The sequence below is a fragment of the Ursus americanus genome, chromosome 13 (assembly GCF_024610735.1).
Source record: "Ursus americanus isolate L20-20 chromosome 13, mUrsAme1.1.p, whole genome shotgun sequence".
NCBI lineage: Eukaryota > Metazoa > Chordata > Mammalia > Carnivora > Ursidae > Ursus > Ursus americanus.
In genome coordinates, this window is record NC_142139.1 from 59,021,635 (window position 1) to 59,567,695 (window position 546,061).

General features: G+C 40.9%; 7 protein-coding genes, 3 long non-coding RNA genes and 2 pseudogenes across 16 annotated transcripts in view; 7 read left to right on the top strand and 5 right to left on the bottom strand.

The window, feature by feature from the left end:
- The window catches only part of GALNTL6 (polypeptide N-acetylgalactosaminyltransferase like 6), a 1,133,074-nt gene extending 1,118,167 nt beyond the window's left edge, over positions 1 to 14,907 (top strand). The window contains exon 13 of the mRNA XM_045799383.2: positions 14,668 to 14,907. Within this exon, the coding sequence (XP_045655339.1) occupies positions 14,668 to 14,835 (168 nt within the window). The 3' untranslated portion in view covers positions 14,836 to 14,907. The remainder of the gene's footprint in view (positions 1 to 14,667) is intronic.
- A 68,668-nt stretch (positions 14,908 to 83,575) lies between these two features.
- On the bottom strand, positions 83,576 to 117,568 carry LOC123793586 (uncharacterized). The gene is made up of 7 exons (XR_006780029.2): positions 117,438 to 117,568; positions 109,317 to 109,407; positions 97,104 to 97,208; positions 96,624 to 96,971; positions 94,245 to 94,454; positions 91,728 to 91,850; positions 83,576 to 91,559 (listed from the first exon to the last, which is right to left on the bottom strand). It is a non-coding gene; the product is annotated as an uncharacterized LOC123793586 (long non-coding RNA).
- GALNT7 (polypeptide N-acetylgalactosaminyltransferase 7) lies at positions 116,013 to 253,283 on the top strand. 2 transcript variants are annotated; one of them, XM_045799431.2, is made up of 12 exons: positions 116,013 to 116,344; positions 189,389 to 189,849; positions 225,514 to 225,680; positions 230,007 to 230,137; positions 230,381 to 230,460; positions 232,486 to 232,668; positions 236,000 to 236,117; positions 237,831 to 237,953; positions 243,590 to 243,808; positions 246,379 to 246,477; positions 247,197 to 247,325; positions 251,571 to 253,283. In XM_045799431.2, the coding sequence occupies exons 1-12, from the start codon at positions 116,219 to 116,221 to the stop codon at positions 251,706 to 251,708; spliced, it is 1,974 nt and encodes a 657-aa protein (XP_045655387.1). In that variant the 5' UTR covers positions 116,013 to 116,218; the 3' UTR covers positions 251,709 to 253,283. The 2 variants fall into 2 exon arrangements, with proteins under 2 accessions (XP_045655387.1, XP_045655386.1); XM_045799430.2 differs by lacking the exon at positions 232,486 to 232,668 and adding an exon at positions 232,810 to 232,992.
- An 8,606-nt stretch (positions 253,284 to 261,889) lies between these two features.
- On the bottom strand, positions 261,890 to 264,602 carry HMGB2 (high mobility group box 2). Of its 2 annotated transcripts, none has more exons than XM_045799428.2 (5): positions 264,446 to 264,602; positions 263,690 to 263,858; positions 263,234 to 263,379; positions 262,987 to 263,161; positions 261,890 to 262,436 (listed from the first exon to the last, which is right to left on the bottom strand). In XM_045799428.2, the coding sequence occupies exons 2-5, from the start codon at positions 263,837 to 263,839 to the stop codon at positions 262,275 to 262,277; spliced, it is 633 nt and encodes a 210-aa protein (XP_045655384.1). In that variant the 5' UTR covers positions 263,840 to 263,858; positions 264,446 to 264,602; the 3' UTR covers positions 261,890 to 262,274. The 2 variants fall into 2 exon arrangements, with proteins under 2 accessions (XP_045655384.1, XP_045655385.1); XM_045799429.2 differs by having other exon boundaries at positions 263,690 to 263,854; positions 264,446 to 264,591.
- A 138-nt stretch (positions 264,603 to 264,740) lies between these two features.
- Positions 264,741 to 272,435, top strand: LOC148109100 (uncharacterized). 2 transcript variants are annotated; one of them, XR_015726532.1, is made up of 4 exons: positions 264,741 to 264,831; positions 266,228 to 266,265; positions 270,268 to 270,401; positions 271,822 to 272,435. It is a non-coding gene; the product is annotated as an uncharacterized LOC148109100 (long non-coding RNA). The 2 variants fall into 2 exon arrangements; XR_015726531.1 differs by lacking the exon at positions 264,741 to 264,831 and adding an exon at positions 264,992 to 265,237.
- Positions 272,436 to 294,262: 21,827 nt separating this feature from the next.
- Positions 294,263 to 299,984, top strand: SAP30 (Sin3A associated protein 30). 2 transcript variants are annotated; one of them, XM_087866584.1, is made up of 4 exons: positions 294,263 to 294,968; positions 296,640 to 296,765; positions 297,201 to 297,299; positions 299,668 to 299,984. In XM_087866584.1, the coding sequence occupies exons 1-4, from the start codon at positions 294,651 to 294,653 to the stop codon at positions 299,683 to 299,685; spliced, it is 561 nt and encodes a 186-aa protein (XP_087722710.1). In that variant the 5' UTR covers positions 294,263 to 294,650; the 3' UTR covers positions 299,686 to 299,984. The 2 variants fall into 2 exon arrangements, with proteins under 2 accessions (XP_087722710.1, XP_045655383.1); XM_045799427.2 differs by having other exon boundaries at positions 294,329 to 294,968; positions 299,648 to 299,984.
- A 4,973-nt stretch (positions 299,985 to 304,957) lies between these two features.
- On the top strand, positions 304,958 to 310,673 carry LOC123793581 (uncharacterized). Its single transcript, XR_006780026.2, has 3 exons — positions 304,958 to 306,296; positions 308,585 to 308,645; positions 310,582 to 310,673. It is a non-coding gene; the product is annotated as an uncharacterized LOC123793581 (long non-coding RNA).
- Positions 308,305 to 310,814, bottom strand: SCRG1 (stimulator of chondrogenesis 1). The gene is made up of 2 exons (XM_045799426.2): positions 310,573 to 310,814; positions 308,305 to 308,476 (listed from the first exon to the last, which is right to left on the bottom strand). Exons 1-2 carry the CDS (start codon positions 310,812 to 310,814, stop codon positions 308,422 to 308,424), a joined length of 297 nt encoding a protein of 98 aa, XP_045655382.1. The 3' UTR covers positions 308,305 to 308,421.
- Positions 310,815 to 357,336: 46,522 nt separating this feature from the next.
- Positions 357,337 to 374,902, top strand: LOC123793579 (large ribosomal subunit protein eL38-like). The gene is made up of 5 exons (XM_045799424.2): positions 357,337 to 360,380; positions 367,123 to 367,181; positions 367,909 to 368,050; positions 373,019 to 373,078; positions 373,233 to 374,902. The coding sequence occupies exons 4-5, from the start codon at positions 373,060 to 373,062 to the stop codon at positions 373,436 to 373,438; spliced, it is 225 nt and encodes a 74-aa protein (XP_045655380.1). The 5' UTR covers positions 357,337 to 360,380; positions 367,123 to 367,181; positions 367,909 to 368,050; positions 373,019 to 373,059; the 3' UTR covers positions 373,439 to 374,902.
- A 42,238-nt stretch (positions 374,903 to 417,140) lies between these two features.
- LOC148109101 (uncharacterized) lies at positions 417,141 to 435,407 on the bottom strand (annotated as a pseudogene). The gene is made up of 5 exons (XR_015726462.1): positions 434,877 to 435,407; positions 422,593 to 422,763; positions 421,435 to 421,594; positions 418,391 to 418,529; positions 417,141 to 417,430 (listed from the first exon to the last, which is right to left on the bottom strand). The product of XR_015726462.1 is annotated as an uncharacterized LOC148109101 (transcript).
- Positions 435,408 to 460,848: 25,441 nt separating this feature from the next.
- Positions 460,849 to 463,313, bottom strand: HAND2 (heart and neural crest derivatives expressed 2). The gene is made up of 2 exons (XM_045799381.2): positions 462,700 to 463,313; positions 460,849 to 461,292 (listed from the first exon to the last, which is right to left on the bottom strand). Exons 1-2 carry the CDS (start codon positions 463,252 to 463,254, stop codon positions 461,194 to 461,196), a joined length of 654 nt encoding a protein of 217 aa, XP_045655337.1. The 5' UTR covers positions 463,255 to 463,313; the 3' UTR covers positions 460,849 to 461,193.
- Positions 463,314 to 464,293: 980 nt separating this feature from the next.
- Positions 464,294 to 475,922, top strand: LOC148109102 (uncharacterized; annotated as a pseudogene). Its single transcript, XR_015726463.1, has 5 exons — positions 464,294 to 464,499; positions 464,939 to 465,050; positions 471,619 to 471,825; positions 472,074 to 472,207; positions 472,344 to 475,922. The product of XR_015726463.1 is annotated as an uncharacterized LOC148109102 (transcript).
- The last annotated feature ends 70,139 nt before the right edge of the window (positions 475,923 to 546,061 follow it).

The following is a 546,061-nucleotide window of genomic DNA, read 5'->3' on the forward strand; positions in this document are numbered from 1 at the left end:
CCACCACCTCACGGAGTTACAATTCTTCATGTGATGAAAACTTTTAAGATCTACTCTCTCCGCAACTTTCAAATATACGACACAGTATTATTAACTATGGTTACCATGCTGTACTTTACATCCCCAGGACTTATTCCTCTATAACTGCAAGTTTGTACCTTTTGACCACCTATACCTATTACCCCCAACTCTACCACCCAGCTTTCAATTATTCTTAGATGTGAGTCATTGCCAACACAAAAAAAGGGGGGGGGGGGATTCCCTATTTTACAGCCTGTAACTAGGTTCAGTGATACAATTGTGTTCCACAAGAGCAAGTACCAAGAAAGAATCCCAGTCTTGGTTTCCTTTTACCACCAGGGGGACCCCTCTTACAAAAACAATGACTTGTTGGTGACAGTGAAAATATTTAAATTATCAACTGATACCCAAAACAAAAAACTTTCTTCCCTCTTCTTCTACCCTTACATCTAATTAGTCACTAAGACATGTCTGCCCCCACCCCCACCCCCAGCCCATATCTTGAAAATCTGTCCTCTCTGCCGTGTCTACAGACCCTGCCCTACTGGCTGCCCTTTCTATCCTACCCCCTAGATGACTGTCAGAGCTACCGTAAGGGTCATCCTGCCTCCCGTCCCTTCCCTCTCTAATCCATCTTCCATGCTGAAGTCAGACGGAGTTCCTACAAAATCCGGTTGTTGCATTCCTCTGTGTTATAACTTTACTTGGTTTCCCACTAAGTAGAAGATAAAGTGCCTTCCTTCAGTTCTTATCCTGACCCTTTCCAATCCAGTCACCATAATGATTTCCTATCAAGCCTAACACATCCTAATTCATCCTGAAACTGTAATGTGATCTTGAATAAATTATTGTGCATCTATGATTTTCAACCTCCTTATCAACATAAGAGGGATAATAATTAAGTGTACGAAACCATGTAAAAATTAGCTGTTTCCGACCACATGATCAAATTTATATTCATGTGGGTGGAAAATGCAATTTTTACACTGAAAATAGTGGTAAGTTGTAACCTATAATACCACATCACTACAGCAACCTATCCTAAGCAATATTAACTATTATTATCCACCCCCCAAAAAACTAAGAGCTATCTCCCATGTCCCTTTCCTTTGAACTAAAGTTTTATTGAAGTATAATATATACCTTGGTGTGGGTTTCTCTAGATGTATACATAAAGTGAGAATTTGAGGGTGTTTTATTTGGGAGATGGCCCACCAAAATCTTGGTAGGAAGTGGGTAAGTGAATAAGGAAGGGATGGGAGTCAATAAAGGGTGAGTTATAAAGCAAGCACCACTGTGAGCAATTAGAACTCATTCCTACTAAAGATCTCTGGAAACGGTATGGCACATGTACCAGAGAGCAAGGGAGTTGGGATATTCATACACCACTCTAGTCAACCTGTGGTTAAGAATCCTCCTAAGGGGAGGGGAGTTTGTTCTCTGACATCTCTGGGCTGTGGCTCTTACAGACAAAACTGTTCTTGAGACCAGAGGCAGCCCTTAGGGAGTGAGATACAGTGGCCAGCTGCTGGGGTTGGGCCAGCATGCACTGAATTGGTGAGGCCTGAAGAGCTATGGGCAGGGTACAGATACTGCGTGAGAATCCAGTTGCTCCACATTTTTGTCAACTCTTGGCATTCTGTTTCTTCTTTTCCTCTTTTCATTTTGTGGTTGTAGAGTGATATTACATGCTCGTTAGCTGTTTAGGACATCTTCTTTGTGAAGGACCTGTTAAGTCTTTTGACCATTTTTTTATCGTGGGTTGTCTGCCTTTTTCTTACAGATTTTTGGATAGATAGGTAATAGATAGGTAGATGATAGATAGATAGATAGATAGATAGATAGATAGATAGATAGATAGATAAAAGTGCTTTTTTGGGGGCGCCTGGGTGGCACAGCGGTTGAGCGTCTGCCTTCGGCTCAGGGCGTGATCCCGGCGTTCCGGGATCGAGCCCCACATCGGGCTCCTCTGCTATGAGCCTGCTTCTTCCTCTCCCACTCCCCCTGCTTGTGTTCCCTCTCTCGCTGGCTGTCTCTCTCTCTGTCAAATAAATAAATAAAATCTTTTAAAAAAAAAAGTGCTTTTTTGGACATACATATTGTAAATATCTTATTCCAGTTGATGTCTTTCCTTTTTTCTCTACAGAATATCTTGAGGAAGAGCTGTTCTTTATGATTAGTGTCTTTTGTGTCCTGTTTAGGAAATCTTTGCCCACACCAAAGTCATGAAGATAGTCTTTTAAGTCATTTTTGGAAGATTTATTGTTTAATCTTCTACCTTTTGGTATATAATTCCGTGAAATATTTTATGGATGCAGTGTAATGTGGAGTTGATTCCTTTTTCATATTTATATCCAATGGATCAATCACCATTTATTAAAAAGACCATTTTTTTCCCTGCTGCATGGAAGTAGCACCTTTGTCATAAGTCAAGGGGCCTTATATTCATGAGTCTATCTATGAATCCTCAAGTTTTTACCATCTAAGACTAAATAGTCTTAGCCACACAGAAGGTAACCTAATGGAAATAAACTAACTTAATCTAATAAGAGGGATATCCAAAAACCCACAACAGCCATCACTCTTCGTGGTGAAATGTGAAAGCTTTCCTCCAGGGACTAGGAATAACATATAATGTCTGCTCTCATCGCTTCTATTTTACATAGTACAGGAGAGCCTACCCAGAGTAACCAGGCAAAATTAAGAAATTAAATGGTATGAGAATTGGAAAGGAATAAATAAAACAGTCAATTCACAGATGAAATAGTATATAGAAAATCCAAAAGATTATACATTTAAACTATTAAAATTACTAAGTACCTTTAGAATAGTCCTGGATGCAAGGTAAATATAAGAAACACAAATGTCTATATACCAGCAACAAGAAGATAGAAAATGCAAAAATAATTTCATTTGAAAAGCAAAATAAATCTCACAACAGGGATGAAGATAAATGTCACAACAGAGGTGACAGACCCTTACACAGAAAGCTACAAAACATCGCTAAGTGGAATTTAAAGCTATATACAGAGATCTATCGTGTTCAAGCATAAGACTCAATGTGGTGAAGATAACAGTTATCAAAAGGGTATATACGTTTAATGCAAAGTTAGTCCAAACCCCAGTAGGTTTATTTCTGGAACTTGATAAACTGATTCTGAAATTTATATGGAAATGAAAGGGCCGAGAATACCCAAGAAACTGTTGACCAGGGAAAAGAACAAATATCAAACATTCTAAAGGCACAGTTTCCAGGACATTGTAAAGGTACATTCAAGGCAGTATGGTGTTGACATAAGGTGAGTCTGACTGAGGCTCTCTAGAAGGTGAGGCCTGGGTGTTGGTATTTTTTGAAGGCTGCTAAAACAGTCTCGTGTCTCGGCAGCCAGGTGGAGAATCCCCTTTCTAACTCCAGTGTTTACCTACTTCCTTTACCCTGGTCCTCCCGTCTGCTTTAGTTGGAATTTACCCCCATTTGTATTCCTATACCATTCTGTTTCTTCTTTTGTACCAGGAACATTGTTGTCTACATAATTAGTCTCCCTTTATAGATGTTAACTACCCGAGAGCAGGAACTTCTTCTTTCACTTCTGTATGGCCTGCTTGATGTCTAATATATAGAAGTTCCTAAATAAGCATTTTTTTAATGGCTTAAAGAATTCCTGGGGTCAATTATTGATATGTTCTTCTCCTTCATGAACCCCAAGCTGTGCTGGATAAAATTTAACATATCTCATGGAAGCAACCCAAATGTCCATTAATAGATGAGTGAATAAAAAAGATGTCATATATATATAATGGAATATGTCATGAAATATTACTTAGCTATAAAAAAGGATGAGATCTTGCCATTTGCAACAACACAGATGGGCCTGGAGGGTATAACGCTAAGTGAAATAAGTCAGCCAGTGAAAGACATATACCATGTGATTTCACTTATGTGTGGAATCTAAAAACAAACGAACAAACAAAAAGCAGAAACAGACCCATAAATACAGAGAAGAAACTGATGTTTGCCAGAGAGGGGGTGGGGGATGGGCAAAATGGGTGAAGGGGAGTGGGAGACACAGGCTTCCCGTCATGGAATGAATAAGTCACGGGGATGAAATGTACAGCATAGGGAATACAGTCAATGGTATTGTAACAGCGTTGTATGGTGACAGATGGGAGCTATTCTTGTGGTGAACATAGCATAAGGTATAGAGTTGTTGAATCACTATGTTGTAACCTGAAACCAATATAACATTGCATATCAACTATATTTCAGTTAAAAAGAAAGAAGAAAATAACCAACAACAACAACACTTAACACATGTTTGTTTGTTTGTTTATTTGTTTTTTGTCTCCGAACCACATACACAGCCTCCCCAAAGACCAAAAGTGAAAGGTTTAAATTACTATTCTTAGTTGCTCCCTAGGGTGTTCTTGTAGTTTAACTGCCATAGGAAAGGGCTTAAAAATAACATCAAACAGGAAATACAGATAAGAAGTTTCCTTTCAGGCTAAATTGATAACATTTCAACAGTCACATTAGTTTAAAAAGTGAGTGGGCGGAATTCTTGGCATGTGCCTACATTTGCCTATTTATTGTAACTTGTGATATATGCCAGGGCTTTGGCCTCCCAGCTCATAAAATCCTGCTGGTCCACAAGGATGCCAGATGGAAGGCCACAAGGTTCTTATTTTTAAAGTGTTCTGGTTAGGTATTGATTTAGGACCAAAAAATGAGGAAAGTCTATACAAAGAGTTTAATTAAAAGGCATGTATTCCAACTTGGGTTATGATGTATGAAGCCCCACTACAAAATCCCGGACTTCTGGTCATACTTAGGCAGTCACACTATCCCAGTTCAGCCCATTCATTTCTGGACGGTCCCAAGTATTAAAAAGTTCTGGATGTGAGGGCGATCTGGCTGCAACATCTGTCACCCCATTGATCGCCAGGGTTGATTCGGCTGATCTGGCTGGCTAGGCGGGCGTCCCCTTCCTCCCTCACCGCTTCATGTGCGTCCCTCCCGAAGCTGCGCGCTCGGTCGAAGAGGACGACCTTCCCTGATAGAGGAGGACCGTTCTTCGGTCAAGGGTATACGAGTAGCTGCGCTCCCCTGCTAGAACTTCCAAACAAGCTCTCAAGGTCCAAGTATTAAAAAGTTCTTCCCTGGCCTTCGATACCACACCGCTTAAATTTAATCCATTTCACTGCATACAGATCCCAAGTATTTGAACAAAGCTTGCCCTATCTTTACTCTTTACTTGGTCCAATTTTCTGCCACTACTCTTCATGTGACTTAATTTGGATCTACCTCCACTTCCTGGACACTCACTCTTAACACACTCCAAATAGTTCTAGAAAGTGGCATGATACCCAGAACAGAACACAATATTCTGGGTGTGTTCTGATCAAAGGAATCGAATCTGTTTCTAGCATTCTCTGTTACGATTGAGTTAATTGATTTTTGACTTTAACTTTACGTACTGTGCTTTTTAATAAATTTTCAGTATAAAAACCCACAGTCTTATTCTCATTTTGCCACACAGCTGCATCTCTAGAGTCTTCTCCCTGTATAATTCATCTTTTATACTTGTGTAGCTATCCATTTGTTTCTATTAAATTCTATCTCACCAGATTTACTTCACCCTAGGTTTTGACTCTTTGATCTAACTTATGAGCCCTCAAATGAGTTTGTTGCAACCATGAACTGGATACGCACGCCTTCACCTAAGTTGTGGGTCCCAATGCACAAGGCAAGAACCGAGCCCTCGGCCATAGAGCAGAGCTGACACTGGCCCATCAATGTGCATCACTTGGCTGAAGTTATTCAACCACATACAAATTACCTGATAGTTATTTCCTCCAGCCCACATTTCTCCAGCTTGCCCAACAGAGAACAGAGAGGGGCTTTTCAAATACCTTGCTGAAAACAATATGCACAATGTCTACATCCTACTTCCATTTGTAATAAGAGACTGAAATCCTGGGGCGCCTGGGTGGCACAGCGGTTGGGCGTCTGCCTTCGGCTCAGGGCGTGATCCCGGCGTTCTGGGATCGAGCCCCACATCAGGCTCCTCCGCTATGACCCTGCTGCTTCCTCTCCCACTCCCCCTGCTTGTGCTCCCTCTCTCACTGGCTATCTCTATCCAGTTGAATAAATAAATAAAATCTTAAAAAAAAAAAAAAAGAGACTGAAATCCTTGTACCCAAAGAAGTTATGATCTTCATGTCAAATGAAGGATTCAACCGAGAAGGCGGTTAACACCCAGGAAGGAAATACATTCAGCACGATGACACTACATTTCCAATAGTGTTATCATCCCATCCTGTTTTTATTTGTATGTCTCCCTTAGTTGTCACAACCTTTTAACTTGTGCTGTTTCCGAGTAACTTAGCAATATTCCTACTAACTAAGAATATCCTAACAAACTTAATTGCCATTCTCCGATCACTCAGAACAAGAAAGGCTCCATCGCAGACTATCCCAGGCTCCAGCATAAGGATAAAGGCTTCCTGAATTAAATGCCTGCCAAAGTTTAGACTAACAGAAAATAATCTTGGTAATAACAACTACAAACAATTTCAGTCAGTATTTAAATTTAAATTAGTATTTGCTAAGGATCAGAGTAGAGTAGGACTGCTGGTTGGCTCAGCCAAGAAGAGCACTGAAGCATAACTTAGAGGTCAAGGTCCTGTTGGATCGGAGACTGGTGTTCAGGCTCTTGTGTGGATCCTGGCTCTGGGGTCTTGGAAAACTTCCTTACTACGCACTTTCGTTTCCTTATTCATAAAATGGGGATAATAATAGTTTCTATCTTGGAGGATTGTTGAGATGCTTAAATCAAATTTAAATGTACCTGGCACATGGCACTTAAGAGTTCAAGTAATGCTAACTATTGCAAACTATGTGTTCAACAAACTATCTTCCGATTTGACTCTAGCTCTTCCAGCAAGTTTTCACACAGGAAAATATGGGCTAGTTAGTTGTATTTCTGTATTGCACATTTTTGTACCATTTTAGTTACTTAGCTATAGCTGGGTATTAGATAGTAAATTCCATAAGAGCGGGGGTTTTTCTCTGCTTTCTTTCATTCAGTACCTAAAACACTGGTTGACGTCGAGTTGGCACTTAATTAGCATTTGTTGAATAGATCAATAAATGAACTTAGCTTCCTATTTGTCCACATTCACTATCTCCAGATTGCTTATGTGGTTTACATAGATAAAATGAGAAAATCTACATAGAATACTCAGCACTGCCAGACACATAGATTCATAATAAATAGCAGCTATTATTATTATGTTCATATGACTCCCAGAAGGTTTACTGAGGGGAGAAAAAGAGCCATGGACAGACGGAAACAAGATATGGAGCAGATGGGTTTTCTCTACTCTTAGAGCTCTCAGTCTAGTGGGGAGGCAGACAAAAATAATTAAATAAATTAAGTTCCAGGATAATATGAGAACACAAAACACTGGGCTCTACCCAGGTCAGAGAAGTAAGCAAGGCTTCTCTGACAAGCTAACATTTAAATGGAGATCTAAAAAGATGAGTAGGAATTAGGTAAGTAAAGGAAGTAACAGAGAAGACGACCCCAGATATAATATCAGCATATGCAAAGGCCCTGAGGTAGGCAAGATCTTGGCTTTCTTGGAAAAACAGAGAGAAGCCAGTTGGAAGGTGTGAGTGTGAGGGAAAATGATGAACTATAAAACCAGACATCTGGCCAGGGACAGGACTATACAAGACCTTGTCGGCTATGTCAAGAATTTAGCTAAGAGACCAAGAAGGCTTTGAATGGTTTGAAGAGCAGGGCTCTGATCAGATTAGATTTTTTAATAATTCTGGCCACTGTCAGGAGAATTAAGGATATGCTCAAGTACATCGCTTGCCTGTAGCCCAGAAAAGCCGGTGGGGAGAGCAAGGTGTAGGGGTTGAGGGTCTGCTGTGGCTGGCACCGTCTCAGCACACACACCAAGGGGCTCTGTCAGGACCTTAAGAAACCTTGTTTCTGATTGGCCAAATTAGCCACTGATGCAAGAAAACCAATTTTCTTCTCCTGTGAAGAATTCTACCTGTCAAAGAAAAAAATGGAAAAGAACAGACAGTCAGACTGCTTTGTCCCTGTTATGCCTATCAACGTATTATTCGCATTCCCCCAGATGCCAACCGTAAAAGTAGGCAGGAAAAAACTACCTAATTTGTCTTTCTTCCAGAACACAAAGGACATTCATGTATCAACCTTGTTCTTCCGCACAACATTCAGAGGTGGGAAGGCAGATATTCTCAATCTTATCTCATCCCACTCTCCTCTCCACTCCATTCATTTTGCAGCTGGAAAACCTGTATCGCTGACAAAGTGACCATCAGAGATTATTGTCAGGGATCAAAATAGGATTAAAAACTAGGAATATGGGGCGCCTGGGTGGCGCAGTTGTTAAGCGTCTGCCTTCGGCTCAGGGCGTGATCCTGGCGTTATGGGATCGAGCCCCACATCAGGCTCCTCCGCTATGAGCCTGCTTCTTCCTCTCCCACTCCCTCTGCTTGTGTTCCCTCTCTCGCTGGCTGTCTCTATCTCTGTCGAATAAATAAATAAAATCTTAAAAAAAAAAAAGTAGGAATAATTTGGGGCACCTGGGTGGCTCAGTTGGTTAAGCGTCCGACTCTTGGTTTCAGCTCAGGTCTTGATCTCAGGGTTGTGAGTTAGAGCCCTGCGTAAAAAACAAAAACAAAAACAAAACACCTCGCAATATCCATAATAGACACCAAAGGCATTGGACGGAAAGGAGCTCTCTCTCACAAAAGCATTCTCTTTCAATGTATGTTACCCAGAAATGAAGAGTCAGTGGAAGGGAGCCACTCTGTTCTCCCCATGGTGCATGGAGGAGCTAGCCTCAGGCCCAGTCTATACCCAACTGCTTACTGGGCCTCTGAACCTGGATGGTTCATCGCTGCCTCCAGCTGGTTCTACCGAAAACAGAAGTCACTCTCCTCCCCCGCTACCTGATCCAGTCCCTCTTCCTGCCTTTCTTGCCTCAACACTGCTTTTCCTCCACTTCTTCCCCCACCTTAGGCCCCACGTGCCATTATCAGAATGTTCTCTCCATTTACTTCTCAAATGGCTCTCAGATCATTTCTCAGGTCACCCCCAACTCACCCCCATTGCTTTGGGTCTTGATTTTGCCAGCTTCAATCTGGGTGATGGCAGTGGCCTCGCACTATTCTTTTGGCCAGGGTCTAATGCCTCCCTGTCCCCACTCCATCCTCCTCCCTGCTACTAGCATGTTCCACCCAAAATATGGATTCTGTGGCTCCTTTTTTTAAATCTTCCAGTGGCCACCTCCCAAACACAGGAAAAATCAAGCCTGAGCAATGTACCCCAGTCTCTGCATGATATCTCTTGGATATCATTGTCTGGAATTCACCTTGCTCATTGTGGTCCAGTCACACCAAATGACTTGCTGGTCCCTAGGACATGAGCTAGCTCTCCATTACCTCTGACATATCTCCTCCCACTCTGCCTCACCCTGACCCGGGGCCCCCTGCTGTTCCTCTAACCCCCCACGGTGCATTCCTGCTTAGCACCTTAGCACCTTTGCCCTGGCTGTTCTGTCTGGAACTCTCTTCCCCCAAATATTGGCATGGCTAAATCCCTCACCTTCTTCAAGACTACCCAGATGTCACCTTCTCAATGAGGTGTACTCTTGCTGCCCTATTTAAATTTGCACACGAACGCTATATCTATCTATCTATATATTTTAACCTATTATGCCCATTGTTAATTGTCTACACCCTACTGCCTCACCCCCACCCTGCCTCTAACATGTAAGTTCCAGGAAGGTGGGGGGTTTTGTCTTGTGACGTTCACTGAAATATCCTAGCCACCTAAAACACTGCCTAGTAAATAGTAGGTCCCAAATAAATTTTTGTTGAACAGATTGAACGCTATCACATCTCTCCCTTCCCATGTTCCTCTCTATATCTCAGATACCCTCATGCATTATATTTCCCTCCATCCACAGTCTCATTGGCACTTTTTTTACTCCATACATTTCTCGTTTACCTCTTGGTCTCCCCCACTTCTTGGGTTAAGAGAAGCGTCTCAGCTTATCTTTCTACGCCAATCTCCTAATACATACCAGAAAATAAAAGGCATTCAATAGCTATTTCTTGAACTCTGGCCTGAATCATGTTGTATTTTAGACAAAGGACTGAAACACACGAACCACATACAAACTGACCATAATTACATAGAAGAGCTCATTCCCGAGCTGTACATCACCTTTGTTCTGTAAATCCTTTTGCTTAAAACGGAAGGGACGGGTATATCAATTTGGATAACTGGTTGAGGCAGGAGCTGATTTCTGCAAATTCTCTTTTGCCAGGATTTCAGAGAACGCAGTTTGGTCTTGAATAGCTGGTCTCGGATACAGATGGTTTGTATGTTCTGATTTTTAGAATTGGGGATGCTCCCTGACTAAAAATAAATTAGGGGAAGATGCAGAGTGGAAGCACTTATTATATGTAGGATATTGTGCCAGCGATTTTACATATATTAACTCATTTTATCCTCACAACTAACTCGTGCGGAATATATTATTATCTCTCTTTTACAGATGAGGAGGCTGGAGTTCAGAGAATTAAATACTGCCCAAGGTCACACAACAAGGACTTGGCATGACTGGAATTTGATCCAAATCCCCTGCAGAACAAAACCCCAGCCCTTGACCCAACATAGGTTGCCTTCTCCCCCACCGTGTGCGAGCTCTATTCTCAGAGTCATCTTTCTACACATTGTGAACTCACACATTTATTGTATTGTCTTTGTAGCTGTGGGATTTTGTTCTTACATTACCTTGCAAATGGCATGGAATGCTTTCTACAACTTACTCAGGCCTTCAAAACTCAGATCCTGTAGAAGTATGGAATCAAATCGAATTTAGTGCCGGCTGATGACGTCACACAGATGCCAATCAAATCGCAGGTCAGCTTCAGGGAGGTGTCCCTTTCAGTCTATGCCTTTCACAGCATAGACTGACCGGCCAGAACTGGACAATGAGTCTGGCCAGATTGGATTAGGAAGGGCAGTTCCACAATCCTAAATGTGAACTTTTTCATTTCCTGCTCAAGGATTTCTCATTTTCTTAGGCAAAACCCAAACAGGAGCAACAAGGGAGGAAGCAGGCAGGGAAGGCGGGAGAGGTAGAGGAGACAGGAAAGGTAGAGTTTGCCGTATGACACTGTGAACAGCCAGAGCGTATGCTCTTGCTTTCCTCTCAGGACTGAACAGGGAACAGTCCAGCCAAAAGCACCCTTTAAGGAGGATTGTTATGGAACAGCAGACTTGCCAAAGCACACAGAAGTCTATTCCAAAGGAAAAAAAAACAAACTGTATTCGGTTCTGTTACCACCCTCTGTTGTCGTGAGATGAAGGGCAGGGGAGCAAAGGGCTGTCATAGAACAAGAGACCATATTGACGAATGATTACTCCGTCCACTGACTTAGTTCCGGCCAGGAAAGTCATCAGTAAAGATACTTTGTAATTCCAAAGCTTAGCTGAATAGAAAGTATAAAGATGGCAACGTTCGTGGCCCCCAAGGTCAAAAGGGCCAAACGCATGCTCTGGGGAGGCAGACAGTGCCTCCAGAAGCTTCTCCTGTAGCACCTGGAGGATACCCCCAAAGACAAGGGTGAACAGAGCTCAGTCTATAACCAGAGAATGATCAATCTGCTGAGTATTGTTGATAATCTCTAGTTTGATGCCCTGTCATTCATCTCTGTCCGCAGTGAACTTTGGTATAAAAGGCTCATTCCATTTTATGTCCAGGAGAGGTCTTACAGATTAATCTTATCTACCCTCTCATTGTACTGATGGAGCTTCTCAGCCACAGATGGGTCAAGGGAATTCAACTTTTCAACTTCTATGAGACCACAAAGTACAATAAGAGAAAACACAGGGACGCCTGGGTGCCTCAGTCAGTTGAGCGTCTGCCTTTGGCTCAGGTCATGATCCCGGGGTCCTGGGATTGAGTCCCACATCAGGCTCCTTGCTCAGCCGGGAGCCTGCTTCTCCCTCTGCCTGCGGCTCCCCCTGCTTGTGCTCTCGCTTTCTCTCTGGCAAATGAATATATAAGGGACGCCTGGTGGCTCAGTCATTAAGCAGCTGCCTTCAGCTCCGGCCATGATCCCAGAGTCCTGGGATGGAGCCCCACAGTGGGCTCCCTGCTCAGCAGGAGGACTATTTCTCCCTCTCCCACTCCCCCTGCTTGTGCTCCCTCTCTTGCTGTCTCTCTCTGTGTCAAGTAAATAAATAAAATCTTTTTAAAAAAATAATACATAAAAAATCTTTTTAAAAAAGAATTAAAAAAAAAAAAAAGAAAGCATTCTGGATTTTTCCAGGTGGGGCTGAATGTGCATATCCTGTCAGTCCTCTTGCATATACCTGTATATGTCAGGCATGTGTTCCTGTTTGAGACTGGGAGAAATATGATGACCTTATAGCTCAGAAAACACCGGTCAGAAAATCCGGTTTGGCTTTTGCATCCCTACTGAAGTACAGAAGCTGGTGAAGGGAAGAGAATAGAAACATGTTCTACTCCTTTTTTTTTTTTTTCATTTTTTTAGCTTTCATAGAAATATGTGTTTTGGGGGAGAAACTGCGAGCTTATAAAGGTCCCCACTTGAGCTACTGGCCAAGGGAACAATAGAAGGAAATGCAGATAAGTAAGGGGAAAAAAGAAGCAGACGTAGGTGGAACAAAGGGAATTAGAATTTAGTAGGTCACACAGAATTTTCAGGAATCGAACAGTTTAGGAATGCTCTTTGAAAAACTGATTTAAATATACCGTGTAGCTAAATTGGTAGAAGTTAGGGGTAGGAGACTGAGCGTGAGAGATGGTGGGAAGCAAGAGGGTGGGCACAAAAGAGACAGCAGCCCAAGGGACCACCACAGCCGTGAGGAGGGGTTTCTGACTGTAAGCTTCACCCCAAGAGAGAAGAATATGTGGGGTGAGCTGCAGAGCGCGCTTGCCTCCCTCCTAGACTCTGCTCCCTGCACCCAGAATAGAAGGGAGTTCCTCAGAGCTTCCCCTGGGGTCCGACAGCAGCCAAGGTAGCAAAGCCCCAGAGGAAGAAAAGGGGAAGGACACCTCTTTGTGGAAAGAAAATAAAATCCGCAATAAATCCAGGAAACTTAAGAAAACAAAAGAGAAAAGTGAGCCTTTGTATGAGGTCCAGCTCTTTGTTTACACTAAACAGAAACAAGCACTAAATTGCAGGGCACTGCCTTTCTCCTTCCTTATTCTTCCTTCACACGCTGCCTAACTGTGCAAACATCCGGGTCCTAAAAGGACATTAAATATTGGTTGATGGAATCCTAACATCCAGGAGCAACCCAGAAATATTTACACAGGCTGTCCGAGAAACTCTGTCATTCCGAAAGCATTGAGTCAAGTATTCCTCAGTTAAAGAACATAATCAGAACCTCTGAACATTTCCTAAAAAATCGTATTTGGTCCCGAAATTCAAGCAATGACTTGAGAACACTTTTTACATGTTCTTGGCAATTTTTGTTTTGTTTGTTTGTTTGGTTTCGGGTTTTTTGCATGGCTGAGACAAACGTTTTTGTTACTAGTTAAGGATTTGTTTTTCTCTTTACATTACCTTCCTTTTCCCTACTTGAACAATAAAGAGAGGTGTGTGTTGGGGCCCCTGGTTGGCTCAGTTGGAAGAGTGTTCGACTCTTGATCTCGGGGTCATGAGTTTGAAACCCACGCTGGGTATAGAGATTACTTAAAGAAAAAAAAAAAAAGAGGCGTGTGTTCGAGGCTGTTCGGATGCTGGGCTTGCTCACCGCTTACCCTTTGTGCCCGCGTAGCACCTTTCCCTCACAGAGCTGCTAGCTCGATCATGGACTCAGCAACTTTTTTTTAAAAAAGTGACTGCTGCCTCCTCCCTTCGACAGAAGGCCCCGAGAACTGCCCCTCGGGAAGAGCCGTAATGGCAGAAAGGGAGGTTGGTTGAGTTTGTCCGTGGAGACACGGCCTGTGCCTCAGCGATCTCGGCCCCCGTGCCTTCCGAAGAGGCCAGCTGAGCACCGAGATCATTTGCTTCCTGTTTCTTCTTGTATTTCTCTGTCCCGTTAGAGGCTCAACACCAAGGGAGGGAAAATTATGACTGCTCTGTTCGTGTGTGTGTGTGTGTGTGTGTGTGTGCGCGCGCACGCGTGCACCTGCTGTTTCGTTTGCTGTGGACGGAATTACCGTTTCCGTGCATGTGCCTCTCCCCACACAGCGCCATGAGGGGCAAGCAACCTCATATACTCAGTATCTTTAAAACCCAAGCCTGTAGCAAAATGCTTACTACAGAGTAGGAAATGGATGCATCGCTTTTTTAAACCGACGGTGAAAGAAGGAATTCTTTGTTTCTGATCGAACCTGCCTGGAGTCCCTCCATACAGCCAGCGGACCCTGCGGCACTGTTCTCCATGTGGTTATCCAAACCGCTATTGTTTTGTTTGGGAGATGGTGTCGTTTTCACGCTCTGGGTATACAGTGAATTATAAATAGGGATATTTTACTTCCTCTGTATATTTTGGGTTCAAACCATTCACCATGTATTACATCAGCCCTTTCTTCTCTTTCTGATCCCTCCAGGACAGAACATTATTCCATCCTGTGAGCAACAGCTGCGTGGATTGCAACCCCGCAGAGAAGAAGATTTTCATGGCCAGATGTGACCCTCTCTCTGAGACTCAGCAGTGGATTTTTGAACATATTAATATGACTGTTTTAGACAAATTTAACCACCATGCCAGCTCCTAGAAAGAAAAAAGGAGGAAAGAATGAGTGATTGCCTACAGATTATAAGAACTAAATTTTAGCCAGCATCTGGGTCGAAGGAGTCAGGAATAACATTTCCGAGATCCAGGAAGCCTGGTTTAAAGATTTGTAAATGCCGTGTCAAAGTAGGTTGTCCTGCAGAAATTCCTGCATCTGAAGAACTTGGCCGAGAACCTCACCAGCTGCATCTGAGAACTTGAGACTAGCAGTGCCCTTGCTGGCCAAGGGCAAAGATTATTTAAGGACTTTTGCAAACAACTGCTGAGTTAATCAATCCTAGCATTTCTCAGGTCAAATCCTGCAGTAGTGAGTAGCTATGAATGGATCCTATTAACTGGGTGGGAGGGGGGCGAAAATAGAGTGCATGACTGCTCTGACAACCCGAGGAAACCACAGGTTCAGAACTGGCCACGCTGGAGGGGTGCGCTGTCCTCTCTGGTGCCGCTCTCTGACGAAGAAGGGGGTAAGCAGGTTTAACCCTTAAAAGTGCTGCAGATGATTTTAGAGTGCTCATACCATTCTGTTCTCCCGTTTTTTCTTTTCCAACGAGGGTGCGCTGTCTAATGTTAAGACTCAAGTTCCATCATGAAACGCACTTCCCAGTGTTCACATTCCTTCGTTCACATTTCCTTTTAGAGCAGAGGTAACCTACTGTTCATCGAGGCTCGTGTTCACCCACTGAAGTTCTAATTCAGTGCCCTTGTATGAGTCCAGTTTAAAAACGAAACAAAAACTATGCTACCAAGTTACTCCAAAGAGAAAGATTTCACAGAAGCAGCAAAACCATGTAGGGTTTAGGAGAGGGATTTCCCTAGGAAATCGATTTTTACTTTTCTATTACTTTTAGAATTTTAAAAGTCTGATGTTTGTCCAGTCATACTTTTTATTAAGGAAGGAAATGGAGTGAGGTTGCTGTAATTCGTTTAGGAGATTCTGAAACCCGAATAAATCTACACTCCAAGGGATGTGCGAAAACGGCTTGGTTCACTTCGATTCTGTGCGATCGGTGCTGGGGACGTAGACGCGGTTTCATCTGTTTTGTTTCGGGGTTTTTAATTTGTTTTATATTGCTGATATTAACGATGTTTTTGTTTCACTTGGAAGCTCACAGAAGGAATTTCCATTAATAAAGTTCTTCTGACACCGTTTTCTGTTAATGAGACAATACTTTAGGGGTGACGAAAGGAATGATTACAAAACTGAATGGAACATTTCATCCTTAAAAGACTTTTTTTTTTCTTAATTTTCAGTAATTAAGGGGTGGGGGAAGAATATACAGGGATCCATCGGGATGGGTCTTTGGACGGAAGGGTCGTGTTTGTTACACGTTTCTCAAGCTTTTTCAGGTAGAAAAAGGTTTTATTGTGCTTTTGTTGTTCCTGTTTAGCTTGGTTTTTCTGTAAGCATGTATCTGTGGTCCCGGATGGAGAAGCTTTGGATTTTAGAACTGGGAAGACTCTGAGAATGCAACCCCTTTGTTTTTCCAAATGAATAACAAAAGGCCAAAGAGGAGAGTCCTGATTCCTGGCAAGGCAGCCGGCCCTTCTGAGCAGAGCTTTTCTTCCTGTGTGCGGTCTTGCTCGCTCTGTTACCCAAAGCGTTTCTGGTTCTCACTCTGATGTGACTTGAAATTTTCAGTCACGAGATGAGGCTTTTATGCCTCCCTGGGGATGCTTCTGAGAGTAGCATTCGTGTTCAGAAACTTTAATATATGAAATGTCTTGTAAATGTCCACGATTTTGTTCTTTCCTCAAAATCGAATCAAAATGGCCAGTGAAACCACCCTGCTAGTAGTTGGGCAAGAGTTATTCTGCTATCTTTCCTGGTTTTTCAAGCAGTCTTTTGAAGAGCTATTCTTTTTAAAATGACAGTCACAGAGGTTTTTGTGTGTGTAGGTCAAGAGATCTTGAAGCACGTGAGACGCAGAGTAGAGAAAACCAACAGTGAGAAATTAACCTGTGTGTTGAACAAGCCCAGAGAGTGAGTGAAGATTTATCTCAAGTGTTCGGAAAGCAATCTGGTTGTAGAATTAGAGGAAGCTATAACAATTCACACTATGTCATTAAATAATTGACTGCTATTTACAGTTCCACCAAAGAGCCACCCCTGGGTTCCGCACCCTGGAAAGCACAGGCTCGCAATACGTCAAGATGCTGTAATCACGGGAAGCTAGCCGTGACATGTTCGGCACTGTTTTCTGAGAAAGCCTGAAGACCGCATCATTCTAGTGTCATACCCAGGACCGACGAACATTGGTTTCCCGACCTCAGAGGGGCTTGTCTCTTGTATCTAATCTTACCTTTGAGCAAAGGGGTGTAATATAAAATATTACAATTAGTTGAAAAATTTAAGAGAAGCCTGAGACATTAAAGCCAAAATCACAACTTCAAACTGCCAAGCAATTAAGTGTGCCCAAATGGGGGACATCCAAACAGACTAAAATGAAGCCCAGAGAATCGACTTCTTAGCAGATGCACAGAGCGCTGCCAATCAGCACATTTCAGGAGGCATTCCCAGTCCCACCAAAGGTTGGGACTCCACTTACTTGAAAAACCACCACTACTATTGCGAAAAATAGAAAATTACATATGTCCTCTATTTGTTTGGCAAAGAGGAACTGAATGGTTTTCAAGAAGATTCTCTTTCCTGGAAATAACACGATTCAGACATTAGTACAGTCCTGACTTACTCTTTTATCAGAATGGGAGGGAAAATAGCATAAAGTTAATCTGGCCTCAGGAATTGCTGTTTCTCCATAATAAGAAATGGTTTTGCCAAAAGTTAGAACATAATTTTTTTAAAAGATTATTTTTTTTAAAGATTTTATTTATTTATTCGACAGAGATAGAGACAGCCAGCGAGAGAGAGAACACAAGCAGGGGGAGTGGGAGAGGAAGAAGCAGGCTCCCAGCGGAGGAGCCTGATGTGGGGCTCGATCCCAGAACGCCGGGATCACGCCCTGAGCCGAAGGCAGACGCTTAACCGCTGTGCCACCCAGGCGCCCCAGAACATAATTTTTTATACCCTTATGTAGGTACTGAGGAAAGGCTATGCTGAAAAACAATTGTGAACTAATGATGGGATTTATACTTTGTTCCAAGCTGAATTAATGCCATGGTAATAACAACGGATTAGCGTCTCTGTCTACCGCTATTTAGTTCAAGATATGAATACGATGACATGACTTTTTAAATGTACTCATTATAAAAGAGGCCTCGGTGAATAATGTAAGTTCCAAAGTTATTTTGTGAATTGGTAATATCGAACTTTATAAAGAGATTCATAGCATAGAACGAACTGGATTTGCTGTCGATGAAAGAGAGGTTTAGGTCCATTCCGTTCACGTTCTTGCGAAACATAAAACCAATGACAATGCTTGACACCATTTCCTTTAGGGACAATTATACATTTTTTTAAAAAAACGCCAAAAAATATGTAAAGGGCATATAAATATCTATTTTGTGATTCTTGCCCTCACGTGGAAAGCTTCTGTTTCAATTCTTTCGTAAGTAAGGAAATAGCAGAAAGAACTCCTTTATTGGAATGGGTATAAAGTCCGTGTCAGACACATCAAAAGCGCCAATGGCCCTTCAGTTAAGAAGCCAGCTCTCCAGTCATGAGAGGAAGGCCACACTCACCACCGTGCGACACACCTGCGCCCAGGACTTGACGTATCTGAAGACCAGAATGGAGTTGAGGTCTATCACCAACGGCTTTTGATTCCCATCTTAAGTGTTAGCGAATCTCCCAGGAGTGGACAGTCCCGAGCCCCACCCCACCGCCATGCCTTCACATGCTTCCAGATTATTTAGAATTCAGAACCATCCTAATGATATGTGAGTCTCGTGAACATTGATTTATCCCCGGGAACCCCCTTTGTAAAGTCTCTTTAGGCTTCTTCCCCTGGCAGAAATATAAGGCCGCGATACACTTTCCTAAACAGGTGCTGGAGATGAGGCAGCAAGGCACGTCGTATAAATCCTGAGAAGGAACACCTCGAAGGAAAAATGTTTTTAAGTGGCTCTCCACGATTCTGCGACGAAACATGCACGGTGAGAGGTAAACTGTATCTCTAACACGGGTGTGTGTAGTCCTCTCCATTCCCCTCATCGACAAGCTCCACCTGGCCACCGTAACTCTCCGATGACACCGCGAACTGTAATTACTCTCTCTGCGCCAAACTGTGGCGGAGAACACCGAAGCGTGACAAGTGGCCAGTCCTGCCCACACCGCCGATGTTGGAAGATTGCTCTTTGATTTATGTCTGCAGCCTTTGCTTGCAGAACCGGGAGCTGTTTGCAACTCTATTTGGTAGACTTGACATTGGCCTGAAGCTTTTATTCACAGTCACTCATCTCTACACTTGACGCACCAGGCTGATGCATCTGGTACTGTGGCTTCTCAGCAGACAACAGCTCAGGCACATGTTTGATACTTCACTTCAGAGAAACCTGGGAACATTTCTTCTATCCCTCCTGCCTGAAGCTGCCCCCTCCAGCTCACCGCACAATAGCCTCCTGGGGCTGCCGCAGTCTGCCACTCTGCACCTTTGCTAGGTCCCACCGAGATGCCACCGACCTCAACACAGAAGTCTGGCTACATTTCAGAATCTTACTGCTCATGCTTTTGTTCTGACATTCCTCACCTTGGGGTGGGGGGGATGTTTGTAACTAAGTGACACAGATCCCGATTTGCCAGGGACAGCCCTGGCTTATGCATGCTGTCCTGTGTGTTTATTAACAGCGTCCCTTTTTCTCTCAAAAGTGTCGCAAATCAGATGGTCATTATCTATAATCCACCTGACTGTTTACTTCATAGTTCCTTAGGGAAAGTTAAAATGTCCTGTATTTATTAATGCTTACAGCCTGCAAGAGACCAACTAGTCTCACTCTTTCTCTTCAAACAGGACCAAGCAAAAAGCAGTTATATTTGTTGATTGCCTATTGCATTCACATGCGATAAGTTCTCTCCAGGTTGCTTAAATGAAAGCTTTTCAATCAAGAGTTCTTATACCCACCTAAATCTTTTTGCTGAATTAAGAGGATTCTAATTATTTGTTTTTTCATGATTTTAAAAATATATTTAAAATCAACTAAGTCATTTTCAACTTTTCCAAGCTCAAAACAGTAGATGCTCACCATTGGCCATATTATTAATTCTCAATATTACGGTATAGGATAGAAACAGATAAGGTAGGTAGGTAAGTAGGTAGGTGGATAGATAGGTACATTCTATTTGCATTATTGATTTTGTTTTTCAAAATGACTTTACATTTAACTCATTCCACCCTGTCTCAGAGGTAGACAATATTACCATCCTTATGAAGAAACTAAAGGACTCATAGTCAAGGGGTTCACTAGATCAAGGTCAATAGTTGATAGTTGCCGCTCTCCATATTTGTAATTATTAGTAACTTGTGACAAGTTAACAACAGAACCAGGACTGGGAGTCAGGCTTTCTGATGCTTGGGCCTCAGCTCCTTCCACTCCCCATGGTAATTCATACCTCACTCTAGGGTCACTGGTCCACAGCAAAACCAATTATGAGATGTATTGAGTTACTTCAAAAACTCTGTGAACAATCATTCCTTGGGGGCTTCCATTTTTAACCCCTTAATTATGTTTGCTCATCTCTGTACCTGTGGTTTTCGTTGGTTTTTCCACAAGCTTATTAAAGCAAGAACACCAAACTGCATTTAGGATTAGTTCCTCTTAATGAGATTTCCAGGGAACTTTGAAGAAGTGATCAACTATAGCTATTTGCATAGCTCTGGAAGAAAATCCCAAGCAAATACTTGCACTTCGTGATTGTCAATGGGCTCAGCCCTGGGGTAAGGGGGAGGGGGACAGTCAGAAAGCAAAGATTTTGCATTTATTTTGCAGTAAGTCTCCAAACTGACCTTCTTTCAATATTCTTACTTCTGAAAAGTTCTGTCCAGGTACATCTCTTAGGCATTTGAGACCCTCTAAATGCACAGAGGTAAGTTCTCTCTGCAGTACTTTCTCTCTTCTGAGGATACTATAGCAGAATTTCTGGGTAAGGCTGCTAGATACAGGTAATTCTATGATTGAGAAGACAAGGAATTGCTTTGTGCCCCAGCTCTCAATGTCTTACCGCTAGTCAATCCAAGAAGTTAATTCTCCGACATGGCTGTCTTGCTCACACGCGTGGGCTGCGGGAGGCTGAGAGCATGGCCAGCTGGCATCCGCAGCTAAGCTTACATTGACAGGAACATATCCAAGAACACTTTACTTCAAAACTCTCTAGCTTTTATTAAGCCGGTGCTTACTAAACTGTAGTACCTGGAGGGATTGTGAAAACACAGATTTCAAGGCCACAGCCCCCAAATTTCTGATTCATTCAATCAGGGATGGGACCCAAGAATTTACATTTATACTAAATTTCCAGGTGAGGCTGATCTTGATGGTCTGGGAGCCACACTTTGGCATAGGTCAATAGTCTCACCAGTTTGAAAATATCTTTTTAAAGATAGTTTTGTTAATCTTGAATGTATTTAGAAACCATTATTATATTTAAAAGCCATCTATCAGAAATGATAAAACCAACTCACTCAAAATCCAAACGAGTCTAACTCAGTCGAATAAATATTTATACCTCTTTTAAAGCTCTTTAAGTCAGGATTACAGAGCTGGAAGCCTAAGAATAGGCTGTCTTGTGGTATCATAGTAAATCTCTTTTTAATCACTTATATTTCTCAACCAAAGTATAATGACTAGGGCAAGACCCCTCCCATTAAGTGCCTGGCATTAAGCATCACATCAATAATTTAATCATCATTGTTCCTTCCTCTGAGCTGCAGGTAAATTTCATGCTACTATAGAACAGTATTGAAACTCAAAGATGGCATAGTATGATTAAATAATTTATTTAACACTGTTTTTCATTATATCGGCCTGCCTGACCTAGACCATGCTTTTTCTCCAGTTCTGTCTTATGAAAAGAAACATTACTTTTTTTTGGTGGCAAATACCTGGCCAAGCTCATTTCAAAATCATTGTGCAGATATGACTGAATTATGGTTCCTTACGTCTTTGAAAAATGCTGCAAGCTTAATTAAAAGTCTTTTAAGTGCAGCAATAGCTCACTATGTTCAACTCAGTTCAGCAACTTCATTAGAAATAGTTGCAAAAGGTGAAGAAAACCTTAGTGCTTCCGCTGTGTCGTAACTGTGGTTCTCTCGGATTTGTGACCTTCTTTTCATTGAAAATAAATACTAAGATCTTTTTTAAAGGTTATTTCTCCCTCGTCCTCTGTCTGTAAAAGTCTAAGGTTTTTTTTAAGATTTTATTTATTTATTTGAGAGAGAGCGAAAGAGAGAACATGAGCAGGGGTGCAGGGGCAGAGGGAGAGGGAAAGCAAATTCCCTACTGATACGGGGCTCGATCCCAGGACCTTGGAACCATGACCTGAGCTGAAAGCAGACACTTCACCAACTGAGCCACCTAAGTGTCCCCTGCAAAAATAAAAGTTAATGGAGAATATTTTTCATTTTTTTCTTTTCAGTTTATTTAAATTTTAACCCCTAATGGCATACAGAGTAAATCTTCCAAATTATTTTTTCTCCCCAAACATTTTTCTGTGTGTGTGTGTGTACGTGTGCACATGCACTACACGTGCGTGAAAGAATATATGGGCAGAGGTGTTTTGCTTTACTGATATTTGCTATTCAACTTTCTGTTACCCAGCACATTGTTACAGAATTTATAATGTAGTCATGTGCCAAAAATCCAAGCCACATATGTTCAGATTTTATGGAGGAAAAAGTACGGTGGATGCAAAAACTTCTTTTAGAACCGAAACCTAGACAGTACATCTCAGATCAAAAAGATAAACTTCTACCATCAGGACTTTCGATTCTTTTTCAAGCTAGCGAGAACCAAGGAAACTGAAGGGCTAACCAATGCTCTCCAATCCTAGCAACGAACGGATTAAAGGGGATGAGGAAGGGGCAGGGGGGTGAGGTGAAGAGAGAGAAAGAGAAACAGTCATGCTTTATTTTCCCAAAGATAATTTTTTTTTAACATCCTGGAGGAAGCAGCAGGGAAGTGTCGGAGTGACTGAGATGTCAAAGAAATAATCTCACAAAAGAAATGCTGCCCTAGAAGCAAGGAGCCACTTCTCATTAATATCTCCCCGCCAGCAAGTGGCGAGGGTCAGACACATACAGGCACACACACAGTCTTGAAAACCGCTTTCGGTCGGAAGACAAGGATTTATAAAGAATGGGAGCTCAAACAAGTATTAAGTAACTATGCAGAGTCACTGAAATGTTTAAAATAAAACAATCTCTAGGGCAATTCATCTGGATAATAAATGCCTCTGCCTGAGAAAGGACATGGAGTGGATCTTTTCTTTCTTTGGTGAATGACAGGAAAGCCTTAACCGGGGGAGAGCTAATGACCTTGTTTCTACATGCCTCAGACATCCATCGGCTGCCAGAAAACTGCCTGTGGGGTCGAGGCAGTGATGGTTTAAAGTGGCCAAGGAGAAAGGCTACAGGACAAAATGAGCCGCGGTTTGGTGGCAGTTCTAAAGACGCTGACGGATGTCTCCCCACTTGGTACTAGCCGCTACCCCGCTGAGCCATCGGCCAAGAGGAGACGATATTAGCAAGGCTCATTGAGAAATTATTCTTCTCCTTCCATTTCTTTTTAAATTCTCCCCTATTTCTATCAATCCTGAGTAGACTTCCTCCAAAAATGAAGTTAAAACATCAGGTGACTTGAGGAAGTCAGAACATCTATCTTGTCCAGGTAAAGAGAAATGTTAGAACCGCAAAATCCCCGCTCTTCCTTCACATCTCCTTTTATGCTTCTCTGTTCCCGAACTAAGAAAAATGTTTCAGGCAATGTCAGTAGGTTGGCCTCTTTCTCTGAGGACTCAATGCTCTCTCTAAATTTCATCCAATAAATGTTTGTTGAGCACCAGCACAAGCAAGGCTTCACTTTAGAACAAAAGGTACAAATAGCTAGGAAGAAAAATGTCTGGTTAGTTGTCCAAAAATTCTGTTCTTGCCTTAGCTGTGGCCCTTTTCTCCCATTTGAAACTAGGGGAGTCTTTGGGGCGCCTGGGTGGCACAGTCGTTAAGCGTCTGCCTTCGGCTCAGGGCATGATCTTGGCGTTATGGGATCGAGCCCCACATCAGGCTCCTCCGCCATGAGCCTGCTTCTTCCTCTCCCACTCCCCCTGCTTGTGTTCTCTCTCTCGCTGGCTGTCTCTCTCTGTCAAATAATGAGAGTCTGTCCCCTGGCAGCTTACAATTTAACAATGTGATTCTTGGGGTGACTGTATTATTTGTCATACCAACGAGATAATATTTGCGAGTGAAAGGAGATATTAATAGTTATGGAGGAAAACAGATGAGAACCAGTAGTGGGGGAACTAGGACATATGGTGATCCTCCTCTTAAAGATGCTAACAAAAGATTTATGGAGAAGACAAAAAAATTTTTTTTAGAATGAGGGGGGAGGGGCAGAGGGAGAGAGAGAATCTCAAGCAGGCTCCACCCTCAGTGCAGAGGTGACAGGGCTCAATCTTGTGACCCTGACATCATGACCTGAGCCAAAATCAAGAGTCAGATGCTTCACCGACTGAGCCAGCCAGGCGCCCCTGGAGAAGATGAAATATTAAAACTGAACCCACATAGCCAACATTTAGGAGTTGTCTACCCTCTTATGTATAGTTTTGAGGGCCTGCAAATGAAAGTGATATAAGACAGATGAGTAAGGAAAAAAACAGGTATAATTATGTATTTATGCAAAGGAGTTCATAAAAAAAAGTGACTCAAAGAGACAGTTAGAATTTGGGTCTTTTGGGGCGCCTGGGTGGCACAGTGGTTAAGCGTCTGCCTTCAGCTCAGGGCGTGATCCTGGCGTTATGGGATCGAGCCCCCCATCAGGCTCCTCCGCTATGAGCCTGCTTCTTCCTCTCCCACTCCCACTGCCTGTGTTCCCTCTCTCGCTGGCTGTCTCTCTGTTAAATAAATAAATAAAATCTTTAAAAAAAAAAAGAATTTGGGTCTTTTATACCATCTGAATAGGAGATGGAGATGGGTAGAGGGAAACTTCTGGGAGAGTAAATTTCTTCTCAAGAGGGGAGCAGGGAGAAGGGTACTTATGGAAAAACAAGTGACTTTTTGGAAATCAAAATGGGCCCCTAGGAGAATAGATGTGAGATACGACAGTTTGTGACAAAGTCTGTTCAGAGGTGGTGCCAACTTCTTGTCTCTAAGAAGAGATTAGAAATTTTCCCGGAGTGAGGATTTATGACATTTGAGTTCTTTTGAGTCCTTTCAGAAGACTCTGCTTTTACACAGGTAAAGGATTTTAATTCTGAAATGACTTTGCTCAAAATAATTTTTATGACAAAGCGGCATATTTTGGGGTAGCATATCCCGATCCCCTTCAGGGCTAACAAAGTGGATGTAGATTCTCTTATTGGGAAGTTCTTTGAAATCATGTAGGTTATGTAGTTCTATTCGCTATTTTTAAGTTCAAGCATGAAGCTTTATCTAAAGATAAGGTGCTATTATAGCTAGATTATAATATCTAGGCTATTCACTGCTTGAAAATGGCCTTAAAACCTTTATTCATCAAATCAGGGTATCCAAAGAACATCATAATAATAAGCTTAATTGAGAAAATATAAGTAAAAATCTTATAAAGAAGGTGCTTTAGAGGCGCCTGGGTGGCACAGCGGTTGAGCGTCAGCCTTCGGCTCAGGGCGTGATCCCAGCGTTATGGGATCGAGCCCCACATCAGGCTCCTCTGCTATGAGCCTGCTTCTTCCTCTCCCACTCCCCCTGCTTGTGTTCCCTCTCTCGCTGGCTGTCTCTATCTCTGTCAAATAAATAAATAAAATCTTTTAAAAAAAAAAAAGAAGGTGCTTTAAAGAGGAAAGATAGTCTTCTTTGTTTTGATATGCAATTGTATATACTTAATTAAAAATAAAAGAAAAAGGAAGGTAGAGCTTAGAAAACAATTGAATCATTAAATACCTCCCACAACATTAAAATTGCTATTTTGTAATTTGCTTTATGTAGATGGCCAATAGCATTGTGCTTTGCTTGATGAATGAGGATTTGGGAGGGAGGCCGCTGTCAGAGGATTTAGCAATAAAACAAAATAGCAAAGATGACGTTAGGTTTTTATTGCTAATTTACTTCCTTGGTTTTGCATTGCACCAGAGGTAATTTCTCTATCAAAATGTAGTAATAATGCCTGATAGACTTACCTGAGAAATGTGCCCCATCTTCAGAATGTGTGATGAGCTGTGTTTGTTCAATTTCACCGCATTCCCAAGACAAAAAAAGACAATGGGGAAAGGCCACTGCGAAATGAAGCAAATTATTTTCTACAGGGTTTGTTCCTGACAAACCATATTACAGCCCCTACAAAAATAAGGTGACAATATATCATCTGCTTTAGAAACCAAACAAACCAACCAAAACAAACAAACCAAACAAAAACAAACATAAGGCACCTAAATGCTACTCCAGTAATGGACCTGGGCAGAGAGAACTCTGTGTATCTAAAATATGTATACATTAGATGCCTAAAAATTGTGTTGGATGGATGGATGGATGGATGGATGGATGGATGAATGGATGGATGGATGGATGGATGGATGGATGGATGGATGGATGGGTGAATGGATGGATGGATGGATGGATGGATGGATGGATGATGAATGGATGGATGGGTGGATGGATGGATGGATGGATGGACGGGTGGGTGGGTGGATGGATGATGAATGGATGGATGGATGGATGGATGGATGGATGGATGGATGGATGGGTGGATGGATGGGTGGATGGATGGATGGGTGGATGGATGGATGGATGGATGGGTGGGTGGGTGGATGGATGGATGGATGGCAGGAACGCACCTATTTCCCTGCGCTACTCTCAGTATTTCCCATAACTCAACCTTGAAAATGGAGAACAGACAGAACAAGAGACAGAATGTGAGAGACAGAGAGACTGGGAGAGGGAGAAAAGTCATGTACATGGAAGCCACGTCCTAAAACATGAGAAATATACCATAACTGGATATTTTGATTGATGTAGTGAGTGATTTTGTAATTGCTGCTTCAAGAAAAAAAGAATTGAGACATAATCAAAACACACCCCATTAGGCAGTGAACAGGAGAAAAAATGTCCCCAGAGGAGAGCACAAATCCTGTCCACAGTGAGTGTCTAAGAACCCTGAACCACTTCCAGTCTCCCAGGTGCGGGTCCCACCATGGGAAGGAGCACAACGCAGGAAGATTACCCTTCTCCTTCCCAGCTCATGCTGACACTTTCACCCCTTCTCAATGTACGTGGCAGTGATATGCGCTAGAGATTGTCCGTAGTTAGGGAAAGAAATCTGAGAAAAAGAAAAAAAGACCCTACAGAAGCTGATAAGCACACAAATTATACAGAGGGTTCTAGTTATTGATGGAAATGGCAGATACAGATATGTCATATTGAGCCCCTCGAGAGAGATATTCATTTTAATGGCTGAGACCCCAGTAATTCTAAGGCAGAAGAGTCCCATCGTGGTACAGTTTTCGGCCTCTTGGCTGTTAATGGAATGAGCATTAACCCTTTCCAAGAAAACCTTGGGGCCCTATGTGCTCAGGGAGGGGAAGAAACAGTGGAAGCCACGTAAGTACATTTCCCCAACAACTTCACATTTATTTATTTGCAAGCGGGAATCTGTGATTTGAAAGCTTTTCGGGGTAGTGACATTGATTGCTAAAACTAATGAAGCAAGAAGAAATGCATGAAACTGAGAAAGGAGGCCAGTCTAAGGCAAACATTGGGCGATAACACAAAGACAACGGCTTCAGCAGTAACTGAAGAAGGTCTCCTGACTGTTCTTGACCTACGAACTTCACTTCATTTCGCTTTACGGCTGAATCACACAAATGGAAGATAATCCCAAGTAATGGAAGCAGTAATTGCTCTCCTAATAGTTACTGTTTTGACCTGATGCGAATTAATATTCTTCAACTTCTTCAAGGCACATTGCATTTGACTAGCTTATTCTTCAAAGTCACCGCAAGAGGAACAATGCTTACCATACACGCAGCGAAGCTGTTTTGTTTTTGTTTTCATTTCTGTTTCTGTTTCTAACTCCTCAGGTCACCAACTCTAATTTCATAGAAGTTAAACTTTGCTAATCAGCCACACAACCATGGGTAAATGGCCCGATATCTATAATTTAGAATATTCATTCCTAAATTGTACTCTCTAACATACCTTATAAATGGGAAGTTCTGTGATGTTATAATAACTGTAAAGTAAAAAAAAAGGAATCCATGTTAAGCTATAAGAATATAATCTGGAGGGGCGCCTGGGTGGCACAGCGGTTAAGCGTCTGCCTTCGGCTCAGGGCGTGATCCCGGCGTTATGGGATCGAGCCCCACATCAGGCTTCTCTGCTAGGAGCCTGCTTCTTCCTTTCCCACTCCCCCTGCTTGTGTTCCCTCTCTTGCCGGCTGTCTCTCTCTGTCGAATAAAGGAATAAAATCTTAAAAAAAAAAAAAGAATATAATCTGGAGAACATGGAACATATTTTTCCCTCCTTTAGAGGGTTGGGATAAGAATAATCTTTGGCTATGTTAAAGTAAACAAAGTAACTTTACATAACATACAAAAATGAGATAATGAATCATAACGCACTCTTAGATACTACAAGTGGCTGGCAATGTATTACGTCCATTGGCTATTGATTCAATCATTCAACAAACATCTATTGAGTGGCTGAATGGTGAATGCTGATCGTACAAGCTCTCAAAAACCTATAATATTGCTTCATGGCAAAGCTTTCTCTTATGAAGCTGTTTACATAATTGAATTCACAGAGGGGCTCGTCAGATACTCTCTAAACCTCGCCAGCAGGCTGAAAATCTGCTTACCGGATTACAAAACCACAGCCAGATATAATGTTTAAAGGAAAAGATTCTTAATAGTAATCTTACTCTCCTTTCCTATTGTTTCGAATAGATGACCGGAGATTTCTCACAGAATAAAATAAAAAGAAAAGGAAAGATCTTGAGGACTTTGGAAGACTAACTTTTATAAAATAAAAATAGCTGGTTATGTTCACTAGAGGAAGGAAACCAGGAATTACACATCTCAGGCAGTAGAAAACCTCTTTCCTTCCTTCTCCTAAATATTCCCCTCTGGCCCAACCAGGTGATAGAACGTTGCTGGTTCACCGTTGAGACCCTGACAAGGACACATGGGAAAGGCAGCAGTACTCACCTCCTTGTTGGGTCGCCTCATGTATCTTGTCACAATTAATTTATTAATAGCATGTAAAGCTCCCACGTTTTTAAATTTTTTATGGCGTTAAAGAAATTTGAATTTTTTTCTAGAATAATATCATTCTCACTCCCACCTCTGGTATGCTTTCTCAATAGCATGAGAAAAGGGCATGGTTACGGTTGGTGCTAACAATTGAAGGAACCCTGATTCTGACTGTGGGGACACCGCGGGGCAGTGGAAGGCTCTCCATCACTCTCGACAGCAGCACCAAGACTGAGAACAGACGCCTCATAAATTTAGTTGCCAGCCTTGCACTCTACTGCGTGTTAGGACCTCAGGTCTCTAAGGGGAGTTAGAGGAATAGAGGCACGGTAAGCGCTTTCTCACCCAAGGCAGGTCCTGAGAAAACAGCATCCGGCCTATTAAAATAGGGTTCGAAAATGGTGATAAAAAAGCAAACCAGTGAAGAATGAAGTTTAGTCTAGTCAGGCAAACACTTTTGACAAAGCCAATTCAAACTCATCAGAATCAAATGTTAACTACGTGGCGATTGCTCGACCAGCACGAAGCAAACTACCATTCCCTGGCTTCAGATTTCTTCTTAAAAGAGATAGAGTAGAAGCCTATCAAATAGCTCACTGGTATTTTCAACCCCGGCAGGAAACGGGCCAGCCGTCCTGCTGCTTAAACAGAAAGACCATTAACGCAATTGCCCGTTTTTCCCAATCCAATAAGCTTAGGCCCGATCTTTACAGGCAGTTCAATGGTGCCACGCTTGATCCATAGGCCTGTGTGGCTGCCTGAAAGCAAAGCGAAGGACAATGCCAACTAACAAGACAGCTGCAAAAATTAACATTAGCTCCTGGAGGAGATGGGAGTTTCAGGATCACAGACGCTGTCCCCAGCAAGAGATACCTGTTACACAAGAGTGATGGTTATTAAAAGAGCAAGGAGCCACTGCAGATATATTTAAAGCGTTCTACCATCAATTTTCAGGTAAGTGACATCGCCTGAAGTTGAGCACAAGAAGGTAACTGGAATCTGTGATTCTCCTTTATCATTTGAGATTCACAGCCCGAGGGAAAGAGGCGTGCAAAATACAAACTCCACCTGGATTTTGTACCAAAGCCCTATAATTAACTTCCCATTATCGGCAGCAAACTTGATAGAAAAGGGCATTTGAGGAAGGACATGGTCCAGCAATCGCAGTGGGTTAGAACTTGGGTCTTCTGAAAAGCCTGTAGCTTCTTTTTGCAACCATTTGCAAAATCCTTGCCAGGAGCAGGGAAAATCTATATGCTAATCATATACCCAATTGGGCTGAAACTGAAGGAAGTTAAGAGGAGAGCACAAATCTGACTCAGAGGGCAAAGGGGCTGCCATCCGAAAAGCAATGATTAAAGTGATCTAAAATGCCCAGCTCTGCTGAGTAGCCACCAAGAGAAGACGTGATTGTCATTGGAGAGTGTCCACAGAGTGTAAACAGCGGTCAGAGTCATTACTGAGCTGAAGAGAAGGAATAAATTGAGGTGAAATTAAGGACACAGAAATTTTTGCTTCATGCCTGCAATGAAAAAAGCTGCCAGATAGTGGAACACCTCCCCAGGGGTAACCATGAGCCATCGTCTCAGGAAGTTTTCAAAGGTCAGCCTTCACCGAGAACCAAATGAGCATTTCCCAGTCCTTTGGATTGGAAAAACCCTTCATAAAAGAGTAGGATTCTATTTTGGGGAGAAAATAATTGTCTACAATTCCTCTCAGAGGAGGAAAAACCTGTGATGGGACAACACAGGGAGCTAGTTTGTTGGGGTTGTTTGGTTTTCTTTTGTTTTTAGAGTAGGCTCCACGCCTAGCTTAAACTCAAGACCCTGAGATCAAGACCTGAGCTGAGATCAAGATTCTTTTTTTTTTAAAAGAGTCATTTATTTATTTGACACAGAGAGAGAGAGAGAGCACAAGCAGGAGGAGTGGCAGGCAGAGGGAAAGGGGAAGCAGTCCCCACTGAGCAGGGACTCCAACGTGAGGCTCGATCCCAGGACCCTGGGATCATGACCTGAGCCAAAGGCAGACACTGAACCGACTGAGCCACCCAGGCGCCCCCACAGGGAGCTAGTTTTAAAGGAAGTGAGGTAAGAGCTGAATGTTTAGAAAAGAGGCAGGTCATTGGCCAGCAGGGAAGTGGCCACCAGACTCCTCAGAAAGACAATGATGGACCTATACTGGTAGCAAACTTCTGCTTATATGTTGAAAGCAATGGCATAGGCATCTTCTTTAGTTCATCAGCACGACTGGATTTTTCCTAGCAGTCGCCTCAACAGTTGGCGGCAAACTACCACTTCAATTCTTGGTGTCCTTGAGCTAAGAAGTGTCTAAAAACTCTAGTAAGCTAGTCTTTGTAACATTTTCTAGCTAATGGAGTGGTGGCTCAGAACACAAGCTTGCCTTCAAGGAGTTCTGAGTTCCAGTTTCAGCTCTGATATTTCCCTATGTGACCACTGGCCAATTAATACAACTTCTCAATGACCCAAATTCTCAGCTGAAGATGGGATAATAATATCTACCTCTAGCAGTCTGTGTTCTTGGTTGCAAGAATGACATGGGAAAACTTAAGCAGAAAAGAAACTGATTAGAAGTTTATTAGAGAGTTCAGAGAATCATCAGTAGAACCAGGTAGAGGAAATGGATAGAAATTAAGAGAGGTGAGTCGCTCCAAGCCATGGGCAAGGTTATGCCACAGAAATTGTCTTGTTACAGTGTCACTGCATGAATTGCTGCCACCACTACCACTGGACCACACCCGACTAGACTTTGCTGTCACTGACTACCGGATGCTATTTCCATCCTCTCTGTGCTTAGCCATTGTGAGGTGACTTGTAAAAGAGCTCTGCATCTGGTTTCTCTCACTTAAGAGTCTAATTCCCTACTGGGAGTATTTGATTGGCTAAACCTAGGTCACCTGCCTGTTTCATAGCTGCCAGAGGGGGCAGAAAGGGAGTACCTGATCCTCTTCGTCTTCTTTAGTTGAAGACAGGGCTCTGCCTCCCATGGAGATTCACGTGGTGAAGGATTCCCTCCAAATTAGAAGGCAGATTTTAACCCTGGGAAGCCAGGAAAGGGCACACATCTTTTCCAGTTCCCCTCCTTGGCTGTCCGACTTTGTCCAGATTATTCGTTCTCTAATTAAGCTTCTCCTAAAAGTTCCTACCTAACAAAATGCAACTACCCTTATATAGTCAAAAATTCACAAACCCTCTCCCAAAAGGAAGACAAGGCACTGGTTCTCACACCAATTTAAATCCAGGCTCTCTCAATGATGTTAACACCTCTTGTTCTATCATAATCACATCCCGGTATCCAAAAACCAATGACAAATTGTAACACAAATAGCTCTACCCCTACAGTGTTGGAAAGGAAGAGGAGAGAAAAAGGAAACATGCAAGGATCTGTCTAACTCAGATCTATCAGGTTCTGAGTTTAGAGGGGGAGAGGTCAGACAGCAAGAGATGTTACATATACGGTATATTCACAGCAAAGAAGGAAATTCGAGTAGGAAGGAAATCCACAGTCATTATATCTACATGGTCATTGGGCCATGGCTAAAATTTTATTCCTCTTGCATGGCCTATTTGCTGTTCAGGGCTTGCCTTTTTTTTTTTCCTGGTGAGGTCATTCAAATCCCTATTTCAGAGGGATCTGGGTTTAAGGGTCCCGGCTATATGGAATTTCAGTAGCTCTCCATTCATTGTTATCTCTAGCTACAATAAAAGGAGGAATTACCCCAGAACATCACCTCAATGCCACAGCAACAGGTGACCTTCACCCTGATGCTCCGGATCAACTAGGCGCTTCAGCACCAAAGCTTTCCAGAAGATCAAGGTGGTCAGGGAGCAGTCTCAATTTCCAATTCAGTGGGACCATTGTTCTCTTTACTGACGAACACATCTATCCCTTGAGTACTTAAGGCTCTAACCATGTAACCCAGGGTCACATGAATAGAAGCAAAAATTTTGAACTGGTCATTAGGCATAATTACTTATATTCCTTGGTTCCAAGGTTCATGGACTCTAACCAGGAAAAGTGCCGTCAATTGGCCCAAGAGCATATAGTTGAAAGCTTGCATAGAGTACTTTGCAAGATACATGTGCCAGCTGGCACCATGAGTAAATCTTCAACAGGTTTTGCCATAAAGCCAGCTCCTTCTGGATGGCACAGCACACGTAAAGAGCAACAAATAACTGAGTGGGAACACGTTGCCTTTGTTAACGCACTATTACGTGGGTCCCTGGTGGGAGCAAAGTTGTGTGGGATACTGTGTCTGAGGTCTTCGGTAAACCCGGTCATCAGCCAAACTATTATCCATTGATCGTGACATGTGTAAGCCTTACGTCAGGCCATTATCCTTTCCAGACGCAAAAGATAACAAATAGGGGCTGCCCAGAGTTCCTCCCTGAGGAAGGACTGACTTTCATCACCCCTCCAGGCCAGGCTGCGTGGAATGGAATTGCACAATACACCGTCCACTTCTGACTCATGCCAGCCGGGGCATGAGTCTTAGAACACTTAGTCAAGCTCCAGCTTAGAACACTAAGTCAAGCTCCAGAGGCTTCTTCCTCATTAAAGCAGTCATGGGGAACCCTCATGAGGCCAAATGTGTTTGCTCAGTTGTAAAATGGGTTTTAGAAGCTCGTGAGGATAAAATGGGATAAAATATTTGAAGCAGTTAATCCAGAATCTGACAGAATAAAAATCCTAAAATCCGAGTCATTATTGTTGCCAAGGCACAATATGTGTGGGCAAGCAAATGAAAGCAACTACAGGTTTTTCCTAAGTCTACATGTTTACATGAGAATATTCAATAAATACACCAATGGGTACATACTTAGCATCCTATCAGAATTAAAGTTATGCATTTTAAACCCAGTTAATGCACACACACACACACACCTCTCTAATGGAATTACCTGAGAAAAATAATTTGATCTATGATATCAAATAAGATGAGAAAATTCTAAGCATTTCTGTATACAAATACTTTTTTTACATAGAGACTTTCTGTAGAAAAATTCGCTAGTCTACTCCAAGAGGGTACCAGAGTGCTATTAACCTCCCGTATCACTACCCTTCATCCAATTATATGCATTTAGCAGATCCAGACGATGGCCTGGAGAAAGCAAGCCATCGACAGAGGTCACAGAGCAACATCTTGAAGAGTCAGATTGGAAGCCTCATCCCTAAAGTCTCCACCCTCAGACGATGTTGTCCTGCCAAGTGTATCTCTGGAGCGTCACTACCAGACCATTCTTTCTCAAACGCTAATATCATTACCATGGAAAAAATGAGCACAGGAGACATCTGGAGAAATTCAGAAACCCGAAGGTGAGAGACTGCTTGTTACACCTCCTCCTACATGATGTATTCTAGACTGAAGGTTTGGAGCGTCTCTTATAGCAAGAGTGTTATTTAATCACAATGTCCCCCTTCAACGATCGAGTTTTAAAATAACTGAATATTTAATGAATGCTCCAGAGGAATCTAAAATATGCAGAATTGATTAAAGAGTAAAAATTTTGCAGTTGTTCTATAACTGCAACCTCATTGAATGCAAACGAAATGCTCCAAGATGTGGACAGCTTACACAATCCACAGGAGATTGGAAAGTAGGGTTGAATGTTAATTTCGTCTAGAGGACCAGAGACTCAGACTTCCAGACAGCCTCCGTCCTGTTTTTCACAACTAAGCTGTCCCTGAATTTAAAGGAGAGGTGATTAATCATAATCTGTGATTCTGTGAAAATATGTCATTATGCATTTGAGAATGGTAGTTCCCAGGAAAATTTAAAAGCTATGTGGTGGATATTTTGAATGGATACTTGCTTAATTTTATATGATAATTGAAAATTTTACAGCAGAAAAAGAAAAATGGCATCCTGTTTCCTACCTAGCTGCAATAGAGCAATGTGACAAGAAATTCCGGAGACCCACGCCTTGGCCGAAATAGTGCGCAGACGAGAATTAAGGCATATCACCGGGTAACAAAATAGCCTCTATTCAGGTACTGATTCTGCTCGTTACAAAGGTTACAAAACAACCTCGACTTTGAGATTCCCTGAAGATGACAGGAGTGATAACAGAAGAGGCGAGCGTGCAGAAGGATGTAATAAGCGGTGAAATGAAGGGAATAGTTGTAACTTCACAAGCTTTAATCAGAACAGGAGTAGGAGAAGAGTCAAGGATTACACCCAGGTTCTCAGCAGCAACAAATAGGTCATAGGTGAGGTTACATTGGGACCTTCAACATCTAGGTGGTCAAGCAAGTGTTTAAACAACCATCGTAATTTAAATATAATGTCACCTCTCTACTTAAATAACAAACAAAATATCCTCCTAAAAATGAACATTTTCATGTTAATGTTGAATATGCATATTCAAATTTGAAATACTGGACTTCTTGTTCTAAAAAGAAAATGACAGATCACAGTCTTTCACTGTACGGTGAATACCCCAAATTTACTCATACTCAAAACTTGTTCATCCCAAACTGTGTCAACACCCAGAAAGGTTTGGTTTTGTCTTGTTTCCAATTTCTTAGAAGAAACATAAAACTAATTTGGCCCCACAGTCGCCTGCATCCTCCTGGTTGATGGGACTGGGCGGCACCCAGTGGAGGCAGCAGCCAGTGGAGTCTACACAGAAAGTGAGGTTTCTGCGGCCAAACTGGTTACTGAGAAAGTTAATTTACTCAGCACAGATGAAAGCAGCAGAAGCAAAAGAAAAAGAGAATCTCCAGAAGAGGTAATTCAAGTTGTTAGCGCAAAAATGACAAAAGCAGGTATGTCAAGTTCAGGGGCTCAAAGAGGTTTTTTCAAAGGGAAAGGCCAAAAAGGGGGACACCTGGGTGGCTCAGTCGGTTAAGCATCTGCCTTCGGCTCAGGTGACGACCCCAGGGTCCTGGGATTGAGCCCTGCATCAGGCTCCCTTCTCTGTGGAGAGTCTGCTTCTCCCTCTGCTCCTCCTCCCAGCTCGTGCTTGCTCTCTCTTTCTCTCTCAAATAAATAAATAAAATCTTCAAAAAAAGTAAAAAATAATACAAGGGAAAGGAGCCAGGAATAATGGGCAGAAACAGAAGGTAAGGTCCAGTTTAAAACTAGCCAAAGTGAGTTCTTCACCATGCGGGGCGGGGGGGGGGAGTGCAAGATAAATGGGGTAGACGTGCAAAGCCAGACGGGATGATGTAAAAGCTCGTTACATAAATCGCCTGTTAGAGAGCACTGAGTGGTATTAGTGGGAGAGTTAATGTGCTGCAAAAATACCTAGTCATTTTGTTTACTCCCCAAATGACACTCAGGAATTCAAGGTCAGCTTTAAATTTGTACTTTTCTTCCCTAAAACAGATGGAAGGGCAAGGATCTCCAGCATCAGTCTGGAATGCAGCTTGTTCAGAAGTCCTGCTGTCATGCTTACGGCAGCCTGCTTTTTCAGGGGAGGCCGGCTGAGCAGGCATTTGTCATGCAAAGAGCAGAGACAGAACAAGATCCACAGAAGGAAGATTAAGAGCACAAAATCAGGCCATGTGGCAATAACCGTGACCTGCTGGGAAGCAGTAGCAGCACCTGGGAGAAAGTGAATCATTGTGAATACAGGAGATGTGTGTCACAAGGAGAGAGAGGGGGGAGGAAAAAACAGAGAACAGCAGGTTTTGCAAACAGTGACCACAGGCGCCAAACCCAGGCCATATTGCAGATGGATCTGGGAAGGACCGCATGAAACACACACACATTCTCATACACAAATTGCTCAGCACTCCTAATAGGAACGTAAGCAGGAAGAGCACCTTTGAATAATTATATTTTATATCCACAAAGAAATTTTCTCTATTTTTGTTTAAGTAGGTTCCATGCCCAAAGTGCAGACCAACATGGGGCATGAACTCAAGACCCTGAGATCAAGACCGGAGCTGAGATTGAGAATCGGACACCCAACCGACTGAGCCACCCAGGTGCCCCAGAAATTGTCTCTATTTTAATGTGATTTTCTCTCTTTGGGAAATTTCCCAAAAATTTGAATAAAAAATGTAGTATACATTATAATAGGATTTTCAGGTTATGATTCTGTATTTCCAAGACTACTAACTGGACAGATAAATAATGAGCAAAAGACTTTTTCCATTCTTACATTCTTTCACTCCTCTACTCATTCATTCAACCAATATTTATCAAACACCCAGCACAAGCCAACACTGTGCAGACCTCTGGAAATACAACGATGATCCATGTGGATGTGGTTCCTGGTCTCTCAGAGTTAACATCCCAATAGAGAAGTCAGATACCAACCAAATAATCTCACCATATCATAACTACAAATGGAAAGGCTGTTATTCAGTAAGACCACTGCAAGCTGTGGGAGCACACGACGAAGGACCTGATCTCATCTGTAGACTCAGAAGAGATGTGCTCGAAGAAATGACATTTTACCTAAGTTCCAAAGGAGAAGGAGAAGTGTTTTTAAGACCTGCCAGGTGAGGCAGGATATTGTTTTTTGTTTTTAATATCACGTAATGTAAGTATCAAGACCCTGAGAGAAAGACGAGCCCAAAAGGTTTTACTGTCCCTTTATGATCTCTCAAAAGAAAATGGTATTACCCTCAGTGCTCCTAGCTCTCTATCTAAAGGTGGGATTCTTGCAACATCTTTAAGATTCTGGGTATCCCTGCAGATGCCTGAACCTCTGCTGTGCTGCTGGGCCACTGTACAGAGGGAGGAATGGGAACGGCGTTTGGATTCTTTTTATTACCTGCTCCAAGAATTGAAATTGCCAGCCTTTGGTGAAAATCAATCTTTATTCTCTTACCTCATCCAGGATGCCAAGGAACAAATTTCTCCTGTTTTTCTAATAAGATAAAAAGGAAAGGAAGTATAATCTCTAAACAAAACAAAACAAAAACATAAGAATGTCTCTGAGCAAGATGTTCTTATGAAACAAAAGAATGTTTTTAAACAAGACATTCTGTGAATATTACATTTTCTCTTCTGGGGAAGAGAATCACAGATCTTGGTATAACTTGCTTAAGAACAATAGACAATAGACACTTTTGGTTCCATCTGTCTTCCATAAGAAGAAAACATTTTTCATAGCAGAGAATGAAGGCTTTCAGGTTTATAGAAGGGTTATTCTGGGATTTTCTACAAAAATGAGTTATTGGTAAAGGAGGCTAGAATAAGGAATGCGGATGAATATCCAAGGAATAAGAAATATACATGCAAAGGCCCTGGGGTAGATGATCTCCTCCTATGAGGAGATGAAGAAAAGTCATTGTGGCTGGGGCACAGGGCCTAACAGGGCAAGTGGGAGAGATGAGGTTGAAGAGGTGCAAGATACTATAGGACTTCAAAGAACAAACTAGTGATTCTGATCTTTTTTCTTAAAGCAATAGAGATCCATTGAAGGATATTTAGCAGGAAAGTAAAAACAACAGATGTGTGTTCTTAAAAGATCACATTTTCTGCAACTCAGAGGAGAGATTTGAGAGGAGCAAAAGCAGATGTAGAGAACAGGTTAAGGGGCTGTAGTAATAGCTTAGGAGGGAGATGATGATAGCTAGACTTAGGATGGTGGTGGTCCAGATGGAAGAAAATAGATGAAATAACAGGATCTAGGGGTGCCTGAGTGACTCAGTCTGTTAAGCATCTGCCTTCAGCTCAGGTCATATCTCAGGGTCCTGGGATCCAGCCCTGTGTCGGGCTCCCTGCTCAATGGGGAGTCTGCTTCTCCCTCTCCCTCTGCCTCCACCCCCCACCTACTTGTGCTCTCTCTCTCTTTCTCAAATAAATAAAATCTTTTTTTTTAAAGAAATTAACAGGACTTAAGCATAGATTGGATTATAGAAGTTAAAGGAGATGAAGTTGTCAAGGATGAGGTCTTCATTTTGAGCTTCTTTCTATAAATGGGTGGATAGTGATGGCATTCACCAAAAAGGGAAACCCTAGTACAAATAAACTCGATGGGGTGGTGGTGGAAGAAACAATGTGTTTAGCTTATAAATGCTGAGTCTGAGGTGCTTTGGGGATATCAGGTGTGTATATTATTGGAAAGTTGCATATTTATCCCACAGCTGACAGATATGGGATAAAGATACTGAACTGGGATACTGATGGTTGAGACATAAGAATGGATGAGATTGCCTAGAGAGAGAATGTAGAGTGAGGCGTTGGGGAGGAAGATGGACAGGCAAAGGAGACAAAGAAGATAGAGTTAGGAAAATCAGAAAAGTGGGTTCACGAAGGCCGAGGTTTCACAGAGGACTAAAAAATGCCTGCTAGATTAGTGGCATGAAGGTTACTTCTGGTGGTAAAAAGAGTCATCTCTACAAAAAAGAGCAGAAACTACTTCAGAGCGTGTTGATTAAGGAGTAGAGGGATGGATAAATAGAGTAAGTGTAGACAACAAATCTTCCAAGAGGTTGGCTGTAAATGAAAGATGAGTATGGAAGAGAAAAGTGGAACTGGGTAGGTTCATAAAAAATACAAATGGGTGAGATTTGAACATACCTCCGTGCTGAACAGAGGGCTCCATTGAAAGAAGGAAAAGTTGATGGTACAAAAGGGAGAATGGATTATGGAAGACATAACTTTTCTAAATCAGCAGAAGATGGGATCCTGACTACATGTGGAAGGACTAAACTTAGAGAAGAGGAAAGGGAGAAGAAAGTTGAGAACATTCCCCCTGATGGTTTCTATTTTCTTCGTCAAGAGCAAGGTTATGCCCAGAGCAAGAGAAAAGAGGATCGTCGAATTGAAAGTTTGAGAAGAGTAGTGGTCTGAAATGGTCATTGCGGTGAATGGGTAAACAAGTTAATCAGAGTAGCATTGATGAATTTTCCAATAATGTTTGAAAGACAACTGAGGTTGTCTAGTCATGAATTTGTGGTGGTGAATAGCTGCCCTATTGTGAGATTTTCTCCAACAGTTCTTCAACAAGAATTTAGAAACACACGCATAGAAATGATAGCTCATCAAATCTAAGTTATATATGGAAGATAGTAAGGATAAAATAGGCTTATGAGCAGAGCAAAGCCAGAACTGTTAATAGAGTCGATGCCCACATGAGTTTGAAGAATGATGTTAGTACAAGTAATTGAAAAGAGTCTGGTTTTAATCAGAGAGTGGATGTCAGATTTGTGAGTTAGAATTTTAAGTGTTGGGTGTTTTAAGCTCCAGGATGTGACTCATGGATTGGATAGAGGTGAAATAGAGGAGAAAGTCATCGGAGAGAAAAAGTCAAGAAAATGGGGGCCAAAGTGTGCAGTGGGTCATGTGTTTATATATCATAGCAGGGGTTGGAGTGAGATGATCACTATTAGACCAATATAAAACTCATTAATAAATGAGTAAGAGTAATGGGAGGTCATAACAATGAAAAGGAAGCATCGTTAGTAGAGCTAAAAGGCCTGTGCCTCCACGAAGCATGACATTCAACAGAACCGTGGAAGTGATACAGAAATAGCAAGGAGGCCACCAAGCCTGTCTCTAATCCCGGAGGCACATGGGGTACGAAAAATGAGCAACCTCTTGTTTTCCCCAAAACAGCCCATGCCCACAGCAACCCCAGAGTCTTCGCATCTCCCTCTCTGGGCCATCTTCCCTCATTCTAAATCTATCGTTTCTGTCCGTCAAAAGCCTCTGAAATGATGCAATCATTTCTTTAAAAATATGAACACTATTTACTGCTTGAAAGATTCATTTTTGTATTTAACTAGTTTAACTCTAAAATAGTCGATGCTGCTATTATAGGCCGAGCAAGATAATGTCAGAAGCAAATTGGGATAACAGTGCACTTTTCTGAAAGTCTAGATTGGAGTTCAACTTTCAAAGGAAGACCTTCAAGGAAAACTCATCAGAGACTCATATTCACAATCTAGTCAGCCGGTATATTTGGATTCGGTGCTCAATATGTCTGTAATAGCGTACTTTCTCACTTACACATCCCCACAGTTACAAGGTCTTAATCATAATGAGTCATAATGAACTCTTCTTTGGTAAGTGGGATTAACATTCCCACATGAACTTGAGATGCTAAATTATTAATAGCCTCCGAAGGCTTTTGGTTTTTTACTGCGATGCCTCCAAAGCTTTCATTAAAGTTTAAGATCATTAAAATAAAATGTAGGCTCAAAATATAAAAATTTTTATACCTATTCTTCCCTGTGTGGTTTCAATATTCTTCAAGATACGAGAGAAACTAACAATAAAAGGTCATCACGAGCTTCTCTTGAGGTAAATATTAAGGCAATGAAATTAACAATACTTTTAAAATGTTATTGCAGCATAGTGGGGGGAAAAAACCCTCCAAACATTCTGTTTTCACTATGTGGCACTTATGGCTCATCAGAATGACCTCTTTGACAGTCTGTGTTGGCTTTAAACCAATGCTACTCAATGACAAATGTAAAATTGAAGCTGTGAGATTGTCCCCAAAAGACATGTGGTTTTACTAGGTTTTGCCTGTTTGTTTTGACTAGGTTCATTGGTGGAGATAGTGCAAGAAAATATTCATGAGAAACTTTGATCACGAAGAAGACATCTAAATGCTGAATAATTTATCATTCGAAAGGCAAAGAGCTGGGGCACCTCGGTGGCTCAGTCCGTTAAGGGTCCTAATCTTGGTTTTATCTCAAGTCATGATCTCAGGGTCCTGAGACCGAGCCCTGCATAGGCTCCACGCTCAGTGGGGAGTCTGCTTCAGGATTCTCTCCCTCTGCCCTTTCTCTCACTTGCGTGTGCACGTGCCTGTGATGCACTCTCTCTCAAAATAAATACATAAATCTTAAAAAAAAAAAAAAAGAAGGCAAAGGGGGAGGGAAATGGAGAGACTCAGGCATAACTATGTTACCTTCCTTACCTTCAAGAGTAAGAATGAAAATAAAGGGTCCCCCCCCAAAAAGGCCTTCAGAAGGGATTTCCAGAAGAGATATAGGTATTCACAATTTTTTAAAATGGACTTCAGATTGTGAAAGGGTGGACAAGAGGAGTTAAGATGGCGGAGGAGTAGGGGACCCCTTTTTCAGCCGGTCCCCCAAGTCGAGCTGGATAGGCACCAGACCAGCGTAAACAACCACGGAACCAGCCTGAGACGCAGGAAGATGCATCTGGATCTCTACAAATGAACATCTCCAGCGCTGAGTATTGAGGTACCAAGCGGGGAGCCACGAAACCGTGCACAGATATCGGAAGATAAACGGAAGGGGGAGGGAGCCACCGCATTCGGGCGCCGGGAAGCGGTAGCCACTTGCACGGGGGAGCAGGAGGGCTCGTGGACCGGCACCCACAAAACAGCAGACTGAGACCGTGAGCCGGGTGCACGCGCCACCAGGCATCTCCCGGAACACCGGAATCCCGGTGCGCTCACTGGATCCAGACTGAGACTGGGAGATCCGGGAGCGCGCGGGGGCGGCTGGTGGCGTTAGAAACACAAAGGACAGAGACGCGCCGGCCCTGGAAGTGAGGGCTGGGACGCCGGGTGTGGGGCGCACATCCCGGGACGCTGCAGGGTTGAGCAGCACCAACAGAAACAGAGTTAAAGTGGCCAGAACATTAGTAGAGAACGGGCCACAATCCTTCTGTTCCGTGACAGAGGCTGAAATTCGGCCGCTGCTGCTCTGACTCTCAGAAGAGGCACAGCAAACCGCCAGGGAAAGCCGCCAGAGAACAAAAGCCTGGAAATACCGGCTCAGAGAGTGCCCATCCCCATCCTCCCTCGCAGGGGACGCGGAGACTCTACCCAAACAGGGTTGCCTGAGTATCAGCGCGGCAGGCCCCTCCCCCAGAACACAGAAGGCAGGCTGAAAAATCAAGAAGCCCACAACCCGGGCGCCTGGGTGGCGCAATCATTGAGCGCCTGCCTTCGGCTTAGGGCGTGATCCCGGCGTTCCGGAAAGGAGTCCCTCATCGGGCTCCTCCGCTGGGAGCCTGCTTCTTCCTCTCTCACTCCCCTGCTTCTGTTCCCTCTCTCGCTGGTTGGCTGCCACATAAATAAATAAATAAATAAATAAATAAATAAATAAATAAATAAATAAATAAATAAAATCTTTAAAGAAGAAGCCCACATCCCTAAGATCCCTATAAAACAAGGGGCACGGCCTGAGACCCAGTCAATAATTTGGGCTCTGGACAACCCCGCAACCTCTCCTCATCAGAATGACAAGAAGGAGAAGCCCCCCCCCCAGCAAAGAAAAGACAGTGAGTCTGTGGCCTCTGCCACAGAAATAATGGATATGGATGTAACCAAAGTATCAGAAATGGAATTCAGAGTAACAATGGTCAAGATGATGAGTAGACTTGAAAAAACTATTAACGAAAAGGTTACTGAGAATATAGAATCCCTGAGGACAGAAATGAGAGCGAATCTGACAGAAATTAAAAATTCTATGAGCCAAATGCAGGCAAAACTAGAGGCTCTGACGACCAGGGTCACAGAAGCAGATGAACGCGTTAGTGAATTGGAGGATGGGTTAATAGAAGAAAAAATGAAAATAGAAGATGGTCTTAAAAAAATCCACACCCACGAATGTAGGTTACGGGAGATTACTGACTCAATGAAACGATCCAATGTTAGAATCATCGGCATCCCCGAGGGGGTGGAGAAAAACAGAGGTCTAGAAGAGATATTTGAACAAATTGTAGCTGAAAACTTCCCTAATCTAGTGAGGGAAACAAACATTCATGTCCAAGAGGCAGAGAGGACCCCTCCCAAGCTCAACCATGACAAACCTACGCCACGTCACGTCATAGTGCATGCAATTCGCAAATATTAGATCCAAGGATACAGTATTGAAAGCGGCCAGGGCAAAGAAATTTCTCACGTACCAAGGCAAAGGCATCAGAATTACGTCAGACCTGTCTACACAGACCTGGAATGAGAGAAAGGGTTGGGGGAGCATATTTAAAGCTCTTTCAGAGAAAAACATGCAGCCAAGGATCCTTTATCCAGCAAGGCTGTCATTCAGAATTGATGGAGAAATAAAGACATTTCAGAATTGCCAGTCACTAACCAATTTCGTAACCACGAAACCAGCCCTACAGGAGGTATTACGGGGGGTTCTATAAAAGTAAAAAGGCCCCAAGAGTGATACAGAACAGAAAGTCACAGCCAATACAAACAAAGACTTTACTGGCAACATGGCATCATTAAAATCATATCTCTCAGTACTCAGTCTTAATGTAAATAGTTTGAACCATCCCATAAACGCCACAGGGTTGCAGATTGGATAAAAAGAAATGACCCATCCATTTGCTGTCTACAAGAGACTCATTTTGAACCCAAAGATGCATTCAGACTGAGAGTAAGGGGATGGAGTACCATCTTTCACTCAAATGGACCTCAAAAGAAAGCTGGGGTAGCAATTCTCATATCAGATAAATTGGATTTTAAACTACAGACTATAGTTAGAGATGCAGAAGGGCACTATATTATTCTTAAGGGAAGTATTCAACAAGTGGATATGACAATTATAAATATATATGCCCCCAACAGGGGAGCAGCAAGATACACAAGCCAACTCTTAACCAGAATAAAGAGACATATAAATTAAAATACATTAATAGTAGGGGACCTCAACACTCCACTATCAGAAATAGACAGAACACCCTGGCAAAAACTAAGCAAAGAATCAAAAGCTTTGAATGCCATACTCGACGAGTTGGACCTCATAGATATATATAGAACACTACACCCCAGAACCAAAGAATACTCATTCTATTCTAATGCCCATGGAACATTCTCAAGAATAGACCATGTTCTGGGACACAAAACAGGTCTCAACCGATACCAAAAGACTGAAATTATCCCCTGCATATTCTCAGACCACAACGCTCTGAAATTGGAGCTCAACCACAAGGAAAAATTTGGAAGAAACTCAAACACTTGGAGACTAAGAACCATCCTGCTCAGGAATGACTCGATAAACCAGGAAATCAAAAATCAACTTGAACAATTTATGGAGACCAATGAGAATGAAAATACAACAGTCCAAAACTTATGGGATACTGCAAAGGCAGTCCTAAGGAGGAAATACATAGCCATGCAAGCCTCACTCAAAAGAATAGAAAAATCTAAAATGCAGTTTTTATATTCTCACCTCAAGAAGCTGGAACAGCCACAGAGGGACAGGCCTAATCCACGCACGAGGAAGCAGTTGACCAAAATTAAAGCTGAAATCAATCAAGCAGAAACCAGAAGTGCAGTAGAGCAGATCAACAGGACTAGAAGCTGGTTCTTGGAGAGAATCAATAAAATTGACAGACCACTGGCAACACTTATCCAAAAGAAAAGAGAAAGGACCCAGATTATTAAAATTATGAATGAAAAAGGAGAGGTCACGATGAACACCATTGAAATTGGAAGGATTATTAGAAATTTTTATCAACAGCTATATGCCAATAAACTAAGCAATCTGGAAGAGATGGAATCCTTCCTGGAAACCTATAAACTACCAAGATTGAAACAGGAAGAAATTGATTTCTTAAACAGGCCAATTAATTATGAAGAAATTGAGTCAGTGATAAACAACCTTCCAAATAACAAAACTCCAGGCCCGACGGTTTTCCTGGGGAATTCTACCAAACATTCAAAGAAGAAATAATACCTATTCTCCTAAAGCTATTTCAAAAAATAGAAACAGAAGGAAAGCTACCAAACTCATTCTATGAGGCCAATATTACCTTGATCCCCAAACCAGGCAAAGACCCCCTCAAAAAGGAGAATTACAGACCGATTTCCCTAATGAATATGGACGCCAAAATCCTCAACAAGATACTTGCTAATAGAATCCAACAGTACATTAAAAGGATTATCCATCACGATCAAGTGGGATTTATACCCGGGATGCAAGCGTGGTTCAATATTCACAAATCAATCAGCGTGATACATCATATCAACAAGAAAAGACTCAGGAACCATATGATCCTCTCAATCGATGCCGAAAAAGCATTTGACAAAATACAGCATCCTTTCCTGATTAAAACCCTTCAGAGTGTAGGAATAGAAGGTACATTTCTCAATCTCATAAAAGCCATCTATGAAAAGCCTACTGCAAATATTATTCTCAATGGGGAAAAGCTGGAAGCCTTTCCCTTAAGATCAGGAACTTGATAAGGATGCCCACTCTCACCACTATTATTCAACATAGTACTAGAAGTCCTTGCAACAGCAATCAGACGACAAAAAGGGATCAAAGGTATTCAAATCGGCAAAGAAGAAGTCAAAATGTCTCTCTTCGCAGATGACATGATACTCTATATGGAAAACTCAAAAGAAGCCACTCCCAAATTATTAGAAGTTATAGAGCAATTCAGTAGCGTGGCGGGATACAAAATCAATGCTCAGAAATCAGTTGCATTTCTATACACGAATAACGAGACCGAAGAAAGAGAAATTAGGGAATCTATCCCATTTACAATAGCACCAAAAACCATACGTTACCTTGGAATTAACTCAACCAGAGACGTAAAGGACCTATATTCTAGAAACTATAAATCACTCTTGAAAGACATTGAGGAAGACATAAAAAGATGGAAAGATATTCCATGCTCATGGATCAGAAGAATTAACATAGTTAAAATGTCCATGCTACCCAGAGCAATCTACACTTTCAATGCTATCCTGATCAAAATACCGAGGACATTTTTCAAAGAACTGGAACAAATAGTCCTTAAATTTGTATGGAAACAGAAAAGGCTCCGAATCTCCAAGGAACTGTTGAAAAGGAAAAACAAAGCTGGGGGCATCACAATGCCGGATTTCGAGCTGTACTACAAAGCTGTGATCACAAAGACAGCATGGTACTGGCACAAAAACAGACACATAGACCAATGGAACAGAATAGAGAGCCCAGAAATGGACCCTCGGCTCTTTGGGCAACTAATATTTGATAAAGCAGGAAAAAACATCCAGTGGAAAAAAGACAGTCTCTTCAATAAATGGTGCTGGGAAAATTGGACAGCTACATGCAAGAGAATGAAACTTGACCACTATCTCACACCATACACAAAAATAAACTCCAAATGGATGAAAGACCTCGATGTGAGACAGGAATCCATCAAAATTCTAGAGGAGAACATAGGCAGCAACCTCTACAACATCGGCCAAAGCAACCTTTTTCATGATACATCCCCAAAGGCAAGAGAAACAAAAGATAAAATGAATTTTTGGGACTTCATCAAGATTAAAAGTTTCTGCACAGCCAAGGAAACAGTCAGAAAAACTAAGAGGCAGCCCACGGAATGGGAGAAGATATTTGCAAATGACACTACAGATAAAGGACTGGTATCCAAGATCTACAAAGAACTTCTCAAACTCAATACATGAGAAACAAATAAACAAATCAAAAAATGGGCAGAAGATATGAACAGACACTTTTCCAATGAAGACATACAAATGGCTAACAGACACATGAAAAAATGTTCAAAATCATTAGCCATCAAGGAAATTCAAATCAAAACCACACTGAGATACCACCTTACGCCAGTTAGAATGGCAAAAACAGACAAGGCAAGAAACAACAATTGTTGGAGAGGATGTGGAGAAAGGGGATCCCTCCTACATTGTTGGTGGGAATGCAAGTTGGTACAGCCACTCTGGAAAACAGTGTGGAGGTCCCTTAAAAAGTTAAAAATTGAGCTACCCTATGATCCAGCCATTGCACTACTGGGTGTTTACCCCAAAGATACAGACGTAGTGAAGAGAAGGGCCATATGCACCCCAATGTTCATAGCAGCAATGTCCACAATAGCTAAATCGTGGAAGGAGCCGAGATGCCCTTCAACAGATGACTGGATTAAGAAGTTGTGGTCCATATATACAATGGAATATTACTCAGCTATCAGAAAGAACGAGTTCTCAACATTTGCTACAACATGGACAGCACTGGAGGCGATAATGCTAAGTGAAATAAGTCAAGCAGAGAAAGACAACTATCATATGATTTCTCTCATCTATGGAACATAAGAACTAGGATGATCGGTAGGGGAAGAAAGGGATAAAGAAAGGGGGGGTAATCAGAAGGGGGAATGAAACATGAGAGACTATGGACTATGAGAAACAAACTGAGGGCCTCAGAGGGGAGGGGGGTGGGGGAATGGGATAGACCGGTGATGGGTAGTAAGGAGGGCACGTATTGCATGGTGCACTGGGTGTTATACACAACTAATGAATCATCGAGCCTTACATCGGAAACCAGGGATGTACTGTATGGTGACTAACATAATATAATAAAAAAATCATTAAAAAAAAAAAAGATCGTGAAAGGGTGAAAAGTAACAAAATAGGTAAGAATGAACAAACACTGTATTTACATAAGAAAAGTAATCAAAAACATGTTTGTTTCAAAAGAAATAGCTTTGCAACAACTGGGACAGGAATGTCATGAAATGAGGACATTCAGAGAAGTTGTAGAGAAAAAAAAAACACAAAGAAATTAAGAATTCTCAATCTGCCGTGATGGAACTCCTCCGGAGGAGAAAGCAATGCGAGAGGGTGTAAATTACAGGATGGAAATAAGAATGGGAGATACTTCATTTGGTGAAAAGGCGGAACTTGAGAAGTCAAAGTGGGAAAGAAAAGGAGAGTTCATAGAAAATCTAGGGGTGTGACAATATCATACGTCATGGAAAAAGCAAAACTTCGAGTAGAGAGATTGAAAACAAATAGCACATATGTGCAGACAGGCGGAGAGACAACTACAAAACTGAAGATACATTTTTAAAAGTACTTTTTAAAAAATGATAATACCGACGATGAAAAGATGAAGTGTGAGCTGACTGGCATCAGGGCTCATCTCGGTGGCTGTGTTAGTTTGCTAGGGCTGTCATAATAAAGTACCACAGAGTGGCTTGAACAACAGCCATGTGTTGTCTCACGGTGTGGAGGCTGGATGTCTGAGATCCAGGTGTGGATAAAATGGGTTCCTTCAGAGGGCTGTGGGGGAAGGATCTGTTCCCAGGCTCTACGTGGCTAGTAAATGGACATCTACTCTCTTTGTCTCTTCACCTGAAATTCTTTCTGTGTGTCCGTCTGTGCCCTGACTTTCCCCCTTGGACACCAGTTGTCCTAACTTAACCAGTTTCATCTGCATCGATCCTCTTTCCAAATAAGGAAACATTCTGAGGTGTTGGGGGTTAAGACTTCAACATGCGAATTTTAGGACACAATTCAACCCAATAACAGTGGTCAACAGGGTTGCCAGCATAATGCCAAGCGGCAATGAGATTTCCATGTGACCTGGGGCGCCTGGGTGGCACGACGGTTAAGCGTCTGCCTTCGGCTCAGGGTGTGGTCCCGGAGTTCTGGGATCGAGCCCCACATCAGGCTCCTCCGCTATGAGCCTGTTTCTTCCTCTCCCACTTCCCCTGCTTGTGTTCCCTTTCTCGCTGGCTGTCTCTCTGTCTGTCAAATAAATAAATAAAATCTTTAAAAAAAAAAAAAAGATTTCCATGTGACCTACATGTCACCTCGGGTCCCCTGCTCTTTGAAACTTAAGTATGATCACATTAGACCCCCATTCATGCCCAGCAGATATTCAACCTTTCCCCAATACAGTAGTGATTCCCCTGGGGGCTTATATCATCAAGGCCAGCTCTGGTGCACTCTCCATCCTGCACTGCAATGACCCAGAAGCACGATACACCCCTCACCTCCTTGATGTTCACCAAAATAACATTTATTTAGAGCCCCGTTCACTAAGGATCTATGAGGGTAATGGATGTTACTAAAGATCTGAAGGTCATTGGAGGGGAGAAAGTTGGAACACATGGGAAGCACACCGTGAACATATTAACCTTTCTGCTATTAAGAGTCCTTTAGCTCAGTTTCCCACCAGGCTCCCATGCCAAAGTTATTGCCTCCTGATGCCTCGCACATCTTCACGCTGCCAAATCAGCCCTGTGTTTCCTGCGTCCTCCACGAGCCAGAGTGAGTTCTCTGAACAAGAGGAGAGAGGCCCTGCTTCCCACTTGGTCACATCTGTCCCATTGGCCCCAGAGCAGGGCCACCTGCACATGTATTGCAGTGGCCCCTTGTGATTGCGGCTCTCTCAGCTTCCCTTTGGAGCCCCTCTCTCTGTAAGACTCATTCATGGGTGGGATCCTGTATCTAATCAAAGACGTAAACCCTGTTGTCCCCTCCATTCCTTGTCTCCCTCTCCCCAGGGCACAGGGCAAAATGCCTTCACCTCATATCATGCAGATGGAGTTCTTACAGCCCCACCTCTGAGCTCAGGCTTGGCTGAGTCCCAGGCTAGACTTAAATAGGGACTTCTGTTTCATTCCTTTATTAAACTTCCTGAAATGGGAGTTTCAGCAATGAAAAACCAAAAAATTCCTGTCAGAAGGAAATTGAAAATGTAAGAGAAAATGATCTAAGGGAGTGAGGATCTGTCCTTTCAATGTGTCAAAAAACAGGGAAACCTATTAAAATATGATATATAGAAAACTCTCAACAGAAAGCACGGAGGCAAAGATTTTAAAGAGCCAAGTAAATATTCCCAACCGCTAGGATATTCAGCAAGTACAAGCTTGAAAACGCAAAGGTAAAATACTGGAGCAAAATATCAAAAGACAACATCCAAGAGACAATTCTGTCAACAGAGTCAAGACTGATAAGAGAAAAAAAGAAATCAAGCAAGATTAAAGGTATTACCTACAGATATTTTAAGTATGCAAGAGGAGAATAAAGGGGGGTAGTAGACTTAGGAACTAGAAATAAATTGAAGTTTAGCCAAAAGAAAAGGAAAAAAAAAAGATCTTTAAAAGGAGTACTGCATGGAATTGTTTCCAGAACAAGGTATAGAAAAGACTGATTCTAATGGAGCTGTGGTGGTTCCTATGGCCCCCTTCCCAGATCCCCCGCAACTAGTGAAGCTACCTCAGCTCCTGGGAGCGCTGCGGGCCCTTCAGCTGGCGGGTCCTTCAAGGATTTCCTCAGCTGGGAAGTGAGCCTCGCTCAAGGTCACACCCCTTCCCAGGACCGCCCGTATCCCATGATGGATCAATGCATGGGGTGGAATGGCCCGGGCACTTTGACACATCTCAAGACAACTCTGAAGGGCCATTCGAGTTCCAGAGTCCCAGAGTTCCCGAGGCAGAGGCTGCCCTTAGGTCTACGTCCCAACTCCACCTCTGCATCCACCGTATTCCTTCCTCCTTGCCCTGTCTTACGGGCTGATACTAACAAGCCTTCCTTCATTAATAGTATGCCCACTAAACCCCAGCTCAGAGTCTGCTTCCTTGGGAATCCAACTTGTGATGGAAGATGATTCATTTATATGAATAGGCATATATGAATATAAACTCAATTGCTTATTTGAACAAATTTATATAAGAACTTAAAAAATGATTGATGTTCTTAGTCCGTTATGGTACTATAACAAAACACCATAAACTGGGTGGCTGTAGACAACAGAAATGTATTTTTCATAGCTCTGGAGACTGGAAAGTCCAAAACCGAGGTACCACAGATTTGGGGTCTGGTGAGGGCTGGTGTCTTCATCGATGGCATCTTCTCCATGTGACCTCACACAGAGGAAGAGGCAAGGGACAGGGCACAAATCCATTCACAAGGGCTCCACCCTTATGACCGAATTACCTCACAAAGACCGCACCTTGAAGTACATTTGGAAGTAGGTTTTCCACACACGAAATTTGGGGGAACACAACCATTTAATCTATGCCATATGGTGTGAATAAGATGTTCAGCAGGGAAAGAACTTCTGGGTTCATAAGTTCGTTGCTTGATTCTTTAAACGCCAAGGATTATCTGAGAAAACTTGTGGTTTTAATGTCAAACACAAGAATAGTCAATAGTTTAAAGGAACACGTGTATTCCAAATCAAGCGTTAAAGAGAGAGAAGAAAGGCAATTTGCACTTGAGGCCGTTAACCCTGTTGACAAATGTCTTATATGAGTCTTAGTATAAAGCCTGGTGTGTGTGACAGAAAGATGATAAACAAGGTACGATGTTGTGACATAAAGAGAGGAAGCACAGCAGCTGGTGACTTAAGAGAAACCAAGACGCAAGATAGGGAAGGGTCTACATCGTGCACTAGAGGGACATACAAAACCCATAAACTATAAGCGGCCATGTTCTGTCTTGAGGAGCAAAGATGAGAGATGAAGGGAAAGCCCTGGTGAAATTTAGGTCCTTAGTTTTAATTGACTCTTAAGCCTTATAAAGAGGTAGATCCTTCCTCTATATGCTGAGGGAAATCCTAGATTTTATGAAGAGCTTTGGTTTGAAGATACTCTTAAAGTACAGGTTGAAAATCAATAATTAGAAAACAGTTTTAAACTGGAGAAGCAATCTCTGGGGCCCACTTCCTCATGCATGGTTGTTTTCTACCGTTAAGAAAGTGTGTTGTATCAATGGCAAATTAATTTTGAACATTAAAAGCATGCTGTAGATCCATATTTATTAACATTAAATCAATGACATAATGAAAGAAGATTTCACAATCACATGTTAATAACCTAATTAACATAAAATACTGTAGCTCCATGTGTGGATTTATGTACTCACTTATCATTGGATCATGAGATTTTAAGGGCTATTTTACATATCTTGTTACTGGTGAACTGTCTGTGACATCATGTATAACCCATATCATGTTTAATATTGAAGAAATAATGAAATCAAAGAAGGCACAAAGATCAGTTTTGAGGTAAAGACTTTTCTGTGAGTAGAAATATGAAAACCTGTTATGTATGAAAAGAGAAGAATTTGTCAAAAATGGTAAAACATAAAAGGATAGACGTTAAGAAAACTAATTTATTAAAGGAAAAAAATAAAATTTTGAGACAGATAAACTCTTGGGAGACAATTTTCCATGGATTTCTTGCATTCCTGCATGGCCTAAGCCTTCTGAGTACAGGACAAGTTTGAAGAACAAACAGCCTAGAAGCTAGAGACTGTGTAATCCTCTAGAGAGAGTTAGAGACTTATCTCACCAGAGACATCCAGGGTAGTAAAGATAAAGCCCTCTTCTTTCCCACCCAGAGACGTTTGTGTACATTCCAAGATAATGAGGCCTGTCTCCCCAGAGGGAAAAAAGAACAGATGTCCCAGCAATCCCATCTAGCTCAGAGTCTCCCAGTCTTGGGACTCCTTTCTGGTGATGTAGTCTCACTGAATGCCCGGGTAACCTCAGGCTGTCATCACATCACCATGTGGGGACTAGGGTGTGAGAACAAATACCCATAATGCTGCTCTGACTCTTGTTCTTGCTGTAAGAAATGGTCTACATCTCTGACCCAGGGTTCTTGTATTCTTCTATGAGTACAGACCTAAAGCTGGTGCAGGCTAACTTCTTATCTTTCAAGAAGAGTGAAATCTTAGACCCTTCACAGCTTTAGACTCATCAGAAACAAAATGTAAATTGTGTTGTTTCATTTGGTGTTGGGAAAAGAAGTGCAAATATTTGAACCCACTACTTACATTTGATAATCAAATGTAAGTCCTTAAAGTCCAAAATCCCACGCAGATATAAGGAGATGGATTCAGTAACTCATAATTTTAAACTCAGCTATGATGGATATTGGTAGCATGACATCCTTCAGATGTGACACATCCCCTACTGAATTCATTTTCAATTGATAGCTGTCAAATCTGATGTTTACACGCATAAATACAAATTGCATTTGTGTATGTCTATATTCATATATTCATATATTTCTTCAGCTTTCCTGTCATCTTTCACCAGATGTGGTTTATTTTATTTTGTCCCCACCCTTCTTGCCCAGTCCTTGCCCACTCTCTCTTTGCTGGGTTGTGATTGTTGCCTCAACATTTTGGCATTTTCCCTAGCTCTGAATTTGGAGATGCTCCATCTGCTTTTATTTTCCTTGAGGTCTAGTTTTTCAGCCCCTGAAGTTTATCGGTTTTGCCCTGTTTCTCAGAAGAACAAGTAAGAGCCAACAGCTACCATTGGCTGATGGAAGAAAGGGCTGCCTGCCTTGTCTATCATCCAGTGACCCCCTTTTAACTCTTCTGCAACGACCTTACTCCAGAGACTATCTGGACCTTCAAGGTTTCTCCCAAGTATCCCAAGAGATAGGGGCACTTGTTGGGAACTTGTATTAAATGTCAAGAAATAGCTCTCCTGACAGGGCTCTTAAAATGTTCCAGATACTCTGGCAGTGAAAACAGTTGGAGTTTTCTTTACCATCTTTATATTTGGCCAAACTGGCCCCTCTCAATTGCTCATTTTTTTAAGATGCAGCTTTATTGTTCATTATCAGAACAAACATATTTGATTGCTTCATTCAAAAGGTCCACATCAAAATATGCTATAAAGATGTTTCCTGGAAAATTGACTATTGTTGTTTAAATGCACATTTGTCAGAGAGCTCTAAAGAACTCCTAGTAAGTTTCCACATTTACATAAGATTAATTTGCATCACCACTCTTGCACTGTCAATGCTTTTCGTTTTTCTTTTTTGGTATTAGTTTCTTAACCTCTTCACTGCATCCTTTAAGACCTCAGCACTCTCCCCTTGTGAGTAAAAAACTTGGTGGAGTCTTCAGCAGATGATATTGCATTGTTTCTAGGACTAGGGATGCTCACCGTTGTCTAGTTAGGATAGCTTCCATCACTGAGTCTCATCTTACACACACTAAATACGTTAAAATAAGATGCTCCCTCCCTTGGTCTGCTATTTAGTCTAACCCTTTGCTACATAGGAGAGTGGAAAAAGGAAGAGGGATGAAGAGTAGAGTAAGTCACTGAATGCAGGAAAGAAGCTTGACTTGGACATGCAAGTGTTTGGAAGAGGTAATATCTGCATCAAGATAATTCAGGGAACTTTGTTTGAAATTTCTATTCAAGTGAGGCTGAGACGGGTTTTTCTGTGGCATTCCTTGAGTTGCCCAATCCATATAATTCTCCCTTACCCAGTATGGCACAGAGAGGAGAGAAGTGGAGAGAAACGGGCATGTTGGGGGTTGGGCTTGGCAAAGTCCTGGAAACCTGAACTGAGATGTCAGGACCTCAGATCCTAGCTGAGAGTTAAATCGGACCTTCAAGTTCATCTGGATTTGGCTTAGGGACCAGCAGAAGACTGGAAATAGAGAGGTGCAGTGACGAAATTCGAAGTGCTTTTGCGAGACCTGCGTTAGGATAAGATCAGGTTGGGTCTTGAGGTGGGAAAGATGTGGCAAACAATACAGGTGTGGGGATGTGAGGATAACCAGAGTGGGCATGGAGATCGGAGGCTGGGGGCAGGCATCTTTGTCCTGCCTTTGTTGCTGTTACTATTCTTCTAACTTGTTTTTCCTCATCTCCAGCTTTTCTTCTTATATTTTTCCTTCAATTAGCAATTACAGAGCACGTAGGATGCAGGGGACATTGTACCAGGCAGCATGCAAATTAGATAAGACCGAGTTCCTACCTTAGTAATTACCCCATTACAGGAAATTATAGTCTAGGCCTATATTTCCCAAACTATGTGTAAAGAATCATTACTGTTCCCATAAGCTATAAATAAATATTTTCTGACGTTTTGTTTCTGTTGTCAAAGGAATTTGAAAAATGCCTATAAGATTCCACTTTTGGATAATGACAGGAAAGGTACTGACATATCCTGTAATACAGAAAATTTTAACTCATTATTTTATCAATTTATGTAACCACAGAACTCTCTTTTGTTTCTTATAATAATTTGTAATATCCTAAATGAGGGAAAATGAGGGATAGTCTAAGAACATACCTATAATAGGGGATTTAAAGTATTTGTTTAGTAAGGCCAACATCTGGACTCAGTCAGGGACACTTTCTAGTTGTGAAGCTATTGGTTTTTAAGGCTGCAGCAGACCTTGGAGAAAAGGATGGGATTAGCACAAGTGAAAATATCACCAGGCTTGCTGGGTTGTTTTTTTGTTTGTTTATTTTTTTCTTTTTTTGAGATTTTGCCTTTAAAAAAATTATTTATTTATTTGAAAGAGAGAGAGCATGTACAAGAGAGAGAGCATAAACAGGGTAAGGGGCAGGGGGAGACGCAAGCTCTCTGCTGAGCAGGGAGCCCAACACAGGGCTCAATCCCAGGACCACAGGATCCCAGGATCATGACCTGAGCCAAAGGCAGGCACTTAACGGACTGAGCCACCCAGGTTCCCTGTCATTTTTCTTAAATAAACATTCCTTAGGTTGCTACAAGCCTTTAGTTGATTTTCAGAGTTCTGAAAATGGTGATTTTGATAGTTTTACTGCTTTTATGAGCAAGTAGGTTTTTGGAGGTCCTTACTCCACCATTCCCTCTATGCATTTTTTTGATTCCACTCCGTCTTTATTCTTGTTGTTCTCCATACTAGGAATGTACTTGTCCTCTGTTCATGCTGCTTGGAAAATTCTCATTCAAGCGTCAAATGTCTCATCCTTCGTGTAGTCTCCCTTTCTTCTTCTCCTCCCAGGCAGAATTAATTATGCCTCATTTGGCTTGTTCATACATTTTATGGCAGTGATCACATAGCCTTATGCTTAGCTGTTTCAGAATTCCACATTTGGTTATGAATGTTGTGTACCACACACCCCAGGGATTACTATTCATAGTAATCTCGAACGTGCCCCCTGGAGTTCTCTAGTGAACAGTCTGCATGGCCGAACCTGGCTGCCTTGTGTCTGTCTCTACCAGTTAACATGAAATACTTACAACAGAAATAAGGTCTAATTCAAATTTGTTTGCCCAAGATTGAGTCCAAAATATCTCCAAAGTACATACTCGATAATTTAACCAAGGAATGAATAGAATATATTCTCCCTACCCTTGTTATAGATCACAGACAGACCCTTCCTCAGAAAAACTTAAAATGTGGAATATGAACAGGAAACCAAAATAACTGAGCTAAATAGGGACCTATAACTGCCATGGGGTTAGGAATAAAATTCCCATTATTTCTACAGCAAGAGAGAATGATTAGCAAATTCATGAATTAACCTTCTGTTTATTATCGGATTTCTACTTAATTCATGAGTTAGGCCTTAATTATACATGTTTCTGTATGTCTTAAGAACTTGTTAGGTTGCATGAAACAGAAGCTGAAAAAGAGGAATTTTTATAAAGAATCAGAGATATTTCATAGAAACCAAGTGCAGAACTTGAACATGTCCTCTCAACACAGTGCAAGTCAAAGCTAGAAAGTCCATAGTAAGGCCCTTCTTCCATTTCTCCAAGACCATTCTCTTGGATTCTTATGTCTTCTCTCTGCACATCTGCTTTATTCATTTCTTTCTCCCAAAAGACCTATTTTCTCTAGGCCAACATGCACCGCAAGGTCAGCTCTCTCTGTTACACATCACATCAAACTAACTAGAGTTTCTGAGTCCCTGTTTCTAATTCCCACAAGAGCAAATCCATTGGACAAGCGTGGACCAGGTGTGAGCTGCTGGGATAAATGGCTGTGCGGGGGCAGGGTTACATGGTGCACTTGCTAACAACTTAGGCAATTCTGCAGGAGCTCACTCACTAGAAGAAAATCGGCAACGAGGATAGGGCTGTAGGTGGTGGGGAGTTTAACTGGATAGGCATGTGTATTAGTCTGTTAGAGCTACCATAACAGATTACCACAGACTGGATGGCTTAAGCAACGGAAATTTATTTTCTCACAGTTCTGGAGGCTAAGGGTCCAAGATCAAGGTGCCAGTAAAGTTTCAGGGAGGTCTCTTTTCCTGGCTTGCTGATGGCCACCTTCTTGCTATGTCCTCACATGATCTTTCCTCTATGCGCCCTTGAACAGAAATTTCTGTTGACTCTTCCTCTTCTTCTAAGGCTACCAGTCATATTGGATTAGGGTCCCATCCTTATGAGACCCTAACTTTAATTACTTCTTTAAAGGCCCTACCTCCAAATATGGGGGCTTCAACATATGTATTTTAGAAGGACACAATTCAGTCCATAACAGCATTCTAAAAGGTATCTATGATGCCATATAAAATTATATCTGAGCTTAATTTCTGAGTATAATGCATTGTTTTACTTACTAATAATGGTCATTAATGATCTAGAACTGTTAAATATTTGTTGAAGAATAATTCATGAATTAGTTTTTCTTCTTTGTGACCAATATCCTCACATGTGTATATGTGAGGATATCCATACTAATGAAGATGTAGAGTGAATATTCAGATGATCTGAAATCAGAAGTATTTTTGCACCTGCTCTCTTCTAGTAACCAAATGTCCTACAGGAAGCAACAGTAACGTTCAGAGGACCAAGAGTGTAACTTTGCCACGCCTTTCTATATAGATGGCCGTACTTTTAATGAGCAGGAAAGATGCTTTGTGGAGCTATGTAGATATCTCCATCCTATTTTATTTAGTAAGGGAGAGGGTTGTACAGCAAAAAGCATGAAACCGGGCCTCAAAATAATAGGAGTAGTCCTGGCAGAAAACTAAGGGAACTCTTTATAGTATGCAATTCAAATGCATTTATCATAGCATTCAGAGAATTATAGCTAAATTTGAATGGGGACCAAAACAATCCCCCTCTAAACAAACAAACAATCCCCCCTCTAAACTACTCAACTCCACCGCTGAAATCCATTTACCCAAACCCAGTGACTTCTTCAATTACTATTTGGGTGCCATTCTAAAAGCAAAAATCCTAATGTCATCTCAGCTTAGGGAGAGTGTTCTGCTCCCAGTAAATAATTCTGAGTACTTTGGATCCTCAGAAAGCTAGTAACACTGAAACATAGTTAAATCTTGACTCATTCAAAGACTGCTCTATTGAATGCTGCCCTAATTCTGCTGTGCCCGTCTTGGCTGCCAAATCAAGAGAAGGACACTAACACAGATTGAGTACCTACTATGCAGCAGTACATCTACTTAGAACATTTTAATTTCAGATAATACTTCTAATAGTCAGGTAACTCCTTTAAATATAGAAATAAGAAATAGACAGATCTACCATATTTGTCTCTATTTATAAGTTTTATGGTATAGAGCTATTGGATATATGCAGTGTAGTATGGTCATTAGGAATAAGGACTCTGGAATTAAAATGTCAAGGTTCAAACCTCAACTCTACCACTTAGTAGCTTTGTAACCTTAGCCAAATCACTTAAGCTCTCTGTGCTCCAGTGTCACACTAAAAAAGGATAATAATAACTTCTACTTCATAGGATTGCTGGGAGAAGTAATAAATAACAAATGTAAATGTTTAGAGAAGTTCATGGTGCATAGTCAGTACTATGCTACTTTTTGCTGTAATTACAATCTCTATTATTTCCATGATAGCTACTATGGCAGACAGACTCTAAGATGGTTTCCAATGATCTCCACTTCCCGGTATTCACACCCTTGTGTAATCTCTTCCCCTCAAGTGTGGGTAGAACTTATGAAACGCTTCTCTTTTTTTTCCTTCTTTTTTCTTTTTTTATTTAAATTCAATTAGCCAACATATAGTACATCATTAGTTTTTTATGTTGAGTTCAGTAATTCATTAGTTGCATGTAACACACAGTGCTCGTTACATCACATGCCCTCCTTAATGCCCATCACCCAGTTACCCCATCCTCCCACCCACCTCCCCTTCCGCAACCCTCAGTTTGTTTCCTGAAGTCAAGAGTCTATCATGGTTTGTCTCCCTCTCTGATTTCTTCCCATTGTTTTCCCTTCTTTCTCCTATGATCCTCGGCATTGTTTCTTATATTCACATATGAGTGAAACCATATGATAATTGTCTTTCTCTGATTGACTTATTTCAGTGAGCATAATACCCTCCAGTTCCATTCAGGTTGATGTAAATGGTAAGAGTTCGTTCTTCTTGATGGCTAATATTCCATTGCATATATATATATATATATATATATATATATATATATATATATACCACATCTTCTTTATCCATTCCTCTGTCAATGGACATCTGGGCTCTTTCCATAGTTTGGCTCCTGCAGACATTGCTGCTAGGAACATTGGGGTGCAGGTACCCCTTCAGGGCATCTGTCTCTTTGGGGTAAATATCTAGTAGTGCAATTGCTGGGTTGTAGGGTAGCTCTATTTTTAACTTCTTGAGGAACCTCCATACTGTTTTCCGGAGTGGTTGCACCAGCTTGCATTCCCACCCACAGTGTCAGAAAGTTCCCCTTTCTCCACATCCTCGCCAACATTTGTTGTTTCCTGACTTGTTAATTTTAGCCATTCTGACTATGAGTTGCTTCTAACCAATAAAATACAGCAAAGTTGATGGATGTCACTCCTATGATTAGGTTACATGAAACTGAGACTGTCTTCTTGCCGGCAGACTTTCTCTACTGCCTCCTTGGCATACATGTGTCAATGAAGCAAGCTATCACATTGGAGAGGCTCATGTCCCAACCAGGAACTGAGGTCCACAGTCCAACAACCCACAAGGAATTGAATTCTGTGGACAACCATATGAGCTCACCGCAAGTCCTTCCCCACTCAGGGTTTCAGATAACACTCCAGCCAGCCCTGGCCTACGCTTTGTAGCCTCTAAAAGACCTGAAGCAGAAGGTCCACCTAAGCTCTGCTTAGATTTTCAAGCCAGGGAAACTGTGAGATAATGAGTGTGTATTGTTTTAAGTCACTACGTTTTGCAGTTCTTTGTTTTGCAGCAGTAGACAGCTAATATACCCACAAGAACTTAACACAAAGTGATTGCTCCAATAAATATTCATTCCCTCTCCCTCCTCAGTTATATGTCTTTTAATGAAATTTTTGGCTAGAAATCACTCTTTAAAGCATTGTTTAGGATGCCTGGGTGGCTTGGTTGGTTAAGCGTCTGCCTTCAGCTCAGGTCATGAACCTAGGGTCCTGGGATCTAGTCCCGCACCTGGCTCCTTGCTCAGTAGGGAGACTTCTCCTTCTGCCTGCTGCTCCCCCTGCTTGTGCTCTCTCTCTCTCTCTCTCTGACAAATAAATAAAATCTTAAAAAAAAAATGAAGCATTGTTTATTAAAACACACACATAGGATCAGCCCAGATTTGACTTACATCTCGTTGGTAATCATAGTACTCTGTTGCTTTGATTCAGTTTCTTCAATAATACGAACCAGTCCTTATGAAGTGCCTGTGTATGCATGCACAAGCCATGTGTCAAACATCTTACTCATATTATCTCATTCAATCTTCAAAAAAACCCTGAAAGGTGAGGATCATTACTTTCTCTTTATGGGTAAGGATACTGGTGTTCTGAGAGATTAAACCCCTTTTCCAGAGCCATAGCTTAATGTTCTAAATTCTTCAAACAAAACAGAACAAAAAGCCACCATTGTTTATGCTCATAACTGTTCTCAAAGTAATACAGTTGACCCTTGAACAACACAGGAATTAGGGTAGGGATGGCAACTCTGATGCAGTCCAAACTCTGCATTTAACTTCTGACTCCCCCAAAACTTAACTCCTAGTAGCCTACTGTTGATCAGAAGCCTTACTAATAATATACTTAATCAACACATATTGTATATGTTATGTATATTACATATTGTATTCTTACAATAAAGTAAGCTAGAGAAAAAATGTTGAGAAAAAAATTTTAAGAAAATCATAAGGAAGAGAAAATACATTTACAGCACTGCAGTGTAAAAAGTTCACACATAGCCAATGTGTGCGGTGGTCCCGCAGGTCTATCTCTTGCTTCCACAGTATCTGGATGGACAGACCCAGGAACGTCCCTTCTTCCAGCCTCTGAGCACCCTCCAATCTCTTTTCCATTTATAACCTTTCAAACCATCTTCTCAGCCGTCCTCTGCCACCAGGACCAGCCAACACTGTTTTTTGAGTTTAGTTCTTCACTGCCGATGAACCGTGTGTCAGAAGTATTCCACCTGGCAAACATGCACTGGCAGGCCCCTTATACCTACCTCTCTCTGGGCTTCTATTTCCAATGTGACAATCTGGCTCTAGAGGGCATGAGTCACTTCCTCACGGAGTGACCCAAGAGAAGCACAAGGGCACCAACATCTCTTGAAGAAGCAAAACCAGCATGGCGGCCTCACCTTCTTCCAGGATGTGCAGAAGTAGTCTTATTGTAAGCACGCTATGAAGGCACACACACAAGTTGTGTCTTTCCATAGTGTCAGCTTTATTCAATCATAAAGCAAGGTTAACATAATTGCAAAGCAGCCTCAGGATTCCAAACTCAATGACATGTCGCTCTGCATTTAACTTGGCTTCATACGCGTCACACAAAGCAAAGGACCATGTAAAGTCACACCACAAACAAGATACAACAAGGAGTAGGAAGCTAACAAACTCAACTTGAAATCAGTCCATGAGCGTGCAGTTGAGATGAGGTCTCCATCAGGTCAGGCAGGCTGGTTTTGACGCTAGCTGGTCTTAGCACACCGCCTTTGGCTGCTTGACATAAGACATGGCTTGACACGAGTGGTTCCATCTTGCTCTCCACATTCATGTGTAAGTAGACCCACACAGTTCAAACCCATGTTGTTCAAGGGTCAGCTGTACTATTTTTCTCCAAATAGTATATAAAGACTTCCGAGATGATATTACTCTTCTTCCTTCATTCCTTTCACCTAGAAAATTCTCATGCATCAATGACCATTTAATCTGGCCCTTCCCGGTGTATTTACACTGCAGTCAGGCAATGCTCAGAAGGTCAGAGATATCTAGCTGGTGTCCTCTCTTAGGGGACATCTTCATACATAACTATATTTTTTTTAAAAAATAGATTTCAATAGCTCACATTCAGGCCAAATGCTATCATTACAATATGCAAAGGAGCCTCTCAAACATTCTTTTCTGTCTAAGTTAAGGCTTAGGCAGAAACAGAGCTGAGATTTATGCCCACAAATCTCAAGTTCAAAATTATGGTTCCCATGACAGTCATAACTTACCCTCCAGCACACAGGTAGTATTTTTAGTTGTTAGGTTATAGTAGGAATGTTGCAGCCTAAAAAATATGTGTGATATGTTCAGATTACAGCTAATACAAGATAGGCTAATTTAGATTTCCTTTACGCAAAGGTTGTTTATATTTATACCTAAACTGATTCACTTGAGTGTGATTTTTGCACTTAAAGGAATGTGCATTTCAAATTCGAGGGGGTAATAATTACTTGCAAATTTAAATTAAAGTAGTTGGAGCTTAAAATAGGCAGTGTTTGAGCTCAGCACTCAATGACAGGTAGTGGGAATAATACAACCTCAGAGCACATTCAAATATTTAAGTTAAGGAGACTCAGAGGAAGGAAGGCTGTCTTGTTATAAGGAAGGAGAGAAGCCTCAAGGTTAAAATAAACCATGTGGGTTAGTGTGTGTATTACAGTCTGTGTCCTCCAGGCACATGCATACAAGTAATTCATCTAAAAGCATTCATGTATTTAGACTCATTCTCTAAAACATAGCATAAGGTGGATATGAACATTTAATCTTGAAAACCAGCATGTAATCATGTGCCTGGGCCTGAAAATAAATTCCCAAAAAGAAAGGAGAAACAGGATATGAGACAAAAGGAAGCCATATATATTTAGCTCCCCCTTCTGTTTGGATTTCTCAGGTACTGGTGGCTACTTTGGGAAAAATGTGAGTGGATTGGCTCAATAGATGGTTAAATTATCTGAGTCAGTCTCAGGCAACACTGTAGAATGTGCCTGATATGTGGCACTTTGGGGCCTTTACTCTTAAAGAAATGTAGGTTTCTGAAACAATGTTTAGATATCCAAATTCTTCTTTGCCCATAAATATTATATATTTATATATGCAAGGATATCAAAGTAGGCTCTCTCTCTGTCTCTCTTACACAGACACACACACACACACACACACACACGCACACACTAGGGTTTTGTTTTGGGTCTTTTTTCTTCACTTAAAATCTGAACTATGTGAAAACATTGAGTTCTGGAAGGCAACACTGGGTACAAGATTACTTAGGAGTGATAGATTTGGAATAATTTTAAAATGGACAGGAAGTGTGGAGGGAGTTATTTAAAACTTAAAACTAGAGGCTCCTGGGTGGCTCAGTCGGTTAAGCGTCTGACTCTGGATTTTGGCTTAGGTAATGATCTCAGGGTTGTGAGACCAAGCCCCGTGTTGGGCTCCGTGCTGGGCATGGAACTTACTTAAGATTCTCTCTCTCCCTCTTCTGCCCCTGCCCCACATTCTCTCTCTCTCTCAAAAAAAAAAAAAAAAAAAGATAAACAAAACCAAAACAAAACAAAAACACTTTAAAACTAACAATTTACTTGGTCTGTCTCTCAGCTTTGGATTTCCAATTATCAAAATCACGGGTTTTAGAAAATAAAATTTGTTTGAAGTGAACCAAACTTCTGAGATTGAATTAATACAGGAGACTAATCATATGTACACACCTGTTTTCCAAAGTTCCATTAAATGAAAAATATATTTTAAATTATTTATTTTTGCAAGAGAGAGAGAGAGAGAGAATGCTCACAAGTGGGGGGAGGGGCAGAGCCACAAGTGGGGGGAGGGGCAGAGGCACAAGTTGGAGGGAGGGGACAGAGGGAGAAGCAGACTCCCTGCTGGGAAGGGAGCCCCACTCTCTGGGATCATGACCTGAGCCAAAGGCAGACTCTTAACCAACTGAGCCCCCCAGGCACCGGAAAGATATATTTTAAAGTAGTGGTTCTCAAAGTGTGGTTCCCTGAGCTAACAGCGTCAGCATCACCCAGGAACTTATTAGAAATCCTACCTCTCTCTGCATCTACTGGAACACTGGAGGGGAGGACCCAGCAATCTGTTTTAGCAAATCCTCCAGGTGATTCTGACACAGATTAAGGTTGAGAACCCCTGGTTTAAAAAGAATAAACCCAGATTAGCCTCAAAACAGAAGAAAGCACCATCAGAAAAAAAAATTGGATACATTTCTGAGAAATAGAAGGCACACTGGATTGGATACTCAAAGCAACAATACAAGAGAAAACTAAAATCTTATCACACGTGGGAGAAAATATCTACTAGGGCAGAAGCAGTTCAGGGAAAAGAAAAGAAAAGTGGGGGTGGGGTTCAGGGTTGGGGGTCTGAGAAGCCCTTGGTGATTAATTTAGGTGGCTGCCTTGGAACACCTGGGCAGGGCTGACCCCTCTCCTGCATCCCTGAGTTGCTCCCCCACCCCACTGATGCCAACTCCCAGGCAGCTGTGGCCTTTATTACAACAGAGGTTTGGGGCTGTGCCAGCAAAGCAGGGCTGGGCCCCAGGTGGCTACTGATGGGAAAGATAAATGACCCCATGCCAAGGACATGTGGCTGTCTCTCCCCAGAAATCTTTTCTCTCTCCCCAACAAACATTATTGACAAAACAAGGTAATCTCTACAGATAGGCAAGCAGGGATTCTTTTTTTTTTTTTTAAGATTTATTTATTTATTCAGCAGAGATAGAGACAGCCAGTGAGAGAGGGAACACAAGCAGGGGGAGTGGGAGAGGAAGAAGCAGGCTCATAGCGGAGGAGCCTGATGTGGGGCTCGATCCCAGAATGCCAGGATCACGCCCTGAGCCGAAGGCAGACGCTTAACCGCTGTGCCACCCAGGCGCCCCAGGGATTCTTAATTAAAGAGGTGAGCAGTCAAACAAGAATTAAAATTACTTGAAGAGAGTCCACACCATGAGAGGAGCACTAAAGTCAGTAAGCAGAAGACATAATAAAACTAATAAAAATAAGCTAGTAGAGCAATCAGTAAAGAACACTGGAATCAGTTACATTCATCAGGGATTGCAAATGGCGGTGCCAATGGCAACTAAAAGTGAACTGAAGATTAGGTTTATTTTTGTTATATAAGGAGAAGAATGAAGGGCACTAGTCCAAGGCTACTGTAGCATTTCACTGATGCCATCGGAACCCATCCTCTTTCCATCTTTCTGCTCTGCCATTCTTAAAGTGTTGCTCTTGTTCTGATGGTTGCAAGATACCTGCTGAAACTCCAGACCACATAACTGCATCCTCTGAATGAAAAGAAAGGAAATAAAAAGACAGCACCAACAAACTTGGCCAGAATTATGGTCTATAGCCACATCCAGGTGCAGGTTTTTATAAATTACAACACCTAGAATAGAGAGAGGCAAGGTTGTTCACCTACAGAGTAAATACCACATGAGAGTAATTAGTATATTTGGGGAGATTTAAAAAGATATTGCATCTGTGATAAATTTTAAATGTAATTGACAAAATCAAAACTCAGTCGATGAATTAAATAGCATAATAGACAGAGCTGAGAAGCAAATTAGTGAGTTAGGAAACCAAACGAAAGGATGTTAGAAAAATTCCCAGAAATTTAGAAATTCAATGTATTTAAAGCAGGAAAATTGAAAAATATTCATGGAGGAATTCCAAAGAACAAAAAAAACAAAAATCAAAAGAGCTCCTACAGAAACGAATATGCACTCATACTAGCTGAGAATAAGCCCCCTCTATTGTCTGTCCTTTCACTCTGCAATCACTCAGTAAACAATGCTCACCCCAGAATCCAAGACTACTTGGGTTGATTAAAGACTTCCACCTTTAAGCTGATACCTGCAACAATGTTGTTAATACTTCGATATTATCTGAGCATTGCATAGAATAGAAAATAAAGCCTAGATGAACGCTTTAGCTGATCTCTAACACACGGTGTTTCTTTTACCACAGCAAACAAAATAAAATTTATGACATGAACCAGAGAGATGTAGCCATCCCTAGGTTTGGCAGACATTAAAGCAAACAAAAGTACACTAACAGGTAAAAAACAAAGTGATATAAAAAGATTTAATAGACTGACTATGGCAAAAGAAATTAGATCTTGCAGTATTAATATTAGACCAAATAAAATGGAAAGAAAAGGACATTTACTGGTTTAAAACAGGAACATATTTTACATTTGTAAAAGGTACAAACTGGAAAGAATATATAACAATAGTAAACTTTTAGGTATTTATGAACACAACTCTGAAACCTATAAAGCAATAGCTAATCGAAAAACAGTAAGAAATGTGAAATTTTGATGCATCTCTCTCTTGGAAATAAACCAAGTAGAAAAAAAGGTAGTAAGTTTGATCTATGTGTAGATCATATATATTATATATTTTCCTTCTCTTTTCCTCTTAATAAAAACTAATAATTTGGAAAGATCAATAAAATAAACTTTTTGACAAGAAAGTAGAAGACACGAAATAAACAGCATTGGAAGTTAGAATGTAGCATGCCTCAGTTATAAAGATTTTTTAAATTATAAGAGAAGATAAAGTATAATTTTGCTCCAATAAATCTGAAAATCTAGGTCCCGTAAACAATTTGTCATACTTACGGATTCAAAACCAGGTAAAAACATTAATACTGTAGGGGCGCCTGGGTGGCTCAGTCGTTAAGCGTCTGCCTTTGGCTCGGGGCGTGATCCCAGCATTCTGGGATCGAGCCCCACAACAGGCTCCTCCACTGGGAGCCTGCTTCTTCCTCTCCCACTCCCCTACTTGTGTTCCCTCTCTTGCTGGCTGTCTCTCTCTCTGTCAAATAAATAAATAAAATCTTAAAAAAACAAAACAAAACAAAAAAAACATTAATACTATAAAACAAAAACCATGAGAAAATATAAAAGAAAAAAACCAAAAAACTCCCCTGAAAGTATGCTAGGATTAGGATATTTTTAAGGCAAGTCTATCAAACAAGAACAAATCATTCTACATCACATAAAACAGTTGAGAGTGTAGAAAAGTACGAAAAATTTGGCAGTTAATGTTGACACCAAAGCTGGAAAACACAATACAAATAAAAAATGTAGGCCTATATCATTTCTAAAATATAGGTTAAAATCATAAATAAGACATTAGAATATAAAATCCATCCCTCTATGCATAAGTGGGGTTTATACAAAGAGTGTAAGGATGATTCACAGCACTAACGGGCAATTTGAGAAAAACAATCATTAAACTTGGAGCCAGAACTACCTTCTAGTCCTGGATCACGCAGATCACTTGGCTATCTGAGCTATGGTAATGTTTATCTTTAAAATCCTTTCCACTTTAAAAATAAATGTTGAAAAATAAGATTTTAGAGAATGGGGAAGATTATTTTATAATATTCTTATCGAGGACCAGAAAGTTAAATGCTTTAAATATTCACTTGTGTAAAGATCAAAGTGCCTCGTCAGTGACAGGTGTGGGGTCACTCCTGAAACTTTAATGAAATGCCAGGATTTCTGAGGGAGAAGAATAAGAATCAAACATCACTTACAATACGCTGATAGTTAAAAAATAATTATAGTTAAAATGACTGGGTGGCTCAGTCATTAAGCATCCACCTTCCGCTCGGGGCGTGATCCCAGGGTCCTGGGATCGAGCCTCACATAGGGCTCCGTGCTCTGCTGGGAGCCTGCTTCTTCCTCCCCCACTCCCCCTGCCGGTGTTCCCTCTCTTGCTGGCTGTCTTTCTCTCTGTCAAATGAATAAATAAAATCTTTAAAAAAAATAATTATAGAAGGTAAGTAACTAGGCTGGATCTATAAATTAGCAAGAGCTAACTCAAGCTCATAATCCTCAAGAGTGAAGCTACAAAAGCCAGCTGAATCTGAAAACCCGTAAGTGAAGCAATTTAAGTCAAGCACAGAGAGGCAGAGGCACAGAGAGAAATAGCTTTTTCTCTGACACCTTCTAATGCTTCCAGGTTATCCCTCTGTAGCTGACCTCTAGGAGATGTTGGTAGTGAAGTATTCTTATGCAACTTTACAAAGCATCACGACGTCCTGTGACAGCCAACAGATGGGATATTATGCAACCAATAAAAATAAAGTTGATAAAGGATACAAATATATCTTTGAAGAAAATGCCTCTAAACAATGTGAATATTTTTAGCAAGCAGAAAATAAAATTGTAAATACAGTGTGATACCACTTTATTAAAAAATAAACACATAATTATATAGATAATGACACAGGTATTATTATTATATATGTTATTTATATATATATATATATCATATATATATGATACATAACATCTATATAAACCTTGGGTCCTCAACATCTACAGCCATCTTTTTTTCCTTTAAAAAAAAGAATGATGTCTTCAATTTTTCTAAACATTCCCTTTCATTGATCATCCACTTCTGCATATATCCTCTTCCTCTGGCATCACCTTCTTTAAGGGTGGACCCTTCTAATCTCATCACTCCTAGGAGTATCATTAACATAAGGCTGTTAAGTGTGAAGATTTTCATTAACCGTTGAGGCTTACAGAGGGGAATTACCATAGCACGACTTAAAACTAGCTAGAATCAGGGGAGGTTTGCCTATTGTGAAAGCATCGTGGCACTGCCTCCAGAGTAGATGGATGGAATAAATACTATACCGAAACATTAAATCCAATTTAAAATTCAATCCAAAGTAGGAATTTAGTATATGGTTAGGAAAGTACTCCAAAACAATAGGAAAGAAACATACTCCTTTTTTTTTTTTTTTAAGAGAGAGTGGAGGTGGGTGAAGCAGAGGGAAAGAGAGAATCTTAAGCAGGCTCCACGCCCAGCATGGAGCCCAGCGCCAGGCTGGATCTCATGACCCCAAGGTCATGACCTGAGCCAAAATCAAGAGTCGACTGCTTAACTGACTGAAACAGCCAGGTGCCCCAGAAACATACTTTGTAACAGTCATCAAGACAACCGGAAAACTCCTCCTTTTTTGTGAACTATTGTTTAATTAGGTTAGATTCCCCATCGCATATTGTATTCCAAAATAAATCTAAAATGGCTTAAAGATTTATATATATATATAATTAAAACATTCAATGTTAAGCAATAATAAAAGTGAACACTGATAAAATCTTGGAGAAGGGGAAGGAATTTTTGAAACATGAAAGAAAAATTGGGTACCTCAAAAGGAACAGACAAGTAAACGCAAAAAGTTGTTCAAAGGAAATAGCTACACAAGAAAACAAAGGTAGATGTAAAACGGTGCTTGGGGTAGTGTTGCATATAAATCTAAATATGTGAGGGATGTGTGGGTGGCTCAGTGGGTTAAGCACCCGACTCTTGATTTCGGTTCAGGTCATGATCTCAAAGCCCTGAGATCGAGCCCCATGTCAGGCTCCAGGCTCAGCGGGGAGTCTGCCTTGCCCCTCCCTCTCCCTCTGCTGCTCCCCTGCTTGTGCGTGCTCTCTCTCTCAAATAAATAAATAGATAAAATCTTAAAAAAATAGGGGCGCCTGGGTGGCACAGCAGTTAAGCGTCTGCCTTCGCTCAGGGCGTGATCCCGGCGTTATGGGATCGAGCCTCACATCAGGCTCCTCCGCTATGAGCCTGCTTCTTCCTCTCCCACTCCCCCTGCTTGTGTTCCCTCTCTCGCTGGCTGTCTCTATCTCTGTCGAATAAATAAATAAAATCTTTTTTTAAAAATCTTAAAAAATAATAAATAAATCCAAATATGTGAGCTAATTTAAACATCCATCAATGGGATTTAGTGAAATAAATTCCAGTTCTTCCATATATGTTACATTTAAAAATAGTATGTGTTTATATTTATTGATATGAAAAGACATTCACAAACTGTTAATAAATGGGAGGGGGAATTATTACAAAACAGTATATAAAAAATATATAAAACAGTATAATTTTTTTTCATGTTCAAATATAAAAGTAAAATTGCATCATTTCCTCGTCACAAAGCTTCCTATGGCTTCTTAATACCTACAGAATAGCCTGACTTTCTAGCATAACATTTGAAGCTCTTTACATCAAACGCTCCTTTTCCTGCCTCAAGAGAATGTGCTTTATTCACACAAATCTATTATCCTGTCCCAAAGGACTGTGTGCTGTCACATTTTCATGGAGCTCATGCTGTTCTCTCAACCTGGAAGGAGAAATCTTCCACGTTTGCTTCTTAAGGAAATTCTCCTCATGCCTCAAGTCTTTGCTCCAATGTCACCTTTCACTGGAAACTAGCACTAAGCCCACCCCCACTCCTTCCCTACATTCTCACAGCACAATATTTAGACATTTTTAATACATCAGCATTTTTGACAAGCCTCCTCCACACACAGTACTGAGTTTAATGCTTGTAATAGTCTCCTATAAGTGTTTGCTTAAATACAAGGCTTATAAAATTTTAATTATTTGAACAATTTTTCAAACAAGATAAAAAATTAAATAAATCTATCATTTTTTGGCATTTCTATTTCTACTAATTAAGGAAGAATTGATAGAAATAAAAAACAGTGCGTAAAAGTGCCTCATAATTTGACTTCAACACCCGCAAGGCAACCTCTATTAAGAGTTTAGTATACACACCCTCTCACAATTTATTGTATGTGTGCTTCATTGTTCTATAAAAGTAGCATCTTAAAAGGAAATTGTTTATCAGATTAGCAAGATTCCTCTCCCTAACCCTCCCGTCAGAAAAATGTAGAATATTAATTTTCCTCAAAATTCTTCCTGCTTCTTTCTCATATTAGACCAGCATGTGCTTTTAATTTTATTCAACTCCACCCATAAATCCTCAATTTGCCAGGTGCTTTCATGATACGGAGCAATAATTCACGGTGACCCCGCTGGTCTATCTGGACCTGTCCGTCTGTGTGACTCGGGCCTCTCACCCCATCTCCGAAGGTCAGTTGGGCTGACCTTCGGGCGTTCTACTCCTAGGTTTAAGTGGTCCCCATGAAGCCTTAACGATGTCCACACAGAAACTGCACAGCCACTACCTCCCAACAGTGTCGTAACGTTTTGCAGAAAGAGAACTTGGCTGGGGAGCAGATCCAGGGTCTCCGGAGCTCTGCTTCCCACAGTCTTTGTCACCAGGAATCTGTAGCCCCTTACATCTCTGGACTTCAGTATCTTGATCAACGAGGGATTGGACGGACAGCATCAGGAAGTTTCAAACTACCCTCCAAAGAGTGTGGGGACCTTGAGAACATGCCCCCCGAGGCCTTCAATAGAAGGACAGAGAAGAGAATTATTTCGTAGTAATTAATTAATAGAAAATCATAGCTACTCAGCCAACTCTCGCATCTTCGGAATTCCTAAAACTGAACAAGAAAATGAAAAGCGGCATCTCTAGAACCCCCATGGTGCGTGGCATACAGGTGAGGTCAAATATCGATTTGTTGAGGAATGGAACTGAGGTGCCAGCAAGGCTAGTTTCTAAACTGGAATCTTTAAACTTGAAAGCGCAGCCTTTTACTGGTGTCGTTTCCCTTTCTCTCTGTGCGCCTTGAGAGGAAGCTTTCTCACCAGCCCAGCCTCATCTGAGTATTCTGTTTCAAAGCTTGAGGCAAATAATGAAATAGTAAAAGCCCTGGATTCGAACAGGCAGGGAACCTGAATCGGGGTCTCGGGGCTGCCACTAAATTTTGACCTTGACCAAGTCACTTGCCTCTCTGGGACTATCCCTTTGTGCAACCATTTATCAATTAGTTTGCAGCACTTACGACACACCGGATACCAAACCAAAATTGCTGGGAATGCTAGGATTCGTATGACCGGGCCCCTTCTCCTGGAGCTCAGCTGGAGATAGCGGAAGGCAGAGAGGCAAATACACACAGACACGGAAAAGTCAGCAGGACAGCCTTGAGATTGTGTGACCACGGGACTGCCAAATGCCTTTCAAACCCCAGAAGTATACAGCTGTGTGGAAAGGAGCTCACTAATTGGTTCATGATCTTAAATACTGTTCACATTTCCTCCTCACATCGTGGAAAAATAGGGATAGAAGCTACAAATATGTAATTTGCGTTGACTAGCACCTTCTCCAAAATATCCCTGCCACCTGGTCTGAAACTGCCACCAACAATCAGACGACAGAGGTGGGGCTCCATCACCAGTATCTGGCACATGGGAGGGGCTCAATAAATATTTGTTGAATTTGTGACTAAGTAATGGCAGAACAGGTCTGGGCAGAACAGGACTGAGCAGAGGAACCTTCCAGCTTTTTTTCTATGGGTATGGATTTAGGCAAAGCTCAGACATAGAAAATGTGACTGTGGGGACAAGAGTGGAGTGTGCAGGTCACTCCTTGGGACGTGAAGTTGGGCGGTTGTCCCTCCTGCTGTGTTTCCAAAGCTGATTTTCCAGCAAAAGGAAACTAATAGTGATGGTGGTGATTAACTCTGCAAGACTGGAGATAATTACGGTCCTCGGAGAGGTATAAATGAATGCTTTAGCCTCCCACAAAGAAACACTTTTCCAAACATGAACATGTCTTCACATCAAGCAGGCACTTCTCAGACCTCTCACTGGGCATAGACGTTACTTTTCGGCAAATCGTTTACAGGTGTCTGTGAGGTCCGGGCGTGTAAAGGAAGGAGGCCTAACAGAATTTTCTGCGGCGCGCATCACCTCGCTCGCTTGTCCGGTGACATTCTGGGCTCCCAGGTGTGGCCTCAAAGCGGGAGAATGTTCCGGCAGGACGGAGGCACCCAGCAGCTGGCTGCTAAGCCGATTCAGAGCACAGCTGTTTGGCTCAGAGGACGCCAGAGAGGAAGAACGCTCCGCCTGCCGCACAAGTCAGCTGGGGTATCTGCTATTCTTGCAAATTGGTCTATATTAAATACGTAATTCAAGGGCTAAAATTAAAACCAAGATGAGCCCACAGTTTCTGGAGCAGTCTTCAAACATTCCAGGCATAGCTGCACGTCTTTTCATACAGCCAGCCATCTTCGGAGGCTCAAAAGGAATTTCCTCTAAGCAGAAAAGTCTGAAGAGAGTTCTTCAAAGATCCTTGAGGGAAACTCACTCTGATGGCAGGAAAGGAAAGTTCAAGATGCCTCAGGGATTACAGGCATGGAAAAATACTTTAGACTGTCAGGGCAAGAGGAGGTCATGTTTGATGATACCTAATACAGTCTTGGGTTAGAAATCCTGCTCAAAACTAAAAGAGCAAGAGTGCTAGTAAAGACATAAACTTGGAAAGCAAGGACCCAAGAACATAAGTACATATACAGAAAACACTGTGGGGCGCCTGGGTGGCTCAGTGGGTGAAGCGTCTGCCTTCGGCTCAGGTCATGATCCCAGGGTCCTGGGATCCAGTCCCACCTTGGGCTCCTTGCTCAGCAGGGACCCCGCTTCTCCTTCTGCCTGCTGCTCCCCCTGCTTGTGCTCTCCTTCTGACAAATAAATAAATAAATACAATCTTAAAAAAAGAGAGAGAAAAAACATTAGCTGCGTGAGTGTATATGTGCTTATATATTAATGCAGGGGTGACGTCCAAAATATTGAACTACTCTAACAGCAGACGATGATCAGCTGTCCCAGTCGGTCTGGAACTAATGGGTTTCCTGGAATATGGAACTTCTGCTACTAACACTGGGACGGCCCTGGGCAGCTGGGGTATTTGGTCAGCCTAGGCAAGGGCGCTAACCAATCCGAACAGACATCAGCTATACACACCCGTGTGGCCTGGTGAATACTGTTTGATCGCTCATCCTTGATGTCTGAGCGTGTTCGCGCTAGAGGAACCCTGGGAATCAAACAGTCCTGTATTTTCTTCCCCTGAATTTCTCACACTTTCTCCTGCCTCTGTGCCTTTGCACAAACTGTTCTCTCCACCTGGAAAAGCCCTGACCAACATCTATAACTTCCTGCCAGAAGACCTCTCAACCCTTCAAAAACTGAATTAAATACATCTCTGAAGATCTTCCCGAGGACTCGGTATTTACTCCTATACACAGAATTTGAGGGAAAATGGGAAGCAGAAAGGCAACTCCAAAGAAGCAAGATTGTTCATCTCAATTACTTAACGAACAAGGAAGAATCGGTGAGCATCTCTCAAATCCCCACCCCCAAATTCTGAATCAAAGTAATTTTTATCACAGTTGGTGGTAGTCTCCAGGAAGCCGCTAAAAGCTATTATGGGCTTTTGTGCATGCTGCCAGGGCCCCAGGCGGAGCAGAAAAAATCTGAATCCAAGGGGCACCAGCTGGCTCTGTTAGTAGAGCACACGGACTCTTGATCTCAGGGTTGTAAGTTCGAGTCCCATCTTGGGTTAGAGATTACTTAAAAATAAAAATCTTAATGGGGCGCCTGGGTGGCTCAGTTGGTTAAGCGCCTGCCTTCGGCTCAGGTCATGATCCCAGTGTCCTGGAATAGAGCCCCATGTTGGGCTCCCTGCTCAGTGGGGAGTCTGCTTCTCCCACTGCCTGCTGCTCCCCCTGCTTGTGCTCTCTATCTGTGTCAAATAAATAAATAAAAACTTAAAAAAAAAAATAAAAATAAAGATAAATAAAAATCTTAAAAAAAGAAAAAAGAATCTGAATCCAGTGATTTTAGGGACAATAATGAAGACCCACTATTTCCGCAGGTCTGGGCCACAGCACTGCTAGTAAGCTAAATACTCTTCTTCAGCTTAGGTTAGGCCATGATGTTTCTAAGAAAATAATTACTCTGAGTTCTCAAGAGGTGTAATTAGTTAATAAGGCATCAGCAGTCTGAGAAGCCGTCCTAGGTGGGAAAACTGAGCTGGTACTGGAGGAAATTTCGTACCTTCCCCTTCTCCCAAGGCCCGCCGCCCTCCCAACTACTTGAGCCGGCAGGAATCAGGAAAGAGCAGAGTTGAGCATTCTCCTTCTGTGGAAGGTAGAGAGCACAGGAGTCACAGGTGTGACCTGTAGCTAGAACCAGGTCAAGGAAGGGGGAACACCCAGACAGACTGGATCAGTTAGGGTTCCAGCAGGAAGCAAACAGCATACTCATAACAGGGAAATCCAGAGAGGGTTCGATGAAAGGTCTATTTACAAAGGTGTGGGCAGGGTGTAGAGAAACCACAGGGGATTAGTGTAACTCCTGGGGCAAAGTGGAGAAATGGTTACCAGAATCTGGAGACAGAAAATGCTGAGCAGAACGAGCCATATGACAAGAGCTTCACACCTGTGATGGCAGGACTCAACCGGGGGGGAGGGGGGCAGTGACAAGGCGGGAGAGAGCTGACCTCTCTCCCCTTCTCTCTCCAATCTCTTGCTAATGCTCCCCTTGGGACCAATGGGTAAGGGAGCCATCCACATAATTGAAGGTCAACTCCTGGTGCACAAGACAGAGTGGAAAAATGTACAGAAGGTCTGGAGGACAAACAGAAGGCGTCCAGCACATGGACACTCACACCATGAAAGCCTGCATCTTGTGCTCATGACCTTCAAATGCACAAAGAAAATGCCAAACCCTGGGTGCCTGGCTGGCTCAGTAGTACAGCACGCAACTCTTGATCTCAGGGTTGTGAGTTCAAGCCCCACAAAGGGCATAGAGCCTACTTAAAACCAGAGAAGAAAAGAAAATTCCAAACTACAGTTGACCTTTGAACAACACAGGTGTGAATTGCCAAGTACAGTTATATGCGGATATTTTTCAACAAATACTGCACAGTACTGTAAATGTGTTTATTTTGTCTTCCTTATGATTTTCTTAAAAACAATTGCTTTTCTTCCCTTACTTTATTGTAAGAATACAATACATAATACATACCACATACCAAATATGTGGTAAAAGACTGTACATGTTATCGGTAAGGCTTTCAGTCAATAATAGGCTATTAGTAGTTAAGTTTTGGGGGAGTCAAAAGTTATATGTGAATTTTTGATTGCATGGGGGTGGGGGATTGGTGTCCCTTCACTCTCATGTTGTTCAAGGGTCAACTGTATTTAGAACTTGAATCTTGGCAGTGGCTAAGAGCATTGGTGAGACTGCCTAGATCTGGGGCAAGTTGTTTCACCCCTCTAAGACTTGGTTTACCCACCTATAAAATAGGCACAATAGTAGTACATATTCATAGAGTTGTCGAGATTCAGCAAAGAATCCAACATAGTGGATGGTAAATAGTAAGTGCTTAATAAATGTGAATGTTAATTTTCCATTTATCACTATCACTCGGTTTTGCTACATATCATATATGCCATGCCATTTAATGTTTTCCTATTGAGGAGGCTAAAGGGTCAAGGGAACAAGGGGAAAAATAAAAAAGTCTTCTCCATTCCACTCTCTGGCACGAAGAGAAGGAGGAGTCACCTGACCTCCAGATGTGCTAAAACACAGAGGCCATTGTGTCAGCCAAGAAACCCAGAATGTCAGCTACGACAATGTCTGCAAGAGAGATGGGTAAAGCCAAACCTCCCAACTGGCTCGTGTAGATTAAAATATCCATCCCCAGGAAAGGGTTGGGAGGTTCCTACATTCCTATTATACTTAAAAGAGGAAATAGACCAGAAAAATGAAATTGAGTTTATGTAGAACAATCTATGCATTACACAGAGAAATGAAAACTCTTCAGAAATTCAGCGGTGATCTTAGCATGTGTCTGAGGGCGTGAAGAATGTAGGACACCTCTGACAACAATAAAAGTCATGGTCTGCATACTTTCTTTTATATAACTATTTGGCCACAACTTACGTGCATTGGGAGAAACCGATGCCACTCAAACGTTCTCGATGTTTTGGAAGCGCAGGATCTCCTCTCCATATCCCACCACAAGTATAATCCTTTATGGCAAAACTTTCTATTTGACAACCTGACATAGCTAAGTTAAAAACAGAGAATTAGTACTGGCAAGTTAATAGCATTCTATGGATCCATGAGTCACTAAGTTCAGTGTCAGGTAAGAATGCAGGTGCAGAGAAAGCAGAACACAGGTTCCACCAGGGGAATTAGAATGAATTGAGCAAACAAAGGATTAACACCAAAAAAATGCGTGATACAATCCCCGGCCTTAGCATTTTTGTCTCTCCTTATCTTACCTGTTTTGATTCAAGAAACTTGCTAAGACATTGGTAGGCTATGGACTTTTTTTTTTTTTTTTTGGATAGTTGGTGGTTTTCAAGTTTGTTTTTTTTTTAAATAATAGCTTTCCTGAAATACAATTCATATACCATACAGTTCTAGTGTACAATTTCAAGTGTACAATCCTGGGGTGGTTTTTTTTTTTTTTTTTTTTTTTTTTTTTTTAGTATATTCACCCTTACGTACAACCATCAGCACAAATTTAGAACATTATTATCATCTCAGAAAGAAACCCCACACCCTTTAGATATCCCTCCTTTGTCCCTGTCTTCTCCTTTCCCCAGCCCTAAACAACCACAAATCTATGTTCTGTCCATATGGATTTACCGACTCAGGCCATTTCATGTAAGTGAAATGATGTAATAGAAGAGCTGTTGTTGACTGTCTTCTCTCACTCAGCACAAGGGTTTCAAAGTTTACCTGCCATGCAGCATATATCGGCACTTCATTCTTTTCTACAGCAGAATAATAATCCATTGGAAAGATGAACCACATTTTGCTTATCCATTCATCAGTTGATGAACATTTGGGTTGTTTCCACATTTTGGCTAAGAAGAATAATACTATAAACATTCATGTACAAGTTTTGTATGGACATGTGTTTTCATTTCTCCTGGGTGCATACCTAGGACTGGAATTGCTGGGTTATATGGTAACTTTATGCTGAACTATTCCAGAAACTACTAGACTATTTTCCTAGATGTCCGTAGCAGTTTACATTCCCATGACTCCTTCATCTTTTCTACCACCCTTATAATATAACTATTAGAGTGGTAACCAACTTAATATCTAAGTGAAAGTACAAAATACTGGGTTGATCCTTAATCCAGTCACATCCACGAATAATTCTTCTCCAGAATGAAGATTCTGTTCTCACTTCCCCATCTATTCCTAAATGTATGCTGATCATCAGTAACAAGTCACAGGGAATCTTCCAAGGATTGTAGTAAAAACGGTAGTAAAAGCTGGCTTGTCCTCTGTAGTATCCCTATGAGATGAATTCGTTTTATTTATTTTATTCTAAAACACACACACACACACACACAAGTGAAATAGGCAGGAAGGGCATGGCTATTTCCATTAAGCTAATCAGGAAACAGAAACACAAGAAAATTTATAACTTGCCCTAGGACACGTCTAAGTGCTGATGCCAGGGTATCACATACTTCAAACTCTTCCCTCCGGTTGGAATGATAAGATATTAACATAAAAAATAACAATGCCAGGTGTATGTGCTATGAATCAAATGGATGACAAGAGCCAAAAATATAACAAGAGTGTTGCAAAAAGTGAAAGCAGATGAGGATAAGGGTATACTAGGAACAAAGGAGGGAGACACAAGGGAGATTTCCTAGAGGAAAAGGGAAAGTGGCACTGGAGCTCGGCCTTGGGGAATGTGTAGAAGTTTGAGGGTTTGACAGGTTAAGTTGCTGGCCCCCAAAGCAACAAGACCAACAACTTGGAAAACACAAACAGAGCCAGGGAATAATGGGTAGACCAGTTAGAGGGCAAAATACTCCCTTACATCGAGCTAAGAAGTAATAGGTTAAGGGTTCAAATATACATATCAAATTAAGACTCTAGTCTTTATTCAGTAGGCAGTAGAGAAAATTTGACAAAAATTTCATGAAAGGATTTTCATGATCAGTGTGGTGCTTTAAGGATACTATTGTGGCAACCAAGAGGATTATGGAAACAAGGTAAAAGGATACATAATGGGAAGAGAAACACTAGTTAAAATACTATCATAACAACCCAAGTGTAAGATAACAAATATCTATATCAGGGGTTCTTTTTTTTTTTTAAGATTTTATTTATTAGAGAGAGAGAGAACACGCACACACAAGCAGGGGGAGCGCCAGGGGCAGAGGGAGAAGCAGATTCCCCACTGAGCAGGGAGCCCAGTGAGGGACTCCATCCCGGGACCCTGGGATCATGACCTGAGCCGAAGGCAGATGCTTAATCGACTGAGCCACCCAGGCGTCCCTATATCAGAAGTTCTTTACCAGGGCATATGTTACTCCCCAGGAGACATTTGCGATGTCTGGGGACAAAGTTGGTTGTCACACAGTGCAGAGTCCTTCTGACGTCCACTGGGTAGAGACCAGGGGTGCAGCTAAACACCCTACAATGAACAGAAGGACACTCTACAACCAAGAGTATCTGGCCCATAATGTCAATAGCGCCAAGGATGAAAAAACCTGGTCTAAGTTAAGGTAGTAACAGTGAAAATAAAAGCAAATGACAGATAATAGAATTATTTTCAAGGAAGAAGTGATAGGGTTTGATGATTGGTTGTGTCTGGAGGAGAGAGGGACTAGGTGGTTTAAAACATGCTTGGCAAAACTCTAGTAACAAAAACAAAAAAATGTTAAGAAATTAGGAGGAAGGAGGAGTATAATGAGTATATGTTTTTATCTTCTCCGTATCTTTTTCTTCTCCTCAAACTGTCATGGCATTTGAATGGGAAAGATCACACCCACAACCCATCTACAAGTGGTACTTTTCTGATCTGGCTCTAGCCAATCAGGCTCCACCATAGACTTGGCCTTACTGAATGGTTCTCTAGGTGAGCATGTGATCCAAGCAGACCAATGAGACTTCTTTCTGAATTCTGCATATGTCACCCATGAAGCCAGCCTGCCTGAGAATTAAAGAGAGAGACAAACCAAGAAATAGACTCTTAACTATAGAGAACAAACTGATGGTTACCAGAGGCGGGGGCAGGGGTGGAAGGATGGGTGAAATAGGTGATGGGGATTGAGGAGGGCACTTGTCGTGATGAGAACAGGATGTTGTTTGTAAGTGCTGAATCATTATATTGTACACCTGAAATTAATATTCCACTGTATGTTAACTAACTGGAATTTAAATAGAAACTTTAACAAAAATTAAACAAAGGCAAGCAGAGCAGAGTAAGCAGAGACAGAAAACCAGAGACAGAGAGTGAGAGAGAAACAAATTCTAACGGATATCATTTAGGTTCCTGGATCTAGCTATGCCTGAAATACAAGATTCAGATTTCCCAGTTAGATCAAGCCAATACATTTCCTACTTTGCTTAAGCTAGTTAGAGCTGGATTTCTAGTTCTTTCAAATGAAAAATTTCAGCTAATAATGAAAGAATGAGATTAGTTTTCAATGCGTTAACAGATGGAAAATCTTTCAGTGAGGGAGCAGCTAGAATTTCGAGAGCTGAGTTAAATTAAGCGATGTATTTTGGAAATTATTTCCTTAGAGGTGACAGATGCCAGAATAGTCATGACCCTTTTGAAACAGGCCAAAGATAGAAAGACTTGGTATTTCTTTTCCAATGTATAAGAAAACAAAAGGAATCATAAGTTATTAAGAAGTCTAATAAATTGTGATCATTCAGAAACAGCAATTCTAATTAAGATATTAGAAACTGGTTACTTAGGAGTTATTTTGAACTCTTTGTAGTTTCATCACATGTAGAATAGCTTCGGATTTGTTCAGTTCTGGGCTAGCAATTGTTAATCATTTGCCTATTTGCTCTTAGATTTCTTTTCTCTGCTTCTCCTGCTCTGTTCTGTACCACAGAGGTTTGATTTCTGCAAAACACATTGGTCAGGCTTCTTTGCCAACTGGCTTCTCGTTAGTTTGGCCAATATAAGTCATTAGCAGGAGTCTGGAGTATGGAAGGTGGGGAGAAGCCAGAGTATGCCTCTCCTTCTTTCCTTACTTTGGCCAGTATTTCTGGCGGTGGTTGTGTCCCCTGCATGGTCCCAGCTTTCCGCAAGCAGCCCTATTCTGGGTGGCCCCAGCTCCCGCTAAGCAGCCCCAGCTCCAAAAGTCCGGTGAAAGCTTCTCCTCTTTCTGTTCCTCCAGCCCTGGAAGTGCTGGCAGCTTCTTGCTATTACTAACGTCTGGCTTTATCATTTGCTGTTAGCCTTGTTTCTCTTCCAACACCTTTGTAACCAGTTCCCCATGTTAAATCCTTTCTATTAAACCACTCTGTTTAGAGTCTCTATTTGCTGATTCATTTGTTAAGTATTTTCGTCAGTTTGGGAAGCTGTAACAAAAATACCATAGACTGGGTGACTTAAATAACATTTCTTTCTTGAGGTTCTGGAAGCTAGATGTCTAAGATCAAGGTGCTAGCACGGTCAGGTTCCTGGTGAGAGCTCTTTTCCTGGTTTATAGATGGCCACCCTCTTGCTGTGTCTGCGCATGGGGGAGACACCCTCTCTCTTGTGTCTCTTCTCTTAGAGCACTAATCCCATTCACGAGGGCTCTACCCTCATGACCTATTTACTTCCCAAACTCCCCACCTTCAAATACCATCACACTGGGGATTAGGGCTTCAACATATGAATTTGGGGGTTGGGGATGTTATACAAACATTCAGCTTGTAGCGCCTTGTCTCCAATTCAAATCACCAGAACTGGGTGATGAACAGAGGAACAAAGGGAGCCCATTGACCATTTTTAACCCTTAGATCCAATTAAATAAGATGTATAAAACTACTATATTGCTGGTGGATATAAAAGTATAAAACACAGCTTGTAAGGAGCATGTGATATAAAGCCATATATAAACAAAATAAAGATAGGAAATAGTGTAGGTGTAAGTTTCAGAGTTCAGAGGTGAGATTGATATTAATTGCAGGCATCAACAGAAGGCTTAATGAAGGAAATAAGACCAGAGCTGAACTCTAAGGGATAGAAAGCCCAACAGTGGGGAGCAGAATTACAGACAGCATTATGCAGGCAAATGGGTGGAGCATTAGCAAAGAAGCAGGGATAAACACAGTGTGTTCATGGAAGGTCTGACCGAAGTAGAGGCATTTATGGGCAGATTGGTTCAAATAAGTAAGGAAAGGTCACATTGCAAAGCGCCTTTAGTAGGCAGAGAACTGTGAAGTCTGGGGGATCAATCCCAGGAAAACTCAATGGTGAGGCCACATCCTTTAGAAGATGAAGGCCATAGTTCCCCCCACCCTTTTTTTTATCTAGTCAATGAAACACAGAACAAAGAGTCTGAAGGCTGGCTTTCATTCCCATTTCCTGACCCATTTTATAATCTTAAAATTTTTCTTAGATTTTAGGTCTCAGTTGCCTAATTGCAGAGGAGTGAATAATATGCAAGATTCATCCGAAAATTGGTAAGATTTTTGTTGTTCTTCAGGTAGCTAAGTATTTTTTATATATTTATCCTGTACCTAATCTTCTGCTAAGCCTAAGATTATGAGGTCAGTTTTGTTTTTCCCCAGTGCCCACTTTACTCCTTCGTAATAAAGAAGATGACTTGACATTGCATAAGAGGAACCAGAAAGAAGGGTGTTTCTTCCAGCACCTAGTTCTAAAACATGCTGAATTTAACCTTAAAAAGTCAGACTGGAAGAAATAACGTAATACTTTAACATACTCTGCTAATTGGTTCTTTTTTTAATTTTTTTTATTTTTTAGAGAGAAAGAGTGCACGTGCAGGCGGTGGTTTGGGTAGAGGCAGAGGGGGAGGGAAAGAGCAAATCTTAAGTCCAGTTCCATGCCGCGTGGGGAGTTGGACACTGGGCTCGATCTCACGACCCTGAGATCATGACCTGAGCCAAAAACAACAGTTGGACGCTTAACCGCTGAGCCACCCAGGCACCCCTGTTAATTGCTTTTAAAAAGTAAAAGTATTCATAAACCCAAGAATGGGCATGTCATTTGAAATTTGACGTGTTTTTTTGAGAATGAAAATAGAAAGATACATTTTTGCAAAGATTAATATTATTTTAGAATTCATAAGTGGGTTCACTTGACAGGTGGCTGATGAAATAAAATTCTACATTCCATTTTATATTAAGGCGAATTTGTTTTGTCATGTGTATTATAATTCGCATTAGAAAAGCTAGTAATCATTCTGCTGTTAACTCCACTTTTATTGTGGGAAGAATGGGCAGAAGCAACATCTTAGCCTTTATCCAGTGCCAGGAATGACTTGCAGTTGGAACAAACAAAAGGCTTAATTACAGCCTTTAAACAAAAGCGGAAATAGTACACGTGCAATTGCAATCTTATCCAGGACGAATTTTTTAGAGACAATACAGGTGAACTGGAATTTCAGCTTTTGGAAGAAGAAATCAGACTTAGTGTCTACCGTTCTATCACCTGATATCAGTAAAAATTTGGTTAGCATTGGAAGTCCGTGAAAGGATTTTCAACTCTCTTGAGGATGTTTTGTCGACTTCCCCCCAAATTGGTTTTCAGTGCCAATAAGAAAAAGAAGTACACATCAATTTAACTTGATGAAATAAAGACATCTGAGACTTGATTGTAGTTTACCAGAATGTTCACTTTTGTTCACGGCGGAAGCTGGGGGCAAAGGGCATTTAATAGAAAACACATAAAAAGAAACCTCTTCACGGAAGGCAAGTCGTAACCCACCAGTCACATAATCATGTCATTCGGTAAATGAGTCCGCCGGGAGACGAGGAAACAGCAATCCAAAGGGCGTTTCCAGGGCTGAGCGACAACGTGGCAGGGCAAGTCGGCTGAATTGTTGCGCTTGAAAGGGCTGACGGTACTGAGCAGTCTCCTGAGCGTAGCAAGATTTTCAGCTAACCCTTAATTGTTCAGTCATTATGACAACCACTGATGTGTCATCCCTGCTATCATTGCCGTAGGCTCTTCTCAGCACCTGTTTCGCATTTACGGTTGTATCCCAAAACTTAACACAAACGTACAATGAGACTATTACTTCTGCCAAGTGCGCATGCACTTCGGTTGTAAAACATTTTTGAACACGCACACAACGCAGTGGGAATAATCTCCTGATGTTGTACAGCTGAGACCAGCTGGTTGAGCTCTGAAGGTCAAAAGTTAGGAAAACAAAAGAAAACAACAAAGAAAATCATGCAGTCAATCCATGAGCAATCACACAAAAATCTTGAAAAGAGAAGAAAGCGGCATGGATGATTTTTTGTTAGGGAAGAGGGTTTGCCTCGGTAGCCACTACGCACCCTTTGCACCTCCGCAAAAGCCTGCCCCCAACACTACTTATGTGGCCAAACCTGCGTCCAGCCCAACCTCGTGGCCCATGAAATGACTGGAACATGGCGGCTGAGAAGTCATGAAGAATGGGGCCCCTGGAAGCGGAAGTGAGCCACTTTCTTACCCGGTCTGCTCACCTCATCCCACCCCTATATACCTGGCAGGCAGCTTGGAAAAAGCTTTTCATATTCTTGAGCTTTCTCTAAACATGCTGGTCCTTATCTGAATGTGTTTAAACTGAACTTATGCAGAAAATTTACACACATATTTTGATCCCTACTGATTGAGGTGGAGGTTTATGGGATCTAACCGTAGAGCCTCGGTTGTCAAAGGCAAAAAACTCTTTGTTGGTAACACAGAGGAGCTCATTCCCATCACAGTATTAAAAAGATATGTATCAGGATATAGCTGTGAGATCAACACACAATCGACTTTCAGTTCTCTTCTTCCGTCCATCCCTAGAGGGACACAAAATGCCTTCCCTCTGACCACTGGGCACCATAGGGCCACAGACCCGTGGGGTCTGGTATCAAAACCACCCAGAGGCTGGCTGGCCTCCTTCAACTCCGCGGAAGTTATTTTGTTTTAGAGCTGATGTTTCAATTCTTTCTTTAACAGGAAAGCACGGTGGATCAATAGGAGTTTTGAAAATCTATACCCAGAAAGATGTATCGAGTCTAGTCCATTTTAGCATTACTAGAGGGGAGTTTAGAAAGTATACCTTCCAACGTGAACAATCTGGAAAAGAAGGAAGTTAAAATAAACTGCTTAATAGAGGTATTACATTTAGGAGAAACATAAAGGCCTGCAGTGGTAATTCAGGATCTTTTTTTTTGTTTTAATTTGGGCCACAAAAAATAATATGGAATGATGTCAGTAGCTAAAATAGTGAATGCACAGGGACTGCACACATGAAGTTACAACACAGCTGATATCTGGAAGTAAATGAACTTGTGATCCTTAAAAAACAAAACAAAACAAAACAAAACCAAACCTTAAAATTCTCATAGAAGGAAACATTAGGCTGAGAGTTCCCCAAGATTTTTTTTTTCTCTTCTTCCTGTAGTAGATAAAAGGCAGTGTATATTTTACAGAAAGAGAAATCAACTCACAAGACACCAAGAGAATAAAAGAATTGTTAAAAATCACACAGCAAGGCCACGCTTGCTTTTTAGACTCCAAACACACGACTCTAACCCCATTGCCGCACAGTTGTTTTAGAGGTGATTTTTACGTGACAGCATGTTTTCTTCCATTGCCAAAGAAAAGGAAATAAAAGATTCCAGTAGATACATTGGAGCAGGTTTAGGCATTAGAGGGAAAAAAACATCTATTCTGTGTTGTAGTTGACTTAACGCCCTATGATCTTGCTTTCCAAAGCCGCAAGCCACTAAAATATATTACTTAGCACCTTCTTGGAAAGCCAGGTGAAAGTCAGCAGACGGCTTCTTCCACAACAGTTTTGATAGGCACTTTTCTGATCTCTACCTCTGTGATGGATGAGGTATAATTTTTAACACAGAAATCGTATGGCCGACTGTGAGGATAGAAGAAAGAAACAGGTGTCGGTGATAGAAAGACACATCAGATCAAGTTAGACTTGAGGCGCTGTTTCCTTTTTTTTTTTTTTTTAACTTGAAAGCCAAGAAAGGGGCTAACTCCCTACAGAGAGGAGATTTTGTTTTGCTTTTTTGTTTTTTTGGTTTTTTTTTTTTAAGACTTTATTTATTTATTTGACACAGAGAGAGAACCAGCGAGAGAGGGAACACAAGCAGGGGGAGTGGGAGAGGAAGAAGCAGGCTCCCAGCCGGCAAGCCTGATGTGGGGCTCGATTTCCAGAATGCCGGGATCACGCCCTGAGCCGAAGGCAGACGCTTAACGACTGAGCCACCCAGGTGTCCCAGAGAGGAGATTTTGAAGATGTAAATGCAAAGTTGGGGATTTCAAACTAAAACTGTCTTTCCATCATAGAAAAATGCATGAGTGTTATGGCTTTGGGAGAAGATTAAGGGAGAGAAGGATCTCGGCAAAAGACCCGCGAAGGATACGAATTGTTAGGATAGGACGGTGCAAGGGTGGCAAATTCCTCTACTCTCTGTGAACAGCCTGGAAAGATATATAATTGTATCTTTGGACTTAAGTGACACTCTAAAGATTTATGACTTAAAGTGAATGTAAAATATGAGTCTAGCAATGTCTGCTTTTTTTGTAGCTACTGCAGGGTTTGATTTCCAAATGCATTTGATCCAGAGAAATGGAACTTTGTAATTTACCCGCTGGCATAATAGGTGATCCAACGTTCATTTAGTCCCTTTCCCCGTACTGCTAACAAAATGTGTTATGATTTAGTAAAATTACCTAGTACTTGGAGTGGGGGCTAGGGAGATTTAGAGGTGAGAGACGGTTATATTGCAAAATGATGTCTTCTAGGAAATAATCTTGCCTTAGGGTGATCTAAAATGAGCAACTGGTGAAGGCAGTTACATATTTGTTTTTTTCAGCTGAGTCCAGTAATACTTGACGACTGGCATCATCAGTACACACACAGAACTATATTGCATTTCCCTTGGCTTTGCTCTCATCTTATTTAATATTCCTTCATAACTTTTCACTTAAAACATAGCAAGGAGATGTAGAAAGAAAATCATATGGGTGCATAAATAATTCATGGGCACCTGAAGGCATAAAAACAAAACAAGTAGTAAGGAAGGTGAACAAGAAGTTAAATATAAATATTGTTTAAAAAAAAACACACCAAAAAACCCAGTGGAAAGCTAACTGAAAGAGTCTGGAAACTAATATAAAATATCTCGCTCTCCATGAGGATATATGTAACCTTGCTCTCTGGCCCACATCATAGTAATTGAACTAATTCATCAGAGATTGTCTTAAACTTGAGTAACTTTAGTGTCCGTAAGATTATTAAGGTACTGAATTGTCAGCTCTATACAAAGAGATTTGTAACTCTATTTACACAGTGTTCTTTACCTTCTAAGATAATATTCTGAACTCTGCCCATGCTTTCTTAGAAGGACTTGTCCATGCATTTACAAACTTCAATGACCCTCTGTCCCCAGACTTCAGAATAACAAAGGTTCTGGTACCGAATAAAAGATAGTGACTGCACTTTCTTTCTTTCTTTCTTTTTTTAAGTCATCTCTACACTCAACGTGGGGCTCGAACTCACAACCCCGAGATCAAGAGTCGTATGCTCTACCGAATGAGCCAGCCAGGTGCCTCTGACTATACTTTCTAGAGATAGTATATGTGTTTAAAACATAAAAGTTTCTTTGAAGGAGAAAAGAATTCAATAGCCCTAGATTTGATAATACTTTACAAAGCATTCAACCATTTTGTATACATTTCTATAGAGTGGTAGGGTTTGATAGTTTATTTTCCCATAAGTAATGAAGCATGTACAAATATAGAAAAATAATATACAGTAATCTAAAATCCCCTAAAATTTAATTGCCAGCCAAATTACCTTTTTATTTATTAGTGTTATACTTTCCTATATTTCCTTTTATTCTTTATACTGAGAGATTAATGATAATAATAATGGTTAAATTCATTTAATATTTACTATATGTCAGACACTATGCTAAGTACTTTACAAGATTTATCCCATTCAATCCTAATAGCCCTCTGAGTTATCCCCAGTTTAGAGATGAGGGAACCTAGACAAGAAACTTGCGAAACGTGATAAAGCTAATAAGTGATGGCGCTGATTCCAGCAGTCTGAATCACGAATATGTATGCTCTTAAACACTCTGTTAGTTTCTGGGCTCACGAAAGAAGAAATGGTCAGGGTGCCTGGGTGGCTCAGTCGGTTAAGCGTTGGACTCTTGACTTCAACTCAGGTCATGATCTTAGGATCAGGAGATCAAGCCCCGTCTTGGGCTCCGTGCTCAGCAGGGAGTTTGCTTAAGATTATCTCTCTCCCTCTCCCTCTGCCCCTTCCCCTGCTCTCTCTCTCTCCTTCTCTCTCTCTTTAAAATAAATAAATAATTCGTTTTAAAAAAGAAGACATGATCACTGGCCCTATTGTTTTGAAGCGAAATTAGGTATTTTGCATTTGTCTTGGATCCTTACTAATGGATCTGCTAAACAAAAAGGACTTTCAGTTCTAACCAGGCAGTTATCACAAGTATGGATATCAAGGGTTGTGAAATCCTAGTTACCTGTTCAATTACAGTGATCTCTACCATTATCTCCCAATCACACTACATCATTTTTTATTCAACAATCATTTTTTGATCACCTACTATGTGCCTGACTTTTTAAAAATAGTAAGAAGAACAGGACAGGAAATAAATTATACAGATATTTTATCTAGGTAGACATCGTTTGGCAAATTTTATTGATATTTTTGTGCTCACCTTCATTTAACAAATGGTTAACAACTGCTATTAATGACGAAATTGTCTGGAATCCAGATCCACTGGACATTCCCTCTGCCTTCCATCACTCTTTCTTCCTTGTAAGGAGGGATACCTTTAGCCAAGGAAAACCATTTGCGAGTGGTTGAACAGTCGCATTCCTATTTAGAATTTCCTTCCTGGGCATGGTTCAGATTTGTCTCTTAATCACCTGCGGTTTGGGACAATGAAGAATCAAGCGGATAACATCTGCAGTTCCTAAATCATTTCAGACTCTTTGTGGGACTGGAGGTTCAATGGGGCACCGATCGTCCTAACCTAAAGAAAGTCAAGAGGAGGGCGAGATGGGACAAAGGCACAGAGAAGGGATGCTGTCTGGCCCTCCATGTTCTCTACACCGGTCCGTGGCAAATAGTTTATTTTAATCCTCGTGTGCTCTCTCAAGGATAAAGATATTCTTCTTAGAGAACCCTTGATTTATTAGAGTAGTTACTATTCTAAAGCAAAAACTGGAAGTGTGTTTATGGAAAGAGATGGTGGGGAAATGACAAAGATATTATTCCCTCTAAAAAGGGGGTTAAAAAAAAAAGGAGAGGGGTGCCTGGATGGCTCAGTTCTTAAGCATCTGCCTTCTGCTCAGGTCATGACCTCAGGGTCCTGGGGTGGAGCCCTGCGTCAGGCTCCCTGCTCACTGGGGAGCCTGTTTCTCCCTCTGCCCCTGCCCCTGCCCCCTGTTCATGCTCTCTCTTGCTCTCTCTCTCTCGATCACTCTCTCTCAAATAAATAAATAAAATCTTTTAAAAAATAGGAGAAAATCTGAAAATGAATACAGTTCTTTTATTCATATCAACGAGATCACATGAAAAATTACTTAAACCATTCCTCAAAGTAGGACAATCTATGGATTTCAAGACGTCCTGTTAATCAATGTCCATTCACTTCTTTGGGAAGGCTTGCGGAAGGTAAAGATCCTCTTCGCTCTATTCAATCCTGCCAGTGGGGGAGGTTTCAGACTGTATTTTGATTTTTCAGAATGAATGTATTTTTGACCAGGCCTGAAAGCTCCCGAATAACAGGGCAGTCTTCGGAGAAAGGTACTTGTAAGCTCTTTGGAGAATTATTGATCCTTCTCTCTTGGATCAAGAGCCCAAATGAGCTCATCTGAGCTCTTGATCCATATGTAGTTAGCCTAAAATACAAATCCCTCCATAGAAAGTTCACGTAAGAGGAACGATATTTGTAACAGAATCTTCTCATGCTTTTTACTTACCATAATATCATCCTCTTGAAGTTGGACAAAAGTAGAGGTCATCCAAGCAGGAGTCTCCTGCAAAATTATCTAAGAAGTAATCACTTGCTAAATACCATCTGAGGTGAGAAGTTCTACCTTCACGAGATTTCTTCCTTATTCTGAGGTAAAGCCTGTCTTTCTTCGTGATTCCTCTCATAGGTACTAGCTTGACCTCTTAGAGTTGAAATTTCTATTCTCTCTGCCACCTAAGGGTCCATGAACATTTGAAGACAGTTATGTACATGCAAGCTCCTTGTGTCTTGCTGTTTGCAGAGAAAAGAACATGGGATTTGGGGTCCTAGATTCAAAACCTGGCTCTGACACTTACCACTTACAAGGACGTGAATACGACATTAAATGTCTCTATCAATTTCCTTAACAGAAAGGAGAAGAAAGAACACGCATCCCATGTGGTGGCTAAGTGGGTTTAATAAACTAATGTACGCAGTGCCTTTTATTGGAGGTACTTAATGCGTTGTGGAGAGTATAATTATTAATACTGTGGCGTCAAGTCCTCTCCTTCCATCCCAGTTTTTCCGAGCAGAGCTGTGCGAACCGTGTATGACAAGCGTGCCAGAAGATTATCATTTCCTGTGGGTGCCATGGCCTTGGTGTGTAGGTCAGAGAAGCACCATCTTTGTTTTTATGTTCTCTTCCGCGTATGGGGGTGATCTGTAACATTAAAAAAGTCTCTTTCCCTTGTCACGTAAATATTCTCTCATTATCAGTGTTTGAACAGCAACTTGGGTTAGAAATTAAAGATTCTCTAAGAAAATAGGTTAGTTCTTGACAGTGTCTTAGTCCCTCAGCCCTGAGGGTGGCCCAGCAAGGGTTTTCCCCTCACCTGTATTCTACAAATGTTATCATTTTCTGGGGTCACCATGGTATAAGAAGTTAGGGCAACACTGCAGTTGAGTTTACTAACGTTGTCTTGGTGTGAGATACTCGAATTTAACTCAATGTTATACTCCAGAAGGTTAAGAAGAGTAGGATGAATCATGGTCTTCGTTTGTCCTAGACATGATACAGGCTCCTCTGCTATCCAAAAGTAGGGTGTACCCCTGAAGCCTTTTATTATCTGAAATGATGGAAATTGGAGAAGTAATTACCATTAATTTACATGGAAAAATTTTTTTTGAGCATCCCCAGATCCAAAACATAATCTTTCTTAAGCTTTTCTGATTCCTTAGGACACACACTGCCAGTGTATGCCCAAAATAAATCGAGATAAAACCCAGATGCTCACAGACACGGTCAAAGCTATTGTGGCTTGATGCTGCCGTGCGGAGTGTCGATCCCAGGGCAGGACTCGGCGGGGCCGGGGGCCACTCTCCCTGCTCGGGGTGCTCGCTGCCTCTGTAACAGCTCCCTGCAAAACAAATGGCCAACGCCGTTTCCGCTTTCTGCCTTTTTTGTAAAAGCCAGATCCTCTTCGGATTTCTTTCAGTTAGTGAAAACAGGTCCGGTATTATTAATGTAGGTATTTCATTAAAAAAAATGTGGGTATTTCCTGAACTTTCAGAAAGTGGAGGATACTTTTACTTCTTTGCTTGACGTTTAAAACGGCATTTGGGTTTTGGGAGAGCCACTTCAGACTGTTAACTAACACTGACCCTGCAGTTCATGAAAACTGCTAGCAAAAATATAGATTCATTCATTCATTCATTCATTCATTCATTCAAAAAATATTTATTTTAAGTCTATTTATTATGTGTACTATTCTAGATACTTGGGACAGAGCTTTGAACAAGATTATAAGGTTCCTTCCTTCATAAAATTAACATAATAAAAAACTTTCAAGTCAATGGTATCTACCATATGGTTTGAGTTTTAAAAATAAATAAGTGCTAGGGCACCTGGGTGGCTCAATGGGTTAAGCGTTGCCTTTAGCTCAGGTTAGGATCCCAGGATTCTGGGATCGAGCCCCGCCTTGGGCTCGCTGCTTGGCGGGGAGTCTGCTTCTCCCTCTGCACCTCACCCCAGTCATACTCTCTCTCACTCTCTCTCTCTCAAATAAATAAATAAAATCTTTTTTTAAAAAGCAGAAAAACATTAAGCACGGTGGAAGCATCACTTTTGATGAGATTGTCAATATTGCCTGACAGATGTGACACCAATCTTTAGCCAGAGAACTCTCTGGAATTATTGAAGAGATCCTGGGGGCTGCCCAGTCTGTGGGCTGTAATGTTGATGGGCACCACCCTCATGACATCATAGATGACATCAACAGTGGTGCAGCGAAATGCCCAAGCAGTTAAGAACTACGAAGGAAAATATTTCAATAAAGGATCGTTTGACAACCATAAATAAATAAATAGACCCCCAAATTGCTACCCTGGCTCATTTCTATCAGGAGGATAAATACCAGAGCCCAAAAGGTATGGGAATCAATTCCTTTCAAAAATAAACTCTTAATATTTTTTTCCTATTCATTTAATATAAATAAATGCAGAAGAACGCATGACAGCCTGCCTGACATGGCTACTTTTTCCCCTTCAATTGTGTCTCATAATACGCACCATCTACCCCCCTACTCCACCTGCCACCTCTTTGTTATTTTCCAACAAATTGACACAATTTGGAATACCTTCTCCTAACAATTCCTACTGGTTCTTCAAACAGAATAAAGGCCAAAACCCTCTTTATTTCACTCTTGATAATGATGCTTTTGTATACTTTTGTATATGGTATCGTAGCAAGATTGGTTAGGTTGCGACACAGTGACAGACTCCAAAATCTTAGTGGCTGAGAGCATAAAGTTTACTTCTTGTTTCTGCTCTATTTCTATTGCCGGTTGGAAGTTGGACCCTGCCTTTGATAATCTCGCAGGCGTCCCAGCTGTCTGAGCAGCTGCCGTCTTAAATACGGTCAATCACAAAGCCAGAGGGAAAAACGGATGTGCTGAAGGAGACACTGCCTCTTTCACTTTCCCCAGCCGGAGAAATTACTTGCCACACCTAATCCCGAGCACACAGGGAAATACAACCCTACCACGTGTTGTGAAAGACAGATGGCCCGGAATATGCAAGCCACCGTAACGGTGATCACAGGAGTACTATTTACTGATTATATTCTTCCCTCCCAAAGTAATATTCCTTTCAGGTATTCAGAATCTTACTTTGACATTTATGCTAATATGATCAATTGGTACAATTTATAATAGTGCATTAAGTTTAGGAAGTCCTTGTATTATCTGTCAGGTGTCATCATAAATCTTGAATATATTCTCTAATTAGACATTTCACTTTTTTAGTGTCAAAGAAGTAAATCATTTTATACATTTAAACTAGAGTGATATTGATATAAAATACTTAGGCCTCTGAGAAGTATGAATGAGTCTGGAATGATGTGGGCTTTTCACCCTGGGGTTAGAATTTGCTCAACTGCCATAATGACATTAGTTAAGTACAACAAGTGATTATTAAGCAATCTGTGGATTTTTTCTACTATACTTTCATCCATAATCCATCTCAATTTTTTTTAGAAAAAAAAGCATGAGATTCTCATGATTCTTCAATAAATTAGGTTTTAGGAATTTACTGACTGAGGATGATTTGGGTCTGAATATGCCAGCAGCAGAATATTTTTGTGAACTCTCCTGCTCAGCGTCGCCTGTGGGACCACCGGAGTCCTTACAACTTGAACCACTGTCTGAAACTCAGTTGGTGAAGAAGTGTCTTGCTAATAATAGTCTATTCAGACTTGTCTTTCTTTTATAAAAATTCTTTTGCAAATAACACTGCATTTTCTTTATACTACTCACCTTCTAAAGAATCTGATTTTGATCTTCCTTCCATGGGTTTCCTGAAGGCTTTCTGGCTTATGCCTGCTTTGTTTGTGTTGATGCTCTGTTGCTTGCACCTTGGATGGAAGTGAATATTTTTCTCTTATTCTTTGTTTAATACAGAAGGCTGCTCTGTGCACTCTCCTCTGTTACTCGAACGAATTTCAAACAGTCTTTCAGAACTCCCACCTGGGGATGACAATGAAAGTAGTCAGTAATTGTTGATGAAAGCTTTGCAACTTCTGCATCATATAACAAAATTGAATCGTGAAGAACAAAAGCTGGTCCCTTATCCTTCCTGGGATTCTGAGAAGGCTTACGGAAACCTCAGGAAAAGTCTGAGTAGGTACTCTTCCATTTAGCAAATGCAATAGAAGACACAACCTGATAAAATTAATGAGATAACCTGACAAATTGAATCTTTAGATGACCAGAAAATATTATCTCTTACTGATAGCTTTGGTATTCTGTTTCTGAGATTATAGGGAATTCGGATATTCCACAATTTTGTTTGTTGGAGACAATTTACCCATAATTGTGTTCACTGCTGTCATAAAGTTTCCATAAATTATCCATTGTTCATTATGAAATTGTTACAATCTTTTGAAGGCTTGAGTTATAAATGCTTATTTGTTGGGAGCATAAATTGAATCTGATGGTGTGTTCAACTAATTTATTTATTTATTCCCTACTTTATCAGTTTCGATGTAACTTACAAAGATACTACGGTACAAAAAGAAAACAATAATTAAGAAAATAATTGAGAAAAATATGAATGAGGAAAATAAGGCTAGGACAGTCATAACAACTAAGAATCACACACACACACACACACACACACACACACACACACACATGCAAATTGGTCTTGGAGCCCAATCCCTGACTCTGTATTAACAAATTTTGTACCCAAATTGCAAAAATAATGAAACGTATTAAATCACATCTCTCCCGCTAAAAATTCTTGTTACTAATAAAATATTTAAAAGTAAAAAGGAGAGAGAATAGTTCATGATGTAAATTTTCTAATCTTTTCTTTTATAATTTGCAGTTTTTTTTGTTTTGATGAAGAAATTCTTCCAAGATCATAAAGATAATTTTTACATTTGCTTTTAAAATTCTTAAAGTTCTGGATGCCTTGGTGGCTCAGTTGGTTAAGCATCTGCCTTCAGCTCAGGTCATGATCCCAGGGTCCTGCGATCGAGTCCTATGTCGGCTCGATGGTCAGTGGGGAGGCTGCTTTTCCCTCTCCCTCTACCACTCCCCCTACTTGTGCTCTTTCACTCGCTCTCCCTCTATCTCTCAAATAAATAAAAAATAAAATCTTTTAAAAAAATAAGTCTTAAAGTTCTGCCTTTCGTATGTAAGCCCTTGATTCATGTGGAATTTTTTTCCTTTTTTTTAGATTGTGAAGTAGGGATTCAATTTGCTTCTTTCTCTACATGGAAAAATCAATTGCCGCTAGTCATTCTCATTGAGGGAAAACAAGTAGGAAAATGAAATTACCACTGTGGCCAAGATTGAGACAAGTTAGTACCAATAGTTGAATTCCAACCTTAGTGGAGCATGGAGAACGCTCATGGCGTAATCCTGGCAAGTACACGAGCTGCTTGGAACTACCGCCTTGACTCATAACTTGGGATTTTAGCCTTTTCCAGTTCCCCTACACATGATAAATCTTCATTATGTAGGGCTTCACTAGTTCAGAAGTTGTTAGAATTCACATAGGTACTCTACTGAAGTTTGAGTTTCGACCAAGAAAATGTCACTATTCTGTATACTAAATGACAGAGATTGCAAACCATCTTAGAGATATAAAGGAGGAGGTGCATGAGAACAACTATCTTCAAATACCGCAAAAGAACTTGTTTGTCGAAATATTATGCTTAAATATATGTTAAAGTCAGTCCATCTCTTAGGAACTTCTGCTAAGCAATTATTATATTATTAGACATCGCTAGAAAGAAATGATAGTTTCAGACTAATTTGCAAGAGGTTTTCTCCCAGAGTCGAATACCATGTTTTTTAATAGAAACAAATACACTGCAATACCATTTAATGAGTTTAATAAAATGGAAAATAATGCTGTGGTTACACTTTAGTTCCCAAAGCTAATTGTTAATTTTTCTAAAGTCCTGTTGGGAACTGTTCTTAGCATGTTTTACCCAAAGGGATTACTTTTGTGGCAAACAATTAAGATGAAACAGAAGTGTCAAAACCCGTCAAAGCATCTAACTTACTAGTCATCGACCGGGTTGGTTTTATTGATTTTATTTATACACTATGTGTTTTAATTATCTGTTGCGCAACGACTTACCCCAAAACTTAGCAAAGCAGCTTAAAACAACAAACACTTACTATCTCACATGGTTTCTGAGAGTTGGGACTCTGGGAGTGGCAGAGTTGAGCAGTTCTGGGTCAGCGGTCACTTGAACTGCGGTCCTCTGAAGGCTCAATTGCAGAAAGATCCCCTTCCAAGCTCACTCACATGTTTGTTGGCAGTCCTCATTGACTTGCTGGCTGTCAGCTGGGGTTCTCGTTCCTAGTCACAAGGGCTTCTCCAAAGGCTGCTGGGAGCATCCTCTCCTACTACAGCCTCCTTCCCCAGAGCAAGTGATCCAAGAGGCCAGGGTGTGAACTGGGAGGTGGGGAACATTGGGAGCCTTTTCGGAGGCTTTGCTATAGCACTTTGGTTTTAAAATAGATCTGTAGAAAAGAAAAGGGAATAAAACAGAATATAGAGAACAAGAGATGTTCACTCAGGAGGCTCAGAAACATATATACATATATATGTTTTTGTATACATTTAGTATACAGAATAGTGACATTTATATATACTTGAATATGCGTCTGGGTCTTTGACTTCAATCCATTGATCTGTCTGTTGCAGTATCATCACCATTCCGGTTTTGATTACCATAGCGTTATAACATACTGCAATATCTGGTAGAAAAAAACCCAGAAGGAAATATTAATTTTTAACAATAAAAAATTACAATTTTTAAAAACTGGCTTTTATTTCTATGCTGAAATAATGGATTCTATCTTCCCCCCTCCCCTTGCAAATTCATTGATTTCAAAAAGGCGGTTATCAACAATTTATGAAAAACAAAATAATTTGAGCAACTTGGAAAAGGAATGCAGGATAATGAAGCTACATAATCAAGGGGGAAATGTCATGAGTGGAAGAAATGAACAACTGATTCCCCAAGGGCAAGTCAGCGGCTATCTATGTTTGCGGAAATGTGACACATAAATGCAGAACTTGGTTGAAGAAAAAAAAAAACCAGATGATACCAAAATACTCAACTATATTTGAACTTTAATCTATTGGTTTGGTAACTTTTTGTTTGTGTCTGGCACTCACATCACGTGGCTTTGCTATTGCTATATTCATTTCCACACAGCAATAGAGCATTAGTGGCAAACTATAAAGCGAGGATATTTGCTTTCTCATTCTCCTACGCACTACCTCCCTTTTACCAACTGTATTACACATCGTCTATTAACTGCTATGAGAAACAACCCCAAACCTCAGGGACCTCGTGCAATGTAGGTTCATTTCCTGCTCAAGTCACTATCCAGTGCAAGTGCAGTGGGAAGGAGAGGAGGAAATCTATACCACATACGCCCTCGGGGTACCTCTTCCATTCCCCCCAAACTCAGTCTTTCTTTGAATTCTGGGCATCTGATGCTCAAAAGACAAGACAGAACCTAGGAGACCTGTTCAAGACGAATTGTAGGCGCCAAGCTTGCACGTGGTGTACACAGTTTTCATTGGCCAGAACTCAGTCACATGATCCCGCTAAGAGCATCTGGGTAATGTGCTAAAGCTGTGTGTGCACGAAGGAAAGGGGATGGAGTTTGATGAATAGTGGTCTCTGTGTAGCGCCGCCATTAGTCTCCCTGCGGAACGTGAATATGTGCATGATGAAACTCCCCACGAAACTCTAGCATTCAGTCCTTCGATTTATACTTTTCTTGTATTTTATGCTTTGAAACACTTATTCTTCAACTTTATAGAAATAAAAAGGACTTTACTGAATCTTAGTTAAAATGACAGTAAGCTCTGAACTGGGTTATTGATGATAGGTTCCAAATGACGCAAAGGACTGGTTTGGAGCCGCTGTGTTGTGGGGTTGTGGTATTATTAAAATCACTGTGCTTAAACTCTGGGTGATCAGTAAATGCAAGTTTATGGAAACTCTAAATGGTAAAGTTCCTCTTTCACCTCATTAATCCTAAAGTATGAGAGTGCATAACTAAAAGGATGTACAGTTTTTAAAAACGCCTACTTGTACACAGGTATGAATTCTTTTTTTTTTTTTTAAAGATTTTATTTATTTACTCGACAGAGATAGAGACAGCCAGCGAGAGAGGGAACACAAGCAGGGGGGAGTGGGAGAGGAAGAAGCAGGCTCACAGCAGAGGAGCCTGATGTGGGGCTCGATCCCAGAACACCGGGATCACGCCCTGAGCAAAGGCAGACGCTTAACCGCTGTGCCACCCAGGCGCCCCCCAGGTATGAATTCTTATTCACAGCACCTTCTATCTGTGCAATCAACATTTTTAAAAGCCGGTGAAGTAAAACAATTTGCACTTTAAAAATTACATATGCAATACAATGAATTCAATAAACTGGCACTTGAGACTGAAGAAAAGAAAAAAGTAATGAAAAATTCTGATTTGTAATGCTGAGATTTCAAAAATAAAGCAGTAAATAAAATCTAAAGCTTCAACAGATTTGAACTAGTTTTTCCCTTGATTGATTTGCTTCTGTTATTAAGCATTAAATGGCTTATGAAATCAGACATCATGTATTCATTTGCAACAAGTTATTTAATTGACCTATTTCTAGGCAAGAGACATAGTTCTAGTCACTTGGTACATTTCACAAGGGCAATTGGTGGCTGAAATATTATTTAATGCTGAATTAAGGATTGCAGTAAGTTGTTTCCTCTTGATGACATCTGATTTAAGGTCTTCTCAATCCTTACCTATGTAACTGAAGATTTTCTTTAGATTGTATTGACAGACTTGGTTAACAACTTTGGTTAACAATAACCCTGATTTGTTGTACAATTCTATTTATCATATTTCACTTTTCCTCCTTTCTATGCTCCCAAATTGCTGTTCCCCAAAAAATTCGCTTAATTTTTTTTCCCTTTTCTTGTTATACATTATCCATAAGGAGCTTCATGGATAGCTATCCTCATTAGCATTTCTTTCTTTTCTTTCTTTCTTTCTTTCTTTCTTTCTTTCTTTCTTTCTTTCTTTCATAGTTTCTTTCTCTCTTTTGCACACACCTTCCTCCCTTCCTCCCCACTCTCTTCTTTCCTTCCTTCCTTCCTTCCTTTTTAAAATAAGGGATTAACTGAGGTCAATCATGGCAGTGAATCTCCTTGATAAATTCATGATGTGAGCCTTTATAGCATAACACTAAATAAAAGATGCCCAGAAAAAGAGCACTTCCACACAGTTCTAGTAGCAAAAAAAAGGGAAATTTGAAAATGTTTATAAAATGTAATCTTAAATTTTTTATTAGAGGTAGCAGTGAGAAGAATAGCTAAAAATGCTATGACCATTAATCATTTCATTCAGATTTTCCAGGCTATAAACTCCTTAAGAGCAGGACTTTGTATCTTCGGTATGGTATAGCCAGGCACTCAATATTTATTAAATGAATATGTCAATGAAATCACATATGAATGGTAAGGCATGATACCTTTGCATGTTTCAAATACAACCAAAAACCTGTTCATGTTGAGATATGAAAATTGGTGAATAGCATGGAAGAAGAAAGCTCTACAAATTCACTTAATACTATGAATAGGTTATTTAAGTCTTTTTAAAAAAGAAAGCAAACTGGACAGTCTTATAAAGTTGGGCTTCATCCATTGGTCGATTTTCTTTTGTCTGTGCTGATAGAAAACTGTCTCATCACACTGAAAATGTCTCTTTGTGACTAAAACAATTTCATTTGTAGAGTGCAATTTGCTACCTGTTCCTTCTCTGATTAACAAAAGATTAATTCCCCAAACAGGAAATGACTCATCATTTTTATAATTTTATTAGACATCCTATTCTATTTTGAAAATTTTAGAAGAAAACAGGAATGTGTTGGATTTCAACCATTTTATTTAAAATTGTGTCAATAGAAAAAAATCAGGAAAGGCATTCCTCTAATTTTTGCAGTGGTGAAGGAACAAATTAAAGAGGTGCAAAGTTGCCCATGTTACCTTAACTCCTTTTTAGTAGGAGTTATTATCGAACTATAATGTATTTGCTCCTCTGTCTATAGCTCTCACTAGTCTGTAACCTCCTCACGGGCCAGGAACAATGACCTCCGTTGGTATTCCCCGTATGATGCCTGCCATATTGTTTGCACTCGGCTCTTTCAACAGATAGTAATTTGGTAGCATAAAACTGAAATTTGTGGTTAATCTTTCTTAAAAACCGAAACCCCAAAATTCCCTTATCCTTCGATATAATCCCGAGATCAATTTGGTTGTTTATTAAAACATTAAGCCATCTGTGTAATGTCTGCTTGCAGACAGGCCATCTCATTTTGTTCTTCCTCTTTTCCCGTTGGATTACTGTCAATAAGCCCTCCCACAACCACAACTCTGAGAGTGTCACGTGTGAGCAGACACTCAACACAGACTCCCTTGCCCACTGAACCTTCAGTAGCACGCGGTACAACGTGTGTGTATGCCTTTGAATACAGCGGCTCAGCAGGGACATATAGTGATGAAATTGAAGGAGTGCATCCAAGTAGGAGAGCACTGGCTTCTCTTTCCTCCAGTCTACCCTTAGAAAATAAATATCTATGCATTCTTCACATCATCAGATAAGATGAGGCAGGGACTCTAAGCTGAAGTATATTCTGGGGTATCTAGCTAATGAAGCTAAGGTTCTCTGTGACTCTCGATCCACACTCACTGGCAATCTGTTTCCCTCCCTTTCCCGTTGCCTTCAGGATTACTTCTAGAATCCCTGGTTTGATTTAGCTATTGCCCATCCTGGAACACTCACACCAGCTGTGAAGACTTATTTTTCTCTGCCTCATCTCAGGCATTCTGCACATGCTCCGTCCCATACCACCTCCATGATGGGGTAACACCCATTTGTCCGTCAGCCTTCTCTTAAAACACCACGTCTTTCAGGAGGCCTTTTTGGATACACTAGGTTAGGGGGCATTAGGTGCCTCCATGGAATCAGGTACTGGATCTGAAGTATTTCTTATCATCATGCACATTATACAATTAATGTGTACCTTCCCTCTAGGCACATAAGCTTTGGGAAAGCAGGGGATTTTTTTCTATCGTGTCCACTGCTGTATCTCTAGCACCCATGTTCAGTTTACAACTACTTAATGAAATTGAACAATTGAATCATGTCTCCAACTTGAGATAGAAGTAAAGGGAACCCTGGACTGGAAGTTGTAGAAATGGATCAAATCCTTATTATGAGTACAACGTGCTCTCAGGGCTACTGTGAACCTCTTTCAACAAAGCAAGTAAAATAGTTTAATTTAGTTAGCATGCATCACAGTTTATGAAGCCAAGAGACTCTAGCACCTTGATAAACGGAGGAGAGGTACTTTGGTGCCATGCGGCTACAAAGACCAACAATCAAACAATAGTTTTTCCACGGAGCAGTGTGAGAATTGCCCTCAGTTATGCAGTTGGAACTGCTCAGCGTTAACAGTGGGTCTCAGCTCCGCCTCTCCAGGAAGCGCAGCTCAGGGCTTCCCCCAGCTTCCTGACCACAGCGGGCCAGGGGCTACATTTCTCTGTTGTGTCCCCGGGACTGCGTGTAAGATAGACTTGTTCCTGTTATTTCATTTATGAACTCTAGCCATTACTCCTCGGCATCAAAACAGCTGAAATGTACATTTGTGGGTCTCTATGATTCCCATCTAAAGTCTAATGAGATCACTCAAAACTGAGGCCAAATTTATCATTTGTTATTTATAATTTACATTCCAACTTCAAAAAAGATGAAGCAATTCAGAGTAACACGTGAAACAGGCTGTTTAAATCCTGCCGTAAGAACAGAAAATCTCAGATACTGTTAGAGGAGAGGGACAACGGTGCACCGGGACGTGGGATCACTGGAGCTCTCTATATAGAATAGGAGTTAGGGTCCAAGCATGTAACACGTGGGGTACATGGGACATTTACTGTGGCCCCTCAATCCAGAGTGTTTCATCCCTCTATGTTCTTGCTCTTTACCTTTTCTTATAGATGTATGAATATTTATTTATTTATTGTAAATAACAAGAGGGGGAAAAACAATTTATAGTTCCTCACTGGTAGGAAAAGCCAGAAGAACTAGCATTTCTTCTTAGGTGTCCTCCTTTCCAATTATTCATTTCTTGGCTCAATAATTAAAATACACCCAATGGTCAAATCACACGATGGAATGAGTTATATATAATAGAAACTCCGTCACATCTAATTCGTAATAATAACAAATAGCCCAGCTAGTGTGTTTATAGCCATCAGTATTCAGGAAAGTGCTTATTCCAGAAGTCTGTGCCTCACAATGAAAGCTAATGTTCATCAATCAGCTGTTGTTCTACAAAATCCTCCTAAGTCTTTGTAGATGGGGTTTTTGCTGAAGACTCTCATTTTCTTTTAAAAACACAGGAAAAGAAAATATTGTAGGTTTTTCACCTTAACCTACCTAATGTAACCTATAAAGTCATTCTGCTTGGCTATGCGTCTCAACTATTATTTTGCTGACTTTGCCCTGTCTTGACTTGCTCCCATCCCTTTCTTAACACTTGGCTTCAACCCCCCGCCCCCCGCCCCCCGCCCAAAACCAAGACTTAATAATGACCACAAACCCAGAAAAAACAGAGACCACACCCTTACTTTTGGACAACACATAAATCATCCCAAACGAGTCTCTATCCTAAGGATTTCCCCAGACACAGATTCTACAATTTTCTCTGTATTTTTTTATGTAAGTATCAAAACCCCCAGTTCGTCTTTTCTTTGTCATTCAAAAGGAAACCTCATATAAGGTGTAAAAATTAATGACCAGCTTTTGTGGCTCTTGTTATTACTTATCATCTCTGGGAATAGGATTATGATCTCAAGAAATAGTAGATATCTCTTTATTTTACTTATTTTGGCTAGGTGCAAACCGAAGAATTCTGGTCTTTAAAAAATATTCCATAGATTAGGTGCTTGGCTGGCTCAGTTGATAGCCAGTGACTCTCGATCTTGGGGTTGTGAATGTGAGCCCCAGGATGGGTGCAGCGATTATTTAAATAAATAAATACTTCTTAAAAATATTCCATATATTAACTAACTTATTCTGTTTTGTCATAGAAATATTCTATGCCGGGGCGCCTGGGTGGCTCGGTTGGTTAAGCGTCTGCTTTCAGCTCAGGTCATGATCCCAGGGTCCTGGGATGGAGTCCCACATGGGGCCCCCTGCTCAGCGGGAAGCCTGCTTCTCACTCTGCCTGTGCCCCTCCCCCTGCTTGTGCTCGTGCATGTGCTTTCTCTCTCTGACAAATTAAGTAAATAAAATCTTAAAAAAAAAGAAGAAAGAAATATTCTATGTCACATCAGTGGGCTTCCATTGAAAATGGGGTGGGTGTAGGGGAGCCAGAGTATTCACAGTTTAAAAAAATTGTGTGTGTTTTTTTTAAGATTTTTATTTATTTATTCGACAGAGATAGAGACAGCCAGCGAGAGAGGGAACACAAGCAGGGGGAGTGGGAGAGGAAGAAGCAGGCTCATAGCGGAGGAGCCTGACGTGGGGCTTGATCCCATAACGCCGGGATCACGCCCTGAGCCGAAGGCAGATGCTTAACCGCTGTGCCACCCAGGCGCCCCTAAAAAAATTGTTAAAAAAAGTTCATTTGTATATACTACTTATTAAACATTCACTTTTTGGTACCTATATATGAACAGAGTCACAAAACTAGATCATAAATCATAAAACTAGATATTCTATTGGGTGGGGAAAACCTGTGTTAGTCATGGTCCCCACCATAGAAGCTTGAAACTAAAATGTGCAATAGGTAAATATAACATATGGTAGGTCAGTTATTTCTAAAGGGTAGTAGGCTTGGAGGTAAAAGAGATGATTAAGTAGAACAGAAATATTATTTTTAAAAGATTTTATTTTTAAGTAATCTCTATACCCAACATAGGACTTGAACTTACAACCCTGAGATCGAGAGCCGCATGCTCTACTGACTAAGCCAGCCAGGCACCCCATGTATTTTTTATTTTGATAATTATGTATTTATTTTAATATGTATAGAAAATTACTACTACAATCCTGTGATTTTACTGGTATTGCTTAGTACAAAGCTAAATTTAAGTTGATAAAAGTATATAATTTTAATGAAAAATATGAAAGCAATAACATGTGTATTACTCCAGGTATGACTAAAAATGGTGTAAATAGTACCAAGATGAATAAGGTTCAGGAAACGCTAACACAGGTTCTTCCCCAGTATTGGTATCACATTTAGTATATGATTTAAGTCATAAAACTAAAATCAAGTTATCCTAGAAAGAAAGTGTGGTAATTTGGCTAATCAGTTGTCACATTTAAAGAGCATCACTAGAGAAATAACTGCTCTTAACATTTTGTTAGTAGGCTTTTCCATTTAATTATTCCTTTCAGTTGTACTGGTTCAATCAACGAATATGCATTAAGTATCCTCTGATAGGTAATTTCCAGGAATATAGAAATCTTTAGACACACCATTTTCTTTCTTTAAACATTTTTGATAAGGTTTATTTTAAAAAGGAAGACTTTCATTATTAATAATTTAGATAAGACAGAAAAATGTTGAGAAGATTCCCAATCCCACTATTCAGATAGAGATCAAAATGCTAATGACTTATTTCCTTATAGTTTTTTTTTTTTAAAGATTTTATTTATTCTTTGAGTGAGAGAGAGAGAGAGAGAGAGAGAGAGAGGACAAGCCCGGGGAGGGGGAGGGGCTGAGGCAGAGGAAGAAGCAGACTCTCTGCTGAGCAGGGAGCCCCATGTGGGGCTCGATCCCAGGACACTGAGATCATGACCTGAGCCACCCAGGTGCCCTCCTTATAGTCTTTTAAAAGTGAGAATATATTATTTCTCTTATTAACAGAGTTGGAACAAGAGTACACTTACTTTTATATCATGTTTTTTTCCCACTTAAGCTTCCACTTTTTCCATTTTCCCACGTTACCAAATATTTTCTGAAACATGACTTGAAGGACCAAATACACCATTTAACTATTCGTCTACCAATAGACATGTGGCTGAGTTCTAGCCAATAAAATGGGGCAGAATGGATGTTCACCACCCCAACCTGACTCTTCAAACACCTCCTGGGCATCCGGTATGTGCTCTTTTATCCTTAAATTGCTAGCTCAGTTGCAAAGAATACCCTAGAGCACTTGGATTGCAGGGGGTGGTAGAGCCACTGAATGGGGAGAGCATGGGTCTCGAAGGGAGACCTGCTTAGGGGCAGAGTCCCTTCCCGGCCCCTCAACCAATTCACAGAGAGGAAGGTACATTTTTTTTTAAAAGATTTTATTTATTTATTTGACAGAGAGACAGCCAGCGAGAGAGGGAACACAAGCAGGGGGAGTGGGAGAGGAAGAAGCAGGCTCCTAGCGGAGGAGCCTGATGTGGGGCTCGATCCCAGAATGCCGGGATCATGCCCTGAGCCGAAGGCAGACGCTTAACGACTGCGCCACCCACGCGCCCCAAGAGGAAGGTACATTTTTATTGCACAAAGCCCCTGAAATTTTGGAATTGTTTGTCATAGTAATTAGCCTACCCCAATTCATTTATTTATTTTTTATTTTTATTTTTTTTAAAGATTTTACTTATTTTATTTATTTGACAGAGAGAGAGGCAGTGAGAGAGGGAACACAAGCAGGGAGAGTGGGAGAGGAAGAAGCAGGCTTCCCGCTGAGCAGGGAGCCCGATGTGGGGCTTGATCCCAGAACGCTGGGATCATGAACTGAGCCGAAGGCAGATGCTTAATGACTGAGCCACCCAGGCGCCCCAACCCCAATTCATTTATGTTCTTCCCCTAACTCTTGAAAAGTCCCTTTAAAAAAAATTATTATTTTATTTCTCTTAAAAACTTCCAAACTCATGTTCCCTCATTTTGTGGCACTTTTTCTATGGGCCTTATCTTGACTTTTTCAGTTTACTTAATCCCAGGTCATTTGCCTAGTGGTCAACAGGTTGTGAATGTACTTGATTTCACTTACGGCCACTTCTCAAATCCAAAGCAGGAGAGTAGATTGCTGTGAATGATTTTGCCCAATAAGACACGAATTACACTCTGGAAATGCTGACTCGGAAGTTCCAAGTAGGAAGGGTCCTGTGGTCTAGTGCTCAGAAAACAAGTCTGTGCTAAAAGTTTAGGTGTGACAATTATTAGTGTAGGTGAAATCTTGTGAATGGGTCAATCTAGGAAAATATTACAAACTGAGGAAAAGAAAAGGAACTAGAATGGAGTACTAAATGATGTTGCTGGGGCGCCTGGGTGGTTCAGTGCGTTAAGCATCTGTCCTCAGGTCGGGTCATGATCCTGGGGTCCTGGGATCGAGTCCCACATTGAGCTCCTTGCTCAGCAGGCAGTCTGCTTCTCCCTCTCCCTCTGCCCCTCCCCCTGTTTGTGCTCTCTCTCTCAAATAAATAAATAAAATCTTAAAAAAAAAAAAGGAGTGTATTTGCTTTTCAGATGCCTTGTGACATGATTGGTCTGGGACCACTTTAAACTAAGTTCTTGGTTTTAGAGTTTTCTAGCTATCCGGGTGGTGTGTGGATTCTGGCTGCAAACCAGCGTGATGGTCAATTTACAATGGCTAATTTCTTAGATAGATGGTGTGGGGTATGTGCAGAGGAAGGTTTCTCTTCACGGGGTGACGGCAATGGGTTAATTTTAGTTCTCTCTCACCTTGGGGATGAAACCCTTTGGGGAGCCTAGTTTTTTTTTTTTTTTTTTTTAAGATTTATTTATTTATTTGAGAGAGAGTGAAAGCAAGAGAGATCACAGAGGGAGACAGAAGCCGACTCACGGCTGAGTGGGGGGGCTCGATCCCAGGACCCTGAGATCATGATGTGAACCGAAGGTAGACACTTAAATGATTGAGCCACCCAGGTACCCCTGGGGATCCCAGGTTTTGAGGTACTATTAGACTCTCCATTTTGGGTGGATCCTGAGTTTGTTTTCCGTTCCTAAATCCTTGAATTCAGAACATAAGTGATACTTGGGTACCTGGAGTTTGAACAAAGCCCTTATGGCAAAAACCCAGCGTTGGTGTTAACAGACCCTCTCTATTCCATGTTTGATCTTAGTGTTCTTTATTTTCTTGTTACCCATGGATGCATTTAGAAAGATTTAAAAAATATTTTACCTGGCATTTTCAGTTGATCCTGGCATCTAAACTGCCATTGCTGCATAAGAGATTTTATTTCCAAACAGAAGTTGTTCCATGTGAAAATATACTGTGTATATGAAAATCCAGAACAAATTGCCAAGTAATTGCTTACACAGCTTCTTAAAATAATGTGTGCTGCCATAGCATTTAAAGAGTTTGTTTTACAGACTATTAATTTAACTACTTACAGAGAGTCTGGAAGCAAAACAATAGGTTCGATTATTTGGAACCATAATAGTTGAAGAATAATCAAAATATATCCATATTCTGACCTATTTTAACCATTCCACTGTCCTAATCCTAGCCCATGCTACCGTGATCTCCCACCTGGATTATTAAAAATAGCCTAACTGGTCCTTGCTTTAATCTTTGTTCCTTCCCATAATGAATCGAGAAGCCAGAAGGTGTGATCCTATTTAGATGTAAATTAGATCTTGCCACCCCTCTGCACAGTCAATGGCTTCCTACCTCACTCTAAATTAAAGCCATAGTCACTACTGTGCCCTAATGATCTCCTCTTACTTTCTCAGCTGCAACTCTCCTTTTGTCCTTGCTTTTCCTAAACCAAGCAGGAATGTTCCTGCCTAAGGGCCTTTATACTTGCTGCTCTTTAGGCCTGGAGCCATCTCCCTCAGGTATCCATTTGGCTTGTTCCTTCATCCCTTCCGGTCTTCTTCCAGTATTATCTTCTCAATGAGACCTTCTCAGACTACTGAAAATTGAAACCTTCCCTCACTGTAGGCACATGACGGGAACCACAAAGAAGTTCTTTGCACCATCTTCTGAATGTTTTCTTTGGATTAATTATAAGTGGGCTATTTTTAGTAATGGACTGTGTCTTGAAGCTGTTTCAGACACCTCAGAGGACATAAGCCAAGTTGCATGCAAATAAAGAAACTGAGGTATAGATTCCTGAGACACATGCAGGAGGATTCTCCTAAATGATCCAGGAATTAGGGGCTGGGCAGGGAGAAGATACCTAGTTATTCTAAAGTTTCTATTTCCCCACTGGGCCATACTGCATCTTGCTGAGGCCTGGAAACTTCCTCTCTCCTTCAGGTATTTTCTAACAACCAAGCAATGAACAGGTACATTTTCTATTTATTTGGACGTGTGGTCCTCCGTTAAATGACTGTTTGGAGAACCACACCGGGGAGATGTAAGCCAAGAGCGCCGATCTTCAGAGAAGCTCAAAATACTGTTATTTAGGTAAAGATACCTTTCAGCACACTGCAAGGAGTTTTGAAATTTGAATTTTAATTCTATTTCTTTTTGGAGAATGGTCTTTGACGACTTGGTCTCATAGGAATGTCATCTATTTCTCAAACTGTGTAAAATGATTTTTAACAAATTCAATCTCTTTCTATCATTTTTATTGTATATTTATATCTATTTCTATTTAACTTTTTTTGAGCGTGTATCATGCTAGGCATTGTTCTAGATGATGGGATATAGCAGTAAACTAAAAGAACAGAAACCTTGTAGTTTGCCTTGGACAAGCCCAAAAAATGTCCCTTCCTCCTGGTCCACACATCTTCACATCCTTTCAGAGATCCTGCTTATCCAGCTACACCTATCACGGTCAGGCCAGAGAGATTCAGCAAAACATCGCCCAGAATCTCACCTCCTTCGACGTGGGAATCTGAGGTCTTCAAGACAAACTAGCCTCTGTTTTCGTCATACTGATAATCCCTTAGAGCACCACTTTGACGTACCTGGGGCGGAATGAAAAGAAACTCTGTCAGAAGAGGGACAGAGAACCCCACCTGTCATATGTAAAATGAGAGATTTGGCTACACTCTCATTTCCCTTCAAGTGCTACAATTTCATGAAATTAAAACATGAAATCCACCAAAGAAAGACTCAAGTTCTCAGCAGAGTGTGGTTAAATGACATGAAAAGTCTTTAAAAGTGAAATCTGTCAAGGTATTACTGTAAGTCCCATTACAGTTGGTGCATATAAACCTCGGCATCAGTGGGCAGATAGGTAGTTCCAAACAGCTATCAGTTTATTATCTAGGAGTTAATGTACTCACTTTGGTCACATAAAAATGTAGAAAGAACAGTGTAACCTGCTATCCCAGCTCCTAAAAAAAGGGCAAAGCCACTTAACTCTAAACTACTTATGCAAAACATTTAGCTATTCTCCCCTCTTAAGATCTGTTAATTAGAAATTATTAAAGCATGGGGGAAGAAAATGTACCTCCATTTCTACACACATTATCCAGCTGTAGAAAGACACTGAAACTCATAAAGATGAGGGAAAACTGAGGTAAAGAATTTCATAGCTGAGGTGAACTGGGGGCAGTGTGTAGCAAGAAGGGAGCTTCAGTTCCTAAGATTTTTATTTTTTAGTGACAGAACTACCTGACATATTTTAAAATTAGTTATAAGTAAGAATTTTTTTTTTTTTAAGTAATGGACTGTCTAGAAGCCTTTTCAGACATCTTGGAGGAGATAAGCAGACTTGCACACACACAAAAAGAAACTGAGGTACAGACAATACAGAGATTATGCAGAGACATCACCATAAATGATCCAGGAATGACAGACTGGACAAGACTCCATATCCAGCAATTAATTCCAGACCCTGTATTTCTCCACTGTCCCTTACTGCGTCTTGCTGAGGTCTGGAAATTTCATCTTTTCTTCTGTCCTTTTCTAACAACTGAACAATGAACAAGTATGTTTTCTCTTTATGTACACGCATGCAATATATCTTTTATTACACAATGCTTCCAAACTTCTTTATGCTTAAAACACAGAGTGAACATACGATGCAGTGAACATATGAAATCTACTTTCACTCATTTATCTCAAATACTGACCATCTCCTGCGTGCCAGGCACGATGAACATCTAGGACTACAATCACAAATGAGAAGAACATGGCCCTTACCCTTAAGAAATTTGGTCTAATGGGGGTGACGGACCACTGAAGAAGCAATTACAAAGCAGAGCTCTACGTACCACAATGGAGAGTGCATGCGGTGCTCTGAGAGCATGAGGCAGGACCTCCTAACCCTGCCAAGGGTGGGGTCTGAAGCAAACACTCAAGAGGTATAATTGAATTGAAGGATGATCTGGAGTTTGGCAGAAGGGAGCTGCTGCTGAAAGAGAGTGTCCCAGGTAATGCATGAAGGAAGGCCTAGAAGTGAAAGATCTTGGCCTGCCAGATGGAGAGACTATCCAGAAATGGAGAGACTATCATTGTAGCTGTAGTTTGAGATGGAAGAGAGATCCCTGACCAGCTGTGCAGCTGTGGAGGTAAGCAGAGGCCAGCTCACAAAGGGCTTTGTAATAAGTTGAGAAATTTGGGTTTAATACTAAAAGCAGTGGGATGCTGTCGAACAGGTTCCATGCAAGAGTGGGTCAGAGATAAAATTCACTCCAATCACCTCTTAAATAAACGGTTAAAATCAGAAGAGTACTTCTGAATTCCGGGAGTCTGAAAACAGTGCTCAATTATGAGGAGGTAGAGCTCTACAGTGTTAAATCTAAGAGGGCTTTTAAATAAGAATTTTGCCTTCAAAACACCATAGGAGACTACTAACCTCATCGAATGGAAGCCCTAGTGACAACAGTCTTCTATTCCAGATGAGCACAACTTAGGAATTATCCATCTCTTAAGCTTATGATTCAAACGGTAATCCATGTCAAGAAAAAAAAAAAAAAGTATACAGGCAGAATTTTAGTTTGCTGTATTCTACGCTAGGCTATAAATTTAAAAGTGTCAACCATACATCAACATCACAGGACAGTCTAGAATTTTAATATTGAAAGGAACTGAGATCATTTGGTCTAACTCCTTTATTTTATAGCTGAGGACAGTGCACAGAGTTATTTCTTTGCAAGGTAATCAGAAATAGATAATTATTTAAGATCTGGATTCTTTCTGAAAGATTTCAGCATATGATCATGAATACTACATAACTGAGTTAACACAAATAACAAAGGAAAAAACTAGTATTCTGACCCAGATACTTGATTCCCAGTATTGTTCTTAAGCTTTCAAAGTCCCCCACCTCTTAGTATGCACACCCTTGTCTAGTCCGCTCCCACATTGTACCAAACTATAGGCTTCCATTTCGAGCTCTCTCTCTTGCCCTCAGATCTTTCACTCTGGAGGAAGCCAGCTGCCATGTTATAAGCAGCTCTCTGGAGAGGCCCTTGTGACGAGGAACTAAAGTTTCCCGCCAATGGCCCATGAGGAAGTGAGGCCGGCCTGTTGGCTTTGTGAGTGAACTTGGAAGCATATTCTCTAAGTCCAGCTGAACCATGAGATGCTTGTAGCCCCAGCTCACGGCCTGGCAACAACCTCGAGAGAGACCTTGAGCCAGAACCATCCAACTTAACCACTCCTGGATTCCTGACCCTCAGAAACCGTGTGAAATCAGTTTGTTGTTTTAAAGAGCTAAATTTGGGGGTAGTTTTTATGCAGTAAGAGATCACTAATAAACACTGCACAAATTAATAATTTCTTAACAAACTATCAACACTTTAAAAATACCAAAATAGTAATTCTTTTCTAAAAGATAAAATACATTTTTGACTTAAAAGTACTACCATTGGTGTTCTTCTTTGAAAAGAGGTGATTAAATGTTTACAGAATAGGTAATAGGAGATTTATCCTATAATTTATAGGTCACTGATTCTAATTTAACCTGAGTTCTTGGCAGCCAGACACAGTTAAAATTGAAATTTAGTTACAGATAGTAATTGCCCATGGCTACATGTTCCCATTTCAATACAACTTAATTTCTTTCTTTTTTGGGGGGAGGGGAGTGGCTTTTCAGTAGATACAATAATCTCAATTTAAATTAAACTATCACTTTCCTTTTGTCTTGAGTTGCCCTAGTAGGATGCAGAGTAAAGGGGAAACAACAGTCTACCAGCTGCTGCTGTTGATGACAACATGCAAAATAATCACTTTTCTAATTAGATAAAACCTCTAAAGTTTTATCCTCGGAAGGTGAGCCTCCAGGTAAGGAAGAAGGAAGAAGAGCAGTTGACATAGCTCTGACCCCTCGTCTACCTTTCATCCTCACTTTACAGTCTCCATCCAATTATCCATTCAGCATTTCATTGAAAAAAATAGTTACTGAACCCTTTCTACACACTAGACACAGGAATATAATGATGAACTAGACAGACCAAACTCATGTACCTCTTTATCCAGGACTGGGAAAAAGAAATCAAGCAGTTACAATGTAGTGGTAATTAAGAGAGAAAAGTGTGGGGTGCACCTATTCCAGCACAGTGGTTAGGGAGGGACATGGGGGGTGGGGAGGGATGTGAGCGGGAGTGTGGAAAAGCTTTTTGTTAAGGTGTCATTTCAGGCCAAAAGAAGTCCCCTTACAAAGGCCTGAAGGCAAGGGAGTTCAAGAGACACTTAGAGACTGGGGTTCAGCTTGGTTGCAGCATAAAACAGAAAGGAGTAGTGAGAGCCCCAAGGGAGAGCACTACACCTTTAACCTGCAACCCAAGCATGGACACAACTCCCTTCAGTGGGTTCTCCTTTAAAAGAGCAGGCACCAGGAAGAATTAAAAACCTAACAAATCTTTAGGCCCTGACCTTTTGCATCCTGTCTGAGAACGCTGATTTATATTCTAGGCCCAGAAAGCTAGCACAGCTTGGTGAGGAGTATGCATGTAGTAGCAAGAATCCGAGGTTAGAAAGCTCTGCTTTGAATCCCAGCTTGACAACAACAGTAATACCAACCTCACTCACGTTGTGACAAGATTAAATGAAGTAACAAATATGAAGCATCTGGCACACACTAGGCATTCACAAAAATTCTCTTCTGTCCCATTACCTTGCTTCTGAGCTCTCTGCGGGCCTCCTAGCCGAAGGTACCGTGTCATGGTCCGCCACACTGACCCCGTACCTGACAGAGAGCTATGCTCCCTTGGCCATCCCCTGTGTCCCTCCAATGCAGTTCTAGTCTCTACCCTCTTCCTCAGTGAACCCAGGATTAGACAAACTGGAAGTATTCCAACATACAAATTCCTGTCATACGGTAACTATAGCATCCGTTAAAAAAAAAAAAATATATATATATATATATATATATATATGCCCATACACAACTGAGACTTGTTCTACCACACTATCTTTACGTTTTATACCATTACATATACTTTATTGCATATGTACTTGATCCCCATTACTCCTTTTGATAATATTGTGAAATAGTATTGTAATCACTGTTTGGCAGACAAGAGTCCTACGTTCAGAGCGGTTAAGTGACTAACCTTGATGTAAGCTTTGCATGTAGCTCATCTTCTAAACAGAGTTGGGCCAACTCTACAGAGGCTGCGTCCCAGCAAATATTACAACTATGCTCATAATAGTAAAAACGAAGCTTCCTATTTTATTAATAATAAAAAACTGTCTCCTCTGTGAAAATGAGAGCACAAATGAGAGGTTTGACTTCAGCTCCTGATTTCAAACGGAATTATTCCCTCACGTGATCAGAATAAGATCCCCTGAAGGTCACCTGTTCTAAGTCCAGTCTTTGGTAACTATCTACTTTGCAAAGATGTCCTCCTCCCTTCCCAGCAGCTCAAGGTGGGTCCACAGCTGAGCCTATTCCTGCCTCCCAAGAATATCTAAATAAATCTTTCCCAAGCACCCCTCCCTTTTCACTGTTTCTGCAAAGGATGTGCACAGCTTATCTGGATCAGAATCACCTGGATACTTACTAACAGGTGATTTCTGGGTCCCACCATTGACCTGAATTGACCCAGCAGTGGGGCATTAGCTTTCTATATTACCCAGAAGGTTCATACTTAATCAATTAAATACTCAGGTCTTTTTCGCCAAAAAAGTCTTCAGCAAAATCTCCCTCGTCTTATACTAAAAACAACCGGTTCTTAAGTGGCTGATAAAAATGCTGAGTCAGATAGTGATTTGTGTTTAACACCTGATACCCCTCCTCCAGGGGCTCTATATATTAGGCTTATATTGCAACTGTGCACAATTATTCAGCCAAACAAGAATATACCTAACTATATTGTCATCCATTCTACATTTCCCTATGTTGTTCACAAGGGTATCACTTCAAATATTTTGTGGAAATTCTGAAATTAAGGCATCTACAGAATTCCCCAATAAACCAGGTAATGTAACCCAAATTATGAAGTACATGAAGTTAGTTTGGTACAATTCTTTATCCGGATGATTCAAAGTCTCTACTTCATTTAAAAAATTTAAATAACCAGGTTTTACTTTTCTGAAAGTCCTTTTAAATATGAGACAACATTAGGAAAAAGGATCAACTTTCACCATCCTAAATATTAGGATAAGGTATTAAACATTCTGTTTAACTTAAATTAGGCAGTTTGAGATATGGTACACTGATAACCTAATCACATACACTTGGCAATAAGATGATTGGCATCTTTATTGGGAGATAGGGACGTAAAATTATTCCCTCAGGGTGAGGCATTTGGCTACACATTGGTCGATATCCTTTCCTGTATAATTTAGGTCTCACAGGCAGAAAAGGGTTGAAAAACAGAAATCAAGTGGTAAAAATCAGATCTGAGGGAGGCAATGAAGGTAGAGCATTGTTTTAAAAAAACCCAAATCCTCGGTCCTCCACATAGAAACAGCCCGGGAACAAGGTTGATATTATTAGCATGAGACCGGTGTTCTTCTAATTAGCTCAAGAGAAAGTGAATATTGGCTTTCCAGGTGAACCCCTCCGGTCCGGTGATATGTGCACATCACACCTGGGCCTTTCAGTTACAAATCCACCTCCTTAAGGAGCCGTGTGAAAAAGCAAGAAGAATCAATAAGAAAAAATCCTCCCAGCTATAAATCAGCCACGTGGAGCTGCTGCTGCGGCAGCGGTAGCCCTGACTTCCTGGTTTGCTTTCTGCAAGCCTTGCGGCTGGGGGCTCCGGGCAGTGGGTGTAAGAAAGGGAGGGGCAGCCAGGAGCCGCTCTGGGTCCGCGGGGAGCGGGGCGGCGGGCCGGGGGAATCCTGGAGGGCACGGGCGTTAAGGACAGAGTTACGGCCCATAATTAAAACAAAAGTTTGGGAATCTGGAAGCTTTCAGAGCTGAGCAGTGGGGCAAAGGCTAAGGACCAGACCTGGGGAAAGTGTAAGTTAGTTACAAGGTAACAGAGGATTGCGAAGAGGGTTCTTGGGCACAGTGGTGAGAGAAGAGGGGGACTGCGGGCCGGGAAGGGGGTAGGTACACAGAGAGGAAGCTTAGAAGAGCGAGGCACACGGGTCGGTTGGAGCTCTGCGGAGGCCGGAGGGGGGGGGGGGCGGCGACGGGGCGCAGTCCGAGCCTGCCAGCCGCGGGGAGGGGGCGGAGAGAAGAGCCCGGGGGAAGGTAGAGCCAAGGGGAGTTCCGGATCTGGAGCTAGAAAGGGCAGGCAGCGGAGAGGGCGGCAGCCGAAGCGGTAGGGGTGGGGGAGGGAGGAGGTGGAGAGCCGGAGGAGGGGGAAGGAAGGAGGGGAGAGCTGTGGCGGCGGCTGCGCCGGGCTCTGTGTCTCTCGCCGCCGGAGGAAGATGAGGCTGAAGATTGGGTTCATCTTACGCAGTTTACTGGTGGTGGGAAGCTTCCTGGGGCTAGTAGTCCTCTGGTCTTCCCTGTCCCCGCGGCCGGACGACCCAAGCCCGCTGAGCAGGATGAGGGTGAGTGACCCGCCCGCCCCCTCCGGCGGCGGCGACCTGCAACTTGTTTTGTTTGCGCGCGCGCGTGGCGGGAGCAGGGGCGGCGGGGTCGGGGCGCGGCGTTGCGCCGCAGCTCCGCAGGTGGTGCTGGCGCAGCGCGGGCAGATCCGGGGCGCCGAGCCCCAAGCACCCGGTCCCGGCTACCAGCCACCGGCCCGCCCCCTCGCCGCCCCTTCCTCCCGCGCTCCCCCGCCCCGGGCTCCGCCGCCGCCGGCGGCCGCGCTCCACGCGGGGACTGCGGGGCGGAGCGGGAGAAGAGCTGGGACCGCGGCCGCCCAGCCCCCCTACTCCTCGGTGCGGGGACCGCCGCGATTGCGGCCGGGGGACGCGGGGTTGGTCCAGGCTGCGGCCTGTGGCGCGTGCAGGCCTGAAGGAGGCGAGATGCTGCCGCTACCATCACCGCCGTTCGGGACCAGGCCCCTCGGTGCAGCCTTCCCCTCCCGCCACCGCCCGTCCGGGGATGCTCTCAGCCCCGGGCTCCCCCAGCCCGCCTGCCTGCCGGGAGTGGGAGGGAGATGGCGCCCCGCCTCCGGCTCGTACGGAGAGCGCCGCCTTCCCCCCACTCCCCCCACCCCAGCTCCCGTGGCCGGGAGACCCGGTGCGATGTGCGGCCGAGGCCTCGCCCTGGACCGGCCCTTCCTCTCGCTTCCGCGGCCGGGGGAGAGGCGGTTGGCCCGAGGTGGCTGAGGGACATCCCCGCCCGGCTCGCGGGCCCCTCCACCGCAGTCCACACCGCGCCGGAGAAGTCCCTTCTGCCAGAGCCGCGTCGCCCGCCCGCCCGCCGGCTCCGGGCGGCTCTGTCCGGGGCATGTGGGGCCGGTTCCTCTTCCCGGGCTGTGGCAGGGCTGCTCGGGCCGGAAAACTAACTTGTGCCGGCGCCCCGCCGCTCGTCTTTGGCTGCCTGCTCGCCCAGCCGGACGCCGAGGGGCGCCGCGGCGCGGAGCTGCCGGCGGCTCCGCTGGGACGCATTTGTCTGCCGCCCAGGGCGCGAGTGTTAGCTTTGACACTCCCTTGCTTTTGAGGGTTTAGTCAGGCGCCTCGGAACGTTAGTTACCGTGAGCCGCGCCGGGAAGGGGCCGCGGCGACTGCGGCTTCGCTGACCCAGTTGGTTGGCTGCCTCCCGGCTTCTCCCCGCTCCCCGAAAATGAGCCGCTGCCCGCCTCTCCCTCCGCATGCCGGAGCCCGGGATAGCCCGCTGGGCCCGCTGCCCTGGGGGGTGAGGGAGGGCGTGAAGAGTTCAGGGCCACTGAGCGGCCCGGGGGCCGTGGGAGGAGTTATGCTCTGTAGTAAAGTGCCTTTTGCAAGTATTATCTACACTGCGTCTGTGTGATCTCCTTTATTAACTTCCCTTAGCATAAACTTAGCATCAGGAAAATCAATGAGAAGGCTTCCTTTTAAGAATCCTAGGAAGAGATTTCCTTATCAGTTTCTGTCTATATGGTGAAATTAGATTTACTCTTACGTTTTAGTATTTGAAGTCTTGACTGAAGTGGAATCTCTCTATAAAATCTGGGGTGGGTTCCTATCTAAGTCATCTAAGTTACTGATCATAAAAAGTACCAAGTTTTCCTTTTAGTGTGTTTGTGGTTTTAAGCCTCTCAGATCTCTTGGGCTGATGGTAACCTCTTTATGATTTTTGCTTTCAAAATGATGGACGAAGGATAACTGAATATTGCGATCAAGAGCTTTAAGTCACAGCTAGAAATGTTAAAACCCCATTTTCTGGGAGAGAAACTGAGGAAAGTCTGACAAAACTAGCCATATTCAGAATGTCCTGTAGTTCACATGACGAGTCTTTTAAAGAGCGGGTGAAACATCCGCACCAATGCCCATCTCTTTTGAAATAACTTATTAAAGTGGATCTATAATAGTTACCCAGCCACAAGGCTAGTCATTCAGTAGCAGGTGGTGGTATCTTGATTTTTTTTTTTTTTTTTTGGTCCAACTTATTTGATAGTTTGTCATTGGGTCCACTGTAATTTCTGTCATTTGCCAAAGACAGAAGCTAGATTTTTAAGACTTTTAAATGTAATTAACACTGACAAGAATGCTTATGTATCAGGAAAACCAAAGCCTTTTATTAATTTTACAGGCAAATGTTACCTAAGCAATTTAAGGCATAGCTTATGAATCATTACGGGCATAAATAAGGGACTTTTGCCTCCTTTTATTAAAAACTCTGCTAAGAACTTCTGAGATCTGGCACTAGAAGAACATTTCCTTTAGGGAAGGTTCTGACCAGCACGCAGATCCTGACTCCTGAGTTTCCCTTCTGCCTTCTAGTTCTTTTCCTTTGATTATGATTGCGGACACCTCCCCCCACTGTGAGACACCTGCCTCTTCAATGCTGATCCACCTGTGGGCTTTTTTGGATTCCCCATAAATCTCTATAAATGGCTTGAAATAGGCTAGAACAATCTACCAAATAAAGGTTCTGCCTCTCCTCTGGCAAGCTTGTACTTGGGGCTCCACCCTGTGCCACTGTTTGTCTTGTACTTCAGTGTCCCAGGAAATAAAGGCTGTAGCAACCTGGTCTTTTTTTTTTTTTTTCTTTTTTCTTTTTTTTTTTTTAAACCAGGACTACTTCTTTATATCTGCCCAGCTGTGGAGGTCACTTTTACAAAGCCCATTACCCATGGTCAAGATGAGAAACACATTTCTTATCTCCTTCCTCATTCAGGGCCTTTTACTGTTTTTCTGAGGTAAATGATGTGAAAGATGATCTTACCGTTCAAATTGTACTCTGTTGTATATGATGTGATTGATTCAACAAACATTTTTGAGTGCCTACTATGTATTAATGCTAGTTATTGAGGAAATACTCCTTACCACTAACCCTGGATCTTACAGCTTTGTGGGGGAAAAAGCACCCCACATTAATCAAAACTCCACAAATCTGCAAATAAGTTATGCTACATGCTGTGAAGAAAAGCCATAGGGGATAAGAAACAGGAATTTGGTCATAAAAGTCTTACCTGAAGAAATGACTTAGTGAGTTGAAATCTGAAGATTTGAATACAGGTAGTTGTTGATCTGGATGTGGGGGGAAGGCACTCCTGAGAGGGAGAAGTATGTGGAAAGGTCCTGAGGTAGGAGGTAGTATGGTGAACTGAGGAACTGGAAGAAGACCAATATAATTAGAACATGGAGAATGAGAGGTGGAGCGGGGTTGTAAACATAGTATGGGTCTTATAGGCCATGCTAGAGATGAGGTCTTTAGAGCAGCAGGAAACCGCTGAAGGATTTTTAGGTAGGGGAGACTTGATTAGATTTGTGTTTTGGAAGGATCATTCTGATTGCCTGCAGGAAGTAATTGATTTAGAGCAAGAGCAGAGAGTAGGAGTCCTGTTGGAGGTTATGATAGTTCAGGTGGGACCTGATGTTGCTTGGATGGGGAGGGTGACAGTGGAAGTGAAGAATTGATTCAAGAACTATTAAAGATGCAAAGATATCAGGACTAGTTGGTTGGATGTGGGAGTGGAGAAGGTGTCAGGAGATTTAGGATGATGGATTATTTGTCACATTGAAAATTCTGAAGACAAACATTCATACATTTTTATGTTCAATTTTATGGTTATGGGAAGGCTTTTTTAGGCTTTGTTCTCTGGATGTTTTCAGGTCAGCATTTATTAAGACCATCTGTTTAGTACTTGCGAAGTGCAGAAAGTTCCTTTAATTAAATAAATTATAGTATTTCCTAGACCATACATCCCAAGTTTTAGCCTTGAGTTTAAAATAGAACCATAAACTCCTGACAATGAAGGTTTGTAATGGAAATGTTGAGAGGTCTTCAATGGTTTTATTACGGCTAATCCAGGACTGATGAGAAGCTGCTGGTAAATGGACGATTCTTTGTATATGCAAATGCTGCCTTAGTCAAACCATTAATGCCACTTAGGTTTAGAGCATACAGAGCAGGGCTAATTCAGGAATCCGTCCTAGGCAGAGAGGTTTTAAGTGATAAGCTAAGACCCATGGAAAGGAATATTGCTTAAATGAGGCTGAGTGACTGAATTGATTACCCTGTCACAGACCCTTTTATCTCTGTGATGATTGATTGCACCCTGAAAGACTCCACCCTTGACCTTAAGACTTTTTTTTCAAATGGAAGCTCCATTGATATTAGGAATAGAGCTATCACTTAGCAAAAGTGTAGTGTCTTAAGTGGTCACTGTTGTCTTACTTCCCCAGTTGAAATATCTCCGGATTTGTTCTTGTTCTATTTTGCTGTCCTCCCTCACACCTGTAATGAAAAACTCCCAATTCTACGAACTCTGGGTGTTATAGACCTCCTGAAATGAATGCAGACTTCTATGTACATGTGCTCTTTTGGGGGGTGAGACTCAGAAGCTTTCTCATTTCACTGTAAACCACTGACTGAGTCCTTGGAAGGCAGGATTTAATGTTTCTTGGAGTCGCTCTTGGAGTATCTCCCCTATCCACGAGGATGCTGGAACCATTCATTCATGTCTCCCCCTTAGGTCCAGACACCCTAGAAATGCAGACATTCCTAAGAATTCTAAATCTGTAGATTTTGTGCAAGTGTTGCCCATCCAGTGGTCAAAGGTCAGGCATCAATCCTGTTACAACCCACACCTCTTTGCCTCCCTCCCAGGAAGACCCCATTGGAGAATACCAAGAATATCTCAAGTAAAAGCCCTTGCTATAAGGGATCTCATCCTCGTTGAAGAGATGCAGTACTCCCGTGGCCTGGGTTCCTCCCGTTCTTCCTTAATCCAGTAGCAATGTAAGGAAACAGTGAGAGCTGTCACAGCATGTTTTGTCAAGAGCCAACTCAGTAGGTGGAGAAGGTGGAGAAGAGCCATTCAGGGAGTGCACAATTACTCGTAAGGAAGGAATGAGAACTGTTAGGGTTGAATTTGGATAACTATTTTGTGATTGAGGCTGGCTGCATGGAATGGGAGAGAAGGTGTGGGCTGCAACAATTTGGTTTTAGTATAAACTGCGTTAGATCAGTCAATCTTCTATTGGAGAAGGAAGGCGGGAGAAAATAATGCAACGTGAATGAAAATCAGAATTCTGAGCGTGGACCATTTGTAAACAGAGTATTTGTAAATTCTAACTCCAGAGTTCTAAAAAAAGAGTTGGTCAGCAAGATTTGAGTGGCTCTTGAATGTAGGAAAATGATTGCGATGATCTGACTTCAACCTAGATCATTGTCTTTGTTCGTGTTTTGAATTCTAATTTTCATTCCTGAAGAATGAATGTACAATCTGACAGGAGAAAAGTGGTTAAATTAAGAATTTACAATCTCTAGAATAAAATGGACGTAGCTTGAGTCTACTAAAGGAATGATTTTTATGGTTGGGTTTTGTACGGTGGAAGAGGGGAAAGGATGAGAGGGTGAAATATGTCTTAATGTGGACAGAATTCTTTGTAAGAATTGGGAGATATATTTTTATTAAAAGCATGAGTCATTTACTCAACAAGTGTCAAATATTTGAGTGTTTACTACATGCTATCCGTGGCTCTAGGCATTGGAGATGCCCTACTGGACAGTGGAAGAGATTAAAAGAAAAAGTGTTGACATAATAAAGATGTTACTCAAGTCTCAACCTAGTAACTGCACAGTGGGTGTTGCGTCCATAATAATGGCAGTTTTCTTTTGATATATAAGGTTGGGCCTTTTTATGGTACCTCCCAACCTCCAGCCTTCTGTTTGCTCAAAATGTATGCAAGGCCCTGGGCTGGGCACTGAAGATGCAGAGATGGCAAGCACACAGACTCGGATCTCCTCTCGTAAGTGAGATGATCTGTGTGACTATGGAACGGTTGTAAAAAGGAGGGGTTTTTTGTTTTTGTGTTTTGTTTTAGATTTTATTTAATTACTTGAGAGACAGAGTGAGTGAGCGAGAGAGAGCATGAGCAGGGGCAGAGTGAGAAGCAGACTCCCTGCTGAGCAGGGCTCCATCCCAGGACACTGGGATCATGACCTGAGCCAAAGGCAGACTCTTAACCCACTGAGCCACCCAGGCACATCTAAAAAGGAGGTTCTTGAACAGCTGTAGGAAGTGGAGGTTCAGAGGCAAGAGCATGACATTTGGCTAGACCTGGAGTGTCTGAGGGATTGGAGAGGGATGCAGAGAAGAACATTCTACAGTAAAAGAATATGGTGAAACCAGAAAAAATACTTTTTTTTACTAGAGCAAAGTGATGGAAATTAAGATTGGGAAAGTAAGTTTGGGTCCCATTTTGAAGGGAATTAAACGGTAGGCCAAGGAACTGGGTTGGGGTTTTATTAAGTCAGCCCTTAGGGAAGCTTTTTGGAAGCTTCTGGAGTAGAGTTGAGGGTGTGGTGACATCCATTCTTCATCAACTCTTGATTCACTAATTCACTCAAGTATCTCAAATATTTATTGAGTGTCTACTAAGTACCATCCATTGCTCTAGGCACTGGAATATTATAGAGGAGTAAATAATAATAGTAATGATAGCAGATAACCTACAATAGATAACATACCTTGCTCATTTGTGCCAGGTAAGAATTCTTTGTGTATTATGTTGTTTAATTGTACCAGCAACCCTCTAATGCACGTCTGATGTAATTGTCACTTTATAGATGAGACCATGGAGTCAGGTGAACTCTTTGCTGGAGATCATTTACTTAGTAAGTGGTAGAGCCAGATTCAGTCTCCTGTATTTGGACTTGAGCTATGCTCTGAGCAAGCACTGTAGATTTTAACAAGATAGACGTGCTCAAGTGGACTACGTTGAACGGGGGAATAGGACAGTGGAGAGGTAATTTCAAACAGAAACACTGAAGACAGTACAGGATAACATGAAGGAGAAAGGGGCAGTGGGGACCTTGCAGGGAAGTTCAAGGGGGCGGTGGCTGAGCCGAGTCTCAAAGAGTGAGTATAAGGCTGTAATGCAGTTCTGAAGGAAAAACATTCCAGGCAGAGGGAACAGGAAGTGCAAAGCCCCTGAGTTGGAACGAGGCTTTAATGTTTGAGAAGTAGACGGCCAGTATGACTAGAGCATGGTGAGTTTGGAGGGAGTACAGTACTTGATAAGCTTGCAGATGTAAACGGGGCCCTGGGTTGGATGATAAAATTGCGTAGTCCTCTACGTATGGTCCAAGATAAACAAAATGAGTAAAGATATTTTTTTTGGTGACCTGTTGTTAGTGGTGAGGCAAGAACTATATTAGCTAAGTCCACTGGGTCCTGTGGGATCACAGAGAAGGCAGCATCTAGTCTGTAAGGCCTGGGTGCTGTCAGCTCTTTAGAAAGGGCATGTTGGAGGGATGAGTGTGTGAGGACAGAGGAAAGGTATGTGCAAAGGCATGAAAGATGACAGCAAATCCCGGGGACTGCATGGCTGGAAGATGGGATTGGGGAGTGGAGGAAGGGGAGAGAGAACCCTAGAAAGAGAGTCTGAACCCTGAAAGATTGAATACTGTGAATGGCCAGAGCTGGGCTATCAGGAATCCTCTGGAAACAGTGCAGGCTGGATTTCAGTGAGGAGAAAAATGTCTCTCTCCTAGGACGTGATAAGGCCTAAAAGCGAGGAGAGGGACCAAGACAATGAATATGAGGAGAGAGAGATTATGAAAGTAAAATCAGCTGGTTAGCTGGTAGGCGGAGGAACCCTCTGGATGGAAAGGGAGTATGCTGATGCCTTAGAAGGAACGGAACTGTCTAGAGTGGTAGTTCTCAAACTTCATTTGGCCTCACAATCACCTAGAGGGTGTGTGGAAACAAAGTACTCCAGCCTCATGCCTAGAATCTCTGATGCAGGTCTGACGTTGGGCACAGAATTTGCATTCGTACCTAGTTCCCGGGTTGCCGGTCCAGGGATCACACTTTGAGAAGTGCTGGTCTGGAGGGTGGGTAGATTTGGGGGCTGTCAAACAAAACATTGGTTTGGTTTGGGCATGTAGTATTTTTTGGGGGAGGGCGGCATGTAGTATTTTCTAGATAGTGTCTACTGGGTAGTTGGAGCTCAGGACAGGATCCATACTGGATGTGAAGTGTGCACATCACTGGCAGGACTGTGAAGCTTGAGCACTGGATTGGTAAATGGAGGGACTCTGTGTGGATAGAGGAGAAAAATGTGGGTAGGAAGAAAGAAAGCTGGAAATACCTTCTTTCAGGTGCCGGGAGGGGGGAGAGATGAAAGAAGGCATAGGCAGGTGTAGAAGATTTAGAGAATATCGCCCCGTAGAAAACCTGGGCAAAGATAATTTAAGGGCAGGACCATCAGCAATGTTGACTATCGCAGCATTTGAGCAGGAATTGATCCCCACTAGGGATTTAGAAAGTGGCTGTAGAACCACGCTTACCTGCCTGCAAAACTAACCCGTGGTACCTGGGGCCAGGGAGGGGCTACGGTGGCATCTTCGCTGGCATCTCAGTAGATGTGATGACCCAGGGGGACCGGCTCGAAGAAAAAGAAGTTCAAGTGGTGAATAATCACCTTCACTAGATGGAAAATACTAAAAGAAGAGGAAGGGTTTTATTGGAGAACTTAACTATCAAAGGGGAACTTAACACATTTTGGATTCTATCTATTCTAGCTTAATTAGGTGCCTCTCTACACCCTCCCCCCCATGTCTGTATATAGACACATCTGTACATATATATATATATATAAAGCTAAGCCATAATCATGTGGTTGTAGTAATATATGCTTCATATGCTATACACATTATATTACAATTATAATGCATAGCAGGCATTTTCTGCGCTCTTTTCATCTGAAATCCAGTAACTTATAAGAAGCTGTAACCAGAACAACATTTTAAAGATTATTTATTTATTTATGAGAACGAGAGAGAGAGAGAGAGAGAGAGAGCGAGCATGAGAGGGGGGAGGGTCAGAGAGAGAAGCAGACACCCTGCTGGGCAGGGAGCCCGATGTGGGACTTGATCCAGGGACTCCAGGATCACAATCTGAGCCGAAGGTAGTCGTTTAATCAACTGAGCCATCCAGGCGTCCCAGAACAACATTTTAATATTTGAGGTTGGAAAAGAAACTTTATCCATGGAATATTAGGCAGTTTTTAGTCTTTAACACGTTAACTTGCCTGATGAGTAATTACAGGGAGAAACAGAATAGCAAAATTGTCTGCTCAGCATTTCAGGTAATGTTGGTTTTTTACAGTGGGGTCCGCTTCATTCGAGCTCATTCGGGTTTCATTCAAGCTCAGTCCTGGGATCTCGCAAGCAATGCTGAGGCAACGGGAACAGTTCTCCAGGGCTTAAGTCTGTTTTGGAGAGGGAAGGACTACCTTCCGATTGCTTCCTTTTGCTAAGCATCCTGAATATTTCAAAATGAGAAGTGTTCTCCTTTCTGCTCCATTATAAATTCCCTTCTGGGCTTGGTAGCATTTTAAAGCGTTACTCCTGAGAAACATTTAAACATGCCAACAGGGAGACCTGATTCAGTTCACTGACTATAGGAACTGGTACTCTGAAACTTGAGGGAAAAAATTAACTTTGCATTATCTAATTAGGTTTATAGAATTGCTGCAGAGCAGCCCGGTTTCCCAAATCTAGAAGGTACAATTAACTGCAGTATTATATCAATACCAACTAGTCTGCTAATAGGCTTCCAAGCAAAGCAATTGGAATTTGTTATTACCAAGGATATTTTAAACTGGATGAATTAAAATTAAATCACATACTTTTGGGAGCAGTTCTGTATGAGAATAAAATAAATGACCTAATCATTTTTAATCTTTAATCTCTTATTGAGTCCCTGGGTTTAAGAATACATGGGCCTCAAGAGGTATGCTACTTTTCTTTAATAGTAAACTTAGATGCTTAATGATTATCTGGCTTAAACATAATTTTAGCATTTGTAATTCTTTATAAAATATTTTACAATATGTGTTAGCACTTCAGTATTGAAGTACTTTGAAAACTACTACGTACTCACTGGTAATGTGTACACCTTATAAGAAGAATTGGTGTTAAAGAGTAAAGAGCACTGGGTGTTCTGTACAGCTGATGAATCACTGAATTCTACCTCTGAAACTAATAATACACTGTTAATTGAATTTAAAATAAAAATTCTTAAAAAAAGAGTAAGTCTTAATAGACATTAACTGAGAAATTGCCAAAGCTTTTTTTTTTTTTTAAATCACTTTTATGAGAAGGTGGGTGTGCCAGAATTTCTATTTTTTTGACCATCTGTAATTATCCTTTGACTCTTGATTTTCCTTTTAATAGAAACAACACACACACAGTGGTAAGATACTCTGATGTGAGCCAGGTTTGCAAATAGCTTTTACAACTGTGTGAATGGCTAACTCCTCCAGCTGGAACCCTTGATTTCAAACGAAGCCATTGAGGCCAGCTAGCTATTGCAGTGAGACTGGAGTCTCAGGTTCTCCATGTAGTATAAGAGACACTTTTGAACAGTTTCTTAGAATTTTAAGAATTAACACTTATTGAAGTAATCTCATAATAGCAATATAATATCTTTATGCTTCTGAGAATTTCTTTTTTTAAATGCTCTAAAAAAGCTGAATAGAAAAAACATAGAATAAAGTACAATATACGTTATAAAAAATAGTCCTTAAGTCATGATATTTGAAGTGCTGTAGAGGTTCTTTATTTGTTAGCACTTCTGCATTTTAAGTAATTTTATTCTGTTGAACTTAAAGTAAATATTTCATATGCATTTTATTAACATCAGTTTTTGGAAAAATAGTTCCCTTAAAACCCTTGGGAAAAAAACCCAGAAATGATCAGTGTACTTAAGTGAGTCATGTAAGTTTGGTTTTGCCAGACTAGATCAAAGACAGATACGATAGGTAAGAGAAAGATGGAGACGTTCAGATACAGAAAACTGTGAAGGAGGAGGATATGTCGATTCCATTTCTAGAGAGCTATGTAGTTTATTAGTCAATTGTATAAACATTTCAAAAAGGACTCAGGAAAAATCTAATAGGGTTGTATCAATTAAATTTTTATTTGCTTGACTGTTAAATGCAGCTATGACAAGTACATATTTGTGTTGGGAGATATTTGCCTAGAAAAATTTGCCACACAATATATCATACCAGCTGGGATTTTTTGTTAATAACAGCCCATGTACTGATGAAATCGAAGATTCACTTTATATAGCCATTTCCAAACTTGTCTTAAGATGTTTTCTAAAATAGTTGGCTCATTAGGTATAGGTTTCAATTAATCTTACTTGGGAGGACTTAAATCCAAAACTTTTCCCCCAATATTTCCTCTGGCAATTGAATATTTTGCTATGCAATTCTTATTAGACAATTTAATCATTATGCTTCTTTTTTCTTTTTTTTTTTAAAGATTTTATTTATTTATTTGACAGACAGAGACAGCCAGCGAGAGAGGGAACACAAGCAGGGGGAGTGGGAGTGGAAGAAGCAGGCTCCTAGCAGAGGAGCCCGATGTGGGGCTCGATCCCAGAACGCAGGGATCACGCCCTGAGCCGAAGGCAGACGCTTAACGACTGCGCCACCCAGGCGCCCCTAATCATTATGCTTCTTAAAATTTAATCCGACAGGATTAGTCTTTTAATCTCTAATACAGTAAGGTGTCTTCCACGTAAGTCAGTATTTGTTACCTTTACAATCTGTTTGTAGGGTTTTACGTCTTTTCTTTTGAAAGAAAGCATTTAAAACCTCCTGTTCAAAAGTCTGCTAACTCTTGCCAGGGTGATTTAAAATGAATAAAAAAATCCATTAGATTTTTGGCAAATAAGCTCTCAATTATGGTACGGAATAAATGACTACAAAGTGCTTTTTAGAGTAATGGAATGGAAATGACTGAAATCTTACTACTTTGCACATGCAGATTTTTCTACTATTGTTGAGTGTTTAGTTGAAGCTAAAAGATCACTGTCAAAACTGGAAATTTTGATCATTTAAAATATATAATTACATCTTAACATTTAAGCAAAGGACTGGTGGAATGCAGAAATATAGGCATGTGGTTTCATTTACTGCTGCTCTCAGCAATGGTCTCAGAGGAAATTGGAAGTCCACTGTTCGTAAAAGAAGGTTGGAGGAGAGTGTTGCATTGTGGTGGTCATTTAAAATAAATTTGCTTACAGTTCAGGGAGATCCTGGTGGGTGGCAAAGAGAAAAATACTTCTAGCAAATAGTTTTCTGAAATTCTCTCTTCTAAAAATGTGCTAAATACGGTGATTTCTAAATGCCTTGGTATTTTAAAGAAATACATTTTCTGTATGAAATTAGGATAACTATTCCTTTTTTTTTTTTGTAGTTAACATTTAGGCTGTAAACCATGGCACACATAACTTCTATTTTAAAATAAATGTAGTGAACATGTGATCACAGTTGCTAACTGAAAATTTTGAAGAGTGCTATCAAACCTGCAAAGGTAATAGAGCCCCAAACCACACCTCTTCCCAGGTCCTGCTCTTTTCTTAGCTTAAGAAAAGAACTGGCATCTAAAGTATGGGTCAAAATATGTCTGTACTACATGGGTATTCTCAGATTTTTTTTTTTTTCAGCGTCCTCTTGGAAGTCGGAGGAAGGTTTTAATGAACTGGGCTTCATTTCACTTTCCGTGTTGCCGTGGCAAGAAGAGTGCCAGCCACTTTTACCCGAGCAGCCCATACCTGTAACTAACCTAAAGAAAATCTCAGCCAGAGAGTCTAATAAATAGTTTCACCGTGGAACAATCATGTTTCATAAGAGGCAGGTATCATCCTTGACCTCTGCTCCATTAACTGGTAACACCAAGAGAAAAGTAAATGTTAAAATCGTTATTATACGTTGGCAAAAATCACTTCCTGAAGATAAAATGAACGGCTTGAAACATGTCCTCATTTGCATCTACTTCTCTAGCTTAAATAACAGGTGCTTGTGTTTAAAAGCAAGTATGTTTTGTGCAACGATTTATGACTCAGAAGGGCTGATGAAATGAAGAAAGAGTAAAAGGAAATCGTAAGTGGAAATTAAGGAATAGATTTCTAGTATAAAATATCAGATACTTAAGGTACCAGTAAAAACAATATATATATTCAGTATTGTTTTTTAACGAATCGTGATAACTTTCCTACTATTTTCAAATCTTCATGAAAATAACAAATCTATTTTTTTTTTCTCCCTTGGGACGTAGGATTCCTTTTGATTGTGAGACATTTGTTGAGCAGTTGGTCAGTTTCTTTGGGTCCCAGTGGGTGCTAAATGTGAGAATGATTCCTTTGAGGTCAGAAAGGTCAGCCCTGTATTTTATTGACCTCAGGGTAGCTGGAAAAACCCAGCCTGCTATCTGGGCACGCAGTGCGTTGCCTCCGGAATGATGAAGCCAGCAGCTCACTCCTAATTTTGGTGTTTTCTGAATATACCCCATTCTTTTTCATTAAAGACAACTAAACCTTCACAGTCCTTTATCATACCTGTAACTCTTGCAGTGAGTCAGCACCAATGAAAAAAAAATTTTTTCATTTCTAAAATAGAGATAAAAGAAACTTTTTAAAAGACCTTTGTGCTCTCTCTGTAATCTCTCTACACCCCTACCCACAACTCCTCTTACACGTCTCTCTTTAACAAAATGCTCTAAGAAGGTGTCACATCCTGTGAATACTGACTAGGAATGGAAGAAAAATGTGAGTTTTGGTTTTGTTGCAGGAGACTGCTTTCTGTCGGAGACTGCAGATTTTCCTTGGTCGGCATGGGCTTAATTTAAAATTGCCTCCCATATGCAGTGATGAAAATCAAATCAAACTTAAAATATTCTGTGGAGCATTTTTCTGATAATGTTTTTGGGGAAAAAAGATCTAGCACAGTGATGTTGAGATTTTGAAATGCTACTGTTGTGAAAGTTGAAGTTTCAATCTCCTTTCCATTCCTTCCATCTCTCATCAGGTGACTATAGACACTGGTCCATTTGTCAGAGTTGAAGTGGTTAAAAAAAAAAAAATCAGAAAATATACAGTGCCTTATTTAGTCAGGTTCCTGATTTATTTCTAGTGCCTTCCATTTAGATCTAGATTTGATTTGTTTGTTTCCTAAATTCATGGGCCAGCACTGATACTCATAGTTGTATGCTTGGGATATCCAAAATAAAACATCTAAAGTCATTTGTGATAGATGATTGACACTCAAAAAAGTAGAACAGTAAACCTAACCCAAACTGTCATGCTTTAGCTGGTTTGTGGTGAAGCAGAAACATGAGAAATTTGTTGTGTTTGGGTCTGCTCATCATCACGTGGAAATCACCTCTGCCTTGCCCAAGGACGACGTAGATGGGGTGAATTCTCCTCGCCGTTCTGTGGAAGCGTGTAGCGCTGTGCCTGCCTTCATTACATACGTTTAAAGAGTGAATGGTACACTTAGTGGTCCCTGGAATCTTGAAAGGACAATGTCTCTTACATGTTAATTTATTGCTAGGACTGAAGATGAATGAGTCTCAAAAAGAAGAATGGAAAAATTCCTTTAGGGGAGGGGAAGCTAATATCCTCTAGGATTTGGATTACTACAGTTTCTTCACTGAGGGAACTCCTTGATCTTTCAAGAATACAGGTACTACAGTTCAGTGCTTCCTGACTCGGGCAGTGTAATGAATTAAAATGCACTGGATAGCTAGCCCAAGCTACTGTTCGGGAATACTCAATGTAGAATTTCGTCCTGTAGGCCAGTTATCAGGAATCTCTGCTGCTGGGAAAGGTTTTTGTTTCCTCGTGGAAGTCTTAGAGCCTCCCCATCTTCGATTTTGCTGTTTTGTGAACTGTCACAGTTTTTGTTGGTATGTAAATGGCCGCTAGTCAAGTATGAGACGGAAACTCAGTTTAGGTTTGAGAGATTCAGCAACTTCATGGTTTTGGAATAATCTGGATATTTTAGTGGTGTTTTCTCGTCACTGTCTCATTGAGATTTTGAAAAACCTAGATAAGTCCATAATTAGTAAAGATTCCTAGGAAGGTACATTCAATTTGATTATGGTATTGGTTAGGAGGAAGGGCAGGGAGTTTGAGCTGTAAGGTGTTGGGGGGAAGGGAAGGTGTGCCGTCTAAAAGGAGGAAGAACCTCGTATGGTACAAGGTCAAGGTTTAGGCCGATCGTTTGTGTTGGGAGTAGGAAAGACAGGAATTTAAACCACATACGTGTTTTTTTCTTTAAAAAAAAAATCGGGTTGATAACTATGAATAGTAATCCCCGTAAATAACTAAATATCCTGGGGAAATATTATTGATGTTTAAAATTACTGACTGTGCGGCATGGAGCTCCTCAAGAACAAGGTGGATTAAAAATAAAAGCACAGGAGAGTAAAGGTCTAGTGTAGTCAAAGTCCACATGGACTCTGACATGAGCTTAAACCCTGTGACACTGTTAATAGCTTCAGTGAGCTTGGCCTAGTGACTTGACTTCCCTGAGCCTCTTTTCCCTCATCTGTAAAGGAGACCAGGCACTGTTCCTGCGTTTGCATTAGGGTGAGGTTACACCAGAGCTCCTAGGAAAGCATTTGACTTGCAGTTTTACCCCTGTTGTTTCCCCTTCTTTCCCTTCCTTCTTGGGTGAGTAGAACAATTTGTACATAGTTTCAAGAGTACTTAAAAGAATGAAAATACTTACGTGAATTTGTTATAAATACACTGTTTTGAATTAGAAGAAAAAAGGGGCTGAGACTCTTCTCCTAGACTGTGACTTTTGCCTTAAAAGTTATGTCCTTCAGGGAACTAATGTTCTAAAATAGGGAAAGAGGAAAATACTATTTTTTATTTACTTTTAAAATATACTCTTTTGGGGGGTGCCTGGGTGGCTTCAGTCGGTTAAGTGGCTGACTCCTGGGTTTTGGCTCAGGTCATGGTCTCGGGGCCCTGGAATTGAGCCCTGTGGTGGGCTCTGTGTTCAGCAGGAAGTCTGCTCAAGGGTTCTCCCTCTGCCCCCCACTCATGTGCACCCTCTCTCTCTCTCAAATATTTTAAAATATACTTTTTTTCTGAATATAAATATATATTCACTGTAGAAAATATTAAAAAGTAAAAGCAAATAAATTAAAAATCCTATAATCCATCTTACTCAAAGCTAATTATGATCTGTTTGGAGTATTTCTTGCTCAAATTCAAGGGTAGACCTAGACTACATATATACTACTTTGTGGATTGCCTTTTTTATTTTATTGTAGAAACGTTTTCATTTATATATTGTCTTTAGGACCTCCATTGTCTTGTAAACTCACCTTTTAACCTCTGGTCCTTTTAGCATGGAGATGGTTTAAGGGAAGAGGACATTAGGAAGGAAAAAAACCCAGAAATACCAGTGTGCTGGGAACTACAGATCCTGAGTTGTTGTGTATACCGCATTTGCAAAATTCCCACTTGCCCCTTAAAAAAACAAAAAAACAAAAAACATCGGTTTGATTCCAAGTTTTGCTGTTTAAAAAAGTTTCGGGTGCCTCTGGCTAACCCACCGATGAAATGGAGCAAAATAAGTGATCTGAGGGAGAACAGAACTGGAAGAGAAACCATCGAAGCTACTTATTTTCGCTATCTCTTCCTTATTCTTCCCAGAAGCCTAGTCCCCAGCTTAATGTTGAGTTGTGGTTGCAGAACATTCCAAAGCTCTTAAACTTCTGCTTGGTGAGTTAAGTATTAAGAAATCCGAGTCACCGCCATTGGGTTAATTATGAGGTGTGGTAAATACATTGTTTTCTTAATTTCATTTGTTACCTTCGGTGCTGTTGTCTCTGTGTTGTGAAGAACAAGTTTTCTTCTTTCGGATTCAACTGAGCCACTCCTGGATTTTCTTAAATGTTGTGTGCCATATTCACATTTAAAAATGAAAATTATGCCCTTTCTTTTTAGTCATTGTGTAGTTGGAGGAAACCCACGTCACAGCGCAGTGATAAGGCTTTTTGTTTGCCTTGAATCTTATTTCAAGCACCCACCTTCTGTTTGTACTTGTATATAGTAATATAACAGGTCCGTACTGTGGGAGCAGAATTCGAGTGTGAAAATTGATTGAACATCAAATACTAGTAAGGAACTTTTATTGAATTCTTACTATGCCCTCTGCTAGGTGTGTTTAAATTCTCAATTTAACCTTCTGACATTTTACAGAAGAGGAAATTTGTGGCTTAGAGAAGTTGAATGCCTTGCCTGTCGCCTGGCTTCGTAGGTGATGGATCTGGAGTTTTGAACCCCGGCTGACAGCAGAGCCCACCCTCTCAGGCTGGATGCAGTACCACCAAGTTGTACCCCCCGCCCCCCGAACCATGCAACCATGCTCTGTGAACCAAGGGTGGGAGTTACTTTAAAAAGGGTTCTTGGGCCAATAAGGTTGAGAAATGTTGCATGTTATATCACCCCTTCAGAGATTCGCAGGGCACATAAGTATGTTAAAAGCCCTGAAAAGTCCTACAGAAAATAAAATTTTAAGATTTTTTTAGCTCATCTCTCACAGATTGACCTGGTCAGTGATTAGTCTGTAAAGAACTCTACCATCCTGAGAGATCAGTCGGCTAATAGCCAAATAAGCCGAGTAAGGGAGCTATTTGGGTGACGTTACTGGTTCGTGGTCTGTGGATAGACGCACCTGCCTCCAGAGGAAGGCTCTAACTGCCTGGACTTGCTGAATTCTGCAGCTAGACTGTTAGTTACATGTGCATGGTTGGCACGTCCCCATCCAACTCTCTAAATCTTAGTATCCTTCAAGATCCATCCAGGTTTTGTCTCTCTGAAGCTTTAAGTACTTTAGTCTGCTTGGCTATCTCCAATCGCAGAAAAGTTCCTCCTTATGAGACATGACTATAAATGACTGTAATACCCTTTAGTACATAGCTGTTTTCCCCATTGGTCTTAAGCTCCTTGAGGGTAGGCCCAGTTTTATAGTGTTCTTGGTTCTCTGCTAATTAGCCTCTGGTCCCATTGTCCTAGAGAGATCGGAGTTCTAGTGGCCTTTGCTCAGTTGACAGATACTCATTGTCTGCTGGTTATGAACCCCACTGAGACCTGCATTCATTCTTAATCCTGAAAGTTGAACTCACAGAATCCTCTGATACTAACATTGGCAGCCCTTCTCCCTGTGTTGCTTTCCAGTAGGACACAACTCACTAATCTTGCTCTATCAAAAGTGACTTTAGTTCTGTTGTACATTCTCAGACACAGTGAGTATTTTACAACTGTGGAAAAATCCTACTGAGGAGCTAAAATAGGTTTCTTAGAACAATCCCTCCTTTGCAGTCACCTATATCTTTCTCCATTGCCTTAGCAGCCCAGTGAATCCGACAAGTATTTATACTGAGGAATTTCTCTTATACAGGGAATCCCAACGTAAGTGGTTCCTTGACTTTGGTTGCGAGGCAAATGGTTTTAAGTATAACCCATATCAAGTTGCTGTTGATATGGACATAGATGTCCAGTGCATAAATTGTGTTTTAGTTACTGGAAACTCCTTTCACATCATGAAAATATCAAAATAGGTCCCCCAAACCAAATAAATGCTTTTATAAATATTTTGTAGGCACATAAAACCAAAGCCATGTCACATATGTTATGTGGATAAATTTTTCTGCATAGACAAGATTGAGTGATGCTTCTTAAAATATGAGTCTAATAAAGTTTGCAATGAAAGCACCACCTTCTTTTAGAAACTCCCTGTAGTAATTATGGATATTCTTTCTTTGCTCCAAGGCGCTTCTGTGTACAAAATTAACATCATCTGTCTTGACTGTTTTCACTCTGTATTTCATGTGCCCAAATGCCTCTGGAAGTCTTTGAATGGTACCTTCTGGGAAACAGGTGATTTCTTACCACCACCCCAAACTTCTTCGGGGAAATATGAAAACGGCAAACCAAAGGTCCAGTTATCAGTTGGTTTTGTGGGCTGTCTGTGAATTTTAAGGGGTGGTAACTAGATACCCGGGGTTTACATCCATTAGAATATAGATTTGACTATTACAGAAATCCAAAAAGTTAGATGTCCCCCTCCCCTTACGTAAGGAGCCAAACTGATCTGGCAACTCTTCATAGTCCTGTGTAACCTCACCAGGGATCCATGCCTCTTCTCCCTTCTTCTTTTTTTTTTTCTTTTTTAAAGATTTTATGTATTTATTTGACAGAGAGACAGCTGGCAAGAGAGGGAACACAAGCAGGGGGAGTGGGAGAGGAAGAAGCAGGCTTGCAGCGGAGGAGCCTGACATGGGGCTTGATCCCAGAACGCCGGGATCCTGCCCTGAGCCGAAGGCAGACGCTTAACGACTGAGCCACCCAGGCGCCTCCTCCCTTGTTCTTCTGTTATTCCTAGAGAGCTGTTCTCATCTGCGTGGCCAGAGATTACACCACCTTATCTACATTCTAGCAGTAGGAAGGAAAGAAACTGAAAGGGGAGTTTGTTTCCTTCTCTCCATCGATACATATCCCGTTCAGCCACATTCCATTGGCCAAAAGGTGGTCATTCTGAGGGAAGCTGGAAACGGTCCTTACTCTAGGTGGCCACCTGCATAGCTTCAAGTCAGAGGTTAGGGGAGGTGGTTAATAAGAGGAGAGGAAGAATGTCGGGAGGCGTAGAAGTCTTTGCCACAACATAATAGCATGTAAGTTTTTAAATAAGGTGTGTAAAAGTCTCTCTCTCGCTCTCAAAAAAAAAAAAAAAAAGATTTTGTGAAAGCAAAGGTGAAAGTCCCTTGTAGCTCAACTTTCAGTTGTACCCAAATCCTTCCCTAGAAAAATTAGCATGGTCTTGGTATCTGGTATAAGTTTGGTCTTCTAACTCAAGCACAAAGTTTATTTTTGCATTACTTAATTGTTGATCCAAGACTCTTCAGACTCATCTGCTAAACTCACATCAATAGGACCAGGTTTTAAGTTTCTCTTGTGCACCCATTATCCCCAAACAGTGCTGTAGATGTTCAGGGACTGCATACCACACTGAATCATAGATTATTAAAATTTTCCCTCCTTTACTTATTTGATAAAAGATTCAGTGGTTACTTGTCTTTTTTTTTTTTCTTTTCCCGACAATTGTAACAACCCCTACTCTTCGCATCAGAACTCTCTATCCACTATCAGAACGACAGAAGAGGTATAGAATTTTCAGGATTGATGAAGATGTGTTCCCAAAAAATCCCTCTCAGACCCCTTTGCTGTTGGTGGTCAGGGAACCACGAAGGGGTATCGGTCTTTGGAGGAGTTAACAAAAGTTTGTGGTTTTGCTTAGTAGCATAAAGAGGTAGGTCTCACAGTAGGCAAGATGTCCTGGAGAATTGTAAAAGCAACGTCGGGATATAGAGTGAAACACAGCAATAGTGATTGAAAGAGCTGCCATCCCTAGGGCAGGTCAAGGGGTGAGCGCATGGTAAAAAAAAGAAGAGGTTGGGATTGTCAGAATTCAGAAGCTCACGGGAAGGCCCAGCAAGTTGGGGTTCAGATCTCTGGGAGTGGCATGGTGGGACCCTGGCCAGCTGCCTGTTGCATCTCTAGAATATAATGAGGCTGTTTTAGGAGGAATCTGTAATGGAGTTGGGCTGGATAAATGCTAGAGGCTAGAAGCACTCCAGCTGCCCTGGCGAAATGCCTTAACTTTTGGCAGCAAAGAATCAATCTGTTCTGCCTGCCTTTCTGTCTCTCTCGCGACCCCTGTTGGTGGAGCCTAACAGAGGCAGTTGGCAAAGGAGAGATGTTTGCGGAGTTCCAGGCCACAAAGCAGGATATAGGAGGAGGAAAACAAATAACAAATGATATATGTATGTATGTATATGTGTGTGTGTATATATAGTGGGTTTAGAGCTGAGAGCAATAGTTTAATAGCTAACACAGTACTGGATATAGAGTCTTCCTTTAGAAAGTTCATGTGGGAAGGTTTGAGGCCAGATAGTATTGTGAGAAAAATTAGATCTGGACTGGATGCGATACAGATCTGACTTCTTAATATAGACAGAAATAGACTTTCTTTGCCAAGTGCCACTTACTTGCATACTAAGTAGAACAGTGGTCTGCCCAGCCTCATCCTCTGTCTTATACCCGTACTGGAGCTATTTTTATGCAGGAGAGCAGGACTTTCATCCTTTTATCCTTATGGGTTAAGGATACAGCTTAGATTTTCCTTTCTTTCCTTTTGAAACCCGTTATGAAACTGTTAAACTCAAGAAAGCCTCAAGGAAATGTATATTTCTAGTATCTGTGACTCATTAAAAAAAAACTCCTTAGACTTTTTAGGTGTCTTGCATTTCGTTGCGCCTTGAGGATATGAAGCTGACTAAGATACAGTCTGCAGTCTCTGTCCTCAGGGAAGTGACAACCTCGGTTGAGGTACAAGGCGAATGGGAAGTTTATATGTTAACTAGTAAGCCAGAATGAATTGTATCTGGAAAGTAGAAAAGAGCAGGCCCGTGGAGGGGAGTTAACTTTTGGGCTCATCTTCAAAAGTAGGGCTTTGGCAGGCTGAGGGAGGACTGTGTGTAGGTGTGTGTTGTGGGGGAGGGCAGCAAGTAAAAACTATACATTTGAGGGTAAAGAAGGGAATAATTATTATAATGGCATTTGGCATATCTTTACCAGTTTCTGTATGAAGTAACATTATTCAGTTAGGCCTACGGAGGCCCTTCTTTTGGCTTCAAGGGATTCTCCTTATTTCAGAATTTTGAATTTGATAGGCATCTTCCCTCCCGCCCCCATCTATTATGACTTTCTGTACTTCAGCCATATTCTTGCTGAGACAGTCACCTTTATAAACTAAAAATTCCTGATTTAGTTTACTTTCAAATCGAAGCTGGTGCATCTCTGTTTTTATATTAGTTGTCCCTCACAAAATAGCTTCGAGTTTTTATATATGGAGCCTCCCTACTTACAAAAGGCTGTCTTGAGTATCAGAATTGCTAACCAAAGAAGGATTGGCCCTGGCTACCATATCACTGGAGGAGGCAGGTCACTTTTACATGCACAGTTGAGTTCTTGAATTGTCATCATTGTCTTGAAAGGGAGCCGAATTGGAACACCTGGGTAGCTCAGTCGGTTAAGCATCCAACTTCTGGTTTCGCTCAGGTCGTGATCTGAGGGTCATGGGATCAAGGCCCACATTGGGCTCCATGCTCAGTGGGGAGTCTGCTTGAGATTCTCTTTCTCTCTCCCTCTCCCTCTCCCTCTGCCACCTTCCCCCCCCGAACCCTGTTCACACTCTCTCTCTGTTTCTCTAAAATAAATCAGTCTAAAAAAAAAAAATAGAATCTCTTATTAAATTGCAGGGAAAAAATAAAAATTCACCTGCCTGAGCCTGTCTCCCTCAATGTTCCTGTTTGTGCCAGTGGTTAATATTATCCTCTGTATATCATAATTCAAGACATCTTGTAACATCTTAAGGCACATCCTGGTCTCAATTCTCTGTCCGTGGCATGGAAGGGAGAGGTCTATCCCACAGACACAGGTAATTGGAACAGGGGTGTCTAAGCTAGATCAAGTAAATTTTTGGTCCTGGGATTTTTGAGTCACATGGTGTTGTCTACTAGAGGTGATGCCGAGTTGGTTTGTAGACATGGTACCATGGGCAGCTCCTTAAGCATCAAAGTCACATACAAAGTAAAATTAAGGGGGAGGAAAACGTAAAAGTCTTGCTGAGGAGACCAGTCATCAGAGAAAGGAATAAAGTAGACTTTGTTTCTAGAAGCGGAGAAGAAAGATGTTATGGAGAGGGTCAGACAAAAAGACTCTACTTCTGCCTTAAGACCTTCTATCTTTCCATGAAACCTACCTGTTTAACTGCAGATTAAGTTCTGTAACATTTGCCTGAATCCTTATAATAAGTGCCCTTTTACTTAAATAGGTTTCTGTATCTTGCATAACAAATTATCAGAGTTACATATAGAAATAATCTCTTATTTTGACCTAAAGGAATTACCATCATAGAAATTTCATATATAAGCCAGAGAAGATTTTGTTGTAAGGCCCTCAAGTTACATACAGGAAGTTGTTTTGCCCAGCGCCTTATGTCTATGGCTACCTCTGTCTTGTTTTTTCCTCCATCTCAAATTTGTTTTTGAGGTGTGGTGATCAAGGAAGATGAAGCATTTTTTTGTGCAAGAGTAAAACTTGTTTTTCTAGAATTTAAGATGTCTGCCTTTTTATCAATCTTTTTTGACAAAAAAGTATCGTTAACTATGATATGTAGTATAACTCTATATAGTATGTGTAATATGAAATTTGGAGAAATTTCTGTGTAAGTGAATGATAACCCAGAAGACAACAAAATAGAAAAAAGGAATTCATAACCTCCCAAATTTGTTAGCATTTAGTTTATTGCTGATGAGTACTACATTTTCTTTAATCAAAATCCGAAAACTTTGTATATATAAAAATTTATATATATATATAAACATTTTTTTTTCTGGCTAAGGAAAAGTATCATTTTAACTTAGTTTCTTTGAAAGAAATCTGTCATTTACTAGGAAGGTATCTGAGTGGTTTATAAAACCAAAAACTGTACACTACTAAGTCTTAAAAAAAACAAAACTAAACATATTCAGTTGTTAACAATACTAATAATTTATTGCTGTATTTACTCTGAGTTTTGGGTTCATATAAATTTCGTTCATATGCTATGTAGTTATAGAATTGCACTGTGAAAGCAATTAGACTTAGTTTTCAACTTTCCTATTTGTAAATGGATTTAAGTTCGTTTTGATTGTCTAGGAACCAATTAAATATTTCTTTAATGGTTCAACTAATTGCTTCATGACTTCATTATTTATTTTACTGTGTTCGCTTTACAGAATGTTAACAGCATTAAGAGAGAATATTAAGGAGACTTATGATGTAAACTAATTGGAGTTCTTATTATCAGATTTAATATAACATGTTAAATACAGTATATATAGAGGCCTATTTTGTACATGCCTTGGGTTGTTTTAAGGAGCATTTAAATTTAAAGTAGGCAATTTACTTATCAATGTGGAAAGTCTGTCTTATTGCCCGAGGGTTAGTATACAGCACATTGTAACTCTTAAAAACTGGAAAGCTGTTGGGAATTTTGTTTACCAACACTTTCACAATCCCAGTAATATTCCATAGCTTGGAGTGTAAATTTAAGAATTCATTATCTTCAGAAACAAGGGAGAGATGATGTTTGCGGATAATAAAATGAAACTAATATCAAGTTTTGAATCTAATTACTTTTTGGGAGGTGGTTTCATGTGAGTCTTTGATTAAGATTTTATCTTATAGGAGATAAATATAATCTGGCTTTTAGCCATAGGAGCATCCATTCTGAATTCTGAAACCGTCCTCTCCGTCTTTTGTTGGTATTGAAGAGATCAACAGTAAGTTTTTTTTTTTTTTTAAAGATTTTATTTATTTATTCGACAGAGACAGAGACAGCCAGCGAGAGAGGGAACACCAGCAGGGGGAGTGGGAGAGGAAGAAGCAGGCTCATAGTGGAGGAGCCTGATGTGGGGCTCGATCCCAGAACGCCGGGATCATGCCCTGAGCCGAAGGCAGACGCTTAACCGCTGTGCCACCCAGGCGCCCCCAACAGTAGGTTTTGTAAACCCGAGAACTTATAGCTGAGATCTCCTTAGCTAAATTTCAACCTAGAATCAGTTGCTAGGTAGCAGATGTTGATTTTCAGTGCTGGTTTAGTAATGAAAACTCAACTTGTTTGTAAGATTCGGTTTCATAACACACATAAAGTATCTATAAAGCCATTTATTTCTTTTAATTTCAAGACCAAAATACAAAGTCTGCCTTTGGGATTTGGAATTGAGTGTGGGCTTAATGAAGTGTCATTCAACAAGTTTGTCATACCTCTTACACTTTATTTTTACTTGTTCAGCCTCATCTCTTGAGTATTTGTAAATAAATGTAGTTTATTCTTAAAGTGTACTAAAGTGATCTATAGCATGGATAGGCAGAAGAATCTTCCAAAAACGGAAGGGGATCTGTGACTGGATCTAGTTCTTAGCTAACTTTGAAGTGAGTTTCGTATTTGGAACTGTACTCTGAACTTAATACCTTTCCATTCCAGAAGACCTTTGAATGCTTGAGTTGGTTCTCCACCTTTTCTGGAGTAAACCTGATAACTCTTCTAGGATCCTAGGGTCATTCTGCAAACGAACTAAATTGGCATCAAAATACCTTCCTCCCTGTGCCTTCAATATCTGGAGTGTAGTGCAGAAACTTATTTTCTTCTCTAGGAACATTAGATCCTGAAGACAATTCTCAATGTAGGAGTAGGGTTGTCCTTATCCTGAAGAATCTCTTTGGACAATCTGTAATGACCGTTAGGAATTTCTATTCCATGCTTACGATGAAAAGTTGTTCCTCTTGAACAGCTACTTAGATTAAATTGATGACTTGGATGAATTAGGTAAAGGAACTTATGTTTGGTTTACTCAGATGTGTAGTCTCTTAGACAGTAGACAGACACTAGATCTGGCATGGAATCCAAAGAAGCTTTCAAAAATGTCCCATGGGACTTAATAATGAGGGAAAAGAATACCACATGGCTTTGATTGACATTTCAATTCAAACCCTAAAACTAAAATGTGCCTCCTATTAATGTTATATAGTCAAAGGGTAACTTAACTGTATCTGCCTTCAAACTGATAATGCAAATTACGAATAACTGCAAACTGCTTACTCTATTTACTTTCAAGTGTGAATGAGATACTTAGTTATTCGATAATTCCCTAATTAATAGGAAGAAATTAACTCGTGGACAGTGCATTACATCAAATTATATAAAGCTGCATTACAGTTTCTAGTTCATATTTTAATGATGGAGAGTCTTAAGTTGGAATGTATTCAAGTTGTTGTTTAAAATGCAAACATTCTACACGACCTTCTAGAAAGAACTTGGATTTTGGAGCAGGGATGGGCACTACTAGTTGGTAATATGAAGATTGTTGTTTGGTTGTCATGAAAACAAATTAATTTGGCGATTATGGTGCCATCGTGTAATGGCTTAACCTCTGAGCCTTTTCCATGTTTGCACTTTGCTTTGCTTCCTGAACATTATTGTCCTTTATTCCTGGTGTTTAAATATCAGATTGAGGCATATCAGAGGCATATTCAGAGGCATATCTGAGTTCTTTGCTCAGACAGAGGTACATTTGAAAAGTATATGTGTTTCAGAGAAGGTGAAATTTTAGATCCTTTTTTTGGGGGGGGGGGAGGGAAACAGAAGGAACCATATCTTTCGGTATTGTCAAGATACGGATAGTAGGGATCTAATTCCATGAATGCCTTCTTTTTACAGACTCTGGAAAGTAAACTCCAGAGTTTCAGACTCTTATCACTTAAATTATATTCTGTCTTAAACCAAATAGTACTTCTATGCAGGATTTCTGTAATCTAAGCTTTTATAAATTTATATTGCATCTGGAGCCTGTTATAACGTGTTCTCTTCGAATAGTAAAGACATTTCATGTATATGGGGGAAAAGACTAGGGATGGCTTTGATAAACCCTGGACCAGACTTTTATGATAAAAATAATTCATTTCCTAATCAACTTTATTCAGAAATGTGGAGAAGACCTTTCTCTTCTTTCTCAAATTTTGTCTCCTAAAGGGATGAAAAATGGTTGCCTTACTTGTTGTCAGAGATGTTCTTTTTTATTTTTATTTTTTTGAGCTTCAATTCCATAGCACCTAATGTTGTCAAATGTTAAACTCTGAACACAGTTTATTCTTGTCTGGGACTCGTACACCCTGCAGTGTAAGCACAAGGGGGACATGCATGATCCTCTCCTTCTGCTCCGTCTTGGCTAGCCGTGTCTCACTTGGGGGCCTCTCAAAGCCCAGACGCACGCCTGTCCAGGCTCTGGTTGGAGAGAAGCTGGGAGATGAAGAGGTGGTATGTGCAACACTGGGAGACGGATGGGCTCTGGAGCCAGAAAGTTCTGAATTTGAGCCCTGGGCTATCCTCTTAGTTCCTAGGTGTAATGGAGTATATTACTTAATCTTTCAGAGCCTTACCGTCATGATCTGTAAAATGGAGATTGTCCCACCTCACAGAGCTGCCAGGAGGATTAAACGGAGCTTAATGCGTGTTTACATGTTACGGTTCCCGGCCTCCCTTACATTCTGGGAAGTGCTCAGGGGAAGGAGGAAGCTGGTAGAGTTGGGTGTAGCTCAGGGCTCTGAGCATGTGAGGAATTAAAGGGGGAAAGTGCGAAGTGGTCTCCAGGAGTATAAATCCTAACTTAACCCCAGTTTTCATAACTTCACATCTGTGGAAAATAATACAAAGAAGTGGCATGTATGAGCCAATACTTTTAGTTGAGAGTAAATTATTCTTTCCTGCATTTGACTACTATTATTTGTTCTCCCCCTTGAGAAAAATATCTAAAGGAAAAGCCTACCTTTCTTTGGTTGGTTTTGAGTGTTCAGACTAATAAAAATGTGAGGGGCACCTGGGTGGCACAGCGGTTAAGTGTCTGCCTTCGGCTCAGGGCATGATCCCGGCGTTCTGGGATCGAGCCCCACATCAGGCTCCTCCGCTGTGAGCCTGCTTCTTCCTCTCCCACTCCCCCTGCTTGTGTTCCCTCTCTCGCTGGCTATCTCTATCTCTGTCAAATAAATAAATAAAATCTTTAAAAAAAAATGTGAGAAAGGGGAGGTTTATCAAGGTTAGGTGGGAAGTTTATCAAGTGAGAGATACATAAATAAGTTAACTGGGTATTCTGCTTTGTGACCCCGAATTCTCCTTCTTACATTGCTCACTTGCTGCAGTGATCTTACTGAACCTGTTCCTCTCGTGAAGAAAGGCTTGGGGAGAAGGCCACTTCTTAAAGCGGTGTCCAGAATCTCTCATAGAGTAGATCTATCTCTGTGGCCCTTCCCGGAGTGTCCTCCTGTGAGGGACGCCATTAAAAATAAAAAATTCCCACGGGCAGATAAATTTGGCAAAAACTTTACTATACCCTTTAAAGAGTCACAAGTCTGAAAAGTCTTGAAGAAACTTATTTAACTTTAACCCTGTTATTTCAGTAAATAGTGTTTGAGAACTTGCTGTGTTCTGACACTGTCCTAGGCTGCCTCAGGGAGGGCTGGGGAGAGACAGGGAAAGAGATTGAAATGATGAGTTCAGGTAATGGTGAATACTTTGGCCATCTTAAAGCCGTGTGAGTGCTGTGGGTGAGAGGTGAGAACTGTTTTTGATCGATGGTCATACAAGGCTCTTGAAAGGCGCTGTTTGAGCTGGAGTCTGAATGGGAAATGGAATGAAGCAACTCAACTAGACTTGCGAAAATCTTGGAGGGTAGAAGCCTTCAGGCAAAGAGAGGATCAAAAAAGGAATTCGTGTTTTCTGGAGCACACTCTGCGGAGGGTAAAGCCAAAGAAATGCGTGTGAGAAGGATTCCGTAATCCCAATTTTGCATATGCGTGATGTGTATTTAACCTCTGTAGCCTTGTGTGCTAGGTGCTCCGTGCCACAGACGCAGAGAACACAGCTCTGTTTTCAAGAAGAGAGTAGCTCAAAGGAGAAAGGTCAGCATTCAGGGCACAAGTGCTAAGCGGTACCATGGAGGCAGCATGTTGTGGTGGCAGAGGGGGCTGGGCTGCTTAAGTTCAGATCCCGGCTCTGCCTTGCACTAGCTTTAAAACCTCGGGCAAGTGACTGAGCCTCTGTGACTGAAGAGCAGGGGCCCTATGGTGTCTCCTTCGGCGGACTGCTAGTATAGGCAGAGTTCGTAGAATAGTGCCTGGAAGGTAGGCCCACTTGCTAAAATAGATGATGATGGTGTGCTGTTCCTAGCACAGTCATTGTCATGTCGTTGTCACCATCAGAAGGTAATGGTGACATCATCGTAGAAGACTGCGTAGTGTCCCACATGGCACGGTCACATGCCTGGATAGCGTTCATCCCCTCCTAACGGGGCCCAGGCCTGCCCATGGGGTCCTGTACGTGTTCAGCCACCACGCACGCACTGTCCTTGCCCAGCAGAGGAGATTGGAACTCGCTTCATCGACTTTCTCTTTTTTTAAGATTGATTGATTGATTTGAGAGAGTGAGTGCGAGCAAGCACGCGTGAGTAGGGGAAGGGGCAGGGGGAGAGAATCTGCGAGCAGACCCCCTGCTGAGTGTGGCTTCCCAGACACAGGGCTGGGTCTCACCACCCATGCGACCGTGACCAGAGCCGAAGCCAAAAGTCGGTCGCTTAACTGACTGAGTCACCCAGACCCCCCATCTGCTTTCTACCCAAGTGAACTTTTAACAACACAAAGTTTTTAAGTGTTTATAAGCCTTAAGTCTGATGGTCTTTTATTTTGGGCACGGACAGAGTTGGTCATAGCGTTGAGGGTAGGAAGGAACAAATCAGAATCTGCAGCCTTCCACTTGTTGGAAGGATTAGGCTAGATGAGAATCCTAGTTCTGTAATAATAATGGATCATCACAAGTGACCTTAAGGTGCTACGAGATTCACCGTGTTCCTTCTAAAGCAACAAAAGTTAAAATTTATTTGGAATAATTTTAGCATTTTATTGCTTTTTTTCAAAAAAAGATTTTATTTATTTGTCAGAGAGAGCGCGCACAAGCAGGGGGAGCAGCAGGCAGAGGGAGAAGCAGGCTCCCTGCTGAGCAAAGAAGCCCAGTGCGGGACTTGATCCCAGGACCCTGGGATCATGACCTGAGCCGCAGGCAGGCGCTTAACCAACTGAGCCACCCAGGCATCCCAGCATTTTATTGATTTCTAATTCTTAAAAAATTGGCAATCCATGTATAGAATAAGAAAGTCCAGTGGCTACCACCATTCATAACCTGAAGAATTCATTCCCTAACCATTTAGATAAAATGAGAGATTTTTATAAAGCTAAAGAAATTATTCAACTTCTGTTTTGTACGTGGAAGAAGCCATTTAGCTAACCAATTATATATCTAACTTTTGTAGCAGCCCTTTGGAATTAATCTAATTGCATTCTATTGAAAGTCACTCACCTTTTGCAACATGACAATTTTATGCCAAGAGAACGAAAATGTCAGGTCTTTCCATTACAGAGAGCCAGATTTTCCCTTGATTATTTAAGGCAGAAAGAAAGCCAATGAGATTAATCTGTTTTAAAACTATTTTTAAAACGCGCTGCCATGTTCTAAGACCACTTTGTTCTTGGATACTGCTTTCTGAAATCTGTGGGTTTCTATTCTTTAAAAAATAAAAGAAAAAAATGAATATCTCACTTGACATACCATTTTATTCTGGGAAATCCTAATTAACACACTAATATCAAAGAGCTGACAACTTCTACATACTATTTTAGGATTCCATGTGCAAGACCGTGTTATTCTAGTTATTTGAATAGCATATATTCTCCATAGCTTGCTAATAGCAGTTTTATGTATTCTTTTTTTATTTATGCCTGTCTGGTCTTTAGAGTGTGCTAAGGAGTGGGAGGAGGTAAATGTGTACTCATAAAGGATGTTGCAGGAAATGTATCTTGTAGGATATAGTTCTTTCCATTTTTTTTAGTACAAGATTTTATAATTCCAAAATTCTATGTGGTATAACATGTTGAGTGTTGCTTTTTATTTCAGTGAAACAAAACTAATGGTCAGAATGAGAGAAAGATTAGAGGAGCATTTCTCAAATATCATTTGTGAACCTCAGCTTTAAATAGATGTATCACAGAAAATCTTAGGTGAAAGCAAAGAAAGAACATTTATGAGACAGATACTGTATGCTAGGTGTTTTCATAGGGGATATGATTCTTACAATAAAACTTCAAGATCTGTGATCCATCCCAAATTTGTTCAGATTGAGTAGTTGCCTAATGGCTTTGTGAATTACTATTTTGACTTTGTTTTAATGTTTTTAAAGTTCAGAGCCAAAGTTCTTCTTACTTTTAGCAACTGCGTAATACCTTTTAGAATGAAAAAAAATTTAAGATTTTATTTTTAAGTAATCTCTACACCCAACATGGGGCTGAAGCTCATAACCCCAAGATCAAGGTTTGCGTGCGGTACAATGAATTTTCTGTTTATCTTGTTTCCCCTCACTTTCTTGCCTTCATTTCCCCCTTTTGCCTAATATTTTTAAAATTTTTTTTTTAGGATATGTTTTTAGATAGACTACCTTATATTCTTTTCAGTATGTGGTAGAATTGTTAAATAATTACAAACTTGGCCAAATTTACCCACATAGGAATGGAAAAGCCAAATATTAATACAAACCCACCTATGATTAATTGCAAAGTACATGCTGTTCTGAATGCACCTTGCTGCCTTATGGAATCCAGATAAAAATAAAGAGGAAAACTTAAGTGCTTTGAACGAATTCAAAGCTATTCGTATGACTAGAATACAATCTATTTTGAGCAAAGAGAACTGGGTTATATTCTATTTCTATATTGAGCCAAACTAGTAAGTCATTTTCAGTCTATAGGATTCAATTCAACATTGTATTAACTTAATGAAAATGCCAACTCCCATTCCGGGCATATGACCAACTAGTGATATCAAATAGGACATCCTAGAAAGAGCACCCTTTTTCTAGTAATTGCTGATTGTGTCCTACAACCCTCCATGTTAATTGGCAGGGAATGCTTAGTAATGCTTTAGCCAGGTTGTCCAGAACCCTACAAACATTTTTTTGTCAGCTCTCATCAGGATGCCATTTTGTGGCCTTTCCTTAATAGGAAGGCAGAGAGCTTTCAGACTTCTATGTCCCTTAGTGGGTTTTGAAGTTTGGAGAAAAGTGACAGTCCCATTGTAAGTGGTTGTCTGATCTTACACCTCTAAAGTGAGGAAGATCTTTCTGAAAGAAAACAGCAGATCCTGTCTTCATGAATTGTTTTATTAGCAAGTCTGATTTTCAAGTTCATAATGTGCACTGGTTTTTTTCTTCTTTCTGATGGTAGTACTGCTCTTTCATAGCAGCCTTGATATTGTATGGTATCAACTGTTTTCATTTTGCCAAAGGGAAACACTCCTATATTTTGAAAAACTTGAGAAGCAAACATTCTTTAAAAAGGGCTTTTCCTGATTCAGCCCTGCTGCCGGGCTACACAGACCGCCAGGGTGAAGGAGCATCCTCTGAAAGCGAAGCTCGGATCTTTGTGGGTCTAGCCCTGCATCAGACATTTTGAAGGCAGAAATCACTGCCACCTACTTCTTCCTAAGCCCGTGAGTTCCTAAGCCCAGTGCAGATCTACAGTGGTGAGAGCCTGCAAAGTCACTTAAAGAGGGGTTGGGTCCGTCTTCCTGCCTTTGATCATGCAGTCGCCTTTTCTTGGACTATCCCCCCTTTACTTTGTTTCCTGACTCTTCAATCCTTACCTAGCTGTCAAAATCTAGTTCAGATCCTCTTCTTCTGGGAAGCCTGGCCCGTTCGTTCCAGCTCCCAACGACTTCTTTTCCTGGCCAGTTCCAGCATTTGTCGCACCGTCTGATCTGGCCCTTGATTGGACACGGCCTGGTATTTCCTAGTAAAGGCTGTCCTTGTGTTGGATACGGATTCCGGTAGGAGCTTGTTTTTATCGCACGGCATCCCCTTCAGATGGGTACTGTCACGATCCCAAATGGACAGAGGAAAAAAGATGACCTCTCTTGACAGTCACAAAACCCCAAAGCAGTAGAGCCGAGTTGGAGACCTAATCTTTTTGGTTCCAAGCCTGCTTGCTTCCATTGTGTGGACCTAGACTCTCAAACTCTTCTTTAGGTTCTTCAAGAGTTTTCTGCCTTTTTGGTGTTCTAAGAAATGGGAAAGAGAAAGGAATATGGAAGCATGAGGGGGAGTTTCCCTTCTTCCATCTGCACAGTGTGCACTGGCCCCAGGAGGCCTGTTGCTGGAGGGGTGGGTGGGGTGAGGACAGATTGTCCTTAGTGTCCAGTCCAAGGTCTTCCTCCCACTAAGTAGTTCTGGATTTAGAAAACTCAGTTTGCAGCCAAGATGTGACGCAGCCTCTGCTGCTGTCTTTGGGAACTGCTGTTGTGGCAACCCGGGGCTCTAAGGAAGAGGGCGCTTTGCTATCTGTCACTGCGGTCAGCGCCCCTTCTCCACGTACAGCAACTATCCCTAACTGCGGGGCTTTACCGTCCAGTAAGTGGACTCCGTGTCTGCTGTCTTTCTGTGTTGCCTTGTTTGTGGCCTTGAGTGCGGAATGTGATAACTTGCCTTTTCCTTCTTTCTTACAACTGTGTCTGTTGTAACTGTTTTCAGTACCTGGGACTGTAGTGGGCTCTTGAGTTTCTCCAAAGGGGACCTGCTGCCCTTGTCACGGGGGCTATTCATGGGCCTGCTACCCCAAAATGAAAGTGATCCCGCCAGGAGAGTTGCCCAATTTTTGTAGAAAATACAAAGAAGAATAAAATAAGAATGACTTACCACTCAAGGAGAACTTGTGAAATTTTGGTGTATATTACTCTAACATTTTCTCACATCTGTGTATATGTTTTGTCATGTAGGATATATAAACACTTTTAAAAGGGGGTATGTGGCTCATTTTACATCTGTAGTTTAGCAGTCTGACTTTCTCTCCTAGAACTGTATCTTCCATATCATTATATTTTCTAAATTATTTAGAAGTAAAGTTAAACCTCTATTTAGATTGTTTCCCATCTCTCTGCTGTTGTAAACAGTTCTGTTAAGAGATACAGCTAATTGTATATGCAAATCTGTAAATACTGTGTTTTCACCCTTTTTTCCTGGTTTCCTTATCTTTAAAGTAATATATGTACATGAGAGGAGTAACTTAGGATGCCAGTCATCCATAGCTTTATGATTTCCTCAGGATTGATTTTTAGAATTTTCTTTTTCTTTCTTTTTCTTTCTTTCTTTCTTTCTTTCTTTCTTTCTTTCTTTCTGTCTGTCTTTCTGTCTTTCTGTCTTTCTGTCTTTCTGTCTTTCTGTCTTTCTGTCTTTCTTTCTGTCTTTCTTTCTGTCTTTCTTTCTGTCTTTCTTTCTTTCTGTCTTTCTGTCTTTCTTTCTGTCTTTCTTTCTGTCTTTCTTTCTTTTAAAAGATTTTATTTATTTGAGAGAGGGAAAGAGAAAGGGAGTGAGCATACCCATGAGCAGGGGGTAGGGGCAGAGAGACAGGGAGAAGCAAACTCCCCCGCTGAGCCGGGAACCCAATGTGGGACTTGATCCCAGGACCCCGGGATCAGGACCTGAGCGGAAGGCAGCTGCTTAACCAACTGAGCCACCCAGGTGCTCCCTTCCTTCCTTCCTTCCTTCCTTCCTTCCTTCCTTCCTTCCTCCCTCCCTCCCTCCCTCCCTCCCTCCCTTCCTTCCTTTTTTTTTTAAAAGTAGGCTCAGGGTCCCCAGGTGACTGGGTTGAGCGTCCATCCCTTTGCTCCTCCTCTACCCCACCCCATGCTCTCTCTCTCTAAAATAAATAAAATCTTAAAAAAAAAAAAAAGTAGTTTCCACACCCAACATGGGGCTCAAGCTCACAACCCTGGGATCAAGAGTCATATGCTCTACTGACTGAGCCAGCCAGGTGCTCCAGATTTCTAGAATTTTAATTGTTGGGTCAAAGGGTATGTCTTTTACAAAGCTTATACTGTATAAGTTTACTCTCTGGCTAATAATGAAAACCTCATTGACACTGGATATTATCATTTCATATTTTGTCAGTTTTGTAGGTAAAGAAATCTTGGTTTTAATTAGTATTTTTAAAATACTAATAAAATCAAGCATTATTTTTATTGCTAACCATTTGAATGTTGTCTTTTATAAATTGCCTGCTTATGTTTTTTCCCATTCTTTTCCATAGACTTTTATTTTTTCTTAAAAATTTGCAAGAGATTTTTGGGGCGGTGGGAGTGACAAGGTGGCTGGGATTTAAGAATATTTACATTTTGGTTGCTATGTATATATTATAAATATTTCCCCTGCTTTATGTCTTTCTTTTTTTTTTTTGGTATTTTAAATTTAAAATATTTTTCATGGCTAAAGACTTAAACAGCTAAAAGTGGAAAAACTACAGTCTATGCTGTTTCTCTAACAGCACTAGAAAATAGGCAATTCTTCCTCTTTTTGATTGAACAATGGAAAATACCTCTTTGCTCCTTGATATGAAAGATGCAAATTTGGCCTGTCTTTTTTTGTTTACCTCTCATTCTACCAAAAGTTGAGAGTTTTAGTTGTTCTTCTCTTTCCCTATTTGACTCAAAATAACACACTTCATCTTCTATTTTTGTTTTCTATTAGCCTCTCTTGACCCGCACTTTATAAAATGAGAATATTAGCATCCCTACCCTTGGGGCCCACTTTTGATCCCCATCTACACCTGGGGATTCTGAGACCAGAGCTTTTCCAGAAGTATCCCTCTCTCTAGTCCTGACAGGACTGGCATCCATCTCTACTGCCCCTCTCAGCCTGGTTCATCTCCCAGCCCTCTCTCATTTGCTTCCTGTCTTCCAGAAGAACTCCCGTTTCTGCTTATGCCTTTCTCTTGCCTGTAACAAGTTTCCTTCCTTGTATCTTTGTCTTGAATTAAGTGAGTTCTCCGAAGATGAGAATGTGCCTCGCCTGCCATCTCCACCTAAATTTTACAGTGGCTTTGGACATAAAGAATTAAACATTTTTTTTCTATAGTCAAACCTACAAATGATTTCTTTTGGTTTCTACCTTTGGTGCCATGTGTGGAAAGTCCTTTTTCAATTTAAGATTGTTTCCTTTCAGTATTTGTATGAATTCTTTCTTATATTTAAATCTTTATTAATTTCCAGAATTTATTTTGGTGGGTGGAATGGTTTAGAGATAAATCTTTTTTCCAAATGGTTAGCCAGTTGCTCCAGTATCATTTATTAAATAATAAAGTATTGAGGTAACACCTTTTGTTAAATACTTAGGGTTTTGGGCGGGGTTGGTGGGTTTTTTGGTATTTGTTTTTTTTGTAGAGTGAGAGAACATGAGCAGGGAGTGGGGCAGAGGGAGAGGGAGAGAGAAAATCCCAACTAGGCTCCAGGCCCAGCACAGAGCACAGTGCAGGGCTCAATCTCACTACTGTGAGATCATGACTTGAGCCGAAATCAAAAGTCGGACGCTTACCTGACTGACCCACCCAGGTGCCCCTAAATACTTAGTTTCTTACATACATTTGTGTCTGTTTGTGACCTTTGATTCATTCGTCTGTCTCTTATCTACACTGGTGCCAAACTTTTAATTGTTGTGATTTCAAAATTCATTTTAATATCTGGAGGGCAAGTCTCCCCCCACATACCCCAACATCATTGTTCTTCTTTTTAAAAATATTCTTAGCTGATGTGTTCTGTCTTGCCTTCTGCAAGAAGAAAAGTTTGCTGTATTTTTATACTTTTCGAATGAAGTTGCCTTGGTCAGCCCATTTCTTAGCTCTTCAGAGCTCTTTAGTATTTTTTTTTCCAGCTGGGCTGGAGAAGTACAACTTTTATGTTACACTAGTTCGTGTCCAGAACTATTCTCACTTGCTCCCAAGACTAGAATTGGAAAATGCAGTACATTGCTAATAACCCCAACTCCTCTGATTCTGTGAACATATATAATGTCTCACTGACATTTTTGTGTAGTTACTTAGAGCCAAAAGAAAAATAATCATGTAGCCAATTTCACTATCAACACTGCAGGTGTGCTTCCCTTCTCTGACACCTGCCAGTAGCCTCTCCCCCACCCCCCATACTTCATCTGCTCTTCCTGTCTCTGGCAGTTTCACCCAGCCTCCATCACTTCCTTCCTCAGGAATGTGTAGATGCCTTGAGACCATTTCATCAGGTTCCTTTCTCACCCCATCTGCCAGTCCATCCTTAGCCTTCCCCCATAGGGTACCAGCACAGAAAGTTCCTGACCTTGCGTACCTCTGTGCTCAGGCAGAGCTGGGCACCTAACAATTCAAGAAACATTTAATTATCCTTACAGCAAATTGCAGCATAAACATGACTCATTCCAGCCAGAAGAATGAGCACTTGTTTCCTGGCAGGAAGGATGCCAGGAAGCCTATGCTCTGGAGTCCCTGTGAGCATGGAGCATGTGTTTGAGGTAGATAGAATTTCAGCGGCTGGAAACTCACCTGCACGAACTCTTTCATAAACCTACCTAGAGCAAAATGGAAAATGGTAACCTGTGCCCAAATCTTTATCAGGAGCCAAGGAGAGCAGAAAATCACCTCTATTCTTTTTCCTTTTATATTTGCTTTATTAGTCTCTTTCTTTTTGAGTCTTCAACAAAAACTGAAATGTTAAAAATTAAATATTTTCTGTAGAAGATACTTTATTGAAACTCTATTCTGGTGCTAACAGAAAAATAAACGCAAGTCACATATATAATGTAAAATTTCTAGTAGCCACATTGGAAAGTTGTGAAAACCGGGTGAAATTAATTTTAACATACTTTATCTAACTTAATATATACAAAGTCATGTCCTGTCAGCATGTAGTCAATATAAAAAAAAATTGACATCCTTTAAATTCTTTTTTCCTTTGAAATGTGGTGTGTATTTTGCACTTAGAGCTCATCTGTTGGACCCGCCCATACTTTAAGTGTTCAGTAGCCACATGTGAGATCCTTTTTTAAATTTTGGATTGTCTTACTTAGTCCTTGTATTAAAACTAACCATTTCTAGGGGTTCTTACCCTGAGGATGCTTGTCTAGAATCACCTCAAAACTTCTTCAAAATATGCATTCCTGTTTGTACCCCCACTAGATCTGCTGGGGTAAAAATCTGGGAGTCTGGGCATGAAAAAGATACATAGGTGATTATAACAAGTACCTTTAGAAACCACCGAACTAGTCCCATGTATTCATTTTACCTATGATCAAACAAACCCAGTGTGATGCGTTTCCCACAGAGTAATGATACAGACCTGACAGATCTGGCTCCTTTTTGTTATACCACACTGCTCGTCATTTCTACCATACTGGATAAGAACGCAGACTGATATTCTTTTTTTTTTTTTATTTTTTTTTATTTTTATTTTTTTTTTTATATTTATTTTTTTTTTATAATGATTTTTTATTATATTATGTTAGTCACCATACAGTACATCCCCGGTTTCCGATGTAAGGCTCGATGATTCATTAGTTGTGTATAACACCCAGTGCACCATGCAATACGTGCCCTCCTTACTACCCATCACCGGTCTATCCCATTCCCCCACCCCCCTCCCCTCTGAAGTCCTCAGTTTGTTTCTCATAGTCCATAGTCTCTCATGTTTCATTCCCCCTTCTGATTACCCCCCCTTTCTTTATCCCTTTCTTCCCCTACTGATCATCCTAGTTCTTATGTTCCATAGATGAGAGAAATCATATGATAGTTGTCTTTCTCTGCTTGACTTATTTCACTTAGCATTATCTCCTCCAGTGCTGTCCATGTTGTAGCAAATGTTGAGAACTCGTTCTTTCTGATAGCTGAGTAATATTCCATTGTATATATGGACCACAACTTCTTAATCCAGTCATCTGTTGAAGGGCATCTCGGCTCCTTCCACGATTTAGCTATTGTGGACATTGCTGCTATGAACATTGGGGTGCATATGGCCCTTCTCTTCACTACGTCTGTATCTTTGGGGTAAATACCCAGTAGTGCAATGGCTGGATCATAGGGTAGCTCAATTTTTAACTTTTTAAGGGACCTCCACACTGTTTTCCAGAGTGGCTGTACCAACTTGCATTCCCACCAACAATGTAGGAGGGATCCCCTTTCTCCACATCCTCTCCAACAATTGTTGTTTCTTGCCTTGTCTATTTTTGCCATTCTAACTGGCGTAAGGTGGTATCTCAGTGTGGTTTTGATTTGAATTTCCTTGATGGCTAATGATTTTGAACATTTTTTCATGTGGCAGACTGATATTCTGTGTGAATTTTTTTAAGAGGTGGCGGCGGGGCAGAGAGAATCTCAAGCAGATTCCACACCCAGTGCGGAGCCCATCGAGGTGCTTGATCTCACAACCTTGAGATCATGACCCGACCTGATATCAAGAGCCCAATAGCCGATGTTTAACTGATTGAGCCACCCAGGTGTCCCTCTGTGGATTTTCAGAAACAAATGGGACTGGCAATAAAATGGATTTTCAGGTTAATCTTTAGTTTTTGAGGAAATCAAGTGTAGAAAACCACACTGATAACATATGCAGGTGTGCGTACACGCACATTGCCTGATACTCTTGGTGATTGAAGTTTCATTGTGATGGGCATGACTGGATTTTATGTGTATTTCCATCCTCCATGTCTTTTAGATATTAGCGTTAGCCTGCATAGCATCATGGGCTACTATTTAAAACTCCTTTTAAAAACCTGTATCAAAATAGCAGTCGGGTGTATTGTAATTATTTTAATGTTATCTCTGGACATCATGATCTAATATAAAAGTTCTTCAGCCTATCAATTTTTAAAGTGTGAAAAACACATTCAACTCTTGAGCTTTCAGGTTAAAATTTCAAATCTTTAATGACAAGACTGCCACATATCAGCAGGCAGTATGGTTGACTGCTCTGTAATTTTACGGGAATTCTTTATAGGGTGAGTCACAATGGCTTTCTTCTTTCTCTTACATAGAGCTGACAAGGGCAGCACAAGTACTACACTGAAAAATAATAAATCTGAGAGGTCATCCAAAGGTAATGCCAGGATTATTTTAGATTAGTTGAAGATATGGAGAAAAATGTTTGCTTTTTAACACTAATTTTATGCGAAGTGACTAAATTTTAAAGTCAGATAAATTTTAGGCAAGTGAATTTAACAATTAAATATTTTCAGGTTATTTAATAATTCTTTTTTCTTTAAAATCATTTTAAGTCTACAGAAATTATAAGCAATTAACAAGGCCTATTAAAAAAAGGAATGGTATCCATAGTGCCCTCCAAATAACTACTAGATTTTTTAAAAGCATCTTAAAGTTTCAGATCATTTAAAGGCTGTTTAAACAGATTTTTTTAAATAGTGCTCAGGATGGTTATATGGCTCCCAGTTGAGAGTCTGGAGAGAGAGAGTGTGTGTGTGTATACACACATATATTCTAGATAATCTATATATATAGTCTAGATAATATATGTATATTCTTTTAATTTCTTTTTAAAGAATTTTTTTTAGAGCAGTTTTGGGTTCACAGCCAAATTGAGAAGGTACAGAGATTTCTCCTATATCCTCTCCCCCCACACTTGCATGGCCTCCCCTGTTACCAACATCCCCCCACCAGAGTTGTACATTGTTACAATTGATCAACCCACATTGACGCATCATAATCACCCAAAGTACATAGTCTGCATGAGGATTCACTCTTGGTTTTACACAGTCTTTGGATTTGGACAACGTGCAACGTACGGTTGATTCTTGAATGACACGGGGTTAAGGGGCCCCAGTCCCTGTGCAGTCGAAAATCTATGTATAACTTTTGACTCCCCAAATTCTTGACTACTAATAGCCTACTGCGGACCGGAAACCTTATTGATGATAAACACTCGATTAACACATTTTGCATTTGTATTATATAGTGTATTCTTACAATAAAATAAGCTAGGGAAAAGAAAATGTTAAGAAAATCCTAAGGAAGAGAAAACAGTTGCAGCACTGTACTGTATTTATTTAAAAAGTCCGTGTGTCAGTGGACCCGCACGGTTTAAACCCTCATTATTCACGGGTCACCTGTGTAGTGACATGCATCCATCATTACAGTATCGTACAGAGTATTTTCACTGCCCTAAAATTCTCTGTATTCTACCTCTTCATCCCCATCCAGCCCCTGGCAACCACCGAGTTTTTTGTTTTTGTTTTTTTTAACCATCTAGTTTTGTCTCTCTCTTTGTTTACAAATGAAAAGTTCAGACTGAGATCTGAAGAGATCAAGGGATTAACTCCAGGTCACACAGATTTCTCTGGTCTGCCACTACCTTTTTTTTTTTTTTTTTTTTTTTTAAGATTTTATTTGTCAGAGAGAGAGAGCACAAGCAGGAGGAGCCGCAGGCAGAGGGAGAAGCACGCTCCCCACTGAGCAGGAAGCATGACGCGGGGCTCCATCCCAGGACCCTGGGATCATGACCTGAGCCTTAAAACCAACTGAGCCACCCAGGCGTCCCCTGCCACTACCTTCTGATTCACTTCACTGACTTTTCTTTTTTATTGGCTATGATGACCTCTTCTGTTGGAATGTAATAGCTTATTAAGATGGGATTTGCTATAACGAAATGATTAAAACTGTTTTGAGATCTATCTATTGGACTTATAAACACAATACAATGAAGATAATAGCAGCATGATTTCAGTGTTTGAAAATTCCATCTGTATTTCCTTCTCTTTACCATTGGGCATTAAATAGAGCGTGATTATTTCTTCAAAAATAGGTTTCTTAAGACTGAGTTCAGTAACCAAAATTTTAAAATGCTTTTTATGGAAAATACTAAAACTTGAAACCGTGACACTGATTTTCTTTTTTAATATCCTTGATCACGTCAGGAAAAAATTTTACATTGGGCAAGTGTGTGTAATTGTATATGTAATGTACTGGGACGCACAGGTTGCCTAATTGACTATTAATATATTAAGTATCTGAGAAGATGTACATATTAGTATTTTTCAGTCAACCACATGATAAAGTGGAAGACTATTTGAGTGCTCTGATGTCGTCTTAGGATTCAGGATCCTTAAGCTAAATAAGAAAAAAATAGGATTTCTCTTTTTACATTCTCTTCTTTTCCAGTGGTATTTTTCTTTTTAATGCTGGACAGTGTTTTTACTGCAGAATTAAACCTGATAAACCTGATCCTCAACTCTGTGTGCCAGTCAGGCTGCTTCAGTGAGGAACTGTTCCCCCATAAGCCCGGGAATTTGTCAGAAGTGCAGCATTTGCCATTGAGCATGGTAAGGAGAACTAGACTGAAAGCCGGTAAGAAAAGAGGAGTTGTTTTCTGGCGGTGTTTGTAAAAACCGATGAGGCAATGAGCAGTAGTCCCTAACACAATTAGCTGTGATGAACAAATATGACTCATCATACATTGTCTTGCAAGAGCCCTGGATTGATATTTTTACTGTGCACCGTACTTCACAATCAGAGGAGCCTGTTTGCACATATCCTGAAAACTACAATTTGATAACTATATGGTGATTACTTCTTAGTAATTTTTGAAGGTCTGCCAACCAAAAAAAATTGTAATAAAATTCAGTCTTATGAAATTAAAGATTAAATGACAAAAATGCAGCTGTTCTGATAACTATCAAAGCACTGCTGTGTATACAGCACGTCAAATGTAGTTGTTTTTGCCAGCTTTGGTTTTAAAAGTCTTTTTTCCTTAAGTGAATTACATGAACGTCCTTTCCTATTACTACTATGAAGGATTCTTCATAATTTTTCATAGTAAGTTTGTTTTTGAACTCTGCTTTTAGATAAGTTTAAATGGATTCTTCGGTGCATTTTCAGAAATGTTAACTACTGCACTTTGCTAATGTATATTTTACTTTATAAAGTTAACATATGGGCTTTTGTATTGCTCCAGGCAAATTTGGTAAACCTCAGTCTCTGATTTGCAAAAAAGAGCAGGACACCTCTGAAAATAATACACAACCCAATGTTATTTATTTTTTGGAAGACATAACTAAGATGCGATCATTAGATTACATCCTTTCATTTTCATGTTTTAAACAACAAAGTTCAGTTTGAAAGACCCGAGTACAGAGCTCTTTAAAAACTCTTACCGAGTCCACGTTTGTGACAAGTATTTCAGCCGCTGGATTTTGATAACCTAAGCAGCTTTCTTTACAGAAGTCATTCACTTGTGATTTGACCCGGATCACTCTTCAAGGTCACGATGGCTTCAGGCTTCTTATCTCTAAGTAGCCTGCTCTGCTGGGACACAGAGTGTTCCAAGAGAAAGAGCAAGATCTCTGTGTGATTAAATTGAGTGTGTAGGGGACCGAAGGCACCCAGGAAAACCTCAGACTTTAGCAAATCTTCAAACAGAAGAGAGAGCCAGACCCAGAGGAGCCCTCAGGACAAGTGCAGTATTCGGTGCAGGTACGCCTTATGCACACACTCAGCATAGCTGTTCCAACCGAGAATCCACATGCAGGTGCTCAAACCCGGTAGAGCCAGATTACCAGCCCTTGGCAACAGAAAGCTTGTAGAATTCCCTGGAGGAATCCAGCAGTAAGTAGTAACCTGTCACCGTGGCCTTTCACTTGCTCCCAAATTTGCAGTTTTATGGATTTTTTCCCCATTATATTCCCTCCAGCCCCCGTCGTTGGACAGCATTTTCCAAAGTGTTATTCAACACTTCTCTAATACCAGAGGCAGTACCAACACATCCTGGCATCTCGCCAGTGCTTGTACTTCAGGAATACCCGGCTGCCTCGGTGATGGCCAAATGCCAGTTCATGTAGCCAAGTTGTGGTTTGGACGCGTGGACCCATTCCTTTCTGTAACCCTATCAGAATGGCCCGCTTGCTTTCTCCCCCCACCAGAATCTCAGCTCCTAGAAGGCAGATGCTATGACTTTTCCGTTACCTCCAGAGGTGAGCCCACCAGGAACACGGTGGGTACACAAAGGAGTTTAGTTGAAGGGGCAAATCCAGCCATTCAAGAGGTTCTGAATTAACCCCCTCAAGTCTGTTTTTCTCTTTTTAATACGCTCGCCTACTGGGGGAACTGAATTTAGTAAGGATCAGAGCTGCTAGCCAGGGAAGGGCCCGTTGCTGACCCGAGTACCTGAGAAGTCCAGGATTTGGAAACTATTGGGCTCAAGGAATCCTTTCAAGGAGCATTCTGGGATCACAATTCCACTTTCTCTAGCTGTGAGTGCAGTAATCTTATATTTAAAAAAAAAAAGCAAGACAGAAAAAAGCCTCTGTGTGAATCTGTTTCTCTGGATAATCTCACAAAGGCATGAAATTAAAACATGCCTTATGTTTTCATTTATGAGGAGGGTAAAATTACATGCAACTGAGGTTGATATGAGGAAATTCAGGAAGTAAGGTCACTTAATTATAGGAAACTTAATACTGCTTTAGGTTTAACTATTTCTTTTTTTTTAAGGTTTTATTTATTGAGGGAAGAGAGAGCACATGAGCGGGGTGGGGGAGGGGCAGAAGGAGAGGAACAAGCAGGACAAGGCAGGCTCACCTCCACTGAGCAGGGAGCATGATGCAGGGCTCCATCCCAGGATCCCGGGTTCATAACCTGAGCTGAAGGCAGACGCTTAACCGACTGAGCCACCCACGTGCCCCTAGGTTTAACAATCTTGATAGGGTTCCAGTCTCAAGAATTCTTCAATTATGTGACAGAATAAACCTTTACCTTTTAAGATTAACTAAGAAGCTCATTTCTACTTAATGAAATGTTAGAATTAGAGAACCATCTAAAAACTATAATTTTTCTTGTCAATTATTTTGAAGCTGTTGTAGTAGTTAGGTTTGAGATAGACAATATTGACTGCGTTTTTACAGACATTCAGATATTTGAAACTGGCTTTAATGCTTATGGAGAATGATGTCCATATGCTGTTTTTAAGATGGTTCAGTGTTAATTCTTTCCTCCTTTAATATTTTTTCAACCACCGATTTACTTTAGCAAACTCTTTGTGAAAAATTCAAAGGTAGAACTTGTAACTAATCAACAATTCCAAATCCGTAGACTCTAATGAATGAAGTGTTCTGTCCATCCTACTTTAGTCAGAAATATCATTTTTATAGCATGTGGCAATAGTCCATTAGTTTGTCTACTAATAACTAGTAAATAGAGGCATACCCCAGAGATACTGCGGGTTTGGTTCCAGACCACCACAAAAAAGAAAATATCACAATAAATTGAGTCACCAGGATTTCTTGGTTTCCCAGTGCGTGTAAAAGTTATATGTATTTACACTAAAATTGTAGTCTATTGAGTGTTCAACGGCATTATGTCTAAAAAATGTGCATACCTTAATTTAAAAATACTTTATTGCTTAAAAATGCTAACCTGTTCTGAGCTTTCAATGAACTGTAATCTTTTTGCTGGTGGAGGGTCTTGCCTCAACGTTGATGGCAGGGGTGACTGTGGCAATTTCTTAAAGTAAGACAGCGGTGAAGTTTGCCACACCAATTGACACATCCTTTCATGACCGATTTCTTAGTAGCATATGATGCTGTTTGATAGTATTTTACCCACAAGAACTTCTTTCGAAATTGGAGTCTATCCTCTCAAACCCTGCTGCTGCTTTATCAACCAAGTTCATGTAATAATCTAAGTCCTTTTGTTGTCATTTCAACAGTCTTCCCGGCATCTTCACCAGGAGTAGATTTCCATCTCAAACCACTTTCTTTGCTCGTCCTCGAGAAGCAACTCCTCATCCATTCCAGTTTGATCATGAGCCTGCAGCAATTCAGTCCCATCTTCAGGCTCCATTTCTAATCCTAGTTCTTTTGCTTTTCCCACCATATCTGCCATTACTTCCTCCGCTGAAGTCTTGAACCCCTCAAAGTCATTCATGAGAGTTGGAATCAAATTCTTACAAACTCCTACAGATGTTATTTTGACCCCTTCCCATAAGTCGCAGAAGTTCTTAATGGTACCTAGAATGGTGAATCTTTTCCAGGAGGTTTTCAATTTACTTTGCCCAAGTCCATCAGAGGAATCGCTATGGCAGCTAGAACCATACGAAATGCATTTCTTAAGTAATAAGACTTACTTCTTGGTCTGTGGGCTGCAGGATGTTGCATTAGCGGGCATGAAAACATTAATCTCATTGTCCCTCTCCATCAGAGCTCTTGGGTAACCAGGTGCATTGTTAATGAACAGTCAGATTTTGAAAGGAATCTTTTTTTCTGAGCAGTTCTCAACAGTGGGCTTAAAATATTCAGTAAACGATGTTGTAAATAGATGTATTGTCATCCAGACTTTGTTGTTCTATTTATAGAGCACAGAGTAGATTCAGTATAATTCTTAAGGGTCCTAGGATTTTTTGGAGTGGCCCCTCACAAGAGAGTCAGCCTGTGCTTTAAAGCTTTGAAGCCAAGCATTGACCTCTCCTCTCCAGCTGTGAAAGTCCCGGATGACCTCTTCTTCCAATAGAAGGCCACTTCATCTACACTGAAAATCTGTTTAGCGTAGCCACCTTCATTAACTCTCTCAGCTGGATCTTCTGGAGAACTTGCCGAAGCTTCTCCATCAGCACTTGCTGCTTCACCTTGCACTGTGGAGACAGCTTCTTTCCTTAACCCTCATGAACCAACCTCTGCTAGTTTCCAGCTTTGCTTCTGCAGCCTCCTCACCCTTCAGCTTTCATGGAATTGAAAAGACTTAGAGCCTTGCCCTGGATCAGGCTTTGGCTAAAGGGAATGTGGTGACTGGTTTGATCTTTTGTCCAGACCACTGAAATTGTCTCCCTGTCAGCAGTAAGGCTGCTTCCCTTTCTTATTCATGCGTTCACTTTGAATGTCCTTCCAGAACTTTTCCTTTGCATTCAAAAGTCTGCTTGGCATGAGAGACCTAGCTTTCAGCCTATCCTGCTTTTCGACATGCCTTCCTCACTAAGCTTAGTCATTTCTAGTTTTTGATTTAAAGAGAAATGTGTACCTTCCTTTCATCTGAACACTAAGAGGCCTTTTAGATTAGGGTAATTAACTGACCTATTTTCCATATCGTAGTGTCTAAGGGAGTAGGGAGACCTGAGGACAGGAAGAGAGACTGGGGAACAGTGGAGCAGTCAGAACACACGCATTTATTAAGTTTGCCCTTAGGTGGGTGCCGTTCATGGTGCCCCCAAACAATTACAGTAATCACATCAAAGATGACCGATCACAGATTGCCGTAACAGATACAATGAACAAGTCTGAAATATTGTAAGAATTACCAGAGTATTACAGGGAGACGCAAAGTGAGCAAATGCTGTTAGAAAAATGGCACTGATAGACTTGTTCATCACTGGGTTGCCATAAACCATCAATCTGTTTTTTAAAAAAAATGCGGTATCTGTGAAGTGCAGTAAAACAAGCCATGCTTGTATCTGACATCTACAGGAACATAAGGTTGAAGTGAATTCATGTTTTAGTTTTGCAGAAAATTGTTTTAAAATGCACGAAGAAAACAACCCAAATATCCGTGCACAGCCTTCTTATTTAAATTGGGTTTAACATCTGTATCGCCCAGAGATCCAAGTGTTAGTCTTCTCCATTTCTTTCCCTAAATGACAGGAGATGGTGGTTTTGCCATTTGTGCAGACTGGCGAGGCACGGATCTGTTTCAGCCTGACTTCTTCCCTCCGAGGGCGGGGCTGATAAACTTGCAGCCTTGCTCATTGAAGGCGGCCCCTCCTATTAGATACTGTCTTAATTGGAAAAAGTGCTAAGGAGGCTGAGCGTTGTTTATAAAATACCCTCATAAAGCCATCAGGCTCCAGAGAGTCTGATTACATTTCATAATAACCTTAACTTCTCTGACGGAATCACCTCAGTACCTTTTACTCCTGGCTTCTGGAGACAGGGTAGGAAGACAGATTAAACTTCCATACCTTAAGCTATTTGTTGGGCCTGGCAGAGTTTCTTTAAAAGTTTAAATGATAATATAGATTAACAGACTGATTTATCCTCAAATCTTAGCATAGACGTTTTATGTAGATTGGAAGTCATCCCATTTGTGAATGAAATATGGCTTCTTATATAAAAAAATGAATCTTATGCAAATCCAGGCTTACAAGCAATTGTTGGAATTCGGGGGTTGGGTAAGGAGTTTTATTTTAACTCTTTTCTAATTGAATAAATGTGAGATGTCTTCTGAAAGCTAAAAAGCTTTATTTTAGGGGCGCCTGGGTGGCTCAGTCATTAAGCGTCTGCCTTCAGCTCAGGGTGGGATCCCAGGGTACTGGGATCGAGCCCCACATCAGGCTCCCTGCTCCGCTGGGAAGTCTGCTTCTTCCTCTCCCACTCCCCCTGCTTGTGTTTCCTCTCTCGCTGGCTGTCTCTCTCTCTGTCAAATGAATAAATAAAATCTTAAAAAAAAAAAAAAGCTTTATTTTAAATTTGAGAGGGCTTGTTTTATTTTGTTTTTTAATTATGGAGATCAAGATAGTATCACACTTACCTAAAATTCTCTCTGAATATTTTGTGTCCTTTGCTATAGAAACAACATCAGCAGTGGCCATTGAGAAGGGTGTGTGTATATTAGTAGGTTTTAATTGCTCTTTGAAGGGAATTATATATACGTACTCTAAAAAGAGCAATTTAGGCAAGTTTCTCAGCCACTAAGATTTTGTGTTTCTTTTTAGTTCGGTCATTACTATTCACGTTGTGTTGATTGTAGAAGTATTGATAGTATCCAGTATAAATAATAGTAAAATAAAATTTCTGCTCAGAGTTAATTATAAATATTAAAATATCTTTAGAGAGTGAAAAGCATGTTCTTTTAAATGTTGGCAGTTACCCCATGCTCCCATTCATTCATTCATTCATTCATTTTATTCAACAAGCATTTACCGACCCCTGTTGTTTCTAGCACTAGCTATTTGCTCGATGTGCAAGGATGAATGAGGTATGGTCCCTCATCACAAGGAGCCACCAGCTTCCAAATGCTTGGTCATTTTGGTTGTTTTATTTTTATTTCTTTTCATCAATATCTGTCTTCCTGGAGATCTGCTTAGTACTGGGGATATAGCAGAAAAAAAGACAGGAACAGTCTCTTCCTTTACGGGGTTATTCTCCAGCCCAGTCATAAGTCAACATGAATGAAAGAACAAAGCAACCAGTACTAAGCTGAACTTTCCAAATAGAGTGAGCTATCAGTCATACTAATATAGAGACGATGCTTTGATGAGAGGCTAATAAATAAATGAAATAATATTAGAGGGTTTTTTTCATAGACTTTATTATTTAGAGCAGTTTTAGGTTCACAGCAAAATTAAGAGGAAGGGACAGAGATTTCTCATGTACTCCCTGCCCCCACTCATGCACAGCCTCTGCTATCAACATCCCTCGCCACTGACCTGTTTCCTGTCTCTGTGGTTTTGCCTTTTCCAAAATGTCCTACAATTGCAATCATATAGCGTGTAGCCTTTTCATACTGGTTTCTTTCACTAAGTAGTATGTACTTAAAATTCTTCCATGTCTTTTCGTGGCTTGATCGCTTATTTCTCTTATAGTTGAATACTATTCCATCGTCTGAATGTACTAGCGTGTGTTCATCCACTCATCTACTGACGGACATCCTGGTTGTTTCTAAGGTCTGGCAGTTATGAGTAAAGCTGCTGTAAATTTCTGTGTGCAGCTTCGTGTAAACGTAAGTTTTCAGCTCCTCTGGGTCAATACCAGGGAGCATGATTGCCGGACTGCATGGTAAGAGTGTGTTTCATTTTGTAAGAAACCGCCGAACTCTCTTCCAGAGTTGCCGTACCATTTTGCATTCCCACCAGCCGTGAAGGAGACTTCCTGTCGTTTCACGTCGTTGTCAGCCTTCGGTGTTGTCAGTGTTGCGGATTGTGATCATTCTCATAGGCGTGTGGTGGTATCTCATTTTTAAACTTTGCATTTCCTCGATGACGTATATTGTAGAGCATCTTTTCATGTGCTTATTTGCCATCTGTAGCTCTTCTTTGGTGAGGTGCTTGTTAAGGTCCTTAACCCATTTTTTGAAATTGGGGAGGGTTGTTTTTTTTTAAGTGACTAAGTGACGTTATGGCCCCACCAATAGAACAGAATCACCAATCTAAAATAGCAGTCTCTAGATGCAGACTTGGGAGAGTCTTTACTTAGCATTTGATTTATCGAGAACTTTAATATTTCGGTAATATTTCAATAGTATTAACTATTAGTTTTTAATTATTTTATTTGAAAAAGGTGAAAGGCAGGTACCAGTTTTAAAATCAAGCTCTGACTCAGATGTTGGCAAGTGTTGCTGTCACATCAGACTTTATTAAGTCTGTAAGGATATTAATTGCAGTTACCTCACAGGTGTGTCGTTCAGATTTCTTTGGCTCCACCCACTCTTTAATTACCACTGTTCAGGGAGATTGATCTAGTGAGAGATACACTTAAATTTTAACATGAGTCAAAAGGGGCGAGGCACTGTTTTCATCACTTTATGCTCTCCGGTGCTGCTCCCAAAACAGTCTGTGTTGAAGGACCACGTTTGGTTTTTTGGTTTGTTTTTTCTTTCTATCCAGTCACAAACTGATACTCTAGATCAGTAAAAGTGAATTGATAGAAAAATGATAATTTTAAAAGGAAAATGCAAACTACGAGCCTGAATTAGATTGAGAAGACATAAAATTAAGGTACCCGATTGCCTTAAAAATGATAAATGCTGCCTTTTACCTTTGTACCTACGTCCTCAGGGAGTGCTGACAGTTCCCGAGGATTGCTTTTCTGTGGCCTCAGTATGTCCTTAGTAGCCCCTCAATAAACGTTTGCATGAACGGAGGGTTTGTTGCACGAAGATCTCAACGTTATTTTAATAATCTGTACATTTGGTGTTGCTTTGCCTTTAAGTTGGCTATTTTTAAAAGTTATGGGTATGAAACAAAGATTTTTACATTCCGAGCATTTCTTTAGAAATTTTAAACTGTTCCTACCTCTTCTAGATTAAGTACATTTAAATAGGACTTTATGTAAAGTGCTCTCCCACACTTTAGCTCATGTGATCCTTGTGACAGCCCTTGAGGTTGGAAGCTTCCTATTTTCCCCATTTTACCAGTGGCTTAACTGCGATTTATCTTGAGATTATATAGCTAATTAGTGGAGGACGTGGCCTAAAAACTAGATTGCCTGACTCCTGCTGTAGAGCTGAGGTTGGACTCCTTCACCATTGACCTCCATCGGTGTTTGAAATAAAATTGCTCCTAAGGTCAAAGCACCAGACTGTTAGTTTCTGGCTCCGGGTCTTTTTGGCAATAGTAGTATAATTTTCTTCGTAGGGAGATTCATCCTTCAGGGGGAGAAAAAAAATTCAGCACTTGCCTGAATCAGTTCAGCCACTTGTACTTAGATGGAGCTCCTAAAGATAAGCAGTCTTTCATTTTTAACAAAAGAGGAGCCCTTCACAGGTGTCTAACAAGTGATTTTGAGAATTTTGACCACTGATACTTGCTCCAGTCATTTAAAAATCAAGTCCGACAGGGGCGCCTGGCTGGCTCAGTCAGTAGAGCACGTGACTCTGGATCTTGGGGCTGGGAGTTTGGCCCACATTGGGGGTAGAGTTTACTTTAATAAAAAGTAAAATGAATCAGTTCACTGTTTAAGAAATAATTTAAAAAAATAAAGGTCAAGTCAGACAGCCTCTGTATTCTGCATAGGATTCCTTTCTTTGCATTTTAAATGCAGTAGTCCTTCCCATCGCTTTTTCATACTATATCCTGCCTTTGTTCTAGCCCATGTTAAGTGTCAATAAATTTAGTGCATAAATTTAGTGGCGCTTTTAAAAATTAGTACAGCAAGATTTCTAAGCTTGCTAGTTCTCATGTAAAACAATTCTGTAATTCTTGAATATGTCTGTTCAATAACGAAAAAGTTACTGAATTAAAAAGAATTGCATGGTATTGTATTTGCTTTCTTTAGGAATTCCTTTACTTCACTAGTCCAAAATGTGTCAAGTCATTCAAAGAACCTAAAAAACCTGTAAGAAGCATTTTATAACGGAAATTTTCTTCAAATATACAAAAAGGGGGTGGGGGATGGGCAGAATGGGGTGTGGGAGGTATAGGCTTCCAGTTACAGAATGAATAAGCCACAGGGATGGAATGTACAGCATAGGGAATACAGTCAATGGTATTGTAACGGCGTTGTGCGGTGACAGAGGGGAGCTGTGCTTGTGGTGAGCGTAACATAGTGTATAGACTTGTCTCATCGCTATGTTGTACACATGAAACTAATGTAACATTGTCACCTTCAATTAAAAACATATATACACACACACAGGCACACAGAAGCTGAGAGAACAATACAGTGAACATCCATGGGAACACCTCTTGGATTCAACAGTTGTTAAATTTTGACAAATTTGCTTTCCTTCTCTTCTTCTTCTCTCTCCCCCTGTATAGGTCTTGACTTGATTTAGGTAAAACATGATCGTTAAAAATACTTGTTTGTTGTGTGGACTTCATATCTCGTCATGTCAGGAGGCAAATGATGTCAGAGGTTATTCCATTCTTATAGTGGTAACTGCCAGCTCTCTTTTTTGTAAATAGCAAATGTGCGTGAGTACTACTTTGGTACCATGTGAATATCCTGTTCCCCAACAACCTTTCACCCAAAGGTTTCAGCATCATTTGGCCCCTGCCAGAGACTGGTGTTCAATCAGGATTGATTATTTCATCGGCACGGTTAGCCGGCATTCCTCTGTAAAGGTGAGCATGCCCTCACCGACTGTGGATGGCCTACAGCTCATTCGAAAAAGTCAGGGTAAATGCTTAATTCTTCCCTTATCCTGTTTGGAGTAGATTTCACTAAATCAAATTTCCCCATATTTTCTTCAGTGCTGCTTTTCTTTCTGACAAAATCAAATTGGCTCACCTTGTGATTTCCTGCTTCAGATCCAGAATCAGCCACTTCCCCAAGGAGCTGAGTCCCTTTTAGTGGGGCATCGTATTTAGAAATCAAGATCTAAGGGTGGGGCATGTTCGTTTTTTTATATCACTGCTTTTAGGCCCTTTCAGCAGGAAATGTTTACTTTTTTAATCATCATATTGAGATTTCTAATTAAATTAACTTTAGCTTTTTTTGAATACATTTGTATCTCTTATTCTGAAAATCTTGGTTCTTATTTATCTATTAGCTTATTTCCTTCATATATACATATGTTTAAAGTTACGATGTCAATATTATAGCTACTAAAAATAAAACTCTGAAGTTTAAGATTTCTTGGCAGTTTGTCTTATACCTGGGGAGTTTTGAAACATATGAATTCCTTTACCCCAGACCTTTTGCTTGAGAATCTTGGAGGAGAAATTGGTGTCAGCTCGTAGGTTTGTATTTTCAAATAACAAATCCATGACCTACTGCCCTAGTCAGTCTCAGGATTGCTGGAGTGTGTGAAATTTGTTTTGCTTTGGGTAATATTTTTCTTTTTCTCCTCCTAGACATTTTCATAATTTGATTATAATGTAATGTTGAATAATTGACACACAGAGAAAAATGTAAACAAATGGGAAAAGGGTTGACTGGGAAGAAAAAAAGGAACAATAACTTTTTGTATATTCAGAGTCTCATTCTGTACAGAATCTCCCTACATTTATTTCTTCAGAAGGTTTTAAATGGTAATCCTGATCTGAAAAACATTTTAATGTTTATTTAATAATGGCATAACATTATATTGCATATTTGGTTTAGCTAGGCACTCAGTGTTTTATATATTACCTCATTTAATCTTTGCACTCATATTATTCCAATTTTATAAGTGAGGACATTGATTTAAATATATGTAGTGTCTGCTTATGGAATGACTTTTCAAGGAAAATACAAGTCTTACCTTCTGCCACAGGCTGGGTTATCTAGGAAGCTGACTCTGAGATGGAGGTGAGGATGCAGGTTCTTTTGGAGAGGGGGTCTGGGGATCAACACCCCTGAAGGGAGAGGTTGGAAGCATAAATGCGCAGAGAAGTTGAGCCTCCCAACCACCCCCACCCTCAATAAAGCAATACACTGTTAAAAAAAAAAAAAAAGTTGAGATGTGAACCGTCTCTACAAGTCCTTAGCCAACCCCATGGGGGGCACTAGAGCTAGGATGGTCCTTCAGAGTTGTTCCAGTTTGCAGTGGAGAGGCTGGGCCTTTTTACCTCTGCAGCGACCAGTGATTACGTGCAGACTGTCCCTGAAGGAGGCCTGACTTTGGGCAAGGCGGGTTTCTTTAGCAGAGGTGATCCCAATAAGGGCTGACAGCAGTCTCCACCAGCAGCTGGGGGAGTAAGTCCTTTAGTCCTGGAGGGGCTATGGGTGCTTATCATGGTGCCCAACAACCTCTTCTGAGGATTTGCTATAGTTTCTCCAAAACAAATTGTTCTCGACAAAGATCATTTTTTTCCATTGGTTATCTTCTTCTTTTTCCAGTTGAAGAATCCATGTTCAAGGCAGTTTTCCCATGCCGCTCATCATAAACCTGAAGTCTTCCTTTTAACCCAGTTTAATCAGCTTTTAGCTCCTTGCCTTGTATGATGTTGGCTGGACCAAAAGTTTTACATGCAGATAACTTTTATGCTGTTTTTAGACATCATGTGTTTATCATCTCTAATCCAGTCACTAGAATTTTACTCTGCTTCACTTTAACCATGCTTGAGAAGGTTCTCAAAAAAGTCCTTGCAAGAGATAGTCTTTACAGTAACTCAGGCTTGGGATTTCCTGAATTTCAAACCCTTCTTTGTTAAAGCACTGTCTTCGACTCTCAGCATGCATCCTTCATCCCGTGATTTTCTGATGAAGAAAGTTACTTGCTCTCTTAGCCTTGTTCCCCGTCTGTCCCAGCAGTCTGTCCTCGCTGTGAAGTTGGGGGCAGAAGAGCAGTCAGGTTCACAAAGAGCTCGTCCGCCTGTTGGTGTAGATGTGTGGGTGGCAAGAGCTGGACTATGGTGTCACTGACAACTGACTGCGCATACCTCCTACCTGGTGTGCCTGGTCCCTTGTTGGGGGCGGGGGGTAAGTGTCCTCAGCAAAAGAAATGCTTGATTTTGAATATTTGAATTAGATTAGGCTGCGTATTGTAAATGTACTACTTGCTGTCTTCTTACTTCAGGAGTATATCTGGTCTTCATTTTTATTGAAGGATCTCAAAATACTTTCAGTATGTTCTGTAGTTCGTAAAACTTAGTCACTTCTCGTTGCACTGAATGTTGGCACCCAACAACATCATTTCTTTGCTTTACAGTAGTCTCTAACCTACAAATGAAAAGCTTGTAATTGGGCAGCCCTCTCGGGTCCCCTCCCTCCCTCGGGAGCCTTGTAGTATCACTTTGCTGTCACTCAATAAACCTTGATTTGCTGCCCACCAAAAACCAAAAAACAAAACACACACACACGAAAGAAATGCTTTAATTTTAACCTCTTTAATTTTTTTTTAAAGATTTTATTTATTTATTTGACAGAGAGAGACAGCAGCGAGAGAGGGAACACAAGCAGGGGGAGTGGGAGAGGAAGAAGCAGGCTCATAGCAGAGGAGCCCGATGTGGGGCTCGATCCCAGAACGCAGGGAGCCGAAGGCAGACGCTTAATGACTGCGCCACCGAGGCGCCCCTTAACCTCTTTAATTTTTTGACTTAATTAAAGATTGTTAAAATTTAGCTCCCTTTAAAGACGTGTCTTGAGGATGAACTGGGAGCAAGTGTAAGCAGGAGAGGTCAGTGGAGAACAGAGCGTGATAAAGTATTCTTTTTGAAAAAATTGTATGCCTCTTCGCATAAAGCACTTGGGCTTCTCCTCATGAATGTCACATTTTAGAGGATGTCCTACAACATAATTCTCTCCTCTTTGCATTTATGACTGAGTGATGAGTCATTGAATTCACTGCCCTTTGTTTCTTGTACTTGTAAAAAACTTACTAAAGTGTCTTTCGGTTTTATTTTTTAATGCTATCTAAAATTTTTGGTAGTGGACTCAAATGAAAAATACTCCTACCTGTGCCCATGTGTGAACTTCCAGCTTAATCTTTCTGTGGTCGTAAGTATTGTTTCCCTGAGCCTTCTATCAACCGTGCTTGGCGTGTATTCTCTTTATTGCTAAATGATGTACAGTGACCTCTTTAGCGTCAGCGAACTTTACAATTTATTGATGTAGAGCCTCCTAATGGAAAACAGAATCTCAAGTTACTATTACAAACTGTTTTCTCATGGATTTTTGTCAATTTTAAAACAAGTTTAAGAGAAAGGTAATCATTTTTAAACACTTTATATAAGCATATGCTCAACATAGGAACCAAGGGATGAGAAAATATCACCTAAAATCTCCCCATCAGAGACAACTACTACTTCTAACTTTCTTTCTTGCTAGTCATTTCTGGTTGTTGTTGTTTTCTTCCATATTCGAGATGATACAGTATAAGCAGTATGTATATCCAGTGCATGTATTCTATGTTTTTTTTTAAAAATTGGATCATAAGGATTTTCCCTAAGAATTATTTTTCTTAAACATTTTTATAGTTATGGACAATCCAGTTGTGTAAGGGTAACATCCCTTTCTTGGCTGTTCTCTTGTTAGAAACATTCTATTTGTTTCTAGTCTATTTGCTAGTATATGCTGCAGTGAACATTTATGCAGAATGTCTTTTTCTGTAATTAGAATTATCTCCCTAGAATATATTCCCAGCTCTGAAATTTTGTAGTTAGAAAAAATGAATGTTTTTGAGGATTTTGATACATACAGCCAGATGGCTCTATAAAGAGCTCTACCAACATTGTACTATTTATATATATCTTTTTTTAGGAGAGGGTCCAAGATCTTCATGACCCTACGAAGGTTGAGAACCACCGATACATTTATAAAAAGAGATTTTGTGATTCTTGAGGTCGTCACTGGCTTTTAGCTTTCTAGAAGGCTAGCACAAGCATCGCCTGAAGAATCCGTGCCAGAAATTTGTTGAAAATATGATGTTAGTGAGACCTGCAGGTGATCAGACTGAGGATGCCTTTCAGAAATACGTACCTCAGGGAGTAGAAATGGTGCTAACTCTTCCTTGTGTCAATTTGAAAAGCCCTCTTTTATTTACTTCATATTTGTCGGTGGCAGACAAATAGAAGATACTTGAAAACCATTCTGTGCTTCTGTGAAATCAGAAGAGCAAGCATAGCAGCTCAGTTGGGTGGTCTTAGGTGCCAGAGTGACTAACTGAAAATAATTTGTTTTTCTCGGTAGAAATAAAACCATATGAGTGCATCATTCTAATATTCCGATAATCACCTACATTAGTGGGCCTCATAGTAAGTTACTACTACTTTTTGAAATATGAATTGAATTTCCAGAAATTTATTTCTTAAAAATAGTCCTTTCTGAGCTATCTTATTACTAATTCTTATTAATAGCATGATACTAGTTTTAAAATAAAGGGGTTTTTATTAAAATGAACTTCTGAAGTTAACTGATTCTAAGGAATATATTTAGGTTTTGGTATTTAAAAAATCTGAAAGAAAGCTATCAATTTGTGTAGCTAAAAGTTACAAAAACTTTGTGGATGCCTTCCCCACTGGAGAGAGTAGTGGTTAATTACACGGGCTCTGGAGCCTGAGACCCTGGATTTGAATCCTGTCCCTACCACCTCCTGAGGGTACAGCTTTCAGCAAGTTATTTAAATTCCGTGCCTCAATTTTCCTCATCTGTAGGATGGGATAATGATGGTACCCAGCTCAAAGGCTTATTTCAGGGTCACAAAGAGCTAGGTGGAATGCACTTGGAATAGTGCTGGTAACATTGTAAGGGCTCTTCTTTCTCACCCAGCCATCATCATCATCACTGTGAATTTGAATCAGCACTCAATAAAATACTTCCAGTGATAAACTGATTTACCCCTGTTTTAAAAATCTGTTCCATTTTTCTGTTTAAGCCTTTGGAGGTTCTCTGCTAATTTTGCTAGCGTTGACAAAGCTTTGACTGACACCTTGGCAGGCTGTCTTTGGCAGGCTATCTTTGGCATGTGCTATAGTAACAGTGAGCCTCTTTTTCCATTCATTCATAGATACAAAAATAAATGTCTTGCTTACCTAAATTGTGCCGGGTAAAAAGGAAATCTTTTTCACGGAAAAACAGAAATACCTAAATGACTTAGGGTCATCCGAAGATTGTGTCAAAATAAAGTTGAGGTGTTTGGTGAGACTTGACCATTCCAAGGACTGTGCATGTTTTTTGCTGGAATTTCACCTTTAGTTGTAAAGGGATCTCCGATTTCAGTTGTACTACTTTGGTAGCTCACGTGAGACCCCGTGAAGTTGGTTGGCCTGTGTTCGAGCAGCTGAACTGAGCGTGGATCTGACTGACTGGCTTCTCTCAGCTGCTAGAACTGCTTTCTGTTGCTCAACAGCTGCTGTGCTGCCTTCTCCCCGAGCGCCGAAAAGGTTCTTGAGTTTATCATTTTAAGGTGTTCTAGAAAGAGGTGTAAGTATTATAAACATAGTTGTGATAAAATTAGAATACTGCTTTTAATTTCTAGAAGGTGGTGGTTAGCAAGACTCAGAAGTGGAACTGGAAGGAACTGGAAAGCTAAAACGGGGTCACACTGTTAACGTTCTAATACAAGTACAAGCTGCTTACTCCGTGATGCATCAGAATAGATGAGGAAACACCCTGTCTTACTCCCTATGAAAGCAGCGTCTTGATACGCTCCTCCTAACCTTCCTTTGGATTTCAGAGTGAGCGTCCTCGTGTATCCTAGAAAACAGACTGTGGTATTTGTGGACACATGCTCTGCAAGGCTTTCCTCTCCTTTTCCTAAGTGATATCTCTTACACCAATGCCAAAAAATGGAGCTCTGGCCTTGTGTACGGGCAGCGCGTCCTGAAAAATGTAGTAAGCGCCCTGTGATGGTGTAATTCTCTTCTATTATGGAGCCATTTTTTGATAAGTTTTTGGTTAGAGTAGAATATTAGTGAAGGTATAATCACGGGCTTGTAAGAATTTGGTTTTATGCCATGGCTTCAGCAATGCTTTTCACAAAAAGGCAAAAGTATTTTTTAGCAGGAGTTTGAACGACTCAGAATTCACAGCAGTACATCAGTCAGAAGAGTCAGCTTAACAGGACCAAAAATACTTTAGTCCTTACTTATGTGAGAGACTGATTTAATTCATTGTGTAAAATTAGTTCAAAATGTCTTCCCCTTATTTCACATGCTGTCAGGGGAAATCATCATCTAACACATTAAAGGAGCAAAAAAAACCGTTGACAAGGCACATCTCGTTGTTTAGAGTGTCAGAGTGGGCCATTTCTTTGGTGTAAAAAGTTGCCAGAGACTTTAGAAAATGTGATAAAAGAGCAGAATAAAGAGACATGAAAGTGTATATTAGTTGAACATTTTAAAAGGCCTTTCAAAATTATTTGTAAATTTCTAGAAAGTAGAAGTCACCGTCAAGCAGTTGTAAGTCGAGTGGCTTAGCATTGTGGCTAAACGCTGAGGAGTCAAGGTTATGCAGACTAGGCTTCAAGTGCTAGGCCAGTCCCTTCTGTATTATGTGACATTGGACATGTTATTTAGTCTCTCTAATCTTTGACTTCCTCAACTATAAAATGTGAAAATAAAATCATAGGACCTATCATAGGATTGTTGTGAGCCCTGGAGAATGTGTGTCCGGCTATTTTATTATTTATTTATTTATTTATTTATTTATTTATTTATTTATTTTTAAAGATTTTATTTATTTATTTGACAGAGATAGAGACAGCCAGCCAGAGAGGGAACACAAGCAGGGGGAGTGGGAGAGGAAGAAGCAGGCTCATAGCGGAGGAGCCTGATATGGGGCTCGATCCCATAACGCCGGGATCACGCCCTGAGCCAAAGGCAGACGCTTAACCGCTATGCCACCCAGGCGCCCCCGGCTATTTTATTTTTTAAATCAAACTTTTCATTGCCGTTCCCCCAACATCCATCTAAACAACATAAGGCACACCCCCCTCTAGAAACGTGGAGCTCAGGGGACATCATGTTTCCCGTTGAATAGGTGTGATTTCACATATGGGGATAAGAATAAGGAAAATAGAAATGCCAGAATTGAGAAGAAAGGAAGATACATAATACAAACCCTGACTGCACAAGAGGAGTAAAAGACGAAGACTCTCCTCAGAGCTTTTCGTCTGGGGGGGAAAGCGAGCACATGGAATAGAGAATTATAAAAGTATTAAGGAGTAGAAATTCATGCGAGGAAAATAATCACTGGAACTAGAACAGATGGCGGGGCTGAATCTTATCAAAGGAATTGGAACTGAACCTAGAAAGAAAGAGGCGGGCAACAGGGCAGTGCTGGAGGCTAAGGCTTGCTAGCAGGAGCCAAAGTAGAGGCCGGGCTGACAATGTGTTTCTATGATCTCCTGAAGGGGTCCAGCTGACTAGAGTATGGGGACAGCTTGAGTGAGCTACCAGGGATGACAGAAGGCCAGGCAAAGGATTTTGAACCTGACATGTTAGAAAAAGATGGGAAGACTTTCAATTTTTTTTTTTTTAAAGAAATCTCTGACATGCACTGTGAAAACATCGTTTAACAGAGGTCAGTCTGATTGCAGGAAGTAGACTAGGTTAAATTACTGTTGGAGTAATCCAGACAGCAGTAGTGAGGGTCTGGATCCCAAGGAAGAGCAGAGTACCCGTGTCTGCACCAATGGCGTCCTTCCCGTTGGGGCAGAGGGGCTGCCTTCCTCCTGGCCTGGCTCACCCCGCCTCTGCTTAGGCTCCCACCCATTCCCATTCTCAGGAATGCCTCGCTTTTGATGATTCCTCCTCTCACATGTATTTGAATATTTTACCCTTGCTTTTCTTTTCAAGCTGCTCAGGACTTTCCCATTAAAAACAAAACAAACCAGAACCCCTCACCCCACCTCATGTCCTCCAGCTACCTCTCCATTTCTGTTCTCTTTATGAGCGGAGTTCTCACAAGTGTAGCCTGCTATTGCTTGCACCATTTCCATACCTTCCAACTCCACACCTCAACGCCACTGGCCCTGGGTGCTTGACCCCATCATAGCACTGGAATGGCTCTCACTAAATCCAGTCCTCCTCTCTTGTGGCTTTTAACCAGCATTTAGCACTGTTGACCGTTCTGCTGTCCCACATGTACTGTCTTGGTTTTGGTTTTCTTCCTACATATTGGGCCAGTCCTCTGTCTCCTTGGTAGTCCCACCCTCCTCCACCAGTCTTTTAAGGGTTGGATTCCTCAAGGTGGGGTCAGTGGGTCCTCCTCTTCTCACTTTATGGTCAACTCATAAATAGCATCCAGGTCCTTATGTCAGTTAGGATCTGTAGAAAGATTCTTATCTTCTCTAGTCCAGTCACTGAGATACAAATTCTGTTTCCATCTTCTCTTGAATGTTTCAGAAGAACTTCAAAGTCCGCATATCCAAGAAGGGCCTCATCATCTTAAACTTTAGTCTTTTTCAGTGCTCCCCCTCTCGGTGAATAGCATCCAGTCGCACCTTAGAGCCATCCCTGACATTCCCCATATCCAGTCCATCATTAAATGTCTCCATTTCCTAATTAACCCTCATCCACTCTGGTCTCTTTCCCGTCTCTTACTCCTCAGCCAGTGGGCTCTTCTCAGAATGCTCCTGTCTCTGGTAGGAGCATTAAAACTATGAACTGGCTGCTCAGGCTCCCCTATTACACCCAAAGTCATTACCATGATAGCAGAGCCCCGCTTGGTCTGGCCACTACTTCCCTTCTGCCTCATCTGGTGCCAGGCTTCCCCAGCTCCAGCCACATTGTTCTTCCTGCTTACCATAGAACTTCCTGCTGTAGAGACTCCACACGTGTTCTCTGAATACTCTTTCCTCTTTTTAAGATTTATTTATTTTGGGGGCGCCTGGGCGGCTCAGTCAGTAAAGCCTCTGCCTTCGGCTCAGGTCATGATCCCAGAGTCCTGGGATCGAGCCCCACGGTGGGCTCCAGCCCCACAGTGGCCTCCCTGCTCAGCGGGGAGTCTGCTTCTCCCTCTGCGCCTCCCCTGTGCTTGGCCACACACACATGCTCTCTTTCTTGCTCTCTCTTGTGTGTGCTTTTTTAAAAAAGATTTATTTATTTTAGAGAGAGAGCGAGAGTGAGTGGGGGAAGGGGCGGAGGGAAAGAATCTTCAAGTAGACTTCCGCTGACCGCACAGCCTGACGCAGGGCTCAGTCCCATGGCCCATGAGATCCTGCCCTGAGCCAAAACCAAGAGTTGGACTCAACCCAACTGAGCCAGCCAGGCTTCCTTCTTTCCTCTTTTTACTGACTTGACTTCTCCTCATCCTTCAGACCTCTGCTCAGCAGTCCTTCATTCTCAAGGAAGCCTTTCTTAGCCTCTTAGATTAGATCGACTGTCCCCAAAAGGCTCTTAGAGCACCATGTTTGTATGACTGCTTGATTGTGTCTCTCTCGCTGGACAGAGAGCTCCACGAGAGCAGGGACGTGTTTACTCCTCGTGTCCCTGAAGCCCGGCACAGCGTAGGTGCTCAACACTTGTCATCCATCAATTAGACAATTTCAAAGGAACGTCTAGGGCAGAACAAGAGGATCACAGAAATGCCTCTAGCTTTCTAGATGATAGAAAATAGGATCCTTCCATCTGCAGCTGGGTGGGAGATAATTGGGAGGAGTCTCGAGGCCCCTCTAGACCCACACTCCTGGGGCCTCTGCCAGCATTGTAGAGCACAGAGCTGGTGAGTGAGTCATGCTGTGGAACCAGGACCAAAATACCTCCCTTTGCCTGTCTCTTCGGACCTTGGAATTCTCATTAATTTAACAACTTGCCTGTAGTTTTTAGCCCTGTTGTCCACTTCTTGAAATTCTCTCCTGTACTGCTTTTTCCTGTATTTTCTAAAATTTTTATCTTTTATCCCACTGCAAACATCTTGGCACCTCTTCCCATTCATTGGCTCCATCAGCGTACTCATTCCAAAATCCAGCTCTGATCTGGCACGCTCGCCTCTCATGGCTCCCATAAAGTCTGAACTTCCTGGCATTTCTTAAGAGGCACTCCGAGGCACTGCCAGCATCTCAAGTCTCATCTCCTGCCACCTCCCCATATGTCCCCTGCACTCGTTACAGCAAACCATTTGTTCTTTTATGCTTCTGTGCCTTTGCCTCAGCTGCCAAACTCCACTTTCTACCCCCACCTCCTTTACCGACCAGCCATTCACCGTCTCCGTGCCGGGGCGTGTCTGCTGCCTGAAAGCAGGGACTCAGTCACTTCCAGCCCGTTCAGACATCCCTTCCCGCAGTCTGCGCGTCCTTTCCTGGGAGGGCGCGCAGTGCCTCGCGAGTGGTAGACCTACTGTAATATTTGGAAAACTGCAAGGACAGTTCTTTTACCTTTAATGATACGTATAATAAATACTTATCTGAATGCCAAAGAACGATTATGAAAAACTAGAGTATTCGTGGATAAGCATTCCCTCTTGAACTCAAACCTGTTGATAGTCGAAGAGTAAAATGTCCAAACGTTTATTTACTTAAATCACCTTGATCTACCCTGAATGTATTCTTTCTGTCTCGCACAATGGTGTTTCCTTGACACACCCTCCTAAAGTGGATTTCTAGTCCCGACCTGGGAGTAAAATGTTGTCCCACACTTTTAAGATGATAGCTCCACCCAGAAGACTTTGAGATACTTTCCTTCTTGAGGTGATTTTTTTTTTTTTCTTAAATTTACAAGAGGAGATTCTTACACCAGTCAAAATGGATGTGTTCTGAAACCGCACATTGCGGTCCTTTTTCATGAGCTGTTATGAAAGCCAAGCTTCGGGGCAAAAGCAAGGAAACACTGGAGGAAAGGCTGTTTTATGCATTTCCAGCTGCAGAAAGTAGTAACACTTCATGTGGGAGTGCTGTATTCATTCTAGAATTTCTCCCCTAGAGAGATAATAGGACATTGCTTTTTCAGCTTTCAAAAGGGTATTACAAACATTCTCTCCCAACACAAATACCACATTTGACCTCATTCTCTCACTCGGTAAACTGTTTTCCTTAGCGTCATAAGAATTATTAATGGTTGTGTTGGTGACATAATTTCCAATAAAGTTTTCGGGAAGATTTGGAAATCATTTCATGCTTTCACTGGGATTGCCAGATGTGAAGGAGAATTAGGAATTAAACTGTCTGGCTTTGGCAGGTATTAGACTATGAAGTGCATTGTTGTACTGGAAATGAGAGTCAAAGGATAGGACTAAATAAACACTTGTCCTGGGTTTAGGAAAAAGTGTTAACAGTGTGATTCCCCGAGGATTGGTGTCGGGATTGCACTTTTGAAATACTTTAAAGACGATCTAGGAAAGAGAGTGAAGAGATTCTTAGCTCTTCTAGGTAAAAAAGTAGAATCGATTGGCATAAACCAAAAGAAGGTTCCAGAACATCATGCGAGTGGGCCGAAGAGGAGCAGATGGGACCTCATTTTCAATCAATTCAGCTTTTAAGTAGTTCCTCCTTTCTCCACCTGATGAAATGCCATAATTGTTCTTTTGAAGGGTCCATTCAGCTGCGTTAATTTCTTATTTCTTATCCTCCTAAGCTATTTGGTTTTTAAATGTGTATTTCCTCTCTCCGTGTGCATATATCATATGTATGCATACATAAATTATTCATGTGTTAAAAAATCTTCACAGATTTTATTTTATAATCTTTCCCTCCTTGCTTTGCTTTCATTTTTTCCTCCTCTTTAATAACTTCTTATTTGTAGACAGGTCATTTTGTAGGAATAATGTGGTAGAATATTTATTGTTAAATACCGACAATTTTATTAAAATACCTTGCATAACTTATTATATGCTATTTTTAGAATGAAAATGCCTCTTAGGAGCTTTCTTTTTAAAACTCAGTAATTGCTTAGCTCCCAAACAGAGTTAAAAATCTACCCACTATATCCTTTTATGATTTCTAAGAGGTATTACTAATCTGCCTTTTAGTACCCATGGGAGGTGGAGCTTTTAAATGGCATCAGTGTGCCTTGTATTAATAGCCTTGTCTTGACATTGCTGCTCTTACCACCGAAACGACGGCATAAACTCTGACAACTGTAGCTTCATCACTTTGTGAAACATATTACAAAATGATTTATTGGCCATTGCTTGGTATTCATGTTTGATTCTTAAAATTCAGTTCAAATCAGTTAAAGATTTAATATTAAATATTCATAATAAATATTTTTTAAGCCTGTGAAGTATATCTATGACTCAGTTCATGAGCTAAGGCATGCATTTTTCATAAGGTCTCTGGAAAATAAAAATTATTTGGATTGCATAAATATGTTTAAATTTCATGTTTCATAGACTTGGTTAGTTGTCTGTGATATTAACTTTGATCTGGGCCATTAAACAGTCTTACAAATAAAAGTTTTTTTGTAAAAGGATAACCAGTTTGCTATTTTCCTATTGTAGACATTAACCTACATTTTGGACCTTTAGTCGCTTATTTCTTCTTCTAATTTATTCCCCCTTGAGCATGATCTGATACTTTTCTGACCTGATTTTAGAATCTTTATCTTATTACTGTTTTAAAACAAGCCCCAAATTTAGCAGGAAACCATTTGCAAGATAAATTGGCTTAGAGGACTGAGATGAACACCAGCAGATTTACTTTCTCGTGTTTAAATAAAGTACTCATTTTCCATGAAGTAACAAATTTCACTTGCAGACATGATTTATCCAAATCTGAAGAAGAGAAGAAACTAAAAAAAGGATTATTCGAATTTTAGATTTGTAGGGAAAGCAATGTTGTTAGTAGAGAAAATAATGTTTTTAGTTATTTCATTTGGATTCTGAAAATGCTTGCTTAAATCAAGCCAGGCAGTGGCATAAGACAGTGGCTCCCAAGTCAGTTTATATTCTAGAAACATAATAAGAGATGACCCACGGCTAGGTGTTCTCCGCTTAGTCTGTGAAGAAACATGCGCTGAGTACCTGCCGTCTGCCCCCCCCCCACCATGTGGAAGGACACACAGACACACTCACTGTCGTCGAAGAGCCCCCAGTCTGACTGGGGAGAAGCATGTACACAGATACAAAGGCAAGTCAGGAAGAGCAGTGTTAGAAATATTCGTGGGACTGCGGGGAATATACCCAGAGCCAGTTGCTGAGTTTAGAACTGCTGGCTTGAGCTACTGGTGCTTGGTGGTCATTTCACATTTACAAAATAGAACGTTAGAGATAATGGTATTAATACAGAGAAGGGTTTTGCGTGAAATCTCCCTGTTTTCAATTATAGTTTTAACTTAGATGTTGAAAATTGAAAATGTTTATCACTGAGGAATTTGTAGTTTAGTCTGATACCTTTAAAAATGCAGTGCGTTGACATGGTTTTTAAAAAGTAAATATTATAGGGCGCCTGGGTGGCTCAGTAGGTTAGGTGTCTGCCTTTGGCTCGTTTCACAATTTGGGGCTCCTGGGATCAAGCCCCCGTGTTGGGCTCCCTGGTCAGTGGGGAGGCTGCTTCTCCCTCTCCCTCTGCCCCTCCACCCGGCTCATGCTCTCTCTCTCTCTCTCTCAAATAAATAATAAAATCTCAAAGAAAAAATAAATTTTATAACTTGAACCAATTCAGTCATTTACTTTGGTTGAACTAAATTTTGTTTTGAATTTTGAAAAGAGCCCAAGACTTAAAATTTGCCATATCTAGATATTCTATAGTTGACCATGATTATTCAAGATGTGCAGAGATGTTCAGAAAATTGTGTCAGTGCAGATGGATGCTCCCTTAAGAACACCATGTGATATGAATGAAGATCCAAGTCTGCGAAAACCGACCAGTTGCACAACCATGGGATTTATTGGGAGACTCTTTTATAATGGACATCTCTCTTTTATTAAGACGATTAAATGTTCAAAATGTGATATAGCTAACTTTTTAGGAAGACATCTATTAATTTCAGTAGGATTCACAATAGTACAGGGTAGATCTGTGTTATATACTGTATTTTGCCTATTTGGTTAAGGAGAGGTGGCATTTAATTGGCTCAAAATGCCCCCATATGAACCTGGTAAAATCTTTCCAGTGGGTGGTTAATACTACAGCATTAACCTACCCATTTGTAACTATGGTTGCCATCGTGTCTCGTAAGTTTTAAGGGAAAATAAAAGGACTGATCATTAGCTCTTATGTAATAGGCGGCTCTCCACAGTCCAGTCTCGATCTTGCAGTTCCTAGAGGAAGTCTGGGTCAGTCTGGCTTCCTGTGACTAGTGGCTACCCTCCCAAAGTCTAGTTTCTAGTGCTAGAAGTGCTGACCTGGATTTCTCTTGGTGGGGCAGTCATCGTGATGTCAACCATGCTATTTTCTCCATTCTGTGACCTTTTGGTTTATAACCTGGCGGGGGGTGAGGAGGGAGAAGAAGAATTGAAATGCCTGCTATGGGAATCTATTTCTTCCAGAAGACAGTTCTTCTATTGGAATGCAATACTGATTAGCCACTCCCTTCTTCATTTTCAGTTCGGCCCTAGTTGCTAACAGAGGCCTTGCCATGGGTCTTCAATGTCTTCCTAGTTCATCAATCTTTACACATACTTGGGATAGGTCTCTTTGCTTAAGGGAGACCATCTTAGATATTCAAGGACTGATAAGGTCTCCGTTTAATCTTGGGTTTTTCCATTTTCTGCTCTAGTTAAACACAGGCAAACCACTTGACCCCTGCCCCTCCTCTCATGACCAACAGAGGCCACCGACTCCGCAATGCAGGGGTCCCTTTCAGTCCTCTGAAAGGAGCAGGAGTGAATGGTCTTCACTCGGCACAAAATGCCAGCAGGGATGGGTTAGCTAAGAATCCAGCTCTAGCTAATCAGAGAGAAACAAGGGTACTGAGGGTGGAGCACCCACTTTCCCACCCACCTTCTGCCACAGAGGGGTGAGAGTCTGGGGAGGCCCGGCCTATAAGTACACCCAGTTTCTTCCGGCCCCTCCTTGTTTTAACTGTCTCCCTCCCTGATCTCTTTGTTCCAGTTCCTCACTCACCTAGGAGCAGAAGAAAGTGGAGCTAGAAAAAGATGCTGGTGTCATTCTTCTAATTTAAGGTGTTTCTTGGGGCGCCTGGGTGGCTCAGTTGATTAAGCCTCGGACTCTTGATTTTGGCTCAGGTCATGACCTCGGGGCCGTGGGATTGAGCCCCCATAGGGCTCCATGCTCAGCTGACAGTCTGCTTGGGATTCTCTCTCTCCTCTTCCTCTGCCCCCCCCACTCACTCACTCTCTCTCTCCCCTCTAAAAATAAATCTTTTTTTTTAAAGGTGTTTCTTATCGAGAGGGTTTTTAAATCATAAAATTAAATTTGACTCCTGTTTTTAAGTTCTGTGACTCACGTAGCAGGATAACCAAATAGTGTGAATATTGTTAGCAGTGGCCACTTTCTAAAACTAAATTGTAATTTCTGCAGAAATCATGTGACTTCGAGAGCTCATCATTAAGAGCTTAAGTTTTCTAGGTTCACCTATAATTTCAAACCGAGGCAAGCCTATGTCTAAAGACTGTTTTTCTAAATCCCTTTGTATTCCTGTCATTTCTACCAAGGCATGATCATCTTGGGAAAATACCACACAGAAGTAGAATCAGGGGGTGAAAGGGGAGCTTTTGTAAGATGGCAAGTGAATAGTCGACCTTGATTTCTGATAATCCCGTGTTTCCATCTGATGATGAGTGAGTACACTTTTCAGTATATTTCCACCTTTATGAACATAGTGATCTTAAGCAATTATCTACTGATTGTCTTTTCCATTTCTAGTCAACAGTGATTCATTGATTTTTAACCGTAGAGTAAATCAGCTGGTGCTTAGGAAGGTATTAGAGTACCAGTGAGTCACAAAGGCACCTACTGACTCTCATTCACTCTCAGGAAGGAGTATGTAGTTTTCCTTCTCAGGGGAATTGAGTGTTACACTGCTTTGTAGCCATTCTTTGAATCATATAACATTACGATTTGACATGATTATTATTAATTGACTTGGGGTTAGACAATTCTCATATTTGGTTTTGCTTTCAGATTTAATGACATACAGGCTTTGAGAAGTGAGCAAATTCAATTTTTCTGGTGACTATTATAGCATTTTCTGGTGACTATTATAGCGTAAGCCGTCAGAGTACAGTACTGTGGAGAGAATATGAAGTTATGTCCTGATCTCTTGCTGATTTTGTAAAGTATTGCCAGATATGCTCTCTGACCCAAGCCCCTCTTCCCCATTCCATATTCTCCATTCTCTCTTTTCCTTTTCTTCTCTCATAACCAAAGCAGAAATTTTCGGATGCATTCATTTATTCAGTAAATAGTTATTGAGGAATTATGTGCCAGGTTAGACAGGGGGAATGCAGTGGTGCGTACCATGGACACGGTGCCTACTTTTTCACAGAACTTACAGTCTAGTGCAGGGGTTGGGAGGCGTGGTGGTTACAGATCCATCCTATTGCCTGTCTTTGTAAAGAGTTTTATTGGAACACAACCATACCCACTCATTTACATATTATTGGTGGCTGCTTTTGCACTATGATGGCAGACTTGAATGATTGCAACAGAGACCTTTGGTCTGCAAGGCCTAAAATATTTACTCTTGACCCTTTACAGAAAAAGCTAACCAACCCCTCTTCCAGTGGGTATGGTGAAGAAATTAAAGTGCAGGCTGGAGCCCGAAAAGCTTTATTAACCTTGTTAAAGAGTATAAACTCTCTTGAGGGAAGTGGACCAGTGGTGGAGTATTGTAAGCAGAGAAAGTAACATGTCCCTATTTGGATTTTAGAAAAGTCACTATGGTTGCTATGTAGAAAAAACAATGAAGAGCAAGTTAAGTGCATGCATTAGAATGAGAAGCACTCGGGCATAGTGGTTAAGAGCCTGGACTCTTGAGCCAGACTGCTGAGATGCAGATTTTGGCCTACCATGTACTGATTTTTTTTTTTTAAGATTTTATTTATTTGACAGAGACACAGCGAGAGAGGGAACACAAGCAAGGGGAGCGGGGGAGGGAGAAGCAGGCTTCCCACTGAGCCGGGAGCCCGATGCGCCTGGGATCAGGACCTGAGCCAAAGGCAGACACTTAATGACTGAGCCACCCAGGCACCCCTACCATGTACTGATTCTGCTGTTAAATAACTTCTCTGTCAGATTTTCTATCAGTAAAATGGGGGTGGTAATCACAGAACCTAACTCTTGGCAAAATAAATAATCGATATATACAAAGCACTTAGAACAAAGTATTTGCAGTCATCACTATTATCACTGTTGTAGTAATCCTGCTAAGGGGTGAGGGTGGTCTGAACTAAGGCGATGGCAGTGATGGAAGCGGCCAAATTCAGGAGCTGTAAAGACAATAGAATTGACGGGTGTCAGGGATTGGTTGGACGTCAGCTGGGTAGATCAGAGAGCAAGAAGTTGAGGATGAAATGTAGGTGTTGGGTTTGATCGGTTGAGCGGATGGTGGTTCCTGTCCCCAAAGTAGGGAAGAACTGTAATCGAAAGAGGTTTGTGAAGTGACGTAAACAGAAGTTCAGCTTGGGGTGTCTTAAGCTTAGGTACTTGGTTGATGTAAATAGAAATCTAACATGGGACTAGATTGACATATAAGTAGATAGAAGGTTGATTGATACAAGTAGATGTAATAAGATTGATGTAAGTAGACATTTGGGAAGCAGCCAACTGTAAGGATTAGAGATGAGAAGTGTGATGTGGGCTGAGGAAAGGGATGTAGGAATTGTCAGTGTGAATCTGGTCATGGCACTTGGATAACCCAGAACGAAGCTGGAGTCTTAGAGAATTATGAACTATGAAGAACACCAACAGAGGAGGATCAGACAAAGAACCCGTAAGCCAAAGAAAAGATCTAATTTGGAGGAAGATAAGCATGAAGTTTAAATCCATTAAATATTCTCTTGTCGAGGTGGGCGAATTTGAGAAATATTTAAATTTGCAAGTTTTGCGTCAGCATAGGCCAGCCTAAACCATAGCGTGTATTTCACAATGGGTCTTCCATGTACTGCGATTTCACAAACGCCATGTTCCATACTCTTCCAGTATACACTGTGATCTTTATGGAATATTAGGCAATGTAGAGTGGTTGCTCTGGCGACAGATGTTGACATCTGATGACCCGTTCAGTCTGCTTTTCTGTATTTGACATTTCCTTCCCCTCATTTTTTACCTCCCCAGTTACAGACTCACTGGAGTCTTGATGTGAAAAATTGAAGTGGGGGAGACTGTCTTCTTTATGTGTTATACTTGGTTCAACATCAGTAGCTTGGGTCCAGTATCGTAAAGTTTTAGAAAGATTTTTCTATTTTAATTGGCTTACAACACTGCCACAACACTTTTTTGGAAAGAGCCGGGAGCTACGTTGGAGAGTCAGTAGGGCTCACAGGTTAGGCTGCAGCTAAGTCCTTGCCACTTAGGTGTGTGATGATAGAAGGCTGATCCAGAAGCCTTATCTACCTTATAACACATGCCTGAAGAAAGGTATCACATTTATATAATCAGGCTGAGTGTTGCATTTTATATTTAGTTTTGTGTTATAGGAGGAAAAACTTTGAAACGGACCAGAAAGATTATTAGGTGTACTGTCTGACTCTGCTTCTGGGTTATCTTGCCCTCTCCTTATCTTTGAGCTATTTACAGTGCTAGAAACAACAGAATACTGATGGTAATGCAAAAGATTCTCATCCATTGAAATGGAAATTGTGTCCAGTGGAGTGCAGTTGGTTATCGCCTTGTGGATATTGACCAGTGTTACCAGTTTTGCATCTATTTACAAACCCTTTGCCGTATTCTTGATGTTTAGATATTTGTTCTTTGGATTCGCCTTCGAACCACTTTATCACCATACAGGTTTCCTTTTTAAATAAGGGATCAATTAAACTCTATGTCTGATGTTAAAAACAATTGTTTTGTTACCTACACACATGTGTGTTTATACGTGCATATAACACCTCTAGAAAGATTCCCAAAGTGCTGGCTGTGATTGCCTCTATAGGAGAGGAGGCAGGAAAATGTGCTTTTCATTAGATGCCCTTTAGGGTCCTTGGAATTTTCTATCATATGCTTATATTACCTAAACAAATAAATTTTTAAAATTCCTTTTTGAACTCCCCCAAATCAATCCTTAGCTAGCCCTTACCAAAACTTCAGCTAAATTCACATTTAAATTAATTGGCTGGGTGATGGACACTGGGGAGGGCACGTGTTGCGGTGAGTGCTGTGTGTTGTTAAGACCGATGAATCACAGACCTCTACCCCTGAAACAAATAATACATTATATGTTAATAATAATAAAAAAGATAGATTAAAAAGTAATAGAAATTAATTAATTAACTGGCTGTCTAAAGAATCTTCGTTTCTCAATAAGCTCCCAGCAGATAGCAGCCTACATCTCAATGTCATACCGAACCCTTTTCTTCTGTACTCTTTAAGGTCAAGTTTTTAACTTTACTTTTCAAGATAACTCTAAGACCGTAGACACATTTTGGTCAGATGGTCCTAATTCTGTTATGAATCTATGAAGGACTCCGATAATCTCAGTGTGGAGTGAAGGCGCAGACCCGGCTGCCTGTTCTGCAGTTTTAAGTTCACCTTGCCTCTTCCCCAGCTGTGCATCTCAGTAATCCTCTTGGCTAATTATAGCTAGCAGCTCTTCCTCTGAGCTTGAGGTTCTCAAGCTTGGATGCATATTAAAATCACTTGGGGAGCTTTTAAAAATGGGAATGCCCAGACCAATTAAATCACGAAGTCTGGGGGTGGGACACAGACATCAGTATTTTTTAAAGTCACTGAGGTGATGCTAATATTGAAAAACGCTGCCCTGTGCGAAGAATGGTACTGATTTAGCAAAAGCTTCACATTGGATACCTCGGCAGCAAAAGCACTCGGGATTTCTGACCGGAAGATCTGCAGGGGTGGTGGGGGGAGGGTCCACACAGACACGGGAGACAGCCCTTACAGAATATCCGTATGCACCAAATCTGGTTTTCCTTGGGCTACCTCTGGAATGGGGCAGACTAGGTATTTGGTTTAAAGGCCTAAACTGACTTAGTTAGTCTTTACCATATTGTTTTTGTTTTTTTTAAAAAAATAGTTCTGAATTCAGCTAAACTCTCGCTGAGTAGAAAATAACCGACTATTGAGTGCCTATCCCCGCCTTTTCCTCTGCCGTTAGAGGCACAAAGCCAGCCTCGTGATGGGTGCCATCCAGTACCACTGCCACCATATGGCTGTATTACTGACAGGTAGTTATATTTATCATACACCGGACGTCTGGGAAAACCACATACTGTACATGACCTATTAAATGTCTGTTTTTGTCAAAGCTCCTAGAACCCCAGTGCTTTAACCCATAACAATGTGCTTTATTAAGAGGTCTTTGATAGTTAGTTTTAGAAGGAGAGAGGTTAAAAAAAAAATGTATCCATTCGTTTATTTTGGAATGGTAAGGCAAGGAAATAGCCTATTTCTTGGGATGTCCTCCCCCTGCCCAGAAGATATCTCTTAACGGAAAGTCCTGATTAATAGCCTGCTTCTGTTTAACATTTTAAATCTTTTTATTGTTGCCTCAGCCTTTTATTAAACATGAAAATTTGTATCATAAACTCTTCTGTGGTTTGCTTTCATGTACTCATTGTATATCCCCCTCCCTTTTGTATAGGAAGAGAGAGATGTCAATAACCCCATGCCTAACCGAGGAGGCAATGGATTAGCTCCTGGGGATGACAGGTTCAAACCTGTGGTGCCATGGCCCCATGTTGAAGGAGTAGAAGTGGACTTAGAATCTATTAGAAGAAAAAACAAGGCGAAAAATGAACAAGAGCGCCATGCTGGAGGAGATAACCAGAAAGACATAATGCAGAGGCAGTATCTCACATTTAAGCCTCAGACATTCAGCTACCGAGATCCTGTGCTACGTCCAGGGGTCCTTGGTAACTTTGAACCCAAAGAACCTGAGCCTCACGGAGTGGTTGGTGGCCCTGGAGAGAACGCCAAGCCATTGGTTTTGGGACCAGAATTCAAACATGCAATTCAAGCCAGCATTAAAGAGTTTGGATTTAACATGGTGGCAAGTGACATGATCTCACTGGACCGCAGCGTCAATGACTTGCGACAAGAAGAGTAAGCACATCCTCTTCTTTCTAAAATTGGGGCAACTATTGTTTTGATAGATATTTAGTTAGATTGTTAGAAGGGAGAAAATATTTTTGCCTTTATTTCAAGGAAATAAAAGGCTCTTCGGTCTGCAAAATGGCCAGGAGGAGGAGATCGCTTCATTTATGCCATAAGATTGAAGGTATGACATACAAAATTCTGGGGGTTTGACATCAGTGCTACTCAGATGTGGTCCCTGGACTGGCACCAGTCTGTGAATTTTTTGTTACCAATCCACAATGAGAAGGTGAACTTGTACCAGAGTGTAAACCAACCAGTAAATACTTTGTTTAGTACAGTGACAATTTTTTAATAACTTTCTCGATGCGTTGATTTTCATGCTGGATCAAGCCCCTTGTCTTGTGGAATAATAACAAATAGTAACACTGCTTTAGATGTCTCCTGTAATTACCTCGATATTGATGTTTCCCTTAATTTTTTTCTCAGTACTACACCTGATAATCAGAACTCTCTGGGTCTATGCAAAAGAAGCACCCGAACAGATAAAACCATGGCCTAAACTTTCAAATTATTTTCATGTAGTTTGATTTAAAATAAAGGATTTCCAGCTCTTTTGGTAGACAGTGGTTATTGAATGAACTCAAAGCTTTTCTCTTTCAGTTTATTTAATAACCAGTTCTACTCCTATAGGGATCTAAATAGGCTCCATTAACATGGGTGCAAATTTAATTCTGTGCTACTAGAAAACTCTCAAAATGTATTCGGATGATGTATTGTTAGTGGTTAATGTAATCTTCATCCTAAAAGGTTAACACCTTTATGCACACACACTCAGACCCCACAGCGGCGTCTGACCACTAAGAAAGATTCTATACCTAGTAAAGTGCTACTCAGTAGACGTTTTTTTTTTTTTCTTTTCAAATTTTTGTTTAAATTCTAGTTAGTTAACATACAGTACAATATTGGTTTCAGGAGTAGAATTCAGGGATTCATCACTTACATTCAACACCCAGTGCTCATTACAACAAGTGCCCTCCTTACGCCCATCACCCTTCTAGTCCGTCTCCCACCCACGTCCCTCCATCACCCCTCGGTTTGTTCTCTGTAGTTAAGAGTCTCTTATGGTTTGCCTCTCTCTCTCTTTTTCTTTTCCCCATCTCACATGTTCATCTGTTTTGTTTCTTAAATTCCAAGACTTTGGACCTTCAGATATTAATTCAGAATGAGAGGGGGTGAATGAAATATGCCAAGAGAGCAGAGGGAACAGAAGTACAGAACCATGATGGTGAGAGGGGTTAAAGCATCTAAAGGGACTACGAAGGACGAATCCTGGAGCAGTTGATTACAAGTCATAGTAGAGGCTTGCCTGGTCATAAGGTTGCCAGATAATTTTATTAGCAAATAAAAATAGAGGACACTTGGTTAGATTTGAATTTCAGATGAATAATGAAAAACATTTAGTATATATATCGCAAGCAGTGTATGGGACATACTTATACTTTAGAAAATTGTCGTTTGTCTGAAACTTGAATTTAACTGGGTGTCCTGTACCCTTCCAGTGAGGGGCTAAGGGTGGTTATTACGGAGCTAGAACTGCCATGCAAATAGCCTTTAGGACCCGTGTGAGGCTCTGCAGCTCCTGATCTGGAGTGTGTCCCATTTATCTAAAATATAGCACTTAAACATACTGTTTATCTCTGTGACAGAAGGTTCTTTGAGAACCTATCAATGGCATTCTCCCCACTGAGGACGGAAGGGAGGGGGAGAATAACGTATATTGACTTTCTACTACATGCCAGGAATTAAGTAAGAATTACTTAATTACTTAATTCTTACAACCAAACTGAGAGTTTTTAGCTATGTAGGTAAAGTCTGAAGCCTGGAGCTCTGACTTCTGTGTATTCGCCCAGCAAAATGGTAGAGTGGTGGTTCAGCCCAAGGTGGTTTGGTGCGAAAGCCCTATCTTTCCACCACATGTCACCTCAAGGTAGGTCTTTCCCTGGGAGATATGCCTCCGTGCCATGTTACAGTCAGTGGGTGAGCTTAGTGTAGAAATGGAGATTTTCAGCATGTGAGCTATTTATAAAAGATAGACCATAAAAACACCAATATAAATCTGGCTGATTTTTCAACATAAGAAATAGGCTAAGAAAATCAAATGACCTACAAGACAGAGAAGTACACGCCTCTGTGTCTCTCTCTCCTTCACCCCACACATCCATTCTGTCTGCAAGGCCCCTAGCTTCTGCCACCAAAATATGTCTCAGATTACTTCTGAGGCAAGTTCTTTCATCGCCACTGCCACCATCCAAGTCCAGGCCACCATCTTCTCTCTTGGAATCCCGCAAGAATCTCCTTCATGGCTTCTCCATTTCGACTTCTGCCTCCTACCTTATCCGCACAGAAGCCAGTGTGGTATCTGAACCACTCAGTTCGAGCTTATCTGTGATTCTTTGCCTTCCTGGTGCACTTAAAGTAGAACCCAAACTCCTGAGCAGCTGTCGCGACCCTTCTCTGCCTTGACCTCCTCTTGTTACTGTGCTCCTCGCTCACAGCGCTCTAGCTGGGCTGGCCTTTCCCGGTCTCTTTGCCTGTGCCCTTCCCTCCTCTATGAACACTTTCTCCCTTCCTGGGGCTCGCTCCTTCCCATTCTTTAGGTCTAGTGGAACCTCTCTATCCATGCTGTCTAATCCATGCCCTGCTTTATCTTTTAACACTGCTCTCTGGCCATTTCATTCATAGTACATATCTATTTTATGATTTATCAAATTTATATAGGTATTGGTTTATTTAGTTGTTTATTGACTATCTTTCTTACTACATGATAAGGTCCTGGGAGCAAGTCCTGTTTTCTTCACCAGGTACTTCCAGTAGCTGACACCAGTTGATAAATATCTGTTGAGAGAATGAATGAATGAATGAATTAATGAATGGAATCTGCTAGGGTTCCAACCTTGACTCCATTACCAGATGTGAGATCTTAGACTAGTTACTTACCCGCTCTAACCCTCGGTTACCTAATCCTTAAAATGGGTCTAACAGTACCTATCTCCCGGGATTGCCGTTAGAATTAAATGATGTAATAGGCTAAAAGTCTTTTGTCACAGGCCTGCTGGTTAGAAACGTAAGTGTTCTTGAATTATTATTATTATTATTATTATTATTATTATTATTATTATTGTCATCACTGTGGCACTTTCTTCAGGTCACATACCTTCTTGTCAAAATTTTAATGTTTTCAGTTATTATTTAACTTTGAGGTCCTCTGTTGCCTTTTGGAAAATGCAAATGTCACGCACTGCCTTATCTTCATCATCTCGCTTCTACTTGTACCTTCCCTCTCCTGTGGTAAGTTTTTTAGACACACCAATTGCTGCCCAAACCCCCAAACTCTCTGAGTCCTCCTTGGTCTTATATAACTTCCTTCCTTCCTTTCTCTCTCTCTTCTGTCCTTTCTTTCTTGCCTTCCTCATTGCATCCCTCTTTCCCCTTCTTTTTCCTCTCCCTTCCTTCCTTCTTCCATGCCACACATAGGCTGATCACTTGCCGTGTTCTTTTCTCTTGCATAAGTACTTAGAAATAGGTTATTTCATGTTTCTGTGTATCATTCCTGTAAGTATGCTGTCCCCGGCCAAACAAAAGGACCCAAGACTATCTTAGCAGGTGCTCCTAAGCCCCTCTTCAAACTTGTAAGCTAGTGGGAAAACTCTTTCTTTTATGCTTCAAAATACTCAAGCATTATAACCCCCAGAGAGAGAGAGTGCATGCAAGCTTGCGAGCTTGAGAGCGCATGGAGGGTGGGGCAGAGGGAGAGAGAGAATCTTAAGCAGGCTGCACCCCCAGCTTGGGGCCCAGGCGGGGTTCGATCTCACTACCCCAAGACCATGACCTGAGCCAAAATTAAGAGTTGGGTGCTTAACTGACTGCGCCACCCAGGTGCCTCCACCACCACACACCCCCCCTGCTCTGAAACTTTTTAAAACTGAATCCAGATTTTTTTCCCCCAAGATTTTATTTATTTATTTTAGAGAGAGAGTGAGCGCTGGAACAGAGGGGGAGGGAGACTGAGGGAATCTCCAGCAGACTCCATGCTGAGTGCATCATGGGGCTCGATCCCACAACCCCGAGATCATGACCTGAGTCGAAACCAAGGGTCAGTCACTTAACTGACCGAGCCACCCAGGTGCCCTGAATCCAGATTATTTTTTAAACTTGATTCTTTCTCATAATTAAAAAAAAAAAAGAGAGAGAGAAGCTTCATTCCTCTTTGAACACTGAAAATTCAATGTAGAATAAATAATTTCTAAGTAGAGTTATTCATATATTAGGATGTGGATAGTCTTAAGAATTTAATCTAAAATAAAAAGGCCAACAAATAAAACTTCCCTAAATTTTACATATTATCCAATATATATATTAGCACTTTTCTCCTTTTTCTGGAAACGTATTGAAAGCATAGCATACATCCATATCGCACACACAGCCTCCCTTATGCTCATCCCGCGTGGGGAATATGCTACACAGAGCCTACGAGAGACTGCACCTCTGGAATATAGGCCTTATCAGCCCTGTCCTCTTGTATCCATCAGACATTTATTCATTTATTTTTTTAAAGATTTTATATATTTGAGAGATAGAGATTGAGAGAGAGAGAGAGCACAAGCAGGGAGAGCAGCAGGCAGAGGGAGAGGGAGAAGCCGACTCACCGCTGAGCAGGGAGGCTGCCATGGGGCTCCATCCCAGGACCCCAGAATCAAGACCTGAGCCAAAGGCAGACGCTTAATCGACTGAGCCACCAGGTGCCCCTCCTTCAGACATTTAAATGAGCCACCTGCCAAGCCTGGAAACCAATCTTTGGGGCTATTTGTCCAGCTGTGACATCTGACACTGTGGTTAACTTGTTTGTTCTTGTGGCTGTTCCATAGTCTTTTCAGATGAATGTTCTCTACCTTAGAAACAAGAGAGAACTGCCCAGCTGCCAACATGACTCATACTTATGTATGTTACAGCTTTGAATTACATGTACTGGCTGAGTAATTTACTGGCTGTTGATTGCTTGTTAAAAGAGTGAGTAACTGTATTTTGAGTGAACTGGAGGCCTACTTCTTTTTTAGAAACTTGATCCAAGAATGACTTCACCTGCCTTCACACAAATTTCCTATAAAAAACACATACAGTTTTTTTCACAGTTCAACAGATATCAAGTATCTCCAATAAGCAATGCGCTGTGCTAACCCATCAGTTGACAAAATACTAGTCCTTGCCTTCAGGGGGCTCCCCATCTGCCCCTGGGGAGAAGGGAAAGAAATCCACAACAGGAGAGTCATAGGAAAGGGGTGAGCAAAATGATGTAGTTCAGAGGGGGGAGGGGCACGTCAAGTTACAGGAGTCGGAACAAGGTTGAGGGAGGGGACACCAGGGCTGAAGCCTGGAGGATGAGTCGGGTCTTCCCAGGAAGAGTTACAGGTTTAGAAGACATAAAGGCAGGCAGTGACTAGGAAAAAAGCGAGTAGTAGAGTATATACTTGGATCAGGAAGCATGTGTAGAGAAACTGGTAGGATAAGTAGGGTCAGGTTTGAAGACCACAGGGCCACACACAGAGTCTGCTGGTTGGTGGTCAGCAAATAGCCTCCAAAGGTTACACAGAGAACCTTAGGGGACTATCGGACTGGTAAAGATGTCGAGAATGGATTAGGGGGTGGAGACCCGTTGGAGGGTTAGTGGCTTAAGAGAAGGAGCTTCAGCGAAGGTTCCGGGACCAGAAAAAGGAGACTCAGTGTAAGAGAACAGAAGAGTTAGAATCAGTAGGCCTTGGCAGCTTGATGGAGTGGAAGGAGGAATCCAAGACAAATCCAGTGCTTGGAAGGGCAGTAACACAAAGAACGGCGCTGTTAACAGGAGAGGGCAGTTGGGATGGAGCAGGCCCAGTGACCTAAACCGCTTCCCTGGCCAGCTTCAGACGAGTTCACGCGGAGCCCAGCAGCATGGGGAGCCTGCGTGTGGGGAAAGGTGGAATGATCTGTTTGTGAATATGTTAGATTTTCTTCAGATAAAGCTCCAGATTTTATTTCCCCTGCTGAGAACTAACTGCTGATGCAAATACATGGAAATTATTCTTGCCCTTTTTCTGCCCAAGAAGGCAGACAATCAGAGGTATATAATCCAGGCTATTTAGTTTCAAACAAATGAATTAAATATTTTGACTTGTTGAGCAAATTCATCTGCTTCTAATATTTAACCTTTCCTCCTACCTACACACCAATTGCATTTTTATTTTGTAGAAAGCTATCTTCGTTGCATTTACAAAGTGAAATAATAGATGTTAAAGTGCTCCAGAAATTCTAAGAGCTATGCAAATGTTAATATGATTAATTGTTAATAACTTTCTTAAGCTTGTCTGTGGGAAATTGAAGGGTTTTTTTAGAGATATTTTACATTTACACTCATGCCTTATAGACCAGACAATTCTCTTCTTACCTGATACCAAAATATTCAGGTTTATACTCTTATTTCATGTGAATTGTGATCATGAGCTTTTTAAAAAATCTTTTCTATTCATGTTAAAGGCTTTCTTTGATATCTTTGTTTAGAATATAGTGCTATAATTTATAAAACAGATGCTATTTTCAAAACGTTTAGTAGATATAGTATAGGGTTCCTTTTAAATTTCAGTTTCTACGTATGACCCATAGGTTTCAGTTAGAGCTAACTAAAACTGAGCTGGTCATCAGAGGCTAAAACGAATTATTAGAATAATGTATAAACTCAATATACACATATATATATGTGAATCGTGTACATGCATATGGATTTCACCACTTTATCCCAATTTCTATTACCAGAATACGTGGTGGACCCCATCCAAACTGCACTGATCACAGTTACTAACACGTGAGCCTCTTCTCTCACGAGGATGGCCCAAGATATGTCTCATTTTCCAAACTACAGTTTGGCAACCCTAAATCTAATCTGTAGGAAGCACATTTGAAATTGGTTTCAGATGACCCATGATGGACATATTGCTTCTTTTTTATCTCCAAAGTATTACTTTCTAACTGGCTTGACATTTTTTACTCTTAGAAGCCACTTTTTGTAAGTTCAGAGGTTTCCCAGATTAACTTTCAAAATAAATTGTGCTCTAATGCCCAGTTTCCCTTTTTCCTTTTCTTCTAAACACACACATAGGAAACCATACACATGCTTACACACACTTTGCACTTTGGAGTTTTCTCAATTATGGTGGCCGAGCTGATTTTTGTTTAAGGTCCTGGCTGACAACAGGAAATGTATTTAGCCAAAGCGGAATTATTACAGAGGTCACGGGTAACTGCGGTCAGCCCAGTTTCCACAGCAGTTGAGAAGGGTACCACGTTCATAAAGTGAGCCTACAAAAACTGGAAATAGAGGAAATTCCCTCTAAGCCACCGTGAGCAGAGGGGCAGCAAATCTGGAGTGCTGCCCTCTCCTTGATAGTACTCTGGGATGGCTCACTCCCCTTGGCGGAAACATTCTTCTCCTGCCGAGACCTCATTTGGTTGATAAGGACCTTCCCATTCAGTAGTCATTTTCCAAGTTGCTCTATCGAGAAGGGCCCTAGCGTCATTTCCCCTGCCCTTATCTGCCCCTCCGTCCCCATCACCGGCATTACAAAAGTGTAAGGTATGCCTGAGGAAAAATTATGAACTCAGGGGTTTATTTTTGTTTTTTTCAAGCCCTCCACCCCCAACCAGGAATTTAGAATAGATTCCCTGCTGGCTAGTTAGAAAAATATTTATAGAAGCACCACTAGATATCCCATAACATCCCACCCCGAAGGTAGACAATTTCGGGGAAAGGAAAATCTTGACTCTCCCCCCCACCCCCTTCAGGATAAGTTTCCCACCCCTGAGGAGCACTGCCATGGAGGTTAAGGGATGGTTTTGATGCTCTCTTCTACAGCATCTCAGTTTTGGAGCTAACAATTATTTCAGATGCTTAGTCCCTGTCCTCTGCTACAAGGTTATCAATTCCTCCCCGGGGAGAGCTCCAGACACAGACCCAGGCAGGCCACGGTGCCATGTGGGTGTCAGAACACACGTCCCCCTAGGGGGTTGGCACGACCTGCTCTGGTAAAATAGCAGCTCAGACGAGTGGATGAAGCCAGGGCCGTCAGATACAGCCTGTTTATTCCAATGTGTGTCTCCTCAATGCATATCGGCTCTTGTGTGTTTGGTGAATAAGAGAAATGGTATCAATTCCGTGCGGAAGTGCTGAGGGTTCCTACATCTCGTCGTGCATGTGAATGTTTAGAAGTGGTCAAGGGCAAGGTTTCTCGCAAAGTGACCTGAACAGTGTATTTATGAAGATCCTAAGAGAAAAGCTGACAGTCTGGAGGAATACTTTTCTTTAGTTCAAGATAGCGGGGGCTGGGGGGGTGTAGTGTCTCCTAGATGCACTAACTACACTTGCTACTATATTAGGCTGTCTGGGGAAGCTGCCAGTGCATCCAGAGAAGCTGAGAGGAAATGGATTGGTGAAGAAGGGTGTCTCTGGATCAGACTTTTAATTTTGGCGAAGTTGCTCTGTATTAGAAGCAAATGTCCCCGGGGCCTACAGGAAGGAAAACAGAAACGCCCGGGATTAGAGGCTGCAAAGAATGGCCTGTGAACGTCAGTGGTGATTTTAGCTTACGCGGATTGATTTTGTTCTCCTCGGGGCTCTGGTCCTGACGTTCCCTGGGTTTGGAGTGGTCTCGTCCTTTCCCTATTTTTCCTTTAAGTCCTCTTTTCTTTTTTTAAATACATGATTTTGCAAAACAGAGGTTTATTGGGAGAGGATCGATCGATCGATCGATAGATCTCTATATGCCACTGTAGCAGAAGTGTCTGTATTGTACCCAAATGGTAGTCAAAGCCAAACTTGTGGACAGAGGCATAGTGTGACTGCAAAGTCATAAGGTGTTTTCTACATTTAAGATGAATTATGTACATGAAACTGGTTAACTGTTAAGCCAAGCATGAACAAACAGTTAAGGAAGAGAAGAACCCTACCTTTATTTATTCCAGAAGCCCTGCAGCCATCCTCGAGGTTAGTGCTCTGTAAGGGAGTGCTCCTGTTAGGCCACACGCTCGGGAGAAACTCTGGCCAGTTTAGAGCCAGGTCTCACTACTGTCATGATAGGCTGTAAAAACCCAAGGTGACAGCCTCACCCTTTCCACATGGACACATACAGATACCTCTGGGATATCCGGTAGAAAGGATTAGTTTTGTAGAAAAGCAAAAGGTAGGATCTGGGAGAGATGGCAGTCTTTGAAAGTGGTTGCACTTTTAAAGGTCAGAGCCTTCCTTCCTTTTGACTGATTGAGTTTCAGGCTGACATCCGCTCTGCGATGTGTGGGGCAATTTTGACAGCTCCCCCGTGGTAGACACAAGTCCTTGGGGGAGAGCTGTAAGGAAGGATCATCAGTATCAAGTTTTTTTTTTTTCCATAGCAAGTATTATAGAAGAAGTAAGATGAATAATTTGTCGTACGACTTCTTGAGTGCACTTGTAAGTTACTTATCTTTGCTCACTTTAAGCTGAGAATGTAAAAAAAACGCACTTGGTATGTTGCAAATAGAATTACTCTTATTCTCGCAACACATAAGGTGAACATGCTAAAAAGTAAAAAGGTCAAGTGAATTGCGTGCATTAAAATTATGTTAAAATACAGTTTGAGTTCAGTAATGTCCAGGAAATGGCCCATAGTTTTGCTCTCTTCTTCACGGCATCCCTGCAGCGAGATTCCACTCTCCAAAATGTAGTCAATGTGTAGGAGGAAAAAATCACAGTTTTAATAACCTAGTAACTCATTTTAGAATGAGCCATGCCATTTTAATCAAAAGGAAAATACCGCTCATTCTCCAGAATAGCGGGTCCCAGTGAGCAAATCAAACACCAGGATGAAGGGCTCTGGAGAACCATGTGAGAACCTGCACGGCATGTTCTTAGACCCTGGACGTGCACTACTGTGACTTTAAAGGAAGGAGTTGTGAAGTCGTCCCCAGAAGCAAATGTGAACAGCAGACCGCTGTGTTTCATCGTTTGTGAGGCAGGAGCTCCCTCCAGAGCCACACGGGCTGTGCCGCAGGCCTGCTGGCGCGGGTCGCTCCCTAGGAAGACGGGCAGCGCACCCTTCTTCTCTGAAGGACAGAACGGGAAAGGAGCGACGAAGGAAGACAGACAAACTCTTTCCTGAAAGTTTTTGTTGAGGCGTGTGTGAAGCACAGCTGATTGGGGAAGTAGCATCAGGTAGTCAGTCTTAAAATCAAGCAAAGAGGGGCGCCTGGGTGCCTCGGTCAGTGAAATGACTGCCTTCGGCTCAGGTCATGATCTCAGGGTCCTGGGATCGAGCCCCAAGTCCAGCTCCCTGCTCAGCGGGTAGTCTGCATCTCCCTCTGCCTCTGCCCCTCCCTTGCTCTCTCCCTCTTTCTCAAATAAATAAATAAATGGTTTAAGAAAATAAAATCAAGCAAAGAGTATCTTCTAGGCAGACAGTGAAACAGCCTAGACTGGGTTTGACTGCTTCGTAACCTTCTCTGGCTTCTGTCATATCTGCTAGTCTCTGCCTCCACAGTCAGATGCTGGTCATTAGAGCTCAGGGCAGGACAAGTTGGAGTTAAGGGTATGCTAGGGGACATAGGCCATAGACCTAGAAAGACACAGAAGGGCAAGTTCCAGCCCAAGGGCATTTATTTATACTTTTTTATATGGTTCTTTGGGGAAATATTTCTCAGTCGCTTTATTTTATTTTTTTTTAAAGATTTCATTTATTTATTTGACAGAGAGAGCACAAGCAGGCAGAGTGGCAGGCAGAAGCAGGCTTCCAGCTGAGCAGAGAGCCCGACATGGGGCTCGATCCCAGGACCCTGGGATCAGGACCTGAGCCGAAGGCAGATGCTTCACTGACTGAGCCACTCAGGCGCCCCCTTCTCAATTACTTTAAATGCAGTATAAGCCATGTTTACCACGTCCACGGAATTAACTCTGTCATTGTGATGGTGCTTTGCTCCCCTGTTCCTCTGATACAGCAGGTAATGAAGACAGAGGTCCTCAGTAAATGACAGGATCAGTAGCATCATTGTCCATTTTATTGAGCACCTACTATATGTCTGGCAGTGTGCCAGGGGCTTTGATACACAATCTCCAATCGTTAAAACCATATTGAAACAGTACATGTTTTTTCCCCTGTGTTTTTAGTACCTGAGGCTCAGAGAAGTAGGTAGTTTGAAGGTCACATAACTTTAAGATGGTGGCACTGGGATTCAAAGTCTGGCTTCTAGGGCACGTTGCCTTGTTAGTGATGCTAGACTAATGGCCAACGGGGTTATGTTACAGGACACTACAGTGTGTTTACTTTATGAAAAAGAAAAATGGGGAAAGTTAGGAAAAGGTAAAAGGCAAAGACATTTTTTTTAAAAGATTTTATTTATTTATTTATTTATTTATTTATTTATTTGAGAAAGAGTGACAAAGATAGCCAGAGAGAGCACCAGTAGGGAGGAGACAGAGAAGTAGGCTCCCCACTGAGCAGGGAGCCTGATGCAGGGCTCGATCCCAGTGACCCGAGCAGAAGGCAGATGCTTAACCGAATGAGCCACCTAGGCGCCCCGGGCAATGACTTTTTAGCTCGTTATTGCCGAATGTTTTTCTGCCGGTAAGACAGGGTTTCTCAGTCTCAGCACCATCACGTTCTTTGTCGTGGGCACTGTCCCGTGCATAGTAGGGTGTTTATCAGCATCTCTGTAGTCTGCCCACTTGATGCCAGGAGCCCACGCACCCCTGGCCCTGGTTGTTGTGACAGCAACAACAACAGATGTCTCCAGAGTTTGCCACATGTTTCAGGTAGGGCAGAATCTGCCCTGATGAAGAATCACTGCCCTAGGAAGTCAATCAAGGTCATGTTTCGGTGGGCAGGGTGAGGGTGGTGGTAATACAATAGAAAGAACGGAGATGGGATTTCTAGCATTTTGGAAAAGAAAAGCACAGATTGATTGAGCCAAATAAATAGGAAGACCTGATCCTTGGTAAAATGAAGTTAGTTATTAGAAGTGGAGGATTTTGTCATGGGTCTCCGGCTCCCTGGGGGCAGAGTATCAGTGGCATTACAGTAATCATTCATAGATAACATGGATATCTCTTTCACTTTGGTTCTGTGTAACGGATACTGGGGGTGCAATGCACAGAGCTGCCCTTTATTTATTCCACTACTGAAAAAACAAAAACCCAATCCTGCCTTTTGTTTAATCCCACATTTCAGTCAGTGGTGGCCACTGATGACATTTTCCAGATTGAGTACATTTTGTCTGAACTTATCCTAAGTTATTCAACCCATCCTTCTCTTGAATTATCTCTTATTTCTATTCCACCCCCCTTTTAAATCTGGACAATTAATACTTGTTGGGAAGGGAAATTATTCTAAGTAACAAATATTGACAATGCCTATGTTATTAACCTGTGAAGATAATTTTATACATATTAGGACCATTGTAAGGCAGTGATATTTCTGTTATGTATCAGCAAGTGTCAGAATGAATTAGGTAAAGGTAAAACCTATAACAAAATATCTGTTTAGTGACTTGGCCTGTTCAGATTCTATGGACCAGCAGTTCTTCACCTTTTGGTCTCAGGCCCCCTTTAAATGTTTAAAAATTATTAAGAGCCCCAAATTATTAGACTTCTTTTATGTGGGATGTATCTATCAAAATTTACCCTATTGAAATTAAAGCAGAAGTTTTTAATTATTCAGTTAATAGTAATAAACCCCTTACATGTTTACACATTTTATGAAAAATTAATTTTCCAAAATGATGAAGTATGGTAAGAGTAGAATTATTTTGCATTTTTACCAATTTCTTTAATGTTTGGCTTATAGAAGGTATCTAGATTCCAATATCTATTTCTGCCCATATGTTGTTTTGGTTGAAATATATGAAGAAAATCTGGCCTCACACAGATATGTAATTGGAAAAGAGGAGTATTTTTAATAGCCTTTTCAGATAATTGTGGGTATTCTTCCTTGATAACTATGCCGAAACATAACCCATAGTAGTTTTTGAAGAGTGGTTCCAATGTAGAATCTACAACCATACCAACAAGCCTCTAAGACTCTGTTGTTAGTCTGTCTTGCAGGTCAGTGAGTCTTTTCACCCTGAATGATGTAACATCACCTGTTCATATCCTGAGTAATGCAGATCTTCCAAGTATTGACAATTTCATCATATATATATATATATATATATATGATAATATATATCAGATTGATATATTGATATATATATATATATCAATCATCATCAGTTCTCATCAGGAAGGGTTTTAACTCCTGGAAAGCTGTCATAATTCCAAAATTCTAAGTTTTGCTTGAAAGTGCAAGTTTTATCATCAGAAACAAGTGATGTCAGCTGCTTTCCTTAAAGTGACAGGCTCCCTTCATCCACATTTGAGAAAATGCCAAATAACCAAAAATGTCATCCTTTGAAAAAAATTGGCTAGTTCTGCTTGGAGCTCAATTATGCAGGTGCTTTTCCTTGCGACAACCATCATAATGGAGCAGAGGTCCTTTTTAAAATACTTCCCATTCCGTCTCACAGAATATCAAAAAGGCCTGTACTCAAGGGCAGGATTTAGTACAATTAATAAATCTTCATCAGGGAAGATTTACTGCTTCATCAAGGACATTCAGTGTAGATGGCATTGTTTTTGCTTTGAGAGTGTGACGGTGAGGGATACCATCAACACAAGTACCTTTTGGTGCTATTACCTGGATTTGTCCAAGGCCACAGCAGTTTTACCCACCACTGCTTTTGCCCCATCAAGGTAAATATCAACACAGTGAAAAAGGTATTAAGCTCTTGATATCATGAAAATAATTTTGACCTAACCAGGCTCCTGAAAGGGTCTTGGGGATCCCAGGGATCTGTGGATCATATTTCGACCACCACTTTTATAGATATTTAGAAAAAATTAGATAAATAATAAAAATGAGACTTCAGAAAAGAATTGTCATCTTCAGTCTTCCAGTTTGATCATTGACAAATTATAATGTTATAAAATTAAGTTAGAATTGTTATACCTGATTCATCGGTAATTTCACCAGGTTCCACGGTTAGTGATGATTTAGATCATTAAGACGCTTACCTCATCCAAAATTTAATTGGACCCATTTTAATTAACTGATAAAGAAGAACTTTATACTACAAAAAGTGCCAGAACATCCGCAGAAGGGTAGATGACCTGATAGTATGAGATCCTATCGCTAGACTAATTAATAGGATTGATGGATAAAGCAATACAAAAAAATGGCCAGCCTTAATATTCCTGGGACAGAAATGTTTTTAAGTGGTATGATGCAACCAGCCTCCAAATTTATAGTAGTTTTTTCTTAGCATAATAATTTAAATGGTTCAGAAAGGGTCTTGCGGGAGTAAACAGGGTTTCAAACCCAAGGATTCAAGTTCAACAATTTATTGGCCAGGTATTTATTATACTAATATTTTTGTATCGGTCATTTTTGATATTTCAGGAATTCACAGCAGAGTGCCCAGAGGTGGTTTATATTTACTGAAGTCTAGAGCTAGTACTAGAATACATCATCCAAGAGACCAATAGTATTGACATGGCCCTTTTTGATCAGACATTATACAGATAACCTAAGTTAGCTTCCAAACTGCTGGCTCACTTGGGACATCTGCAAGGCTATTCCTTTCAAGACCTTCCTCTTTAGCAAATTACTAGCCCCCCAAATGCTATTTTATTGGTATTTTATCATATATATAGTTTATATAGACAAAATAATTAAGTTATAAAGTTAAAATTAGTCTTAGGACCAGATTTTTAGTAAGGAAAATATAGCAACTTGAGGGGATGCTTTGATTTTTTTTCACTGCACCCCACCCTTTCATTTTCAAAAGGAAACGATCTGTATACTACCAGAAGGCGCTTATTATTTCTGTTCTAATGATTGTAAAACTAAACAGATACGCAATAAAATCAGGAAAAGCCAACTCTACAGGACAGTCGAATTAAGTCTTACATTTCCCATCAGTGTCCATTACAAAGTACATTGTGTGTGAACACACTTTGGTTGTTGATTCTCACGTCTCTATCTTCATATAGTATGAGTTCTTTGAGGAAGCACTCCCCATAGTCCTGAGTCTCCGTTTCTATATCTGTAAAAAGCTGTTTTCAGTGTGTTTAACTTGCTTAGCCGCACCGTCCCCGGAATCCTTTCTTCAGATGACTCCCTTCATGACTCTGTGCATCTCCTTGAAACCACACTCCTTAATTCAGTTTAGAAACCACTAGACATTTTCCAAGGTCTCTTCCATCTGAAAATTACTTTTTTTCTCTGTTTCTACATTCTCCCCTGGGTCTTCCACGATGTTTCTCTTGATACAAGGGCTGAAAGGAACTAGCCAGCAAGCAGCTGGTGTGCAGCTGTTACCACTCTTGCTTAGCAGAGTGCTCTCTGTTCTGGCACTGCCGCCTCTTCCTGGAAGAGCTGAGAGCCTGGCAGCTTCTGGGCCAGTGCCAGGAGTGACAACTCTTCTTGGAAAGTAACAGTAGATGTGGTATTTATTAACTGAACTATGCTGTATCCAAGCAGAGGCAAGCACTGCTTTGACTCCAGCATGCTAGCAATTTGCACCATTTGGCAAAACTTGCCCTTGATGTCCAGCCCCTCGACGCTGTGCCCGACCTGGCAGAGAGAACATCACACTGGCTGCCAGGATACCAGGCTCACCCTTCTTTGGTTTCCCCAGGAGCAGGAAGGGGAGCAGAATGGATTAGCTGGAAGACAATCAGCCATTTTATATTGCCAAGTTCAACCGTGCTGGTGTCTCTCGGATAGACTCCTGCTGTGAGAGTGTCTCCTCTTGTTAACCATTGTGTGTGTCAGCTCCAGGGAGGGGAGGAGACCCATTCTGGCACATTGACCAAGAAGCGAAAGTCTCCGTTCTCCCATTGGAGAGGCTGCTGCTGTTTGAATATTTGTCAGGGTCTTTCCCCATCCATTTCTGTACATACAGCCACACTTATTAGAACGTAAAAATCTTGTTCTATAAGCTCATCACTCCCTATCCTCCCTTCTGTACTTTATACGTCGGCCTCACCAGCCTTTTCTGTGTGATCTGAGGCTCGCGGCATGGTTAGCACCCTGCTGGCTCCAACGAGGCGGCAAGGATGTGCTGTTTCTGGCAGGTGTGATGGTGGGGTGGGCCCTTACCTCTCCTAGCCCTTCTCTCCAGCACACTCCCGTCCGTGGTTTTGCCTCGTCCACTGCCATCCTGCGTGCGGCCAGTTCTCTGCTTCCTCTCACGCCTCAGATGGCCCGGATGAACGGCCGATCACAACAGATGGGAGCCAGGTGCCCGAGATTGCACTTTCGAAGCCACGTGACAACTTTCAAAGGGCGTGGCTTGGACACTTCAAGAACCTTACACATAGTATATGAAGTATTTCACAGACTCAAAATTGTAGAGCTAAATGGAGCCAGAGAGGTCACTGATACTATTTCCTCATTTTGTGGATAAGGAACCGGAAGTCCACAACGTAAGCAATTACCCAGGACTATGTGGCTGCCAGGGGTGCGTCCAAGTCTCTGGGATATTTCACCACACCAGGTAAAAGATCAGGAAAGTCTGTTTATGAGAGCAGTCCTTTTAAACCTGAGACATTTTTACAGTAGTAACATTTTTGACTTAGAAACAAAAGGCGAGAGTATGTTATCAATTTCAAAGTGACTCTCTTTGAACGTAGGCGTTTAAAATTCCAACTATTGGCAGCAAGCGTCTCTGCTTCAATCTAAGTTGGAAGAAGCCGTCAGAAGGAGAGAGCAGAAAGGCACCAGAGCGCGAGCCTGGAGCAGAGGGGCAGTGTTAACGTTTGTGTAGTGCCGGTCCCTTAGATCGTGCGCCCTGCCTGGCCCCTGAGCTCATTCATACCCAAATATCAAGGAGATACTCTGAAAGAACTTTTCACTAGAACGTCTGCAGAACTCTGGGACAACAGATTACCACACTTGAGGGTATGTCAAAGCCGGTAGCACATCACCATCCAGTGGGTTCTGCAATGACAGGAAGCTATGGCCTTGGCACAGATGGGCAAGTGACTTCAACATGGTCCTGCCTTACACAGAAGCCGAGGCCCCTTTGCAGCAGGGCACACACACCCCCCCTCAGTGATCCTGAGCTAGAGGAAACAAGGGGTACTATGTGGTGGTACCTGAGAGTAGTACTGAGTTCATGAGTGCACCCAAGGTACCTCTTGGGGATCCCACGCAGAGTTGAAAAGAATGATAACTAACATTTAGAGAGCCTTGCTTGCCTCTTCTAACAAATATGGATAAAATACTTGGCCCATAAAGGTATTGTGATTATGAAATGTGATAAAGAACATAAAAGCATATAACCCAGTAGGTAACATGAGCTCTGTGGGCCGGAGATCCCAGTGGTTGGAAGCCACCCTTGTCCCTGGTGCAGCGTAGACAAAACTACAGAAGCTGTCGCTCCTGTATAGGTCTCTCCTCGTCCCAGGTGTATGGCCTTCAGCCTCATCTTGGTCTTTCATCCCCCACATTCTCCTGCTTATGAGGAGGGATAGTCCTAAAGACAGAAAGCATAAAGCGGGTCCTTAATGTCCTCACACCATAAAGAACTTGCTCAAAAGTACTGGGTGATTGAATTGATAATTGGCATCATTAAGAGAAGCGAAGAAAATATGAAGATGCATCAGGGCTGTAGAGTTTAGTATGTAAATATTTCATAATAAACACCATCATTTCTAAAAATATAAATGTTTGCTAATTTAACCCTATTTTTCTTTTAACTCTAAGCATCTCTTAATAGTGTAGACTGTCATTTGAGCAAGAGACCACACTGTCCTTTAAAGGGTAGGTTTGTCTGCGCAGCGGACTCATTTCTGCTCCATGGTGAAGACCTCTCTCTCTCTCTCACTCTGTCTCTGTCCAGTTTCTCTTTCTTCTTTTGGCAGCTTCCTGTAATTTTCAGGGCACATTTTTTATATAAGGCATCCCTGAGTAGTTTACAGAATGTTCCTGACTTACCCTGGCTTTTTATGACCCTACTGGTTAAAGTCCTATTGTCTGGCCTAATAATAGTTGTTTTCAAAGCATAAATTTCATTTTAATTGAGGGGACGTGATGGTCTCTGACTCTTAAATCTTTCCAAGTTACTTTGAGTCACAGTGCAGCCCGCAGCATTTGCCCATAAAACAGATTCATCTGCCCATCACGCTTCCCCTGTAGAGCGGGCAGTGCAGAGGGGCGACAAACTTTATAGCTGACTTTTTTGTAGCTGACCTTATTGGCGGAATTGAATTTCTGTCCGTGCGTATTTTGCTATGCATTCGATCCTTGTTATCAAGGTAGTTGCGTTCTATCAAGTCACTGCGAGCACGCGGGGAGGAATACAGAACATTGCTCCTGGGGGAAACGCAGGGCTGGTTCTTGTGAGCCCCCGCTGATCAATACATAAGCCGGATATATGTGTGTTTCTGTCTAAGAACACCCTATTTAGCGTGTATTGTTGACTCGTAACATTGAACTCATGGCCGGGGGCGCCAGAACTCGTGCCCGAAGGAAGAAATCGAACACCCGTATTTTCTCCAGAAGGCACAGCACTGCCTTCTCACACTTAGGAAAGCCAGACAGCACTTGAGCGCCAAGCTTGGGAGCCATTTCAGACAGTGAGATCGCCAACAAAAAGCACAAAATTGAGGGGAAGATGGCCCTAAATAGACTATGAGAAGGACACTGTTGACGGTTGTCAGAGTAGAAACGGGAAGGCAGAGTATCCTCTTGTGTCCGCCTGCAGGCAGCTCAAGTTGCAATTCATATTTATTTTATTTTATTTTTTTTGCTGCTTTGTGCATGTTCTCAAATGACTGTAAGTGTCCCCGGTATCAATTTGGGGGTTGCAAATACATTTTAGGGAGTGCACAGGTTAACAAATACAGACTCCAGGATGAATAAGGATCTGTTGCATTTTTGTGTATTTGAATATGGAGCTCAGGTTAATCACAGAAATATTTAGCATACGGTTAATGAACAGAATGCCCAAGACCCCATTATGGTAAATGCGAATTGCAGGAACACTGAAAATGGTAATTCTAACAAACCAAGGATTTTTTACCTGTTAATTTATGCCAAAAAGAAAATACGATAATGGCTTTTAGAAAGGTCAAGACCAAAAAGTGTAGAATATTAAGTTTTTCTATTTAAAAAATGGAAATAAACTGGCCTAGTTGTTATGAATATACCTCCATAATTAATCTTTCTTTTCTCCTCCCCACCCCTCCTTCCCTACCTCGCTGTCACCTCCTTTACTACATCTTACTACTAAAATGGTCTTGGGCAGGAAGTTGGAATCCTGCCAGGACGTGCTCAACAGAGGCTGCTGCCGGCAGGGGCAATGAAACACTGGAGGTTTGCTGCACTGTTCGGAATATTTATTAGATTCAGTGATGGAGTCGTCTCTGTTGATTAGCACACCTAATCTGAATTTTCAGAAGCACTGATGACCGTTTAATGTGAAAGTATCTTGCTCCCAGGCCCCAAGTGCATCACTTTACCTAAATGGTTAGATGCTACAGTGAATCTGTTTAATTTCCCATAACTAGCCTAGACTTTTATCAGGAATACTTGTTAATTTTAGATTTTATCTCCCCTCCTCAAGAGAGGTGATTTAAGTTCTTTCCAGGCAGCACATAAATAAAAGAGCATCACACCTGTTACTTCAGTCCTGGTCTCAGAGAAGCAAACAGCAGACTCTACTAGACCATAGCCACAAAGTCCAATTATAATGGCAGGAGAAGAAATGGGGCTTTTGGGGATCAGAAGTTGCAGGCATGATGCTGGGAGAGTTCACATACTCCTGGGTTCCAGTAGAATGAGAGACCTCGTCTCACAGCTGATTGTGGGGAAGTTATTTAGAAAAGTCCTCTGAATAAAAGAGCAAGACAATACAAATGGGTGCATACTTCTAGAACCTGAACATATAAACGCTAATAAAATGTGCTTTGACATATAGCCACTAGTTTTAACAATCGTGCAGAGGTACAGAGCTACCGTTGTTCCCAAAAGGAAAGGATATGGATACTTTCCTAGAGAAATTTTTAAAAATTAAAGTGGGAATATTTTGGAGGTAAATAGAAGCATACTTATTTTTCCCTTGAAATTGTAACACTGACCCATACAGTTAGTCGCCTGTCCTCCCCAGCATAAAGCTGTACTAGATGGTATCAGCTTCAAAAAACAAGACTTTAGGTGTGAAGAGATTCAGTTAAATTGCTCCTGTGAGGTCTTGAGTTTATCAACTTGAAAACAAAATGCTTTTTATTTTGGTGACAAGTGTCTCGTGAATAAAAATTTCAGGGGAGAAATGGTGTTCTGCGTTCTGGTATCTCAGGTAATGAGGAAGCTTCAGAGGAAACTTCCTCTCCGTCCTGAAGGCTTTAGTATAAAAGATGGCCATGGCGGCCGGCACTCTGATGGTAGCCTGGGGCCGGCAGACACAAGCCAGCGGGCAGCAAATGGCACAGCGGTGAGCAGGACCCTCGCGGAGCGGAGGGACTAAAAAGTCAGTTCATGTATGAAATCACTACAGTTCTTTAGATTACTCTGAAGTGATGTCCACTCATAGCTCTCTGTGAAGGACTTTTTTCCTCTTGAGAAACATAATTGTGGACATCCCTGAATCGCTTCAGAACACTGAGAATTTCTAAGGCTTTTGGTAGAGTTTAAAGAGGTATAATTCTTCCACCACATGAAATACTTTATTTCTGAAATGGTGATAATTAAACATACTTAGTGATACTTGAAACATTATATTGGAACTCAGAAGAACTGGTTTTCCCGTTTGGATTTATAAACTTCCAAAAGTTGGCAGCTGGCCCTCATAAAAGATTGCTTCCAACGGAGCTCTTCTATCTTTGTTTGTGTTTTCCTTTCGCACTTCAGCACATTTGTCTTTTCTTCTAGCTGCTCTAGCACTCTGAGCAACAGTTGTCTGCTTAGCAGCTCTGTTCTGAGGGGGCTTTTTTCCATCCTGACAGGATGGCTTTATAATCAGATGGAATTAAGTGGAGTAACCAGCTCGTATCAGGAAGGAAAAGACTGGAAGAAATGAAATGCAGAGGCCCCTTAAGTATGATTTGCAAGTCCCTCAAATACCCTCTTATTGAATCCAAATGCGAAGGGGTATAAATCGTAATGTTTTAAAAATGTGCCCTCACTTCTTGGAGGAGATGCGTTCCCGCCCAGCCATCTAGGAAGCGAATGCCCAAGTTTGGTCTAATTCCATCGCTAAGGTAAAGGTCTAGCTCCAGGGAAAGCCCTAATGTGATGGTTTAATAAGAAAAGAGTTAGGATAGACCTCTTGCCCCGGGGGTTGCTGATTCTGAAACTGCCCAGTAACGTTCTTTTCACTTGTAGTTGTCGGAAGTAGCAATTTTCAAGGTTTCAGAAGAGGAAAGCATATGCTTTAAAGAAAATATAGAAGAAGAAAATAAGAATCCCCTACCACCAGGTTGGAATTTTTTTTTTTTAAACAAAGATATTCCACTCCATGGATGACCAGAATTTATGTCCTCAGTCCTTCATTTGGGGACATTTGGGTTGTTTCCAATTTCTCACCATTATGAACGAGGCTGCGGTGAACAAGCTTGTGGCCCCATCATCGTGTCCACTTTGATGACTTCAGGAGGACAGATTTCTTGGTGGAATCATTAGATCAAAGGAGTAATAACTGTTTCCTTTTACTTGGTAGTGTTTTTTCGACTCTGGGGTCTCCTCTCCACTGTCTGCTGTATCCCTGGTCTTCACTGCTCTGCCAGCCTCCACCTCACACAGAACAGATTTGTTTTGTTTTGTGTTGATAATTGCCTTCCCTCGTACGTGGCCTATCCATAGACCTACAAGAAACACAGGGGCTCTGAGGGGAGACGGTAACACATCGATCACACACTGTCTCCGGATGACGACTGACTGTACGTCACTTGAATGCTCACATGTGTTCAGTCTTGGGTTTCCTGCCAGATTTTAATGAGCTAGAATGTTTTCCAAAATTGTGGTTTGAGGTTTCCTGTCCTCTGTCTTCTTCAGAGGGGAGTTAGGAAACCCTTTCGGTTCCTGCCTTATAAATTCCATCTCCTTTTTGAGCCATAAACCTTTTGATAATGAACTTCAACTCACTTTGGGGGACTCAGCCTCCCAAGAGAGGATTTGATTTTCTGGGAAAATTACCATGATGCAAAGATGTAAGAGAGAGGTAAAGATAATTCAGTTAATGCAGGAAAAGAGGTAGACTGCTTTAATGATTTCTTGAAATAGTATTACCAGATTTCTTCACCACAGTATTTATTAAACATCTCATATGTGTCAATTATATTACATGCTAAATGAACAACCTGGCTTCCTAATACCTTAAACAAGATAAATTACTAAACAGTTAATATATTCTTGTTAGCCCCAGAAATTGCCTGCTCTGCGAATTAATAAATATTAACTTGTACATTATGTACTCTCTTCCACATCTGTAATCATAGTTTTATGGTTGGGAGCCTTTAAAAAAAGATCTAATGCATTTCCTCATTTTGCTGTAGGAGCGTCCGTATCCATCAGTGGTTAAGACTTCCATAAGTAAATATTATACAGCCTGTATTGATAACTCCCTCGATATCTCACACTTCTTTGTTGGGGAATTATTTACTAACTCCAGCCTAAAGTTACCATGCTACCGCTGTAAGCTTACACCTCTTTCGTCATTAGCAGCGTTGAAATTTGCTCTTAGAAATACGAGCCCTGCATATGGTCGATGTGATTTCCTTCTTGTAATGAGCGGAGAGAGCAGACACACGCTCACTCACGGAGTGATGAAACATGGAAGAGGAGATGACTCAATAAACATTTTAAAGAATGTTTGCAAAGTGTGATTTTCAAATCTGTGTTGAACTGAAATTCCCAACTTCGTCTCTGCACAACTGTTTTTACTAACTTGTGTTTTGGTAGAATGCCATTGGTCTCCATTGACAGTCTTCATGAATAACAGCCCAGTGAAACTCGCTGCTGCATTTGCCATAAGGAGGACCTCTAGGGGGAAAAAAAATCCCATCTGGTCCTCACACCAAGATTATTGTACTTCTTCTGAGCCACTGGTTTGTTAAAGACAGATCAGACCAGGTTTCCCTACTAGGCAATTCAAGCCAAACTGTGGCCTCCCCATTAATAAGTAGGGGCTTCAGGGCACCCAAGGCTGCCATGTTGCCTGACTCAGGGCAATGCTATTTGGACTGTATTCTTTGTGACTGTACCTCAGAATGGTGCCCACAGGAGCCCTTGGGCCCGCTGGTATGTACTTTTAACACCTCATTCTTGATTCCTCCTTTTTTTCCTCATTCTTTTTCTATCCATCTTCTCCCCCTCCTATTTTGAATTTTCATAACATTGTCGCATTCTCTGGGCATGTGTAAGCCGCCCAGAGTCCTTTGTGGAAAGAGGTGCCGCAGAAATTGATCGGTGCAAACCTGCATTCATACTGTTAGTGTCCTTATCCACACCGTGGCATCTTGCTCGATCCTTACCCCCGTTAGTGGTGGTGGTTTCGGCTCAGACATATTGGTTTTGATAAGCTGGTGCCTCTGTAAAATCAGAATATGGCCTGTAAGCTCCTATTTGAAATGGGAGTCCAGTATAGCTATAAACATATGGCTCCCACTGTGAAGTGTTCATTTTCCCTTCCCAGGGAGTTTTGAAGAAATGCACACGAACATATGTCCAGTCACAGGATTCCCTGCCAGGTTTTTTCTTAAATTATGGCTTGACATTTTAGGTCATTAAGTGGACACAACTGTCTGCATATGTTTTCCTTTAAAAAAAAAAACACACACACACACATTTGAAGACATTTATCCAGTGACATAGCTCAGCGTTCGTACTTTGCCCTGGTGTATTATTTAGTATTCTCAACCCTTAAAATCAGGCAGAAATCGACAGACCTGTGAGCAGTCGTTCTGTTAGTGGCTGTGGAGTCCTTGGGTATTGAGTGAAAGCCAGGAATTCATTTTCCTTTTTTTTTAAGGCATATATTGTGTCATTCTTAGTAAATCTTTCGTTTAAAGGAAAGAACCTTGAAGGTAGAGTCAAATGGTTCATTTTTAAATTGCGCCTCCATGACTAACGGTGATTTTGAGCAAATCATAGAGCCTAAGAGCGCCTCAATCCCCTGATGTAGAAAATGAATAATACGAATGCCTGTCCCACCTACCCCAGAGGGCTCCTGTGCATCTCAGAGGAGATAAAGCGGGGAGAAGTGCTTTGGAAACTTTAAGAGCTGTTAGAACTGTGTTTTCCCAGTCTGGGATAAAATGAGATCGCAATAACTAATAGCAAAACCACTATTTACTTGGCTCAGATACTGTCCGTTCTGCTAGAATTTTACCTCCTTCACATTCTTCCCACCTGGATCTGGGAGTCAGCTGGGATTGTTGAGCACATGCTTGGGAATGAATCTTGGGTTCCTCAGAGCATTCGAGTTTCTTCTCTGTGGCTCACCGAGTTGAGGGGTTTTCACTGCTCCTCACAAAGGTAGGCCTGACCAACTCCTTGGCCTGAGGCCCTTGATGCCACTAGTGTCTTCACCAAAGGGACATAAGTCATCCCTGTGTAACCACTCCTCACACCTGTCAACCCTGAAGTTCTCTCCTACGTCACTTCTCAGAGTATCTCAAAATGGAGAAAACGCCCTTCACACCTGGGTGGTTTGTCAGGACACTGAAGGAGAAGGAGCATCAGCGGGATGGCTGGGAGCGAGGTGTTCTCGAAAGCCCGACTCGGAGGTTTCTGTCCCAGACTCTGCACACGTCATCTAAGGTTGCCGCAGAGACCGCGAGCTGAGGGGCCCAAAGTTGCCGTCAGCTTTAGGAAGCCTCTGGCTGTGTTGGAGCTGTGAGCTCTACCCAGACTGTGGCTGTGCTTTGAACATCATTGGCAGGTGAGCTGCCATGGCTGATGACTAGACCGCTGTCTCCCACTAACTGAGGGGGGGGGGGGGGACAGGAAGCTGGCTACCTCGGAGAAGGTGGAGAGAATGGAAATCAAAACAGATACATGCTTTTCGGGGAGCCCTGGGTGACAGGAGGCCACAGGGGTAGAGAATGGGCCTGCTCTTTGTTACATAAACCACACAAAGCCGTGGTCTTCGCTAGCTCTTATGGTGGCTTCTTGCCTTAGGAATCAGCTATCGTGAGCTAAAGGGTTTCTGGTCCTTGTTAGTCTGCTCTGCCAAGAATTTCCCCCCTTCCTCTAATACATTACTCGTTTGGACATGAAGTAAACTCGTGCACCTCAGCTCTGCCTCGGAAAGTGAAATCCGGCCCAGAACTGGGGGCACTTGTCCTAGAACCTGGCGCTCATAGCAAGCATGTGTGTTTTATTTACATCGAGCTGATTGGGAGGCTGGACCTGGTGGGGAGTGTGGGTGTGACGAGCTGAAGCAACCCCTTCTGCTGCCGCTCACACGGTGCTGGGTCCCGCTCTCCAGCTGCGGCACCGTACACTCCAGAACAAGGATGGCAGAGCTCTGTTTTCACATACCTAGTTTAATCCCGAAGGGTGGTATGCTTGAAAAACTTTTGTAGACCCAACCATTAATTCTGTGTTCATTGATTTTGACTTTTAACTACAATAGAGCAGAAGCTAAAGGTTTATTATTCTCTTTTTCATTGATATTTAATTCATTAATGAAGAGACTGGGTGGTAGTCTTTGATACAGTACAACACTGAGAGGAAGAGTATTCTTACAAAAGTTTTTGAGATCAAATCAACCAATGTGTATTGGGTATTAACATAATACAGGAAAATTCTGTTTTGGCTAAGAGCAGGACTAATGACAATCAGCTATGCTGACATTTTCATCTTGTGGGTGGTGAAGGAAGAATGAGTTCTGTTGTAGACTTAATTTTGGCCTTCAAGGGAAGACTGGCTAGTAAGAGGAATTGATGAGAACATTGAGGAAAAGGAGCTAGATCATCTTAGAGCTTCTAATAATCAAGGAAAGGAGTATAAACTCTTGAAGACATCGAGGTAGAATTTTGATAAAATCATTAAGGAAAAACTTCAATTTTCTCATGCCTAGTAAAAGAATCTCTTACCAAGAAGGAAATAGCCTGCAGGGGGATGAGAACAGAGGAGCCAAAGAAACCCTGTGATCATTGTACCCCCAGCCGTCCATGAGAGAGGGGACCTGAGTCTGCCAATTCGAATTTACTCTGTCCCACAAACCCTATTGCGGACGAAGATGTGCGGAGCTTTCAAAACCAGTAAGACTGTCAAGATTCCACGTGCGCCAAGCAACATTCCTCTTGTCATCAGAATTTGTAGGCAGATTTTCTAGTGATGACTAGGCTACGTGAAAATTTGTGGGTTATTTTTTTTTCCCCCATCAGTTTACTATATCAGCCTCCTATTTGGTTAGCTCATATAATTCTCTTAAGCTCAATTTTGTACATTCATAAAAATTATTTTTAGGACCTACCAAATAATACTGGCCTCTGGTAAGGCCACCTCTAGCTCATCTTTTTATAACTTCAGTGGTGATCATTGAGGAACATCTCCAGTAATCTCAAATTTTAAGAGATAGATTGATTAAATGATAGTGAAAATCTCTAAGTTTAATTCTGTGAAGATGTATACAGAATGAAGTAAAGTTTACCAAAATATCAAGAGGCTCATGTTAAATGTGGATTATTTGCCAGGAAGGATTCTACTCAACTAGCTTAAGCTAAAAAAAAAAAAAAAAAAAAGTGGGGGGTGGGCAGGCAATTAATCGAAAGGATGTAAGAGTATCTCATGAAACCTAAGGTCAGGAAATGAAAAGTTGAGAACCAAAGTCATATGCTCTTTCTTTCTGTAGTTCATAGACTCTCATGTCTACTTCTCTCTTTGTCTGCTTCTCCATGAAAACAGCTGCCCAGCCCGTGCCTCACAAGATCATTCAAGAGCTTAATGGAAACCAACTAGAATCTCAGAAGCTCGAAGTTCAAGGACGGTGCCTTTGGCCCAGCTTGAGCAAGTGTTCGCTGCTAGGCCAGGATGACTTCTACTCAGTAACTGTTATTTAGGGAGACTCTTAGAGAAGTGGACCTTGGGCAGGACTGTGAGTGCTGGGCAGCTTTCAGAGAAGGAGGAGACATACATTCCAGACATGCATCCCCAGTGGTGTCTGCCAAAGATAACCAAAGAAAAATCATTTTAAAAATCTCTTTGGAGTAAAATAAAGAAAAAAACAAAGAGTAGGCCGATTATTAGAGCATATTATGTGGTTTTACGTATGAGAAAAAAACAGACGTGCATACTCTTTTGTTTCTTAGATGTGGGAGTGATCTCCATGTTGGAAGTGTTATAACAACATGTTAAAGAGGGAATTAAATTCCAATATAATAAGCGTGGAATAAGGAAGCTCCTAAGTACATTAGATTGTTGAGGCTTTTATAGCCTCTTATAGGGGCGCCTGGTGGCTCAGTTGGTTAAGCATCCGACTCTTGATTTGGGCTCAGGTCATGATCTCAGGGTGGTGGGATCGAGCCTGTGTCGGACTCCACATTCAGTGGGGAGTCTGCTTGATATTCTCTCTCCCTCTCCCTCTGCCCCTTCCCCCACTCACTTGTGTGCTCTCTCTCTCTCTCTAAAATATATCTTTAATAAATAAATAAATAAATAAAGCCTCTTATAGCACCAGTACAGAGCACCTTAGCAAATGAGGTTGAGAGGAAGTGCTGTCAATAATCCAGAGGTATTGTGAAGAAGTAGAGAGACTGTAGGAAGCCGGAGGTGGGGAATAGTGCCTTACATTTTCCAAAGAGGAGAGAGAAAGTTTGGTTCTGAAAACTTGATGCTGATGTCCTACTGTTAAGATCCTAGGAAAGATCACTTATCTATACTTAAAAAGTAACCTTCACTAGGTACTGGCTTGGGTCTATGAAGAAGAGTCAAGCTGACTAGTAACTATATCTTAAAAAAAAAAAAAAAAAAAGAGTTTACCCTAGCAGACCAGGAGACTGTGTGATACCTAATTCATCTTGATTTAGCTGGATATCTGAATGAGATTTTCAGATCCCTGTGGACTAGGTAGAGAAATGTAGTATGAAAGATGGTGCTGTTGGGTGAAATTGATGAGTGGAGTGATAGCAGCCTCTCAAGGATTACACATAGCCTTCACTGGTCTATGTGTCTGTTTCTGTGCCAGTGCCATGCTGTCTTTGTGATCACAGCTTTGTAGTACAGCTCGAAATCCGGCATTGTGATGCCCCCGGCTTTGTTTTTCCTTTTCAGCAGTTCCTTGGCGATTGGGGGCCTTTTCTGGTTCCATACAAATTTAAGAACTGTTTGTTTCAGTTCTTTGAAAAATGTCATCGGTAATTGTACTTGACCTTCTCGTATTCATCCACATAAACAGTGGACACAGAGCTAGAAATCATACTAATCCAGTCTTCAACACAGAAAACTAGGAGGGATGGTTATATACACCAGTTGGCAACACCATCAAAGGGCAGAACCTGCTGGAACGTGCACCCAAGCCAAAAATGTAAAATGCAATAGGTTGTAAGCACAGTATTTTATGCGGAGTTCAACTGCAGAAACACAGAACGAAAAACACTAGGCTTAACGCTAATTAGGGAGCAAAGTTGTAGGGGTTCGTGAGCTAGCAGTATGATACGGTTGCAGAAAATATATCCAGTGCCAATGTAATTTTAAATTGTATTTGTAAAGGAAATGTCTCCAGATTAAGGGCTGTAATACTGCGTCTTTATGTTAGCGAGTCCACATCTGGATTGTAGCAAGCTTTTCTGGGAAAGACATTCAGAGAATGGTGATCAGGAAGCTTGATTTATAAATTTTTTGACGCTTAGGTTATTTCTATGTGTAGTGAACTGTAAGGAATAAAATCTACCGTAGCGTGTTCTCAAGGAGCCTACTTTGTGTCAGCCAATCAAAGTGCATAGAACCTAAATACTCGGGTAAAATCTACTCCCCCCCCGCCCCGCCCCAGTCTGTTGAGCTTGAGTGATTTGGTTTAACAGTGATAATTCTCCTTTCATTGAAAATGTATATTGGTTTCTGAATGCTAAGTTAAATTTTATATTCTGCATTACTAATTTATTCAGCCATTGGGTGTCAGCACTGTTTCATGTAAATCATAAGTAATTTTCTACTTTTATCATGGGAATGAGCAAAAAGGGTTTTAGATGGAGACAGGAAAGATTCCAAATTTATTTAAAAATAAAAGTAGATAGTTTAAAAAAAAAAAGTATTCCCCAAATTGAGGATTTGTTTCCCATGCCTAAAAAAAGCATGCACATGCGTGTGTGGACACACACACATACACACTACCATAGATAAATGATAGTGTATATGGATTGCAGGAGTTGGCAGCCTAAAAATGTTATGTTTTCCATAGTCTGTTGAATTAGATATTATTTATTGATAAAGTCTAAATAAAACAAGGCCATATATCATGCTACAGATCTTAAAAACATAGCTGGTACAGAGAGAATACAAGTAAATTATACATAGGCATTTCCTTTTGGGTTTTGAGATCTACTTTTTAAGTCATAGAAAAGTCACCATGAGGATTTTTATTCCCATCCTTTCTTCTGATCCCCAGCACCTGGCCCTCATGGCCACTACGAGAATACTCAGTTGAACGACTTTAAGGATAACTGTAGCTTTTTAGTCTTTGCAAACCCGTGATCTGAATGTGAATATTTACAACCTTGATTTGTCCTTGACATTAGAGGACGTATAAGCTCTCTTGGAAAATGAAGCGTCAGAGAGCAGAAATTAGTCAAAAGTCAAAAACCCGTCCATTTAAATGTGGCATTCTTGGTTCAGCTGACCCTCCTCCTCATTCGAACTTATTATAAACTTTACATCAGTAAAGTGAGAGAAATGATGCTAAATGGGGGTTTTACCTCCATACCTTGGGTGCTTCTTTCAATACTAAGGCTTATGTATCTTATGAGCTCATTTCTGTATGCTCCACCCACCGGACTCATCTCACAGTGGAAGATCGGAGAAGCTGCCACAGAGCTAACCTTTCTCGCGAACCTGCATTCAGGCTGATGGTGGCAAACGGAAGCTAGTAAGTAAAGGGAACCCAGTCTGCATTGGCGTAAAGGTCTCCGTTGAGCTAGTGTCCAATCAGCCTGAAGTTCAAACTCCCTCTCTGGGCTGTTTCTTCTCCACAGTGTCTCGTCTCTTCTCTTTCTTCTGTCATATCCAGGTGATAGGAGGGTCTTGCATTCTTGAGGTATTGTGGGCAGTTCTGGACCATTTACCCTCCATCTCTGCTGCCGCCTCCTGTCTTCTCAGGTGTATCGACCTCTTTTCATTTGCTGCTGAAGGAACTCCTGCTGCAGGAACTTCTGGTCAATTCTCCTGCTGCCCTTGGAACAGATGGTCCCTTCTCACACCTGCCCCACTCCGGGGATTCCTCTCCACTTTGGCTTTCAATAATACTGTGGATCCTGTGAACCCCAGGGCCAATCCCTGGCTTAAGCCTTCTCCCCAGAGCTTTGCTGCATATCATCTTACCCCTTACCGTGGTGACTCCTGGCAGGCCCTTAGATCTTAGTGCTCATCTACCTTCTGTGTTCCCGCTGAAAGCATGTGGAAATACTAGGCTCTCTGGTTCCATCTTAGAGCCAAGGGAGACTGCAAAGAAGTGGGAAAGGGAATCGTCCTTAACCCTCCTTGCCTAACTACACCTCAGCATTATTTCTGTTCCGTGCTACAGCCACACCTGGTTGGGTGATCTCTTGCCAAGTTCAGAACTGGAGGCCAGGCATGCGTCCCTTCCTCTATCTGCTTTCATTCCCATCTTGTTCCCTCTAGATTTTTTCTACCCTCCCCACTAGAAATGCTTTTCCTTCCTCTTTCTGTGGAAAAGGAATGTCCCCTCTTCCACCTGCCATATAGGTTTGTTCTTGAGGGTACCTCAAAATAGAAGGGTTGTAGGGTGGAGGGTGGACATTACTGAGAAAAGAGAGTACATCAGGAGGTCTTCCAAAAATATCCCCAGAGCAATTCAATAAATATTTATGGAGCAGCTATTATGTGCTAGATTATGGTGAGGAAAATAGCTGAGACGCCTGTCCTTAATGAGCATACGGCCTTGAGCATTCTACAGCAAAGATGCCTACACAAGGTCATAGAGATATATGCATAAGGATGATCATTGTGACATTAGTTTTAGAGTCAACTGAAATGTCCATCAATAAGGAAATGGTTAAGTAAATTATGGAATGTTATGGAATATTCTATGTACTATGGAATATTATGCAGTAGTTGAAAAGAGTTAGATAATAAGATAAATCTGTACATACTCACATGGAAGTAGAATTTATACATACTCATCTGAATATATGTTGTGTAGAAACATACACACATTTATATGTCTGCATGAAAATAAAAAATTTTAAAAATACACAGCCAACTATTAATGATTTCCCCTAAGAGGTGAGATCTGACATAGATGGGGAGAGGTAAAGAAGGGAACTTTCCCCTTAATAAACTTCTATATTGTACAAGTCGTATATTGCTTTTGTCGTTTTTGAGACAAACAGCAAAAATATACACCAAGAGTTGTAACTGGCACACAATCTAATTTACATCTTTGGAGTTATTTCCAAACTGTACATAGGCAGGAGGGGATGAAAAGGTGAGACAACACACTCTATTCCAGCTCTCTTGTCCCCTTGTCCTGGGGAAGAAAGCCAGGTAGCATGCCCAGACCTTTAAACTGTCTCCCCAGGACAGTGATGGTGTCCCTCAATGTACACTGTCTCCTGTCTTCACTTTGCCTCCCCCCCCCCTTCAGTCCCTCTGTGTTTTCAGCTCCTTTCCCTCCCATTCAAAGCCCCTGTCTGCGTGTTTCCCCAGGTTGTCATCTTTTTAAAAAAGATTGTATGTATTTATTTCTTTTAAAGAGGCGGGGGAGAGAGCAAGTGCGAGCAGGGGGAGGGGCAGAAGGAGAGGGAGAGAGAGTCTGAAGCAGACTCTGCGCTGAGCACGGAGCCCAACACGGGGCTCAATCCCACGACCCTAAGGCCCCCACCTGAACTGAAATCAAGAGTTGGACGCTTAGCTGATTGAAACACCCTGGCGTTCCCCAAGTTGTCATCTTTTGTCTTAGAAATCAACAAGTCCCAGATGTCCTCCCATGTCTTAAACATTTTCATCACCTCTGGTGTCTGTTATAAATCAAAATTGCTGTCTGTGTCCTCCGGTTCTGCTGCTTTAAGCCCAGTGGTTATATACAGAGAAGGAACGCCTGACCCTTCATCAGGATCGCAGTTTGTTTGGGGGGACTGTTACCCCTTCCCATCTAAAGTTACCTAGAGGGCGCCGGGGGCTCAGGCAGTTCAGGAGCTGCGTTCGGCTCAGGTCATGATCCTGGGGTCCTGGATAGAGCCCGCATCAGGGCTCCCAGCTCAGCAGGGAGTCTGCTTCTCCCTCTGCGCCTCCCCCCTGCTTGTGCGCGCATGCGCTCTCTCTCTCTCTCTCTCTCTCTCTCTCTCTCTCTCAAATAAATAAATAAATAAATAAAATCTTTCTTAAAAATTAAATTAAATTAAACCTATGGGCCCAGGTTGGTTTTTCTCCGGAAACACTCATCACATCTTTCAAGACACGCATTCTTCCACGACTGTATTTTTTAACTTGTGGTTCTGAAAGAGCATGGGCCCATCTCAACTTTGGATTACACTAGAAAACCTTCTTGGTTTAATCTGTGGCTAGAGGGTGCCACACCCCACCACTCCTTCCCCATTTCTGGGGCCATCTCCTGGCTGCAAAGGGGAGGGAAGAGGGCTCCTATCACATAACACTACGCTCCATGGGTGCCTTGTATGGAAACGATACGCGGTTTCATCCTTAATTCTTAGATCTTAGGTCAGTTCTTCACCATTCATATATAGGTATAGCTAGTGTTTTTTCTTTTTCATTTGTTTTATGTTTAATAAGATTTCTTACAACTTCAAGATAGCCCGGGTTTATTTCCTTCCTTCGTTGCTTACTAGCTGTATGATCTTAGGCAAATATTTCTCTCTGAGTCTCAGTCCCCTTGTCTGTAAAACGGGACATTGATAGTACTAACCTCATAGTGTTATTGGGAGATTAAATAAGTTAATAAAAGTAAAGCACGTGGACTAGTAACCTGGCACATAATAAGTAGGTGATATTTGTTACACTGCAAATGCCCTTCTTTGTAACTTTTCCTTTTTAACTTATATTTATTTTTCATATTTTAATTAATTAAAGATATAGATCTTCCAGGTTCTCATAGTATCTGCATCATACGCACATGATTCATTCTTGTGCTTTTGTTTTTTCCTCCCCATTCCCCACTTCTTCAGGCTCAGTACTTTTTTTAAATCATCCTTCTGGTCTCACCCTCAAATCACTGGCTCCAGGAGGCCTCCCTGACCGCGTGGCTTGAGGCTAGGTGAGCTCCACCTGCCGTGTATACCCTGGTTTTTGCACCTATACACTCAGGGAAGGTATAGATACTTGCTTTGTGTCTTGACTCCCCTGTAGGACCGTGGCTTCATAAGGGCAGAGACCATGCTGACCCCCGATGCTACAGCTCTAGGGCCCAGCTTAGAGCGTGGGCATAATAGGTTATTAATACTCATTTAATGAGAAAATGCGGATATAGGAAGTAAGACTTAAATGGGTTACCAGACTCAGTCCACATTTCTACAGAAACCTCTAAGAACATAGACCATTTAGAACAATTTTGAAAGGAAAATAAACACCTGAAGAAAGGCTGTTTCCATCTATATTGGGTCAGGCCCCGTTTTAAATAACGATTATTATTCTAAATGCTGGGATAGGTTATCAAGCTGATAATGTTATTACTGCTCTTATGGTTTTAAATTTAATCTTGGGAACAAGCTTATGTACTTCAAGAAAAGCTTTGGGGTTAAAAAAAACATAAACAGAGATATAAATATGCATGAATATATACACATGTATATGTATCTGTGTAATTCACAGATATTTTGTGAAACTCAGTGAACCTTCCCTGGCTCCTGGAGTATTTATCAGGCTCTGTTTGGAGTTTCCTTTCAATTAGAAAAGGCCTTCTGGCAACTTTTTTCCTACTACAGTTGTTTCAAATAATTTTGTGTAGACACATGAAAAAATGCACATTACTTGGCATCAGGGAAATACAGATCAAAACCACAGTGAGATAGCACCTCCCACCGGTTAGAATGGCTAAACTTAACAAGACAGGAGACAACAAATGTTGGCGAGGATGTGGAGAAAGGGGAACCCTCTTAACACTGTTGGGGGGAAAGCAAGTTGGTACAGCCACTCTGGAAAACAGTATGGAGGTACCACAAGGTGTTAAAAATAGAGCTACCCTACGACCCAGCAACTGCACTACGGGGTATTTACCCCCAAGTTACAGATGTAGTGAAAAGAAGGGACACCTGCACCCCAATGTTCATAGCAGCAGTGTCGCAATGGCCAAACCGTGGAAGGAGCCGGGATGCCCTTCAACAGATGAACGGTTAAAGCAGACGTGGTTTATATATACAATGGAGTCTCACTCAGACATCGGAAAGGATGAATACCTACCATTTGCATCAACATGGATGGAACTGGAGGGTATTATGCTAAGTGAAATAAGTCAATCAGAGAAAGATAATTATCATATGGTTTCACTCATATGTGGAATATAAGAAATAGCGCAGAGAATCATAGGGGAAGGGAGGAAACTGGGAAGAAATCAAAGAGGAAGACAAACCATGACAGACTCTTGACTTCGGGAAACAAATTGAGGGTTGTGGAAAGGGAGGTGGGCGGAGGGACGGGGTAACCGAGTGATGGGCATTAAAGAGGGCACGTGATGTGATGAGCACAGTGTGTTACACGCAACTAATGAATCGTTGAACACTACATCAGAAACTAATGACGTACTTTATGTTGGCTAATTGAATTTAAATTAAGAAAAATAAAAATAAAACAATAAAATAAAATAGCTGAATATCCTTTAGCTAATGTAATAACTAAACATTACTGGAAGCTTTAAAATTCATTCGACAGGTAATTTTTTAATGTGTGCTATATGCCACAGGTCAGCCTATTGAATGTTTTTTTTCCTGAATGTTTTAACCATATTAGAACAGTACAGCTTTCAAACACAGCTACATAATTGTTTATACACAGTAAGTGAGATAAATCCTTTGCACTAGAAACTCAAGTTTTAAAAAGGAAAATAAACCGAGATCGAAGTCATGGAAAAACACAACCCAGCCCTGATCGCTGTAAATAATATCTTAAGAATCCCCAGGTGGGGAGCGTATATTCAGAAATTAATTCTCTTTATCCGCACAGCCAGTGCCAGTTGGTTAGGAAGGAGCTGTGTCGGTGAGTCACTGCATCTCGTAGCAGCTTCTCTCTTCTGTTTTGTGTTTCTGTTAAGATATAAAAGGTTGCATTTCATTCACTTAAATTGGTTAAGTCAATAATATTTAATCCAGTCAGAAAACATCATCATAGTGAGTTTGAAACCCCGCATTATAGATTACCTCGAAATAAATACGGTGAAATTTTCCTTTTGCAGATGCAAGTATTGGCATTATGATGAAAACCTGCTCACTTCCAGTGTTGTCATTGTCTTCCATAACGAAGGATGGTCAACCCTCATGAGAACAGTCCACAGTGTAATTAAAAGGACTCCAAGGAAATATTTAGCAGAAATTGTGTTAATCGATGATTTCAGTAATAAAGGTAATGGCTATGGAAAATTGACCTTTTGTCTATGAAATAAGTTAATTATGAACAATTACAGAATGTAATTTTAGAATAATTAGCCTTTAAAAATTAATAATTAGCATCTTTTGATAGCCTCTGTTATCAGCAAGTTGGCACTGTGTCAGCCTTGTATATGAATGATTTTGTTTAATCCTGACAATAAGCCTTGAGATGGATGTTGTTATTATCTTTATTTTACACATGAGGCTCAGAGATGTTAAGTAACTTGCCAGACGTCACAGAGAGAGTAGTTAACAGATGATACAAATCGAGAGGCTCATAACTTTGTGGGTTTAACTACCATCGTGCACTATACCAATTCTCTGGGCCCTGGATTTTAGGAAAACTTGGTCGTGGGGATAGTTTATTGAAAGACTGAGAAAGCGCAATTGTGTGTATATCGTAATGCCGCCTGACGCTCCGTCCGTGGTTGTCAAAGTGAGAGCCACAGGCCTGTTCAATAGCCTGTATTTTGCACTTGAACAATGATGCAAATATTGAATTTGACCAGGAACCATGGACCATTGTTATTTATAATAGAAAGTATTTACCAAAGCTTATTTTGTTCAATATTTGATTTAGGATGTTGAATAAAAGGAAATAGTGTTTTATTTTTTATTCTTTTTAAGGAGTCAGCTATGATAGCATTTAGGGAGGTGTTGGTTAGTCTTGGTTCAACTTGGCAAGAGAGAGATTGAGCAATGGTTTTCCAGATAAGTGGGTTTTTTTAATTAACATTTTTTTTCTTTAAGTAGATCCATTATTGTAAGCTGAATATATCTTCTTAATGGCACAAGTATTAGAAGATAGATAATGCCATAGTTCAGACCCCAAATCAGTAAAATAAATGGAATTGTGCTGCTGAAACCCAGATCTGAAATATTTACTTACTCCTCTTTGCCTGTCATTAAAACAGAGTTGAATTCTTTGAAAATTGCCCGGAGAGCTCAGGCTACTTAATAGCAGCAGGATATTTGCTTTTTGGCAGATAAGTATTGCAGAGAATTTTTGTGTACAAGTAGTGATACCACTGAGTATATTAGAGGTGAGGACAGAACATGGGTAGCATGAAAATACCATTCAGAACAGCTTTACGAAAGCTTTCTCCGAAACGTATTTGTAACTCCTGCAGCCTAGATAAGCCTCTGCTGTTTTGGCAAGGACATGACCAGAGCTTGATCTTGTATACATGTGTTAGCACGGAGAAGAGGGAGAAACATGGCCTCCTTCCTTTCCCCCTCATCTTTGTACAACTAATCACTTTTTTCAACTAATCACTTTTAATTACACTAAAGAATGTAAACTTTAAACTTTTTAGCCCTATCAAATGCCCATTCACTTAGACATCTCATCTTGGTTGCAATGTTCTATGACAGGAGTATTTTCATTAAGAATACTATTCCTGTCTCAAGATAAATATCTGAAAATATGTTTTAAAGTGATACTGTTGGTACCAACAATACTTTAGATTTAGGAAAACCTACAACTACAAAAATAACTGAGAAATCTCATGTATGTGATTATGCTGCTTTTAAGAAGCCCTATGTTATTCATACAAGGAGAAGCTTAGCGTAGCCTTTAAAAAAAAGTAAAGATACACGAAAATGTGTTTCCCATCCTAAAATAACTGCTTGGCTTCAGAAAAGGAGCACAAAGTTTTAGATGTCAGTTTTTGGTCCATTTTACTTTCATTTTCTTGAGATCAGTGTTTCTGGTTACAGACCCATACTATTCAGCTCTTATAACACATTTTAATAGCAATCAGGTGCAGGGCCAGCTTAGCTGACAGGGTACAGAGAGGCATTTGTTGAGGCTACCTTCGAGCAGAAGTACAGAAGGTCTTTAACTTTCCCAATTTCAAAAAAACCTTAAAATTTGTCAGTCCTGTCCTATGAGTGAAAACTTGGTGTGTTCTTTCCCGGACGTATTCAGAAAGTAAGAGTTTGAGTTATAATTTTTCTTCGAATGACAAAATACTAATATAATACCCTGCACAGGAAGCTGGCTTCTCCTAACACTTGGGTTTCTGGAAAATACAGTCCTCTCTACACAAGGTGTGGGGCGTTTAAATAGAGCACACTCCTCCGTGCGTGTACCTCAGCCAGCTCGAGGCTCCGCGGGGCCAAGGTCAGGTGGACTCCACATTGTCAGTGGCTTGTAAGCACAGAGGGTCACATCGTTCTCTGGCTCATACTCCGTGTTTGCTGTAGGTCAGTCCCGGCTCTGCCCCACATCTGCACCGCAGGGCAGCCTGATCTCAGACATTGCCTGCCTTGTGCGAGGGAAGAGATAATGGTGACGCACTAGTGGGATTTTAACGCTGCTGCTCACAAGTGCGTCACATCATCTTGTCCCCATCTCACTGACCGTGGCGAGGCACCTGGTCTGGCCCGACGTCAGTGGGGTGGAGAGCATACTTATTCCCCAAGGAGAGGCGAATCTTTTGAACATTATTAGAGTCTGCCACCGTGCAGGATTCCCAAGAAGCCAGACGTCATTCGATTGACCCACTGATCTTTTGGACCACCTGAACGAAGAATCTAAATGTGAAGAACAGGCCATCAACTCATTTCTGGCCGTAACAATTTATTTTAGATTTATCTAGATTGCATAGCCAAAAGAGCACCAAAATGCAATTCAGAAAGGCTTTTAAAAAAGTAATTTAGGATTGGAGCACCTGGGTGGCTCAATTGGTTGAGCGTCTGACTCATGATTTCGGCTAGGGTGATGATCTCAGGGTCTCACATGAGATCAAACCCTGTGTCGCCCCCCCCCCCCCGTCAGCGGGGAGCCTGCTTGAGATTCTCTTCCGCTCCCTCTGCCCCTCCCCGCCCCCTGTCACTCTCTCAAATAAATAAATAAAATCTTTAAAAAAAAAAAAAAGTAATTTAGGATTGTTACTGAGCTGAAAAAAATAAGGTAAGATTTAAAAACAAAAAATGACTTAAATTAAGGGGAAAGTACCTAGATTTTCCTGGGGAAAAAATATAATTCAATATAAATTATATAAATATAATTTATTTATAATACTCATTAAAGCTGGATGCCAAAATAGAAAAAGGTAATTTTTTTTTCTTCTCAATTCTGAATACCCATGTGTAGGTGTATTAAGCATACAGCCTGATTTGACCACTTAACTACCAGCACATCATGAAATATAGCTTCTGGGGCCCCTGGGTGGTACAATAAGTTAAGCTTCTGAGTCTTGGTTTTGGCTCAGGTCTCGATCTCAGGTTCCTGGGATCAAGCCCCACGTTGGGCTCCGTGCTCAGGGAGGAGTCGGCTTAAGTTTCTCCCCTCCTCCCCCTTCCCTCCCCCCTCACGCATGCTCTCTTACTCAGTTGCTTTCAAATAAATAAATAAATCTTTAAAAATAAATAAATACGGCTTCTTTGTTGTTGTTTATGTACTCATGGTCCAAAATTTTAAACAACTTAAAAATAATTTTTGTGTCCCCAAGAAACATCTTTAGAGATCCAGGAGGTAGTTGTGGCTGTGACGGGCCAATATCAAGGGCTCATAGGGACACAAATAAAAACTATTCTCTAGCAACTGGGAAACCAGGTGGAAACTTTGGCAAATGTGTCTTGTTTTTATAGCAAAGTTTCCTGCACCAGATCACAAATATATACATGTATATTTATTCATTATATCTAAAAGTTACATTTAAATATTCACAAATGCATATATGATATATTTTATAGATATATATATACACACATATATATACTTGTTGATACCCAAAATTGGAGAAAATTGGATCCTTTGATGATTATTTGCCAACTTGATGGGAACTGTATTTATCGCATCAAGACTGCAACTTTCAACCAGAGCTGGAGGAAGATGGCCCAGAAGCAAATGTTAACCTATACCTTATGCAGACTCCAGTAAAGACGCATAATGTTATTTATAGTCAGCGTATCTTCAGAAATCTGGAGCCATTACTTCTGTCAAAGCAAACAAAATGTTTTCCTTAAAGCTTTTAGATATGACATTAAATATGTGAATTTTTTTTAAAAGAAGTTTTCATGTCTGCTGGCCTAGTCATCGTATATTTAATGTTTCGAGAGATGTTTGATAACTCTCAGGCTAACCAGTTCTCTGTAGACATATTAAACTCAAAAATTAACTCAAATAATATACACTACCTTCCTTCCCCGTGAAAATTCAGTCTGTTTGTTTCAGATGGACTGCCCAAAGGATCTGTTGCCCATTCCTGTTTCTTGAGAAAAATAATAGACTAACTGGTTCATAGACATAAATCTAATTTATAATGTTGACTGAATTTTTTTTTATTCCTAGAACACTTAAAAGGAAAACTAGATGACTATCTTAAGCTGTGGAATGGCTTAGTGAAGGTATTTCGAAATGAGAGAAGAGAAGGTTTGATTCAAGCACGAAGTATTGGCGCGCAGAAAGCCAAACTTGGACAGGTAGGAAACGTTGGATATTTACCATGGCAGCAGCTTGGAATTGGCAACTAAGCAATCACATATGTTTTTAAGTACCCTTCAGATGTGTTTTTAATTGAAATGAAAATGCTGGCTTTATTAGATAACTCGTATGTCAGATGGACCCTCATGCTGATTCATATTAGCGTCTAATTTTAAATTGTGTGTGACAGACGATGTGCCATATATGAGGAGTGTTCTTTCACCTTGCCTCTTCTTTTTAAGGTTTTGGTCTACCTTGATGCCCACTGTGAGGTGGCTGTGAACTGGTATGCTCCACTTGTAGCTCCCATTTCTAAGGACAGGTAACATCACCTTGCTTTCTTTTCTTTCCTGGGTGAAAAGTAAACCTTGTCCTCGAGGGACAAATAATCTTCTCCTTCTTCTCTTTCCAGTTCCATTCAGCGCCCCAAGCCTTGTGTTCTAAGTGTGATCCTTCAGCTCGTTGTTTCAGGGGGCGAGGCCAGGCTGATCCTTGGGGCAGTCAGGCATTGGGGATAAGCCGAGGGGGTCACACTCAAGAATGGTCCTGTGGTTGGGTTATTGAACAGACGTCCTCTAGCTCCAACAGCTTTCTCAAAGAGTAACATTAATTGCTCCCTCTACACTGTGGTAACAGTTCTAAAGACTCGAAGGCGCACGCCCTGAAACTATACCTATTGGTTTTTTATGCCCTTTTGAATTATTACTTCAGATAAAAAAGACCCGCTGTGGTGCATGTCAAGGCTTTGGGTTCCTATAGAAACTTTAGTAAAGTGTAGAAATAGACAACCATTCCATGGAAATGTGTCAGTCGCCATTCTGTTTACAGAAATGTCTGAACAACAGAAGGCGGCATCAGTCTCCTAGTTCCAACAGCCTTTCCTGCTTTTAGTCCAGAATTCTGACAATTTTTGGAATCGAGGGGAGAAAAAAACATGTCCCTGTGGTGAATAATAAGAGTCAAAGAAAGAACTTTGGGGGATTCAATCATCAGAGGATTTAGTCTGAAGGCCTGTCATAAACATTTCTCACACGCTGATTTAATCCTCACGGCAGCCCAGCAAGAGAGATATTATTAGCTCCATTGTACTGAAGAGGATGTTGAAGCCTAGAGAAATTAATTGATTTGCCATGATTCAAACAGCTAATAAACTATCAAACCGAGATCTCTCTGGGACACTTTACACTATTCAGAAATCTGAGAATCATGGGAAGTGAAGAAAGATAACACACCTTTACCTCTCCAGGTGAAAGCTAGCAGTCTTCAGGCGCAGCGAGGAAGTGGTTTTCTGCAGGGTCCTGTGGCAGTCCCTCATACATCCCACAGTGACCACCCCCATCCTCACTGTCCCCTGAGAATCCACAGTCTGCGGAGAATAAAGCACCTGTCTCATCCACTTCCCCCAATCAAAATTCTAAGCCCTGCAGGTTTATCTCTTCTCCTTGGCTTCTAAAAAAAGCACCTTAACAGGGTTATGAAAAGCTGCGATCTCTGTTTCAGGAAATGCATTTCAAAATCCTGTCTGATAAGATGACCATTAAAACAAGCCGGGTGCCAAATTATCTCTGCAGAGCTGGTCCTACACCTAACTGGTCATACAGGACTAGCATTTATGAAGCCCAAGTACAAGGTAGTTTTTCGCTTTGAGTTCTCAGGCCACTACTTAAGTTCTTCAACAGGTTTTGAGGGATTTTTTTCCCCCTTTTTAAAAAAAGCAGGACTACAATACAGTACTTTTTTTTTTTTTTTGCAATGAAAGCTGTTGCAATAAAAGGAGTAGGAAAAGATCAAGTAAGGAACAGAAACATTTTCATAACAACTTTTTCCAAAGAAATAGAAAGCAACAAAGAGTTGGGAGAACCGCTAAGAATGTAGCGGGTGTTATTTCTATACACACACACACACACACTCGCTCACACGGTCACATTCACGTTCACACTCAGATACACACATTCACGCTCGTTCACACTCACATATTCATTTTTATTTAATGTAGGAATAAGGAGGGAAAATAACAGGCAGGAAGATCTTGTAAATAATGCAAAATTACCAAGAGAAAGTTGCCTGTAGGACCAAAGTAAAAATGAGAAAGCACTAAGTTCAAAGACACGGCTCTGTCCCTGACATTGGCCCGTAAGCCAAGGGAACAGTCCCCTCCATCTTTCCCTTACAAAAAAGGGCTCCTTGATTTTTAAAGACATTCATTTACTTCAATTTCCCATTAGGTATGAAAGTCCCTTAATGAAAAAAAAAAAAAAATCAGTAATAAAAAGATAATGTAGTTAGGCACGCTAAACTAGTGAGTTTGGGTTCTTAAATGCTTTTTCATTTTCTGTAAATGTTTCAGAACTACATGTACTGTGCCTCTAATAGATTACATAGATGGGAATGATTATTCCATTGAACCCCAGCAAGGTGGGGATGAAGATGGTTTTGCCAGAGGGGCCTGGGACTGGAGCTTACTATGGAAACGTATCCCTCTAAGCCACAAGGAAAAGGCCAAACGAAAACATAAAACTGAACCTTATCGGTAAAGATTACTACTTTATTTTCTTATGTGGAATGTCTATTCTAAGTGCTTTTTTTTTTCCTTCCCCATGCATTTGTATAAATATGTGGGTCCATCCATCCCCTTGATTTCATCTTTGCTGCCATCATCAACACAATACAGAACCATTTGCACTGTGCCGATTATAGATGTCATAAATGGCAACACATATGAAATTATACCCCAAGGGGGTGGTGACGAAGATGGGTATGCCCGAGGAGCATGGGATTGGAGTATGCTCTGGAAACGGGTGCCTCTGACCCCTCGAGAGAAGAGAATGAGAAAGACAAAAACTGAACCATATCGGTAATCACTAAATCACTTAAGTGTTTCTCTTTTCTCCAGTTGCTCTAACATATTAACCTCTTGCCACGCTAAAACATTTGTTATTAAAACTATAGATGCTGTCGCAGATTCTGTAAGAGTTGTTTTTCCCTTGCATTATTTCTGAGGTTTGAATTCACATTTGCTTCTTTGTAATTGTTTTTTTCCCTAAATGCAAGCTCCATTTTTGGGGGGGCTGGGGGGAGGTTATATGGCACTGGTTTCAAATACAAGTGAAAAAAAATCTTTGCCCTCCTGTCCTAGTAGACTAGACATCCAATTTTATTCTTTTGACCATAATTTCATTCCGTAAATTTAAAATGCATAGATTATTTCCAATCCAGGTTTATGTCCACTTTGATCCCTTGGCCTGTAGTGTTAGCGAAGAAAGGCAAATAGCAAGAGATTTCTTGTCTTTTTCTTCTTTTCGTTTTGTATGCTAACTCAGAAATACTGATTTTGTACCAGTTAAGTCTGGTGCATAAAAATACATGACTTTGGAAAATATTACATAGAATCCTTTATTACTTCCTTCTCAGAAGAACATTTGATTAAAAGGAAACTTTATTCCAGAATCAGCTTTTGTCCCTTCTTACGGGACAAATAGAACAGTTTCTGCTACTCTATTCTTTTGGTCGTTTAACTGAAACATTTACTGCCTTCCAAGAGTGACTCCAAATGCAACTTTTTTATCTTACGTTAGTATAGCTTCTAAATGTGTCTAATTTTTTCTGATCTTATGGTTCTGCTTTTGGTCTCTCTCTCCTTGGTGTACTGCTGATAATGTTAGAACTCTGTTTTGGGAAGGTGTTTCCAATGTCACGCAAATGCTGGCGGGATCTGGCGGGTGATGATATCAAGACACTGCGATGGCAGACATAAGGAAATTATAGAATTTTAAGCTTTGACGCTTTCCAAATTTCCCTCTTTTTTCAGTTCAGGAATTTACTTGCTTACCTACTTGATTTAACGAGTACTTCTGGGTGTACAAAGTAAAGGGCAATGATGATACTTATATTTCTGCCAATTCCATGGGCTTGGCTAGTAAAGAAATGTTTTTCAAGTGGGCTAGAAAAATTGTTTCCCTTTAAATAACTCACTGGTTTTCATGTTAAGATGCATCTTAAAATATATACTGAGAGAAGTGGGAATGCAGTTAAAGATCAAAAAGGCATGGAGAGTAATTTTAAATGACAGTTAAATAAATGTGCCATGAAAATAACCAAGAATGTAATAGTTCTGCTTACCAAGTCAGGCAGCATACCTTAAGAAGAAGCATAAGAGAATGACTTCCACTTGATGTGATTTCCTTTATTTTTTTTTTAAAGATTTTATTTATTTATTCGACAGAGATAGAGACAGCCAGCGAGAGAGGGAACACAAGCAGGGGGAGTAGGAGAGGAAGAAGCAGGCTCATAGCGGAGGAGCCTGATGTGGGGCTCGATCCCAGAACGCCGGGATCACGCCCTGTGCGGAAGGCAGACGCTTAACTGCTGTGCCACCCAGGCGCCCCGATGTGATTTCCTTTAATATTGAAAGTATTAACTTGATTTATTATTTATCCACTCAACAAATATTTAATGAGTGCTTACTATGTGCCAGGCATGGTTTTCTGGGGATAAATTTTTAAAGATATGTTCTCTTGCGGCACATAAAATATAATGGGTGAGACAGAAATTAAACAGATCACTACACGAATAACTCTGGAATCGCCACTGCAAAAAGTGGTACGAAGTCAAACCACAGGGAACTTGGAGCTTAGGGGACGGAGAACCTGATCCAGGCGGGACGAGCCCGACCGGCCTTGCTGACCTTTAAAGTGTCCTTCAGGCTGAGACCCGAAAGGCCAGGAGTCAGCCCTGTGGACAGGGAGGAACATTTCAGGAGAGCGAACAGTCTAGGGGAATCCCTGAGACAGAAGAGCGTTTGTCGTGTTCCAGGCATGAGCAGAGCCGTGAAGAACTGGGGCGGCGGAAGCCCGCTGAGCGTCGAGAGCCCGGAGAGGCTGGCGTCCCCCGCGCCCGGGGCCACGTTGAGTCTACTCTGCCTGCCGGGAGATGGCATGTGGATGGGGGCAGAATTAGAAGAAGAGACCCAGTCCGGGTGTTACCATAGCAGTGCAAGTGACGCTGGCTTGGTGTAGGGTGGTAGCAGCAGTGACAGGTTCCACATACGTTTTCAAGGTGGAATCAATAGGCATTAGTGACAGATTGAATATTAGGTGTGAGATGAAGAAGGAACTCTGATGGAGGCGTCTACTTAGGAATCATGACGCATTAATAATTAATTGTGGGGGAGGGGTGGGGAACAGGATGGAGACGATTCCCCTTACCACTTCCTCTAGAGATGTAAGTGGCTTGTCCCTAAAAAGGACCCAATTTCAGATTCCATTCAAGAAGCCCCACAGATCACCCCTTTGCATTCCTACCTCCTGACACAGTAAATAGCTACTGTCTAATTCTCCTTGTCGTTTCTGTGCAACGTTTGCAAACTCTGAATGAACTGTGACTGTTCTGCCATGATTTACACCCTTATTTGGCATGCCCCTGAGCTATAAAATTAAAAAATGACAGACTACTTCCATGGTCTATGGTTTCGCTCATCCTAGAATGACTCATAAATCATTGTAGGAGCAGTTAGCAGACCATGGCTGGATGGCTCAGTATTTTTAGGAGGGAAAGAGAAAATTCACTCTCAGGGCTTTATTTTCAAACCAACAAAGGAACTGAGGCGCCCTCTAATGGCAAAATGATGCAATGCTCTAAGTTGTAATGAACGCAAATTGGATTTCAGATAGAAATCAGAGTAAATGCATTAAAGAATTATAAACAGATTGTTTCGTGAAGGCTTTGTAATTTCTTAATGTTTGGCCATCAGTTTTGTCTCTTCTGTGCATTATTTAGACTGTGTTGCACAAAGGCTGTTGTCTGTTGGTGAAGGGGTACCGGGGGTTTATCTGTAATAGTTATTGTGGTGTCTCATCGCTTAGGTCCCCTGCCATGGCTGGTGGATTATTTGCCATTGAACGAGAGTTCTTCTTCGAACTGGGTCTGTATGATCCAGGTCTCCAGATCTGGGGTGGTGAAAACTTTGAGATCTCATACAAGGTAACATTTCATTTAAACAAATGCAGCTTTCTAAGTAGTCACTGACCTTCGTGACTTTCAGATAAGGCTGGTTTCTTTGGGGAAAAATTGTTTAATGCACTTCGCTAAATTACAAAGAATGACTAACAAAAATGCATGCATTTGGGGAAAAATAGGGCAAAATGCAAACTCCAGACTTCTTACATATTTACATGGCTCATCTCAACATTGAAGCCCACAAACTTCAAAAATGAAAATACCGGGGCGCCTGGGTGGCTCAGTCGGCCAAGCATCCGACTCTTTGATTTGGCTCAGGTCATGATCTCGGGGTCCTCGGATCGAGCCCCACATTGAGCTCCGCACTCAGTGGGGAGTCTGTTTGAGGATTTTCTCTCACACTCCCCCTACTCCTACTCGCACACGTGTGCACGCACACACACATTCTTTCTCTCTCTTTCTCTAAAATAAATAAATCTTTTAAAAAAAAGGAAAATACCTCCTCCTCCTTACTCTCCAGGCTCTCTGTACATTGGAGCCTTTTATTACAAAGCCCTTTGGAGAATCTGCATGTACGGGGGCCACATTTGACCATCGATACACTGACGCAGTTAGCCTTCATCACGGTAGGCCGTGGTGATTCGGGACAGAGGCAGACCCCAGCCATGCCTGCGCACCCTCAGACTGACATTGGAGCTGCCTTCCCGCAGTACCCACCCTGTTGCTGAGGCAGTCCTTGGCCAGTAGTACCACCCATGGTCCAACCCCCACCCTGCCCCTACCCACAAGAAAGAAAGAAAACTATATCACAGTTTGAGTTAAACAGATATTTATGGTCTCTTGTCTTAAATGTCCAGAGACAGAAGAAGAAGAACTCAGTCCCTGCTCTCTAGGAATTCAGAGTTCATAAGAAGAGATTAGAATTAAATTCATAACACGCTAAGAAGCTAGATGGCGTTCAGTTGGTGTGATTAAGAAACAGCACCGTACTGGAGGGAGAATTTGAGGCAGACCAGGAAGGTGGGCATGATATCGATAGGCAGAGATAAGGGGAGGGGAGGAGACCTCAGAGCAGAGACGGGGGAAAGGCACAAAGGTGGGAAATGAAGAGTGCGTTCAGGAAACAGTGAGGAGCCCAGTTTAGCAGAGTCCGACGGCCTGCGTAGGGAAGACATCCAAGGAGAGGAAGTGGCCAGGTACGTGAGGCTTGTACGGAAGAGGCCTCTAATGCTGAGCCAGGAGATTTTTACTGAATTTGAAAAGCAGGAGCAACCTAGCGAAGATATTAAGCAAGGGAGTAACATGACCCAAAGCTGCCCTTCAGCTAGAGTAATCTTACTGTGAATAAGGCTAGCACTGAGTTGAGAGAAGCCGGAGGTGAAGAAGCCAGTTTGGAGGTTATTATAATAATCACCCAGGTGGGACATCCGTTAGCCGTGGAAACGGTGAATGATACCAGGAATGAAGATTCTGCATGACTTTGCAGGGTTACACTGGGCAAAGGGTGTTGAAAGGTACAGGTGCACAAGGGCCTGAGGAGCAGAACGTTACTGCATTCCTGGTCGCCTCGTGTTGGATGAGTTTAGAAACACTTTATTTTAGGATTTGTTCCATTTATGGAATCCCTGTGGACACGGTATCTAATTTAGATTTTATATTTACATTTATAAGACAAATTTTCACGTATAATGTATTTTGATATTTGAAACAACTTCCACGTGTGTTTTTCCTCGACAGATATGGCAGTGTGGTGGCAAGTTACTGTTTGTCCCCTGCTCTCGTGTCGGACACATCTACCGTCTCGAGGGCTGGCAAGGAAACCCTCCACCCATTTATGTCGGGTCTTCTCCGACTCTAAAGGTGAGTGTTCGGATAAAAGGAGAGAAGCCTAGGGGCTCTGTACCCCACGTGCCCCACTGATAGACCACACGCTGAGGTAGTCACTGAAATGGCAACTCACTGAGTGGGGTAAATCTTTTAAGCAGTCAGCGCTGGTTCTCCCTTTTCACTTAAGCTGGACTTACTCATGAAACACCTTATTTTTGTTTTGTTTTTGATTGAAGTAGAGTTGACATACGATATTATAGATGGTATGTTACTTACGGGTGTACCCAGGTATTCGACACGTCTATACGTTGTGAAGTGATCACCACAATAAATCTAGCCACCATCTGTCACCATAGAAGTTGTCACAATATTATTAACTCTGTTCCCTATGCTGCGCGTTGCTGTCCCTTCCCCTGCGTCAACCGTCAGCTCGCTCCTCTCGCCTCCGGCAACCATCCGTTTGTCCTCTGTGTCTGTGACTCTGTTTCTGCTTTGTTTGTTTGTTTGTTTGTTTTGTTTTTTAGATTCCACATCGAAGTGAAATCATATGGTATTTGTCTTTCTCTGCCTAACTTATTTCACTTAGCTTAATACCAGCCATGTTGTCCATCTGGGTCCATCCGTGTTCTCACAAATGGCAAGATTTCATTCTTTTTTATGGCTGAGTAATATTCCAGGGTGTGTGTGTGTGTGTGTGTGTGTGTGTGTGTGTGTGTGTGTGTATCTGTATACCCCACATTTCTTTATCTATCAGTATTGTCAATACCTTGGCTATTGTAATTGTAATTGTAAATTGTATTATAAACAATGCTGCAATGAACATAGGGGCACATATATCTTTTTGAATTAGTATTTTTGTACTCTTTGGATAAATATTCAGAAGTAGAATGCTGGGTTGTATGGTAGTTCTGTTTTTAATTTTTTGAGAAATCTCCATACTGTTTTCCATCGTGACTGTACCAATTTGCATTTTCAAAAACAGCACACAAGGGTTCCCTTTTCCTCATATCTTCACCAACACTTGTTATTTCTTGTCTTTTTGACAAGATTTTTTTTTTGACAGGTGTGAGATGATCTCTCATTGTGGTTTTGATTTGTGTGTCCCTGATGATGAGTGAGGTTAAGTAGCTTTTCATGTGTCTGTTGGTCATGTGTCTGTCTTCTTTGGGGAAATGTCTGTTCAGGTCATCTGCCCATTTTGTAATTGGTTTTTTGCTTTTTGATATTGAGTCATGTGAGTTCTTTATGTATTTTGGTTATTAATCCCTGTTTGGTTGGATCATTCGCAAATATCCTCCCATTCAGTAGGATGCCTTTTCATTTTATTGATGATTTCCTTCACTGTACAGAAGCTTTTTAGTTTGATGTAGTCCCGTTGTTATTTTTCTTTTGTTGCACTTGCCTGAGGAGATAGATCCAAAAATAATTGTCCCAAGAGCTTACTTCCTATGTTTTTTTAGGAGTTTGAAGGTTTCGGGTCTTATATTTAAGTCTTTAGTCCATTTTGAGTTTATTTTGTATATGGTAGAAGAAAGCGGTCCAATTTCATTCTTTTGCAAGTAGCTGTCCAGTTTCCCTAACGTTATTGAAGAAACTATCTTTTCCCCTTTGCCTCATTTGTCAAAGATTAGTTGACCATAGAAGCATGGGTTTATTTCTGGACTCTCTATTCTGTTCCATTGAGGTATGTATCTGTTTTTGTGCCAGTACCATACTGTTTTGGTGACTATAACTTTGTAGTATAATTTGAAATCGGGGAGCATGACACCTCCAGGTTTTTCTTCTTTCTCAAGATTGCTTTGGCTATTCAGGGTGTTTTGTGGTTCCACACAAATCGTAGGATTGTTTGTTCTCATTCTATGAAAAATACTATTGGTATTTTGATAGAGATTGCATTGAATCTATCCATTACTTTGGGTAGTATGGACATTTTAATATTCATTCTTCCAGTCCATGAGTGGTGTATCTTTCCCTTTTTTTGTGTGTTATCTTCAGTTTCTTTCATCAGTGTCTTATAGTTTTGGGGAGTATGGGTCTTTCACCTCCTTACTTAAATTTATTTCTAGATTTTTTTTTGATGCAATTGTAAATGGATTGTTTTCTTAATTTCTTTTTCTGATAGTTCATTGTTAGTTTATAGAAATGCAACAAACTTAGGTATGTTAATTTTGTATCCTACAACTTTACTAAATTCATTTATTCTGATAGCTTTTTGGTAGAGTCTTTAGGGTTTTCTATGTAAAGTGTCATGTCATCTGCAAATAGTGACTTCTTCTTTCCCAGTTTGGATGCTTTTTATTTCTTTTCTTGTCTGATTGCCATGGCCAGGACGTCCAACACTAAGTTGAATAAAAGTGGCAGGAGTGGGCATCCTTGTCCCAGATCTTAGATGGAAATCTTTTAGCTTTTCATCATTGAGTATGATGTTAGCTTGTGGGCTTGTCATGTATGGCTTCCATTATGTTGAAGTATGTTCCCTCTATATTCACTTTGTTGAGAATTTTTATCATAAATATGTGTTGAATTTTATCAAATACTTTTTCTGCGTCCATTGAGAAAGTTAAATGATTTTTATCCTTTTTATTAATGTGGTTTATCACGTTGACTGATTTGTGGACATTGAACGAGCCTTGCATCCCTGGAATAAACCCCACTTGATCATGGTGTATAATCCTTTCAATGTATTGTTGAATTCAGCTCGCTGATATTTTGTTGAGGATTTTTGCGTCTATGTTTATCAGGGATCTTACTATTTTTTAAGATTATTCGTTGTATCCCATTCTGATTAAGATTTCTATATTGAATGTTCTCCATGAGAAGACATCTCAGACAAATTCAAAAACAACTGCCACTCTGTAGGAAAGTAGTTGAAAGGAAAATATCAGCTTCTACTATTTTCACATGAGTAAAATATTATTTTTATTTGGTCTAAAAAATTAATCATTAAGAGTTTGTGCAGTAAACAAAATCAAATTTCCAAACAATGCTTGCAAAAGATTAATATCTTTTGTCCCTCAAACCAGGGACAGAGCAGAAAAGCTTCACACAGAGGCCAGATGTCCCACTGCTAGGAAGATGAAGTTCTCTGTTCTTGACTGAGCAACTTTGAAGTTTCTTTAGTTGGGCTGCTTTCATAAATGCTAAGAGCATAGGAGTCTGATTCCATTCATTTTCTGGAGCCCTTAACCAAGTCAAAAGCAGAAGGAAGTTTATTACTGGCTGCAGATGCAACTTGGAACAGTTCCTTAAAGGGAAGTAGATAATAGAAGCAGAGATGGGAAGGTCTTAGGAATGAAAACAGCTTTCTAACTAGCCAGCTTCTCATAGAAATGGCCAAATGGAGCCCCTGCTATAAGAGGAGATGAGATTAAAATATCCGCGATAAAACAAAGAGCACCAAACTAACACCAGGCCTGACTGGCGTTGCAGGAAAAGAACCTGCCCTTGGAGTTGGACCCACAATCACGAAGAATTAGTGAAAAGTCAGGTTGATTCATGAAGGCCTGTGCTACAAGGAAAAGGAGAAGAGATGAGAGGGCAATCTTTATCCACTCTAAAAATAAAGTGTACATATCGTAAAATCGACCCGATAGGTATAACCCTCCGTGTACACTTCGTGAGTGCCTAGAGTGTGCCAGGTACTTTTTTCTCTCCATCATCCACTCCAACCACAGTGTGCCCGTGGCTTACGTCTGTTTACCCAGCTCATCTGTCTTCTCTGAGCTTCCAACTCTAATAGGCAGTTGTCTCCTAGAATTACCTTCTTAGATGACCCTCAGGCATTTCAAACTCAATGTAGTCAAAGCTGAATTTTTTAACTTCTTCTCAAATGTAATTCCTTTTCCTATGTTCTCTATCTGCCCATGAATGGAATTTAGGGGGAATGTTAGGGTGGTTTTCCTCCTTTCCCTCCCACCTTACCAAGCCCTGAAGATTCTACCTCATACATATCTCTGAAATCCGTTCCTTTCTATGCTTCGTACAGGTCCTTGACTCTCTCCTGCAGATATTAAATGACCTCCTACTTGGCTCTGTGCCATCTTCCACTCACCACCAGTGTTAGTCTCCTGGAAATTAAATCTGATGTCTGTACCTGCTTAAAGCCTTTTGGTGGCTCTCGGCTAAATGATAAAATTCAAAGTCCTTAAAAAAGAATAATAATAATAAGAGCGAACGCTTTTCGAGTGCTTAGTATACACCAGACACTAAATGCTTTTTAATTTTCACAAAACACAACAAGCTAAGTTATGGAAAACTACTTGCAGGACTCCAAATGTACCGTAATTTGTCACTTCTTTTGGGTTTCTCCTTGTCCTGATTACCATTCCCACATAATGAACCACTGTTTCGAGACTGATCCGTCCCATGCCCCTCCACGCTGCCTCCCTGGCCTTCTCCCTCCCAAACAACGAGATGCTCCTTCTTTGTGTTGCTGTAACCTTATGTGTGCACTTACTCTTCACGTTCATTAGTATCTAGAAGACATGGGCTTTGTCTACTTTTGGATGACTTTGCAAAAATTAAGACTATTTGGCGATAATATTATGTGTTCTTGTACAATACCCCCGCATACCACGTTTTTGGATCCCACGGGCTTTTGCAACAGCATGCCTACGTTCACCCTTTGGTAGTCGTAGCCTAGAGAATCCTAATCTGAACACAAGGTCTTTTCTTTTCTTTCTTTCTTTTTTTTTTTTTTTTGTTTAAATTCAATTAGCCAACATAGAGTACATCATTAGTTTCTGATGTACAAGGTGTTTTCTACTCCTGATGTAAAACAGGGCTCAGCAATGATGGCCCTTAGACCGAATCCAGCCCATTTCAGTAAATAAAGTGATACAGGAGCACCAGCACCCCCATCTGTCTGCGTGTTGTATGAGCTGACAACAGCAGAGCTGAGTACTTGCTACAGAGACCGTGCGGCCCACTGTGCCAAAGATCCTTACTCTCTGGCCTTTCGTAGAGAAAATCTGCTGAGGAACGATGTAGAAGACCCAGGGCCTAGACGGTGTACTCAGTCTGTCATAATATTCCTGCCCGCACGCATTCATTCCGTTGAACCGTAGAAGACAGGTCTTTATCAGTTATCACGGCATCAGCTTATTTTATTGTCCCTTAGTTGCTTTTCCTTAAAGTGCATCAACTGGGGAAAATATCCCGTTAATTCTGGGTGATAGCAAAATGCTTCTATTATCGTCGTAACATGACCCAAAAAAGCCACTTGCAAAAAAATGTGTTTTATTCAACAAAGCTATTGTTTTTCGTGATGGTTTCTGAAATGAGCCTTTTCCCTACACATGCTCGTACTGTGGTTCTAATAGAAAGATTCTGGGTGAAGGAGCATCCGTGTCCAGCCAGCCTCTCTTAAACCCTTTCTGGGTTTTACTTTCTTCCTCTAGAAGGTGGATAGAACATACAGTCTTAGAAAATACGATCTTTACAGCTCGATGATGTCAGATTCTGTATCTATCACTTCTTAGTCGAACATGCATGACATTTTATCCTTAGCAATTGACATATTTGGATCGTCAGCTCGCTTGCATTTGTTTAATTAAATATCAGGTCCTATTGAAATGAGTTTGTCATATGTTGTTCATATTTCATGTGTCTAAGATGAGCTGTTTATGGCATTGCAGGTGTTTTTCATAATGATATCTTCTTTTTCACAGAATTATGTTAGAGTTGTAGAGGTTTGGTGGGATGAATACAAAGACTACTTCTATGCTAGTCGTCCTGAATCAAAGGCATTACCATATGGAGATATATCTGAGCTAAAGAAATTTCGAGAAGATCACAACTGCAAAAGTTTCAAATGGTTCATGGAAGAAATAGCTTATGACATAACTTCACACTACCCTTTGCCACCCAAAAATGTTGAATGGGGAGAAGTAAGTACCGCCTGGTTTTCAGGTCTCAAAGTGTGTGTGTTTGGAGACTGAGTTTGGGAGAAGGCAAAGAGAGATGGAAACGTATGAGTGAAAGAGAAGAATTCTTGGAGCAAAGTTTCTGAAAAACTGTCCGGTAACCCCTCCCCCACCTCTCCACCAAACCATTAACACCTCCCCTGACCCCCCAACCACTGTGTCCCCTGCTTTCAACTTTTGGACTTCCAGCTCTCCATCCTGGAGTGCTGTCCACTCCCTGCAGCAACTCCTGCCCGTTCCCTACCCCTCCCTCCAAGTCCCTTTCCTGACTAATTCCAGCTTATCCTATTGCTGTCAATTTAGAGAGCACCAGTTCTGAAAATCCTTTCTTATTCGTCCCCACCCCATCAGAAAGACTGAGTTCTTGATCTTTCCATGGGTTCTCATAACACTCACAATTGCTTATCCCTCAGCCAGTCTCTGTGCTCAGGACCTCGTTCACCGTTGTGTCCCAATGGACTAAAGCGGAGACCCCCATATACAATAGGCACTCAAACAATGTTTGTCAAATGAATGAATTAATTAATGGTAACTGAAAATAAGTAAATCAGGACAAGTCATTCATTGGTGTTGTCATTTGTTTTTTTCAGACTTGCCTTTGTAACCTCATTTCTAATTTTATTCACCCATGAGCCTTTGCTGCTGCTTCATGGGTGTATTGAACGTGCCATGAACTTTCAAATCTAGGTACTGTTGCTTAATTACGTATTCAGCAACTACTGGTCAAGGGCCTGCTACGTGCCAGTCACTCTTCTGGACATGAAACAAGACAGGCAGGTCCTTTCCATCAGGGGAAAGGTCTCTCCCCTTGGGCTAGTGGGGGAGAGACAACAACAGGGAGGACGAGAAAGGTGAAGGCAGATGGTAGCGAGGCCTACGAAGGAAATAAACAGGTGATGTTCAGGAGGACGTAGGGACAGATTAAGAAAGCCTGCTTTGAAGAGGGGACATCTCATCTGAGATCTGAATGATAGACCAGAGAGCCAGGAGAGAGCGTTCCACATAAAGAAAGTGGTGAGGTCGGAGGCTCTGAGTCAGGACATGCTTTGCCTTCGTGAGTATGTGTTAACTGAATGTTTGTGATTGTTAAGGCTTCCGGTCAACAATAGGCTATTAGTAGTTCAAGTTTTGGGGATATCAGAAGTTATATACAGGTTTTTGACTGTGCAGGGGGTTGGCGCCCCTCACCCCCGCATTGTTCAAGGGTCAATTGTATATATCTCAGGACTGCTCAGATGTTACCTTCTCAGTATGAATCTGTCCTGCTGTCCCCCAAAGCCTCTTAGCCCCCACCTTTAACTTGCTCTTCTTTTTCTTTTCTCCATGGTACTAACCACTTCCAAATGTGTTAGTTATGTTTTTTGCTTATATTCTGTCCTTCCCTCCCTAGAAGGTAAGCTCGCTCCTTGCCCCAGCGAGCTTTTATCTTTTATCCGTTTTGTTCTCTGGTATGACAGAGCCTACAACATGCCTGACACAAATATTTGATGAATAAATTAAGTCATGAGTGAAGGAATAGGTGGAATTTTCTCTTCTGCCTTCATAAGCTCATCCCTAAATATATCTTCACTTCAACCTCTATCCCCACGCTGGCGCCTATACGTTATACCTCACTTCTCAGCGTTCCCTGCACATTGCAGGGTAAACCCTTACCAGTTTAAACCCCATGTCTCCCTGGGGACAGTCTTCAGCGTCCCTCCAAGCAGGGCAAGAGGCTCCTTTCTCCGCATGCCTGTCCCTCCATCCTGCTGGACGCTTAGCCCTCAGTCTCCTACAGACGTGAGGGCCCTGGCCCATGACTTGATTCTCCTTGTGTCTTCTGAAGCACTTATCGTCATAGGTGCTCCGTCAATATTTGCTCACCTGAGTGAAAGAATAAACATTTTATCCAAATACTATAGTAATTCATAATTGAGATACAAATATATAGTATTTCCAGAAAAGGAAAAAGGTGAGTTGTATACAAAATGTGCGTTCCAGAGATGAACCCCTGTGTGTGCTTCTCACCCATATTAGTCAGAGAAGAGTCTCACTGCCTGACCCGTGTGCCGTAACTTTTGCCCCGTGGGCTCCTTGGAGACAGCTGCCAAAATTGTCACGCAGCCATTTGGAAGAGTTACCTTAACATATTTAATTCTGGTCTAGACATCAAGGGCCAGTGATTGTTACCACTGGGGGTGGGTAACTGCTCTGTTTGCTTCTCATCCACATGAATTTTCATGAACCTGGAATTGTATTTCATGATATCTTTTCATTTTTTTCTTCTGTGGTATTTTATCAAAATCTATAGACCAGTGCCCTCAGTTGGCGTAAGCCCGTTCCAGAGCGGACTTCAAAACCATAAATGATTTCAGAGATGACTGGTATACTCTGAGCTCCTCAAAGACTGACAAGACCGTCATAACCTAGCATTACACACACCCAGATTTCCGCTGTGAACTGCAGTACTTAGCATGAAACTCTCTCACCCTGCTGCTGGAGCTCACTACAGCTCAACTGTTGCCTGCCTTTTGGTTCTTTGTTCGTTTTTGTAGATCAGAGGGCTTGAGACTGTTTACTGCATCGATAGCATGGGGAAGACAAACGGAGGCTTTGTTGAACTAGGACCCTGCCACAGGATGGGAGGGAATCAGGTAAATAAGCATACTTGCGTGTTTTTATAGTTTGCTGCCATGGAGCAGCTAGTCTTACTGATCACGGGGTTTTGTTTGCTTTTTAATTCGATAATTTTGTTTGTTTGGGTAAAGTAAAACATTCTGTAAAAAACTGATAGTGCTAAAGCATTTACTTAGATGGGGGTATGATAGCAGTGTTGGGTTTTCACAGAAGCAATCTGCATCTAGGATTTCTGTCTCATATAAGAGATTAGAATATATTCCTCTGTGAGTATGTAACCCTGTAGTAATTTTACTTGCAAGTATTGTTCAGTCTTCCGCATTTCCCCCTAATAAGCTAGGATGTTACTGCCGGGAAGCTCTATTTCGCTAATAGATTTTCTTACTTCCTTATGTGGATATTGTTCTTATCTCTGGTTTAGATTGTGAAACATCATCAGTTCTGTTTCCACTTTTTCATCCGCTCATACTGTTGGTACATAATAAATATGTGTGAATGACCCATTCTATATCTAAGAGGCTGAGGAACATAGTCCTTTAAGTGTTAGCAGGAGTCTTCGCTAATATCAAAATGGACATAGTTTCTATCTTTGGACACAGAATTCCAAGCATACAGAAAAATTATAGAAAAATTAGATAGTCATTGAGTTTAATTATGAGTTAAGTTTTTTTTTTTAAATAATGTATATCAGCAGAGAAGGTGCCTTGTTACTTTACTTTCTTTTTTTTTTTAATAGCTTTTTCGAATCAACGAAGCTAATCAACTCATGCAGTATGACCAGTGTCTGACAAAGGGGCCAGATGGATCGAAAGTTATGATCACGCACTGTAATCTGAATGAGTTTAAGGAGTGGCAGTACTTCAAGGTATTGTGCATTTCAGCTCCTGAAATAGTATTATTTGCTGTTTCACTTTAATAATACCTACCATCTGGAATTTAGGTGTATAAATCTTGATATATGTATGTATATATATGTATATATGTGTGTGTGTTTATATATATACATATATGTAATTTCCATAATATTGCATTTATAGTTCATGTTGTCCAGCAGGTGGCGATAGAGACAAACAAATACCACTTGGAAGTCCCACTTCTTTTTTTTTTTTTTTTTTAAAGATTTTATTTATTTATTTGACAGAGATAGAGACAGCCAGCGAGAGAGGGAACACAAGCAGGGGGAGTGGGAGAGGAAGAAGCAGGCTCACAGCAGAGGAGCCTGATGCGGGGCTCGATCCCATAACGCCGGGATCACGCCCTGAGCCAAAGGCAGGCGCTTAACCCCTGTGCCACCCAGGCGCCCCTGGTCCTTCCCATTTCTTTATCACAACTGGATAAATACTGCCTTAAAGGTCAAGTGTAGTTACTCACTTGACACCACAGGCACAGTTTTTCACTTTCAGCTGTGAATAGTCCAGGTTCTTTGCTGAGTTGAAGATTCCAACATAGTAATGTCTTTATGTATAATTTTCAGTGTCTAGACTTGACTAAATCAATTTATTGTGAAACACAAAGCTGGGAAAGCTGCCCCACACTGAAAGAACCTGGCAGCCCTCAACTTTATTTACTCGTGTAGTGGCCGTGATCAAACCGTGTCTCTCATGCAAGCACTTGTTTGCTCTGTAGTGACGGTGTTATGACCCAGCGTCATATTCCCGGTTATCGTCATTCATAGATAATCACTATGAAGTGGTAAGTCCGTGTCAGTGGCTGACTTTCTTCCTGTAACAAGTCAGGAAGGAGGAGGTTAACATAAACCCTGAAGAACAGAGCATTTGTTTCCACAAAGAAAGGTGAATAATAGCAATAAGTGATGGGGGTCGTCGAGAGTAGTATGAGTAAAACAGTCAATGAAGGCGACGGCAGACCAGAAACTACCATCCAGAAGTAGTTTCGTGGATGAAAAACAGAATGTATGTGTTTTCGATATTTTAAAGGCCGCAGCATTAAATACACATTCGTGCATCAGACGTTACTAAATATTCCTTGGGGCCCGATGATGTGGTGACTTCAAAAAGAAGCCAAAGCCCATCATATTCTAATGGCAGAAAAGAAAAAAAAAAAATGAAAATAAGTAAAATGCCATAGGTTAACAACGGAGAGATTAATAGAGAAGTATCATTGTACCAGATCTTGAGATAGAAAAAGGCTTTTCATAGAGAATGAATAAAAACTGGGTGAGCAAAGGCACGGGATGAAAGTGAGTCGTAAAGCCTAGGACTCAGGGTTAGTTTGGTCCCCTAAATTGTAGTCCACATGAAAGAACATTGGACTTCGTTTTGTAAGTTTCAGAGAGTGAACAACTTTGAGGAACCCAGTGAGAGGAAACAGTGGATACTTTTAGGAAAATAACTCCAGGAATCTTGTGAAATATGGACTGATAAGCAGATCAGCTCAGTCTGCAGTTCTCAAACTTCCGGTCTCTAGATTGTCTCTACACCCTTGAAAATTACTGAGACCCTGCCCCCCCCAACAAATTTTATCTATCTAGGTCATAGCTAAAAATATTTTCTGAATTGCAAATTAAACCTGAGAAATTTTGTAAGCATGTATTCGTATTGTATTATATTTGTACGTATGTATTAATTCATGTAAAAGTTAGTGATAACCCTACTACGTGTTAATATAAATAATTTTGAATAACGAATTACTGGTTTTCCAAAAGTGAGAAGAATGGCATTGTTTTATGATTTTGCAAATCCCTATAAATGTCTGGTTTAGTAGAAGACAGCTGGGTACTCATACTGCTGCCGCATTCAACTGGATGTGATATGTTGTTTTAGTTGAAGTATATGAGGAAAATCTAGCCTCGAACATTCGGCTAGAAAAGAGAGGATTAGGTAGGGGCGCCTGGGTGGCGCAGCGGTTAAGCGTCTGCCTTTGGCTCAGGGCGTGATCCCGACGTTATGGGATCGAGCCCCACATCAGGCTCCTCCGCTATGAGCCTGCTTCTTCCTTTCCCACTCTCCCTGCTTGTGTTCCCTCTCTCGCTGGCTGTCTCTATCACTGTCAAATAAATAAATAAAATCTTAAAAAAAAAAAAAAGAGAGGATTAATTTAATAGCCTTTTCAGATAACTGTGTTTTTTGCAGTGTAGAACCATACCAGTGAACATTTTGCCCTATGTTACATTAAAATCCGTTGGTCTGTCTTACACGCCGAAAGGATCTTTTACTCCTGTCTGCTGTTGTAACATCATGCATTGCTTGTTTGGAAAATATTGGCTCCCTAAGTTATGTAGATCTTCCACGTGTTGACACATTGCACTAAACAGTGTCAAAACATCACAGATATAACCACTGATTTCATGGTAGAGCTGCCGAGTTCATGGTGGTGGGTACACGTTTTCCACAACTCTAATTTTTGCTCGAAAAGTCAGATTCTAGGGGCGCCTGGGTGGCTCAGTTGTTAAGCGTCTGCCTTTGGCTCAGGGCGTGATCCTGGCGTTCTGGGATCGAGCCCGGTATTGGGTTCCCTGCTCCTGTGGGAGTCTGCTTCTTCCTCTCCCACTCCCCCTGCTTGTGTTCCCTCTCTTGCTGCCTCTCTGTCTGTCAAATAAATAAATAAAAGCTTTAAAAAAAAAAAAAAGTCAAATTCTATCAGTGGCAACAAATACTGTCAGATTAGTGTTCCTTTTTTTTTTAAGTGACAGGCTTCATTCTCTAGAAAGTCTGCCCAGTCCCAAGTTTGAATAACCATAGTTTGTCCTTTCAGAGTAGTCCTTTCCAGTCAAAATGACGTTACATGGAAAAAAGTGGCTAGTCGGACTCTCAGGTCAAACAAGTGTACACATGCTTTCTTTCCGATAAGCACTGTACTTCAGTATGTGGAAGTGCTTTATGCACACTTTCCATTTCATCTCAGAATACTTTTGAAAGTATACTTAAGGGTAGGGGCGCCTCGGTGCTTCAGCTGGTTAAGCGTCTGGCTCTTGGTTTCAGCTCAGGTCATGATCTCAGGGTCATGGGACCGAGCCCCTCAGCAGGCTTTGTGTTCAGCAGGGAGTCTGCTTGAGATTCTCTCCCTCTGCCCCTTCCCCCCATTTGCACACTGTTTCTCGCTCTGTCTCTAAAATAAATAAATAAATACTTTTTAAAAAAAAGGTATACTCAAGAGTCAAGATTTAATAAAACTAGTAAGTTTTACTGTTTCAACGCAGACATCTTTAAGTAAAACTAGCATTTTCTTTTTTAGCTGTGGATCTATGGCCATGAATAATGAAACGACTAGCACACTTACGTCACTGCTTGATTTATGCTGAGGCCCCAGCATTTTTACCTGCCATTGCTTTTGCACCATCAGTGTAAATGTCAGTGCGATGAAAAAGGCAAATGGGGTCTTTGTATTATTATAAGGATAGTTTTGGCCTTACAGACCCAATCTTAGATAGTCTCTGAGGACTACGAGTATGAGAAGCCCTGAGCTATATTAAAGAAATCGACAGCAGGGCGTGAGGGCTAACCTAAGGCCTGTGCAGTGGGTCTGGGAAAGGCTAGAGATCAGAGACATTGCAGGTATCGGTCCTCAGTGACTGCTACAATTGGAAGGAAGGAAGGAAGGTGTAGCATGAAGTGCCTCTGTCCTGAGGCCTGGAAGGATGGTACTGCCGTCAGCCACGGTGGGAACTGAAGAAGTAGGTTTGGAGGGGACGACAGTGAATTGAAGTTTGTATACCATTGAATTTGAGGTACCAGCAGTACATTAGGACTTAACAGGAAAAGGGCTTAGAAGACTGGCGGTCAGGGGCGCCTGGGTGGCACAGCGGTTAAGCGTCTGCCTTCGGCTCAGGGCGTGATCCCGGCGTTATGGAATCGAGCCCCACGTCAGGCTCCTCTGCTGGGAGCCTGCTTCTTCCTCTCCCACTGCCTCTGCTTGTGTTTCCTCTCTCCCTGGCTGTCTCTATCTCTGTTGAATAAATAAATAAAATCTTAAAAAAAAAAAAAAAAAAAAAGACTGGTGGTCAGGAATAATCCAAAGTCCGAGGTAAGGCTGGTTTAAGCCTGTCCGATTTGCTTGAATTCTCTTCTTGTGAAAGCCAGGTGATGACTTCGAATGTCAGTGATACCAAAAGAAGTACAAACTTAAAATTCCTTTGTCCTTTGTTTTCCAGAGCCTGCACAGATTTACTCACATTCCTTCAGGAAAGTGCTTAGATCGTTCCGACGTCCTCCATCAAGTGTTCATCTCTGATTGCGACTCCAGTAAAATGACTCAAAAGTGGGAAATGAACAACATCCATAGTGTTTAGAAAGAATGAAAGAAACCAATAACCTACCTACTGACACATAAATTTATACAGGACTGAAAACCGCCTGAAACCTGCTGCAACTACTATTAACTCTGTACAGCTCCAAACCCAGAACCTCTGGATCAGTTTGAAGGACGTTGATAAACTGTGATTTTACAATAACATTATCATCTGCAGTTACTGTTTACAAAACTGCTTTTACCTTAAACTTTGTAGATGTTTACATCTTTTTTTGTTTTATTTTAAGATGATGTTGGTAATTTGTGCGTTTAGCTCTGTTTTATTTAGAACAGAGTTAAAAGCATCGTTGTCTTCTTTGGGATTACACTCAGGGGTCTGAAAGGCAGTTTGATTTTATCTTTTTTTTTTAAACACACTTGAAAAAAAGGTTGGAGTAACCAGACTTTCATATATAACTTGGTGATTATCAACCTGTTGTGTCTTTATTTAATTTTACATCTTTATGAAGCACTGCCACAGGTTCTTAGCCAAGGTGGCCTTCCTTCACAGTCATGCTGCTTTTTTGAAAGGTGAATTTCAACACATTTAGTGCCTCTTTCATTTCTCAGTATATATTTCAAGAGCTTTTGATGAAATTTATAGGATGGTAATGATGGAATTGTCATCTGGATGAGGAATACTTTCACTACTCAAAAATGAATTTATGTGCTACCATTTGTTCTGAAATTGAATGTTGTATGGCTTGAAAAAGAAAAGACCGTATAGAACATCCAAGGCTATTTCGTAGGGTTGAAGATTGGCATCAATTCCCTCACTCGCTGGCATTCCCAGCGCTCTCTGTTGATGCTGACTCCTAAGATAGCAAAGGGGGTCCACCAACCAGAGAAAAATTATCCACTGACATTTGGGATTTACTTTTCCCTAATACCTATCACTACAGAGAATTCTCAGTTTTGAAATCTTGAAGTGTGGGGGTAACAAAAACAACAAAATACCACTGTAGATACATCCAAGGTTCATTCTCCAAGCCCCTATTTAATTAAGCCTTACAAAACTCCTGTGAGTTACAACCTCAGCTGTGGAACCGCTGAAGCCAAGAGTGAATGGATGTTTCATGTATCTCTTCATCCAAATGAAATCCCCTGCACATTTTTTTAAATTAAAAAAAAAGGCTATTTAAAAATACAGTTCATTAACAAATATGAACTTCTGTTAGGTTAGGTGTTAGTTCCCTAGTGTTTCTTAATTTTTTTTTTTTTAGAAAGCTTATTTCTATTAGTATTTTTCCAGTGAAAAGAAGACTTGTTTGGATTTCAACATTAAGATAGTATCTACTATAGGAAAACAGAATAGCGCAAGTGGTCAATTAAATTTTAATTTCTAAATAATAGTCTTTTGTTACCCAAAATATTAAAATGCTACACTGAGTGCAAAAAAAAAAAAAAAAAAAAAAGAAAAGAAAAAAGGAAAAAACTGATGAAGTGGGGAACGGCAAGTAAATTACGCATTTTTGATCCTGTAATCATGATATCATTACAATGAAAGGAATTTCACAAACTACTGCCAGAGGGAACTATTTTTAATTAAAGCTTAAAAAAGGAAAGAAAAAAAAAATCTACATTTGTTTAGAAGAAAAGCCTACAAATTTGTTTCTTCCAAGCTTAGCTCTTAAATTTGGAGAGTCAGAGTTAAACATCCTGAACAGAGTTTTATTTATAATTTTGAATTGTCAATTTATATTTTGCTACTGATCTGTGATCAACCATTTTAACTTTCGCTCATCTCTAGGGATGTTTAAAAAGGAATACATTTATATATGCTTATACAACTGCAAAATAAATCAACTATAAAAAGGAAACTAAGAGAATTGGTACTTTAATTACTTGTGTCTTTGCAAATAGGCTCCATTTTCCTTGTTGAATAGATTATAACCTTGTTAACTATGCATAGGCCTAAGAAAGGTGGCACATAAACTGTGCATGTAAATTTTAAATGGGTATTTTGTGCAATTCGTTGATACTCTATGAAAATGATTCTATATATTGAAATCGGAAACCTTACCAAACATGAAAAACATCAGAAGCTGCTGCCACATGACTATTTTCTACTGTAGGCTGCTTTGGAAATAATTCCCATATCCTTGCTTTGTAAGTTGATAATATCACTATGCATTTCTACACATTTTATAAATTTGATTTATGCAGATTTTGATACACTGTATGTTTCTGTAGAAATTGTATAAATATTCAAATTTTATTAGGGATAAATTTGAGAAGTTTATGTATATCTTAATTCTGGGTTGCTTGTTTTTTAGGTGAGAAAAAAATAAAATACTGTATTTTAATCCACGGGTTTTTTTCAGTATTTGTAATCATTTCTAAATCCAAACACTGCATGCTTGAAATAATTACTTGATTTTATTGTTTATAAAATACACTAACATAATAGCTAAAATATCTTATACTGTAGTTATATGTTGAGTATGTGCTTGAATATTGGTTATAATTCTGCTTAGAATATGCTTGGAATACTTGGAGCTTACTTATCTGTAGGAAGGAAACATAAAAGTTTATTTTTGTCTCTAGTTGCCTATATATAACATTTTTTTCTGAAGTCACTTATCCAATTATAAAAAACCACCCCAGCAACACATATCTTTCTTGGCAGTATATTTGACTATAGAATTGCCTGTTGAAAGCAAAAATTTCTTTAGGTCAAAACTCTACAACCTGACAGATCGAGTAGAGAGAAAGGAGCCTACCAAAAAACAAACAGACCGTAGGACCTTGAGGCAAAACATGTGACATCTCAGAAGATAGGGCTGCTGACATTCTAGTAAGTCTCAGTGTTGATTTGGGAAACTTTCTCTCAGTTGACTTGGCTATTGTCATATCCTCTAATTCTCAGCTGCTATACCAAAGAAATTTGAAAAAGTCACATAAGACCAGACTGGAGTAAACGGGGGCTCACTTATTTCTTAAAATACAGTCTCACAGGAATCTTGGAATATATTTCATTTCTGACAGACTCTAACTTTGTAAAAAAAAAAAAAAATGCACTTATAATTCAGTGGAAAACGTGGTAAGTACTTGATCTGAGCCAGATCCCTAGTAGGCCAGTCATTTGGGTACGTTAAAATTAATCCATGTGAAAGCAGATTTAAAAAGTATCAAGCACTATGAAAATGCATGTCATTCATTGGAATCAGTCAGTTGCAGGAAAATGGACAGAGAATGGTTTTTGTGGACCACTCTTTCCTGGAATTGAGATTAAAGGAAGGATAGACTCTAAATTTAATAATTGTTTTGCAATTCTCATTTTTAAGATTTTGAAATGTCCGTAATTGAGCCCACATCTGAGCAGAGGTGGGATGGGGAGGGCTCCTTATTTTCATAATAGAAGGATGTTACAATCTACTCATCTGAATGAATATAGTATGGTGGACCAGTCTATTTTCAATCTCTGTTCCACTACAAATTACTCCTATAATCTTGGAAAGTTATTTAAACTCTGTACCTCAATTTTCCCATTTGCAAATCGGGGAAAATAAGTGCGTATTTTGTGGGATTTTATTAGGATTGTATGAATATACATAAAATGCTTAGGATAGTTCCTGGCATATAGTCAGGGTAATATAAATATTAGCTGTTATTATCTGGTTTCAAGGCCTTAAAACTTGTTTTTAATCAGAAGATGGCCTACACTGCAAACCCTATATAAAGGCTACCTGTGTGTACCTATGTTTCATATATGAGATGACATTACCCACACTTTACAAATGAAGAAATGAAGCTCAGAAGTTCTGCTGCTTAAATTGGGGGTAAAATGTTTATCTATAAGGCAATAAATGATCTCTACACCTCATCATTTATATAGCATTTGTAAAATATAGTTTTTAGTGGTCTAATTTAATGCTTGGATAGAACTAAGTGCATCCTGAAGAATGTTTAAGATCATGTCCTAAAATTACTTTTAAATGAAATTTCTCAGGTTTTTGATATGGGCAAATAAACTCCAACTGTATTAATCCTTAAATGTACAAAGCAAAACTAAAACTTTTAGTAGAAAGTTGAACTGCATAGACTTCCATGTCTGGCCATGACATAGTAATTGGTATTGGACTTACCCTGCTGTCCTAAACAGCTATAAACTGGACAAAATATATGGGCTGTTTTGAGGAATTGGATAATAGGCAAAGCAGACTGTGATACTTGAGAGAAAGGAAACATGCAAGGTGAACCCCAGGTTTACCATGTCTGTCTGTCCGTCTGGGAAAACTTTTGTGATCATGGTAAAGGAAAATGGAGCTCAAACAGTGGTGATACTGGTGAGCTGAGGAGACAGTAGAGTTTGGTGCTGCTGAGACAGCTGGAATTCACAGGGAAGGTTACTGGAGGGGAGTGCACTTGAATACCAGGAAATTGGTACAGGAATTTCTATAGCACTGCCATTTACAATTGCAAAACCCCCAAGAACAACCTAAACACTCATCAATATTACACAGCAATGAGCATGAAATAGTTAGAAACAAGTTAGTAGGGTAATGTTAAGTGAAGAATGCAATTCCCAAGACATGACCAGCAAATACTTTTTGTAAAATTAAAGGCAACTGAAACATACAGGAAGTCACACATCTATATGTGATAGATTAAACAACTTGTCCAAGTTCAAATTTAGCATTGGGAGTCAAGAACATAAAAAGGACATTAGGTCAAGGACATAAAGAAGTTCACTATCAGTACTTTCAGAACCATGTAGGAGGAATTTCTATTTGTATTTTCCATGTAACATTGTTTTCCTCTCTACCTTGAGGGTCAAAAATCTCAGAACTGGGTTCCTCAAAAAATTAAAAATAGAACTACCCTACAATCCAGTTATCATACAACTGGCTATTTACCCAAAAATACCAAAACATTAATTCAAAGGGATACATGCACCCCTATAGTTATTGCAGCATTATTTACGATAACGAAGATATGGAAGCAGCCCAAGTGTCCATTTGTTCATCAACAGATGAATGGATAAGTGTGTGTGTGTGTGTGTGTGTGCGCACGCGCGTGTGTAAAATGGAATATTACTCAGCCATTAAAAAAATGAAATCTTGCCATTTGCAACAACACGGGCGGAGCTAGAGAGTATAATGCTAAGCAAAATAAGTCAGAGAAAGACAAATACCATATAATCTCACTTGTTATGTGGAATTTAAGAAACAAAACAAATGAGCAAAGGAAAAATATTGAGAGACAAACCAAGAAACAGACGCTTAACGAACTAAAGCTTGTGAGAGGGGAGATGGGTAGAGGGATGGGTGAAATAGGAGATGAGGATTAAAGAGTACACTTATCATCACAGAAAAAAAATGATTTAAAAAATCTCAATATACTCTTACCATAGCAACTATATTAACTCATACATATTGGTATGTATACTTTTAGCTAACATTTATTATTTACTGTCACTTGCCACTCAGATAAGTGTCTTAAATATATTGCCCCATTTAATCCTCAAAATCCTCAAAATTTCTAATTTTATAGACGAGGAAATTGAAAGGTTATATGATTTGTCTGATGTTACCAACCAGTAAGAAACAGAGACCTATTCAACTCTAATCCAAGTCCCAAGTGTAACTCATCTTCTCACTCTTAATCTCCCTCATAACCTTGTTTTTCCCTTTGTATTTTTTCTTAAGTAATCTCCATGCCCCACATGGGGCTCAAACTCATGACCCCAGGATCAAGTGCCGCATGCTCTACCAACTGAGCCAGCCAGGTGCTCCCGGTCTGTATTTTAATTTATCCTTTGTATAAGCCACCTCATCTTTATCGGAAAAATGTGAAGAATCAAATAAATAACAAATGTAAGTGAGTTAGTGTTTTACTATCTTACCTGCTGCCCTAGGATATTTGGCATGTCTTCCTGAAGGAAGGAGACTGGATTGGTTGATATAAAGATCATTTCCAGTTCTGAAGTTTGATGCTCCATGTTGCTTAGAAGTTATTTTTCTCCTCTTTAAATGTGATGATCTGTGCTCCTGAGCCCACTATTCTATAGATACGGTAACTCCTGGGATGAGGCTCACTAAAGGAAAAGTCTGCACTGTAAATCCTAAAGAGAGGCCCAGGAGCACAATGAAATTCCACTAAGACCTCAGAAACGACGTCTGTATGTACATTTACTACAGGAAAGAAGTCAGAGGACTTTCCAGTCAGGGTGAGAAGTTTCTTATACAACTATGAAAACAATGCTTAGCTGGAAGGCATATAAACCTATCAACAGTCCTAACTCAAATATTACCAGTGATCTTACATTTATTTACCTATTTAATTTACAGATGGCAAACTGGTAACCCTTGGGTAGTATCTTACCTGTAGACGTTTTCTTTGAACCTGACATTTGAATTCATTGCCAACATTTATGATTCAGATTACGCTTTTTAAAAAATATCTAGATTTCTGGTTCTACTTGAAAATTTGGGATATCTGGGAATCCTAGACCCACATTTCCATCCAACGACAGGACTGAACTAAATAGTAGCTGCCCTCTTTATCCTGGGCATTTTTGTTTATAATATAGAGTACCTACTACGTTTCTGGCACAGAGTAGAGAGCATTATACAAAATTTTTTAAAATTGCCCTCATAGAGCTTACTTTCTTGGATGCTCATCACTTTACCACATCCAGCCCTTTTCCCTGTCTACACTCTATAGAGCTTCGCATTTCCTGCCAATATCCTACCTTTCTCTGAAAATGCCATCGTCTCCAATAGGAATCTCATGAGAATGAGTCCAAAAATGGGTTATTTCTAGAGAGATGTTTTATTTTTAAAAGGACTGGATCTTGTGCAGTGACCTAACAGCTGTTTTATTTCTTCTTGCTATTCCCCAAGAAATAAAATAATTGCTGCTTTGTAAAACATTTTTAGTGGCATATGTGGTAATAGGTTTAAGATAATGCTATATTTGTACTAGTCTAAGACAAGCTTATGATTTACTACTTACAGTAAATAATGCTGTTAAAAAACAAAATACTTACAAAAAGGCATACTGTCATCCATTGAGCAAGTTTGCAATTGACTACACCAATATGTAAGAAACCTTAGGCTCTCCTAACCCAGCTTTTACAAATAAAAAGACCAAAGTAGTAGCTGCCATCTGGAAAGACATTTGAGCCCCTACCGGAGTCTTTCACCAAACTAAATTCCAGGAGGATCAGATTTAAATACTATTTTTTAAAGGAAAGCAGATAATCTTTATAATCTTTGAGTGGGAAAGGTCTCCCAAAACCACTAAAGAATAAAATTGCCCACATAAAACTTTGCATGAAGAAAACATCATAAAGTCAAAAGGCAAATGACAAGGACAAAAATATTTACAATTCAAGTCACAAAGGGTCACTTTCCTTAATCTCCACACTAATAGAGACCCATGAGACAGAAGACCACAGGAAACAAATGGCTCTTAAACATAAAAATATGCTCAAGTTGTAACAGGAGGAACCATTTTTTTATAAATCAGAATAGCAAAGATTAAAAAGTTTGATAACAATTATGTTGCTGAGATGAGGAAACAGACACTCTAAAACATTCAGTGCTGTGGCGTATGTAGTAGTACTTCTATTGAGACCAATTTTGGCAGGCTTTATTAAGTTAACAAAATGTTAAGAGGTTTCCAGCATATACCAGGTACAGTTGACCCTTGAACAAAGTGGGTTTGAACTGTGCAGTCTACTTACATGTGGATTTCTTACAGTACAGTACTGTAAATGTATTTTCTCTTAAATGATTTCCTATCGTTTTCTCTAGCTTACTTTAAAAATACAATATAAAATATATAGAACACAGAAAGTATGTGTTGATTGACAATATTACCAGTATAGATTCTTGTCAACAGGCTATTAGTAAAGTTTTTGGAAAGTTGAGTTATATGCAGATTTTCGACTGCATGAGGGGCAGGATTTAGCTCCCATAAGCCCCATTTTTTCCAAGGGTCAACTGTACAGGTTTTGGTGGTTATAATCATCAAATGTTAAAATATACAAACTTAAAATTTTTGTTATATATAAGGATATGCATTGCAATTATTGCTCATAAAAAAACACACCTACCTTTAGGGAACTGATTATGATCCAAGCAATGGGATACTATGCAGCTAGCTACTGAAAGTGTCACTCTGTTGTACTGTACTGATAGAACATTTTCTAAAATGAGAATAAGGGGCAGAGCATACATATACAAAGCTTCCACTTGTGTAGTATCTATATATAAAAATATTATGTATTTATTTGTATTTACTATATATAAAATTATTAAAAATTATATATAAAAATATTTTATATATAAGCACAAAGCATATTTGTATTTACATATATAACTATTAAAGTATTAGTTTATATATATAAATATATATATATATATGATTCTTAGTGCTTAAATCTCTCTTGAAGGATAAATTATACTATTGTGGTTGCCTCCTGGGTTCTAGAACCAGGCAATTGGGAATCAAGAATGGACTACCCACTACATAGCTGTTTTACATTTTGTATCATGAAGATATGACATATTTCCTAAAAGAAAAAAAAAGGGGAGTTTTCATGAACAGCTGGTCTGGGATGGAACCTAATTCTTACCCCTATTTCCGTGCTTTCCAACAGAACCATTCCTTGAAGTAAACTAGTCATGAAAATTTGCTGATATAATCTTTGAGATTGGAAATCTTGATCCACACTTAAAAATATCCAACATTACTCACCCTAAATCCTGAACTTACTCTAGATCAGCTCTTAATTAAAAGAATGAGTCATTCTCAGCTTAGACACATTCAAGTGTTTTATATGAAGAAAATTAAAGCAGTCCCAAAAAGATGACAAGTCTGATATGTCTGCCTCATGGGTCTAGAAATTCAGATTTAGAAATCCTGAAGGAAACAAGACTTTTACCCTATTTCAATTTTAATAACTCCTATTTAAAATCTCTTTACACACTAGGTAGTGCTTTGGGTAGTTTTTTAACTTTCTCCTTTAACATTAAAACACTGTGAAGTGGGTACTGACCCCATATTACAAATGGCGAGATATAAGGTCAAAAAATAAAGTTCATAAAGCTAGTATTTACTGCTGGGGAATCCAGACCCGGATTATGTCTTTAAAATACACTACCCTAATTTTTTGGCACTATTAAGCCACTTAATACCAGAAATTATTTTTTTAAATATTAATTTCTTTTCATTTTGATCAGCAAAATCTCCAAATTTAAATGTGCAATTACTGGGATAAGACTAAGGTGGCCAATCAGCGGTCTGCAGATTTTGTCTATTTGCTCTGGTAATTATGCTAATACCTCACTTCCATTTAACAAAACTTTGGTATTTCCTGTTTAATGATATCAAATACTTATTCAAATATGGCATAAAATAAACAACCAAAACTTCCACGGCTGGGTAATAAGAATTTTGACTATTTTAAAACTTGATAATCAGGATTGTCAGGTTTAATTATGAAACTATCAACAAATAGGTTTCTTCTGTCACCACTTGACCAAAAGAGGTTGACTTTCACTAGAAGCCTCTGATAACTATTCAAAACAGTAATTCTAATTCAAATAGAAGCAACTGCTCCCTCAAAGGAGCATTTCTCAAATTAATTGCTTCCCCCAATAAATATAAATCCTAGTGAAATTTAGTAATGGCAAATCACAATAACCACCTCGAATGTTTTCTTAAGGTTATCCAAAATTCTATACTAATTTTTAAAGATATAACTCCAAATTCATTCTGGTATTCCACCTTGAACTAGCTCATAATCAACAGAAAATTCAACCTGTTACTATAGATGTTTTTAAAAATTTGTTTTTAGGTATATACTCACTGTATTAGCTCCTCTGCCTCATATTAAAGAGAAAGTTTCCCTAAAGATAGCGTCAGTTAAAAAAAAAACAAAAACAAACCCAAGGGACAAGTTAGTAAAAATGAATAAAAAAAACTTACTCATTTTGTAAAACTGCACCGATTTTAGAAATTCATTAAATTCCAGATCTATTTCTTAAAGAATACTTTGTAAATTAGAATAAGGGCATGTTTAACTTTCTTTTAACCAAACATTTTACTCCATCAACTGTATCTGAGAACTATTAGGCAGAAATACAAGAAAAAGTTGATGTGGTTCCAAACCTTAAGCATTTTTAAAGCGAAAACTAACCTAGCACATTACGACAAAGACAATAGAAATAATATACATAATTTTATTACAAAATTTTTTTTAAAAAACAAAATGCAACATTCTAAAAAACCCAAAATTTACTATTGATACTAATTCCTACAAGTTTGCTGTGCTACAATACACAAGTCAAGAAATTAAGAAAACCATTAAATATTTAGAAACATTCAACATCAGAAGCTTTAAAATCTAACTGTATGTAGTAGCCCCTCAAAAAGCTACAACCTGCATTTTTAAAAAAGTATTTTCTCTACAAAGAATCTTATCAGCTATACAAAAATCTGTACAGTTTTTATACTGAAGCTAATATTGAGCTGCACTTGAATTCACATTCTTAGCAAAACAATTGCCTGAGCACACACGCACACTCCACACATATCATTACAGGATAGCCATTTATTCTTCATCTTCCTCCTCTTCCTCATCATCTTCATCTTCTTCCTCCTCTTCCTCTTCCTCCTCATCCTCTGGCTCATTCTTCTTCTTTGAACCTGTTGGCCTGCCGGGGCCTTTCTTTCCCGCTTCACTTTTGCCCTTGGCACGATATGCAGCAATATCCTGAAATATTGTCAAAAAATAAAATCAGCATCCGGTGTCATTACTCAACTCTGAAAACCACTAAGTTGTAAACAATCTAAGATTATTGACCAATAACCCTGATGACTGTCCAAAGAAGATTCAGAGTCTAAACTCGGTTTTGAGAGCATTTATTCTTTAGGCTTTAGAAAGCTCATGTAGTAAATTGATGAGGTTGTAGATGTCAGAACTTTCACTATCGAGGTCCATTTACCTCACGTTGCCCACCCTCTCAAATTTTAGGTACATCCACATAAAACAAGTTAGTTCTTAAAACTTAGAGACCCAGAACTATGAATGAGTTTATATGCAGGAATCTACCAATGCTACAAACACTGATTTCATTCAAAAAAAAGGAAGTTTCTCAATTAGCTTACATTCTTAAATGTACAATTTTCACTAGTCCTTCTCCAAATAGAGCTGACAACCATAAATACAAGATTAACTAAACTTCCTAATTCTACAGTTCATACCAACTTCTAACATCCTTATTTAGAAAATATCTTGGCTTTAAAAGGTTAAGACAATGTACCTTTTCATATTTCTCCTTTAGCTTAGCTGCTTTCTGTTCATATGGTTGTTTATCTTTGGCTGACTGTTCAGACCACATTTCACCCAATTTTTTTGCAGTATCCCCAATGGATAAACCAGGGTGTTCGCTTTTAATTTTGGGGCGATGTTCAGAGCAAAACAGGAAGAAAGCAGACCTGAAAGGAAGCAACGGAGTTAATAAACTGAGTGGAAAATTAAGGGGCAATTTGATCTGAAAATGAACTTACGGAGGCCTTTTAGGAGCATTGGGATCTTTTTTCTTTCCTTTCTTGTCACCTTTGGGAGGAACATAATTTTTCATCTCCCTGTCATAGCGAGCTTTGTCACTTTTTGCCATATCTTCAAATTTCGACTTTTCCTTTGCAGACATGGTCTATGGGCATGAAAGGAAGAATAAAAGTACAGCAAAGCTATAAGCTACAGGCATCCAAAACACATCAAGACCATCCTTAAGGGCCACATTTTCCTTGGTGAGCAGCACTTTACTTTTAGCAGTCTTAGTCTTGGAGATAAACGAGGTAAACGAAAACCTAGGGTAATCTGCCCAAAACTCAAAATAAAATATCTGGGCGAGTCACCACCGTAGCAAAGTTGAAGGTTACAGTTTACCTACCCATTTAGGGTCCTAGTCCAAAAAAAAAAAAAAGCACACCTGAAAAACCCCTGGCTAATTCCGCTCTCACCTTCCATCTCTCCGAACACTTCTTGGAGAATTCGGCGAAATTGACGGAAGAGTCTGGGTGTTTCTTCTTGTGCTCTTCCCGGCACGTCTGCACGAAGAAGGCGTACGAGGACATCTTGCCCCGCGGCTTGTTGGGGTCTCCTTTACCCATGGTGACAGACGGCGTCTACCTAGCGGGGAGCGGGGCGGTGGGTGGACGCTGGCGGGGCTCGGCTTCCCGCCCAAATACGCGCCCGCCCCCTCTCGCGAGGAAGGCGGCCGACGCCAGGCTCCCCCGCCAGCCCGCCCCGGGCGGCCGCCTCCGCGCACACGCCTCCTCCCGGCACCCGCCGGCACGGCCGCGGCCGGGCGCCTCACGCGCGATCACCACGCCGCTCCCGAAGGCCCGAGACGCCTCCACCCGCCGCCCGCCCGCCCTCCGCCCGGGCTGAGGAAGGCAACGCCGCGGGCGCCGTCGAAACCCTTTTCCTGACAGAAATGTTTCCCCGGCTTCCACGTCGCCGGCCCCACTCAAAGAGCTGTCGCCTCACGACCGACATTCAAAAAACGACTGAAACCGGGCCTGGCCGAGCGTCCCGCCCTCCCGCCGGCCCCGGCCGCCCGCCCTCCACGGCCCCTGGCCCTCACCCGCCCTCAGCCCCGATTCCGCTCGCCGGGTCGAACCCCGGGAGCCACAGTGCCCAACCCGGCCAGATGGCTATGAGGAAAGGGGGAACGGCAGACCCCCGAACACGAAGGGGCTGAAGGGAATTCTTGCCTGGTGGGAGCTTTTCCTCAGAGTCCCGCGGAGAGGCCGGATCCAACTGAGACGCTTCCTTCCCAGGGCTCCGGCGTGAACTGGTTTATCGCTAACGCAATCCTCAGCCTCTTGTTTTGCAGAGTTCTCCGCGCCACGGCAACTTGACGAGCCGGGCCACAGGCCACACCCCCGCCTCTCTGATTGGTTCTGGTGATTATTCAAACTCCCGTAGGCCCCGCCTTATCGCCACAGAGGCCTCCGATTGGCCGATGTCTCGCCAGGCCCGTCCCTCCAGCCCCAGCCTAGCAGGTTCGGTGGGTCGCCCAGGTCGTTAACTCCCAGACCCGTTAGAACCGGTCAGGAGAGGAATGTACTGCTCGATCCTGATTGGCGGCGGGAAAAAGGTTTGAAAAATGGCGGGCCTGACGCTGACTGGCTGGGGCCGTAAACGGGGGGAGTGGTTGGCCTGAAAGGGAAAGCCCCGCCAGATTTAAAAATACCAACTCGGGAAATAGGGTTGTTAAGAGGTCGGAGGCGGCACAGTTTACAGGTGCTGAAGTAACGAGTAGACCACCCTACCCCTTCCCCTACCACTGTCCAGGTCGTGTCTCTCCTCCGCCCCAACTCGGCCCCACAGCGTTGTCTCTTCCTGGGAGCTGTAGTCGCTCTGCCGTGTGACCCCAAACGGCCTGCTCTGTCCCGTCCAGAGAATAGCAAATGGAGAGAGGCGGAGGAGCTTGGCCTGCGAGCCGATTGCCCAGCTCCGTCCGTTGTCGCTGAGGCTAGGATAGAACCCCAGGAAGACCGGAGGTGACGGGGAACCTGGGAACCGGCGCGGGGGGCGCGGCTGTTCGCGCCTCTCGTGTGGTGTTACCTAACGATCTTTCCGTAAGGCATTTCCCGCCGGTGGAGTTTCCCTCAGAAGGTCCCTCCCTCCCTTCCCCCTTTGTCTCGGGTGTCCAATGCCCGGAGGTAAACAAGGGCGCCCTGGGGTCCCGAAGGGGCGGGGGCGGGCGTTGTCTCCCTGGCTCCGCCCCCTCCCTCCGGCTCGGGATTCCCAGCAGCGACCGCCTAGTTGGGCCCGGCTCACCCTCGCACCAGCGCTGTGCTGAGAACTGGGATTCCCGGCCACTGCCCAGCTTTCGCTATCTTATCTGTCACCTCTTATCTGTCTCGTCCCTCTTATATGATAATGTAAAAACTTTTTTAAAAAGCAATGAATGCCCCCCACCCCCGCAACTGCTTATATTCTCCAAGTGCATAGTGCAGCATTTTACACACTCCTCCAGGCCCAGGTTAAGAACCTTCATTTTAGTGTCTAGTAAGAGCGCACCAAAGCTACCTTAACTGCTTACCAGCATCACAAGCTGCTTTTCCCAAAGTGGCAGGTCTTTCACTGACATCTTAGTATGCTATTTCTGTATTGTATTTAGTTTTGAGGTCTATTTTTTCCCCGTGTGTTGCACTGATGGTTTCAACAGATTTTAATATTCTTATTTTCTCAGTAAATTCACTGGCATTTGTTAGACTGTGTGTGCCTGTTTGGTTTGTATTCAGTAACCCTGGCCAAAAATAACTCAAAACCAGCAGCTCTTTACCTAGATTTACTAATAAAAACAAGGGTTTTAAAAATGATTTTTCTTTAGAAATGGATATTGGCTGCCCAATATTGTGCTGAATTTAAAAATAAATTTTAAAAGTAGGTTTATTGCTATTTGAATAATATAGTATGATTTGTCAATTTGGATTTTTATCTGCTTTTTATAGCACAGTTATAACTGTGACCTTATTTGAAAATAGGGACACTGCAGATGTAATCAGGATGAAGTCATACAGAGGTGAGTTGGCCCCTAAACCAATGATGGGTATCCTTACAAAATTTATAAGGGAATTTGGACACAGAGAAAGGCACAGAGGTTAGACAATGTGAAAAGACACAGGGAGAAGGCCATCTACAAGGTAAGGAGAGAGGCCTGGAATCTTCCCTCACAGCCCTCAGAAGGAACCAACCCTTCCCATTCCAATTTCCATTCTTCACTCCATCACGGTGGAGAACAGGAAAACATTTCTGTATTGAATCTGCTATTACCTTGGATGCTAAGACTTAACTCTTAGGCTGTACTTCCTGGTCTAGAAGTAACATCAAAAAGCACAGTGAAGTGATAAAGTTTAAATGAGATCTAGACAATTGTTGGTTATAGAACCACCTTTTTTTCTTTTTGGAATAAAAACCATATGCAGAATCTGGTAACACAAGAAATCTAGTACCAAATTTGGTTCTGTAAAGATGGGTTAAATACACAAGAGGTTTGGTTCACTATTATGAATTACCTGGCATACTGTTATAACTTTATCAGAAAACTAAAATGTCCTATAAAGATATATACTAAAGGTCTTTCTCTTTTTTAAAAAAAAGGTTAATTAATTAATTTGAGAGAGAGAGAGCACGCGCCAGGGGAGGGGCAGAAGGAAGGAAGAGAGAGAGAGAGAAAATCCTCAAGGAGATTCCCCGCTGAGCACAATACCCGACCTGGGCGCCAATCCCAAGGACCCTGAGATAAGACCTGAGTGGAAATCAAGAGTCAGATGCTCAAGAGTCAGATGCTCAACTGACTGTGCCACCCAGGAGCCCCTAAAGGGCTTTCCTTTGCGTCTACTGTTGTTATGGTTCTAAATAGGAAAATAAGATTGTTTTCTAAAAATTCAACCTTCTTTCAGGAACACATCAATTTCATATATTTTAAAAATAACTGTCTAAAATTTGTTGTTATTAGTATGATGAAAAAGAAAGTGTTTGTTCTTCATAAAGAATGTATAAATTAAGGGGCACCTGGGTGGCCCAGTCTGTTGAACATCGGACTCTTGGTTTCTGCTCAGGTCATGATCTCAGGGTCCTGGGATCAAGCCCTGTGTTTGGCTCTGCCCTCGCTGGGGAGTCCACTTGAGGATTCTCTCCCTCTGTCCCTCCCCCTACTCGCTCACTTTCTCTCTCTCTAAAATAGTCTTTAAAAAAAGAAAAGAATATATAAATTAAAATCCAGCAAGGGCTTGTGGTTTTGAACATTACATTTAATATTTCTAGGTTTTTGATTCACAAACTGTAAAATGAGATTTGGGGGATCATCTCTAAGGTATCATTCAGCTCTTAAATTGTATGATTCTATAATTCTGTGAGTATGTGTTCATAATGTGGGAAAATATTTTAACTTTTGCTATTGTTAGTGGTCAAGAGATTACAAATAAAATTTTAAAAGATAGGGGCGCCTGGGTGGCACAGCGGTTAAGCGTCTGCCTTCGGCTCAGGGCGTGATCCCGGCGTTATGGGATCGAGCCCCACATCAGGCTCCTCTGCTATGAGCCTGCTTCTTCCTCTCCCACTCCCCCTGCTTGTGTTCCCTCTCTCGCTGGCTGTCTCTATCTCTGTCGAATAAATAAATAAAATCTTTAAAAAAAAAAATTTTTAAAGATAAATAATTCAAGATATAAGAAATCCTTTGGTTATAAGAATACCAATTAGTTGTGAGCCTAGTTATTTCAAAACAGTATTTGTTGAAGTAAAGTTTATAGCTGTTCAAATGTAATAAATTATATAGACCAAACTTTAGATTAAACAATATTAGTCATCTTAGTCTTCTAGTAAAATGATTTAACCAGGGGATCCCCCTAGATGATAGGAATATAAAACTTTATTTGCCAAACTTTGCCTAAGTTCAGCTTCTCACAAATTGTAGCAACGTAAATATTTACGAATAAGCTAATTGTGAGTGAGGACTGAAGTTGTTTCCAAAGTAGGTCCCCTATCTATATGTATAAAGAGCTATTCTGTAGATAAACTGGAAATTATCTACAATGTCAATCTGACAGGATTGTGTAGAAATGATCTGAGTTGTGCTATTGAAATTCCTATCATTTTTTTCATTCACTTACCCTAAAAATTTGGACTTTTCCTAATATGATCCTTAAACCAGACTGGAAAATCCTGATAAAAGAGAATATTATATGTCTTTTTTTATTTGTAAATTCCCTCCCCCAACATACAAAGCAGTAAATAATAAACTCAACAATTATTTTTTATTATTTCTTGATTAACGCATATAGTCGGCCAAAATTAAAATTCTCTACATAAGGTTAGTTGCATATAAGATAATTCTTATTCTCTCAAGTTGCCTAGTTAATGTAAAAAACTGAAAAACACTACCCTGCACACATATTAGTTTCTCAAAGATTAGTCTTATATTGAAATTTAATATTTTTAGGTTGTTTTTAAAGGCATGAGAGGGGAAGGATAAGCATACCAGAGTATTATCAAATAGGCACATTCACTTGTGGGGAGACCACTGGTTCTGAGGCCTAACTGTATACTGACTCCAGAGATTCAATGTGGTGTAGAAGTGATGTAGTTAGCGATGTAATTAGTGATGTAATTCAATTATATATATATATATAAAGACTTTATTTATTCGTTTGACAGAGCAGAAGCAGGGGGAGTGGCAGGCAGAGGGAGAGGGAGAAGCAGGCTCCCCACTGAGCAGGGAGTCTGATGCAGGGCTACATCCCAGGATCCTGAGATCATGACCTGAGCTGAAGGCAGACGCTTAACCGAATGAGCCACCCAGGCGTCCCACAACAATATATTTCTGAAGAAATGAAAATGCAGGTTAAGATAAAAAAACAAAAACCTTTCATTCTACTGCTAGCAATTTCAATGAACAATGGTAAGAAAATAAAGTACTCTGTTTTTCTTCAAAAAAACTATCGACTATTTTTGTGAATCGATTTGAATTAAATGTCCCCCAAAAAGTTATTTACTTTCTAAAAGCCTCCACTGCCACAATCAGAAAAAAAAAAAAGAGGACAAACTGCAAAAATCATGTTTTTAAATACATTGTATATCTATTAAAGCGATCAGAAAATAATTCAAACTAAAATTCTGGACAGGTATGCTGTCTGTCCTAGGTGTGCTGATGATTTTTGAGGAGAATTTATAGATTTTAGGTAAGGAACTGAGGATCATTCGGACTTTGTCCCAGGTAGAAGGACCTTCACTAAGGGAAAGAGGATCCAGCAAGCTTTTGGCAATTGCGTGGAGTTAATACAATCGGTTGGAAACTAGAGGACCCCTAAATATACAGAAATCGATTTTCCACCTAAAGGGGCTGAATTCTGAGGTGGTACAGAAAGATAAAAAATTGTGCCAGGAAGTTTTAAAAACAAAGTGAAATCTCCCAGGGTTTCATGGTGCTTAAAGGACAAAAGTCTGGCTGGAGGGAGAGGGTCAGTGACAAATACAAGACCGGTCTCTTCCTGAAGATATCTGCCATTTTTTGAAGCTGTGTAGGTGGGAATGTAGAGAGACAAGCTCAAAACCATCAAAAAGCAGAAATGAATCTTCCATAGTCTTTCTAGCCTAAGGAGACAGAGACAGACCACCAATCCCTCAATCAAAACTCATCAGTGTCTGAAGAACAGGAATGAGCCAGAGGTGAACTGGGTCTTACTAAACTTTACAGCCCAGCCTGGATACATACAGCTCATTCCCTCATTGGATTAAGATAATCTTTCTACGTATTAGAGGCGTTGATTCTGCCTAATAGAGGAAAGATCAAATCTTCTCTAGTATAAGATACGATTTGGAGCACATAATAAAAAATTTGAAAACTAAAGACAGAAAATCTTAAAAGGACCAAAGAAAAAAGACATAGTAAATTTTAAAAACAGTAAGTGGATGCTGACCCTTCAATAGAAATATGAAATCCAAAAGGCCACAGAATGACATCTTTAAATTGTTAAAGAAAAAAAAAACAAAAAACAAAACTGCTAACCTTGAGTTTTCTATCCAGACGAAAAGCTTTCAAGATTAAGGCAAAATAAAGATGTTTTTGGACAAAGAAAAGCTGGAAGAAGTCACTGCCAACAGTCTTGATTAAGGAAAATGATCTTAAATCCTCAGGAGGAAAAAAGAATACAAGCAAGGGTAATTATATAAATTTAAAATGACTATTACTTCTTTAAAATTACAATAATAATAATGTCTTGTGGGTTTTTATAACATATGTAAGTAGAAACAAATGGTAAGAGGGATAAAAGGGTCTTCTTTCATCATTCAGAAAGTGATAAAAGTTAACAATATGTGTTAAACCGTATGCCTAGCATGCTATACTTTGGGGTGCTAGTTACATAGGTATGTTTATATACATATACCTACATATGAGATATGTATATATGTGTGTGTGTGTGCAAAAACTCACCCTTCTGCACATAGGCGACCAGGTGTTAGTCTATGCTAAAAAAGTCAATGATGAATGGCTACTAAGCATATGAATGAAGTATGTTTAACATCATTAATCATAAGGAAAATGCAAATTAAAACCACAATAAGATCACCACTTCATACCCACTAGGATGGCTATAATTTAAAAAGAAAATAGCAAGTGTTGGTGAAGATGTGGAAAAATTGGTACATTCATTCATTACTGGTGAGAATATAAAATAGTGCAGTCACTATATAAAATAGTTTGGCAGTTTCTAAAAATTTAAACATGTATTTACTCAGCAATTCCACCCCTAGGTATCTACCTAACAGAGAAGAATACCTATGTCCACACACAAAAAAATCTTGTGAGGGTTTACAGCAGCTTTATTTGTAATAGCCAAAAACTAGAAACAATCCAAATGTCCACTGGCTGATGAATCAATAAACAAAAATGTGGTATATCCATACATTAGACTACTATCTATTAATAAAAAGGAGTGGAGAAAGAAAAAAGAAATGAACACCAATACAAGCTATAACATAGATGAACCTTAAAAACATGCTAAGTGAAAGAAGCCAGACACAAAAGACAACATATTGTATGATTTTGTCTACCTGACATTTCTAGAAAAGGCAAATATATAGACTCAAAGTAGAAGAGTGTTGCCCTAGGGAGGTAGGAGCAGGGACTGACTGTATAGAAGCATGATGGAACTTCTTCAGGTAATGGAAATGTTCTAAAATGGATTATGGCTGCACAACTACATAAATTAACCAAAAAATCATTAAACTGTACACTTATAATGGGCGAAATGTATGTACATTTTACCTCAATAAGGCTGTTTTTTTTTTACAGGCTAGTGACTTATTTTTCAATTTGCAGAGCACTGTATCAAAATGGTCAACAAATTAGACTTTAACAATGACAGCTGCAGAATACAATATGAAAATATAGGGATCACTTGAGAGGAAGTGAACACTACTTTTCTATTTTAGGAAATGGTAGTTCAGTGTCAGCAGCTCTTGAATTGCAATAGCATTGTTAGTTTGACCCATACTGGCTGAATATCTATTGCTTTCATACAATAAAAAAATAATTCTTTTGTAGATCCTTCTCAAATTATCTACTTCTTCTTTGTAGGTGTTTCCAGTTAAAGTAAAATTGTGATGACACATCCCTAAAGGCAAGAGAAACAAAAGATAAAATGAACTTATGGGACTTCATCAAGATTAAAAGCTTCTGCACAGCCAAGGAAACAGTCAGAAAAACTAAGAGGCAGCCCACGGAATGGGAGAAGACATTTGCAAATGACACTACAGATAAAGGACTCGTATCCAAGATCTACAAAGAACTTCTCAAACTCAATACACGAGAAACAAACAAATCAAAAAATGGGCAGAAGATATGAACAGACACTTTTCCAATGAAGACATACAAATGGCTAGCAGACACATGAAAAAATGTTCAAAATCATTAGCCATCAGGGAAATTCAAATCAAAACCACACTGAGATACCACCTTACGCCAGTTAGAATGGCAAAAATAGACAAGGCAAGAAACAACAATTGTTGGAGAGGATGTAGAGAAAGGGGATCCCTCCTACATTGTTGGTGGGAATGCAAGTTGGTACAGCCACTCAGGAAAACAGTGTGGAGGTCCCTTAAAAAGTTAAAAATTGAGCTACCCTATGATCCAGCCATTGCACTACTGGGTGTTTACCCCAAAGATACAGACATAGTAAAGAGAAGGGCCATATGCACCCCAATGTTCATAGCAGCAATGTCCACAATAGCTAAATCGTGGAAGGAGCCGAGATGCCCTTCAACAGATGACTGGATTAAGAAGTTGTGGTCCATATATACAATGGAATATTACTCAGCTATCAGAAAGAACGAGTTCTCAACATTTGCTGCAACATGGATGGCACTGGAGGAGATAATGCTAAGTGAAATAAGTCATGCAGAGAAAGACAACTATGATATGACTTCTCTCATCTATGGAACATAAGAACTAGGATGATCAGTAGGGGAAGAAAGGGATAAAGAAAGGGGGGGTAATCAGAAGGGGGAATGAAACATGAGAGACTATGGACTATGAGAAACAAACTGAGGGCCTCAGAGGGGAGGGGGTGGGGGAATGGGATAGACCGGTGATGGGTAGTAAGGAGGGCACGTATTGCATGGTGCACTGGGTGTTATACGCAACTAATGAATCATCGAGCCTTACATCGGAAACCAGGGATGTACTGTATGGTGACTAACATAATATAATAAAAAATCATTAAAAAAAAAATAAAGTAAAATTGTGGTATGTTAATACTATACTGATCTTATATATAGCCAATGATAGTTTTGAGTTTGGTAATGACTAAAATGTAAATATTAATATGAATATAAAGGTGACATAACTCTGTCCTCTAAATAATTTTGTTACTGTGCTTAGTAGTTTGATTGTATTTAAAAATATATTCAAGGGACGCCTGGGCAGCTCAGTCAGTTAAGTGTCCGTCTCTTGATTTGGGTTCAGGTCTTGATCTCAGGAGTTCAAGCCCCACATTGGGCTCCACACTGGGCATGGAGCCTACTTAGATAGATAGATAGAAGATAGATATTCAAAAGCTATATGAGATTTTCAGATGTACTTTTACAAATATCTATCTAAATTTAAAGCCTAAAATTCTAATTAGACTAAAAAACGTACTTACATATAGTTGAAAATTGGACTAATTAATAAAGAAAAAGAAGTACAGGTTTCTCCTATTTTCCAAAAGTAAAATGTTCCTATGAAACATTTCATAAGCCGAAAAGGCATATAGGGAAGAGTATCCCCAACTTTCTAAAAATTCAAGTTACACCACTTCACTTTTATGAAAGTCCTATGGTACAGTAATGGATTTTTTTTGTAAAGCAAAACATCCTCTTTGAGTTTCTTTTGGTCAGTGAAAACAGGTACTGATGTAGGTCTTTCCTAAAAGCGAAATCATGTAACAAACTTTAGGAAAGTGAGGGATACCTGTATATACTATGTGCCTAGTAGGACAAGCTCAAAGTTTTTAGGACAGTAAAAATTGAAGTGATCTTACTTTGTGGAGAACTTCAACAATCATTCTAGGAACTTCTGTAACCAGTTCTCTGGACAAGGATCCAACGTTTGTATAGACAGAGCAGTATCCTGTTTATTCAGTAACCTCTAGGTTTATCTCATTCCCACATTTTTGTTTTGTTTTGTTTTGTTTTGTTTTGTTTTGTTTTGTTTTGTTTTGTTTTGTTTTCTGGGGGGGGACTGGTCTGAAGGATCTTGGGAATGGAGTAAATGTAACCCTAAAATCTGAGTCTGCTTTCTTTGTTGAGTATGAAATAAAAAACAAGGCTATTCTCAAATCCCTAAATAGTAGCCAATGAAAGAACTCCACACAAATGTAAAAAATCTTAATGTAGACAAGATTTAACCCAAAAAAATCTGTATTTCTCAAACATTTCTGGTACATGAAGTCCCTGACATTCCACTCTGAAGATTCAGGATTTATCTTCAGGTTCTCGTGCCAGTCTTCCACTGCCAGTGCTGCTTCCTATCCTGTGTACCCCTCTCACCACTGCACATCCTACAATACAATAACTTCACAAAGACATTTAAACCTTTGGGCCTCCAAAATGTCTACATTATGTCTAAAGCAAATGAGAGAAAAAGACACTGAAAAACATACATGCTGATTTAATGACAGAAGAGATGAGCAAAGAAGACAGAGCCTAGAGGTCACAGGCAGGGAAGTGATAGCAAAAAGCAGTAATGGCAAGGGAGGATCATGGGGCAGGTGGCACAAAGTGATAGATGTTTGGAGAGGGACATTAGATTTTATAAACGTAATGGCTAACACCATATGTATTTAACAACAGAATATGATACACAATACCATTTATTTAGCAAACATAGTGTCTGCTTTGTGCCAGGCACTGTTCTAAGTATTCTAAAAACATTAGCTCATTTAATCCTAATAATGCCAACGAGATAGATTACTATTCTTATCTATTTTCATTTTATAGAGGAAGTCACTGAGGCAAAAAGTTACTTGGCCAAGGTTACATTATCAGTCAGTATCCAGTCAGGAAAAGAAAACCACTTTGGGTATTTCAGAGGTAATATCACCTCTGTTGTTGAGGGAATCCTTATAGAAAGGCTGGAGGAGCAAAAAGAAGGAAGGTATAATCCAAAGGGAACTGCAAGCAGAGCCAGTATACTAGCACTGAAGGAACAAAAGAGAAAGTAATATTATCCAAAACCCACAAATACTGTGCTTCAGAAGCTTTCGGAACTTAACTATGGAATTATTAGAACTATTACTGCTACCTGCTTTGCAAGAAGCCAGCAGCCTTCAGCAGCCCCCCTACCCCCACTCCTGGAGCCAGAGTAGAGGAGCACAGTGTGTCCTGAGGCCACTGGAGCTCAAAGAAAGGAAAAATGCCTTCCATCCTCTTCTTGCTTTTCAATCTCCCATTAGCAGGATGGAACTGGAGACCACCTGGCAAGTGAATCTGGGAAATGATTTTTAGGACTCCAGTACCTTTACGATACAGAGAGGGCAGAAGGAGCTGGGACACAGTGGACATAACTAGCATAGTTGAACAACTGGCAATTGGCAGAGCTTCAATCTCAGGTAGTCTGGCTCCTGAGCCCATGCTCTCAACTGCTATACCAGGCTATAACACTGTGATCTACTATAATAAGAGTATTTCATATGTCTTAAAATTAATGTCTGCTCATAAATATAGTTGGCAGCAAAAAAAAAATTGTAGGAATTGTATTTATAAAATATTCAACAAATATTTAGCAAGATCCTATTTTATGCCAGGCACTATTCTGAAAATACAATGATGGGGAGGAGAAAAAGAGAAAAGAGGGAAGAGAGCTCCTTTCTCCGTTTCAGACTGAACAAAATTCCCTGGGAAGGATTCCAACTGGGTTGGCTTGAATCATATGCCCACACACTGAACTAAGCATTTTAGCTGAGGCATGGTTATTGGGGAAATAACCTGGTGGAAATGCCCACTATAATCCTGAGACAAGGATTTGAGTGCAGGTAGTTTATCTGAAGGGTTCAGGAAACACCAGTAAGAGGAAAGTAAGACAAAGAAGGGAAGGCAATAAATAAAGGGTACCTTATCGAGCCAGCAACCACACTGATAATGACTGGAGCATAATCCCATGGGAAAACTGTGGGAAATGGTATGAAACACATAACCCAAAGTTACCCACCTGAAGGGCAAGAGGGCTGGGGTATCTATATAATAAATCCCATCCGTCATTTGGTGAGGGCTGCTGAGATGGGAAGTCAATAATTCTCAGGCATTTGTAAATTGCCCTGACTACACAGGGACAGGGCTGCCTCCCATGCTTGGGAGAAAAGAGAAGCAGGTACTGGCAGCTGGAAATCTGCCTGAGAACAGTTAAGAGGTAAAAGCCAGAGAGGTATAGGCAGGAGTCTACAAGGCCTACTCTTAATTTTTCCATCAGATACAAATTTTCTTTGCACATAGTTGTTATGACTTCAAAAGAAATAATGCCTGTGAAAGAGTTTTATAATGTAGGAAGTATAATACCAAAAATTATTTAGAAGTTTCCTTTTTTTTTTAAGATTTTTATTATTTGAGAGATTGAGACAGAGAGAGCAACAGCACGAGCAAGGAGGAGAGGGAGAAGCGGGTTCCCCGCTGAGCAGAGAGCCCGATGTGGGGCTCAATCCCAGGACCCTGGGATCATGACCTCAGCCAAAGGCAGACACTTAACCTGGGATCATGGCCTGAGCCAAAGGCAGACGTTTAACCAACTGAGCCACCCAGGTGCCCCTAGAAGTTTCTTGAAGACAGGGAATGAGTATTGTGTTTTACATCTCTCACAGGACCTAGCACACTGCTATATAAATATATGTCATAGGCTTAAATATTTACTGAGAGTGAATTTGTCAATTTAATTAATACCTGACCATATTATTTTGTAGGTTTATGAAGGTAGAATTATTTTTAAACTGTCACTATGATCAAAAAGTCAAGTTTTCATCTGTCTCAAGAATTCTAAGTAGCATGGTCTTGTTCTATTCCTTCTTCTATCATTCTTAAATCTAGACCATTGTAGATAACCTATTAATTGCCTACCCAATAGCCATTTTCTTTTCTTCTTCCTTTAAAAAATATCTTGATTACAAATAGTATTGATATTGCTGGTTCAAACCAATCATGAGAATACTACTCTGATTAGCACGAGGAAAAGGCAAGAAAATCATAGATGCCAACCCTGACATTGTTGAACTACTTAAGTGATGCCAATAGCAATCTTCCTTCAGCCTTCTTACTACATCAGAAAAATAAACTCCTATTAATACTGTTAAACAGGTAATCTGTTACACGTAGCTGGTGATTCATAACTTTTTAAATAGCATTTTTTTTCCTTTTGCATAGCAACCCCAAGACAAGTCATTTTATTTCTGGAGTAAATTATTTAAGATAGTAACTCATCAGAAAACCCAGAAGAGCAGTAAGTATTTGGCTACATTAGTTTTAATCCTTCTGGATTCCCCTTTAAGGAAAGGTCATGGTATTCCTCACAGCTCTCTACCTGTGCTCTGTTCTTCAATATTCACTTTGATATTTTAAAACTTACATCTAAAGAAGCTCAGGAGGGCTATATCACTGAGAAAGTTGCAGTGACATGATGGCCTTTCAGACATGAGTTAATGCAGCATAACCATTTATGCATGATCTCCTCTCACATAGCCACTTCGCTTGCTCAGCTATATTTAAAAAAACACATTCTCTGTTCTCCCTTCAGAATATATTCTGAATCTCTCTACTTATTTCCAGCTCTACTATCATCACACAAGTTCACAAGTTCAAGTTCAAGCACAGTAATTTCCTACCTAGAATACAGCAATAGACTCTGAATTGGTCTCCCCAGTTCCCAGAACTCTTGGCCTTAACAATCCATCCTCCAAGGAATGGTAAGAATGATCTTCTCAAAACATAGATCAATCACTTCCCAGCATAAAACCTTTCAATGGCCGACCATTTACATAAAACAAAAGCTAACACTTTATCATTGCACACATGATGCAATGCATGATTGGCCCTCTTCCTATCTCTTTAACTTCATCCACTACCACTCTCCCTCTCCCTCACTATGCTATAGCTATATAGATAATCTTCCAGTTCCTCAGACACATCAAAATATTTTTTGCCTCAAGGCCCTTGCACAAGCTATTCCTTCTGTCTAGAATGTCCTGACCTTCTCATCATGGCTGGTTTAAGCTTAAATATAAAGTCACTGCCTGGGAGCCTGGGTGGCTCAGTCGGTTAAGCATCTGCCTACGGCTCAGGTCATGGTCCTGAGACCCTGGGATTGAGTCCTGCATCGGGCTCCCTGCTCATTGGGGAGTCTGCTTCTCCCTCTGCCTTCTCCCTCTGCCCCTACCCACCCCGCTTGTGCTCATTCTCTTTCTCTCTCTCTCACAAAAATAAAATCTTTAAAAAAAAATGTCACTGCCCAACTTTCTCTCATAACTTATGAGAGTAATCATTACCTGTAATAATATATGTATTTGTTTGCTTTTTAGTTTAGTATATATGTTGTCAACTAGATCCCAAGAGGGCAGAGACCTGGTTCTTTTCTCCTCCTTTAACAGAGCGTTTGATACGTAAGTGCTTGTAAACTTGAATTAAATGAATGAATCAATTAATTATTAGCAGTAATTTTACTTGAAAGCAATTAGTTCTTGAGTAAATTACTCTTTTTAATGCATTAGGATGGCAAAAAGTGAGGGAAATATCTAAGATATTCCCTCCTGCTAGCAAAATGAGTGCCAGGGAAAGACACCAACCATGAGCTAAACTCAGAATTGCTGGCTTTAAGTGGTAAGTAAACCTGAGGACCAGGTTAGCCATGAGAACAAATGCCCCAAGCAGTAGTTTACCAAACAAGTAAGGGAAAGTGAACTGGGGACAATATAAAGTTGGACCCTTTAAAGAAACTATAACGGTACCATGTTCATAGCACACTTTGTCCTTCGGCAGAAATATATGAAAATCCTCACTTCGGAAAATATCCCAAATTAATCTTAACAGAAAAATCACAGATTGATCAAATAAATATAACTACAAATCAAAGATGATTAAGCACATAAAGAAGAAAGCCACCACTGAACATCCAAGGAATTCAGCTATTACAATCATTAGATTCAAGGAACTCTTTAGTAAGGAAAAGGGTAAAATTATAAAGAGAAGGAAGCAACAGGTATCTATCAGGAATGATAAGAAAGACCTGAAAAATAACGAAATGGATCTTCCAAACATAAAGAACACAACTGTTGGAACCTTAATGAATGGGCTAAACAGATTAGATAGAGCTGAAAACAAAATTAACAAACTGGAAGATATTACTGAAATTACCTAGAATGATGCACAGAAGAATGAGATGAAAAATGTAAATTATGAAACTGAGAAAGTTTGAAAATAGAATGGTGTCCATCAATATTCCAACATTATTAGTCCTAAGGGGAAAAAAAAGAGTAGAAAAAAGCAAGGAATGGTATTATTTTAATTTAGTGGCTGAATTTTTAAATAATAAATTACATGAACTCAAAATTAGGAAGTATAAGGTAACTCAAGAGTTTAATAAAAAGATACTGCATAATATCAAAGATAAATGATTTTGAAAGAAGCAAGAGAGGAAAGACAGCTTACCTACAGAGGAAAACAGACTGAGAGAAGTTCTCAATAATAACAATGGAAATCAGAAGACAGTGAAATAACACCTGTCAAGAGCTGAGAGAATGACTATCATCCAAGAACTGTGCACAACCACAGCAAAACTGTGGGCAAATTAAAATATTTTCAAGATAAGGGCAAATAAAAATATTTTAAGATTAAGGAAAATCATGAGATCAGCAGACTAGCTCTAAAGGGACTTCCAAAGTATGTACTATAAGGAGAAAGCATATAATCCCAAAGGCACAGTATGAATACAAGAAAGTATAATGAGCATTAAAAAAAAAAAAAAAAGTAAACAGAGTTGCCAGTATGAGAAAAGGAAGATAAGTAAGAAGAAAATAACCAGTCATAAGCACAGAGAGAAATAAGGGAAAATGTAAAATACAGAAAAGAGCATGAGAGATAAATGTGACAAAGTGAAAAAGTCTAACATTCATATAATTCTAGTCTCAGAAGGTGAAGACAGAAAATTGAGGAAACGTATATTTGAAGATGTATAGGTAAGAATTTACACAACTGATAAAAGACACCCATAGGTTTTAAAAAAAAGAGAATGAACTTCAACCTAAGTGTCCCACCTTACACGCTTACAGAAAAATGAATTCATTTTGGGTAATAGAATTAAATATAAAATGTAAAACTATAAAACTTTTAGAAAAAAAAATACACAGGAGAAAATCTTTGGGATCTAGAGCTAAGTGTTCTTAGAGTTAACACCAAAAGCACAATCAATTAAAGGATAACCCGATAAACTGAACCTCATCAAAACTAAAAAATTTGCTCGGTGGAAAACATTAAGACAGGATGAAAGGCAAGTTACACACTGGGAAAAAATATTTGCTAACCACCTATCTGACAAAGGACTAATAACTATAATACATAAAGAACTCTTAAACCCCAACAATTTTTTTTTAAATCCAGTTAGAAAATGAACAAAAGAGATGAACAGGAACTCATCAAAGCAGGTATACAGATGGTGTATAAGCAGATGAAGAGATGTTCAACATGATTAGCCATTAGGGAAATGCAAATTAAAACCCTAATGACAGATCACTACACACCTATCAGAGTGGCTAATATAAAAACTGTGACAACACCCAATGCTAATAAGAATACAGAGAAGCTGGATCACTCATACATTGCTGGTGACAGTGTAAAATGGTATAGCCACTCTGAAAAACAGCTGCAGTTCTTACAAACCTAATTATGAAACTACATAGAGCCTATTACACACCTGGGAATTTAGCCCAGAAAAATGACTTGTGTTCACAAAAAACCTATATACATGAACGTTTATAGCAGCTTTATTCATAATAGCCCCAAACTATAAACAACCCAGAAGTCCCACATCGGGTGAATGGTTAAATAAACTGTTCTACATCCATACCATAGTACTCAGCAAAAAAGGGGAACAAATTATTGATATATGCAACAACCTGAATGAATCTTCAGAGTATTGTGTTGAATGAAGAAAAACAATTCCAAGTATACTTCCATGTATTTTTGTATATTTTGTTTTGAAAAGACAAAATTATAGAAATGGAGAACAGTTTAACGGTTGCCAGGGGTCAAGGAGGGTGTGGCTATAATGGACAAGATGAGAGATCCCTGTGGTGATGGTGATGGAAACATTCTGAATCTGACTTTATCAATGTCAATTCCCAGTGGCAAGACTGTGCTACAGTTTGCAAGAGGAAACTGGGTAAATGGTACACAGAATCTCTCTGTGATATATTTCACAATTGTATCACACTCTAAAATTATCTCAAGACAAGTTCATTTTAAAAACTATAATAAGCTAATGGAGAGGGAAATGGAATGATAAAAAATATTTAATTGGTTAAAAAAGGCAAGAAAGAAGAATGGTAGCATAGAACAGATGGAACAAACGTAAAACAAATGATAAGATGGTAGTTTTAAATTCAGAAACATTTAGGAAATATACTAAATGGTTCGGTTAAAACACAAAGATTGTCAGACTGATTAGAAAGCAAAACCCAATCATATGCTGCTTAAACAAGATACACCATAAGTATGGCACATAAAAAGTGGAAAAGGATGGGAAAAGATTATCATAAAAACATTAACCAAAGAAATCTAGTATAGCTACTCAAATGTCAAAAGTCAAATTCGTGTCAATATTACTAGAAATAAAAAGACCATTTCATAAGAATCAACATGTCAAGAGATTATAAAGATCCTACATATTAAAAGATAAGAAACAGCATGGCCAGGGCACGTTGGTGGCTCAGTCCATTAAGCATCTGCTTCGCTCAGGTCAGGATCCCCAGATCCTGGGATCAGTCCCACATGGGCCTCCCTACTCAGTGGGGATCCTGCTTCTTTCTCTCCCTGCTTGTACTTTCTCTCTCTGTAAAATAAGTAAGTAAAATCTTAAAAAAAAAAAAAAAAAAAAACAGCATGGCCAATCAACTTGAAAATTTATATGAAATGGACAAATATTTTGAAAAACGCCATCTTGCAGCCATCAAAAAAATGAAATCTTGCCATTTGCAACGACCTGGATGGAACTAGAGGGTGTTATGCTAAGTGAAGTCAGTCAGCCAGAGAAGGATAATTATCATATGATCTCACTGATATGTAGAGTCTGAGAGGCGGGGTGGAGGATCATGGGGGAAGAAAGGAGGGAATGGGGCATGGCGGGGGGAGACAAACCATAAGAGACTATTGGTCTCTGGAAACAAACTGGGGGTTGCTGGAGTGGAAGGGGGTGGGAGGGATGGTGGCTGGGTGATGAACATTGATGGACACTGAGGAGGGTGAGTGCTGTGTCTTGTATGGGACTGATGGGTCACAGACCAGTGCCCCTGAAGCAAAAAAAAAAAAAAGAAGAAGAAGAAGAAAAGGAAAATCAACAGAATTGAAAACAAAAATAAAACAAAAACTAATAACAACAAAATATTAAGCTTTATTAATTTTTATTCTTGTATTTTACTCATTTCCTTGTTTGATATTTCTTCTGCATTCTTATTCCTTCTGTGTTAAATTTTACTCAGTACAACTTTGAGTAACATTCTCAAAGAGATCTTTTGTATGGGTAGTAAAATCGTCAGTGTAGGTTGTTAATAAATTTGGCAATTTCTGTCCTTTCCAAAAAAAAAAAAAAAACACATCTTAACAAAACTGACAGGTGAAGAAATAGAATATCTGAATGTTTATCTATTAATAACCTTAGTCTGTTTTTAAACTTCCCATGAAGAAAACTCCAAGCACATATTGTTTCACCAGTAAAGTCTATCAAGCATTTAGGAAGTTCACAAATTCTTCCAAAGAATACAGAAATAGGAAACATTTTTGAACTTGTGAAGTAAGCAAAACCTTGACAGCTAGGGTTGCCCAGTTAATTTGAATTTCAGATAAACAATGAATGATGTTTTAGTGTAAAATATTGCACAGGATACACACATACTAAAAAATTATTGTTTATTTGAAATTCAAATTTAACTGAATGTCCCATATTTTATTTGCTAAATGGGGCAACTGTATTGGTAATAATACCCAATAAGGGCTTTCCAAGAAAAGTAAATTACAGGTCAGTATCTCATGAATATACAGGCAGTAATCCTAAACAAAATACTGATAAATTAAATCCAGCAACACAGAAAAAAGACAATGTCATGATCAATTTGGCATTCTTCCACAAAAGCAAGATTAGTTTAACATTGAAAAAAATAGTAAAACAACTAGAAACAAATGTAGCACATAATGTATAAAGTAAAAAGTTAAATATTGTTTAAAAATCCAAATTGATTTGTAGATTTAATGCAATGGCAATGTAATTCCCAGCAGGGTTTCACTGTGGAGTCCTAGCACTGTTTACTTGGTTCCCTCAAATTTCTAAGAGAATGGTTTCAGAGATAAGATGATCCCAGAGTAGAGCTTGAAGGATGAATAGAGTGGATAATGTAAGAGAAAGGGATGGCAACTGCCAAAGAAGGAAACAGTAGGTGACAAGCACAGATGCTTTAAACATTATGGTTTGTTCTGGGTGGCTGGCTAACATAGGAATGTAGAATGTAATGTGAGAAGTGGTATCAAAGACGCTACAGACAGGCAGGGGCCAATTTATAAAGGGTTCAGACTTTATCCAATAGGTCACGGGAAATAAGGGGGGGTGGAGAAAGAAGGGAAGAAGAGTTTTATGCATGGGAAGTAATGGAAGGCAAATAAGTGGATATAGTAAGCGTACATATGCTACCCTTTTAAGGAGCTAGACTATTAAGGAAATCAGAGCTTAGATAAATATCTAGAGGGCCTCCTAGAATTAAGGGAGGGTATTGTCTTGTACGAGGTGTTTGTTTTAACATGGGAGAAACTTGCAGCCTGTAGAAAGAGAGTGAAGATATAGGAGGGAGGGAAAGATAATTAATGGAACAAAAAACCTGGGGACACAAGAGGTAATAAAATAAACAAAACAAAATAAAACAAATAAGACTTTGTGAGATTTGTGAGAATGCAGATTGTTTTGTTGGTAGGCACAAGACAACTAGGGAATTTCTAACAATATCAATTTTCTTTGTTCAATAGCAGGTTGGTCTTTGGGTTAAAACAAGATGACAGATGGTGGGACGGGAGGTCAGCAAAAAGTACTGACAAATCAATATTAGCTAGGGATGGGTAGAAGAAGGACCTGCAATGAAGCACTCTGCAGGAAGCACTCTGCAGTCAACTAAGATTAGATAGAAATAAGGTTGATTTTTGCCCAGCAGGTGAGAAGGGAGGTTTTCAAGGGAATTGAAGATAATGAAAGTGGCTAAATGACAGAACATAGGGTAAGAATAGGAAAAAAGCCTGAAGAATGTTACTTTGTCATTATGTCCATATTCCAAAGTCACTGTTGCTAGGTATAGGAGTTAACACTTTCTCTAGTTGTTCTGATTGTGTATTTTACATACTAATGGCAAAAACATATTATTTTGTCTTTTTCCTTATCAGAACAGTATCAATTTGCCCTCATTTTTTTAAAATAGGAAAAGAGGCCTTTTTATGGACCAAATATGTTATCTAAGTTAAAGATAACATAGGATTAAAATAAATGTAGCAAGAAGTATTGGTGTTACAAGCAGAAATTCACAGAAGCACACAAGTAGTCCCCACACACACCCATCAGGGGCTTTTCTTTCTTTTTTTAAAGATTTTATTTATTTATTTGACAGAGAGAGAGCATGTGCACAAGCAGGGAGAGTGGAAGAGGGAGAAGCAGACTCCCCGCTGAGCAGGGAACCCAACGCAGGGCTTGATTCCAGGACCCCTGGATCATGACCTAAGCCAAAGGCAGACACTTAACCAACTGACCCACCCAGGTGCCCCAAAGGGCTTTTCTGTATAAACACAAAATGTACCCCATCACTAGGCATGACTTATAAAATCCAATTATATGCTCTGCGGCAAAACTTCAAAAACTTCCTGCAAAGTTAGGGAAGCAGTCCATATGAGATCATCCTCACTCTGACACCAATTTCATAGTTCAAAGGTTCCCAGGATCACCCTTAGATTTGATAATTTACTCGAAGGGCTCAGAGAACTCACTGAAAGCTGTTATACTCACAGTTATGGTTAAAGCAAAAGCATACAGATAAAATCAGCCAAGGGAATTGGTGCACAGGGCAGGGTCCAGGAAAGTTCCATACATGGAGCTTCCAAGTTGTCCTGTCCTTGTCGAGTTGTGGACAGTGTTACTTTACCAGAAATTATGTGCAACAATACACAGGAAACACTGCCAACCAGGGAAGCTTATCTGAGCCTTGGTTTCCAGAGTTTTTATTGGGGCTCCACTATGTAGGTGTGTGGTTGGCTGCCCTTGTAGCAGATTTAGCATCCAGCCCCTCTGTCGGTAGAGATGATTCCATGTGGCCCAAAGCCCCCATCATAAATCACACTGTTAGACTGTCCAGTGTGGCCCAAAGCCTCCAAGTAAACAAAGCCACTCTTCTTGGAGATCACCTCCTAGAACATGAGGGCAAAGACCAGACCTCTCTTTGGGTAAGGTTAATTCTTTACTGTGCATTCCTAAAGCGTCAAAATAGTCAATTCTGATTGCATTCTTAATAAAAAGTAGACATTAATAACCTGTTTTCTGACTCCCTGCTACCTGACTCTTATATTTATTGCTTTTTTGTGTGATTTTTACTTCACAGTATCATCACTTCAGTAAGTTTTTCAAATTCATGTTGGGATGCAGAGTTATAAATTTCATTTATGATAACAATTTGCTGGTAAATTTTCATCTTCCAAAGGAAAATTGTCTATATGATTTCACAGTTTTCTCACTGTATTTTTGAGTGGATGTTGTACATATGACTTTCATAATCCTCATATTTGAATGAACTGCATTTTCCTGGACTATAACCAGGAGTAGAAAGGCAGGCCAGGGTAGCTTTACAGAATTCATCTCTCATGGGTTCTCTTCTGTTGCTATAGCAAAAGACTATTTCTTTAAAATATGGCAACTCCATGAAACCACACTTACTCTGCTTCTCATTACCAAACCTAGTTCTGAAGACATTCTACACAGGGTCCTGGACTTCCTGATTTATTCACAGGCCACAGGGAGCTACAACTTGCCTTCAAAGATAGTATTGGTTTTAGAAAGTTACTTTACCCGTGCTTTCTAAGATCTGCTATCTCTGATTAGTCACTTTCTATCCTTCTCTCTCTCCCTCATCAGTGTTTGGACTCTATTCAATCTCAGTTCTTTCTCAAAATGTTCTCTTGATTTCCTTTATGGGCTTCCAGCCCAGTGCTTCTGGTCTCAGTTGCCTATTGTAGCACTTACATGTGATTTTGGAGTCTGGGGAGTTTTCTTAGTCAGCTATTTGTTGAAAGTTCAGTTTCTTTGAATTTATTTCCTTTCTCCCTTTTGCTCTGGGTTGATCAAGGGAGAATGAATGAAAAAGTTTAGGACTAAGCAGACCCTGTGTTCTTACAGAATGCTAATATGTTTAATTTTTCTCCCATGTTTTCAAGAGATAAGAAGAAATTCTCTGAAAGTGCTATGATTATTGGCTTCAGATAATGAACAAAAATGTTGTAGTTGTCAGTAGCCAAATTAGAACTGATTATTTAGATGTTCACATCTGCTATGACATTAAGATTATGTACAGAAATAATGCAACAAAGTAGTTTTAATGAAAAAACATTTGGGGCATACAATGTAGAAAAATTTTTTAATGGAAGAAGCTCAGAGGGAAGCAGTACTTCATTCTGATATGCTAAAAAGAGATTTTTTAGTGAACTAACTCCTGAACCCACGCAACTAAAAGATTGTACAGGAACATCTGAGAGGATCGTATTGGATTATGGATGAGGGGATGTCCCAAGAATGCTTTTTTGATCCTGGGGATTTAAAGCTACGTTTTCTTTTTGATGGTTAATACCATTCCATCTTGGTAATCAGCCACAAATAGTTTTGTAGCAGAGCAAGCGCCAGCATTACCTGGAACTACATTGCTTTTTGTATGTTTCACACTCTGATGAGAAGAAAATCACAGTGGAAGAAGTAGAGATATGCTGACCAAAATGTTACACTCTGGACAATATCAGAATGTGAATGTTATTTTAACATAAACAGTACTAGTAATAACCAGGCAATTTAACAAAGGAGGTGAAAGGAAAAACCAAGCATATGACAGTCACTTGGATCTAGGGCTGGAGTCCGATATGTATTAACCCTACTGAAACACTCCCACTCCGTGACAGGACCCCAAGAAACATAGCCCAAAAGTGGGGATATGGACTGGAATCATTTGGTTGGCTCAGAAATCCTCAAGCATTGATTCAGGACTATTGGCACCCTTCCCTTATAACGGACTTGAGAGGAGGAAATGAAACTCTTCGCTGGAGGAACCTAACAATATCCAATGCTTCAAATTATTTCTATCATTATTTTTTTTAATGACATCAACAGCAAACAATCAAAGATAATAGGATGCAAGAAGAATCGAGTACGAGCCAACACCAGTAGAAACAACAGACAAAAGACAATCTAAAAACCACTCTGCTTGCTGTGGTCATGGAAGAAAAAGTCAAGCTTATAAATTTTGTCAAGAAACTAGAAACTACAGAAAGTGACACATCTTAACCAAACACAAATTATAAAATAAAACGAATAACTAAAAGTATAAAAATTATGGATGAATCTTACAGCAGATTTGGCATACCTAAAGAGAATGAATAACTGGAGGTAGGCTAAAAGAAACAATCCCCAATGAGGGAAGGAAAAATAAAATAAAAAATATTGAAGATAGAGCAAGAGACATAAAGGATATAGTGGGGATGGCCTAATAAATACCAGAGTTCCAGAAATGGAATGAAAGCAGAAATTATATGTGAAGAGATAGTGGCTGAGAATGTCTGAGAATTGATTAAAAATATTAACTATAATTTGAGAAGCCCAATGAAGTACAACAGGATTTTTAAAAATAAAAGGCATATTACTGAAGTAAAACCATAGAAAATCAAAGAGAAAAACTTAAAACAAGCTGGGGGGCGGTGTTGGGGAGGACATGACCCTCAAAAGAACCCCACACTTTCTGGAAAGAAGGCAAAGTAAAGATTAATATTGGACTTTAAAAAGTAAGGATATATGTTGTACATTTTAGGATCAGAAGAATAGAAAAAGAGTTTATAACATCCAAACTAATTTCAAGGAAACAGAACTATTTTAAAATATTCCAAAAGAAAGCAAAAAAGGAAAATAAAACAAACACAGAGTAGGCACAACAAATAGAAAACACAAAAGATGATGGATAGTAGGTTTAAACCCAAGTATATTAGTAATTCATAACTATAAATAGACTAAATGCCCTAGTTAAGACACAAAGATTATTAGACTAGATTTTTTAAAAATGCAAAAACCATGTGCTCTAGAGACACATTTAAGTTATCAGGATAAAGGAAGGGTAAGAGTAAAAAAGATGGAAAGATTTGGTTGATCTTTGAACAACATGGGTTTGAACTTCACAGGTCCAATTATATGGGGATTTTTTTTACAGTACAGTGTTGTAAATGTATTTTCTCTTCCTTATAATTTTCTTAATAACATTTTTTCTTTACCTTACTCTTTTGTAAGAATACCGTATATAGTACATATAACATACAAAATATGAATTAATCGGCTGTTTATGTTATTGATAAGGCTTCTGGTCAACAGTAGGCTACTGGTAAAGTTTTGGGGGAGTCAAAATTATATCTGGCTTTTTGACTGCATGGGGGTATGGTACCCCTAAAGCCCACATTGTTCAAGGGTCAGCTGTGTATTATGCAAACACTAAGTAAAAGGCAAGTGGTGTAACTATATTAATACCAGCCAGACAAAATGGAATTTAAGGCTAAAACCATTAGAGATAAAGGAGGTCATTTCAGAATGCTGAAATACTCAGTTCCAGGTCCATGTAACAATTCTAAATTTGTATTAACTAAATAACATATGTAAAGTAAAAACTGACAGAATGAAAAGGAGAAATAAACAAATTTATAAACCTGTGTAGGATATTTTAACTTACTAATTTACAGAACAGACAAAAAGTCTGTAAGGATACATAAAAATGAATAGCACAATTAATAGGACTCAACAGACATAAATAGAATACTAACCTAATAGGAGAATATGAATTGTTTTTAAACACAAAATATTTTAAAAAATCAACTGTGTTAAGAGAGCCTGGGTGGCTCAGTTGGTTAAGCACTTGACTCAGGTCATGGTCTCAGGGTCATGAGATCAAGCCCTATATCCGCCTCCATGCTCGGCAGGGAGTCTGCTTGAGATTCTCTCTCCCTCTGCCCCTTTCCCAGCTCACACATAAATAAATAAATACATCTTTAAAAAAAATCAAACATGTTCTTGGTTCAAAAGCAAACCTCAATTAATTTTGAAGAATTTAAATCATATATTTCTGCACCAACAATGCAAATGTGTTAGAAATCAATAAAGGTAACAGATCATCCGCATCTATTTGAAAATTAAGAAATATACACCTACATAATTATGCATCAAAAATAATCCTGAGGGAATTTAGATAATATTTTGAGCTCAATGATAATAAGAGTAACACACATTAAGACTTGAGGGGTCCAGGCAAAACAATATCCATAGGGAAATATATAGCTTCAAATACATGTATTTGTAAAGAAGTTAGTAAAACAACAGCAAAATAAAAAAGAAGGAAATAATAAAGAAAAGAAATAGAAAAAATATAATAGAAACTATGAATAAAACTAAAATTTGTCCTTTAAAAGGTCTAATGAAATTGATAAAATACTCTGGTGAGATCTGGTCCAAAAAAGAGAGAAGGTACAAATAATTGAAATCAAGAATGAAAGGAGAAACAGCGGTACAAATCTGGCATACACTAAAAACTTAAGAGGATATTATGAGCAAGTAAACAGTATAAACAAATCTTGTGTACATTAAAAACATAAGAGGATATTATAAACAAGTAAACAGTATAAGAAACAAAAATATCTGTCGTAAACACGATTATATAGTGGTGAAACCTAAAGAAGTCTTTCTTTTGAGACTGGGAACAGGACAGTAAGCCTGATAACACCACTTCTTTGCCAATATTGGTCTGGAGTCCTAGCCATGTAGTAGAGTAAGAAAGAAAAGTAAATAAATTAGGAATGAAGGAACAAAACTCAATATTTACAAATGATGTGATTGGGTGCCTTGACAATCCAAATGAATATAGAAATAAATTACTGTGAGTAGGAAATTTTATGAATAGAAGTTTGCTGAATTTAAACATTACTTTGGGAAAAAATCAGCTTAATTTCTACATCTATTGGCAACAAAGAAATGAAATATTAAAATGATGCTATTTATAATAGTAGAAATATCAAGTACATATGAATAAGTCTAATAAAAGATATGCAAACTACAAAATGACAAAATTCTGTTAAGAAACATTACAGAAGATGTGAATGAATTGAAAAATATATCATGCTCATGGATTAGAAGGCTCAGTATTGTAAAGATGTCTATTCTCTCCTACGTTATGTATGGATTCAATGCAATGTCAAACAAAAATCCCGAAATGTTCTATTGTGGTTGTATTGTTTGGGTTTTTTTTTTTTTCTGGACTTGGGTAGCAGTTATATACATGTTTGTTTTTCCATAACTACTGAAGTTGGACATTTATGTTTTATGTACTTTTTGTATGCTTTATTTTAAACTAGGTAAAAGAAAGCATGATGTAAAACAGTATAATAAAATAGAATTATTCATACACAGAGATGTATATACTGACATACACAATGTTTTTCTAACAGGAAATCCAAGAAATTAACATTCATTGCTTTTAGGGACAGGGATTTGAGAAGATGAGAGGAAACAGGCTTTTTTCATACTGAACCTTTTGTATTATTTGAATTTCCTAATCATGTTGATGTTAGGATTATGGATCAATTTGTAAATTTTTATAAATTAAATAAAATTATTTAATTACTTATTTTAAAGTAAAACCAGAAAAATTCAATCTGGTTAAAAGCTCCAGGAGGAAGGAACTCAGGGAAAAATACTTTTTAAAGAATCATAGTATAACCATTTCAGAAAGTAAGTATTTTAATGATATCGACAACCGTCCTGTAACTTACGTTTCATAACTCTGTATTTCCATATTGTCTACTCTGAGGTGGCACTACCATGAAGCTAACGGACTTAAGCTTCAGAGTCCCTCACTTGGACAAGCCCTTTTAAACACTTCTGCCTAATTTTGTATTTATAATTTTAAATACTTTTTCTTAAAGAAGACTCCTCAAATTATGTAAGTTTGAAGCTCCCCAAAGCCTAATTCCAACATCGGCTGCGAATTATACTTAAAGGAAGGAATTCTTACCCGCCATGAATATGAAGATTTGTAGAAATAACGAACGTTGGCTATTATGAAAATCTGTCCGAACAGATTCACTGAAGATAACTTTAAATCAGGCACTGAGAATTTACAGTTCACCTACGCCAGGAATGCCTTCTCCTTGCCAGAGGTGAGTCATTGCCTCTTGTGCACTAGATCTGTACTTTTTCTCTAATTTTACTGAGGCGTGTATTTTAGTCTGTTTGGCTGCTATAACAAACACCATAGACTGGGTGGCTTATAAACAACAGAAATTTATTTCTCACAGTTCTATACACTGGGAAGTTCAAGACCAAGGCGCTGGCAGGTCTGTATCGGGTGAGACTGCATTCTAGTTCATCAACTGCTGTCTTCTCACTTGTGCCCTCACACGGAAAAAGGAGCAAAAGAGCTCTCCGTCTCAGGAGCCTCTTTTATGAAGGCACTAATCCAATTCAGGAGGGCTCCACCTCATGACCTAATCACCTCCCAAAGATGCTGCCTCCGAATACCATCACACTGGGGATTAGGTTTCAACATATGAATTTTGGGAGGACACGTTCAGTCTTTGGCAGCTTATATAGTGTGCCTGTTAAGCTACTCTACCACTAGACAATGAGCTCCCAAATGGCTAGGACCCTGTCTCAATTTTTTCATACCCCAGGACCTAGAAAAGATCCTAGTACGCAATAAATGTTTAATTGGATCTTTTTAAAATACTGTATGGTGTATAAAGGAAGCCTAGCCACAATTCTTCACTTTAGTAAAATTCGTATGAAACCGATACATTGCTAAGCCATACACATATACAGGAAGTAATGTGGTCATATTTTGCGTAAGATAGATTATAAACTTTTAAGACCAAGGACCAAACAATATCATGAATCATTTTAAAAACAAATAAATGTACAAAAAATATGAAAATCCAGCATCCTAACACTACATTTGTTTCAGATTTTTTTTAATAAATAAAAACTTAAAACATAACAGACTCCACCTTTAAAACATTCCCTGATACTATCCCTTGGCCTCCCTCCTGAGAGATGAACCCCACCCTGAAGTTGGGAGTGTATCCATCCTGTCCATTTGGTTCTCATTTTTAACCACTTCAGAAAATATATGCACAAACAATAGATATTAGCATTTCTATGTTTAATAGATTAAGCCAGCATCATCTAATACAAATACATATTTAAACATTTAAATGTCCTCGTAGCCACATTTAAAACAAACAAAAAAACAGGTAAATTTTATTTTAATGTTACATTTCATTTAAACCAGTATGCTCAAAATATTATCATTTCAACATGTAATCAACATAGAAATTATTAATAAGCTATTCAATATACTTTTCTTTAAAATTCTGGTACTAAGTCTTTGAAATCCTGCTAGTTCATACTTAGAGACAGCACATCTCAACTTGGATTCTAAATTTAGATTTCACAAAATTTAAGTTGAAAAAAATATATATTCATATATTCAAGTTGTTCCAAACACGCGTAAAGGTTTTCCAATAACTGAAATCCGTTTTTAAAATTTAGTTAAAATTAAATTAACAATTTGGTTTTTCAGTAGACATAACCACATTTCAAGTGTTCAATAGGCACATATGGCTATCAGACACCCTACTGGAGAGTGCAGCTTAAAAAAGTAACACAAAATACTTACCATTCAGCCTCTTTCTTTCACCCAATTTCTGTAATATTTTAATGTTTCTTTTTTTCCTTTGCCATATCCTAGAACGGAAAAGCACGGATGGGATGGATGGCTTTGAATTTCACCGCAGATGACATTTCCGTTTTTTAAAAAATCATCTATCACTGAATTCACTCAGCAAGTCTAAATGAACTTTCAAAAGAACCTGCCTCGTATTTTTGTTTAAACAATGGGATTGCTAAACAGGATACATCTGATAAAAACAGTGACGCGCTACAACTAGCAAAGGTGCAGCTTTCGTATCAGCCGCTCCCATTCTTCTACCCCTCCCTCCACAAGCACGCGCCCACAGGCACGCACGCACACGCAAAGGCGCACACATACACGTACAAACACGCGCGCACACACGCGCGCCCTCTGCACGCACAAGCACTCAGGCGCTGGCAGGCACCCAAGCAAATGTAGTTTCTTTCTCGCTTCTCATTCGTTAGAAAGAACGCCAGCAAGTTTCTGAGAAACACTCACGCTAACTTGGTATTGGTGGGGGTTCCACGTCCTCTTTTATAGAATACTGGACTCCGCCCTTCTCCAGGTCCAATAGAGGAGAAATTGTGAAGGTTGGTGGTGGAGGCGGAAAGAAGCCCTGTTATAACCAGTCAGGAGCTCCACCTCAGAAAGCGGCCAACTTTGTGCACCCAAGAATGAAACCTGATCTTTGCAGGAACGTGCAAGGATTTTAAAACGGCCTTAAGCTGAGGCACTGGGGAAGAGGCCCTGTCACGGTCGAGGTCGGGATGGGTGTTTTTGCCTAAACAGGGCCCGTAAACAAACTGGTGAGTCAATGAATGAAACTGTTATTATCCATCCACCTTGTTAGCAGCAGGACCGGCAGGACCTCCAGGGCCCGAAGAGCGACAGCTTCCCTGAGCTGTCCTTGGTTTGGATTTCCCACAAAATCATGGCCACACCAAAAATTCTTTTTCCACAGATAAGAAAACGGCCGCGAAACTTTTTTACCCCCACACCTTCACTCCCTTCCCCTCCCTAGTCCCCACCCCCCCGCATTTTGCGCTTCGCCTCAGGAGCTGAGTGACCTCTTCGTCTGGAATGCCAACTCTGCAAAATTCCGGTAGCCAAACACCAACTTACGAAGCGAGAAATCATCACAACCCCCAACCACACGCCCCTGTTTTCCCCGTGCCTTAAAAAAAAAAAAAAAAAGCAGCGGCGGCAGCAGAAGCCCAGCCCGTCGCCCCGCGATGCATGCTAGGACAAGTAGTTCCCCCAATCCCCAAGGCACCGAGTCAGGGAGGAACTCAGATTGATTCTCCCGCAGGGAACTACAATTCCCGTGGTGCCCTGCTACGGAGTTGAAGGGGCGGGACAGAGAGAGCGCTTCGCGCTTGCGCAGGTCGAGGGGCCCGAGGGAGGTGGAGGCGCCCGGGTCCAACTGCTGAAGCGTCTCCATGTGACAGTGAGCGGGGTCTTAACTCCTGGCGCCGCCCGACTCTGGTTCCTGACTCAAAGCGCTGTCCCCCATCCCGGCGCCAGCAGACAACGACAGGCTAGGACGCTTGGTGTCTGGCCGTACCGCCGGAGGAATTGCCTCGGCAGGGTCAGGTGCCTGAGGGACCCTGCGGAGACCCCGGAGTCTCCGGAGAGAGGCGGAGCGGGGATTTCTGTCAGCGCCGGCGTCCCAGAGCGCGGAGACATGAACGGCTTCACGCCTGAGGAGATGAGCCGCGGCGGGGACGCGGCCGCCGCAGTGGCCGCCGTGGTCGCGGCCGCCGCGGCTGCCGCCGCTTCGGCGGGGAACGGGGCAGGGGCCGGCGCCGGGGCTGAGGTGCCCGGTGCCGGGGCCGTCTCGGCGGCCGGGCCCCCGGGAGCGGCCGGGCCCGGCCCCGGACAGCTGTGCTGTCTGCGGGAGGACGGTGAGCGGTGCGGCCGGGCGGCTGGCAACGCTAGCTTCAGCAAGAGGATTCAGAAGAGCATCTCCCAGAAGAAGGTGAAAATCGAGCTGGATAAGAGCGTAAGTGACGGTGGGACGGCCCTTCCCTGCCCACCCCCTTGGAGCTCCAGGAGCGGTGCCGACAGGGATTGTTAGGCGGAGGGTTCAGGGGTCCCCCTAGACCTGGCTGCAGTGCGAACCCGTTGTGTGGTCTCTGGTAGAAAGCAAACAACAAAGTCGCTGCAACTCAGTCCGCCACCCCCAACAGACACACACTTGCACGCCGCGGTTCCGCTCCTCCCCCACCCCTCCTGTCCCCCCCGCCCCCACGCTGCCTGAGTCCATTCCGCTCGCTGTCTAACCCCTTCCTCCTTCACCGAGATCGGGAAACGAAACAAAGGGGATCGCCGCTCGGAGGGCCGGGAGTAGTTTTCTTGCAGCCCGGCAGCTCCCGGAATGGAGGCGCCTTCTTTGTTTTGCTGCCCTAGCTGGCGTGTGGCCCCAGGGAGTAACTCCCCTCGTGTAGGCAAAAGTGGAGTCCTGCAAAGACCAAGGACCTGATAGTGCCGTAAAGAAAGACCCCTTTCCTCGTTCGCCCGAGTACGGAGTGAAGGAAGCCGAGCCCACCCTGCGCCTTGCTGGGAGCGGGGATTGTGAACGATGTCAGCATCTAGCGCAGCTGCTAGGAACGTGGGGAGCACGTAGCCTTTGCGATTTTGCCATCCCTTTGGCAGCCATGGGGATTTCTTTTTCCGTCCTTTTGCACGTCTGGTTTTTTTGGTTTTTTTTTTTTTTTTTTTTTTTTTTTAAACCATCCATGAGGTTTTTAGAAACAGCCATTGCCACTTTTCTCTGGCTGGCGGTAAATGAGTAACAAGATGCCAGAACCTAGCACATGTCCTCCATAATTTTAACTTGGATTTAGTTTAGAAGTTAATTTAAAAGACTTAGTCTTTAATCGTTTGGTTTTTAAAAAGGAGTTTAACTGTTAATATATGCAGCCCAATATTTCAGATGTTACCATACAACTCTCAAGACTACGTTTAATTGAAGCTTTCGCAAAGTTTGTGATACTTTATGCCTGTTAAAGGCAAACTTGTGATACTTTATGCCTGTTAAACAATTCTTTCGTCATGCTCATAAGAAACTTGTCAAGTAAACTTGAATAATTTCCCATTGCTTTGGTTGGAAAAACGTATTACAAATAAATACATTCATTAAATATTCAGAAGTTTATAATTGAGATTTAAATATATGTAGTGTATGAAATCAGTAGCTCATTTGTAAAAATGGATAGTTTTGTATCTGGATTATAATTTGAATATTGAGAAAGAATAGGAAGCATATATCATGCTACTAAAATGTGCTCTTTAAATAGAAAAAATAGCAGATAGCAAAGTTGTGGGCAACATCATCTTTCCCTTTGTTCAAAAACAGCATGACCTAACAAATCTAGTTCACCCTCACTGCAATTTAATGACAAAATCTAGAGTTGGGATTTCTCATTCTGCTTCTCTGCCTCCCTTCCTGCCCTCCCCACCCCACTCCCCAATCCTCTTAACGGTATCGCGGCTATTGCCAGACGTGGAATGTTCTAACTGAATATAGGATTTTAGCGTATAAACATGTTGTTGTCTTAACAATGGCCTGTTTTGACTTTTTATTTTAATAATTCACTGTGCCCTATGCATTTTACTAATACATGGACACATTATATAATCATAAGTAGTCTGTGAAACTTTTCTGTTTCAGGCAAGGCATCTTTACATTTGTGATTATCATAAAAACTTAATTCAGAGTGTTCGGAACAGAAGAAAGAGAAAAGGGAGTGACGATGATGGAGGAGATTCACCTGTTCAAGATATTGATACTCCAGAGGTAGATAAAGTTTCTGTATGTTAAATATAAATCCTAAATATTCCATTCTGAAACTTCTGTTAAAAGATATGAACAAATTTTAAAAATACTTACAGAGAAAAATCTGAAAATGAAAGCAAAATTAAATATAGCCAGTTAACAGGCAGTTGTAGTTTGACTTATGTTTTCATTTGACAGTACTGATAGCTCTGTCGCCTTCTAACTTCTTTTTTTGCTCCCAGTTTTCAGTATTATCTTCAGAAGATTACGGTGTACAATATATTTATAGTTTTGATTATATAAAAGGAATAATGAAATGGATTTAAATAATGTAATTTTGTTATTTAATAATGGAATTACATTTTTATTGTGCTAAAATTGAAATGTTATTCGTATCAAAGATAACTATTTAAAAAATTACATAAACTAATTCTTACATGTTTATTTTTTTTCTAGGTTGATTTATACCAATTACAAGTAAATACACTTCGGAGATACAAAAGACACTTCAAACTATCAACCAGACCAGGACTTAATAAAGCACAACTTGTTGAGGTATTTGTGAGTTTTAAACTATTTATATTTTAAATGAGCCTGTTTATACAAAAAGAGTCATTAAAAACTAAGGAAATTGTTAACGTAGTGTATATAGCAATACATTTTAGTTAGAAAGATCAGTTAATAAAAAATCTATTGCGGAAGAATTTAGTTTCCTAGGAACGTTTGTCTGCCTTTTAAATTCCTTTATGTAACAACCACTCAATGGATTGTATGTAATTTTCTAAGCATTTTTTAATACTGGCTTTCAGAAATTCTGGGTGATAATTTTTTAATTCTCATTCTGAAAGTCTGTTGATTTTAAAATTCCACTTAGTAAACATTTATTGAACACCTGAGACATAATAAAAGAAATTGATAAACTTTGTTGTCTTTATTAGAATTTTTTTTTTTAAGTTTTTGATGGACTAGGTCTACCGATTGGCCTGTAAATAGTATTCCTATAACTTGTTGATTTAACTATTTCAGAATTTGTCCTTGTTAGTGTTAGTTTGTTTTACTTGAGCCATCTATGCTTTCTTCACATCTGGAAGATGCAAAGACTTTTATCCAAGGTTTTACTTAGTTTGCTTTGTCGATATAGAACTTCTAGTTTTTTCGTAAATTTTGCAATATGTTTGTTCTCAGGAATTAATAGAACCAAGAAATCTGTGAATCATAATAAGGTGTTTTAGATTTATATATTTATACTTTAATCATTTAAGTAAAAATACTTAATCTGTTAGAATAGAAATTAAATGTATAAATGAGTTTTCTCATTTTTTCAGCTTGGGCTTAGTAATGCAACATTTTCTAAAATGTGCATATTAGATAAGGTAAAAGATACAGAAGATACAATTCTTTGACAGAATGCTTTTTTAATGTTAAGATCTAATGTATTGACTTTTTAGCCAGAATTTCTTCTTTCCTTCTTACCCAAGCAACAAAAATTCAGTTTTTCTTTAAATTTGATTTAAAAGATCCAGTCCTTTTTAGATTGTATAGTATATTAATATAACCTAAACATAGATATTATCTACCATAATGAAACTATCCATTTATGCAGATACTAATCAAGTGCAAGTTACCTTTGTTTTGGGACAAATGAGAACCAAAGAACTGATTATTTTAAATGTTACATATAACGTATAGTTGACCCCTGAATGACGCAGGGGTTAGGAGCATAGTCAAAAATCCTCATATAACTTGATTCTGCAAAAACTCAACTACTAATAGCCTACTGTTGACTAGAAGCCTTCCTGATAACATAGTCTAACATAGTCAATTAACATAGTTACTATGTCATATGTATTATATATATTCTTACTGCATTCTCAATAAAGTAAACTAAAGAAAAGAAAATGTTAAGAAAATCATGTGGAAAAGAAAATACATTTACAGTACTATACTGTATTTACTGAAAAAAAAAAAAAAGTGGGTAAGTGGACCCTCACAGTTAAAACCTGTGTTGTACAAGGGTCAGAAGTATGTATTTTTTTAAGTGTCCTTGAAATATTTGATAATCTGCTATTTTAAAAGTTATATTATTTCTAAAGCTACTTTCTTCTTTAGAAATGAGAAAAAATCCAAATGGCCATGAGAGTTACAGTTTCCTTAGTCAGGAATGATTCCAGAGTTAGGTGACTGTCCTTAATCTTAATTATGTCTTTAAATTTCTCAATTATCGTATGAATAACATTTTCTTTAAGAAGTTTTATCTTCCACATTCTAGATATGCATCTCAGCACCCCAGTTTAGTCTGTTGTATTTCTCTTGGTTGTTGCAGTGCACATGTTAGATTAGCAGAATGAAAAGGCCAGAAAGCAGATAAACATTCTTCAGTGAATGTCTCTCTTTCCTTTCTCATTTTCCATCCATAATCTTTATTCAGAAAAACTTTCAAGGAACTTTAACAAAGAGTACTACCAATGAAGGAATGAATATAAGTTATAGCAAATATATTTGTAAGATAGTTTGTATAGTAGCAAAATTTTTTCAACTTACATATTTATCCTTTTTCTGTGAGTAGGGTCTACATTCTGTTTTATTTCATTGGTATTTAAAGTTTAAAAATAATTACCTCCTAATGTAGCTTCTAGTTATAAAATTTAAATAAAAGGGAATAACATTCTAATTAATGTATATTTAACTGAGTGGGTTGGAGGGTCCTGTGAAATCACACTATCTCTTGTTCATAACATCTTATTCTTACATGCTTTTCATCTTATTGGTATTTTGTTAAATAGTTTATGTTTAAAAGGAAATAGCTCTTATCACATAGCACTTTTTCTTTTGATGAATGTGTTTTTTACCTAGTATGACATCTGTCAATATCTATAATTTAATTTCAATTTTTTTTTTAATAGATTGTTGGTTGCCACTTTAGGTCTATTCCAGTGAATGAAAAAGACACCTTAACATATTTCATCTACTCAGTGAAGAATGACAAGAACAAATCAGATCTCAAGGTTGATAGTAGTGTTCACTAGAAGAGATGGAATTGAGACTAAGACTTGGATGTTCTGATGTTAAGACTGTTTACTGTTTTTTCACATGTAGAAATGTTCCTTGTGTATTTTTTTACAGAGGATTTTCTCTGGTTTTATTTTCTTTGTTTCTGACTCTAATAATTAGTTGGAAACTCGTGTAAAATGAGCTTTCCTAGATTAAAAAATATTTTAAATAAAGGTGATTACTATTATAGTTGCTTCAGTGTATTTTGTGAAGTTTGATTTTTATATAAACTGACTAGGTACTAGTTTTAATTGACAGTTTATTTTTTTTTAATAATAATATTTTTTTATTATATTATGTTAGTCACCATACAGTACATCCCTGGTTTTTGATGTAAAGTTCCATGATTCATTAGTTGCGTATAACACCCAGTGCACCATGCAATACGTGCCCTCCTTACTACCCATCACCATAATTGAGAGTTTAAAGATCATTTTGTTACCACCATTCCTTCCCTCCCCGCCCCCCCCCCTCCCCCCCGCAAGAAATTAAGGTTAGGGAGAAGTAACAAGCGTAGCACATTAGCTCTCTCTGGGACAATCTGATTTGGAATTAAAGATATCCTAATGCTGTAAAGTGCTTTTTGGTGCTAATGGGTTTGAAAAATAGACTTCCTTTGGGGTGAACTTCTTTTTGAAATAACATAGAATTAGTGTTGTTTCTTTAAATTTTGTCTTAGAGAAAAGGTGTTTATATGAATGAATATAGAAAGAAATTCTGTAGTGCCCTTTAATTTTCAGTCATGTCCTGTACTGTTTACATTGCAAATTAAAACTAGTAAGTTGGAGAGATCTAGAAATCTAACAAGATCTTTAAATTTTCATCCATACATAGCTCTGACTTGATTATATTCTGCTTTCTTTTACATTTCATTCTCTGTCAGTTTTCTATTAAAGTTCTCATAATTGCAAATCAAATGTATAGTTTATGACATCAAAACAAAACAACAGCTTCAGTTAATGTCCTTGATGATGGTGCAGATTTTAGGTTGGAAATGGATCAGAATATTAATGTAGCTCAAGTTTTCTCTCAAAGGTTGACATTTGGGCCTGATAATTCTTTACCATGGGAGGCTGTCCTGCGTGTTGTAGTTTTAGCCGCATCATTGCAGTCCACACTAGTGCCAGTGGCACTCTGAAGGTGTGACAACCAAAACTATCACCAAATGCTGCCAAACATGCCCTGGGAAGCAAAATCACCCATGGTGAAGAACCACTGATGTGGCTAAATCTAAAGTAGTGTTTCATTAGAGAGTTAGTCTGTGTATTTTTAAGTGTTCTGAGTGTATTGACAGCTAGAAAATATGGTGAAAAATAATGCACTGGACTTCATTCTTGGCATAATATGTAAAGATTTACAGTTGACCCTTTGAACAATGCAGGGGTTGGAGCACCAACCACTGCATAGTTGGAAATCGACACACAACTTTTGACTCTCCCAAAACTTAATAGCCTACTGTTGGCTAGTAAGCCCCTCCAATAACATAAACAGTCCATATACATCTTGTGTGTTACATGTATGATAATACTGTATTCTTAAACTAGAGAAAAAATGTTTTTGAAGTCATAAGAGAAAATAACGTTTGCAGTAATTAATGCACACGAAAGAATCTATATATACGTGGACTCGCACGGTTAAACCCATGTTCAACAGTCAACTGTACTTTATTGATGAGCAGAGACTGTGATAATTGGTATTACAAAACCCTCTCATTTTTGGCATTCCAGAAATCTCTGAGAAATTTTTTCTTAGCTGTACGAAAGTGAACCACATAACTACAAGATGTAGCGGTGGTTTATTTAAAGAAAGTATTACTTACACATTTTTCTCTAAATCTATAATCTGTAAAAAAGTTATTTTTTTAATAAAACTTGACTGTAAGCTTACTTTTTCCTATAAAAACACTGTTTTTGTGAAAGAATCCTGAAACCATTCACTTACATTAAATTACCTGTTTATGGATATAACGTTTAACAGTGTTAATTTCATAGTTAATTATTTGCATAAAATGTAGTTGGATAAAAGTGAAAGAGTTCTGGGTGTTAGTTATGCAATGAAATTAAATCCTTATTAGAGCAATTTAAAACATGAAAAACTGTAAGAACATCAAAGCTTAGGAAGTCAAGATGCTGCAATGTAAAAGTCAGTTTTATATAAAATTTTTAATTATTTGCTATTGGGTATGAAAATTTCACTAGAAATCTTTTTCCCTGTTTATCTCTGAACCAAAAAAAGTAAATGGAAACTCTACCTCTATAAGGGTACAAGTTGCTTATAACATTAGAGCATCAGAAGAATCCAAAATTGTGAGGTAGAAGGAAGAAAACATAATGAGTAGCAGATACTCAAGAAATAAGTCCAGATGGTTTCCTTGTCAAGGAGTTAAATCTGTATTTTTTAAGATTTATTCATTTGAGACAGAAAGATATAGAGAAAGAGCATGAGCAGGGGAAGAGACGGAGAGGGAGAAGCAGAAGCAGACTCCCTGCAGAGGTGAGAGCCCTACCCGGGACTTGATCCCAGGACCTGGAGATCATGACCTGAGCCAAAGGCAGACACTTCATCTGAGCCACCCAGGCACCCCAAGTTAAATAAATCTTACATATGCTCACTTTAAAAAAAAAAAAGTTATTTGGTAGAACTACCTTTTATTGGACATTTAAGAAAAGGCTAAAAATACCTGAAATATAGTACTTTACAAACCAAGCTCTGTATTATTTCTACACACAAAGTTTTTTTTTTTAAAGACTTATTTGAGAGAGAGCAAATAAGAGCATGAGTAGGGGGAGGGGCAGAGGGAGAGGCAGTCTCCTCCTGAGCAGGGTGCGCTATGCGGGGCTTGATCCCAGGACCCTGGGATCATGACCTGAGCCGAAAGCAGATGCTTAACAAACTGAGCCACCCAGGCACCCCTACATAAAGTTCTTTTTTAATTGAGCTAAAATTAATATGGTAGTATTAACCATTTTAAACTGTATAATTTGTTGGTATTTAGTGTATTCGCAATGTTGTACAACCACCAGCTCTAATTTCAACATTTTTCATTACCCCATAAAAACACCAATAAAGTAATTACTCCCAATTCCTCCTTCTCTTCATCCCCTGATACCCCTAATCTGCTTTCCGTCTCTGTGAATTTGCCTATTATGTATATATCCTATAAAGGAAATCATATATGTCCTTTTGGGTCTGAATTTTTTTTTCACATAGTGTATGTGTTCAAGGTTCATCCAAGTTGCTGCATATTTATCAGTACTTTGTTCCTTTTAACAGCTGAACAATATTCCATCGTGAGATAGATAGATAGATGATAGATAGATATCACAATTTGTTTATTCATCCATAGATGGACATATTTCCACCTTTGGCAATTAATAATGCTGCTATGAACATTTGTGTGCAAGTTTCAATGTGGACATGTTTGGTAGAAGTTTTCATTTCTTTTGGGTATATATGTAGAATTGTTGAATCACATGGTATTCTATATTTAACTTTTTGAGGAACCTTCAGATTTCCATAGTGGCTGTACCATTTCCATTCCCACCAGCAGTGTACAAGAGTTTCTATTTCTCCAAATTGCCAATACTTGTATTTCCTTTTTTCTTTTTAATTAAAGCCTTCCTACTGGGTGTGAAGTGGTATCTCATTGTAGTTTTTTTTTTATTTGTGTTTTCTTACTGACATATGATACTGTATATCTTTTCATGTGCTTATTGCTGACTTGTATGTCTTCTTTAGAGAACATTTATTTAACGCCTTTGCTTATTTTTCAGTTGGATTGCTTGTCTTCTTGTTGCAGGAGTTTTTTTATTCTAGATATGGATATTAAGTCCATATTTTCTCCCATTCTGTGTGTTGCCTTTTCATATTCTTGATAATGTTCTTTGATGCACAAAAGTTTTTAGTTTTTATATAGTCCAGTTTATTATTTTCTTTTGTTACTCATATTTTTGGTGTTGATCTAAGAATTCTTTGCCAGATGTGAGATTATGAAGATTAACCCCTATTTTTTCTGGGTTTTTTTTTTATATATATGAAAATTATAACTTTGGCACTTAAATTCAGGTCATTGGCCCCTTTTGAGTCAATTTTTGTATATAGAGTGTTGTAGAGGTTTAACTTCATTGTTTTGAATGTGGATATCCAGTTGTCTCAGCACCATTTGTTGAAGACTGTTCTTTTTTCACTGAATGTTTTGTCACCCTTGTCAAAAATCAATTTGCCATAGATATTTGGATTTATTTCTGAATTCTCAATTCTGTTCCATCAGTTCATATTCCTGTTCTTATGCCAGTACTACACTCTTTTGACTGCTGTAGCCTTGCAGTAAGTTTTTAAATCAGGAAGTGTGAGTCTCCTACCTGTCTTCCTTTTTCAATATCATTTAGGCTATCTGAGGTCCTTTGTACTTCCTTATGAATCTGAGGATTGGTTTTTTCATCTCTGCCAAAAAAGCCATTTGAATTTTGATGAAGTTTGTATTGAATCTGTATATCACTTTAAGATTGCTATATTAACAATATTAAGTACTCCGATCCATGAATATGGGATGTTTTTCCATTTATTTTGGTTTTAAAAATTTGTTTCAGCAATGTTTTCCAGTGTACAAGTCTTTCACCACCTTGATACAATTTATTTCTGATGATTTATTCTTCTTGATGCTACTGTAAATAGAATTGTTTTCTTGATTTCTTTTTTGGATTGTTCATTACTGGTGTACAGAAACACAACTGATTTTTGTATGTTGATTCCCTACAATTGTGCTGCATTTTTTTTATTACCTCTAGTGGTGTTTATGTATATTCTATGAGATTTTTAATGTGCTATTGGATTTGATATATTAATATTTTTTTGAAGATTTTTGCATCTATATTCATAAACTATATTGGTCTGGAGTTTTCTAGTACTATCCATGCCTGACTTTGGTATCAGGATAATACTGATATAGGTTTTTATTTGTAAAATTCTTAAAATATAGGAGCTACATATATGCCACATATTTCTCTCCAGATAAACCACTCTGCAAAGATGAGCCCATTATGGTGATAGCACTCTATAGAAGTAAATTGGGGAAGTTAAATCAGTGTCAATTTACTATAATTTTCTTTTTTTTTAAGATTTCATCTATTTTAGAGAGAGAGTGGAAGTGGGGGGAAAATAGGGAGGGGAAGAAGGAGGGGGAAAGAATCTCAAGCAGACTCCATACTGAGTATGGAGTCCAATGCAGGGCTTGATCTCAAGACCCTGGGATCATGACCTGAGCTGAAACCAAGAGTTGGACACTTAACTGATTGAGCTACCCAGGCACCCCAATTTACTATAATTTTCTAATACCAATTTCTCTTCAAATCTTTGAGAGAAAAGTTTAGGCTTGGCTGTTAATGCAAAGTGATTTAGAAATATATGAGTTTGATTATTTTTTCTTTTTGGGAAAATTATTTTAAAGCCCATAATGCTCTACTGATGTGATTATTTACATTTTAAAAGCACCTGTCATAATATTTTGCAAAAATGATTTCTTTGGAAAAGAACTCATGTGTACCTGTTAGCAACTATAAGGAAGTTAAAGTATTTGTATCTGTGAATGTTCTTATCTGTCTGTCCTTCCCTTCCTCCAGTAGTTGTTGCTCTTTGTTTGGGTTCTCCTTATAGCTTCCAATTCTCTAATAATCTTTTATGATTAGTACTTAATCCCAGCAAACAAAAATATTCAAGGCATTCCTATGGATTATGACGAGGAAAAAAGAAATTTTATCAAGAAGAGATGGGCTATTAGTAAGTATTACTCTCAACTTTGTGCTCAGATTCATAATAAGGAAAAGGATATAGAGCATTCAAGATAAAAATACAGAAATTGTTAAGTCAGTAAGCATTTAGCTTATACAAGCTAGCTGAAGTGTACAATTAGGTGTCCCATAAAGGTTTATTTTCCTGGGGTGCCTGGGTGGCTCAGTCGTTAAGTGTCTGCCTTTGGCTCAGGGCATGATCCCAGTGTTCTGGGATCGAGCCCCACATCAGGCTCCTCCACTGGGAGCCTGCTTCTTCCCCTCCCACTCCCCCTGCTTGTGTTTCCTCTCTCACTGGCTGTCTCTCTCTGTGTCAAATAAATAAATAAAATCTTTAAAAAAAAAAAACACGTTTATTTTCCTAAAAAGGAAATAGATTAGATGATGCTATTAAATAACAGTGGTTAAGATTCTAAATGCTAGAGTAAGACTGGTCCTATTCAAAACCTGGCACTACTGCTTTGATAATGTAACCTTAAACTCCTTAATCTCTCTAAACCTTGGTACTTTGGCAATAGAATAGGGATCATAACAGTACCTACCACACTCAATTGTAAGACAGTGTTAAGAAAAATAGTAAATTTTTAGTAAAAGCTTAATTGTCTTTTCTTGTAGCTAAAAGCTATGGAAAAAATAAAGGATCTGTTTATTAATATGATTGAATGAAGTGTTTGCTTTAAAAATATATCAACCTAGTCGGGAAAAGTTACATAAGGTAAGTTATATGAACATTCATGTTTTTATATTTATTTGGTAATATGAAGAGGAATGTGTGCTTCTGTTATGCATTCCTTTCTAAAAGAATGTAATTTAATTTCATATTACAAAAGTTATTTCCAGAAAGGGGAGTATACAATGAAGAATAATCATAATAATCTATAATATTCCTTTAAATATTTAGCTTTTTTTCAACTACTATTTTTCTCATCAGGTTTTGTTTGCAATAATAAGAGAACAGTCCTTCAAAAACCGTTGTTGTCTCACAGATGCTCTCATGCTGATGTGTCATTTACAAATAAAGATACTGAATCCTTAACACTTTTTTCCTCCCTCAAAGACAGTCTATACCAAGTAGAAAATGAAGCAAGTTTACTGATGATTTTCTTATTTATCTGTTCTGTGCACTGTTCTAGAAAGGATAGAAGACTTATTTAGTCTGATTTTAATATCGTTTAATTCAGTGAAGAAAAAAAAAGCCCAATCAAATCCTATTGCATTACTGAAATAATGAATTAGTTTTTTTAAACAATTCTTTTTCATGTATTTTTGTAGGAAGTCATACTATTTGAAAAACATATTCTAACTTATTTTTGTGTAGATTTTAAGAGGGACTGAATACTGACTACTTCAAAATTGTTTGGTCCAGCCCATTAACACTTATTGGACACTGAATAGATAACAGGGACTTCCAAGTATGTATTTCAATTAAATAATACCACTTTTTTTTTTTTAAGAGAAAGAAAGCGTGTGACTGGGGAGGGGCAGAGGGAGAGAGAGAATCACAAGCAGGCTCCACACCCAGCATGGGCCCATCATGGGGCTCAATCTCACAACCCTAAGATCATGACCTCAGTTGAAATCAAGAGTCTGTATCTTAACCATCTGAGCCACCCAGGGGCCCTTAAATAATGTCACTTTTATTGACAAAATGATATCTCTTAGGTTTACTACAGGGTATGGTATTTCTCTAACTTTTCCCCATAATAATACTTTGTATAGCCCTCTACACTTCCCCTTTTTAGCAGGGTTCACATTTATAAATAAGTATTTGGTTGTAATTATTACACTTTTGTTAGAATACAAGTTCCAAGAGGACAAGTCCATCTTATTTATTAGCACATCCCCAAGTCCAAATCATAGCTGGCACTTAGCAAGCATTTAATAAATTTTTATAGCACTAAGGATATTCCGAAATTACCTCTGATGGCCACTAGTCAATGCATACCTCCTCAGATATGGGGCATAGTCCAAAGCTGCCTCTATCAGAAAATATCTTTCAAGACATCCGTTTTACTTACCTTTAACATTCATGTGACTTTAATCCATTACATGTTTCTTTTAATGTACGTTATTCTAAAGAAGAATTGATACATCAGGGATAAAATAATTTTAAGGATACAGCTGTGTGTGAATGTGTGTAGTATATGGGCTACATTTGATTTTTAGCAAATGTCTTAAACTTAAGTTAGTATCTAAAAAAATGGGTTTAAGAATACTTAACCGTGAAGGTTTTTGTTGTTTTTTTAGAGAGCAAAGTGAAAATGCACTTAAAATACTTGGCATACATAATATGTACTTAAATATTGGCTCCCTTTATCATCTTTTTTTTTTAAGTAAACTCTATGCCCAACAAGGGGCTGGAACTCAGGACTTAAGATTAAGAGTTTCATGCCCTACCAACTGAGCCAGCCAAGTGCCCCAGCCCTTTTACCCTCTTACTAGAAATCTTCTAGATTCCCTTCTAAGAACCTCATTTATATCTGAATCTTTCCATTAAGTATACATGGTCAATAACTGTCAACTAAGAACTAAAAGTTCTCAACCTTTGAGCAAGGATTATGGCTAATCAACTATTCAGAAATCCTGAGCCTACTGAATACTTCATAGATGAAAATTTTCTAGCCAAAAATTTTAACCAGTGCCAACAATGTCCACAGAAAATTTAAATTGAATTAATTTTTATTACTACTTATTTAACACAAGTTTACTGTCTTAGACAAATAAGAATTTATAGAATCTGTGCTTTATTGCACTGGAGAGAAATTTGAAACGCAGTTATGTTGACATAATGCAATTTGTGGGAAATGAGAGACGATGTTCTCTGGAATGCATGAAGATTCTCAATGATTGTTGCAAGGAATCACAAAAGAGATCTTTGGTCCAAAGAAGATATCTCTGAAAGAAAGTAGGACATCAGTTAAATTCAGCTGAAAACTAAGATATCTATTAGTCTTTACTGGGTTAAAAATGGACAAGAATTTCAGATATGACTATTCTTTTTAGGAATAAAGTACAAAGAGAATGAGTGGGAGAACTCGCCAGAGGAGCAACAAAGACCAAGAAGGTACTCGAGTCTCCCGCTTTCCTCCCCTTTGCCATTGATATAATGCTATCATTGAACTCTAAAGAAATGGAAAAATTAAATGATTTCAAAACCTTATGATCATACCAAAAGTATTATTTCTCTTACATGAGTGGGGATGGGCCATGAAGTTTAAATCCATAGATAAGAAACAGAAAGTTAAAAAATTCTCAATAAATAAATTTCTAGGTTTTATAGGGAAAGGACAAATGTTAAGCTATTCAATTCTACTGTTATGGGAAAGATCACATAAGCTAAAGTAAAAAAATGCATGAAAATAATATAAAATTATATCATGATTATGACTCATTAGAAATATATTTAGTATGTAAACTCTAATGTAAGTATAGTTTACAGTGCTATATCATATATTTGTAAGTTGCTAAGAGAGTAAATCGTAAAAGTTCTCATCACAAGGAGAAAAAATTGGGGGTAACTATATGAACTAATGGATGTTAACTAAATTTATTATGGTAACCATTTGGTAATATATGTCTATCAAGTTATTATCCTGTATACCTTAAACATATACAGTGCTGTATGTAAATTGTATCTCAATAAAAATAAGAAGAATATAGGATGGCAAATTAGAATTTGTGTTTACAGGGGGGAAAAAGGAAATATACTTAGCAAGGTAAATCTGTTGGTACTGGGGAAAAGGTAGCCAAATCAGGTAGAAATTACTTTTGTGTATCCAGACTTCTATTCTCATCCATAACCACAGATGGTCACAAAATTATATCATAAATTAAATACAAGTACTTCTCAATATATTGGTTTCAGGTCTTACAATTACAAAAGAGCAAACATGGTATTTTAATATTAAATAACATTTCATTTATGCAGTCTTGGAAATACTGTCATTTTAATGGAATCAATTAACTCACATTCTTGATATCATTTAGTACAAGTCATTTTCAAACTTTATCATGCATTGAAATCACCTAGAAGATTTGTTAAGCCATAATTGCTATGCCTCACCTACAGTCTTCCTAATTCAGTAAGTCTGGTCTAGGGCTCAAGGATGGATGTTCATTTTTAATAAGAGCTAAGTGATATTGAAGCTGCTGATCTGGGAGCCACACATGAAGAACCAACTGCCTTGGTAGAAAAAAATATCTGGTCCAAATCAGAAGACCTGATATTAACTAGTTGCGTGGGATGGTGCTGGTCATTTTACCTCTCTGCACCTTTCCTTGATAAGATGATTATATCTGTCCTTTCTACCTCACAGGTTTCTTAGAAAAATGAAAAGATGATGACATATGTTGAAAGTAATTTGAAAGAGCTAATTTTGGTATGAAATAGCCAAGATCATAGTATTTGAGGCTCTTCAGTAACCAGAAGATGATTTTAAAAACAAGAGCCAAAAAAATTATTGATTTATCTGCCATCATATTATACTTAAAATGCATCTATTTTCCAAGTCAGTAGATAATTTTTATTTAGTTCATTTCTGGTTAACTCATACATAGAGCTAGAAAGGTTTTCTTTGACCATTACCACATCTCTGTCCCATTAATTATTTGTCCCTCTTCTCTAGGATCTTTTATCTAAAGCCTTTTATTGGTTTTCAAATTGATTTAAGATATCAACCTTGAAGTTGACCTCTCCTACTGGTAGATTTTTTTTGTGGTAAAAGATAGGGAATTTAGAATTTAATATACTGGAGTGTTATTAATTTTCTGGATTATATTTAGTTTTATTAAAATCTGCCAAACTGTTTCTTAAATGAAAACATTCAGTTTCAGATACAATGGTGATGATCCTAGAAAATAGCTGAGATTTCACTAGGATTTTACTAAAAAAGAGTGATTAAACATCAGTAAACCCATTATAAAGTTGTCGTAAACGAGAGTTGTTATGCGTACATTTTATAGCCATATACTTTGTGATTGCATTTCCTTACTTTGGGCAGCAGAGCAATTCGCTGAAGTTGCAGTAACAGATCATCTCACATCCCTTCCCATCCCAGAAGTGATCCTGGACGTTTACATCCATCTTTGTCAGGTCAGTTACTCCCTCTGGAAGGTTGTGACAGTTGCGATCTCTTAGTGTCTTTCTGTAGCAAGAGAGCCGATTGGCAGGCATGGCGTGGACTCCTAGCAGCAAAGTTAGCCCAAGGGTGACAGCAAGTACTACAAATTTCATTTTGGCTCTTTGCCCTGAGATAGAAGAAAAAGCAAAATGTGTCAGTGTTTGTTTTTTTAAAAGATGGAATTCATCCGAACATAAAGTTCTGTAGCATTCTCATAAATATTTGGATAGAAAGATTGTGAGTTGATCTTTTCTACTTTCTTCTTTATGTTTCTCAAAGTGTAATTTTATGACTATTGACAATAAAGTCCCTTAGAATAATTTTCAAGATCAAATGCCTGGGTTCCACAACAAAATATTAAATAAGAAATGCTGGGGATCAGGGGGAGGTGATAGTAAGAGCCAGTCTGCATTTTTAAGTACCCGAAGTAATTTTTATTTTTGGTATATTCAGTAGAGAAAAACTGCTTTTTAAGGTGGTAAAACTCAAGTGAATTTCTAGAACGAATATCATCATCAAGTTCTGTGGTTCTTTTTTCCTTTTTTTAAAGATTTTATTTGTCAGAGAGAGAGAGAGAGCGCGTGAGAGAGCACGCAAAAGCGTGCACAAGCAGGAGGAGAGGGAGAAGCAGCTTCCCCGCTGAGCAGGGAGCCTGAAGCGGGACTCAATCCCAGGACCCGGCATTATGACCTGAGCCAAAGGCAGATGCTTAACCGACTGAGCCACTCAGGTGTCCCAAGTTCAGTGGTTTTTGACTCGCATATCCTAACAACATTGTCAAATGTTGGGTTCCACTCTGACAGGAACAAAAAACCTATCTATTCTGACACTGAGAAATAATATTCTGTACATATATTTATAGTTCAATTAAGTTTTTAAAACCTACCAGAAATATTTTGGGGCTCCTTTTTATTGCAAATTTTTAGTGATATTGTGAATTTTTATCCCACGTAGATTACTTCATCTTAGCCTCATTGAAAACAGAGACTTGAATTTCCTCTAGTAAACATTTAGCCTGTTCTCAAACACCTACCATGCTGGGGAGCTCATTATTGAATGTGTATTCTGCTATTATTGACTAAGTCAACCTATTGTACTGATGCATTCTAACATTTCCCTCACTGTAAAATATTTTTCTGTAGCTTCTACCAACCAGTCCCAGTTTGAGCTTTTGGGGTCATACCAAACAAGTGTTTTTCTCTTCCAGTAGAGAATTCTTTAAATACAGTATTTGCATACAACTGTGGAATATTCATCATCTATTTTTTCTTTTTTCTTTTTTTTTTTTCATCATCTATTTAATGAGGCTTCTCTGGCTTTCAGGTTAGACATGAAAAGAATGGCGGCTATTGTAGCAAAGAAAAACTAGCAAAATAGTGGAGGAATCAGAATCAGAATCCACAGCCATTGAGATTTCATCGTATTAATAGATGCCAAAGGATCTTTCCTACCGTGGAATAATAAAAAGATGGGAAGACATATATGTATATTGTACTTTGAAAGAAAAGAACGTTGTTGAAAGGAAATTTTTGTATGAAGTTTTCAGTGACTAGCTACATCCCAAAGGTGAATTAATTTAGGTACGATTGTGGATTTTTTTAAAAGGACAATTATTTTAGAGTAGTCTTTGGTTTAAAATAAAATTGAAAGGAAGGTATAGATTTCCCATATACCCTCTGCCCTCACACATACATAGTCTCCTAGAGATCAACATCACTCACCAGAACAGTACTTTTTTTTTTTCCAGAGATGAATCTACATGGCACATCATAGTCTCCCAAAGTCCATAATTTCATACGTGGTGTTGTACATTCTATGGGTTGGGCAAATGTATGACGTTTATCTGTCATCACAATATCATACAGAATATTTTCACTTCCCTAAAAATCCCCTGTGATCTGCCTATACATCTCTCCCTCCTTAACTTCTGGCAACTACTGATTTTTTTTTTCTAAGATTTTATTTATTTATTTGACAGAAATAGAGACAGCCAGTGAGAGAGGGAACACAAGCAGGGGGAGTGGGAGAGGAAGAAGCAGGCTCACAGCAGAAGAGCCTGATGTGGGGCTCGATCCCATAACGCCGGGATCACGCCCTGAGCCGAAGGCAGACGCTTAACCGCTGTGCCACCCAGGCGCCCCACTACTGATGTTTTTTATTGTCTCAATAGTTTTACCTTTTTTAGAATGTCATATAATTGTAATCATACAATATGTAGCCATTTCAGATTGGCTTCTTTCACTTAGTAAAATGCATTTAAGTTTCCTCCATGTCTTCATGTCCTGACAGCTCATTTCTTTTAGTACTAAATAATATTCCATTGTCTGGATGTACCACAATTTATTTATTCATTTACCTACTCAAGGACATTTTGTTTGCTTCCAGTTTTTGGCAATTATGAATAAAGCTGCTGTAAATCTCCACGGACCAGTTTTTGTATGGTCATAAGTTTTCAACTCCTCTGGATAAATACCAATGAGCGCAATTGCTGAATTATATGGTGAAAGTATGTTTAGTTTTGTAAGAAACTGTTCAGCTGTGTTCCAAAGTGAGTGTACCATTTCGCATATCCACCAGCAACATATGAGAGCTCTTGTTGTCTCATATCCTCACCAATATTTGGTGTTGTCAGTGTTCTGGATGTTGGCCATTCTAATAGGTATGTAGTAATATCTCATTGTTGTTTTAATTTGCATTTCCTTGATGACATATGATGTGGAGTATCTTTTCATATACATATTTGCCATCTGTATATCTTCTTTGGTGAAGAATCCGTTAACATCTTTGGCCTATTTTTAAAATCAGGTTGGTTGTTTTCTTATGTTAAGAGTTTTTTGTATATTTTGGATAACAGTCCTGTATCAGATGTGTCTTTTGCAAGTATTTTCTCCCAGCCTGTGGCTTATCTTCTAATTCTCTTGACATTTTCTTTCACAGAGAAATCTTAACTATAATAAAGTTTAGCTTATCAATTATTTCTTTCATGGATTATATCTTTGGTGTTGTATCTTAAAAGGCATCACCATACCCAAATGTTGATTGTATTCAACAGAGTTTTATAGTTTATCTCATATAGATTTTGTATGTATTTTGTCATATTTATACCTAAGTATTTTATTGGGGGGTGCTAATGTAAACGGTATTGTGTTTTTAATTTTCAAATTCCACTTATTCGTTGTTTGTATGTTGGAAAGCAACTGTTGCTTGTATATTAACCTTTGTGTCCTGCAACTGAACCTTATTAGTTCCAGAAGGTTTTTTGTTGATTCTTTTGGATTTTCTGCATAGACAATCATGTCATCTGCAAAGACAGTATTATGTCTTCTTTCCTACTTTATATACATTTTATTTCCTTTTCTTGCCTTATTGTATTAGCAAGGACTTTCAGTAGGATATTGAAATAGAATGACGGGAGGGCACATTCTTGCCTTGTTCCTGATCTTAGTAGGAAAGGTTTGATTTTGTCACCATTAAGGATGTTAGCTGTAGGTTTTTTGTAGATAGTCTTTATCAAGTTGAAAAAGTTCCCCTCTATTTCTAGTTTACTGAGAATTTTTATCATGCATGCGTGTTAGGTTTTCTCAAATGCTTTTTCTCCATCTATTGATATGATCATGTGATTTTTTTAAATCTATTGATGTGATGGATTACATTAATTAATTTTCTTTTTTTTTTTAAGATTTTATTTATTTATTTGACAGAGAGAGAGACAGGCAGTGAGAGAGGGAACACAAGCAGGGGGAGTGGGAGAGGAAGAAGCAGGCTCCTAGCAGAGGAGCCTGATGTGGGACTCGATCCCACAACACTGGGATCATACCCTGAGCCGAAGGCAGACGCTTAATGACTGCGCCACACAGGCGCCCCCCCCACCCACATTAATTAATTTTCAAACATTGAACCAGGCTTGCATACCTAAATCACACTTGACTGTGGTATATCATTCTTTTTATACTTGTTTGGATTCAATTTGCTAATATTTTGTTGAGGATTTTTATATCTATGTTCATGAGAGATAATTGGTCTATAGCTTTCTTTTCCTGTAATGTCATTGTCTGGTTTTGGTATTACAGTAATGTTGGCCTCATAGAATGAGTTAGAAAGTATTCCCCCTGCTTCTATCTCTGAAAGAGATTATAGAGAACTGGTATAATTTCTTCCTCAAATATTTCATAAAATTTACCAGGAAACCCATGTGAGCCTGGTGCTTTCTGTTTTGGGAGGTTATTAATTATTAACTTAATTTCTTTAATAGATGTAGGTCTATTCAGATTGTCTGTGTGAATTTTGGCAAACTGTGTCTTGCAAGGAGTTGATTCACTCATTTGGTTTAACAGATTTATGGGCACAGAGTTGTTCATAGTATTGCTTTATTATCCTTTCAATTTCCATGGGATCTGTAGTGATGTTCCTTCTTTAATTTCTGGTATTAGTAATTTGTGTCCTCTTTTTTTTCTTAGTTTACTTGGCTAGATGCTTATTGATTTTTTAAATCTTTTTAAGGAACCAGCTTTTGGTTTCATTGATTTTCTCTATTGATTTCCTGTTTTTAACGTCATTGTTTTCTGCTCTAATCATTTTTTATTAAGGTATTGATTTTTATTTTCTTTTTATTGTGTGAAAAACTTCAAATATATACAAAATAGAGATAATGGTTTAATGAACCTCAAGATCTCATCCGTTAGCTTCAATTTTTATCACCCTATAGCCCCCCCTTATTTCACCTATACCTCCCTCTTTTTTTCTGCCTCAGTTTTGATTACTTTGAAACTAATTCTAGTCATCTCATCTTATCCACAAATATTTCAGTGTATTTCACTAAAGGTGAGGACTTTTAAAAATCATAATACAATATCCTTTAACATAACTAAAGAAATTTAATAATTTTTTATATCATCAAAAAGCCAGTCATAGTTTAAGTTTTTCTGCTTAAATTCCTAATTTTCTCCTTTTATTTTTTGACTGAAGTATAGTTGATATATCGTATTAGTTTCAAGCGTACAACATAGAGGTTTAGCAATTATGTATATTATGAAATGCTCACCATGATAAATGTAGTTACCGTCTGTCATTATACAAAATTATTACAATATTATTGACTATATTCCCTATGCTGTACTTTTCATCCTTGTAAATTATTTATTTGATAACCAGAAACGTGTACCTCCTAATCCCTTCCACCTATTTTGCCTATTCCTCAACCCCCTTTCCTCTGACAACCACTAGTTCTCTATGTTTATAAATATTGTTTCTCATTTTTGTTCTTTTGATTTTTAGATCCCACATATAAATGAAATCATATGGCATTTATTCTCCGACTTGTTTCACTTATCTGTTCTAATTCTTATTATTTCTCTTTTTTTCCTGCTTACTTTGGAGCAAATTGAATTTGCTCTAATTTCCCAAGGTGGAAACTGAGATAATTGATTTTAGATCTTTCTTCTTTTCTAATATTTGCATTTAATGCATTCATAAGTTTCCCTCTAAGCACTGCTTTTGCTGCATCCCACACATTTTGATAAGTTGTTTTCCTTTTCATTTAGTTCAAAATATTCTAATCTAAAGTTCTCGAGATTTCTTTTTAGTCCCAACCTATTATTTAGAATTGTGTTAATCTCAACCTATTTGGGGATTTTCCAGTTATCTTTCTGTTATTGATTTTTAGTTTAATTCCATTGTGGTCTGAAAGAAGAAATTGTATGATTTCTATTCTTTTCACTTTGTTAAATTGTGTTTATGGCCCAGAATGTGATCTGTCTTGATGCATGTTCCATGTGAGTTTGAGAAGAATGTGTATTCTGCTATTATTGGGTGAAGAAGTCTGTAGATATCAGTTATATACAGTTCATTGGTGGTGGTGTTGAGTTCTACTGTATCCTTACTAATTTTCTGCCAGCTGGATTTATTCCGTTTCTGTGGGGTGTTGAAATCTATGATATATGGATAGTGGATTCATCTGTTTTTTTCTCACAATCCTATCAGTTTTTACCTAATGCAGCTTGATGTTCTTTTATTAGGCACATACTTGTTAAGAATTGTTATGTCTTGGGGCGCCTGGGTGGCACAGCGGTTAAGCATCTGCCTTCGGCTCAGGGCGTGATCTCAGTGTTATGGGATCGAGCCCCGCATCAGGCTCCTCTGCTATGAGCCTGCTTCTTCCTCTCCCACTCCCCCTGCTTGTGTTCCCTCTCTCACTGGCTGTCTCTATCTCTGTCGAATAAATAAATAAAATCTTAAAAAAAAAAAAAAAGACTTCAAAACAAACATTGTTTCTTTAAAAAAAAAAAAAGAATTGTTATGTCTTATTGGAGAATTAACCCCTTTATCATTATGTAATATTCTACTTTATTCTTGATGACTTCTTTTTGATGCCTGCTCTGTCTCAAATTATTATAGCTACTCCTGCTTTCTTTGCTTAGTGTTAGTATGGTATATTTTTCTCCATACACTTACTTTTTATCTATATGTCTTTTTTTTTTAAGTTTTTGTTTGTAAGTAATCTCTACAGCCAGCGTGGGGCTTGAATGCATGACCCTGAGATCCAGAGTCACACTCTCCTCCTACTGAGGCAGCCCGGTGCCTCTATATGTGTCTTTTTACTTGAAGTAGGTTTCTTGTAGACAACATATAGTTGGGTCATGGGTTTTTTTTTTTTTCCTTCATAGTATCATTCTCAATTCTTTACTAACACCTATAATAACTGCCATAACAAGATACCACAGATTGGGTGGCTTAAACAACAGAAATTGATTTGTCACAGTTCTGGACAGTGGAAGTCCAAGATCACAGCAGATTTGGGCTCTGTCATTGGCTACCAGATGGCCTCTTTCTCACTGTGCCCTTATATTGTTTTTTTTCTGTGCACATGTGGAGAGAAAGAGAAGTGTCTGGTGTTTCTTCCTCTTCTTCAGTTCTGTTGGATTACGACCCTGTGCTTATGACCTCATTTATCCTTAATTACCTCCTTAAAGGCCCTATCTCTAAATACAGTCACGTTGTGTTGGGGTTAATGCAGAGCATGAAATCAGCCATAACACCTGGCTCGCTAAAATGTAACACAGAGGCCACTGAGGTCAGGGAAGGTTTCGGAGAAGGGCGTAGGCCTTTGGCATGCTGAGTGACCACTGTGCCATTGGAATGCCTGGGGAGTTGCCTTCCCGAAACTTTCCTAGCCCAAACAGCCGCCCTGTGATCTAAGAGATGTAGGCATTGTCCCTTAGGCTATGTTTAATAGACAGCAAATTAGCATATCGTATCTTTCCTGTAAACACATCCTCCCAGTTTCAGTAAGACCCTTTGTCACACATCACATGCTTGAGGAACAGTGATAAGGATTTGTGATTATCCTGAAGGACCAATAAAAGCGGGAGCAAAGAAGAGGAAAGCGTCTTCCCCTCTGAGGGTTGACCCTCTTGCCTTCTCTCTTTCACAGCAAAGTTTCATCCGTTGGTACAGGGAGTACTGGCCATTCCCGGCAACATTGCGGGTTAGAACTTCAACATATGGATTTAGAGGGGAGCACGATTGAAAATTATTCAGCCATAAAAAAGAATGAAACCTCGCCATCTGTAACAACATGACTAGAGCTAGACAGAATAATGCCAACTGAAATAAATCAGTCAGAGAAAGACAAACACCACATGATCTCACTCATATGTGGAATTTAAGAAACAAAACAAATGAGCAAAGAAAAAAAAGGGAGAATGAGAAACCAAGAAACAGATTCCCAACTACAGTGAACAAAGAATGGTTATAAGAGGAGAGGGAGGTGGGGGAATGAGTGAAATAGGAAATGGGGATTAAAGAGTACACTTATTCTGATGAAAAAAATTATAAAAAATGCTTTTAAATTATTAAGCATTATATACGAAGTTTAACATTGGTCATGTTTTTTGATCCACTCTGATGATCTGTCTTTTAATTGGGACATTCAGACCATTGCCATCCAAAGTGATTATTGATACATTTGGACTAATATCTACCACATTTGTTTTTGTTTTCTATTTGTTGCCCTGTTCTTTGTTCCTGTTTTTCTCTTTGACTTTTTTTCCCCTCCCTTCTTTTGTGGTTTTAATTGAATATTTTATATGATTCCATTTTCTCTCCTTTCTTAGCATGTTGGTTATGCCTTTTTTTTTTAACTTATATTTTAGTAGTCGCCCTAGAGTTTTAAATATACATTTGCAACTAATCTACATCCCCTTTTAAAAAATACTATACCTTGGGGCATCTGGGTGTGAGTGTCCAATTCAATTTGGACTCAGGTCATGATCTTAGGGTTGCAAGATTGAGCCCTATGTTGGGCTCAGTGGGGAGTCTGCCTGAGATTCTCTCTCTCTCTCTCTCTACCCCTTCCCCCACTCTGTCTCTGTCAAATAAATAAATATTTATTAGGGGGGAGAGGGAGAGGGAGAGGAAGAGAAGCAGACTCCCTGTTTAGCACAGAACCCAACTTGTGGCTCCATCCCACAACTCCAAGATCATGACCCAAGCCAAAATCAAGAGTCAGATGCTTAAAAGAGTCAGAGCCAGCCAGGCACCCCAATAAATAAATCTTTAAAAAAATACCATACCACTTCATGGCAGCGTGAGTACCCTATAACAACAAATTGTCTTAATTCCTTCCTCTCATTCCTTGTATCATAACCGTCATTTGTTTCCCTTATATATAAACATACATATGCATATATATACGATCTATACATAAACATGCATAACTGAGAACATCATTGCTATTATTTTTTTCATCATTGCTATTATTTTGAACAATTATCTGTTAGATCAGTTAAGAATAAGAAAAATACATTTTTCTTTTTCTTTTACTTTTACTTATTCCTCTTTTCATGCTCTTCCTTTCTTTATGTGGCTCTGAGTTTCTGACCTGTATTACTTTCTTTCTCTCAAAAGAACTTATTTTCACATTTCTTGCAAGGCAGGTTTACTAGCAACACATTTCCTCAATTTTTATTTGTCTGAGAAAATCTTTCTTTTTTATGTTTGAAGGATAATTTTGCAGAGTACAGAATTCTAGGTTGAAATTCTTTTCTCTCAACAATTTAAATATTTCACTCTATTCTCTTCTTTTTTAAAAATTAAATTCAATTAGCCAACATATGGTATCATTAGTTTCTGATGTAGTGTTCAATGATTCATCAGTTGTGTGTAACACCCAGTGTTCATCACATCATGTGCCCTCCTTAATGCCCAGTTACCCCATTCCCCCACCCACCTCCCTTTCCACAACCCTCAGTTTGTTTCCGCGAGTCAAGAGTCTTGCATGGTTTGTCTCCCTCTCTGAATTCCTCCCGTTAAGTTTTCTCTCCCTTCCCCTATGATCCTCTGTGCTATTTCTTATATACTCCATTCTCTTCTTGCTTGCATGGTTTCTGAAGAGAAGTTGGATATAATACTTATCTTTGTTCTCCATAAGGAAGGTGTTTTTTACCTCTGGTTTCTTTAAGAATTTTTTTTAACCTTTGATTTTCTGTAGTTTGAAAATTGTATGTCTGTATGTAGTGTTTGGGTGTACTGTTTGGTGGTCTCTGAGCTTCCTCAGTTTGTGGTTTGGTGTCTAACATTAATTTGGATAGATTCTCAGTCATTATTGTGTCAAGTATTTCTTCTGTTCCTTTCTCTCTTTCTTTTCCTTCTAGTATTCCCATTATGAGTATGTTATACCCTTTGTAGTTGTCCCACAGTCCCTAGATATTCTGTTCCACTTTTTTTTCAGTCTTTATTCTGTGCTTCATTGATTATAACCTCTGGCTCAGTGATTTTCTCCTCAGCTGTGTCCAGTTTGGTAATGAGCCCATAAAAGGCAAGCTTTATTTCTGCTAAAGTATTTTTCATCTCTAGCATTTCTTTTTTGGTTCTTTCTTAGAATTTCCATCTCTCTGCTTACTTTGCCCATCTGTTCTTGCATTCTGTGTCTTTATCCATTAGAGTCCTTAGTATATTAGTCATGGTTGTTTAAATTCCTGGTCTGATAATTCTAATATCCCTGCCACGTCTGGTTCTGATGCTCATTTTATCTGTCTTTTAGTATGCCTTATAATGTGTTCTTGATAGCCACATATGATGTACCAAGTAAAAGGAACTGCTGTAAATAAGCCTTTAGTAATGCGGTAATGAGATGTGAGAGGAGAGGAAGCATTTTATAGGCCTATAACTAGGTCTCAGTCTTTTAGCAAGTCCATGCTTCTGAGCTGTGACTTTCACAAGTGTTTCTCAGGTTTTTTTCCTCCCCTCTTTGGTTGGAGCCTAGAGCCAGCTGCAGTTGGATATTTCTCTTTCACTAGGTCAGTTATGCTCTGATAATACCTAAGCAGGTTAGGTTCTGGTTAAGTAGTTTCTTCTGAGAGCAGGCCTCCTTAAGAACAGAGCGCTCTGGCATATTTCAAAATGGTTCCTTTTTCTTCCCCCTGATGAAACCCTGAGGGGATTTTTCTGTTATTGACTGTGCGTACTTGGTTCATTCCTAGAGGTAAATCTCACAGTATTGTGGGGGACCCCCATGACTGAGTCCTTGTGGAGTTATTAACTCTCAGAGTTGTCCACAGTGAGCCTCTACCAACTCATTGATTGGGTTCAGGTTTTTTGTTGGTGGTGGGTTTTTCGTTTTTTACCCTGGCACTGGTACCCATGACAGTTTCTCCTAATGCGTCTCGGCTCTGAGAAGACTTTAATCCCTATATTTATCTGCCTGTCTTCCCAATCTTGGGGGCATGGTTTCCCCTGTGTCCTCCCCTCTTTTATGAATCCAAGAAGAGTTGTTGATTTTTCAATCTGTTGAGCTTTTTACTTATTGTTAGGACAGTGTAGTGATTTCCAAGCTCTTTACATGTGGAACTGGAAACCAGAAGTTCTGATAAAAAAATTTTTTGAATAAATATATTCATGCTTTTTTCTAAACTTAGAAACTAAAAATATTCCTTCATACTCCAAAGAGCTTAATATTTTCTCTGATTCATAATCTAATTTGAATTAGTTATTTTGGGCTTTGCTTATATGTTTTCTTAGAATTTTAAATATTTAATATAATTCCTATCTCCAAACACTAGTGAAAGAAAAGACAAATATGAGATCTATTTCACTTTATATTTTTTCAGATTTGATGGAGCAAGACACTTAGTGTTGCATTATATTACAATCTAATATAATAATGCCTTCCAATAAACTTTTTACAGATCATAGTTTAAATTTTATATTTTAAAAAATATAATTCTCTGAGGTGCTCTAGTTCTCAATTTCTTCAGTTTAGGGTCTTCTTTATACCCATTAGATAAGTGATATTTTTTAAAAGAGCCACATTTCTTGACATTTTTTTAGGTTAATCTTCAAAGAAGTTTAATTAGAACTTCTGTTCACTGAACATTTACTGGGTGGGAGGAATTACCACAACCATTAAGCTTTAAACAATATATTGAGATTTAAAACTAAATTCTATACAGGCAAAACTTTTTTAAACAGTTTTATCAAGTAAAATTGACATATAATAAACTGTAAATATTTAAAGTATACATTTTGATAAGCTTTGGCATATATATATTCCCATGAAACCATTACCACAATCAAGATAATGAACATATATGTTATCCCTAAGTTTCCGCATGCCCTTTTGTAGTTCATCACTCTTACCTCCTCCCTTCCCTCCACTCTTATACAGACAACAACTTATTTGCTATCTCCAAAAATAAATTTGCATTTTCTAGAGTTTCATATAAATAGAATCATAAAATATGTACTCTTTTTTTCTGACTTGTTTCACTCAGCATACTTGAGATTTATATATGTCATTGTGGGTATCAATAGCTGATTTCTTTTTACTGCGAGAAGTATTGCATCATATATGCTATTGATTGTTTATCCATTTACCTGTTGATGGACATTTGAGTTGTTTTATGTTTTGGGCTATTGCAAATAAAGCTGTTTTGAACACTTGTGTATGAGTCTTTATAAGGTCATAGCTTCATTACTCTTGAACTAATACCTAGAAATAGAATGGCTGAATTGTATGATAGGAGTTATGTTTTACTTTATAAGAAATTGCTAAATTGCTTTTCCAAAGCGATTGCACCATTTTACATTCCCACCAACAGTGTATGAAAGTTCCAGTTTCTCCACATTCTCTCCAAGACTTGGTCTGGTCAGTCTTTTTAATTTTTGGCCATTCTAGTAAGTGTCTCATTGTGGTCTTAACATTGCATTTCCTTAATAATTAATGATGTTGAGCCCCTTTTCATGTACTTATTTGTCATCTGTATGTCTTCTTTGGTGAACAACCTGTTCAAATCTCTTGCTCTCTTTTAAAAATTGGAGTGGTTTTCCTGAGTTTTGAGAGTTCTTTACATATTCTGGATACAAATTCTTTATCAGATACATACTTCCTAAACATTTACTCTTTACCTATGGCTTTCCTTATCACTTTCTTAACAGTGGGCTTCAAAGAGCACAAGTTCTAAAAATTGATGAAGTCTGATTTATCAATGTTCTCTTTTTCTTAAAAAAAAAAAAATGCTTTCATTGTTATACATAAGAAATCATTGCCTTACCCAAGGTCATAAAGATTTTCTTTTATGTTTTCTACTGGCTTTAGAATTTTGGGTTTCCCATTTAGTTCTGTGATCTATATTAGTTAATTTTTTATTTAGTGGTGTATGAAAACTGCATGTTTTCATACAGTTGTCTAGTAGTTTCAGTACCATATTTGAAAAGATTGTTGTTTCTCTGCTGAATTGCCTTTGCATCTTTGTCAAATATCAGTTTTCAATATAGCTGTGAGCCTGTTTCTGGACTTTATTCTTTTCCATTGATCTATTTATTTATCTTTATACCAATACTATAGTTCTGATTACTGTCACTTTATAATAATTCTTAGAATCAGGTAGAATTAGCCCTGAAACTTTCTTCCACAAAGTTGTTTTGGCAATTATAGGTCTTTTGCATTTCTGTATGAGTCGTATTATCAACTTCTCAATTTCTACAGAAAAAGCCTTCTGAAATTTTGATTAAGATTGCATTGAACCTATAGATAAATTTGGAGAATAATGGCATTCTAACAATATTAGATTTTTCTGACCCTGAATATATTTTCATGCTTTTATTTTTACTCATTTGTGGTTTTAGATTTCAGATGTGTTTCTTATAGGTAATCTATCATTTGGTCTTGCTTTTTTATCCAAACTGACAATCTCTGCCTTTTAAATGGAACATTTAGATCATTTACATTTAATGTGATTATTGACATCATTGGGTTTAACTGACTAAGCCACCCAAGGTGCCCTGACATCATTAGGTTTAAATCTATCAACTTGCACTTTGTTTTCTATTTGGTCTATTTGTTCTTTGTTCCTTTTTTCCTCTTTGTATGTGTTCTTTTGGATTAATTGAACATTTTTTTGTGTGTAATTTCACTTTACTTCCTTTGTTGACATATAGCTATAATTCTTCATTTTATTATTTTAGTGGTTGCCTTAAGATTTATAGTATATGTACTTTAACTTATCATTCCCCTTCAAATGATATTATACTTTACATATAGTATAAAAACTTTACAATAGTATACTTCCATTTCTCTTCTCCCGTCCTTTATGCTATCACTGTTATATATTTTACTGATGTATATGCTAAAAACTCAAAATATATTATTATTGTTGCTTAAACAATTGTATTTTAGGGCATTAAATAATAAGAAAAAATCTTAAGTGTTTATCCATGTAGTTTCCATTTCCAGTGTGCTTCATTTTTCTGTGTATATCCATGTTCCATCTGATACCATTTTCCTTATGCCTGAATGGTGTCCTTTAACATTCTTACAGTGTAGGTTTTCTGGTGAGGAATTCTTTAAACTTTTGTATGTCCAAAACTGTCTTTATTTTACAATTGTTTTTGAAAGATATTTCTGCTGGCTATAGTATGGTAGATTGACAGTTTGGATTTTTTTCAGCACCTTAAAGATGTATCTGTTTTAACATCCTTTGCTGCTAATACTAACATATGTATCAATTCTGTGTTGGTTTCAGTTGATTGTTTATTCCAGTTGTGAGTTATGTTTTCCTGCTTTTTTGCATATCTGGTAATCTTTGATTGGATTTCAGACAGTTTAAATTTTTGCATTTTTGGGTGCTGGGTATTTTTGTATTCTTATAAATATTTTTGTGCTTTGCTCTGGGATGTAACTAAGTTACTTGGAAACAGTTTGATTCCTTCAGGACTTGCTTTTATGATTTGTTAGATAGTTCTAACTCAGCTTAGGGCTAATTATTCCTCATTACTGAGGCCATTCCTTCCTGCATAGTCTACCCAATGGCCAATGAATTACCAGTTTTTTTCAATTTGTCTTTGTGAGTATGCCTGACTTTTTGTGAGTGCCAGACACTCTGTTCTCTAATTCTTTCAGATTTTTCACCCTGACCATAGATAGTTTTCTCATTTGCATGCATGAATCAGTTTTCTGAATACTTCAGTGGGGCCCTCTGCAGACATCAGCATTCTCTATATATCCTTCTTCTCTCCAGTACTTTGTTCTGTGAATTGTGGCTGTCTCAGTCTTTCTGACTCTCAGCTCCATTTTCTCAATTCAGGGAATCTGTAGGATTCTGTGTTCCCTCTCTTTATTTTTTCAGCCTGGAAATTCCCTCAAGGCAATAGACTTGGGGATATACCTCATTTGTTTCCCATCTCTCATAGGACGATGTCCTTTGTTGCTTGAAATTCAGTGTTTTGTCAGAGGTTGTTTCATATGTTTTGTCTGGTTTTTTGTTGTTGTTTCAGAGGAGTGAGTAAATCTGGTTCTTTTTACTCCGTCTTGGGTAGAAGCAAAGCATTCTATACTACTCTTACTATTTGCAACTATTTTTGGAGGAATATGAAGGACAGATACCCAAATCTTACAGATTCTAAAAATGAGCTGCATGGTACTCTGATAATTTAAATACTTAAGCCAAATTCTCAGAACTATGTTTTTCCCTTCCACAGCCTTTCCCAAATTGAATTATGGTTGCTCTGACTCCCATCTCTTGGATAGGGTGAGAGCTACTGGGTCCCAAAGCACAACAAATAAGACCCATTATGGTTTGCACAAGGAGCCATTCAGTCTGCCCTTCTTATTTCTGGAATGATGCTTGTATATTTTGTTCTGGTTGATTAAGGCTGCTGAAAATAGCCTGAAATCATTCTTCTATCTTTAGACCCAAATCTTCATTTACTGCTTCAGGTGAATTAGAATTCCTCAGCCCATACCAAGACCAAGCTGGCAAGAGTATTCAGGAGAAGAGCAGCCAATACTGGGAAAGTGAGAGAATAAAAAATAGCACTGTTGTAGAACTCACTGATCAAGTAACTATGTGTGAGAGAGAAAAAACAGGAGCAAGCTGGTTTAATTTGGTTCAATGTAACAGACATTTTTTAGTATTTCCTTTATGCCAGGCACTGTTCTAAGTACCAGCAGTGAAAAGGAATTAAGAAAAATATTAATAACTAAACCTATCCTCTTCCAATCCCTCCAATTACTTCAGTTAAAGCTAAAGTCATTGTGGTGGCCTCCATATGCAATCTGGCTTCCTGTTATCTCTCTGAAATTATGTACTCTTCCCCTTGTTCTTTCTGTTCTAGCTAATCCTCAAAAATACTAGACACATTCTTGCCTTAGGGCCTTTGCACTGGTTAATTCCTCTGCTTGGAAACCTCTTCCAACAGATTAGCTGCATGTCTACCTCTCTCACCCTCTTCAAGTTTTTATTCACTTTGCTTCTCAGTAAGATCTATTCTATTTAAAACTGTTTCTCCCCTCATTCTCAATCTTCCCTAGTTGCTCTACTTTTCCATGGCATTTATGAACCTCTAAATTGTTAAAAAAATATTCTTATTATGTCTCCCAGAACTTGAATGTAAGCTCCAGGAAGGCAGGGTTTGTCTGATGTGTATCCCCCAACCACCTCAAACAATGCCTGGCATGTTAGTGAAAGAATAAACAATATACTCTAATCTCTAGATGCTTATATATAGTCAGAGAAGGAGGAGTTTCTCAGATTGCTAAACTCAATATCAAGTTGCAGGGAATGATTTATTATGGGAAGATGTTAGTGAGCTGTCAAATTCTTAAATTTGGTTATCATCAAGTACTATTGTTTTGATTAAATTGTATTGTATTTTTTTCTAAATAGTCTGACCGTAAAATGTACTTCCCAGTTTCTGTTCTGTTTTCTTTTTTTATCAAAACTATCGTTTATTCTAGTCAGCTCATACCTGACTTAAAAAGTATGTATTTACAGGGGCATCTGGGTGGCTCAGTCGGTTAAGCATTTGACTTGATTTCAGCTAAGGTCATGATCCCAGGGTCATGAGATTGAACCCTGGGTTGGGCTCCACACTCACTGAGGAGTCTTCTTGAGATTCTCTCTCTTGCTCTCTCTCTCTCTCTAAAATAAATAAATCTTAAAATATGTATGTGTGTGTGTGTATACTTCTAACAGAAGATTCAACAACAACAAAGACCCCTCCCCTTTTCTCTAACCTCCCTTACCAGATTACTATTTAAAAAATTGGGTGGAGAGAGAGAGTTGTAAATTCTTTGTAACCTTTTTACCAATTGTGTTTGAAGAATTTTTCTATTATATTAGTCATTAGCATTTTTCATATATTTTACAGTTTGGGTCTCCCTAGGTTTTTTGGGGGTTTTTTGGTGTTTTTTTTTTTACTATACAATCATATTGTTCTTATTTTTAGTGATTAGCTTAATTTTGTCTAATTCTTGTGGCTTTTGGAAAAAGTTGTGCATTTACTAAGCTTGGGCTCTTATTACCCTTTATATGTTTCCTGCATATAAGTGTAGTTTGTTTGTGAGCTCATTTCATGTCTGCTAACTGCTTAAGCTTTCTTTCTATTAGATGGTTCTAATTATAGCCAGAAACCTGATTGGATTTTTTTTAAATACTTTTTTTAAAAAGTAATAATACTCAGTATAAAACATGGAAAATACAGAAAAGAATAGATAGAATAAAATACAACTAGAGTTTCCAGGTAGAGATAAGGGTTGTTAGCATTTTGGTATATCTCTTTTTGGTATGCATAGGCATTAAGGAGAAATTGAGATGGCCAGGGACAGAACACTGGGAAACTAACATTTGTAGACTGGATGGAAGAAAAGTCAGAGAAAGATGTTATACCACAGAAAGGTATTGAGAAGGATATACAGGGTCATAAGATAATGAGAAAAGGGGAAAAGGATAAATGGGTGGAAAGGTGAGGACAAACTCATCACAAAGATTGGTATTAACTGAGGTATATTCCTCAGAGTGTCTCCACTACACTCTGCTACGTAAAAGCAGATAAATTCAAAATCATATATCACCACTCCCTGACCTCTTTTACAGTCCTGTGTCTCTAATTATATACATGATATTGACACTCAGATGACATTTAATATTGTTAAAATATATTTGTCAGATAAGATACAGGATACTCAGTTAAACTTGAATTTCAGATAAATAATAAATAATTTATAATATGAATATGTCCTAAATATTACATAGTTTCTATCTCAAGTTAATTTTGATAATTTATATTTTGTTAGAAAATAGCTCATCTGACCCACTTAAAAATATATTGCAATAAAGATATATAGAGTATATCCTTATAATTAAATAGAAATCTTTCTTCCTCCATTAGGATTTTTATACATGCTGCCTCTTTAGAAGGAATGCTCTTTACTTGCCTGGCTTATTCTTGGCTTTCCGTTCTCAATTTAAATGTCATTTTTTCAGAGGCTTTCTCTGACCATCCAATCTAAAGTAGTTTCAATTTGATTCTTTCATGGTGCCTTCTTTTTCTAATGATATTTATCGCATTTTAAATTATATATTTATGAGTTTACTCATTTTATGTCTATCATTCCGTTAAGACAGAAAACTCCATGAAGGCAGTCTATTTTGTTCACCACCACATACCCAGCGGCTAATACAATGCATGGCCCCTATATGTACTATTACATGAATGATTCTCTGAAAATACTTTTTTTTGTCCTGAGGAAGAGTCTGCAGTCATTTCATGGTATCTAAAAAATGGTGAACTTTGTAAAGCTAATCCTAAGGCCTTCCTTCCACTTCCCCTCCACATCTACCATTCACTATTGCACAGCTGGTAGGAAGACCAGTCATCTCTTCAACCCTACACATATGTCTTTGCCTTATGGTTCCCTCTCACCTCCTCTCTTTGTGTTAATTTCTGACTAAACCATCTATTGAGGACAAACCTCAAACTCATCTCTTCTAAGAAGTCTTCCCAGATTCAGCCCATACCACTCTAATAGCTCCCTTGTTCTATGTGCCTATAGCACTCATGCGTAATCCATCCCTTAAGAACTGTGAATTTGACTAAATAATGGCTTTCATTGTCTATTTTTCATAAGCCAGTTAACAATAAAGAATATGGCTATCGTTGGGAGTGGGAAATTCACCGAAAGGCATTTGGCCATTGAGTAAATTGGTCATTCTGTGTATTTACCTGGAACCATGAAGGAAGATATGGAAGCATCATAAAGGGTCTTATAGAACATGATTAAGAGCTTGGATTTAATTTAATATATTAGGAAACCATTTTGATAGAGTAGTAATGTGATCTGACTTACATCTTAAAAAATAATCCTTGACTGCTTTACAAAGATGTGCTGTGGTGGTGGGACAAAATTGAAAGAAGAAAAAGGCTATTGGTGAAAGTTGATGGAAGATAAGAGGCAAGAGGGAGAGAGTCAAGGATCACTCTTAGGTTTTTGACACGAGTGATACTGACATTTTTTGAGTTGAGGAAGAACTGGATGGGGTCAGTTTGGGGGAAATTTAAGAGTAAATTTTCAGACAAGTTAAGTTTGAGATGCCTACTAGAGATTCAAGTGAAGATGTTGAATAGGCAGTATGTGTCTGAAGGTTAGGGCTAGAAATAAAAATTTGAGAGGCATCAGGATGTTTATTTATATTTATAGCTATGGGACTGGCAGGGTCAGTACAGATTAAGAAGAGAAGAGACAAAAGACTGAGACCTGGGGCAAGCCAATATTCAGAGGATTGGAAGAGGAGATGCCAGCCTCATGAAGGCAAGTACTATAACGTCTACTGTTTTGCATCTCTCAGAGCGCCCGCTTCAATACTGGGCTCACAGTCAATGTTCCAAAAACATTCACTGAAGGAATGAACAAATAAATCGCTGGAAAAGCAAGTGGGTATGTTGCCATACCATGCACCTTTTCTGAATATGTCCATGCCAGAGCACAAAATAGTGCTTCTGTCAGTCTCAGTCACATACTAGGATGGAAAGTTCCACACCTGGCAAGCACTTACTGGTAGTTTTTTTTTTTTAACACTTAATAAATTACATGTTTGAACTGAAGTTTTCTCTTCTTCTTGTACTTGAGTGCAGATAAATAGATTTAACTTTTATTTAGCAAGTGGAAAAATGTCTCAGCCACTATGTTCCTGTGATACATTGATTATTTTTTTCATTAGAAGACACCAACCTTAATCCTTGGCAACCCATCAAGACCATAGATTTTCAAGTGCCAACAAGAGTGAGATGACTTTGGCAAATTTGAAGCAAACTGCTCTATTTTTTTTTTTTCTATTTCAGCTGAAGTACTGCACTTAAAATTCCTCCTAGAGTACATCCAAATTACAAAAGACAACAAAGTTAAAAACTGAATATCTAAAGGAATAAGCAAGAGATCCTTAGATAGTTATCTGTTGGTTTTTTTGGATTCGAATTTATGTAATTAATATTGTTCCTAACACTATATGATACCATTCATATCCCAAGAGTGGCATAGTTCCTAAAGGATCGATGCAGAGGATATACAATCATGGTCAAGGTATTTCCAATTAAGCAACAGATCATGGCCACCATCATAAAATAGGGAATTGCAAGTTTTGATTATATGAGGGTATTTGCCATCAGAAGGCTTTTGAATGGTTGAGTTAAATGAAGACTTAAAAAGAAAAATTATCCCATTTAATGGCCAAAACTAACAGGGCTATGTAGTTTAAGTGTTCAGAGATTTATGGTGCAGTGCTCATACAGACAAGTGTTGTCACTTCTGGGAACTAGTATTAAGAGCAATGGAATGGAACAGAGTTGATGAATTAGACAGAAAGGGCAGTCCATTTTCAGATTTCAAAACATAGCAAGAGAGAAGCAAAGGCTCCAAAAACAAATGAAACTTCCAGCTCAGAACTTGACATTTAAAATATCAAAAATTATAGTTGGAAGAGATTAAACTTACCATCTAGCCTGCGATGTTCCTCATTCATCTTTCTTGGATGATGAAAAAACTGTCATTTCAAAAAATTTCTCTTTCTTATTAACTGTGTTAGAAGAGGTTTGTGATAGAATGCACCCTGAATCAGAACTTCTTAAAGTGTACGTTACAGAAGAGGTGGTATGAGAAAGTAGATAAGCCTTTCAAACAACATTAAACCAGACACACTCAGCCCAAGTACCCAAGAGACCTTCATCAGTGGAAACATGAAGTTCACATCCTTCCTGAAAGTAATCTTCCTTCAGAGAATGCATTCAGAGAATGCTGTGAAATGATACTAATACTCAGTCTTGCATCATCCTACTTGTTTTCCTGGCTATAGTAGATCATCATCACTGGAAAAAAGGACCAGCATTTGGGGGAGCTTTTTACAGCTTGTGGAACTAAGTTAAGGAATTTTAAAGAGGGATTTTTACAAGCCTGAAAGGGAAAAAGTGTTCCTTTTATCTTAGCAGTACAGACACTGTAGTGTGTTCTATGGTGGGGACACCAAGCATGAATTTGGTGAATTCCCTCTTTGTATCACACGGTTATACCAGCTCCTTTTTAGGAATTAGGATTTTAGAAGCAAGAAAAAACCCTTTCCTTTCTTAGATATTGCAGTTAACTTCACATAGGGTCAGTAATATAGAGGTATAGCTACTGCATTAAAAGACTAAACTTGTATACTTCATTATCCTCACATAATTCTGAGAGGTGGAATAAAAAGGTCCTGTTACATGGGGTCAGATTCAGAGTGGACATGGGCATTAAGCAGGAATCACAGTGAGGGAGCTCTTTATAGACCTTTGATTCAGCGACTCTCTCAGTTAAGAAATGTACATTTTCTAGTCCCTTTTAATCTGATTATTATCTTTTATCCTAGGAAAAATTATCTTTTTCAAAGTATATCCATCTCCTTAGAGAATACCTTACTCTCTGACTTTCTCTTCTGATTTAACACATAAATACATTTCTGCTCTAATTGATAGCAATAATTTGTAGTAAAATAAGTGATAAAAAATGATATTTAAGAAAAAATACATACCCTTTCTTCTCTGTTCCTTTGGTCTTCTTGGCAGAGGAATCTTCTTAAATGCTCCAATTCACTGGGTGAGTTTGGGCAAAAGGAGAAAAAAGGAGGTGCTAGAAGGAGGTTCCTTACAAATAAACCCTTTGTCTGCCTTGTGTCTTGCCCGGGATTGACAGGCGCACTGCTCCAGCCAGGACTGGGGGAGGAGGGGAGTGAAAGAGAGACAGGGCTCAAAGAACTGCCTCCTTGGATTCTTCCAAACCAGGCAAGGATGAACTGAACAGCTTCTCACAGAAGGAAATAACTAGTCTCTACAAGGACCTCAGCGAGGCAGACTCTGGAGCAATAAAATGTAAAACCTGAGGGATTTAAAAAGAACACAGAGTAATTTTAACCTTAGGAGAAGTGTGTGTGTGTGTGTGTGTGTGTGTGTGTGTGTGTGTGTGTGTGTGTGAGTGTGTGAGAGAGAGAGAGAGACAGAGAGACAGACAGACAGACAGAAACAGAGACACAGAGAAAGAGGCACAGAGACAGAGAGATAGATGAAGACAGAGAGCAGGGAGAGAAGAAGAGGAGGAGAGAAGGAGGAGGAGAAATGGCTAATGTGATTTAAGCAAATGGCTGAGCACCTCTTCCTCTCTCACAGTTTCTTTGTGCTTTTTCACTAAGCCTTCCTCACCATCTAGATCTCTTATAACATTTTGGTTGAATATATGTTCAAATTCTCCAAGTCCTTACCCAACGAGTCATTACCAGTCAATGGAAAGTAAGAAATAAAATGACTAAAACAGAAATCTGTGTCTCAAATAAAGGCACAAAAGGAATTTCACTGTTTTGAGCAAACTGCACTGGAATTGTAGCATCTGTTAACTATCCTTTAATTGTTGGTTAATTTTAAAAATTCAATTTGGAGTAATGTTGCAGGAGTTGGAAAAATTAGAATACAGATTATCTAGACAGAGAATAGAGGGAAGAGCATTCTAGGTAGTATAAAGAAAGGCAGGGAGGTGAAGGAGAGGGTAACAACTTTGGGGATTACAAGTAGTTTAGTGTGGCTGGACCAAGGACGGCAGGGGCTAAAATTAGAGGATTAGAAAGAAGCAAGTTAATGAAGTACCTCATATGCTACATTGAAAACTTTGGATTTTATCCTGAAAGTAAATGGAAAGATATTGAAAAGTATTAAAAAGGATGAAGCCCTTGGCTGCAGTGTAAAAGGATGATGATGTAGGAGGAAGGAAGCTAGGGACAGAAGAGGGGCTCTTGCAGTAACCCAGAAGAGAAGATAGGAAGCAAAGTGGAAAAGATTTGGTGACCAATTAGGTTTTTATGTTTAGGGTAGAGGTAGTTGAAAGAAGGGGAGGAGACTTTATTAACTTTCAGGACCTTGAATGGATAAAGCATTATTCATCTAGGAAAAGAATACAAAAGGAAGAATAGTTTTGGTGGAGCAGGAGGGGGAGATAGAAATGAATTAATTTTTTTTCTATTGAGTTTGAAGTATTTTTATTTTTTATTTTAATTCCAGGATAGTTAGCATACAATGTTGTAGTTGTTTCATGTGTACAATATAGTGATTCAACAATTCCATACATCTCCCAGTCCTCATGATGACAACTGTACTCCTTAATCCCCATCTCCTATTTCTTCCATCCCCCCATCCACCTCCCCTCTGGGAACCATCATTTTGTTCTCTATAGTTAAGAGTTTCTTTCTTGGTTTGTCTCTCTTTCTTTCTCTCTCTTTTTTTCCTTTGGTCATTTGTTTTGTTTCTTAAATTCCACATATGAGTGAAATCATATGGTATTTGTTTTTCTGTGACCAACTTATTTCACTTAGCATTATACTCTCTAACTCCATCCACGTTGTTGCAAATGGCAAGATTTCATTCTTTTTATGGCTGAATAATATTCCATTGTATATATATATGCCACATCTTCTTTATCCATTCATCTGTTGATGGACACTTGGGCTGCTTCCATATCTTGGCTATTGTAAATAATGCTGTTGTAGGGGCGCCTGGGTGGCTCAGTCAGTTAAGCATCTGCCCTCAGCTCAGGTCATGATCCTAGGGTCCTGGGATCGAGCCCCGCATTGGGCTCCCCTGCTCCATGGGAAGCCTGCTTCTCCCTCTCCCACTCACCCTGCTTGTGTTCCCTCTCTCACTGTGTGTCTCTCTCTCTGTCGAATAAATAAATAAAATCTTGAAAAAAAGAAAAAATAATGCTGCTGTAAAGATAGGGGTGCATATATCTCTTTGAATTAGCATTTTTGTATTTTGGGGGTAAATACCCAGTAGTGCAATTACTGGATCATAGGGTAGTTCTATTTTTAACTTTATGTTTTTTAAGATTTTATTTATTTATTTATGAGAGACAGAGAGAGAGATGGAGGCAGAGGGAGAAGCAGGCTCCCCAGAGCAGGGAGCTCAATGCAGGACTCGATCCAGGACCCTGGGATCATGACCTGAGCGGAAGGCAGGCACTTAACTGACTGAGCCACCCAGGTGCCCCTATTTTTAACTTTACGAGGAAACTCCTTACTGTTTTCCACAGGGAATGCACCAGTTTGCCTTCCCACCAATGGTGCAAGAGTGTTCCTTTTTCTCCACATCCTTGCCAGTACTCATTGTTTCTTCTGTTTTGGATTTTAGCCATTCTGACAGGTGTAAGAAGATATCTCACTGTAGTTTTGATTTGCATTTTCCTGGTGATGAGTGACGTTGAACATCTTTTTAAAAAAAATATTTTATTTATTTGAGAGAGAGAGAGAGAGTAAGCACAAGCAGGGGGAGTGGCAGGCAGAGGGAGAAGCAGGCTCCCCGCTGAGTGGGGAGCCCAATGCTGGACTCAATCCAGGACCCTGGGATCATGACCTGAGCCGAAGACAGACACTTAACCAACTGAGCCACCCAGGCGTCCCTGTTGAACATCTTTTCATGTGTTTGTTGGCCAGTTAGATGTCTTCCTGGAGAAATGTCTGTTCATGTCTTCTGCCCATTTTTAAATTGGGTTATTTGTTTTTTGGGTGTTGAGTTGTATAAGTTCTTTATATTTTTTGAATACTGACCATTTATTGGATGTGCAAATATCTTCTCCCACTCACTAGGTTGCCATTTAGTTTTGTTGAGTATTTCCTTCACTGTGCGAGGCTTTTTATTTTAATATAGTCCCAATAGTTTATTTTTGCTTTTATTTTGCTTGCCTCAATAGACATGTCTAGAAACATGTTGCTATGGCCAATGTCAGAAATTACTGTCTGTGTTCTCTTCTAGGATTTTTATGGTTTCAAGTCTCCCATTTAGGTCTTTAATCCATTTTGAATTTATTTTTGTGCATTGGTTTTGTGAATGAATTTGTTTTGTGTATTATTTTGGTGCAGTTATAAATGGTATTGTTTTCTTAATTTCTCTTGCTGCTATTTCAAGAAAGGAGTTAGTTTATGAAAGTTGAATTTAAGGAGCCCTAGATGCAGTCAGGAAGTAGTTAGTAGGCAGTTGGTTAAATGGACTTGGAGTGCAGAACAAAAGTATGGGCTAGAGAATTATAGTTTGTCAATCAATCAACTAAATATTAAATGATTAACTGAAAGTTATTCAACCAAATGATAGTTGAAATCATGACTTTACCCCTTAAAAGTTACCAAGTACTTGCTGTGTACCAAGAACTTCACATGTCTGAACTCATTTACTCTTCCTTATGAGCCTATAAAATAAATACTAGTATTAGTCCCTTTTTACAAATGAGGAAACATCAGAGTTAGGTACCCTGCCCAAAATCTCACACACAGCCAGAGAGTGGCAAGACCCTTGCGATGTGGTTCTAGTATTCATGCTCTTTACCATTGTGCTTCTCAGAATGCATTATAGAATAAGAGGAGGATAGGACTAATCAAAATCAGAATCTTAGGGACCACTGGTACTTAAAGGATGGCTAGAGAACAGGAAGTAGTGGAAAAATCAGGAGAGTATTGTCGTGGAAGTCAAAGAAAGGGCATTTCAGGAATGGAGGTGAGTGGAAGGACCGTGGTGACAGCTGTTATAGGGAAGCCATCCATGCACACCCTGATACGGAGGTATGGAGAGCAAAGTGAAGACCAACAAGACCAGAAGCAGTTACCAATCTTAAGAGAGATCAAATCTCTGGTCTCAATTTTATTGAAGCTGCAGCAAATGGCATGAAATTCAAGAAAAGAGACGAGAGGCATATGTGCAACTGACTGCACGTTTTCTTTGCATATTTATGAATAAGTTACTTACTTATATGATACTTACTAAAAAAAAGGCCTATGCCACAGATAGGGTTAATTTATGTGTGTGACTTAAAAGTGTAGAAATATGTGAATTTGAAGAGGAAAATGGAAACTATTCAACCTTCACTCCATCTTAAGAGCTATCCATCTTGTTTACCCCATGTCAGTCAATCTAGACCAGAACTATCGTGCCAACACAAATTGATTTTCCTGTAAACAGATTCTCTCTTTTCCTCTGTGTCACTGTTATTTCCCTTATAGCACTGCTCATTTTGTTTCCTTGCATTTATTCCATAGCTGGTCAGAATTGTCGATTCATTTTTATATTCAACAATATTCAAATCCTAATATGCCTGCCACCATATTTCTTGCATGCCTGCTTCAAGTGGCGCCAGCAGCTCTAGATAGCAAAGTAACTACCTAATGCCTCTGGATTATGTTCCTAGACCCTTAGGAAAGATTTCCGCTCAACAGCCCATTTTTATCTTGGCTTCTTATTCCCTTGTTGTGTCTCAAACATTAACTTATTACTATCTAGACTTCCCACCATTTCTAGGGAGAATTATTGAACGTTGTCAAATTTAAGAACATCTGCTGTTATTTATCCTGATGTCCTTTACACGGATTTGCCCATTTGGAAAGCAGTGGAATTGCAAATCAAGGCCTGAAATTGGAGAGGTTGCTTTTGTGACTTTTAATTTGGGGTTCAAATCTGAAACCACTATTTATGTTTTTATATATGGAGACTAAATGCATCTTTGTTTTTGTTTTCTCTCCTGATCGCCAGTTACTCAGACCTCATCAAACCCTGGTTTATATTGCTTTCTCTTTGAGCCAGTCTCTGGGGCCTCTCAAAGTAAACCTCTTATGTGTGGTAGGTAAGGACATTTAAATACATTGTCCAGATTTCTAGAAAATATGTTTTGCTAGATTTTCATGTGATATTTACTATATGTGTGTGTATGTGTGTGTGATTTACTATGTAGGTATATGTTATCACGCTTATGTCCAATCAGGTTTCTTACAAATATAAAATTCTCACAAATTAATGACAGAGTCAATTCGTGAGTAGGGAAACATTTGATATAGAGCTTAAGCAATTATGTTAAAAGTGTTTTTATTAAATTTGGAAAGCTAGCTGATTAGTATTTTATAAACAAACAATAACAACAACAAAATCCTTCCAATCAGTTGAAGTCTCAGGAGATGTCTTAGATACAAATAATTTTAGGCATTGGACATCTTCAGCTTATGAAGAAAATGGGAACACACATAAGCTCTTCCTCTGATTTCTACCTGGGAGCTCATGCGTATGCCCTGATTTAAAAATCTGCTGCTCCTCTGTTCCATAATTGACCCCTTTCTCTCATCTCCCTCAGGCTTAAATCCTTCTAGTGTCACTAATGTTGGCAGCGTGGGGAGAAGCAGCAGCTGGTTTCAACCTTCACACATTCCTCCTAAGAGAGAAGAAGTAGGACCTGTTTTATGTGACTATCCTTGACAAAAGGAGTTTCAAAATATTTATGCTAGTTGGAAACTAATCCTCAGTCTGTCACAATAATAATGAGCCACAGATAAAATGATGTTTTAAAATTCCTTTAAAAATCATTTAAAAAGTAGGGGCGCCTGGGTGGCACGGCAGTTAAGCGCCTGCCTTCGGCTCAGGGCGTGATCCCGGCGTTATGGGATCGAGCCCCACATCAGGCTCTTCCACTATGAGCCTGCTTCTTCCTCTCCCACTCCTCCTGCTTGTGTTCCCTCTCTCGCTGGCTGTCTCTATCTCTGTCGAATAAATAAATAAAATCTTTAAAAAAAAAAAATCATTTAAAAAGACACAATTAACCTGTTTTGTTAACTTAATTATTTTTGAGCTCTGTAAAAGAGTGTTCTTTGGATTAAACTATTTAAAGTTACCCTTAAGATTTCCTGTGAAGTTAGTACATTTGTGCTTAGAATGGTTTTTGCAACTGGGTTCAACAAGATAACCTTTATGACTCAAACTTAGCTTTCTGCCACTGAAGTAGAACTTAAGAAAACAGACTCCAGTGAGTAGCCTCAAGGGAGGCCCTAGAGAAGGCCGCAGAAGTACCAAGGAGCTGTTGCGGAAGGTGTTGAGCTGGTGGTACCACCACAGGCAGGAGCACCGCTTCCAAGAGGCATTCATATGCGTGTGCTGTTTCAAAGGGCTGATGTCCTTGGGAACTGCTGGGATTCCCACACAGGCAGCCGTGGCTCTAATGGGGATTGCAGAGGGAGACTTCTTGCTCAGACGCTTTTATTCAGAATAGCAAACACAAGACCTCTTTTACCCAGGCACGGAGAAGGAGGCACCCTCTGGGAGTGCTGGACTTTTTCTCAGCACTTATACACAGAGGTTGTGAGCACCCTGAGTAGTGGGATCTTTAAATATGCTAGAAATAAAGTCAAAAAGATGAACATCAGGAGAGAAGTGTATCAAGAACAACTATCCACTTTTAGGGAGCCCATGGAATATTTAGAATGAATGATAATGTTAACATGAAAACAAACTTGGGCAGGAAAAGACGCCAAGAAGGAAAGGAACTTGAAAATAACCCCTTCAGTTTCCTAGCAGTCTAAAAGAAGCACTAGGCTGACAGTAAATAGAGTCATAGCCCAGATCCCAACAATAATTCTGTGCTTTGTTGGAAACAACCCATTTATTAAACCTAGAAAAACCAAAAGATTTAGTGTGCCAATGTGTGTTCTTTTGTGAATCCTAAGTTATTGCCCTAAGTTATTTCAGAGGTACAAGCATCTGGTCGGTTGGCAACGATAACAATAATAGTAATGACACTAGTACTAATAATGTCCTACTAATAATGTCATTGCCAAGTATGCTAAGCACTTTAGAAATATTGGTTTATTGAATCTAAGCAACATTCTTTTATGAGGTAATTTTTCAGATGGGGGAACTGAACCTCAAAAAGATTAGGTAAATTGGCCAAGATCGCACAGCGAAACTGGAAAGCAAGACAAAACTATGCTTTTAGCTTATTGCCTCAGTAAGTAGTATAAGGAGTAGAATGAGAGATTGGAGATTCTAATACTATTCAAAAATGCAGTAGCCCAGAATTAAGTGTGAATGAACCGCACATACTCGACGTGTCTCCTAAGGGCCATCATCCTCTTAACGTGCCTCCTCGGTCTATTCCCTGTTAATACGTGGCTTGAAACAATTCTTCCTTGGACACTTATAAACTTGAGTCAGCTAAATAGAGTTTCCTACAAAGTCAGATATGGAAAATTGCCAAAATGTCATTCCTTTGGATAGAGTTTCTAAGTAATTATAGTTCTAGGAGTAAAATTATGATACCAGAGACTCAGCAAATATTTGTTGAATGAATGAGTTAATAAATAAGTCAAATGGACAAAATACTTAGAAGGTAGATTTTTGGAAATTATTCACCATTCAGTAATTATTTATTGAGTGTCTATTATGTGTTATAACTAATATTATAGTGTCAAAGAGAGCAAAGTTCAGCAGCGAGCCACCACTGTTTATCCAAGGCCTCCTCCAAAGTAAAGGCTATTAAGTTCTACTCTGCATCCTGTTTTCTCTCTTGTAAAACAGAGGGTTTAACTAGTGATTTTTATGGTCCCTCCCGTTTCCCACGTTCTATGATTGTATGATTCTCAATATTGTTTTAATAGCTTAAATTTAGGTGTACAGAGAAAAATGCTAACAGTACAGGAATTTCCCATATACCCTACACCCCGCATTCTCTATTATTTAACATCTTACATTAGTGTGGTACGTTTGTTACAATTAGTCAATATTGATAGATTATTATTAACTAAAATCCATACTTTATTCATTTTTTTCTTAGTTTTTACCTAATATCCTATTCTAGGATCCCCTCCAGGACACCACATTACTACTTGTCACGTCTCCTTAGGCTTCTTCTGGCTGTGATGGTTTCTTAGACTTCCTTTTTTTGATAATCTTGACAAAAAAAATTTTTTCCCCAAGTCATCTCTACACCCCACATGGGACTCGAATTCACAACCCAGAGATTAAGAGTATCATGCTCTGTCGACTGCCAGCCAGGAGCCCCTGATCTTGACAAGCTTTGAGGAGTACTGGTTAGGTATTTTATAGACTGTCCCTCGATTGAGATTTGACTAGTATTTATTGTATGATTAAATTTGGGTTATATGTTTTTGGGAAGAAGACCACACAGAGTGGCGTTTTCATGACATCATATGAAGGGTACATACTGTGAATATGATTTATCACTGTTGATAGTAACCTTGGTCACCTGGCTGAGGTAGTGTTTGACAGGTTCCTCCACTGTAAAGTTATCCATCCCCCCCCCCATACTGCACACTTTGGAAGGAAGTCACTATGCGTAGCCTACATTTAAGGAGTGGGGAGTTATGTTCCATCTCCTTGAGGACAGAGTATCTACACAATTTTTTTGGAATTCTGCACATGAGATTTATCTATTCTCCCTCATTCATTTGTTTATTTATTTATTTATTCATCTATTCATTCATTTATTTATATCAGTATGAGCTCATGGATATTTATTTTATACTTTGGATTATAATCCAATATTATTTTTAAAAAGTTTTTTGTTGCTCTAATTTTTCCGGCTTTGGCCATTGGGAACTCTTTCAGCTATATCCTGTGTCCTTCTGATTTATACCCTCATCAGGTGTTTAGGTTTTGTTTTCTTTTTTTTCCCCAATACTTACATTCTGCTACTGTAAGATGCTCCCAGCTCATCTTGCATATTTCCTGTCCTTGTCTCTGAATCAACCATTTCTCCAAAGAGCCCTGGTTCTTTTTATTGGAGAGTGGATTAGAAACCAAGGTCCAGTTACCAGGTGGGCCCAATGCTACTGGTGTGTCATAACTTCTAGGCCCTCCCAGCTCACAGAGCAAGGAAATATATATGTGTATACTAATCTATATATGGACATATATCTATACAAATTTCTCTATGTAACCCTTTGTATCTGTATCAAGCTAAACATGAGTTTATACTGATGTCTCCAACTTGAATCCATTACTACATGAAATGTTCTAGCCTCCTCCCCTTGCCTATCTGTAACCTCCCACTCAAAGAATGAAAGCCTGTCCTTCACCATCTGCCATTTATTCAGTTGTTAAATTCCAGTATACATGTATAGCAGTATCAGCATTCGTAACCTGTATCCTGTGATAAATGATTTTATCAACTAGAGTACAGTACTTAGGTGTAGTGTCTTTTGCCTTCAGTTTTGTAGACTCTACCTCCCAAGTTACTTAGATCAGCAACTTTCCCTCCACTACACCCTTCAGTGGGGATGTTTTTCTTACATTTTAAATATAGTTACATTGTTTTGTCACATTCTTCATTCCATCCTGGGATATCCCAACCTCTTAAATTTTTTTAAATTTGCATGCATTAAGATTCAGTCTTTGTGCTATAAAGGTCTATGATGCTATATGCACAGTGTCAGGTATCCATCATTATTACATTATGATACAGAATATTCTTACTGCCCCAAAATATCTCCTGTGCCTCATCTACTCAGCCTTCCCCCTGCCTGGAACTCCCGGCGACCACTGACCTTTTTACCATTTCTAGTTTTACATTTTCCAGACACTTATACAATTGGAATCATATAGTATGTAGACATATAGGCTGGCTTCTTTCACTAAGCAATATGCATTTAAGAGTCATCCTCATACTTTTATGGTTTGATAGTTTATTTCTTTTTATCACTGAATCATATTCCATTATGTAGATATGCCATAGGATGTTTATCCTTTTAACTGTTAAAGGACATCTTAGTTACTTATAGTTTTTGTAATTATGAATAAAGATGCTATATATATTTATGTTCAGGTTTTGTTTGGACATGAATTTTGAAATAAGTTGATCAATATCTTTTTGATATTTATTTTTCAGTTTGTAATTGTTGGTTTGTAGTCATCTAGCTTTTATGTGGCTTCTCAAATATAGTTATTTATTTATTTATTAAGATTTTATTTATTTATTTGACAGAGAGAGCGCACACAGCAGGGGAGTGGAAGAGGGAGAAGCAGGCTCCCCACTGAGCAGGGAGCCCGGTGCGGGGCTCAATCCCAAGACCCTGGGATCATGACCTGAGTCTAAAGCAGATGCTTACACAACTAAGCCACCCAGGCACCCCTCAAATATAGTTATTTAAAAAATATTGATCAGTTTCACATAAAAAATCTGTTCAGAATCAAGTACCATCTTCTATAAAAGTATAAATAATAAACCCATAAATATTTTATGGAATAAAATAACTTTAAATATAGGGCAATTTAGAAATATATACATCTAATGTTTTTTGAAATAGGAGCAGACCTGTGGTCTGCCAAGGCCATTTCTTTCATATCACAAACAGGGAAATTTATAGGTGTCGAATTAGCTGCAAAATTTTCCTTTTATTACTCTGTCTCAAATAAAACATGTTAAAAATTACATGTTTGGAAATCCAAATACAAGCATTTGCAACTTGATGTAATAAATACAAGACCACATTGGATAAGTAAGCCCAGCTTCCTTTACGTGTGTGCATGTCAGATAGGAGAAGCACCAAGAAATAACAAGCAGCGAAAATATTTTCCCTGGACATTTCATTTCTAACACATGATACGTTTTACAGACAGCATAATCCTATTAAAACGTGACTTGTTAGTCCATAGGATATGGGTATACAGTAGTGGGAGACAAGTATGCATATTCACTAAAAGTCTAAAACATGGTAGCAGTTCTACCAAAGAAAAAGAAAAAAGTCTTTCTATAACACTGTCTTCTATCAAATTGCAAGTTAGTCTTTGCCTTTAATACTAGTATTCAAGGATGGTTCCTTCTTTGTGGATGAATTAACAAAAATTGTCCCCACATTGTTACCACCTTACAGAATTTTCACTGTATTTTCTCACAGTATCCAAGTGACTCATGCTGACTGGTCCAGCAAAGCTCGAGTATAAAATACCCTGGCATCAGGAAAGCTTTAACATTGAATGTTATGTTACCTGACATAAAAACTGGAGAAGGCCAAGTGCCTGTGAGAATGAGGGGCTTAAGAATATACTAGTTCAATATATGACTTTTTTAGTATCAGAAAATTAATGATTCTAAAGCTGTGTTGGGAAATACTGGCATTCCCTGACCTAAAAGGTTCTGGGATTTCTCTCTTAGGAGCTTGACTCCCTGAGAGATGAGGACTGGTTTACCGAGAAGCCTGGAGGATTTTAGGGCTTTAATTCAGTGGAAGAAATTTAAGAGGGAATTCTTGGGAGTCTGATTCTTTCTGAAGCAGAACACACCTTATGATGTATTACACGGGAGCTTCTATAGATAGACCGTGCCCTTTTAATGTACAAAAAATAAAACAGGGAAAAATCTTTCTCTTTCTTTCATTTTCTCTTCCCCATGTAACAGGGGGCCTTTCAGACGCTTAGTTATCTCCAACGTCCTAGAATCTCTTTCTACCCTTCGTTCCCATTAAAATTTATAAGTGATAGGCTCCATATACTCCCATGTCTTAGCTACCTCTCAAATAGGGTCAAACTATTTATAACCAATAATTTTTAAGTGTTCCAACTTCCCAGAAACATTCACAGTGATTTGAAACCATATTTGTTCCTTTGTTTGTTTAGTTGGAGAAGCTGCAAGACAGAGTAAGACATTTATTCCCTGGATCTTCTTTAACAGTTCCCTGAATACTCTTAATTAGGCCAATATGAGGTAAGTCGCTATACATGTCTCTGAGGAAAGGAAATTTACAGAGATTTGTCTTCCCAGTATCCCCCTGGTACGCCAAATTAAACTTATGTAAGGCCAAATATCCTTCAGAAAGAAAGGGATTAAGACCCTATCCCCTGTCCTTTGGAGAGTAGAGCTTTGAAGGGCTGAGAAAGCTCTGACAGAGGTCTCCCAGTAGCAAAACCCACTGAAGTTCCCCCAAGAAGAAAGAGGGAGTCTGCCATGGTGACTTAGGCTCCACACCAGGGCCCAGAGGTTTGCGGGGACAGCGTGTTCTAGATACAGAGTGTAGCTGTGGTTAGAAACCCAATTAAACCTGGCCACTTTGGCAAAGCTGTCATGTTTGGAGAACAGTGGCTTATTCTGTGAGTGTAAAGCCAGTGAGCTGTCATTTGGGGAGTCCATGTCCTCAGTGCCACTCTGCTGCCTGAGCAGGGTTATACAGCTGAAAGGACATCCTTATAAGCAAGTCAAGGATACACAGGAGGCTTAGGAACCAGTTTTCAACAATGACACAGTATAGAAGTGGTTAAAATCAGAACTTTAAATGGACTGATTAGTTCTTCCCACGTGGAACAATATTGCTCCCTTTGGATTAAGGAACTTCCCAGGGTTCCTGACAGTTTGAGGAATGGTGAGTCCTTGAGAGAGGGAGATACTGAATTATCTACAATATGGAGGAATGGAGGCTCAAGCAAGTCATTAGAAAAATAAAGAAGATACCCAGTTTTGCAATCCAAACTGATGGAGGTCATACAGATTACATGTAATGTTAGTTTATTGTGAATTTTGAAGGGATGAAGTGTTTGTCAAATTTATTTAACCACCAAACATTTTTCCCCTAAACTAAGCATCTTGAGGGATGAGATTCCAAGGAACACTTCGAAAATGCTTCTCAAATGGTAGAAATTTAGATACTAAATCATGACAAAGGAGCAGCATACCTAGGACAAGGATCTTTTCCTGGCACCCACTCATGTGATTGCTTAACTGTGACAGACGAGTTCCACAGTTCTGTGACGCTAATGGCAATATTCAGTAACTCTAACTCGAGGAGGGCGGAGTGCACAGGGAGAGGGGGCTAAAATGATATCACAGCTTTCTCCTTCTCTCCATCTATCCTTTGCCTTTGTATAACGACCACCACCTGCAATCTCTTGTTGGCTCCATGAGTAAGCATTTTTATTTTATTGTGTTAAGTATCCTCAGTGCCTAGAACTCTGGGTGGCATCGTAGGTATTTAATAGTTCTTTGTGGAATGCATGAACTTCTGGCTTTCGCTGTCCTGGCAAAATTATTAAAAACAACGTGGCAGGACACCTGGGTGGCTCGGTCAGTTAAGCGTCTGCCTTTGGCTCAGGTCATGATCCCAGGGTCCTGGGATCAAGTCCGCATCAGGCTCCCTGCTTAGCGGGGAGTCTGCTTCTCCCTCTGCCTGTCACTCCCCCCGCTTGTAAGCACGAGCACACTCTCTCTGTATAATAAATAAATAAATAAATAAATAAATAAATAAATAAATAAAATCTTTAAAAAAACAAACTTAACATGGCTTTCTTTCTTTCTTTCTTTCTTCCTTTCTTTCTTTCTTTCTTTTTTTTCTTTGGGCATGGTTTATATCTTGTAGCTGCAGAGCAGATCCCTCTGAAAATTCAGTAAGTATAAGAAGAGTAATGACTGGGAAAGCTTGACCAGGTTTGGTAGGCCCAATTCTCTGAAACAAATGGAAAATAACGTTTCATTTATAAATCAAATGAAACCCATATTTGCCCAAGTCAAACCAACGTGGGGTTGGGGGCAGGGATAAAATGAAGCCATTTCAAACCTCACCAGCTGAATCACTATTCCCCAGCTCCACATGGTGCCCACTATGTGTAACGTATTTAACAACTGTAAGTTTTATAAATAAAGTTAATTCAATAAATCAGTATATGGTAAAAGTTAAAAATATTTCCTTTCTATTCTCTAAGTTATCATGAAACTACTTACCATGTGGTATAAGGCAAAATGGTCATCAAATCATTCTCATGATTTCTAAGTCATATTTGGTTTTTAGAAATTACTTGTGTGGTCTTACGTTTGATAAGCTCTCACAAAACTAAATGTTCCCTGTCTCTAAGCTACAGTTTTACAGAGGAAATGGCACCAAACTCTTTCAATGACTTCCTCATGAAATTGATGGTGGTTAGATCTGGCACCAGGCACTTGCTGCAGTGAGGGTAACTGGGTGGGCTGTCCTTCATGTTCCAGTGCTAGTGCTTCTCACAGAGCCTATAACTGGGGGGCCTTTGCTTCTGCCCCCGCCTACAAAATTGCTCCCAGCAGGCCCATCCCACACTCCTGCCAACCCTGGCCCCTCCTGAGTAGCAGGCGGGGACTAGATTCCTCCCTGCTGCCGGCTTGGTCTGCTCAACTCATGCCCCAATGTCTAGCTGCACTAATCCTATAACCACCTTCTCAGTGGCCATTGGATGATGTCATTCAGTGACATGTGGTCTAACATAAGCTATTTACCAACCATTAGAGCAGTATTTCTATATTTTAACCTGTAATAATGCTATGCCAGTGTGTATTAGCTGATTATCAGCCATGGCCCAGTTTCTTCCGAGTAGTTCAGAAAATCTCAAAGTCTTCTCCCATATATGTTCGAACAGGGCTGTGAATGTTTTTTTCTATCTCAAGATATCTGCCATTTCTTATTCTGTCTCTTACTTCCATAAAATGACTCCCATGTTTATGTATTGATTCCTGGAAGCAGCCACTGATTTTGTTTCATCTCTTAAAGTCACTCAAGCGCTGTTGCTCTTGCCAATGCCCTATCTCTGAACTAACACTGGGGAAAATCCCCTTCATGGGCCTGAGTTGCCCAAGGTTACCAAACAAGGCTGCCTTTCTCTCTTTGTGACTCACTCCTATTACAACCCTGAGTCTCTGGGTAACTATATCAGAAAACAGCCTGAGCGTCATACCACCCTGTTTGCTATTGGCTCCCATAGCTCACCATCTTCTGGATTAAGTCTATACATTTCTTTTCCAGTTTTATCGAGATATAATTGACATATATCACTGTATAAGTTTAAGATGTATAGTATAATGAGTAGACGTAAATGTTTACTACAGTAAGGGTAGTTGACATGAATTATATAGATTAAAAAAAAAGAAAAAATTTTCATTGTGATGAGAACTCTTAGGATCTACTCTCTTAACAGCCTTCAAAATCATGCAGCAGTGTATAGTCACCATGTACCTCACATTCGCAGTACTCACTTATCTCGTAACTGAGAGTTTGTACCTTTTGACCACCTTTATCCAGTTCTTCCTCCCCACAGCCCCCACCTCTGGTAACCACAGGTCTGATCTCTTTTTCTATGAGTTTGGTGTTTTATTTCTTTTTTAAGATTCCACATATAAGTGAAATCATACAGGATTTGCTTCTTTCTGTCCAACTCATTTCACTTAGCATAATGCCTTCAAGTTCCATGTATGTAGTCACAAGGGTCAGGATTTCCTTCCTTTTTTTTAATGGGTGAATATTCAACTATATATATATATACCACAGCTTCTTTATCCCTTCATCTGCCTATAGACATGTTGTTTCTATGTCTTGGCTATTGTTAATACTGCTGCTATGAATATGGGGGTGCAGATATCTCTTGCCATATTGTTTTCATTTCCTTCCCATATATTCCCAGAAGTAGAATTGCTGGATCAGATGGTAGTCTTATTTTCGTGGAACTAAAAGTAGGACTTTGCCCGTTTTTTAATTGTATTATTTGTTTTTGTTTTTTGCTATTGAGTTGTATGAGGTCTTTATATATTTTAGATATTAACCCCTTATCAAATATATGATTTACAGATATTTTTTCCCATTCTGTAGGTTATTAATCATTTTTTTTTGTTGTGCAGCCTGTAGATTTTGACACTCTTTTTGTCCTAGATAATTTTTTTTTCCTCAATAGCTTGAGAGCATAGGAAGAAATCTTTGATCCCCAATGGTTTAGGAGAATTGTTCTCAACATGGCTGGGCCTCAGAAGCAGTCAGTTAGTTGTGTGAAACGAAGGCATGAAGACTGAAAGCTTCATCGGTCAGTCGATCTGCATCCAGGGTTGCGAACCCTTAGCTTAAGGGGTCTGTTTTGGCTCCAAAGCAAGTACTCACTTTTCCCTTCCATTTATTAGGCCCACTGCCAGATGTACCCTCATGCCTCAACAGGATTAATTCCTAGGAAATTCATAAACAATTTGGTTGTTACTTTGGGATTCCTGCCACTCTGTGAACTACTCCTATGAACAGTGATGCACAATTTCCTTTAGGTTAAGTCCATAAGTTGCATTTCAAAAAAAAAAAAAAAAAAAAAGCCCTGACATCACAAGGAAACCACTTTTAGTTGCTCCATTTCCTGGAGCCTACTGCTGGCAAAATGCCTGGGACAAGATGTATTCAATTCAAGTCAAAGCAGAGCTGTGTTAGGAGAAACAGATGGCCCACCTAAGGTGAAAAAATTACATTCTTGGGGGAAAAGGCAGGGTGGTTTATTCATCTCTTCCTCTAGGAAGGCTGGAATGTGTGGCGGCCAAATAAACAAAACACATTACAAACGCATTCCACAGATGAACAGAATAAATGGTGCTGAACAAGCCTACGGGAGGCATCCTGCTGTAGGAGCGGGTCACATGTATATGAAAGTGCCCCCAGCACTTGAAAATCATTCTGTCAGAGGAAGTAATAAGAAGCAACACATAACTGAAGAGACAACCCACCAGTAACCCTCTCTGAGAGCTGGTAATGAGGGACTGCGAAGACTGGGGACTGTCTAGATGAGCCAGGTACTGGTTCAGGAAAATGACTGGATATAAAACAAAGCAGTGAGGGTTGGATTATGCCCCATTTGCAGAAAACTGGTATTAATGTGCTAGAGGGGTGGTAGATAGGTCATCTGCATTTGTTTAGAAAAGGGGAGACCAGGCAGTGAGAAATTGTTGCTGATCATCTCACAGTTTCCAGAAGAGAGAGATACCTTTCCTGGAGGTTATCAGTGTTCAGATCCCCTGGAAGGCACATTCCCCTCAGAAGACTTTTCTAATACTCAGATGAAACACTGCGTAAGTTTACCAACGTTTGTTCTACATGTTTATTCAATAAGGAATATTCCGATTATGAATTCGGTTTCTCAGTTACCCTAATAATGGGCAGGATTGAGGGAACAAGTTTGGAGGTCACTGGAGAGATTTATTATATACCTGTTACGAATAAATACAATCTTTTGAGGGTTTGCTTAGCATGAGTTAGTTCTGCAACCTAATTTCCTAGCCATACAGTACAATACACGTTTCCGGCAACCTAATTTCTTTGGACCCACACAGCTGAACATCAGAACCCACTGTGACCACTGCCCCCCTTATTGCCTTCCTGTAGGCTCCACCCAAGCAGCCCTGGGCCTTCTTCTGTAACATCGGTGCCTCTCTTTAAATTCAACACAAATCATCCCCAAAAGTCATCTCCTTACTTGCTGCTTTAAAATCAGCAGGAGATAATTCTAAATTATGTTCTCTGTAATGTGTTCTAGGGTCTCATAGCCCTGACCCTTAGGAAACAAGTCACATTATCTGTGACCATGTAGTTTCACTGAGTACAAACTTACAGCTTCTTGTGGTCCTTGCTGTTCTCTTCATCTTGAGGGGGTGGGTCATAGTGAGGCCACATGATGATGTACCGAAGGTCCTTCAGTAAGAGGTGGGAATGGAAGGATCACACTACCAAACACAGTTCCTACCCAGACCCCCTCATGTGATCAGATAAAGGGACTAGTAATTTGAAAGGGAACGTAACTGGGTTAAATGAAGAAAACATGAGTGTTCTCATCCAAAAGAGCAAAACTCAAAGTGCACTTCTTTCTGCCAGCGGTGCTCACGGTAGCCGTGGGAGAGCGTGAAGCTTTGCCCATTTCTCTCCATCAGAGAATGCGTGCTTCTATGACCTGCCCTGGTGTTCTCACCCCTGACTCTTGTAATAGTGGAGCACCATCACTTCAAGTACTCTTGCTTAGTTGTCTCTGTCCGAGGGAGGAAACGGGTGGCACTGTGCGCCCCTTGGTGGACACTGGACACTTGTTTGCTGTAGGGCATTTGTCCATTGTCTTTGGTGATAAATAATTTTTGCCCATCTCCATAATGAGATGGAAGCAGCAATGATCCAACTCCGGAAATGATCTATTAGTCTTACATCCCAGAAATTGTCCTGTGTTCCTTGACAAGAGCAAACTATCTTCCTTTTAAAAGCAAAAGAGAAATATTAATGTTGCACATTAATTTCTTCTTCTCCCATATCGGAGAGTTGGATGAAGGACTAATGATGACAACTATTATAAAAATTCTCTCAAAATATTCATTTCCTAAATAATATAAGAGATACATTCACTGCAACTGAGATTTATAAGGGTTCTGTGAGGTGACAAAATGGGGTTTGCAATTCAGGATGTTTATTGCTCTCAGGGGCTATGGCTAATCTCTTGTGAAGGAAAGTTTCAGTTGGATAGAGATTGAGCAATTAGAACATAGATGCATTGTGTAACTCCTTCTTCCTCTTTGTTTACTGTGGAACAGTGAATATCTTAAGTCTCAAGCTATAGGCCAGCTTAATAGATTTAATTTTTGAGTATCTTGTTTCATGAGAACTCAGCATTTCTTATGAAAAGTGGCTACAGATAATTAAGGCCATTATATGTCTCTGTGCTGATACTGAATTTGTCTGACAGAGTTCACATAAGAACATCCTAATAGTTGTTTTCTTTAAAGGCAAAGAGAATTGACATTTACTGAGTACTTACTCTGTAGCCACACTACATTTATTGACAAATCTCTAATATTGATACTATTTCTCTTATGTTATGAATGGGATTGAAACTCAGATTAAGCAATTTATTGAAGACAATAGAGTACCGTAGAAGCTGAAATGATTATGTTCTCTTTTGGTCAATTTTATACAGAAGTAAAGTGATAATACTATAGAGCTAGGCTTTAGGGTCTAAACCCAGTCTCTCTCACCCCCAAACTACTGCTCTTTTCACTGTACCGTGTTGCCACATTCACATACAAGAAGCTAGAGAATTGCCACAGAGTTCGTTTGCTCTTTCTTGCATTTTACTGCTTTTTTCCCCAATTTTATTTTGTGGTAAAATACACATAACATACAATTTACCACCTTAACCATTTTTAGGGGTAGAGTTCAATGGTATTAAATATATTCACAAAGTGCAACCATCACTACCATCTATCATCATAACTTTTTCCATCTGAAATTTCAAACTGAAATTTCATTTCCATTGAACAATAACAACTCATTCCTGCACCGCCCCACCCCCCGCCACTCCTTGGCAACCATGATTGTACTTTCTGTTTCTATGAATTTGACTAATCTAAGAACCTCATACAAGTGGAATCATACAGTATTTGTCTTTTTGTGACTGCCTTATTTAAACATAATGTCTTCACAGTTCATGCATGTTGTAGTATATTGTAGAATTTCCTTCATTTGTAAAGCTGAATAATATTCCATGTATATATATATACCACATTTTGCTTATCCATTCACTTGTTGATAGACTCTTGGATTTTATATATTGTGAATAATGCTGCTATAAACATGGGTATACAAATATTTCTTTGAGACCCCGCTTTCAATTTTCTTGGGTATATATCTGGAAGTACAATCATTGGATCATATCATAAATCTATTTTTAATTTGTTGAGGAACCTCCATACTGTTTTCCACAGTGGCTGTCCCATCTCATATTCCCACCAACAGAGCACAAATGTTCCAATTTCTCTACATCCTTGCCAATAGTTGGTTGTTTTTTTTTTCTCTTCATAGTAGCCATCTTAATGGGTATGCGGTAGTATCTCATTGTAGTTTTGATTTGCATTTCCCCAATGATTACTGATGTTGAACATCTTTGCATGTACTTATTAGCCATTTGTACATCTTTGGAGAAATATCTATTCAAGTCCTTTGCCAGTTTTTGATTGGATTGTTTTTGGGTTGTTGAGTTTTAGGAGTTGAGTTCTGACTAGTAATCCAGTTACTAATCAGATATATTTATTGCAAATATTTTCTTCAGTCCTGTGGATTGCCTTTTTACTCTGTTGGTGGTGTCTTTTGATATACAAAGTTGTTTAGTTTTCACGAAGTCCAATATGGTATCGCATTTAAGAAATCATTGCCAAATCCAATGTTGTGAAGCTTTTGATTGTTTCCCTCACAGAATTTTGTTGTTTTAGGTCTTACATTTAGGTCTTTAATCCATTTTGAGTTAATTTTTATATATAATATTAGATAAGAATCCAACTCGATTCTTTTGCATGTGGATAATCAGTTTTCCCAGAACTATTTGAAAAGTCTGTCTTATCTCCATTGAATGGTCTTGGCACCCTTATCAAAAATCAGTTGACTATATATGCAAGGGTTTATTTCTGGGCTCTTTATTCTATTCTATTGGCATGTATGTCTGTCTCTCTGATAGTACCACACTGTTTTGATTACTGTAGCTTTGTAGTAAGTTTTGAAATCAGGAAGTGTGAGTCCTCCAGTTCTTCTTTTTCAAAATTGTTTTGGCTACTCAGGGTCTCTTGAGATTCTGTATGTATTTTAGAATGGGTTTTTCTATTTCTGCAAAAAAAAAAAAAGATGTCATTGGGATTTTGATAGGAATCACATTTAATCTGTAGATTGCTTTGGGTAGTATTGACATTTTAACAATATTAGGTCTTCCAATCCATGAACATGGGATGTGTTTCCATTTATTTGTCTTCTTTAATTTCTTTCAACAGTGTTTTATATTTTTCATTGTACAAGTCTTTTCCTTCCTTGGTTAGCTTAATTCCAAAGTATTTTATTCCTTTTCATGCTATTATAAATGGAATTGTTTTGTAATAGTCTGTTCAGGTTGTTCATTGCTAGCATATAGAAATGCAACTAATTTTTGTATGTCAACTTTGTATCCGGCTCTTTTGCTGAGTTTATTCATTCTAATGGCTTTTTTTCTTATATGTGTGTATAATCTTTAGGGTTTTCTACATATCAGATCATGTCCTCTACAGAGACATTTTTCTTCTTTTCCAGCTTAGATGCCTTTTACTTATTTTCTTGCCTAATTGCTCTGACTAGAACTTTCAGTACTATGTAGAGTAGAGGTGGTGAAAGCAGGTATTCTTGCCTTTTTCCTGATCTCTGAGGAAAAGCTTTTAATTTTTCACCATTGAGTATGTTTGCTGTGTGCTTTTCATATATGGTTTTTATTGTGTTGAGGTAGTTTCTTTCTATTTTTAGGTCTTTGGAGGAGGTTAGGGTTTTGTGGGTTTTTTGTTTTGTTTTTGGTGTTTTTTTAACCATGAAATGGTGTTAAATTTTTGCTAGGTACTTTTTTAATTTTTTTTTGGCATCAATTGAGATGACCATATTCCCATTCCCAACCCTTTATTCTGTTAATGTGATGTATTACACTGTTTTTATTGTATGTTGAACCATCCTTGCATTTCAGGAATAAATCCCTCTTGGACATGGTGCAGAATCCTGTTAATATACTGTTGAATTTGATTTGCTAGGTTTTGTTGAGGATTTTTGCATCAATGTTCACAAGGGATATTAGTCTGTAGTTTTCTTTTAGTGTCTTTGTCTGATTTTGGTATGTGGATGATTCCGGCTTCATAAAATGAACTAAAAAGTGTTTCCTTCTCTTTAATTTTTTGGAAAAGTTGAAAAAGGATTGGTATTAGTTCTTTAAATGTTTGGTAGAATTCACCAGTAAAGCAATTGAGTCCAGTGCTTCTCTTTGTCAAGAGATTTTTTATTGTTAATTCAATCTCTTTACTAGTTATAGGTTTATTCAGATTTTCTATTTCTTTGTGATTTAGTCTTGGTTGTTTTTGTATTTCCAAGAATTTGTCCATTTCATCTAGGTTATCCAATATGTTGGCATACAATTGTTCATAGTACTCTCTCATATCCTTTTGATTGCTGTGGAATCAGCAGTAATGTCTCCATTTTCACTTCTGATTTCAGTCATTTGATTCTTCTCTTTTTTTTTTTCGTCATGTAACTAAAAGTTCATTAATTTTATTGATCTTTTTGAAGAAACAACTTTTGGTTTTATTGATTTTTCTCTATTGTTTTACTATCATCTATTTTGTTTATTCCTGCTCTAATCTTAATTATTTCCTTCCTTCTGCTAGCTTTTGATTTAGTTGGTTCTTCTTTTTCTAGTTCCTTAAGTTATAAAGTTAGGCTGTTGATCTAAGGTCTTTTTTTGTTTTTAATGTAAGTACTTACAGTTACAAATTTCCCCATTAGCACCACTTTCTCTGCATCCCATAACTTTTGGCATGTTGTGTTTTGTTTTCATTAGTCTCTAAGGATTTTCAAATTTTCGTTGTAATTTCTTCTTTGACTCGTTGATTGTTTGAAAGTGTATTGTTTAATTTTCACAATTTTGTGAATTTTCCATTTTTCCTTCTGTTACTGATTTCTAACTTTTACCCATTGTGGTTAGAGAGGATACTTTGGTGGATATCTACTGTTAAAAATCTATTGAGACTTAATTTATGGCCTCACATATGATCATTCCTGTGAAATATTCCATGCGCACTTGAGAAGAATGTGGTATGCTGTTGTTGGGTTAAAGTGTTCTGTATATCTGTTAGATCGAGTTGGTCTATTGTGTTCAGTGTTTATTTCCTTACTTATGTTCTGTCTAGTTGTTCTGTTTGTTATTATGAATGGATATGAAAATCTCCAACTATTATTGTAGAACTGTCGTATTTTTCCCTTCAATTCTGTTAGTTTTTACTTTATATATTTTGATAGTCTGTCATTAAGTACACAAAGGTTTATAACTGTTATATCTTCTTGCTAGAGTGAAGCTTTTATTAATATATAATGTGCTTCTTTGACTTCCGGTAAACTTTTTCAATTTAAATTCTATGTTGTCTGGGGCGCCTAGGTGGCTCAGTCATTAAGCATCTGTCTTCGGCTCAGGGCATGATCCTGGCGTTCTGGGATTGAGCCCCACATCAGGCTCCTCCGCTGGGAGCCTGTTTCTTCCTCTCCCACTCCCCCTGCTTGTGTTCCCTCTCTCAATGCCTGTCTCTCTCTCTGACAAATAAATAAATAAAATCTTAAAAAAAAAAATTCTATGTTGTCTAATAGTATATCCACCTGTGCTCAATTTTAGCTATTATTTGCATGGAATATCTTTTTTCCATCCTTTCACTTTTAATCTATTTTTGTCTTTAGATCTAAAGTGAGTCTTTTGTAGACAACATATAGTTGGATTGTTGAATTGGATTCTTCCAATCTCTGTCTTTTGATTGGAGAGTTTAATCCATTTACATTTAAAGGAATTCCTAATTAGGAGGTTTACTTCTGTTATTTTGCTATTTGTTTTCTAAACGCCTTATAGATATTTTATGCCTCATTTCTGACATTACTGTCCTTTTTTGTGTTTAGTTGAATTTTTGTAGTAAAATATTTTCTCATTTCCTTTTCTTAATTTCCTTTTCCTCATTTCCTTTTCTTAATACACTTTAGCTATTTTTTTTTTTTTGTGGTAACAAAAGATGTGGTTAATGTCCTAAAGTTTTAACACTATAATTTGAATTTATTTTCAAAAGATTTTATCTATCTATCTATCTATCTATCTATTTATTTATTTTAGAGAGATAGAGAAAGCACGTGAGTGCTCATGAATGCGGGGAGAGGCAGAGGGAGAGAGATAATCTTAAGTAGGCTCCATGCCCAGCACAGAGCCCTTCGTGGGGCTCAATCCCACAATCCTGAGATCATGACCTGAGCTGAAACCAAGAGTCAGGCACTCAGCTGATTGAGCCACCATGCATCCCTATACCAGTCTAACTTTAATAATACACAAAACTGCTTCTCTATAGCTCCATCCCACCTCTTTCAGCTATTGATGTCTTAAAAATTACATCTTTATACATTGTGTGCCTCAAAACATAAACTAATAATTTTTTACATGCATTAGTCTCTTAAAAAATATATGGGGACCTGGGTAGCACAGTCATTAAGCATCTGCCTTCGGCTCAGGGCATGATCCCGGCGTTCCAGGATCGAGTCCCACATCGGGCTCCTCTGCTGGGAGCCTGCTTCTTCCTCTCCCACTCCCCTGCTGTGTTCCCTCTCTTGCTTGCTGTCTCTCTGTCACATAAATAAATACAATCTTTAAAAATATATATTAAAAAAGCAAGATTTGGAGTTACAAACCAAAGTTAAAATAATACCAGCTTTTAGTCTTAGAATTTTTCTTCATTAACTATATTAGTTTCTTAAATCATGTAGAAAATAAAAAGTACAATTACAAACCATTGTTACAATAATACTAGCTTTTATAATTATTCATGTAATTACCTTTATTTCTCTGTACAGCTTTGAGTTATTGTTATGGCTTCAAGTGTCTTTCCACTTTACCTTGCAGGACTCCCTTAAACATTTCTTCCAGGACAGGTCCAGTAGTAACAAATTCCTTCAGCTTTTGTTTATCTTGAAATTTCTTAATTTCTTCCTTACTTTTGAGGGATATAGAATTTTCTGGATATAGGATTCTTGGTTGACAGGTTTTTTTCTTTTAGTACTTTGACTATATGAGCCCACTGCCTTTTGGCCTCCAAAGTTTCTGATAAGAAATTTGCTCATAGGGGTGCCTGGGTAGCGCAGTAGTTAAGCTTCTGCCTTTGGCTCAGGGCGTGATCCCAGCGTTCCAGGATCAAGTCCCACATCGGGCTCCTCTGCTGGGAGCCTGCTTCTTCCTCTCCCACTCCCCTGCTGTGTTCCCTCTCTTGCTGGCTGTCTCTCTCACATAAATAAATAAAATCTTTAAAAAAAAAAAAAAAGAAATCTGCTCATAATCTTATTGAAGATACTTTTATGTGATTATTTGCTTCTCTGTTGCTGTTTTCTAGATTATCTTTTTGGTTTTGGCATTTGAAAGTTTGAATATAATGTGTCTTGGTGTGAGTCTCTTTGAGTTCATCTTACTTGGAGTTCATTGAGACTCTTTGATGTTTATATTCATGTCTTCTATCAAGTTTGGAAAAATTTCAGCCATTATTTTCTTTAAATATTCTTTCTACCCCTTTCTCTCTCTTCTCCTTCTTGGACTCCCATAATGTGTATGTCAGTCTACTTGATAGTGTCCCACAGGCCCCTTAAGTTCTGTTCATGTTTCTTCAATCTTTTTCTTTCTGTTCCTCAGATTCAATCATTTCAATTGTCCTTTCTTCAAATTCATGGATTCTTTCTTCTTCCTGTTCAAATCTGCCTTTGAATTCCTCTAGTGAATTTTTTTATTTCATTTGTTGAACTTTTCAGTTCTAGAATTTCTTTTTGTTTCTTTTTTTTAAAGTTTCCTATTTCTTTACCCCTATTTCCAATTTGTTGATACATTGTTTTCTCAACTTTCTCACATCTTCCTTTAATTCTTTGAGCATATTTAAGATAGCTATTTTAAAGTTTATGTCTAGTATTTCTGCTATTGGGTCTTTTTTAGGGTCAGTTTCTAAAGATCTATTTCTTTTCTTTGAATAGGCCATACTTGCCTGTTTCTTTGTATGCCTTGTGATTTCTTGTTGTTGTTGAAAATTGAACATTTGACTCTAATAATGTGGTAACTCTGGAAATCAGATTCTCCTCCTTTCCCAGGGTTTACTGTTTTTGTTGTTGCTATTGTTGTTTTTATTGTATTTGTTTATTGTTTTTGTTTTTGATTGTGTAGGCAGTCTCTGGGTCAAGGTATAAATTTAAGGTCTTCTTAGGTCTTTTCTAAGCCTTTCCCTGGGTGCCTGGTTACTTTCTGATTTTCCCTATATATACAGTTGCTTTTTAATGTTCTGGTCTTTAATGTCTAACTACTAAGAAGGGGAAAAGGAAAATGAAGGGTATAGAAAGGGTGCTAACCTTTTAAATCTCCTGGATGTCATTTCACCCAGATGGGGAGAGATTTGCTTAATGGGGGGAGGTGCAACAACAATGGCTGCCTGCCTCTTTGTCTGCACCTCTGTGATCAGAAGCAGCAATCAGTGATCAGAGCACAGATCCCTGATAGGGAGGATAGGGCCCTTTTAGCCTACCCCAGCTCCTGCAAGCTGTATGCAAGCTGCCTCAGGGGCATGTGCACAGCTGCCTGCCTCATGGCTGGGGGTGGGGAATGGGTAGCTGCTACTGTGCTAAGACCCACAATTGAGACCAAAATTAACTGTCCAAGTCTTCCCTCAGACATTAAAAGCTTTCAGTAAACTGTCCAGAGTTCCAAAATAGTTACATAAGACTAATTTCACCAGTGCAATTGTTGTCTAGTAAAGGAGACAGATGGTTAGTGCTTCCAATCCACCATCTTTCCAGAATCCTCTAGGATTTTAAAAAATAGATATCATTTTGTAGAGCATTTTTAAGTTCACAGCAAAACGGAGCAAAAGGCGCAGAGATTTTCCATATACCCCTACCTTACATGCATAACTTTCCCCATTATCAATAGAGAAATCCCTCAAGATTTTAAATAACCACAAATAAAATGTGTAAAAAAACCACTTTTTAAAAGAAAAAGCCAATTGTCATGTTGGAGCGTTTCAATGCTTTCCACAGCAGGCAAGTCTGGCCCTTTTAGGACCAGTATTTGTACACCGGTGGTGGCCTCAGTACTTAAGAGACAGAAACACTCACGGTCTCTTCTCTGTTTATGAGAAGTACAGGAATAACAGCAAGACTGACGACTCAAACTCATTCTGCCACTTTCTGTCTGTGACCCTAACATTTACCTAGTTTTCTAATAGTCATCTTTCAAAAAGACTTATTCTACTTGAATCTTCTTTCTTTCTTTTTTTTTAAGATTTTATTTTTTTATTTATTTGAGAGAAAGAGAGAGATAGTCAGAACATGAGCTGGGGCCAGGGAGAGGGAGAAGCCGGCCTCCCACTGAGCTGGGAGCCCGATGCAATGTGGGGTTCCATCCCAGGACCCCGGGATCATGACCTGAGCCAAAGGCAGACGCTAAACCGACTGAGCCACCCAAGCACTTCTTTATTTAAATAGTTGCCAAGTTCTCAAGATTCCTTCACTGCAGCATCTTACCATGTCTATGCTCACTCCTACTACTCTATTTCAGATCCTTATATGTTGATTCTGGTCTGTTATGAGTCTCCTAAATAATTCTCCCCCTTGACAGACACTCCGTGCTCCCATAACATGGCTGCTAGATGTGTCATCCTAAATCACAGCTCAGAGTATCCCATCCTTCTGCTAAAAAAGAAAGAAGCTGCCAAATTCCCAAGTCCAACCCTAGAAATTGCCTGGGGCAGTCATTAGGTTCCTGGGGTCCTCTCCCAAAGTACAAGGTCCTAGGACTAGAGTGTTCATTTTGTTTTGGGATGCCGTTTCCTCAAAATGATGCTTTCTGACACTGTTTTATAACAATCTATAAGAAGAAAAGAATAATGGTCTAGAACTCTCCAGTCTTCACCACCAAAAAAAAATAAATAAAAGCGCCTTTGTCTTCTTTAAGTTGTTGTCTAGCGCCACCTTGTGTTAAAACTAAACAGTGGCTCTAGAGAAAAACCACCTGCCGTACATACTTCATATTGCAGATCTTTAACACTGGAAAGGAAGCTTAGAGATCATTTAGACAGCTGCCTCATTTTAAGAATAGTAATTTATTCAGGATTTAGAGGAAGAACTGAATCCAGATTTCTTGAATTCCATGCTACTCAATTTTCTAACACATCCTCGTAGCCTCTTCAGCCTCCAACGAAATAGGGCCAGAGTGATGATGCCGCCTTTGGAAGAAGACAAAAACATAATAATTGATCCCTTATTATAATCCAGTTATTACAATAAATACACTTACAAATATCTCATTTATTCTTTATAGGGAGTCTGTTCTTATTTCTGTTTCACATATGGACAAGGTACGATTCAGAGACATTGAGGAACTCATTAAAGCTATATTGGATTATCTGTTCACAATTATTCATTCCCTCCTGCCCTTGCCATGCTTCTATGTACAAGCCAGACAGATACTCCCCGGCCCGTATTGACCTGGGGTTCGGCCAATTCGACTTCCTTTGGTCAATGGAATGTGAATGGACTTGATATCTGCCACATGGGAGCAGAAGTTTTAAATTTTGTGGTTTGATTTAGTGTACTTCAGTCTGACCTCCTCCATGAGAACAACATGCCTTAGAGAGGGTCTGTTTCTTCCACTGTGGCTCCTGGAATGAGATGACACATGGAGCTGAGCTGAAGCCAGATGAGCCGACTCGTCAGAGTCAAGGCTGACCCACAGTTAGCCTGCGGCCCTCATAAAATGTGAGTGAAAAAATAAATGTTTGTTTTGTAAGCCACTGAGAATTTGGTTGCTGCAGCAAAAGCTGGTCAATACAGGCTTTGAACACAAGTCTGACTGACTTCAAAATCTCTCTGGAAACTCTGTGAGAAAGAACGCTGCTCCTGGGGTGATGTTTAATTTAACTCATTTGCTGAGGTTCTCACCTCCTTCAAATCTGCTTAATTCTACTCTTTAACTGATGCTTCCGCTGAGCATCTGGTTTAATCTGCAGATCGCTTCTCTGGCTCTGCCTTCGCATTACATCTGATTCCCTGTACCTTGATTTATCTTTTCTCTTTCGAAAAGCACTCATAAAAATGCTTTTATTTACCTTCCAAAATACTCTACAATCAATTTATTTACGAGTCTCCCCAGCTGAATTTTAGGAGGGAGGGCAGTGCCTGGGACATAGTAGGTGCTGAAAAGTTGTTTAAATGAGTGAATGAAAATGATGTGAAAGTGCTTCTGAAAGAATGGTAGATGCTGTGTTTTAATAAGATGACCAGTAGAGGTCAGGCATGAGTTCTTTAACGATCTTGTTAGACCTGCAACCGCTTCGACATGTGTGTTTATACAAGGATCTGTTCACTCTGGATGTCTCAGGAATGAGTGCGGATTGCTACATGATCGATAGTGGTGGCAATTGGCATATATCATGAAAACTACTGAAAGGTAAAGACTGATGGTACCTCAGATTGGTTTTGCCTCCATATATGAACTAGTCTTAGGAGCGAAGTGTGGGGTTGCAGGGAGAGGTGGGAGCACATAGAAAGAGAAAATAGGATGCAAGGGGCACCTGAGTGGCTCAGTTAGTTGAGTGTTGGATTCTTGGTTGGGCTTAGGTCATGATCTCACCGGTCTGTGGAATCAAGCCCGGAGATGGGCTCCCCAGTTGGCAGCGGGGAGTCTGCTTGAAGATTCTCTCCCTCTGACCCTCCCCCCATACGTACGCACTCTCTCTCTCATTCTCTCTGTCTCTCCACATAAATCTTAAAAAAGAGAGAGAGAGAAAAGGATGCAAGATGGGACAGAAAATGTTGGCTTCAAGGTTATGTTTATTTTTTTAAATGGCTTGTAAATAAAAGTTACATTCGGTCAAACAACCAGAGAAGATAGTAAATGCTTACTTTCAATTACAAAGCTACTAGATTAAGAACACAGCCTCCCAAAAGTGTGTATGTGTGTGTGTGTTTACAGATACCAGAACACTTGCCTGACTTTTCCTCTCCTCTTTTCCAACACAAAAAGGCAAGCCAAAGATCACAAGCCATGATTCTGCCTGAGTGTGTTTTAATCTCCCTGGCCTAATAGCTCATGCCTAAATGTCACAGTATATAACTGCACAGAGGGAGGGTTTAAAGAAATGAAATTGCATATTGGTTTTGATTGATCGATTAATGCAAGGATAAGAATTTGAGAAGAAAGGAAATTTAAGGTTACTGGTTACCTCCCACACATCAGGCCTTGTGACAGTTTTGATATGTTATCTCCCTCACTCTCTGAAGTAAACAATGTCAAAGATAGCACCTAGAATTTAGTAGAAACTCAGTACTGAATATATGAATGAGTAAATGACTTGTAGGAAAAGATCTGTTTCTTTGCTTTGCTTTGGTTTGTTTGAGAGGGTTGATTCCGTGTATTTCCTTGATAGAACTAAATCCAATTTAAACCCAGGATGTGGGTACATTTATCTTTGGTATTCCCCTTTCGTTACATGTGTCCATTTACTGGGCACTGGAAAATATGCGTAGAGTGTGGCTCACTGAGATACTGAAATATAGGCATGGATAGAAAGCTGAATTAACTGGATGTTAATTCTGGTCCTGCCGTGAAACGTTTCCTTTCCTTTAGATTCTGTGCAATGAAAATAACAATGACATAATTCCCACCTTTCCTACGTTACAACATGTCATGAGATAAATATGAGATGCCATATTTGAAGGTGATAAAACTTGGTGATTAAAATTTGGGGAACATGAATAAATGGGGGTTTAATGAAAATTCTTCTGTGATGTCCTTTGGGGATTGTGATGTTGCTCTGACTGTCTTTGCCTAAATGAGTCGATGAACAAAACAGAGCAATGATCTCGAGATCGTACCCCCCTGCACCTATTCTGCCTCTAAGGGTGGTATGGATTTCCAGACTGAAGAACCCCCTTGTGTTGGAATATTAGAGATGATGTTTTTCTTGAGTTTTGTGTTGGTTAATAGCCAGATAACGTAGTTTTATCCTGAGGCTTGTGGCCAGGTAATGCAAGGGTAGATTCTCTTGCACGATCCTATGAAAGAGAATACACAAACTACTCAAAAATGTGTGGGGTGGGTCAGGTGGGAGGATGGGCCGGAGTGGCCATGGGAAGAGTTTTCTCTAAGAGTTTATGGAGGCTCGTTCTCACTCCAACAGAAGTGAAATAGGTCTTTCTTCCTCTTCTCTCCCCATTCCTCCTCCACTGTACTCAGAGCTTTAGTTGACTGTTAGGCATGTAATATATTCATTGCAAGCATAATCACCACAAAGTATGTAAAGATGCCAAGTACACATGAACAAATTAGAGGTTCTTAGTCAAATCCAAACAAATATATACCTGATAATGGCTTTGGCTGAAATATATTTTTATATTTTATAGCATGTTCACATTTGCCAGTGGTTAGCAAAGATTAAGCTTGCCAGACTTTAATGTGGTACAAATGCCATGTTCAGGGCAGAGTTAGTGGACTGTTACAGGATCTGGCAAATCAAAAGCATTATCAACAGCTGTGGGCTTTCATATGCTTTGTGAGACTGGAATAATAAAGCACACGTGCATGTAGAGTGGGTATTAATTCTCATAATTTTTTTAAAATATGATTTATGCTCACTGGTAGTTTCATATGGTATTATAGTCAACTTCTGGTTAGATGTGGTAATAGCCAGAAGGCAAAACTGATTGCGTCCCAATTAAGTAATTAATTAATGAAGGATTTATTGAGAGACTGCTAGGTTCAGGGTCAATCCGAGAACTTTACATGTGGAACAAGAATACTTCTTAGGGGGCTTTGGGTGGCTCAGTCGGTGAAGCGTCTGACTTCTGCTCAGATCATCCCAGGGGCCTGGGATTGAGCCCCATGTTGGGCTCCCTGCTCAGTGGGGAGTCTGCTTCTCCCTCTCCATGCCCCCACCCCGCTTGTGCTCTCTCTCAAATAAATAAATAAAATCTTTAAAAAAAAAAAAAGAGTAGTTCCTTAGGTCTAGCTATCAAGACTGCTTGCTACCACTTCTATGCCATCACTTCCATGCCACTGGGGGCTGCAGCCCCAAACTAAAAGTTCTCCCCAGTAGAGTTGCCAGAGCTAGCAAATAAAAATACAGAAAACCCAGTTAAATTTGAACAATGGGGGAAAAAAATCAGTGGAAGTATGTCCCAAATATTGCTGGGGTGGGGGGTACTTACATTAAAAGATTATTCGTTGTTAGTTTGAAGTCCAATTTAATTGGACTCTCTATAGTTTATCTGGCAACCCCATCCGGGAGCCTTCCTGGGCTGCCTCCGTGGAAGTGAGCCACAAACCCGGAAGTCCTCCAGCTTCTCCACACCCGTCCAGGTGCTTGAGGTTCTGCCCAAGGAAATGAGGGCAGAGAACAAAACACTGACTTCCTCTTCTCCTCCCCTTTCTCCCTTGGACTTTCAACTTCCTCCACCTCATATCCTCCTTCCCATTACTTCAGATATACTAAAACTCCATAATCTCGTCAGTCTTCCTGCGTGGGTTTGCTCAAAAAACCCTAATTTCACAGATTACTATCCTGCTGTAGATTTAGAGATCCTTTTGGGATGTCAGCCACTAAATACTCTTTACATCATTTTGCTTTCCTGCTACATTACTGTATCCCCTCCCCCACTCCTTGCTAGATAAATGGCTCTGCCTCATAGGATACCAAGAAATGCAAAAGAGAAATGTATATTGATATATTTGTGAGGGGAGGAATTTTGTCTATTAACTTATACATATATTTTAGCTTCCTGTCTGTCTTTTCCCTTTTCTCCCACCCCAATCTAGAATTTACTCTCCATGAGAAAATGGACCTTGCCCTGGGAATGTTAAAACAATCCCAGGCACATAGTAGCCACCTAGAAAGTATATGTTGGATGAATGAACAAACTCGCATTTTCCAGTGAAGAAAATGAGACTTAGGAAGTTAATTGGCCCAATCTGCACAGCAGAGCTGGGCCTCATATGTAGGTCTAACCAACTGGGGAACCCTAACACTTCACTCCTACATATTTCTACCTGTCTGCTGTCTTGTAGCTCACACAGCCCTCCTGGTGTGCTTTTTTCTTGAAACTTTGGTCCCAATTTGAAAAAAGCAAAAGTAAGAATTGCATTTCTTTACTTCTTTAGCTGAAAAAAGGGAACTTTCCAACAATAGCAACAACAACAACAACGACAACAACAAGAAATAAAGAAAATCTCAAAAGCATAACACTATTATGTTTATAAAGTACTATTTTCTGATTCTATGGTAACCAACAAGCTCTGTTCTAGTCCCCAGAACAGGGGAGTGATCCGAGGGCCTGATGCAAATGCACTGATCTTGAGTTAATGATTTCTTGGGCTACAGGTAACCTTTGCAGCACCTTTGCGTAATTCAGAAAAAGATGCTCCTTTTGCTGACAAGGCACAGCACGCCTCCATGGCATGCAGCTTGGTAGGGGGAATGCAGGCTGAATTTCAGTCCTCATTTGCCACCTTGGCCAGACACCTTCATGGACTAACAATCCACTCCTCTGTAGGCAATAGCTCCTTTCTTGGTGTAGCTGGCCATTGGTCCAGAGTTTGGCTGGAGGCGCTGTTAAAAGTTGAAAAATTCTTCTTTCCTCTCAGATCTTTGTTTTTTAAGCACATGCTCTCTGGGTATCTTACTCCCTCCCTCCCAACTTGAACTGGGATCCTCTCCCAGGAAAATAAATCAAAGATTTCCTTCCATTCTCCATATCCAATGTCAACCAGTCAGGGAAGGACAAAGTCTCCCACCATCCTGACACCCTCCCACTCATGTCTTTTCAGTTGCCCCTTGATGTCCAGAGCAAGATGACCGATCCCCTTGGCACCAGTGAATAACCTTGCCTTTCCCAGACCAGAGCAATCGTCCTACTACATCTTGAGCTTTCTGTGGTAACTCCCGAAACATGGTGAAGCAGTCTTCAACAAGTTCTCCTCAGAAAAAACAATGTAGAAATACCTTGACTATACAATTTTAGGTATAGTCTGTAAGCCTATGTACAATGTGTATGTTTGTAAGTGCTTTCTTAGATGGATAGATAGATAGATGATAGATGATAGATAGATAGATAGATAGATAGATAGATAGATAGATAGATAGATAGATGAAAAAAATAGCTAACAACTTAAGTTTGGAGACAGTATGATATAATGGAAAGCACCCAGGCTTTCAAGCAAAGCAGATCTGTGTTAAATGACAGCCCAGCTCTTACCGCCAGTGTAACTCTGGGGAAGGTCTCTCATCTGCCTAGTCCTCAGTCTCCTTGTTTACAAAAAGAGACTAAGACTTAACTTGTAGGGCTGTGCCTTAGTTTTCTAGGGCTGCTGTAACAAAGTACCACAAACTGGGTGGCTTAAACGACAGAAACTTCCTTTCTCACAGTTCTGGAGGCTGGAACTTTGAAATTGAGGTGTTGGCAAGGTTGATTCCTTCTGAGGGCTCCGAAGAAAGGATCTGTCCCAGGCCTTGCTCCTTAGATTGTAGATATCTGACTTTATATTCACATGGTGTTCTCCCAATATGTGTGTCTCTGTGTCCAAATTTCCCCCTTTTATAAGCATACTAGTCATAATGGATTAGGACCCATCCTAATGACCTCACTTTAACCCAGTTACCCCTGTAAAGACTCTATGTTCAAATAAGATCACACTTTGAGGTCCTAGGAGTTAGGATTCCAACATATCTTTTTGGAAGGGAGACAATTCAACTCATAACAGAATGAAATATGGTAACTTATATAAAGCACCTCACGGAAATCTTGGGTTACGAGAAGTACTTAAATAGCAATTGTGTACTTACTAGTAACGGTTTTGCCTTCTGTTCTTTGTAATGATCGTATAAATACATGATTACTTTCTGGGAGTAATAGACCTACAGAGAGAGGGTCTATATGGGGGAAAATGTATAAATATATAGAATATGTCAGACATCAGAATCAGTGAATGAGAATAAAAGGCTTTTTATTTATGTATGTGTTTGGGGTAGAACTGGGAAAGAGCAGGGATATAAGTAGATGGTGAATGAAGGGCATAGAATTTAATTATCCAGACTGACTGATTTTTTAAATGATGAACACTGGGTTCGACTTCACTTTGAAAACAGAGTTAAAGAGAGATACAGAATCAAAGTTTACCCTTCAACAGTATAATTTGTGCCAGGAACAGTCTGAATCGTTGTGTTTGTAGAGCAAACAGAGTCATTAGAGAATCAGCCACATTCTGATGACAGAAAAACTCAGACTGTAATTATTCTACAAACAGCGTTACTTGGAAAATGTTTACTATAGTAATATTTTCAAGCCGCTATGGGATTTAAAAGTGATATATTTTCTGTGGCACGTTTGGCCTTAGAGTGTTATTTGAAGAAAAATTCTCACTGTTAATAAAACTAGAAAGGAGAAAATTGTATTTGCTATTTCTTGAAGAGAGACATCTTGTTTGATCTTGAACTTTTCCCATCAGGATATCCTCCACGGCGGCTGGGTAACTAAGACAATGCAGTGGAATGCATGGCTGAGAGGGTGAGTCTTCAAGAAGATGAAGGGTTATTATGTAAGAATCTGGTCTCCATTAAGAATAGAACAAGAGGAAATATGTTTGATTTGCAGAAGGAAGAATTTAGGCGAGATCCAAATACTCTCCGTATTGGTAATCAGTAAAATAGATGCCCAAGAAAGGCTAAGTAATACCATTCCTAAGAAGATCTGTAAAATTATACAGAAATTGCATTGTTAATAGTTTTCAAAAATCATAAGGACTTATGAATATTCTATCCAGCATATGAGAATTGCATTACCCTAGGCAATTTTTCAAAATAACTCTTTTCTAAATAATCTTTCTGATTACCATTACTCAGTATATATACTTTTTATGGATGGTTGACTTTGATTAAATTGATCAATTTGAAAGTTATTTTTAATGTTATAAAAGCATGGTCTTATAATTTTCCCACTCAAAGATTTCTATTGAAGTCAAGCCAAAGAAAAACTGGAGATAGAGTTTTAAATCTTAGATTTAAGGTCTAAATCCCGATTTCCCCAGGAAGAGTGTAGATTTCTTTGAGAATAGGAATCTGTCCTCCTATCCTTTCCTTTCCTTCCTTCCTTCCTTCCTTCCTTCCTTCCTTCCTTCCTTCCTTCCTTCCTTCCTTCCTTCTTTCACTCTGTCTTTCTCTCTTTCTTTCTCAAAACTGATTCCAAAGAACCCTTCTCATAAGGAAGCATTCATTCTATCTGTTTTGTTTTGCAGAGTACCAGAAAACTTATGAACGATGTTTGTGAGAGGTACACAGAAAGGGGTGCTGCCCTCTTCATACAGATTATTTCTGTTGATGGAGGCCAGCAGATAATTGCACAAATCTTTTCACTTTGCCTAAGAAGATATTTTCAATGTAAGTCTATACGGAATCAAAAGTGGTTACCAAGCAAGTTCGTTTTCAGAAGTGACTTCTTTTGACTGTTCTGGATTTATTTTTTTGCCAGTCTTGTTAATAATGGGTTCGAGTTTTAATGTCTATGAAAGTACAGAAGATACATTTTTGGGTCCATAAAGGGCAGAAATTTGGATTGAAGACCCTAAAATAAATAGCCCTTGAATGACTATACATCTGTGAAAGAGAACTGAAAATATATAAACCCTCCCAAAGGAAACTCTTGTTTAGCCTGATCTAATGGGGAAGGGGGAAGGGAAGGAAAATCCTGAGAGTCTGAAAAAACCCCTGAAAACCTCAGGCTCCCCACACTCAAATTTGAGGTTTGAATTTACGTTCTCTGAAAGGCCTACGTTCGCCAACAATATAGTATAACAATACTGGTGCCCTCAAGAGAAGTAATTAAAAGTCTTCTCTAGAAAGACATAGTTTCAACCCTGCATGGGATTCGTCTAGATAAAGTGCCACCAAGCATGAACTCACAGTTCTAAATTACAAGAAACATGAAGAAACAATCCAGAATCATTAGTAATAACTTCTTAGGCCCTAAGAATTTCAGAAATAGATTATAAAAAAATTTAAAACTATTAAAGAGAAGAAACAAACACTACTAAAATACTTACTATGAGCAATTTTTCTGGCCTATTAAGGGGTTAATTTGTGTGTTCCTTCACAGATTGTTTTCCTTATGAAATAACCCAGGACCAGAGTTCTGCTTATGGGCAAGGGTACTCCATGTTATTTTCAGAACATTCCTTCTTGCATATGCTGGGGCTCCATGAGCAAACCTAACCGGGAATGGGCACAGCCGCTAGCCTTCTACTGCGGGCCAGTGAGCCAAAGGAAGTTTAAATTTGTATTCCAGCTGAAGTAAAGTTTGGAAAGTAGACTAATTCCAAAAGGGTGAGAACCAAATAAAAGAGACACAAGACAAAGCCAGTGAATTTAAGAGGTGGAGGATGTGGTGTTCCTTAAGGCTCGAGAATACCAATGGAAGATGGAAGCAACCCTTTGTAGGTCACCTTCAAAGGGGACTGTGGTTTAGAGCAATATTCAGAAATGTTGTTTTGGCTATGAAGTAAAGCCAGATCCAGTGAAAGGAACCTAATTTCAGAAGGGGACTGTGTCTGCTAGGATGTGAATAGGTGATTTTATTCTCTTTTTTTAAAAAAAGATTTTATATTTAAGTAATCTCTATACCCAACATGGGACCCAAACTTACAACCCTGAGGTCAAGAGTCACATGCTCTACCAACTGAGCCAGCCAGGTGCCCCTAGTAGATTTTAATCCCTAGAACTATACATTTTTGCCTAGGCTTCGTTTCTCCTGTCTCTGGCTTAGCAACATCTGTCCTTTGTCATGTTGCTGTTGGAGACCAAACTATCAGAGTCTTCTGTCACAACTGATCAGCTTCCAAATGAATGGGACAGAAAAGTTTCTCGGAACCAGAATTGGGTCTTAATATCTTATCTTAATATGATTTAATATCATATCTGGTCTGTAGGTAGGACATCATGATGAAAGAAAGTATGTTCAAGTCATGTGATGGCTACTTACAGCCGCAATCCATTGCTTGGAAATTTTGGGGACCTGTTTTTAGGATAAGGAATGGAATAGATAAAATTAATTCAAACTGCTTTTGCTTAAGAAATTTCCAGATTTCCAGACAGGAATCAGCTGTCTTCATGAACAAAATCCAACTCAAAGGTAAAAGCCAGATTAGCATAACTTGACGGAGACGCTCATATTAGTTGGACATTGGGGTGTTATAAAATGAAACATTCTAGTTAAATAGGGGTAATTAAGAGCCAATCCCCAAGGAATCTGGAAAATCATCAGGCAGTTATTTTTAATTCTTTCCTTCCTCTCTCCCACCCTCTCTCCGTCCCCCACTCCCTTCCTTTCTTCTTCCCCTCCCCTCCTCCTTCTTCTCCCCCTCCTCCGCCTTCTCCCTTCCCAATTTCTCTTTCTCTTCCCCTCCCTCCATCTCCATCCTGCTTGTTCCTTTTCTCTCAGCACCCACCTTTGCAGACAAACTTTTGTCCCCACTCATCTCCATCTGCCACATGGTGCCTCAGACCCACTCCCAAAGTTTGCCATGCTGTATTCTGTGTTTCAGGCTCAGTCTGAGTCAGGGGTTACCGTCAGATGCCTCTTCCAGACAGAGACAGGCATGGGAGGGGTAGAAATAACCATAATCCTAAAAGTAATAAACTTCCTTTTTATCTCCTTGAATACAGAGTCATTCTTTGCCCCATGGGGTAATTTTCACGCTACCCTGGGTATTTAAGAGCAGTCGGTAACCCAGGGCTCTTGAGATGATTCATACAGTTTCATGCAACACTCCCCTGTTTCCTTCAGATTTTGTTGAAGCTGGTGGTTTTTGTTACACGTTATAGTGAGTCTTCTGGGGGTTGAGCGAGGAATTCTTTTCCTAACAGTATGCTTAAGGGCAGAGGACGACGTTCCTTTTACAGATATCAGGAAGCATAAAAGAGAAATAGTTAGATCTAATCCTTTACAGATAGAATTTTATTTTTCTTCCTATTTCACTTGCATGTGTTTTTTTCCCCCAGCTTCAGAAACTAAAAGATAAAAAAGCAGTTTAGACTTAAGGAGTGCCTTTTTTTAAAGAACAACATTTACAATACAGTTTTTGTGTTCTGAGGAATATTATATCTGTAAAAATAAGGAATTCACACTAAATACATTTTAGAAATAATTAAACAAAATAAAGCAGGTTTCTTTACTGCAGGACTTTTCAGTGCCTTTAATATGCTAATGGACACTGTGACACTTCAAAAATGGATTATACTTTTCTGAAAATTATTTGACCATCAAAAAAGCATAGTCCTGCAAACAAAAGGTTTTAAACTTGTTCCTGCCAATGCAAGTTTCACTGCTGTCTTGACTCAAAGGAGTGTCCGATGCTGTGTTTGATTACGATACTATCCCCCAGCTCTAAACCCTGCCTACTCTACTCCACTTTGTGATGCAGAGGCCAAGACCCTGAAACCACATTATTCTTTAGTCATGTGGCTTCCTTTTGGGATGCCCTTGAGAGAGACTGGGGAGCAGGAGGAAGGGAGAGGGCTTTTCCTTCTTCCTTTCTCTTTGCTCTTTTTAGATATCACCCTACCAGTGGCCTTTCACTCGGCAGCAATAATTAGTTGCTGTCTTCAGCTTCCTTCCACACTCCCAGAGCCTCATTGCAGTCTGAGATGAGGTCGCAGGGCTCTAGGTAATGGCCCCCTTGGGAGTCAGAGCTCCAAATCCAAGAGGCCTCTCCTCAAAGCTCCGGAATACGAACAGGGGCTTGGCAGTGCCCCACCCTGAGACCTGGGTCCCACCTTTATGTGGCCCTCCCCAACTTCCAGGGCTGGCAATTCTAACCTCTTCCCTAAGAGTAGAAAGCTTGCTACCTAACTCTGTTATCTTTGTGTACCTTTGTGCTGTTTTTGAGCCCTCCAACATCTGCAACAAATTTCCCATATCAAATTCTCTCTGTTAAAATACCTAGTGTGGTATCTATTTTCCTGACTAGACCTCAGTGGAAAAAGAATGCACATGAGAGCTTCTCCTCCACAGGAGTGCCTTTGGAGATGGAGGGAGGCTGGGAAAGTAGGTAGAAGAGACAAAGACAGGGGAGGAAAAGCCTTGAATTCTTGCCTTGAATCTAAAGCAGTGGTTTTCAGACTTTAGAAATTCAAGTGAACTCAAACAAGTTCCATTTTGAAAACTTCACAACACCCCCTTGAAATAATAGGATACATTCCGAGGTGTTATTAAAATAGAATTATGAATTCCTTTTTCATCTATTAAGTTACTCAGCGATTTTAGTAAAAATGTAGGGAAATGTAACCTTTCTGCAGGGCTGTATTTGCCATAATTTTAAACACAGATTAACCATCCCAAGACAGTGGAAAGAGATAGTGGGACTTGGTAGGGTATTGGAATTAGAATATTGAAAATGCAAACATATGTTCTAATGGAATCTCTGGGGATACCATTTACAAATATTTGGTTTAAAAAAATAACTAAATCTCTGGGTCTCAAATTTGGCCGATCATTAGGACCATCAAGGAGATCGTTAAAATTACAGATTGCAGAACTTGACCTCAGGACCAGGGATTCCGACTCTGCTAGGCTGGGCCCCTGGAACTGTTATTTTTGGAAAACCCCATACGATCAAGAGATTCTGATCATTGACAGGATCCGTTAGTATATAGAATAAAAACTTTTCTTTTTCTTTATTTTTTTAAATTTATTTATTGGACAAAGAGAGACTCAGCGAGAGAGGGAACACCAGCAAGGGGAGTAGGAGAGGGAGAAGCAGGCTTCCCACTGAGCAGGGAGCCCAATTCAGGGCTTGATCCCAGAACCCTGGGATCATGACCTGAGCCGAAGGCAGATGCTTAACGACTGAGCCACCCAGGCGCCCCTAGAATAAAAACTTTTCTAATTTTTTTTTTATAGAACTTAGATTCAAAATTCAGTGTTTGGTTTTTGTGTTGTTTTTTTTCCCCTCCACTAACAGTCTGAGCTAGGAGCCGCGGTGCTGACAGTCTCTCTATGCTAGCAGGGGGCAGTGGGGAAACCCTGGGTTGGAAGAGACAAAAGGCTGTGGAGCTTCCCTCCAAGGCTGATTTTTGAAGGGCTTTTGATCATCTCCACCCAGTGTCAAAGCCAATCATGGACCCTCAGAGCCAAGGCAGTTCTGGCAGGTTGTTTCCATACCACGACACCATTTCTGTCGGCTTCTTGGGGCTCCGGGGGGCGCCTGCTGTCAGGATGCTGAGAGTCTAAGTTAGAAGTGGGCCTTTCACAACCAGTGCAGAGTTTTTTTCCAAGTCGTTCCCTTCCTGGGATTCTAAGCTATGGTGGCCAGGCCTCTGACTTGTGAAATAAACTACTGTCTGTGTCCACAGATCCTGCCAGGAGCTTCTCAGATAAACGGACCATGAAATGAATGGAAGAACATAGCCAAGGTGAGCAACGAGAAAGTCTCATTTAACTTGAGCTGAGGTCAGTTTTCTTGCCTGGAGAGCCTCAGTATTTTTAAAAAAAACTCTAGTGGAAAAGGGGAAAAAGGGCATCTACGTGGCGGTGCAAGTCCTCACTCCCTCCCTGTGCTCTTCCTAGTCACAACTGGCAAAGGTGAGAAAATCAAGACCTTCCTGCTCAAGGCCAGGGGAAAGGAGGCGAAATCTGTTAAGATCGAGAAAACTAAGGATAATGTGGGGTGTGCAGTTCAGTCCAGCAAATACCTTTACGCCTTGGACGAAGGGAAGGCAGAGAAACCGAAGCGGTCCCTGCCCCTGGGATGCACAGTGAAGGAGCTGAAATGAACCAGACATGCTGATTTAACTGTATTATAATTTTTTAATTCAAACAAATGAATAAATAATTATTTTAAGGGGTGGAAAGGATGCTTGTTTTCCAGTTGCTCCAGTTGGCCAATCACAGCGGCATCCGGTTTGGATTAATATTGCTGGGTTACTTGGGATAGCAGGTCCTGGATTTGATCAGGGAACTCACCAGGCTTGCGGCTTTTCAATAGTGGAATCTGTCGACACAAAAAATCCTCAGCACTTTGGGTGATTCAAGTGCACTTTCATAATTTGCTCTCATTTTACCCTCTTTGTTATTTCCACATTCCCCAAGAATCCATCACTCCCCTCTGAATTATGTGCCGCTTAGGACTGATGCTCATACCACCCGCTCAGGGAGGGCAACCTCAGCTTCTTGAACTCACAGAACCTATTGTTCCGTCCCTTTCTTACCCAGCGCTGTCACTGCAGCCCTATACTCCAGCTGGGAGGGCATGGAAATGACTCCCCAGAGAGCCATTCATCACAGTAATAAATGTTGTGTGTTTTACTAAGCTCCGTCAAAGTTCACCTCCACACCGAAGCAAAACAATTGTTCTCTATGCGTTCTTTTCTGTGTCAAAACATACTGTTCCCCAAAGCGCAGAAGCTATCCATCCGTCTATGTGTGGCAGGTAAGCTTGAAGCTGCGTACACATCTGCGCACAGACCGTGGGTGGATGTATTTGTTTTCAGTCCATGTGAGCCCCGGTGAGAGACCAGCGCTTACGAGACACCTCGATGCCTGGCGGAACCGCCACTTCCGCAGGCTTCGGGTAGAGACGACAACTACTTACACGTGTGCATTTTCAGTATTATTCTGAATTTTTTTCCTAGCCTCCCAGGTGTGTTGGTTTTAATTGCTTCACTCTCGTAAACATCTCCGAAGACGGTACTAGGTTAGTTAGCGGTGCAAGCCCGTTGCCGGCTTTCTGCTCTCCCCCTTTTTTTGCCCACACGCCCAAATTAACCAGCAACGTTCATTGCTCAGTAATGGGGCTGGGATTCTTCTCTGTAGAGTTCAGGAAGGCATAAAAGGCAGCCTGTCTTTACGCTAACATCAACTGTTTTCGTCATCTTCTTCCTACCAAATGCTCTCTGCCGACTTGAGAAAAGAAGCGAAGATTTCCCTAGCTTCTCAGAGCTTGCAGTCCAGCTGTTGAGCAATTTTAGAACAATTTACTATGTAAGTCACCCAACAAAACAAAACAAAACACACACACACCATGTCAAAACAAAACAGCTTGGGCAGCCTTTCCTTGTTTTTAAACATCATTTGCTCAATAACATATTGAATAAAATATATACCAACTCAATTTTGTCCAGCACTGTTTAATGCAATAACTTCCACACACACAAAGAGGCCTAAACATTTAGCCACACGTGTCATCAAATAAGAGGTGGTGTAATAATGTTCCGTAATTTAACATTCAGATTTTAAGATATGCCTTGTTAAGAAAAACAAAAGGGCTTGTTAACTCATTTGCTTTTCTTATTAACTCTATTTTTTAACTGACTGAGCAAACATCCAATTAGACGGATCCTTTGTTAGGGTCATACATTAGCTAAAGAGAAAAGAGGAAAAAACAACTAGAGCAGAAGCTAGGAATTTCCAAAGGCTTATTTTGTTGGAGTTAGGATATGATATCTTTTTTTTTTAATTTTTTTTTTTTAAGATTTTATTTATTTATTCGACAGAGATAGACACAGCCAGCGAGAGAGGGAACACAAGCAGGGGGAGTGGGAGAGGAAGAAGCAGGCTCATAGCAGAAGAGCCTGATGTGGGGCTCGATTCCATAACGCCAAGATCATGCCCTGAGCCGAAGGCAGGCGCTTAACCGCTGTGCCACCCAGGCGCCCCAGGATATGATATCTTTTATTATTTTTATTTATTTATTCATTTGTTTATACAAATTTTATTTATTTATTTGAGAGACAGAGAGTACAAGTTGGGGGGGGGCAGAGAGAGAGGGAGAAGCAGGCTCCCTCCCCACTGAGCAGGGAGCCTGACTCGGGGCTCCACCCCAGGATTCCAAGATCATGACCTGAGCTGAAGGAAGCCACTTAACTGACTGAGCCACCCAGGCACCCCAAGGATATGATATCTTTTAAATAGGCTGATGACAATCTGTCCCTTTATATATTAAAGATAAATGTCTCAGACATAATCCCTGTCTGGCTACCTTAATCTTAATTGCAGGAAAAGACAAAATGGAACACGGATTAAACAAAGAAACAAAAAACAGACTGTGCCAACAAGTATAAGGAAAGAACAGTTCCAAATTTTGTGTCGAATTTAACTGCCCTTCAGCTGATCCATACAGCCTGCTATGCCATATCGTTCCAAAAAAACACTGAAACTTTGGGTTTGGGTATGGATGCTCTCAGAAGTTCCACTGGTTTGATCAAAATCATGGTTGTGTAGACCCACCCATTCTTAGAGCAAAAATAGGTAACCAGGTTACAGGTTATAAGCTGACAATTAAGCTTTTTGTCAGGGAATCTGCAGTTCATAACCAAATCCCACATGAAAATGTTATATTTGCATTATTTTGAATTCTAAACTTTTTTCCACTGGTTTTATTGAGAAATAATTGACATACAGTATATCACTGTGTGAGTGTAAGGCATACAACGTGACGGTTTAATCCATACATATACTGTGAAGTGATTACCACAATAGATCCATCCTTTACATAGATACAATAAGCAGAAAAGAAAAAAAGAAAAAAATTTTCTCCTTGTGAGGAGAACTCAAAGGATTTATCCTTTTAACAACTCTCAACTATATACCACACGGCAATGGTAGCTCCAGTCACCATGTTATTTGTGACATTCCTAGCACTCACTTGGTTTACAGCTGGAAGTTCGTACCTTTTGACCACGTTTCTCCAATTCCCCCTCCCCCCCACCTTCCACCTCTGGTATCCACAAATCTGACCTCTTTTTCTGTGAGTTTGGTATTTTTGTTCTTTTTTCTTTTTTAGATTCCACATATAAGTGAGATCATACAATATTTATCTCTTTCTATCTGACTTATTTCACCTAGCATAATGTCCTCACGGTCCATCTATGTTGTTGCAAATGGTAGGATTTCCTTCTATTTTTTTTTTATGGCTGAATAATATGCCTGTGTGTGTGTGTGTGTGCGCGTATACGCACACACATATATAAACATGAGGGTGCAGATGTACTTTTGAGTTAGTGATTTCATTTTCTATGGATGTATTCCCAGAAGTGAAATTACAACATCATATGGTATTTCCATTTTTAATTTTTTGAGGATCCTCCATACTGTTTTCCATGGGGGCTGCACCAATCTACGATCCCACCAACAGGGCACCAGGGTCACCATTTCTCACCATCCTCACCAGGATCCATTCTGTCTTGTCTTTTTCATGACGGCCATTCTCACGGACATGAAGTGATATCGCATTGTGGGTTTAATTTGCATTTCCCTAATGACTAGTGATATTGAACATCTTTTTATGTACCTGTCGTCCTTTGATATATCTTTGTTGGAGAAATGTCTATCCAGGCCTTTTGCCTATTTTTTAATTGGGTTATTTGGGGTTTTTTTGCTATTGTATGAGCTCTTTAAATATTTTGGATATTAGTCCCTTATCAGATATTTGCAGATGTTTTTCCCACTCCATAGGTTGTATTTTTACTTTGTTGATGATTTCTTTGGCTGTGCAGAGCTTTTTAGTTTGATATAGTCCTACGTGGTTTTGGTTTTGCTGCTTGTGCTGTAGGTGTCATATGCAGAAGATCATTACCATCACCTATGTCGAGGAGATTTATTCCTATGTTTTCTTATACAAGTTTTATGGCTTCACATCTAACACTTAAATCTATAATCCATTTTGAGTTAATATTTTGTGAGTGGTACAAGATATGGGCCCAGTTTTATTCTTTTACATGTGAATATCCAGTTATCCCAGCACCATTTATTGTAGAGACTGTGTTTTCTCCATTGAGTATTCTCGACTCCCTTGTCAAATATTGGTTGACCGTATATGATTGAGTTTATTTCGGGGCTCTCAATTCTGTTCCACTGGTCTATTTGTCTGCTTTTATGCCAGTGCCATACTGTTTCAATGACTACGGCTTTATAGTGTAGATTGAAACCAGGAAGTGTGGTGCCCCTACTGTGTTCTTTCTCAGGATTTGTTTGGCTCCTCAGAATTTTTTGTGGTTTCGTGTAAATTTTAGGAGCTTTTTTTCTATTTCTGTAAAATATGCTATTAGAATCTTGATAGGGATTGAATTGAATCTCTGGATGGCTTTTAGTAGTATTGGCATTTTAACAGTATTAATTCTTCCAATCTATGAACATGGGATATATTTCCATTATTTTGTGTCTTCTTTTATTTCTTTCATCAAAGTCTTACAGTTTTCACAGTATAAGTCTTTGACTTCCTTAATTAAATTTATCCCTAAGTATTTTATTGTTTTTCATACAATTGTGAATGGGAACCATGTCTTTATTTCTATTTTGGAAAATTTATTGTTAGTGTATTGAAATGCTACTGATTTTTGTATGTTAATTTCATATCCTGCCATTTTATTGAATTTATTGATTAGATCTAACAGTTTTTGGTTGAGTCTTTAGGATTTTCTATATATAAAATTATGTCATTGGCACATAGAAACAATTTTACATCTTCTTTTCCAATGCTAACACTTTTATTTCTTTTTCTTGCTTGATAAACCTGGCTAGGACTTCCAGTATTATGTTGAATATGAGTGGTAAGAGTGGGCTTGTTCCTGACCCCTGCTTGTTCCCAGCCCTAAAGGAAAAACTTTCAACCTTTCACCATTGAGTATGATGTTAGCTGTGGCCTTGAATTGTGTGAAATGCTTTTCCTGTGTTTTACATCCCAGGGATAATCCCACTTGATTATGGTGTATGATCCTTTTCGCGTGCTGCCGAATTCAATTTGCTAGTATTTTATAGAGAATTTTCGAATCTTTATATTTAGCAGAGATATTGGCCTATAGTTTTCTTTTCTAGTAGTTTCCTTTTCTAGTTTTAGTATCAGAATAATGTTGGCTCATAAAATGACTTTGGGAGTGTTCCCTCTTCTTTGATTTTTGGAAGAGTTTGAGGAGGATTGGTGTTAATTCTTCTTTAAATGTTTGGTAAATTTTACCAGTGAAGCCATCTGTCTGGGCTTTTCTTTGATGGGGAAATTTTGATTACTGATTAATCCCCTAACTAGTAATTGGTCTATTCAGATTTTCCATTTCTTCGTGATTCAGTCTTGGTAAGTTGTATGTTTCTAAGAATTCTTCCATTTCTTCTAGGCTGTTCAGTTTTTTGGCTTATAGTTGTTCATGAAAGCCTATTATGATCCTTTGAATTTCTGTAGTACCAGTTGTAATATCTCTTTTTCATTTACAATTTTGTTGTTTGGGTCCTTTGTCCTTTTTCCTTGGTTAGTGTAGCTAAGGTTTTGTCAATTTTGTTTATCTTTTCAAGGAAAAACTCTTTGTTTTGTTAGTCTTTTCTATTATTTTTCTGCTTTCTATTTCATTTATTTATGCTCTAATCTTTATTATTTCCTTTCTTCTGCTAAATTTCAGCTCAGTTTGTTCTTTCTCTAGTTCCTTAAGGCTTAGAGTTAGGTTATTTATTTGGAAACTTTCATGCTTCTTAATATAGGCATTTTATTACTATGAATTTCCCTACTTAGAACTGCTTTTGCTGAATCCTATAAGTTCTGGTATGTTGTGCTTCCACTTTCATTTGTCTTAAGAAACTTTTTATTTACCCTTTATTTTGAAGAAATTGGTTGATCCATTGATTGATTAAGAGAGTGTTGTTTAATTTCCATGTGTTTGTAAATTTTCCAGTTTTCCTCTTGTTACTGATTTCTAGTTTCATGCCATTGTTGGTCAGAGAAGATACTTGGTATAATTTCAATCTTCTTGAATTTGCTAAGACTTGCTTTATGACCTAATATATGCTCTATCCTAGAAAATGTTCCATGTGTGCTTAAGAGGAATGTGTACCCATGCTGTTTTGGATGGAATGTTCTGGATACGTCTTTTAAGATTTATTTGGTCTACAGCATTGTTCAAATTCACTGTTTCCTTATTGATTCTCTGCCTGAATGATTTATCTATTGTTGAGAGTAGGATATTAAAGTTCCCAACTATTATCATATTACTGTTTATTTCTCCTTTTAGCTCAGTTTTTGCTTTATATATTTAGGTGCTCCAATGTTGGGTACATATATATTTATAATTCTTATACCTTCTTGATGTATTGAACCATTTATCATTATATAGTGACTTCGTTTGTGTTCTTTTGAGTAATTACTACAGGATTTTCCATTGTGGTTACCATGGGACTTACATAAAACATCTTAAACTTATAATCCCCTATTTTATATTGATCAAAATTTAACGTCAATAGAACTTGTACACTTTCTTTTATTTCCCCTCTCCCTTACATTTTAGGTTATCACTGATACAATTTACATTTTTTATGATGTAAAACTAATAGCATATTATTGTAGTTATGGTTATTTTTATTACTTATTTTCTTTTAAACTCTGGTTGTAAATGAGTTATGCACCACTATTACCATATTGCAGAATCTAACTAGGACTATATATTTACCATTATCAGTGAGATTTACAGTACCTTTTTATGTTTTTATGATGTTAATTAGCATTGTTTTACTTCTACTTTCTGTCCCTTTCTCTTACTCTTCTCCTTCAGGAATTCCCATAATGCAAATACTGTTCCTTTCTTTCTGTCCTGTAATTCACAGAGGTTTTTGTAACTCTTTTTAAAATTTGTATTTAGTTCGTCCTCTTATAGGTAATTTCCAGTGTTCTATCCTCTAGGTTACTAATTCGAGGATTTGTTTGTTTGTTTGTTTGTTTGTATGCTGAATACAGCCTTTGGCCTCTTCTACCGGGGAATGTAACCAGGGCATATGGAAGCCGCATTACCCGTTCAACAGCCTAGCATACAGTGGCACTGAAACAGAAAGCACAGCCGATGGTGTCCCCCATCTGCAGAGCAACACTGGTGGCCTCACCTGACCAGGGAATTCAATGCACACTGTGGCCTGATTTGGGTTCCCAAACAATGAGCTGTATAGCCCCTGGGTACTGTCCTGCAGCTCTGCCAGGGAAGGGAAGCTAATCCGTAGTCCCACCTATTATTGAATATAGTACCCAGTCCCCTCTAGTAAGACTGACCAGGGAATCCAGGCAATTGTGAAGCCCATCCTACATTCTCATTTAGATAGAGTACCAAGTTTCCTGGTCAGAATGTGCCCATGACACTGTTCTGCAGGTGAGCAAAACTACTGGCTGGGATTACTACTTGGGCACTGCAGGTATGAACTTGGCTGCCAAGACCCATGTGCTGGTTGCTACAAGCCCCTTCTCTCTCTCTGTCAGAGTTAGATTTCCAGTGGTTGAGTCCTGCAGATTCCCCTGCAATTCCGTGGTGCGAGATTAGAGGAAGAGCTCCTGCAAAGCCACCTGTAATGCTGGGGGTGGCTGATTGTTTCCCCTGGGTTCTCTTTTCCCATTGGAAGAACCGAAGGTGCAGGGAAGACCTCTTCATGGGGTGCTGCACTGGTCTAGGGGACAGGCAGTTTGGTCAATATGTAGCCACTTCTCTTACCCTTTTAAAGCAGTGTGTCTTGGTCTCTGTGGTACAGGGAGGTGCTTCAGCCTTCCAGCCATGTTCTAAGATTCTCTCAGTGGTGTCTTGTTGTTAAAGAGTTATTAGTTCTGCTTGTGAGAGGGAGTGAGGTTAGGAACAACCTATGTACCATCTTGTGACGTCACTCCCTAAATTCTAAACTTTGATTGGAGATGATAAGGAATATTACATATATATATATATATATATAATGGAATCTGAGCAATGTATTGATTAGTCAGTGACTAACATATTAATCACAAGCTCCTTTTTTTTTAAAAAAAGATCTTGGTTTATTTATTTGACAAAAGAGAGAGAGCAAGAGTGCACAAGTACACAGAGTGGCAGGCAGAGGGAGAAGGAGAAGCAGACCCCCGACTGAGCAGGGAGCCTGACTCGGGGGCTCAATCCCAGGACGCTGGGATATGACCTGAGCCGAAGGCAGACACTTAACCAACTGAGCCACCCAGGCGCCCTTTCTTTCTTTCTTTCAAGTTTATTTATTTAAGTATCACTATACCAAATGTGGAGCTCAAACTCACAACCCCAAGATCAAAGAGTCATACGCTCCTCCAGTTGAGCCAAACAGGTGCCCTAATCACAAGCTTTTTAATAAAACATCTAAAAGAAAAGTTACAAAACCTTAACCCAGATGTTTGATGGATTTTAAAGATCTACATACCTTGTTTTTGTCAGAGTTCATGTTTTTCAATAAATCTTTCCATTTTTAATCTAACTTTTTCTCGTGATACTTCATCATTATATTTTGCTTCTTCTGATTTAAGACCTAAACTTTTTTGAAATATTGTAGTGGATGATAATTTTAAGTAGTAAGACATAGACTGTTGGTTGTTCCCCAAACCAGAATCCTCTTCTCACTGAGCTCACACATGGTTTCCAAGGCCCTTGTTGCTATTAGACATGGCCCTGAGCCCGAGTCCTGAGCCAATGGGATGTATGCAGAAGTGACATGGAGCTTCTGGGCTTCTCCCCAAGACCTTCCCGTGAGTACTTCTCTAGGCTCTTTCTTTCCTCTTCAGCCAGATTAAATGCAAATAAGTGCAGGGCCCTTGGTAACCATATACTGAAAATGGCAGAGACAAGATGGAAGGAACTTGGGTACCAAAAATTACTGCTTGAAAGAACACGTCCCAGGGGCACCTGGGTGGCTCAGTCAGTTAAGCGGCTGCCTTCAGCTCAGGTCATGATCCCAGGGTCCTAGGATCAAGCCCCTCATCTGGCTCCCTGCTTCTCCTTCTCCGTCTGCTCCCCTGCTCCTGCCCTCTCTCTCTATCTCAAATTAATAAATAAAATCTTTAAAAGAAAGAAAGAAACAAAGAAAGAAAGAACCCATCCCAAAGGACAAGAATACCCATTTGTATGATCAAGGAGTAAAACTTCTGCACTGAAATATTTTTGGATATATATGTCACTACAAAACATAGGAAGGTCTCCAGCACATAAAAGCCTTCTTATTCAGGGCAAATGTGTAGTGACAGGTCCTCACCTCCTACCACTGTAGCTACAGGTAGATAGATATCCCTTGTCTCTTCTCCCTGTCGGGAAGAACATGGTATACGGCCTTCACCTCATCAATTAAGTGCTCCTGCTAGGGCTTTGACACAGAATGATGCGCTTAATTATTATTTCTCTGTTTTGAACAAGGACCTGTGACACTGTCTCCACAGAACTGATTTTCCTTGTAGGTTTTATATGGATAGTTAACTTCTTTTATGGCTCTTAATTCAACTAATCAACAAGTAAACATCTCTAGGTTAAGTTTCAGAGAAATTCTTCTGAGATGTTAGAGGTATTTCTGCAAAAAAATATTGTGATATTTCTGTCAAAATTAGGAGATTTATGTTTTAGGATGTGCTTAAATGAACTTATTCTCTCCCTATTTTTGCTGTCTGGCAACTGGTAAACCCTACAGATTTTGTATTTGTTTATTAATACTCTATGGCTTTGGCTAGTGGTTTTCAGCATGTTTACCATAAAGAATTTGTTTTCTAACTTTTGCCCTCTTCAGAATCTATGTAGATTGAAGGATTTTAAATCCCTGAAGACTTTTATTAAGTGACAATAAATCTGCCTTTTTGTATTTTGTTACTTTTCTCCTACTTCTCACTCTGGAATAAGTGGCAGGGTAAGAAGAGGCCTTTCTAAGGAGTGGGCATGGCTTTAACATGGGCTAGCAGACATCAGAAATTAGAAATTTGGTGGGCATTTAGAATTACTAATCATATCCCCATCAGTTTACTTTTATAATATTTATTTTTCTAGATATTATGTGAGTGCTAAGGACACAGAAATGAGTAAGACATGCTCTCTGTCCAAGAAATCATATACACAAAAAGGCATACCCCAAATGGTGTGGCGGCCTTGTGTATAGGTGGATATGAAAGGAAGAGGGTTCTTTATTAGTCTCCTAGGGCCGTTGTAACAAATTACCACAAACCGAGTGGCTTAAAACAACAGAAATTTATTCTCTCACGGTTCGGGGGACTAGATGTCTAAAATCAAGGTGTTGGCAGGTCCATATTCCCTCCGAAGTCTCTCAGATCGAATCCTTCCTTGATTCTTCCAGCTTCTGGAAGCCACAGTCTCTGGCTCCATCTTTACATGGCCTTCTCCCCCATTTCTGGGTCCAAATTCCCTTCTCCTTATAATGACACCAGTCATACTGGATTCAAAGCCCACCCTAATTCAGTATGATCTCATCTTAACTTGATTATGTCTGAAAGAGCTTATTTTCAAATAAAGTCACTTTCGCAGATTCCAGGTGGCCGTGAATTTTGAGGGGACTCTGTTTAATCCAGTACAAGCTTCCAATGCAAGTCAGAAAGATGATCAAAGGATGTTTCCTAGAGGAAGAAGGTGATAGCTGAGCTGCACCTCGAGGGGTAAATGGAAGTTAAAGGAGAAATAAGATGGTTTATCACCTAAACATGTGTGTTACCACATAAAGCAGATTTTTAAAAATGCCTTCTACACAGAAAATTTTATTATATTCCTTATTTTAATTAAGACGAGGTTCAGTCTCGATCACTTACTTTGTCTTTCTTTATAGTAGTGTCTCCTTCCCTGCTTTAATCCAAGCAATCCTACTTCATTCTCAGCTGTGAAATATTTAGAGTCCATGTGCTAAATACATATCACATTAACACTTCCTAGTGCAAGAATCTCTCTGTAATCCCAGCCTCCTGGCCTTATTCCAACTGTAAACATGAAACACCTGTAGGCCGCTCATTTTCCTCTGATTTGGAATGTAAAAGTATTCTCACTCATAAGGAAGTACAAAAGACGCCTGCATTAGGGTCAGACCTGACTTCATTCATTCATTCAATCATTCATTCCACAAGTTTTTTTGAGTACTGTGTGCACCCCACTGTGCTAGGTGTGGAGAAGATTAAAAAGATAAATATAATATATGTCCTGTCCTCAAAAAGTCTATAGTCTGATAGGGAGAAAGAAAACATAAGTAATATATACCATTTCTGGCATGCAATAATTACTCAAGATATTTGTTGAAGTGAATAAAAAGATTTAAACATGGACCAGAAGGAATTATTCCTGACCTTAAACTTCTTGAGAGTAGATTCTGGGCTCTTGCCTGCTTGGATTTTTTTTTTTTTAAAGATTTTCTTTATTTGACAGAGAGAGAGAGTGAGAGAGAGCACAAGCAAGAGGAGTGGCAGAGGAAGGAGAAGCAGGATCCCCACCGAGGAGGAAACCTGACACAGGGCTCAATCCCAGGTCACCAAGATCGTGACCTGAGCCGAAGACTGATGCTTAACTGACTGAGCCGCGCAGGTGCCCCTGCTTAGATCTTTTAAGCGTACTTAATTCCTCAAGCCTTTGAGTCCGAAGTTTAGTACTTAACCCTGCTGGGATCCCTGCCACCTTGTTTTATTTCCATTGTGACCCTCGCCCTGTTTTAGGCTTAAAAAGGTGCGCAACTTTCTAGGAGCAACCATATCTCAGCTGTGTCTCTTACAGCTTCCTGCTGATAGCTTGAGAGTCACTGCTGTGCAAACACACTGTTGACTACTTGGTGGGACAGATGATGAGGATCTTTCTTTCAAACTGCTATGACTACTTCCCATCTAGTTTTCACCTCCTGAAACTTATGAGAGATCTGAAGTCATCACCTCAACTTCAAACCTAGTGTTCTGAGGGGTCCTATAGGACAGATGGGATAGGAATTTGAAGACTTGTTTCTCCATATGCTTAGGGAATTGCTGGATCATATGATAGTTTTATTTTTAATTTTTTGCAGAGCCCCCATACTGTTTTCCATAGTGGCTGCACCAATTTACATTCCTACCAACAGTGTATTTCCTTACCAACCCTTGTTACAGTTTCTTGAGTATAGCCATTCTAACAGTGCGGGGTGATATCTTGTGGTTTTGATTACATTTCCCTGATGACTAGTGATGTTGAGCACCTTTTCATGGACCTCTTGGCCATCTGTAAATCTTCTTTGGAAAAATGTTTATTCAGATTCTCTGTCCATTTTTTTTTTAAAGATTTTTATTTATTTATTAGACAGAGATAGAGACAGCCAGCGAGAGAGGGAACACAAGCAGGGGGAGTGGGACAGGAAGAAGCAGGCTCATAGCGGAGGAGCCTGACGTGGGGCTCGATCCCATAACGCCGGGATCATGCCCTGAGCCGAAGGCAGACGCTTAACCGCTGTGCCACCCAGGTGCCCCAATCTCTGTCCATTTTTAATCAAATCGTTTTCTTGCTATTGAGTTGTATGAATTCTTTATATATTTTGGATATTAATTTCTTAACAAATATATGATTTGCAAATATCTTCTCCCATTCAGTAGGTTGCCTTTTCATTTTGTTGATGGTTTCCTTTGCTGTGCAGAAGCTCTTAGTTTGACGTAGTCCCATTTGTTTATTTTTGCTTTTGTTGCCCACCCCTTTGGTGCCGGTCCGAAAAATCATCACCAAGACCAATGTCAGGGAGCTTACTGCCGATGTGTTTTTCTAGCACTTTTGTGGTTTCAGGTCTCACATTCAAGTCTTCAATCCATTTGGAGATAATCTTTAGATATGGTGTAAGATAGTCGTCTAGTTTCATTCTTTTGCATGCAGCCGTCCAGTTTCCCCAACACCTTTTATTGAAGAAATTGTCCTTTTCCCATTGTATATTCTTGCCTCCTTTGTCATAAATTAATTGACCATAAAGTATGTGGGTTTATTTCTGGGTTCTCCTCCGTTCAGTTGATCTGTGTGTCTGTTTTTATGCCAATACCGAAGTATTTTTACTACTATAGCTGTATAACACAGTTTCAAATTATGAAGTGTGATACCTCTGGCTTTGTTCTTCTTTCTTAAGATTACTTTGGCTGTTTGAGGTCTTTTGTGGCTCCATACAAATTTTAGGATTGTTTTCTCTATTTCTGTGAAAAGTGCCATCAAATTTTAATAGCGATTGCATTGAATCTGTAGATTGCTTTGGGTAGTATGGACGTTTTAACAATATTAATTCTTTCAATCCATGAGCATGGAATATCTTTCCATTTATCTGTGTCTCCTTCAATTTGTTTCATCAGTGTCTTACAGTTTTCAGCATACAGGTCTTTTACCTCCTTGGTTAAATTTATGCCTAGGGGCACCTGGGTGGCTCAGAGGTTAAGCACTGGACTCTTGTTTTATCTCAGGTCATGATCTCAGGGTTGTGAGATCCAGCCCAAAGTTGGGCTCCATGCTCAGCAGGCAGTCTTCTCAAGATTCTCTCTTCCTGTCCCTCAGCCCCTCACCCCACGTGCATGCACACTCTCTCTTTCTCTCTCTCTGGAATAAATAAATAAATAAATAAATAAATAAATAAATAAATAAAATCTTAAAAAAATTATTCCTAGGTATTTTACTCTTTTTGGTGCAATTGTAAATTGTTTGGGATTGTTTTCTTAATTTCTCTCTTTTTTTAAAGATTTTATTTATTTGAGAGAGGGAGAGAGAGAGAGAACATGAGCAGGGGGAAGGGCAGCGGGAGAGGGAGAAGCAGACTCCCCACTGAGCAGGGAGCCTGAAGCAGGGCTCAATCTCATGACCTTGAGATCATGACCTGAGCTGAAGGCAGCTGCTTAACTGACTGAGCCACTCAGGCGCCCCTTAATTTCTGTTTTTGATAGTTCATCATTAGGGAATGGAAATGCAAAAGGTTTTTGTACGCCAGTTTTGTATCCTACAACTTTACCGGATTTGTTTATTAGTTCTAACATTTTTTTTGTATGTATGTGGTCTTTAAGGTTTTCTACATATCATATTCGGTCATCTGCAAATAAGGACAGTTTTATTTCCTCCTTTCCAATTTGGATGCCTTTTATTTCCCTTTCTTGTTTTACTGTTCAATGCTATGTTGAATAAAAGTGGTGAAAGTGGGCATCTTTTTCTCATTCCTGATTGTAGAGGAAAGTTTTCAGCTTTTTATCACTGAGTATGAGGTTAGCCATGGGCTTGCCAAAATATGTCCCCTTTATACTCACTTTGTTGAGATTTTTTAAGTGGATGTCAAATTTATAATGAATTTTTGAATTTTACCATAAAAGGATGTTGAATTTTGTCAAATGTTCTTTCCACATCAGTTGAGATGCTCATATGATTTTTATCCTTTATTTTGTTAATGTGCTGCATCACACGGATTGATTTGCAGACGTTGAACCGTCCCTCCATCCCTGGAATAAATTCCAGCTGATCATGGTGTATGATCTTTCCAATGCATTGTTGAATTTAGTTTGTTAATATTTTGTTGAGGATCAATGGAGGATTTAATGGAGATACTTCTGGGCCCATTAATTTTTCTATTTTATTAACTACAAAAGTTATACATGATTTTTTTTTAATTCAGACAATACAGAAGTAAAAAATAATGGCTCCCCCTTCATGCACCTAAACATACTACTATTTCCTTTCTTCTTTACGATTACCATGTAACCGGTATAAACATTATCTTTTTGGAAGTCCGTGAGGTCAAAGCCATTTTCACAATAGTAAGACATTATTTGCCTTTTTCACTGGGCTGTTGGCACTGATGGTGCAAAAGCAATGGCGTGTAAAACCGCTCGTGTCTTAGCATGAAACAAGGCCGCGGCTTCTAACTGTACTAGGAGTCACTGTATTCCTCAATGCCATGCACTCACAGGAACAACAAAAAAGGCCTCTCTTAATTACGAATGTTCTTGAAATATCAGTAAAAATGATTACTTTTATTAAATCTCAACACCGAATATGCATGTTTTGAATATCCTGTGAAACAGAATGGGGCACCCAGATAAAGCACTTCTGCTGTTACTGAAGTATGAAGGGTGTCTGGAGGATAAGCACGTGTGACATGGGTGTTAGGAGCTGACTGGCCTCCCTTTTCATTAGGATGCCATTTATACTTGAAAGAATGACTGGCAGACTATGGTTATTCAGATTGAGTTTGGGCTGATATTTATTTTTATTTTTTAATTTTTATTTATTTATTTATTTATTTAAAGATTTATTTATTTATTTATTTATTTATTTGACAGAGAGACAGCCACCGAGAGAGGGAACACAAGCAGGGGGAGTGGGAGAGGAAGAAGCAGGCTCCTAGCAGAGGAGCCCGATGTGGGGCTCGATCCCCGAACGCCGGGATCACGCCCTGAGCCGAAGGCAGACGCTTAACGACTGCGCTACCCAGGCGCCCCTTGGCCGATAATTATTTTTAAATGAACCAAGCGAGGCGTCGCTGCAAGGAATGTTGCCAACAATAAAATTTAAGCTTTAAAGTGAAACTTGAATTTTGAAAAATTTGTATTTGCCACTATGAGCTCGATCGCTTCCCAATATGTAAAGACATTTCTGATGAGATTACTGGTTTTATTAATTAATGTTGTTTTTTAAAATATAACTCAATTACGATTTTCCAAACAATCCGTGCCTTATGTTATGATATCAAGCATGGGGAAGAGATCCATTCAAAGTGCAGAGCGGGCACCTGGGTGGCTCAGTCAGTTAAGCGTCTGTCTTCAGTTCGGGTCATGATCTCAGGGTCCTGGGATGGAGTCCCCTGCTGGGCAGGGAATCTGCTTCTGCCTGTCCCTCTGCCCGTGCTCCTACTTGTGCACTCTCTCAAATAAATAAATAATTTTTTTTTTAAAAAGTGCAGGGTGGACTAATGGATTTTAATGAAACAGAAATGCAGCTCATTGATATGGTTTCAGATATCACATTGTAAATAACCTTTAAGAAATTACCACTTGTGGTGATCGTCCGGTTGTGGTGTAATGTCAAGGGGAAGCTACAGTTATCTGAAAAGGCTATTTAAATACTCCTCCCTTTTCCAACTACATCGTCTGTTTGAAGATGGATTTTCATCATATATTTCAACCAAAAAAACATAGAATGGATTGATTGCAGAGGAAGATATGAGAATGCAACTGTCTTCTATTGAATCAGACATTAAAATTTATAAGTGTTAAAATAACACTTCTCTAATTTTTTTGGGAAATATAGTTATTTTTCATAAAGAATATTGTTAGCATGAAGTAAATAATATATTTTTAATTGCTCCATTTTAATTCCTAATATTGTTAATATCAATAGATACAACTAACATGAACAAAACCTCTTTGGGGAACTCAATAATTTTGAAGACTGTAAAGGGGTCCAGAACCAAACACTGATTTAGAAGAATATTTAATGAAACACGAAAATAGTGGAAATTCCATGTCAAGGAGTAAAAAACAGAATATAGAAATGTCACCTAGTAGGGTGACAGCTAAGTAAAAAATATACACAGAAAAGTAATAGGATGACACACAACAAAAAGAATAATAATTTAGGAAATTCAAGTTTTCTTCTATTTTCATGAACTGTCCAAGTTTTCCACAGCAACACAATTTTGACTTTATAATCAGGAAAAATAAAATTTCAATTCCAACCACAGATCAAACATTTGCATTATAATCGTGGCAGCCCCCAAAAGAACATTACGTTTTCCTTTTATTAGTTATGAATAAGGATTTAATCTGACTATAAGACAATGAGGTTTTTAAATAAACTTCCCAAAATCAAATGAGTGTATTTCTTCCTCGTAGTTCCCCTAGAAGGCTATATGCTTATTCAAATGATGTTTTTCAGAAGCCTTACCGAAGAATTATCTGTAGAGAGAGTCAGCCACAGAAGAAATTAATCTTCCGTCTCCATAGAGATACGGCCTTCTCTCTCCCTCCCTCCCGTGCCCGCTGACGCTAACGGTGTGCGTCGTGGTTGATGTCGGTCTGGAGAGGTGTTGAGAGCGACGAGGCAGGGCTGCAAGGCCACGTGCAGAGAAGTAGCCCAGGCAAGCCGCTCGGGCCCCAAATAAAAGCGAGTGCATCTGTGTACCGTGAGATCCTGCAGCGGCTAGCGGAGGTTTACCTGGCTGTACTCTAGGAAGGGGAGTTAAGTGAGGAATCAGCGGCACTTGCCTTTTTTATCCCTACCCTGTACTCAGTATGATATTGAGCACAAAACAAAGGCTCGATTAATGGATATTAATTGGAGCATCTGTGACACTCTGCATAGTTCTGGCTGGAGTCTGGATTGTTAATATCAACTTGGTATTGAGCTTATTTAGACTAATGGGTAATTGAGGTTTCCAAGTAGCCTACGACTTGCTCTCCTACCAGGGTGACTAGTAGGGTGACAGCTGCTATGTTTGCCTGGGATTTTTCTTTTTTTTTTTTTTTCATTTTTTTAAAAGATTTTATTTATTCTTGGGAGACAGAGGATGAGCACAAGTATAAGCACAAGCAGGGGGAGGGGCAGAGGGAGAAGCAGACTCCATCCCAGGACCTTGGAATCATGACCAGAGCCAAGGGCAGATACTTAACCAACTGAGCCACCCAGGTGTCTCACCTAGGATTTTTCTAGTTTTAGCACTAAAACCCATACATCCCAGGAACCCCCTCAGACCCAGGCAACACGGGACGGTTGGTCACTCTATTCTCCAATGACCCAACTTTATAATTATGCAACTTCTCTTCATTTTAATTTGACTTGTCTTCTCTAGCCAAGTGTGTATGCCCAACGCCAACCAAAGCTGGAGGAGGCATCGGTAGGCCCAGCCTTCTGACCTGCTGCTGTACGGCTTTGTCCTACAGATGAGCAAGCCAGAACAAAGGGGCTAACTGCACAGAGACGGCACCCAACTTATAGCATGGTTATAATTTTCCCGGGAAAGGCTTGGGTCCCGGCTTACCCATCCAGTCCTTTTGAAGAGTGACTGCTTTTCAGGGTAAGTTATCACTTCTATTTTGCCCGACCGCTTATGGAAAGACAAACTAAAGAGGCCGAAATGAACCTCCTAAGAACAAGGTTTTAATGCCAGGGTTTGACAGGCCGGAAAACTTGCATCTCTGGAAAGGAGCCCAAGCCTTAACGCAGCCGAAATGAAGACTTATTTTTATTTTTATTTATTTTTGCATACAGAGAGGAATGGCGATGTCATCCACGGGCGAGACACATCTGAATTTGTGGATTTTTTTCTTCTTTAACTCTCTTAATTGGATGAAAGTATGCTGCTGCTGATTTATGGATCACCAGTTGGGCCAGGCATCATTTTCAATGTGCACAGCTGCTCAGCAGTAGTTTAACTTGGCAGATAGTATTAAACCGTAGAATTGTGTCATTTATTTGTATATGCGTACAATGGCCTCCTTGTGCGGGTTCTTCAGAAACCCTTGCAGGCATGGTTTGGACTGGGCGTTTAAGGCGTCTTATGGAGTGATTTATTCCCTTGGAAGGTTTTCAAAGTTTCCAGAATGAAGCATGAGATATCGTTTTATGCCATTGATAAGTTCCCGGGGGAATCACAGAGACAGCCTGAAGTGGAGAGGTTACAGAGTGAGAGGTCTCAAGCTTACATTTGGGAACTCCAATTTCAGTGGTCATCCAGGCAATGTAGGACATGTTGCTGCTGACAAGAGTCTCGCTTTCATTATGACATGTCGCAGGGAAGAAGCTAAAAGAGGGGGCTGATCTAATACAAGGCATCGCAGCATAAATAACTCGAAAAGCTCTGTTGACAATAGAAAATCTGGCATTCATAGTACTTAACAATGCTATCTTCAAATTCAAAGGGCCCTGAGATTTGTCACTGTTGTCCTTTGTAGTCAAGGATGACACTGTTGACACTGTGGTTATCCCTGCATGCAAGTGTGGCTGAAAATACCCGAGTGTGACAGATGATAAGGCCTTTCTGCGGAGTGTATGTGGAGAACCTTTTTTTGGTTTGTGTCTGTTGGCCTCCCGAGCACATGGCTCGCCTTGTCACAGTCATCCTGTCTCTGTCTGCAGCAGACCTAGCTGCTCTGCTTACGGCCTCTTGGCCCCGGCCTTCCACAAACGTCTCCTTTGCTTGAATGTCTTTCCCTCAGGGTCTTGTGGTGATTACACATCCTGCCTGATGGGCTTACCATCTCCCATGCCGAAGCTGCCAGGCCGGCCAGTGCCGGGCCTCCTTCCTTTGCTGCGGCTTGTGAGAAAATCACTTCGAGGTGGGCTGTGTTCCTCATTAGCTTTTATTGGTGATTTTATTTTGCCACTTGAAAATTGAATGTGTTCAACTGGAAAGATCACAGAGGCTGAAATAACTTGTTCCCCTTTCTCAGTGCTGCCTGTCTTAGACCGGAAAAAGCAGAGGAAATGCTTTTGGCTGAGATATGCCTCTCCCATAGGTAGACTGAGTGAACATGTATGCAGTTTGTTGACTTAAAAAATGGTTCCACACCCATGAGAGACTATGGACTCTGGGAAACAAACTGAGGGCTTCAGAGGGGAGGGGGGTGGGGGGATGGGTTAGCCCGGTGACGGGTATCAAGGAGGGCACGTATTGCCTGGAGCACTAGGTGTTCTGCGTAAACAACGAATCATGGAACATGACATCAAAAACTAAGGATGTACTGTATGGTGACTAACATAACATAATAAAATTTTCTAAAAATGCAAAAAAATGGTTCCACAACAGCCTACGCTCAAAATCTTGTTTTTAAGGCCCAGATTCCCAAAAGGTCATCCGTGACGCCTAATGACAGGTGTCCACAAGCCACTGGAACTATCTCAAAAAGCCCCCCTTGCTAGGACTGCTCAGGCGACTTGGCTTTGGGCAGTGGTGGTAATTAGATCGGGTCGGGGTACAGCACTGGTGATCTCATGCTGATAGCAAGCAAGTTGACTGCTCATTACTTTACCTCTTTGGCCAATAAAAATCTTTTTACATGTGGGTTCAGGATGGGGGTGAGGAAGGATAGTGAAAGGTTTTCTTTATGGTCTTTGAGCCTTAAGATCTCCTACAGGAGGAACTGCAAATTGTCTTGGATAGGGAAACCAAAAAAAAAAAAATCTTAGTTATTTAACCTCGGAGTGAGTTGCCTTGTCAGATCTTCTTTGAGAAGAATCTAAATTGAGAGTAGCTTCGTGCATGAGGAGATTGTCATGAGGATGGTTGCTGAGAGGGATGAAAGCTCAGACCCAACCAGGGTCACTGGGCTTCCCCGGAAGGGAAAGACTTGACCCAGATCACCCATGAGCAGCAAAAGGCTACTGGGTGTCCAAGAAAAAATGTCTCACCAGAGAGAGAAGAGGCCTGAAAGTAGGAGTGGGGGAGGAATTGAAACCATACTTTGCCTACATCACAATTTTACCTCCCTTTGGTTTGAGGTCATCCAACATAGTGTCATCTTTTTTTTGAAGTTGTTTCTCCAAGAAATGTCTCTGACAACTTTCATGTCTTCTTAGACTTTTATGGACACTAGAAGTGAGGCACAGATTCCCAAGACCCCAGTGCGTGTAGCCAGTCTCTGATCTTCCAGTTATCCTATTTTGTTTTAGAGTAACTAAAAGGAATGGGATTGAGAATAAGCAAGCATCTGGTATAAAGAAAGTTTTGTTACTCCCATCTTTACAGATGAAGAAAGTGAAGTTCAGTCGTTGGACCAAGATCGAATAAGAGCTAAGTAGCAAAGCTGGCATCTAAACTGAGACCTATTTACCAGAGGTGAGCAGGTGCAGAAGTGAGCTCAATTCACAGAGCTCCCCAAATTTTACTTCTTCAGTTCTGTCTCATAACTGTAGGATTCTTCACTAAAGTTCTGACCAAGAATTTCATTAAGAAGACAGCAAGTCTGGGGCACCTGGGTGGCTCAGTTCATTAAGCGGCTGCCTTCGGCTCAGGTCATGATCTCCGGGCCCTGGGATCAAGCCCTGCATCAGTCTCCGTGCTCAGTGGGGAGTCTGCGTCTCCCTCTCCCTCTGCCCTTCCCCACTGCTCATGCTCTCTCTCTCACTTGCTCTACTCTCTCTCTCTCTCAAATAAATAAATACAATCTTAAAAAAAGAAAAGGACAGCAAGTTCTCATGATGTTTGAGAAACTGCTAATTGAAGAATGAGCCTCAACTGTATCCCTGATGTCTTATTAAAATAACAAATAAATAGTAGCATTGCTACAATGGTGAACATTTAAAATGCCACCATCTGTCCCTTGGTCATTTTGAAGGTGCCATGAGAAATCGGTTTTAAGACCAATATCTGAGTTATTTTATTTACAAACCTTGTTTGGTTTGGCGAGTTAAAGTAATGTCCTTCATCTCCACTATGCATTTTGGACAAGGGTCCGAAGGAAATATAATTGACCCTTGAACAACACAGGTTTGAATTGTGCGGGTCTGCTTATGTGAATTTTTTTTCCAATAAGTATATTGGAAAAATTTTTGGAGCTCTGTGACAATTTGGAAAAACAGACAGATTACATGGCCTAGAAATACCAAAATAATTAAGAAAAAGTGAGATATGAATGTATAAAATATACGTAGATGCTAGTTTATTTGATCATTTACTACCATAAGATACATACATATCGATTACAAACAGAATTTTTCAAAACGTATGCGCACAAACATAGCTCTTACATGGTGCCACTTGCAGTCTAGAGAAATGTAATCCAACACAAAGATGCAGTGTCAGATCGTTACTGCATAAAATCAGCTACAGTGCCTATTGTTTGGACTGTCGTAATAATCTCGTAGCCACCTGCTATTGCCATCGTGGTGAGCTCAAGCGTTGCAAGTATCCACTGAAAATACTGTGAGATGCTAATCATCTTCATGTGAGCTGTTCGTTTCTCCAGTAAATTGCATATTGCAGTAAAAAGTGATCCCATGAGATTCTTGAGTGTTTTTCATCGTGTTTAGTGCAATACTATAAACCTTGAATAACACCATGAGACTTGTACAAAGTGCCACTAGTGATCCTGGAAGTGCTCCCAAGAAGCAGAGAAAAGTCATGACATCACAAGGAAAAGTTGAATTGCTTGATATGTACCGCAGACTGAGGTCTGCAGTGGTGGGCACCTGCCATTTCAAGATAAATGAATCTAGCGCAAGGACCATTGTGAAAAAAGAAAAGGAAATTCATGAAGCCATCACTGCAGCTATGCCAGCAGGTGTGAAACCCTTGCACTTTTTGCAATGTACCTTTTTATCTCCTATAGAAAATGTAGCTTTTATGTGGGTACAGGATTGTGAAAAATAAGGCATACTGCTAGACTGGAATAGGACTTCAGAATTAAGTCAAGTCATTATATGACAACTTAAAGCAAAAGGAAGGTGAAGGATCTAAACCTGAAGAAATTAATGCCAGCAAAGGATGGTTTGATAATTTTTGAAAGAGGTTTGGTTTAAAAATCGTCAAGATAACAGGAGAAGCCGCTCCAGCTGACCAAGAGGCCACAGACGAGTTCCCAGACTCTATTAAGAAAACCACTGAGGAGAAAGGATATCTGCCTGAACCAGCTTTTAACACAAAGTGCCCTATTCTGGAAAAAAAAAATGAATCTAAGGACATTTATTAATAAGGAAGAGAAGTGAGCACCAGAATTTAAGGCAGGAAAAGATAGACTAATTCTGTTTTATGTCAGTGGTGGGCTTATAATCAGGACTGCCCTTGTCTATAAAGCGGCTAACCCCTGAGTCTTGGAGAGAGAAGATGAACACCAGCTGTCAGTCTTTTGGTTGGACAGCAAAAGACCTGGACAACAAGAACCTTGTTTCTGGATTGGTTCCCTCAATACTTTTTCGCTAAAGTCAGGAAGTACTTGCTGGTAAGGGACTGCCTTTTAAAGCTCTTTTGATCCTGAAAATGCTTCTGAGCTCTCATGAGTTCATGAGATCCCCATGAGTTCAACACCAAAGCTATTGAAGTGGTCTACTTGCCCCAAACACAAAGTCTCTAATCCAACCTCTAGATCAGGGAGTTATAAGGACCTTTAAGGTTCATTACACATGGCATTCTGTGTAAAGGATTGCCAATGCAATGGAAGAGAACCCTGACAGAACATCATCAAAGTCTGGGAGGATGACACCACTGAACGTGTCATCCAACGATCTACAGGAAAAGTCATGAAAGCCATCAAGCCCGAAACAATAAATTCTTGCCGAAGAAAACTGTCTGCATGCTGTGCGTGATTTCACAGGATTTATGACAATCAAAGAGACCATGAAACAGATTGTGGATATGTCAAAAGAAGGTGGGGCGTGAAGGAATTCAAGATACGGGTCCTGGAGAAATTCAAGAGCTAATCGGCACCACACGGGAGGAAGGAACAGAAGATGACCTGATGGAGATGAGTGCTTCTGAGCCAGTGCTGGACGATGAGAAAGAAAATGTAGAAACAGCTGAGCCAGAAAACAAAGTGACATTAGACAATCTGTCAGAAGGGTTCCGATTATCCAAGACTGTTTTATTTATTTATTTATTTATTTGACAGAGAGAGAGAGACAGCCAGTGAGAGAGAACACAAGCAGGGGGAATGGGAGAGGAAGAAGCAGACTCCTAGCGGAGAAGCCTGATGTGGGGCTCGATCCCAGGACTCTGGGATCACGCCCTGAGCCAGAGGCAGCCGCTTAATGACTGAGCCACCCAGGCGCCCCTATTCAAGACTGTTTTTGACTTCTTTTGTAATATGGCTCTTTCTAGGATCAGGGCACTGAAACTAAAGCAAATGGTGGAAGAAGGATGGGTACCATGTACAAATAATTTTAGAGAAATGCAAAAGCGAAAAAGACAGAAATTATGACGTATTTCGGCAAAGTTACAGCGAGTGTGCCTCTCCTGCCTCCCCTTCCACTTCCACCTCTTCTGCTGTCCCTGGGCCAACAAGACCAACCCCTCCTCCCGCTCCCCCTCCTCAGCCTGCTCAGTGTATGAAGACCTTTATGATGATCCCCTTCCACTTAATGACTAGTGAACAGTCCTCATGCTGTACAGTTAACACACGCATCTGGGTGCAGGTGGATGAGAGCATTTGTGTGAAAACCTAGTGACTGTTCAGCAAGAACTGCATGAGACATTTTTCCTCATCAACATCGCCTAAGTTTTCATCATGTCGAACACGGTGTGCAAGACTTGTATGGAAGTGGAGTGCCTCTCCTTCCATAGGCATAAGGTGAGTGATATCTAATATCAAATTAAATATGTGTTAGTTTCTTAGTTTTATAGCTGTGCTTTCAAAGAATCACATGACCGTCCAGTACGCTCCTCTCTCTCACAAGTAGAGAAACTGCTTATCAGTCTATCATCACAGGTAAGTGGTTTTTTAAAAAAATGTAACAAAGTTTCCCAGACCATATTATGAATGTGACTGTAGTGCTGTATGCCATAAAAATGTTTATAATGATTCATTCACTAGCCTATAAGCGAGGCTACAGAGAAGCAGTCATATCGATCACACTAGGCTACCACAGAGCAATCTATTGCTACTCCTTCATTATCAGCATGAATTGTTATACCTGTAAATAAATACGCATTTCTTGGTCGTGTTTTCTTTTCATTTTTGATGTCTGGTGTTAATAATATGTATAACATCTACAGTGTTTTGTATCATATAGACAATTTTCATGTAGGTCCTGATAGATGATTCATCTCATAAACAAATAATGTAAACTTAAGTATCAATAAATACAGTACAGTACTGCAAATGTATTTCCTCTTCATGATTTTCTTAATATTTTCTTTTTCCTAGCTTACTTTATTGTAAGAATACAATACATACATTAACATACAAAATATGTGTTACCCATCTGTTTATGTTATTGGTAAGGCTTCTGGTCAACAATAAGCTACTGTGCATGGGGTCAGTGCCCTAACCCCCACTTTGTTCAAGGGGCAACTGTAGTTACTCTGAGCTAACACTTGCGAGATCCTAATAGGTTTGGATTGATAGACATCCAAGCAGTTACTGGTTATAAGGACTGAAATCCCCCTAAAATTCGTGTTTGTCCGATAAGTTTATCCCATATGGTTTCCAGTGGATTTTCTAAATGTCGGGAATTCCTATCTTCATGAACTGGGACATAATGAGGTTACAAAGCTTCTAGTGTACAAAGCTCTCTTTCTCATAAATTGTTTCATGAAACCTCAGGGAAACCCAGGGAGACAGTCAAACCCTAATTGTCATTCCTTTTCTATCTGGCAAGGATGCTGAGACCATAACACCCACATGTCCCTGAAGGTATCAGAACTGGGAAACGAGGGAGCTGTTTCTAGGAGAACCTAGAACTCTCGCATTCTCAGTATTGCCCCACCACGCTCCCTTCTCCACCTTACACGGTGTGGATTAAGGATCACACACTTCCATAAAGCACCTGACGAGCGCCAATGCTCATTTGAAGCTGAGGTCTCAGACCGTGAAGAGGATAGGGCTGGAAGAACTCTTGCCTGAGCTTGAGATTGGCCCTAAGGACTTAAACCACGGCTGACCATCTGACTGGGGTACAAGAGGAAGGATGCCGAGGATGAAAGCTAGGCCCAGCCTGACTCTGGGGAATGCTGGTGGCACTCAGTGTTAGGAAGCATTTTCAAAGTAACTCTGAAATATTTTTTAAAGTGATAAAATCTCCTCTCTCCTTCCACTTATATCTCATTGGCTAGAACCCAGTGATATGGTCACCTCCGACTTGAAGGCAGGACGAGAAATGTAATATTTTAGTTAGCCATAATGTTTCTCAGCTGAAAAAAAAATTAAAGTATTTTTACAAAGGAAAAAAGGGGTAGGTAATATTTGGAGGAATTAAGAGTCTTAATTATGGCTCGCTTCTTGGACATATTCCCCCCATCTTATTCTCTGTGCATCCCCCTCTCCTTCCCCGCCCTCTTTTGCACACATGCATTTTGAAAAAAGACCCTACTGCCAGAGAGCCGGGGCCTTACAGAGCAGAGAAGACGAGTGTGGTTGAATCTGAGTCAAACTAGGGATTTTGTTGCTATGATTATTTTACCTTATTATCAATATCATTATCAATAAAACTTATTGGGAACTTAGAATGATACCAGAGGAGTTAGGAAATATAATATAGGATTCTACTTTCTAATCTTCACTTTCTCGTTTAGGGGAGATAAAGTTTCCGTAGAAAGATACTGCGTCAAGAACTGTGAAGGGTCTGAGATTTTCCCCCCACTTGTAAGCTAACAAGCCACACTGCCATGGTGTCACACGGGCTGGCATGAGAATGCTGGGTCAGAGAAAAAGGACTTTATTAGAGCAATAATCAGAGCATCAACCTATACTTGTGCAAGTTCCCCAGGCCCCAGTGTCCACAGGATGACACCAATGGCCACACGACAAGTGCGCATAGCTGTGGGTTGCATTACAGGTGAGGAACCCTGAGCTTAAGGAATCAGACAGACAGAGTCTTTCATAATGGGCAGTAAGCATGCCTGTCCTTTTCTCCAGAGGGAAGCACTGCCTCTGTATTTCAGGCTATTTGCTATATAAACACCCTATAAACACAACCCATCCAGAGCGAAGGTGGTGAGTGCCTGTGTTTGCAAGATGTTCAGAAACATGAGAGACCCATGGAGAATCATCTCTCAACAGATATAAGGCAGTGCTTGCCAAGTGCCACCCAACTACCAGAAACGCTAAATATTATTGGTGTGCCCCTTATGAGTGAGAAGTGAGCATAGCGGCTGCAAAATCTGGGAAAGCAGCTGGACTTTGAAAGGAAGGGAGAACCTGGACCAAGAGAAGGGAGAGAACTTCTACTTATGCATTCAGGTGTGGAGACAGGAATGTGAGGACGTGTTTGCAAACCCACAAGAGACCAGCTTGGTTGAAGGGAAAGTTTATTTAGCAACCCATGTGGGAGGTTAGAACTGGTCTCTGGAGGGCCTAGAATGCTCAAGAAACTTTTCTACAGTGGTGAGGAGAAACAGTAATACTGCTTACTGGCCACACGGCATAGGATGGGCCAGAGTGGAAGCGATTAGAGACGAGGCAAAGAGACTACCAGGAGGTTAGTGCAACGGCCTAGACATGAAATACTGAATACTGTAATGTTTGCCACTTGGCAGGAGAACACCGCTGTATTTATTCAATTTTGTTTCCTTTACTGTAGAGGATCAAGGCAAATTTTCTAGGTCACTTTGTACGTGTAAGGATTGATTTATAGCTTCATTCATAACTCGATTACCTTAGGTGGCACTTTCATAGACTTTCTCATTCGAGAAGGTGTCATCCAAGCATGCTTGGTGCTGGATTCTCTCTCACGCATTTTGGGATCAGGCCATTCCCCACAGTCAGGGGTCAAGTCCAAAGGAGTTCAGGGGATCCTTCCTGGCCAGCAGCATGGAGGGTTCTAGTGTGGGGACAGACTGATAGAAGTGACATCTGTTGTACGGGGGCGACCAGTTACAATATCAGCCCTGTCCTCCCAAATTTGAGGTCATTAACAAGCAAATGTCTTGAACAGCAGGGCCCCTTGATAAAATAAATGCTAAACGTCCAAATCTTTAACCCTCGGGTTGGAGATTGAAATTCTATGTGTAATAGAATTCCTCTTCTTCTTCTTCTTCTTCTTCTTCTTCTTCTTCTTCTTCTTCTGTAATAGTCTTGGCTCCCTGAACATGTTGCAAGCAACAGGACCAAGTCTCACACCTGCCTCTCCACAGATGAATGAAGTGCCACCTTAAATGTTCCCTGGGCTCACACCCTCCTCTGGGGGCCTCCCACAATCCTGGGTCCTCAGCAGTTCCATAGTGAGGCCACTAGAACATCAGTGAGGGCTTTGGCAGACCACCCTGTAAGACAACTCCTAAATATTTTTAACAGAGCCCATGGCTGACAAAAGTCAAACTTTATATATTAAGAGCATATTAAACACACAACATTTCCAATAATTTATTATGCACATGCTCGTAAACACATTACACTTGTCACAGAACACGTACTTGTTGTAGACCTTCCAGAGGGGAATAAATAACACTTACCTAATGAGAAGGCAAATGTCAGGTGCACCAAGGTTCCAGCATTGAAGCAATATCATGACTGGCAATCTTTTAATAGGAAATCCCCTGACCACTGGCCACCTGTGGTGTGCAGGCCACCGGTTGGGAACCACTGAACTTGGCAAAGGAGCAACAATCCCTACGGCCTTACTCAGACCCATCATTAAACTGTTCCCTGAAACCGAGCCTGGAAGTTTTCATAGCCGGTGACCAAGGTAAGCCGTCAAAGCGAACTGGAGTGCATGTTGAAGGCTCATGTCAAGAAACGCAATCTGTCATAAGTGAAAAAAAGCCATCAAAGTGCCAAATTATTGACAGAATGTTACCAAACCCAACACACTGTGTCTGACTGTGGATACCATGCTTGGGGAGGAATCTAAGCCCAAAAATGTAATAAATCACAGGAGATACATTGAACCAGGTTGGCGAGGGGACACAAAACCATGCCACATTAGGACTAATCAAAGAAACAGGATCCATGTGGATAGGAGAAGATTCAAGAGGCCATACTAACTCAAATACTCAAATACTCCTCAACTACTCTGAAGGTTGTCAAGAAGAAGGTTCTCCCAGGGGCACGGGAGGGTAGATACCAGTGATTAAGGGGGAAGACCATGAAAACGGATTTAAGCGTGAAAAATGTGGGAGATAAGAGGGGAGTACTTTCTGATAGAGCTCTTCAAAAAGGGATTGGATGGTTTGGGAGACACTGAGTCCTCTGTCATTTGAGACATTCAAGCTTTGACTGCGTGTCGTGTTGGAAGAATATTAGAGAGAGATTCGAGTCTCTGATCATTGAACAAAGTGACTTTAAGTCATTTTCACCCCCAGGATTCTATGATTCTATGTATAGGGAACTTAAATTTGAAGTAGAGCATTCTTGTGAAAACTTCCCAACACTGAATCACAATATACACTGGATTTAAATCTATATGGTAATGAAATTCACATGAATGAATAGGAAACACACGAAATTCAATATTTACATTCAGTTGTAGATAATTGCGTGAGCTGATTTGGTCTTGATGAATCTGAAGGTCTGATTTGGTCTCAGAAAAATTATACCACGTTTTGAGTTTTCTTCTGGGAAGCTACCTTTTCCAGTTGCAGGGTTTTATCTGATTGTCTGCCGTCACCGAGAACACACACGTGAGTACACATATACGTACAAGTATTGTCTACATACAAATACTGCTCTAATATTCTGTGTTACTTCATTATATTAAAAAACAAACTTTTGTGTTATAGAATGTCCACCCGTTTGTAAATTCTCACTGAAAACTACAGAGATACGGGTGGAAACACTATTTCCAGCATTGGCAACTCAACAGGTGCGTATGTTGAATAGCTACGAACATGGACAAAGTTAGGGAGGAATTAGAGAAACTAATTATAAAGGTTAAGGGAAAAGTCACAAGAGTAGGAACGGTTGCACTGTTCACAGATAGGTGAGAGATTTTTGTTTCGAGTCCTGGACATCAGTTCTCTTCCTTGTGCTTCATCAGTGGGGAGTCGAGGGACGGAGCAGGGGTCAGGATCCCTGTCTCCCAGGCGCTCTCAGCCTCAAGGTTCTTAGTCCGGACATTGCTTTTGCTGTTTTCTGGTGAACAGTTAACCCTGTCTCAGAGGAGCTGTAAAGACGGCTCGGGGAGGCTCTTTTCTCCATCTCAACAACAGAGGCCAGGGAGGCAGGGAGGAGAACTCGGAGCCATGCATTCATTTCCTTCTCACCAAAACTAGCGTTAAATGTGCTGAAGGGTAGCATAGCCTGAGCTCTGCCATTACCTGTGCTTCTCAGAAAACCCCCCTGCTGAGGAAGGGGTAGAGGGCAGAGGGGGCTCCCCACTAAGCCCAGGCCATGGCCAGTATACCAACAGAGGAATAAAGACGAGAACTCTTGTAGAAAAATGCAGCAGGGGCGCCTGGGTGGCGCAGTCATTAAGCGTCTGCCTTCAGCGTTCTGGGATTGAGCCCCACATCAGGCTCCTCCGCTGGGAGCCTGCTTCTTCCTCTCCCACTCCCCCTGCTTGTGTTCCCTCTCTCACTGGCTGTCTCTATCTCTGTCAAATAAATAAATAAAATCTTTATTAAAAAAAGAAAGAAAAATGCAGCAAATTCTGAAGACAGAAAGACACACAAATGCTTTTTTTTAGGATGCTGATAATGACACTTAAAAAGAGTGTTCTCATATTTCAAAAGACTCAGGGAAGTGAGCCAATTCCTTATGTTTCTTTATTGTTATAAGAAGAAATATATATATATATATATTGTTTTGAGTTGAGTTTGTCTCTGTTTTTCACAGAAAGACAGAACATTGGGTAACCATCCTTAGTCATTAAAAGCATAGTGATCTTTGGGGTCTGGCCTGCAGACAGTCTTCCCACCCTCCTCCCAATGAGGTGTCTGTCCCTTCAGTGGGGCCAGCAAGTCTTGCACTCAGGACTCTGACATCGCCTTGACACCTGTTACTCAATATTCTTTTATTACTCTACTTTTAACCCAGGTTTTATCTAGGAGACCTTGCCTTTGTAGTATTACAGGCATACATGTGTGCTCGGAAAGTAGTCATCATCTTGTAGTAGCTGAGGAGTGTATGAAAGCTCTCCCTCCACTACCGGGAGTGTTCGATTCCCAGGTCCTGCTTATCCTCTTCTTGGGTCCCGTTGTCCATCCACAGAGGAATGGCCGAGCAAAATGTATGCACATACACTGGGCTATTACTCAGCCTTAAAATGGAACGAAATTCAGATCCATGCTACAACACGGGTGAACCTTGAAAAACACGCTGATTGAAATATGCCAGAGACAAAAAACAGATATTGTACAATTCCAGGTAGAGGACGTGCCTAACCAGGGAAATTCATAGAGACAGAAAGTCCAGTAGTGGTTACCAGGGGCTGGAGGTAGAAAAACACGGGCAATTCTTGTTTAATGGGTACAGAGCTTCAGTGTGGGAAGGAGAAAATATTCTGGAGGGGGCAGTGATGATGGTTGCAGAACAATGTAGACGTTCTTAGTATCACTGAACCGCACGTTCACGAACATGGAAATGGTGACTGTTATGCAAGGCTTGTTTTACCGCAGTTTATGTGCCTGCGGGTGTGTGTATGTGTGCAGACACATTGCACACATGTCCTGACCTTACTTTTTGTGCGTGGGTCTGTCTTCCCATGTGTGAAAGGAGTGCCATGTTTTCCTCTCAAGCCTGCTTTTGAACAGGGAGGAAAGTTAGCAATAGGGGAAACTTGTCACTAGCTTAGAGCCAGGCCCAATTCCCCTTGATTTAAACAACATTTAAGGACGAAATGGCTAATCTGAAGTTTAAAAAAAAAAAAAAAAGGTAGGAGAGACAGGCTAAAAAAAGAAGAGGAAGGAAAAGAAGGAGGAGAAAATCTCGTGAAACTTCAGAGTGCTTATACTTGCGGTCGAATGGAACAAGTTTCTTTTTTATTTGGTACATAAACTTGTCCGAAGCAATGTACTCAAAGGGAAAATTCCCAAGCAGCAGTGCTGGGTTTGGAGTCATTTGTCAAGTTAATCATGATATATTTTCTTGCTTTGAATAGCGTCAGCTGGAATATGTTCCACTCCATCCTCGTATAGGAATGCAAGTGAACAATTCGCAACAAACAACTGCTCAGTCTGCAGAGAGTGAAAACCTCCAAGTCCTTTCATTGGTGTTGACCACATTTTTCCATGATCTTGCAGGTGGGGAGACAGTGAAATGGGAAAATGAGGACTGGAACCTCATACAGAGTTTTGGAACCAGCACAGTGTTGGTGTTAGAAGAGACCAAGATTCCAAACAGAAGGCAGCGCGGGGTTTGGTACAAGATAGTCACTTAGGAAGATGGAAAAACTAGTAATTCAGGCCTGATAAATATTTGGCACAAACTTTAAGAGTCCGAATGCTTAATTCAGTCTCTTTTTCAAGTACTTGAAACAAGTGGATGGTCTAATAATGAAATGTTAGCATCCAGCCATGTAATATTTGACAAAACAATGAGTTAATACCCCAAACTGCAAAGAATGTAGTTGATTATTCAGCCGAAAATCAATTTGAAGACGCTAATAGATTTAAAATGTAAAACTTTGTAATTCTGAAATGTTACGGTCATGTACTTCATTGGAAGAAAAATATGCCAATATTCCATTTGACTCAGAAAACTTGATATAGCCACCTTACCCATGAATGTCCACAGGAAAAAAAATAAAGTTGGCTGTAAATTAGTTTCCCTAGCTTCTGATGTTCAGCTATGAGTTCTTCTCCCCCTCTCCAAATTCAGGCCTAACATTCCTACCACAGGGGATGTGGTAAGGATATAAGAAAAGGAGGAAGCTGGGAATTCTCCAGATCACTTGGGTTAACAAAACATTTCTCATGGAGTATACAATGAATTAAAGCAATATTTTTCAAGAAAATGTATTTTTTAATTACATTTTAAATTTATTTTATTAAGTTACTTGCCTCTCTTCTCCCTCGTTTGAACGTTAGTAAATACTAACAAAAAGTATTTTCTTATGGTACTAAATTTTTTTTAAAAAAAACCTAGGTGTTTTTGGCTTTGGTGTAGAACTACACATCTTCTATGTCATGTGAACAGAGTCACGAGAATTTAAATGACTACTCGATGCACTAGATTAAAAGTGAATGAACCCACCCAGACACAAGCAAGCAAGCGCTCAGAGCAGTCGATTCGTGGCGTGCCATTGCCATTTGGGTTCATGTGAATGTGGGGAGAGTGGAAAAGGCTGCATTTGTTGACAAAACTTGCTGGTTACCCAAGGCCAGATTTTTTGCCTTGGATTGTTTCGGGAGAACTTTGCCAACAATTCAGGAAAGATGATAAGTTGGCCATTTGTCTGTGACTCGTATAGCCTCCCGGCTGGGGCTATCAACATTAAAACACTCATGTTAAAATGGTCCTCTGAGGTTTAGTATCTCGAGGCTAACTTAATCTGCTCCCCGATTCCATTTCACCTGAATTCTAAGAGCTGCATGTGTTCTTATATTCCATGGATGTTGAGTCACACTGGGTCAGCCAAACCAGCAAGCTTCGGGAGTTGGCGGGGGAAAACATTTTGAAAGAGTCTTAACAGAACATGCTTTTTAATTATAAGAGGGTGGGAAGTGAGGAGATTTTTCCCTAAGTAATTGAACCCAAATGGAAACAAGGCTTTGCAAGAATGGAATTACTGAAAAATATCAGTTACAATGATGTCTAGGTGTTAAGTCAAACATCGGCTTCCTACACATTTTCATCCACGTGTGTCCTCAAAATCCACCCATGATCCATCCACTGATGAAAACTTTTACTGGAGGTTTACTGTGTGCCAAGGCCATGGCTGAGTATTAGACAACACGTGATGGTATGGAAATGAACAAAAAGCGCCCCCTGGCTGTGCGGGGAGCACCATTCTCAGAGATGGCTCCAATCAGACAGGGACGACCGCCTTATGCCGTCTAGTCTCTCTGCCACAGACATTTTCTCCCAATCCAGAAGGAGGAGATTGTGGCTCAGACGGTCTTTTGAAGCGTTTCATTAATCTCCCCTTTGGCAATTGACAGGCGTCAGGATGAAACCTCGACGATGGAGAGGCAAGCACACTAATGACACAAAGAACGTCTTGTAAGTGAACTCATCCACATTCTGAAACCCAGGGAGAAAAAGAAACATTTCGCTTCTACAGATACAGGGCACAGTGACATCACAGTTTAAGAACCTATTCCAACAAAGATCATCTGTTCAGAGACTGAGCGTGACCCACCTTTGTATTTTCAGCACTGCGTTTTGCTCAGAGGAGGGGCTCAAACAATCCTGTTTGATCTAAAGTGAAGGTAGAAGAAGCCTTCTGCCTGACAGCACACATAGTAGAGGCTCGCAAGTGTCCCCAGTGCAGTGATCCGTGTAACTTAATTTTGCCACCGTGTATAAACAAAGACTGACCCGAGGTATTTTCATTTCATTTATTTTGGAAGTCACTCAAGGCAGAGTTCAGAATTAAGAAATTGGATATTATCTTGGATGCTGGTGATGGGCCATGAAAAATAAATTAGATCCTTTAAATAGTAAGTATAACAAAACTCAGGAATTAGCCAGAGGGGGGAAAAATGGAAAAGCAAATTTTTAAATAAATTTTTCTGTAATCAATTGAATCTTTTTAGAATTCAGACAATATAATAGACTCAGAACTTTGTCGTCATAAAATTGCCAAAATAATGATATGAAATAATGTAGAACACTTCATTTTTATGAATTTGTTTTTTAAAAGAAAATAGAGACTCTGCCAACGTATCCCTCAGTAACCTTCCAACTGTTTAAAGCATTAAAATAATGTATGCTATTTAAAAATTATTCGGGATCCATTAAATTGGCAAGGTCTCAGATTTCATGGATTGAGGGTTTTGTTTTGGTGGGAAGCAAATGCTATAAACTCCCTATTGGAATGAGATATTTTTGGATGAGTGGCTGTTTTCTTCTCACTGGAGGGGAAAATGCTGTATAAATAAGAGGGAATAGTACCTTTTCGTCTGCTGAATTCTTCTCCCAGCATGAGATAGCAATGAAACCACCTGCAGGAAGGAAGAAGAAACCATCCGAGCGTCGTGGATCCTTTCAGAGGATTTAGATACGCCAAGGCGAAGAACTTCTCCAGCTCCTTCCAAGTTGATGGCTGCATCCGGGGAGCCCTGGTACTGTTGTCTTTAGCGTCTACACGAAGCTACTGATTCTATCAGAGGCATGTGGCGTCACATACTGCTGTTCTGTTGCTCTCCAGGCTCTGTGCACGCGCACACAGCTCTCCTGTCAAGGAATGATAGCCTTTCTGGGGTCTTACCCTCTGTTGGGAGGCCAAGCATCTGACCCAGCCCAGGTGGGGAGCTCAGAGTCAGGAACAAGGAAGGTGGTTCATATTAGTGATCTGTCCCCTCCCTATCTCTTTATCCCCCCTCTTCTCTCTCTCTTTCTTTTTTTCATTTATCATTGGTAAGCACCATAATACATGTCTACCGGGTAGTATAAGCTATTATAGAAACAGAAGGCAATAAGACTTTTCATTGGTACGGAAACCTATACTGGGCATCTCTTATAAGCATTCCACCATGCAGGTCATAAAGGACAGGCAAGATGAACAAGGCATAATTGCTCCCTCTTGGAGTTTACAGTCTAAATGACTGAGATCAGCTCACAGGTGACTTGGTGTTTCCGTCATATTGATTTGTCCGATATTCTCCGGTTGCCGAGAAGTCATCACAAGGACAATAGGGGGGAAAAAGCACCCTTCCACCAAAGCAAATTAAATAATGAAGACCCAAATTGGGAATCCTTACCATTTTCTGGTTGAAATGCACTTCATATGAACATTTGCCTACTTAGATGGGCTTTTGTTTTGTACAATAGTAAAAAAGCAATATGACTTTTTTCATTTCTTTTTATTTTTTCTTTTTTATTTCTTTTTAATACAGTTCAATGAAGTTATCTGTGTTCAGTGCCTTGCTTTGTTATTTTTTAGCATCGTGAGAACTTTCAGAAACACAGTCATCTTAACTAAAAGCAGTGAAATATAACTTTTATTTAATAGTTTTTAAAAGTTAGATATGATCATAGTTTAGTACCCAAAAGTGAATAAAATGAGCAAATTTTATGAAATATCAGTGGGCTCTAGGAAATACGATATTTTTTTTAAAAACCCTCTGTGAGCAATAGTCTTTAAATACATTTTCCCCCAAAGATCAAAAGGTAAGAATTAAGAAGAAATAAGGAAAGTCTTATCATTTTTAACCTTTGAAGGTTATGTATGAAGAAATAAAAGCTGAAGATGTTATGTATTTTTTGAACATTAAAAGAAGGATAGCAACTGGGCTATGCGATGAAATAATATTGTCTATGCACAAAGAGTTTTTAAAGTCCATTAATCCTGGATACTGAGCTTAGAGATGCAGTGTAGACTGAGTTAGAAAAAAGAAATCACTTGATAGATTTATGAGAATAAATGTCAAGTCTATTTGAAGGCAAAGAATTGAAGTCACCCTGTATAATGGCAAGCACAAAGTAGGTTCTTAATAAATACCGAGTGCATTTGGGAGAAACAATGCGTTTTTGGCTCGGAGGATTAGCAAAGTCTTCTAGACTCTTCCTGGCTTCTTCATTGCGGTTAAACCTCCAAAGGCTTCACACCTGAACTGCACTCTGGGTAAGAATCCCCCTATGTCTGGGGCAGCTCAGTATAGAAATTGGAGTAGTCCCCTTCTTAAGCTTCTACCAACACTCCAACACTTCGCCCAACACACACACACACACACACACACACACACACACACACACTTTTATACTCAAATGCATATCTAATTCAATTTTAAAAAATTAAAATTTTAAAATAACCATTTCAGAGTAAAACAAATCAACAAACCAGGCAAACGAGTTTTTGGAGTGATTGGTCTCGTCAAAATCATGAAATGGTCACTTTGGTAAACAAGAGAGAGCGCTCACTCCTGAAGAAGGGAGGGGAGGTGGGCAATGAGTTCTGAAATTAAGAATCACACTGACCTCTTACCACTTCTGCTTCTTCCTTTTCTTATCCTGTTGCTCCCTTGATCGTAGCGCAAAGATTTCAGCTGTCATTTGGTTATTTACCATGGAAGCTCTTATTTCTCATGGGAGAATCTTTCTTTTAAAAAGGAAAACAAAGAAAACACATGGCTATGGAGTTACTAATAATATGCAAGATGGGTTCACATTTATTTTACCTTTATTGTATAGGATTTCCTTCCCCGGAAACTTCACATTGACTTGAGAACTATTTTTATGGGAACCTTTGTGATACTTCATGGCTGAACTTGACAAAATTAGATTTCCTTTTGCTCTTTGATTTTATAGAACTAGATTCTTATATACATATAAAGAGATTTATTATAAAGAACTGGCTCGCATGATTACGGAGTCTGAGAAGTCACAAGCTCTGCAGTCGGCAAGCTGAGAACCGGGAGTACTGATGACGTAGCTGGGGTTGGAATCAGAAGGGCTGAGAACCAGGAAAGCCCATAGCATGTTTCTAGACTGAAACCCACAGGCCTGAGACCCAAGAAGAGCCAGTGTTTCCATTTGAGTCCAGAGGCAGGAGAAAATTGGTGTCCCCGCTCGAAGGCGTCAGGCAAGAAAGAGTTCCCTCACTCGTGGCATCAGCCTTTTTGCTCTACTGTTCATCAGTTGATTACATGAGGCCCCACACACGGTGGGGCAATTTGCTTTACTCGGTCTACTGAATCAAAATGTGACTCACCCACAAACACCCTCACAGGCACAGTCAGAATAACGTTTGACCAAATGTCTGGGCTCCTTGTGGCCCATTCAGTTTGACACAGACAATTCACCCCCACACCAGGTGAGATTCAGTTATCTGATTAAATTGACGGCTGATAGATTTACATGTAGAGAATTATGCTTTTACCATAAGTTCAAGTATTTGACTGTAGAACATTTGGAGACTTGAGGGCGCCTGCGTGGCTCAGTCGGTGAAGTGTCTGCCTTCGGCTTGGGCCTTGATCCCAGGGTCCTGGGATCGAGTCCTGGGTCAGGCTCCCTGCTTCTCCCTCTGCTCCTCCCACCCATTCGTGTTCTCTCTCTCTCTCAAATAAATAAGAAAAATAAAATCTTTAAAAAAAAAAAAAGGACATTTGAAGACCTGAGTAGCCATTTTTTTTTTAAGATTTTATTTATTTATTTGACAGAGATAGAGACAGCCAGCGAAAGAGAGAACACAAGTAGGGGGAGTGGGAGAGGGAGAAGCAGGCTCATAGCGGAGGAGCCTGATGTGGGGCTCGATCCCAGAACGACAGGATCACGCCCTGAGCCGAAGGCAGACGCTTAACCGCTATGCCACCCAGGCACCCCTGAAGACCTGAGTAGCCATTTTAAGCAGAAACGAGCCCTTGCAGGATTATCTGCAAAGCTATTGTTTGAACAAAAACTCTTTTAAAACTATTAGGCACTATTTAATTGGTTATTTATTCATCTGTCAATCATGCGTGTGTTCGATAAACTTCCTTTGAGTATCTACTATGATCCCCACATGTGCCGGGCAAGTCATTCAGATGCCAAAGGAGAGAAACCTGCTTCCTGTCAGCCAGGAACCACATGAATTAGGAAACGAAGTTATTTATTTATTTTCTAACTCGAGCTATAACTGGCCTACAGCATTAGGTTTCAGGTATACAACATAATGATTCGATATACGTATGTATGAAATGGCCTTAATGAGATGTATTAATGGCAGGATGACCACGCGTCCTCCTAGCCCAGAGCAGTTCCCCCTTTACATCTGTTGTTGTGAAATACTAATTAAGAGCTCCTTGTTATTTGCAAAAATGTCCTAATGTGGGCAATGAATTATGCGGCCACCCAGCTATAGGAGATGTGAAAGAAGTTTCTATGAGATGGGGGATGCCCATGAGGGAGAGGCTGAGCTGCCTGATGGAGGGAGCGGAAGGAGAGCGCTCCACAGACCCTGAGATTGATCCTGACAAATGAGGACGGGTGTTCACGGGACAGAGGGAGGCAGCGCGAGAGCTCCATGCAAAAGGGGCAAGAGGCACGGCTCAACGGCGGGGGCAGGACCGCTATGGACATTTAGGCAGATGTGGGGCAGCAGGCGCTCGGGTTGGGAGCAGGTAGTGAGGCGGCAGCAGTTCCCAGCAGCTAGACCCTGAAGGCCCCTCCGGGTTGTGCCGAGGGGTTTGAACACATGCTCTTGCTGAGGGGACACACTGGCAGCGTCAGGGCAGATAATGGGTTAGGTTATTTTCGTGATTTTGAAAAATAAACATGGCTGTTAAGAGTTGACTTTCTGGGGGAAAAAAAAAACCAGTTGACTGAGTATTCACCAAGTTGACCCAACTTTTGAAAACTGAGGTCTTAGAATTGATGGCATCATTATCTTCACCACCACAATTTTAGGGCTTTTTATCAGATGGTAACCAAGTTCTAGGCATTAGGCTAAACAGGTTACACACGCGGCCTCCATTAGTCCTCCCATCCTCACCTTTTGAGGTAAATGTTAGATCCCATTCTCCATACCTGCGAACCCTCCCGAGGGAGGATCGTGAAGAAATGCTCACCCTTTCAGAATATATTAGCAGTCATTTCAGGTTAGCGCCTTTGATAATGTTTCCAGAAACGCTCTCACTTTCTCACTGATAATTCAGAAGCACTAGCAGGATCCGGGGGAACGAGAGAGACTTCTCTTAGCTTCATGTCGGGCCTTCTCAGGCAGCTGCCCCATCTGTTGTCAGCAAGGTTATGATATTCTGAGTGTGCCCCATGAATTCACACGCTTCTTTGAGGACTATTTATTTATTTATTTATTTAAACGATCTTATTTATTTATTTGACAGAGAGAGACAGCCAGCGAGAGAGGGAACACAGCAGGGGGAGTGGGAGAGGAAGAAGCAGGCTCCCAGCAGAGGAGCCTGATGTGGGGCTCGATCCCAGGACCCTGGGATCACGCCCTGAGCCAAAGGCAGACGCTTAACGCCTGAGCCACCCAGGAGCCCCTGGGGACTATTTATTTTTAAATTCTAGATTAAACCGTGAGTAGGAAATGTCATTTAATAATTCAAGATCCCAGAGGAAAGAGAAGATGGGAAGGAAACTTTCGTGTCTCTGGTGCAGTAACTATTCGTTACCCTTTTTCTGAGAAAGTTCTAGGTCACACCTGTATCACGAGCACGACTTCCACACCACACCTGTGTTTGGGGCAGCTATTTGCTCAGCGGCTCACCGCAGCAGGGTCTGCTCACCCCGGAAGCTGCAAGAGGTGTGGACACCAGGTAAGAGAGTACCAGAGATCGGACTGCAGTTCTCATTGCTCTTGCTGAAGAGACCTCGCCTGGAAGAGCCAAAGGAGGCGGGGCCCCGAGCTGGCACCTTGGACCTCCGTGCAGTGCGGCCACCTTCAACTCCAAATTCTGACAGGTTGGACAGCGGATTTCCTCCCTCTGGTCCAGGTAAAATAAAGAATCAACAGACAAGCCATCACGCAAAGATGGGAACTGAAGTCACTGATGATGGAAATTCTCACACGAGTGAACACTTAGTGTGGAAGTGGAATGTTATTCGGAAGGCCCCAAGTGACCCCAAGTGGACAGCCTTTCGAGAGCTGGAAGGAACGTGAGGAAGCTTTTCCTATCAGGCTGGAGATTCAGTGTGCAAGAAATGTAACTTCATGATGTGACTACCGTGCTATTGCAAGCCATCATTCGGTCAAGTCAGGAACTGTCTTTGTCCCTAGTGTCACCCTTGAATTCTGGGGTGGTTTACACAGAGCCGAGGCATTCGAGAAGCTCACGGAGTTACTGGGTCATACGGTAATTCTGTTTAATTTTTGAGGAACTGCTATGCTGTTTCCACAGTGGCTGCGTCCTTCCCACCGGCAACACACAAGGGCTCCCATTTCTCAGTATTCTTGCCCACTGGTGAGTTTTATAACAGGGGTGCTCGTGGCACTTGGGGTTGGTCCTTCCTCCTTAAGCAGGATTGTCCCACTCTTGGCGGAATGGTTAGCATTCATGGCCCCACCCACTGTTTGCACATAATGGGATAATGTTTCCCAGTTGTTGTGACAAACACCTACCCCGCCCCTCATTACACTTTCAAATGCCCCCTAAGGGATCTAAGGGGTGGGAGGAAGCTGTCGCCTTGAAACCCGTGGTCTATGCCTTGCATGTTTTTCCTTTTTTTTTTTAATTTAAATCCAATTAGCCAACTTATAGTACATCATTAGTTTCAGATGTAGCGTTCAATAAATTATCAGTTGTGTGTAACACCCAGTGCTCATCACATCACGTGCCTTGAATGTTTTCTGACGCCTTAAGGCCTTGTCTTTGGAATCTCTACATCCTGCAAGGGGCCTTTTTTTCCCTTTGTCTTGCTGTCACATCACTTCCTTGATTCAATAAGCAAAGAAAGGCCTAGTTTAATTAAATGGAGGGGACAGGAGGGGGGGGAGGATGAGAGAGAGCGAAAGATTAATATTTCAAAATACGAACTCACCACAGAAGGATTTCTCATCTTGTTCACTTTCTTCTCTTAACTCTGAGTTACTCTGTCATTTTTATTTTCTTGTCAGACCAATTTAGATTTTCTTAAAAGGCCTAGACGTGCATACGACACGTCCTTCAAAAAAGCATATGAACTGTACTAACAAAATGACCGCGGTGACAAATATCACGCCTGTCCCTAAAGGAAAAACATGGCTGCGTGTCTCTCTGACACACTCCACGCGGCCGCCCCACCGCTCACCGCGGCGGGTGGCTTTCCACGCATCAGGCAGCGCTGCGCTACCAGGGCGTCTGGCAAGCGCGCTCCAGTCCCACACTCTCCACCCAGAGACGGCATCAGATCCCACAGGGTGAGGGCTCGGTCCCACAACACCGCCCCACCAGCACGTCAGATGCCATCGGAAGTCCAGGGTGTCGCCTGTGTTTCTGACCGACTGGCTGTAAGGTGGTGGTGCCCCTGACCACCCCTCCTGGGGTTTAACTTGCTAGAGTGGCTCACGGAACTCCGAGAAAGTTTATTTACTGGACTACCAGCTCACTGATAACTCAGGGACTGCCAGATGGGAGAGATGCCCAAGGCAAGGTGGGGGAAGGTTTGTGGAGCTTCCTTGACCTCTCAGAGCAACGCGCTCTCCCCACACCTCCATGTATCCAACTCAAAAGCTCTCCAAACCCCTGCCCTTTGGTTTTTATGGAGGCTCCGCTACGTAGGCATAAATGATTCAGTCAGTGACCGGCCACTGGTGATGGATTCAACTTCCAGCCCCTCTCCCTTCCGCGGAAGCTGAGGGCTGGCACTGAAAGTTTCCCTGGCAACCAGCCACCATCATGAGGCAGACAGAGCTGAAGGGATTGAATTTGTGACCAGGGACACCCAGGCTGATGGGCAACTCAGTGTCCCTGAGTGGATGGATAACACGGAGAACCAGAATGCCTCGGCTCTGCGTAAACCACCCCAGAATTCAAGGGTGACACTAGGGACAAAGACAGTTCCCGAGTTGACAAAACATTGGCTTGCAATAGCACAGTAGTCACATCATGAAGTTACATTTCTTGCACACTGAATCTCCAGCCTGATAGGAAAAGCTTCCTCACGTTCCTTCCAGCTCTCGAAAGGCTGTCCACTTGGGGTCACTTGGGGCCTTCCGAATAACATTCCACTTCCACACTAAGTGTTCACTCGTGTGAGAATTTCCATCATCAGTGACTTCAGTTCCCATCTTTGCGTGATGGCTTGTCTGTTGATTCTTTATTTTACCTGGACCAGAGGGAGGAAATCCGCTGTCCAACCTGTCAGAATTTGGAGTTGAAGGTGGCCGCACTGCACGGAGGTCCAAGGTGCCAGCTCGGGGCCCCGCCTCCTTTGGCTCTTCCAGGCGAGGTCTCTTCAGCAAGAGCAATGAGAACTGCAGTCCGATCTCTGGTACTCTCTTACCTGGTGTCCATACTTCTTGCAGCTTCCGGGGTGAGCAGACCCTGCTGCGGTGAGCCGCTGAGCAAATAGCTGCCCCAAACACAGGTGTGGTGTGGAAGTGGCGCTCATGATACAGGTGTGACCTAGAACTTTCTCAGAAAAAGGGTAACGAATAGTTACTGCACCAGAGACACGAAAGTTTCCTTCCCATCTGCTCTTCCCTGGTAAATGTTCTTATCCTATTATTCAGAATCTGTTTCCCCCGGGTGTTGGGGGGCAGCTGCCTCCATGGAGCGCGCACCTACGGACAGCTGGGACCCTCTCCGCTTCCAGGCCAGCAAGGTCTGGAGCAGCCTTCCGTGGGAGGGGCCTATAGTCTTCTCTTCCTCTGTGGGGGCGGAAGGGAGGCGGAGCTGAATGAATCTGATGGGGCTTCTGGCCTGAGAGATCCAGCACGTGGTCTTGTTTTTGTTTTTCTGTAAAGGAATGCTGCTACACCCTAGTGACTGAATTTGGCTCCCCCAAACGCCTGGATTTTACTATCTGAAAATTTAAGCTCAGTAGAAAAATAGAATACCTCGTCACTATACCTTTCATTTGCTGATATCCATTTACTATGATTATTCCCAGTGTTAATTTCAAGTTCTAAACATAGTCTCTCATAATAGGTGGTTCACTAGCCTCTCATCTCCCCCTTTCACTAATCCTACTGCAGAGAAGTGTTCCCTGGGCTACTCAGGCAAATCCTTGTAATCCTGGGCATGTGGTCCTTAAGTAACTAACCTCTCGCTGGAAAAAATACTGCTCCTGGTCTTCATCACATTTCTGTACTCTACTGAGTCCAGGTTTGGGCAATTTCCAGTTTTCTTGTGTCCAGACTTCAGCTGCCTGTAAGACTTCTGAATTTTCTTGTTTTCCTCCTCCGTCTGTGGAGCTTCTCACAGTTTTAACTCTCCCTCTGGCTCAATCTTGCTCTCTCTTTCCCCTCTCACCCTGGGAATTGAAGGTATGTGCTCTGCAGTCTCAGTAATGTTGGCTTTAAGTGAGACCACAGCACAAAATAATAAATGAGATTTTAAACAATGTTTGAAGTGGGTGGGAGCCATGTTGTACGTTTCAAGACTGATATTCTCGCAGAAGCCATTGTGGGAGATGACGAAAGGCAAATGAATCACAGATGAGGGTGAAACGAAACCAATGGAATAGAGAAAATGAACAGACACAGATTTTAGAAGTTTTTTTATTTCTGATTAGGCTTGATACCACCATGTTTGGTTACTGGTAAGTTTTCACTCCCACCCTCTGACCTTCATAAAACAGGAAACAAAGAAGTTATTCCAAGGGATCCACATTTCAATTTCAACGTGTGGCACAGTTAGTTCATGGTGAGAGTCTAGAAGCCATCAGACCTTCAGTCAACGCTCAGCTTCTTGGTACAGTGGGTACCGCTGGGATCTCACTTCATTACCCATGGCAATATGCCATTCACTTCCATAACACCACAGAGCTCCATAACCTGGCATGTAGTAAACATAAAGTAAAATGAGTAAGAGAACTACAACACATGGCTCTGGTAACCCACTAGTGCCCAATTTACTAGCCCCGATATGCATGACTTTTGTAAACCAAAATGGTACCCAAAATGACAAAGATATGAACAGAGAATTTTGTAATTTTAGGTTGAAAATACCTAGCTAGATGAAAGCTCTGAAAAGCTGAGTATAATTCTTTATAAAACCAAAAGCACAATGAGTTATGTCTAAAAAAAACAAATAAAAAACAACACTACATCAAAAACTAAGGATATCCTGTATGGTGCCTAACATAACATAATAAAAACTTATTTAAAAACAAAACAAAACAAAACAAAAAAACAACCTAACTTTAGGGAACTGAATTTTTCATAGAGCCAAACTACCACCCCACTGATTGACTTGCTAATTGACAAGGAGAAAATGCATCTTACTAGTGAAAAGAGCTGTGTTTGCCATCACATTAACTCAATGATCAAAGCTGATGTCCCCAACAGTGGGGTAACTAGACTTAATGTGCTGCTGATATCATGCACTATGAAGTAGATACTCTCACTTATGGAATATTCTTCAAAATGTATACCTGAATTTCATCAAGACTTTAGATCTAAGGCATAGGCAGAAGATGGAAAAGCAAAAGAATCGAAAGTCCAGAATTGAGGCATTCTATAAGACAATTGGCCTCACCTCTCCGAAAAGTCAACATAAAATGTGAAAAGGGTATGGATGTGCTATTCTAGATTTAAACAGACCGAAGACATAATTATGGTATGTGCTACTCAACTGGATTCTAAATTGGAAAAAAAAAATCTATAAAACCAATGTTACAATTTAAATATGGACTGGGTGTTACATGATAATAGGGAATTAATATTAATTTCTTAAGTGGGATAGATTAGAATTTGGTTGTGTTGGGGCACCTGGGTGGCTCAGTCATTAAGCACCTGCCTTCGGCTCGGGTCATGATCCCAGGGTCCTGGGATTGAGCCCCGCATCGGGCTCCCTGCTCAGTGGGTAGCCTGCTTCTCCCTCTCCCTCTGCTCGCCTGCTCTGCCTCCTTGGGTGCGTGCGCTCTCGCTCTTTCTGTCAAATAAATAAATAAATAAATCTTAAAAAAAATAATAAAGAATATTCTCTAAAAAAAGAATTTTGTTATGTAAAAGGATGTGTTCATTTTTTGCAGATGTACATATAAGTGCTTAGAGTGATTAAAATAGTCCAACAACAACAACAAAACAGATGAAGCAAAGATGGCAAAATGATTATAACTATTGATTAAAGGTATTGGGTCATGGGTATTCATTGTACTATTTTTTTCTATTTCTCTGCATATTTGAGCATTTTTATGATAAAAAGAAAAAACTTACTTTTATTAGTCTGAAAATTGGATGTCTAAACTAGTTGCTTCCATCTACGTGGACCAGATAAACCTGTCAATTTCACCAAAGAAATTTAAGTAAATGAATATATAAATACTAATCATTTTTTAAAAACTTAAGTAATACCTGCAGTCCTCACATGAAAAGTCATCTACTGGCAACAACAAACAAAAAGGCAATAATTTAAATTAAACCACACCACTTTCCCTTTAGTTAACTTTATCTTATAAGGGAAAAAACCAAAAACTTGAAATGGCAACAGTGCCTGGTATTTCTGTAAGTTAAAATCAGTAGAATTGATTATTGGCTGTTCTTATTAATGAATGACTTTTAAGTATATGGTTTAAAAGTGAAAACAATCTTGCTCATCACAAAGTATATGTTGTAACAACTTTTTGGTAAGAGTTTGTTGAAGCATAGAGAGTACCTGTCAGTAAAAAGAGAACCAGACTTCAGGAAATGTCCATCATTTATAAATAACTGAAAACTGTGCCTGTTTGCACATTAATTAAATAATTTAGTCCTCACATATATTTTAACCAGTCTACTTTCCTATCTGAATGTATGTATAGAATATGCTAATTAAATAAAACATTCATATTTCCCTGCATACATTTGTCTTAAGATATCATGATTGGGTAGTCAAATGGTGATTTCTAAAATTGCTGAAACCCATTTCCTATAATAATAAGGTGATTAGCGATTGGACATAATGACAATGGCACAGGGCTGGTAGTTATAACACATACATGATAGGCACGCTTACAGGCGTGTATATTATATAAATACCTGCTTGACATTGGGCAAGTCTCTTTGGGCTTTAATTTCCTTATTTAAACATGCAATGGTTAGAATAGATTAAAGACTCTTAACTTGGGTTGGAAGGATCCATGGATCCTCTGAAATTAAAATATTTAGAAGCATGTAGAAGCATTTTTGTGAGGAGACTTTTGGTAGATGGGGTATATGAGTTGTAGTACTTCTCACCTAAAGATATTTTCTATTTCCCTGACCATTGATCAGAGGTGGCCTTATGACTTGCTCTGACCCATTAGAACGAGACAAAAGTGATGTTATATGACGTCCAAGCCTTGATCTTGCAGCTTCTGCTCGGGGGTTCTCTTGGAATGCTGTCCCCACCATGTAAATCAGTGCTGGCTCTTCTGAGGGAGACACGTGGCTCAGCTGACAGCCAGCAACAACCAGCAAACACGTGACAAAGACCATCTTGGACCATCTAGCCCAAGTTAAGCTATACATGACCAAAGCCACCTGAGTGATCCCAGACAAAACCAGCAGGAGAACCACCCAGATGGACGCAGGAGAAGAACTGAATTGTGAACAAGTTAATAGTAGCTGCTTTGAGCCACTAAGTTTTTGGATAGTTTGGTATAGTGGAATATCCACCTATTTCAAAGCGTATTTAACTTTTATCTAACTCTCAAGGGTTGTAAATTGAATTCAAGTTAAAGTATTTAAAATTTTACGATTCCTTGTCTCTGGTCTCTTCATGAACTTTACCATGGGTAGGATTTAACTTGGCAAGTCTTACATTCAAACTGCACTTAAAAGTAAATTCTAGGGTTTTTGAACTGAAGAATCAACAGGTTTTTGAGTCTATAATTCAAATACTTTTTCTACTTTCCTTTTGAAAAAATGTGGGGTGCCTGGGTGGCTCAGTCAGTTAAGCGTCTACCTTCGGCTCAGATCATGATCCCAGAGTCCTGGGATCGAGTCCTGGGATCGAGTGCTGGGATCGAGTCCTGGGATCGAGTCCTGCATCGGGCTCCCGGCTCAGTGGGGAGCCTGCTTCTCCCTCTATCACTCCCTGTTCTTGTGCGCGCTCTCTCTTTCTCTGTGTCAAATACATAAATAAAATCTTTTTTAAAAAATGTGGAACCGTGTTCAGATACTTCTTCATTTTCTGTACTTTTTTCCTTTTTTCTTTTCATTCTCCATATTTTTTAAAGATGAAAGCCACTTCATTCAAAAATTCTAATAATATTCTGGTCTGTTACTTTCAGTGTTTGAATTTATTTAGGACAGCTAGCATTTGCTCCTAAGTGATCTTATTTCTCAATTCCTCTTCCCAAACTTTGTCCTGCCCTTTCTCATCTAAAGAGTAAAACGGAGTCTGAGGGTGTGGCCACCTTGTATTTTCACCGTTGACATAACCTCGACCCAACACCATCACAGCCCTGCATGGATTCTACACTTTTCTTGCTTTTGTTTCAAACAGCCCCCTTCATCATCTAGAATGTTAGCCTCCTTCTGGATTTAATCTTTCTGACTCTTTTTCTCACATATTCCTGACAGAGTTTTTGTATCCAGCTTGTTTTTCTAGATTATCTTTCACATTTTATATATACCATTTAAAAATATATCTGCTCTCAGCAGACACCTTCCTGCATGAAGACACTGAATCTTTTTGGCTACCTCCTTCCTTTTTCTTTTCTTCGTTTTCCCCCCTGTCTAGGACCATTTACAATAGTAGCATCCAAATTTTATTTTGAGGGCTCTCCCCTGCTTCTTTTTGGAATCTCAGCCGGGGGGGGGGGTCAAAGTCAGGCTTTTATAATTTCCTGAGATATTTTAAAACTCCAACTAACCAAGTGTGTGTCTGGCAGTGACCACATCCCTCTGGAATTTTCTGATGGCCAGGTGGCCCTCTTCCAGGATTCCTGTCACTTCTGATTTTCCATGCAGGGCCTCCGAGTTGGCCAGAATTAGAAGCAGGGTGTTAATCCTCTTCATCACTTCCTCTCCCTTCTGAAAGATGAAATTATCATGTGGGTTAGTGATTTTCAACCTGGCTGCACATTCAAATCCCTCGGGGGCACTTAAAAAAGAAGTCCGGGGCCCTACCCTGAGAGATTCCGCTTTAATTAGTAGGGTGGAGCCTGCCTGTCAATATCTATATATTTAATTCTGGGATTATTCTAATGTGCATCCAGGACCGAGAACACTAAGCGAGGCAAATCGTGGATTTATCAGATGTTCTGAGTTTAGAAATTGAGACATCTGGCAATGCCTGGATAGTGGGAGCCCCCATCATTAAGATTCTGGATGCTTCTCTTCTCTAGTCCATTAAGTTTTAACACAGGCAATCTAGTTCTAGCGTGTCTAAACAGGATAATGACAACCAGAACCACGATATTGCTTTCTGATTGTTGATATTAATCTCAACACAGCTCTAACATCTTTAAACAAGATGAAGCCCCAAAGCTAAAGGTCCTTTGAAAAGTTCAGAAGACAGTTTGGGGCATTCGTTTTTCTGAAATTCCAAATGAAGATGAACTAACTACATTGCCCTTGATGGTTTTTCTTGTTAATTAAGGGAGTCATTTGATAAAGGAAGTATATTAAAAATGACAAAATGAAGCACAATTTTTTTTTCTCCTTCCTCGGTCAGTCCTCAGGATGCCCCTTCTCTGTTAGTCAAAAGGCAATTGAGATGTCACATACATCAGATTTTTGAAAAATTCCCCCTTACCACACATCACACACAGCATGCCTTTTGGGCTTTTTTTTTACATCTTCAGTTCTAATTGTTAATAACGATCACCGAGTGTGCACGTGCAATTTTCCCTGAGGCGGACTGTTCTTCCACCATAGAAAGAGCCTTGTTTCTGGTTAGTGGCAGAGCTGATCATAGTGTCATTCTCAGAGGTGAGCTAAATGTCAGCCAAACGGGGACATTTAAGAGTGAGCAACACATCAGCCCTAGAGCTGCACGGCTTGGAGGAGCGTCTCCTCAGACGCCCTACCGAGGGCACCGCTGCGTCTTGGCAAGCACCGCGCAGGCGGGGAGCGGACAAGCGTGACTGCACAACCTGGAAGGCTGTGCCGGGCACTCTGGGCATGCGCGGGAATTCAGCCTCCCATGAATTAGAGGTGACCGTGGGAGAACATGAGGATGCGATTTTCCGGAATGCTTGCTCAAGAAATAAAAGGCATAGAGCGTCCTAAAACTCTAGCTCTAATCTGTTCTGAGTTAGCTGTGTAGAAACGGCTGTCTGGGGACAGTGGAAGTCCAGAGGTATGTTCTATAGCAATCTAAAAAGAGATAGACAACAGAAAGGATAAGCCACATTCTCATGTTGAAACACTGCAACTGCTTTCAATTAAGCAGGCCGTTTAAGAATCACATGCATTTTGTCAATAATTCAGTTTTGCAAATGTTTGGCAATATGGTTTCATCTGACAAACTCTCAATAACGTATTTTCCCACTTTCTAAAGAAAGCACATGTAGACAAGGGTGTCAAGTAACGTTAAAGAGTGTGTTTTGAAACCGTGGACGCTAAGAAAACTAGCGTTGGTTCTCTCTCCAACGCTAACTCATGCCATCTTGAGCCAGGATTATGGAAGTCTAAAAACAATACATGAGAAGATGGTGGAATGAAACAGAATGACTGCCAACGAGAAAGAGCTAATGGCAGAGTGAACACCACTGATAACAGGATCTCCTAAAATTGGTGGGTTTAACTCGGACTGAGAGTTACTTTCATGTCTCTTTCATTTTACTGAGATAGACAACACCTATACACACACACACACACACACACACACACACACACACACACACACATATTTCATCACCCGTGCTCCAATATCGACGCTGAAAACAATGTATACTGCACAAATTGCAGATTCATGCACCAGTGTTTGCATAAGTTTAAAATATAATCCAGTTACATTTCTGCTTCTTCCAACATTGTGCAATCTTTCTAAACAACTCTGTGACTTTCCTGGAGGAAAGAGAAGATTCCCACTGCTTCAAATTAAGGTCCACATATTAGCAGAGGAATTATTGGTTATGACTGATGGAAAACAGATTGAGTATTCTTTCAATTAGAAATAAGTACATTCATTTTATAAATGGTCTGCCCCAGGAAAGCAGGCACGTTCAGACCACAGGTGTACATGGTGATCGCTCCTTCCACTCTTTCCTTAGAAATGCAGTAAAAACCACACCTAGTACTTTAAATGTTTTGGTTTTGCAAGCAACACAATCTCCCGATTTCACCCTAAACCAACTGGCTGCTTTGGTACAGTTCAACCAGGACTGCACAGAGGACCCGGATCAAAAGAAGACAGTCTACCTCTTCATTTGATCTGAGTCAGTGTGAATTAATTTAAAATGTCAAACTTGATTTCTATAAAACAGGCTTGAAAAACAATACTGTTTGGTTAAGAAAGAGGTTAATGAGGAAAATGTAATCCCTACTCGAATGCCATTGGAATGCAAAGCCACATTTATTTGCATGTGTGGTATCTGTAAAAGGTCCAAGGAATTTTGTTTTTGGTGTTTTGAATTGTTTATAATGTATTCTCTTTTTATTCCATCTACTAACAATTCCCAGAAATGATGGAAATCAAAAGATGGAAAAATATAAATGGATTTGGCTTCTAAGAAAATTACCAGTTGCAACATCAGCTCTAGCCACAGTGCATAAAGCAGGTGATTATGGGGACAATAAAGAAAAATGTTATTAAATCAGTAAAAAAAAATCCCTCGAATCTTGCCAATTCTGTGATAGCGCCTTAAAGTCTGACACTCCAAAACAGTCCATGCCAAAATTTGCAACAAAGTTTCACTAATAATGATGCTTATTTGCAAGCATACAGTTTAGATAGCCCAGGCTGCAGGGCACAAAACACACTGGATAATTTCTTTGACCTTGCTAGGTTTTATTACAGCATTTACCAAAGTGTCAAATAAAACAAATCTATTATTTTAAAATCAACACTGGAAAGGTCACTTGACTTTTCAATAGGCCAGTTTTTCATCACACTTTCAGATGATTTTCTTGCACATTTCAGGGTCGGGATCAGCTTCATTAAGAACACTGGATTTCAAAACAAGCCCTTTTCCCTCTGGCCTAGCAGCCAGAGTAGAGCACTGTGCTGGGAGCCACAGGCCGTCAATTAACAATGAGCCAGGCCCTTGGAGCAAGGGATGTCTTGGCAGAAAGTCAGTCGTATTAACCTTCAAGCCTTGGTTCTCGTTTCCCATGGAGTTGCTTTCCTATCGCACCTATGTGCTAATAAATTACCTCTATTTAATGTAACCATTAGGATTACCATTATCTAAACTTATTTCAATGCCCTCCCACCGCTTTCAAATATGCAAGAATAAAAATGAGACAAAAATTAATGTTTTTATGGCTTCTCCTGATATTTCTATTTCTGGCAAATTCTTTTAGATACGTGGAGTGATAAGATTCTACAGTAACAAAATCTCTTCAGAAACCTCTAGTTCCCTTGCCTAAAGTTTTCCGGGGTTGGACCTCCTTTGGAGCAACCCTCCAGCCCCGGTGAAGGAGGAGGGGCGATTTGATTGATGCCTTGGGAAGAAAGACCTGAGTGTGCCCATTCCAGCCCCCTGGGACCAAACTCTGGGCTGGACAAGAGGTGTGATGTATTAGGCTTCTAGAATGCCAATTCCTTCACGGAAGTAAATTAACTAGTACAGAATTAATATAAAAACGTAAGTTTTAGCAACATGTGCACTCTGGATTCCGACAGCCCTGCTCCACCTTCTTCACTCGGGGCCCCCGGCCTCTATCTGGAGCCACCTGTAAGTATCTGCATCACTGCTGACATGCGTTTAGAGGGACTAAGGACCAAAGACAGTCATTTCCACTCTGACGTCATTGGCCAGCGCCAGTCTCACATGACCACAGCTGCAAGCCACAGAGTGGGGCTGTGTGCGCCTCCTGCAGGGGGCGGGACCATGCATTTGGGAACAGTGACAGTTGCCGGAGCCGTCAGTTCCTTCTGGACAAAAATTAGTTAAGTGACGTATATTCGGTCTCGTCTCTGCTCAGGAAGAATTGAGAAGTCAAAGAATCAGCTCCTGAATAATATCTGCAGGTGCAGGGCTCTAAGGTGGGGTTTAGGCAACAAGGTGGGCAGAAGGGACAGCCCTACTCTCCGTGCTGCAGCAGAAATTTGCAAGGTCCACTCAGCTCCCAGATCACACTGAGGGAAGCAGACTTGCCCAAGTAACTCATCATTCATTCTCAGGCTGGAAACTGAAAACTCATTATCTTCCCTTAAATTGGTTATAACCTCTTCCCGGAGTGAGTGCCCCGATACTAGAGCACAGCACGGGGCGGTAACAATCAAGTTTCGAAACGGGCGGGCAGTCATTGAGCCCTAGTAAAAATGTCTGCCTGAACGCTCCAAAAACTGCTGTTTGCCTTGCTTTGCTATGAAAATCAGGAGGGGGTGCCAGCAGAAGTGAGGCTTTGTTGCTAGAGAGAGGCAGAACAAGATGACAGCGATTCAGCACGCTCATCTCTTCACCCACCAGAGGTCTGGATTCCAGGCAGGCTCGCTGGGATCAGGCTCAGTGCTCCCGAATTGCCCCCCGCTGAGGACGGTCATCTCACCACCTGCAGGGTCTCTACTACCCTCCGCCCACACTCATCCAGACCTCGGTGCAAAGCACCCAAACAGCCTTGTTCGCTGGATCGGTCAGGATTCAATACAGGAAACAGAAGACAATCTAGATCTTTTGAGCTCAGAGAGATTAAATACAAGTTATCAAGTTGGAGAAAGCCATCGAGTCAGGGGAAGCCATCGAGTCAGGGGAAGCCATCAGAGCCCCCATAACCACAAGGCTGGTGACCAGACAGACAGTGGACCATGGAATGCAGCCACTGCCCATACTCATGCCTTCCAGAGTCTTCTTGTGCACCCACAAGCTAAAGGAAGAGAGTGTGCTCCTCTTTTTTGCCTTTCAATCCTGTGTGACTGCATTTAATTATCAGAACGTACAGTGCACCTTGGATTCTAGCTGCAAAGGTGACGAGGAATTGGTTTTTACACTCCCGGGCCCTGTAATACAAGATCATGGAGAAACTTAGGGGTGGTGAGTGGATAGGTAGTAACTAGCAGTCCTATGGGGACTGTACAATGAATCACTTTTCTTCGTGGTCTGTCCAGGAATAAGGTGCCCCAAACCCATACTCTCCTGAGAGCCCTTCAAGATGGACAGCCCCCAAACCAACCACTGGGAGCTGGCGTTGTTTCTGGAGTCACCCTCCTCTGGTTCAGATCTCCTGGCAGCCTTGATTGTTGGATGATTGGCTTGGGGTGGGGGGTGCGGTGTTCATGGAATTAAGATGGCATTAGGGCCCAAAACTCAGGAGTGTTTTTGTTTGGCCCTGCAAGTCACCTTCCTATTCCACACCCTTCTCAGAATTTTATGGAGCAATGGTTCTCAAGGTCTGGTCCTGGGGCAGCAGCAGCCTTACTTGGGAACTTGTTAGAACGGCAAATTCTCAAGCCCCACTCCAGACCTGGTGAATCAAAACTAGGTGTGGCGCCCAGCAATCAGGGGTGTAACAAGCCTCCCAGCTGACTCTGATGCATGCTAAAGCTTGAGAACTGCTATAGGAAATTAGACATTTCTGGAACAACAGAAAATGGAAAACGATGCCCTCTTGATTACTAGAGGCAAAACCAGCATCTGTCTCAGCACAGAGCTCTAGTCAAGCTAAATGGAGCCTATGGTAGGTCCTCTCCTCTGAAGTCTAAATCAACATCTCCTTTCCCTCTGGCTGGCCACGGGATGCAGGAACCCAAAGCTGTGAGCAGCATGTTTCCAGGTGAAGAGAGAAAAGGAAGGCCACACCCAAGCTGGGTCTTGGCTCAGCGAACTAGCCCTGGTATTTGGAGTGGGAAAGGGATGTCAACCTTACATGTCATCCCTTAGGGCAGACGGTACCTAGCAGGTCCACTTACCAGGAACTAGGAGAAAAGGGAGCCATTGCCTTTAAACATAACATGACCTGGCTTCTAGTAAATATGGTTCAATCGACCCTAATAAAGGGACGGTAGGATCTGCTCCTCTTCGATACTGAGACTGGGAAGAAGTGCAGGGACAAAAGCGTTCCTACAACCCAACATCAATCATTGAGCTCCTAACTGACTTCTCCTGGTTCAAGGCTATTCTTTCTGCTCCTGTTAAGATAGTGGGTCCCCTTACCAAAGTACGTAACTCCAGCCACCCCTCCTCCACCCTTTGGGAGAAATGGACCACCCTCCCACACCCAGTCTGAATAAGCAGGCTAATGCTTTGGGCTTTGCTCCAGGGTTCCTATGGTAATCTTCCTCACCACCTGTGCTCCAGTCAGAAATTCTTTCTTGCCAGTCTTCTCCCCGGGGCCCTACGCCTGACTCCATCTCTTATCCGTGTAACCCTCATAATCAGGAAAGAACCCACCAGGTTGAGATTTTAAAATTGAATACCCTGGGGTGCGGGGGTGCTGGCTCACTCAAGTAGAGCATGGGACTCTTGATCTCGGGGTTGTGTGTTCCAGCCCCTCACTGGGCTAATTATTATTTAAAAAATAAAATAAAATAAAATTTTAATTAAAAATCACAGCTTTCAAACTCCTTTTTAAATGTAAGCCATAATAAGAAAGACATTTTACCCTGCGATTCAGGACATATATACACAAAAATGGGAAAAAACGATTTGTGAAAGAATATGTATTCTTACATCCTTCTGATATTTTTTATTTTTTTTCTATTTCATTTTTAAAAAAAAATGCTGCTCAAATCCCGCAGTGTCGATTTCATGAGTTACTAATGGTTGGCAACCTGCAGTATGAACAACACTGCTCTGGAGCACACGCTGTAATAAACACACCACCAGCACCATATAAAAAGCAGCATTAATAGCACACTGTCATCATTACTGAGGTTGCTGAGTGCTCTGTGTGTTTGTATGTATGTTACTGTCTTTTCAATTAAAATCTTAAAATTGCTATAGGCCATAATACCAACTCTACTCTTAATGTTCCAGTGAATTAAAAAACACACACACACAACAACCCTTACTTTTATTGAATTCATCTTAACTTCAAATTTGGTGACGATTTGCAACAGCAGCACACGCGTATGGCTAAATTTTCTTTACGGGATTAATAGTTATTTTGTAAGTTTCAACAAACATTTTTTAATTCAGTGATGTTTGGTTTAGATCAAGGAAATCGATATGCTCTTATAATGGAGTTTCTCCCTTCTTCCTGTTAAATAACAGTAGTTCAAAGACTGGAAACATTTCAAGGATAAAAAATGGGGTTTGAAAATTGAAACGTGTGCCCTCCATAATAGATTCAGACCCTCAGCTGTCATACGAGGGAACCTCAAAGCCCTCCATTCGCAGCTGGGAGGAATTCAACTTTTTTTTTTTTTTTTTTTAATAAACATGCACTTACTCTGTTACTTAGGAGTAAGTAGGCCACTACACACGACACACAGAGACACGATCCTGCACCCACGGCTACGCGCGCACCGAGGCTCGAGCGCCCTCCCGGCCCCACGCGTCATCTGCTGCACAGACAGATACAGGATGCCGGCAAATTGGAACCGGCCTTAACCTCTCCTCGCTCTCCTTCCCCAAATCAAAACCCACCGTAAACACCGCGAAGAGCCAGGAAACCTCATGGCTTTAATTATTTCCGTTCCCCAAGCTCCATGTGGCACACAGGACACCTCGTTTCCCTTTGGGCTTGCCGTCATCCTGCGAGGGGCGCGGAAGAAGAGGCAAGCACATGTCTCCGCAGAACCGAGGGCGCAGAGCGAAAGCGCCAGCCTGAGACGGAGCTCTTCCTCCACCTCTCCTTCCCACTAGGGAAGGAGGAGCCTCCAGCTCTCGCAGGGGTTGAGAGTTGGCGCCACCTGGCTTTTTAAAGAAGAACGGGATCAGGAGGTGCAGGAGGTTGAAGAAGACCCTGCGCGCTCCTCTCCACCGCGGGCGCGGGCGGTGTTTAGAAAGCCCCGGTGCGCCCTCCACTTCAAAGCCCCCAGAGGCAGCCGGGCAGCTGGCAAGGGCGCGCTACGGAAGGAGAGGCAATTACCCTGCCGGGAATTGAAAAAAACTGGGAGCTGATGTGAGAATAGCGGATTCCACATTTAAGGCAGGTCCAAGGTGCACGAGTAACTGTGGCAACTCAAAGCGTTATACATAAGCACGCGTCAGTTTACACCTTGGTCAGCTCTGGCTCGGTTGTAGCAATCACTTATTCCGTGCAAACTTCCTACGCTGACCCTTGGAAAAAGAAAAAAGACAGGAGAAAGGGCTTCCGAGGGTTCTGATCTCCATTCGGTTGCAACATTGGAAAGAAGGCATGTTGTTCAACGAATCTTCGGTGTCTCCGTTTGTTCACGTGCAAAATGAGATAAACAATGCCATCCATCACTGCTCCAAGTGACCCATGTAAAAATAAAATGAAAACCTGGCGGGAAAGTGCTTCAATGTTACCGTTTGAGTAGGAAGGTACAGTCATAGTCACAGTAAAAATAGTAATGGGCTCTATAAATTTGCACCTTTCGTGTTTGTGTGTTTGGATATAATGATGCTACAGGATGGCTGCAAATTGGAGGCCACTGCTACAAACAGCTTTATCTAGAACCTGGACTAGTTATCGAAAGTATTTATCCACCTATTCAGCAAGCCTTTTAAAGGGTGGGATCTGGGGGTGCCTGGTGGCTCAGTCGGTTAGGCGTCTGTGTTCAGCTCGGGTCCTGGTCCTGGGGTCCTGGGGTGGAGCCCTGCGTTGGGCTCCCGGCTCAGTGGAGAGCCTGTTTCTCCCTCTCTCTGCCTGTCGCTGTGCCTGCTTGTGCTCTCTCTAACTCTCAAATAAATGAATAAAATCTTTAAAAATAAATAAATAAAGGGTAGAATCTAGAGAAAGCTATGTTTGGAAACTGCCTTTCCATGTAACCATGCAGGTACACAAACACAGACATATGGATGCATACAATAGGTATACATTAAGTGCACGTATGAAAACGCATGGGAAATGTGGGTCTGTACTTAAAACAATGACTAAGGTACAGTGCTGCACAGTTTACAGAAGACTTGCATTCACTTTTCATTTAATCTTCACAGTATCAGGGGGTATGGTTAGTCCCCGTTTTACAGATGAGAAGAGTGAGACTCAGAAAAATAACTTCCCCCAAATTTTGATGATATGAAGCCACAGACCCAGTATTTACTCTAATCCTGGGTCACTCTCATATTCAGCAAACATGTGATAAACACCTACTGTGGGTCAGGCACGAAAGCCTTGTGGCCACACAGATTAAAGCTTTAGTCCACTGCCCTCAAGGAACTCACACCTAGTGGAGAAGAGAAAGCAATTATAATCCTATAAAACTCTGTAGAGAAAAACTCTGTAATCAGCCTGGGGCTTGGTGAAGGCTTCCAAGAAGAGAACACACAGGCTGAATCTTGAAGGACAAACAGCAGGAGTCTGATGAAGGAGGGAACTGGGTACCAGGTAGAGAGACAACATGTGCAAAGACATGAAGGCAAAAAACAAAACAAAACAAAACAACAACAACAAAAACACCTCAGTGTAGTTCAACAGAGCCAGGGCTTAGCAGGCATGAAGGGAAAGTGGTGAGAAAGGAGACTATAAAGAGCATTATAGGCTCAGCATTTGGGTTTTCCTGATGTCTATGGGGAATGCATAAAAGATTTAAAGTAGGGCATTGACATGATCAAATTGCATTACACAAAGACCACTCCAGCTGCTGTGAGGACAGACTGGAGAGTATAATGTAGGAGAAATGATGGAATGATACAGGCAAAACTCAGTATTTGTCATTACTAAGGCAGGAGGTTGTGGGCGGGGGATTTGAGCTATTTATGAGGACCTGGTGACAGTTGTCAGGCAGCTGGTCTGAGCTCCTGATTGGCGGTGGTGTCACTCAGAGACTGTGCAACTGGGACTAGAAATCCAATCTGTTTTAAGCATAGTGGGTCTTACAAATCTAAGTCCGTCTACATGTAAATGACCTCCAGTAGGGGGGATATTCAGGTCTAGTGTTCTGAGAAAAGGTCTGAATTGTAGACAACTATGTCGTTAACACCAAATGAAATCATAATATGGTTAATAATAATAATAATTGCAAACATGCATTGAGTACTTGCTATGTGTCTGGCACTGTGGAAAGAGAATTTTTAGTAGATTTTCTCATTTAACAACCTCAGGAAGTCAGTATTCTGATTATGGCTCAGGGAGAGGTTTTCATATAAGAAGAGGTCCAAAACAGGATCCTGAGGATGATGTTTTAAGACGAATGGCAGAGGACCTCCTTCTACAATATTGCACAGCTATAGCCACAAAGAACAATTTACATTATTCGCCAGATTTAAACACAAGAGGCAACATGTCAACCTCCAGTTGGCTGAATTTTCAGCTCCATCTTTTCTCTGCATGCCTAGGACAACATCCTAGAGTGGCCATCTGGGCTGGGCAGCCCACTTACACATACCTAAGTCCCTGATGACAGAGATTCCCTCAAACCTGGTACTAGGTGGGGTTGTTTAAGCCCCCAAGTCATCAAGGTCCCCAGCAGGAAGGTGACAGAGGAAAAGACAGTGTCAGTGCAGAGAAATTGCCTGTCCCACTCCATACCCAAGGAAAACACATCATAACTGTTGGTCCTTAAAACACTCTGGATTCCAACCAGGCAGCATCAGGCTAGTCAAGGTCAACCAGGGCCAGCCATGCAGGAGGGAGAAAGCACCCTAGACTTAATTTTCAATGCGGCAAACAGTTCCCCAAGTCATTTTACTACATCAAGAAGGTGCTCCCCCAAAGCAAGTAAGAACAGCTTTACTGTCTTATTCTTAAAGGTGAATAATTTGTTAGCCCCTCTGCCAACTCACCCCAACATTGATAATTTGGGAGTTTGTTGTGTGAGGGGAAAGGGTCAGTTGAATATAATTCTGAACATTGGCATTATTCTAATTATTATTTTGCCTCATATTAAATTTGACTAGGGTTTATGTTGGATTCGAGACTCTAAAAACAAGTTAAGACTAGCTGTTATACTCTCATTAGAGGAACCCTAATCTTTGTCCCAATGGGCCTTGAAGGCTTCAAGTCTCATGCAACAGAGCTGATATGCTTAAAGAACCACTGCCCAAGTAAAATAGTACGGACTTCAGTTCTGCTTTAAATTCACCCTCCTGGGGGCGCCTGTGTGGCACAGAGGTTAAGGGTCTGCCTTAGGCTCAGGGCGTGATCCTGGCGTTATGGGATCGAGCCCCACATCAGGCTCCTCCGCTATGAGCCTGCTTCTTCCTCTCCCACTCCCCCTGCTTGTGTTCCCTCTCTCACTGGCTGTCTCTATCTCTGTTGAATAAATAAATAAAATCTTTAAAAAAATAAAATAAAATAAATTCACCCTCCTGAACCTAAGATTATTATATTCTGGCTAAGTTATTCCTGATTTGAAAGACAAAGTGGGGTGAGGAATATGGATGAATGGGTAGTAGAAAGAAGCATCCTAAAGAATTGATCCATGCTGGGGAGGGGGAACAGCGGAGCTGGCTGGCTCAGTCAGTAGAGCATGCAACTCTTGATCTCAGGGTTCTGAGCTCAAGCCCCACATTGGGTGTAGCGATTGCTTAAAAATTTAAAAAAAAAAATCTTAAATTTTTTTTTTAAAAACCTAACTGATCCATGCTCATCTAAACCTGTCACTAAGACTGGTAGATCCCCATATTTGCAGTAACTCTCTTCAGGGAGTAGGAACTCTCTTCCTGAGCAGGAAGCTAACATGGGCTCTCCAACTATGCAACGTGGGCAGGGGAAATCAGCTCTCCCGGCTCCAGGATGAAGGGGCAGAAGCATTTCTAAAGCCCTCTGCAAGTTTAATATTCACTCAGTACTAATACAAGAAGGGTTCTAGTGTTGACTCTTGTTTTTCCATCTGGTATGGGTAAGGGATTCACTGTATGTTGATACATAAGAGAATATAAGGACAGAAATTGGATTTATGAACAGATCACCTTGATGAAAAATTAATATATATGTATATATTATCGACACCTAATACACACATACGTGTGTGTGTATACATATATGAGAGAGAGAGAGAGAGAGAAATAGATCCAACAAAATTGACTGGTCAAGATACGCAGCAGGCTGATGGCAAAGCCAGGTCTACAGCCCAGATTTTCGAACTACTTGTCAGGTAATTTGCCCACTGGTCCCTGCGTATAAGTCGTATATGGCATCAGAACACTGGAAGATGTGATAAGATTCATGTTTAATCAGCTCCATGTGGGATGTATTTTCTTCCCCCACCATCATTAATATTGCATTAGAAAAAGCTGCAAGTTCTGGCGACAGCATGCTTCTTCTTTTAAATGGGAGCCCCAAGAATTTACCCCTGCTTTTAATACTAAACTTCCATGTAAATTTGCTGAAGGAGAATATCCTTTTTCAGAGGTGATGATAGGAATCCATTTAATGGGAGAAGCTAAAAGGAAATTATCCAGCTTGTCCTTCCCTTGAGGTTAATGTGAGGTAGTGAGCCCTGTGTGCACTAGGCTCGGGAAAGAGGGCTCTTCCCCAGCCCCATCCCAGCTATGTGCCCTGAACAAGTAACTACCTTTCTGGGTCTCAGTTCATCTTCAGAGAAATTCAGAAGTTGAACTACATCACATTAATGACCCCTGACATTCTGAGATTTCTTCTTGAGAAATTCCTGAAGCAAACCTCCTGAACTTTTAGCCAGCTGTTCCCTGCCTCTCTCTGCTAAATAATTTTAAAAACTGGGAGAGTAGTAATAATAATAATAGCAGTTAAAGAAGAAGAGGAACTTTGCAACTAACTCTTGTTTACACTGAGTAAAAACGTACTTTGCAGGCTATTGCCTTCACTTAGTTCACCATTCATTCAATGAATATTTAAGGGCCCCCTATTCGAGCACTGTACTAAGGCCTGGGGATTCAGCCAGTGTAACGACCACATTAAGGAAGCACTAAGAGGAAAACGTGCTTTTTCAGATACTATGCCGCAAGCGACCCTACAACCTCTGAATCTGATAATGCCTCAATACCTCAGCCGGCTCTGAGTTCTGGGCGAGTCACGGCCTCCCCGGCCTGGCTTCTGCACCCAGCCGGCCCGTCTTCAAGGTTCCAGTCCTGGGCTGCATTCAGTTCCTGAAAGGCCTCATTGATCGGTCAGCACAGCCGCCAACTGCCTCCAGTGAACGCTACACGTCCTAGGTAACCGGAGCCCGTGGCTCCCTCCCATTTGGGGAGGAAAAAAAAAAGATGGGGGTGGTGGGACCGAAAAAGGAAAGGAGAAAAATACTGAGAAACATGTTTTGGCAGGCAAGGCCTTCGGAGACTACCATATGTGCTCCATATTGAGCAGCCCCTGGTCTTTGATGTTTTTTCTGAAAGTAAAGACATTATTCTTTCTCAAACTGTGCCTAAGTACTACAGACATTAAAACAATGAGGCCAGAACGAACGGACCGGGCTCTAAGTGTTTAATTCGTCCTTCACCCAAGTGCTCGCCACCGGTTCGCTCTCCAGCGTGCACCCTGGCAGCTGGCAGGGCTGCCACCCCGTGCCGGCCCCATCCCCCCCGTTCAGGCCCGCGTGTGTCTGGATCCTAGGACACCTTCGCGCCAAGTTCGGAAGTAAGTACTTTCCCAAACGCCCGGCGCAAACTCCCCAGATGTTTCCTGCGTCACGGAAACGAGCCCGGGTTGGATCTGAAGCATTCTTACGACGGCGGGTCACGGGGCCCGCCCGGCGCCCGCGAGCCCGGCTCCCCCGCGACGTGCGGGGTGCGCCCGGCCCCCGCCCCCCCCCCCGCACTCCCCGCCTTCGCGCCCACTGCGGCTCGCTGGGGAGAGGCCATCAAAGCGGGAAATCGGAGGGGTGGGCCTTTTATTACTTGCAGAATTGTGAATCACAACTGAAGATCCCTAGTAAATTTACACTCTGATCTTTCGGGAGTTTATTAGTCACTCACGCGCCGATTGTAAATTCCTCCTTCTCTGTGCCTCCCTCTACACACGGCCAGACGCAACGGCGACCTTAAACGAGGAACCTACACCCACTCGGGCTTCCTCCGGGGAACAGGGAGGCCCGGGCGCGCCGCAAGTAAGAGAGACTCCGGAGCGGGGAACTCCCCACCGCGGGGCAGGAGGGTGACGCGAGCCCGGGACCCGCTCTCGCGCGACGCGAGGCTTCGCCAACCAGGGTACCTCAAAGGTGGGCGGGACGAGGAGCTCACACGCGGGAAGAGCAGCGTCCGAGCTCCCGCTGCTTCCGGGTCTCCGCAAGCGCTTCCGGGGTGTGCGCCACGCGGCTGCTTTTGGCGCTGACGGCTAATTACCAAAGGCCAAGAGAGAACAGCAACAGCCGTGGTCAACGATAACGCCGGGGTGGGTGACACCAGGGCCCCTCTAAATAGTCGTCGTCAAGCCCCAGTGCTCAAGCACGTCCGCATCTGCTCTCCACCAAGCAGAGAAGGGGATTCCTGTAGGGCTCCCAATGTTGCAGGGTTACGTGAAGAGGGGGACCAGAGCGCACGCCTCAGCATCCCGGTCCCACCTGTGGTCGCAGGGACTTGGACACGGCCCGGGGCGCCTCTTTACGCAGAGTAAATTCACTGGGTGCACGAGGAGTGGCCTTTCTGTGCTCTGGCTTCCAGGAAGGTCTCTGTTCCTGGTCGTCTGGATTGAGTCTGACTCCGGTGGGCTCAGCTCCCCTTGACCCTCCACGGTGAGGAGAGGAGCACTGCCAGGCAGAGGTCACAGTGATGCCGTGTCTGCAAATGGGTCAGCTGAAGAGGGGCTCCCTCGATGCCAAAAATCGGCTTGGTGTTGGGGTGCTGGGTTGAGATGTGAGAGCAGATCCTCGGGGTAATCTTGTATGTGAGCCTGAAATTAATTGAAAAGGCACAGGATACACACACGCGCCCGCTTTTACTTACACTTGCTCTCAAATAATTGCCCCCTTCCTTCGAAGCATCTGTTTTGTCAACCAGGATCTATTGTCTGAACTCCTACTGTGTGCTCAATATCTCTACCAGACCCTTTGGGAGATGCAAGGCCACAGAAGTCTAACTTCTTGCTCATGAATCAGGCTCAGGACTAGGAATTAGTGAAAGAGAGGGAGGTAGCCCTTTAAAATTACTTCTTGTGCTGCACTTTTTTTTCTGGAGTGATTCAAAGGCACCCGGAGGAGAATGTAATAATGTATGCCTGGACTTCAGGCTCAGCTTCCTTTTCTGACCCTTTCTCAACCCAGCTTTCCCTCCTCAAGAAATTTGGAATTCCCCTTAAGGAGGGTGGGTGGAGAAACTGCCAGCCCAGGTAAGTATGGGAGCCACATGGTCTCCAGAATGGAAAAAAGGAAATCATCTCCAAATGCAACCAGGCAGGTGGGGGTAGATCGAATCTGAAATGGAATGGGAAATCTGAATAACCCCCAAGGCAGCAGACTCCGTACCCAATGGTGAGGTGTGAGAAACAGTCAACATTTGGAGCAGTGGAGTCAGAAGAGTTTTGGCAGCTGTTAGATAACTTCCTGATCTACAATAAAGTTCATGTGACCGAGAGGATGTTTTCCGCAATTCCGTTGCCTGGCTACCTTCGTCTCTCTCCAAGTCTGCAAGTTTAAGAGATTTTTCTGGGTCCCAGTTGAATGGTGGTGCTGGCCGAATGCACACCCTGGAAGGGGTCTGAGAGACGGCAACTGCTCAGGTTGGACAGGTGCAGTCCAGGTCTCACTGATTTGTTGCCTCCCCAGCTCTCACCTGCAAGGTGACATAGAGGCCCCCGTTTTGGAATGGGGAATCCAGACCCTCCCCTCCTCCTTACCAGCCATCAATCTGTTTGTTCTGGACCCTACCCAGATGGTGCAAACTAAACTTTTTTTTTTTTCTATGTAAATTCCCAAGCCCCTTACTTGGCCCCAGGGTCCTCAGGCCACAACAGCCAAGTTTCTGCAAGGCCATCTTCTATAATTAGTGCCTGACAACTACGGAAACCTACGGCAAGACATTTACTTTCCTTAGTGAAAAAAAAAAATGTAAAGGGAGCCCAGGAGTTCTTCAAGACTCCCTGGGAAGCATTGGGCATTGAGAGGGGCCCAGACACACCAACCCTGAACCTTCCACTGCCTGGGCAAAGGCTGAAGAAGGGGTGGTGGAGCCCAGGCCCAAAAGGCTTTCCACAGCCCAAATTCCTGGGTTCATCCTAGCAAATGTTTCCAGCACGGCCAGTGCAGGTGTTGCCCTTCCGTCCGTGTGGCCAACTAGTCCTCACATCCTTCCCTCTCCCAGAACACCCAGTCATGCACATGTGGACTGGCCCCCCAGGCAGGTGGGTAGGAGGCCGTGCTCCACTGGCATCACAGGTCTGAATTTTTGCACAGGTTCTGACCTGCCTCGAGGGACCATCCTTTGGGTCTGTTGAATATGGGCTTCCCGGAAGTGTCACTGGAGTTTATTAGAACTAACTGAAGAGACCCATAGCAAGAATGCAAAAAATCAAACCTTGCCACCAGAGTTGGAGAAAGTAAATAGGGGCAAGGTCGAGAATGCGCTGGTGCTGTGCAGAGGGAAGGATTTGAAATTTGCAGAGTCGTTAGTAGCTGGCAACGGGGTGGGGGTGGGGGAGTGGGGGGGTGGGGAGTCAGAGTAGATCATCCTAGCAAGCCATACCTCCCGTGGGAAAGGGAACTGTAAGTTTTGTCACATTTCTAGAGTTTCTATAAAGAAAATGCGTCTTTCCTGCCCCCCCCCCAAATAAACAAATGCACAACAATGAGGGTCATCAGGGCTAGGAACAGAGCTTTCAAACCTCTTATTGGGCAAATGTCCTGGTTTTGCAAAGGCAGAAACAAACTCCGTGAGGCCAAGATGCTAGCTCGAGATCACAAAACCAGTAAGTCCAGAAGCCATGCTCCAACCCAGGTCTACCTGGCCACGAAATACACAAAGCACTTGCCTCTGACAGGGAGGTCAAGTGGGATCTTAGAGACCTCCAGGAACTCTAAGACTCTCCAGGAGTCCCTGATCTGTCTTAACTCCTGATGGATTTTGGGGGCGGGGTTGGTCATTCTTAGCAAAGGAGAGACTTACCTTAAACCTACTGCTGGGGAGGAAGTCCGGGTAGTAAGTCTTCTTAAGTACACCAAGAGTGCCTCCCATTTTCTGCCAACCGCAAGCACTACTAGTCTAGCTGTTTCTTCTGACTGCCTTCCAGCCCCATACAGCTACGAACCCTGGAGCTCAGAGCCCACCCACATGCACCTCTTCTCCTGGCACGGATTGGATGCTGAAGAAGCAACTATGGATTTGGTCAGTGGTGCAATCCCCTGGCTCATGGCCGTCGTGCAGAATCCAAGCTGCCCTGGTTTCCTCATTTGGATCCATTTCTTTTTGGTCTTGGCTTAAAAAATCAGTCTGGCCATTAATAACTGTCATAAGAGCACTGTGGCTCAAGTCACTGGTGCCCCTCTGTATGGATGGCGGAGAGCCTCCCCCTGACATACCCGTCCATCCCAGGGCTTTTCTCACCTCACTCCCTGCTCAACCTCCAGCTGTCCCTACCCACCGCCAGTGCATAGAGCCCTGCTGGACCCCAAACCCACTTGAATGTGCCCTTCCCAGGCAAAACCCCCCCAGAGATACTGAACAAGGGAATTGGGTTTGAGAAGCCAGTGGAGAAACCCAGTGGAGATAAGCTTTAGCTTTGGTCATTGGAAATTCAGGCAGAATTCCAAACACCCTTCCAATTTTGTGTATGAGTATTTTCCTTTTTCTTTCCCTCTCTTCCTACAGTTTCCTGTTCTTCTAATATCTCTCTTGAATTTATTGATTTTTTTTTTTTTTTTTTTTTTTTTTTTTTTTTTTTTTTTTTTAGTTTCCAGACTGCCAGTGTCTCTGAGAGGAGAGGCGATTTTGTATCTGATCATGCTATTCTGGTCAGAGGAGGGAAAACCAAGTTCAACGCAAATTGGCAACCTAATCCTAGTCTTATGGTCAGGCTCTTCTGTTTGGTGTTCGTAAAGTCCAGCCATAAGCAGCAGCAGAAACTACGGCAGAATATGCTAGAGGAGAAATACGTGAATGCAGTACAGCTTTCTTAACTTGATTTTTACTTGTCTGTTGTGTGCCTTGTTTGTCACCACTGAGATAGATAATCATTAGTTGTAAAAGAAAACCAGGGGGAGGAGGCAGAGAGAGTTAACTAGTTGGCATTTAGGAAATCACCATGGGCTCTCCCTCTCCCACCACAACGACTATAAAGTAAGTTAATATACCCGGATAGTTTTTTTTTTTTTTTAATCCTATTCAGTGACCACTCATTTAGCTGCCTCCAGGTTTGGAAGAGTGCTCCAGGGGCAATTAGGGTCTAGAAATTCAGGAAATGCACCTGATACCCCAGGAATTACCTCCCATGTCCAAAGGGAACAGAGGGCTCAACAGGAATGAGTATAGCTTTAGGGACCCCTTAAAACAATTTGTCCTGAATACCCACTTGGAGCCTGTGTCCCATGCTGCAACTGACCAAAAGAGAAAAATGTGGGCATCTGGTTCCCTAATTCTCCTTGGTCAGGCCCAACATCAGGAGAGTAAAGAAGAAAGAAAATGGGGAAGGAAGTAGACAATGGAGAGGATCTAGGCTAGGACTGTGTAGGAGAGGAAACAGAAAAAGTCCCCCACCCCCACCCCCAGCCTGTGCAGTCTCCTTCCTTGCTTTCTGGCTTTGCCTGTTCTGTCTCACTCCTCCTACCTTCTGCAAATGCCTCAAATCCCAAATCTAAGGCATTTTCTCAAGAGTATGAGCAAGCAGTCACCAGACAGCCTCCCTGTGTTAGTGGCATGAACAGAAACTCAGGCCCAGTGAATCTGACTTTAAATCTTCTCAACCCTGATGTGATGAGGCAAGAAAAGTGACAGTGAGGGACATGTGTGTGGCAGACTTGGGGCTCCTCTGGTTGAGGAAGAGATTCCTGCTAACTTGGATCTTCTCGAACATTTTGGAGGAATAGGTATAAAGGTGCTACAGTTTAAAGTGGCGTTCAAAGCTTCAACTTCTTAGACCCGGATCTTCCATCACTTAAATCTCTCTGGGAATGTATATTAGAGGCCCATGGAAGGCAGCTCATCTCCCTCTTCAAGGTAAAAAGAGACGTAGCCAGGCTGCAGAACCTCTAATCGTGTCATCAGGTCTCAGGACATTGCTAGAAGCAAGAGCATGGCAGTAAGGAAGCCTGGACTTTCTTTGGATGCGCAGATTAGGCTCTGGCCAGGTCCCCTCTCTGTGCACCTCAGTATCCTTGCAGGCATACAAGGTTTGGAAATACTCTTCTTATGGTTTGGGAAGATTAAATATTTTACAGCCTGTAAAATGCTTGACACTTAATAGGCTCTCATTAAAAGTAGTTCTTTGTCCCATGTTCTGGAAGTAGAGGCAGGCAAAAAAAAATTTTTTTATTTAATTAGTAATGTCTATACTGAAGGTGGGGCTTGAACTCACTACCCCAAGATCAAGAGTCACATACTGTATGGATTGAGCCAACCAGTCACCCCTACTCCTCTTTTCTTGACGGAAGAACAGAGGAGAGGTCCTGGAAGAGCAGCAGAGAACCACCCTTAACTTCCCTGACTTCTCGGATTGAGCCACATGGCCTCAGTCCTGCTGTGATGGCTGGACTCTCAGTCCCCCTGCCCCACGCCCGCCTCTTTCTAGGAGCCCAGGCCCAAGCCTAGGCGAGTGCCAGGACTGTGGTGCCTAGTGCACCAAATGGAGCCCAGTCTGCTGTAACTGGACTCTGGAAATCTCTTGCGGTGGTAGGTGGTCGAAGGTCCTGGTGTGAGAGACTGGAGTTCATTTGACAGCCAAAGGGCAAGCAACACTTGGTGCAAAGAGTGCTGGCTTCCCCAGGCCAACCTTGCTGTTTGTCCTCTTCTCCAGAGCATTCATGACACCGACTGGGTGCAGAGGTCTAATTTAATTTCCCCCACCCCACTCCCACCCCGGGCCCAGATTTATGGAGCAACCCCGGATTAACAGAGCTGCTGCAAGGCCACCGAGTGGGTTGGGGGATGGGGGGAGGGGAGGCGTTGCGATTTGGTGTCTCAGAATCCCTTAATGACCAAATGCTACCTTCTGGGCCTGGCGCTCCAGAACGGAGGCCAGGAGGTGGTGCTTATTATGCGGGACAGGCCATACTCCTTGCTTAAGCCCGAAGGGCAGGCCTTGTTCTTTAAAAAATCCCCAGTCTAGCCTCATACAATTAACAAAAGCCAAAACAGTCCCCAGATCTCCAACCCCCCCCAACCATCCCCGCCACACCCGAGGGCCCCCAACCAGTGTCCACCACCAGCACCACCTTACTAGGGCTTGGAGGTAGAGCCTAGAGAGAAGAGAAGAAGCCAAGGACCCCACACGAGGAGAGAGTAATATTCGTTCCCATCACTGGCAGAAGGTGGACGATCTGGAGCTGTCGCTGGAGGGCTGGCTTGTGCATGGAAGTATTTAGCAGGTTCAGTGCTATTACTGCCTAACAGGGTGTGAAAAGTAATATGAATGTGAAATAGTGTGGGAAAATGGAGAGGTTCCAAAGCAGGCAGCGAGGCCCCTCCGCGGTCTGGCCTGGAAGGCTCAGAGTACCTGCTGCCTCATGCGTGGCGCCAGGAGGCAACGCTACTGGCCTGGGCCCACTGAGGGAACTGGGTGTGGGGGGAGGAATTAAGGACCGACTGAGGGGGGGCGGGGCGCACAAAGACTACTAGGGAAGGGGTGGGAGTGTTGGGGGCCAAGCTGGCAGCATGGGAGAGAAACCCCAGTAAGTAAAGCCTTGAGGGCTCTCCCTTCCTGGCCGCGGAGGTTCACACTAGGAAGCTTCTTGGAGCGTCACCACCTCCCTACTAAATACACCGATAAAGACTGACTTTTTACTTATTATTATTATTTTTTTTTTTACTAATTTTATGAAGCAAACTATCGACTGAGTAAAGCTGACAAGAGGTATGTGAGGGCTTTCTGCAGGAGGTGGGAGCGGAGGGGAAATGGCAAGGTCCTAGTTGATGGAAATTTCTCCAACCGATTCCAGATCGAGAACACACAAACCCGACAAGCATCGCCACACTACGTCCTGAAGACAATGACTCCTCCTCGTGGTCTGACAATAATCCCCCCACCCTGGCACACAGAGGGGTTCAGACTTTTCTACCTCCCAGGCCTCAGCAATCCCTAATTGCAGGACGCTCGAACCACAGACCCGCAACAGGGGAGACTGATCACAGGCCACGCCCCCGCGCTAGGTTGGTGCCCAAGCGACTTGTCCTGGGGCGAGGGCAGCGCCCTCCAGGAAGGCGCTAGAGAAGAGAAGGCCCGGGACCAGGGTCTCCCCAGTACAGCGTCGAGCTACCTCTCAACTCCACCTCCAGCCGGGCTCTGGACCGTCGCCAGGTATCCTCCAGGCGCGAACGCTCTCTGCAACCACCAAGCAATGACTGCACGCAGGGCCCGGCTGGCTGGAGTAGCACTCGCGGCCCGGGAGGTGGAGGTGTGAATGCCTCCCTTTGGGATAGGTGCCACTGCATTTGTTGGGCGCACTGTCAGTTTGGAAACGAGTGTAGCTGCAGTCTCACATTTTCTGCATTCAGGGCCTGGTGCCGCAGAGATAGCCGGCCTCCCTCTTGAGAACGTTTCCCCAGACCAGACTGTTTCGGAGCCGTTCGGTGCTGGTGTAGTTGGCTGCAGATGGTACCAGATTTGGAACAGATCCCCGGAATACTCTAATTCAGCAGTACTAAGGTGTATTCAAGAATTGGTGGCCGCGGTCACCCTGGTTTTCTCATGCAAATCAGTCGACGTCCTAATATAAATCGAAGTTCCAGGACCTGATTTTGAGAGGGACGTTAATGAAAGAGGAGGGTAGGTAGGTGTGGTGTGTGTGTGTGTGTGTGTGAGAGAGAGAGAGAGAGAGAGAGAGAGAGAGAGAGAGAGAGAGAGAGAGAGCGCACAGGGACAGACGAGCAAACGCTCACGCGGCGGGAGGGTAGGGAAACACCAGGACGTGGGGGCCTCGTCCGCTCGCAGAAAGCCCTCGCAAGTCTCCAGCCTCAGGCTTCTTCGAGGCCTGAACCTCCCGAGTCCGGGCCGCGTCTCTCCTCCCGGAGCGGGAAGGACGGAATGCGCGGCTCGAGGTGGAGTCCTTGCCGGCGGCCCCAGCACCACGAAAAGCCGGCCTCCGCCCCGGCCTCCTCCAAGGGCTAGGGCAGCGGGACCCGAGCTCGCAGCTCCTCCCCCGGGCTCCGCGCGCCGCAGCCCTGCGCCTGGCCGAACCGCCTTTCTTTCCTGCCCTCCGCAGTGAGCTCACTTCCTCCCCGCGCGGCTCCCTTGCGTCGGCCGGAACCCGCTCCCAGGCCGGCCGCAGCCTCTGGGCGCGCGGCATTCGCGGTTTCCGCGCCTCTGGACTTTTCTGGGGGCGACGTGCGTGAGCTGAGAGAGATCCTGCTAGCAGGAAAGGAGAGGTCGAAGCCTCTGCGAAGACAGGAAATGGCTTCATTCGTGGCCAAACTTAGAGCGCGGGCAGGAGCGCAGGGAGAGCGAGGCCCGGCCGCGGAGATCCCTCGTGATACCCCCTTGACTCGGGCCCAGCAGCCTGCGTCTCTCTGCTTGCTTTCTTTTTTTTTCTCTCCCGCCCCTTGTTCCCTTGTTTCTCCTTTAGGTTTCACATGTGTTAAAAAATTCATATGCAGGCACATTTAAAAAGCAATTTCGTATTTTAAAGTCGGCAGCAGCAGAGGGAGAATTACAAATAGGATTGGATTTAATTAGCTGGTAATTCTCCTCTCATGCCCCCATAATTAAACAGAGATTCTAGAGCTGCTTCAGGGCTCACAAGTGATTATTACAAGCATATTTTACATTTACATTAAAGTGCTATCCCCGGGGTGTAATCCAAGATCTGGCTCCATTTATTCGGATTTCGAACCTGAGAGCTGAAGCCAGAACATTGCTCCCCAGCTATGTTGTGGGATGGCTTGTGGGGGCTGTTGCTTAGTTTCCTTGGCTGATTTTTAATTTTGTTCAGTTCTCTTTCCGGGGCGTAAGGAAAGATAACCGAAGGCTGGGAGAGCCTTCAACCTCAGATCCCACTGAGAACTCACGCCAAAAGAATTAAAAAAAAAAAAAACAAACCCGCCCCTTTCAAAAGCGTGAAATTGTGCAAAACTCAGAGCCATCCTGGTGGTTCCCCACAACACACAGAGGGGTCACATCCAGCCCAAGTACGATCTTCAGCCCAGACAGCGGACCGGATCTGGTCACCCTATCCGTGGACTCTGTTTCCCTAGAGAGATCCGGAAGCCCCGTTTCGTGACTATTCAATCTCTCTACTCCCCCCATCTCTTTTCCCCCATTTCATCTTTTTCTGTCGCGGCGATGTACCAACCTTCCTCCCTCAGCGATTCCCTGTGAATCGTCCCTAGTTTCCTATCCGAGCCACAGCCTCGGTCCAGGGTCACAGCCCTCCCGGAACTCCAAAAAGGCCCCGGAGAAGGCCTGGGACCGTGTCTCCCCGGTACAGCGTAGAACTACCCCCCCCAACCCCAACCCCACCCTCGCACGCTCACCTTGGGACTCCGCGATGCTAGCTGTCCCCACCCCGCCTCCACCGCCTGACAGTTTCCAGGCTCCAAGCGAAGCGCGTGTCCGTGTTGTCACCAGATCCACGAAGGCTTTTGATGAGAGCTGCTTCCCTTTTGAAAACACCATTCCCTTTCCCCAAGAGAGAAGAATCTATTCTCCTGGACTGGTTTAAACACGCACATACGAAAAGTATCTGTGTTGTGAAAACATCAGCCTTTAATAATTGTCTTGGAGTCAGAGTAAAGACTTCCAGGAAATGATGGAGATAGGCCTGCTCAAGTAACCCATCCCCCAGACTGTCATTTCCCTGGCTACCTCTTCTCTTGCCTGGCCCTCTACATCATTTTTTTCTTTTCTTAAAAACTGTTTTTACCACGACCTTCTTCTTATTTATGTCTTTATCTTAAACAAGAGATCCCTGGAAATAACTACCTAACCAAAGAAGAGGAACTCACCACTCCCGGCGTCACTAATTAGCGGCACATGCTGGCTAGGAGCCAGGAGCATCTTTGAGCCTGACTATTCTCATCTGGAAAAAAATGGTTAGAACAGATAAACTCTAAAGGCCTAGTTCCAGTCTTAAATTCAATACTTCTAAGAAAAAAAAAGAGCCTTTCTTCTTACTTCTGAACGATGTGTGTGTGTGTGTTTCCACTAATGTTCTGTCCAAGATGCAGATAAAGAGGACATTTTAAACTTCTAACAGTGCCCTCTTTGGCTGGTGCCTCCCAACCCAGCCTTTCTCTCTGGGCACAGAAAGAGAACACCAGGGATAGGTCTCTAGAACACAGCCACCATCCAAGTCCACTTATGGTCACATGATTCATTAGGAACCTTAATCCTCATCTGACCTGGCCAATTCAAGCACCGCCAGTGAAACCCCATAAAACCAGCCTAAAGGCTGGCCAACATATGCATACACTAATTAGAGTTACTGTGGGCCTTTGGCTTCCAGTCTGATGAACAGCTCCAGGGCTTCAGGGGGGAGAGGGTTTGAGGTCCTTTTCACCAACCAGTGCCCTTTGGTCCCACAAGGGCATCAGTTGAACACAGTGGGTGATCTGAAAGCTAACCCCCTGAAAGCTAACCACAGCCACTAAGCTGGGAAGACAAGAATCTGTTCAAAGGAGATAAAGGGAATCAGCAGTGAGCTTTTCTTGTTATTACTGCATCTAGTTTTATTATGAGAGAGAGGAAGGAGAAGCCCAAAGTGAAAGAAGAGAAATTTTTAGCATTTATACACTTAGCAACCCTATCCCTGAGCGCGCGCGCACACACACACACACACACACACACACAGTAATGAGTACAATGTATTAAAAAACAAAAAAAGCTGAAGACGCTTCCAACCCCATTTACAAGGATAAGGGAAGGCGTGGTGAGGAGGAGCATGTGGGCTTGAGCCAATTTAGCAACCACAATTCTGGCCAGGTACCAGGAAGTCACAGAATACCCTAGATAGCAGAACTGGCTCCATCCCTGGCAGGCGGCCCCGTGCATGGTAATTTTCCTGCAAGGATATTCTCTTCTCCATCCACATCTGACTCCTCCGTAGAGGATGGTCAAGGTCAGTAACTGCCAGCCAGTAAGACCTTTGAGCATCTCTGAGAAGGGCACTGATATAACTGAAGGTGCCCCCTGTTCTGTATAGGGAGCAATCAACTCTGGCTTTATCGTCTTTCATTGAATTGTAAAGGACAAAATATCTAAGGTCTCTCAAGTCTACATTACACTGCCAAGCTTATCTGTTGTTTTATAATACACGTGCATGTCCCAATCCCTTTCCCATTATTTATGACCCATTCAAGATATCTGCAGGCTAGAACATGGCAAAACCTCCCTTATAGTAGGAGGAAATTTGGTATTTATTTGATGCATAACAATTTAGTCCTTTCCAATTTGTGTTCCAGCGTGTTTGCTTCAAAAAATGAGGAGCCACATCCCCACAACTCTAGAATATTATAACCTCACTCTTTCTGCTTGCTTTTCTTCCTTCCCTTCTTCCCTGTTTCTTTATTCTTTGGACTCAGCCACAGAGAAAAAAAACAACCCAGTTTGGAGCTTTAGAAATCGTTTGTTCTGCATGTGCCCTGTCTTCTCTTTCCCAGATAGTTTTAGTTACAATCAGGAGGCATCTTACACCCTGGCCAGATTGTATTTGGTGAGAGCCTCTTTTAAAATTCTTCAAAGCTTCCAGGGATCTCCCCCCATCGCCAAGCCCTCCAGACCAGCAAGCGGATACAAATGGAGAAATTTGCATCATTCTAGATCCATAGAGATTATATTGCTATTTGCTTTTCTATGCATCAGGAAGCTCGGGAAGGTTGTTCAAGAAATGAACAATGGGAGAAGCACCTGGACAGATAGAAAGAAAGACTATTCATATGTACATTTTGTAGCTTTTTGAACCATGAGAATTACTGCCTATTCATTAGAAATTAATCTGATCAGGATATATATGAGAGATGTTGGATGTTAACTATATTTAGAGATAATATCACGTATTAGGGAGAAGGATCTTAAGCAGATCTAGAAAAAACATGCAACAAACTTTCTGTTTTGCTTAATTGGTCATAAGCTAGAACTATGACTAGAAGATAATATTTCATGCAGATTTATGCAGAAGTATAAAACTTTAGGTGAGGCAAAATGCACACCACTCCTCTCTTCAAATATTTCTCTCCTATTCCCAGATGTGAATATATGTCAGTTTAAAGCTGTTTGCTACTCAAGTTAAGTCAGGTTATACTGGGAACACAGACTTACAGGACTGGCTGAGCCCTCAGTCATAGGTACAAAGGTTAAGCTAGAACCCAACTGTAAAAGGACTGATGTTTCCTAAAAGGCACTTGAAAATGGACAATTTTCCTCCTTTGTACGAGGAGGACAAGATCCTTCCCTAGAAATGGCTGCCCCTCGGTGGCTCCCCCTCCGCGAATATCTTTTCACTCCTCTGAGGGTGGGCTAAACACTTTGCCCTAGGACATCTGCCCCTTACCCTAAGCTTTAACCAGGTGCAAATGTTTTTATTAGGCAAATTCTACTCGGGAAACAATGTTTTAAGCCTAAATAAAAAAAAGGAGGGTATAAATTCCTTTAGTGATGTTAACACAATCAACACAATTCCCCCCCCCCAGGTCATCAGATGGCCCTGAATGCCAAAAAGACTTGGAAGTTCAAACTGCTGTGCCCTTTAAAAAATAAGCAAACAACTCCACCCTACAAGGGGATGCGGCTCATAAGCTAACACTAGTATTTACATCTCCTGCAGTTTTTCCTGTTGCATAGTCCCTGCTAGTAAACAACCTAAACCTATCTCATGGCAAAGGTCAAACTGCAAAATTACAGGGACTTTTTAAAACTCTTATTTAAAGGTATGGTATATAGAAAACCACATGGGGAATAATCTCAGTTCTACCCACTTGTGTTAATAAACAAATCCTCCCCAGACACAAAATCAGATCACCTTTTCCCACGAAAACAGGTGGTTAACTATGTGATTTCCAAGGAGGTACTTGTATATTGGAAATTAGGAGGGATTTCAGAAGACGCATGAGGAGAAAGAACCGATAAATGTTTGTGAAACCCCAAAACGTGGCATTTGGGGGAAAGGGGGGGTCGGAAGGAAAATAAAGGGAGTTGAAAGAGCCCTTGGTTTCCCCAGCTGTTTGCAGAGGTTGGAACATATGGTGCCAGGGTTTTCCAAAGATGTCAAAGGATAGAAAATAAAATTATTTTTCCCCCTAAGACATGCCTTTCCCCCAAATAAAGATACATCTTCAGGCAGGAGACATTTTTTCCTTCCAGAGGGAATGAGCAGAGGACACTTAGAACCAATTCTCATCATTTAGTGAAAATAACAGAGTGATCATGGAAGCAACAGGAGTCAAGGTGTTCATGCTAAAAAACTTCAAGATCAGGCCCGGCCCCGAGTGGGGATATCCAAACCGGTTCTTCATATTTCACGTTTTATAGACAGAATTTTCCCTAAAGGATATACTTTCATTAGGTCATAAATGCACCAACAGAGGAGAGAGAGAGAGGGTAAAAGGGGGCGTGTGTGTGTGTGTGTGTGTGTGTGTGTGTGTGTGCGCGCGCGCGCGTCTGGCACAGGGGCGCGGGCGTGCGGGTCCCGCGAAGGTGAGACTTAGGGTCCAGGGGCGGAGGTGTGTACACCCCAAGGGCAGAGTTCAGGGACGGTGACTTGAGACCAGTCTCAGAAAGGCTTCCTGGGGCTTCTGCTTCACCTTTTTAGTTCTTACATTTCCTCTGGGTTCCACCGAAGAGCCTAATTGCCCCCAAGTCCAAGTACTTACTTGCCTAAAGGCCACAAGAAGAGGGATGGGGGAGAGAAACGTGTTTTTTCAAAAGTTTGTTAAAAATTTAACTCGGGAAGACTTTTAGTTGGGGCCTCAGTCCCTGAGCCTAGATGTTAGGGAAAGGGGTTGTCTGAAGACTTTAGCTTCCCGCTGGAGCCCATTCCTGGACTGGAGAAGTTTACCTCTCTCAACACCCAAGGGATGCGACTTAGTGCTCTCGAAGGCGAACGCTCACCACGTCTGGGCTCCCTGGTGCCGCCAGGAGAGAACGCTGCAGGCAGGGAATCGCCCTGCCTCTGCTAGATTAGCCACTTTGGCTTCTTCCAGAGCATTTCTTGAAAGCGAATCGGAGTTATGCAACCAGCGTAATTAGCCTCTATCGAGTCCCGGAGAATATTTAAATACACAGCACTGGTTTCACACCTAGAAGTCGGTAGCAGTTTCGAAATTATTGTAAAACACCGCCTGGATGATATATCGTCTGTCTAGGCCAGATTAGCAAGACACGCGCGCATACTCTACGTTTAAATCACACCCTGAAAATGAGATGTTTCGATAGGGATTTACACGTGACACAGAAAAACAGGAACAATTCATAATTTCTCTTTTTTGATTCCCTGTTTCTAAAGAAAGCATTGGGATCAAGGACGAGTTAGGTAATGTGAACTGAAAGGCACGCGGGTCGCCCAATCACAATTCGTAGTTCAAGGAAAACTGCCTTTAATTGACGTCGTGTATATTCCTCGGCTCCTCTCGAGCTGCCCCCAAGAGTATTTATTCCTGGGGCTGGAAACAAAACAACTAACCCGGTGTGCGGCGTAAGAGAGCGCTCCAAGATGGACTGCCGGAGAGAGGCATTTTGACCCCGATGGAAATCAGTCATACTGACAGACGCCCAGGGAAGGTCAATTACCCAGCGCGCTGACGTTACGCAGAAGCGCGCCCTGTTGCGACTCCGCCGCGGCGCCCAGGGGCCGCAGGCTCCCCGTTGGTTGCCCCAGATTCCGACAAAGCCCCGCTTCGCTTCTCTGGGCCTGGGATTTCAGCGTGCAGGCACGGAGAGAGCGGCAAAAAGATGCTAGAGAGGAACAGGGCGAGAGAAAACCGAAAAAAGTAGTGGGAAAGAGAAGTGCTGCGCCATTGCGCCGGCAAGCTGTGGAACCCAGAAGAAAACGAGCAAAATCCGCAGGGGAGGGAGTGAGGGAGGAGGCAAGGGGGGAGAGGACCGCGCGGCTCTGGGCTCCCAGGTCCGCCACTTGGGAGGTCCCGGCCCCAAGGCAGGCCGGGCCAAACGTCCCCCCGGGAGGCTCGCCCCTCGGGCGGGGTCACAATTATACCTCGGCTCCAGGCGAGGACTTAAAAACCAAGTGGCGGGGGCTGCAGTCTGGAAGCAAGGCCCTGCGGTCATCAGAGGGGGGCCGGGCCAGTGCGCAGAAACTTTTTACAAGGCGTGTGGGTACATGGGGGAAAAAAAATCAAAACAAACCACTTTCATCCAGCGTGGGCCGTGAAAATAAAAGCTGCCTTATAAAGGGGGCGAGCGGGAGTTTTGAAATTTAGTGTGTGTTTTGCTTTTATATAAAGAGTTTTGTGATTTTACCTGATAACCTAGGGGGAACTGTGGGGAAAATAACTGCTAGATTTTTTTTTTTTTCCGGAAGAGGGCCGTAATAGGAATTCACAGGTTTCTCCCAAATCAGCTTGTGTCCCAGAACTGAAAACAACTGCATACATCCATATAGATCATTACGAACTGGGGACAATACTTGCGTGACCGGATTATTGTTGACGTAAAGTGGGATCCAGTGGTCCCACCTTCTTTTTAAAAGTGAGCCTTTAAAACTGAGTGCAGAGGAGGCGGAATGGAAAGCGTCAAATAGTGTAATCTCTCATTTTACCGGAGACTGGACCGGAAGACTTCTCTAAGAGTAACCGGCTCGGGGCGCAAAGACCAGGCGAAATTCGCCGGGCCGCTGTAGTGAGGGCGTCCAGCCAAGCCCGGGCTCTGGCCCTTGGCTCCAAGGAAGGGACCCGACAGCCGGCCCCCTCCAGGGCTGGGCAGGGCTGGAGGGAGGCAGCTACCTCCTCCTGGACTTGGGCCTCACGTCTGCGGTATTTTTAGCTTTTCTCTCTGTTCCCCAGAGGCTCTTTTGTAAGCCGAATGGAGGCTCTCCAAACTACCCTCACTGGGAGGGGGTGTGGGAGTAGGTGGAGGCGACTGCACGGGGTTTTGAAAGAAAAAAAAAGTTACTTAAGTTTAAATTAAAACAAAACTCCCTAGGTTTTTGTCCTTACAGCCTTTTCTCTCTTTGCACCCTCCCTGGCCCAAGTCCGTGGTAACAAGCCAAGTTCCATAATTAAGTGGGCCATGGGGGTAAGGATGGGTAGGATCTAGATATTGGAGCAGAATCAGAGTGTTGTAAGCCTCCGTTTCTGCCTTTCATCCCCGCTCTCCCGGCCACTACTGCTCCCCCCGGAGCTGGCCTAGGAACCCTCCGGAAGGGAAGGGAGGAGGGGAGGAATCTCCGTTACCTTCGAGGAAGCAGGGACACGCGGCATTTGTTTATTTTTAAAATAAAGGTTTAAAATAAGCCCAAATGTTTTTGCAGCGGAGTTTCGAACCCAGCGTGTGCCCAGGGATGCGAAACTCAGGACTCAGACTCACAAATGGACGGGTGTTTAGTGCATAGAAAGCCGGGTCTCGCTGCGCCCCCTCTCACCTTGGAGATGCCCTGGTCTAGCTTCCCGGCTGAGGCCGCAGCCAGGACTTTCCCCATCCCACTTCTTCCATCCTGGACCAGGCTGGGCCCCTGCTGGCTCCTGCGGCTCGCCTTCAGCCCACTTCCAGATCCCCGCAGACAGCCCCCGCCCACCCCCACCCCTTCTCAGGCTTGGCGCTGCCCCTCGAAATTGCCCAGGCTGGCGGGATGGCGCTCCGCTGTGGAAAACTAGGGAGGGAAGCGGGAGCCGAGCGCCGGTGCTCTCTGCTTCCGCCTTAGGTTCGATCCTCTCCCCCCCCACCAACCCCGCCCCACAGGGAGTATTGGGCCTTGCGGTCCACCCCAGCGCCTAGGGTGCTCCACGTTGCCCCCACATCCCGGACGCCGTGCCTCTACCCACCGGATTGCCTTCGGGGCCCCTCGGTGCTGTGTCTACGCCGCCGCGCTGTGGGTCGCGCGAACAGGAACCAGTAGGCCCGCCGGGTCTGCGCTCTCAGCAGCTGGGTAGCCCAGCGTGTCGAAGATGCTCAGAGGAGGAGGAAGTGCAGAGAAAAAAAGAAGAGGAAGGAAAGGGGGGTGGGGACCTGACATACACACAAGCACGCAAAACCAACTTTGGTGATGGACTTTTTCAGTTTCACACGAAGCGACCTGTAGTATCTGGAGAAGGTTTTTGAAGACGTTTAGGAGGGAGGGTGAGTTTTCTGCTGAGAAACTCAATCTGCCATACAGTAGCGGCCCCATCTGGGATCTGTCACTGCTGACAGCACCACAGGGCACAGACGTGATCTTCTGCACAGCCTGCACTCCCCGAAATACCCTCCTTAATCAAAGGATGTCTGCGCGCCGGAGCTCAGCTGACCGCGCCGGGAGCAGAACTGCCTGCGAATTCCACCCCCACCCCCTTGCGCGCCCCCTCCCCACGGACACAGCCACGGCCCCTCTCCCCTAACCAGCACATTAATTAAAAGCGGAAAAGAGACAGAGGCTGATGTCATTGCTCTCAGAAGATCATAAACGTAAAAGAGTCAGCCTGTGAGAATCCCTGAAAATGACTTTAATGAATAATTTCAGAGACAGTTATGGCTTTGGGTAATTACTGAGCGAGAATATGAAAACCAGATTTGCAAAGCGAAGGCGATGGTCAGGCGGCCTGGCGGCCACTTTCTCCCATTAAAACTGCACCAGCTTTTCTTCACCGCCAAATTCTAGTTACAGACTTTGGATGCATTCTCTTCTTTAAAATAAAAGCAACAAACACACATTTTTCTTTTCCTGCACTTCTGCCTTATCCTAAAGGCAAAACTGTCAGCTCAGAGCAACAACAGCCCACTTTAAATAGAAGTCAAACACGCACTGGCTTCAGTGGCCATTGGCTTCCATTTTTTCAGGAAGGAGGTATTAACGGCCACTTTGATTTAGAATGATGTCTTTTTGGCCTTTTCTTGAGGCAATATACTTAATAAAGGTTGAAAATTCCTTCTGCCCCCCTAAGTAAGAAACTGTTTGTTTTAAATTCTTTCAGCTGGTGAAGGAGCAAACAAGTGAACAGCAAATGACCCCACTTCTTACAGAAAAACCTGCAGGTCTCCTTGACTCTAGTCCTTGTTCCCCACAATGATTTGGTTGTACAATAAGGAAAGATATTTTGACATACTCCATCTGGTCACAGGGAAGCATCAGGTTGGGCCTGGCTGTTGATGATTAGCTGTGCATTAAATACACTATTTGAGAAAACTGTCTTATTAGTTGGGGAGGAGGTTGGTGAGTACCCGGTAATCTTTTATATGAACGGTTAAGCTGCTTGCAAACCTACCTTCTTTGCTTGGAAATACAAACTGGGATTCTCTGGGCGTTTGGTCCATGTGGATTCATCCTTCCAATTCAAGTAAAAATTCATTTATGCTATGTGCAGAAAGTATTGATAAAAAGTAATGTTTGCCTGCATTGTTTTTGCCTAAGCAATGTAGTTTTTTGTTGTTAGTTTTGTTTTTGAGTCCGTATCATTCGGAAAACTGACTATTTGCCTGAGTAGACTCCATCATTAAGGAAGATCATGGAGAAGCCACTTACCAGCACTGTGGGAAACTACTGTGCAGCTATTACTTGCCCCTCCCCCCCTAAAAGCACAGTTAGGCCCCTCCTTCTCCAGTCATCACAGACTCGGTTGTCTAAAGCCTCATTCTCTATTCCTAGCCCCCAAACCCTCTCTACCCCCCCCCCCCAGCTGAGTCTTTCCTTCTCCTTCTGTTGGGGATAAGGGTGGGTAAAGGAGGGAGTCAAGCTCTCTCAAATGTGACATTTTCACTGATTTAGGAGGAAATGGCCCTCATCCGTTCTAGATTACATGAAGACACTTTGGAATTTGGAGTTTCAAGTTGCCTCAAAGAATTGAAGAGGGGTGAACATTTGGAAAATTTTCTCTACTGGATTTCCTGTTTATTTTTGATAAAACCCCGGGCCCCCCAAATAGATCTTCTTGTCACTACATTCAAATCCTGGGCCATGGATTCTTTTCACTCTAGCTAAATTCACTGTAAACACTGGCTTGGGCTTTGCAACCTGTGTGGAAGTAGATAGCATTTTCCGGGTTTGAGTCTTTGCATTTCCCAATTAAATCGAGGTGTAGGACTGATTCATGGGGTGGCCAATTCTCTCCCTGTAGAGACTTTAAATAATGCAGGCCTTGCCCTACCTCTCCCCCATCCTTGATAAAGCCATCCTCACCCCTAGCGTCCAGTGTTTCATAGTGGTGGTTGACCGAGTGCCAAGAATGTGGGATTAGCTGCAGTGGGTGTGTGTGGCCTCAGGCAGTGGTTCCTAAATCCTGGGGCGGGGGTGGGGGGATGGGGAGCTTTTGGAAATTGAATAATTCTTTTCTCCTACCTGACATGCTGAATCAGGATTTCTCGTAAAGGTGGGGTGAAATGAAGGCTGAATTTCTAATTTTATCAAGTTCTTCAGAGATTTTTGGATAACCAGTGTGGTAAGCTCCAGCCTAAAGTGTTCTGGAGTTGGATTCATCCCAGAGATCAGGACAGTGCCCCAGGATGCTGAAGTCGGAGGTCTGGGGTGTTCTCCGGTCCAGGAATTATACAAATATACCTAGCCTCTGTTCTGGGCATTGAGATATAGTAGGGGACAAGTGGATGCCAGTCATTCTCTTTTCAGCCAAGGAGCACTTCCACTGGGGAAAGGGGGAGGGTAGGCAGAAGAGGGTCTAGAGCCTCTGTTCCTTAGATCCATTGGGCTTTAATAGCAGGTGCAAAGACAGAGGCTCGGAGAGAGGCCTGTTCTGTAATAAGCGTCTTCCAGGTCACCTCATTAGGCAGAAACTCCCACTGTTGAGGCCCGAGGGCTGTGGGAACCAAGCAGGAGCCAGTGCGGCGGGAAGGGCAGCCCTAAGAGCCGCCTCCTTTGCCTCTCGCCTGCACGGGCACCGCGGCGAGGGCCGCAGCTGTTGGTGTAGGAGAGCAGCACCCTGGCGCTGGCGTAGAGGAGCGGCCAGAGGTCAGTCAAGGCAGGCTGTGGGAGGCTTTTCCAGGCTGAATGTACCAAGGCGCAGCGAGTTGGAAAATTTAAAGTGAGGAGGGGGCCAATAGAAACTTTAACTGGCTTCGTCTTACCTCAAACAAGAAAAACAAAAACGTCTTCTGGGCTAAAAATACATATTTAGAAAGTCCCTGTGCGCAAGCAGGCGGCGCGTTCCAGCTGCCGGCCTGGCCCGGGGAGGACTTGGCCGCGCGGCCGCCGATTACACCCAGCTCGGCTGGGATGGCTCCGAGCCGTCTGCCCTGACGTCAGCGAGGCTCGGGGCCCCGCCGCCGCGAGATAGGCAGCGCGGCCGGGCGCGGGCGCGGCGCTAATCACTCCCAGATGTCCCTAATAGCGGAGATAAAGACGGACGGAGCGGCCGGGAATAAATTTGTAATCAGGGCTCTACCATCTGATCATCAAAGCGGCCCAAATGCCGGGAGAATTTGAAGGGAATGTGTGTGTAGGGGGGTCACATTTAGGGGAGAGGCGGGGGACGCGATCCTCGAAGGAAACTGACTTGGGCAGGGTGGAGCGAGAACAGGGAGAGAAGTCGAACTTCTGTGCGCGTGTAAGATACGCAGTGCACTTTAACTTCACTAGCCTGACCGGCCGAAGCCGCGGAGCTGTTAGAGGCCGGCTAGAACCCGGCAGACAGTTGCTGTGCGGAGAGTACTTGCCCGGCAGAAGCTGGATGGCAAAGCTGCGCGCCCGGAGCTGTCCGGCCCCCGGAAACGGGCGACTCGTTTCCTCCGCTGGAGTTACCTCCTCGCCCCTCCTCCCCTTTCTAAACAGTTAAAAAGTACTTCATTCTCCCGCCGCCCCACCCCCTCCCCTTCACCCCGTAGACGTGAACCCTACAGCACGGCTGAGCTTCCTCAGGAAGGGGGGTACTGGGGCCTCGAGCAGGGGTCTTAGGCGGCTCCAAGGTCTTTCTCTTGGAGGGATCCGCGGGCTGCGACAGGCCAGGAGTCCAGTGCGTCGCGGAGACCTGTTAGTGCCTCCTCCTCATGCAGGGGTCTGGACCGTAGGAGTTGGGCTGGGTGGAGGGAAGGGGTTCACTCAGGTTAACGGATCCAGAAAAGACAAGCGGAGCGCAGGGTCTGGGTTCGGCCCTTTACGAGGCGTACGCCACAAGCCTCCTTCGCAGATCATCTCGTCTTGGCACCTACCACCAGTTCCTTTTCCAAATCCAGGCGCGTGGGTGGGACTCGCGCGCAGTGAGAACTCAAGGCGGCTGTGGAAGAGAAAACTGCAAGCCGCACAAGCAGCGTTAGACACCGAGTTTCTTCAAAGCTCCAGGAATAGCCGAGAGGTTTCCCGCGCTTTGTAGACCTTCAGTGCAAATGCGGTTCCGGCTATTGTGGCATCCTTGGACCAGCTGATTGTCTCCTGCACGCACACCTCAAGCGCTCGCAACTGGTTCGGGCTCTCTCTGCAAAGCTAAGGTCTCGGATGTAGCTCACAAGCCTGCCTCCTTCCGCTCCCCGCAGCTTTGATTCTGAGCTCACTCCCACCCTAGGCACCCCTTCCAGCGAAATCAGCGCGCACACAACTCACCCTCCTGCTTCCTTAACAACCCGTGGGATACGAGCTCTGTGATCCTCACCAGCAGCAGGCGGCGGCCGGTAGAGGCATAGACGAGGGCGGACGGATCGAGCCACCCTCCACCGCGACTCACGCACACTTGCTACCCTTCCTGGCGCCACCGCTGACCCCACCTCATCGCGGGGACGACCGGGCCGCCTGGTCCTGAGAAGGGCAGCCCAGGCGGGGAGGCCCACGCTTCCTAGGTGCTCGGACCTATTGGCTAACATACTCGGATGCTGGAGCTTCCCACCAAGCCTCCAGAGGGTGGGGTGGGGTTGGATTTAGAAGGCGGGAAGAACCCCAAGTGATCTTGCTGTCTTCTTCTAATAGTTTCGACCTGAAAAAAGCTCTTAAGGGTGCCGTTAGTGTCCCAGCTGGGGGCGAAAATCCTGGAACATTGTGACTGGGAGCAAGGAGTGTGCTCAGATCCCCCTCTGTTGAGCTTTCCAGGTTACTTCCCAAGAATTTGAGAATGGGTCTGTAGGAACGAACACACACACACACACACACACACACACACACACACACACACACACACAGCGGCCGAGCCCTCTCCCCGCCGGTGCTCCAGGGTTATCAGGCGCTCGGCCTGCGCGGCGGTCTGGGGCCGGGCCCTGACAGCCAGATCTACCATCAATTTACCTTCCGCCGCCCCAGCTTCCCATTTAGCTTTTAACGTCAAATCCTGCATTTTTGTCGGCTCCGGCCTGTCTAGAGAGCTTGTGATTTCGCTGCAGGAGTGATTGCTTTTAACAAAATGGCAGCAACCACATTATCCGAGCAATTAAAACAGAGGCCTTTTAGCCGGTCCCGCAAGGCAAGAGGTTGGAAACTTTTTTTTTCTTTAAGCAAAAAAGAGAGGGAGTTAAAAGAGAAATAAATGTGCAGAAGAGAAAAGCAGGGAAGCTCAGAACAAATGCCGGCCCAGCACACCACTCGCTTCCCGGGACTTGACAACGTGGGGCAGGGATGTTGGGTGGCTGGGAACGCTGGGAAGGTTGGGATGTCCCATGAGGCTGTAGAGACAGATAATCTGGGGTGTCTTGCCAGTTAGGGGTTCAGCATCTAGGGTGTCGGGTCTGCTAGATGTCTGGCCCGTTGGGATTTCACACAGGTTGGAATGTCGAGATGGTGGAGGTGTCAGGCCTGGTGCTGCTGGGCCAGAGGAAGCGGCTCGGCAGGCAGGAGAGAAGGCGGGCAGCGCCTGGCCCAGACAAAGAGGACGAATTTCTGCAGCGCGGGTTTTAAAACTTGTGTAGCAGCAAGCTGCCCCATAGCGATGCTGCTGCCAGGCTCTTCTGGATCTTCTCTGCTGGTGTTTAATAAACCAGAAAAAGGGTTAGACCAGCAAAAGTGCATTAAGACCCAGATGGTAAAGAGGACCAGCTACCCAAGGCAAGCACAGGCCCGCATGCATGATGAAGATAACTCCTCTTCAGTTCCTGGTTTAAAAACCTCACCACCTCCACCACTGCTCTCTCCACTATTTTAGTAAACCTTTTTTCTACCCCTGGGATAAGAAGTCTCTCTTTCCATCGGTTTAAAGTAAAGACGCAAAAGGCCGCTGGAGGCAGGAAAGGGAGAGAGCCATTCGGTCAAACCGACAAGAATCCCGAGAGTAATAGAAAATCAGGGAGCGCCTCCTTACGCCCCCCGGTGCTATAAACAAAGGCAAGTGTCTGTAAACACAGCCCGCGCCCACCGCGTCGGCCCAGCGCCGCCTGACCCGGGGGGGAGAAAGTTCAGATCGCTTTGGCCGAGTTGTTCTAACCCCTCGCCCTCGCGCTGTCAGCTGCCCGCAGAAGAAACCCGCAGAGCCGCTCGTTCATCTCTCCCCCAGCGCCTGCGAATTCGCCCGCTGCAGGCGGCAGGCTCAGAGTGGGCACCCGCGAGCCATGGGAACCCCTGGGATATAGGGGGAAGGTCTGTGCCTGGAGCCGAGGTGCGAACATCACCCCGAGGATGGGTTCCAAGATGGAAAGCCTCTGGCAAGCCTCCCTAACACCAGATTTATATACGTGGCATTCCATGAAACAAACCGCTTTTTAATACGTTTCACCTTTCTTCCCCCACCCCCCCAACTCCATCTCTCCCCTCCTCCCTCCCCTCCCCAGCCTGCCGAGTCCTTTATGGCACTACAGTTTCTCTGGTTCCTAGAGCAGAGATTCCGGCTCTAGCCAAGACTACGGGCAAAGGAGGCCTCGGGGACTTCCTTTTGGGATGTGCTGGGACTCAAGGAGACCAAACCTCAGACGGGGTGACGTCCCCAGCGGGCTGGTAGCTGGGGAAGGGAGCCGCTTGTTCCGCTGGCCTGGGGCCGGGAAGACTTCAGACACCGCACAGTTAATATTGAGTTCCCTGTAGCTCCTTGTAAATCTAGCCCCCCCCCCACCTCCCTTTAAATCCTTGGTCATGTTCGCGATTTCTTACTTGACGTAAAATTCCTTGTTACCTAATCATGGACTTTTTTCCAAAAGCTCTCCCCCGCTCCCAAGGCCGGCTCAGATGAGAATCACCCTGATGGAGACTACAAGCAAAAACTCCTCTTTCCCTCTTTTTTCTTTTCCAGGATGAAAGCCTACATTTTGAATTAGAAACTGTAGACTATTTCCTGTGGCTGCAATAACTCCTGGGATCCTTCTCAAATCTCCTCCACCTCAAACATGCTCCCCAAACAAAAACCAAAGGCCCCCCACAGAATGGCATCTGGTTGAATTCAGGGAAAACAAGAACACCTTTCCACCTTTCCAGCGAACTGCCAAGACCTTTCTCAGCCCCAGGTCCTCCTAATACTGACCACTGGGCCTACTCCAGGGCTCGGGGTAGGGAGGGGAATGCGAAGGAGACAGGACTCTGATAGAGCCCAGGTCCTTTAGCAGGATTTTCACCAAGGAACCTTCCCTGCGAGGGCTGGAGCTCACGGTGAGGATTGATCAGAACTACTGACTCTTTCAAATAAAGTTAGAGGCAATCATGATAATTTAGTTTACTTCTGAATATTTTAAATATTATGAAAACAAGTATAACAGTTTTGTTTTCAAAACTTTTGAGGTATCAACCATTAAAAGATTGGGTTTTTTTGTAAAAAAAAACACACAGTGGTTTATTGAATACTTACAAAGTTTACACCTTCAATATTAATTAAATTCCACTTAGTTTTAGAGGACCGAAGTGCACAAAACAAGTAGCTGTTGGAAACATCTTCAAATAGGGAACGACCACAGATGATAAGACAGCACTAGATACCGAATCCAAAGGAAATGTTAGCGGCCCCATTTTCTGCTTTGAAATAAAAATTTATAATCCCCAGGAATATTTATATCCAAAGGCCAAGTATTAAAGATACACTTCACATACACACTATTATCTGCTGTCTTTATCTGGAAGGGGTTGGGTAAATGGGGAGGGGGCAACGCTGGTGTCTACACAGCCATGAGGGAACATTCACACACCGAGAATCTACGAGACGACGGGATCCCTTACCACGCGGGAGTGTCCTCTTCATATTAAAATATGGAATGCTTTTCTTCAAATATCCACTTTTTTTTTTTTTGGTGGGGGAGGTGGGGAGCGGATGCCTCAAAGGGGGGCAAAGAGAGGGGAGGCAAATTGCACATAAATAAATCGGATGATTCCAAATGCGAGAAGTCCTCAGAGCGGAGCGTGGAGAGCTTGCCCGGAGTCCTGGGTCTGCTTCCGGCTCCTGGGCCCTGGCTCACGCGCGCTCTCCTCCTCCTCCTCCTCCTCACTGCTTGAGCTCCAGGGCCCAGACGTGCTGCGGCCAGCCCGTCCGGCCTTTGGTTTTCTTGTCGTTGCTGCTCACTGTGCTTTTCAAGATTTCGTTCTGGGCCGAAGAGAGGCGAAGGGGAGAAAAGTGGAAAGAAAAATTCAGAAAGGAGACCTGGTTCCGCGCCACCCCCGCACCTCTCCGGGGAGGAAAGGAGACCGGGAGAGAGCGAGTAAGGGATGAGAGGTGGGACGGTTTCAAGTCCTAGCGTCTGTAGAAACGCTACGAAGATTTGCGCAGCCCTAGCTACCGCCCAGGCCTCCACGCGCCTGCAACGCTCAACTACCGGATGGGCAAGCTTATAAACAACCAGCCGTTTCCAAGTCGTTTATGGAGGGGCTGGGGGCCTTTTCTCTGACTCCAGATGTAGGGGCGCGAGCGGGGGTAGGCGCTAAATCTGGTTTCCCGGTTTTCAATCGCAATCCCAGGTTTGCGCTCTAGGGAAGATGGGGATAAGTTCCCTGTGCCCTGGACTGGGCTGGTGGGCAGGGGGCTCTCGGCACCCCCAACAAGGCAGTGCGTCTTCACCGCGGCCTCTGAAATCCCTAGTCATTCGGGAGGTCACTCGATTATGCACAGACAAAAAAGCGCCACAGGCCTCAAAGAAGAAAAACGAGACAAATGGGATTATTTTCCAGGCCCTTCATGGCAACAGCCCAGCTCCAACACCACCAGCCTATGGACATTTGGTAGGAACTTGAGAAAACTAATTTTCAGTTATAGTTCTGTGTTACTGCAAACAACGATAACAATGATCATAATAGTATTTATTGTTTGTCTTAAAATGCTCATGCAAATAAAACAAGAAATACCCATGAAGTACACATCTGGGAAGTTACGGTTTAACCTCATTGCCCAAGAGAAACTGGAGGTGCATTTTGAAGTTAAAAGTACTTATTTTATGTTTACCTTTACGTCTTCTGAGCATTGTAATAACCACAAAACTCTCTTAGAATCAGTGGTGGTCTGGTTCTCCAGAGGGGGCATTAGGGATCAATAGTGAAATAATGGGAATCTAGCGCTTCTGGGCGATTTATTTTAGAAATACCTGAAAGCAAGATGGGATTGGAGGCCAAATGAAGGCTCTAAGAGACATACAATGATTGGGCCTGGGCAATCGGAAGATCAGTAGGGACCCCGAGTCCAAAAACAAGCCCGAAGTGCCGGTGGGAACAGCCATCGCCCGGAGGGAAGATCACCAGCGCGAAGCATCCCCCTTAACCTCCTCCCTCCTCCACCTCCTCCTCCTCCTCCTCCTCCTCCTGGGGCTGCTGACACCCCCCATCTCCTCAGCTTCTTGGGGAAACCATCCTCTCCAAAACCTGGTTTAAACAACCGTGGCTTAGGATGCAGCCAAAGAACGAGGGATGTCATTGCTCAGCCCAATTGGAAAGAGTCCGGCAGCACCGGTCCCCCGAACTGCGCACCCCCTCTGCCCCCTGCCCCCTGCCCCCTGGTACTGACCAGCTCCTTCTTCCTCTTCTCTTCTTTCACATCTGTCTTCTTGATCTCCGCCTTGAAGGCCTCCGCCTCGCCATTCTGGTCGTCCTTGGCCAGCAGGTCCATGAGGTAGGCGATGTAGCTGGTGGCCAGGCGCAGCGTCTTGATCTTGGAGAGTTTGGTGTCCGCGGGCACGTTGGGGATACACTCGCGCAGTTCGGCGAAGGCGCTGTTGATGCTCTGAGTCCTGCGCCTCTCCTTGCGGTTAGCGGTGCCCCGGCGCTTCACCGGGCGCGGCCCCCCTAGGCCCGGGGGCCCGGCGCCCGGCGGCACCCCCCCGTAATGGGAGTGGTCCAGGCCGGCGGCGCCGCTGGCGTACTCGGGGCTGTAGGACAGGGCCATGCTATAGTCGGGGGGCGACATCTCGGGGTGGCCGATGAGCCAGCCATGGAAGTAGGGGTTCTCCTCGTGGCTGCAGCGGCTGGCGGCGGCGGCAGCGGCGGCGGCGGCGGCGGCGGCGAAAGGATAGCCCTCATGGTGCACCACCGGGTGGTGGGGGAAGCCCCCCACCAGACTCATATCGCCCTCCGCGCCCCTCCACGCGCCCCAGCGTGCGCGTAGCCCCGCCGCGCCCTCGGCCGGGGCCCCTGCTTCGGCGCTGGGCGGCCTCCCCCACCCCCCACCCCCCAGCCCTCGGGCGCCCGGGCCGGCCCGGCAGCCGCAGAGGGGGCTGCTGCAGCCCGGGCCCCGATCCCCCGCCTGGCCCGCCGGGCCCGCCTCAGCAGCACTGCGGCCGCCGGCTCCCCATAGGGCGCGGCGAGCTGGTCCCGGCACCGTGAGCCCCTGGCCGCCGCCGCTGCCGCCGCCGGCTCCCGCCTTGCTCCCCGGCCGGCGCGCCGGCTCCTGCTTCCCGGGCAGCTGCTGGGAGGCAGAATCCTCTCGTGCTCATGCAAAGGTGCCGGGGCTCCCGCGAGGCTGCTTTGCGGAGTCTCCGGGCTCCACCGCGGCCGCGATCCTGACACCGAAGCTAACTCGGAGTCCCAGGACGAGTCCGAGCCGCGGTTGGAAGAGCCGGCCCGGCTCTGCAGGGAGGCGGCGGGGTCGACTGCTCACTGTGAAGCTACCTCCATGCGACCCTCCCCTTCCCGCCCCTTCCCCTCCCCCCACCAGCCCGATCTGGGTTCTTGGGCGCTTATTGTTTTAATGAAATTTTTGGTTGTTGTTTTGGTCCTTGAATGTGATTTTAGCAGCGAGTAACGTGTCCTCACTCCTCTCGGGCTCCCTCGGAGGGTTTTCAGAGAGGTCTCAGTGCATCCATTTTCTCAGATCCTCTCCTTCTTTCAGGGGAAGGATCTGGGGCCCTGCAGGAGCCTCGGAGCGCGAAGGCGGCGGCTCGAGTTCTCGGAGGGGTCTGCGCGGCGGCCGAGGGAGCTCCCGGGCGGCGGCGGCGGTTCTCGTGGGCTGGACGCCGTGAGGGGAGTAAGCGGATTTTCCCAGCAAGATCTCCATGTACAGCTACATCTTTAGGGCTGCTCGGGTTAATATATGTCGTCAGAGGCTCCTCACGCCAATCCCGGGGCGGCAGGGGCGGTGCCTCTCGCTCTCCGCAATAAAACTTTTTGATGTTCTCGTTGCTAATTGTCGAAGTCCTCTTCCAGGATTGGCTGCCCCTTCATAACCATGAGATAATTAAAACGAGGGGGGGGGCAGGGTTAAAAAAAAAACTTTTTTATCAGCCAGAGGTTAATGCAAGTGTTTAGCAGATGCTTTACTATTAAATTATTTTTCCCCCCAAGTCTCAAATCTTGACGAATCTCAAACCAGGTATAGTATCACTCTGCTTTCTTTTCTGGCTAAAAAAATTAAAAGGTGGAGGGGACGCAGATATCTCTTTTCGAAGTGGTTTTGTAGGTAACCGAGGCAAGAAATAAGCAGACAGCTTCGTGCCATTTTTGTGCGGGTGGAGTGGGGGCCGGGAGCAGAGACAGCGGGCGGCGGGGGCCCCCGCAAAGGGGCGGCTGGGAGCCGGCGCTGTCGCCTCGCCGAGGGGAGCGGCGGGCGCGGCGGGGGAAGGCTGCTGCTTTGACCTGGGCACAGGCTGGACATGCCCGTCTCCACGTCTCTTTATTTACCCAGCACGTTACCCTGGCCGGGGCCGTCCGAGGTGGCTCCTGTTACCGTGGCTGCTTTTGAAGATCACGGCTGAGACCACCGGACGACCGGGCAAGCCGATTGTAAATACTCTTATTTCCATATTCTTCAGGGACACCAGCCCCAGCGACGACCTTGGGCGATTTCAAAGCGCAGGCACCTCGATTCCCCGAATTTGTGGTGTGGCCGGTATCGGTGTTCCCCTGGTTTAACTAGCCTGTTTGGTAAGTAACTGAATATTTTTTACAGCGTGTTCAGAGCTTATTTTCCAGCTTTTATGAACAAACATATAAATATATCTCTGCATTCCTGCCTCTCCCATAAAAGCGGGCATCTGTGGAAAGCAGGTTTAGTTATCGGAGGGGAACCATTAAACAACAGTTTAAGAGGTAGACCGGGAGGACGGCTCGTGGATGTTTAGACTGCTGGCCTTAGTGAAGTGATCTTGAACGCATTGTAACGGAGAATGGATCTCCATTTGTAAGTCACCGGGCGGCGGGGCACCGGGCCGCCGCGCCCACGTGGCATGAGCATTTTGAGAAAGCTGGAAGAGAGGCTGGGGCAGGGGATGGACAGTGGCAGGAGCTGGAATCTCCCCGGGGCTTGGTTGGGAGTCCCGAAGGGAGACTGATGTGTAAATGAGGATTCGGCCTGATGGAGTCTGGTGTGTGTGGAAAAGGGTGTCAACCGGGACCCCGCCTGACGGAAATTAAAGGGAGCCCAGGGAAGTGTACAGAAGACGGCGCGGGGCCTTGGCGGCCTGGGACTCGTCGCTAGGCCTGGCGGGGGTCACCCAGAGGAGACCCTTGCCTCCACCTTGGGTACGGTCCTTTGGAAGCAGGCAGAGTCAGGCCCCAGGCCTCAGAGGGAGCCCCACCCCACAAAGGGTGCCCCACCCCAAGGACCGGGTGAGGACAGTCCTTTCTCAGCCCGCTGGGCGCTTTCTGCGGGGTTCGTGCTTGGGGATGGAAGGCAAGGTTCGGCGGGAATGGAGGGAGGGGTGGTGGGGACGCCCAGCTCCTCTGCAGCGGGGGATTCAGGGCCGGCTCCACCCGCCACTACAGCCCTGGGCAGCAGCACTAAGAAATACTTTTTAGGTTTGCGGTGGCTGGGCGTCCGAGAGGGGAAAGAACTGAGAGAGGGGAGTAGGCTAGCAAACCCAGTGCGGGAGCCCATTCAGGGCCCATTCTGTCCCTTGCGTAAGGGGTCGTTTTCCCTGGATGCCCCCAGCATAGCATCTTAAGTCAGAGAACAGGGTGTGGGGAGAAGCTGAAATCGGATTTGTTGGTAAAGTGCCACTTGGGCATGGAACAAAATAGCGACCTAGAGCTTTCAACCCCCAGCTTGGACGGGTCTGTGATTTTAGTGTGAGTGGAATGTTTTAAAGCTCTCGTTTTTCAAGGAAAGAATATAGGTAGTGTGGTGGGGTTCTGTTTACATTTTCACCAGGGAGGCAACCCCTGAATGTGTAAATACTGGTAGTTCAATCCTCTGACATTTGATACTTAAAAAAAAAAAAAAAGTCTGTTTATAAGAAGCACATCTAGGCCTTGGAAACAGGTAGACCAAGTTAAGATGGTCGCACTCGGGCTGGGAACAGATAACAATTCAGGGGAAGTAGTTGGTATGCCACTTTCAGAGCCAGAGGAAGTTTTGGGAATTGAAAGGAAGAAGAGGCCAGGCAGAAGGCTGAGTTGGGGACTGGGATGCTGTGTCCACCAGAGGCGAGTGGCCTCGGTGTCGAAGCCATCAGAATTTACCACGTTCAGCCTTGCTCTTTTAATTGAAACCAAAAATGGGCAAATCTCTTCATGGTCCCAGATCTCATGGCAAGTGATAAAAGAGATGGAGAACGCGGGACAGAAAAAAGTCATAAAAGATGCTAATCTGAACATCGGTCCTCACTGACAGTGTCATTATCAGTTAATTACTGCTGTGCAAGAGTCTAGGGCTTCATGTGGCTCAGAAAGCCAAGCCCCGAGACTACAGCCTTAGAAAGGCAGCTTGGAGGCAGGGGACAAATGGGTGAACCCTAGTGTCCTTAGCTGCAGTTCTTGACTTGCAGAGACCAGACTGGCTGAGTGCCACTCTGAATGCACAACCCAAGGAGTCCCCTTTTTTCTCCCAGTGTCCTCTTTTGTACATTTTGCTGCAGGTCTAGTGGGATGCTGGGCTAGTCTCTGTTTTGGAAGGCTGTGAGGCAGATGACATCTCAGGTTTGCCCCCAGTTTAAATGGCCTGTGCCTTCTGGGGGGTAGGGTGGGGTGGAGAGTGATGGAAGGGAAATGTGGGCAAAGAAAGGGGGGAAGGATGAATTTCCCAGCTTTGACGTCAGCCCAGGGACTGTACGAGTGTGGACTCTGGTACGCTGCCCCCTCTAAGGGCATGTGTTCTGAGTGCTCCAAGGGCCCAAGCACCACTGAGTACCCCTGGGTGCCCGCAGGAGGAATCCTAGTCAGGGCACATACTAACTTGCCTTTCCTTTTCCGAAGCCACGGGCAACCAATCTTCCCCAGGTGGGCAGCCCCACGTTGGAGAAATGCTGGGGTTCTAGGTCCAGTCTTCACTGTACTTGATGGTATACCCACCGTAGGGCGCATGACCTCTGCCTCCAGCTAAACAGACCGAACCGGGGTCAACAATTTATTTTGCACCCATGTCTCTTGGCTCTTTCCCTTCACTCCCACCTCTTCCCCTGGAAAAGACTCAAAGAGCATGGGAGAGGCTGAGCACTCCCTTGCAAACATTTCGGTCTTGTGAGATATTCCTTTTAAAATCAATCTGGTTTAAACTAAATATTTTTTTAAAAAAAAAAACTTCAGTCTGTTTTTAGGGAAAATACAGATCTTTTTGAGGTATTTATTATTACAAAGGCAAGGGCAGTTTGTATCTCATGTTTTGCTCATGAGAACTCAAAATAAACTGGACCTGAAAAGAACCAGGCCGGAGGGCCATAAACACACATTTTATGTTTACGGGAATTATGGCTCAATTCCCTTCATCGTTTTTCAAGTCTCGTTTTACCTTATTTTCCTAACCAACATAGTAGAAGTGACTGAGCATTCCTTTAAATATCTATAATGCTCTTACATAAGGTGAACCCCAGAATGTTGGCTAAGAACTCCAGAAGGAACGTCAAACCCAGAAGGTGGCAGAAAAAGCAATGTGCTCCTGAAGGTGGAACTGCAGCCCCACCTGCTCAGAGGAAGGTGCTTCTCCTGACACCTCGATGGCTTTGCATTTTTCTGTCCTGGGGTGGGATCGAGTCATCTAAATGCTAGCCACTTGGTCCCAGAACCCGTCGGACATATGGAACAAGGCACATTGCCCAAGTGGCGGCAAGGATCTCCTTCTAACTCAGGTTCTGTAGTCCCTCCCTTTCTGGTTTGCCTTCTGGGAAATAGTTGTCCACAGACAGGGCAAGTGACCGTGGTTCCAGAAATGTGGTGGTGCTCAAAGTACTTCTACAAAGCAGACTCGAGTTTGATTGAACTCTAATATCTGTTTCAAAAATGAAGGACAGGAAAACTTGTCTTTGGCTCTTATGAGGTTTTATTTGTTCTGAGCATTTTCCGTTTGCATTTTGGGGTGGGGGTGGGGTATGTGGTGAGTGATCCCTCTTCCCTCCTCTTTCCCGTTAAGAGCAGATCTGTGGAGATGGGGGCGGGGAGGGGCTGATCTAACTGCAATGACTACGGAGCAGCTGATTGCTTAGGGCTCTGTCAGTCCAGGTTTGATTAGGAAATATTTAAGTCAGTGGAGAAAATTGGGACTTGCTTGATGCTTCCCTCCCCACCCCATTTAGCCTTTCTCTCCCCTTCCTTCTCTCCCTGCCCTTCCCTCTTTCCCTCACTCCCTCCCTTCCTCCCTCCCTTCTAATTTGCCTTTGAGCAATCCCTGGATTTCTGAGGTTTCTGAGGTCATTGAACCTGAAATCGATGTAGAATAAGATACTGGTTTATCTTTTAGTCCCTTAAGAAAAATAGTTTTTTTAAAATTGAGATATAATTGACATATCACATTGCGCAAGTTTAAGATGTATGATGTTTAAGAGAAATCTCAATATCCAGTACTACAAGCAGTGGGAATTCACATTTTCTTCAAATAATCAATGACTGGATCTTCATTTTAACTGACAGATGTGCTGCTGCTCTGGAGGGTTTTCATTGATAAGGGAGAGTGAGATACCTTGCCAAGTATCCAAGCCAGTCCGTAAAGCTAAAATACTTACTCAGACTAAAGGGAACAGAAGGTGATGGACGTGAAAGGACCACTCTAGAGGCAGCAGGATACGTACATGGGTGTTATTACGATTGTTATGCTGGTCCTTAGAAGTAAGGTAGATCTGATGGTTGCTACTTTCTAGTAAAATACAGATAGAGCTCAGAGCAAAAGTGGCATGAGAAAATACATCCCACAGGATTTCTGTTAACTACTCTGTTTCAAGCAAATTACATACACACTGGCAACATTTTCTTCCAAGCCAGAAAGAAAGCATTCAGCATTCAGATGAGGAAGTCATTGTAATTTTGCTTCCACGGTACATGGAAAAATAAGTAGTCGTTAACTTTGACTAGCTTGCAATACAGTCTGGGGTTCAGAATAAAATACAAAAGCAAATGGCAACTTAAAATGTGAAATTTGGACAAGCCATTTCAGTGACTGAAGGTTTTGTTTGTGACTTGAGGCCCCTGTGAATTCTCAGTTCTAACTGTGGGGTTGCTCACATTCCTAGGAAGTCCTGTTCTGAAGCCTCCTCTGCAAACTCGTGTAGACTTTTTTTTTTTTTTTTAAAGCCCTGCCAGTTTCTTCCAAACCTTTTCTACTTTATTCTAGGGCCTTTGCTTCTAGACAAGGGACTTGAGCCAGGATGGTTAGGTTTCAAGTTAACAAAAAGAAACCCTTTTATTGTCAATATTAATGGCAAACTTCGATTTTTACAAGGCTTAGGTTTAGCAGCATGAGCAGATCAAAAGCAGCTTGGCTTGATTTCTCAATATTCTCTGGAGCTTAGACAATTAACTGCAATTTTGCTTCTAACGAAACAACACAAAAACGTTCGTTACAAAAATGTTAACGTTAGTCTTTCAGCAAGAGTGTTTACCTGTGTACCACATGTCAGAATCGACTACATTTGAGCGCTGAACCTGAGCTGAGCTTTGAAGGAAACCTCCTTAAGAAAATGCGTGAGCAGAGTGTCTTCATTGCAATGCCACGAGCCTGTTTCAGAGTGTGCATTCCACACTTGCCTTTCTGGCTGGGTAAGGATCCGGCAGACTGAGGTCCCCCCTGGTAATTTGGGTACACCGAGTCTCCAGTTAATGATAGATAATCAGCCTTTGGGTCATTCGGTCATTCTCTTATTACAAACCCCTCCTGCTCTCTCTGATCTCCTTTCAAACTAAATTTCACACAAACAAATAAAGCAAGACAGGGACACGTTCTTTAAAAAAAGAGGGAGAAATATTAGAAACTCCTGATACAGAACTCTAAACAAGGAAAGGCAAGCTAAAAGAGGATAGGAAAGAACATCTTATCAAAATGAACATGTTGTGTACAAAACATTAGAAGAAAAGGCTCTGGTTTCTGTTAAAGTGACAGAAAATTAAAATAAAAATAATTGCAGGCAGAGAAGTTATAATATAAACAGAGAAGGCAGGATGCTTGCTGGAAATGCGCAGCACTAGGAGACCAATTTGTTGTTACAGATTATATATCTGCACCGTGGTAGGAGGGGCGCTACTTTGTTCTATTTTCCAGAAAAGAACGGCTTTCTTTTTAGTACTTGTATGAGTGCCCACTTAAGTCAACACAGGCCCAACCTCTAGGAACAAAAAATGGAATTGCGTTCTGCTTGTGAAGCATCCAACTTCAAAAGAAGGAATTGGTTGCATAAAAAAAAAAAAAAGCAGAATTCCATTCAGAACACATTTAGAGGGTTCACTAAATCGGTATGACTGATGCTGTTTTGCTTTGCTGACAGAGGTGCAGATCATTCTTGGGAAGTACAACTGAAACCAGTCCTCCCCTGCCCTCTGGGGGCCTTCGTTTTCCCGGCCTACATCTGCTCCTGACTCCAGAAAGACAGACTTCAGATTGGCCAAGGTACATCTCTGACCAGATCCCTCTAAGAGAAACTCAGGAATGTGTGACTCTAATTGTTCAGAACTCTGGTGAGAGCATCCCCAGTGCCACTTTCCTGCCCTGTCTTTGACAGTCCCTTTTGGCTCAAGTCCAGAGCTCCAAAGGGTCAAGGTCTAGCTGCTGGTGTCATCCCCAAGCCCTGGGTTTTCAATCCTAAGAGAGATTGGAACTTTGGCTCAGGGCTTGATCAACTCACAGTTCTCCAAGTTAGAGGGGCAGCCGGGAGAGGGCAGCAGGTGGTGAAAGTGTGACTCCCAGATTGTCCCCAACAGTCTGTCTGGCATTCCTTGATTTGCCCCCATAGCTGGCAAACAACCCACCTCTCTCACTTTTTTAAAAAATCCACACTTCTTTGTTTCTTCTAGGCCCAGTTTAAATGCGGCCTCCTCCAGGAAGCCTTTCCAGGTATTACTTTCCTTCTCTCTGCTCCCCCAAATGAAGTCCCCTTTCTGGTGCACCCCCTCGTATTCTCTCTGATAGACCACTGGGCACATACCTTTAACCTCTGGTGACTGGGGGTTCCTTGAGCCCCCAGTCAACGCACCCAGTAGGGGATTAAACAGCTTGTGTAAGAGGGATGACTTAGAGAAAACGGGTGAATCCGGCATACCCCAATTGCAACTGGATTGGCTGTCTTTATTTTGAAAGCGACTAGAGCTAGTAGAGGAGGAGGGCTCATTAGGGAACAGACCTTCATCTCCAAGCCCTCTGGACAACCAGAGAAGGCTTCCTCGGGATGGATCCCACTGGCAGTGAGTCTTCGTCAGCCGGTCTTGGCTCAGAGAATGGAAAACCCAGCCGGGGCCTGGTCTTCCCGGGTGGCCCCTCTCGACAACCTGAGCTCCAGAGTCAGAGGTGGGCAGGCCGGACTCTCGTGCACCCAAATACTGGCTGCCTGATCTCGGACAAGATCGTCCATCTGTCTAAACCTTAGTTTCTTCATCTGAACAATGGGTTAATGACACCGACCTCGAGGGTGTGTAGGGGAGATTAAATGAGATCAAGATGCACCCGAGAGCAACACGCCTGACACACAGGCTGCGCTCAATAAATATTTATGTATTTTCTCTTCCTGCCTCTTCGGTTTCTTCCCTCCCTTACAGCCTCCTGGAGACCCAGCCCGACGGCGATGGGCCGGGTGGCGGCGGAGGGCACCGCTCGCCTCAGTGCCCTGAGAACCGCGGCTTCTCGGGGATCGCAAGGGCCTCAGGCCTCGCAGGACCTTGGGCGCCGGAGAGTGAGCCCAGGATGGTTGGGGGGCAAGGGGCGCTGCCAAAGCAGCCACCCCGGATTTTGGCCGCCGGCCCTCCGGCCACTGCGTTGGTTGCTGGACCGCCCCTTCCCTCCTGGTTAAGTTATCCTTTTGATCCCCATCCCCCCTCACGGTGCCCGCCACCAAGGAGGCCGGTTCCCCGCAGCTCAGGCCGGGGGAGGTCACCGCCCCGGGGCGGGATGGACCCCCAGCTTCCCCGCCGGTCTCCGAGGACTATTCGCCCGAGGCGGGCAGGAAGGGGTTAACCGCGCCCTTTTCCGCCTCCCCGCCCCCCCAACCCAATACTGAGCCCTCGGCAGCGGGCGAAGGCCGCCGCTTCCCTCCTGAGGTCTCATTAGGGAAACCCTCACCGCTATTTTCAACATTTCCTCAATCAAGTGCCTTTAAATAGAGCTGCACAAACAAATTGGCGGCAAAAGCGTAGATCTTGTCACGATTGAGACCAATCCAATATTTCAGCCTTGTTTGCTTTGCAATTACGGGTTGGCTTGAGGCTGCGGTGCCACCGGGGCAAATCTGCAGCCGCCCGCTTTCTCCTCTGCACCCTCGGCGGGTGGAGGAAGCGACCCGCAGAGCCACTGGAGGGAGGGAGGGGGGTGGCGCTGGAGGAGGAGACGCGAGGGAGAGGCGGGCGGCGGAGACCTTCCTAAACCTGCGTGCAAAGGGCGCGAGCAAAGTTAAAGGAGACGGATTTCTCAGGTTCCTGGCCGAGCCACTGAGCTACACGCAGTAATAATAAAATGTGCAATGCACATGCCGACATCGATGTTGTGTCCTTACCCAGCCCCTTTTCTCCTCTCTTCCCTTTCCCCTCACTTCTATCTCCATTACATTTTTCTTCAGTATTTGTTAGCGGGGACTGGTTTCCCCTTCTTTTTCGCTGTTAAGCTGCTAGCATGATTTGTTACGTTTTCCATAGCTGCTGCTTCTTGTTTGACTTTTTGTACAGAGTCACTTTAAATCGGCCGCAGGGAGAATAAAGGTCCAAGCCCTTTGGATGGGCGCCTGCAGGCGTGGGGCTGCCCCCCTGCCCTCCCTGAGTGCTTGGCCATGGCTCTCGGGTGAGTCCGCCGCTGGCTGCGTTCGGGCACCGCGCGGGCCAGCCTAGTTTGTATCAGCAGAACAGTAGTTAACTCAAATCAGGTCCTAAGCCTTGTATTTCACAGACAATTAAATCTTGGCTGCTGTTTAACAAAATCGTAATATTTACTCTGCTCTGGACTGAGCACTTTTAAAGTCAAAAACAAATACATTTCAAAAAGAAAATATGATAATAAATCTCTTTTTATGGATTTTCTCTGCATAAGTGGAAACAACATGATTTAAATCCCCACGCCCTCACCCCCCTCGCGGGCACAGCTGAGGCTTACAGATACTGTCTTTTCACACGCATTCTTCATGGCGGGGGGAGGGGGGGTACGTGCGTTTGTTACGTTCAGTTTAGTTTCTAAGATTTCGTACCCCACCCTAACCCGCATCCGCAAAAGCAGCAAGGATTTTGGAATAATTGGGTCTGGGATGTGAACCCTATTTTCACGCCGATTCAAGAAAGGTGGACATGACTTGGGTCATTATTTTATGATTTCATATTACCTTATAAATGACTACCCATTTTCCTCTCCTGTTGACTTCTGAAGGAGGTAGGAAAGTTGAGGCAGAGAAATATTTTTATGAGACTCTGGGGTACATATTAAAATATACTTCTTTATTATTTAAAAATGTGTAAGGTGTGGATGGACCTACATTTGTTTGCTGGTGGTCATAAAATACAGTCATAGCTGTTCTAGTCAATGAGCAATCTCTTTTAAGCTTTACAGATTTTTGGTTTATAATCCCACCCCGGATTGTAGCTTCATTCTTCCGGATCGCACTCCTATTGTAACATTTTGGTTTTCAATTTTATTTAAAGCAAACCTCAGAAATAAAGGCTTCATAAAATTGTGCCGTGTTAAAGCCACAGAATAATATTTCACGTTCGGATGTCATGCACACTCATGTATCTCTCTCAAGAAATAGGAAGCAGTAGCTAGAAAGGGTACCATTTCATGAGAATTCTCTCTTCACCAAAAAAATTGGTCTGGCATATTATTCAATGCACAAATTATAATATTACTTTCATGTGTGTTAATCTGTTTAGTATTAAAACTGCTAGTGTCTTAATCATTAACATGCTTTACCACACTGCTTTCAAATGGGTGATCTCAGATAATTATGAAGATTTTGATGTTAATCCCATGTTAAGTGAACAACTATGAAAATAACCTTAAAGCATTATTATTCTTACGTAAATGCCAACAAACACAATTGGAGAGGGAACATGATTACTTTTTATCTGGCATTATTCTATAAGGATATGGCTACATTGATTTCTCATAAAATCAGAACAGTTTTCAATTACTTTTTAACAGAATTTTTTTTAACATGGCGTTTTGCAGCATCTATAAACCACAACAACTTCGTACTGACAGATACAGATTTTTTCAACATTATTATTCATTAGCTTCTTTGCAATTCACTAAAATAGAATAATACACAAAAATATCAAATCTAGAGTACAATTATAAGGTTCTACATATTTATTTAGGTAAGCGCATATTATTAAAATTAAAAACATGTGCCTGGCATATAAATGTTTCTTTAAGAATTCTTGTTTGGATGCACAGTTATTATTTTTTAAACCAAATCAGATTTTCAAGTACTGATTTTTCACTCTGAACAGGCATTGCATTGTTTTAAACAGTAGCTCCTGGAACAATACCACTCTTAGTATTTTAGACTTCCAAACAACAATTGGAATTGGATAAATGCTTTCAGCTGGGGGCACTTTCTTAATACCTTTGTAGGTAATGGGACTCCCTGTTTGTGTGGAGTGACAAACGGACAGTGCAGTGGACAGACCACTTACCCTTTACAGAATCTACCAGAATATGGAATTTTTCTCTGAGATTGTTTGTGGTCCATCTGAAAGGAATTCTGTTCAAATGTGAAATCAGGGAAAATGAACGAGTGCCTTTTCTAACTACAGTTATGAAGTGGTGACTGGAAAAGGGGAATGAAAAATATAAGACAGGAGGAATGCAGAAACATAAAATCTGAAAAAGACAATTTCCTTGGGCAGGATCTGGCTCTTTGTCTATAAACAGGAGAGTGATGAATTGGATCCATAGAATCAAAGAGATTGTTTTTGTTTTCTTCCATTCAGTGGTTTTTTTAAAATAGATTTTTCACTGGATGAAGAAGCCCAAACAAGGAAATATATGTAAATTCTCATATATGGGAAAATGCTAGCTTCCATGATTTTAAAATATTGGTTTAAAATAGAAGGACCTTTAATCCATTGTACCACAGTTCTTCCTAAATGAATACGTGTCAAAAAAAAAAAAAAAAGAACCCTGTGGTAAATGAATATGTGTCAAAAAGCAATGAATTTTTTCAAACCGGTGAAATATATCCATGAGATAATTTGTATAAACTCCAACTTGCTGAGAAAAAATTAAAAAAAACAACTTTTTTCAAGAATCAACCAGGGAACTTTGTTATTATTCTGGGATAAATAAAGCAAGAAACCGCCTCCTTACATTCTTAGTAATTCTTTTGTTTTTTCCAAACATTGTTAAGCTCTATGCATCTTTTGCTATTCAAGCAGAGTTGATGTCAGCAATAAAATTACAGAATCGAATCAAGTGACTATTTTTGCTTTATTACAAATATAGATTATATATGGGCTGTTGAAGTGCTTAGCTGCTTGAATGCTGAAATTTTCCTTTTTTCCGGATAGACTGCTATTTAACGAAGTGTTTCTGAAGATAAATATGATGGCGCATCAAGGTGAAACAGTCATGGTAACAAAGCAGGATTTGAGTCCGTGAGGTGTGGGCTATGCTTTGTAAATTATAGTGCTTTTGAATCATGACCTAGGTATTTGTACTGAGGATATCTGGGAAGCGAACCTCAAGGGTCCTGAACATACACGAGCAAGAACACACAATCCTGTGCAGGAACTTGTCCTCAGAAGGATATTGCCATTCCCACCCCACTCCCCCAGCCCCGCCCCTGTCATACTTCTACTTGCTGTATTTTATTAAAAATCACAGAGGGGGGCCTGGGTGGCCCAGTCGGTTAAGCATCTGCCTTCAGCTCAGGTCATGATCCCAGGGTCCTGGGAACCAGCCCCTCCTGGGGCTCCCTGCTCCGAGGGGAGTCTGCCTCTCCCTCTCCCTCTCCTTCTCCCTCTCTCTCTTGCTCATGCTCCCTCTCTCTCTCTCATGTAAATGAATAAAATCTTAAAAAAAAAAAAGTCACAGAATTAAGAGCTCCTGCAACCCAATGGGCTTTTTTCTCCTTAAATTCTTTAATATCACATGGTATTAATATAGCTACATTAATGATTGAAGAGTTCACAGAGCTGTTCCTGTGGTTTGTTCTCATTGTTAACATTCTGAGTATGGGGCAACAACTGAATCATGCACTGAATTTTCCTCATTGCCTTGAATGCTAGCTTTAGCTTGCAACCTCAGATACATTTGAGTAAATCATAAGCCATTTACATTTTATTGTGCTATTGTTTATGCCCTGTGTCATGTCAGAAAGACTGTAAAGCTGTTTTTTTCCCCCAACAATTGGTAAGATAAAATTTTAAAAATCTATAAAAATAATCCCTGTAAATCTAATTGTAGTTTATTTTGATGCTTATTATAAGATCATTGATGTGTTCTGGTAAATATCTGATCCCAAGATGAAGCAAAGTCGCATTTGAAATGAGACACATTTTTTAAATTAATTTTGAGTGTGTTATATTATTAAGAAGTCATCCTCCTAATACATGGAAATAAAGCTATTACTACGCATGTAAAGTAGCACAATGTAAGGATTGAGAGCAAGTCTCTGGAGTCAGAGGCACAGCTTTGAATCCTGACTACAACACGCAGCAGCATGTGATCTTGGGAAAATTGCTCTTCTCTGCTCTGGATAGTAGTCGTAGACTCTTGCAGTGTCGTGATGAACATTTTTTGAGATGGTTCCCACAAGGCTCTTGGTTGAGGGTCTGGCATAGAGTAATTGCTTACTAAACAGTAGCTCCACAGCATTAAAAAGTGGCATGCCACGGTTCCCTTCCTGAGAGCCACTAGGTGTGGGGATGTTGACAGCCCCCAGATTTCACGGAGATTGGTATGAGAAGCCTACACTGGCTTCCAGACCTCCGCGTTGACAGGGTAAAGGCAATGGCTTCTGTCTGCCTTCAGAGGCTCTAGAAAGGAATGAGGAGATCATTCTAAGAGATAGCAACCTGCCAGATTGGCAGCGGAAATCTAGTTTCTTGCCATCTTGCCCATGTGTGGTGTGGCCTGTCGGTGCCTGACACAATGGTCTAAACTGAGGAAAATGACACATTAAAGAAATGAAATACGCTAAGGCAACGGTCCCTCCCATTGTTTTAATGGTGCACTCCAACAGTAAGACATTTTAGGTATAGATTTATTTGCAAATTATAAATCTGAACTACTTTACTGATATATTATATACATTAGAAACCCCTGCAAAAAATAAACTAAAAAAGGCAAGGTAAAGAAGGCTTAAACAATAGGTGTAAATATTTTCAGGGGAGATAAATTCAGTTATCATCAGCAGTGCATGCATACCCACCTTTTAAATGGTCTTGGTCATTTAAAAATGCTTTACAATCAGCTTACTGTCCAATTTGTGTTGTCAACGTTTCTGCCTTGACTAAAGCTCTTCAGTAGGAGGGAATGTCAGTTCTGCCATTTTCTTGACCGTTTATGCTAGTATTTGAATGATCTTTAATCTAAGGTTAATTGTAGGGCTTTTAAAAAAATTAATTAATTAAAAAATTAATTAATTTTGTATTATATTATGTTAGTCACCATACCATCCCTGGTTTTTGATGTAAAGTTCGATGATTCATTAGTTGTGTATAACACCCAGTGCACCATGCAATACATGAATTGTAGGGCTTTTTCTAAAGCCCCCTGTCCATTTGGCCAAGGTTAGTTTAGTTAAAACTGGATTACATCATCTGCTTCTGCCTAACTCAGTCAGATAAGCCATAACACATCTCAGTCCGTGTGAGCTCGACTGGGGGCTACTATCAACCCCTCTGCAGCTGAGATCACCTCCTTCCCTAAGGATACCTTGTGAGCCTCGGGCAACTTGACGAGGACCAAGCGAGGGTGTTGGTGAACTCATTTCTGATTGTTTACATAAAAACAAATATAAAGAGAATTTCTGGGGTGCCTGGGTGGCTCAGTCGTTGAGCATCTGCCTGGGGCTGGGGTCATGGTCTTGGGGTCTTGGGATCGAGGCCCACATCGGGCTCCCTGCTCAGTGGAGAGCCTGCTTCTCCCTCTCCCTCTGCCCCTCTTCACCGCTTGTGCTCTCTCTCTCCCTCTCAAATAAATACATATTAAAAAAAAAGAATTTCATTCTTTGGGGCACCACTGTCCCAGACTCAGACATAATTATGGTTCCTGGCATTTCTCTTCCCTAAGATTCTACAGCAGAATGAATGAGACCCTTAGGTGCACTGGACTTTGTTTTCTATAATTTGCCTTACTCTGTTTACGTAGCTCTTCACTATTTATGAATCACTTTCACATATTTCTGTCATTTGAACTTAGCATCCCTATAGGGGTGGTAAAGCAGGTCTGGTTCTGTCCATTGTAACGATGGAAGAGATGAACCATCAGTGGCATTGACCGGAGAGGTGAAATAATTGCTCAAGTTCACACAGTTGGTAGGAGGCAGAGCTGGGTTTGAACTTGTTTTCTCTTTTAAAAAATTAAAAAAATTTTTAAGTTAAAAAAATTTTTTTGAACCTGTTTTCTGAGAGTAATATCATGCTGTTTTTCATACATCATTTAGAAAGAAGATTTTATTCATTTATTTGAGAAAGAGTGAGAGAGAGCACAAGCAGGGGGAGGGGCAAAGAGAGGGAGAGGGAGAGGCAGAATCCCCACTAAGCAGGGAGCTCCAGGCAGGATTCCATCCCAGGACCCTGAGATCATGACCTGAACTGAAGTCAGATGCTTAACCGACTGAGCCTCCCAGGTGCCCCCTGTTCCATCATCCTAACCAACTTTAAACTGTATTCATATTTGTCTGAGCTGAGGGGAGAGGGAGCTACACAACTGAACAGAAGCAATGGTTTTCGGTCATGCTGGAAAGGGATTAAGAGGAAACACGTATATTAGGATATATAAGGATCAAATGGGGGTAATGTGGAGGAAAGGAATTCACATTTATTGAGCACTTATTTTACTCTGTGCTCATTATACGCATTATTTCTTTAATATAGTTCTTTTTTTCCTTTTTTTTTCAAGATTTTATTTATTTATGTGACAGAGAGACAGGGAACACAGCAGGGGGAGTGGGAGAGGAAGAAGCAGACTCCCAGCAGAGAAGCCCGATGTGGGACTCGATCTCTAAACGCCGGGATCATGCCCTGAGCCGAAGGCAGACGCTTAACGACTGCGCTACCCAGGCGCCCCTCTTTAATATAGTTCTTAAAAGGGATACATTCTTACATATAAGGAAATAAAAGTTCACAGTATTAAAGTAATTTGTCTCAAGTGCACAGCTTTTAAGTTGTGGGGTTGAAACCAAAGAGAGCTGACATTAAAAATATAAACATTTTCAGTATCCAGGTAATTTTAAAAGAAAATATGTTAAGTTTGAAAGTCTTGCGAGCACTTTTTGTCTCAAAGTGGATCTCTGGCTTTGGCTAAAAGTCGACCACGACAAGATCAAGCTCTCAAGGAGGCAGAGAAACTGGATCGCTAAGACACTGCTGGTGGGAACGTAAAATGGTACAGCCAGTCTGGAAGACAGTTTGGCAGTTTCCCAAAACGTAAACGTGTAACTACCACATGATTTGGCAACTGCACTCCTGAGCATTTATCTCAGATAAATGACCACCTAAGTCTGCATGGAAACCTGTACATTATAGCAGCTTGTTCATGATAGCCCTAAACTGAAAACAACTCACAGGTCCTTTAATGGATAGACAAACTGTCAACCATTCTGTTGACAGGTGAGTATGTATTGCTGATCATAGTATATCCATACCATGGAATACTATTCAGCAATAAAAAAGGAATAAATTACCGATTAGCGCAAGAACCTGAATGAATCTCCAGAGAATAATGCTGGGTTAAAAACAAAAAGAAAAACAACAAAAAAACCTAACCAGGACAAGTTATAGACAGTATGTTTCCATTTATATAACATTCTTGAAATGACAAAATTATAGAAATGGAGAAGAGATTAGTAGTTACTAGAAGTTAAGGAGCAGTGGGAGTGGAAGGGAAGCGCATGCAGCTATAGAAGGATGGCGAAAAGGATCCTTGTGGTTATGGAAATGTTCTTAACTATATTAATGTCCACATTCCGGTTGTGATGTTTGACTATAATTTTGCAGGATGTTACTACAGGAAGAAACTGAGTAAAGGGTGCAAGGGATCTCTATTATTTGTTACAACTGTATGAGAATCTATAATTACCTCAAAATAAGAAGCTTAATTAAAAAAGTCGATTGACCTTTAGTGACTTCCAGAACTGACCTGGAAAATAGAGGAACGTTGGGATTGAGAACAGGAGTTGTGAACTTTAAGAACTTTAAGAATTATTTTCAGTGCACCACTCAAACTGGGTCTGAATTTTTTCCTTCTGATTTTTATTATGGATTATAATGCATTCTTACTGCTATTTGGGGGAAGAAAAAAATGCCACCTCTTCATCATAGGACTTCTATTTTGCAAACTGCAGTGATTTTTTAGTTCATTAGGTGACTGATTCACACATTAGAAGATGAAACTAGACTGGTGCCTGGCTGGCTCAGTGAGTGGAGCGAGGGACTTTTGATCTTGGGGTTGTGAGTTCAAGCCCCACGTCGGGTGTAGAAATTACTAAAAAAGAAAAAAACGTAAAAAAAAGAAGATGAAACTAGATTGCATTGGATCTGATTGTCACATCTATCTTTTTTTTTTAAGATTTTGTTTTTAAGTGATCTGTATATCCAGCATGAGGCTCGAACTCACAACCCTGAGATAAAGGGTTGCATGCTCTACCGACTGAGCCAGCCAGGTGCCCCTGTCATGTTTTCTCTTAAAGTCAGAGAAGAGGGTTTGTTTGTTTGTTTTAGATTTATTTATTTATTTATTCATTTGAGGGAGAGAGGGCAAGCGTGCAAGTACACGCCTGTATCGTGAGGGAGGGGCAGAGGGAGAGAATCTTCATCGACTCCCCACTGAGTGCAGAGTCCTTCGTGGGGCTCGATCTCAGGACCCATGAGATTAGGACCCGAGTGGAAACCAAGAGTAGGTTGCTCAACAGCCTCAGCCACCCAGGGGCCCTGAGAAAAGAGTTTTCATTATCCTTCTTTTGTCCTTTTAAACTTATTTTTCTTCTTTTCTCCATTATCCTATTCGAACTCATATTTTCCTATACTGTACTATTTAATCTAAAAACCAATAGGTGTACATACAGCAGATGGAATTAGGAATGTCATTCTTAAAATGCAGAATATAAAGATATCTAGATTATGCACGCAGTACTGTATGCGTGCAGTATGCTTGGCTGTTCTTATTTTTGGAGAGGTCTAATGGAGAGTATAAATGTAATTTAAAAAATCTCGTGATGGTTTGTTGAGAAGATAAAGCAGCAGCAGGATTACGGAGGGTGGCTCTCGCTCCTCCCGGCCACCAGCACTGCCACGGGGCCCCTTGCAAGCACCTGGCAATGCCAGAAAGTGATTTAGTCATGGCCGAGGAGCTGCCGTCATGACAAATAGGGGTTAAATTGTGAGAATTTCAGGACATATTTTGGGGAAGGATTAAATAAATCAGGGGACTTGCTGACAGCAAATAGTATCTTTGAGTGGCTGGTTTGAAACACGGCATCAGAGAATTGAGATGAATCCCAGGTGGTCTTTGGGAGCTGGAAAAAGTCCCAATGAGTTGGCCCACTTCTGCCCAGGCTTCATTTCAGCATCATTAAACAGTCTCTAAGAGATGGCTTATCAATTATCACCTGAAGAAAAGATTATGCTAAAATATAATGGTGGAATTAAGATACGTTAATCCAGCGAACATTATTTATAGTTCATTTAAATTATTTCCCTCATCGCAGGGTTAGAAGGCCTTCGAACTGCTTCGTTATAATACATTCAGTTCTATCACTGTGTTACAATAACACACCTTTCTCAAGGAATTTAAAGTGCATTAAATGCTTTCTTAACTGTCAGACTGAAGAATTTTTTTTTATTCTAACAGTGCGTGTAAGCTCTTATTCTCTTATAATAATGAATAATAAACTCTATTCAAGGATGCCATAGTCGGATGTTAAAATGAAGTCTTTCAACTCAACTAGCTCAAAGTTGAATGAAAGATGTCAAAAAGGAGGATGGCTACCACACAGCCTGAAAAAAAATTGTGGCACACAGAGGCATTTCTAGATGCTTGCTGGGAGGAAGTGCCATGGGGAACAGGGGCAGTGAAACAGGTGAACACCAGACAACAGGAAGTCCTCATTGCATGTTTATATGAGAGAATTCAACATGGCTGGTCCACCTCGTTTATAGCTGTGTCAGACCAAATAGACAAAGAAAATACAAACAACAGAAACAATGAAAATCCCAAAATCGACAATAACACAACAAAAACTTTAATATGAACCTAAACAAAAATTGGGCTTTTATGAGGTTGACTCGAGGTCAGGAAAAGAATGGTAAACTTTTGAGAGGAAGAAAGAAATCATCAAAGCCAAGGCGGGAAGCTCGAAGTGGGGTTTAACAGCAGCTATCATATTGCTCCCAAGGCTTGGCCATTTCTGATGCAGCTGTTTTGTTTTAAGATGTTCCCATTCCTGTTCCACTAACACAGCCTTCCACAGTGACCTGAGTGCACACACCCAGGCACTCGGGCCATTCTAGATAACCGTAAACCCCTCAGAGAATTACTGCAGGGGCCGTGTAAATGAAAATGATGAAATCCAATATAGCATTTAACTGAATCATTGTCTGAGGTTAAACCCAGTGAACAGTTAGCAATATTGGGAGTCTCCTTATACCTGTCAAAATTGCACTGATGGCATTTTGTGCAAATTATGCACATGAGGGGAAGTGATTTTTTTATGTTTAATATCAGTAGACTTTGGGCAATAACTTGGATATAATTTTTTTTTCAATTATTAAGGACATGAATGGTGATAGACTTCTCACTCTGGAGAATATTCTTAAACATTGCAAGACGTTAGGCCTTGTGGAGAATTCGTTTTATTGAATGGTGAACTTTGTCTTCTTATTTGCAAAAGGAGGATGATTTATTACATGGGTGAACATTCTTACGGGGCAATGAGCACCTCTAGGATGGTGTAAAGTCCGGGAAGTTGGTCAAGGCCTTATTCCACCCTACATCAAGAATTAGAAGTTGTGGGTGCCTGGCTGACTCAGTAGGTAGAACATGCGACTCTTGAGCCCCATTTTGGGAGTGGAGATTACTTAAAAAGAATATACATGGAGGTTGGAATAATAATAATAATAATAATAATAATAATAATAATAATAATGGCACCCACTACATGTCGGTCCCTTTTCAAAGTGCATTTTCCATATTATCTCATTTATTTTTCACAATTACTAAGATACAATCATCCTTATTTTAGAGATGAAAAACTGAGGCACACAGAAGTTACCAGGGTCACACAGCTACTGAGTAACAGGAAGGAATGAAATCCACGCAGACTGGCCCTTGATTGTGTTGTCTTATCCACTCTCATTCATTTGTCATTTATTAATTGAGCGTCTAGTATACTAGAGGCATTCGGCTTTATGCAGCCAATCCTTTAGCGAATCCAGATGGATGTTTGTCTTCTTTGAGCTTACAGTCTATTCGGCATGAGCTAGTGACTTACTGTGTAAAGTACTTGATGTTATGAGAAGGTATTAGTTAATATTTGCACGGCACATTGATTTTTATATAAGCCCCTTAATAAAAATAGGTAGCCCAACTCCTTCCCACACAACCTTGGTTATCTTCTTCCTTCTGCTCTTCATCTGAGTGGATAGGAAGGTCAGCTCACTTCAATGTGAACCCTCAACGACAGGCACCTTCACTATACCCTGGTGTGTGTCTCAGGTCACAGGCTAGGTGGGTGGGTTTCCCACTGGGATATAGCTGTTCCAGTAATAGTGGCAGTAGAGGTGGGATTTGGGGGCCGGGTGATCTTAGAATGCATTGGTGTTAACCCATTTTTGATTTGTTTTGATGGATAGCCATACAACTCTGGAATATGACCCTGGGTTCACCAATTTCAAGATGGCCTCCAGAGGGGATTTAGGAGAAAACTCTGAGGGTTCTCTTCTTTCATACAAAGGAAGGTCCAAGCTAGTTCTTCTAAGATTTTGTCACATCTATTATCTTTGAGCTCTGACTGACTAATTTTGACTGGATCTTTTGGAAACCTTAAAATTATTTCTGGGATTCAAACTCAGAATTATGTGGAATAAATTACATGAAGTGGATCTGAGCCTCGTTTTTGAGACTTTTATTTTGAATTCCATCTGGGATCTCTTCTAGGGTGCTCCCCTGTGTGACTCTGGGTTGGGTTCCCAAGTTCAGGTGATTGGGATCCATTAATTCATTCTTCCATAAGTGTTAATTGAATACCTACTACATGCAAGACCTAAAATAAACCCAAGTTGAGATCCTAGAGTTCATTGATTTCCTTAAAAATTCTGAAGACAAAAATGCTAACTTTAGATTTATATGAGGATTTAGGATTAAAAGGAAATAAGTAAGTCACAGATTGTTCAGGAAGCAATGATTTATTTTGCTCAGGAGGAGAATATTCTATTCTAAAACATACTGATACGTATAAACACATTTGGTAATAAAACAATGTAATTTTTACGAGAACATATCTAATCATGAACACTGAGATCCAGCCTCTTCCAAATGTGTAAAATAAGTTAGAGTTTTATTCAGACTAATGATAATGGGAGTGACATATGTGCATACAGTGAGTTCATGGTGGAAGGCCCAGCTGATTAGGATCTGTGTTCTGTGGTTTTTGTCACTTGTGTGTGATTAAACCCTATGGAATAGGGTCTATCCCCATGTATTCGGTTTATGAAGAAAACCAGTAACATGATATTGAATTAATGGTCCAGTTTCTCAAAAGGGGAGACTATTGGCCTAACACCTTCCTAAATTGTAGCTGTCAACATGTTTAGTTTGGTTCTAACGGGAGCTGGGCTGGAGAAAGGAAAAGTTTTATAGGAAAGGTTATGTGATATTAATAAGAACCACATTCTGTTTGATGTTCTCGCAAATTATATGTCTTTATCTTACTAAAAATCGAAACATTCAAAAATAATAAATCTTCCTTGTCCATGGCCCACAAATGATCAACATTTTGGATGATCAAAAAGTTTTTGTCCTAAAGATACCCCCACTTCTAGCTCAGCTTTATTTTCTGGTGCTGATTTATAGCTAAGAGCACCACTTCATATTTTTCAAGCATCAAAGTCATAATGTATTTTACAAATACTCAAAAGTGCTTAAAATCCATGAACCTCTGTATTCCTATTTTTTAAAATTCTTTTATACGTATTCAAATTGGTTAAACAGATGGCTTCCTATTTTTGGGGAAAAAAAAAAAACCTGCTAAGAATATTCACCTTAAGATGGAGAGCTCGTAGGTTAAATTTCATTCTGGAGTGCTCTTTTACAACCAAGTAATTAACCTTTGGAAACGAGAGTATTTGAGAAGAACAAGGGAAATCTTAACAAGACGATCTCAGAAACACTGGTTTGGCAGACATCTCAGAAGCAGAGATGCTCTGGAAGGTTAATAATGAAAAACCTTAAAATGTTTTATAAACATACCTATTTTAATTTTCCAAAGTTTCTTGTTGTCCCTCTTTATTACAATAGCCTTAAGAAATAACTACTTCAGGGAGTGTTTCATCATATCTATAGGACTTGGCACAAAAATTCTTGGTGGGAGGATGGAGGTTTTGACATTAGTCACTTTTAGTCAGTCCCATTTGTTGGGTGTTTACCACACACAGAGGTCGCTTCCATGCTTGTGGAGGGATATAATAAATTATAATGTGTAGAAACTGCCCTTTGAGCTTACAGTTTAGTTGGGCTGAAAAGGACTGGATTCATGAAAAGTGAAAAGGAGAAATAGAAGGAATAGTAGATGGGGTGTTGAAATAGTCTGTGGTTGTTATCTGAGACTCTTTGTTAATAACATGAAATTAAACCAGGAAAGGTCATTATGGGATGGAGTGACCAGGTACGAATTCCTCTCCTTGTAGCCTCCACTAAACCCCAAGAGAGACCAATTTGGAAAGGCAGAATTTGGGTACCTGAAGGCAGAAGAATACCCTAGAGGGGAGAGGAGTTTCTTTTTGGAGCCAGACAAGGTTCAAATCTTAGTTCCATTATTCTGTAGCTGTGTAATCTTGGGAAGATACTCAGCTGTTCTAAGCATCTTGTAGAAAATTGATATTTTTTCTAGGATTAAGTGAGATAAAATATATAAAATGATACATCGTAAGTACTCAATAAATGCTAATGCCCCTAGTTAGAGAGAACATTCTCAACAAGAACAGAAGAAGGAGAGGGTCAGTGTTCGTGGAACAATGGGAACACTAGTATGATGATTCTTGGAGGGAAGGATTAAGTAAGAGAAGTGGAGTGAGATAATGTGGAAAGATAAATTAGGTCAGATTTAGTCATTCAGTCGTTTCTTCATTCAATAATTTATTGAGCTCATTTTATATGGGAAGTCCTCTGCTAGGCAGAGGGAGGCAAAGACAAGACAGCCTTGAATTTCTGCTGGATGTCAGGGTAAGAAATTGGAACTTTATGCTGCGGGGAATTGTATCTTTCAAAAGGGGAGGAGTTTTACAATGGCATTTTTGGCATATACTTCTTGCGACCCAAGATATGACTTTGGTTGTTATCTCTTAGTGGTTGGGGTTAATGTTGTGCCTGTGGTCTTGTTGACCAGCATCCTGGTGGAAGAGTCCATTCAAACGAATGAGGAGTGAAACCATATGATAATTGTCTTTCTCTGCTTGACTTATTTCACTTAGCATAATCTCCTCCATACTGTTTGGTGACTAATATAACATAAAAAAATAAATAAGTCAATGATTTTATTGTCAGAAAACAAACAAACAAACAAAAAACCCCAAGTGAATGAGGAGGAAGAACTTCTGAGTGGAACTTTTTCATCCCTTGACATAAAACCTTGGCAATGAAACTGCTCCCATTGTACTTGTGGTTAAATTTCTCACTAATCTGGGATTTTCCACACTCACTGAGTATTGCATTGAGTCTACAGTCATGGGACCCTTAGAACTTGGCACCAGAGTAACTGTCTATTCAGGGCTAAGGAGAAACTGGATAATCTAGCCTTAGTGACTTTCTCCATGATTGTATGTCCTATGAGTGTAAATCCCCTCCCTGTTAGTAGATCTCTGTGACCAGAGCCCCTTGACACACAAAACACGTGGACACTCAACCACAAGTTGTAGATTGGCTAAGTTCAGATGTTTTCTTCACGAAGCTTTGCCTGGAGACACAGCTTCTGTGTCTTCTAGTCACAAATTATTGGCTCATATTCTCATCTCTACCTCTGCCAACTATTATTCTTATCTCTACTTCCCCTTTTGGCCCAAGGCTCAGTAGAACACAAATCAGATGAGATATAGAATCTCTTGCTTTCTGGGATCTCCTAGCACATTCTGGGTAACTACTATTTCAATGGCCAATTTCTTTATTTCAGGGTTGGTACCATATGGAATTGTGGTACAGAACTGAGATAAATGTCCTTTTAAGGTGCTTATATTTTGGTTCTCAGCTTGGAAAATGCTGCTGGGGCATGGGATACAAGATACATAACTTATAAGAGGACATAATACCCCCCCTTTAATACCCAAGCACTAGGTTTATGTCCGTTGTTGTACGTTATTTTATACCTGGGTTTGACACCCCCACACAGACATCTATCTACACGCTGTTCAAGCTTCACTTTTTTTTTTTTCATGGCTGTTTAGCTCAGGTGGCTAGGGCATTGAGCTAATGAGAACAAGGTCACAGGTTCAATCTTTGTGTGGGCCAGCAAGGTTTGCTTTGTTCAGTGGCCCCAGATCTGGTCCAGCCAGCTGTCTAGCATATGTCTGCCCCAGGTCATAAGAGGACATGGCAGGAGTGTGTGGATGGACAAGAGCAAATCCATCACCACCATTAGAGAAAGCCAAACCAAGCACGTGTCCTACTAATGGGGGTCAATAATGTCTCATTTAAATGAGGTTGACATTTTAATACCTCTTGCCAAGAGGGCCTTTTGAACACCAAATTTAAGCATTATTACTCTTTTGGTGTGAATTCATTTTTAATAAATGGAAGGCTGCACAAGACCTCAGATGATTACAGATTTTCAAATACAGATTAATGACTCAAATATCTAAATAGTTGGTTTAGTATTAAAAAAATTCAGTATGGCTCTTCAGTTACCTTCCTTTTTTCTTAGAACCTGTTTAAGCTAGTAAAATACATAATTAGTTTTTCAGCGAGTGGTTGATAATCATTATCTTTGTTTAAGAATGAAAACATTCATATTCAACTTTCTGATAATTAGACCATTAAAATGTTAGCAAGAAGCCGCTACAATTCTGTATTATTCAACATTTTGGCCATTACCCAGACCACACATCCCATCTTTCATTTCTAGGCAAACATGTTCCCCAAATTACTTCATTATTTAGCATGATGTCTTGGATCAAAATCTACTCCATTCCAAAGTGCTCTGCCTCAGCTCTTTCCCCCAGTCCGGTCCTTATGAGCACTGACAAGCTATTTGATATGGAAGAAGGGAGGGCAGAATACAGAGGGAAATTTGGCAGGAGAAGGATGGAGAATCATATATTGAAGATTCTCTGAAAATCCATGTAGTATTAGACAAACACTAGAAGAATGATAATGGAAACACATATTTACAATTTTTTGGAATAGGTAATACAATTCACAAGGTTAAAAATAAAAAATATAGGGGCGCCTGGGTGGCTCAGTCGTTAAGCGTCGGCCTTCGGCTCAGAGCGTGATCCCAGCATTCTGGGATCGAGCCCCACATCAGGCTCCTCTACTATGAGCCTGCTTCTTCCTCTCCCACTCCCCCTGCTTGTGTTCCCTCTCTCGCTGGCTGTCTCTCTCTCTGTCAAATAAATAAATAAAATCTTTAAAAATATATATATATAAAATAGTATGTTGTGAGAAGTTTTGCTCCTTCCTCTGTCCCTCATGTACCCAATTTCCTCTCTCTGTATAGCCATTTTTACCAGTTTTTAGTGTACTCTTCTGGAGGTGTTTTATGCAACTATATCTTAAACCCTTCCCTCTTTTGATGCGAAGGTTAACGCACCATAAACATTGTACTTAATCTTGCTTTTTTCACTTCATGTATCTTGGAGACCATTCTGTATATGAAGAATAGCCTCATTTTTTCAGTATTATATACCATTCTGCTGAATGGATGCACTATAACTTATTTATCTAGTTACCTGTTGGTGGACTTTGATGTAGTTTCTGATATTTTCTATTACCGACACCAATGGAATAAATTATTTCAGGATGCATTACATAGAAAGCATTCTTACTCTTTTTTTAACATTTGCGTATTATCCATTGAGTGGATATATCAATGGATATATCATAATTTATTTATCTAGGCCCTATTGGTGGACATGAAGTTTCCACTCTCTTATATTTTATAGACGGTGTTGTAATGAATGACTTTATACGTGTATTACCTAATATATGTGCAAGTACCTATGTAGAATTAATCCATAGAAGTAGGATTTCGAAGTAAAAATGGAAATTTTAATGAAGTCAAAGTCATAAAAAACTTATCTTATTACACAGTTCAGTATTTTCATTTTCCAAGTTACCTCTATGCCTAAGTCATTTTTTTCCTGGTTGTAGAATATAAATTATTTTGCTTTTACGCTTGACACTGTAATATAGACATTTGAAGGATATGGGTTCTAGAGCTATAGCAAGAGTTAAAGAATTGGGGGAAATCCAACAAAGAAGAAACTTTAGTGGATTGGGGGTTATGGTTGTCTTTTAGGCAGTTTCAGAGCCATATAACAAACGTAAATTTAGAACAGTCTATGTAGCCTACTTAAGATTATAGAAAATGGCGTACATAAGAAGTGAGAGCCCATGATAACTGCATGAGCAAAATGTTTGGTTGTGAAAAATACTTTTCATTTATGGATAAGTTTTAGACAATATTAGCCTTGGGAATGGTGGGGAAAATGCTTTTGTCACTAATTCAGAAATCTTGTGAGAAAACAAGTTAGTGGTAATAATGATTAATATTGTCATGTACACTTTCAAGAATGTACTATACCCAGGTAATTCTATTTGATATCCAATTAAGTATGAAATGAAGAAGTCTTGTTTTCAAGATTCATTTATTTGGGAGAGAGAGTGAGAGAGAGCACAAGTGGGGTGAAGTGCAGAAGGAGAAGCAGACTCCCTGCGGAGCAAGGAGCCTGATGCCAGAATTGATCCTGGAACTCTGGGATGGTGACCTGAGCCGAAGGCAGACGCTTAACTGACTGAGGCACCAAGGTGCTCCCGAAATGAAGAATTCTAACATTTACTTTAAATGAAGAAATAAGAAGGAGAAAAGGAGGTAAACTTCAGGGAATGTGGCCAGAGAACATTTTCCTGAGTACTTCTCAGACTGCTTATCATTGTAGTTAACGTTATTGGGCATTTCTTGTTGTGTGTGACTTTTAATGAGAGGGAATTTAAGAAAGTCGTTGATGAAAACCTGGGTTAAAGCAGGACAGTGTGTTTTTGGGTGACAGCAATGAGGCTTGCTATAGGGTTTTCATTCATTCCGAAATCCATTTATTCCGTTCACTGATTCATCTATCCCTTTTCCCATTCCATATTTATTTGTGTATAATCATCATGCTAAACTCTGGAAAATACGTTACAGTCTTGTAAGAGAATTAAGAAATGGACAGGATGGAATAAAAACATTTAAGTACCTTAAGAATGGTATAAAATGCTATGGCAGCTCCAAAGAGGAAGACATTACTTTCTTTCTTTGAAAGATTTATTTGCTTATTTTGAGAGAGGGGGCAGGAGGGGCAGAGGTGGGGGAAGGGGCAGAGGGAGAGAATCTTTCAAGCAGAACCCCTCCTCCCCCACCTCCCACTGAGTGCGGAACCTGAGGCAGGGCTCCATCCCACAACCCATGAGATCAAGACCTCGGCTGAAACCAAGAGTCAGACATTTACTGAGCCACCCCTGCACCCTGGAAGACATAACTTTCAATTGTCAAGAGACTGTGGCATTTGTCCTGGAGAACAAGACAACCGGAGTAACAAAAATGCAATGTAAGATTTTACTGGTGATGCAGGGATTGATTCAGCGTCTACACTGACTGGATAAACTGTCAGTCGCCGATGCAGGCACTGTGCCCCTGCCAGCTGCCCACCTTTCCTTAGTCCTGGGGCTGATCCTTCTCACACTTTCATAATTCAGCTCCACGTTGTTCGGTGGGGCCGGATGGACTGTTTTCCGTGTTTCTCCAGATGCTCGCAAGGGGCAGACTGCCTCAGGTGTAGCTCGTGACCCAGACTCTTCTGTCAGGGTTGATTCCAGCCCCTGATTTTTAGCGTGTGTTTTGGTGAGCTTACCTAGCACCTTCTCAGGCTGTCCCATCTCAGCAGATTCACCATGAAACTGGCTTAGTTGATGGCGTTGAGGCAAGGAGCACAGCACCAGGCTGCCTGAGCTCTTTCCCGATGCAGCCTCTTTAAACTAGCCGTCCTGGCCCCTCTTGCTAAGATATCGTGGCTGCATCTGAAACAGTTCTTTTGGGCTTTGCCAAAAATAACTCTGGAAAGGGTCTTGATGAATTTGGACCTAGGCAGGGGCGTGGGAAGAAAGAGAAATCATTCTCAGTGGAAGAAACCGACAGGCAAAGGTATGCACACAGGAAATTGCCAAGTGTGAGGGTGGGGAACAGTTGAGCGGAGCCCAGCTAGCGAATTTAAATGGGAATGGTGGATCCTAGGATCCCGTTTTTCAGCCTGCTGCTCCAATTGTGACATTTGTTGCTATGCTTTTTTCGAGAGAAAGGAGCATAAGTATCATTTAAAAAATGTACATGTGGCATTTGTAATGTATGAATTACACTCGGGATTAAAGCTGGCAATGAAATGAGAGTAATTACTTAAAGGTAATTGGATTTGTTGGTAACCACTAGAAGGACGACGATAATATTTTTTATCGCTCTAGATCAGATTTGTTTAATTAAACTTTTGGCAATGATGGGAATGTTCCATATCTGGGCTAATCGAGTAGTCACTAGTCACATATGGCTATTGAACACTTGAATGGGACTAATGCAAGTGAGCAACTGAATTATTTATTGTGTTTGGTTTTAGTTAATTTAATTTTAAATGGCCACATTTGAACTAGTGGCAAGTGTATTGGACAGTGGAGCTCTAAATAGCTCTTGGGTATTCTGAACACATAGAATCATAGTGGTAAAAAAAAAAGATTTATTTATTTATTTATTTATTTATTTATTTATTTATTTGAGAGAGAGAGGGAGCGAGCATGTGGTGGGGGAGGGGCCGAGGGAGAGGGAGAGAAAGAAATCCAATCGGACTCCCCACTGAGCATGGAGCCTGATGCGGGGATTGATCCCACAATCTGGCGATCATGACCCAGGCCGAAACCAAGAGTTGGAGGCTCAACCGACCGTGCCACCCAGGTGTCCCCGAATCACAGCATTTGAGCTGGAATAAACCTTATCATTTACCTAGTCTGGCACTTTGATTTTACAAATGAGAAACAAAAGCCCAGAAAGTGAAACATCTTGTCCAAAGGCACATGGGTAATGATGAACAGTTGGAACCTGACCTGATTCCTCATCTTCCAGTTTATTGGACTTTTGACCCCCACCATTCTGCCTCCCCATTTATGACAGTAGGACTGCGGCTGCACATAGCTAAAGATGGTTGATTGGTAGATGGGAAAGTGAAGTCAAGTGTAGTCCTTCAAATCAAGCACCCAAAAAGTATGTGTTGAACCTGGTGCCAGGCACTGAAGTCAGGAAGGAGGTTATTGGGGTAGGGAGTTGAAAAATGGCATAAGGAACCCACAATTAGTTTGAGAAAACAGGAAATGTGTGTGTGTGTGTGTGTGTGTGTGTGTGTGTCACTGTACAAGGTAGCCTACATGGGTTAAGTGAGCAAAACCCCAGACAGGGCTATGAACATTTAGGGAGACCACCTTGGGTGGGTGGAGTTTCAGGGGCAAGACTTGATCTATATTAAAGTCTCTAACACAGGGGGTAAAAGACAATATTAATGTCATTCAAACTTAGCAGTGGTTGACATGAAACACATTTCTGATTCATAGTTGTTTTTGTATTCTTGCATTTTGTATTAATTATGCACATTCATATGCATGCAACCACAACTAGAATGAATAGCTTAAAATTGTTCCTGGAGGTTTAAAATGTAAAAGGAAAGTGGTTTGTTTCAAGATCATTTTCCTATAGAATGGTAATCACATATAAGTATTTAGCAGTAAGGCTGTGTTGTTGGATCACAGAAAGGCAAATAATCATAAAAGACTGTGTATCTGAATCAGGAGAAAAGTTTTGGCCATTATTATCTTGTAGGCATAGCTGAGATCAAATCCTCACTTGGCTTATTAAAGTCTTAATGTAATACCGCACAACAAAATTTCTAGATTTTTTCCCCCATTGGTAGGCAAAACAAATGAGACCCGAGTGCTCATAGAGCATTCCAAAGAGTCAACAAAGAGAAATGGAAAGTATTAGAAACATTATTGTGTTTGGAAGGCAAGCATAAACGTAAGTAAATTGGGGAATGAAAAATCATCTATTATCTGAAGTTGAAGTCCACGTTATGGATGTTTCTTAACATTTTTTGTTTGTCTGATTTTATGAAGGTTACGTGTGCTTCTTGTATTTAGCTAGGAAAATAAAGAGAAGATGAAAATGCAAATAAAAGTCACTTGTAATCTCACTCAGAGATGGGCATTGTTAATCCCTGTTTTCCTACTTCGCAAACATCTAGTTTTAAATGTTGAGGTAGTTGCTATTGCAGAAAACTGCGTATCCTAATTTTCACTTCGCCTTAATTGAGTTTTGAATGGAGAGAGCTTTGAGTGAAGAGCTTTTTTTTCTTTTTCTTTTTTTTTTTAATGTTTTTTTATTATATTACGTTAGTCACCATACAGTACATCCCTGGTTTCTGATGCAAAGTTCAATGATTCATTAGTTGTGTATAACTCCCAGTGCACCATGCAATATGTGCCCTCCCCACCACCCATCACCGGCCTATCCCATTCCCCCACCCCCTCCCCTCTGAAGCCCTCAGTTTGTTTCCCAGAGTCCATAGTCTCTCATGCTTCATTCCCCCTTCTGATTACCCCCCTTTCTTTGAGCTTTTACTAGGGAAGCCCACGCAGGATGGGAAACCCTGCGGCATTTCTGCCCTTCAGGTCTTTAAGGATGTTAATAAATTATTGTAATCAGTTGCTAATGACTTCCAAAAGTTTTCTTTGTTGGCGTGCTTTGGTAAGTGGGTTAAATAATCTGGCTTGGTATCTTACTCATTGACCAGTGGTTGATATGAACCATCCATCAATCTGCACCAAGTGTTTCTTGAATCACCAGAGGCTGATAATTTAGAAAACACTGAATCTCTTCAGCTGGCAGGGCCCTGAAATTCCCCCTTGTCTCCTTGGCTTATAGAGAGCTGATCTGGTCTGTGGGGCTTCTGGGGTAGACTTCAAGAGCCATCTCTTTCCAATGAAACAAATTTATGTAATTATGTTGTACTTATTATATGGACATTTCCCATATCCATGTAAATGGCTGAAAATAACGTCACCTGCTGTTTTGTTCAGTCCCCAGAAGGGATCCCTGACTTGGCAATTTGGTAATCTTATTGTGTTTTTGTCTTGCTGCAAATGACCTATTAGAAATATTGCTAAAAATGTTTGATCCAACTTGGGTAACCTAAAATGATACTCTGTATTTACTAATCTTGAACTTTATAAATCAGTTTCTCATCCTCAGAGGAATTTTTTTAAGATGCTGTTTCCTGCACAATTATTGCCTCCTTTGATCTCACACTACATTTGGTCTTTCAGATAAGAGAGACCAATAATTCCTCAGCTCTAACTTCAGCAACACAGATAGCTATCATGCATTGTGTGACATGCAATTCATTATTCGATGGTGGATAACCACCATGGTCCTATATTAAATGTTTTACAGCTCATCTCTTCATGGCTCCCTGAGTTAATGTAACACTTATGACTATTTTAAGGTCTAGGAGCAATAAAACAACTCTTTATAAAATCGCATATAATATTTAAATTAAAACATTTTAAGACCTCTTAGAGGGAGAAAATAGCACAGTGAAGTAAATCTCCATCTGTAGCTTCGTTATTTTACTTTATTTTATCCAATAAAGGGGCCTCCTCTCTTTGATGTGTCTAGTAATTCTCATTACTGCCTGTGGATAAACTAGATAAGTGTGTCGAAGCAAGATTCAGCCTTCAGAAATCTTATGATCAGCCTGTACTGATGTTCCATCGGCCTTCTTTATCCATTTAATAATGGACTGTTGAGTTGTTTGGCCCGCATAAAGACCTCTTTGGAATGTAACAGAAAACAGAAGATTGGTTCAAGATCTGATCACATATTTACAGACAATCTTCCTACAGTTTTCCGTTCACCAAATCAAGAGTGGGCAGTCTGGAGATGGCTGGAAGAGCAGTTTCCTCATGTTGAGTCTTTGGCAAGCTGGAATGCCACCTGCTAAAATTGAACAGTGTAGAGATTGTTATCCCCTGGGGACATTTGCAATTTTCTGTTTGGTGCTCCATAAAGCAGACAGCGCTCCTGTGCTGGAAAAATGTAACTTGCTGTTCATTTGAGTATTAATCTATCAAAATATTTCCTGGACTTATTTTGCAAACTAACAAAAGAGCTATTATACATTTACCATCAGCAAGTTCTTAGTTCATATTGATATTTTTAATTCCTTAATTGAATGGTTTTACTTCCTAGCTTAATGTAGACATTATTTTCAGATTATTAGTGAACTAAGAAAAGGTTAATTTGTAAGTTGAATTGGATTTTTGTTGCAAACTGAAAAGCCTTTTTGTAGCCCAAGGGCGTTTTTATCCTGGACTCTGATTCTCCCCACCACCGCTTGGCCTGCACTCCTCTGCTCTCAGAGGAGGGTCTCCCGTTTCTTCATTTCTACTTCTCTCAGGGAAGCGGGTACTCTGTCAACTAGTGTGTGCTCACTCTTTAGGATGCATTGGTTTCCAAACATTTTAGGAGGGGTGGAGATGTTCAAAAGTGATGAGAACTGAAGTTTCTTACTAAAGTAAAGTTTTCTGGCATAGGTAACAGGATAAAAGTCTGGTCACTGGACCACATACATTTGAATTCACTCAAAAAGACTTTTATATTATTATTTTCTGAAAAAAGTCTTGTGAGATGACAATATACAGTAAATCCTTTTCTAGTTTAGAATACAATTCCGGAACAAGAGCTTAATTTTTTTCTCAGTGATTTCCGGGGCTCTATTTTTTTTCTTCTTTTTGTGTAAATTTTTTAACAGAGGAGGTTCAAAGTTTGTTTTAAATTTAAAAACAAATTTTTCCAGAAAGGTGGACTTAAAATAACTAGTCTGGACTAATTCCTTACCTTAAAAACACAAAATAGGAATTGTTTTGAATTTTGCTGTTCTTACTTCCTCTTACTCAAATCTAATTTGTTAGTGTGTGTGCGCGTGCGCATGCGTTTAGGGTCTGTGGGTAAGCGTGAACTATTAAAAACAAGAAACTTTAATGGGAGGAATGACATAGTGAATAAGACATGTCTACAAAATTGGGGGTCATTTAATAATTATTAGGTGAATTTGGACTATACAGAATGACAGGATGGTTGACTGATCTTGGTACCAAATTCCAATTCCTCCAATAATAATTTTTAAATTACGAAGACAAATCTTTACTTCATCTGTGTGAATCCCACTTAAAGCATCTAGACACTGGGCACTACCAAAGTGGGCAAACTGAGCTGACCTACGCAAAGTTTTGTCAGAATAAAAATCTCTGCTTGATAATGGCCTTTTCACAACCCCCTTCTTTGCTCCTGCCCCCGTGGACTGTTTGTCTTGATGAGGTCTCAGTGTGTTGAACTGTAAATGGAAAGAATTTTAGAATCAAAAGACAACAGTTCAGAGTCGTATAGCTTTGGGACTTTGCTAAAGTCATGCAGCTTCTCTGAGACACGATCGTTTCTTACATAAAAGGAGTTAGGGGCGCTTGGTTGAACATCTGACTTCAGCTCTAGTCATGTTCTTGGGGTCCTCGGATCAAACCCTGCATCCAGGCCCGCGTTGGGCTCCACATTTAATGGGGAGTCTGCTTGTCCCTCTCCATCTGCCCCTCTCCCTGCTTGTGCTCTCTTTCTCTCAAATACATAAATAAAATTAAAAAAAAAAAAGGAGTTGGGGTGCCTGGGTGGCTTAGTCGGTTAAGCATCTCTTCTGCTCAGATTGTGATCCCAGGGTCCAGGGAAGGGGCACCACCTACGGGCTCCATGCTCGGCGGGGGGTCTGCTTATCCCTCTCCCTCCCCAACCCCTGCTCACGCTCGCTCGCTCTCTCTCAAATATATAAAATCTTTAAAAAAATAAAAAAAAGAGTTAATAACATCACCTACCTCACAGGTAGGTAAAAAAATTGTGACTAAAAATATTGAATATGTGAAAGTGCCTAAGAATGCCTGACACATAGTAAGTACTCTGCACATTTCACGTTCACAGAATATAAAGGATTAGTTACTCCTGAAATACTGAGCTGTTTTTTGCAACATGGCATCAATCTTGCGGTATCTTGAGGTTATCTCTTTAGTAGTCAATGTAGCCCCCAAACAGGTGTCTAAGTTATTGTTTATGTCTGTCATCTGATCGTACTGAATGAAAAAAGGAATAGATGGTACGCCTCTTTTCGAGCTTAGTGGAGAGGGGCCTGGCTGCCCTCAGAGCTTTCTTTCTGGAGATCTTGATGTGTATCTAATTCCTTGCTTGCAGTGGCTCTTTGAATATTGTTTTTATAGACCCTCTGGGGCTTCATGCATCCTTCCCACACCACCACACATCCATAATCCTCAGCACAACCAGAAATTCATTTCTCTTCCAAAATTATAGTAAATCTAAAAGGCCTGAGAGATGGAAAGAGTTGGAGTAGAGAAATGGCTGCTTCCCTTTGTTCGCCTGGCCAGCCAGTGTCTGCCATTCCCCTCTGAGAGCTTCAAGAGGCCCCCAGTATGGTCTTCATGGTCTCCTCTGACATCCCCTTGGTCCTCTTTGTGGTAGGAAAGGCTCTACCTTCTATTTGAAAATCACTCCTATAGTACAGCGAAAGCTCTAAAGAGGAAAGGGCTATGTCAAGGGCAGATATTGTCCTTGTTTGGAGGTCATTCGACATCTCCAGTGGCGTGTCCATCCGGAGTCCCAGGGGAGGCCGAGGCCTCCCACACAACAGCAGCTGGAGCTGTACAACCCCATGGTTGGGGTGGGCAATTCTTTATGGGAATTGCCACCTTGCGGTGGATTCTTTAAGGGAATAGCTGCCACCTTGAGATCCCTTGCCTTTTCCATCTGGGCTGGGCACTCCATTTATGTAATTGTTAAGAGGGAGGTACTTGGAATCAAGCATCTTTGCCATGTTGTGTGACCTTTAGTCTTATTTTCATTATTTAAGCAGGCATCGTGATAATACCTACCTCCCACAGCTCTGTGAACATTCGGGGAGATGAGGGGCTGTATCACTGGTCACATGGTAGGTGCTCAAATTCCTGTACTCTACTACTAATAATAACAAAGATAAGTTCTAACAAAGATTATGGGAGCTTCAGAATCGTGTGCCTTGTCGTGGTTGAGCAAGGACAAACGATGTGATGGAGACACAGGATAAGCTTCCCCATCCTGGTTCTGCTAGTCTCTGCTTTTGGTACGGCGGGTTCTATACTTGTTCGGGGCTCGAAACCACTAGAGGGTCAGACAATTGCAGGGAGCCCTGGCTGGGGGGGACATGGTGAAGAGTGGCAGGATTTTCTTCATTGGTTTCTCAATGAGCCATAACTCTTTCAGATTCACTGTTCACATATGGCCTCCAAGCAGATCTGGCCGTTTCCCTCCCTGATGCAGGCTGGGAGAGGAAGGATCTGGAAAACTCATAAAAGCAGACTGAGTGGTAAAGGAAAATCAATCTTCTCCTGCTTTGGACCAAGTTGATGAGAATCATTCTCCCTGATTCTCCATAAATTGGAACAAGGCTTAGGACACTAATCCTACTGTAATACCATTTGAAGACGAACACTGACATTTGTGACATTTAAATAACAGTTCAGGTCTGCTATTAAGCCGGGGCCTCCAACTGTTTAACCTTTGCCCTTGTGTACTATTACCCTTCTGTCTAGTGCATGCAAATACATTTATTAATGCATTTCAGCTTTCTGATGACACGTGCTTGTTTAGTGTGGCTGGATACATCGCATAAGGTGAACCTCACTGCACCAAATACCAAATTTATCTTTAAACTTTTAAGTACGATATATTCCAAAGCTCTCTCTCCGATTGCTTTTATATAGTTAAGGCTAAATAAAAAGTTGAGGCAATCACTCAGAAATTTTCCTGTGGGTAGAGGAAAGTGGATTTCTTAAACTGAAATTATCTAGGGAAATCTGAAAGTCATTCATTCATTCAACAAAATGTCTTAAGTACATTGATGGGTCACGTAGAGTGTTAGATCCAAAATAAGAAAGATGTGCCTCTTGCCGCTAAAGAACTCTAGCTTGTGAGTTTATGGACCTGCTTACATAGTTCTGCATCTTAATGGATATCTTTCTTACCTTAGTCTTTGCTTAATTGCACAGGTGAAATCTTTACTGGTTTCAAAAGAGCAGTTTCTCTGGTGCCTGGGTGGCTCAGTCGGTGAAGTGTGGGACTCTTGATTTCAGCTCAGGTCATGATCTCAGGGTCGTGAGATCGAGTCCTGTGTCAGGCTCCACGCTCAGTGCAGAGTCTGCTTGAGATTCTCTCCCTCGATGTCTCCCTCTGTGCCTCCCCCTCCTGCCCTCTCTAATAAATGAATAAATAAATAAATAAATCTTTAAAAAAAGAGAGCAGTTTCTCATTTAGTTTGAATGAATTAGAGGCTGGAGGGTATGGATCTTTCCCACTCAGATATGCTATTTTTATAAAGATAGTGTCGGTGTTAAAGTCAGGAATAAGCTTTTCATCTCTTGGATATTTTCCTAAACAGGAGAAAACGTTTCCTGTTATATTCTTTATCACCACCGACCATTTTCTGAGTATCAACAGATCTGCTCCATATCTGACGGAGACGTGAGTCGGGTTACGCTACTATTAGGGTCATTTCGATGGCTGAGACTCTAGGTTGGTTTAGTATTAACTTAGTCACAACCTGATCGGAACCCGACAGACCCAGGCTCGATGACTGGTTCTGCCAGTTTCTAGATGGTGTGAAATTCAGCAAGACCCTTAACTTCACAAGCCTCAGTTCCTCATCCATAAAATGGGTAATAATACTTTCCTTGCTGACTTGTTGGGAAGATCCAAGAAAATAATTCTGAGAAGACAGTTGACCTACAGCGTGGCACCCCGCAACACTTGTTCTGGTCCCCGTGCTTTAGAGAACCCCCCACCTCATCCCAGCCCTTCTCCAGCTCTGCCACTTGTCACAGCACAAGTCTTTCCTTTCTAGGTCAGTGGTTCTAAACTGGGAGCGGTTTCGTCCCTAAGGAGATATTTGGGTATGTCAGGGGATTGTTTTGGTTGTTACGATTTGGGGGCAGGGGTTGCTAGTTGCATTTAGTAGGTAGAGGCCAGAATGCTGCTAAATATCCTATAATGCCCAGGAAAATCTCCTCCTTACCTTCCACAATGAAGACTCTTCCAGCGCCAAGTGTCGAGAGTCCCAAGCTTGAGAAACCTTGCTCTAGATTCCTAGGACCCTGACATTCTTTCCCTAAACAGCCCACTTCCAGAGTCTATGCGTGTCATCACCTGGGGAAAAGGGGTGGCTATTTGAGAGGGATGTGGGCAAAATGTGGCTGTGTGAGATGGATGGGATGTCCACACAGGCTTGTCCACACCGCCATGTTTCATGAGGAAGCCCGAGGAGTCTGAGCATTCTACACTGGACCCAGGCCCTCTAAGTCGTTGTGAAGGCATTATTCATCAAGGTCAGAGAAGAAAATATACTTTATTTAGCAGTTTGTAGGCTTGATCTGCAACTTTAAATATTTACACATGTAAACGTGGGCCTAGGTTTGCGCTCTTGCTCTGGGCCCCACAAATGTTGGGATGGGCATGCCGGTGAAATTTCCATAATGGCATCATTCCCTCTCCTTGGCCGGGGTCACCTGATCTCCACCCTTCAGGCTCAGTTTTAAGAATTCACCTTTATGAAGGCAGATGTTGCCTGGTTGGCTCTCGGGCCACGTGCCCCATGAGGCTCAGCCCATGTCTTCTGATTGCTGGTTTGTTCCAGAGTTTGTGATCCTTTTTTGTAGCTGAAATATTTATGGTGACCATCCTCCCAGTGACCTCTTTTCCTGAGAACTTACTTCAGCTCAGGCCTGGGCCTCTGGCAGACGTGTTAGTATCATCTGATCCAAGCAAAGGCCTTCAGGATCCTTTCCAGGGAATCAGTTTCTGCAAATGGCTGTAACTCCGTGCTGTAAACACGAAGGTTGCTGCTGGACAGACATCTCCCACCACAGAGGAAGGCAGTAGGTAGAGAAGGGAAGAGATTGAGAGAAACAGAGGCCTGCCTGGGTTCTTGATGCTTTTGCAGACTTGGAAAGATGTCTGGGTTCCATCAGATACCTCAGTTTCTTCCAAGAAATTATCTTGTTTGCTTAAACTGGATAGAGTTGGTTTCTGCTATGTGTAACCATAAGGCCCTCGACTTAAGACCCCATCTTTCAAGTTCATCTTTTGGTAACTTGCCCCAAATTTCAGTGCCTTACTTGCACAAATCTGGCTTTGTTCTTGCCAGTCCACTGACTGGCAGTGTGGAGGATGGAGCCCACTGCTGGATGTCAAATTTTGCCGGTTCCAAGGCAAATTTTGCCTGTCCCTTATCATTTACAGGTGGGGATTGACTCCCAGGAGCTGTCCAACATCAGTGGACAGATTTGGTTCTGGAGTCACTCTCCTAGTTGCAAGAAACAAGACCATTAGGCCATGTCCTTCCTTGTGATGCTCTCTATTCTCTCGAAATTTGCAGCTTAAAGCTGTGTCTATGTGCTTCCAAAAATCCAGGTCAAACTCCCTGAGCAAATGGATAATGCATTTGCAAAGTTGATGAACAATAGATAAGGAAGCACATTTTCACCTGGACACGTGCAGTTAGTTGGGCGCAGTCTTGGATCCATACCATTTGTGGAAGAGCTGGTAGGAGAATATACAAGCAAATATTAAGATGCTAGTCCAGGGGTCCAGCTCAGAGGACGGGGGTGGAGTTGTGTTTGGAGTATGTGTGCTCGTGAGTGAGGGTGTCGACCTGCTCCTTTCTGGGGTCTTTACGTATATTTTTCACTTCATCCCCATTATAACTACATGTCGTAGCTATGATTTATTACCTCCATTTTTACAGATAAGAAAACTGAAGCCCCTGTTAGTGATGAAGGTAGAGTTTGAATTCAGGTCTCTCTGATTCCACAGGTATGAGGTTAGTAGTAAGGAACCCAAGTTAGAAGGTACAGAAACCAGTGGTTTTCTTGTAGAAGAGAAATGTTGAGAATGACTTTTTTTTAAACTGCTTGTGTTATACAAAAAATAGATTCTAAGTAATCACAGAGGAATTCTGTTATGTTACGTAACAATTTGGGGCCCTTCTTATTTCTCTCTCTCTGCTTAACATGATGATTTAGGCCAGCTTCCACAAGAAGCCGTTGGTTCATTAGTTCAGCCAGATTTTTGTTAAGGGCGAAAAAGTCAGAATGGCTTTTATATGTAGTGTAGTTAAGACAATTAAGTGACCGAATTGCTCACTCTCCCTTCTGCTCTTTTTTTTTTTTTTAAAGATTTTATTTATTTATTTGAGAAGGAGAGAATGAGAGAGTGAAAGGGAGAACTCAAGTGAGAGCACAAGAGCAGGAGGAGGGAGAAGCAGACCCCCTACGGAGCAGGGAGCTTGATGTGGCTCAATGCGGGGCTCCATGCAGGGCTAGAGAGGAGGACACTGGGATCATGACCTTAGCTGAAGGCAGCTGCTTAACCCACGGAGCCACCCAGGCGCCCCTTTCCCTTCTCTTCTTGCTGATCTTTTAGTTTCCTCCCTGGAGTTTGCCATCTTTTTCTTCTTATTTTTATCCATGCCACTCAATCAATGTCGACTAGTTTATTTGGATGGATTTGTCGGAAGTTTTCTTCTGTATAGACTCAAGATGGTTGTCTGGCTAATCTGATCATCTACTCTAATATTATTAAAGATGACTAACCAAAAAAAAAAAAAAAAAAAAAGCCAACAAATTCCAAAAATCAATTCCGTAGTCTCCTAAACATTCTATTTATATGTTTCCAGGCTTAGCCTGGCCATAATTTTAAATTCAAGAACTAAACCCAATTATAGATTTGCATATAAAAAAGATGTTTAGAATAAGTTTATCATGATCCAGAGAATTTGGTGCCAACAGTTTTCTTTTTCTTTCTTTCTTTCTTTCTTTCTTTCTTTCTTTCTTTCTTTCTTTTTTTTTTTTTTTAAAGATTTTATTTATTTATTTGACAGAGAGAGAGAGCCAGCGAGAGAGGGAACACAAGCAGCGGGAGTGGGAGAGGAAGAAGCAGGCTCCCAGTGGAGGAGCCTGATGTGGGGCTCGATCCCAGAACACCGGGATCACGCCCTGAGCCGAAGGCAGACGCTTAACTGCTGTGCCACCCAGGCGCCCCTGGTGCCAACAGTCTTCTGACTTAATTTTGTTTATTTGTAAAATTCCCAGTCTAATGGACATATCCAGGATTGTTCAAACAGGGAAGTATTACTGTAATTGTTGAGTAATTAGATTTTTTTTTTCAAAATTACTTTGCTATGTATTTTAATAAACAGCAAAATCTAAAGCCCTACAAATTCTACCGGTTATAGGAGAAAAGTAAAGGACTAATTAAAGACCCATGTCCACAGTAGAAAAAAAATGATGAATCTTTTCATCACTCAGCAGTCTGGGATGCTCCAAATACATTGTTTCTTTTTTCCCCCTTGGAGTTATTTATTGGCCAGAGGGGAGGGTGGACAGAACTTCTTTGAAGTTAAACATCTTGCTTGGATGAGCAGATATGTTGCATCAAATCAAAGTAATAAAAAGACAAAATGCTTTATTAAATCTTCTTTATCACTCTATTGTGCTCCAATAGGATGATCTAATTAAAGGCACAGTTAAGCCTCTTTTCATCTGAAGAGGAGTTCAGAAGCTTTCATTATTAAAAGGTTTGCACAGAAACAAATACATTGTTGTATTGCTTCCAAGTTTCTCAGTGGTGCCTCCTTCCTGTTTTGCTCTAATTGTTATGGATGTCTTGGCTGCCACTTCATGGTTTGATGCTAATTAGTCCTTTTCATCTTCAAAGTACCTGTATGACATTAACATGACTAACATTCGTAATACCGATCTGAGGTAGGCACTGGAAGGGCCAAATTCTTTTTGGAGATATAGAAACAAAAGAAAATAATTTAAAGTGGTATTTATATGGATGTTAATGATGAGCACTTTGCTTTCTGGTCTGAGCTCCCAAATGCCTAAGCAGGTTCCTTCCTTACCTTTGTGCCTGTCCCTGCACAGCTCCTCAGATGCTGCCAATTCGTTCTGCATAACGTGAGATTTCTTCAAGGAATCTAACCACCATCAACACCATGAGAAAATGTATGCAAATCAGGGAGAACGATTAGTGATTGCCCCGCAGGGGGATTCTGTCTAGGTCCATTTGATTTAACAAGCTTTCACAAAATACGGACTCGTGTTTTAATTTAATCCTTCTATAATATATTCTTGCATGAAACTTCATTCAGGTTGGACTAAACGGGATCCAAACCCAGCAGCTGATACAGATCTTAATTGGCCAGCCAACTTGTTTCATAATTTTCATTTTTGAGTTTGCAGTTTTTGTGGTGAAGTTTATGCTTTCTGAATCATCATAGACCCCACTGCCCTCTATTGCTTTACCCAGAGTTGAATCTGTGTGATTTATATTACTTGCCTAACTGGTGAAGACATTTGAATTTACTGACTAAACAGAGAAGGGAAAGATTGTCTTACTTCCCCCAAACCAAGGAAAATTTAGTAAATTGGCAAATTGCTGAATTTCTTGGATATCACATCACCCCTGCCCAAAGATGATCTCCTTTTCCCTGTCGAATTCTTATTTGTTTATTTCATTTAGCATTCTCAGGGGAAAGTAATCTAATAAAGGAATCCACACTAAATTGTAAATAACTGTTACTAGCTTGATGTTTCACCCCTCTAGAGCTGCTGAGAGTTTAAAAGAAGGTGGTAACCACACCTCCATCTCTGGTATCTGCCAAGCCAATGGAACTTTTTTCCCTCCCTTAATAATGGCATGATTGAAATCTCTCAAGTCACATTATATACTTGTGATTGTTGGCTTTTACGCTGCGTGTATATAAGGCAAGTTCCACCCAAAAGCCTGTGGGTTTTTTTTAAATATTCAGATTTCTATGTCAGAATTTAAAACATTGGAAGAAATCAACAAGAAATGTTGAAAAATAAATCTAAAACGTTGCTTATTTACTTAGGCTTCTCTCTGTAGTAAAGCGAGAACAGGAAGAGAATGTTCTGGGGTAGAAGTTGCAACGGAAGCCAGGCAGACTCTCTTACATTTTTATTTCCATTCTGAATTTGATGCTGACCTGCCTGGCCCTGAAAGCTTCAGACGCAGATAGTAGAGATTTCCAGCCATGATGAATGATCTTGGACAGAGGGGCCGGTCGGGTAACGGCAACTATTAGTGAGAAATAGGAAATATTCCAGTTGGGACTTATTCCAGAATGGACCTGCAGGCCTGGGAGGTGAAAGCCTAGAGAACAGCTGCCTGTGTCACTCTCCTTCTAGAGCCTTCTAGAGCTTCACTTTCCACTTTAACTTGACCTTAGTTGAATTAACTCAACCTATGTCCTCGAAGGACCAGGCAGTGCAAAAGCAAGTCACTTTCGGAGATGTGTGCATCTCGGTTCATTCCTTTGGTCTTCCATTTTTAATTTTTACAGGTTCTCTGCTTTCGCTTAACAGTAATTTGTGATCAAGGTTAAATTAAAGTTTATTTTATTTTTGGTGACATTTTTGCAACTAATTTGAACTTAGGTCTCTTCTTGGAGAAACATTTACAAAGAAATAACATCCAATTGCGTGGTATAAATGCCATGCCATTCAACTATGTAAATAGCAGCTGAGATGTTTAATTGAAAATAAAACACTGGTAAAATGTAAACATCATTCTTATTCCAGTTGCTTCAATGGTACAAATGAATTCACTAACTAATGGTGAGAGTTAGAATTTGTAACAGGGTCCAATAACTCCAGTGTGTCTAGAAACCTTTTTAGTAATTGCTATATTCTTCGATGATGTTCAGTTCCCCTCTCAAAACACATTCATTGGTTGTCATAAATATTGGCTGTTTGAGACCTACCACATTGGCATTTTAATGTGCAGTTCAATATACTGTTGTGGGCTTTGTTTTTTTCTCTCACTTAGCTCTATTGTGCCTCTAAACCAGCTGTCTCGTCAGACTGCCTCATTGTCTCAAGCCACTAGAAGTATCCCGGGCACTCCAAAGCATCCAATGATTAGTGTTTTGAATTTGTTTATTTATTTATGTCCCCGGAACTCTGTATTGTATGGAGCACCTCAAGCAAAACCCTCACAGGTCATCGTTTGACGAACATATTCTTGGAGGAAACGTACGTGCTTGGTTATGACATAAGGAATGTACCTTGGAGAGAGTTGTCTGAGTATCACTACTTTTTGGAGAGTCTTTTATTCCAGATTTACAGACTCTAATATGTAAAGATGAAATCGTAACACCTTTTGATCCAAAATTTGATGAAGGATGATTTCAACGATCCCAACCAATTGCATATTTCATCTTTAAATTAGATTAATGGACTACACTAAAATAAAAAGCTTTTGCACAGTGGGGTAAACCATCAACAAAATAAAAAGGCAGCCTACTGAATGAAAGGAAATACTTTCAAATAATATATCCAATAATGGGCTGATGTTCAAAATATATATATAAAATTATATGAACTCAACACCAATAAAACAAATAATCTGATTAAAAATGGACATAGAACCTGAATAGACATTTTTTCAAAGACATACAAATGGCCAACAGAGACATAACAAGACGCTCAACATCACTAATTAACAGGGAAATGCAAATCAAAACTACAGTGAGATATCACTTCATGCCTGTCAGAATGGCTGTTATCAAAAAGACCAGAAATAAGAAGAGTTGTCAAGGATGTAGAACAAAGAGAACCCTTGTGCACTGTTGATGGGAATGTATATTGGTGCAACCACTATGGAAAACAGATGGAGGGGCCTCAAAAAAAATAAAAGACAGAAATACCGTATGATCAGGATTTCCACTACTGAGTATTTACCCAAAGAAGAGAAACAAATTAATTCAAAAAGATGTATGCACCCCTATGTTTATTGCAGAATTACTTAAAATGGCCAAGATATGGAAACAACCCAAGTGTCCATTGGTAGATGAATGGATAAAGAAGATGTGGCTATATAAACATATATATATATACATATATAATGAAATATTATTATATTATCATATTATATATGATACATATTCATCTATATTGTATATTCATATATATATATAATACTATTATATATATAATGATTTATTACTCAGCCATAAAAAAGAATGTAATCTTGCCAATTGCTGCAGCAGCATGGATGGACCTAGAGGGTATTATGCTAAGTGAAATAAGTCAGACAGAGAAAGAGAAATACCACATGATTTCACTTATATGTGGAATCTAAAAAATAAATGAACAAAAACCCGAAAAATAGAAATAGACTTGTAAATACGGAGAGCAAAATGGTGGTTGCCAGAGGGGAGGGGTTTAGGGGTTGGGCAAAATAGGTCAAGGAGATAAAGAAGTAGAAACTTCTAGTTATAAAATAAACAAGTCATAGGGATGAAAAGTACAGCCTAGGGAATACAGTCCATAATGTTGTAATAACATTGTATCATGACAGATGGTAAATACACTTGTGGTGAGCATTGTGTAACGTATAAAATTGTTGAGTTACTAAATAACTGAAACTAATATAACATTGTATGTCAACTACACTTCAATAATAAAAATAAAAATATAAACTACATTAATGGAAGAACTTCCATCACCTTTCTCAAATAACTGTATCCAGAGGGAAATTATAACTTAACTATTAAGAACGTAGACTCTAGAGCCAGACCTGCTGGGTTAGTTGTGAGACCTTGGGCAGGTTACTTAACTGTTCCCCCCCTCAGCTTTCTTTCTTTTTTCTTTTTTTTTAAAGATTTTATTTATTTATTCGACAGAGATAGAGACCGCCAGCGAGAGAGGGAACACAAGCAGGGGGAGTGGGAGAGGAAGAAGCAGGCTCATAGCGGAGGAGCCTGATGTGGGGCTCGATCCCAGAACGCCGGGATCATGCCCTGAGCTGAAGGCAGACGCTTAACCGCTGTGCCACCCAGGCGCCCCCCCTCAGCTTTCTTATCTGTAAAATGGGTCTAAAAATAACATCTGGTTCATCAAGCTGTTGTAAGGATTAAAATGAAATAACATATGTAAAGTAATTAGAACAGGCCTGGCACAGTGTTATATGAATGTGGTTATTATTCATGTAATTAGTAAACATGTATTAAGGGCTTTTATTATTTAGCATCTATTAATATACATCAACTTTCTATATTATTGTCTTTTATGGAAAATGATTCTTTTATTTTACCGATTTATTTTATTTTATTATTTTTCCCAGCTTTATTGAGGTGTAATTGACAAACACAAAGTGTATATACTTCGGTTGTACAATGTGATTTTTTAAAAAGGTGTACAACACGATGATTTAATATGCATATATATTGTGAAATGATTACCACAGCCGAGTTAATTAACAACCTCCTTATCTCACACAGTTACTATTTTTTTTGTGTGTATGGTGAGAAAATTTAAGATCTACTCTTTTAGTAGATTTCAAGTATACACTACAGTATCGTTAACTATAGTCACCATGCTGTACATTACCAGAACTGGTTTATCCACCATACAACTGAAAGTTTGTACCCTTACCGACTTTTCCCCATGTCCCCCACCTCCCGGGGAAATAATTCTTTAAGGAAGTAAATCTGATTACAAATTCTCACCACTCTATTCCCCACAACGATGGTCAGGCTTTGAAGAGTTAAAACCTAATGAAAATGTGCTCATATCTGGTAAAATTCTTGGTACGAACACTTCTTTTTTCATTTAAAGGGCAGCATCTGGATTTTAGTAAGCAAATATGCAATAAAATATTATTTTGACCTTTTAAAAAGTTGATCTTTATTTTATTCAAATGGTAAAAATATTCCAAAGAGTGAAGTTCCATGTTGAATGGCATTTTGCCATTATTTAGTGAAATGTTTATGTGCAAATAGTGCTTTTACATTTCACATTTTGTACAAAGAAAATTAGAGCATAAGCTGACAGAATCACCTAAAGAAAAAAAATTAGAGATCGGACTTAGGCTCACCAAACATGGGAATCCAATTTGAAAATACCCTTTTTAGTTGAGAAATGGCTGAATTTTGTTTGCTATGCTAGCATAAGGGTCAAAGATCTTAGGGTAGATTATTTTGCTCTCTGTTACAGCCACATCTCTCTCTCTCTGGTGTCACGCAAAACCCAGGGATCATTTCATAACCTCACTCCCTGCAGCAAAGACATGGATGTGAGGTACAGCTATTTTGGTTCCCACCTGAAGGATTTAATTTCTAAAGCTCAAAGTGGACTTGTCAGAAATAGAAAATCATTTCCCGAATCCAAAGGCTTTTAAAAAATAAATCAAACTAGCACATTTATAGTAAACCTCTGTCGTGTGTGTGTGTGTGTGTGTGTGTGTGTGTGTGTGTGTCCAATTTCCCTTTTATTAGTTTCCAGTCGCCTTTTGGTGAAGCCTACCAGTGTGGAGTCCTTGGGAGCCACACAATAGACCCTCCCTCTTCTTCCTCTCTGGAGATAGCCGTGCGATTTAGATTTGGGCAGACGTTGTCTTCTGGGTCTTTAAATCTTAAGCAGGTGAGGAAGCAGGCAAGGGCAGATGGAGGCACCTTCTGACGGGGGCAATGGGATCGGAGTCCCCTGCTCTGCCTGCCTGCTCCTCGGGTTCCGGCTGCCCAGCTCTGTTGGACCCCTGGGTTTTTCAGACTGGTCCTCCAGCCTCCTCTCAATTTTGCAAGCCTCCGTATACTTCCATTAAATCTCCTTCTCCACAGTTTTTTGTTCCTTATGATAATCAGAAGAGGTTTCTATTTCATGCAAACAAGAACTTTCATTGATGCAACAACCTTCAGAGCCTGGGTGGAAATAAATGGCAACGTTTTACACTGAATCATCAATCTAACCCAAGGTAACTGGCCTGAGGGCGACTTACCTTTAAACAATGTTTTATGGAATCTATTAGCTATTGTGAAACTGTATCAATTATATGCTTCTGTAGGACTGCACACGTAATATTTTGCCCAAATGTATTTCGGTTTGGCAGTGGTCCCTAATCAGCCAGCGACAGCTGATCTTTCCTCAGCTGCTATTTTGGAACTGGAATTTTGACATTATTAGAATGAGTTCTGCTACTGTCTTGGGGAGATGGGGTAAGGTAAATCCACAGATGTGTGATCGGTTTCAATACCGCGCTTTCCCAAAGTGAAATGTCTGTGCTGGTGTTATTAGCTGAGATACTGTAGACAGTTTTACATGTCAGGAACAATTAACACGTGTCCTGTGGGTCTGATTACCAGAGTTAAGGAAGTTCTGCTCGGCATAAACCCCAAAGCAAAGCCTCCAGGAAAGTTAAAGGTCCCTGTTCCACTATTAAAATGGGAAAGTAATGTGCCTTTTTTTGATTGACTATAAACTTTGCCTTGTGGGACTTTGTTCTTAAAGGTGAAAACAAACATGAGTAGGAGGCAAGTTGTTTTCCTTAAAAATTCTTAAAACGTTCATTGAAGCCCTTTATCAGAAAATTTCTCAAAATAAAACTAAATCAATATTACCTTATGATTATCATAGGCAAATAAAAAGCTAAAAAGCCAAAGTTGACATTTTCCTTAAAATACAGCACAAAGGAAAATTTATATGTTTAGGCCATTGCCCAAAAGAGGGATAAATTTGATATTTGATATGTGAAACCATTGTAGGAATAGCATAAGGAGTTGTATTTATAGAAGATTTTAAGAGTAATTAAATGATTGAAAGTGAATTTATGAGACATCCTGATTATTACATATGGTAGATCTTTGAAATATAAAAGTAATTAGGTGAGATTCACATGCACACAGTAAGTTAAAAGTATTACTAGTAATGCCCAGTAATATGCCTATTCTCAATTCCATGAGAGTGGAGAGATGGCGGAGTCCAGTCATAAACTGGGCCTTCTGCTCCCAGCTTCTTCACTAACCAAGGGACTAACTTGAGGCCAAGTTGGCTCAACTGTAAAGTGAAGAATGTGGACTATAGGAGTTCAAGCTGCCTATGAGCTCTGAGATTTCATGATCCTAAAGTTATGTTTAATTCTTTTTTTTTTTTTTTAGTCATTGGAGTATGTTTCTCTTCTCTCTGGATAAAGGAGAAAAGAAGCAGAAAGAGGTGTGATGTCAAAATAGACCATATAATTCCCAAATGCCTGGCCCCGGAATGGATTTGGCAATGAAGAGACCCCCTCGTTCATATGCTTCCAGTCCAAGAAAGAGAGTTGGGGCAGGTGTTCTATTAGTGACCATCAGCCAAGACATAGAATTAAGTCTTCCTGCCACAGGCAAATCCTGGTGTCAAGTGCTGGACTGAGGAAGTGGTTTCTGCCTCTGTCACAAACAACCCCATGGCTTTGGACCAATGATGCAGCCTTTGCCCGCGTCTTATCTTCAAAAGAGGAGCTAGGATAGATCGTCAACATTTCTTCCAGCTCTCCTATTCTTCGATTCCAAGAAAGCCGTGTTTTGGGTATGAAGTAATGATCCGCTTTATCTACGAATTTGAGGTTAAGGGTTCTTTATTTTGCCTAAAATATTATCACTCCAAGCTGCAAGGTAGAGAGAGCTCTGAAACTGAGGCTAACTTTCCATTTGAAACTATAGCAGGCGGATTGGGGACTTCTCCTTGAATGAAGGGAATAAAAGAACAAGGCGCATGGTCAGGAAAACTGTAAAGCTGTGGGAAGATAGAGAGATTAGACATTTTTCTATCAAAGGCAAGAAAGCTGTTAGAGGAAAGTGGAAAAAAAAAAAAGAGTCAGAGAGAGAGAGCAAGCACAGGGGAAGAAGTGGGGGAGGAAGGAGGAAATACAAGGAGCGCAGCCCCTCCCGCCAGCCGGGCTTTGAAGTGAGGCCAGAGCTGCAGCAAAGCATTGTGGGAGAGGAGGTCAAGAGAAAAAGTAGATGCGGACCCTTTGTTCAGAGGTTAATAGTGATGTGTCAGAAGTGCTTTATCAGAGTAAAATGCTCTGTGCATTTTTAGATACTCATTTCAGAGGAGTAAACCAATTCCGTGGAAGTTTCCCAAGGTCCTTAAGAAAGAAGTGCTCCGTTGGTTTCTAACCTAAAAAAAGATATTCTGCAATCACAGGCTCTGTTTTAATTAGAAATAACCGATTGTGGAAAAGGTCTGGTGTTTCATATTTAAAATTATCCAAAACAAAGGATTTTGTTTTTATTTGGGGGCCCATGAGCCTCCGAGAGGGATCTGGATAGCCTTTTAATTGCTCAGCGGGACCTGCGCTGTTTCTGCAAGTTCAGGGCCAGGAGCTCCGTAGATTATGAATGAGGGAGAAACTCGCAGCTCTGCTTAGGCATTCGGATTCCGAGGCGATTCCAGCCAAAAGTCAAAACCGAGGTAAATTCGAGTTTGCTTTGGCAGGACCTACCTTCTTATTCAGATAGCCGAGCCCGCGATTGTGTAAAATTAGCAAAGGCTACCGTGGGAGCATTAAGAGAGTTTATTGAAAGTGTTGGAGACAGTAGCACGGTGGCCTTTCCTCGAATGAGTTATCTGAAGTGCTTTCAATCAGTAGTTCCGGGGAGTTGCGTGTATATGTTTCTTGAACAAGAAGGCCGAGCCGATTCCTTTCCGGTTGGCAGTTGTCTTTGTGCGCCGGTGACGTGGGCAAGCTTTTATTTGCAGAGCTCTCGTCAAACGTGCAGTCCGCAGCCTCTCGGATGATTAAGAGGGCGCACAGGAAACCTCCACCTCTGACTGTTTAACTTACCAGGACTTTTAAAAGCAAGCCTGATAAAGTTCATAAATTTATCACATCTCGAGCCGTCGATGACCCGCACCAGTCCGTTTCTGATCCTCTTCAGTTCTGCGCATTCGTGAAGCCGGGTCACTGATGACAAATCTAGTGCAGAACGATCGAGTCATAACTAACCTTTAAGTGTTTCCTTGAAGGTTAAGACCAGAGGAGCTGAATAAAAAGTAGCAGGATCCTCGCTCTGATCTTTTTCTGACATTTCCCAAACGCACAAGGCAGAGGGCATGGTGCAGGTTGGAGCGTAAACTGTTCCATACTCAACCCTCACCGAGGAGCACAGGAGACTTGGTTTTTGCAGCAGGAAAAGGAATAAACACACACGCATTAAGCGACTCATATTTGATTTGACTGTAGATTTATTTTTAATAAGCTTATTAAACACACTTATCTGCAAAGAAGACTTAAGAGCACAGATGTAATCGATTATAATATAATCACAAAACACCGAGGTGCAAATTTCTTTAGTTTGATGTTGGGTTTTTGTTGTTGTTGTTTTTTTTTTTTCCTCTCATTTTCTAGGCCCTTGCAAATACAGTTGTTATAAAACGACTGATTTAGTACATCTCAGCATTATAAAAATTGTTTAATCCGTGGGAAAGGATTACGTTTCCTCCTCTTTTAATTGTTGGTCAAAATTTCAAATAGAATGCAATGTTTTATATACATGATGACAGGCGAACTGCGTGTTTCTTACAGGATGGATGGTTAGTTGTCCTCGTATAACCAATATCATTCTCTGAAAAAGCAGGTCAAGTAACGCTAGACTCAGTAATAGCTGTGGGTACCTTGAGCACGTCTCAAATCAATAATGACAGAGGTAGCCTGATAGCAATTTATGAACCACAGTCCTCTTGGGAAACATATTTCAAACCATAACTTCATCTAAACTGTTTATCGGCTAAGCTTGCTCAAATGTATGAAGTGTCAAAAAGTTTCTTTGACATTAGGCTTGTTATTATCCTTTGATTTATGTACCTAAGCAAAACGTAGTAAATAAAAAGATTGTTTGGTGGTTTGGTGTTTGAAGGAAATGATTAGAAACATTTGCCAATGCTATTCATTTTATATGTTTTTTTTCTTTCCAAATAAAAAAAAAAAAAGTGTTTCCGTCCGGTGAGTGACTTCACAGTAATGGAACCTTGAATGATCATTAAAGCAGAAAAGCCAGCGGAGTTGCCATGAAATATTTAGAAAACTCTGAACTAAATGTGTGATGTTCATATAAAGCGTCTGTCCTCTCCTTGAATTTTTCATGCCCAGCAGTTCACAAAATGTCCCATTTGAGGCACACTTAAGGTGGTAAATCTGACTTATTAAAAACGTGGTCATCATACCTTAGTTAGCTTTTGTGGAAACTTCCACATGGAAAATTCAAAGGGCTATTCTTTTGAAAAGCATCCTTCAAGAAAATTCTTGGGTATACACAAAGCATTTTTATTTGCTTAGGATTGGAAATATTGACTTCTTAAGATTTTTTGATGATGGAATATTATAGTTATATAAAAGGCATCAAAAGGCAAACTATAAGACAAATCCTTTGAACAGTATTTCATTTAAATGTTTTAATCCAGGATTTTGCATTTTATTTCAGTTTGAGGCTTTCCATTCTTATAATTCCTTAAGCAGATTTTCATATTAGGCAACTCTTGGGAAGAACGTATATAAAAAAACTAAACATAAGATTATAAAAGTTGGCCCAGGATTCCAAAGGGTTGCATTATGGGTTTTTAAAAGATGAACTTTTAAACAGTTTTACATTGATATGAATGGAATTCACTTACACCTTAAAGGGAAACGAGAAACCTACGGGGTGGGGGGGGGGGCGGTGGGGGGACCGTGAGGGACACATTTTAACACAAGGGTTTCTTAAATGAGAACTATTTCTGTTTCTAATGTCTCTTTTTTTGAATGGTTAACACTAAGTTGATGGGCACCATAAATAAAAAAAGGCACAGACACAGGACAAATGAGGACACAGATATCTATACCCACATGGTTAACTTGTTAGCGTATCTGTTTCCTTGAAAACAGGATACAGTGAATCTGTGTATATTTAATGGAAAGTGGCCACATTTACTGAAGAATTAGGAGAAAACACTGCCCAATGGAGTCAGAAGTTCTGATCTGCTATCCTTCAAAGAAAGACTGTTTCCTAGGCTGGCCAATATTCCTGGGGAGCAACCTACGCCTATTGATAAGTTATCGGATTCCTCTCCGGAATCAGCTGGTCAGGAAGGATACAGAGGGGAGGGAGAGGAAGGGAGAAGGGATTGTGATAGTGTCTTTGTCTGATCGCCAAGGTAGGAAGGGGGTGGAGGACTGAGAAAGGAAGAATAAGAGAGGTGAGAGATAGGAAAGAGAACAGGAAAAGAAGGGAAAGAAATCAAACAGAAGCAAAATAAAACAAAGAAGGAAGATGATAGCTAGATAGGAAAAAAAAAAAAAAAGCATCTCTGCAAATGGAATCTCCTTCCAGACCTCCAAGCTCTTCAGAACAGGGATTTCTAACCTTGATCTCACAGAATTCCCCAGGTCTGAGAACCCACTGTGAAATTGTATGCATGTTTTGTGAGGACGGGTATGTGTATTTTTTGTTTTTCCTGGAGAAGGTGTTCTTTTCTCTGATCTGCTTCTCCAAGGAATCCCAAGATTTAATAAAACCTAGGAGCTCGTACTTTAGTGGGATTTGGTGCACACTGTAAAGGTATGTCTTTTAAGGAGTCTGAATGCTTGGGATGGACTGTAGCTTGTCAAAGAGTGTTACTTTCTAGTATTAAAAGTTGTGTAGGCTGAGGTTATTCATTTTTTCAAGACCTTTAGAGGCTAGCTATTCAGTCAAATGGCATTGATTGACTATTTGCATTAAATTAAGTCAGTGTTCTTCAAATTGGGTGTCCTGGGAGAGTGGACAAACAGTGCTGCCCAGGGCAAAGCATATTAATTTGGAAATATTTCTGGGACACAGATACCATATGGAATGCTAACTAACAGTATAAAACTGGACTGGTAACATCTGCTCCTTAACTCTCTATCCTCCTCTATAAATGAACATGATGATGATGATGACGACTTTAATAGGGCTGATGTAGAGATGAACAGAAATGTAATACCGGCTGACATTTATTGGGTGCTTACTATCTTCCATGTGCTGTGATAAACATCTCTATGCTTTATACAACTTAATTTTTCTGACAATTTTTATGAGATTGCTGTTATGTTTTCATTTTATAAATGGGGAAATTGAGGCATAGAAGTCAAAAATTTGCTCATGATCATGAAAGTAATAAATGGTGGAACCAAGTATTAACAACACAGGAGCCAACAGGTGTTGGCGAGATTGCAGAGAAATTCCCACCCTCTTGCACTGTTGGTGGGAATGCAAACTGGTGTGGCCACTCTGGAGAACAGTATGGGAGTTCCTCAAAAAGCTAAAAATAGAACTACCCTATGATCCAGCAGTTGCAGGACTAGGTATTTACCAAAAAGATACAAAAATACACATTTGAAGGAGTACATGCACCCCAATGTTTATAGCAGCATTATCAGCAATAGCCAAACCATGTGAAGAGCCCAAATGCCCATTGACTGATGGATGAATAAAGAAGAGATGGTATATGCATATATTTATATATAATGGAATACTACTCGGCCATCGAAAGAATGAAATCTTGCCATTTGCGATGAAGTGGATGGAGCTAGAGCAAAGCGAAATAAGTCAATCAGAGAAAGACAAATACCATATGGTTTTGCTCATGTGGAATTTAAGAAACAAAATGGATGAACACACAGGAGGGGGAAAGAGAGAGACAGGAAAACAAATCATGACAGATTCTTAATGATAGAGAACAAACTCAGGGTTGATGGAGGAAGGTGGGTGGGCGTGGGCTAGATGGCTGATGGGTATTAAGGAGGGCACTTGTTATGATGAACACTGGGTGTTATATATAAATGATGAACCACTGAACTTTACTCTTGAAACCAATATTGAACTGTCTCAACTAACTAGAACTTTAATTAAAAAAAAAATTTAAAAAAATGGTGGAGCCAGTAGGTGAATGCAGTATGGGTCATGCAGGTCCGTAACCCATGCTCTTGGACCATTAGACCGAAGTAATGCACCTGTGGGGCAGTTGCTTAGCCCCTGCTGCTGCTGATGGCAGAGGACCCTGTTCCTTCTGTGGAGTGGTTACCATGGCACCACTTGCACAGAAGCTGCTCCTATATCTGAAATACGTATTGCTACCTTATTTCCTTCCACGTTGAACATTATCTTCTTCTGTTATGACTTGTTCTTCTCTTTTCCCCTTCCAGATGACTTCCTGGGTCCTTGAGGTTCTGTAATTCTAGGGGAGAAAGGAGGACAAGAATTTGATGTGTGTTTCAGGAGAAAACGAATTTTCCATCACCTACCCGAAGTTGTTTCCTAGAAGCTCTGGGAGAAATTGTGTCTCCCCAGATACTTGGTGTTCCATCAGAATGAGATCTAATGCTTCTAAGGCATTATCTCAGCAAGGTAGACCCCACCTACCAAATGCATCATAAAAAATAAAAAATAAAAGCCTTGGAGACGTAACACCTTTCTTTTTTTAGCTAGCCAACTTCTTGTGGACAATTACATAATGTGAAGTTGGCATTATATTATTTGGTACTTTACATTCAAAGAAAGTTCAGTATTTTTCCTCTTTTGGAAAGTTTTCCTTTTTTCCTGAGGGATATGGGTATTCATTGATGTGTTTTGTGTACTTAAATCCTAGAAAAGCGTACATGTAAAATGTAAGTTTCTTTTTCTTATAATCAAATTTCCTTTCTTTTTTGTTCTTTCTTATTGCTATTAATCAACAAAATGGCCAACATTGGTCTTAAAAGAATCTTATTATCCAGATTTTTGGAAGATTTGGGAAGATATGTCCTGTTGAAAGAGAGCCTTTTTTTCCCTTCCCCTCTTCTAGGAGGAAGGGCACATATGGAAGGCCTTAGCTTATCTTTTGTGCCTCATACACCCGTTCTGGACTCCACGGAAAGGCTACTGAACGGGATTAGGGCCTAGAGATAGCATGTCAGTCATCATGAGGGATGAACTAGAGCGTCCTTTAATTTTTTCCTTTGGGTCACATGTGAAAAACAATTTACCAGCATTGATGAGTGTTATTAACAATGAGATAGGATATAGTCCCCCCCATCCCCATTGGGTGTGCCTAAAAATAGAATAGCTATCTTTTCTCTTAAATGATTTAAATGCAGGTCTGGGGGGGAAAAGGTGGCTTGGCAGATATCTTACAGGAATTTTCTCTTTCTGTGCTCTAGTGTAAGGTTTAATTCCTCAACTCCCTGTATTGCCCTGCTTTAATCAATGATCTGAATGATTTTATTTTTCCTAAAGCTCAGATTGATTAAGAAAAAATCAAATAAATTTTTGTTTTCCACTGAGTGGTTAAGTTGATGCATTCTTTGGCTCTCTACCCTCACAGCCTAAGGTACCTGATAGGCATCCCTGGGATTTTTATTTTTATTTTTTTTAAAGATTTTATTTATTTATTTGAGAGAGAGAGAGAACACAAGCATGGGAAGTGGCAGAGGGAGAGGGAGAAACAGGCTCCCCGCTGAGCAGAGAGCCTGATATGGGACTCCATACCAAGACCCTGGGATCATGACTTGAGCCGAAGGCAGACACCTAACTGACTGAGCCACCCAGGTGCCCTCCATCCCTGTTTTTTTTTTTTTTTTTTTTAAGATTCTATTTATTTATTTATTTGACAGAGACACAGCCAGCGAGAGAGGGAACACAAGCAGGGAGAGTGGGAGAGGAAGAAGCAGGCTCCCAGCGGAGCAGGGAGCCTGATGCGGGGCTCCATCCCAGGACCCTGAGATCAGGCCCCGAGCCGAAGGCAGACGCTTAACGACTGAGTCACCCAGGTGCCCCTGGGATTCTTTAAATAAAACGCACTTTGCATATTTCTTATTCTAAATTAAATTTTCTTCATTTCCAAACATCACCTTTAAAATCCAAGGAAATAATGGTGCCTCACTGCCTTCCAAAGCTTTTTGGCCTTCGTGTTGAAAATAAACAATTTTTAGGAAGGGAGTTTCCATGTAACTACTTACAAATGAGCTCTTGATTCGTCGGGAGCAAGTTTTTCATTGTAGGGACACCAGGTCTTCCCAGTTTGAAACCTGACATGAATAATTCTTCTCTGAGGCTCTGGAAAGGCCAGGAGTGAGGTTTTCTGACCTGCTATTCCCACAACATCATCTCTCCCTCACCTCCCTCCTTCTCAGAAGCAGTGGGCAGCAATGGGCTACAGAACTGGTTTTCACTGGTGCCTGGTAGAACTTTCATTCCTTCCTGTCAGCACATCCCTAGGCCTCTCTCCTGGTTAGGATAAGGACTGGATAAGCTGTTGAACTTTTGGGTCATTTTTCAAATGAAATTCAACCTCTAGACATTTTGAGGTTTACCCAGTCTTCCTCACTAGCCTAAGATGAGTTTGGAATGAATTTTTACTTAATGGATTCTATTTGTGGGTGGGAGAGGTAATGATGGCATTGCTCAAAGTCATGAGCGTAACTTCAAATCAGCGACAAGAGCCAGGCAGGCGTGTGAGAGTAGATGTGAATCCGAGGAAGGTGTGCCTGAGGAGGTGCTGGGAGATTCTGATCAGCCGTTGAATGGAGACACCGAATGTCACGTGACAGAGGTCACCACCTAACGTCAGAGTCACGTTTGAGTGGTGATTTAAAAAATGATAGCCAATGAAGAAATACGAAAAGCACTGCTTTGCAATATAGAGAAATGATCATGCAACATTCAGGATAAATTACTGAGTATTGATCAGCCAGGTGAGAGGCAACATGACATTAAAAATGAAATTCGTAGTAGTAGTATCTTGAGGAAGTGGGACTGTGCTGCCTGCTGGTTTGTTGTGAGGAATTTTCTTTTGGGAAAATCCTGTTGAATTCCATGACTTGTGAATCTGGTTCTAGGTACTGTAAATCTTATAAGAAAAGAGAACTCTTTTATTTAATTTTTAATTTTTATTTTTCTAAAGATTTTATTTATTTGAGAGCAATTGAGAGAGAGGGGATGGGCAGAGGGAGAGAGAGAGAGGCAGACTCCTCACTGAGCAGAGAGCTTTATGAGGGGCTCCATCCTGGGACCCCAAGATCATGACCTGAGCCAAAGGCAGCCGCTTAACCAACTGAGCCACCCAGGTGTCCCAGAAAAGAGAACTATTTTATTTAATTTTTAATTTTTATTTTTTTTTAAAGATTTTATTTATTTATGTGAGAGCAATTGAGGGGGGGGGATGGGCAGAGGGAGAGAGAGGCAGACTCCTCACTGAGCAGAGAGCTTTATGAGGGGCTCCATCTTGGGACCCTGAGATCATGACCTGAGCCAAAGGCAGCCGCTTAACCAACTGAGCCACCCAGGTGTCCCAGAAAAGAGAACTATTTTATAATACCAAGATATCTTTAAAAATTCTCATTTTTAGCACTGCTACCTTTTATTAAAAGAAATCATTACGGTTCTATTTGTCCAAGCTACTATTTTCATACTGGGGTAAAATGAGGGTGAAGCCAGTGTGGCACCTGCCACAACCCTATTTTATTTTATTTTATTTTATTTTATTTTATTTTATTTTATTTTATTAATTAATTTTTTAAAAGATTTTATTTATTTGACAGAGAGAGAGAGAGATAGCCAGCGAGAGAGGGAACATAAGCAGGGAGAGTGGGAGAGGAAGAAGCAGGCTCCCAGCAGAGCAGGGAGCCCGATGCGGGGCTCCATCCCAGGACCCTGGGATCACGCCCTGGGCCGAAGGCAGACGCTTAACGACTGAGCCACCCAGGCACCCCTCACAACCCTATTTTATACCACATGTTTTGTTTCAATGCTTAGGCCTCAGACATGTGTGCAAACAGGCTATTTTTCTTAGCAGTGTTCTAAATAATGGAGAGAATACATTAACATTTGGCAGTTATACTCCTTTGAACTAGGCCAATTCTTTGTTGAAGATGAAACTTGTTTGTCACGACAGAAAAATGTTTATTACTAAGAACTTCTTCAACAACGAATAATTATACAGGACATACCTTCTACAATCGGTGAAATTATCAAGAGGTATAAGATTTCATCTTATCCTCATAAAGGTTATGGTCTAGTCAGGCAGACAACACAGAGAGATGGAATATGGTAACTTGCTCTATGTGGTAGGGTAAGCTAAGTGCCAGGTGAGCCGTACTGAGGAATAGCGCTCTGGGAAGACCAAGTACTCTTTAGATTAGGCAGGCAGATAAACATGGGACTTGAACCAAGACTTGAACTGAGGGGGCACCTGTTAGCAGAGGAGGGAAGCAGGTGATTCAGGTAGTGGGGTAGGTTTTTGTGGTTTTTTTTGCAATTATTAACTTCTCTTCTTTCCTGGAATAGGATTATGCACTGCTAATTGCAGGATTTGTAACGTTCACTTAGAGGGGAAGTATATGTTCTTGGTCTATTAATGTTGGACTTGCCAATGTGACTTGCTTTGGCTATGAAACATGAGTAAATCCCGACATATGTCACACCGGAGCAAAAACTTTAAATATGACTGTCTGTTTTGCTTCTGTTTTCTGCCAGGACCACAGTCTGTCCTGGAGAGTGGCTTCTTCTTGGGTGTGGACTCCAGAATGAAGTGACACATAGAGCAGCGTTGGAACCTGGAGCAGAACTGAGGCCCAGGGATGGCCCACATGTAATATGAATGAGAAATAAATGTTTGTTGTTGTAATCCAGAGATCTGGGGGGTTGTCAGCTGACCAATACAGGGAGGGATCACAACTTGAGCAAATATATGGAGACAGAAAGCTAACATGGATGAGGGCAGTAAAAAAAAAATCCACTTTGGTCTAGTCAAGGGATTTATGTAGGAGAGAAATTAAAAAAAAAGAGTTTGGGGCATATTATGGAAGCCTTGAATAACAGATTAAGAACACTGACCTTGTTCTAAAGGCAGTGAAAAAGCACTAAAGATTTTGAGTGCAGACACAAAGGAACAAAGGGTGAATTTGGGTATTATTTGTCCAACGGCAGTGTTAAGATAAAGTGGAAAGTGGGAAAGAAACATATTCTTAAGCATGTGCTTTAAAAATGTTTCTGAATAGGGGCGCTTGGCTGCCTCAGTCAGTAGAACACGTGACTCTTGACCTCAGGGTTGCTAGTTCAAGCACCACATTGGGTGTAGAGCTTACTTAAAAAAAAAAGATTCTGAAGAAAAATGAATATTTTGTTAGAAGATGGTGGAGTTCGTATCACCACATATAAAAATTCAAGGAAAACAAATCAAACGGGCAAAGCAACTTCAAGGTTGAAAAAAAATTGATACGCCCAAGATAGCACAAATGTTTTCTTAGCCAGGGAAGCAGGACAATCTGCCCTGATTTGTTGTCATCTTTGTCAAGCTGATGCTTCATGTAACCACGTTAACCATCTGAGGCCAAAGCCTTCTTCATAATTCAAGTTTGTCCCTTCTCTTTGCCCATATAGTCCAACTGACGTGCAATCTTTTTCTTCGTCTGCAGATCTGTTATTAATGTTCTGCTCCGTGCAGTATCGATCCGTGAAATCGTGAAGGGGAAGAAAAGTATTTAAGGCACAGAAAACCTGTAGGCTTGCTGGTCTGTAATTGGTACACACAGAATCTAAAACTTCAGCACGAGTGATCTTTACCACACGTAGGAACTAGGATGAAAGTTGACATTAATCGCTGGCTATCCGATATTCCACGATAACCCAAAGTTTACCTGCTTTTTATTTTGCTCTTCAGGTCCACTCGCGAGTGTCTTTCATATCTAAGCAGGACAATTTTTTACTTGGACTGGATGAACTATCTTGCATTTTCCTAGGTGATGTTTCGTTGGACACATTGGTTTGTTGAGGGCAGATAACAGACTCATACACACAACACCGCGCGAAGGTCAGCTAAACCTTGCAACCCTCACCTGTGCCCACACGTGAGTTTCTCCCATTTTGAATTCCTCAATAGAGTATTCTCTCTTGGTTGCACTGAGATATTTTTACTCACCCTGATCACAGTTTTTGCCTCAAATCTCATAAAGCCTGGCGTGTTACTGCCGTCCTGGAAGTCTCCTGTTTTGCCAAAGACACGGTTTAATGAATTGGGAATATCCACGCACATTGCGTTCACTTAAAAAGTGAAAGTTCTTTTAAAAAGCTGTAGCCACAGCAATTCACTTTAGTTTATTTAGGAGGAAATGAGAAACTCGAATTGTAGGTGTGGAGTCTTACAATCACTCAGACTGATAAAAACATGGTTTGGGGGATGGTTAGAACAGCGTGCAACTGCTTCAGCCGAAATTATTTTTGTGAGCACATTTCCAAACGTATGATCATGTTTTGATAAGAAAAATCCCCTTTCTCCACAATTTCTCAGGTCCCACTCATTGGCCCCTCCCCCTCCATTCTGGAACCTATGTCAGGCTGTTATGTGGCTCAGTTCTTGGTGATATGTTTTCAATTTGAGTCAACTTGATGAGAGAAAAATTACTAAAAAGTGGGAATGAGCTGTGAGGTGAATAGGGTTTTCCTATCAAAGTGGAGGTATTTTTAAAAGCATTTGTTATTTCAAACTAAAACATTTATAGAAAGCCATGAGTGTGAAGTGTATGGTTACCAGTTGCGGCTTGCCGTATTGAAAACTTCAAGTTCATAGGAAATATTTACTGAGGCTCTGGCTAGCAAGTAGTTTGTTCGCGGGAATAATTCGGTCCAGAAGGCATGTCAGTTTAAAACAATAGTTTACTAACATAGTAGTAACAGGCAATTAGGATTCATAAATGTTGCCATGATTGAAACGTAATTTGGGGGTCTTAGATGGAAGCAATTCTGTTTTTAACAGAACAGAACTTAAAGGCTGTATGGCAAGGCCTTACACATGACATGAATGTCAGAAGTGAGAAAATAAGCCCTCCATTTTCAATATTTTATGGGCTCTGATGTAATATGGTTATTTTCTTCTGTGTTGAAAATGATGAATATCGTTTTTGGCACATTTGGTCCATAGTAAAGAAAGTAAAGCTTACAAGTGAAAAAGTCCGGCTTCGACTGTGGATTAAAGAGATGTTGTAGAGTTAAGTTTAGTTTCGCGGGAAAGGTCAGTTTTGCGTGGCATTCTCTGGAAATTTGGTTTTGGCACGTATAAAATTCTCTTGTCATGTGAATTCTGGAGCTCCGAGGGAAATTAGGTTTAATCACATTTGGTGAGAACGTTCCTTTTTGTGTGAGGTCTTAGTAAGCTCACAGCGTTTTTTCTTACTCAATTTTACGTCGTGGAGTTCATTCTACAACAATGCCTATCTCGTATTGTTGAATAAAGAGCAGGCCGCACGGGGACCCGGGTGGTGCAGCTGGTTAAGCATCCGAATCTTGTTTTCAGCTCAGGTTGTGATGACAGGGTCATGAGATCGAGCCCCGGGTCGGCTCCTTGCTTGGTGTGGAGCCTGTTTGAGATGGTCTCCCTCTCCCTCTTCCTTTACTCCTCCCGCTCATGCTCTCTCCACCTCTCTCTCTAAAATAAATAAATGAATCTTAAACAAAGAGCAGGCTGAAAACAGTATTGGTAATATTACCTTCTATACATGTAATAGTGTGTGTGTGCATGTGCATACAAAGAAAGTATCTGGAAGGTTGTTAATCTTTAACTCTGGGTGGTGGGTTTTAGGCAATTATTATTTTCTATTATTTTCTTTTCATAGTTTTTAAAGTGTGTATGGTTTTCTTTTGCTCTTCTGAAGTATGCTGTGCATTTAAAAGAGGGCATATGGACAGTTTAAAGAGAATAATATAATGAATACCCACAGTCCAGCTAAAAAATAGGATGTCACTTTATCTTGGCCTTCCTTCTGCTCCTGCCTCTTCCATGGAGGCAATTACTTGCCTGGATTTTGAATTTCGAGCTAATCATTTCTTTGCTTTTCTGTATGGTCTAGCCACCCCTAACCGTATCTGAAAGCCACGTACGGTTTACTTTGATTGCTTTGAATTTTAAATAGATGGAGCCATGCTGGATAGATTCCTCTGTAACTTTCTTTTCCTTTTCTTTTTTTGACTCATTATGTTTTTGAGACTTATCCATGTTGATGTGTGCTGTCGATTTTTTCTTTGAGAGTAGCTAATATCATTTCATCACACACACACAACAATTCAGTTAGTGTCATTTTGAAAAGAAAAATCTCATATTGACCTTTTAGAAAATCTACGGCTGAAGGAGCGCTGAGTTATCATGCCGCTGTGAACAGAAGTTATTTTTTACCGTTCTTCTACGTCTCTGTGTAGATGGTGTCCACAGCCCCCCGCAGGACGGGATTTCAGCGATCCCTGGCTGTACAGCCCACGGGAGAAATACCTCCCTTTCCTGTCCCTGCCGGACAGCCACAGTGTCTGAGATTCAACCATTAGCTATTTTTTCCTTGGCACTTTAGCAACTATTTCCCAAAAGGAAAATCGTGTCATTTACCATCAGACATGAATGAGCAGAGCCAGTAATCGCCTTTAGGACCTGGGAAGCAATGAGCAGGTGTTGAGGACCAGAGGAAAGGAACAGTTCTAGACCTGGAGATGTTTGGAGGATGGCCTTCAGTGGGACATTTAAACGAAGCCCTCTGGCATCCCACCGGCAACTGGGGACAGAGTGAGAGGCAGTACCAGGAGCGTGAGCTATAGAGAAAGGAGGTGGAAGGGCAAACTTTTACCTCCTTTATTACATTGCCCATGTGTAGTGACAAGCGTTTTTTGAGTACCTAGTGTGTAAGGCTCCATACCAGGCGTTCTCAATTCAGAATATAGCTAAGACCCAGTCCCTGCTTTTTTTTTTCTTCATTTTTTAAATTTAAATTTGATTAGCCAACATACAGTACATCATTAGTTTCAGACGTTGTGTTCAATAATTCATCAGTTGCATATAACACCCAGTGCTCATCACATCACATGCCTCCTTAATACCCATCACCCGGTTACCCCATTTACCCCACCCGTCCCCCCTCCAGCAACCCTCAGTTTGTTTCCTAGAGTTAGGTGTCTCTCATGGTTTGTCTCCCTCTCTGATGACTTTCCATTCAGTTTTCCTTCCCTTTCCCTATGGTCCTCTGTGCTGTTTCTTATATTCCACATATGAGGGAAACCATATGATAATTGTCTCTCTCTGCTTGACTTATTTCGCTCAGTATAATAACCTCAGTTTCATTCACATCGATGTAAATGGTAGGTATTCATCCTTTCTGATGGCTGAGTATTTAAAGAGCTGTCTTTAAAACAGCAACGATCTTTGTACCACGTCCCAAAGAGCACAAAAGAAGAATTGACTCGCTCCCTTGGGGGCATCAATGAGGAGGCCAGGCTGTGCTGGGACTTGAAGGAAGACAAGCCGGTGGGCAAGGAAGGGGAGGCCTTTCCGACTCGAGGGAGGGCATTTACAGAGGCTAGGGATACAGGAGCGCTGACTCCAGGAAACTGCTGGTACATACGGCTGGAGTGTAGGGTCCATCCTCCACCACTAACAGGATGGTTCTCGAATCTGGCCATGTCACCCACCTATCCGAAATCACTCTCTGCTTCTTTAGCACTAAGCCTTGAGCACATGCTATCATTTGCCCCTGGGCTCAGTCCTCCTCTCCCACCTTTTCCTTTTCTGCATCACTCGTCCCTCAATCTACAAAAACAGAGGACTAACATCAGGTTACCTAAACTCAGCTCTGCTTCTTTCCACAGAAAGCCTGACAGCAACCCCCACTTGCTAACTGGAGAATGAGTATTTCATCTAAGAAAGAGAAGATCTCTCTTCATTGCTGCAGTTGACTAATAGAAGTCCAGAAACACCCAGGCTCCAGTGAATGCAGATGATCGGTCCAGGAAGGTCTAAGTACCGGGGGTATGAGAACACCAATTCATCACTTACCGAGTATTTGAGTACCTACCGTGAGCGAGACACTAGATGGCCTTTTTTTCCACATGCTCTACCGAAGAATCACAGAATGGAGAAATTCCCATCTCTCTCCCACTGCCAACTTCCCCAATCAGCCTCCCTATAATCTGACTCCACTGCCTAGGAAATCCATACAACACTCATCAGCCCCATAAGCCAGAGCAGGCGGTGAAGAAGTAAAGTAGTCACGATCACTGGTGGATTGAACTGTGGGCGTTGGAGCCTCCAGCAACTGAGAGTGTCCTTTTCCCCTCCAGTTTTTCCTCTTATGGCCAGGTTTAATGTTATCGATCTAGAATTTCTGATACTTCAGAGAAAGCCCTATGAGATGTTGCCTATGGCTCTCAGACCCTATTTTCTTGAACACCCCAGAGCCTCTCTTGGATCCTCACAGGGCGAAGACAGATGAATTGCAGCTATTTCTCCTTTTCTTTCCAGGTCTCCTCTAGGACTGATACATTCAGGGGAATAAATAGGAATGTCTCTATTGCTACCATCTTGGTCTAAGCCACCGTACATCTCACCTAGCTACTGTGATGTTTTCCTAACTGGTCTCCCCACTTCTTCTTGACTCTCTCTCAGTCCATTCTTAACACAGCAGGTGGAATGATCTATTAAAACTCTTAAAGCTAGTCTGTTAAAACTCTTTAAGCTAGTCTGCCCACTTTCTCTCCCCATCCTCCACTGTCCCTTCCTCCATCTCCCTCACTCAATCTCCTGCTGCTCCCCTTGCTTACTATATATGCGACATCCCAGCCTCCTTTCTGTTTCTCCAACACACCTGTTTCCCCAGGCACCCTCTCACCTCAGGGCATTCGCACTTGCCATTTGTGCCCTCTGCCAGGTCCACTCTTCCCCCATATCTGGCTCATTCCCTCACCACCACCAGGTCCATACTCAAATACTACATTCTTGATGAGGATTTCCTGGGCTGGCTGCTATATATGAAATCGTAACGTCCAGAGCCTTTATTTCCTACTTTCCTTCCCTTCTTTATTTTTCTTTATGGTACTTCTTGTCATCTACTCTGTTATATATTTTACATGTTTCCTTCGTCTATTCTTTGTCTCTCTCCTCTAGAATATAAGCTCTGCCAACTTTTTGTCTGTTTTCACATTACTGTATTCCTGGTCATACGGCATGTTGTGTGTGTGTCTGTGTGTGCATGTAAGAAACGAATGAGTATGCAAAAATAAAGGATTACGGCTACCTTCTATTGCTTTTCTTAGAATGCTTTAGTTCCAGTCTAGAATTTAGTTAGAACCACACTTGGTTTTTGCTTCAGTGAAAACATTTGCACATGGTGTTTTCTTGTTATGTCCTACAACATTCACTGTTTGCATTTTGTCTTTTCCCAGCTGAAGAGAGTAATATATTGAGGGCCAGTTTAGTAATTTCTGATTGTTCTCACATTTTGGAAAAGAGTCTCTTGTGTTAGAAAGTGAAAAATTTTTAAGCTTTTAAGAAATACTCCCTTTTTCTTTTTTCTTTTTTTTAAAGATTTCATTGATTTATTTGAGAGAGAGAGAGAGCGCTTCAGCATGAGAGGAGGGAGGGGCAGAGGGACAGGGAGAAGCAGACTCTCCACTGAGCAGGGATCCCCACATGGGGCTCGATCCCAGGACCCTCAGATCATGACCTGAGCCGGAGGTAGACGCTTAACTGACTGAGTTGCCCAGGTGCTCCAAGAAATATTCTCTTTGAGGAAATGTCTCAGAAATAGCATTCATTCATTCATTCATTTATTTGAAATAGTGTTTAAATATAGCTTTGTGTGATCTACACATTCAATGAAAAGACCTCTTTGCTTAGGCAACTTTTACAGTTGGGGTGGGTGATCACATGTCTATCCTGATTCTTCCTTTTCAACTTCAGATATTTGAGAGAACTTTTGGGTCAGGTGGTCAACGAGGGCAATGATCCCCTTTTTCTTCTTTAACTTAAGGCAGGGGTTAAGAAGGGAGTTTTCTTTGCAGAAAGAAGATGGAGAGGGGTGTCCACAAATCTGTCCTGCACTTGTTTTTACAAAGTCGTGCTGGGACACAGCCATGCCCACTTGCTTATGTGCTGTCCTGGGTATCATCTCTGCTCTCTGGCCCTGTGCAGAAAAGCCACAGATCCTCTGTGGATCCCTGACGTTAGAGCATAACCTATTCGAGCTGGGGAGGCCAGCTAAAAGGCAGGGAGCCATATCGAGGAGGAGAAGACAAAGGTGTAAGACAAACCACAGAATGGCTACTCCGTTCTTAATTAATTAGTATGTAATCACACGTTTTCTCAATTTGTGCAATTGCTCAGTCCTGTTACATTATTTACAAACACAAATTTTCTAAGTAAAACCACATATCCTCATTGATATTTTGAAATTCAGAACGGTTCTTTAAAATTTTAGGTTGTTTTTCAAGGAATAGGGACTCTAGGGGCGCCTGGGTGGCTCAGTCAGTTAAGCATCTGCCTTCGGCTCAGGTCAGGATCTCAGGGTCCTGGGATTGAGCCCCACATCGGGCTCCTTGTGCAGCAGGGAGACTGCTTCTCCTTCTTCCTCTGTGCTCCTGTGCCCTCTCTCTCTCCCTCTTTCTCAAATAAATAAAATCTTAAAAAAAGTAATAATGACTTTTGCCCCTAATTTGCAATTCTTTTACATTTTTTTTGGATCAAATTTATTCTGTAAGCAACACGGCTTTTTATAACACAAATTGCGCTCTAATTTATATGTTTTATATGTGTCTTTTAACATATGATTGAAATCTGTTGTATGTAAGTTAACCCTATTGCAGTGATTAGTTTTAATGAAATTATCTCTTTAAACATTAACTACTTCACAATGGAATATTGGGCAGCATTAATACTGTAGTTAATTTGGTCATCCAGTCAGGTTTCATTAAAAAAAAGACTTAGTTTTTGGATTTTCTTGAAACGCAGACAGCACTTCTGCATTTAATATTGTATTTTATTTCTGACACATCAAGATAGATTGTATTGAATTGCCCATTGAGATGTGTGATAAATATCAAAATTAAGAACTGTGTTTAACATTTGAGAAGCTTCCAGAATGTGTTATTTACATTTGGGAATCTCCAGGAAGGCTCTGCTTGGAAGATCTATCATCTGTTTAAATGAATGAGGTTGGTATAATAGAGACCAGGTGTCCAATCAAGCCTTCCAATATTTGTTGGGAAATAGAAGGACATGTGACGTTTTTAGCACTAAGTACAACTCGAGTGGTCTGAAAAAGTTAGGTGTCTCTGCAAACATATTATAATCAGATTATCTCAGACACTGTGGCAAAGAGTAGACTTCTGTCTTAAATATATAGCCATTAAATCAGAAATAGAAACTGCATCTGGCACTGCGTAGTTGCAGTAAATTCTATCATTCGATCCAAAAGCAATAAAAAGAGCCAATCTATTTATGGAGACTTATGTGTGCCAGGCACTGTTCCATGTGCCTCCCGGGCATTATGTCACTTGTTCCTCCCAGCAGCCTTCCTATGTCTGTTTTGCTGATGAAGAAACTGAGGTTTAAGGAACTTCTCAAGAATACAGAGAGGATGTGATGGTGCTTGAACGACCTAGGTAATCTGTCTGATCCTGAAGTCTGGCTCTTGACCTCTGCAGCATAGTACTGCTCTAGGGCGGTGTGATCTAGATTATAGATTATGGGGAAAGACTTAAATAGATCCTCTCTTCTCATCCATTTTATGTCCTGTGACTCGGTTAAAAATACTCTTCTCTCCAGGACGCCTGGGTGGCTCAGTCGGTTAAGTGTCTTAACTTCAGCTCAGGTCATGATCTCAGGGTCCTGAGATCGAGCCCCTTCTGTCGATCCCCACCTGGAACCCGGAGTATAGCGGGAAGTCTGCTTATCCCTTTCCCTATGCCCCTTCACCCTGCTCGTACTCTCTCTCTCTCTCTCAAATAAATGAAATCTTAAAAAAAAGAAACACTGTTCTTTCCTACCCTCAGTTATTTCCTGCACCCTTACATTTGCATACTTAATTGCCTTTTAGAGAAGATCCTTATAAGTGAAATTAAAAATCATGTCCTTGAAACATTATGGTTATCTTTCTCTTATTTATCCTTTCCCTAGTTTCTTAAATACGATGTTGTAAATCTCACCTATCATCCATGCCTCAAAAGGTGCTTTCTCGTTAAAAAAAGAAAAACAGAGAAATTCCAGGGTTGTTCCAGACAGCTGTATTATGTTGAGATGACTTAGGTCTGGAAGGTGTTCATTCTACTGGACATTTCTGGAAACAAATATTTTAGCTTGATTTATGGTGCTGAAATAATTATTGTTATTTTACGGATTCCACATACTTCCATTGGAAGAACATTTGGAAAGCATCTTCCAATTGTCTAGGCACCATTCCCTGCCCTGAATTATTTCAATTTAATTAAACCATGTGGTATTTTGTGTCAATAAATAATGCTTGTAAACAGACTGGAAGGTGAAAAGTCCAATTTAGCAGGACATGTTACTGATATGAGGCCATCAGCCCGGATATGTCAAGTAATCTGCAAGCACATTCTTTGTCCACTTTTATGTAGAGCCAATCATTATGGTATCTAGACACCATCTGGATTGCACCCTCTCTCTTCATGATCATGTGAAATTTTAGGACTTTTGGGGAAGAACCTATGTTGTTTCATGCTGACTTTTTTTAAAAATTAATTTATTCATTTGAGAGAGAGAGAGCGCTTACACACACAGAGGGAGAGGGAGAAGCAGGCTCCCACTGAGCAGGGAGCCAGATATAGGGCTCCATCCCAGGACCCTGGGATCATGACCTGAGCCAAGGGCAGACGCTTAGCCAACAGACCCACCCAGGCGTCCCTCGGGCTGACTTCCTTTCTCCCTCTCCCAGCTCCTAGATTTGTCTGCTGACTGAGCGGACAATTGTTGTGTAGCATCCAGAAGTCGAAGAGTGTAGTCACATTGCCTACTCAATGTACATCTGACTAGAATTTCCACTTCTGCCTTTGGGAGGATAAGGAGGAAAGAAGGTGAAGTTTTGGGCAAGCAGTTAATAGATTCAGCAAAGTTTGCTTAATTATTTCAGCAATCAATGAATTATTATTGACTAATAGTCTACCTCATTCCAGAGAAGATTTGAGTGATATACATGTATATATAAAATAAGATTAAAAGTAGGCATGAATAGAAAGTCAAGACCAGAAGAAATATAATGTGAAGGTCAAAGCTGGGGAGAATTAGAATAGAACCATTCACACCCATGTGAGTAAAGCCAAGTTCAGTTTGGCTCTGAATGTCCTGTGGCTAACATGGAAAGGGAAACATGATTGATAAAGTCTAAATTTAATTCACTGAAAAGAAACTATGCCAGTATTGCAGTGCTTCCCCCCCCCCCCAATTATTTTGAGCATAAAAGTCATGTGGGACAGAACTTTCATAAATCTAATCTTGCTGTGTTGGTCATTGTTGGGGAAGTGGATTGATTCTTTCCTGCTACAGATCATAACTAAATGTATTATTCCATTACCTGCAATGTCACCTAGAAGAAAAAAGAGTCTCTCAAAATGTTGTCAATTTATTTTTTACTTATTATTATTTTTTACAATGTAGTCAATTTAAGCCTGGGCTATAGTTAACTCTCTTGGCCGAATCTGGCTTGTTCATTCCTAGTTCAGTTTTTTTTTTTTTTAAAGATTTTATTTATTTATTTGACAGAGACAGCCAGCGAGAGAGGGAACACAAGCAGGGGGAGTGGGAGAGGAAGAAGCAGGCTCCCAGCAGAGGAGCCTGATGTGGGGCTCGATCCCAGAACGCTGGGATCACGCCCTGAGCCAAAAACAGACACTTAACGACTGCACCACCCAGGTGCCCCCATTCCCAGTTCAGTTTTAAGGACCTACTCCACTTGCTGCGTAGAACTACCTAGAAATACTCGTATCTTTCTGTTTCCACCTGCATATTCCTGTTTCTAGGCCTTTACTCAGTCTGTGCTGTCTGCCTCAAATATGCCCGGTAGAAATTGCAAAAGGTATGATATTTTACTCTGCTTGCAAGCTAGCAAGTTAACGGCCGCAGTCTCACAATTCACCGCAAATAGCAGTAGCCAGAGCGTGAGCATTTGTGTGGGCCCCCTGAGCATTACTTCCTGCAGGACCGCAAAGACCACGTGATATCTCCATGCTTGGTAGGCTGCATTACAAGACAGGAACCCTGACCTTAAGGAATCTGAACATTTTAATCTTCCTTATGGACAATAAGAATGCCTGCTCCTTTGCCCTGGAGAAAGACATTCTCTCTAACTTCCAAGATGGTTAGCTAAACAAACATCCTGGAAAAGATAGTTTGGAACAATCACAGTGTGTCTACTTGCAAGAAATGCAGAAATGTGAGGGACCCATGAAGAATGGTTTCTCTACACTACCTTCACTCTTCACCCTTTTATAGCTTTTTAAATACCATCCATCCCTGAAAACCAACATTTTAAGAGCTACTTTATTTCAGCCTTCTTGGTACCTGCTTTTTAGTGAAATGTTACTTCTCTCCGAACTCTCTGGGAACTTCCATTGTAATTATGATCCCTACCGGGATTTTATAATTCATCTTCTAACATAGACTTCCCTGTTTCTAGTGGTTTCATGTAAGTCGACAGTTTTTTTTTTTTTTCCTCTCAGGGAGGTTCTAAGGCCTTTGAGGGCAGAAACTACTGTTTGGAGCTTATTTGGTACCCACTATAGTACTCAAGATTATAGATGGTGTTAGAGAACGTATAGGAATAGGGAGAAAAGGCCACAGTTAGAAAGGTTGTCCCCAGTAACAAAATGATAAATAATTGTCCATTATTTCCCATCCATCATGCTTTAGTGACCAAAGAAACAGAATTCCTAACTAAGGATCTGCAAATTGTTATGATTTCATAGCTGTAGCATGTCAGGATTCCACAGCCAGCTCTTGGCTTGATTTGACTGGAGTATTAATCTTGGTGTGTTACTGAATTGTGTTGATTTATCTCTGATTCAACATAAGGGATGGCAGGGACTCTCATGAGACCAGTCTGGCTCTGCTTTGATCCAAAAGCTTCTTGGGTAAATAGGGCCATACAATGTGTAGAAGACAGGTGGTGGGAGGTAGAAGGGAAAATTCTGACATGGCATAATCCACGTAGATACTAATTAATAAGGAGCAAGGCCATATTTATGGAAAACTAATTAGGTATCAGCGCTGAGCTTGGCAGCCTGGCTTCTGGCACAGAAGCAGAGAATGAGACGAGCATGTATATTTGAAATAATTTGGCAACCTAAGTAAATAGTTTCCTTTTTTTTTCCTGCTGAACTCTCTCTCTTAAAAAAAAAAAACAAACCCCCCAAAAACAAAAAAACACAAAGCACCCAACAAAATATGTTTTAAAATGGAAGTAAAAGGCTCCTCAACAGAACACGATTTTGTAGATGTGTGAGAAGCATTACAGTCCAGTGGGAAGCATAGGCTTTGAGGCTGGGTTAAAATAAGGACTGGATCATTTATTCACTAAGTGAGTCAGGTTAAATTGCATGTGTTTGTTGAGTTATCTTATCAGGAAATGTGGAAAATAAAACCCACTTCTTGGCATATTTGAGAATTAAATGAGATAATGTATGTCAAGCACCCGGTGCAGGGTCTGGCACAGACATTTGGGCCCCGGAAGATCATTTTCATGATTACTAAATAATTGGCTCATAACGATGATTCAAGCCTGGAAAAGTGGGGAGGTGATTAAAGAAAAATGAAAAAGGCCAGGATTAGGCAGGCGGGGGTGGCGGGGATGAATGAGTAGAGCACAGAGTATCTTTAGGGCAGTGATATATTCTGCATGGTAAATTTGGTGAATACATGTAATCACACATTTATTCAAATCCATAGGATGTACACCACCAAAAGTGAATCCTAATGTAAGCTATGGACTCTATGGGTGTGAATCCTAATGTAAACTCTGGGTGATAATGATGTGTCAATGTGGGTTCATCAGTTGTGACAAATGCAGCAGTGGGGAGGGTATGTGGATAATGGGGGCCTGCATGTGTGTGTGTGCGGGGAGGGTAGATAGGAGATCTCTGTACCTTCTGTTCAGTATTGCCATGAACTTAAAACTGCTCTAAAAACAGTTGATTGAAAAAAAAGAAGATCTCTTAGAGGCATCCCTAGGCATCAGATAAACCAAGAGACCTGGGAAGGTTTTAACTATGAATGAGGGTATCCACTAGATCTCAGGAATGAAGAAAACAAAGACGACTGCTCTTTGGTGGGTTGTTCTGATTCGTGATAGGTTAAATTGAGAATTTCAATCTCCAGAGCCATGGAAAAAAATTTTAAATTTTGGAACCTTATCAATCTTTGTAAATTTCCCCTGCTAAAATAGGCAATTTAATAATTACCTGTGATGTACTTTAGAGGCTTTATCTGAGTTTCAACTTGGCTTTCTGTATTTTCTTGCTTGCTTTTTAGATATTCCCATTATAAAGTATAAAATAGAAATTGTAATGTAGGGAGTAAGAGTTTCTTTGTCAAATTGAAATAAAGTAATTGGTAGCTTTCCAAGATAGTCTGAAGGGGGTAAGTTACGTTTATGTGATCTAAATCCATTGGTTAAATGCACAGGGATTAACATCTGTTAAAAGAATTCTGCGTGGCATGCAGGTGTTTCAATATTTGCATTTAGTATGTGTTTCAGAAACAGCCTCTGAGAAAAACATTTATGTAACAATCTGGTGGTTTTATTGTTTAAATCTGTCAGGACAGTCATTTTGTTACTCAGACTTTGTGACCCTCTTGCAAGCTATAAACTGTTTAACGAAGTGAATATATTGAGAAAGATGACAGACTTTCAAACTTCGGGGGGAAAGAGTATTAAATGAGAAGAATCAGCTTTCCCCCTGGAGACCGCGCCTAATATGTGAACAGCAAAAACAATTACATTGGTGATTTCAGGAAGTCCAATAAATTCCATTGCACAGTCCTACTTTTGAAATATTACATCACTCAGCAAAAGCTTAGGCTCATATATTAGCTGAAATGAACTAATCATGAATTAATTACCATTAGTTCAGTTTTGTGAATGGAGGGCAGAGGTAAGGCTCTGGTTTTCCCGCGGCCAGCGCCTCGAGGTTTAACGATGCCTGCAGTCTAGTCTCCCTGTGCCCGTGCGTACGTGGGGGGCACTCCGGAGCCACTCATTTCAGCAGTCCGGCTGATCAGCTCTCATTGCGGTGATTGACTTAATCATTCTGTAATCCACATTGTTAAAATAAGTTGTGCTCTGGTCGTTTGTTTTGTAGGTAAAGTGGGGGAAATAAATGCAGCGTTTCTCCAGAGATTTGTGGCTTAAAATTAGAAAGAAAATAGAGGAATCAATTGGTTTCACACACGGCCAGATTATACCTCAAGCAAATTAAAACTGGGTAAACGTTGAATTGCAAGTTGAATTCAGCTTTATAAAAGCCACACATGGCTATGCTAGCTCGTGATGGCTCACTTTGGCTTAACTACTTTTTAAGTGCCTTAAATGTCTTTAGGGTACATGAGTATCCAGTGGGACACAATGTTTTGTGGATAAATAGCAACTAGTTTTGAATGTTAATATCTGCCCTGTGGCTTGTTCTCACACAATTTCTTTGCTTTTTAACTTCTAGATCCTAGTTCAGGGTTATTGCAGGCCACTTTGGAAATTCACCCAGGAAGTTTCAGTTGGTGTAGATTTCAGATACATTATTGCCTCAGGTAATTGTCTCCAAGAGCCACTGGGTAGGGTGTGTGTGGAGTTGTATTTAGAATTTTGTTTCATAGCTTCTGGAATAGTCCGCACTTCTCTAGGGCTAGAACAGCCATCTACCGTATTTTCTTCGCGTAATAATAATACTTCTCTCAATTGCTGTAGTCAGTTCCACAAATTCTACCTTATTCATATCTCTCCTTTGATAGTATCCAGATTTGGGATTGTACGGACCAGCAAAATCTCCAGAAAGTTCTGGGGGGAACCTGTGTTGATGGTCAAGGTTTGATTTTGTCAATTATGGACAAGAAACAAATACTTTTATCGTTTAATAAATGAGAGTACATTTTAACACCAAAAGTTAAGAAAGGTCTGCATGAATGAAGAACAGTGCTTTAAATTTAGTCAGTTTAATTCACACAGAAGTCAGTTCCTTAACTTATTTTTCTCATTTGGGTGACAACTTTGTCATGGATGGACATCCAGCAGGAGAGTGTAGAGAATTATTGAAAATTTTCGAAATAGCTTTGGAATGCCTGGCTGTCTCAGTTGGAAGAACATGGAACTCTTGATCTGGGGGTCATGAGTTCAAGCCCCTGTTGGGTATAGAGATTACTTAAATAAACAAATAAATAAAAACTTTTTAAAAAGTTAAAAAAATAAAATAAAAATAAAAATGGCTTTGGCTTAGAATCAGGAGACCTGGGTTAGGGATCAGACACCATTCCATGTTAGCTATCGGATTCTCTCTGAGCTTCTCCAGTGGGACAAGGGGATGATAACCCTAGTTGGGCTTTTCTCACAAGGCTATTGTGAAATTCATGGGAAATAATGCGTGCAAAAGTGTGTATGAGCCCTAAAGCACATGAGAATGAGGTGGTTTTAATGTAAATTTATGCACGATTATGATGAGCTTCTAGAATCCTACGATTGGGCTGAGCCTCAGGAATCATCGGAACAATCACCTCACAGCCTTTCCATTTTCAGGGGCAACACAAGCCATCTCTGGTCTCTCATGGGTAAAGTATATAGCTTTTTAATTCAACTGGTTTAGATGCTTTCCTGTAGCGTCTGCCTATTGGTACCTGTTTCTTGAAGAAAGAAATGCTGTTCTTTCTCCTCTGTGATGGCACTTGAGAAAAGTAAAGGCATTTTACTCCCGAGATTTTATTTTATTTTTCCAGGCCCAATATCTCTAATTTCTTTCATCATTTTTTGTATGGAAAGATCCTGAGTCTCGTTGTCATCCTGTCCTGCTTCTTCCGTCTCTCAGTGGAACTAAAGATGGGCCACCGAATTGCAGGTGTGCTGTAGTGAGCATAGACAGAGGTAAGGGATCGAACTCAGTGCTTAACACATCGCACTGCCAGCACTGCAGCTGGAGGTCTTGAGCGAGATTGACATCGTCCGTGAACTTCTCTGGATGTTGTCTTTTCTGCTTCCCTCAGACTGCATGTTCCTGCTTTCACTCTTAGTGCACCCTATTTAATTATATGTTGATTTTTTTTTTTTGAGAATGGGATTTATTTATTTTATTTTTTATTTAAAATAAATTAATTAACATATAGTGTATTATCAGGGGTAGAATTTAGTGATTCATCAGTTGCACATAACACCCACGTCACGTGCCCTCCTTAATGCCCGTCACCCAGTACCCCATCCCTCCACCTCTCCTCCAGCAACCCACGGTTGGTTTCTTATAGTTAAGAGTCTCTCATGGTTTGTCTCCCTCTCCGATTTTGTCTTATTTTATTTTTCCCTCCCTTCCCCTATGTTCATCTGTTTTGTTTCTTAAATTGCACATGAGTGAGATCATACAATATTTGTCTTTCTCTGCCTTACTTCGCTTAGCATAATACCCTCTAGTTCCGTCCATGTTGTTGCAAATGACAAGATGCATGGAGAAAGAAGATGCAGTATATATATATATATAATGGAATATTACTCAGCCATTAATTATATGTTAACACGCCTCTATCCTCTAGTATCCTCTAGCATCCTTCAGAATAGGGTCGTTATCTTTTCTCATTTTTGTGCTTTCATTACCCAGTAGATTCTTACTAAATGTTGTACTCCACTGAACGTGGGTCTTTTTCTTGGCAGCCACATGATTCTGTTTACAAATATTAAACTGATAACCCAAATCTTCACGTCTTTTTTTTATTGGGGTTGGTGATAAGTCATATATTTCCTGTTTTTCAGTTGCTTACTTTTTCTGGTGTCAAGAGGAAAACCTTACAAAAAGTTAATTCTATCTTGTTAATTTGGCCCTGTACTCAGTGGGTCTAATAATGGAGTGCAAGTCTGATTTTTAATTTCTTTCTTTTTTTTTTTAAAGATTTTATTTATTTATTTGACACAGAGAGAGAGAGAGGCAGCGAGAGAGGGAGCACAAGCAGGGGGAGTGGGAGAGAAAGCAGCAGGCTCCCAGTGGAGGAGCCTGATGTGGGGCTCGATCCCTAATGCCGGAATCATGCCCTGAGCCGAAGGCAGACACTTAACGATTGAGCCACCCAGGCGCCCCTGATTTTTAATTACTTAAATGATTTTAAATTCAGGTAATACATGTATAAGGAATTCAGTTCAAAGGGCACAAAATGTGTGTGCTGTGTAAAGGACGTCTCTTTTCTGTTTGTCACAGAGCCAGCCAGCCCTTTCTCTTCTCTGGATGAAATTGTTACCTGTTTTCTTGTGCATTCCTTAGAAAATAGTTTTCACACACACACACACACACACACACACACACACACACACACACACTCACACTCACACACACACTCATACACATTTTAAAATATATTTACATTATTCTACATGGTGATTTTATTGATTTTTTTGAGAAGTTATTCACAAATTAAATTTTATTGATTAAATTTTATTGATTAAAATTTATTGATTTTTTTGAGAAGTTATTCACAAATTAAATTGTATATATTTCAAGTATATAATGTGATGATTTGATATACATATATATTGTGAAATGATTACCAACATCAAGATAATTAACATATACGTTATCTCACATAATGAACTCTCTTTTTTTTCTTTGTGGTGAAATCCCATAAAATCTACTCTCAGCAAATTACACGTACACAATAACTGTATTATTAACTATAATCACCATGTCGTAACTAGATTCTCTGAACTTATTCATCTTATAACTGGAAGTTTGTATCCTTTGACCTACAGCTCCTACTTCTCCCTTTACCATAGCCCCTGGCAACTACCACCCTATTTCTACGAAATCAGCTTTTTTTTTTTTTTTTTTTAAGATTCCACATATAAATGATACCATACAGTATATGTCTTTCTCTGTCTGGTTTATTTCTCTTAGCATAATGCCCTCCAAGTTTATCCATGTTGTCTCAAATAGCAAGAACTCATTTTTTTATGGTTGAGAATATTCCACTATATATTATATATACATACCTATATATGCATATGTGTGTATACCACATTTTTTAAATCCACTCATCTACTATTGGACACTTCGGTTGTTTCCATATTTTTAGCTACTGTAATGCTGCAATGAACATGGGAGTTCATAGGTCTCTTCAATACAGTGCTTCTATTTCCTTTGAGTGTATTTTCGAGAGTGGGATTGCTGAGTCATACGGTAATTCTATTTTTTAATTTTTTGAGGAAACTCCATTCCCACCAACAGTGTACAATGGTTCCTTTTTTTCTGCCTCCTTGCCAATATTTGTTATCGCTTATCTTTTTGATAAAAATACTTATTCTGACAGGCGTGAGATGATACCTTATTGATGTTTTGATTTTCATTTCCCTGATAATTAATGATGCTGGGCATCTTTTTCACGTACCTTTGGCCATTTATATGTCTTCTTTGGAAAAATGTCTGTTTAGCTGCTTTGACCATTTTTAATTGGATTGTTTGGTTTTATTTATTTTATTTTTATTTTTTTGCTATTGAGTTGTATGAGTTTCTTATGTTTATTGGTTATTTACCCCAGATATATGGTCTGTAAATAAATATTTTTCCCCTTCCATAGGTTGCTTTTTGAATTTATTGATTATTTCCTTTGCTATAAAGAAGCTTTTTAGTTTGATGTAGGTCTCTTTATTTAGCTTTTGATGCCTGCGCTTTTGGCCTCTTACCTAAAAAATCATTGCCAAAACCAATGTCAAGGAATTTTTCTCTGTGTTTTCTTCTAGGAATTTTACAGTTTCAGATTTTACATCTCACTCTTTAATCCATTTTGAGTTAATTTTTGTGAGTTGTGTAAGATAAAGGTCCAGTTTCGTTCTTTTGCATGTGGGATATCCAATTTTCTCAACACGTTTTATTAATGAGACTATTCTTTCCCCATCTTGTGTTCTCAGTGCCCTTGTCGAAGATTAGTTGGCTGTATACGTGTAAGTTTATTTTTGGGCTCTCTGTTCTGTACCATTGGTCTGTATGCACGTGTTTATGCCAGTACCATGCTGTTTTGATTACCATAGTTTTGCAATAGAGTTTGAAATCAGGAACTGTCATACCTCCAGCTTTGTTCTTTTTTAAGATTTCTTTGGCTATGTGTGGGCTTTTGTGAATCCATACAAATTTTAGAATAGTTTTTTTTTTAATTTCTGAGAAACATGACATTAGAATTTTGATAGTGATTGCATTGAATCTACAGATGGCTTTGGGTAGTATGGACATTTTAACAATATTAACTCTTCCAATCCATGAGCCTACGATATTTGCCATTTGTTTGAATTCCTCAATTTCTTGTTATCGATGTCTTATAAATATTTTCAGTGAACTGGTTTTTTTACCATTTTGGTCAAATTTATTCCTAAGTATTTTATTGTTCTTATACTTCTATAAATGAGATTGCATTGTTAATAATTCATTGTTAGTGTGCAGAAACATAATTGATTTTCTGCATGTTGATTTTGTATCCTGAAACTTTATTAAATTTGTTTATTATCTGTAACAGTTTTTTGGTGGAGCATTTTGGGTTTTCTATATAAAAGATCATGTCATCTGCAAACGGAGGTAATTTTACTTCTTCCTTTCCATTTTGGCTACTTTTTATCCCCCCCCCTCCCAATTGCTATATCTAAGACTTCTAGTACTATGTCAAATGGAAGTGGTGGGAGTGGGAGTCCCTGTGTTTTTCCTGATCTTAGAAGAAGAGCTTTTAACTTTTCATTATTATGTTGTTAGTGGTGGGCTTATTATGAATGGCCTTTACTATGCTGATGTACATTCCTTCTATAACTAGTTTGTTGAGATTTTTTATCATGAAAGGATGTTGAATTTTGTCAAGTGCTTTTTCTGCATCTATTGAGATGATTATACGATTTTATATAATGAGATGAATTTTCTTAATGTGATGTATTATTTACTGATTTATGTATGTTGAAATATTCCTGCATCTCAAGGATAAATCCCCTTGATTACAGTGTATGATCCTCTTAATATGCTGTTGAATTTGGTTTGCTAGTGTTTTGTTGAGGATTTTTGCATGTATGTTCATCAGGGCTACTGGCCCATAATTTTTTTTTTTTTTCTTAGAGTGTCCTTGTCTGGTTTCAGTATCTGGATAATGTTGGTCTCATAAAATGAGTTGGGATGTATTCTTTCCTCTTCAACTTTTTGGAAGAGTTTGAAAAAGATTGTTATTAATTGTTCTTTAAATATTTGGTAGAATTCACCAGTGAAGCTATCTTGTCCTGGTCTTTTATTTGTTGGGAAGTTCTCTATTACCAATTCAATCTCCTTACTTGTTATTGGTCTGTTCAGATTTTCTATTTCTTCATGATGCAGTCCTGGTAAATTGTATGTCTCTAGTAATTTATCCATTTCTTCTAAGTTGTCCAAATTATTGGTGTATAATTGTTCATGGTAGTCTCTTATGATCCATTGTATTTTTGTGGTACCAGTTGTGATGTCTTTCATTTATAATTTCATTTATTTGATTCATCTTTTTTCTTAGTCTAGCTAAAGTTTTGTCAATTTTGTTTATCTTTTCACAAAGCCAACTCTTAGCTTTGTTGTTATTTTCTATTGTTTTTCTAGCCTCTATTTCATTTAGTTCTGCTCTAAACTTTATTATTTCCTTCCTTCTGCTATTATTGGGCTTCCTTTGTTCTTTTTTCCTTAGTCCCTGGATACATAATCTTCAATTGATCTTAGATTGATTATTTGAGATCTTTTTTTTAAAATTGAGGTATAATTGACATGTAATATGTATTAGTTTCAGATGTTCAGTATAATGATTTGATATTTGTATACATTGTGAAATGACCATGACAGTAGGTCTCAGTTCCCCATCATCATATAAAGTACATAGTACACAATACAATATTGTTAAATATAGTCACCACGCTGTACATACAATCCCCATGACTTATTTACTTAATGACCTGAAGTTTGTACCTCTTGACTCCCTCTCCTTTTGCCAACCCCATGACCTTCATCCCCTCTGACAACCACCAATTTGTTCTGAATCTATGGGTTTTGTTTTGTTTATTTTGTTTTTTAGATTCCACATATAACTGAAATCATATGGCATTTGCCTCTCTGTGTCTGATTTATTTCACTTGGCATGATATCCTCAAGATCCATCCATGTTGTTGCAAATGGCAAGATTTATTCTTTTTTATGGCTGCATAGTATTCCACGGCATATATGCAGCACATATTCTTAACCCATTCATCCACCAATGGACACTTTTGTTATTTCCATATCTTGACTATTGTAAATAATGTTGCGATGAACATGAGAGTGTATATATATATATGTCTTTGAGTTGGTGTTTTTATTTTCTTTGGATGACTATGCAGAAGTAGAATTACTGGGTCATATGCCCTTACAACTGAGTTGAGTCTCTCATAGACAGTATATAGATGGATCTTATTTTTGTTGTTGTTGTTGTTTTGTTTTTTACCCATATAACTGTGCCATGTCTTTTTTTTTTTTTTTTAAGATTTTATTTATTTATTTGACAGAGATAGAGACAGGCAGTGAAAGAGGGAACACAAGCAGGGAGAGTGGGAGAGGAAGAAGCAGGCTCATAGCGGAGGAGCCTGATGTGGGGCTCGATCCCAGAACGCTGGGATCATGCCCTGAGCCGAAGGCAGACACTTAACCGCTGTGCCACCCAGGCGCCCCGTGCCATGTCTTTTGATTGGAGAATTTAGTCCACATACATTTAGAATAATAATAATTTGTAGGTATATACTTATTGCCATTTATTAATTGCTCTTTTCTTGTTTGTTGAAATAGACCTGTATTATTTTGAGCTTCCCTTTTAGAACTGCTTTTGCTGTATCCCATAGATTTTGATGAGGTATTGACCAAAGTTCTTTTTTGTATTTTGTAAACTGTATTGTTTTTAAAATTTCAATTTCTAATTAGTCATTGCTAATGTATACAAATAAAATACTGTATCCTGAAACCTTGTTAAATTCACTTATTGGTTCTAATAAGTTATTTTTGTTTTTTGAAATTTCTGAAGGATTTTCTATGTAGTCCTTTTGTTTGCACATAGAGGCAACTTTTCTAGTTTGGAGACCTTTTGTTTCTTTGACTTACCATATTGAACTGGCTTAAATCTCCAGTATAATGCTGAATAGATAGTAAGGGGGGCATCACCGCCTTTTTCCTAGTCTTAGGGAGAAAGCTATCAGTCTTTCTCTGTTAAGTATGATATTAGCTCTAAGCTTTCTGTAGAACTGTAAGTTTTCAAGTTGAAGAAGTTCCTTTTGAGTCCCTCTTTGCTAAGAGTTTTTAGCAGATATGCTTATTTAATTTTTGTCAAATGTTCTTTCTGAATTTGTTGAGATGATCATATGATTTTTACTTTTTAGTCTGTTAATGTATTGAATTACATTAATTGATATGTGAATATTAAATCAAACCTTGTTTTCCTTGAATGAGCCCTATTTGGTCATGTTTTATCATCTTTTTATATATTACTGGATTTAATTTACTAAAATTTTATTTAGAATTTTTAAAATGATTTTATTTATTTATTAGTGATATATAGAGAGAGACAGCACAAGCAGAGGGGAGGGGCAGAGGGAGAGAGAGAAATAGACTCCCCACCGAGCAAGGAGCCCAGCTCAGGGCTCTATTCCAGGACCTTGGGATCATGACCCGAGCCAAAGGCAGACTTAACAGACTGAGCCACCCAGGTGCCCCTTATTTAGACTTTTTGCATCTATGTGCATGTAGGATGTTGGTATATGGATTTCTTTTATTATAATGTCTATCTGGGTTTCATGCCAGAGAACTTCTGGCCTCATGCAATCAGTTGGAAAGTATTACCTCCTATTCAGTTTTGTGGAAGAGTTTGTGTAGAATTGATACGATTTTTTGCTTAAGTGCTTGGTTGAATTGTCCAGTGAAACCATCTGAGTCCTGAA

Coding starts and splice junctions, on each gene's coding strand:
- SCRG1 (XM_045799426.2), bottom strand. CDS start 310,814: ATGAAATTTGTAGTACTTGCTGTCACCCTTGGGCTAACTTTGCTGCTA. Junction 308,477..310,572: donor GAATTGCTCTGCTGCCCAAA/GTAAGGAAATGC, acceptor ACTTTCTTTCAG/AGATATCTTCTTTGGACCAA.
- GALNT7 (XM_045799431.2), top strand. CDS start 116,219: ATGAGGCTGAAGATTGGGTTCATCTTACGCAGTTTACTGGTGGTGGGA. Junction 116,345..189,388: donor GCCCGCTGAGCAGGATGAGG/GTGAGTGACCCG, acceptor CCTTTTGTATAG/GAAGAGAGAGATGTCAATAA. Junction 236,118..237,830: donor ACTTTGAGATCTCATACAAG/GTAACATTTCAT, acceptor TTTCCTCGACAG/ATATGGCAGTGTGGTGGCAA.
- HAND2 (XM_045799381.2), bottom strand. CDS start 463,254: ATGAGTCTGGTGGGGGGCTTCCCCCACCACCCGGTGGTGCACCATGAG. Junction 461,293..462,699: donor AGAAGAGGAAGAAGGAGCTG/GTCAGTACCAGG, acceptor TCTTCGGCCCAG/AACGAAATCTTGAAAAGCAC.
- SAP30 (XM_045799427.2), top strand. CDS start 294,651: ATGAACGGCTTCACGCCTGAGGAGATGAGCCGCGGCGGGGACGCGGCC. Junction 294,969..296,639: donor AAATCGAGCTGGATAAGAGC/GTAAGTGACGGT, acceptor TTTCTGTTTCAG/GCAAGGCATCTTTACATTTG. Junction 296,766..297,200: donor AAGATATTGATACTCCAGAG/GTAGATAAAGTT, acceptor TTTTTTTTCTAG/GTTGATTTATACCAATTACA.
- HMGB2 (XM_045799428.2), bottom strand. CDS start 263,839: ATGGGTAAAGGAGACCCCAACAAGCCGCGGGGCAAGATGTCCTCGTAC. Junction 263,380..263,689: donor AGTGTTCGGAGAGATGGAAG/GTGAGAGCGGAA, acceptor TCATGCCCATAG/ACCATGTCTGCAAAGGAAAA. Junction 262,437..262,986: donor TAAAGGAGAAATATGAAAAG/GTACATTGTCTT, acceptor ACAATATTTCAG/GATATTGCTGCATATCGTGC.